General features: G+C 38.7%; 6 protein-coding genes, 2 long non-coding RNA genes and 1 pseudogene across 34 annotated transcripts; 6 read left to right on the top strand and 3 right to left on the bottom strand.

The window, feature by feature from the left end:
* Positions 1-178,243: 178,243 nt before the first annotated feature.
* Positions 178,244-197,593, bottom strand: RMI1 (RecQ mediated genome instability 1). Of its 8 annotated transcripts, XM_070795046.1 has the most exons (6): positions 197,338-197,589; positions 196,565-196,741; positions 192,137-192,197; positions 188,448-188,548; positions 185,299-185,394; positions 178,244-184,646 (listed from the first exon to the last, which is right to left on the bottom strand). In XM_070795046.1, the coding sequence occupies exon 6, from the start codon at positions 184,608-184,610 to the stop codon at positions 182,736-182,738; it is 1,875 nt and encodes a 624-aa protein (XP_070651147.1). In that variant the 5' UTR covers positions 184,611-184,646; positions 185,299-185,394; positions 188,448-188,548; positions 192,137-192,197; positions 196,565-196,741; positions 197,338-197,589; the 3' UTR covers positions 178,244-182,735. The 8 variants fall into 8 exon arrangements, with proteins under 8 accessions (XP_070651147.1, XP_019822043.2, XP_019822041.2 ...); XM_019966484.2 differs by lacking the exon at positions 188,448-188,548 and having other exon boundaries at positions 197,446-197,593; XM_019966482.2 differs by lacking the exon at positions 188,448-188,548.
* A 94-nt stretch (positions 197,594-197,687) lies between these two features.
* Positions 197,688-208,945, top strand: HNRNPK (heterogeneous nuclear ribonucleoprotein K). Of its 7 annotated transcripts, none has more exons than XM_019966489.2 (17): positions 197,693-197,825; positions 199,721-199,799; positions 199,907-199,991; positions 200,393-200,490; positions 201,138-201,194; positions 202,631-202,674; positions 203,550-203,622; positions 204,155-204,226; positions 204,723-204,836; positions 205,174-205,302; positions 205,799-206,106; positions 206,232-206,286; positions 206,596-206,679; positions 206,956-206,971; positions 207,048-207,130; positions 207,528-207,697; positions 208,472-208,945. In XM_019966489.2, the coding sequence occupies exons 3-17, from the start codon at positions 199,934-199,936 to the stop codon at positions 208,500-208,502; spliced, it is 1,392 nt and encodes a 463-aa protein (XP_019822048.1). In that variant the 5' UTR covers positions 197,693-197,825; positions 199,721-199,799; positions 199,907-199,933; the 3' UTR covers positions 208,503-208,945. The 7 variants fall into 7 exon arrangements, with proteins under 7 accessions (XP_019822046.1, XP_019822048.1, XP_019822044.1 ...); XM_019966485.2 differs by having other exon boundaries at positions 208,412-208,945; XM_019966486.2 differs by lacking the exon at positions 197,693-197,825 and adding an exon at positions 198,078-198,185 and having other exon boundaries at positions 208,412-208,945.
* A 4,556-nt stretch (positions 208,946-213,501) lies between these two features.
* Positions 213,502-216,765, top strand: LOC109562561 (phosphoserine aminotransferase pseudogene; annotated as a pseudogene).
* A 9,775-nt stretch (positions 216,766-226,540) lies between these two features.
* QNG1 (Q-nucleotide N-glycosylase 1) lies at positions 226,541-238,317 on the top strand. Its single transcript, XM_019966480.2, has 4 exons — positions 226,541-227,129; positions 227,652-227,911; positions 235,185-235,380; positions 237,520-238,317. The coding sequence occupies exons 1-4, from the start codon at positions 226,793-226,795 to the stop codon at positions 237,750-237,752; spliced, it is 1,026 nt and encodes a 341-aa protein (XP_019822039.2). The 5' UTR covers positions 226,541-226,792; the 3' UTR covers positions 237,753-238,317.
* A 12,712-nt stretch (positions 238,318-251,029) lies between these two features.
* Positions 251,030-345,279, top strand: KIF27 (kinesin family member 27). Of its 9 annotated transcripts, none has more exons than XM_019966473.2 (19): positions 251,033-251,178; positions 251,511-251,665; positions 258,338-258,722; positions 267,763-267,963; positions 271,654-272,597; positions 275,796-275,939; positions 283,477-283,683; positions 291,159-291,328; positions 291,807-291,910; positions 293,160-293,315; positions 300,649-300,854; positions 306,441-306,638; positions 315,229-315,339; positions 318,084-318,260; positions 324,006-324,221; positions 327,525-327,731; positions 329,180-329,378; positions 332,598-332,762; positions 343,095-345,279. In XM_019966473.2, the coding sequence occupies exons 3-19, from the start codon at positions 258,425-258,427 to the stop codon at positions 343,577-343,579; spliced, it is 4,188 nt and encodes a 1,395-aa protein (XP_019822032.2). In that variant the 5' UTR covers positions 251,033-251,178; positions 251,511-251,665; positions 258,338-258,424; the 3' UTR covers positions 343,580-345,279. The 9 variants fall into 9 exon arrangements, with proteins under 9 accessions (XP_019822035.2, XP_019822038.2, XP_019822032.2 ...); XM_019966475.2 differs by having other exon boundaries at positions 251,033-251,182; XM_019966472.2 differs by lacking the exon at positions 251,511-251,665.
* Positions 332,737-361,605, bottom strand: LOC139184602 (uncharacterized). The gene is made up of 3 exons (XR_011568148.1): positions 359,474-361,605; positions 347,427-347,463; positions 332,737-332,855 (listed from the first exon to the last, which is right to left on the bottom strand). It is a non-coding gene; the product is annotated as an uncharacterized lncRNA (long non-coding RNA).
* A 180-nt stretch (positions 361,606-361,785) lies between these two features.
* Positions 361,786-453,819, top strand: GKAP1 (G kinase anchoring protein 1). 5 transcript variants are annotated; one of them, XM_019966469.2, is made up of 13 exons: positions 361,790-362,045; positions 362,481-362,615; positions 376,346-376,598; positions 379,556-379,699; positions 389,130-389,207; positions 394,301-394,424; positions 397,262-397,284; positions 431,669-431,818; positions 443,015-443,116; positions 446,834-446,897; positions 450,453-450,523; positions 451,028-451,105; positions 453,504-453,819. In XM_019966469.2, exons 3-13 carry the CDS (start codon positions 376,389-376,391, stop codon positions 453,549-453,551), a joined length of 1,092 nt encoding a protein of 363 aa, XP_019822028.1. In that variant the 5' UTR covers positions 361,790-362,045; positions 362,481-362,615; positions 376,346-376,388; the 3' UTR covers positions 453,552-453,819. The 5 variants fall into 5 exon arrangements, with proteins under 5 accessions (XP_070651137.1, XP_019822030.1, XP_019822029.1 ...); XM_070795036.1 differs by lacking the exon at positions 389,130-389,207 and having other exon boundaries at positions 361,786-362,045; XM_019966471.2 differs by lacking the exon at positions 431,669-431,818 and having other exon boundaries at positions 361,786-362,045.
* Positions 453,820-475,269: 21,450 nt separating this feature from the next.
* Positions 475,270-486,897, bottom strand: LOC139184601 (uncharacterized). The gene is made up of 2 exons (XR_011568147.1): positions 486,746-486,897; positions 475,270-476,612 (listed from the first exon to the last, which is right to left on the bottom strand). It is a non-coding gene; the product is annotated as an uncharacterized lncRNA (long non-coding RNA).
* Positions 486,898-510,259: 23,362 nt separating this feature from the next.
* On the top strand, positions 510,260-573,490 carry UBQLN1 (ubiquilin 1). 2 transcript variants are annotated; one of them, XM_019966467.2, is made up of 11 exons: positions 510,261-510,726; positions 543,986-544,137; positions 545,557-545,672; positions 551,533-551,795; positions 552,402-552,560; positions 552,730-552,964; positions 559,485-559,627; positions 562,529-562,612; positions 563,822-563,937; positions 564,187-564,355; positions 565,776-573,490. In XM_019966467.2, exons 1-11 carry the CDS (start codon positions 510,547-510,549, stop codon positions 565,926-565,928), a joined length of 1,770 nt encoding a protein of 589 aa, XP_019822026.1. In that variant the 5' UTR covers positions 510,261-510,546; the 3' UTR covers positions 565,929-573,490. The 2 variants fall into 2 exon arrangements, with proteins under 2 accessions (XP_019822027.1, XP_019822026.1); XM_019966468.2 differs by lacking the exon at positions 562,529-562,612 and having other exon boundaries at positions 510,260-510,726.
* The last annotated feature ends 3,226 nt before the right edge of the window (positions 573,491-576,716 follow it).

Raw genomic sequence — 576,716 nt, 5'->3', positions numbered from 1 at the left:
AAACAGAGGGTGGAGTCCCAAGCCACAGAGAATTGTTTCCAGGCTTTGAAACTCAGCAGAGTTTGCCCCACATAGCTTCAAAATGATTTCAGAATTGCCTGAGATTGGTGGCCCCCTTTTCCCTTCTGTTTTCCCCCTTTGAACAGGAATTTTTATAGTTATTATCCAACTCCTGTCCCACCATTGTATTTGGAGAAACGGTAATTCATTTTCTAGTTTTATGGGTCCACAAATAGGAATATTCCCCCAAGATGGGCCATATGGAGTCTCACTCATACCTGATTTAGGCTATTTAGATAATGAGATTTGGCTTCTTTGTTTAGTAGCCAAAGCCAAGATTTGGGACTTTTGAGCTGAAAAAATTTAGATGAGATTTTGGACTTTGAGTTGATGCTGTAATGGTTTTCAATTTGGGGGCAGGTTGAGATGGGCTAAATGCATGTAGGATGGTCCTGAATCATTGGGGGCCAGAGGGTAGGCTGGTAGGTAGAATAACATTCACCACTCCCTCCATCAAAAAAAAAAAAGTCCACACCCTAATACCCTGAACTTGTGAATATGTTACCACACATGTCAAAGGAATTTTGCAAATGTGACTAATCAAAGGATCTTGAGATAGGAAGAATATCCAGGGTTATCAAGGTGAGCCTAATGTAATCATATGTATTCTTACATGACAGAGGCAGAGGAGTCAGAGAAAGAGATGTGATGATGGAAGCAAAGGTCAGAGAAAGAGGGATAAATTTGAAAAAGCTATGATGCTGGCTTTGAGAGTGGAAGAAAAGGCTATAAGTCAAGGAATGCAAGTGGATTCTAGAATCTGTCAAAGCAAAGGAAACAGATTCTCCCCCTGGAGCTCCAGAGAGAAGGCCTTCTGTCAACACCTTGATGTTAGACCCACATGAACCATTTCAGACTTCTGACCTCCAGAACTGTAAGATAATACATCTGTATTGTTTAAGCCATTGCATTTATGGTAATTATACAGCAGCAAAAGGAAACTAATACAGAGGCCTTCCAGCTTCTGCTTTCATGCTCTTTGAAGGCAATCACCAAGAAAAACATCTAAGCACTTTGATGTGCAGAGTCATATCAAATCAGTCTCCAGCATTTGTAGCCACCCTTTTGAGGCACCAGACATGTGAGTAAAGCCATTCTGTATCCTTCAGTTCCTGTTCCATCACAATCATACCATGTGAAACAGAAATGAACTGAGCCCATGCCCAAACTGTGGAACCAATTAAATAAATGGTTGATATTGTCTTCACCCACCAAGTTTTGGGGGTGGTTTGGTGCTTCCCTGGTGGCTCAGAGGTAAAAGCATCTGCCTGCAATGTGGGAGACCTTGGTTCGATCCCTGGGTCGGGAAGATCCCCTGGAGAAGGAAATGGCAACCCACTCCAGTATTCTTGCCTGGAGAATGGCATGGATGGAGGAGCCTGGTGGGCTACAGTCCACGGGGTCGCAAAGAGCAACTTCACTTCAACTTCAATAAATAACAGAAACAATATGATGTTATTTAGTGCTCATCACTTTTCTATGAGGTGGTGGTGGTGATTTAGTTGCTAAGTCATGTCCAACTCTTGTGATCCCATGGACTGTAGCCTGCCAGACTCGTCTGTCCATGGGATTTCCCAGGCAAGAATAGTGCAGGGGGTTGCATTTTTTTCTCCAGGGGCTTTTCCCCACCCAGGATTGAACCTGGGTCTCTTGCATTGCAGGCAGATCCTTTGCCAACTGAGCTACCATGGAAGTCTGGTGGGAACCAATATTATTCCCATTCACAAATAAATAAACTAAGGCTTAGAAAGGTTAAACTAGTAATGTGTCCAAAGTCACAGCAAGGGGAGCCACAATTTGATCCTAAGCAACATAACTGTATAACCTCCTAATTTGAAGGATTTAATACTATATATTGTCACCTTTAGTTTTAAATATTAGAAGTTACCTTGAATTAACTTATTTGATATGTAGCAAAGACACAGTGTGACTGTGTGTGTGTGTGTGGCGGGGGGTAAGGGGGTTGAGGGGGCGGTTCTCTTGAAATGTTCGTTTCCTTTTGTTAGATGGGTTTTCTCCAAAGGTTTAAAAGTTTTAGGCAGATTGAAAGTGGCTGAATCATCACAAGAAAGATAGCTATAGCAGGTCTCAGCCTTACATCTTTCAGCTTTGCCTTCAAAGAAAACCTGAGGCTCTCTCTGGCCCCAGTAAAAAGTTCTGGGGACAAATTCTAATGTGTCCAGCTTGGGCCAGGTGCTCAGCCTTGGACCAATAATCAGCTCAAGAGATACAACACTGTTAATCAAATATACTCCAATATAAAATATTTTTTAATGTATTTAATAGTGCACGATCTTTAAAGAGAAGGAAACTCCAATTTGTTGTTTAAATTCTAGGATGAAGAACTTTCCAGAGGAAGGTGAGTAGTGATCTGCTGATCTAGTCAGGCAAATAGCAAAAACTACATCAGTGAGAGACATTTGGAAATTAGGGAGGGGGGAAAAGTAAAAATTCAAACTTCCCCCTTCAGTGTAGGCTACCTCGTCCAAAGAAAGCATATTTTATGAGTTCCATAGATTGAACTTGGATAAAATGCTTTGAGAATTCCTCCCTCTCACTGTATTTAAAGAAGTCTTCCTAGTAATGTGGAATTAGTTAGCCAGAACCAAGCTGATATAACAAGCTTGACCTCGACTGTGAATGTAATACAAAATCCCACTTGGCAGCAAAAAGGCTCCTGGGGAAAATACGGCCCAATGCAAGGGCAAATAGGGAAACTGGCTAATTAGCCACTTAATACTCAGAATTTCCAAGCCAGAAGGCACCCCGAGAGGTCATCTAATCTAACCCAGAGGTTTTGCCAACCGCTTTTTTGGTCATGTACAGCATCAGTGTGGATACACAGAAACCTTTCCAACAACTTCCCCCTACTAGAAAGTCTGGAAATAAACTTTTTCTACAGCCAGCATCCTTCCTCCTGACCCCAACAGAGAATCCCATCTCTCTATATTATATTATCTGCAAAACCCAAAGATAGGATTTTAATCACTGACATTGTGCATAATAAACACTAAATGGCTAGGTTTGCGTAGCACCGCCGGCTCTAAATACCTTTCTGCTATTAATAAAAATCCTCACATTTAACTTACCCACTTACATGTTATATTCATAGAGACTATCTGCTCAGGTAAATTAAAAATCTCATTCCTCTTACACACCACCTTTAAAAATCCAATGATCAAATTCTTGAACAAGCCTGTAGTTAAACACAGATTCCTGGAATTTTAAACAGACTCTGCTAAAAATGTATTCATGTGACCTGTTGCTGATGGGCACTGAGAAGACTAAACATGAAAGAAGCTGTCTTCTTTTAGGTAGAAAAGGTGTATTTTTATCAGAGGGTGTGAAGGATGAGAAAATTTTCCACGTTCTCTGCAGTGTCTGAGCTGTAGCACACATTTCCCAAGTGACACTCCCACGGTGATCAGAACATGGTGATTATTTGCATCTGGTACTTCTATTTGATGAATCCTTCCTCTCTGCTCATGTTCAATCACTCTTCTCTTTTATCAAAAAGATGTTCTCTCTCCATCTTCATCATTACAAGATAAAATTTTGCTCTTGAAATGTAAGTGCTCTCTCCTCTAATATTTCATTAGCATTTCTTCTATGGTGTCACAGAATCCTTGCACATTATTTAGCCATTTTTAACCTGCCTAAAACTCTTAAACTTTTGATGAGTTATATAAATGAAAGGCCCCAAATGCATAAAATTCCTTAAGGAATAAATCTTCAAAACCCATATAATTTCTATGAACACTTGAAAATATGCTTATGCTATATGCATAAGGGTTCCTAATCTTAATTTTAAAATACTAAGCAATGGGAGATTTGGATTGGCATATATGCACTGTTGATACTATGTATAAAATAGGTAGTTAATGAAAACCTACTATGTAACTCAGGGAACTCTACTCAGTGCTCTTTGGTGACCTAAATGGGAAGGAAATCCAAAAAAGAGGGGATATATGTATTTGAATGGCTGATTCACTTTGCTGTACAGTAGACACTAATAATATTGTAAAGCAACTGTACTCCAATAAAAATTAATTTTAAAATTACTATGCAAATGTTAAGCAGTGTGTTTATAGTTATTTTGAATAGTCACTATGTCTCATTTAATCTATAAATTAATCTATAAATTAATAGGGGTGTTTCCAAGTGATCATTGGATACATGTACACACATTGGTTGGAGTGATCACATGAAATGGAAATCACCCAACTAAACACTGAGCACTTTTTTGGTATATATGAGTTCACTGGGACTGAAGTGGGAAGTCATCCATGTGTAGGCTCTTTCATGAAGGTGAGAGAAGAGTAGAGGAAAAAAAGATATAATGGGTTGGTGGTCTTACATGGAAATTGGAGAGGCAAGTGGATATGAGAGAGTTGGTCCACAGACAAGAAAAGCAGAGTAGGCAGTGGAACTAGAGGATGCTAGGAAACGCATTACTTTAGGAGCTGCCAAGTCAAACACCTCCAGAGATCACACTTGTAAGAATCAAATAGAATAAATTTAAGCAGGGAAACTATAAAGTGAACTGGCATAGGTAGGCCTCACCCAAAGGCATTCAAGTCCAACTTTTTTTAAATTACTGAATGCCAAACAAAACAGATTTGTGAACCAGATTCAGCCTGTGGACTGCCTGTTTGTGACTTTGGCTTTAAAGAATTGTTGATAACATAGCTATAATGGCAAAGACTATAGACTCAAGAGCCAGACTATTTGGATTTAAATCCTGCTCCTACCCATGTGACTTCAGGTAAGTAACTTAACATTAGCCGGATTCCCAAGAGAGGGTATTCAAAGAATACTTGGAATGTGTGTACTCAATAGAAGCTGCAAGGACTTAAATAGTGTCACGTCCTCCATATTCTATTGGTCAAGAGCAAGTCACAGGCCAGCTTTGATTCAGTAAGGTAGAAAAAATAGGTTCTGCCTCTCAGTGGGGAATGGCTTGTACATGTAGGGCGGGAAAGAGCTAATGACTGCCCTCTTGGAGATAAGCCAACAAATAGTCCAACTATCTCTTTCAACAACAGTAAGATAGAATGGAGGACTAAGAAAGTTTGATCCAATAGCTAAGACTCCGAGCTGCCAATGCAGGGAGCCTGAGTTCAATCCCTGGCCAGAGAACTAGATCCCACATACTGCAACTAAGATCCAGCACAGCCAAACAAATAAATAAGTAAATGATTTTTAAAATAGGTTAGATTTTTTTTTTTAAAGTTTGGTCTGACAAGAATTTCCTAAATGGATGGTCATAAATTTTCAAAAATTGTTATTATGTAAATAATATGTTTTCATTGTTTTAATTGGCAAATAGAAATGAGTAAATAATAAATAAATGAACTACTACTCTCATCCAGAGAAAATCACTCAGTTTTGTTATGGGCAAAATTAATAGTTAATTCATTAAGAGGAATTCAGACATAATTTTTCAGCTCTCCCAACTTTGAATACCAACTTAGTCCAGGAAATTACTCAATGTTACTCAACTTTGTTGAATGGGCAAAGAGCCAGCCCCCAGATGTCAGGACAAATATAGGGGCTTAGCAACTGAATGGGTTAGAGGAGACAAATAAAATGAGCAGATGCCCGGGTGAAATTGTGAGAGGGAACATCTGCTGTCCTATTTGCAAAGGTATTTTGTAATCAAGAAGACGGAGTGAATGCACAAATGGAGCGACCTGTATTGAGATTCAGAGCATGAACACTGATGTCAGTGTTTTGTAGTTAATTAGATGGAGACTGTTACATTGTGTATCTAATTTTACAGAATGAAAGCAGAATGTTCCCCTCCATCAGGGTTTACTCCCAATTTTCAAGCAGAGTGAGGCCTTGTTCCCATTCCTTGGACAACACAGTAAGCAAGAATAAACCAAAGTAACCAAGCCTCAGTTCCTTACTGTACACCCCAAATGTTCAGGCTTCATTAGTTTTCAACGACGTCATAAAGTCACATTTCTTTATGATGTGAAAATGATGGTGCTTCAGGTTCCTATCGACTTGGCCCTGGAAGTCCAGCTCTTCCACCAACTTCCTCTGCACCAGCATTTCTACGACTCCCATAGATCACCTCAGTGCCATCATGCTGTTTTCATGGCTGACGGCGACCTCAGCCACTGGTGAGGCTCTGGAGGCTGCCGCCAGCTATCCTGTGGTCCCTGGACCTGCTTCTTTCCAGCTGCTACTGTTTTCTGCTGCTGTTCTACTCAGAATTTCTCCCAGCAAATGCAGAAACCAAGCCATAATGTTTATAAAGGGGTTTCACAGAGACTTGGAGTCAACAGAGAGGACCTGGACAATAAATTCTCTGTAGTTTCCTGATAATCTCCGTTGGGGTCTCCTGATCCTTCGCATGCATCTAATACCTAGTGATAGCTTTTCTTTCTCCATGAGAGGCATCCTCAAATACCTTTGCTATTTACAGTCAAGGGCGCGCTTCTTTGGTAGTTTAGTGGTAAAGAATCCAGATGCCAATGCAGGAGACATGGGTTTGATTGATACCGAAACGTGGCCTCTATTCACCTGTGCCAAATAAAAATATGGAGGCAGAGTCTTGGGTGAAGTAGGAAAGAGTATCTTTAATTGTTTTGCCCAGCAAAGGGGGCCACAGTGGGTTAATGCCCTGAAGACCACATGATCCACTCTGGACAGGGTTGTGAGGAGTTTTATAGTGTTTAAGGGGCAGGGCATGATCAGCTCCTGGACAGTTCTTGGATTGGTTGGCATCAAGGTGAAATTTCAAGCATCATCAACCTTCTGGTTTCTACCAATCTAGGGTCTATGTTCTATTGGTCAGCAGTTTTCATCTGGAGGAGGGATCTGCTTCCTGCAAAAACAACTTAGGAATGTGTGTCAGAGCTTTATATCTTTCAGGGAACTGGGAGCTGGCTGACTCTGTTATGTGGGAGTTATTGTCTAAATTGTTACCAGTTCTTTAGGCCAACAGCTTTTCTTTATTTCTATATCTTCACATTTCCCAATCATTAACTCTTGCTGCTGCTGCTGCTGTTAAGTCGCTTCAGTTGTGTCCAACTCTGTGCGACCCCACAGATGGCAGCCCACCAGGCTCCGGTCCCTGGGATTCTCCAGGCAAGAATACTAGAGTGGGTTGCCATTTCCTTCTCTAATGCATGAAAGTAAAAAGTGAAAGTGAAAGTGAAGTCGTATCCGACTCCCAGCGACCCCATGTACTGCAGCCTACCAGGCTCCTCTGTCCATGGGATTCTCCAGGGAAGAGTACTGGAGTGGGGTGCCACTGCCTTCTCCCATTAACTCTTGAGTCACCATTTTACTTCAGAAGACAAGGACTCAGGGGCTTGTACATGGTTTCATGATCCCTGATCTGAGAAGATTTCACATGCCGAGAAGCAACTAAACCCGTGCATCACAACTAGAGCCTGCATAAAGCCCACGGGTCCTAGAACCTGTGCTCCACAAAAGAAGTCACCGCAGTGAGAAGCCCGAGCACAGCAACTAAAGGGTAGCCCCTGCTTGCCGCAGCTAGAGAAAAGCCCTCACAGCAATGAAGACCCAGCACAGCCATAAATAAATAAAATTATTTTTAAAAAATTTAGAATCAAGGGCATCCACAACCACAAGAGCACAAAAGAAAACTCTCCCTCCTCACCTTCCTCCAGCCTGAGACTTGCCTCTTGAGCCCCTTCTGTGCCTCCAGGTCCTGCTTCCTAACAAGGGTAGTTGACAATGGCCACGCCCAGTCCCACCAGGGGAACCCTTCTGTACACACTACTCCCTCTTGCCTTCAACAAAACCATATACTTCCAGAGAATTCTGTTTAGTTTTCTATAAGACCGTTGTGAGATCCAGGTCTCATACGACCAAGCCCAGTATAGTTCTTCTCAGCCTTTCCTCCACATGGAACTGCCTTCTAGCCCTTGACTCTCATAAACGGGGACTTTAACATGCACATACACACCTCCCAAGAGCAAGTAAGAAGTATAGAGATGTTGACATTCTTACAAAGGACAGCAGTACTTTCTGATGCCACCACTCAAAAAAAGCAACCAAATCTGTACAATGACATATTAGAATACCTGTGCTATTGCCGTTACCACTCAGCTTCAGGGTCCCAACCTTCAAGTAAATCTCCAGCATTCACATCTTCCACAAAGACAAAGCAGGGTTTCTTGCTTCCTGACAAAGATCCACTGAGGTGGTGTTCCCATGCTATTGGGACAGACCACTTGAAAGGGACATTTAAACCCTCATCGCTTAGAAAAGGAATATTGCATTCTGGAAGCCTGAAGTGATGGAGTCATTGTGTTCATCTCATCCCCACCCCATGGAAGGAGACAAATGGCATTTCTCACTTACAATTTTAGAATATAAATAATTGTATTCTAAGCTGACACTATGTTGACTCTCAGGTTCTGATCCCAGAGCAAAGTTGTCAATTGAGAGGCACATTTTTGAAAGCTGTTTTTAGACCATCAAGCTAAGAAAGCTACCTTCATGACCAGCCGTCTCTCCAACATAGAACAACTCTGGATTTTTTATGTCTCATTCACTTGACTCAATTCCATAATTCCCTCATTGGGTTGCTCCTCTCTCTTCTCGCCTCTTTCCTCCTTGCCTTCATCCTTGCTCTCACTTCCTCTCCTTTCTTGTTTTCAGATGGTTCTCTTCACAACAGCTGTGTACTCAGTTGCTCAGTCGTGTGCGACTCTTTGCTGTGCCCTGGATTACAGCCCGCCAGGCTCCTCTGCTCATGGAACTTTCCAGGCAAGAATACTGGAGTGGGTTGCCATTTCCTACTCCAGGGGTCTTCCCAACCCAAGGATCAAATCCTCATCTCTTGAGTCTCCTGGATTGGCAGGTGAATTCCTTACCTGGGACTAACTGAACAAACATCAATTGGTAGCTACTGAGATAAAGGAGGTCCCCTGCCTCACCATTAACTTCTGGTGTGCTTTAGCCACTCAGTTGTGTCTGACTCTTTGCGACCCCATGGACTGTAGCCCGCCAGGCACCTCTGTCCATGGGGATTCTCCAGGCAAGCATACTGGAATGGGTTGCCATGCCCTCCTTCTGAGGATCTTCCCAACCCAGGGATCAAACCCAGGTCTCTCGCATTACAGGCGGATTCTTTACTGTCGAGTCACTGGGGAAGCCCAACTTCTGGGTATCACCACAAATTCCTAGGCCACAAGCAATCTGAAGGTAGCACTTGGGCTAGGACTTGTGGGCACCTTAGAGGTAATTGAATAATAAGGAGCTCACTCTTTGACATCTTTGCAATGTGTAAAATTTTAGCTTATTTTTGATCCCAGAGGAAAAGACCGGGAGCTTCAATAAAGACCAACATCAAATTTTCCACCATCCCAGAAGAAAATTTAAGGCAATTTTTTTTAATCTGAAAAGAAAACTTTTCTTACACACTAAATTCATCATCTGAGATGCATATGAGGCTACTTTTGCATCTCCTCTCTGCTCTGTAAGTTTTGAACCAAGGACTGACTCCCCAGTCGAATGTTCTCAACAATCCTGATGAGTACGTTGGACCTGCACTAACAAATGACACACTTTTGATGTTCTCAAAGCCTATTTTGTGCATTCTGCCTGACAGCTTACCCCTTCTTGCTATTTTTCCTCAATTGTTACAAATTAGGAGCAGTTACAGATAAAGAATTGCATTCGTTTTTTTTAATTTTTTAATAGATTTTATTTTTGGCAGCAGTTTCAGGTTCAAAGAAAAATTGAGGGGAAAGTACAGAGAGTTCTCATATCTCCCCCTTCCCATACACACACACACAACCTCCCCCACTATCAACATTCTGCACCAGAGTGTACATTTGTTACAGTCGATAAACTTGGACTGATACCATATCTTCACCAGAAGTCCAGAGTTTACATTAGGGCTCACTCTTGGTGTTGTATATTCTATAGCTTTGAACAAAGGTATAGAGACATTTCAGAGAAGGCGATGGCACCCCACTCCAGTACTCTTGCCTGGAAATCCCATGGATGGAGGAGCCTGGTAGGCTGCAGTCCACGTGGTCACAACGAGTCGGACATGACTGAGCGACTTCACTTTCACTTTTCACTTTCATGAATTGGAGAAGGAAATGACAACCCACTCCAGTGTTCTTGCCTGGAGAATCCCAGGGATGGGGGAGCCTGTTGGGCTGCCTTCTTTGGGGTCGCACAGAGTCAGACAACGACTGAAGCGATTTAGCAGCAGCGTAGAGACATTTATCCATTATTATGGTATCATACAGAATAGTTTCACTGTCCTAAAAATCTTCTGTATGGTGTGTTTTCATGCTCCCCTCCCCCCAGCTCCTGGCAAGCACTGATCTTTTTACTGTCCACAGTTTTGCCTTTTCCAGAGTATCATATAGTATATAGCCTTTCCAGATAGGCTTCTTTCACTTAGCAATATGCATTTAAGATTCCTCCAAGTCTGTCCATGGCTTGATAGCTCTTTTTTTTAGTGTTGAATAATATTCTATTGTCTACATGTAACACAATTTATTCATCTACCTACTGGAAGACACATTGCTTGCTTCCAAGTTTGGGCGATTATGAATAAACTTGCTATAAACATTCATGTGCATATTTTTCTATGGACATGTTTTTGTTTGGGCACATATCAAGGAGTGCAACTACCGGATCATATGTTAAGAGAATGTTTGGTTTTGTAAGATTCTGCCAAATTATCACAGGCAACAAAGAAAAGTTCTTGTTGCTCCATTGTCCCTCACCAGCATTTGGTGTTGTCAGTGTTTGGGATTTTCATAATTCTAATAGGTATATAGTAGTGTCTCTTTGTTGTTTAAAAATTTATAATTCCTTAATGACATTTGAAGTTGGGCATTTTTTCATATCCTTATTTGCTATCTGTATATCTTCTTTGGTGAGGCATCTGCTCAGACTGTCTGCTTTTAAATTGGGTTTTTCCTTTTCTTATTGTTAATTGCGAGAGTTCTTCATATATTTTTGGATAACAGTCTACTAAGTAAATCTTTTGCAAATATTTTCTCCCATTCTGTGCTTGTCTTCTCATTCTCTTCACAGTGTCATTTGCACAAGTTTTTAATTTTAATGAAATCCAGTTTTTCATTCTTTCTTTTATGAATCTTGTGCCTGGTTTTGGATGTAAAAAGTCATTCCTATGAATAAAGTCACCTAGATTTCCCCTGTCATTTTCTATGAGTTTTTAGTTTTGCATTTTACATTCAGATCTATAATGAATTTTGAGTTAATTTTTGTGTCTAAATTCATATTTTCACATGTGGATATCGAGTTGTTTCAGCACCATTTGTTGAAAAAATAATTAATATAGCTACATATATTTTCTTTTGAGTAAGATTAACATAGTATATCATTTTACTTTTAATCTGTGTCATTATACTTAAAGTGGGTTTCTTTTAGACAACATACAACATTTTTGATCCATTCTGATAATCTTTTGTTTATTTACACCATGTGTGCCTACTAAGTAGCTTCAGTCACGTCTGACTCTTTGCCACCCTTTGGACTGTAGCCCGCCAGGCCTCTCTGTCCATGGGGATTCTCCAGGCAAGAATACTGGAGTGGGTTGCCATGCCCTCCTCCAGAGGATCTTCCTGACCCAAGGATTGAACCTCATGTCTTACATTTCCTACATTGGCAGGTGGGTTCTTTATCACTAGCGCCCCTGAAAAGCCCCTACTTACACCATTGACATTTAAAATTATTATTGACATAGTTGGATTAATATGCATACTTGTTACTGTTTTCTACTTATTGCCCTTCTTTGTACCTATTTTTGTCTTCCAGTCTTTTTTTCTGCTTCTTGTGGTTCTAACTGAGCATTTTACATGATTCGTTTTCTCTCCTTTCTTAACATATTTATTATATTTATTTAGCATATTTATTATATTATATTTATTTCCTTTTTTTTAGTAGTTATCCTAGAGTTTGCATCCATATCTACTTTCAAATAACAATATACTACTTCACTGATAGTACAAGTATCTTATAATAGCAAGATATTCCTAACTTTTCCTCCTGTCTTTGTATCATTGCTGCCATTTATTTTACTTATACATAAATGAAAAGGACCAGATATTGTTGCTATAATTATTTTGAACAAACTTTACCTGCAAGATCAATTAAGAGTAATAAAAATAAGAGTTGTCACTTTACCTTCATTTATTCCTTCTCTAATGCTCTTTCTGTCTGTATTGTAGGCCCATGTTTCTGATCTATATCACTTTCCTTCCCTCTAAAAAATTTCCACATTTCTTGCAACTGTTGTCACAAGGTCTGTTGACAAGAAATTCCCTCAATTTTTTTTTCTGAGTACGTTTGTTTGCTGCCTTCGGAGCAAAGCTTCCACTATTGCCTCCCTTGGACTTTCCATCTGATCTGATCTTCCCATTGAGTTGATACATTTGAGCTAATGATTTATACCACCTCATCCGTCTTCTTTTTTAATCAAGGCTTGGTCTTTAGACTTCTCTTTTTTTCACCTATCTTCACTCTCTGAAGACCATCCAGTCTCATATATGTGTACATAGGCTAATGACTCCCACACTTGTAACTACAGGTGAACCCTTCCTGTGAATTTCTGAGTTATATCTCCAACTACCTATTCAACATTTTCATTTGGATACCTAATAAACATCCCAAATTTACCATGTCCAGGATTGAGCTCTCTTGATTTCTTTTTAAGTTTTTAGGGTTTTTTCATCTTGTTTTATTGAGACATAATTTACATAACATATAATTCACCCATGTAAAGTGTCCAATTCACTGTTTTGGTTCTTTTTTATTTAACTTTTCATTTGCATTCATAACTTGGTAAGTGTTTGGCACCAAAACCCTAGCTTACTAGCTTTCCGCCTATCTTGGCTGTAGACATGCCTTCCTCACTAAGCTAAATCATTTCTAGCTTTTGATTTAAAATGAAAGATGTACAACTTGAACACTTAGAAGCCATTGTAGGGTTGTTAATTGGCCTAATTTCAATATTATTGTAACTCAGGGAATAGGGAGGCCAGAGGAGAGTGAGAGAGAGGGCAAATGACATTTATTGATTAAGTTTGTCACCTTATAAGGCCATGGGTCACAGTACCCCAAAACAGTAACAGTAACATCAAAGATCATTGATCACAGATCACTGTAACAAATATAATGATAATGGAAAAGTTAGAGATACTCTGAGACCTACCAAGATGTGACACAGAGACATGAAGTGAGCAACTGCTGTTGGAAAAATAACACCAACAGACTGTACTGTAGTAATATATGATGTTGAGCATCTTTTCGTATGCTTTTTGCTATCTGCAAACCTCTTTGGGGAGATGTCTGTTCATATCTTATGCCCATTTTTTCTAATCAAGTGTTCCTTTTTTGATGGTTAAGTTAGAGTCTTTTCAAAAGGAAGTTAATAAATACAGGTTCAAATATTCTCATTTCAGTGGACTTATTTAGCCAGAATCATCTGATATACCAGTGCATCACAAATTGGGATTGTGACTCACATAAGAATGGGGGATGAATAGAGAAAGGGGATTTCAACTTTTTAAACTATTAATACTAACTCTCTTTTGACTGTTTTAAAATAACCAGGCATCTATTTGCAAAGCCAGAAGTAGCTACAGAGTCTGGCATGTTGTCAAAACTGAGACCAAAGGCTCTAAATTTAAAGTGGGCTCTTGCTGGCTAGGAAGTCTGCCCCCAGGAGGGAAACCCAGCTTCCCATCTCGGGTCCTTGCCTGCCTTTCTAGGATTCATAAGGAGGAAGGAAAGTCAGTGCATTTTCTTTGGATCCAGGGTTAAACTGATCACGACAAACATATTGCAAAATGCCCATGTCTGTTGGCTTATGGCTGTTTGTAAGGCATGTGGCAGCTTATATATGGAAAAAGAGAGGTCCTGGTATTTGTTGATTAAAACATTAGTCACCTACAAAGGAGCCCTGGTCTTTGTCCTATAAAACATAAGAGGTCTATCATTTTTCTGGGATTTTTCCAATTTCTCTGATTTTTCATGGAGGCTATTTGTTAGAATCGAGGGGCTGATATCTATTGAGTTCATGTTGCAGAAAGATGTCTTCATTTCAGGATGGAGCCCACAGATACAAACTTCTTTGAGATACCCCCCGATACCACCTGCACACCTAAGACAGCAATTTATCAGAACATAGAGCCTTCAGGGAAACAAGCACAAAGGATCATTTACTGGGGACATGTGTGTGAAAATTCTACAACATTTGTCTCAAAGCAAAAAAAAAAAAAAAAAATATATATATATATATATATATATATATATATATATATCCAAGCAACTTCCATTATTTCTGATACCTGGAATCTGCTTGTTGACAAAACCAGGTTCTCCCCCAAATTTAAGTAAATCAAAGAACAGGGTAGAGTACCCTTTAGCTTGGTTTATAGTCTCATAGTCTGATTCACCAAAGACCAAATTCAGTTTTCGATGTACTGATGTTTTGTTTTGTTTTTTTCCCCATCAAAAGAGGAAAAGGCACAACCACTCCGGAGAATTCTATAGCAATGTCATCCAAATTAAGACTCATACCTACCACACAATGCAGCAATGGCACATTTAAATATTCACTCCAGAGAAATGAGAGCAAATGTCCACATAAAATCTTATGCATAAATGTTCATTGTGGCTTTATTCAAAATAGCCCCAAACTAGAAATAATCTACATGTCACAAACAAAAGAATAGATAAATTGTAGTACATCCCTATGGGAGAGTACATCTCAGCAATAAAAAAGGAACAAACTACCAAATTTCAAAAAACAGGCTGAATGAAAAGGAGTCATACCCAATAGAATGCATACTGCATGATTCCACTTATATAAAGTATAAAATAAGGCAAAAGTAATCTACAATGATAATAATCCAAACAGTAGTTGTTTTCTGGAGAGGGGGTAGATTGGGACAAGGAATAAAGAAACTTTCTAGGGTAATGGATATGTTCTCTGTCTCAGTTGAGATGATAATTACATGGGAATATACGTTTGTCAAAATTCAACAAACCATACAAATTGAAATCTGCACATTCTATTGTATGTAAATTATACCTCAATTTTTTTTTTTTTTAAAGAATATCAGGGGAGAAGAGAAGAATCCCCACTGAGGCAAAAGGCAGAGGAAGAAGGGCAGTGGTCCCTTCTGTTTCTGTGGTAATTGAAGCTCCATATTTGGTCTCTGTGTTCAGATGAGTTTTTATTACCCTGGGATTATTGAAAGTTATTATCAGCCAAGATGACAGCAGAAAGAAAGAGGAGACAGACCTTCCAGAAATCATTTTCCCTATGATTTTTTTAAAGCACATTTTTCAGTCATTATCTTGAGAGAAAACAAGCAGCTGGGTCTCTTAACAAAGAGGTTTAATAGGCTACTGGGGAAAAAAAAAGAGGGGAAATTGAGGCGAACAATGCCCATTTCAGTGCCAGCCACATAAAACCAAGCCTAGTGAGTGAAGCCAGTGGCTCCTCTCTGCCACTAGCATCGTTAGAGGCCTAACACTCAATAATGAAGGGTCCTCCAATTATTGGCGTGATTTGAGGCATATTGTTCAAAACATTCTAAAACCTGAAATTGCAGCCGCAAATGCACTGATGGCCCTCACCCTCATCTGTCAAAATAGATGTAAATGCAAAAGGAAAGATAGGAGGCCCTTTAGGACCCCACGCATTGTCAGCCCACTTCTCTTGTTTCTTTTTACCTTCCTTGTCCTTTTAAATCCATCTGGGTCTGAGCTGCTGGCTTCAAAGTTTCCAACTGACCTCCAACCCAGTTTGTTCATCTCTTACCTCCTTTTTAGTTTTGCACAAAATTAGCAAAACACATGTAATGGGTGATTGGTAAGGACATCACGCAACATTCTGAAAAGCAAATATAAGGGAGGCTTGGCTTCTGTTTAAGCAGGCTTCTCTCCTGCCTCAGACCATACACACACACGTTTCTGTTTAATTGCAAAATTCAGATGTTGGATGGTTGGGGGAGAGCCCCGTAACAAAGGAACACTGAGATGCCTCCTAAATTCTACTTAGGCTAAATTAACTATGTGGGCAACAATACCGGTACTGCTTTTTCCCTTAAACATATATATTAGCAGAGATGCAGGCTAAATAAATACTGTTTAATGAAAAATGAATTATGTAAATGTAATTTATAGCATTAATTTGGGCTTGTAAATTTAATCCACTCAAATGTAGAAAGGTTTCCGTGCAATGAATATTTCTGAGGTTGTTTAATATGTTAAAATAAATACTGAGTCGCTGACAGAAAAACATGTCCTCTGCATCACAAAAGCTATTTTGAAACAATAAATTAAGTGCCTGCTGAATATTTACAATCATGAGTTTTTAACTCTTAGGTAAATTTTCTTCCTAAAATATTCAGTGTGCCATCCATCCAGGCAACAGACAGATTCTGGTGGCAGCAGTGCAAACATGTGCATGCCGAGAACATTTTAGGTGAATAAGTGCCACAGTATGAGATGGTGGGGGGAGCGCTTTTTGTAAAATAGGTCTATTTAATGCCACCTGGAAAGCAGCAAGAAATGTAAATATTTGGGGAGCTTTATGGTGCCCCAAATGTACTGCCACTCACCATTCACCTGCTAAAGCATTTACAATGAAGACCCAAATATTACAAGGAAAAATAAGTGAGCTATTTAGAAGTGTTTTATTTAAGAGTATAAAGTTGAGACTTAAAACAAGGTATTTTTAAAAATACTAAGATTATGGGGAAGGGGGGGGAAGTTATTCATTCCATGTTTTCGGAATAAAAAGGAAACCTGAAGATCTTATATAAAAGATGACTAGCTGGGAGACTTGAAGCAAGTCCATGGTGTCTGCTGGGCACAAGGTTGTCCTGCCTGCCCTGCCTTCTCAGTAAGGTTTTGTCATGACCATCAAGTGGGATTGTGTGGTGGGAGCAAGTTACAAACTGTCCATCTTCATTATTAAGGTACGTTGCTTTTTATTTGGGGTTGAGCATCATTTCTCAGAATGAGAGTATTAGGCCATAATGTTCACTGAAGGAAAAGTATGAAGACCTGTAAATGGTGTCTACTTTTAGTTTTCTTCTTCCTCCAGGTTTCTGCAGTAGTTTGTGCAGCCTTCCCTGGAGCACTCATTGTAGACTCCTCAAAAAAAACAAAAAAAAAACAGAAACTGGGTTTTGCTCCACAGTCTTACAGCCAGCCAGCCAGCCCAGCTCCTGACCAGCATTGCTGAGTTAACTTTAACCCATCCTCCCTATCCCCAAGCTTAGGATTGGATTATCCCCATGGCATAATCATGGCATTGATCCTCAAATGTTTTTGACCCCTAGGTTGTGACAAGAAGAGAAGGGAAGGGAAGACCCACTGCCTATGTTTTGGGCAGGTGTTCACTGGGAGTACAAAACTATTTTTTCCTTTTTTTTAATGGTTGAAATACTTTATTTTACATTTTATATTAAATATATTCTTTATGGTGGAAGTAGTTACTACAGGTATTTTTGTGGACTGATAGGTAGGTAAGGCTGTTCTGGGGATGCAAGAATAGAAAAGGTAGTGGAGTCTTACATACTCACATGCCAGGTATTTGTAGGACCTCAACAACATAAGTTCCTGTTTCCTGATAACAATCCCTCGTTTTTCTATTTACTCTCTATTATTTTAGTTTATTTTATATATTAAGACTTGTAGTTTTTCAAATATTATTGAATTTTTTCTGGCACCACTTGTGTGTTTCCACAGTTCTGTAATGAGAGAATTTCCCAGTCCAATACATTTGGAATAATATTGTATAAGAGACCTTGAAAATTCATAGAATATGTGAATAAATTGAAGCCTCTGACGATTTCTGTATTTAAAAACCTGTTGACTTTCTTTAACTTAATTTTTCACAATGGTTTTTGTATTATAGACCTCTTTATTGTTAAGCATCTCAACTTTCTAAGAGGAACTGAATTCAGGGAATACTGCTGTAGGCTTTATGCTATTTTGTTGTTTTACTGCATTATTTATTTTTCTCATAACTTTGGCCCAAAGAATTAATCTTTTTATTAATTAATTCTTATTGGAGTATAATTGCTCTACATGGTTGTGTTAGCTTTCCCGCACAGAAAAATTAAAACATCAAGCCTTCACCTCTGGCCTTGCTTGCAAAAACACAGCCAATGCAACTGATACAAGAACAAACACAAAGGCATGGCGTGGGCTCCCAGACACAGAGCACTGACATGTTTTCCCAGAGAGATGCTTCTAACCGTACTCATCACAACTGGATAATTCATTTGATTAACCTTCTTGGATGAATGTAAACCGGGAAAAGCAGACATAGAAAAGCAAGATGTTGATAAAGATCAGAAGTGTCTTAAGGCAATTATTAATATTCTCAAGTATCAATCTATGCTGAAATTAAAGATTTTTCAGAGGCAATGCCATCTTGAAATTATAATAAGACTAAGTGGGAAAACATGATTTGATATAAAAAATTCTCTCCATATATAGAGCTTTTTAGGAATACATTATGCATAAAAATGAAGCAGCTTTACTGCTCTTAAGTAGGGTCCTCTTGGGCTGTGACCAGTATAACTTTAATAGAATTAGAAACCATGGGTAGCACTGTCGTATATAGTAGTCAATAGTTATATATGGCTATTTAAATGTAAATTAAATAAAAATAAAAAAAATAAAATAAATAAATTTAAATTAATTAATAGTAAATAGAATTTAAAACTCAGTTCCTCAGTTGCATTAGCCACATTTCAAATGATCAATAGTTGTGTGTGGCTTGTGGCTGCCTTATGAACCAGCATAGATAGAGGACATTTCCATCAGCACAGAATGTTCTATTGGTCCTTGCTGGTCTATAGCAAACACAAAATGACAACTTTCTACATTAAAGAGAAAATAATTAGTACTTAGTATTCAGAGCTTAGAGAAAAGCTCATTAGGCATCAAAGAGATTTTAGAGACAACATTGAATAAATTAAATATGAGGGATAAAGATTAGACTTGCTTTAAGCTAGATAGGAGTTTTTAAACGGGTTACATGTATGGGTAACCATGTGTGTGTATATGTGTGTGTGTGTGTTTGTCTGTGTGTTAGTCGCTCAGTCATGTCTTACTCTTTGCAACCCCATGGACTGTAGCCCGCCAGGCTCCTCTGTTCATGGGATTTTTCCAGGCAAAAATACTGGATAAGCTTTTAAAAAACAGCTGACATAAAAATAACAATTTTTGAAAGATAAAAAGAATAGCTAAGAGTTGATGTCCTCTAGTTTTAATTGGTTAACATCACAGCATTATAGCCAAGTGCTCAGTTTCATAAGTGTCTTTCACTGGCCCCTCTGGGTCTCCGTGTGTGGTTGCTCAGGTTGTGTACTGAATTCTAGGGGCATCATTCATATCGTATGCAATGTGAATTGCAGGGTATAAGCTGCACAGAAACACACAGAAGCCTGGGTAACCCTCGCTGCAGTTCTATTTAGAACATTGCTCAATATGACACTTTTCTAAACCAAAAATTCCTTTCAACCCCATTATCCTAGTTTCTGAAATCGGTCATTTTGTTTTCAGAGTCGAGCTTTAACACAAGTCCATTTGCTTTGCTAAGATACTGATAGCCTCAGAGAGGACTTCCATATGTGAACTCCTTCTCAGACACACAGACACACGTGTCCAAGAGGACGAACGGAGCTTTCAGTTAAACATTTTCCCTCAACCCAAAGTCGGGGTGGGACACATTGTCAGTCTGCCTGGCTCTGCCTTGTATACACTCCTGTGTATCCAAGGAGAGAAAATGTTCAGATGAAAATGCTTCCAGCCTTTTGTACATGCATGTTTGTGTGCATTTAGAAAACAAAAACTGCAAACAATCACATAAATAATAGAGCAGTACAATGTATGTCTCCCAGCGAACTCAGGAAGCATGGAAGGCATTATCTTATTCAGGCTGACAGCTGCTTGCTGATGCAAGGGAGTAGTAACCTCCACTGAACTTACTCGTCTTTAGCTACTGGGAGGGGAAGGAATTTAAATCATCCACAGAGGCCATCAGCCCTGTGGCTGAAATATGACACTGAGAGTTGAGATGGCAAAGCTCTTGTAAGCAGGACTCCCGCCCAGCCTTCTGAGGACAGCAGATACAAGAGGGCAAGACCCGTTTCCAAGAAGATCAGCCCTGAGTGCTCAGAGACTGGTAGAAACCACTGGAGGGGCCTCTTGGAGTCTGGCAGACCTGGCCAGGAAAGGACAGACAGAGCAGGGAGGGGTGTGTTGTACAAGCAGGGGAAAGAATGCCCCAGGCAGCTGGCAGAGCCACGTGGCCACAGACTTCTTCTCTGGTCCCAGAGTCACTTAAGCCAGACTCTTGGCTTCCCAGTCCATCGTCACTGCTGTCCCGTGACTCAAGTCACCACCTTTGAGATGCCGCGGAGCACCTGGCCCCACACCTGTGTCACCGTCCACACGGAGGCCTGGCTTCCAACCCCTGCACCTGCATTCATTTGCATTAGGGCTTTCGCAGGCTCTTGGAACATGCATTGCCACCTAATAGCAGGCCGGGAAGTACCATGGAATTAACACCCCCGGAGCAGCCCTCCACAATTATAAACAGCCCAGCTCCCTGAGCATGGATGTGGCATTTCCCCATGGCACCAGTTGCCCACAGGGGCAACTTACGTGAAAACATACCATCTACTGGCTGCCTTCCCTTCCCTGTCCTCTCTGTTCCCCTCCTGTATTTCCTTTATCAGGATCTGCTTCTGGAGGACCCAAATTAAGATAATGACCCAGGAAAGAAATTTTCAAAGCGGCAGCTGCCCCTGCCACCCTTTCAGTCACAGGGGCAGAGACCTACAGGTTGGCCCCTCTGGGCCCAAAGCTGTGCATAGCCTCCCAGGAAGAGTAGGGGTGTAAGGACAGTAAGAGTGGGGGTGGGATAGGGATCCAGGTGACCTCCTGCTCTGTCTTCTATCTGGTCTCTGATTCTTCACACAGTGGAAGATCTCCAGCCTACCCCACTGCCAGGTCACTGTGAAAGGTACCTGGAATCAAGAGAGAAACCTACAAATACCTTGACCTTGGGCCTTAGTTCCATGTCTCTCAAAGTAAAAGCTATCATTGTGTGCGCTAAGTCGCTTCAGTCATGTCTGATTCTTTGTGACCCAATGGACTGTGGTCCACCAGGTTCCTCTGTCCATGGGATTCTCCAAGCAAGAATACTGCAGGGGGTTGCATGTCCCCCTCCAGGGGATCTTGACCCAGGGATTGAACCCACGTCTCTTACATCTCCAGCATTGATCTCCAGCATTGGCAGGTGGGTTTCTTTACCACTAGTGTTACCTGGGAATCCCAAAGGTAGCATAAGCAGACACCAAATCCTCTGTGAAACCTTCCCTGATGGAGATAGTGGAGAGAATGGCTTAGATGGACATTGCTGTGCCCTGATCGTCCTACCACTGCCAGCTGGGCCACCTTGAACAGGTCCTTAACCCCTCTGTGCCTGGGAGGTCCTCATCTGGGAGATGGAAAAGTAATTGTAGTTAACCCATAAGGCAATGGCAACCCACTCCAGTACTCTTGCCTGGAAAATCCCATGGATGGAGGAGCCTGGTAAGCTGCAGTCCATGGGATCGAGAAGAGTCGGACACAACTGAGCAACTTCACTTTCACTTTTCACTTTCATGCGTTGGAGAAGGAAATGGCAACCCACTCCAGTGTTCTTGCCTGGAGAATCCCAGGAATGGCGGAGCCTGCTGGGCTGCCGTCTATGGGGTCACACAGAGTTGGACACGACTGAAGCGACTTAGCAGCAGCAGCATAGTTTATGGAGGAGAAATAAATTAAGGTCCTTAGCACAGCGCCTATAATATAAGCTTGCTATATATTTTAGCTAATATTAATATTGCTATTTTTCTACTCCCTCAGATATGGTTAGTTGTGTCCTATGAGTTTCCATGGCTCTCTGAACACACCACTACTCTAAAGCTAATCCCCATCCGTAATTATTCATTTCCTTCCTTCCAGGTGGATAAGAGTATCGTTCATCCGACCAGCATCCAATCCAATGCTTAATTCAGCTCAGTACAATGTAACAGGATGTTTTAAAAACTATTAGGGTACTTTTCTTTTCTGCTTCTCTGAGCATACAGCCTCTGGCCTGGCTGGCCTGAGCTGTCCATCTGCCAGGGGGAGAATTAGGATTTGTTACAGAAGTAAAAACAGAATAATACGCAGCTTCTGGTAGGCAAATTAGGATTAAGTATCAAAATAATAGCTGCATAAGCTGGGCTATCTCCTCTAGAGAGGGTTTTCCAAATCCCTTTATGTCACAGCTTTCATAAATCAAAAGCAGAGTATGGAGCACCCAGCTCAGAGAGATTTCCTACATGTAGAGAAGACAATCCTTGCCACCTATGACAGCAAAGCCACAACATTTGTGACATGAACATGGGGATGTGCCATAGGGTCAGGGATTGTATCAAAATATTTCATACAGGCACAAACCAATCAGAAGAGAATTTAGTGATGAGTGTCCACAGCGGCAGTGCTGGTCATAGCAGATGAGGGGAAGCCATGCACAGGGGCTGCAACAGAGAAGTCTGCCCTCCGGGCCAGGCATTAGCAAGAGAACAGATTGGTAGACACACCAAGTGCTCTCACGGGTTCTGCTTTTCCTCCCTCTGGGAAGTTACATCAGTAAGTGATGCTAACTCCATGGAAGAAGGAGGTGGGGCGAGAGGGGGAAGAAGTATCTCTTGTTCACACTCTGCAAAACGTGACCACCTCTTGGGCAGTACCTGTAGCAGCCAGGTGTTGGCCATACCAAGTGGGTAGGGCAGCATAGCCAGGCAGAGAAAGACCACAAGAGCTGTGTTGAGTGGATACACAATTTCTAAGGCCATGCACAGATCTCATGTTCTAAGTCTTATTGCATCTGTTCCATTTTCTGACAAGTCTTTAGCTCTTTGGACCTTGTGGCTACCATTCACACTCTCAGTGTCTGGCAGTAAACCCTGTCCCCAATCTATCCCTAGTCCCCAACTGGATGGCATCCTTAACTACAGCCAGCTATCAAAATAAGCCTATAAAGATGGTCAGGGGCCCTAAAGACCACCCTCTTATGTGATGATTCACCAGAAGGATACACAGGTTTCAGCAAATAGTCACACTTGTGGCCATGATTTATTATAGTGGTAGTGGTGGTGGTGGTGGTGGTTAGTTGCTCAGTTGTGTCCGACTCATTGCAACCCCATGGACAATAGCCTGCCAGGTTCCTCTGTCCATGGGATTTGCCAGGCAGGAATACAAGAATGGGTTGCCATTTCCTTCTCCATTATTATAGTAGAGGGATACAAACCAAAAAGTCTGTAGATTTTGCACCCCAAAGAAGCATGGGGCAAAGTCTAGCAGAAACAGGCACAAGGTCTAAAAATCCTCTCCCAGTTAAGTCACATGGGGCACTCTTATTTCTTCCAGCAAGGAGTTGTGACAACACTTCTGAAATGTGGCCTAGGTCATCACAAGAGACTCAGCGCCAGGGTCCTACTCGGGCTGGTGATAGAGGAACATTCTGCTTAGCAGACCCCCAAATCCCAGAGTGCCAGAAGGAAAGAGGTGTTCAGCCTAAAACACGTTGTTTGCACAAACAATTCAAGCTGAGTGAGCCATTCTTATCAGTTTGGGGAATGGCTAGAAACCCTCTCAAAATCCAAGTTCTCAGATGCCAGCCAAAGGCCCACCTTGCAAGCAGCACTTTGTAAGGAGAGTAGTCTCAGGCCTGCCGTTTAAGTCTTCCTGGACAAAAGATTGGCTGGTTTCAGAGTGCATATGGTTTGGGACTTGCCAGTTGGTCCAGTGGTTAAGACTTCGCCTTCCAGTGCACAGGGTATGGGTTTGATTCTTGGTCAGGAAACTAAGATCCTATATGCCTCTTGGCCAAAAAACCAAAAAATATAAAACAGTAACAACATTGTAACAAATTCATTAAAGACCCTAAAAATGATCCACAACAACAACAACAACAAAAAAAAAAACTTAAAAGTACACATGTTTCAACAATGTCCTGCTGCTGCTGCTGCTAAGTCACTTCAGTCGTGTCCGACTCTGTGCGACCCCATAGATGGCAGCCCACCAGGCTCCGGTCCCTGGGATTCTCCAGGCAAGAACACTGGAGTGGGTTGCCATTTCCTTCTCCAATGCATGAAAGTGAAAAGTGAAAGTGAAGTCGCTCAGTCGTGTCCGACTCCTAGTGACCCCATGGACTGCAGCCCACCAGGCTCCTCCATCCATGGGATTTTCCAGGCAAGAGTACTGGAGTGGGGTGCCATTGCCTTCTCTCAACGTCCTCCTTATCACTTTATTCTCCATTAATCAAGCAAGAGGAAATCTGAGCTTTGATTACCCACAACACATCATTATTGATAATGCGATCATCTCATAATAAAAATAAGTTGTGTGAAAACAGTGGCTGACTTTATTTTTGGGGGTTCCAAAATCACTGCAGATGGTGACTGCAGCCATGAAATTAAAAGACGCTTACTCTTTGGAAGAAAAGTTATGACCAACCTAGACAGCATATTCAAAAGCAGAGACATTACTTTGCCAACAAAGGTCTGTCTGGTCAAGGCTATGGTTTTTCCAGTAGTCATATATGGATGTGAGAGTTGGACTTTAAAGAAAGCTGAGTGCCTAAGAATTGATGCTTTTGAACTGTGGTGCTGGAAAAGACTCTTGAGAGTCCCTTGGACTGCAAGGAGATCCACCCAGTCCATCCTAAAGGAGATCAGTCCTGAGTGTTCATTGGAGGGACTGATGTTGAAGCTGAAACTCCAATACTTTGGCCACCTGATGGGAAGAGCTGACTCATTTGCAAAGACCCTAATGCTGGGAAAGATTGAGGGCAGGAGGAGAAGGGGATGACAGAGGATGAGATGGCTGGATGACATCACCGACTCAATGGACATGAGTTTGGGTAAACTCTGGGAGTTGGTGATGGACAGGGAGGCCTGGCATGCTGCGATTCATGGGGTCACAAAGAGTCAGACTTGACTGAGCGACTGAACGGAACTGTGTTTCACCGGACTTCTCCAGTATTATATTCACGTACCGCATTTAAACTGGGACAAGCGGAGGCAGATGCAGTCAGCAGCCCCCACCATGACTGCCCTGGCCTGCTCCAGAGGCCACCTGAAACAATTTCTAAATGTGCCATCAGTTTTCTGAGTCTCTACACAGCAGAACTGTGTATACCTGTTCATAGATCAGAGGGGAGTCAAGGTTCCAGAAGTGGCCCTCAGTTAATGAGGGACAGGAGTTGGTGATTTAATCTTCCGGGTTGCCGTTTTCTCAGCGGGACATTTCTGAGGTGGGCTGTACAGTCTGCCCTGGGTCTACTCAGAACCAAGCCCCAGTTGCCCACAGTGGTCACGTGCTAACGGACGCACCCTGTTGATGTTCCTCTGTCTCCGGGTCACCTCTCCACCCCCTCACCTCTTTCCTGAGGTCATTCCCCTATTAACTGCTTTGTTGTTGTTATTCAGTCACTAAGTCGTGTCTTGACTCTTTGCAACCCAGTGGACTACAGCACGCCAGGCTTCCCTGTCCTTCACTATCTCCCAGAGTTTGCTCAGACTCACTCCACTCCCATAGTTTGCTCAGACTCACTCCACTTGCTCAGTCCACTGAGTCGATGGTGCCATCCAGCCATCTCATCCTCTCATCTTCTGTTGCTCTTAACTGCTTACACCCTTCATGTTCAGGACATAATTGAGAAAAAAACTCTCAGAGTCTCTCGAGTCTAAGAACCTGTTCCATGTAATCAATCAGAAAGCATTTCACTTAAAAGATTTCCCCTAAACATGTTCAAATATATTCTACCAATCCTTTCTTTCTAGATTTTATTCTCAGATGTCTACATTTCAGCCTCTGGTGTGTGCTTATGAAGAGGTACATTGCCCTGGTAGGAAAGTATGTGAGTTTTGGAATCAGAAATTCTAGGTTCAACTCCCATATCCTCTCCTGTAGAATGCCACTCAGAATTTAGAGGCAGTGTCCTGGAGGCAATGAGCACAGCGGCTGCCACAGAGCAAACCCTGCATGCTTGTGAAGCTCTATCCTATTCTGGATAAGAGGTTCCATCTCAAGCTGGGGGAAGGGAGGTCCCACTCAAACTTCTACACAACTCAGTGACTTTCTCCTTTCAAGCACCATAGGATGAGAAGCCAAGGCAATGCTGTTCTGAAGCCATCCTTGCGCTTTTAAAGTGTTCTGGAGAGAGAGCACTCTGACTCATCCTCCAAATGCCACCTGGAGCTGAAAGTCCTGGATGCCATTCTGTAAATATCAAGTGCCTCCAAAGTGCTGGCTAATAACAACATTCAAAACTAGGGCGGGCAGAGAGCCCACGAGGAGCTGGCTGCCTAGCACTCTCTGAAGCTCTTCACTTTTGTTTATATCTTCAAGGTCTACTTTAGTCCCTGCCAATGTTAAAGTTAAAAAGTGCCTCTCCAAGGATGCTTTTAAAAAATAAAATCCTGGGGAGATGGAATCTATGGATGCAGCAGTCAAAAGAGCCTGGTTTGGGGGTCAGAGAGACCTTGACTAAAATCTTGGCTCTGCCCCTTAATAACTGGTTCTCTTGGCAAATTTCTTCTGTTCTCCAAAGTGGGGAGGTGACGTCACCTTCTTCATAAAGCTGTAGCTACCGTTACAAAAGGCAATGAAAAGTACCTTGCCCAGGGCCTACATAAAAGGGACTGTTTTTATGACAGATAATCCCACAATCCGGTATTGCTTATTTTCTACCTTTTCTACTTTAGGCCTTCTAGAAATGCAGCTAAGAAGGAGCAAAACCATGTGATCTAGACTTTATTTCTTTTTTACCCTTCTTTCCCTGTTTGAGACTATGACTAATAGGATAATGGTCAAAGATGTAGAACAGAAAAGAAGAGGGAATGAAGAAGAGTCTCATGAATTTACAAATTAGATAGGCTATTCTAGGGGCTGAATTTTGTCTAGCATCAAGCAGACGGCACTTGATGAAAAAAAAAGTTTTATTTTTTAATGTCAACATATTTAATCAAAGGTAGCTTCAAAATTGGGTGATTAGGGTCAAGCAATTTGATTAGTACATTAAGTAAGACTTGCACTTGAATATTATACCAAAGTTAACCATTTGGAACTACCCATATGTAAAAAAATCTCAGTGGCTAAGACTGCTGCTATGACCTAGTACCCATCCTTTGTTTCTTCCAAAGTAATGGCTGAGTAGATGACCTGCCAGAATAAAGATTACATTTTTTATTCTCCCTTGCAGATAGGTATGGTCAAGTTATTAAGTCCTGAGTAAACAAAAGTAGGAGGGAGTAGTACATGTAACATCCCAGAATATTCTAAAAGGGATGCTCCTTTTAATCCTTTCTGCTGGCTGGAATGCAGCCTTGATGGTTTGAACAGAAGCAGTCATTTTGGACAATAAGGTAAACTTGAGACTAGAGATCAACACAGAGAAGGGATACAATATTCCCCGTTGTTATGAACAATCACACCCAACCCTGGACCCAGACTTTCATATAAGAAAAATAAATTTCTTTTTTCAGCCACTTATTACTTTGGGTTTTCAGTCTCTCACAGCTGATTCTAATCCTAACTAATTCAGTCTGGATGGCACAGATACCTAATTTGCTATAAAATGCTCAGTTTCTTGGGTTTTTTTATAATGCATCAAAATCAAACATTAAGATGCATTAGCTTGGTTCCCTATATTTTTTGGTTCTGCTGTTAACCGAAGTCCTACTTTAGGAAGCAACAGGAATTGTGTTGGTTATCACTTGAATAAAATTTGCTTTGCATGTACAAAAATCTCATTTACTCCTGCTATTTGATACTTGAGAGATTTGGATGTTTGATAGGCCTTTACCACTGAATATTTTTCCCCCCTAGTTGTACATAGATGCTGTTCTTGAGCTATATCAATCCTTCCCAACAAACAAAAATCCTCAATATATTTCAAGTTCTTTTTCGAGGGGTTGGGTGGGGGTGGATACTTCATCACTCTGAAGTCACCAGGTAATGCAGTCTAATAAACACATTTTATCTCCATTTGAATCAGGGCTCCACCTCCTCATTCCACTCCTTTTTGGCTTTGTTTTGGTTGTGTGTGTGCGTGTGTATTGCAACAGGAACAGAGATTTGCGTTACATATCTAAAAATACATACATAAAAAAGAAAGAAACAAAAATGCTTGCTTTCTTGCTTTTCTTCCTTCTTTTTTCTTTTCTCTCTTTTTTTTCCCAAAGATTTTGAGACTATATATCCTTTAGAGAGAATAAGGAAAGAATAAACTTCAGGGCAGAAAAGGAACCAAACACATAAAACATTGCATAATCTTCAAGGGCTCAGGGACCCCTGGATGCCTTTCTAGGAACTTTCCTAGAAACCTCACAACATTACGATCAGTGTATTATGGGACTTCCCCGGTGGTCCAGTGGTTAAGCCTTGGTGCTCTCAGTGCAGGGGGCACAGGTTAGATCCCTGACTGGGGAACAAAGATCCCTCATGCCACAGGGCACCAACAGAAGAAAAAAATAAAATTGGTGAGAAGAGTCAGTGTATTTTGTAGAAGAGGACATTTTGGCCAGGTGGGGTTGGCATCTAGCTACAGACTGTAATTTAAAGTTGTCAAAAAAGCTCCCCTCCATAAATAGATTTCCTTTTGAAATTTCTCCCTCTCTACTCCTACTTTCTTCTTGAGGTAAGTGCTAAAGTCTTTTGAGCTGCAAATGTTATCTGGGAAGAATAAAATGTTAAGTCATTAGAGCCAATAGTTTAGATGTCATTAGCTTAACAGATGAAACAAAGGTGTTAGTCTCTAGCTACTATTTGTAATTATTTAAATCTGCCTTCCCGTGAGAGCATAAATTCCCCTGAGGCAGGAGCCAAGCCTGCTCTGTTCACTGCTGCCATCCCAGGGCTTACCTCAGTAAGCCTGGCACCGAGCAGCACAGGCAACATTTATCAAATGGATGAGTGGAAATAGAATGAGAGGCAGAAGGTTCCGATGGAAGAAAAGAAAAAAGCTGATGCTTTCTTCAAACTGATAGGGATTATAGGTGGAAGGCAGGTGGGCCCGCGTAGGGAGGCCAAAGAGCTAATAGAAAGAATAGTAAGCCCTGCAGAAGTCTCCAAAAGAAAGGCTGCCTATATCAGGGCAAGCTCTTTTAAAAAATTATTTGGAAAATAAAATTTTATATTTCATGAGGTCTGTCTTCATGATACAGACCATTCCTAAATATCAGAAAGTCCTGTTGAATCAACTGAAAGACATTATTTGCATTGAAATGTGATCATGGCTTTGCTATCACCATCTTGATGTTTTACATCTTTGTGAACTCAGGAAAATTTTGAGATGACTAAAGAATGTGGTAAGTTACATTCCCCTACTCATTCAGTAGATGTATATTGAATCCTTAACACAAATCATAACAAGGAAGGGTTCTTAAGTCATGCTTTGCACTGGAAACACTTCAGTGATAGTTAAAATACAGATTCCTGGGTTGCTCCTGGATCTCCAAATCAGACTCACCCAGAATTTGACCCAAGAATCTGGACTGTTGAGTTCTGACTGTAACTTGAATGCAAGCAATCTGTGGTAGGTTAGTCAACCAACATTTGGGAATCCTTGTTTCTGAGGATACTGTCAACTAAAAAAGATGCACAATGTGAGAGCAGCAAGTTAAGTTTTATTTGGGGCAAAATGAGGGCTGCAGCCTGGGAGGCAGCACCTCAGACAGCTCTGAAAGACTGCTCCAAAGAGGCAGTGGGGGAAGGTCAATATATACGATTTTGGTGAAGAGGGGTTTCAGTGCAATCAAGCACTTACTTTAAGAGAGGTTTTCTGCTAGTCTCAAGGAAGGTTTTCTGCTAGTCTCATGATGCCATCATGAAGGGATTTCGTGCTTTTCTAGATATGAAGAGATGCAAAGATTGGGATCATGAAATAAGTCAGTTCCTGGAAATATCTAATTGTCTAAAGACCTGTTCCACCAGATTCCCTGGAATACAGAGTGCCTCCCTCTACCCTGCACTCCCTCAGCGGGTTTTGAAGGTTAACAGCTGCAGCAGCACAGAGTTCATTCTCCACAGAGGCAGATGGCAAATGCCCTTGTTCTTATTCGCTGACAAATGGCCAATTTGTAGTTGATAGGCAAGTTCCAGCTTGTAGTTGACAGTACCAAGGTGATGCTATCATCTTCACTGAGGAGCTTGCAGTCTCAAGTGGAATTACAAGATGTGGATATAAATAATAGAATATAAGTTAGATGACAGGTATAACTGTTGACATTCTCTTGTAAAGACTTCATATGGGAAGTCTCATTTAATCTGGACCCCTGTAATAAGGGGGCCAGGAGCAGGAGGTAAGTGGTAGAAAAGGAACTTGGTAAACCTCTAAATCTTAACAAGAAACTAACTTTAATTATCATAAGATCATAGATGCTAGAAAGGACCATAGAGATAGCTCTGAGTCCCGCTTCTCTATTCGAAAGGAATCCAGGGGTCAGAGGGATTAGGGACCCGTACAGAGTCACCCAGCTAGTTACCATGAGGACATGTGCTGACATGCATGTCTCTGAGCTCCCAAGCCAAGGCCCTTTGCCCCACCTCCCTGACTCCTGTTGATTGGCCTGGGACTAGGAATGTGTTTCTGTCACTCCTATGGACTGCTTGGCTTGTGCCTCTGAGAATGCACTGCCAAATGGGACCAGGTGTCAGGAGGGGCCTCCTGAGGACCAAACAGACCACAGGGCCAGCCGGCAGGCTCTCTGCCTCTCCACTCAACAAGCCCATTTCATTTCACCCTGTTGCTAGCAGAATCTACAGATAAGTGTTGGGGAGGGCTGAGAAGCACACACACGCGCACACACACACAAACACACACACAGAATGAATGAGTAATTCAGAGACACTGAGATGCCACCATTGCCCAGGCTGGAGTCACGTTCTGTCAGAAGCATTGCATCCATACATAGAACTGAGAGATGGCATGTGTTCATCCACCCTCACCAGTTAGAACCTAACAGGCCATCCAGAAAGATCAGCAGGGGTCCACCAACGAATTTCCTGGGTCCCTGCCAACAAGGGCTATTCCTGGAGATGAACTAGCTGCTCACCCGATGCAGTGCTCCTGGTTTAAGGGACAGCTGCTGTGGTGGCTGCACTTCTGTGGATTATAAAGATTCAGTAAAATTCTTTTTATAAATTTGTACTGAAACATACCATTCAAAAAAGTGCACAAATTATAAGTGAATCATGTAACTGGCCCCCCAAACAAGAAACAACCTCACTAGCACCTCCAAAACAACCTCTCATGTCCTTTTCCAGTTCCTACTCCCATCAAGCGTAACCCAACTTTCAGTACTCTTTGTTAGTTTTGTCTGTTTTTGAAATGCATGTAAATGGAACAAGTATCTTATATCTTCAGTATTTAAGATACTTGATGGTTAACAAGAAATTGTCTGTATATATCTAGAAAGAACTCTAATTCAAAAAGATACATGCACCTCAGTATTCATAGCAGCACTTTACAAGTGCCAAGACATGAAAGCATCTGTTGACAGACGAATGGATAAAGACGATGCCATTTATATACAGATATATATTTATATCAGTTCAGTCACTCAGTTGTGTCCGACTCTTTGTGACCCCATGGATGCCAGCACATCGGGCTTCCCTGTCCATCATTAACTCCTGGAGTGTGCTCAAACTCAAGTCATAAAGTCGGTGATACATATGTAAACATACAATAGAATACAATTCAGCCATTAAAAAAATGAAATGCCATTTGTAGCAACTGGATGGACTTAGAGATTACCATAGTAAGTGAAATAAGTCAGTAACAGAAAGATAAATATATGATATCAATCATATGTGGAATATAAAATACGATGCAAATGAACTTATTTACAAAACAGAAACTTATTTAAAAAACAGAAACTTATTTAAAAAACAGATGCACAGACATAGAAAACAAACTTACAGTTACCCACAGGGAAAGGGGGTTGAGGGAGGGATAAATTAGGAGTTTTGGATTAGCAGATCAAACTACTATATACAAAATAGATAAACAACAAGGTCCTGCTACATAGCGCAGGGAACTATATATACCAATATCCTGTGATAAACCGTAATGGAACAGAATATGAAAAAAATGCATACATATATATTCAGTATATATATACTGAATCACTTTGCTGTACACCGGAATCTAACAAAACATTGTAAACCAATTATACTTCAATAAAAAAAGGAATTTCCAGCAAAGTATAATAATTTGCAAGTTTAAAGAACTAAAAGAGTAGATAGCATGCTTTAAAATGGGGTCTATTCTAGAACCAGCTAGGATAGCTATTTGACCTGTATTTCACTTTCAGAATGGCCCTCAAATTTAGACCATCTCCAAATGATATTAACATACATTCACAGAGATCCATGCACAAGACTGGAAAAACAGACTCATCATACAATTTTAAAGCTGTGTTTCATTTCTGGAACTACACTGTCTATCATGAATTAATATTGTAAAGAAATAATTCCCTGGTGAACTCAAGGTATATTGCCTTGAATTTTTTGTATTAAAAGCATTGAATTGTTAAATGTAAACATTTTCTGTATGCTGCTATTTTGGTAACCCTATGTTGGCTTTCTAATTTTTCACATATTAAAGTCTCAAAAAATTAGAAGTGGCCCAGACCCGGGCATGGTATGCGCTGCTAACACAGCCTTAAAGGCTGGAGAAGTCAGGAGGAGTCTATGAAGGAAGTGAAGCCATCACCTTCCGAACAACTTCCTGCCAGGAGGAAGTTTCTTTTTAGTACTTCATTCTCATAATTATTATAAAGTTCCTATGGTATTTAGGAAAAGGAATTTCTGTACTTTTAATTCAACGTGTCAACACACCTTCACATTTGCCAAGTTCCCTTTATGTCTTCAATTTTTATCCATGTTTCTTTGGTGTCAAAATATTCTATCCAGCCAGTACAGGCTAACACAGTAACATTCAGGGCAGTATATTTCAGTTCGGGGTCCTTAGATCACCTGCATCACAGTGATCCCAGATCCCTGCTACTCATGCACATTTCTGGACCCCACCCTACCACACCTGAAGCAGAATTTCTAGAAGTGGGCCCCTAGGATATGCTTCTTAGGCTCAAGTCTTGCAGTTTCTATGTCACCTTATGTCCTTCCTTTTAAGAAACTGCCTTTCTAAAAATATTGATAACCATACTTCAGGAACATGCATACTCAGTCAACAGGCAGGTCCACCATTGTTAGGAAGTCCCACGCTAGAGCCAGTAATGCTCAGAAAAACAATCAAGTGTGAATGTTAAAAAGCTCAAACCCTGGTTTAAGATCCAATTACCATTTCTCGGCAGTGTTTTTAAGCAAATTCAGTTCAGTTCAGTTCAGTTCAGTCGCTCAGTCAAGTCCGACTCTTTGCGATCCCATAAATTGCAGCATGCCAGGCCTCCCTGTCCATCACCAACTCCCAGAGTTCACTCAAACTCATGTCCATTGAGTCGGTGATGCCATCCAGCCATCTCATCCTCTGTCATTCCCTTCTCCTCCTGCCCCCAGCTCCCCCAGCATCAGGGTCTTTTCCAGTGAGTCAACTCTTCACATGAGGTGGCCAAAGTATTGGAGTTTCAGCTTTAGCATCAGTCCTTCCAAAAAACACCCAGGACTGATCTCCTTCAGAATGGACTGGTTGGATCTCCTTGCAGTCCAAGGGACTCTCAAGAGTCTTCTCCAACACCACAATTCAAAAGCACCAATTCTTCGGCGCTCAGATTTCTTCACAGTCCAACTCTCACATCTATACAAAAATTACTCAACCTTTTTAAGCCTCAGCTTCCCACTTGAAAAATGGGAAAACTAACAGTGCCTAACTCATAGAGTCATAGTAAGAATTAAATTAGGTAATGGTCTTAAAGCATTTGAAATGCCCAGCACATAAAAAACATTCAATAAAAGGAATCTACTCCTATCATTATGACTACTTGCAATTTTGATTTTTAGATTTTTTAAACTTAAAATTGGCAAGAAAATCCTGGATGTTCAAGCAATATAATCAGATATAAGGATAACAATCTAAGCTAACACTTGTCTATACTGCTCTTGGGAATGTACCATGATACCACATTCCAAGAAAACAATCTGGCAGTAGAAAACAAGAGCCTTTGCAAGTTGTTTTAAGGTACAAGTCTTATAAAACATACTGTGAAATTGATCCATATGAATGTTATATTTTTATGCTATTGACAGTTTAATTTCTGATTGTCCATTGCTAGTAACACAATACAATTTATTTTTATACGTTGATCTTGTATCCTGCAATCTCACTAAATTCACATGTTAGGTCTAGTAGAATGTTGAGAGCCAGCAGACATCCTTGCCCTGTTCCCAGACTTATGGGGAAAGCATTCAGTCTGTCACTCTTGAGTATGATGTTAGCTTAGTAAACTTTTTGTATATGCACTTTATCAGGGTGAGGAAATTCCTTTATATTTCTAATTTCCTGAAGTTTTTTCCATAAGTAGGTATTGAATTTTGTCCAAATCTTTGCCTGCATCAGTTGTAAAATATGGCTTTAATTTTCTAGTCTGTTAATATGGTGAATTACTATGTTTGGTTTACCCAAGTTAAATCAACTTTGGGTTCCTGGGATAAGCCCACTTCATCATGAGGCAGTATGGATTAGCATTTTGTTACAGATTTTTACATCTATGTTCATGCAGCAGAAAAACATGTTTTTATTTCTAGTGTTTAGTAACTGGCATTTTCCTAGCTCTAAGGTACCACAGGATAGAGAGTAATTTCCCAAGACACAAATTGCATTTCCTAGCACGGCCTAGGTCTCTGTCAATATTGTCACTTAATGGCAGTCAGCAATACATAGCATCTTATTTATGAATGCTTGATTCATATAATAGTATGATAAATAGACATCTATTTGGTGGCTTTGCCATTGAATATTATTTATTTACAATTCATAAGTTTTCTCTCATTAAATTCCAAAGGCTAAATGGTAGCTTATGTCATGTTTTATGTATTGACCAAAAGTGTTTTTATATTTAAAAAATCAGTGTCCATGGTGCTTTATTCTCTAAGTGGTAACAGTTGAATATACTAAAGTAAATGCAAATAATCAATGTTTATGCTAGGGAAAACTTTATATAATAATGGTCATGATAACACTATGCAGCTTAGAAGGCAGTTTTACATGCCTCATCTCATTTGACCTATGTTCAGCATTATTAGCCCATTTCACAGGTGAAAAAACTGAGATTCAGAGAGCTTTCAGGTCTTTCTCATGCTCCCTCAATGAATAAGAATCAGTGTTTGAAAACATAAAATAGTTTTATACAGAGACAGAAATAATTAACTAGCAAATTCATAAATTCTCTGTATTTTAATTCCAATGGCTAAATGTTAGCTTAAAGCCATGTTTTATGGCTTGAAATGCTCTCACGCTTTAAAAAATAAACATTCACTGCACTTTGCTCCCTGCTGTAAGATGATAACATAGTCAGATGCCATGAAGGAAATAAAAATACAGCATTATTTACTGCTGCTGCCGCTGCTGCTAGCTGCTGCTAAGTTGTTTCAGTCATGTCCGACTCTGTGCGACCCCATAGACGGCAGCCCACCAGGCTCCCCCGTCCCTGGGATTCTCCAGGCAAGAACACTGGAGTGGGTTGCCATTTCCTTCTCCAATGCATGAGAGTGAAAAGTGAAAGCGAAGTTGCTTAGTCGTGTCCGACCCTCAGCGACACCATGGACTGCAGCCCACCAGGCTCCTCCGTCCATGGGATTTTCCAGGCAAGAGTGCTGGAGTGGGGTGCCATTGCCTTCTCTGTCATTATTTACTAGCAGGTATTAATTGTTCTAATAAAGAACTTCATTCAAACAAATGACAGGAGAGTCAGCAGTACTCCAATAATTGTGAATAGTGTAATTATTCTTCCTCAGTATATTCATTAGCCCTAATGTGGTCTTTAGGGCATATCTCCCCACAACCTGTTCTTTTCCGTCTTAAATCACATGCTCCTATTCTATCAGCCACTTGACCTCCAGTGTAAACAGCTGTTTCTTCTTTCTTTAAACTCTTCTTGGAAACTCCACTCAGACCAACAGAACGGTCCTCCTTGTGCGTGTGGAGCCAAACCCCAGGCTGCAGAGCTCCTGAGCCGTCTGCCAGTCACCACTTTCAGACCCCACTGAGCAGAAGAGTCTTAAGCCCGCATCAGAATCACCTGGAAGACCTATTAAAACACAGCTTACTGGGCCCCTCCCGGAGAGTTTCCAGGTCAGGAAGTCAGGGGTGGGGCCCGAAGATCAGCATTTCTTACAAGTCCCCAAGAACCTGACCCTGCTGGTCCAGACCACATGCTGAGCACTTCTCTAGTGGATGAATGACTGAGCATCTGATTTTCCGTCTTCCTTCTTTTTTCTCCAGAAGAATAGAAAAGAAGTTTATACATTAGATAGTAGATTAAAACTGGCCCTAATAACTTGACTCCTTCCCCCACCTCCTTGGAGCAGTTTCTCAGCTGCTCGCAATGTTGTCTCCCAGACTTGAAGAGCTAAGAATTCCCACCAAATAAAATAGCTCTCTACTTTCAGATTCTGAGTATATTTTTTAAGTTCACAGTGGGATGAATTGGAAGAGTGGGATTGACATGTATAGACCACTATGTATAAAATAGATAACTAATGACAGCCTACTTCATAGCACAGGGAACTCTACTCAGTGCTCTGTGGTGACATAAATGGGAAAGAAATCCAATAAAGAGTGGCTACATGTATAACTGATTCACTTTGCTGCACAGCAGAAACTAAAACAACATTGTAAAGAATTTATACTCAATAAAATTAATTGAAAATAACAATTAAAAAAAAACTGACCCTTGAAGAGCTTGTTTCTTTGCTCAATAGACCAAATAGTTTAAGAATGGCAGGTTTACAGTAAAGCCCAGGCCTTTATGAATTTTATAACTTTTTAATGTGGGAGCTCTTTGAGAGAGACCATCAGGAACATCTTTTTTTTTTTTTTTTCAGTTTGACAACTAAAAGAATGTATACAAAAATGTCAACATTTATCTTTTGGAGACAGAATTGCAAATTGCCGGGAACCAGCCCCAGCTGATCCAGGGTATTCGAAGGAGAGACGGCCTAGGCGACTATTTATATGCTAATTAAAGATATAAAGAATAATAGAATGAGGATAGCTCAGTAGGAAAATTCAGTGGAGAAAAGAGGCTGAGTAGCTTGGTTTATGCGGGAGACCAATAAAACTTCAAGACAAGAAGTTTGCACCACTTACGTAGGCCGCAGGCGCCCTCTCGAATAGCGGAAGGTGTCACACCCTAGACACCTTCTCGAGTGGGTCTTAGAAGCCCAGGCATAATTAGTAAGCGTGGTGGGTTCCACGCTCCAGATGGAGACTCAGCTGGAAGTTAAAGGGAAGAATGACATGGGGAGACCAAGCGTTGGTGAGCAAGGCCTGTAGCTTTATTTTCAACAGGGGCTTATATACCCTAAGTTACACATAGAGGATAATAGGGGATGCAAAGTCAGCAGTCTTTGATTCTTATCAAAAACCAGGGTTTCTTTCCTGCAAATTTATCGTATACAAATGGTTTAGGTGATTTACATCATCTTCTGGCCAGAAGGCCTACTAACATTTTATGACTCTTGACAATGACTTATCAACAAAGACTTATTTTCTCTAAGAGTAATTATTTTAAGGTTTGGCGCCATCTTCTGAAGATAAAATTGCATTCCTATAGGGCGGATGTGTAATGGGTTTACAACAAAGGAAAGAATTTATTACCTTAAGGGTCTAAAGTTACTAACACCGAGGACACTAATTTTTTCTACATACCAACTATTAATTAATACATGTTCAAGGATACAATTCAGGGAATGTGAAAACTTGGCAACAAGCATTGGTTCATCAATGAAATCCTTTACTAGTTTATTCTGACAGTTTCTAACTCTCTGAGAGGCTCTAAGCTATTTGAATATCTTAAGCTTCCCGTGCCTCTTGAGGCTGGGAGACTGTAAACAATCGTATGCATAGCTGTAGGAGTCCGGGTAAACTTGTCAGGTAAGTTAGAGAACCATCTGAGGGGTTTGGATTTAAACACTCCTAATTGCCCAGGAACTTTATTAATTGGAGCTGTAAGTTAACTCTTTGACAGAGAGCGAGAGATGGTGGTAGGGGACAGCCCCAAGTAAAGTCAGAGGTGAGAGCACAAAGCAATACAGTAGGCAGACTCTGGTTTTTGGGGGGAAAATGCTCGAGAATATCCGGGCGGACTCCTGAGGATCGATCCCGCCTTTGCGTATGCTGAGCCTCCTTCCTCATGACCTTTTTCACGAGTGGAATGCCTCACCGGCTCCCGGCAGCAAATAACAGTTTTGTGGGCTATCAGTATTTCTGCTCTTTACTTACTACAACAAATATAGTTAACTATGTAATACAAACAATCTTCCCTGGTGGCTCAAACAGTAAGGAATCTGCCTGCAATGTGGGAGACCTGGGTCCATCCCTGGGTCAGGAAGATCCCCTGGGGAAGGGAATGGCAACCCATTCCAGTACTCTTGCCTGGAGAATCCCCAAGGACAGAGATGCCTGGTGGGCTACGGTCCATGGGGTCGCAAAGAGTCAGACATGATTGAGCGGCTAACACTTATGTAATACAAAAATTCAGCCAGTTAAAATCATATATGTAAATTTGTCAGGCATGTTAATAAAGGCATAAGGAATAACTGAAATTTCTTCTTACAACTCTACAAGCTAAAACATTTAAGAATTTATTTATCTTTCATCACAGACCTAGGACCCACCTACTTCTGCCTCCAACCCTGTACATTACAGATCAAGCGTGAAGCCTGTTCGTAAGTCAAGAGGAAAATGGCAAGTTCTGAGATTTGTGGTCTCCTCTTTGGTCCATACACTCACTACCAATAATGCTGGTCTCTTCCAGCTACCTTCACTCATTCCTCTCAGACCTTCTCCTGGACCTAAAAATAAGGAACTACAACTTGTGCGTGCAATGTTCTCTGAACCTCCTTATGGACCAAGGAAGAGCATAACCCTGCACTGACTTCATTTTCATTCACAGTCTCAAAGAACAGTTTATACAACCAACTCATGCCTTTCCCAAATTTACTATAAGACTAGATTAAGTCACTGAAAAAAATTACCAAAGTAACCTCAGCTGAAAATCAAAATTTTGCCCACTTAAATTTTCATATGTATTCAAGTAACATTTCATAATATGAAAAACAACAAAAGCCAACTTCTGCCACTTTCAACTCCTGGTCTATACAAAATAATATTGATTTTTCTTTACTACACTTGCTAATTTGAAGACACTTCTTTTAACTTTCATCATGGATTTTTTTCATTGCAAATGAAATATTGAGTTGAAAATTAAGGTAAGGTTTTCAGATTTCACATACCAATATTTTTCCTTCCTGACTGATTCACTTTAAAAACCCAAATAGCAAGAATTTTTTCCTGTGGTTTAAATAAACATACACACATCTACTTAACTGTGTAACAATGGAAAAGCCACATTTTCTTGATTATTGTTAATTCATTGCCAAATTAAAATATACACTGTCTCTTCCTACCACAAAAATTGTGCCTGAAACAAAATAATAATTCTGGTTTGTTGAACAAAACATCATCAAGACAAGGTTTTTCTTAATGACCTAAAATATGTGTTTTCTCTAAAGGAGGAAGAAATTTAAAAGACAGTGACAGCACAGTGTTTTTCCAGGAGATAGTAATTAGAAATAAATGACAGCTTCTGACAGAGTGGAAGCAAGAAGGCCCTGTTTACATCGTATGCTAACTACAGCCCAGGTTTATGAACCTTCATTATCCTAGAGTTATCTTTCAATCATATCCTACAAATGAATGTGATTTGTAGCTTTAGCTCAACTGGGATTTGAGACATGTGAGTGAGTTTTTGTTTTGCTTTTTTTTAATTTTAATCTGAAGAAGGAGGGTTTTCTTATAGCCAAACAAATTACAACATCAAAAAAGCAGCAGCAAAAAAAAACGCAACAGCTATAGTGCTTCCTCTTCTGTTACCTCTTTTAAAAAGAGGTCAGCATTATTCTGGGAACTCTTAAGCAAACTGAGACTCCGATGTAAACCTCTGTAATTCTGAACAGAACTCATCTCTAGGAGCTTTTCACTCTGGGCATGACAGTTCATCATTCATCCAAATGGGAAAAGCAATTTGCACAAATAAGCATGTGTGTTAAAAGGCCGAGAGAATGAGAGCACAACGCTCTGGGAGGTCTTCGCTTGTTCATGCGTGCATGTGTGCCAAGTCACTTCAGTCATGTCCAGTCATGTCCGACTCTGTGTGACCCTATGGACTGTAGCCCACCAGGCTCCTCTGTTTATGAGATTTTCCAGGCAAGAATACTGGAGTGGGTTGCCACGCACTCCTCTAGGGAATCTTCCTGACTCAGGAATCAAAACCGCATCTCTAGGTCTCCTGCACTGGCAGGCGGATTCTTTACCGCTAAGGCCACCTGGGAAGCCCTCCCTCACTCATACCCAGAAGGTTTTGGTTCCCACACTTTCCATTACTTCCACGTATTCATTTGTAGCTAGCTGTCCAGCCATCCAGGCTTCCTAGGTGGAACTGGTGGTAAAGAACCTGGCTGCCAAAGCTAGAGACCTAAGAGACCCTTAGATTTGATCCCTGAGTTGGGAAGATCTCTGGAGAAGAGCAGGGCAACCCATTCCAGTATACTTGCCTGGAGACTTCCATGGACAGAGGAGCCTGGAGGGCTATAGTCCACGGGGTGGCAAAGAGTCAGACACAACTGAAGTGACTTAGCACGAAGGCATGCACATCCAGCCAGCCTCCTCCAGCCACCCTCAGCCACACAACCCTAAGGGAACAGCATGAAAAAAAGAGGAGAGTCAGGGATTAGGAAATGTCAAAATCCAATTTGGCTGACCCAGTGGAGGAAAATGAAAAACAGCCATGCCTTATTGGCTCCAACAATGAAAGTCCCAGCAGTGGCAGGAAAAATGAAAGAAGAAAAAAATAAGTCAGCCACAGGAAAGAAGCAGGGCACAGAAATGGCACAGAACTGCAGAGAATGACAATCAGAGAAGACTCTTGGGGAAGGGCCAGAGTGTATAGGAAGGTAGGAGAACCCGTGAGCGAGGAGGGGACACAGCTAGACAAGAAGGCTACTGGAAGATGTCCACAGGAAGGGCATGGTGCCCACCAAACATGCCCAGTGGCTCGCATGATTATCACACCAGATTACTGCTTACCAGGTGTCAGCTCACTAGCTTAGTGGGCGATATGCTTACTTTATTGTTTTTTCTAAGAGATAATACATTGCAGAACACTTTCCTTCAACAGTTAGTAGTTTGGAATAATTCTAAGTATCCCATTATCTAGAAAATTCACTTTCCCATGATCCGTTATTCTCCAATCCAACTTTATAACTAATTTTATAATTTCTCTGCTACAAACTACATGCCTGTGTCCCCCACAAAAAATTCATATGCTGGCACCTAATCCCTAACGGAATGAATGGTATTTGGCGGTGAGGCCTTTGGGAGGTGATTAGGTCATGTAAGTGGAGCCTTCATGAATAGGATCAGGGATTTATATAAGAGACCCCAGACAACTCTCACATCTCTTACACCCTGTGGAGGACATAATGAGAAGATGGCTGTGTACAAACCAGAAAGCTCTCACCAAACACCAAATCTACCTTGATCTTGGATGTCCCAGCCTCTGTTAACTAGGTTCATAATGTTCTGTAATAGCAGTCAGAACGGACTAAAGACATTCATCTTTTTTAGTAGAAGTTCTTTTAGTGTAGCTCCAAGACTGAACAAAGGGGGTTCTCTGCTCACGAAGTGAAATATTCTGGCTGGTATCCACAGCACGATGAATCCACATGGTTCCAACCAGTTGAATTTTACACTTAACAAGGATTGGTTCTTTGTACCTATTTAATTCCCATACTACTGTAATGATGTAATTAAATTTTTAAAAATATGTACACTGGTGGAAAGTGAGTGCAAAGGAAAGAGTTCTCATGTAAACAGAATGGAATCCTTTGAAAAAAATTAAGTGAACTGGGTTTCTTGTAATTGCTGATTTTAAAGATGAGAAAAAGAACACATAAAAATCTAGAAATACACTGCATTGTCTTCTAAATGTCTTCAAACTCTTTCTTCATTTTAAAGAAATAAAAACAAGCAATTACAGAAAATGCAGGGGAAATGCAATTCACACAGATCCAAATTCAGAACAAAGATCTTACATCAAAAGCCTGGTAAAGGGACTTCCCTGGTGGCACAGTGGATAAGAAAGCCCAGTACTGGGGACACAGGTTCAATCCCTGGCCCAGGAAGATCCCACAGGCTGTGGAACAACTAAGCTTGTGTGCCACAACTACGGAGCCCAAGTGCTGCACCTACTGAAGCCTATGGACCTAGAGCCTGTGCTCCACAATGAGAAGCCCAAGCTCCACAACAGTGAGGAGCCCAAGCTCCACAACAAGGAGGAGCCCAAGCTCCACAACAAGGAGGAGCCCAAGCTCCACAACAAGGAGGAGCCCAACCTCCACAACAGTGAGAAGCCCAAGCTCCACAACAAGGAGAAGCCCAAGCTCCAAAATAAGGAGGAGCCCAAGCTCCACAACAGTGAGAAGCCCAAGCTCCACAACAAGGAGAAGCCCAAGCTCCAAAACAAGGAGGAGCCCAAGCTCCACAACAGTGAGAAGCCCAAGCTCCAAAACAAGGAGGAGCCCAAGCTCCACAACAGTGAGAAGCCCAAGCTCCACAACAAGGAGAAGCCCAAGCTCCAAAACAAGGAGGAGCCCAAGCTCCACAACAGTGAGAAGCCCAAGCTCCACAACAAGGAGGAGCCCTAGCTCCACAACAAGGAGGAGCCCAAGCTCCACAACAGTGAGAAGCCCAAGCTCCACAAGAAGAAGCCCAAGCTCCACAACAGTGAGGGGCCCAAGCACCACAACAGTGAGAAGCCCAAGCTCCACAACAAGGAGGAGCCCTAGCTCCACAACAAGGAGGAGCCCAAGCTCCACAACAGTGAGAAGCCCAAGCTCCACAACAATGAGAAGCCCAAGCTCCACAACAAGGAGGAGCCCAAACTCCACAACATGGAGGAGCCCCCACTCGCCACAACTAGAGAAAGCCCACACTAAGCAACGAAGGCCCAGCACAGCCAAAAATAAATAAACAAAATTTTTTAAAAATCATGGTAAATTACCATACCTGCATGTATAATATTTTATGTGTTTAAAACACACATATATATATATCATTCTATGGCTGCATCCTTCAATCAGATTTTTTTTCCAATCAGCTTTTTTTTTTCTATCAACTATCAGCCCAATGACTCAGAGAAGATAACTTCCACCACATTTGTTTTAAAACTCTGAGAATAGATGTCCCCCTCCCACCAATTTTTAACCTTCAAAGTACACAATGATGCTGGTAAACTTCAGCATCTTTCATGTGTAGAATGGAGCTTTAACTCATCTAGCCATGTACTCAAGGATCTTTTTGTCCTTACAGTAAAATTTGATTGGTTCACAGTCCTGTAAGCATGGCTGCTCTTCTGTTTTTTGCAGAGGCAAAGTGTTAGTTGAACAATGGTTTTGAGACAGCTTATCTTAAGGGTGAAGATGGTGGGTTTCTTTGAGCTCTTAGACTTTCTCCTGAGATGTGTGAAGTAGAATAAGGAGGTGTGTGAGTCAAGTGCTAAGCCGCAGGGCTCCTCTATTCCCAGATAAATCTCTCCCTGAAGCAGGGTCTTACCATCACTTTGCATTTGGAAAGAACATCCTTCATTTGGTTTTGTTTCTAAATTGAACTTAAAAGTTCAGTGCAAACATTTCAAGCTCAATCCAAACCTGGCATGGAAAAATTTCAAACTGTCCTTTTCCTGCCATGACATTCTTTTTGCCATGGCCCATAAATGAATGAGTTAATGAACTTGAGAAAGCATATAAATTGCCATGGTGGGTGTTCTGCAGTAATCTTCATTCACTAAGAAGTGGGATTAAATAAAAGGCCTCCAAACTATGATTCATTTCTGTTTATCTGGTGACACAGTGCAAAAATGTCTCAGGAAGGACAGAAAATAGAGAGAAAACTATAGCCAATTATATGAGTCTTATTCTCCATTAGTTAGAAGGTGGACCACCAAGGTATTGAATAAAACCACAGAGGCATACCTTGTGAACATAATACCCACCTGGATCATTTCTAACAGCACCTTGCTCTGTATAAAATTACTTTCTGCAATAATCATTACTTTCTTTATTTGGTTGTTTAGTTTTAATTTTTAAAATACATTCTAATTTAAAGATACGATTCAAATTCCATTCAGTATTTCAAGTATGAAATAAAATTTGCATTTACCAAACAAAACATCGTACCTCACAGTTCATCACTCTATTTCACTGTTTAAATTATAAATACAAAAACTCTGTGGTGTGTGAAATGAATTTCTGTAAAGAATGCCTTAGCCTACATTTTAATAGGAGTGAATATGAATCTGTTTGCTGTACTTGAAAATGAAAAACAAGCTTTCCCACCAAAAATGGGTCTTTTTCTATATATATGGTTTTTTCTTAGAAGTTGTTAAAGTTGTAAATATGTCTGCCCCACAACAGAAATGATATGGCTACCTCACTTGACCTCAACTGCAGCAACTGTTCAGAACTTACTACAACAAATGTACATGGGGGGAGGGAGTATTTTATCTTTGCCACTGTTTAGAATTGCAAGCACATGGTGATAATAAAAAAAAAGCAGACCAAAAACTAGTCAAATGTGTATTGCTTTTCAACTCTCTACAAACCAGGTGCCCTCTCACCATCTACACCTAAGGCAGACTGCTCCCTAGACTCTGCTCTTGGCATGTTATTACCATCAGGCAAGGGCACAGCTATAATCTGAGGTCTAACAAGGAAGCTGCCTGAACTAGTGTTCCCATTCTGGTTGAATTCAAATATGGAAATCAGAGGGCAGCTCAACTTCAGGATATCAGTGGGAACCGATAAAATGCTGGGTGAATTTAAAAAGTGGTGTACAAACAAGTCCAGGTACCACTGGGTTATAGGAATGTTTTTAAAATAAATTTCCAATTCTCACCTCTTGGTTAACTGACAAATGCCTTCTCGGGTTTTCACTTTTCGTTCTTGATTGTAAATATCTGTTGACTGAATGAAAGGATAGATGATCAAGGTGAGTCCATGAGAGAGGAGCTACTATTTATACATTGACTCAAACCCACATCTCTCAATTTTCTCAGAGAAATGCTGATGAAATGTTTTTTACAAGAAGCAAATAAGCAAGTCAATTGAACAGATGACCAACACTCAGCATCAACAGCATCTAGACTCCTGGTCTGAGTCTAGACCAGGAATTGTGCATGTGAGCTCTAGAGCACAGAAGGAAGCCCAAAGCCAAGGATGGCCACCTTCATGATAAATGCCAGACAGTGTCAAACAACTCTCTCTCTCTCTCTTTTATTTTGTAATGTTCTTCCTCAAGCCTTTAGTAAGCATAGTAGAAAAGTTTTTGTATACATATATATTTAGATATATGTATTATATATATATATATATTTTAGGAAACTTACAAATTCTTCCCTAGCTAAAAATTTTATGGCATTTTTATTAAATGCTAGATTTCCAATTAAAAAAAATTAGATATGCAACAAACAACAAAGGTTTACTATATAGCACTGGGAACTCTAGCCAATATCTTGTAATAACCTACAATGGAAAATAATCTCAATGTGTATATGTATAACTGAACCACCTTGCTGTGTGTGCACCTGAAACATTGTAAGTCAACTATACTTCAATTATATATATAATTGGAGTATATATTATATATATATATCAAGGAAAACTTTTTTTAATTTTTTTTAAAAAATTAAAAAGCAGCTCTCTACCTTGTCCTGTAACCCTCACTGCTGACATGAGGAAGGTCAAGAAAATAAGCAAGTAGAATATAATTGAATCTTCCACTTTGGAAGGCTCAGCATATCCAACCTTGTCAGTCATGAAGACAGCGCTTCAGATCACGTTCAGTGTTCTTTCACTTAAACTCTGACCCTGGAGCATTTATCATCTGTAAGGGTTAGCACCTGGACTTAGGATCAGACGAAAGCACCCATTCCAAGAGGAGTTCCTATGCTGCTGTCAGAATAAAGAGGTTTTCTCATTTTTAGACTAATCCTCCCACTAGTAAAGAATAAAAGTTTCTCATTTCTACCTTTCTTTCTGTTGATTTTATTACAAAACCCTTTGCAAGTGAAGGGAATAGAGAAGAAACTTATTTCAGATGAAAAATTGCTCCCTAACAGAAAGAAATACACTCACACACACAAAAATAGTAAACCCCAAGGTTTTTTGGTAACGGAGTTTTTTCCTCTTTATATTGGATAATGAATACACTGCTGAAGCCAAAATAAAAGCAATAAAAGAAATATACTTGGAGTATTTTTTTTAAGAGTTTGTAAAATCTCCAGCTCCAAAAAAGTAGAAGTGCTGCTAAGTCGCTTCAGTTGTGTCCGACTCTGTGCGATCCCATAGACGGCAGCCCACCAGGCTCCCCCATCCCTGGGATTCTCCAGGCAGGAACACTGGAGTGGGTTGCCATTTCCTTCTCCAATGCATGAAAGTGAAAAGTGAAAGTGAAGTCGTTCAGTCGTGTCCAACCCTCAGCGACTCCATGGACTGCAGCCTTCCAGGCTCCTTCATCCATGGGATTTTCCAGGCAAGAGTGCTGGAGTGGGGGTGCCATTGCCTTCTCCGAAGAAGTAGAAGTGAGTTCCAGCTAAATTTGATGCTTTACACAAACTGCATTCAACATGTGGCATAAAAACTAAACCTACACATGAAATGTCCATGTAGTCAGATATGCAACCATATGGGTCAATATCACCTCAATGATTTCTTCATAAGTTTATTATAATTCTATTATTTACGTAGGTAAGATGTTATACCCAAGAAGAAAAGGAAAAAAAGAGCTAGAAAGTTCTTTTTTCCTTTACTCTAGAAGAGTTATACTTTATTTCAACATTTCTTATGTAAATGACTCAAAATATTTACATGCCATTTTCTCATCCACATAATCATCAGAGATGTATATAAGAAACAAATTTCACTGTATCCTATCCTCAAAATGATTGCGATATTTCTACTCATGAAGCTGATATGGTACGGGAAGAGATTCACAAATCTGCCAAGGGAGATAAAGGAGACAGAGCAAATATTTCACTCACAATAGCTAAATACTAGAGATCAAGGATTTCCCTGGTGGCCCAGTAGCTAAGGCTCCATGCTCCCAAATGCAGAGGACCCAATTTTGATCTCTGGTCAGGGAACTAGATCCCACATGCCGCAACTAAAACATCCTGCATGTCGCAAATAAAAAATCGAAGATCCAGTGTGTCACAATTAAGACCTGGGGCTGCCAAATAAATAAATTAATATTATTAAAATAAATGAAATTAGAGCTCAAACACATACAAGTGCAGCAAATCAAGTGTACCAATGTCTGCATGTGTGTACATAAATGAAAACACATGTTCACACGCTTCACAATTTTCTCAAAATGTAAAAATGGATTCTATTCCCAGAGTGACATACTGTTAACCTGGAAAAAAAAAACAAAACCTGAGTGAATCTTCATTAAGGTAAGGAATTAGTAAGAAATTCGATATAGTCCCTTATCCATATCTCCCACATCTCTGTAACTTCTTAAACTATTTCACAAAAAGTTCTCCAAAATCTTCTATTTGCTTTCATATGGGCCAGTTGTCATTGGATCTGCTATATATATAACTCCAAAGGTAAAAAGTTGAAGAACTGATTCTTACCAGAGAAAGGAAACATTGTCCGGCTTCAATTTCCCCTTCCTCCTCCTGCAAGTTGAAATTCTTGCTCTAATCAGGCTAGTTCCAAACACATATGAAATGAACCCCAAGGAAGAGGAAATTAAGCATCACAGGTTGTGCTTCAGGATCATAATGAGACCTGCAAAGGTTTCTGGAACCCAGACAGTGGTCACCTTGCTAGGATACATTTGCTCTTATCAAAATACATTTTCTTCTAACCAGTTGCAATAAAAGTAATAAGAACTAAAACAGTCATCTTTCTGTTTTCCTTTGCCCTCCTTTTTTCCCATTCTCTCTCTCTTTCTCTTTTTAACTTGAAGAGATACAGAAGATGAGGTTGCTTTGGTTACCATTTAATCAATCTCATCACATACCATTTCACAAGTATGAAATTAATTCTGAGTGATTCTGATTAGAGCAACTGTACCCTATCTCTGATCAAGCTTAATTGCAACTCGATGCAGGGTCTCTGTCATTGTTGTATGTAAGTAATGGAGCCTGAATTTCAGCCAGCAGTGCCTTGTTAATGAATAAGACCGATGAGAGTCCTGTGCATTGTCTCCAGTGACCTCTTCTGCATCATAAAGAGTGAACTGCACTGATAAACACACTGAGATGGTTATTATCCATTATTCAGTTTCACAATCGACGAACACCTGGCACAGAGGCAGCCAGTCACTCTTTACTTCCCATCCGTATCTATGTGGGCTCTGAACTCTGACACGATACAGCACGCCAATTTCCCTTTATTAAAGGAAAGAAGTTATGAGGAAATCGCTGGGGGACCTCTGAGAGAGGTGCTGTTGCTGTTTTTACATTTCCTTGCTCTTTGCAAGGAATCGATTCTGACGGCTATTCTGCAAATGTTAGACATGGCTTTAAGAGAGGTTTTCAATGTTTTTCTTTTATGTTGAAGACTTAAAGACCAAGGAGCTCTGCCCCAGCTCCTGAAGCTGGCATGTGCTTAGTCACTCAGTCATATCCGACTCTCTGGAATCCCATGGACTGTAACCAGCCAGCCTCCTCTGTCCATGGAATTCTCCAGGCAAAAATATTGGAGTGGGTTGCCATGCCCTTCTCCAGGGGACCTTCCCAAACCAGGGATCAAACCCAGCTCTCCCACACTGCAGGCAGACTGTTACTGTCTGAGTAACACACACACACACACACACACACACACACACACACACACAAAGGCAAATCCGTTGCATTTTGCTTAGTCCTGGCTACTCATGGACTTAGAATTAAACTAATTTTCTTCTGGTCCCCTGGAGTAGGAAATGGCAACCCACTCTTCTATTCTTGCCTGGAACATTCTACGGACAGAGGATCCTGATGGACTATAGTCATCTGGGATCTGTCAGACACAACTGAGCATGCAAGCATGTTTCTGATTTTATAAATTTTATAAATCCTTATATCCTGCCTTCAACTTACTTTAAGAAAGAAGACTGCCTGCCTTAGAAATATTTCGTATTTCTCTTATCCTTGCATGATCATAGTTAATTTATGATCATTTTATTGTATGAAAAAGTTCCAGTGAAGATCTTTTTCAGCAATAGTTCATAGGCAAGTTCTGAATCTAGAGGACAGGAAATCTCTATTTTCTGGACAGCACTAGATACATTTTCCTTATTCCAACAACTTCAAAGGTTGAGAAGGACGCTGGGGGAATGAGAGAGAGGAATCACAGGATATTGGAGTGTATGGCCTCAGAGCCTTAATGTATAGTTTTGCCAGTTTGAAGACTGTGTGTGTGTGTGTGTGTGTGTGTGCACTCAGTCACTCAGTCCCACCCAACTCTTTGCGACTCCATGGACTGTAGCTCGCCAGGCTCCTCTGTCCATGGAATTCTCCAGGCAAGCATACTGGAGTGGGTTGCTATTCTCTTCTCCAGGGGACCTTCCCAAATCAGGGATCAAACCCAGCTCTCCCACACTGCAGGCAGACTGTTACTGTCTGAGCCACTAGGAAAGCCCTTGAAGACTCTAAAGTCAGCTTAAGCTGGGGAATCTCAGCATGTCTAAAAAAACTGGCTTGTGCCACCCAAACTCAAAAAGAACAAACGAGTATCAGAAAGGCAATTTAGGTACACACCTGAAGATGATCTGCTGGATTCATAGGTGCTCAACTAGAAACAGGCCCACAAGCTTAAAGGCAGTGGTGACCAGCCTCTGCATCCAGCAGCTGGTTCAAAAGTGTTAACACACATATACATAGCTCCCTCTCCAGCACACACTCAAATCTTGCACACGTTTTTCTCAACATCTCTTTCCAGCACCAAAAAAAAAAAAAAACCAAACGACACAAAACAGAAAGGGATACATTCTTTTCCAAAATGTTACTTCAGTTTTACAAGTATGAGGATAAAAGAAAACACACTTTTATCAAAGCTCAAATTGGCACCTGAACATTTCCTTAAGTTTATACAAATGTGAGTGACTTAGTCAGGCAAGGTCAACAACTGTAGATTTCACTCCATTAAATTGTTGTCCTGTTATAATTTTTCAAAAGCCCCAGAAGGTAAGAGGAAACACATAATGGCAATGTACTGGATGTACCTCCAAGGGTCAGATCGTGTTGACATTGTGGAACCAAGCCCTTCTCAATTCCGCCCTTTTGTCCCACCATTAGAAAAGCACCCATGAGAAGCACAAAAATGAAAGTCAAGAAGAATGGAACATTCCTAAGATAAAATGACTACATTTTGTTCAGGCAGGCAAATGATAATGTGCCATTTTCAAATACACTCAGATAGAATGAATACTTTGTCATTCTATGGTTGGTTTTGTTTTATTTTTTCTGTTTGCAATCCTGTCCCAGTTCTCCCAGAAATGCTTGGCCAAGGGGGGAAAAAAAAAAAAAAAAAGATGCCTTATAAACTGAAATCCGATTGCCCAAAATCAAAACCTGTGAGAATTCAATCTCACAATCTTTATTCTCAAGGTAGACTCAGGTCAGGGTCATTCACCATTTTTCATCCATCAAACGAACAAAACTGTTTTTCAAGAGATTGGTGAGTTGATCATCCTCATATGGTGTTGGTGGTATAAACCGTCTAAGGCTTTTAGAAAGTCATTTGACACCTTGTGTTAAGAACCTAACATTTTAATATGCATGGCCTTGCATTCAGCTCTACTCTTACAGCTATGAGTCTCCATCTTCAGTGTACCTTAAAGTCTCTAGAACTTTTATTTAAAAGGCAGATTCCTGGACCCTGATCTCAAAGATTCAGATTCTGCAGGTCCGGGAAGAGACTCCTGATATGTATTTACATTGGATTCAGATGGAGTCAGTTAAGTTCAGTTCAGTTGCTCAGTCATGTCCAACTCTTTGCAACCCCATGGACTGGAACACGCCAGGCTTTCCTGTCTGTCACCAACTTCCAAAGCCTACTCAAACTCACGTCCTTCAAGTCAGTGATGCCATCCCACCATCCCATCCTCTGTTGTCCCCTTCTCCTCCCACCTTCAATCTTTCCCAGCATCAGGGTCTTTTCCAATGAGCCGGTTCTTCACATCATGTGGCCAAAGTATTGGAGTTTCAGCTTCAGCAACGAACACTGAGGACTTCCAATGAACATTCAGGACTGATTTCCTTTAGGATGGACTGGTTGGATCTCCTTGCAGTCCAAGGGACTCTCAAGACTCTTCTCCAACACCACAGTTCAAAAGCATTAATTCTTTGGTGCTCAGTTTTCTTTATAGTCCAACTTTCGCATCCATACATGACTACTGGAAAAACCATAGCTTTGACTAGATGGACCTTTGTTGGCAAAGCAATGTCTCTGCTTTTTAATATGCTGTCTAGGTCGGTCACAGCTTCTCTTCCAAGGAACAAGCATCTTTTAATTTTATGGCTGCAATCACCATCTGCAGTGATTTTGGAGCCCAAAAAAATAAAGTCTGACACTGTTTCCACTGTTGCCCCATCTATTTGCCATGACGTGATGGGACCAGATGCCATGATCTTAGTTTTCTGAATGTCGAGCTTTAAGCCAACTTTTTCACTCTCTTCTTTCACTTTCATCAAGAGGTTCTTTAGTTCTTCAGTTAGGGTGTCACAATATAAGAAGAGCTCCTCCAGAAGGGTCTATTCCCAGGAAGCAGTCAAAAATGTAGAGAAATATTTTTTTGGTAAAGCTTTTGATCTCAACTCTTATTTCTAATGTTGAGAAATTGTAAACAACCTAAATTACACAAATAAGGAAATGGTAATAGTAATTATGGCACATTCTTATGAAAAATTATAGCCATTAAAAATGGACTTTGGGGATATTTAATAATTTGGGAAGATGCCAAGTGAGAGAAATCAAGAGGCAAAATTATGTATACTATATATATATATATGAAAAAATATATTTTATATATATATATATGAAAACAACTTCAAGGAAATACATCAAACTGTTAATAGTGGCTATGACTGGGTAGTAGGATTATGAGAAATATTTATCTTCTATGTGTTGCTCTGTATTTTCTGAATTGAAACAATGAGAAATAATTACCTTCATAATCCAAAAATAAGTAAACTTAAAAAAAAGAAAGCATACATGTATACGTATGTCTGAGTTGCTCTGCTGTGCACCTGAAATTATCACAACATTGTTTATCAGCTATACTCCAATATAAAACAAAAAGTTAAAAAAAATAAAGCAGTCATACATCTCTTCTTCGCTTCTAGGCAGAAGTACACCCAATCATTCCACACATAGCTGCCTAGTCCAGTGCTACTTTTAGGCCCAATTAAGGAACTCTTCATGTCCAGCTTTTGTTTTCCCTGTTGAAATTTATATTTCTTTCTCTTACTCTTCCTTCGTGGAGTCAGAGACCAGCTGTTTGCTTACTTCCTTAAATGGCTGCTCATAATGCCTCCCAAGCTGGCTGGTGTCTATTTGTGTACCGAAGGTCTGCTGGAAAGGAAATGTGTGAACTCCCATTGATCAGGATGTGCTCAGGGAGAGGGCTAGTGATTATGAGTGTGATAAGTTCTGCTTTCTGGGAGAAAGTGACTGTGAGGGCAGGAAGGCATTTTTCAGATAAAGTTCTATTCAATAGACTCTTTTTGGAAACAATCAATCAATGAGTAACCTTTTAAAATATCTGCCTAAAATTCTTCCACAAGCACAAATTGCATGGCAATTCCATAAATCTTACAAAACAATTACAAATGGATCTTTCTTAAAATATATTTAACTGCCAAGGCCTGACTTTCTTTGTAGGGAATGTGCAATAAAAGCTACTATCATGGGGACAGTATCTCTTTCATCCATCATTTTTCCTTCCTTCCCATTGTGCAGGCCCCTCACCCTATGATGAGTAGTTTCTGGGGCTCTGATTTTGGCTGTCTCATTCTTTGTCAGGCAGTTATTACTCTTGAAAGAAAAGCTCATTTTACTCACCTGTAAAATGTTCCTAAAGACAGAGTATCCAAAGCATGTGGGGATTCAAGGAGCCTGACCCTCTTCTAATAATCCCAGTTAAACACCTGCCATAATCCCAGTAATAATCTGGCTGTATTTCAGTCCAGTGCTTGGCGTATAGGAGGTGTCTAACAATTTATTATCATTAGAATGGAAAATTTGGATGACTAGTTCCTTTGATGATGGTAAGCTCTCTGTATACTACTCATCCCATGTTCTACAGAGAGAAGGAACTGATTCTATTTGATCAGTTTAATTTTTCTGCCCTTGTATCCATTATGCATTCAGTAACAATACACTTTTACTGAGCAAATCTGACATGTCAGGCATTGGGAGGAAAAGCAGTGAATGAAATAGACATAGTTCCTGTTTTCATGGAGCTTACACTGTAGTGGGAGGAGGCAATGAAACAACTCATCAATTAATTATTGGGCTGGTCAAAGATTTTCAGATTTTTCTATATAGAAAATCAAACAAACTTTTTGGCCAACCCAATAACTTATCAATTCACTTTTAAAATGTACTTTGGGATATAGACAAGCACTGTGGAGAAAATAAAATTTTTGTGATAGAGACTGAGAACTAGAGCAGCCACGGCTGGTCAGGGCAGGTCTCTCTGAGGAGGTGACATCTGAACTAAGACCTAAATGAGAAGGCCTAGGAAACACTAATCCATATAGCTTTTCCACATCTGCATTTTTTAAATTAAGGCAAAATGTATACAGAGTAAAATGCATATCTTAAGCTTATAATTTAATGAGTTCTACTAAAGGTATATACCTATGTGATCGTTGCCATTAAGATACTTCCTGTTCATGTCTCATCCCACTTTCAGAGGTATCCTCTTCTCTCAATTTTCTTATCATGGATTAGTTTTGCCTACGATGGACTTCCTCAGGTAAAGCTCCTTAGTTCCTCTGGATCAGAGATCTATTATCTGCTGTGATAAGTTATCTGCTTTCCAAACTCCCAACATACAATGTTAGTGTAAGGATAAGATAAGCACAGTAGACAGAAGAGAGATGAGAGGGCCATAGCACAATCACTGGTCCATAGATATTTGACAAGACTACAAAACCAGGGCTGACTCTAAGGGCCCTCCTGCCATTGCCTATCACATACTGGCCACAAATGCTCATGTCCAACCTAGAGCACGGCTGTACAATGGGTGTGCCAGAGTGAACCATGAGTGCAGGATAGTGAGCTGCTGGACTTCTCTGATGGCGGCTCAGCGGTTAAAGCGTCTGCCTGGAAGGAGGGAAACCCGGGTTCGATCCCCGGGTCGGGAAGATTCCCCTGGAGAAGGAAATGGCAACCCACTCCAGTATTCTTGCCTGGAGAATCCCATGGACGGAAGAGCCTGGTAGGCTACAGTCCATGGGGTCGCAAAGAGTCGGACACGATTGAGCGACTTCACTTTCACTTTCATCAAGGACAGCCCCAGGGAAGCGGGCTCTGATGGGGTGGGAACAATGAGAAATACCGAGACATTCAGAGTCCTTGTTCCGACATAATAGGATGACAGAGAGGGAGGAGATGCCCTACCACTTGACTGTGTGCTTCAGTGGCCCACTGAGGCACATCTCTGCTGTGATCAAGGGCTATTACAGCTGCTAGGGAAGGGGCAGGGCAAGCGTGCATTAGGTAAAGGAAGGCTAACTGAGACTGCTGGCACACAACCTCAGATGTGGTCCTGGTCTTTGTCTTCACATCTATCCTGTACTTCTTCTCATTTGTGGCTACTATGCCTTCTTAGTTGTGTCCAAGCACTTACAGAGCTTCATCAGTTTCATCCTTATCTTGAAACACTTGCTGTGATAAACTTCTATTGGACTTGAAATCTACTCTCATAATCATACTAATCTCCAGCATCACACTTGTCAATAAGAATCAAGCATGAGCTGTTACATTCTTCAAACAGAATATCAACCATTATAAATTTTAGAGTGGCTGTAAAAATAGATTAAACATTTTTTAATCACTGGCTTATACAGTTTTAATGGCAACTACCAATATTTTGAAAAGATTGCCATTTTTTTAAACAAAGTGTGGACAGGATTTTCTCATACACATTTTAAGTTTAAAAATTGATATCAAAAAGTTATGTTCTTATTCAGCAGTAAAGGAATGAAGTACTGATACATGACACAATATGGATGAATCTTGAAAACATTAAGCCAAGTGAAAGAAGTCAGACACAAAAGACCATATGTTGTGTGATCCCATTTATATGAAATGTCTACAACAGGCAAATCTATAGAGACAGAAGGTAGATTCATGGTTATCTAAGGCTGAGGGGTGGAGAAGATAAAGGTGATTGCTAATGGGAACAAGATTTCTTTCTGGGGGTGATGAAATGTTCTAGAATTGATTGTGGCTATGATTGCACAAGGCTGTGAATATGCAAGAAACTATTGAATTATATACTTTAAATGGGTGGTTTGTAGATATGTATACTTGTTTTCCTGTGCTGTTGTAACAAACCTGCAAACTTGGTAGCTTAAAACAGCAGAAATGTATTCTCTCACAGTTCTGGAGGCCAGAAATCCAATCAGTATCATGGGGCGAAATCAAGGTATTGATAGTGCCATGCACCCCCTGGAGGATCCAAGAATTCATCCATCCCTTATGTCTTAAAGCTTCTTCTTCCAACTGGCTTTCCTTGGCTTGTTGTCTGCATCAGTCCAGTCAGCCAGCATCTTTACTCTCTCCATCTTCACAGAACCTGTGTGTGTGTTCCTGCATATTTTAGTTGCTCAGTCTTGTCTGACTCTTTGCAACCCTATGAAGTGTAGCCCACCAGGCTCCTCTGTCCATGGAATTCTCCAGGCAAGAGAGGGTAGCCATGTCCTTCTCCAAGGGATCTTCCTAACCTAGGGACTGAACAGAGGTCTCTTGCATTGCAGGGAGATTCTTTTTTTTTTTTATTTTATTTTTAAACTTTACAATATTGTATTAGTTTTGCCAAATATCAAAATGAATCCGCCACAGGTATACATGTGTTCCCCATCCTGAACCCTCCTCCCTCCTCCCTCCCCATACCATCCCTCTGGGTCGTCCCAGTGCACTAGCCCCAAGCATCCAGTATCGTGCATCGAACCTGGACTGGCAGCTCGTTTCATACATGATATTATACATGTTTCAATGCCATTCTCCCAAATCTTCCCACCCTCTCCCTCTGCAACAGAGTCCATAAGACTGTTCTATACATCAGTGTCTCTTTTGCTGTCTCGTACACAGGGTTATTGTTAGCATCTTTTAAATTCCATATATATGTGTTAGTATACTGTATTGGTGTTTTTCTTTCTGGCTTACTTCACTCTGTATAATAGGCTCCAGTTTCATCCACCTCATTAGAATGTATTCTAATACATTCAAATGTATTCTTTTTAATGGCTGAGTAATACTCCATTGTGTATATGTACCACAGCTTTCTTATCTATTCATCTGCTGATGGACATCTAGGTTGCTTCCATGTCCTGGCTATTATAAACAGTGTTGCGATGAACATTGGGGTACACGTGTCTCTTTCCCTTCTGGTTTCCTCAGTGTGTATGCCCAGCAGTGGGATTGCTGGATCATAAGGCAGTTCTATTTCCAGTTTTTTAAGGAATCTCCACACTGTTCTCCATAGTGGCTGTACTAGTTTGCATTCCCACCAACAGTGTAAGAGGGTTCCCTTTTCTCCACACCCTCTCCAACATTTATTATTTGTAGACTTTTGGATCGCAGCCATTCTGACTGGTGTGAAATGGTACCTCATAGTGGTTTTGATTTGCATTTCTCTGATAATGAGTGATGTTGAGCATCTTTTCATGTGTTTGTTAGCACTCTGTATGTCTTCTTTGGAGAAGTGTCTATTTAGTTCTTTGGCCCATTTTTTGATTGGGTCATTTATTTTTCTGGAGTTGAGCTGTAGGAGTTGCTTGTATATTTTTGAGATTAGTTGTTTGTCAGTTGCTTCATTTGCTATTATTTTCTCCCATTCTGAAGGCTGTCTTTTCACCTTGCTAATAGTTTCCTTTGATGTGCAGAAGCTTTTAAGTTTAATTAGGTTGCAGGGAGATTCTTTATCATCTGAGTTCCCCTTCATGGAGCTTACAGTGTCACATCTCCCTCATAAAGATGCATGTGACCTGCATTTAGAGCCTACTCTGATAAACCAGGATAATCTCCACATTTCAAGATCCTTAACTTCATTACATCTATAAAAATTCTGTTTCTGTACAAGGTAACAATCATAGGTTCCAGGGATTAGAACCTAATGTCTTGGCAGGAGGTAGAAAGGGTCATTTTTCAGTCTATCATGGTATGTGAATTACATCTCAATAAAGCTATTTTTAAAATACATAGACTCAAATTTGGGAGTAAATAAATTCTAGTATAACAGAAGAAAATCTATGTCCATGTATAGATGCATGGAGGCTTAAAAGGGATATTAATCAATTGCAAACTTTGTTTTGATTTTAATTCACACAGAGCAACAGTTAGAAAAGAAAAATTTTTTAGACAAATGAAGAAAATCAAACATGGACTGGGTATTGGATAATATTGGGAAAAATTTTTTTATTTAAATTTATATATTTTAATTGGAGGCTAATTACTTTACAATATTGTATTGGTTCTGCCATACATCACCATGAATCCGCCATTTGTCGGAGGTCATATTGGTATCATGGTTACCCTTTTAAGTCCTATCTGTTAGCAATTTATACTGAAGTATTTTCAGATGAAATAAAATGATGCCTGGGGTATACTTTTAAAGATTCTGGCAAAAAAAGGAAGGGTGGAATAGATGAAATATGAAAGGCAAAATGTTGATAACTATTTCATCTAGGTCCTAGATATGTGATGGAGAAAAGTTGGTCATTTTACTCTGTTCTTTATTTGCACATGCTTGACATTTTTCCACAATAAAAGTTATATTCATAGAAATAAGCTCAATTTTCTCATTTAAATATTTGAACAGGCTTTATTTTTAAGTTTTAAACAAGTAACAATACATTCTCTAATACAATGTACACATTTTTATCATAATTATGTAACATAAAAAATTAATTTTTTAATAAGCCTCCTAGAAATGCTCTCAAATTCCCTCTGGTTTTACCCCCAAATGTTCTCCAAATAATGTAATTTTTTGTGTGCCATGACGTAAAAAGATTGGGAAGCTCTGCCCAGAGGAACTGATTTTGTGCAAAGGGCAGATAAATACAGGCTTTCAACGTCCTCCATTTCCAAAAGCGCTCAGGGCTCCCTCTTCAGCATCTCTTTAAAGCACTTTCAGAAAATGAAATGCTTGAGATTTAAACAGTCCCTGCAGCTGCAGCACCAGTTTCAAATGCCCACTATTTTGAAAGAAGATCCCTTTGTGCTGTTTTTTGTTTCCCAAAGGAAAAGCTAAATCCACCCCAGTGTTTTCATAAACTGAAAATGAATGGCTTGAGCGCCGCTGTTGAGCGCGACGGAAGAGGACATTTGGCAGAGCTGGCCTCTGCGGGGCTTTGGTTCCCCCCAGACATCAGTCAGTCAGCAACCTGCTGGGATGTGGCCCTGAAAGGTGACTTCAAAGGTGAACCTCTGATACTCGTGGGGCTGCCCAGCCTGGGGAGCAAGGTGCAAGGTGTTCAGGGTGGGGGCTTGGTGGCTGCAGCTCCTTTGCTGCTATAGAGTCTGGCCAGACAGGCTGCACATCCTCTTGGAAGCCCAGGTTGCACCCCACAACTAAGCTGCACTTGCTTTTCCTCTGCATGGTTGAGTATATCCTTGTCTCTGAATCTGGCTGTTTGGTTGTTTATTTAAATCTGTAATACATAAAGTGAAAACATTCCAAAGAGAGCAAAAAGATATCCAATAGAAATAGTCAGTCTCTCAAGCTTATTTCCAGAGAAGGCAATGGCAACTCGCTCCAGTGGTCTTGCCTGGAAAATCCCATGGGCAGAGGAGCCTGGTAGGCTGCAGTTCATGGGGTCTCTAAGAGTCAGACACGACTGAACAACTTCACTTTCACTTTTCACTTTCATGCACTAGAGAAGGAAATGGCAACCCACTCCAGTGTTCTTTCCTGGAGAATCCCAGGGATGGGGGAGCTTGGTGGGCTGCCATCTGTGGGGTCGCACAGAGTCAGACACGACTGAAGTGACTTAGCAGCAGCAGCAGCAAGCTTATTTCTCCCATCAGTCAGTTCAGTCTCTCAGTCATGTCCAACTCTTAGAGACCCCATGGACTGCAGCACACCAGGCCTCCCTGTCCATCACCAACTCCTGGAGCTTACTCAAACTTACGTCTGTCAAGTAGGTAATGCCATCCAACCATCTCACCCTCTGTCATCCTCTTCTCTTCCTGCCTTCAATCTTTCCCAGCATCACGGTCTTTTCCAATAAATTGGCTCTTCGCATCAGGTGGCCAAAGTATTGGAGCTTCAGCTTCAGCGTCAGCTGACTGGTTGGATCTCCTTGCAGTCCAAAGGACTCTCAAGAGTCTTCTCCAACACTACAGTTCAAAAGCATAAATTCTTTGGCACTCAGCTTTCTTTATGGTCCAACTCTCATATCCATACATGACTACTGGAAAAACCATAGCTTTGACTAGACGGACTTTTGTTGACAAAGTAATGTCTCTGCTTTTTAATATGCTGTTTAGGTTGGTCATAGCTTCTCTTCCAGGAAGCAAGTGTCTTTTAATTTCATGGCTGCAGTCACCATCTGCAGTGATTTTTGAGCCCAAGAAAATAAAATCTGTCACTGTTTCCATTGTTTCCCCATCTATTTGCCCTGAAGTGATGGCAACAGATGCCATGATCTTAGTTTTTTGAATGTTGAATTTTAAGCCAGCTTTTTCACTCTCCTCTTTCATTTTTATCAAGAGGCTCTATAGTTCTTCACTTTCTGCCATAAGGGTGGTGTCTAGTTCTTCTTCACTTTCTGCCATAAGGGTGGTGTCATCTGTATATCTGAGGTTATTGATATTTCTCCTGGCAATCTTGATTCCAGCTTGCATTTCATCTATTTCTCCCATAGACTCAACTATTTCTACCAGCTTATTTAGCATCTTTGCAGAGATCTCTCGGAGAAGGCAATGGCACCCCACTCCAGTACTCTTGCCTGGAAAATCCCATGGACAGAGGAGCTTGGTAGGCTGCAGTCCATGGGGTCATGAAGAGTCGGACACGACTGAGCGACTTCACTTTCACTTTTCATTTTCATGCATTGGAGAAGGAAATGGCAACCCACTCCAGTGTTCTTGCCTGGAGAATCCCAGGGATGGGGGAGCCTGGTGGGCTGCCGTCTATGGGGTCACACAGAGTCGGACATGACTGAAGCGACTTAGCAGCAGCAGCGGTAGAGATCTCTATACCTGCACATGTATGTATATCCATATATTCAAGTAATCATACACATGTTCCATCCCCACAAATACTTACCACACACTCTGTTCTTACCATCTCATGGTTCTTACTTTTTTTCCCCTTAACTGTGTATTTTGGAGATTGTCATATCAGGATACAGAGACATGCTTTGTTTTGTCTTTTGTTTATTCAGTACTTTTTTAAGGCTGCATATATTTCCTGGTAATCCATGTTGGTGGGTATTCAGATTGTTTCCAGGGTCCTGCTATTACAAACAAAGCTGTAATAAGTTTTGCACTCCTGCCAAGCTTTTATAGGGCTTCCCAGGTGGCTCAGTGGTAAAAAAAAATCAGTCGCCCAATGTAGGAGGTGCAGGAGACTCCAGTTCAACCCCTGGGTTTACAAGATCCCCTGGAGGAGGAAATGGCAGCCTACTCCAGTATTCTTGCCTGGAGAAACCCCTAGATAGAGGAACCTGGCGAGCTACAGTCCAAACAGTTAGAAAGAGTCAGACCAGACTAATCTACTGAGCATGCAAGAGCACAAAGCTTTTATGCAACGCTATCCTAGCTGCCTTTAAAAGTAACACATATACACGATGCTGAATTAAAGAGAGAAAGCAACAACAAAAATCTCCCTCCCAACACACAAAATGACTTGTTAGAATCTGACACTGTTTTAACAGATGTCCCATTCACCCCACTCTCCCCTTCCCCCACTGCGCCCACAGGTCAGTTCTCTACCTGCATCTCTATTCCTGCCCCGAAACTAGGTTCATCTGTTCCATTGGGTAAAGTGAATACCTAGTGGGAAGCTTCTATACAGCACAGGGAGCTCAGCTCACTGCTCTGTGATGACCTACAAGGGTGGGGTGCCGGGGGGAGACCAAGAGGAAGGGGATATATGTATATATATATAGCTGATTCACTTCATTGCACAGAAGAAACTAATATAATATTGTAAAGCAGTTATATTCCAATAAAAACAACAACGTGGTAAGGGTTCTGGCTGCAGATCTGACTCTCCTTTCATAATTCATTCCTGCTCCCAACTCAACAGATAGCTTTGTGGACAAACCACTGAGGCTCCAAGGTATCAGGATTTCCACCATGGATATGTTTTCCCTTCACCTCTGATACTGAGTCAGTCCCTAGAAAACCCAATTCCATTGTATGCAGCATTTCCTTCCCCAAAACACCAGGGTTCTGCCTCCATTCCAAGCCAGCATTTCTCCCACCAAACTGCTTTGACATGCTTTCTACCTGCCTGTCAAAGGATGCAAACCAGGAAACTGCAAGCAAAGTTCCCTGGACTGTAGAAACCAACTGGCAGAGGACAAAAGAAAAGGAAAGAGCCTGCTCAAGGAGGGAAGTAAGAGTTTACAGCCAATCAGTTCAGTTCAGTTGCTCAGTCAAGTCCGGCTCTTTGCGACCCCATGAACCATAGCACGCCAGGCCTCCCTGTCCATCACCAACTCCCGGAGTTTACCCAAACTCATGTCCATTGAGTCAGTGATGACATCCAGCCATCTCATCCTCTGTCATCCCCTTCTCCTCCTTCCCTCAATCTTTCCCAGCATCAGGGTCTTTTCTAATGAGTCAGCTCTTCGCATCAGGTGGCCAAAGTATTGGAGTTTCAGCTTCAACATCAGTCCTTCCAATGAACACCCAGGACTGATCTCCTTTAGGATGGACTGGGTGGATCTCCTTGCAGTCCAAGGGACTCTCAAGAGTCTTCTCCAACACCACAGTTCAAAAGCATCAATTCTTCTGCGCCATACATGACTACTGGAAAACCATAGCTTTGACTAGATGGACCTTTGTTGACAAAGTAATGTCTCTGCTTTTTAATATGCTGTCTAGGTTGGTCATAACTTTCCTTCCAAGGAACAAGCATCTTTTAATTTTATGGCTGCAATCACCATCTGCAGTGATTTTGGAGCCCCAAAAAATAAAGTCAGCCACTGTTGCCACTGTTTCCCCATCTATTTGCCATGAAGTGATGGGACCAGATGCCATGATCTTAGTTTTCTGAATGTTGAGCTTTAAGCCAACTTTTTCACTCTCCTCTTTCACTTTCATCAAGAGGTTCTTTAGTTCTTCACTTTCTGCTAATACAGATAAAAAAAGGATCTAAAGTTCCTCTTAACAAAACAACCAAAGAAAACCTCGTGTAACAATCAGATGCTGCTGCTGCTGCTGCTAAGTCGCTGCTGCTGCTAAGTCGCTTCAGTCGTGTCCGACTCTGTGCAACCCCATGGACGGCAGCCCACCAGGCTCCCCCGTCCCTGGGATTCTCCAGGCAATAACACTGGAGTGGGTTGCCATTTCCTTCTCCAATGCATGAAAGTGAAAAGTGAAAGTGAAGTCAGTCACTCAGTCGTGTCTGACTCTTTGCGACCCCATGGACTGCAGCCCACCAGGTCCTCCATCCATGGGATTTTCCAGGCAAGAGTACTGGAGTGGGGTGGCTAAGTCGCTAAACCCCTCCAAAAGCAACTATGAACAAAAAATGCTTGATTCATTGACTTGAGAGAAAGTGGGCTTAAATTAATAAAATGTCAGGATAATGGACTATGAAAGAACTACAAAATACAATCCTGGTGAACATTGAACTAGGGTAAGTTGTACCAGCAAAGAGCTGGTCTTAAGAAAATATGCTTTATATGAAAACTAGCATGTTTGAAGTCTTTTTGAACAGTTTATCCTATCAAGCAGATTAAACATTCCCAAATGAAATCCTGCTCATTAATTTGGACCACCAGATATCTTTCCTGCCCATTTTATATTAATTAACTTATGTTTCAAATGTGAAAATGCATGTGGTTTTATTTTAACTCTTTGATACAGTAGGAAATTTCCAATTCCCTAAAGACAGCATTTTGTTTGTTTGGAGGTATATTATCTATGTGAAAGGTAAGTACATAATATTGTGACTTACTGAGAGTCAAAGCCCAGAGGCTGACCCAGCTGTTTTCCTAAAGGCTACTCAAGACAAGGGTTTTCTTATTAGATATGGCCATCAGACTGCATGCTCTTTCCCTGGACTGCTATGGTTTAATTCATAAGAGATTATACATTGGGCTTCACAGGAATTCAGGTACATGGAATGATGTCATGTCCTCAGTACATGGCTGTTCTGTCCTCCCAAAGGGGTTCACACCAGCTTACAGGGGAGGCAGGAATGAGAAGGAGCCTCAGAATTTCAGAGGCCCGAGGGCTTACAAGTTTTTTGGTTTTTTTTTTTTTTGAGCAAAGCTACTTTACAGTGTTGTGTTAGTTTCTACTATACACCAAAGTGAATCAGCTCTACTTAGAAGCCTCCTGGAATGGCAGAGCAAGTTCAGACCTGTCAGGCTGTGACTCACAAATACAGTACCCCAGAGCTGGCAGGAGACTTGCAGGTCACTAATTCACCCCCTGCCCACACTCAAAAGCCCAGAAAGGATCACAGGGTTGGGCAGAGGCAGAACTTGGGCTAAAATTCAGGTATCTAGACATCTTATTTAAAAGCAGAGACATCACTTTGCCGACAAAGGTCCATATAGTCAAAGCACACTAAAAGACAGACGTGGTATGGACATAGCAGAAGTAGAAGATATTAAGAAGAGGTGGCAAGAATACCCAGAAGAACTGTACAAAAAAGACCTTAATGACCCAGATGGTATGATCACTCACCTAGAGCCAGATATCCTGGAGTGAGAAGTCAAGTGGACCTTAGGAAGCATCACTACAAACAAAGCTAGTGGAGGTGATGGAATTCCAACTGAGCTATTTCAAATCCTAAAAGATGATGCTATTGAAATGCTGCACTCAATATGCCAGCAAATTTGGAAAACTCAATAGTGGCCACAGGACTGGAAAATGTTAGTTTTCATTGCAACCCCAAAGAAAGGCAATGCCAAAGAATGTTCAAACTACCACACAATTGTACTTATTTCACATGCTAGCGAGGTAATGCTTAAAATCCTTCAAGCTAGGTTTCAACAGTATGTGAACCGAGAACTTCCAGATGTTCAAATTGGATTTAGAAAAGGCAGAGGAATCAGAGATAGAACTGCCAACATCCATTGGATCATAGAAAAAGCAAGAGAATTCCAGAAAAAAAAAAATCTACTTCTGCTTCATTGACTACACTAAAGCCTTTGACTGTGTGGATCACAATAAACTGTGGAAAATTCTTAAAATAGATGGGAATACCAGATCATCTTACCTGCTTCCTGAGAAATCTGTATGCACATCAAGAAGCAACAGTTAGAACCAGACATGGAACAATAGACTGGTTCAAAATTGGGAAAGGAATATGTCAAGGCTGTATATTGTCACCCTGCATATGTAACTTACATGCAGAGTACATCATGCAAAATGTCAAACTAGATTAAGCACAAGCTGGAGTCAAGATTGCCAGGAGAAATATCAAAAACCTCATGTATACAGATGAAACCACCCTTATGGCAGAAAATGAAGAACTAAAGAACCTCTTGATTAAAGTGAAAGAGGAGAGTGAAAAAGCTGGCTTAAAACTCAACATTCAAAAAATGAAGATCATGGCATCTGGTCCCATCACTTCATGGCAAACAGATGGGAATACAATGGAAATAGTGACAGATTTCATTTTCTTGGGCTCCAAAATCACTGCAGATGGTGACTGCAGCCATGAAATTAAGACGCTTGCTCCTTGGAAGAGACGCTATGACCAACCTAGACAGCATATTAAAAAGCAGAGACATTACTTTGCTGACAAAGGTCCATCTAGTCCAAGCTAGGTTTTTATAGTAACCTATAAAATCCAAACAATCACATGTTTGGATGTGAGAGTTGGACCATTAAGAAAGCTGAGTGCTGAAGAATTAATGCTTTTGAACTGTGGTGTTGGAGAAGACTCTTGAGAGTCCTTTGAACTGCAAGGAGATCCACCCGGTCAATCCAAAAGGAAATCAGTCCTGAATATTCATTGGAAGGACTCATGCTGAAGCTGAAGCTCCAATACTTTGGCCACCTGATGCAAAGAGCCAATTTATTGGAAAAAACCATGGTATTGGGAAAGATTGACAGTAGGAAGAGAAGGAGATGACAGAGGATGATATGGTTGGATGTCACCACTGACTCAATGGACATGAGTTTGAGCCAACTCTGGGAAATGGTGAAGACTGGGAAGCCTGATGTGCTGCAGTTCATGGGATCGCAAAGAGCGGGACAAGACTTTGTGACTGAACAACAAACCTTAGTCCCTAGAGTTGTGCTGCTCAGACTTTACTGTGCTTATCAATCACCTGGAAGTTTGTTAAATGTGAACTCTGATTCAGCAGCCCTGGAGTAGAGTCTAAAAGTTTGCATTTCTAATAAGCTTCCCCATGATGCTAATCTTGCTGGTGGAGAACTATGCTGAGTAGCATTTTCTCACACCTCTAGTCTCAACATTCCTCGATTACAGAAAATCCAGAAAATAGTCCCTCTTGCAGTGCCTAGGAACTAATTAAAGAAAGTTCTTTTTTTAACTCTTCTTTACCAAACGTACCTCAGACAGAGAAGTCTCACCTTCAACCTTCTTCTCCACTGGAGACCTCCCAACTCACCACCCAGCCATTAGTAGGAAGGGGAAAGGAAATCATAAGACCTCTGATCTCCTACTCTCTAATAGGTGAGTTTTGGGTAAAACTGTTGTTCTCAAAGTGTGGTTCCCACACCAATAGCATTAGTGTCACTTGGGATCTTGTTAGAAATGCAAATTCAAAATTTCTAGGAGTGAACTCAGCAATCGGAAGGGGTTTTTTTTATTATAGTTGATATACAATATTATATATATTACATGTGTACAATATAGTGATTCACAATTTTTAAAGGTTATACTCCATTTATGTGTGTTAGTCACTCAGTCATTATCTGACTCTTTGTGACCCAATGGACTGTAGCCCACCAGGCTTCTCTGTCCATGGGGATTCTCCAGGCAAGAATGCTGGAGTGGGTGGCCATTCCCTTCTCCAGGTTTCTTCCCAACCCAGGGATTGAAGCTGGGTCTCCTGCATTGCAGGCAGATTCTTTACCATCTGAGCCACCAGGGAAACCCATACTCCATTTATAGCATTTATATTATACAAAATATAGCAAATACCTATTTTCTGTGTTATAGGGAATATAGCAAATGACTATAAATGGAGTATAGTTATTAGAAACATTTGCTATATTCCCTGTGTTGTACAATATATCCTTGAAGCTTATTTTATACATGATAGTTTGTACTTCTTAATCCCCTACCTCCATCTTGCCCGTCCCCCACTTCCCTCTTCCCATTGGTAGCCATCACTTTGTTTTTTATATCTGTGAATCTATTTCTTTTTTATTATACTCACTAGTTTGTTGTATTTTTAAGATTCTATATATAGTGATATCATACAGCATTTGTCTTTCTCAGTTTGACTTATTTCATTAAGCATAAGACCCTCCTGGTTCAGCTATGCTATTGCAAATGGCAAATTTTCATTCTTTTTTACAGCTGAGTAATCTTCTATTGTATGTATACACATACATTATATGTGTGAACCAATGTATGTATACACATACATTGTATGTATGAACCACATCTTGTTTATCCATTTATCTGTTGATGGACATTTAGGTTTCTTCCACATCTCGGCAATTGTAAATAGTACTAACATGAACATTGGCAAGCATGCACCTTTCAAATTAGTGATTTTGGTTTTTTGGATATATACCCAGAAGTGAAAAATAATCTAAGTTTTAACAAACCTCCAGTCAATTCTGATGCAGGCTTAAGTTTGAGAATCACTAACACAAGACTCATGGGCAAGAGCCTGTCAGTACTCATAGCTTTGTATCCAAAATAAAATGCCTGCAATATAATCATTCCCCTGTCATAAGTCATGGCCTGCTTGAAGCAACAGATGACATATCATCATATCCTACATCAATCAATTCAGAGTATGTTAGTACATGATTGTAGGACCTGCATCTGGCATCTCAAAGAATCACACAGACACTCAAATTTACTCCCTCAAGCAGGATCCCTCTCAAGCTTCCTGCCCTGCCAGAAGGCTCACCATAGTGCCTGGAACCACCTGCACAGTCACTCTGCCTCTCAACCTGAAGAGATGATTTATCCACCCAACTCCTTCAACCAGGTAAGAAGACATCTTCTTGTCATGTTCCTCTCGTGGGGTGGGGGGGCGGTGGGGGGGTGGGGGTTGGGGAGGGCGATGGAGGGGTGGGGTTGGGGGGGCAGTGGGGTGTGTGTGTGTGTGTGAACTTCTTGACTATACGTTTGAAAGAGACCATCTCAACCTGAGTCTTATCAGAAAGGTTGGGACACCAACATATTAGGCTAAAGTTACAGATCTGTGCCCTAATGCAATAACATTATGGAAATAAATATAATTCACAGCTCCTACCCTCTTCTGCACTTTCTTTGTTTTCTTTGAGAAAAACAATAAGAAAGTCTCATTAAAATGTTTGCTGTAATTTTTACACTTTATAAAGCCAGCCCTAAAAGGATAACATTTGTTTCTTTTTCTTGCATGGAAAGTCGTGATTCATCTACTGTGCAATTCCACCTTGTTTGTAAAAACGTTGCCATGGCAACATTTTTCAAATGCCAAGTAAATTGTGGAAGAGCATATACAAACACCTATAGGTAAATACTTCATTATTATCTACACAAACATTTCATTCATTGTACCCACTCTCTCCTCTTTCCATAAACCCAGCTCCATTAAGATCCAGTTTTGAATTCTTTCCTCCCAAGGACATGTGAAGATCTTGCCTCACCAGAAGAGATCCAAATCAAAGCAATCTGGGTTTGAATATTTTAAAATAGTTTTCCTTTTCCCATGGTTCTATTGGGCTATGATATAATAGGAATTTTAAAAATCAAACAAGAAATTAATAACCAGACTTCCCTTGTGGTATAGTGCATAAGAACCTGCCTGCCAGTGCAGGGGACACAGGTTTGATTTTGGATTTGGGAAGATTCCACATGCCACAGAGCAACTAAGCCCTCGAGCCACAGCTACTAGCCCGCATGCTGCAACTACTGAAGCCCATGTGCCTAAAGCTCTTGCTCAGCAAAAAAAGAGGCCACCGCAATGAGAAGCCTCTGCACCACAACTAGAGAAAGCCCGGATGCTGCAACAAAGACCCAGGGCAACCACAAAATAAATTAATTAATAGAAAGAAGCTAATAACCAAAGTCTTCTGCATCCCAAAAAAGCAAAAATTCTTGCTTTCCATTTCCATGCAAATAGCACAACTCTTAGACTGCACAGCAGTATTTTGAGTTGATTTCATAGCAGTTTATACCTGATAAAGTTAATTCATCTATAGGGACCTACAAAATGGAGTCCACCTCCATGGCCCTGCGCATGTCACAAACTTATACTTAAGATAGCCTTACCTACAGGAAACACCTGTCAAGGATACTTAACACACACCAGTTACAATTCTCCCAGTCAGCTAGCTCACCTTATCCTAAAATCTGGGACCTGTTTGCCTTAGAAAGAAATTCCCAACCTCCTGGCCAATCAAGCCCCGGTTCCTGCTGCCTCTTCTCACATTCAAAAACTCGGTTTTTGCCCAAAACCTTCAGGAAGAGTGCTCCACTGCTTGTGAGGTGCTGTACTCCTCCCGCCCATGAATTGTTTTCCCTTAAATAAAGAATATAAAACTTGTTACAAAATTGTTTTAGTTTCATCACTTGACACACTTTTATTGGGCATTTATGTACTTGTCTAACAACCTCATTAGCCCCAAGCCCCTAACGGGTAAGACATCTGTGTTACCCATCATCACTTCTCCTGTATCAACAGGCAAAATGGTCCCTGGATGCCCAACCAGGCAGAGATGCATTAGAATTGCCCCAGAACTATCAAAAGTAGAGTCCTGGGTGTCGTGCGAAGAATAGTTCCTGCTTGACAGTGAAGAACTGCTTGGAATGCATACCTTAAGAACGGCACTTCTAAGAGTGAAAGGGTGCTATTAATAATTTTACGAGGACGATAGGCATAAACCAGAAGTTTCCTAGTAAAAAGGTTGTACAATGTTCTTACCAGTAATTCTTCTTTGTATTTAATAAAATACACCTGATTAGGTTTTCACGAATGGAGTTGGTTGCTTGTTTAGGTGAACATCTGATTGTACCATCCCTTTGGATAGATATGTTGATGCAAATCTGATTTCCTACTGTGGGCTTTTATACTCTGGAAAGTGTATAGACTGTCACCAGCATAAATTGTAAAGACAAAATCGAGTTAATTGCCTGCTGAGCTGAGGGAGAATTTGAGCTCTGCACTACTTTTTGTCTAGGGTACCAGACGCTAGGTTGGAATTTACCAAATATTAGAAGTTTAAAGAGGGTTTGATTAGGATTAAGTGAGGATCATGATACAACAGTCTAGCATCAGTGGAAACAGCAAGGTGAGTTGAAGAAAAGATTCAAAAAATCTTAAGAGTACTTTTCACTGAAGCATTTATGGGTTTCTCTGCTGCTGCCAAGTCACTTCAGTCATGTCCGACTCTGTGCGATCCCATAGACATCAGCCCACCAGACTCCCCCGCCCCTGAGATTCTCCAGGCAAGAACACTGGAGTGGGTTGCCATTTCCTTCTCCAATGCGTGAAAATGAAAACTGAAAGTGAAGTCACTCTCTTAGCGACCCCATGGACCGCAGCCTACCAAGCTCCTCCATCCATGGAATTTTCCAGGCAAGAGTACTGGAGTGCGGTGCCATTGCCTTCTCCGATGGGTCTTTCAGGAAGTCCCTAAAATGAACAATCAACTCATTTGCCTGGGCTAGAGTCTCTCTGAATAGTAAAATGTTAATGAGGACAGTCAGATAGCAAAGTCATGTTAATGCAGACAGTGAACTGTATGAGGGATAGTCGTTCCAGACCTCAGTGTCCTGTTTTCTAGAAACCAATTTGCAACATGTATAAATAAGTCTTAAAAACGTTCCCACCTTTTATATTGCAATTCTGTTCCCAAGGAGCTAAGGAAATAATCTGAAACCAATACAAAGATTTATGGAGTAAAGATGTTCATTATGAACTAAAATAGTTTAATAGCCCTGAATTGGAAATAATCCAAATGTCCAATAGTAGGTAATAAATGTGGTATATATAATTTCACGAAAACATCAAAAGTTTATTTCAAAAAATGTAGTAACAATGGAATATACATACTCTATGTTTCCTAAGAGAAAATAAGCCAAATTATAGACTGAAATAACAAAGAGAAAAGTTACTGAAAGAAAATATACTAAACACAGCAAATACACCAAAATGATACTTCTGGTAGTTAATTTATAGACAGTTTCAATGTTCTTTTCAGTGTTTTACATATATGTGTGTGTGTGTGTGTGTGTGTATATATATATATATATGCATCGGAGAAGGCAATGGCACCCCACTCCAGTACTATTGCCTGGAAAATCCCATGGATGGAGGACCCTGGTAGGCTGCAGTCCATGGGGTCGCTAAGAGTCAGAAATGACTGAGCGACTCACTTTCACTTTTCACTTACATGCATTGGAGAAGGAAATGGCAACCCACTCCGGTGTTCTTGCCTGGAGAATCCCAGGGACGGGGGAGCCTGGTGGGCTGCCATCTATGGGGTGACACAGAGTCGGACACGACTGAAGCGACTTAGCACATATACATATATATTCTCTGTTAAAATGTTTTTAACAGAGAATATATATTTTAACAGAATATGTCTTTATTTATAATAATTAACAAAGCATGTATTGCTTTTATAGTCAGAATGTTTTTGCATAAGCAGTAATATCATGATGGAAAAATAGAAAATACAGGCAAACACAAAAGAGAAAAATATGAATTAAAATTATCTGTAATCCTCCCTCTCAGAGGTAATTATATTTAACCTTATGTGAAAAGCCCTTTCTTGTTCTCCAAATTTTCCTTTCTTATAGCATCTTGTCTTTATTTCACTAATGCAAATTTATCTCTGAGGATATTAATTACAGCCTTTGTGAAGTTTTATTCTACCTCCTGCCTGTCTTTGTTTCCTGTTCCTTTTCCTCTTTTAATATCAGTCTCTCATATTAAATATTTTCACTTTAAGATATTTCCTTAATTACATGATGATTCTTAGCTACTTATTAATCTTTTATTCTCAAAAAAGCTTTGTGTTTGTGTTTCTGTTTGTGGATAAAGTTTATAGAATGGCGGCTTTCAGCACAGAGTCATTGGCATGGACCTAGCTGTGACACTGGGGAACACAAATGTTTATTTCTATAGGTCTTTTCTACTTGCCTGGTCATTTCTCCCTCATACACCATTCAGTATAAATGTCATACCTTTCTGGTCTCTTTATGTACCAAGAAAGAAACAGTCCAAGCATGATCTCTAATAGCCTCTAGGGCTTTAAAACAAAACCAAGGTCCCTTCCCACCGGAAAGGAATTTTCATCAGGTGCCAAGAGGAAAATCCCTAAGGGAAGCTTCCAGCTACTGTTGCACGTGCGTGTGTGTATGTGGGTGTATGTAAGCAGGAACATTCAAAGAAGCCCAGCAGCGGCCTGAAAGAGAAGTATGAGTGACAAAGGTGACAAACCATGATCACACATTCAAGCAACGACTGATCTCCCGCCCCAACTCTTCTAGGCTGTTGGGGCCATGATCACACATTCAAGCAACGACTGATGTCCTGCCCCAACTCTTCTGGGCTGCTGGGGTCACCCGTTCCCTGAATGTGAATTCTTCCCAGCAACACATTCAAGCAACGACTGATTTCCCGCCCCAACTCTTCTGGGCTGTTGGGGTCATGATCACACATTCAAGCAACGACTGATGTCCCGCCCCAACTCTTCTGGGCTGTTGGGGTCACCCGTTCCCTGAATGCGAATTCTTCCCAGCAACACATTCAAGCAACGACTGATCTCCTGCCCCAACTCTTCTGGGCTGTTGGGGTCACCCGTTCCCTGAATGTGAATTCTTCCCAGCAACACATTCAAGCAACGACTGATGTCCCACCCCAACTCTTCTGGGCTGTTGGGGTCACCCGTTCCCTGAATGTGAATTCTTCCCAGCACACTCTCCCCTGTCCACTCATCTTTAACACCACACCCCAGAAAGGGAGGGCCTCTTTGTGGAAACAAAGTAGTCATTCAGAATTGGTTTACAGAAGGGTTACAAATAAACTCAACATATGGTATCATGAATTTAATAAATGATATAGTTAAGAATTTACTTTGGTTAACCTCTAGTCTAGCACTGACCAGTAAAATATACAAGGTAAGCCACATGTACAATTTAAAATTTGCTAGTAGCCACATTAAAAAATATATATATAAAGAAATAGGTGAAATTAACTTTCAAGGTGGCACAGTGGTAAAGAATCTGCCTGCCAACGTAGGAGACTTGGGTTTGATCCCTGGATTGGGAAGATTCCCTGGAGGAGAAAAATGGCTATCCACTCTGGTATTCTTACCTAGAAAATTCCATGGACAGAGGAGCCTGGCGGTCTACAGTCCATGCAGTTGCAAAGAGTCAGACATGAATGAGTGACTAAGCACATACCCACATAACTTTAAGAATATCTTGATTAAACCCAGTATCTCAAAATATTATCATTTTAAAGTTTTAATATAAAAGATATTAATGAGATATTATCTTACATTATTTTGTATTAAGTTTGAAACCCCATGTGTATTTTGCACCCACAGCACATCTAAATTCAGACTGGCCACATTTCAAGTGCTCCATGTCCACCTGTGCTCGAAGCTTCCATACTGGATAGCTCAGACCTAGCCCCCAAATTAAGAATAACTCAGCTGTGGTATACAACTTATTTCTCAAGCTTTAGAAGAAACTGAGGAGATAAAAGTCCATTTCCTGCTGACTAGAGTAAAATTTGTATTGGTGGTGTTCCAAATTCCTCAAATATTTAGAATGCATGAAATGAGATGAAAGTATTCTCTGATCCACATATAGTAAACAACAAAAGCTTTAAAAAAAATACTTTTTCCTGTGATGAGGCAAAGTCTCTGACTGTGGCCAGGGAACAGTTCAACAAGGGCTGCAAACTAAATGCATTTAGGAGCCAGACAAGTCACATAAATTCGTGGGAACCAGCATGCTATGTGTGAGACATCAGGGAGTGTCAGCAACTGTGCCAGATTGGAAAGTGCATACTTTGTCTAAACATGCTCAAGTTGAAAATCTGCATAAATACCCTGTGTGTCCAACAAACCCATCTGTGAACTAGATTTGGCCTGTTTGCAACACCTAACTCAATGGCACCAAAAAAGGGAACATCATAAAGGAAAGGCTTGTTTTATCCCCTGAGTGGAAGATTCTGTCTCTGTGCTTACACTGCCAAAAACAATATTTTCTCCTCCCAGTGATCGAGGCTTTTGTGATGTAAACGTGTCTCCACTTAGAGTTGCCTGTTAGAAGTTCAGACTTCGGAATTTTCAACAAACAGGAAACCTATTAGACATAAGTAAGTATATAAGATTCATAAGTAAGGTTCATTAGCATGAAATGGCATGATGTGTACAAATATCCTTGCTTGCTCACCAGACATGGATCGGAGTGTTATGAGGCCACTCTAACAACCTAGTCTGGGGACTTCCATGGTGTTCCAGTAGCTAAAGATTCCATGCTCCCCATGCAGGGGCTCAGTTTCGATCCCTGGTCAGGGAACCAGATCTCACATACCGCAACTAAGAGTTTGCATGCCTCAGTTAAAGATTCTGTGTGCTGCAACTAAGACCTGACACAGCCAAATAAATAAATATTTTTAAAAAATGAACCCGAGTTGATCACAGCTATGATACTGGTCTTCTGCCCCCACTGACCAGCCAAGCAGCATTCACTGTGTAGCTGTGCTATTCAACACCATGTACCCTTTGACTACCTTCAACGCTGCTCTAACTAGAAGCACTCTTTGAAAGACGAGGAACATTTTAAAAGAAAAATTAAAAAGAAAAACCTAATCAACTGCCTTAGAACAATGTTTTTAGTTCTGAAAAAAAAATCAGAATATGTGACAAGGTGTGCATTCCAACACTTATTATTTGCCTTTTGGAAGGATTTACTAGCAGGTGCATGCATGCGTGCTCAGTCACTTCAGTTGTGTCCTACTCTTTGTGACCTTATGGACTGTAGCCCACCAGGCTCCCCTGTCCATGGACTTCTCTAGGCAAGAATACTGGAGTAGGTTGCCATGCCCTCCTCCAGGGGATCTTCCTGATCCCGGCTTGAATCCCTGTCTCCTGCATCTCCTGCATTGCCGGCAGATTGTTTACCACTGAACCACCAGGGAAGCCCCTATCTAGCAGGTAATCGAAGATATTTCACCTAAGAGCACAAAGGTGTTACAGAAGTAACCTCAATAAGAGAAAGTGAACACAATATTGTAAAGCAACTGAACTCCAGTTTAAAGAAAAAAGACTTCCAAAACAAAACTTCTCATTACCAGCTCCAGGTTGGGACATCCAGTTTTGAGGGCATTAACCCACCGTGGTCCTCTTTGCCTGGCAAAGCAATAAAGCTATTCTTTTTTACTTCAAAAAGAGAGAGAAAGAAAGTGACTGCCTTTTAAAAAATCATAGTACCCTTTTCTGAGTGTTCATGAGATCATTCCTTCTGATGGATTGTCTCTAATCTGGATGTTGTCATCATAGCAAAAAGAGCACCCTCTTTAAAAAAAAAAAAAAGACTTGCGCCCTCCGAATTCCCTTATTAGGAGGAAATAGTTTGGACATTATCAGATCACTCTTTTTAGGGAGTGCATTAGTTTACTTGGGCTTCCATAACAAAATACCACAGACTGAGAGGCTTAGACAAGAGAAATTAATTTTCTCATAGTCCTGGAGGCTAGAAGTCCAAGGTCAAGATGTTGGCAAGGTTGGATTATTCTAAGGCCTCAGTCTGTGACTTGCAGGTGGACAACTTCTTGATGACTCTTCTTATAATTTGTCCTCCTGTGCCTAGGCATCCCTGGTGTCTCTCTCTTTTTAGAAGGACACCAATCATATTTGGTTAGGGTCCACCCTAACAGCCTCATTCTAACTTAGTCGCCCCTTTACAGGCCCTATCTCCAAACACCATTACTTCCTAAGGTACTGGGACTTAGGACTTTGACAAATGAACTTTGGTGGGACACAATTCAGTCTATAACCAGAAGTAACATTTCCTGATAACAAAAATAGCTAACACTCATTGAGCAAATCTTACATGTTATTAGCCATAATAAGCACTTTACATGTTTTAACTCATTTCATCCTCCCATCAATCCATGAGCTAGATACTTTTATAATCTCTGTTCTGCAGATACAAAGATTGGGCAGAGAAAGCATAAATAACTTGCCCAAGGTCTCACAGCTAGCAAGCGGCAGAGCAAGGCTATGAAGACAAATACCTTGGCTACAAAACCCAAGCATTTGGCCACTTAACAGATAGAAATGCTTTTTCAGCAGAAAACCTACTTCAATCTATTTCAAATTGGTTAACAATGGTTCAGTATTCTTTCAAGGACTAAATCATGTTCCCTAAAACTCTTATGTTGAAGTTTTTACCCCTAATGTGACTATAATTTGGAGAAAATACCTTTAAAGAGGTAATTAAAGTTAAAGGGGGTCATAAGAATGGGGTCCTAATCCAACAGGATTAACGTCCTTACAAGAAGAGGAAGGGACACCAGGGATTCATGTACACAGAGAAAGGCCATGTGAGGAAAGCAAGAAGGCAGCCATCTGCAAGTGAAACAAAGGCCTCGGGAGAAACCAACCCTGCCAACATCTTGATCTTGAACTTCCAGCCCCCAGAACTGTGAGAAAATTCAATTACTATTGTAATTAAGCCGTTCAGTCTGTAGTATCTAGTTAAGACAGCCCGAGCTGGCTAGAACATTGTTTTCATCCCTTTGTCAAGAGCTAGTGTGGAGAAAGACTGATTATCACAGATACCAATTTTGGTCGTAAGACATTGTCAAATCAGCAAAATTTTCAGTTAAGTGGGCTTCTCACAATGCTGGACCCTGGACATAGAAACATTTTACAGAAAGCCCTGGGTTCTGCTTTCCACACCCAGGTAAGATGTGGGTTTCTAGATTCTGTATTTGAATTAAGGAGCTATGAGAACATGATGCTTGTAAATATCATGAAAATTGAAGTACATTGATTGGGACTGAAGGGTAAAAGGAAGATAAAAAAGAGATTGAGAATGTTGACAAAAGGGCAATGGAAAAATAAGAAATTGAGTTTTTCAGGCTTGGTAAGATTCTACTTCAGAGGAACCAGATGCTTCAGCTACCCATTCTGTTAGGGATTCTGGGGTCCAAGGGAAGCCATGATGAAGGCAACTACATCTGTTTTCAACGAATATGAGGACCTTACTTCTAATAAGATCTATAATCCTTTGCTGGTTAAGTTGGACACTTATTCCAAAACTTCAAATGCTTGTGGACATCCACACCCTAAAGAACTGAACTGAGAGTGTTTGCGCATGTTTTAAACAATTATTAGAAATCAAGACAAGGGTTTGGAAAACAAAGTTGCACAAGCTGCTGTGAGATAAAAATGTGATAAACATTGTCATCTATAAACTTCTAATTAATGAAAAGTGAAAGTGTGAAAGTGTTTAGTCACTCAGTAGTGGCTGAGTGTCCCCATGGACTGTAGCCTGCCAGGCTCCTCTATCCATGGTATTCTCCAGGCAAGAATACTGAAGTGGATTGCCATGCCCTTCTCTAGGAGAATCTTCCCAACCCAGGGGTCGAAACCAGGTCTCCCGCATGGCTGAACTTGGATTTGGGGACAAATTTTTATCAAGATGATCTGGTATTTTTGTTTAAACAGTTTAGTATCCTGACACCCATTGAAATAATAAATAAATCAGTGAAAGACCTGGTGTAGACCAGGCCAAAAGATGCAGCCTTATGTAAGTGAGCATTCATTCAATGCATTCACTCAGTGACATTTGTTAGCAGACCGTTACGTGTCTCTGTGCCAGGTACTGGCTGGCGTGAGTTGAGTAAGCCATGGGAAATAGAGAAAAAAAAATAGAAAAGAAAGTGAACTCCTAAGATATGGGAGTGAGGGCAGCAAGTCCTAGGAGTAATAGAAATAGCTTGACATTGAGGTGCTTGGAAAGGAAGTCCTTGTGAACTGTTTAATAGCATAAATTAACAGAGAGGGCAGATAGCCGGGCTTGCCAAACAGAGAAGAACTTGAAATAGTTAGGAAGAAAATTAATCCAGACAAAAAGAAAAATGGGCTGGGTCACACCTAACCCTCCACGTTTGAAAACTTTACCAATCTGGGGACGAAAAAAGAATTTGCATGCTTACTTTGTTATTCACATGAGCTAATTACCAAGAGATCTCTGCAGTGAGTTCTATATGTTTCTTCCCATCACTCTGTAAATCTCTGTTGTGTTTTGAGCAAAGCAATAATTTGCTTTCGTTTAAGATCTTCTTGTGAACCCAAAGAACACTGTATTGCTTATTACAGAAATACATAAATCCAAGGATGTCTTACCAATTTGCACACCTCCAAGGTGAGTGTATAAAAGGGGTGGCAATTGACTGAGTGGTATTAGGGGTGTGTGCAAGGAAACCATGAACTGTAAGTGGGAGTGCATGTGTAGTATGGTGTGGTCAGATACAATAATGTTTTGAATGGTGCTGACAAGTCATGAGTCACTGAGTACACCCGGGAAGATAATAACTTTCTGGAGGGAAGAAATCACTTGGGGGAAAAACTGCTTCTGCCTTTCCCTTGCTGATTAATTTGCTAGAAGGGCAGGCACATGTTGAGCCCAGGGGTCGAGCAGCTGTGCGTGCCCCACTCTCTCTTTTGAGGAGATAGCAAATGACCACAAGACTGGCTGACATCAGGGACTGGTCAAGAAAACAAGTTCCAGGGCCTCTGGGACGAACAGCCTGTGGCTTCATTCCCCGAAGCTCATGTTTGACATGACAGCACAGCTCTGAGGTGAGTTATGGCTCTGGGAGGGCCCAGAGATTAAACAGTGGTAAAGGACTCAGACTGACCTGCAGGGAGAAAAATGCAACAAACTAGGGATATAATAGGATTCTGATATCTCTGTCTCTAGAAAACCAAGTTTATTATATTTGTATAAAGACAAAAAGAATAATTATTTTATCAACTCCCCCTATAACCAGTGTTTGATTTGGAGTTTTTTGGACTTAACAAAAGCTATATCATATTCACACCAATCACAGCAGTCATTAAGTGGGCAGGGAAGATAAGTGTGAAGGCGGCTTCCCCACCAGCAACCCCTCCTTTTCACCCACTCCCCACTGCTGAGACTTACGGCTCTAAATGAGGCAGAGTGAAACTTTTCATCAGGAACCTGTCCATCCAATGGAGTCTGACTCTTAACATGCATGCGTGCATGCTAAGTCGCTTCAGTTGTGTCTGACTTTGTCAACCCTATGGACTGCAGCCTGCCAGGCTTCTCACAGAATTCTCCAGGCAAGAATACTAGAATGGGTTGCCATGCCCTCCTCCAGGGGATCTTCCTGATCCAGGGATCAAACTCATGTCTCCCATGTCTACCTGCAGGGACAGGAGCGTTCTTTCCCACTAGTGCCACCTGGGAAGCCCCTGACTCTAACAGGCATGTGCACTTAATTCTACACATTTAACAGAGGCTTGGGAAGGGGTTATGTGAGCTGAGGAAAGACACTCTAGGGGGTGAGAGAAAATAGTCTGTGGACCCCTGAGAAAGGAAAGCTCAGAGTCTGCAAGAGGCTTAAGAAAGAGGAAGGCTTTGTGAAGCTTGGCAAGGAAGGAACAGACTCCTCAGTGCCCGCAGGACATTAGGAAGCCAACAGATGGAGTTGAACTGGACTAGCTAACACAAGACATGGCCAGAATTAGCTGAGACCTGAAATCATGTACCACTTCAAGCAGAGGATGCCCCACACAGTCACCAAGGGGGTCTTTCATCAAGAACTTGTTTATCACAATATGCCTCCTCATATGAGAATTTTTTAACAGTTAAAATTAATAGCTGGTTAAGATTTAAAACTCCGGTGCTGTGAAAGACAAAGATCCTAATCCAAGTTGCCATCCTGCTATTTCATAAGCAATCATATGAGATTATTGTTTTAACCCACTTAGTTTTGTTTTGCAGCTACAGCTTACTAATACAACTTTACACCTATTTGCATGGCTACTATTTAAGAAACAAAGAAAGGGAGAGAGAGAGAAAGAAAAGAACATAAAAAGTACACTATTGGTGGGAATGTAAAATGATGTGGCCACTGTACGGCAGTTCCTCCACATACTGAAAATAGAATTACCATATGATCTGGCAATTCCACTTCTGGGTGTATATGCAAAACAACTGAAAGTAGAGTTTAGAAGAGACGTCTGTACACCCATTCTCATTGTAGCATTATTCACAATAGCCAAAAAGTGGAAGTAACCCAAGTGTCCTACAAGAGATACATGGATAAACCAAACATGGTGTGCAACAATGAAACATTGTTTGTTGCTGTTTAGTCACTAAATCTTGTCCCACTCTTTTGTGATCCCATGGACTGTAGCCCACCAGGCTCCTCTGTCCATGGAGTTCTCCAGGCAAGAATGCTGGAATGGGTTGCCATTTCCTTCTCCAGAGGATCTACCCGACCCAGGGGTTGAACCCAGCTCTCCTGTATCGTAGGCAGATTCTATACTATCTGAGCCACACAGGGCCACCAGCTCCAGTGTATCTGTATAATGGAATATTATTTAGCCATACAAAGGAATTGAGTTCTGAAATACACTACAATATGATGAATCTTAAAAACACACTAAGTGAAAGAAGTCAGTCAAAAAGACCTCATATTATGATCCCATTCATCTGAGAGAATAAAAGAAATATTTCCAAGAGTGCCTAACACAGTCTGTAACATCTATTAGTTACTGATCAAATGAATGAATGAATGAATAAGAATTACAGTATTCCATTATCTTGCATTGAATTTAAAAGAACCAATTGGATATCCTAGAAAATATATGTTAATTTATAACATATTCCAATTGTTTTGGCTAATAAAAATAAACTACAATCTGATGGGGGGAAAATGTTAAGAAGGCATGCATATTTTACGTTATATATATTTTATTGTAACTTTTTTACAAAACTAATGATGTAAATCCCAAAGTCTCTGTTCAGTATTCTCATCCCTTCTCATCCAAACTTGACCTCACAACATGAAGATTTTGTCCTCAGTTCCTCAAAGAAATCTCTACTCTGATACCAACTTCCAGTTTAAAGTCAGAAAAAAATAAAACACATGACATTGTTACCCATTCTATGCAGCTCAGTCCCCAGGCACAGAAACTGGGTTGTTGTTGTTGTTTTAACCATACAGGTCAGTTGTGTTTTGCCAGCAGGATGCCAAACCACAACTTTACCACAAAGTTATGGTAAAATATACATAACATAAAATATACGTACCATCTTAACATTTTCCCCCATCTGACTGTAGTTTATTTTTATTAACCAACACAACTGGAATGTGTTATACATTAACATATATTTTTCTAGGATATCTATCTGGTTTTGCCTGTGACAGAACCAAACTGAACTGAATACATCCAAGATGGCAGACAAAGTAGCCTGAGGATCACCACCTTCCTTGCCTTGATTTATTTCTGTGTTTCCAAACTAACCCCTGAGAGCTGGAGAACACTTGCCTGATTTATCTCTGTGTTTGTTTCCAAAGTACCTGGTATTTGGCAGAGATGCTCTGCAGCTGTACTGGGGGAAATAAATGCTTGGAGAGATATACAGTGGTCAACCACCCAGAGCTGGCTCTGTTGTGACCACAGGAAGGTGCCTGCGCAGATGAAACCTGGAGGTCTTCAAGCGTTATCTTTGCTTCATCACCATGCTAAAGTCTCCACCCAAAGTGGGGATTTGTACTCTGCTAGGTGCAACTGGCGCCATGTGCAAAGAAGTGTGGAAGACTGCACATGCCCGGCTGCCCCTGGAAATCTCCACCCCTTTCCTAGAATCTGTCTCCTGACCCTGGAAATTCCCTGACTGCCCTCCCCCTGGGGAGAAGGTGCCTTTAGAGCATGAGCTCCCCCTCTCCATTCTCTGGAGGTTGAATAAAAGTCTGTCTTGCTTGCACCAAACTGAGTTTCGTTATTGGCATTATGAACTTGGATGAGAAAGAACTCCCTGACCAAGCTAGGGGAGCTTCAGTTCGGCTAGGACCCCAACAGAGGGGCCTCACATCTAGTTTGGTTAAAAAAAAAAAAAAAAAAAAAACCTTCTATCATTTTACAGACTAACTTAATGCAAGAAATTAAAGTTATTCTAGAAGCTTCCCCCATCATTTATTTCACCACCCTCAGGAAATTACGCCCCCATAGAACCTTTACTACAACCTCTTGAATTATATCCTTCCCCTCTTCTCTTTTGCCAGGCTATCTCTTTTAAATCTTACCAGTGACCTCACAGTGAAAACCAAAGGACACACTGAATTCTAAACAATGGAGGCTCAAGTCAAATTACGCTTCTACAGCACTATGACACTCCAGATCATTGAAACATATTCTCAGAAATACAGTCCTTTTTAAAAAAAGCAATTAAAAACATTTTTAGAATTTGTTCTGTCCTCCCCGAACAAAAACTTCTTAAAGTTTTTCTAATATAAATCTTATCACCTCTCCTGCTGCTTCTGCTCTCTGCGCTGAGATTTATAAAAGAAGGCCCAGCTGGGTACGGAGGCAGAGGAAATTGTTTGGTGGCCAAGGCCCCAGGTTTATTTTTTTGGGGGGGAGGGAGCGGGGCAGATGGAGTATCCCTATATAACCTGGATGGCAGGTCTGATTCTAAGAAAAAAAGACACATGTAGGGAAGTGAATACAAATATTTAACTCACATAGTTCCTGTGAAATAACTTTTAGATGAGATTTATATTTAAACTGTACAAATTCCAGTTCCCAGAAAGTGTGGCTCTCAACATGAAAACCCAAATGAGTTTGATCAAAGGTGTTTTCTATGGAGCAAGGTTTGACATTTCTCATCCCAGAGAAAATGAACAGTGAAGTCTTCATTCATGGAAATCAGTTTCCCACTCTAGCTCCTTCAGAGTCTTACCACCTCACTGCAACAGCACATGGCCTCCTCTCTGCATCCCAGAAGAAAAGAAAACCTCTTTATCTGACACACCCAAAGGGTGTGCTGCTGGAGGAGAGGCCAGCTGCCTCCCAATGCTTTACAAAAAATATTGGCTGAAAAGTGAATTTAAAAAAATAAAATCACTTTCCTTTAAAGTGGCTACTTGATCTCATTTCATACAGACATTGAAATAATTCCTGAGACAATGTCATCTGCCACCTCCCATTCTTAGCTCGCCAAATCTCCCTCTCAGCCTCTTCCTACACATTCCAGTTACTGTAAATGGCTTTTGCACCCTAAACCAGAGTACCAACTTGAGTGCCACAAATGTATTGCATTACCCAGTTCTTGCTGTTTAGTCACTCAGTTGTGTCCGATTTTTTGCAACCCCATGGACGACAGTATGCCAGTCTTCCCTGTCCTTCACCATGTCCCAGAGCTTGCCCAAATTCATGTCCACTGAGTCAATGATGCCATCCAACCATTTCTGTCTCTATTGCCTCCATCTTCTCCTGCTCTCAATCCTTCCCAGCATCAAGATCTTTTTCAATGAGTTAGCTTATTAGGTGGCCAAATTATTGGAGCTTCAGCTTCAGCATCAGTTCTTCCAATGAATATTCAGGACTGATTTCCTTTGGATGGACTGCTTTGATCTCCTTGCAGTCTAGGGGACTCTCAAGAGTCTTCTCCAACACCACAGTTCAAAAGCATTAATTCTTTGACACTCAGCCTTCTTTATGGTCCAACTCTCACATCCATACATGACTACTGGAAAAACCATAGCTTTGACTATTCAGACCTTTGTCAGCAAAGTGATGTCTCTGCTTTCTAATACACTGTCTAGGTTTGTCATAGCATTTCTTCCAAGGAGCAAGCATCTTTTGATTTTATGGCTGCAGTCACTGTCCACAGTGATTCTGGAGCCCAAGAAAATAAAGTCTGTCACTGTTTCCATTTTTCCACATCTATTTGCCATGAAGTGATGGGACCAGATGCCATGACCTTAGTTTTTTGAATGTTGAGTTTTAAGCCAGTTTTTTCCACTCTCCTCTTTCACTTTCATCAAGAGGCTCTTTGGTTCCTCTTCACTTTCTGCCATAGGGTGGTGTCATCTGCATGTCTGAGATTATTGATATTTTTCCCCTCAATCTTGAATCCAGATTGTGTTTCATCCAGCCCAGCATTTCACATGATGTACTCTGCATATAAGTTAAATAAGCAGGGTGACAATATACAGCCTTGATGTACTCCTTTCTCAATTTGGAACCAGTCGGTTGTTCCATGTCTGGTTTTAACTGTTGGTTCTTGACCTGCATACAGGTTTCTCAGGAAGCAGGTCAGGTGGTCTTGTATTTCCATCTTTTTAAGAATTTTCCACAGTCTGTTGTGATCCACACAGTCAAAGGCTTTAACATAGTTAATGAAGCAGAAGTTTATGTTTTTCTGGAACTCTCTTGCTTTTTCTATGATCCAGCGATATTGGCAATTTGATCTCTGGTTCATCTGCCTTTTCTAAAACCAGCTTGAACATCTGGAAGTTCATAGTTCACACACTGTTGAAAACTAGCTTGAAGAATTTTAAGCATTACCTTGCTAGCATATGAAACGAGTGCAATTGTGTGGTAGTGTGAGCATTCTTTGGCATTGCCTTTCTTTGGGATTGGAATGAATACTGACCTTTTCCAGTCCTGTGGCCACTGCTGAGTTTGCCAAACTCGCTGGCATATTTAGTGCAATACTTTCACAGCATCATCTTTTAGAATTTGGAATAGCTCAGCTTGAGCTCTATCACCCCCACTAGCTTTGTTCGTTATGATGCTTCCTAAGGCCCACTTGACTTCACACTCCAGGATGTCTGGCTCTAGGTGAGTGATTACACCATCATGGTTATTCGGGTCATTAAGATCTTTTTTGTATAGTTCTTCTGTGTATTCTTGCCACCTCTTCTTACTATATTCTGCTTCTTTTAGGTCCACACCATTTCTGCCCTTTATTGTGCCCATCTTTGCATGAAATTTCCCTTGGTATCTATAATTTTCTTGAAAAGAGCTCTAGTCTTTCCCATTTTATTGTTTTCCTCTATTTCTTTACATTGTTCACTTAGGAAGGCTTTCCTATCTCTCCTTGCTATTCTTTAGAACTCTGCATTCAGATGGATATATCTTTCCTTTTCTCCTTTGCCTTTCACTTCTTTTCTTTTCTTAACTATTTGTAAGATCTCCTCAAACAACCATTTTGCCTTGTTGCATTTATTTTCCTTGGGATAGTTTTGATCACTGCCTCCTATTCTTCAGGCACTCTATCAGATCTAATCCCTTGAATCTACTTGTCACTTCCACTGTAGAATCATAAGGGATTTGATTTAGGTCACACCTGAATGGACTAATGGTTTTCCCTACTTTCTTCAACTTAAGCCTGAATTTTGCAATAAGGAGTTCATGACCTGAGTCACAGTCAGTTCCAGGTTTTGTTTTTGCTGCCTGTATAGTGAAAGTGAAGTCAACTCTTTGAGACCCCAGGGACTGTAGCCTGCCACGCTCCTCTGTCCACGGGATTTTCCAGGCAAGAGTACTGGAGTGGGTTGCCATATCCTTCACTAGGGAATCTTCCTGACCCAGGGATAGAACCCAGGCCTTCCTCATGGTAGGCAGATGCTTTACCATCTGAGCCACCAGGGAAGTCATCAGGGAAGCTGACTGTATAGAGCCTCTCCATCTTCAGTTGCAAAGAATATAATCAATCTGATGCCCATGGTGCCTTGCAAATGCTACCTTTTCCTCAAGAGTCATCACTTGCTAAAAGTTGGGAAGAGTTGTCCTTTACATATTGTTTCTGGTCTCAGCTTCCCTAGAAGCCTGGAAAGCCTTTTATCTGTGTGATTTATACCCATTTTTTTCAGATCCAGCTCTGGATATCTGACTTCCTCCTCCAGGAAGTCTTCCTTAATCTGACCTAATCCACCATTTGGTATAGGTTATGTACTTGTCTACACCATGAAATACCCTCTGCAGTAAATTCCATCTCCACACTGTAGTGTTATATGTAGCTAGTAAGAAGTAGTTCCCCCACTATGTCTTGCTTTGAGACCAAAGTCCTCATAACTTGTTATTCTACCCTTCAATGGAGTTAAGTCTGAATTTTTCAGTAAATTCTGTTAACCATATCTAGGGCAAGTCTTTATCCTTCAAGGCCCCATACAGACGCATTCTCTGTTCCCGCAATGAATACCTGTTTGCCAAGAACAACCATAATTAGAATAAATTGCCAAAGAGTAAAGATAGGTCAACATTTTTCCTTCTTTTATAAAATCTTTTAAAAAAAAAAAACTTTTTGTTCTATGTTGTAAACCGTGGTTCCTGACCTTAGGACGCATCAGTGTCATCTGCAGAATTTGTCAAAACAGATTGCTGGGCCCCACACCCAGAGATTTTAGCTCACTAGTCTAGGGTGGGGCCCAAGAATTTGCCTTTCTAACAAGCCTCCAGGTGATGCTGATTTTGCAGGTCCCTGAATTAGATTTTGAGTTCAGTTCAGTTCAGTTGCTCAGTCATGTCCAACTCTTTGCGACCCCATGAATTGCAGGACACCAGGCCTCCCTGTCCATCACCAACTCCTGGAGTTCATCCAAACTCAAGTGCATGGAGTCGGTGATGCCATCCAGCTATCTCATCCTCTGTCGTCCCCTCCTCCTCCTGCCCCTGATCCCTCCCAGCATCAGGGTCTTTTCCAATGAGTCAGCTCTTCGCATGAGGTGGCCAAAGTACTGGAGTTTCAGTCTCAACATCAGTCCTTCCAATTAACACACAGAACTGGTCTCCTTTAGGATGGACTGGTTGGATCTCCTTGCAGTGCAAGGGACTCGCAAGAGTCTTCTCCAGCACCACAGTTCAAAAGCATCAATTCTTCAGCACTCAGCTTTCTTCACAGTCCAACTCTCACATCCATACATGACCACAGGAAAAACCATAGCCTTGACTAGACGGAACTTTGTTGGCAAAGTAATGTCTCTGCTTTTGAACATGCTATCTAGGTTGGTCATAACTTTCCTTCCAAGGAGTAAGCATCTTTTAATTTCATGGCTGTAGTCACCATCTGCAGTGATTTCGGAGCCCAGAAAAATAAAGTCAGCCACTGTTTCCCCGTCTATTTGACATGAAATGATGGGACCAGATGCCATGCTCTTAGTTTTCTGAATGTTGAGCTTTAAGCCAACTTTTTCACTCTCCTCTTTCACTTTCATCAAGAGGCTCTTTAGTTCTTCTTCACTTTCTGCCATAAGGGTGGTGTCATCTGCATATCTGAGGTTATTGATATTTCTCCCAGCAATCTTGATTCCAGCTTGTGCTTCTTCCAGCCCAGCGTTTCTCATGATGTACTCTGCATAGAAGTTAAATAAGCAGGATGACAATATACAACCTTGACGTACTCCTTTTCCTATTTGGAACCAGTCTGTTGTTCCATGTCCAGTTCTGACTGTTGCTTCCTGACCTGCATAGATTTTGAGTAACCCTGTGCAAAGTAAGCCACCAGATAACCCAAACAGATCTTTGCCAGGTCTTACCTAACATGCACCTCTGATCCAGGACAGAATGAATAATCTTAAAGAGAAATGTACCATATAGTGCTTATGTGTTCTGGACCAAAAGAATCATTATTTTGTATCTGTCATTTTTATCAGTTTTCATTACTGTCATTTTTATAAGATAGTCCAAAGGGAAGTAACAGTCAATAAATAGCGATGATGATAGATTTCCAGTACAGAGGTTAAGGGCACAGTCCTGGAGCCAGACTCCCTGCTACTAAATCCTGGCTCAGCTTAATGTCTGTGTTTCAGCCTCCTCTTCTGAAAATTAGGGATAATGACAGCCCTCCCTTACATTGTTGCTGTGAAGCTTCAATGAGTTGATAGATGTAGCGTGCTTAGTACAGTGCCTGGCACATAGCAAATGTTCCAAAAGTATTGGTTTTCATCACTGTTAGTACTCTTAAACATTAGTTTTTATACACAATATCAATTTAATCTTCACTACAGCACTATAACCACAAGCATAAAATGCTTTTGTGTGGATCTTCCCTGGTAGCTCAGCTGGTAAAGAATCCGCCTGCAATGCAGGAAACCCTGGTTTGATTCCTGGGTAGGGAAGATCTGCTGGAGAAGTGATAGGCTACCCACTCCAGTATTCTTGGGCTTCCCTTGTGGCTCAGCTGGTAAAGAATCCACCTGCAATGCAGCAGACCTGGGTTTGATCCCTGGGTTGGGAAGATCCCCTGGAGAAGGGAAAGGCTACCCACTCCAGTATTCTGCCTGGAGAATTTCATGAACTGTATAGTCCATGGGGGTTGCAAAGAGCCAGACACGACTGAGTGACTTTCACTTTCTTTCATAGCTCTATAAACAGCTTGCCTAAGGTCATACAATTTAAAAGAGCTAAAACTGGGATAGAAATCAAGGTTTGGCTTCAAAATTCACATTTCTTTTTCTACTCATTCGTATACTTAAAAGCTTATTATAAGCTCAGATTTCTGAGCCTAGACCAGTGAGCTAAAATCTCTGCTCAGATTTTTATCCCAGTCCATGAGGGACCCGGAAACCTGGGTTTAAACAAGCATCTCAGTTTCTAAACTCTAAGTCTAATGCTAGTAGCTTAGGGATCATCTTTTCCATACACTGCCTTGCAGAATGGACATTAGGATTAATGAGAACAAGTGTAGGGCAGGGCTTTAGAAACTAAGTACTAAGTAAAGACTTTTGATATTATGAAAATAAATTGTTTTTCTTCAAATGTTAGAGCTATATCAAAACAAGAAAACAAATTGTGTTAGAACACAGTTGAAAACTAAAAGCTGTTGCTCTAATTTGACCAGATAAATGAAAGCTAAAAATTCTCTCAAATAAAATGATTTAACAAAGATTGGAAATTCTGTATGAGTCAGAAACAGTTCAGTTGGATTCCCAGTTCTATTTCTTATTACTATGTGATCTCAAGCAACTTATTTCACGTCTCCAAACTTAAATTTGCTGAATGAAAATACCTACCTCATAGGATTATTACAAATACTAAAATAAAAGAATACATGTAAAATACTTAGCATTGTGTCTGGAATAAAACATATATTCAATAAGTTGTGCCATGATTATTCTTATTAATGTTAACAATTACAGGAGTTGCACAGAAAGAGTATTTGACAATACCACAGTTTTAACCATGGGCTAAAATTTAACCATTGAGCTACCCCGTTTTAAAAAAACGGGGTAGCTCAATGGTATTTTACAAAATTTAAATCATGTTTAGGAAATTTGAGCGTTCACCATAATCTCTAACATATGTGTGGAAATCTCAATATCATCATGTGTTTATAATACTTGGAGAAATGTGAGTGTGTCCACTAAAGTTTTTCTCTTCCCAAGAGTTTTTCATGGTCCCCAGAATCTGAGGAAGAAATGGATGCTTACACTTGCTCAGCAGCTGCAGAGAAATGAGAAATCTTCTCAGAAAGTTTTCCACTCACTGTAGAGTTCTCCTCATTAAACAACCCCATTCCCACAACCACCATCACCAACTCACAGATTTCACAGGCCTTTGGAAAGAGCCTACAGCCCACCCTCCTCCAGGGTCTGTCTTGGTTTACAGGGAAAGAACAGGAATAAACAAGAAAACACAGCACCGGTTTGGTTAACACTAACTGTAAGCAAATTCTGAACCCGGGAGTGTACATATACATGGGTGTGTTTCTTTGGAAAACAGAAATGTGGAGGTTAAAACTAATTCTAAAGGCTTCAAAAGCATGAGCTGAAGTTACCTAGACACTATATTGCTGCTGGCATGTCATCAACACGATTTGGTGTGAAATAATTCTTAGGAAACACTCCACCGCAGAAAGAACAGAAATTCACAAGACAAAGAACTGCTTTGTGAGATCAGCTCATTTGTCAAATGAGTGAGTTGTGTTGCTCACTGCGTATGAAGGCCACTGTCAGCCTTAATCTAGAATTCTAAGATTCTATATATTCATATAGATAGGTGCACACATATATATACATAGACAAATGTAAAATATAAATTTTAATTGATTCCAAGCATATGGTAAATGGTTTACTATTCTTATCAGAATTCTCCATTCTTAGCATTAAGCTTATGATAAAAAATTTCCTATCAAATGGAAAAAGGAATTTTTTCAAAAGTAAAATCACCCCCAACAAGCCTCACAGGATTTTGTCAGGTTAAATGTTAGATTGTTGTTGTTGTTATTCAGTTGGTAAATCGTGTTTAAAATCCTGCAAGTGCTGCCATGGTGAAACTTGGAAAATGTTACTCCATGTTTAATCAAACTTAATATGCCATGTGATTTATTTACTTACATTTTATATGCAGATTTTGTTTTTAAGGAAATGTCCCTCTTCTAAACCACACACAATCTAAAATTGGAAGCGTCAATGGAAAAAAAAGGAGAAGGAAAGCTCCAAATATGCTTTCTAAAAAGGCAAGAAAGACCGTTGATCCGTCAATCTCAGGTTGTCATAGCTCTGTAAACAAGCCTTCTCTTCTTCTTCCTGGGCCGACCAACTCAACCCTCTGTCTCCATTCGGTACAAGAAAGCGTTTTTCTTTTTTAACCAGTGAAAGAGGATGGGAAAGTGCCTGGGTGGCGGTCAGGCCTCTCCTGCACGGCTCACCCCCAGGCAGGATGCTTCTCTCTCCTTCCCTTCCTTACTGATCCGTAACATCAGAAGAAGGGGAGGGAAGGCACAAGGGTAGCCGCCTTCATGAGTTTGGTCTCTGGGCTGCGGTAGCTAAATATCAGAGTGGAAAGTGCCAGCCCTAAGAGTCTGCCCAGAGTTATCTGCAACCCAAGCGGAGCAGGCACGTTAAGGCTCAAGGCTCGGAAAGAGGAGGAAAATAAAAGCGCTGTAACAGGACGACGGACATGTTTTGCTCTCAAAATGGAGAAACTTCAAGATCTAATCCCAGTGATTTCCAGGCTTCGTGGCTTTCCGTGCTCACAGAACGCCGCCCTTTCTAGAGGTTTGCAGACAGTCCCTGCCTAGTGCGGGTTGGTTTTCCGGCTCACAGCGTTTCCTGTCTAGAAGAGGTTTGGGAACCGCCGCAGATTTCCAATTAGCCCTGTTAAGTTTCCCTACTTTGTGAGTGTCAACCGCTCCCCTGTCCAACCTAACTCCCTCTTAATGGGGTGTGAGAGGAGGAGCTAGACAATAAAGTAACTACTGTTTATATTTTTTAATTAACCCAGGAGAAATACAAAATAAAATAAGCCTTTTGGGGGCGGGAAGTGAAAATGAATTCCCAAGGCAGATGTTACCCTGCTCTTTTTTTAGTGATCTGCACCGAGGTTCTGACTTCTACAGATGCCTAAGCATTTGCTACCAGAGACGTTTTTCTGGGGGAAAAAAAGGGAAGGAAGGAAAAAAGGAAGAAAGGAACTTACAAGTTAGCCATAGTCACTCTTAGAAGATGAATAGCAGATATCTTTGTTTATACTTTTGCACATTTTCCCATGAAACCTCTCATAACCTTCTCTACTCTCCCTACCCCCTCCTTTTCAGCAAACAAAATATTTGAGCAAGGATATGAGAAAGAACAGTCATTTCTTAATGTGGGAACCCAGTTTTATTTATGAACATGAGCAGTGCTCCCCTGCCCTAGGGGACGCTTGCCCTAGGGAACCCTTTAAAAAGAGCTAACCAGGTCTTTGAGCAGGCCTAACTAGAAAGTGAATAAAACCTGAGTTCTGTGTGTACACAGAAGCACATGTTTAAGAAAACATGTACTATTGTGTTCCACATGCATTTGAGCCCCTCTTTTCAGTCCTGATTATCCACACCTTGTGTTTTCTGGAATGTTTGATACTGTCGGCTTAAAAAATAGTCACTTTACCTAAAACTTAAGAGTTGTGTTTTATTTGGTGGGAATTTTTAGGACTTCAAACCCAAGAGATAGCATCTCAAGTAACCCTAAGAGAACTGCTCTGAGATGGGGATGGGGAGTAGAGTCAGGTTATACAGAAGTTTGTAACAAAGGGCACATAATCTGAACATCAAAAGGTTATTGTTAATTAAGGAAAACCAGAAAATTAAGGAAAAGACCCTGATGCTGGGAAAGATTGAGGGCAGGAGGAGAAGGAGATGGTTGGATGGCATCACTGACTCAATGGACGTGAGTTTGAGCAAACTCTGGGAGACAGTGAAGGACAGGGAAGCCTGGCGTGCTGCAGTCATTGAGGTCACAAAGAGTCAGACACAACAGACATCTCAAGTTAAGGAACTTAGCGCTTTTCTATGTATGGGAAGATGCAAGAGTCTGGGCTCACTGAAATCATTCCTTTCATATGCATCTCAGCTATCTGGGGCCAGCGTCTTTTGGTTTTCAGTGCTCACCTTAGGGAGCAGCCACAGCCTGACAGCTGTCGGATCACAGGTGTTGTTCTCTTTCCTGGTTGCCCTGGAGAGCTGGAATCGCTGATGATTGTGAAATCCTTGTTTATTGATATGGCAGGAAATATTCCATTTTTCAATACATTGGTGGTCTGCACTTGCAGATTATTTCATTAAATGTTAGCACTGGAAGGGACCCGAGAAGGTCATCCATTGAGTTAACCTTCTTATCTTTGCAGGGAGCAGAGACCCTGCGAGTCTGTGACTTGGAACTAAATTCAAAACATATAAACCCCTGAAGATACGGGAAGCCTAGAAAGTAACCAGCAAGTAGTAGAACCGCCATGTAAAATCCTCAAGGCAGCGGCCCTTCCACAGGGACGATGAGGTTTCAGGACGAGGGAAGGGGGTGCGCCCTACATCAGCATAAAGCACTTCACTGAGCCCTCCCCTCATCCTTTCTTCTTTGCTTCCTGAATCCTAGCCTTTCAGTTTTCTAATGAGTCCTGTCTGGGTATGAGGGGAGGAATAAAGGAACAGGACAAAGTCTCATATGCACCAAATGCACAATGTCCACTTCAGCTAAACCCTCTTTGCTTGCAAGAGGTAGCAAGCTTCATTTGAGTGTTAATACCATATGTGGCCCTGGTCAGGAGACAGAAACATGAAAGAGGAATGGCACTCAAATCAAAGCAAAAGCCAGTTGCCCCTTCGTTTCTCTCTGTAGACATAAACCAGCACATAAGTAGGCTCTGTTTGGAGGCAGGAAGGGAAGTCAGGGAGAAAACACAAAAGAGGAGCCCTCTCCAATGGCATTCTTTTTATTTTATTTTTTTTTTTTTACAAAGGTGAAAGGGCTTCTTTTGAAAGGTGAGCCTAGAATTTAAACCACTTCCCCAAATAAGACATGACATTATCCGCAGGCATCATCTAATCTTCCATTGTGAAATTAACATTCATCTAAAAGAAGTTAGTTTCCTCTTTAAAGAACCAACCTTTTTTAAAGTGTTTAAAATTTAGGTGATTTTGGTTTTGCTAATGAGAAAAATTAGAACTTGTTGGGAAAAAAATCGGTTTCAACAGATTTTTTGGTCTTCTCTGCTAAGATTTTTGGTTTAGAAGTTTGGACTTCTGCTACATAAGACTTTTTGGCTTTTGAGATGCCAAACAATGTTTACCTGATTTGGAGTTGGGAATCAGGTTTTTTCTCATATGAGGTTAAGCTTTCTCAGCCTACAACATTCCAGTTTCCATCCAGCACAGGCTGCCTGAATCTTCATGTTTTCCCTATGAAGCTGGTGTGGAAGACACAGTTTAAAGGACACCACTCTTACAGTTTGCACTACCTCAAATTCACGACTATAGTTAATTTAGAAATGTAATTCAAATATTCACTTCTTACACTCATTGAGTGTACTGATGGGCAAAGTGAAAATGAATCAAATTTCCCTGTACCTCATATCAGTTCTGCTAATTTATGCCCTGAAAAAATTAAGAATAATAAACTTTCATCTGAGCACCCCCAAATGTTACATCCAAGGGCAGTTACAAAGCAGAGATTGATTAATCATGTGAGTCAAATGCAAAGATTACCAAAAATTCGAAATGAATGATGTTCTATTCCGAAGGAAAACCTCTTTTGAGCATCACAGCCAAGAACTGGTAAATTTCTGATTTAGTTAATGAGTCCAATTATATTTGAAATGTAGATTAATTCTCCTAAAAGCATTAATCAGTTTGGCAAGGACACCTCAGTAAAGATGCAGTCTCTTCACTGATTCCATAGTAAGACTGTGCCCCCACAATCATAATCAGCTTATTGATACAAATACCTCTTTCCTTCCGTTGATTCAAACAGAACATTTCATAGGTACTTTCAGTTGATGGGATGGTAAATAACTTTTAGACTAAAAGTTGAAGTGGATTGATTAGAGGCAATTTTTTCTGTTTTGCACAATAAAAAGAGGAACTACATGGTTCGACAAGCCAATTTGCAGAGCAACCTCTCCTCTCTAATTGCTGCCAGACTAATGTAGTAGAAGCCGAGTGCTAGGAAGTAGAGAAAGCCATTTACCTAGCCATGACATTTAAGTAGCAAACACAAGTACTGGATTTTTCCATTATCCTTCATTTCAGCCCTGCTACGTTCCACCTGTGACCCTTATGTGATGAAGGCAATGTACTTTCATACAATTTGGTAACTATAATAAAGGTCCACTTCAAAATGTTTGAGTGCAGACTAAAATCATTTTTTAGAAAAGCGTAATTATGTCCATAATCAATCTCACTAATTTCTGATAGTGTATTGGAAAACCAAGTTATTTGATAAACACTCTATAAATGCACATTATGCCGGGGGGAGGGTGGGAATTGCCTATTTTCTCTATCACAGAGAACACAGTCTTTGTCAACAAAAGTCCCAACCTTGAACAGCGCTTTTATTTTATATAAGACTTTATTTCAACACAAGAAACAGCAAAGTTCTCCCAAAACACCCTGTGTTTCTTTGTTGTGTGTCTACCACAAAGAAATGGGAATCTTCAAACAGAGTCCATGTTGAAATATATATCAAAGAAAAAAAACTATTTTTATTTTTCACAATTCTCCTAAGACATTTTCGTCTCAGCCAGTTTCCCCAGATAAATTATCATTGAATGGGAACAGAGAAGCTTCCAGGGATGTGTCATCCGGAGTATAGTCTCATACTTCCTGGTTCAGGAAATAGTATGTGGAAAGCAGTAGACGGCCCATAAATGTTGGCTGAATGAAGGATCAGTGTTTACAGGGCCCTTGGACTTTCAGGGTGAGAAAAAGACCAAAGCACTATTTTTAAATAAAGGAAAGTAAGTCAGTTGTATTTTTGACTTTTTTCCCCCTCCAAAGGAGATACTCTTGTCCTACAAAAAAGAAATTATTAAAGAGAATTTAGGAATTTTACCTCCAATTGAAATTTCTTCAGTAATTCATAAACACTGCATTTGAAGCCAAAACATTCGCTTCAGGGTTGAATTCGAAGCTGATTCCACATACACATAAAAAAAGAAATCAACCTCAAATATAGCATCCTCCACTTCAAACAACTCTGTGCAATGCCACAAAGAATAGAGGACAGTCCTTGGAGAATATGCTATCTGAAAGCTAAAAGCTTTACCCTTTATTTCTGTTGTTTACTTAAATTGCTTTGGTAAAAGATTTATCCGTCAGTTCTTCCCAGTGTAAATTTAATAGCCCAGATATTAAAACCATCAAGTTCGAGGTTAGAGAGGAAAATGCCAGCCTTGCTTCTTAACGACAGCAGCCCACCCAAAGAGGCTTAAATACCATCAACAATATCCTTGATGCTTTAACAAGTGTACTTAAAAAGCAATTAAGTATGCCAATCTCAGGCTGAAAACAATTTTAAAATAACACACACATTAAGTTCCTGCTTCTTGACAAAGTAGTGATTTGCACTGACATGATTGAGATATTGTGCATCGTTTCAGCAAAGTAATTTCCACAAGGCAGGAAAGTGCATGCTTAGGAAGATTCATGTTATGGTAGGTTTGGTTTTTCCTTCCCGTTAAAAAACAAAACTGCATACAGTTGACTAACAGTTTGGAATCACTACCAAAAACTTCACCACTATAGGAAGCATTGATACTATCTAACAACTAAAACTTAATATTTATTGGCCTTTGACCTGGATTAAGACACAGGAAAGTAGAGGATAGTAGGCAGTCCAAGTCCAAGTGTTAGCCACTCAGTCATGTCCAACTCTTTGCAACCCCATGGACTGTAGCCTGCCAGGCTCCTCTGTCCATGAGATTTCCCAGGCAATAGTACTGGAATGGGTTGCCATCTCCTTCTCCAGGGAATCTTCCAACCCAGGGATGGAAACCAGGATATCCCATTGTCAGGTGGATTCTTTACCACGGAGCCACCTGGGACACCACTTGGGGGGGATGAGTAGCAACTAATCCGGGATGTTGAAGTGAGAGAACAATGAGAAGATGGCTACCACCTGGACAGCTAAGTCTCCACAATAGGGTGATTATAAAGCCCACCAAGAGATACTTCCTGTCCTAGGACTGATTGAAGACCTGTATTTGAAGGAAATCATTTCACAGGGATAATAAAAGGCAAGGAATTCAATGGCAAACAGGAAGGAGCAACTCTCAATGAGGACTTCCACAGCCAGGTCCTCTGGTCAAAGCAAGACCTTCTGAATATAGAGATATCTGAAGATTTCACACTTTTCTGGAACTAGGGTGTCTGAGCAATCACCAAAGATCTGGGATTCCACTTGTTTTCTGAAAACTATTCTGTAATATGGTTACAACTCCTTTCTCAGATGGGATAATTTGACATCAACAAAGCTTGCTTCCTTCTTATTCAATGTCGACAATGCTTCAGACTCTGAGAGTCACTTGAAAAATACCCAGATGTTTTTAACAAAAAGCAGTCATTGTGCATACCTTGTTAACAAAATCAGAGGCAGTAGGGTGGAAGTGTTAGGGACATAGGCATGAAAGCCACACAGATCAGGTTCCACCACATATTAACTGTGTGACTTTGGGCAAGTTAATTAATCTTTCTGAGCCTCATCTGTGAAATTAGAACAAAAAGTAATTTGAGGATTAAATGAGGTAAACCACATTCAGAATTTGGCATAGTCCTTGACACTGTGGGCCATCTGGACAGAGCAAACTGGACAGAGCTAGAATCTTATATATGGGCCTCAAAGACATAATCCTCCCAGGGTGAGCCACAACTATTTTTCCATCTCAAAATCTTTTTCTTTCTTTTTTTTTTTTTTTGAATATAGAAAGGAATAAATAAATAATTGACTAGATATTGAATATTCTGATTCTGAGCATTTTGTCTTTCCCTGTGGTCTCTGCCCATGTTCCAACTATTTCTAAGCTGCTCTCCTTAGAAGCAGTTTGATGTATACTCCAGAGAAGTATTTCCTTAAACACAAGTTAAAACCAAATGTAATTAGTACAAACAACCTTCTGGGGGAAAAAAATTGTATTATGCATTTCAATGCGAATTTTCAAATTATTTGTTTGGTTGATGCCTCTTATGCAGATAATTAAGCAATAGCTGCATTCTAGGCATAGACATCAGAGTCTTTTCCAATGAGTTAACTCTTCGCATGAGGTGGCCAAAGTACTGGAGTTTCAGCTTTAGCATCCTTCCTTCCAAAGAAATCCCAGGGCTGATCTCCTTCAGAATGGACCGGTTGGATCTCCTTGCAGTCCAAGGAACTCTCAAGAGTCTTCTCCAACACCACAGTTGAAAAGCATCAATTCTTTGGCGCTCAGCCTTCTTCACAGTCCAACTCTCACATCCATACATGACCACAGGAAAAACCATAGCCTTGACTAGACGGACCTTTGTTGGCAAAGTAATGTCTCTGCTTTTGAATATGCTATCTAGGTTGGTCATAACTTTCCTTCCAAGGAGTAAGCATCTTTTAATTTCATGGCTGCAGTCACCATCTGCAGTGATTTTGGAGCCCAGAAAAATAAAGTCTGACACTGTTTCCACTGTTTCCCCATCTATTTCCCATGAAGTGATGGGACCGGATGCCATGATCTTTGTTTTCTGAATGTTGAGCTTGGGGCAGGAGAAGAAGGGGACGATAGAGGATGAGATGGCTGGATGGCATCACTGACTCAATGGACGTGGGTCTGGGTGAACTCCAGGAGTTGGTGATGGACAGGGAGGCCTGGTGTGCTGCGATTCATGGGGTCGCAAAGAGTCAGACATGACTGAGCGACTGAACTGAACTGAACTGAAGCATAGACATTCAGAAACTAAAATGTGTCTATTGTCCACTCAAATGAGACAATGCCTACTCCTTTGGGGAAATGTCATTCTTCTTGGAAAGTTCATAGCTACTCTAACCTAAGTCATTCCCATTGGTGAGTTATTAAATTTGTAAGTGCTAGTTCTATCAAAACCTGTTTTTTCTCAAAGTAAATGATATACAGCTAGGGCCTTGAAGGAAAGGTAAGTTTTGTACAGGAAAATAAATTCAGAGAGGGAAAGAAGATCAGAGGCAGAGAGAAAAGGAACAATAGAAGATGAAGAGGGAGATGGCTAGATGATGGTCAGGCCTGATGGTGGCTATAGTCCCAAGTCCCCAACCTGGAAAGGCAGCAAGCTCTCTCCATGCATCCTTTTATAAGTAGCTATACCTGGATCCAGAACAATGCTGAATAATATCCAGGGGCTGCACATCAAAATAAAATAAGTCCCAGATGTGCAGATACCAAAAAGGGATTATTTCTTGAAAGGCCCCTTAGATTCCAGGTATACAGACAATTCTCTAATAATTATCCAAGAAGCTGAATACAAGTTTCCCCACTCTTCGAAAGTAGAGAGTGCCTATCAAACCTTTCGTAAGCCAAAATGATGTAAATTGTATGTGTGCTCAGTCATGTCCAACTCTTTGCGACCCCATGGACTATAGCCTGCCAGGCTTCTCTGTCCATGGTATTCTCCAGGCCAAGAATACTGGAGTGGGTTGCCATACCCTTCTCCAGGGGATCTTCCCAACCCTGGGATCTAACCTGCGTCTCTTGCATCTCCTGTATTGGCAGGCGGCTTCTTTATCACTGAGACAACCAGGGAACCAAAATGGTGTAAAGCAAAGAATCAATTACCTTAGGACACATCTTACTGACAGGGACACACAAAATAAATGGAGATCAAGCACAGATGCTCACAGACATGATTCAGTCAAAGCCATGGCACCTTGAAGCTGAAATTCGGAGTGCAGCTCCTGGGGAAGGATCTCCGGGTGCTTCTCTCGCCACTCTATGTGGGGTACATGCAGCCACTATAACAGCTCATTGCAAAACAAACACTGGCACTATTTTTACTTTTCACCATTTTTATAAAAGCAAGAATACTCTTCAGATTTCTTTTGGTTAACAAAAACGGGTATTAATGTAGGTCTTTTGTGATGTGGCACAAAGTGAATCCTGAAAAGCAGGGGATACCTGTATGTCCATGTTACTATGGACCCTGAATACTTCATTCTCTTAGACTTTCTTTGATCTTGGATCTTGGCTTTGTGTCTAACTGCCAACAGGTGTAGTAAAAGTGAAAGGAAGCTGGGACTTCCCTGGTGGTCCAGTGGTTAAGAATCCACCCTGCAGTGCAGGGGATGCAGGTTCAACCACAGGATCAGGGAGTTAAGATTTCACATGCCACCTGAGCAACTAAGCCCATGCACTGAGCCCCAGTGCTGCAAGTAAGACCCAACCAAAGGAGCCAAATAACTTTGTTTTTTTTTTAAGTGAAAGGAAGTTTGCTACAGCTACTGAAGAGGAAGTTGGAGTAGGAGGTGGGCTAGCACAGTCAGGAAAATGAGAATTTGAAGGCTGTCTAAGTTTCAGAGCTCAGGGACAAGGCTCTTTCCATTGCACATTATTTTAATAAGTTTAGGGAAAGGAATGTGTTTCAGAAAGGCACTGTAGAAACAAACAGTACTCTTTCTCAGTCATGTTACATACAGGTAGAGAGGACACCTGTTTTCAAATGTCCAGTCATATACATGAGCTTGAGTTACAGACTAATTTTGAAGGAAAACTAGATCAGACCTAAATAATTGAAGGCAAGCACGCAGAAGAAACATTTTAATAAAACTTCATAATTTGACTCGCAGTTCCTTGAGCCATTAATGTTCACTCTCATTAAATGCATGATTACCAAGCAATTGGTAAGTATCAGTTAATAACCTGAACAATTGTAGGGCCCTTTTATCTAGCTGAAAGCTGATTATGTTTATCAGAACTACATTCATCCATCTTCCCCAACCTGAATTGCCCATTTATCCTCTGTTATTTTCTATCTTTTTAAAATATTATTTTTATATTACAATGCATGCCCAAAAATGCCATACACTTGTATGGTACTCTTCACAGAGAACTTCCACAGTTACTATTGAATCTTTATTATTTAATTTCAGTTTTAAATTAAATCTTTCACTGTAGATCCCTAAAAGATAGTGGTTGAGTTTGTATAAATTCTCTTGATAGAGTTCATAATCAATAATATTTTTGATAATGATGCTTTTCTTTAAGGTAATGGTATATCTGATTTTTAAAGTGTACCATAAGCAAAGCCATGTCAACTCTGTTCACAGCATAAATTTAAAAGACCATGACCCTTACAATCACACAGGACAGAGTGGTTAATATTAATGAAGAAGATGAATGAACCAGGCCAAGGCAGCTGAGACTGTTCAATATTTGCAATTCTATAGTTAATTTGTTAACAAGTTTAATTAATTTGGTGAATAAGTGAGCTGTGGGCAAGTCACTTGTTAGTCCTCTGAAACCAATTTGCCTTGAAAGTATTAAGAGATGTTTAACTGATTTAACTGAAACTAAGAGGACAAAGCTGAAACACTTTGCATCACAACAGAAGCTTCACTAAAATGATTTGATGTACCCTGAGCCCTATATCCTGAAAAGAAGATGAACAAAGCACACTAACCCTTGTTGCCTGGTCCAGAAAGCCTCCTGGATGAGATGGGACCAACCAAGGAACTTTGTCTGATTCGGCTGCTGCTGCTGTCACCTTCCATATTACTTCTGCAAAAATACAACAGCTATACCCGTGACTGACTCCCCTAAGTGGGTAGAAATCCAAAATAATTTTCATTTCTTTATTGTACCAACTAACAGACTGAGAGTATTTCTTACAGGAAATATAAATGTTATCATCATTTATATTTTGTATTTTATTCATTTTTCATGACAATACATTCATATAGTATAAGAAGTAAATCATATATAAAAATATACATGTGAAAAGTGTCACATTCACTCACCCCAGTTCCCATCACTACTCCAACAGGTAAGCATTTTTATTAATTTCTTTTAATTCTTTTGGAGTTTCTTTATGCATCTGGTAGCAAACATGAATATGTATTTTTATTTCCTTTTCTTTTTTCCACAAAACATTGCATATTATACAGTCTGCTCTGCACTCTTTTTTTAACAATGCAGTTTATCCTGGAGATCTTTTCATAGCAATTCTTTTTTGTTTTTTAACAGCTGTATGTTATTCCATTGTAAGAATTTGCCATAGTCAGGTTTATTTGTTTGTTTTTTAACCATGTCCCTATTGATTTACATTTGGGTTGTTTCGATCTTTTTTTCTCTTTTTTTAAGATTTCTTTGTTTATGTTTGGTTGTGCTGGGTCTCCCTTGCTGTACTTAGGCTTTTCTCTAGCTGCAGCGAGCAGGGGCTACTCTCTAGCTGTGGTGCATGGGCTTCTCACTGCAGTGGCTTCTCTTATGGAGCGTGGGCCCTAAATACATGGGCTTCAGTAGCTGCAGTGCGTGGGCTCTGTAGTGGCACACAGGCTGTTGCTCCGAAGTATGTGGGATATTCCCAGGCCAGGAATCCAACTGGTGTCCCTCGCATTGCGAGGTGGATTCTTAACCATTGGACTGCCCGGGAAACTGTTTCCAATATTTTGCTACCACAACAGTGCTTTAGTGAGTAACGTTGATCCATTGCAATATTTATTCTAAGGCCATGGTTGACCATCTAAATGTTTTAACCATTGCAACCATTTTATATACCATTTATCCATAACAATTCAGTGTGGCTCAATAGATGCAGCCATGGGAATATACCAAGAAGTAGAAGAAATAAGCACCTTTATGCTGTGACGTGAATCTTATGTATCAGTTGCTAAATGCAAACCACCAGCCTCAGTAAAGGCTAGAGTTCTCATATTCATTATTTCCTTCTTTTGACAAAAATTTTCAAGAGTCTGTGATGGGTCAAGGCTCTGTTCTAAGCACTGGAGATACTTCAGTGAATAAAGAAGGCAAAATCTTAATTTTGTGGTACTTATACCATATTGGAGAGATAAAGAAAATTTATAAATAAGTACATAGCAGAAGCCCTTTCTCCCTAATGAACACCAGAGGTGACCAGGTACAGGTTAAAATTTAGAAGGTCCTAGTAAGTAAATTGCCCTTCATGCCCATGATAGAGACAAGCAGTAGCCATTAAACCTCTGGCTCTCCTAAAGCTGTAACCTACATTTTCGAATTATTTGTGGACAAGTTTTATCTTACCTGTTTATAACCATATTCCCAACTGAGAAAGCCCCATATTATAGGGATGTTGATTCTCAAAATTAATCTATACAAATATAATGCAATTCCACTCAAAATATCAACAGGATTTTTCATAGAACTTGACCAACTGATTTTAAAGTTTATCTTGCCCTACTTGACATGAAATATACTGCAATGCTACAATAATTAAAACTATGTTACTGATAGGGACAGAGAAAGGAAAAAAGTAGGTGATTAAATAGCTAATCTCACTAGGGGATTATAAGTCGAAAAATCAGGGAGATCCCTAGAAGTTAATGATTTCTGAAAAAAAGCAGGTTTGCTTAGCCACAAAACCAAGCAGGCTTGTTTAACAACAAAACCATGAACAGAAGCCCCCAAACAATAAAACAATGGTGGCATGAGTCCCACATTCTGTCCAATGAGCTCAGTAAGTTAATGATCCTTAGGGCATGCTCTTTCTACACATTAAAAAAAAAACACAATAATTTGTGGACCGAGCTTGACCATGTAGGGACAAGAAGACTCCCCTGCTCAACCTGGAGGAGGACGTGATGATGGAAGCATGACAGCTACTCAAGAAAGACATAGAAATTCTTCTCTCTCTTCCCAACTTTTCTTTTGATTATAAAACTGTAGCTCAGTAAGTTCTCTGGGCATGGCATTTCTCACCTGCCCACTTGTAAACTTCACAAGAATCATATTTTAATAAGTTACTTCTTATCTATCTCTTTGCCTCCTGCTGAATTCTCTTCTGCACTGAAACATAAAGAATTATAGTCCTGGAATTCACTGGAGTCCCTGAAATGATACCAAATGGCTTCATTACTGGTAGATAGGAACATAGCTTGATAGGCAAGAATAGAAAGTTTATAAACATTCTAATATGTACAAGAAAATTTAATATTAAATTGATTGAAACTGCTTTAGAGACCAAAAATGGCTGAAATTTTCCAGTTGTATGTGGTACAGTCAAATATATGATAAGGGTAACATTTTAGATAGATAGATAAAAGACAAACTAGCCCCCGAAATCAACTGTCCATTCTGGGAAAGAGGAACTTTAGTTAGATCTTGATCTCATACCAAGCATAAAAATAAGTTATTTATCAATTGTACTAGAGATGTAAATATTAGAAACATATGCAAATATATATTAGTTAAGGTATTTAGTAGCTGTTCAGTTCAGTTCAGTCACTCAGTCACATCTGACTCTTTGCGACCCCATGAATTGCAGCACACCAGGCCTCCCTGTCTATCACCAACTCCCGGAGTTTACTTAAAGTCATGTCCATCGAGTTGGTGATGCCATCCAGCCATCTGATCCTCTGTCATCCCCTTCTCCTCCTGCCCCCAATCCCTCCCAGCATCAGACTCTTTTCCAATGAATCAACTCTTTGCATGAGGTGGCCAAAGTATTGGAGTTTCAGCTTTAGCATCATTCCTTCCAATGAACACCCACAACTGATCTCCTTTAGAATGGACTGGTTGGATCTCCTTGCAGTCCAAGGGACTCTCAAGAGTCTTCTCCAACACCACAGTTCAAAAGCATCAATGCTTCGGCGCTCAGCTTTCTTCACAGTCCAAGTCTCACATCCATACACGACCACTGGAAAAACTATAGCCTTGACTAGACGGACCTTTGCTGGCAAAGTAATGTCTCTGCTTTTTAATATGCTGTGTAGGTAGGTTGTAACTTTCCTTCCAAGGAATAAGTGTCTTTTAATTTCATGGCTGCAATCACCATCTGCTTGTGCCTCTTCCAGCCCAGCGTTTCTCATGATGTACTCTGCATAGAAGTTAAATAAGCAGGGTGACAATATACAGCCTTGACGTACTCCTTTTCCTATTTGGAACCCGTCTGTTGTTCCATGTCCAGTTCTAACTGTTGCTTCCTGACCTGCATATAGGTTTCTGAAGAGGCAGGTCGGGTGGTCTGGTATTCCCATCTCTTTCAGAATTTTCCACAGTTTATTGTGATCCACACAGTCAAAGGCTTTGGCATAGTCAATAAAGCAGAAATAGATGTTTTTCTGGAACTCTCTTGCTTTTTTGATGATCCAGAGGATGTTGGCAATTTGATCTCTGGTTCCTCTGCCTTTTCTAAAACCAGCTTGAACATCTGGAAGTTCACGGTTCATGTATTGCTGTAATAACAGATAAATCCCCACATCACAGTGGCCTAAAAGTCTCCTTAAATTCAAAACACATATTTCTGATCAAGCAGCTCTTCTCCAAGGGATGATTCAGATTCTAGCACTTTTCATATTATGGCTCCATCGTCTTCAATATGTAGCTCCCCATTTCTCCCTGGGGGTTATATTCCTTACAGACAACCAAATGGGAAAATAGTATAAAAGATCACCCAGGCAAATCGTGGAAAATGGCACACACTCCATTAGCCTCTGTCTGCATTCTGTTACTCAGAACTCAATAGCATGGCCATACCAGTTGCAAGGAAGGTTGGGATATAAAGTCTGGCTATGTGCTCAGAAGGAAAAGGGAAAGAGTTCGTTGAACAGCTAGCCTGTGTTCACCTCATCAACACATATTGTGCAGAAAAACTAGGAGCATATTATTTGTGAGCTTGTGGTAAGGAAGATTTTCTTAGGCCAAAAATGAAAAAAATGAAAGATTGGCAGACTTGACTTCATAAAGTAGAAAAACGTAACTGTGAAGATACCATAAGCAAAGTATAAAGAACAAATGAGAAACAGGAAGAAAATATTTATAACATATAAAGCAAAAGATAAATATTACAAAATACAAAAGCTATAAATCACCAATAAATATGTGAAAAACTGCTCAATCTCACGAGAACTCAGTGAAATTGTACTTGTAAAACAAGGAAAGGATATTTTTTACCCATCAGATTTGTAAAAAATCTTCAAATGTTTAAAATATCTAGTAATTCCTCTTCTAAAGAAGAGAAATGCTTCCCAAAATGTTCAAAGTGAAAAGAATTTTTCACAGTATCATTTATGTTAATAAAAAATTCAAAACTATATAAATGCTCATAGAGAAAAGAACAACTAAATAAACTTCAATATAATGGAATATTATACAGCAATTTTTTAGGTAGATATGGACACACAAAATGGAAAGTTCTCCAAATGTGTACTAAGTGAAAAAATAAGTTACAGAATAATATACATAGCGTGGTCCTAATTTTGTTGTATACACATGTGATTCCCATGTGAATATTTAAATGTAAATATGTGGAAAATTGGGCTTCCCTGGTGGCTCAGACAGTAAAGAATCCACCTGCAATGAGGGAGACCTGGATTCGATCCCTGGGTTGGGAAAATCCCCTGGAGGAAGGAAACCCACTCCAGTATTCTTAAAATCCCCATGGACAGAGGAGCCTGGCGGGCTACAGTCCATGGGGTTTCAAAGAGTCAGACACGACTGAGCAACCAAGCACATACACAGCATATATATGGAAAATTACATATCCTGAAGGATACACACAAACCTGATAGGTAAATGTTTTTTCCCAAAGGTGGGAAGTGAAATGACAGCACAGGAGGAAAGATTAAAAGGGAATAATTTTCTTATATAATTTGTATTCTTTGGATTCCTTTAGAAATATATAATGTACTATTTAGTTTTTTTACTTTAAAAAATATTTTCTTTTATAAACTATACAGAAATACTAAACAAAAAATTTGCTAAAACTAGAGCAATATGACTGAAAATGTTTGTTTATATTTTTATTGTGATATAACTGACATATAACATTAATTTCCAATGTATAACATAGTGATTGATATTTGTATGTTATAAAGTAATTAAAATAAGTCTAGTTAATATCTAACTTCATACTTACTTGAAATTTTTTCTTGTGATGAGAATTTTTTTTAACTTTATCAAAGTATAGTTGATATACAATGTTGTGTTAGTTTCAGCTGTACATCAGTGATTCAGTTAGACACACATATATATTGATATATGTGTATATACATACGTGTGCACACATGCTCAATGACTCACTTGTTTAGATTTAGTTGCTCAGATTCTCAACTACTGAGCCACCTGGAAATCTGTATATACATGAGTTCAGTTCAGTTCAGTCACTCAGTCGTGTCTGACTCTTTGAGACCCCATGGACTGAAGCACGCCAGGCTTCCCTGTGCATCACCAACTCCTGGAGCTTGCTCAAACTCATGTCCATCAAGTCGGTGATGCCATCCAGCCATCTCATTCTCTGTAGCCCCTGTCTCCTGCTTTCAATATTTCCCAGCATCAGGGTCTTTTCCATTGAGTCAGATCTTTGCATCAGGTGGCCAAAGTATTGGAACTTCAATTTCAGTATCAATCCTTCCAATGAATATTCAGGACTGACTTCCTTTAGGATGGACTGGTTAAATCTCCTTGCATTCCAAGGGACTTTCAAGTCTTCTCCAACACCACAATTCAAAAGCATCAATTCTTCAGCGCTCAGCTTTCTTTATAGTCCAACTCTCACATCCATACATGACTACTGGAAAAACCATAGCTTTGACTAGACAGACCTTTGTTTGCAAAGTAATGTCTCTGCTTTATAATATGCTGTCTAGGTTGGTCATAACTTTCTTCCAAGGAGCAAGTGTCTTTTAATTTCATGGCTGCAGTTACCATCTGCAGTGATTTTGGAACTCAAGAAAATAATGTCTGTCGTTGTTTCTATTGTTTCCCCATCTATTTGCCATGAAGTGATGGGATCTGATATTGACCATCTGGTAATGTTCATGAGTAGAGTCATCTATTGTGTTGTTGGAAGAAGGTGTTTGCTATGACCAGTGTGTTCTCTTGGCAAAACTCTGTTAGCTTTGCCCTGCTTCATTTTGTACTCCAAGGCTAAACTTACCTGTTACTCCAGGTATCTCTTGACTTCCTACTTTTGCATTTCAGTCCCCTATGATGAAAAAGACATCTTTTTTTTGGTGTTAGTTCTAGAAGGTCTTGAATGTCTTCATAGAATTGCTCAACTTCAGCTTCTTTGGCATTGGAGGTTGGGGCATAGACTTGGAAGAAATAATAAAAATTAGAGCAAAAAATCAGTGAAATTGAAAACAGGATACTGCAGATTCTCTGGCAGTCCAGTGGTTAAGATTCCATACTTCCACTGCAGGGGGCATGGACTCAATCCCTGGTCAGGAAACTAAGATTGTGCATGTGGTGAGGCTAAAAGAGAGAGAAAAGAAAAGAAAACATGGTATCAACAGAGAAAATCAATAAAACCAAAGGGTAGTTTTTCAAAAAGATCAGTAAAATTGATAAGCCTCTTGCCAGATTAACTAAGAAAAACAAAGAGAGAGAGGATACAAATTACCAATATTTGATATGCAAACAGGGGCTATTATTTCAGACCCCATGGAAAAGGATATTAAAAGAATCAATAACCTCAGATATGCAGATGACACCACCCTTATGGCAGAAAGTGAAGAGGAACTCAAAAGCCTCTTGATGAAAGTGAAAGTGGAGAGTGAAAAAGTTGGCTTAAAGCTCAACATTCAGAAAACGAAAATCATGGCATCCGGTCCCACCACTTCATGGCAAATAGATGGGGAAACAGGGGAAACAGTGTCAGACTTTATTTTTCTGGGCTCCAAAATCACTACAGATGGTGACTGCAGCCATGAAATTAAAAGATGCTTGCTCCTTGGAAGGAAAGGTATGACCAACCTAGATAGCATATTCAAAAGCAGAGACATTACTTTGCCAACAAAGGTTCGTCTAGTCAAGGCTATGGTTTTTCCAGTGGTCATGTATGGCTGTGAGAGTTGGACTGTGAAGAAGGCTGAGCACCAAAGAATTGATGCTTTTCAACTGTGGTGTTGGAGAAGACTCTTGAGAGTCCCTTGGACTGCAAGGAGATCCAACCAGTCCATTCTGAAGGAGATCAGCCCTGGAATTTCTTTGGAAGGAATGATGCTAAAGCTGAAACTCCAGTACTTTGGCCACCTCATGTGAAGAGTTGACTCATTGGAAAAGAGTCTGATGCTGGGAGGGATTGGGGGCAGGAGGAGAAGGGGACGACAGAGGATGAGATGGCTGGATGGCATCACTGACTCGATGGACGTGACTCTCAGTGAACTCCGGGAGTTGGTGATGGACAGGGAGGCCTGGCATGCTGCTATTCATGGGGTCGCAAAGAGTCGGACATGACTGAGCTACTGATCTGATCTGATCTGATATAAAACTTTATGCAGAAATTTGATAACTTAAATGAAATGGACCAATTGCTTGAAAGATACAATCTGCTAAAGTTCACACAAACAGAAATAGATGATCTGATATGCCTATATGTATTAAAGAAATTGAATCCATAATCAATAAATTTTCAATAAAAGAAAACACCAGGACCACATGGATTCACTAATAAATGCTACCAAACATTTAAGGAAGAAATTATACAACTCTCTGTACTCTCTTTCAGATGATAGAAGCAGAAGGAATACTTCTTAAATCAATCCCTAAGGCCAGCATTACCTTAAAACTAAAGCCAGACAAAGACATTATAAGAAAAAAAAACCACAAGCCAATATCACTCATGAAAACAGATTTTAAAAATCAACAAAATATTAGCAAATCAAATCCAAAAAAGAACAAAAATAATTCTATGCATGCATGCATGCTCAGTTGCTTCAGTCGTGTCCAACTCTTTGTGACACCATGGGCTATAATCCACTAGGCTCCTCTGTCCATGGGATTTTCCAGGCTAAGATACTGGAGTGGGTTGCCATTTCCTCCTCCAAGGGATCTTCCCTACCCAGGGATCAAATGTGTGAGAGCAGGCAGGGCTAACATTTGTTGAATGACCCAATGAGTCAATACGCAAGGGACCTAGAACCAGGCATGGTGTATCATTGATACTCAGTACAGGTTCTGAGTGGATCCCATAGGTTCTGCCTTCAAAAGGCATTCTTGGTCTGTTTGTGTTTCTCCATCTTCACCAACTTTGCCTCATCCAACCCATCACCTCTGGCCTGAGCAACTAACTAGTTTCTAACTGGCTTCCCAATTTCCACACTTGCCCTTATGGCTCATCCTGCCCACAACTGCCAGTCATCTTTGCAAAATGTGGACCGGACTTGTGTCCTTCCCTGCCTAAAACCTTCTGATAGCATCCCATTGCTTGTGGCTATGGCCCCCCAGGTCCTGAATGATTTGACCCCACCCACCCCACTAACCTCTCCTGGGGCTGTTCTGTCACATTGGCCTCCTAGCAGTTGGAAGAACCACTCTCTCCCACTTGACGACCTTGGCCTTAGCAGGTCCCTAGGTCTGGATTGCTTTTCTCCAGATCATCACATGTGGCTCCTTCCATCAATTTAGGGTTCAGCTCAAAGGTGTCACCTCTTTGGAGAGGCCTTCTCTGAACCCCCTGTCTGAAGCAGCCCATCTCCCAGTCTTCTGTTTCACTTACCCAGGCATTTATTGAGCAACTACTAGATGCCAGGAGCTGTTCTAAGTGCCAAGGAAATAGTAGTGAATACATTTGGGGATGTCGCACCTTTCCCACATGCCTCTGTAGCTCTCAAAAAAATCTCACACACACAAAAAAAAAACCTCACAGCCTTGTTTGGGAACCTGCTTGTCTTTCTCATCAAGTGCCAAGAGGCCTGGGTCTGAGTCTGTCTTGCTCACTGTGTTCATCCAAGCACACTAGGTGCTGGGTAAACATCTGTTCAAGAAAAGAACAAATCGATGGATGGATGGCAGGCAGGCTGGCCAACTGGGTAGGTATGCAGAGCAGCCAACACATGTTCCGTCTGGCACTTGGCTCTTGCTAAGGCCTCCCTGAGCTCAAATAAAGCTTTCTTCAAAGAAATCTCACTGTCAGCCCCCCAGGTTGACACTGCTGGTATGTCCTGCCCACCTTGCATCACCATCTGACTGTGGTTAAGATAGGCAAGAGGAAGGAGTAAATGCATACCACAATACCAATTCTGATTTGTGGGTTTTTACTCTACACCAAGCAGTTTCTGACACCAGCTGGGAGTCCTACAGGTCAACTCAATTCTAAAATAACTCAATTCTGACACTATCTACCAAACAATATTAATAGCATCAGATTCCACAAGCTGAGAGCTCAGTCCCACAAGACAGCCCCCATTTCAGATGACAGTTCCAAGTCCAGATTGTTACCTGGCCTTTCTAGGTGGCTCAGCGGTAAAGAATCCACTTGCGATGCAGGAGACACAGGTTCGATCCCTCGGTCAGAAATATCCCTTGGAAAAGGAAATAGCAACCTACTCTGGTATTCTTGCCTGGGAAATCCCATGGACAGAGGAGCCTGGCAGGCTACAGTCCACAGGGTAGGACATGACTTAGTGACTAAACAGCACTGTTACCTGTGCTTCTGACCAACTGTCTATAAATCAGTTTCCCATGCCTTCTCCCTTGGATTTTATTAATTTGCTAAAGTAGCTCACAGACTTTAAGAAGTTTACTAACTATATTACCAGTTTATTACAAAAGATAAAACTCAGAAACAGCCAGATGGATGACATACATAGGGCAAGGTATGGGAAAGGGACAAAGCACTTCCACTCTCTCTGAGCACACCACTCTTCCTGAGTCTCCACATGTTCAACAACTCAGAAGCCCTCCAGACACTGTCATTCTGGGTTTTATGGAGGCTTCATTACACATACATGGTTGATCAAATCATTGGCCATTGGTGATTGAACTCAATCTCCAGGCCCTGTCTCCTACCCAGAAATCTAGAGGGTGGGACTGAAAGTTTCAAGCCTCTGATCACATGGTTGCTTTCCTGGGCAATAAGCCCCATACTTAGGTGCTTTCCAAATGTCACTTCATCAACAAAACAAAAGACATATTTTCCATTCTCATCACCTAGGAAATTCTGAAGGTTTTAGGATTTCTGTGCCAGAGCAGGGACTAGGACCAAATATATATATTCCTTATAAATCATAACATCACAATGCTATGCTATGCTAAGTCACTTCAGTCGTGTCGGACTCTGTGCAACCCCATGAACGGTAGCCCACCAGGCTCCCCGTCCCTGGGATTCTCCAGGCAAGAACACTGGAGTGGGTTGCCATTTCCTTCTCCAGTGCATGAAAGTGAAAAGTGAAAGTGAAGTTGCTCAGTCATGTCCGACTCCTAGCGACCCCATGGACTGCAACCTACCAGGCTCCTCCATCGATGGGATTTTCCAGGCAAGAGTACTGGAGTGGGGTGCCATTGCCTTCTCCAAACATCACAAAAACCAAGTGGAATTTATCCCACTTATGCAAGTCTGATCCAACATTTGAAAACCAATTAATGTAATCCATCACATCAACAGACTAAAACAAAAAAAGAGAGAGAGAAATCATTTGACTATACCAATAGATACCTGCCTCCTGAGAAATCTGTATGTAGGTCAAGAAGCAATAGTTAGAACTACACATGGAACAACAGACTGATTCAAAATTGGGAAAGGAGAACATCAAGACTGTATATTGTCACCCTGCTTATTTAACGTATATGCAGAGTACATCATGTGAAATGATAGGCTGGATGAAGCACAAGCCGGAATCAAGATTGCCAGGAGAAATATCAATAACCTCAGATATGCAGATGACACCACTCTTACAGCAGAAAGCGAAGAAGAACTAGAGAGCCTCTTGATGAAAGTGAAAGAGGAGAGTGAAAAAGCTGGCTTAAAACTCAACATTCAGAAAACTAAGATCATGGCATCTGGTCCCATCACTTCATGGCAAATAGACGGGGAAACAATGGAAACAGTGACAGACCTGACTTTCTTGGGCTCCAAAATCACTGCAGATGGTGGCTGCAGCCATGAAATTAAGACTCGTTTCCTTGGAAGAAAAGCTATGACCAATCTAGACAGCATATTGAAAAGCAGAGACATTACTTTGCCAACTAAGGTCCGTCTAGTCAAAGCTATGGTTTTTCCAGTAGACATGTATGGATGTGAGAGTTGGACTATAAAGAAAGCTGAGTGCTGAAGAATTGATGCTTTTGAACTGTGGTGTTGGAGAAGACTCTTAAGAATCCCTTGGACTGCAAGGAGATCCATCCGGTCCATCCTAAAGGAGATCAGTCCTGAGTGTTCATTTGAAGGACTGATGCTGAAGCTGAAACTCCAATACTTTGGAGAACTGACTCATTTGAAAAGACCCTGATGCTAGGAAAGATCGAAGGCGGGAGGAGAAGGGGATGCCAGAGGATGAGATGGTTGGATGGCATCACCGACTTGATGGACATGAGTTTGAGCAAGCTCCGGGAGTTGGTGATGGACAGGGAAGCCTAGCGTGCTGCAGTCCATGGGGCTGCAAAGAGTCAGACATGACTGAGCAACTGAACTGAACTAAAGAAAAAGCATTTAACAAATTCCAACACCCACTCATGACAAAAAGCCTCAATAAACTAGGAACAGAGGAAAACTTCCTCAATTGGATGAAATTATCTGTTAAAAATAAACAAACAAAAAACACTACACTTAACATCATACTTCATGGCGAGAAACTCAAAGCTTTCCCACTAAGATCAGACAAGACAAAAGTGTCCCCTCACACCACTTCTTTTCAACATTGTGCTGAATGTCCTTGCTAATACAATAAGACAGGAAAAGGAAGTAAAGGGAATACAGATTGGAAAGAAAGACAAAAACTGTCTTTGTTACAGATGACAAGATTATCTAGAAGCTCTGAAGAGATCAATCAAGAACTCCTGGAATGAGTGATTACAGCAGGGCTACAGGACACAAAATTAATGAGTCACTTTGCTACATACTAAACAACCAGTAGGGCTTCCCTGGTGGCTCAGAGGGTAAAGTGTCTGCCTGCAATGCAGGAGCAGAGAAGGCAATGGCACCCCACTCCAGTACTCTTGCCTGGAAAATCCCATGGATGGAGGAGCCTGGTAGGCTGCAGTCCATGGGGTCGCCAAGAGTCGGACACAACTGAGCAACTTCACTTTCACTTTTTACTTTCATAGATTGGAGAAGGAAATGGCAACCACTCCAGTATTCTTGCCTGGAAAACCCCATGGATGGAAAAGCCTTGTAGACTACAGTCCATGGGGTCCCAAAGAGTTGGACACAGCTGAGCGACTTCACTTTCAAACAACCAGTAAGTATAATTTGAACTTAAAAACACAATACCATTAACATTAGCATGCCTAAAGTGAAATTTTTAGGTAAAACCTAACAAAATATACATAGGATCTATATGAGAAAAAATACAAAATTCTAATGAATAAAAGCAAAGAACTAAATAAATAAAAAGAGAGACAGTCCATGTTCATGGGTGAAAGTGATGTCGCTCAGTCGTGTCCGACTCTTTGCGACCCCATGGACTGTAGCCTATCAGGTTCCTCCATCCATGAGATTTTCCAGGCAAGAGTGCTGGAGTGGATTGCCATTTCCTTCTCTAGGGGATCTTCCCGACCCAGGAATCGAACCTGGGTCTCCTGCATTGCGGGCAGACGCTTTACCGTCTGAGCCACCAGGGAAGCCCTGGTGTTCATGGGTAGGAAGACAATATTGTCAGGATATCAGTTCTTCCCAATCTAAATTACAGACTCAATGCAAACCTAATCAAATCCCAGAAATTTATTTTATGGATGTCAAAAACTGATTCTAAAGTTTATATGGAGAGGCAAAAGACCAGAATAGCCAACACAATATTGAAGAAGAGCAAAATTGGAGGACTAATGCTACTCAACTTCAAGACTTATTATAAAACTATAGTAATCAAAACAGTGTGGAATCGGCAAAAAAAAAAAAACACAAATAGATCAATGGAACAAAGTAGGGAGTCCCAGAATAGGACCACATAAACATAGTCAACTAATCTTTGAGAATGGAGCAATACAATGAAGCAGAGAAAACCTTTTCAACAACTATGTATCTCAGAGGATTTGATGAAGGTTTTATAACAGAGGTTCAAAGGTGGGGTCTCTGATAAGATTAGGGTATGAGCAGGGCTTGTAGTCCTTTAATCTCAGGTGGTCTGGATCTCAATCTTCATGAGCTTCTCTGGTCCCTTTCATCTTATTCTTGCCTGGAGAACCCCAGGGACAGAGGAGCTTGGTGGGCTACAGTCCACAGGGTCGCAAAGAGTCCAACACGACTGAGCGACTTCATTTTCACTTTCACTTTCACTTTCACTTTCAGGTGGTTTCTTGGCTGCTTCTCCCTTGATTAGCAACTGTTGGAATCCACCCTTTTGAACTCAGGGAAGGTCATGGAAGCTGGAGTCTTACCTACAAGAAACGGGGGAGAGAAAGGGCTCTGTGCCTGGGAGCCCCACAGGGCCCTACTCAGTTTCACACTCTTCACAAAAAATTAACTCAAAGGATCATAGACCTAAAATTTAAATGCAAAACTCTAAAAGTCTTAGACAATAATATAGGAGAAAACCTAAATGACCTTTGGTACAGTGATGCAGTTTTGGATATAACATCATAGGCATGATCCACAAAAGAAATAATTGCAAAAGATTTCAAGAGAATGAGAAGACTAGCCAAAGGCTGGGAGAAAATATTTACAAAAGACATTTCTGATAAAGGATTTCTACCCAAAATATACGAAGAACTCTTAAAACTCAACAATAAGAAAACAACTCAATTCTAAAATGAGCCTAAGAGCTTAACAGACACCTCACCAAAGAAGATATACAGATGAAAAATAAACATATGAAGACATTCCACATCATATATTATTAGGGGAAATGCAGAAGTAAACAACAATGATATACTACTACGTACATGTTAGAATGGCTAAAATTTGGAACACAGAGAACACTAAATGCTGGTCAGTTTGTAGAGCAATGGGAACTGTCACAAATTGCTGGTGGGAATGCCAAATGGTAAGCCACTGTGAAAGACAGGTGGTTTCTTACAAAACTACACATACTTTTACCATATGATCCAGCAATCACACTCCTTGGTATTTACCCACATAAAAACTTGCACGTGAATGTTTATAGCAGCTTTATGCATAATTGCCAAAACTCGGAAGCAGCCAAAATGTTCTTTAGTAGGTAACTGGATGAACTGCGGTACATCCAGACAATGGAATTCTTTCCAGTGCTAAAAGAAGTAAGCAACTGAGTCACAGAAAGAAATGGAGCAAAATTAAATACATGTTACTAAGTGAAAGAACCCAATCTGAAAAGGCTATATACTGCATGATTCCAACTCTATATGATATTTTGGAAAAGGCAAAACTATGGAAATAGTAAAAAGATCAGGGGTTGGAGGAAGGGAGGGATGAATAGGCAGAGCACAGAGGATTTTAGGGCAGTAAACCTACTCTGTATGATATTATAATAGCGGATACATCAAACCCATAGAATATGCAACACCAAGAATGAACCCTAATGTAAACTAGGGATGTTGGGTGATAATGGTAACAAATGTACTACTTGGGTACTGGGGAAGGTTATGTGTATGTGGGGGCAGGGAGTTTATGGAAAATCTCTCTACATGCCCCTCAATTTTGCTGTCAACCTAAACTGCTCAAAAAATAAAGGTTTAAAGAAAAATGATCAAATTCAAATATGTATATATATATATATATATACACACACATAACTTGCATACATATTTTTCAAAAGATAAAAGGCAGATTGGGAAAAATATTTGTAACATGTTAAATGTGATTAATATCATTCATATCAAAGTACATCTATACATCAATAAAAAAGAAACACAATAGAAAAATCAGTAATAGATTAGAATGCAATCTCACAATATAAGAAGTATAAATGGAAAATAAATATGATACATGAAAAAATAGTTCCATGAATAATAAGAAAAATGACTTCCCAAGTTGTCTCCCCACACCTACTGTCCAACTGCCTGACTGAAATTTAAGAGGATAACAAGTCACCAAGGACTCCAGAGGAGGAGATGGAAGCTTGGGGCCATCAGAAGATGTTTAAAGAAATGGTCTCCAAAGATCTTAGGATTTATGAAGGTGAGAAGAAGCAGCTAGCAGCAGCTTCAGGAGTAAGCTATCAGAGAGGGCAGGGGCTAACAAGATGAGCTCTTTAAAAAAAAAAAAAGATGAGCCCTTGTATGTTAGCTAATATTTCTGGCTTCATTTTGTTGATTCTACCCTTGTTGTTCTTTCTTTTTCACTCCTGGTTTGGTTTTCATAGGCCACTTTATGGTATCTTATTAATCTTATAAACTGCCTTACATATTTGCAACATTTTTAGAATGGTCAATCTAATCAATTTAGAATGTAGAATAAAATGAATGAATAATTTACTCATCAAATGGTGAAATGAATGAGTGGTTGAATAAAAAATGCGACCGAAGAGAAATTTCCTCAAAGTGATTTGGTAGAACAGAAATGCCAGAGAGTCTGAGAAAGAACCACTTTAGCATTACTGGACAATAAGCAAGACCGCAGATCTCGAGAGAAAAGGATGCATGAGGATTAAGAGATATACCAGATTGCTGAAAGGAGCACTGGCCCTGTGTCAGCAGAACTCATAGCCCTGTTAAAATATATATTGTGTATATAAGTGTAGAAAAAGTATAAGTTATAGTTAGCATAGGGATTCCCAGGTGGTGCAAGTGGTAAAGAATCTGCCTGACAATGCAGGAGACTCAGGATACATGGGTTCGATCCCTGGGTTGAGAAGATCCCCGGAGTAGGAAAATGGCAACCCACTCTGATATTCTTGCCTGGGAAATCCCATGGACAGAGGAATGTGGCAGGTACAATCCATGGGGCTGCAGAGAGTCAGACAAGACTGAGTGACTAAGCACACATGCACACGTAGTTAGGATAAGTTAACTGCTATAGTGAATAAGCTCCCAAATATATAATGGCTCAAACTCAACAGAATTTTGTTTCTTACTCATGAAACAGCACTGAACAAGTGAGCAAGTTGGCCAAACAGTCATTCAGGGAGTCCAAGCTGATGGAGGTGCTGCAGCATTCAACAGAGGCTTCCAAGTTTGTTCTAGAATCAACTCAGTCTAACCAGCCAGAAAGGGAAGAAGCATGGAACTTGCAAGAGGTTTAGATGAAGCACTGTGGAAACCAATTTCAGATAAAACTCAGGCATGTGACCACACCTAACTACAAAGGAGGCAGGGAAACATAGTCTAGCTCTGTGCCCAGAATGAAGAGGAGAATGTGGATTTGGGTGAGTCCCTAGTATTTCCTGTCACAGATCATTAGCAAGCCTAAAAAGTCAGATTTGAATACGGAACCTCAATAAATCCTGAGCTCCACATTGTGGTTCCTCTTCTCAGGAGACTGGGAACATGTGTCAAACAGCTGTTCAAGAGTTACTTTAGTAATAAAGTCTGGATGAGAATTCTACCTCCTGAAATTCTACTACTGGGAGCTTTTTCAGGGAACTTCTCCCAGCCCAGTTGCTCTTGTTGTTTGCTAAATTGAGTCTGACTCTTTGCGATCCCCTGGACTGTAGCATGTCAGGCTTCCCTGTCCTTCACTATCTTTCAGAGTTTGCTCAAACTCATGTCTCACTGGGGCTTCCCAGGTGGCGCTAGTGGTAAAGAACCCACCTGTCAATGCAGGAGATGTAAGAGACACGGGTCTGATACCTGGGCCAGGAAGATCCCCTGGGGGAGAGCAGAGCAACCTACTCCAGTTTTCCTGCCTGAAGAATCCCATGGACAGAGGAGCCTGGGCAGGCTGCAGTCCATAGGGTCACACAGAGTAGGAAATGACGGAAGCGACTCATCAGGCAAGCATGCATGTCCATTGAGTTGGTGATGCCACCCAACCACCTCAATCTCTGTTATCCACTTCTCCTCCTGCCCTCAGCCCAGTATAGAAACACAAGGAAAGCCCATCCCTACCATGATGAAAGTGAAAGAGGAGAGTGAAAAAGTTGGCTTAAAACTCAACATTCAGAAAACTAAGATCATGGCATCTGGTCCATCACTTCATGGCAAATAAATGCGGAAACAATGGAACAGTGACAGACTTTATTTTCTTGGGCTCCAAAATCACTGCAGATGGTGGCTGCAGCTAGGAAATTAAAAGATGCCTGCTCATTGGAAGAGAAGCTATGACCAACCTAGACAGCACATTAAAAAGCAGAGACATTACTTTGCCAACAAAGGTCCATCTAGTCAAAGCTATGGTTTTTTCCAGTAGTCATGTATGGATGTGAGAGGTGGACTATAAAGAATGTTGAGCACCAACTGATGCTTTTGAACTGTGGTGTTGGAGAAGACTCTTGAGAGTCCCTTGGACTGCAAGGAGATCCAACCAGTCCATCCTAAAGGAAATCAGTCCTGAGTGTTCATTGGAAGGACTGATGCTAAAGCTGAAACTCCAATACTTTGGCCACATGATGCAAAGAACTGACTCATTTGAAAAGATCCTAATGCTAGGAAAGATTGAAGGTGGGAGGAGAAGGGGATGACAGAGGATGAGATGGTTGGATGGCATCACTGACTCAATGGACATGAGTTTGAGTAAACTCCAGGAGTTGGTGATGGACAGGGAAGCCTGGTATGCTGCAGTCCATGGGGGTTGCAAAGAGTCAGACACGACTGAATGACTGAACTGAACTGAACTGAACAGTGTATTTTAAGAGAGTCACCATGGTATGAAGGAGAAATAAGAGCTGGAAGATTGACTACAGTTGTCAATAGGGGAGGTTATTCTGTGCAGCCTTGAGGATTCATGGAGAGAATGCCATGCTGATGTCGATCTTTGTTAAACCACTGATCAATCTTTTGCAGAAGCACATTTTTTAAAAAATATTATGTCTATTGTTCACTTCTGCCTTGCTATGGTAAGGCTATTTCCACGCTGAGTGGGAGAAATAAAAGAACAGCTGTACCACATCTCTTAACCATGAACCTTAGTAGGCACCCATTTTGCTAAAAAGAAGAAATCAATTTTTTGTCTTACAAGAAAGATAAAGCTCATTTAAAATGAAATATTAGGAATACCTATTTAAATGCAAATTGAACTACAGCATTTATATGTGTCAATTAAAACCCCTCAAAGAATTTTCCTGAAATATTAACATTTACTTAGGTGAAATTTTTGTTTTAAAGAAAGCAATTCACAATTTAAAACTGTCCTGAATTTCATGGCACTGTTTAAAAAAATAAATCTTTGTTAGTTCTGGTAATATTAGACTTAAGGAACTGATTTAGTTTCAGCATGAAAAACGTAACTCTTTGGCCCATCCAAGAAATGCCATACTGAGGATTTTGCCCCAGGTGGGCACCCTGTCAGAAAAACCAAGGTGAGCAGCGACTGTTGACACCCACAACACAACCTAAGAATAATGAAAAGCTAATATTCACTGAGTATCTACTGATGGTGCCAGGCATTTTCTTCTTCAGATTATGTCAGTTGGTCTCCACAGTCCCCCAGAGAGAAAAGTGGATAAATGTTCCTATCCTATTTTAACAGATGAGGAAACCAAGTATCAGAGAAGTAGCAGCTGATCCTCAGTTTCACAACTAATAAGTGGTAAATCCAGAATTCAAAGTCGTGTGTGTTTTATTACAAAGCCCATAGTTCTAATCACTCTTCTAGGCTGGTTGAATATTCATTAGAATGACTGATGCTGAAGTTGAAGCTCCAATACTTTGACCACCTGATGCAAAGACTCAACTCATTGGAAAAGACCCAGATGCTGGGAAAGATTAAGGGTAGGAGGAGAAGGTGGTGACAAAGGATGAGATGGTTGGATGGTATCCTCGACTCAGTAAACACGAGTTTGAGCAAACTTGAGGAGAGAGTGAAGGACAGGGAAGCCTGGTATGCTTCACTCCATGGGATCGCAAAGAGTTGGACAACTTAACAACAGCAAAGCTGACTCACATATGTCTAGCTTAGTGTCTTCCCAGTCAGATGCTTTTCCCATTCTGTATGGAGGTCAAGACTCCTTGGACTGCTCCTGCAAGCTGTGAGTCTTTTTCAATGCTGTAATAACAGCCACTGACCCTGCTAAGAAATTCCACCTGCTGACTGGAACCATGTCATTTGAATGGTCTGCCATTTGAGCCTGTTAATTTCCTCTTCTAATCAAGGAAGGCTCTTATATTATTACACACACAGACATGATTGACCTTACTGGATATACAAGGAACCACAACTGGATTCTGCCCACCAGCACTCACTACTTTTCTCTCCCCAGAAGTTGCTTACAGCTGCTCACTGACCCTAGCAATTCCTTTAAAAGATGATCAGGCCTTTAGTCCACAATTGCAGCATAGAATGATGGTAGAACAGATATGAGATAAGGAAAGCAAATTACCTTAAATTTATTTTTTTAAAAAACCCACCCTGACTATAGCAGATCTTTTTGCAGATAATGTTTTTATGTGAGAAAAGGAAAATAGTTAGAAAATAATACAATAGAACATCAGCTGGCTCCACCTTTTCCCAGACCATAACAGACATCACTAATAGAATCCAGCACAATTTCCTTCTGAACTTGACAATCTTCTCAACATGGCATCCTAATAATAGTTGATATGTATGATTGGACCCAGTTTATCCACTCCAGGTATAAAAGAACACAGGAATCCTTCTGCATGAAAAAGTGAGTGTTCTGGGGCTACTGAAGTTGGCAAAAGCTGTGGAAAGGAAAGGCTGGAATCCCCATGACATATTTGACTGACTTCCCAATTTTGTCTTCAATCTATTGAGGAGTCATAACACTGTTCATGAAAGGCATCATTGAATTGAATACTAAACTATGTTCAAATAAGCAAAAACAAAAAAGGAAGGGAAGGAAAACAGAAAGGAAAAAAACAGAACATAAATAATAAAATGATAGGTCCAAGTTCAAATATATCAATAATTACATTAAATGTTCAAAATATACCAGTTAAAACAGAGGTTACCAGATGGATGATGGATTTAGAAAGAATAAAAATATGAGATTATATGCTGTCTATAAGAAATTCACCTCAAATATAATGACATAGCTAGGTTAAAGTGAAAGAAAAGAAAACCATCTACCTTCTGAAAATGTTTGCAAAATACAAAATGAAATACTAGCAAATGGAATCCAGCAGTATATATATATTCATGTGTGTGTTTGTGTGTGTGTGTGTGTGTGTGTTCAGTTGCTTCAGTCATCTCAAACTCTTTGTGACTCTATGGACTGCCAGGCTCCTCTGTCCATGGGAATTCTGCAGGCAAGAATACTGGAGTGGGTTGCCATGCCCTTCTCCAGGGAATCTTCCTGATCCAGGGATCAAACTTGCATCTCAGCATCTTCTGCATTGCAGGCAAATTCTTTACCCACTGAGCCACCCGGGAAGCCCATATACATAAATATATATATGTATATATATATATATATATATACACACACACACACACACACACATACATACACACACACACACACACACATATATATAGTATTTCAAAAAAAATCACTTCAACAAATTCAATATTCATTCATGACAAAAGCTCTCAACAACTGAAACAGAATGGAACTTCATCAACTTAATAGAAGGTAGCGTTATTGGCTGAATTGTGTCCCTTGCAAAATTCGTAATTGGAAGCCCTAATCTCCAGTACCTCAGAATGTAACTACATTTGGAGACAAGCCTTTGAGGTGGCACACCATGATCTTATAGTGGTTAGTACTCTGCATTGTGGAGAAAAAGTTGGCTTAAAGCTCAACATTCAGAAAAATAATATCATGGCATCTGGTCCCATCACTTTATGGGAAATAGATGGGGAAACAATGGAAACAGTGACAGACTTTATTTTGGGGGGCTCCAAAATCACTGCAGATGGTGACTGCAGCCATGAAATTAAAAGATGCTTACTCCTTGGAAGGAAAGTTATGACCAACCTAGATAGCATATTAAAAAGTAGAGACATTACTTTGCCAACAAAGGTCTGTCTAGTCAAGGCTATGGTTTTTCCAGTAATCATGTATAGATGTGAGAGTTGGACTGTGAAGAAAGCTGAGCACCAAAGAATTGATGCTTTTGAACTGTGGTGTTGGAGAAGACTCCTGAGAGTTCCATGGACTGCAAGGAGATCCACGCAGTCCATTCTAAAGGAGATCAGCCCTGGGTGTTCTTTGGAAGGAATGATGCTAAAGCTGAAACTCCAGTACTTTGGCCACCTCATGAGAAGAGTTGACTCATTGGAAAAGACTCTGATGCTGGGAGGGATTGGGGGCAGGAGGAGAAGGGGACGACAGAGGATGAGATGGCTGGATGGCATCACTGACTCAATGGATATGAGTTTGAGTGAACTCCGGGAGTTGGTGATGGACAGGGAGGCCTGGCGTGCTGCAATTCATGGGGTTGCAAAGAGTCGGACATGACTGAGCAACTGAAATGAACTGAACTGAACTGAACTCTGCATTGTGTAGATAGGTGATTTAAAGAGGTGATTATGTTAAAATGAAGAAAGGATAGGCCCTAATCCAATCTGGATGGTGTCTTTATAAAAAGAAATTTGGACACACAAGGAAACACCAGGGACGTGCACACAGAGGAAAGACCATGTGAGGACATAGAGAAAAGGCAGGCAGGTGCAAGACAAGGAGAGAGGCCACACAAGAAATCAGACCTGCTGACACCTTCTGAGACTTCCAGCTTCTAGAAGAGTGAGAAATAAAATTTCTGTTGTTTAAGCCACCCAGTCTGTGGTACTCTGTTATGGCACCCTTAACACAAGATACCTACAAAATAATACAGGAACCTATAACTAACACTGTATCTAAGGATGAAAGATTGAGTGGTCCCCCCAGCCTCCAGCCCAAAATCAGGAACAAGAATGTCTGCTGTCCTAATCTAGTGTGAATAGGCATATGAAGAGGAGAGTCTGTGATTTATCAAGATAATTCCATAGATCTTATTCATCCCCTCACCTCAACCCCCTCCACTAGACCAACTCCAACGCCAACACACAAATACACACACACAGACACAAATCATGCCTATTATTTGAATGTCCTTTTTAAAACTAATTTTCATCCAAATTATCAAAATAGTTGCTTCAATTCGCTTTGAATGGACATATGCCATCTTGGGCATAATGAGAAGAAGGAAAAGGGAATCAAATTAACAGCAAGATTGTGAGGTCTGCAAAAGGAAATTTTTTTAAAGAAAAAATAATTTTAATGTGCTAATAGATGAAAATTGCAACCCACACATCCTTGCCATGTTGGGAGGGTCAGGGTACATTTCTAACAGCACTATGTTCTCTGGTCATAATGTTATTATCTGTATCATAATTAAAGAAGAATAAAAATATAATGATTTAAAACATATAAATCTTCTTAGAAATCTCAGTTTGGGGCAATTTATTTGGAGGTTTCTTTTCTCCCCACATATAAGGTATCTGAGAAATATAAAACTGTGTCTACCAAGTGCCACTTCACACCTACTCTTACAAAATGTGAAAACTCTAACTGGAGACATTACATGTAGGCTACTTAACCTATGAGTGAGCCGGTTTACATGCTATATGTTGCACTAGATGAACATTGAAAAGGTAGTTTTAAAGAAAATAAGGACTGTGTCCTGAACTTCTGTTTTCCCTAGAGGTTTTTTTAAATAATGCCTTCATCTCTTCCCCATTTTCCAGTTGTCTTCTCCAGCGCCACAGCCATAATTTAGCAGTATTATGTGCTGTCACTTCTGTGTTAGTAAACACCAGGACTTGCTGTGTAATTATAAAATAACCTCATAATGAAATGCAGTGAAGAGTTCTAATTACATCTTAATGTTGCTTAACAACTATTCTACCTTAAAATGTGAATTTTCCAACCATGTATCCTAATGAGTTATCAGAATGTATTAGCTCTCCCCGAAAATGTACAAATGAGGAGGTAGACATAGACGATTACCGCCAGCATGCATGTGTGTGAGAACACTTATGTATTCAAAATTAATATACTACCTTAAAAATTCTTAAAATATAAAAGCACATCAAAATGCTGCAACAACTACAGGGCATGATTTTTTTTTTAACTCATATTTCACTTTGAAGGAGGAAAAAATGCGAAATTATTCTCCAAAGCAAAAGATTACAGTTAAAGCTGTCTTCTTAGAATAGAGGACAAATACAAGTTAAACTGAAAACATCCACACTTTTTCATAAGAACACAGAGCTAAAAGAAAACTCACTGTGTGATCTAGGAAATAAGACTTCCCATTTACTTTATTCTTTAAAAATTTCCAAGAAGGACTCCTCCCATATTTTATTGTTCTGTCTTTTCACGGCATCCTTCTAAGCATTTATATAAACCCCTTAGTTACTGACATAGGAAGACATGGTAAAAACCTGTTATTCATTTCTTCACAGGAAAAACGTCACAATCCTCTCTTCTTCCCTTGCATTGCCAGAATAAACAAGTCTAATCCATTTGTTTTTGGAAAACACCAATCCCCCAAATCCTCTACCACTACCTGCTGAAATCTGCTCTAGTTCCTCCTCACACTTCTTTTCATTTTATTTTAAAGTATTTTATTTATTTATTTTTGGCTGTGCTGAGTCTCCATTGCTGCTTTTCTCTAGTTGTGGAGAGCAGGGGCTACTCTCTGGTTGCCATGCACAGGCTTCTCATTGCAGTATCTTCTCTTGTTGCCACGCACAGACTCCAGGGTATGCAGGCTTCAGTAGTTGCGGCTCCCTGGCTCTAGAGCGCAGGCTCAGTAGTTGTAGTGCCTGGGCTTAGTCGCTCTTTGGTATGTGGGATCTTCCCTGATCAGGAATCAAACCTGGGTCACCTGCATTGGCAGGCTGATTCTTTACCACTGACCTACCAGGGAAGCCCCCCTCCTCACACTTCTGTCAAACCATTTAAATTGCTACTTCTACTTATAAGGCCTAATTAATGCCCTTTCAGGTATAAAAAAAATTTTAATGCAATTACATTAAGCCCAGTGAGGGTATTGCCCATAGAATTCTGCAAAATGTGCTCCAGCTTTGTACTTTCTATCAGCTTATGCAGAGCTAACATAAGTGTTGCCATTGATTCACTGGAAGTCTTTATTTCCATTATCCAAGTTTTGGGGTTATTAGGGATATGAAACTCTGAGTCTTAAATATCTCCCTCCCCACACTCACATAAGTTGTTAAAGCTGCTCTTAATGAAGGTATTTGTTTACAGGTGATTCTAACAAGATACACTGGAAATCTTGCTTCTCTGCCTACGCCAAGTAAATAGAAGAAATGACATCTCTTAGTTTTTTTGATTCTCTTTGGTCAAGTCTATCAAAGCAACAAGGCTAGAAGTTCTGAGAATGCATTCTAAACATGTTCAGTTGATGGGAGAGAGAAGGAAGAAGAGGAGAGAAGACACCTCGGGCATCACTCAGACGTCTCATGTTCATTCCCTTAACTTTGCAGTGCTACAGTGGCTGGACAGGGAGCTTTCTGTCTGTGTACAGAGAACTGTCTGCATCATGCAGAACCAACGTGATGTTGAACTCTGCTAGGCACCATCACTAGGCAGTTTTCAGCGTCATAGTGCTCCAGGACACAAGCTTTTGGAGTCTCGCTGGAGTTTCAGCTCAGCTCTGCTGCTTGCTAATTGCGTTACCTTGAGCAATATGCTTAGTCTCAGTCTCCATTTCATCATCTATAAACTGAGACTAATAACACTCACCTCACAAGATTATTGGAGATTAAATTTGAACAATGAATAAAAGGAGGGGGAGGAGACATTTCAGTCTAAGAAAGCAGCATAGGCAAGTGCAAACCTGCAGGAAATACATCATGTGTAGAAGATGCTGAGATCTAAGATGGAACTAGAGGATAGAGTAGGAAGGACAGAGCAGCAGACAAGATCGAACCACTCAGGGGACCATTCAAAAGCAAGAGTCAGGAAGCTCTTCTTCAAATTCTATCTCCACTCCTAAAGGTCATGAGAGCACGAACAAATTTCTTATCTTCCCTGAGACTCACTGTCCTCATTTGTAAAATATGGGCAGTTTGTGCTTCTATTCAAGCTGTCCTTCCAACAAGACTATCCATTCCCACTGCTCTCAGCCTAACTCTAATAAGATCCTTTAAGATCTAGGATGCCTGCCCTCCTTTGAATCCCTGTTGTTTGTACCCCTGGTATATCACAGTAATTAACCTCTTAAATTCTAATTAATTAAGCAATTAACTAAACAACTTTATACCATTATAAATCATAATTTATAACAGATCAGTTTATATCTCCTCTGTGCTGGGCTGGGCTCAGTCGCTCAGTTGTGTCTGACTCTTTGTGACCCCATGGACTGTAGCCTGCCAGGCTCCTTTGTCCATGGGGATTCTCTAGGCCAGAATACTGGAGTGGGTTGCCATGCCCTCCTCCAGGGGATCTTCCTGACCCAGGGATCGAACCCAGGTCTCCTGCATTGCAGGCAGATTCTTTACTGGCTGAGCCAACAGGGAAGCCCAAGAATACTGGAGTAGGTAGCCTATTCCTTCTTCAGAGGAACTTCTCGACCCAGGAATCGAACTGGGATCTCCTGCATAGCAGGTGGATTCTTTACCAGCTGAGCTACTAGCTATCTTCTCTACTAGACAGTGATTTCAGGTCAATTTTTGTGGCCATCACATTACATGACACATTACATGTCTCATAAGGCAAGAGACAGCTAAGTAAGCTAAGCTTGTATAAAGGAAGAAGAGAGAGAGAGACAGAGAAAGGGGATTGGGGGAGCAGATGTGTCCAAGAGGCAAAAGGAATCACCTGAAGTGAGTGTGCGTTGTGAGCTTGACTGCAGTCTCCTCTCACCACTAAATCCCTATCGAGTCTCCATCACTCATTACCCTCCCATGCAAGCGAATTCTCAGCAGTGCAGGGTAAGGCACTGGATTGGAAAGATGGTGGCAATAATTATAATCATAGCTATTATCTGTGGATGGTGTATCACATATCAGGCCCTGGGCTACAGTACATCTTTTCAGTATTATATACAATGTTCCTTTTTTAATCACAAAAATGCAAGTCTTTGGTTGGTATAATGCTGTTATTTGAGTATTTTTTAAAAGTCTGAACCCTCATTCTGAGACTTAACCAGAGAATTATATGCTGCATTAAAATAAGTACTCTAGTCAAGAAGCATTCATTTAGAAAATTTTCTAACTATATCCCTCCCGTTTAAAACCCATAATCAATTATCTATCTAATTAATTGTTTTAATTCCCCCCCCCCTTTTTTTTTTTGCTAATAATGAGGCCAAGCAACTTTTTTTTATATCATTAGTCATTTATACTTGTCTCACCAGTCTGTCAGAGTCACGGGATGACCGGCAGACAGTGTGTGAGGGGTACTCAGGGAGACTGGTGCAAGAAGGGAGATCCCGCCAACACGCCCAGCCCCTGGCTCAGAATCTGGCTCCTATTTCTCCTTCTCTCCTCCACGAAGGCCAGCCCCCACCTCTCAAGATTTTTTAACTGAAAACTTTCCAACAATTCAAGCTGGAGACACTTAAGCCAGAGGACAAAAGATCCATAGTAGCAATCCTGGTACACTTAGATGTGAAACACACCTGGGGACAAAGTTTATTTAACCAGAAATTCCTGGTTACATGAAATAAATACACAAATTACCAATATCATAAATAGACTTTGATATTTCCAGTCACTACCAAGGCCTCTTGCTGAAAACTTTCTCTGAATTATCTATTTTGGTCCTCATGTTGGGATGGGGAAGGTAACTGAATAATTACTATATCATTAAGCAACAGAAAAGAATAAGCAGACACTTGTCTCTAGATGACCCAGGACACCGAGAGTTCTGTTTTTAGTTTTGATAAAAGGAAAATAGATTTTGTTATTCACGCTCACCCAGTTTAAGAAAAAAAAGGAGAACTATCACTTCTTATTTGGGCTTCCCAGATGGTTCAGTGGTAAAGAATCTGCCTGCCAACACAGCTGAAGCAAGAGATACAGGTTCAGCCCCTGGGTTGGGAAGATTCCCTGGAGAAGGAAATGGCAACCCACTCCAGTATTCTTGCTTGGAAAATTCCATGGACAGAGGAGCCTGGCGGGCTGCAGTCCATGGGGTAACAAAGAGTTGGACAGGACTGAGCACAAACACATGCGTGTATGCATGCACTTCTTATTTTAATCAATATTAGACCGATTTAAAGGACCCCAAAGCCCTTTAGTACCAACGAAGCATAATTTCTGGGAACTTGGGAATGACAGTCAGGCTGGCACTGCAGGCCTGCTACAGGAGGCCACGTGCGTGTGCTAAGTCGCTTCAGTCGTGTCTGATTCTTTGTGACTCCATGGCCTGTAGCCAGCCAGGCTCTTTTGTCCATAGGATTCTCCAGGCAAGAATACTGGAGTGAGTTGCCATTTCTCCTCCAGGTTATCTTCCTGACCCGGGGTTGAACCTGCGTCTCTTATGTCTCTTGCATTGGCAGGCAGGAAGGCCACAGGGGCACTAAAAACAGATGAATCCTATCACATCTCACAACCTACCTAGCAGAGACAACTGTTCTTTCTAGTCCAAATTCCAGAGTCTATACCAAGCATTCATTTTGTTCTAATGTTAAAGGTAAATAAAACTGCTTCCAGTAATAAACGTTCCTGTTTGTTTTGGTTTTTTTTTTTAAGTCTTCATTGATTTTTATTACCAAAGCAAATAAAGCACTCATTTACTCTTGCCGTGCATGACCTATAGTTTCTTACTGGGAGCCCCTCTAGCCCTCTGGCCTCCAGCTTTCCTGACTGCAGGAGTGAGCTCACCGCTGCGCAGGCCAGCCTGGGAGGGAGGTCGTCAGCTAATCACTCCCTCAAAATGGGAGATGAAATGTGAACAACCTGCTCAAGCTCCCCACAGTGGGACCATCTGAGGTGTGTTCTTCATGGTCTTCAGAGGCCCACAGCAGAACTGGGTCCCAGTCGTCCCCAGAAGCTTTAGATTGGTCTCCTTCCTTTCCTTCTCACATTCCCTCTGCCTTTTGGAGTTTCCTGGGATCACCTCCCAGATAAACTGCTGCTGCTGCTGCTAAGTCACTCCAGTCGGGTCCGACTCTGTGTGACCCCATAGACAGCAGCCCACCAGGCTCCTCTGTCCCTGGGATTTTCCAGTCAAGAATATTGGAGTGGGTTGCCATTTCCTTCTCCAATGCATGCATGCATGCTAAGGCGCTTCAGTCGTGCCCAACTCTGTGCAACCCCATGGACAGCAGCCCACCAGGCTCCTCTGTCCACGGGATTCTCTAGGCAAGAATACTGGAGTGGGTTGCCATTTCCTTGTCCACACAGATAAACTATTGGTGCGTAAATCCCCATGTGCATCTGAGGAAGTCCTACCTAAGACAATGCCCATGTATTTCTCAGCTCAGGCTTCCATAACAAAGGATCACAGCCTGGGTGATTTAAAGAATAGAAATTTGTTTTCTCACAACTCCAGAGGCTAGAAGTCCAAGATCAAAGTGTCAGCAGGATTGGTTTCTTCTGAGGCCTCTTCTGTGGACGTCTTCTCCCTGTGTCTTCACATGATCTTTCCTCTGTGTGTCTGTGTCCTAGTCTCTTTCTTCTTAAAGGACATCAGTTATAGTGGACTAGGGCCATCATTAATTTAATCACCTCTTTAAAGGCCCTGTCTTCAAATACTGTCATGTTTTGAGGTATTAAATGTTAAGACTTCAAAAATATGAATTTGGGGAGTGAGAAGAACATAATTCAGCCCATTAAAACTAAAACAAAAATAAGTACATAAAGTTAAAACATGTGAGCCAAATTCAACTGCCAACCTCCTCCAAAGAAAAAAGACAAGAAAGAAAAGGAAAAATCTATTGTGTTTATCCTTCAGGCTCTTTCTCTGTGTGTAGTTGGAATGATGTTATAATGACAAACTCAGGCAAAGTAAAGATGACATCAATTTCCTTATTTTCCCTGATTCAATTTAAATCAGAACGCTTGTACTAGACAATTCAATCTGAACTGATCCTAGACACCTTTCCTTTCTTTAAGTTACCCAAGTATCACAGAGACATGTGAGGTCCCAGGAAAACATTAACAATCCTCACCTTCAGTCCACTGTGGTCATTCCTTCTCTCTCCAGGTTCAGATTCTCAAAGACAGGCAGCTTCCATACTGGGCTTGGGACACTAGCTTCTCAGAGCCTCAGTGTAGTAACAGTGTTAGTTCCTCAGTTGTGTTGCCATTTCCATTTCCATCTCCAGGGGATCTTCCTGACCCAGGGATCGAACCCTGGTTTCCTGCATTACAGGCAAATTCTTTACTATCTGAGCTACAGGGAAACCCCCAGGCCTCAGTATCCAAGATCTAGTCTTGCCAACGCATCCACTCCCCTTTAAGGTCCTGCTAAAACCATGAAATTCAGATGGGATCCACGGGCCAGGACTCAAAGCCAGTCGGAACCCAGACTGAGACTTGAACCCATGGTTTGTTTTGTTTTGTGGCTGTGCCATACAACATGTAGGATCTCAGTTCCCTGACCAGGGATTGAACCTGTGCCCCTTGCATTGGAAGCATGGAGTCTTAATCACTGGACCACCAGGGAAGTCCTGACCCCGTGGTTTTTTAATTGAGATCACACACCTGGTCTCAGGACTTAATGAATTTCAGGTTCTTCAGTGAGAGACAAAGTAATAGGTAAGAAGTGGACTATTTTAGAGAGAAGCACACTCCACGGATAGAGTGTGGGCCAACTTAGGAGCCAAGAGATCCTGAAATATGGGGTGGTTAGTTTTTATGGACTGGGTAATTTTGTAGGCTAGAGCTTCCCCAGAGGCTCTGTGGTAGAGTCCACCTGTCAATGCAGCAGAAGTGGGTTCAATCCCTGGGTCTGGAAGATCCCTTGAAGAAGGAAATGGCAACCCACTCCAGTATTCTTGCCTGGGAAATCCCATGGAAAGCAAAGCCTGGTGGGCTACAGTCCATGGGGTCGCAAAGAGTTGGACACAACTGAGCACACATACAATGCATTACAATGTATTACAATCAGCATATAATATGGCTCACGGTCCACTGGAAGTCAAATTTTCCACCACCTTGGATTTAGTTTGTTCTAACCAGTTTTTGTCATGTCCTATGGCTATGAAATTTTTAAAGGCTGTGCCCTGCCCTCTTCCCTCCTGTTTCATTACCATTCCAACAGGCCACAGGCCCCACAGCCAGGAGGCAGTAGAGAAAGAGTAGCAATTAGGAGCATGAATCAGGAGGTTGGGCCACTGGGGAATCAGTCCTGGCTCTACACTTTGCTAGTTATGTGACCTCGGGCAAGGTGCTTCCCTCTTGTGGTTCAGTTTCCTCATTTGAAAAGCTCTGAATAAAAATAATCTGTTTAGAAAGATAAATACTATATGATTTCACTTACATGTGGAATCTGAAAAAAAAAAAAAAGATGACCACACATAACAAAACAGAAACAGATAATGATACAGAGAACAAATAGGTGGGTTGCGGAGAAGGCAATGGCACCCTACTCCAGTACTTTTGCCTAGAAAATCCCATGGATGGAGGAGCCTGGTAGGCTGCAGTCCAGGGGGTCGCAAAGAGTTGGACACAACTGAGTGACTTCACTTTCGCTTTTCACTTTCATGCACTGGAGAAGGAAATGGCAACTCACTCCAGTGTTCTTGACTGGAGAATCCCAGGGATGGGGGAGCCTGGTGGGCTGCCGTCTATGGGGTCGCACAGAGTCGGACACGACTGAAGCGACCTAGCAGCAGCAGCAGCAGCCAGAGGGGAGAGGGGAGGCAAGAGGAAAGAAATAGGTAAGGGAGATTGACTTCCAGTTGCAAAATAAATGAGTCATGAGTATGAAACATGCAGTGTGGGAATGTAGTCAATACTGTAATATATTTGTATGGTAACTGATCATAACTAGACTTATTGCAGTTATCATTTTGAAGTGTATAGAAATATTGAATCACTGTGTTGTGTAACAGGAACTAACATAGTGTTATAGGTCAATTACACTTCAAAAATAAACAAACTCATAGAAAAAGAGATCAGATGTGTGGTTACCAGTGGGAGGAGGTAGGAGGGAGGGGGAATTTGATAAAGGCAGTCAAAGGGTAGTGCATGTGTGCTAAGTTGCTTCAGTCATATGACTGTTTGCAACCCTATGGACTGTAGCCTGCCAGACTCCTCTGTCCATGGAATTCTCTAGGCAAGAATACTGGAGCGGGTTACCATGCCCTCCTCCAGGGGATCTTCCTGACCCAGGGATCAAACTTGCATCTCTTCTATCTCCTGTATTGGCAGGAAGGTTCTTTACCACTAGTGCCACCTGGGAAGCCCAGTCAAAGGGTACAAACTTCCAGTTATAAGATAAAAATTAGGGATATAATGATAAATGATAAATATAATTAACACTGCTGTATGTAATACATGAAAGTTGTTAAGTGTGTAAATCTTAAGAGTTCTCATAAGAAGAAAAACAATTTTGTATCTATATGAGATGATGGATGTTCAATACACTTGTGAAATCATTTCATGATGAATGTAAGTCAAATCATTACACTGTACACAAACATACAGCACTGTATGCTAATTATATCTCAACAAAACTGGAAAAAATAGTCTCTGTTTCATGACTAATACTCATACTTACCCATTTAATCATTGCAATGAATCTTATCATTTGTCCAGATGAGAAAAATAAAACCCTTATTCAGGGTCATACAGCTAGTAAATGACAAAGCTAGGATCTGTACCTGACTCTCAGACAACTGGAACCAACCTCCTGGAGCAAATAAATATCTGAAAGTTGATGTAAAAGTTGTTAAATATATTCTATTTTTATGTAATGCAATTTTATTACTAGACCATAAGAATCTGTGATAATGGGAAATTCTAAGAAAGTTATGTCAAATATTTACTACTAACATATGCCCCATGCTGACTTGGCCCAGCCAGTGGACAAGACAAACCCAGTAGGCTATGCTGAAATGCTCATTCCGAATTTGCAAAGGTTGGGGGCTACCTTGGTTTCAGAGATACTCATGCCTGGCGGCATAAAGCAGCCACCAAGATTAAGAGATTTGCCCACAGTAAGGAATTTAACCTAGGTTGCATAATTCCAAATCCTTTTACATTATCCTTGAGTGATCAATTCATCCCAATTTGCCTGGGACTCTCCAGGTATTAACCGTAGGACATCCCTCATTCCCCAGATACCAGCACCAGGATAGTAGATCAACACCAGGATAGTTAATCACCCTTAGCCTCTCATATTCAGGGAATGAGGATGGGAAAACTGGGGAAGGTGGAACATGAGAGAGCAGATGACTATTATGTTTGTAAAGGTGGCTCACATTTGATGATTTCTGAGGTTGTTTCCAGTCTAATCAGTGCAAAGGGGCAAAGATGTTATCAGTTGCTTAGATGTTAATTTCCTAACTTCAGTTCAGTTCAGTCGCTCAGTCGTGTCCGACTCTTTGAGACCCTATGAATCGCAGCACGCCAGGCCTCCCTGTCCATCACCAACTCCCAGAGTTTACTCAAACTCATGTCCAATCGAGTCGGTGATGCTATCCAACCATCTCATCCTCTGTCGTCCCCTTCTCCTCCTGCCCCCAATCCCTCCCAGCATCAGAGTCTTTTCCAATGAGTCAACTCTTTGCATGAGGTGGCCAAAGTATTGGAGTTTCAGCTTTAGCATCAGTCCTTCCAATGAACACCCACGACTGATCTCCTTTAGAATGGACTGGTTGGATCTCCTTGCAGTCCAAGGGACTCTCAAGAGTCTTCTCCAAAACCACAGTTCAAAAGCATCAATTCTTTGGTGCTCAGCTTTCTTCACAGTCCAACTCTCACATCCATACATGACCACTGGAAAAACCATAGCCTTGACTAGACAGAACTTTGTTAACAAAGTAATGTCTCTGCTTTTTAATATGCTATCTAGTTGGTCATAACTTTCCTTCCAAGGAGTAAGCGTCTTTTAATTTCATGGCTGCAAGTCATCATCTGCAGTGATTTTGGAGCCCCCAAAAATAAAGTCTGACACTGCTTCCACTGTTCCCCCATCTATTACCCATGAAATGATGGGACCAGATGCCATGATCTTTGTTTTCTGAATGTTGAGCTTTAAGCCAACCTTTTCATTCTCCTCTTTCACTTTCATCAAGAGGCTCTTTAGCTCCTCACTTTCTGCCATAAGGGTGGTGTCATCTGCATATCTGAGGTTATTGATATTTCTCCCGGCAATCTTAATTCCAGCTTGTGCTCCCTCCAGCCCAGCGTTTCTCATTATGTACTCTGCATATAAGTTAAATAAACAGGGTGATAATACACAGCCTTGGCGTACTCCTTTTCCTATTTGGAACCAGTCTGTTGTTCCATGTCCAGTTCTAACTGTTGCTTCAATTTAGTAGCTGGTAATATCAATAACCTCAGATATGCAGATGACACCACCCTATGGCAGAAAACGAAGAGGTATTAAAGAGCCTCTTGATGAAAGTGAAAGAGAGTGAAAGATTGGCTTAAAACTCAGCATTCGAAAAACTAAGATCATGGCATCTGGTCCCATCACTTCATGGCCAATAAATACGGAAACAATGGAAACAGTGACAGACTTTATTTTCTTGGGCTCCAAAATCACTGCAGATGGTGACCGTAGCTATGAAATTAAAAGACGCTTACTCCTTGGAAGAGAAGCCATGACCAAACTAGACAGCACATTAAAAAGCAGAGACATTACTTTGCCAACAAATGTCCATCTAGTCAAAGCTATGGTTTTTCTAGTAGTCATGTATGGATTTGAGAGTTGGACCATAAAAAATGTTGAGCACCTATTGATGCTTTTGAACTGTGGTGTTGGAGAAGACTCTTGAGAGTCCCTTGGACTGCAAGGAGACAAAAGCAGTCAATCCTAAAGGAAATCAGTCCTGAATATTCATTGGAAGGACTGATGCTAAAGCTGAACTCCAAAACTTTGGCCACCTGATGTGAAGAACTGACTCATTAGAAAATACCTAGATGCTGGGAAAGGTTGAAGGCAGGAGGAGAAGGGGACAACAGAGGATGAGATGGTTGGATGGCATCACTGATGATGAACATGAGTTTGAGCAAGCTCTGGGAGTTGGTGATGGACAGAGAAGCCTGATGTCCGTGGGGTCACAAAGAGTCGAACGTGACTGAGGGACTGAACTTAACTGAACTAAAGAAAGTGAGACCACACCTAAGAAAAGTAGCAACTCTAGCAGTACTGTGGAAGGTCACTCTGGTGAACATAACTCTATTCTGTCCCCACACTTCCAAACAGAATAGACCCTGCTATCCTGTCCTGATTCCCATACTGTACTCTATGGTCACATATGAAATCATCTACTGAACTTGTTTGCATGCTTCTTTGTCTTACTGGACACCAAAGTTCTTGGACAGACTGAGTACTATCCATCATTAAATACCCTGGCACACATCAGGTATTTGTTAATTTTTGGTTGATTAATTGAACAAATGAATGATCACCTTTTTCTTCTACATTTAATTCACAATACACAATACAGGTAAGCTGAAAGCAGCTTACCTCCAGTGGGTATCATGAGTATCTTGAAAAGAACATTATGTAATGACAGTATCTTTCACATTAATCAAACTAATCGCATTAGTGGTAGAATTACTGATTAGTGATGCCCTTTCACACCTGAAAGTTTTGCATTTTTGCAAATCTATACTGTAGTTTTCCATTTGAATCATGCAAGATCTACTTGCACCATCATTACATTATATCCATTTCTCAGACAGGTGTGTCTCTGTTGCTTAAAACTATATATCTAATCTAACAAGTAGAGGATTTCTTTACCCAGTGTCTTGTGTCGCTGAGGTTTTCTAATGTTTTTGATGGATCTGGCCAACATTTATTAAGTACCCACTAAATATTTTGTATGAATGCCACTGATTCTTCAACATACATTTCATTGAATGTTCAGGACTAATAGAGTCTCAAAATGGTATAATATAATCTTCTGTCTATCAGATCTAGTCTCTTAAATCTATTTCTCATTTCCACTGTATAGTCATAAGGGATTTGATCTAATTCATACCTGAATGGTCTAGTGGTTTTCTCCACTTTCTTCCATTTCAGTCTGAATTTGGCAATAAGGAGTTCATGAACTGAGTCACAGTCAGCTCCCGGTCTTGTTTTTGTTGACTGTATAGAGCTTTTCCATCTTTGGCTACAAAGAATATAATCAATCTGATTTTAATGTCAACCACCTGACGATGTACATGTGTAGAGTCTTCTCTTGTGTTGTTGGAAGAGGGTGTTTGCAATGACCAGTGCGTTCTCTCAGCAGAACTCTATTAGCCTTTGCCCTGCTTCATTCTGTACTTGAAGGCCAAATTTGCCTGTCACTCCAGGTGTTTCTTGACTTCCTACTTTTGCATTCCAGTCCCCTATAATGAAAAGGACATCTTTTTTGGGTGTTAGCTCTAGAAGGTCTTGTAGGTCTTCATAGAACAGTTCAACTTCACCTTCTTCAGTGTTACTGGTTGGGGCATAGACTTGGATTACTGTGATATTGAATGGTTTGTCTTGGAAACGAACAGAGATCATTCTGTCGTTTTTCAGATTGCATCTAAGTACTGCATTTCGGACTCTTTTGTTGACTATAATGGCTACTCCATTTCTTCTAAGTGATTCCTGCCCACAGTAGTAGATATAATGGTCATCTGAGTTAAATTCACCCATTCCAGTCCATCTTAGTTCACTGATTCCTAGAATGTTGATGTTCACTCTTGTCATCTCCTATTTGACCACTTCCAATTTGCCTTGATTCATGGACCCAACATTCCAGGTTCCTATGCAATATTGCTCTTTTAGCATCAGACCTTGCTTCTATCACCAGTCCCATCCACAACTGGGTGTTGTTTTTGCTTTGGCTCCATCCCTTCATTCTTTCTGGAGTTATTTCTCCACTGATCTCCAGTAGCAGATTGGGCACATACCAACCTGGGGAGTTCATCTTTCAGTGTCCTATCTTTTTGCCTTTTCATACTGTTCATGGGGTTCTCGAGGCAAGAGTACCAAAGTGGTTTGCCATTCCCTTCTCCGGTGGACCACATTCTGCCAGACCTCTCCACTGTGACCCATCCATCTTGGGTGGCCCTACATGGCATGGCTTAGTTTCATTGAGCTAGACAAGACTGTGGTCCGTGTGATCAGATTGGCTAGTTGTCTGTGATTTTGGTTTCAGTCTGTCTGCCCTCTGATGCCCTCTCAGTGCCTACCATCTTTCTTGGGTTTCTCTTACCTTAGACGTGGGGTATCTCTTCACGGCTGTCCCACCAAAGCACAGCCGCTGCTCCTTACCTTGGACATGGGGTAGCTCCTCTCGGCTGCTGCCCTCGACACTGCTTCTCAGCTGCGACAGTGCGGATCTGATAAACAGAGTGCCTGATGAACTATAGACGGATGGTCGTGACATTGTACAGGAAACAGGAATCAAACCATCCCCAAGAAAAAGAAATGCAAAAAAGCAAAATGGCTGTCTGAGGAGGCCTTACAAATAGCTGTGAAAAGAAGAGAAGCGAAAAGCAAAGGAGAAAAGGAAAGATATACCCATTTGAATGCAGAGTTCTAAAGAATAGCAAGGAGAGATAAGAAAGCTTTCCTCAGCGATCATTGAAAAGAAATAGAGGAAAACAACAGAATGGGAAAGACAAGAGATCTCTTCAAGAAAATTAGATACCAAGGGAACATTTCATGCAAAGATGGGCTCAGTAAAGGACAGAAATGGTGGGGACCTAACAGAAGCAGAAGATATTAAGAAGAGGTGGCAAGAATACACAGAAGAACTGTACAAAAAAGATCTTCATGACCCAGATAATCACGATGGTGTGATCTCTCACCTAGAGGCAGACATCCTGGAATGTGAAGTCAAGTGGGCCTTAGGAAGCATCACTACAAACAAAGCTAGTGGTGGTGATGGAATTCCAGTTGAGCTATTTCAAATCCTAAAAGATGATGCTGTGAAAGCACCACACTCAATATGGCAGCAGATTTGGAAAACTCAGCAGTGGCCACAGGACTGGAAAAGGTCTGTTTTCATTCCAATCCCAAAGAAAGGCAATGCCAAAGAATGCTCAAACTACCACACAATTGCACTCATCTCACACGCTAGTAAAGTAATGCTCAAAATTCTCCAAGCCAGGCTTCAGCAATATTGGAACCATGAAATTCCAGATGTTCAAGGTGGTTTTATAAAAGGCAGAGGAACCAGAGATCAAGTTGCCAACACCTGCTGGATCATCAAAAAAGCAAGAGTTCCAGAAAAACATCTATTTCTGCTTTATTGACTATGCCAAAGCCTTTGACTGTGTGGATCACAAGAAACTGTGGAAAATTCTGAAGGAGATCCGAACACCAGACCACCTGACCTGCCTCTTGAGAAACCTGTATGCAGGTCAGGAAGCAACAGTTAGAACTGGACATGGAACAGACTGGTTCCAAATAGGAAAAGGAGTATGTCAAGGCTGTGTATTGTCACCCTGCTTATTTAACTTATATGCAGAGTACATCATGAGAAATGCTGGGCTGGAGGAAGCACAAGCTGGAATCAAGATTACAGGGAGAAATATCAATAACCTCAGATATGCAGATGACACCACCCTTATGGCAGAAAGTGAAGAAGAACTAAAGAGCTTCTTGATGAAAATGAAAGAGGAGAGTGAAAAAGTTGGCTTCAAACTCAACATTCAAAAAACAAAGATCATGGCATCCAGTCCCATCACTTCATGGCAAATAGATGGGGAAAGAGTGGAAACAGTGGCTGACTTTATTTTTGGGGGCTCCAAAGTCACTGCAGATAGTGATTGCCCCATGAAATTAAAAGATGTTTACTCCTTGGAAGGAAAGTTATGACCAACCTAAACAGCATATTGAACAGTAGAGACATGACCTTGTCAACAAAGGTCCGTCTAGTCAAGGCTGTGGGTTTTCCAGTGGTCATGTATGGATGTGAGAGTTGGACTGTGAAGAAAGCTGAGCACCAAAGAATTGATGCTTTTGAACTGTGGTGTTGGAGAAGACTCTTGAGAGTCCCTTGGACTGCAAGGAGATCCAACCAGTCCATTCTAAAGGAGATCAGTCCTAGGTGTTCATTTGTAGGACTGATGTTGAAGCTGGAACTCCAATACTTTGGGCCACCTGATGCGAAGAGCTGACTCATTTGAAAAGACCCTGATGCTGGGAAAGATTGAGGGCAGGATGAGAAGGGGATGACAGAGGATGAGATGGCTGGATGGCATCACAGATTCAATGAACATGGGTTTGGGTGAACTCCAGGAGATGGTGATGGACAGGGAGGCCTGGCATGCTGCAGTTCATGGGGTTGCATAGAATTGGACATGACTGAGCGACTGAACTGAACTGAATCTCTGCCTTCAAGGCATTTCTGGTCTACTGGAAGAGCTGAGACTTATATACACATGAAAAGATAAGCAATAATGAATATTAGGTAAAGTAGTTCATTTAATGTGTCAAATGAGCAGTATAGAAAATAAATGACAATACCCTTGGTTATCATTATTTTACCTGTCTTTCTCATTATACTGTGAATGCTTTGAGGGTATATAATTTGTAACCTCAGCATCTACTTTTTGAGAGATTTTTTTTTTGAGACATTTTATTTTTAACTAGCTTTCCAGGTGATCTAAAATACAATAAAGGTTAAGAATCAGTACTGTAGATAATAGGGAGGGACTGACGTATTTGAAGCAAGGTGAAGATTCATCTAGCAGAATGCAAGATGAAACAGAGTACAGAGAAAATGGAGATCAAAGATACAGAATGAAAGCTGCTGTATTTCTCCACTCATGAGATAATAAAGACTAGAAACACTAGGAAGAGCATAAAGGGAAAGAAAGCATTAGGCATGGAAAGCCCTGAGCAGAAGGAATCACCAAATTTAGTGACTGAACGTTTGCTAGAGAAGGAGAATGAAAAATAACTTCAGAGCTCATCAGTGAATTTGGTAAAGCTGCAGGATGCAAAATTAATATACAGAAATCTCCTGTATCCCAATGCACTAACAACAAAAGATCAGAAAGAGAAATTAAGGAAACAATCCCACTTACCATCACAACAAAAAGAATAAAATACCTAGGAATAAACCTACCTATGGAGGCAAAAGACCTGTACTCAGAAAAGTATAAGATACTGATGAAAGAAATCAAAGACAACAGAAACAGATGGAGAGATATACCATGTTCTTGGATTGGAAGAATCAATATTGTAAAAATGACTGTACTACCCAAAGCAATCTAGAAATTGAGTAAAATCCCTATCAAATTACCAATGGCAGTTTTCACATAATTAAAACAAAAAATTATACAGTTGTATGGAAACACTAGATCCTGAATAGTCAAAGCAATGTCAAGAAAAACAAAGCTGGAGGAATCAGGCTCCCTGAATTCAGACTATACTACAGTGATCAAGACAGTATGGTACTGGCAGAAAAACAGAAATATAGGTCAATGGTACAGGTACCTACAGGGTAGAAAGCTCAGAGATAAATCCATACATCTATGGGCATCTAATCTATGATAAAGGAGACAAGAATATACAATGGAGAAAAGATAGTCTTTTCCATAAGTAGCACTCAGAAAACTGGACAGCTACATGTAAAAGAATGAAATAAGAACACTCCCTAACACCGTAAACAAAAATAAATTCAAAATAGATTAAAGATCTAAATGTAAAGCCAGACACTATAAAATTCTTAGATGAAAACATATGCAGAACACTCTTTGACATAAGTCGCAGCAAGATCTTTTTTGGTCCATATCCTAGAATAATGAAAATAAAAACAAAAAAATTTTAAAGGAATCTAATTAAACTTAAAATCTCTTGCACAGCAAAGGAAACCATAAACAAAAGAACAACCCTCAGAATGGGAGAAATATTTGCAAATGAAGCAACTGACAAGAGAATAATCTCCAAAATATACAAACAGCTCAAGCAGCTTAGTATCTTTTTTTATATCTTTCCACCAATCAAAAAATTGGCAGAAGATCTAACAGATATTTCTCCAAAGAAAATATGCCAATGGCCAAAAAGCACATGAAAAGATGCTCAACATCACCAATTGTTGTTGTTGAGTTGCTGAGTCATGTCCTACTCTTTTGCAACCCCATGGACTGTAGCCTGCCAGGTTCCTCTGTCCATAGGATGTCCTGGGCAAGAAGACTAGAGTGGGTTGACATTTCCTTCTCCAGGGGATTTTCCCAAGCTAGGGATCAAAACTGAGTCTCCTGCATTGGCAGGTGGATTCTTTACTGCCGAGCCACCGTGGAAGCATTTATTAGAGAAATGTAAATCAAAACTACAATGAGGTATTACCTTACACCAGTCAGAACGGCCATCATCAAAATAATCTACAAACAGGGATTTCGTTGGTGATTCAGTGGCTAAGACTCTACACTCCCAATGCATGGAGCCTGGGTTCAATCCCTGGTTAAGAAACTAGATCTCCACATGTCTCAACTAAGACTTTGCTTGTAGCAACTAAAGATTCCACATGCTGCAACTAAAGATCCCGCATGCCAAAATGAAGACCTGGCACAGCCAAATAAATAAATAAATATTTTTTAAAATCTACAAATAATAAAGCTGGAGACGGTGTGGAGAAAAGGGAACCTTCTTATGCTGTTGGTGGGAATATAAATTGGTATAGCCACTATGGAGAAAGGAGTATGGAAATTCCTTTAAAAACTAAAAATAGAGCTACCATATAATCCAGCAATCCCACTCCTGGGCATATACCCAGAGAAAACTGTAATTCAAAAAGATGCATGTACCCCAATAGTGCACTGCAGCACAATTTACAATAGCCAGGACATGGAAGCAATCTAAATGTCCATCAAGAGAGGAATGGATAAAAAAGATGCGGTACACATATACAATGAAATACTACTCAGCCATTAAAAAGAATAATGCCATTCGCAGCAACAGGGATGGACCTAGAGATTGTCACACTGAATGCAGTCAGAGAAAGGCAGTATCATATGATATCACTTATATGTGGAATCTAAAAAAAAATGGGGAGGTGTACAAATAAACTTATTTACAAAACAGAAGTAGAGTCACGGATGTAGAAAACAAACATGATTACCAGGGAATAAGGAGAGGAATGGATAAATTGGAAGACTGGGATTGACATATATATACTACTATGTATAAAGTAGATAACTAATAAGAACCTGATGCATGGCACAGGGAACTCTACTCAATATTCTGGCCTCTATGGGAAAAGAATATTTTTTAAAAATGAGTGGACATATGTATATGTATAACTGATTCACTCTGCTGTACAGCTGAAACTAACACAACATTATAAATCAACTATACTCCAATAAAAATTTTTAAAAAGAAAAACTGAAAAATGAAAAGAAAAATAACTTCTATGTTTTTAACTTAAGGAACTGGAATGATAATAGCAATAACAACTAGCATGTAATAATCACTATAGGCAGTCACTGCGGCTGGGCTACCTCAACAACCATGCCCAACTCTCTTCTTTTGCACTCATCTCCCATTACAGAGGCCCAAAACTAAACAGTTTCTTTCACAGCCTCTCTTATAGACAAGAGTGGACATGTGACTTATCCTTGGCAATCAGATGTAGGGAGAAGTCCTTTGAGAGACTTCCAGGAAAGCTTTTGTTTTCTTGATGAAAGAGACAGTGGGTGCTGGGCCTGCCCTTCTGCTTTCTTGCCTTGAGTGCAGATATGACATCTGGACCTGCAACGCCTGATGACCACAATGTGACAACTGTGAAGACGATAAGTCAGCACACTAAAGATGGCAGAGGAGAAGGTAGAAAGAAATGGGGTCTTTGGTGGCATCAGTGAACTGATGCACCAAACCTGGAACTACCTACCTCTGAAATTCTAGTTATAAAAGATAATTAAACATGTTTTTTTACCTACAGTACTGTTAATTGGCATTCTGTTACTTGCAACGCAATACAACCAGACTGATATAAACACCGACTATGTGCCAGGTACTGATCTAAGAAATTTAACTCGATGTTTTACAACAATTTGATGAGGAATGTGTTATTATTACCCCAGTTATACAGATGAGGTAATTAAGGCGTCAAAAAAGTCAAATAATTTGGCCAAGGCCACCCATCTCATAAGTAGCAGGGCAGGGAATTAAAACTAGACAGTCAGCCTCCCAAGACTTCATCCTTTACCACTACATATCTAGTTTCTCAATATTGGTGAGAGTATAGATAGAAATAAGGATGTTGGGAAAAGTGTTAATAGTTGGAAATCCAAGTGGAAATGTCCATCAGGCAGTTAGAAATGCCAAGCCTTCAGCACAAGAACATTGAGGACATTATTTAGAACAAGGAGCAAACTCCATTGAAATAAGAGTTGATTTAGAAGCTACAAAAGTTCCAAATTGTCTATCTACAAGGTGAGCTGAGCTGAATAGAATATATGGCAAACCTATCTTGGTTGCCTGAATAATGATGCTTTGTTGACAAAATGCCTTTGACTATTCAAAAGTTGGCTCCCTTGTTAGTGCAGCATTTATGTTTCAGCTTAGGAGTGCATGGTTTAAAGGAATGCTATTAAGTGTTACTCTTCACTTCGTATTGCCAGAGAAGATTGTTGGCGGTGCAGGCCAAGGCAGAACATGACCTCAATCTTCCAGACAGCTGCCAGTTTGCAAGGCTGGGCTGACCTAGCCAAATTACCTGGAATCTGGAATAGGGCTTCCAGGGCCGCTGATTGTCCTACCATCTTCAACATCAGGGCAGCCTGTTCTCAGAAAATAGAATGAATGTTGTTTACCTTCATACCACTGAGGTTCAGAATAAAAGATGTTTGTGAGAACCAGAGTGGGAGAAGGAGGGGGAAATAGGCGACATTCCTTCCAAATAATGGTACTAAGAGCTTCACTTACTGAGCACTGGCTCTGTGATGAGGGAGTGACTTTTGTACCTTATCTCACCCAAAGCAAGGTAATTTCTCTTCTGCTTCTATTTTAATGGAATCACAAAATGTCCAGAGAAAATTGTTGTTAATCACTGATAGTACCTTGGCACTTGCCAGTTGTTTTTCGTTGTTGTTTTCCATCATTCCTCAAAGGCCTAATAAAAGTAAACCACGACTAATGCCCATGACACGGTGATAATTCTCATACAAGGCTGATAACTAGGAAAATAGATCAGTCCTGTGGAAAACAAATTGGCCTGCCTGAGAGATCTGAGAGGTCACCTATATGAAAAAGATACACCTAGGAACTCCCCGCTGCCAACTTTGAAAGGTTGGTATTTACACGGTCCTAGAAATGGAGCCAACCTATTCCTTACTGATACAACATAAGGTTATAAATACTCTGCTGCGTTGGAAAAGAACTAAAGAAGGGAAAGATGTAAATTACACAGTCCAGGTATTGGCCAGAATGTTTTGTCCTTTCCTTGGTGATGAGCTTCATTTCTGATCTAGATGTTCTGATCATCACAAACCACAGATGACACTGGAACAATTTTATTATTATTAAATGCTTAAATGATGTGACAATCACTTAAGTAACTAGAGTACACATATTAAACCTTTAATTCATAATCCTTTTGCCAAAGCACTTCTGTTAGAACTTAATTTACTATTTCTCTAGATTCACACTCCAAGTCTAATCATTACAATTAATTCCAATCTCCTTAATCAAGGATGCATGTCTTTACTTATTCTCCTTAAAAGTAATAGAGATTATAAATGGATGGATTTCATTACTGTTCATGATTGTGGTCAGTTGTTCTCAGGTCCTTGGTCTGGCACCATTTCCCTCCGGGATGCTCTTTGGAATCTAAACAATCATAGAGTTAGCTGCTAATAACAACAACAACAAAAGGGAGATGGGAAAAAAAAATACACATCACATTTACTTCAGAGATAAGAATGAAACATGCTGAATCACCACTGAAGAGGTCAGTAGCCCAAGGCCACTCATGCCTCATGATTGGCAGCTGCAAAGGGTTCCCTCTGCCAAGCCTGCTGTCCAGAGGGCAAGAGGTCAGAATAGCACAGATGCTGACTTGGAGAAGTGGCTCACCCAGCATTAGTGGATAAAACCAGGCAGACTGGAAAAGCACCTATAGGCGGGACCTAATCTAGTATTTACATAAAAACATACAGGGCAGTAATTAGCAAGTCCTTCCACAATTCTGCAAAAGTTGATTATTTGGGGGACTTCCCTGTGGTCCATTGGTTAAGAATCTGCCTGCCAGTTCAGGGGACACCAGTTTGATCACTGGTCTGGAAAGATTCCACATGCTGCAGGGCAACTGTGCCCATGTGCCACAACCACCGAGTCCACACTCTAGAGCCGGTGTTCCACAAGAGGAAGTTCACTTACAGCAACAAACACCCAGTGCAGCCAAAAAGAAATACAAATAACTTTTTTAAAGTCAATTATTTTATGTCCCCAAAAAGAATGAAGAAGTAAATTCCCTCTTAGATTTCAAAATCCTCCGAGATACACATCTAGTGAAGTACTACATGTGGAGTAGGAGATTAATAAATGTTTGTTGGAAGTTAACTGACATGTCCTATTGTTGATTCTATATGTCATAACTCTATGACAAAATAGGTACTGTTGTCCCCATTTTACTGTGAAGAAACTGAGAAAGACAAGTTTGGTAACTTGTTTAAAAGGAATAGGAGAAGGAAATGGTAACCCACTCCAGTACTATTGCCTGGAAAATCCCTTGGACAGAGGATCCTGGTAGGCTACAGTCTATGGGGTCGCAAAGAGTCGGACACAACTGAGCGACTTCTTTTTCACTTTAAAAGGAATAAAGTCAGGACTCAAACTCAAGTCTTTGTGGTCCCAAAGCTAAAGTTCTTTCTCTTGTGTCATGATGCTGCAAACCATCTGCTTTGCTATGTTAAGAAAAGAACTTGGCATCTTTTCTAACTTTTATAAGACTATCCTATATATGTAAAATCCCCTTCTATCCAGGTCTCCTTATTCCCTGCAGATGACCTCTTTTATTACTTCATTCAAAATGTGGACAGGCTTCCACATTAACACCACTTCTTTGTCTTTTCTCCCATCCTCCTTTCCTTCACTACTGTCTCAGAGAAAGTGGTGACCCTCCAGTTCTGGGTGAGATTTTTCTACTCTAGAACCATGGCCCACTTTGTCCATAACCTCACAGAGAAGGCTTAAGCCCTAGCCAATGCTGCTGTGACTTCCCTGCTGTGAAGCCTCGACTAGCCATAGTTTGCACTAGGTTAAAGTTGAGTTAGTTCCTCCAACCCTGCTGACATTCCTATTGCTATTCAGAGGTTTAAAAAAATAGTCATTAGTGCTCAGACTAGTGGCTTCACAGTTAAATTAAGGAAGCTCCACTGAATGGTCTCATGGCCACTAAATTGTTAGTGTGGTTTTATGTTGGTGAGATCATAGGCAAGTGCAGCATAATTGGTTATGTTTGAAAACCAGTCTTTAACATCTGATTATATTTGGTTTATTATTTGAGTGTCATTGAACCATGTGTGACCAGACTGCCATCTGAATAAAGTGATGTGTCAAAAATCAGTGTTTTCTCTATCAAACACTACACTATGGTCACGATATTTCTTGGTACTAAGTTGGGTTGTCTTTTACTTTGATACATTAATACAGCTCCAAATGTATGCCTTTGCATAGTCTGAAATTGGAAAAGATATGTGCAAATTTAACAATGTAGTACACACATATAAGAGAATAACATTTTAATTTGATGGTCTGAAATATAATGTATATATTAAATCATGTCAGTAGTCATAAAGAATAAAATTTGGACTATTTATTCTTGCAACATCACAGAAATACCCTTTTGATTATAGCTATGTCTATAAATGTCGGTGTACTTCTTATCAATTTGAATATAGTCTCCTCAAGAGAGAATAGCAGGCTGGTCTTCTAAATGTGTATCTTTGCAACATCTTTAGCAGTAGGACAGAGTCAATGAGAATCCTGATCTACATTTTAAATCTAAGTTTGATACATATTATATCATTAATCTATTCAGCCTTATGATTTTTAGAACTTATCTTGGCAAAATAAAATATCTAAACAGGATTATACTTTAGTACCATGCATGGGTCTAAATAGCATATTATATCCTGAAATAAACAGATGTGATTGCTATGAAGAAAAAGGAAAGAAAAAATAAATGATCTTCCTTTATCTCAAAGTGAAAGCTCATTCTGTGTCCCTCATTCTCATCCATTCTCTGGGGCCTTACTTCATCAGGAATCCCCACAACTTGACCACATTTAACTACATCTCATTCCTTCTTCTGTGACTTCTTCCTGCCAATGTATAAATGTTTTGAAGTGCTCCCCATCTTAATACACACACACACCCCCATACACATCACCTCCACTCACCAGGCTACTCCTTGAATTACATTCCTGTTCCCACTTCCTTTCCTTTACCACCAAGTTTCTTTGTCAGGGTTTCCATTCCTCACCATCTAACAATGTGTAACCTCACCAAATACAAACAATTCTCTCTTGATAACCACTGAAGGATCAAATCCAATAGCTTTTTGTTTTCATCCTCCTCAGATTCTCTGCAGCCAGTCACTATCAACTCCTAATTCTTCATAGCATCTTCTCCCGTGATTGTTCATAATGTGTTCACCCTCAGATCTAGTTCTCATTCTCCGATTCTTCTTTCTCCTTCTGACCCCAAAAGTAAGTACTCCCTTTGGTTATGCCCATGGTTCATTTCTCTTCTCTTTATGTTTCTCCTTTGGGAATTTTACTCAATCTTTTCTACCAATCTTACGTTTTGACTAATGCTCAAGTCCACATTTTAAACTGCATGTTGGACATCTGCCTATCCTCCTGATAACCCAAACTCAGTATGCTCAAAACATAGTGATCTTTCTTCTTGTACATATTTATTAATTATACTTTAAATACTATCCTCTCAATCACTGTAGAAAAAATATTCACAAGCTAAGGCTATAGATGTCTAATGCTACAGAAGCCAAATATTAACCATAGGAAGTCTAATCTTCAAATAGGATTTTTCTTTTGTTTAAAAATTATTTTTCAAAATTAATGCATATTTTTCTTAAAAAAAAAAATGTTGATTTTATTGCATGCATCTCATGGACAGAGGAGCTTGGCAGACTACAGTCCTTGGGATCACAAAAGGGTGGGACACAGTTGCGCCTAAACAACAACAACATAAAACCTTACCCAGAGGTCATTCATGCTGACAACATTTTTCTTATGGATGTTTGTAAAAAAAAAAAAATCAGAGACAAAACAAACAAGGGAAACAGAAACAGAGCCAGAGTAAAAGGTACTGGTTACCACAGGGGACAGGAGGAGGGGAAGGGACAAAATAGGTAAAGGGGATTAAGAGTACAAACTAGCAGTCATAAAATAAGTCACAGCAAAGGGAATTTAGTCAATATTTTATAGTTACTTTGTATGGTGTGTAATCTATGAAAATATCAAATAACAATGTGGCATCCAGTCCCATCACTTCATGGCAAATAGATGGGGAAACAGTAGAAACAGTGGCTAACTTTATTTCTGGGGGCTCCAAAATCACTGCAGATGGTGACTGCAGCTATGAAATTAAAAGACGCTTACTCCTTGGAAGAAAAGCTATGACCAACCTAGACAGCATATTAAAAAGCAGAGACATTACTTTGTCAACAAAGGTCTGTCTAGTCAAGGCTATGGTTTTTCCAGTGGTCATGTATGGATGTGAGAGCTGAACTGTAAAGAAAGCTGAGCACCAAAGAATTGATGCTTTTGAACTGTGGTGTTGGAGAAGACTCTTGAGAGTCCCTTGGACTGCAAGGAGATCCAACCAGTCCATTCTAAAGGAGATCAGTCCTGAACATTCATTGGAAGGACTGATGCTGAAGCTGAAACTCCAGTACTTTGGCCACCTGATGCGAAGAGCTGACTCATTTGAAAAGACCCTGATGCTGGGTAAGATTGAGGGCAGGAGGAGAAGGGGACAATAGAGGATGAGATGGTTGGATGGCATCACCGACTCAATGGACGTGGGTTTGGGTAAACTCTGAGAGTTGGTGATGGACAGGGAGGCCTGGTGTGCTGTAGTCCACGGGGCTGCAAAGAGTCGGACATGACTGAGCAACTGAACTGAACTGACCTGATACCTGAAAATAATATAATATTGTAAGTCAAATATATTTCAATAAATACTTTTTTAAAAAAACCAAAGGCAATTTTTTAACATTGTAGCTGCCTGAGGCCATAGATAAGTTACATTAAAGTGAAAGAAACCAGACATAAAAGGTGACATATTTTTCCATTTATATGAAATGTCCATAATAGGTAAATTCAAAGAGATAGAAAGTAGATTACTAATTCTTAAGGGTTGGGAAGAAGAGGGAATTAGAATTGACAGCTTAATGGTTAAAGAATTTATTTTGGGAATAATGAAAATTGTCTGGAATTAACATGATAGTTATATAACTTTTGAATACATAAAAACCACTGAATTGTTCACTTTAAGTCAGGAAATTTTATGATATGTGATGTCCATTTCAATTTAAAGATAGAAATTTTGAAAATTATATGTACCCACAATTTCAATTGTTTAATTTAAACAAAAGGAAATTCATAAAAACAGTACTCATAATCCCATTATCCAAATATAATCACTATTAATATTTTGGTCTAATTATTTCTAATCTTTCTCTAGTGTATCAGTATTAGTACGCATTGGTTAAGAGTCCTCAGTTTGGACCCTCAGTTTGAGTTAGAATCCTGCACTTACTAATTGTGCAATCATGGGCAAGCTGATTAACCTCTTGCTTTGTTCCTCATCTATAAAATGGAGATAATAATATTGAATTCAAATGGTTGTTAGAATTAAGGGGGTTTGAAAATGTAGAGCCCTTAAATGTGACTGGCACATAATAAGTTTCAATATATGCTGGCTATTTTTATTACTGAAGATAAAGCTTTGTGAATATCCTTGAATATATTAATATATCTTCTCATTTTTAAAAATTAATTCCACAAGGTGAAGTTGCTGTTTCAAAATATAAGCACATGATATAAAAGTGTTATTTTAAGGTTGTTTGAGAGTTTTCTATTACTGGAAATGGATATACTACTGAGTGTTCAGAAGTTTGGAAACATGAAAAAAATCAAAATAAAGAAGAAAAAATAGCCCTGGAAGAAACAAAGACAATCAAAGAAGAATAAAAGAGATTTTTAAAGTTATATTTGTAATTCTCAGAGAGATTTAAGAAAGTATGAGTCCATAAAAATAAGGATGCTGTGAGAGGAAAACAACTTGTGAAAAGGAAACAGTTTTTGGAAATTAAAAAATACAATTGTCTAAACTAAAATTTATTAAGGAGATAGAAGATACGGTTGAAGAAATCTCCCAGACTGAAAAACAAAAGGCAAAATAGAAAAAAATATGACAGCAGTAAGACTCAGAGTCAATCTGAGACCCCTCACATTTGACTGATAAGGTGCTAGCAAAGAGAAGAGGGAAAATGTGGGATTATCAAAGACCCTGTACCATAGGTTTTGCCAAAAGAAGGACATTATTTTGAAAAAAATTGCACCAAGTATCTTACACAATGAGTGAAAACAAACTTAGACACATCTCTATGAAATTTCAAAACTCCAAAATGAAGGAAAGCTCTTAAAACCGCCCAGAAGGGGGAAACATATGCACCAACCTGCTTATCAGCAGCCCAGGTTTCTAGAAATCAATGGTACAAACCCTTTAAATTTCAAATTAATTTTCAACTTAAAGTACTATACCCAAACTTTCAGTCAGTATAAGAAAATAAGGATATCATCAAGCATACAAGAACTCAAATTTTGTTATTCTTTTTACTTCACATATGAAAGGTACGTTCTTTGCAAATTATTTGAGGAGGTACTCCAGCAAGATGAGGGAGTATAATAAGCAAAGAGAAATAAAAGAAGAAAATTAAAAAAAAAAAAACTTAAAATAATAACCCTACAGTAACTGTAGACATCGATCAATCTAGACTGGAGCAAGAATATAGAGGCCTCTGGGAATCAGTGGTTTATTAGGGCCCTCTCCTACCAGCTCACAAAAGCCCACTGTTAATTTTCAGGAATACTACAAGTCAGCTATTTAAAACATTTTAACATCTGTTATTAAAAAGTAACTTCTGTAAATTTATAATTAAATTACTTATATAAAAAATGAATAAAATAAACATGCAAAACTCTTCAATTCCTAATTATTTTTGCTATTATCTATGTTTTTGAAAGCATTATATCTACTACTGTGGGCAGGAATCCCTTAGAAGAAATGGAGTAGCCATCATGGTCAACAAAAGAGTCTGAAATGCAAATACTTGGATACAATCTCAAAAACAACAGAATTATCTCTGTTCGTTTCCAAGGCAAACCATTCCATATCACGGTAATCCAAGGCTATGCCCCAACCAGTAACACTGAAGAAGCTGAAGTTGAATGGTTCTACGAAGACCTACAAGACCTTAAAGACCTAACACTCAAAAAAGATGTCCTTTTTATTATAGGGGACTGGTATGCAAAAGTACGAAGTCAAGAAACACTTGGGGTAACAGGCAAATTTGGCCTTGGGCCAAATTGAAGCAGGGCAAAGGCCAATAGAGTTTTACCAAGAGTACACACTGGTCATAGCAAACACCCTGTTCCAACAACATAAGAGAAAACTCTACACATGGACATCACCAGATGGCCAACATCGAAATCAGATTGATTATATTCTTTGCAGCCAAAGATCGAGAAGCTCTATACAGTCAGCAAAAACAAGACCGGGAGCTGACTGTGGCTCAGATAATAATGAACTCCTTATCGCCAAATTCAGCCTTAAATTAAAGAAAGTAGGGAAAACCATTAGACCATCTAGGTTTAACCTTAATCAAATCCCTTATGATTATACAGTGGAAGTGAGAAACAGATTTAAGGGACTAGATCTGATAGAGTGTCTGATGAACTATAGACGGAGGTTTGTGACATTGTTCAGGAGACAGGGATCAAGACCATCCCCATGGAAAAGAAATGCAAAAAAGCAATATGGCTGTCTGAGGAGGCCTTAAAAATAGCTGTGAAAGGAAGAGAAGCGAAAGGCAAAGGAGAAAAGGAACAATATAAACATCTGAATGCAGAGTTCCAAAGAATAGCAAGGAGAGATAAGAAAGCCCTCCTTAGCCATCAGTTCAAAGAAATAGAGGAAAACAACAGAATGGGAAAGACTAGAGATCTCTTCAAGAAAATTAGAGATACCAAGGGAACATTTCATGCAAAGATGGGTACAATAAAGGACAGAAATGGTATGGACCTAACAGAAGCAGAAGATATTAAGAAGAGGTGGCAAGAATACACAGAAGAACTGTACAAAAAAGATCTTCATGACCCAAATAATCACGATGGTGTGATCACTCACCTAGAGCCAGACATCCTAGAATGTGAAGTCAAGTGGGCCTTAGGAAGGATCACTATGAACAAAGCTAGTGGAAGTGATGGAATTCCAGTTGAGCTGTTTCAAATCCTGAAAGATGATGCTGTGAAAGTGCTGCACTCAATATGGCAGCAAATTTGGAAAACTCAGCAGTGGCCACAGGACTGGAAAAGGTCTGTTTTCATTCCAATCCCAAAGAAAGGCAATGCCAAAGAATGCTCAAACTACCACACAATTGCACTCATCTCACACACTAGTAAAGTAACGCTCAAAATTCTCCAAGCCAGGCTTCAGCAATATGTGAACCGTGAACTTCCAGATGTTCAAGGTGGTTTTAGAAAAGGCAGAGGAACCAGAGATCAAATTGCCAACACCTGGTGGATCATTGAAAAAGCAAGAGAGTCCCAGAAAAACATCTATTTCTGCTTTATTGACTATGCCAAAGCCTTTGACTGTGTGGATCACAATAAACTGGGAAATTCTGAAAGAGATGGGAATACCAGACCACCTGACTTGCCTCCTTAGAAATCTGTATGCAGGCCAGGAGCAACAGTTAAAACTGGACATGGAACAACAGACTGGTTCCAAATAGGAAAAGGAGTATGTCAAGGCTGTATACTGTCACCCTGCTTATTTAACTTCTATTCAGAGTACATCATGAGAAACGCTGGGCTGGAGGAAGCACAAGCTGGAATCAAGATTGCCAGGAGAAATATCAATAACCTCAGATATGCAGATGACACCAACCTTATGGCAGAAAGTGAAGAGGAACTAAAAAGTCTCTTGAAAGCGAAAGGGGAGAGTGAAAAGTTTGGCTTAAAGCTCAACATTCAGAAAACTAAGATCACGGCATCTGGTCCCATCACTTAATGGGAAGTAGATTGGGAAACAGTGGAAACAGTGCCAGACTTTATTTTGGGGGGCTCCAAAATCACTGCTGATGGTGATTGCTGCTGCTGCTGCTGTTAAGTCTCTTCAGTAGTGTCTGACTCTCTGCAACCCCATAGACAGCAGCCCACCAGGCTCCGCCGTCCCTGGGATTCTCCAGGCAAGAACACTGGAGTGCATCACCATTGCCTTCTCCCGATGGTGACTTCAGCCATGAAATTAAAAAACGCTTACTCCTTGGAAGGAAAGTTATGACCAACCTAGATAGTATATTCAAAAGCAGAGACATTACTTTGCCAACAAAGTTTCATCTAGTCAAGGCTATGGTTTTTCCAGTGGTCATGTATGGATGTGAGAGTTGGACTGTGAAGAAAGCTGAGTGCCGAAGAATTGATGCTTTTGAACTGTGGTTTTGGAGAAGACTCTTGAGAGTCCCTTGGACTGCAAGGAGATCCAACCAGTCCATTCTAAAGGAGATCAGTCGTGGCTGTTCATTGGAAGGACTGATGCTGAAGCTGAAACTCCAATACTTTGGCTACCTCATGTGAAGAGTTGACTCATTGGAAAGACCCTGATGCAGAGAGGGATGGGGGCAGGAGGAGAAGGGGCCAACAGAGAATGAGATGGCTGGATGGCATCACCTACTCGATGGACATGAGTTTGGGTAAACTCCGGGAGTTGGTGATGGACAGGGAGGCCTGGCATGCTGCAATTCATAGGGTCTCAAAGAGTCGGACACGACTGAGCGACTGAACTGAACTGAACTGATCCTTTTGAAATTATTTATATCTATTTTATCAGCTTGGTGAAAATAATAGGTAATAAATAAAACAATATGGGCTACCATATATCCCTTCCCATTTAGTTCCATCGTGTTGGTCAATTAAAATTGGCCATAGTGAGTATATTTACAACATGAAAATCATCAAATGTTACAAATCAGGCCTTTATTTATTGTTTTCTTGTCTATCTAGACTTTGGAAAGTGTTAGATAAAATGTTAATAATAGACTTAACTTTAAAGTGTGCATATCTATAACTATTACATTATAAATAGCACAAAAATTGTCAACTCATGATTGACTTGCAATCATGGGTTGGCTACAGATACAAGAATTTGTCAAAAGTCAGCATTCTTCGAGAGTTAATTGGCTATATGGAATTTACAATGAAATCATTTTATACCTTTATTATAATTTGTAAATTGTGTGCTACACATCCTTCAGTAAAATTCTAACAAACATATAAAACCCAGTCGTTAAACATTTTTTAGGACATCCCTAGACAGCGGGGAGTCTAATGACAAAGTTTGAGGCTTTGATTAGAGAAATTACAGATTCAATTTGAACCTGGTCTCATGAATATTCTGTTTTGAGTGGCTCAAGTTTGGGGACATAGAACTCATAGAAAAAGAAATATAACTTAATAACATACATACTTTAAAATTAATCTTCTACCCTCTAAGAAGATTGTAACCAAGGAGGACCCTATGGGGCCTTCCCAGGGTCAGGTCCTCTCCCATATCCTCTCCTTTAGCTCCTCTCTGAAGTACCTAAATAACAGTAGCAGGGGCTCTGGGTGCAGAACACCTGGATATGGCATAAGCCCTCTTGGAGGACGTCACCATTAACCCCACCATAGAGCAGCCAGAACTTACACAGGAATGGGAAACAAACTCTTGGCTGGCACAAACAGAACCTTGTGCATACCAGGACCCAGGAGAAAGGAGCAGTGATCCCACAAGAGACTGACCCTGACTTCCTGTAAGTGTCCAGGCGTCTCGGGTGGAGCCGTGGGTCGGCAGTGGCCTGCTGCAGGGCTTGGATCACTGAGCGCAGCAGTGCTGTGCATGGGACCTTTTGAAGGAGGTTGCCATTATCTTCATTACTTCCACCATAGTTTCACCCCAGGTAAATAACAGGGAGGGAACACAGCCCCACCCATCAACAGAAAATTGGATTAAAGATTTACTGAGCATAGCCCCACCCATCAGAACAAGACCAATTTCCCCCTCAGTCAGTCCCTCCCATCAGGAAGCTTCCCTAAACCTCTTACCCTTCTCCATCAGAGGGCAGACAGAATGAAAACACAGTCACAGGAAACTAACCAATCTGATCACATGGACCACAGCCTTGTCTAAAAATGAAACTATGAGCCATGCCATGTAGGGCCACCCAAGATGGACAGGTCATGGTGGAGAGTTCTGACAGAACGTGGTCCACTGGAGAAGGGAATGGCAAACCACTTCAGTATTCTTGCCTTGAGAACCCCATGAACAGTATTGTCATGCGAGTGTATGTTCCTCGGTTCTTTGTCTCATCACAGCAAAGAGTTGGAGCGACGGACATTAAAGCCCTCGGCGCATCACAGCTCTCTGGTCTTGGACAAACCGTGTTATAGCTCTTAAGCAAATCAATGTTACAGCTCTATTTTATTTAGAAGATAGCAGGAGAATCCATCCTTAAAGTGTGAGGGCATGCCAACCCAAAGACTTGAAGAGAAGAGAGTGGAGGAGTGCGCAGGGAGGGAGAGAGAGAGAGAGAGTGAGAGAGAGAGAGAGAGAGAGAGAGAGAGAGCACATGCAGGCGGGAGAGAGAGAGTCTGTGAGAAAGCACTTTGGCTCCTCCTTTTATATTTTTTTTTCCTCCACCTAGGCCTGCCCTATGCAAATTGGGCTTAGCCAGGAGTGCTGTTTGTTCTGCCTGAAGTCTTCACTCTCGTCCTCGGACCTTCCTTTGACCTTCCTTGTCTTTTAGCCACCGCCATTTTGGACTCCTTTTCCGTATTCTACCTACCTAACAGGTCCATGAATCAAGGCAAATTGAAAGTAGTCAAACAGGAGATGGCAAGAGTGAACATCGACATTTTAGAAATCAGAGAACTAAAATGGACTGGAATGGGTGAATTTAACTCAGATGACCATAATAACTACTACTTTGGGCAGGAATCCCTTAGAAGAAATGGAGTAGCCATTATAGTCCAACAAAAGAGTCCAAAATGCAGTACTTGGATGCAATCTGAAAACCGACAGAATTATCTCTGTTCATTTCCAAGGCAAACCATTCAATATCACGGTAATCCAAGTCTATGCCCCGACCAGTAATGCTGAAGAAGCTGAAGTTAAATGGTTCTTTGAAGACCTACACAACCTTCTAGAACTAACACCCAAAAAAAGATATTCTTTTTATTATAGGGGACTGGAATGCAAAAGTAGGAAGTCAAGAAATACCTGGAGTAACAGGTAAATTTGGCCTTGGAGTACAAAATGAAGCAGGGCAAAGGCTAATAGAGTTTTGCCAAGAGAATGCACTGGTCTTAGCAAACACCCTCTTCCAAAAACACAAAAGAAGACTCTACACAAGGACATCACCAGATGGTCAATACCAAAATCAGATTGATTATATTCTTTGTAGCCAAAGATGGAGAAGGTTTATACAGTCAGCAAAAAGAAGATTGGGAGCTGACTGTGGCACAGACCATGAATTCCTTATTGCCAAATTCAGACTTAAATTGAAGAAAGTAGGGAAAACCACTAGAGCACTCAGGTACGACCTAAATGAAATCCCTTACAATTATACAGTGGAACTGACAAATCAATTCAAAGGATTAGATCTAATAGACAGAGTACCTGAAGAACTATGGACAGAGGTTCATGACATTGTACAGGAGGCAGGGATCAAGACCATCCCCAAAGAAAAGAAATGCCAAAAGGCAAAATGGTTGTCTGAGGAGGCCTTACAAATAGCTGTGAAAACAAGAGAAACGAAAGGCAAAGGAGAAAAGGAAAGTTATACCCATTAGAATGCAGAGTTCCAAAGAATAGCAAGGAACGATAAGAAAGCCTTCATCAGTGATCAGTGCAAAGAAATAGAGGAAAACAATAGAATGGGAAAGTCTAGGGATCTCTTCAAGAAAATTAGAGGTACCAAGGAAATATTTCATGCAAAGATGGGTACAATAAAGGACAGAAATGGTATGGACCTAACAGAAGCAGAAGATATTAAGAAGAGGTGGCAAGAATACACAGAAGAACTGTACAAAAAAGATCTTCATGACCCAGATAATCACGATGGTGTGATCACTCACCTAGAGCCAGACATCCTGGAATGTGAAGTCAAGTGAGCCTTAGGAAGCATCACGACGAACAAAGCTAGCAAAGGTGATGGAATTCCAATTGAGCTATTTCAAATCCTAAAAGATGATACTGTGAAAGTGCTGCACTCAATATGCCAACAAATTTGGAAAACTCAGCAGTGCCCACAGGACTGCAAAATGTCAGTATTCATTCCAATCCCAAAGAAAGGCAATGTCAAAGAATGCTCAAATTACCACACAATTGCACTCATCTCACATGCTAGCAAAGTGGTGCTCAAAATTCTCCAAGCCAGGCTTCAACAGTATGTGAACCATGAACTTCCAGATGTTCAAGCTGGATTGAGAAAAGGCAGAGGAACCAGAGATCAAATGGCCAACATCCACTGGATCATCAAAACAGCAAGAGAGTTCCAGAAAAACGTCTACTTCTGTTTTATTGACTATGCCAAAGCCTTGACTGTGTGGACCACAGCAAAAACTGGAAAATTCCTAAAGAGATGGGAATATCATACCACCTGACCTGCCTCCTGAGAAATCTGTATGCAGGTCAGGAAGCAACAGTTAGAATTGGACATGGAACAAGAGACTGTTTCTAAGTAGGGAAAGGAGTACGTCAAGGCTGTATATTGTCACCCTGCTTATTTAACTTATATGCAGAGTACATCATGAGAAAAACTGGGCTGGATGAAGTGCAAGCTGGAATCAAGATTGCAGGAGAAAGATCAATAACCTCAGATATGCAACAGACACCACACTTATGGCAGAAAGTGAAGAACTAAAGAGCCTCTTGATCAAAGTGAAAGAGAAGAGTGAAAAAGTTGGCTTAAAACTCAACATTCAGAAAACTAAGATCATGGTATCCGGTCCCATCAGTTTGTGGCAAATATGGGGAAACAGTGGAAACAGTGGCAGACTTTATTTTTGGGGGCTCCAAAATCACTGCAGATGGTGACTGCAGCTATGAAATTAAAAGACACTTACTCCTTGGAAGAAAGTTATGATCAACCTAGACAGCATATTAAAAAGCAGAGACATTACTTTGCCAATAACGGTCTGTCTAGGCAAAGCTATGTTTTTTCCAGTAGTCATGTATTGATGTGAGAGTTGGACTATAAAAGAAAGCTGAGCACCGAAGAATTGATGCTTTTGAAGTGTGGTGTTGGAGAAGATTCTTGGAGTCCCTTGGACTGCAAGGAGATCCAGCCAGTCAATCCTAAAGGAAATCAGTCCTGAATATTCAATGGAAGGACTGATGTTGAAGCTGAAACTCAAATACTTAGGTCACTTGATATGAAGAACTGACTCATTTGAAAAGACACTGATGCTGGAAATATCGAAGGCAGGAGGACAAGGGAATGACAGAGGATGAGATGGCTGGATGGCATAACCAACTCTATGGACATGCTGCTGCTGCTGCTGCTGCTGCTGCTGCTGCTAAGTCGCTTCAGTTGTGTCCGACTCTTCGCAACCCCATGGACTGCAGCCTACCAGGCTCCTCTGTCCATGGGATTTTCCAGGCAAGAGTACTGAAGTGGGTTGCCATTGCCTTTTCCGCACAATGGACATGAGTTTGAGTAAACTCCAGGTGTTGGCGATGGACAGGGAGGCCTGGCATGCTGCATGCAGTCCATGGGGTCGCAAAGAGTCAGACACTACTGAGCAACTGAACTGAACTGAACTAATGCACATTTCCTAAGTTGTTTCATAGATGTGAAAAACCCCTACCAAATAGAAGATGTTAACTATCTGATGACCATGAGCACATAACCCCAGGCTTCCCAGAGCCTAAGGACTGATAATGTTAACCCCCGTGACACCATCCTATTACCTCACCATCCACTAATCAGAGAAATGGGCAGTAGCTGACCACAAACCCTGCAAAACCCCTCTCTCACCTGGCCTTCAAAAATGCTTGCTGAAAACTTTCAGAGAGTACAGGGTTGGGGGTTAGGTAGATAAGCAAACCATCTCCTTGCATGGCTCTTCAATAAACCTTTCCCTGCTCCAAACTTCAATGTTTCAGTTAGTTTGGCCTCACTGTATGTCAGGCACACAAACTTGTGCTTACTAGCAAGATGAGATAGCCAAACATACATATAGAAAAATTGTAAGAGACATGCAAGTGGCCTGCAATCCTAATTCAGATTTATTATTTCTATTACTTCTATGGGTGAACACACAAAATTGGTGCGACCCCCTTTTGGAATTCTCAAGAATTCCTCCAGAATACTGGAGTGGGTAGCCTTTCCTTCTCCAGGGTATCTTCCCAACCCAGGGATCAAACCCAGGTTTCCTGCATTGCAGGCAGATTCTTTACCAGCTGAGCCACAAGGGAAGCCCCAGATAGTCTAGATACGTATCAAAAGAATGATTTCAGTAAGCCCAGATTCCTGCATCTTCCCATACATAGAAAAGCACTAAATTTCTTGAGATATCTGGTTTTCTTTTAGTAACAATAATCTTTTGATAGTCCACTACCTGGTCTTTTCTTGCAAAAACTTATATCCTGGCTACCCCTCTGCCCCCTGGCCCCTGCCCCTTCTGTGCAGTCTCTTAGAGTTATTTGAGATGCTGCTACCTGGGCTTGAACTCCTAAGAATGCCCACCAAACAAAATACAACTATCAACCTTTAGGTTGTGCTTTGTTTTTCAGTCAAGAGTTTCATTATTATTAGTGAGTTATCAGTCAGTGAACAACCATAAAAGAGTTGAAAATTGAATGTCTAACCATTGTAATTGACATTAAGTAAAAGCATTTTAATGGATTAATTCCTTAAATCTCTAGAAGGTTGGAGGAAAGGGAAAGATTTTGTCTTGTTTTGTTTGGGACATATATATGATAATTTGGGAGGGAGAAGCTGGTCAGGAGGTACCTTCTCATTGCCCATTAGCTACATTTCCACTCCATCATAGAAGACTCCTGTCTTCAGGAGTCTTGTTCTTGTTCTTCAGGAACTTGTTCTCCCTTCTAAACATTTGTGAACTCCAAGGACAAAGCCAAAACAGAAACACTTGATGTGCTTCTCTTCCATTCTCCTTCCGCCGTCTACTCTTACTTCCCCTACCACCACTCAGAGTTAAACATGAAAAATTTTAAAAGCTCTTAAGTAAATAGCTTGATTACATATAGTGATATTCATAATATAAAATTACCAAGTACAATCTGTCACTATGGATTCTCCAGAAATGTAACCTAACAAAAACATCTCAGCTCTCTGGTTCTGTTTCAGAAAACAAAAAAGAAGAAAAAAATCAGATTAAATAAATTTGAGCTTATGCAGCTCTGTTTCATTTCATTAGCACTGAGGTAACATAAAAATTGGCATAAAAACCAGGCCAACATGTAAAAGTAATAATGTCAAATACATATTTAAAGTTGATTTGTATAGAATCTTTAAAATGCACTCTGAGTTTGGTGCCCTGAATCTCAAAGCCACTTTGAATACCAATAGCATAAATTCAAAAATACAATAAAAATACCAAATTTACTGAATTTACTAATGGGATAAATCACCTTTCACTCCTAATTGTTAGAGACCTTTCTATTAATAAAACCTCGGTGTTCTATTGTGACTCTACCATAGCTTATACAGTAAAGAATCTGCCTGCCTATTGCTCATCTTAGTGCTTGAGAATTATTGCTTCCCTGGTAGCTTAGAGGTTAAAGCGTCTGCCTACAATGCGGGAAACCTGGGTTCAATCCCTGGGTCAGGAAGATCCCCTGGAGAAGGAAATGGCAACCCACTCCAGTATTCTTGCCTGGAGAATCCCATGGACAGAGGATCCTGGTGGGCTACTGTCCACGGGGTCACAAAGAGTCAGACACGACTGAGCGGCTTCACTCATAATCAAGGAAGACAGTTCACAAAAGAAGAAATACAATGATCAGATCGGCAGTGAATTTTTTTCATAATAATTAACTTCTAAGTATCTGAGACGCTGAGAAACCACAAACTCTTAAACACTCCAGGTAGGAACATGAAGCAGAAAAACTGAAAAGAAAAGAATAGCTATCACTGAGTATTTACCATGCGGTAGGTACTGTGCTAACTGCTTTAAAATAACATTTTTACATTATCTCTGTTTTATGAATGAGGAGATAATGATCTTCAGAAAAGGTTAAGTAACATACCCAAGAAAACAAAGATAGTGAAAAACACAACAGAGCTAGAAGGCAATTTGGCAATGAATATTAAATATCTTTTAAATTTCTATATTTTAGAGAGAGCAGTTCTCCTTGGAGTTTATCATAAAGAAATAAGCAGTGAAATAAACACTATATTAATATAATGATGTCCATTATACCATTATTTATAAGAAGGGGAAGAGGCAACAACCTAAAGGTCCAATAATAGCCAAATGGCTAGTTTCAGTGTATTATGCATTGATGCAATGGAATATTGTATGCCTATTATAAATGATGGTACAACTCTATACTTATTGAAATAGAAATCTAGTCCATGTTTAGTGGGAAAAGTGAAATACAAAGTAGTATATATAGTACAACTTTTATTAAAAATAGTGTAAGTGTGGATGGTGAAAAGACTTACTGTAGTGACCATTTTGTAGTGTATCAAATATCAAACCATTGTGTTATATATCTGAAACTAATGTCATGTATCAATTATATCTCACTTTTTTAAAAAAGCCTATTAAACCATAAAAAAATTAGCACAAGTTTTTAAAAAACTAGAAGAACATATTCCAAAATGTTAACTTATGATGTCTTGTAGTAGGATTTTGAGTGATTTATTTTGTTTACTCACATATTTTTAAATATTTCTACAATAAAAATGGACCATCTATGGCCCATTTTTTGATTGGGTCATTTATTTTTCTGGAGTTGAGCTGTAGGACATTTCTCCAAAGAAGACATACAGATGGCTAACAAACACATGAAAAGATGCTCAACATCATTCATTATCAGAGAAATGCAAATCAAGACCACTATGAGGTACCATTTCACACCAGTCAGAATGGCTGCGATCCAAAAGTCTACAAATAATAAATGCTGGAGAGGGTGTGGAGGAAAGGGAACCCTCTTACACTGTTGGTGGGAATGCAAACTAGTACAGCCACTATGGAGAACAGTGTGGAGATTCCTTAAAAAACTGGAAATAGAACTGCCTTATGATCCAGCAATCCCACTGCTGGGCATACACACTGAGGAAACCAGAAGGGAAAGAGACACGTGTACCCCAATGTTCATCGCAGCACTGTTTATAATAGCCAGGACATGGAAGCAACCTAGATGTCCATCAGCAGATGAATGGATAAGAAAGCTGTGGTACATATACACAATGGAGTATTACTCAGCCATTAAAAAGAATACATTTGAATCAGTTCTAATGAGGTGGATGAAACTGGAGCCTATTATACAGAGTGAAGTAAGCCAGAAGGAAAAACACCAATACAGTATACTAACGCATATATATGGAATTTAGAAAGATGATAACAATAACCCTGTGTATGAGACAGCAAAAGTGACGCTGATGTATGGAACAGTCTTATGGACTCTGTGGGAGAGGGAGAGGGTGGGAAGATTTGGGAGAATGGCATTGAAACATGTAAAATATCATGTATGAAAAGAGATGCCAGTCCAGGTTCAATGTACGATACTGGATGCTTGGGGCTAGTGCACTGGGACGACCCAGAGGGATGGTATGGGGAGGGAGGAGGGAGGAGGGTTCAGGATGGGGAGCACATGTATACCTGTGGTGGATTCATTTTGATATTTGGCAAAACTAATACAATTATGTAAAGTTTAAAAATAAAATAAAATTAAAAGAAAATAAATTCAGCATAAAAAAAAAAAAAATGGACCATCTATATAAACATTTGTTTAAAAGCCATAAGAGAAGTCTAATACACTGCTCATGGGAATGTACAATAATACTACCACTGTGGAAAACTGCTCAAGAGTTTCTTACAAAATTAATCATACATCTGCAATATGATCCTGAATTCTACCCCTAGGTGTGTATCCAAGAGAAATGAAAGTGCATGTTTACACAAAGACTTGCAACAAATGTTCAAAATAGCTTTATTAACAATAGCCCAAAACTGAAAGCAATTCACATATGCATCAACAGGTGAATGAATAAACAAAACATAGTATATTCACAAAATGGAATACTGAGTGAGTGAAAGTCGCTCAGTTGTGTCCAACTCTTTGCGACCCCATGGACTATACAGTCCATGGAATTCTCTAGGCCAGAATACTGGAGTGGGTAGCCTTTCCCTTCTCCAGGGGATCTTCTCAACCCAGGGATCAAACCCACGTCTCCAGCATTGCAGGCAGATTCTTTACCAGATGAGCCACTGAGCAACAAAAAAGGAATGAAATACTGATATGCCTATATACCCACCATGGATAAACCTCAAATTCATTATGCTGAGTAAAAGAAGCCAGACACAAAAGAGCACACATTATATGATGATATTTACATAAAAAGCACAGGAATGCAAACTAGTTTACAGTAACAAAACAAAACAAAACAAAAAAAAAACGAAAAAAACAGATCAGTGATTGCCTGAGGCCAGGAGCAGGAGGGATAGACCTCACAGACACAAGAGGAAGGGAGGATGATGATGAAAATGTTCTATATTTTGATTATGGTAGTTTTTTTAAAGGTATATATAAAATTCATCAAACTGTGTACCCTTTAAAAGCATGCAGCTTATTGTACATACATTATACTTCAATAAAGTTAAGTTTTTAAAAAGCTTATAGAAGCTTAATTCTTCAAAATATATATATACAATTTTTTTTCCTATACTCTGTATACAGGAATTTCAGGTCACCAAATTGATTTTAAACTTAATAATAACAACAATAGTTATAGCTAACATTCATAGTATTTCAGAAACTATCCTACCAAAATCCTAATTGCATTTTCACAAAAAGAAAGAAATCTATCCTAAAACCCACATGGAATTTCAAGGGACCCCCAAATAGCCAAAACAACCTTGAAAAAGAATAGCAAAGTCAGAGGTTTCACATTTCCTGATTTCAAAACTTATTGCCAAGTTCAGTAACCTAAATAGAGAAGTACCGGCATAAATATACACATGTAGAACAATGAAATAAAATAGAGACGCCCCCCCAACCCCCACCAAAAAATCCTGTATATATGGGGTTTTGACAGGAATGCCAAATGTTTTTTGAGAGGAGTGCAAGATCATTCAATATCATTCCAACAAATGGTGTTGGGAAAACTGAATATCCACATGAGGAAGAATGAAGTTGAACCCTTATACACTATACATATCATACGTAAAAATTAATTCAAAATAGGTCAAAAACTAAATATAACATGAAACTCTTAGAAGAAAACATAGGTGAAAAGCTTAATGATATTGATTTGGAGTTCAAGAATGATTTCTTGGATATGACACCAAAAGCACATGCAATAAAAGAAAAAATAAATTAGACTACATCAAAGTGTAAAACTTCTGTGCATCAAGGGACACAATAAACAAAGCGAAAAGTCAACCCACATAATGAAAGAATGTATATGTATTTTATGAGATTAATGTCCAGAATATGTAAAGAACTCCAGGGACTTTCCTGGTGGACCAGTGGCTAAGACTTCATGCTCCCAATTCAGGGGGCTGGGTTCGATACCTGGTCAGGGAACCAGATCTCATCTGCCACATCTAAACAGACTGGATGACACAAGGAAGAGCTTTCGTGCTGCAACTGAGATGAAATAAATATTAAAATATTTGTTTAAAAAAGAACTCTGACAATTCAACAACAACAAAGCCAAACTAAAAAATGGACAAAGGACCCGAATAGACATTTCTCCAAATAAGCTATGCAAATGGCTAATACGCACATGAAAACATGTTCAACATCACGAAGCACCATAGGTCAAAAGAAATAGTCAACCATTTCCACTTATTATTAGCTACATTCAGAACCTAGTAGCAATAATCTGCATGGTATCCAACACATGACACCGGGTCTCTTAAAAATGTAGGTTTCTGTAAGTTCACTGGAATGCCTAGAGCACCTCAGCAAATAGTTTGGGAACCACGGATATAAATAATCACTAAGAGTAGGAAAGAAATGTAAAAGTGAGGTTAAATACAACAACTCCAACTAAATTACATTCAAGGTTTTAGACTTGTCTGAAAACTGTGAAGTTTTTTAAAAACGTGTAGTTACAGTTTTAATAGTACTACCATAATATGGGAAATCTTCTCACTATAATATTAAACTGTGTTGCTCAGTCTTTGGCTTTGCCCTCTAAGTCATAAATTACTCTACTTTCTTCTTCAAAATGTGCTTGATTTCAGATTTCTATTCTGTAAGATGTAACCTCAGAAAGGAGCCACTGATTGAGATGGTATTAAAAGCACTCAGATTTTAGTTTACAATTTAAATTTAGTTTATAATTTAGATTTAAACCCCCCTGGGGTACAGTTGCAGTTATGAGCAAAAATGGTATCTGTCACTTCTAGACAAAGTTAACTAAGAAACAGGCATGTCTTCACCACCCTTTCTTACTCTGCTGGCTACAAGCAGAGAACTGTGAACTCTTGAAGGATATAGAAGAAGCCTGGGTCTCTGAATGAGCTCTAGAATAGTCATCTGCTGATGAGGAACATCCACATTGTACTGTTATATTAGCAAGAAATGTACTTCTATCTTGTTAAGCTACTGAAATTTTGGAGTTGGTTTCTTACAGCAATTAATACACTCCAAACTAAGGTCCATTCCTGATATAACTGAGAGTGCTTTTCAAGTATTACTATTAAGTATGACACATGCTAAATTTCCTTTGATACATCTTTATTACCACCTTGAGTAAATTCCCCATTTTCCTAAGTTGGCTAAGAGATTTTATAAATAAGTATATATGTTTATTGAATGTCATTTTGTCAAAAACCGTGATAGGTCTGAGGTTTTACATTATTTGGAATACTACTCAGTGATAATAAGGAATGAATTACTGATACACACAATAACATGGGGAAAATCTCAAAATCATTACATTGACTAAAAGAAGCCCCACACTAACGAGTATATCAGTACTTCTTTCCTTTTTATTAACAAATAGTATCCATTTTACAGATATACTGTATATTGCCAATCCATTCATCGGTTAATGGAGATTTGAGTGGCTTTTACTATTGGCTATTATGAATAACACTGCTATGAACATTCATGTACTTTGATTATAAATCAAACATAATGTCTGATTCCATTTATATGATGTTCAAGAACAGGTAAAACTAATTTATGGTGTTTTTAAGTTAGAAAAGTGGTAACCTAGGGGCAAGGAACTGATGTTGACTGAGAAAAGGCACAAAAAAAAACTTTCAGGACAATGAAAATGTTACATATCTTTATCTGGTGAGGATCATGAAAGTGTAGATGTATAAAAAGTCAGTGAAAAATGAGATACCACTTCCCTCATAATAGAAATGGCTATAATAAAAAGAACAATAATAAATGTTAGTAAAGCTATAATAAAGTGGTACTCCTCATACATTTCTGGTAAAAATGTAAAATATTACAAACACTTTGGAAAATAGTTTGGCAGTGCCTCAAAATGCTGAACATAGTGTTACCATATGACTCAGCAATTCTTCCAGGTCTCTACCCAAGAGAAATATAAATACATGCTTAGATAAATGTTCACAGTAGCATAATTCACTGTAAGCAAAAAGTGGAAAAAGCCTAAATGGCCACCGTCTAATGAATGGATAAACAAAATATGGTACATACATAAAATGGAACTTTTTAGCAACAAAAAGGAATGAAATACTGATACTTGCTACAATACAAATAAACCTCAAAAACATTATGCTAAATGAGAGAAGCCAATCACAAAGACCACATATTTTAAGATTCCACTTAAAGGTCCAAAACAGACAAATATATTAAGATAGAAAGTAGATTAGCAAGTGCCAAGGGCTGAGGGGAAGAGAGAAAAGGGGAATTGGCAGTGACTGCTAATGTGTATGAGGTTTTTCAGGGGGATATTGAAATTTTTCTAAAATTTAATAACGGTAATGGTTGAAAAATCTGTTAATAGACTAGAAACCATTGAGTTGTACATATTAAACAGTTGAATTTCGTAGTATGTTAATTATATCTCAATAAAGCTGGGTTTTTATTATCAAGCAATCTTTTAAATTTGTGTGTTAAACCACATGTAAACTATAATAAAGTGTTGATCAAAAGGTATATTGCTTGTGCTCAGTCACTTCAGTCATGTCCAACTCTTTGCAACCCCATGGACTACAGCCAGGCTCCTCTGTCCATGGGATTTTCCAGGTGAGAATACTAGAGTGGGTTGCCATGCCCTCCTCCAGGAGATCTTTCCAACCCAGGGATCGAACTGGCGTCTCCCGCTGCTTCTGAATTGTAGGCAGATTTTTTGCCGCTAAGCCACTGGGGAAGCCCAAAAGGTATTAATATATTAAAAACCACCAAAAATAAAATAAGAAGAGCTGAATAACAGAATTCTGTGAGAGGTAAAGATCTTTGAGATCATCTGGTCCAGCCTCTTCACTGTATATGTAAGGAAACTGGGATTCTGAGAAACATGATTTGCTCATTCTCAATGGCAAAACAGGATGGAAAATCAAGGAGTCAACTCAATGGTCAGTGCAAGGATATACACTGAATATTCAAAACTAAGTTCCTGGCATTCAGTATAAAGGTTGCTGCTGCTGCTAAGTCGCTTCAGTCGTGTCCAACTCTGCACGACCCCAGAGAGGGCAGCCCACCAGGCTCCCCTGTCCCTGGGATTCTCCAGGCAAGAACACTGGAGTGGGTTGCCATTTCCTTCTCCAATGCATGAAAGTGAAAAGTGAAAGTGAAGTCGCTCAGTAGTGTCCTACTCCTAGCGACTCCATGGACTGAAGCCTACCAGGCTCCTCTGTCCATGGGATTTTCCAGGCAAGAGTGCTGGAGTGGGTTGCCATTGCCTTCTCCAGTATACAGGTTACTATGTTCAAATATACAGATCTCATCTAGCGTTTATAAGGCAGTATTTGCTGGTGTTAACCAGGTCTCAGCATGGCTAGCTGGTATTGGGTTGGCCGAAAAGTTCATTTGTAAGATGTTACAGAAAACTTCGAAAAATTTTTTGGCCAACCCAATTGGTTTCTGTTTTACAGAAGTCCCTTAAGAATAAGGCTTTAGGGAAAAGGATGTACAAACAAACTTATGCTTAATGTATGCCACTTTAAGCCACCCCACTTCCACCTTTGTTATTGTTCATGTCTCCAAATGATACCTACTTTTTTCCATTGCCCTTCTCTGATTAAAAAAATTTTTTCAACAGGTTAAATAGCTCCAAATAAATCAAATAATATGAAACAACTAACAACTAATAAGGGGATGCAAGGTAGAATAATCCAGAGCAAACATACTTTGATACATTTTAGAATCAACTGCCAAACATAGTCAATTTTAAGTCATATACTTAACCTGGTGTCTTCTGGGTTTTTGAAAATTATATAGTCCAAGATATAATATTTCTGCTATCTCCTAGGATATTTCTAAATGCCTTAGGATTTCATAGTAGTGAATCTAGTAAGAAAATAAGAATATGAAGCTCTGGAGTGGAACTTCTGGGATTTTATTCCCACTCCATCACCAAATAACTTATTTGTCTTAGAGAAATCTACTTAACCTCCTTGTGCCAATATTTCCAAATCTGTAAAATAGAATGGTATAGGGTTGTTCTAAGAATTAAATAATGTGTTCCTCTTCAAGATGATGAAGATCCAAATGCTTTTTGTTAATCTCTCTGAAAACCTTGTTTAAATAACATTGAAAATGAATCTCTAACCCAAGGGAAAAAATAAAACTCAAAAAAGCTTTTTGTGAAAAAATAAATAAATAAGTAACATTGAAAGTTATTTTCAGGGTATAAGTCTACAACATTTAAGAGGAAGTAAGGAAAGTCATTAGAACACATGCTATTTTACTTATTAAAAAAAATATTTATTTATTTGGCTATGCCAGGTCTTAGTTGTGGTACGCAGAATTTTTAGTTGCAGCACGCGGGAACTAGTTCCCTGACCAGGGATCAAACCAAGGCCCCCTGTGTTAGGAATGTGGAGTCTTAGCCACTAGACCACCAAGAAAGTCTCAGAAAATGCTATTTTAACAAAGTTTTAGAAACAGAAAGAAGATGAAAGACTGATGACTAATTAAGTAAGACCAGAGGAAACACTACTTAGAATATGAGTGGAAAAGAATGTAGTGCACCAATCTTACTAAAGAAACCCAAAATGCTTAGAACCAGGACATTCTAATTAGGATGGACAACAGGAACTGGGCCTGAAAGCAGGGAAATTATTTAAAGCCTGTATATGGAAAGCATGGAATCTCCTCCTAAAAACCAGGGAGCAAAATAGCCGTCAGACTGGTGATTATCTTTTGGACAAAAAATAATAATAATGAGGGAAGTGGTAGACAGTAGAAAGCATGCTCTTAACCATGAATACTGAATGTGTTTTTATTTTGTTTTGGTTAACTTTCACAAAAAAAGGAGGTGAAAGACCTGCAGAATGCACACTATAAGACACCGATTAAAAAAAAATCGAAGACACAAATTAATGGAAAGATATTCCACACACATGGTTTGGAAGAATTAATATTTTTAAAATGCCTATTTTACCCAAAGCAATTTATAGATTCAATGCAATTTTTAGCAAAATTAAATGGCATTTTTCACAGAAACAGAATGATCCTAAAATTTATATGGAATCACAGAAGTTCCCATATAGCCAAAGCATTCTTAAGTAAGAACAAAGATGGAGGCATCATGTTCCCTGATTTCAAACTATATTACAAAGTTACGATAATCAAAACAGTATTGGCATTAAAAACAGACACATTGATAAATGGAATAGAACAGAGAGCTCAGAAATAAACCCACATATATAGTCAATTAATTTACAACATAGGAGCCAAGAATACATGATAAAGAACAGCCTCTTCAATAAATAAGTCTTAGGAAACCTGGAAAGTAACAGGCAAAGGAACTAGACCACTATTTTACATCATACAAAAAAATTAACGCAAAATGGATTAAAAACTTGAATGTTAAGACCAGAAACCTTAAAACTCCTAGAAGAAAATATTGATAGTAATCTCCATGACATCACTCTTGGAATTTTCTTTTTTTTTTGGATCTCACTCCAAAGGCAATGGCAACCAAAGCAAAAATAAACAAATGGGCTGACATCAAACTAAAAAGTTTTTGTATTGCAAAGGAAATTATCAACAAAACAAAAAGACAACTTAATGAATGGGAGAAGTTATTTGCAAATCATATATCCAATAAGCATATCCAAATAAATATAGAACTCATATAGCTCAATAAAAACAAAAAAATTCAATTTTAAAATGAGCAAAGAAAATACAAAAAAATTAAAATGGGCAGAGGATCTGAATAGACATTTTTCCAAAGAAGACATACAGATGGCCAGTGGACCATATCTATATGAGATACACATAATACACATATATTATATACCTATTATTTATACATGTTATATATATATATAAAAAACTACTTCAATTTTTTTTAAGTGCCTGGAATTAGGCACTCAGGGAATTAGGTTAGAGGAAGGTAAAGAAGAGAAAAATGAAAAATTTGGAAAGGGAGAATTCCTCAAAATTGGAAAGTACCTGGTGGAGTGTGGCACCTTCAATAATAAAATCCATTCTCCCCCAAATCCCCCCATTTGTCTCTGCCCTAATAGGTGACAGGCCTCAAAGGGGAATGGCTATTGATGCACCTAGGAAAGTTGGACTTAGCACCAAGGCTCAACAACCTAAAGAAAGTTAAACAGCATTATGGTCAATATATGGGGAAGCTGAAAAGAAGCTAATCTTTGCAAATTCTAATGAGACCAAAAAACCTTACATTATCCTTACCTTCCTGCACCTATATTTACATTCCCTAGGCTATCTGGAGGTTCTGTTTTTGGTAAACTTGAATATACCCCACATGGCACAAAAGGAATCATTTGGGCTTACACCATAAATACCAGCAGTAAACAGCATGGACTAGGGAGCAGAGGGGCCTCATCTAGTATTGTTTTTTCTAAAGTCCTCAGGAAACTTTACATTGAGTAATGGGAACGCAACTATTTTCTGTGGTTGAGTTTTCCACTAACCCAAGGAAGACTGAATTAAAATATTGTATTGCAAAAGAAACCATCAACAAAAGAAAAAAAAAACCACAGCCTAATGAATGGGAGAAGATATTTTCTGTAGGGGGAAATGTCTGCTACAAGAGAAAACTATGTCTTGTGTAGAGAACTCTCCTCCAAGGCAAATAATTCTGATCCTAAGGGAGTTATTTTACAGCTCAGTAAGTTGTAGAGCGACAGTCCATGGGGTTGCAAAGTCAGACACAACTGAGGGACTAACACTTTCACTTTTCAAATTGTAGATACCAGATTGCAATGCAGAATAATTGACCAGCTGAGTTCCTGTCCTCTCTGTGAAAAGAACAATTTTGCCTCTAATTGTACATTAATTTCAACATCCTTTCAGATCAGATCAGATCAGATCAGTCACTCAGTCATGTCCGACTCTTTGAGACCCCATGAATCGCAGCACGCCAGGCCTCCCTGTCCATCACCAACTCCCAGAGTTCACTCAGACTCATGTCCATGGAGTCAGTGATGCCATCCAGCCATCTCATCCTCTGTCGTCCCCTTCTCCTCTTGCCCCCAATCCCTCCCAGCATCAGAGTCTTTTCCAATGAGTCAACTGTTCGCATCAGGTGGCCAAAGTACTGGAGTTTCAGCTTTAGCATCATTCCTTCCAAAGAAATCCCAGGGCTGATCTCCTTTAGAATGGACTGGTTGGATCTCCTTGCAGTCCAAGGGACTCTCAAGAGTCTTTTCCAACACCACAGTTCAAAAGCATCAATTCTTCGGCGCTCAGTCTTCTTCACAGTCCAACTCTCAGAGCCATACATGACCACAGGAAAAACCATAGCCTTGACTAAACGAACCTGTGTTGGCAAAGTAATGTCTCTGCTTTTGAATATGCTATCTAGGTTGGTCATAACTTTCCTTCCAAGGAGTAAGCATCTTTTAATTTCATGGCTGCAGTCACCATCTGCAGTGATTTTGGAGCCCAGAAAAATAAAATCTGACACTGTTTCCCCATCTATTTCCCATGAAGTGATGGGACCGGATGCCATGATCTTTGTTTTCTGAATGTTGAGCTTTAAGCCAACTTTTTCACTCTCCACTTTCACCTTCATCAAGAGGCTTTTTAGTTCCTCTTCACTTTCTGCCATAAGGGTGGTGTCATCTGCATATCTGAGGTTATTGATATTTCTCCCGGCAATCTTGATTCCAGCTTGTGCTTCTTCCAGCCCAGCGTTTCTCAACATCCTTTACTCCACATAAATTTTTTTTCCTATTCTAATTACATATATTGTAACTGTTTATAGGAAATACTTGCTGAAGTATTTGGGGTGACACAGCTTAAGTTTTTGAAGTTCCATATAAATTTTAGAATCAGCTCGATTTACACTTACATGTTCTTCTGAAAATTGGATATTGCATTGAATCCATAAATCAATTTGGGAAGCACTGACATCTTTAAAATACTGAATATTCTAATCTATGAACTTAATGTACTTATATCTTCAATATTTTGTCAATTTTAGTGTAGAAGTCTTATACATCTTTCATTACTTTCATTCCAAAGTAGCTAATGTTTATGCAAGTAAATAGCAGTTTCTCTTACTTGTTGTTGATATATAAGAACATAATCAAGTATTTTAATTGTCCTATATACAGTAACCTTGACAAGTACCATGTCCTACTAGTAGTTTATAGATTTTGGACTTTCTACATACACGTCACTGGCAAATAAATAAAGAGGCTTATTTCTTTCTCTCCAACACCTGTTTCATTCTGTTTTTTCTAGCCTTATTATTCTGGCTATGACCTCCAGCACAGAGTTGAAGTAGTAAACAGGAGATATTCTGGTCTTAATCCCAAGTATGATGTCCACTATAGGTTTTATGTATACCTTTTATTAGGATAAGAAACCTACTTCTTATTAGTTTAAGTTTTTATTATGAATACATAAACTTTATGAAATGTTTCTTCCACATCCAAGAATGTCTTTAGTTTTTTTTTTTTTTTTATGGCTTTAGTTTTTATCTCTTAATGTGAATTACATTGACTGGTTAAACCATCTTTGCATTCCTGAAATAACCTCACTTTGTCATGATGTATTCTTTTTATATTTTCAGGTTTAATTGCTAGTATTTAGGAAGAAGTTATATTTTGAAATTATATTCATGAGATTAGTCTGCAATTTTTTTTTTCAATCTCCTATGCAGATTCCAAGTTACGTCAGCCTAGTAAAAAGAATTGGGGAATATTCTCTTGTTATCCAGCTTGTGAAAGAATTTATGTAGGGTGGTATTACTTTAATATTTGAAAGAATCTGTGGGGATGCCATCTAAGCTTGGATTTGTGAGCTCTTTAACAGTAGATCTCCTTTACAAAGTGTACGATTGACTGTATTAGTATACTAATAAAGTTGTGCAACCATCACCAATTTCAGAGCATGTAAATCATTGCCCAAAGAAACTCTGTATCCATCAGCAGTCATTCACTGATCATCTTCCCTCCTGCTCTGAGCCACCATGAATTACTTTGTCTCTATGGATTTAACTATTATGGATACTTCATGTAAGTGGGATCAGTCTTTTGTGTCGCTTTTCCCACTTTGAATAATGCTTTTCAAGACTCATCTATGTTGTTCCATTTATGAATATTTCATTCCTTTTTATGGATGAACAGTTTTCCATTGTATGTACTACATTTTGTTTACCCATTCATCAGTTGATGAACATTTGGGTTGCTTCTACTTTTTCATTATTATGAATAATGCGGCTATGGATATTCATATACAAGTTTTTGTGTGAGCACTTTCAATTTTCTCAGGCAAGAATGTAATTGTTAAGTCATATCATAAATGTTTAGGGAATGACAGGCTGTTTTACAAAAAGGCTGTACCATGTTATAGTCCCATCAACATGTGAAGGTTCCAATTTCTCCACATTCTTGCCAAAATTATCTTGTTGTTGTCTTGTTATAGCTATCCTAGTGAGTATATTGGAGAAGGCAATGGCAACCCACTCCAGTACTCTTGCCTGGAAAATCCCATGGACAAAGGAGCCTGGTAGGCTGCAGTCCATGAGGTCGCTAAGAGTCGGACATGACTGAGTGACTTCACTTTCACTTTTCACTTTCATGCATTGGAGAAGGAAATGGCAGCCCACTCCAGTGTTCTTGCCTGGAGAATCCCAGGGACAGGGGAGCCTGGTGGGCTGCCGTCTATGGGGTCGCACAGAGTTGGACACGACTGAAGCAACTTAGCAGCAGCAGTGAAATATAGTATCTTAACTGTGTTTTTCACTTGCATTTCCCTAATGACTAATGATGTTGAGCATTTTATGTACTTACTGGACATTCACAGATATTCTTTGATGAAATATTTATTCAAACACTTTGCCCATTTTTAAATTGGGTTGTCTTTTCATTGTTGAGGAATTTTAGATAGTAGTCTTTTATCAGATATATAATTTACAAATATATTTCCTCACTCTTGAGAGTTTTTATTTTCTTGATAGCCTTTTGAAGCACAATTTTTAAAAAAATTTTATGAAGTCCAATTTATCTGCTTCTACTTTGGTTACCATGTGTTAAAAAGCCATTGTCCCATTCAAGGTCACAAAAACTTACAACTATGTTTTCTTCCAGAGTTTTAAGTTACAGTTCTTACATATGAGTACTCAGTAAACTTGGAGTTAATTTTGGTATATAATGTGAGGTATAGGTTCAACTTCATTGTTTTGCATGTGGCTATGGAGTTGTCCCATATCATTAATTGAAGACTATTATTTCCTTGTCAGAAATAACTACTTTAGCAAATATGGAATGGTTCAGATTTGTCTTTCTTCTATCTGTAGTTTTTCAGGTATTTGATCATTTCATCTAAACTGTTCAATGCCTCAGCATTGTTATTCATATCCTCTTAGATTTTTAATGTATGTAGATTAAGCAGTGATTATCTCCACTTCATTTCCGATATTTGTGTCTTCATACTTTTTCCTTCATTTTAATCTTCTCAAAGAAGCAACTCTTAACTTTGTTAATTTTATGACATCTGATTCCTATTTCAGTAAATTAAGCTCTTATTTCTTCCCTCTTTGTGCTTCATTTGCAGTTTATAACATACTGGGATAAATGTTCAACTCACTTAGGACTTCCCTGCTGGCTTAGACAGTAAGTCTGCCTACAACATGGGAAACCCGGGTTCGATCCCTGGGTTGGGAAGATCCCCTGGAAAAGGAAATGGCAATCCACTCCAGTACTCTTGCCTGGAAAACCCCATGGAGAATCCTGGTAGACTACAGTCCATGGGGTCACTAAGAGTCAGACACAACTGAGCGACTTCACTTTCTTTTTCACTGACTTTTAGCCTTTATTCTAATAAAAATATAAAGTGCTTCTCTAAGCAGTTTTGTCCACACCTCATACATTGATACTTTATTTTTTAAATATTTTCTTTCATTGTGGATTCTTCCTTAAACCAAGGTTACTTTGGAGTATGTTTTGTATTTTCTAAACATGACATTTTCTACCCTTCCCCCTTTGTTGTTGTTTTTGTTTTTTAATTACAATCAAAGAATTATGCTCTGGTTACAAATTTTTTAATCTTGTTTAGATTTGCTTTCCAGTATAGAGAATTGTCATTTTTGTAAATGCTCCATGTGTCCATGAAAAACTGTATTATTTGTTGAGTACAGTAGCCTATACACGGTTATTAGGTCAATAGTATTTTCTGTAACTCTACCAATTTTGGTTACTATGTGATCTTCCTCTATGATTGCAGGTTTCTCATTTCTCCTTGTAGTTCTCTGATAAACTGAGACACAATATATTGAATTCTATATATTTAGAATTGCCAAATCTCCCTGTTGAATTAGTCTTATCAACTCTCTTTACTACTAGTAAGTCTTTGGCCCAAACTTGTTTGATATTAATATAGCCATAGCAGCTTTTTTCCAGTGTTTATATATATTTTTATATCCTTTCATTCTTTTGCATCCTTACATTTTATGTGTGTCTCTTGTATATACAAGCATACCTCGGAGATATTGTGGGTTCAGTCCTACACCTCCACAATAAAGCAATTATCACAACAGTCAATCACACAAATTTGTTTTCCCAGTGCACATAAAGGTTTTGTTTACACTGTTGTTTAGCTGCTAAGTCATGTTTGACTCTTTTGCAACCCCCATGGACTGTAGCCCACCAGGCTCCTCTGTCCATGCAGCTTCCCAGCCAGTAACACTGGAGTGGGTTTGCCACTTCCTTCTCCAAGGGATCTTCCTGACCCAGGGATTGAACTCACATTTCCTCCACTGGCAGGAAGATTCCTTACCACTGAGCCATCTAGGAAGCCCGTGTTTACACTGTACTGTAGACTGTGTGTAGCATTATGTCTAAAAAGATGTATATACTTTAAAATAAGTCAGAAAAATGGTACCAAAGACTTGCTTGACACAGGGTTGCCACAAACCTTCAATTTATAAAAGCTGCAATAAAGCAAAGCACAATAAAACAAAGTTTGACTGTAATTGGATTATGTTACTGACAATTTTTGTCTTTTATAGGAAGACTTAGCTTATTTACATTTAATGTAATTTCTGATCCATTTGGATTTAAATTTACCACCTCACCAAATGTTTTTCCTATACACCATTTTGTTCTTTTCTCTTTCTTGCTTTTTGTATTGAGTATACTTTTTGTTATTGTTATTTTTATTCCATTAATATATAGTGATAAACTCTTATAAATCTTTCAGTGTAGATACTCATTATTATAACATAAAACTCTGAATATTCAAGTCTAATATAAAACTACAACTTTAACCTTTTCTCAGACATAGGACCTTAAAATACTTTTCTTTATTCCTCACCCAATTTAAATGCTGTTGTTTTCATGTAGTTTAGTCCTTTGGGTTTTTGTTTTTTTTTTTAAAACCCTCAAAACATTATTTCCATTTCAAAATCACTATTCATTTAACCCGTATATTTACTCTTTCAGCTGTTCATTCCTTCTTGCATCTCTAAGCTTCCATTTGGTTATCATTTTCCTTCTGCTTAAAGACATTTTTGTGTAGTTAGGGAAAAAATTATTTTTGTGTATGAAATTTTCTTAATTTTACCAGTTGCACCCTTACTATTGAGGGCATTTTTGCTTTGTATAGAACTCTTTAAGTTGGTACTTATTTTTTGTCACTTTGAAAATGACATCCCATCTTTTGATTCCCAAATTTTTTAACTGAAGTAAAATTGGCATTATGTTACAGGTGCACAACATCATGATTCACACTGGGTATATTCTGGTGCTTTGAAATATGCCTTCTTTCACTGCTCTGGATTCTGGATTTTTTTTTTTTTTTTAGCTTTCAATGGTATTGATATTTGCACAGGTATGATTACTCTGAATATATTTTGCTCAGGTTTTGTGTGACTTCCAGAATTTGCAGCTTAATTTCCCTAAATTGTAAAATTTCTTAAGCATTAACTCTAAGTATCCTCTATTTCCTCTCTTTTGGGGGGACTACAGTTACAGTAGTGTTAGCCCTTCTTGGTGTTTTATCACTTTTTGGTTCTTTTCCATCCTCTTGTCTCTATATACTCTGAATTTTTTCTTCTGACCAAATTTCACTGTCTTCAGCTGTGTTTCATCTGGTGTTAAGCTCATTCATTGACTTTTCAAAATTTCAGCTGTTACAGTCTTTTAGTTTTTTAAAATACCCAATCCCCTGTTGATATTTTCATCTTTTCTCTTTTGTTTCCCTCTTGCACATATTAAGTCCATGGCTCTCTGAGCATTTCTTTTATTGCCTGCTAACTCCAGAATTGAGCAGATATACCCACCAGTCGCAAGCAGTGGTGGCTTAGAGTAGCGATCAATACATATAAGATATACAGAATGCAGGAGCAAAGAACATATAATCTCTGAAAGCAGATTCACTCCTAAGAAGTTAAAGATGATCTGCTTATACCCATTTTTCCACTTTACATTTGCTTCTGCCAGGTTCCCACAGGGTCATTCTTTTTTATGTTAAATTCCCAATTGGAGATTATCACACAGGTAATTTAAGTGCCAGGAGAAGGCGATGGCACCCCCACTCCAGTACTCTTGCCTGGAAAATCCCATGGACGGAGGAGCCTGGTAGGCTGCAGTCCATGGGTCACTAAGAGTCGGACACGACTGAGCGACTTCACTTTCACTTCCATGCATTGCAGAAGGAAATGGCACCCCACTCCAGTGTTCTTGCCTGGACAATCCCAGGGACCGGGGAGCCTGGTGGGATTAATATTTTACATAAGATAAGGGATGTTTCAATGCTACTCTCTCAATTCATCCCACCCTCTCTTTCCCCCACTGTGTCTACAAGTCTGTTCTCTGTCTGTGTTTCTATTCCTGCCCTGCAAATAGGTTCATCAATACCATTTTTCTAAATTCCATGTGTATGTTTTCAGTTCAGCTCAGTCACTCACTCGTGTCTGACTTTGCGACCCCATGGACTGCAGCACACCAGGCTTCTCTGTCCATCACCAACGCCTGGAGCCTACTCAAACTTATGTCCATCACATCGGTGATGCCATCCAACCACCTCATCCTGCTGCCACCCCCCCTTCTCCTCTCGCCTTCAATCTTTCCCAGCTAAAGGGTCTTTTCCAATGAGTCAGTTCTTTGTATCAGGTGGCCAAAGTATTGGAGTTTCAGCTTCAGCATCAGTCCTTCCAATAAATATTCAGGACTGATTTCCTTTAGGCCTGCCTGGTTGGATCTCCTTGCTGTCCAAGGGACTCTCAAGAGTCTTCTCCAACACCACAGTTCAAAAGCATCAATTCTTTGGTGCTCAGCTTCCTTTATAGTCCAACCCTCACATCTATACATGACTACTGGAAAAAACAGTTCTGCCTAGATGGATCTTTGTTGGTAAAGTAATATCTCTGCCTTTTAATATGCTGTCTAGGTTGGTCATAGATTTTCTTCCAAGGGGCAAGCATCTTTTAACTTCATGGCTGCAGTCACCATTTGCAGTGACTTTGGAACCCAAAAAAATAGTCTCTGTTTCCATTGTTTCCCCATCTAATTGCCATGAAGTGATAGGACCAGATGCTATGATCTTAGTTTTCTGAATGTTGAGTTTTAAGCCAACTTTTTCACTCTCCACTTTCAAGAGGGTCTTTAGTTCCTCGCTTTCTGCCATAAAGGTAGTGTCATCTGCATATCTGAGGTTATTGATATTTCTCCCGGCAATCTTGATTCCAGCTTGTACTTCATCCAGCCCAGCATTCTGCATGATGTACTCTGCATGTAAGTTAAACAAACAGGGTGACAATATAAAGCCTTGACGTACTCCTTTCCCAATTTTGGAACCAGTCTGTTGTTCCATGTGCAGTTCCAATTGTTGCTTCTTGTCCTACATACAGATTTCTCAAGAGGCAGGTCAGGTGGTCTGGTATTCCCATCTCTTTAAGAATTTTCCACAGTTTGTTGCAATCCACATAGTCAAAGGCTTTGGCATAGTCAATAAAGGAAAAGTAGATGTTTTCCTGAATTCTCTTGCTTTTTCAGTGATCTAGCAGATGTTGGCAATTTGGTCTCTGGTCTCTCTGTCTTTTCTATGTATGTTTTAATTTATGATATTTTTCTTTCTGACTTACTTTACTCTGTATAACAGGCTCTAGGTTGATCCATCTCAGTTCAGCTGACTCAAATTCATTCCTTTTTATGGCTAAGTAATATTTCATTGTATTTATGTACCACAACTTCTTTATCCATTCATCTATAACTGGAAGGATTCTACATCACATGTAGAGGCCAGGATGTTGCTAAAGAGTCCCCATGACAGCTCTCTACAAAAGAATTATTCTGCCCAAAATGTAGCAGTAGAATACAGGAAGCAAAAAAGTATAATAAAACATAAATAATAGTCTATACAATATACAAAGGGCATGAAAGTGGATAGGGAAATTTATGAAACACTTCAATGGGCATCTAAAGCTTAAGTTGAGTGGAAATCTGGGAGGTAGGGTTATTACTGTGAGCTAGAATATAAGTATGAAGTATATTCCCCACATTTGTGGAACAAGTTCGACTAAAATTTACCGGCAGACGAAGTAGGTGAAGAATAAGGAGGCAAGGCAAGGCTGAAAAGGAAGGCAAGGACCAGACTGCAAAAGGTCATACATACTAGATGAAGAGTTTGGAAAAGGTTGGTATCAGAGGGCAACAAAGAGTAGTAAATAAGAAGTTTATTAATAAACAAGAATGGTCAGAAAGATCATTCAGGCAGAATTATGGTTAAAGGCTTAAGGACAAAACAAAGCACAGGCCAATTAGTAATCCTACTGGAATACTCCAGGCCAGTGAAGACTAGAGTCAGAAACAAAGGTCCAATACAGAAGAAAGGATTGATGTGGTAAAGTACTGTGTGTGTGCCTGTTAAGAAGCTTCAGTAGTGTCTTTGCAACTTTGACTCTTAGCAACCATATGGACTGTAGCCCACCAGGCTCCTCTGTTCATGGGATTCTCCAGCAAGAATACTGGAGTGGGTTGCCATACCCTCCTCCAGGAGATCTTCCTGACCCACAGATCAAACCCACACCTTTTATGTCTCCTGCATTGGCAGGTGGGCTCTTTAACCACTAGCATCACCTGGGAAGACTGTTAAGTATTATACCCAGTCTTCAGTAACTGAATATGAAGAGAAAATAAAATTTAATAACAGCTTTCAAGCACTACTCACAGAGACAGAGTACAGGAGAACACTTAGAATAAAGATAATGAAAGATAATACCATCCATTTAGGCCTCTTGTAGTAAATAAGCTATGCAAGGACATAGAAGTGGTTATTATCAAAGGATACAGCAGCAAAATCTGGATTGTGCCTTGAACTCTGATAATTATCCTTCAACCAATAATAACAAAAGATTTTTAGAATATTTTTCTGCTATATCCATATCATATTTTTATATATGTATTTATCTTACTTCCAGATATTTCCTATTACATTTCTTTAAAAATGCCATGTGTTTATTATTTAATGTTTTAAAGATACTTTAATTTACATTTTAAAAAAAGAATAATAAAAATAACTTAACCTTTCAAATGTGATTTTTTAACAGCAAAATGGGAAGTGGGAAACAGCCTCCCTTGAAAAAGAAATCAGCACTTCCAACAAAACTAAAGGAAGACTTACATGTAAAACTAATTCAGAAAGGAGATAACAACTAAAGACATAGATATACATCTTATTTTAATCCCCCCAAAAGTTAACTGGATCTTCTTAATAGATTATCCTTGAAAATCAAGTTTTTAACTATTCAATATAATCTTTGAAATGGTATCTAGTTAAGATAATAATTGCCTTAAATATACCAGACAAAATATTTACAATCAGCAAAATAAAAACCAGCAAAACAATTAACATCTGAAAGTCTAACATTCTATTCCACTGGATTTACATTTTTTCCTAAGAAAAACATTATAAACAAATCTTTTGGGGTACAAATTAGAAGTACTCAACTACCTACTTATAATTGTTAACCTTCTTTCAACAGTATGACTCATTGGTAAACACCAATACTTTACCAGTCACCTTATGTGAAATAACAAGTGGAAAACAAAATTTCTCAACAACAATGGGTCATTAAATTCATTCAGCAAACTTACTACAAAAAACTTTATTAAAAAAACTTAAACACACAATCATGATCAAGCATTTTAAAATTAAACTGAAATCAGTTATGAAACTTCCTTTTCAAAAAGTTGTGAAAGTAAAAGGACAAATTTAATTCTAAATATTTCCTTGCTTATTTGAATTGTTTTCTAATACTATTTCAATAAATTATTTCTTTAATCTCCTCTTTAGGTTCTCAAGGTGGTCCGTATTAACATCTTGTAATGCCAGTACCATTGCCTTAGACAAGGAGGGATTAAATGAAATAGTCATCAGACAGCACAAATCTATTAGCTCTCTCTGACATTTCTGCAAACCTTCCAGGAACTTTTGGTATTTACAAGGATCCTTTTTCAACCGTTTCATTTCTGATACTGAAAACCCTATCAGACTAGTAAGTATTTCATCTACAAAGTCTACATCTAGATATGCAGTACCATCAGAAATTTTTGCTCTTACACTCCAAATGCCACCAGAACTTGAGAGATTTCCGGTTAAAGTTACAATAAATGCTTTGACTTTCACTGTTGTAACCTCCTTTGGTTTGCTGGCCATTAGAACAGACAAATAGATAAAGGGTGGAGAATACAAATCCATGGTGATAGGAAGTCCAGTGCTATTCTCTGACAATTGTAAAGAACAAGTCTGTAAATGGTGCTCATTTTCATTAGGAACATCTGAACTCCTTTTTGGTACATTACTGACTAGCTCTCCATTGAACATTTTATTATTTAAGGAATGTCCATCTGAACTGCTAATTTGTTTTATTTTATATGTCTCTGAGCTCTTACCTTTATTTGTAAAATCATGGGGTAGAGGTACATTATGATTAACTGAAAGACTACTACTGTTTTGGTCTCTAGTAGATGGACAACTAAGAGATTTGTCTTCACTAGTCATTTGCTCAGATAAATTTTTTTCACTCCAATTATTGTTTCCATTTTTGCAAATAAAAGAAAAATTATTTAGAGTATTAGATCTATGTGAAAACTTCTCTATACTTTCATCTGTAGTTCTGTTCAAAGTCAATAGCTGTAATTCTTTGGTCTCCATCTGTTCTTTCTGGACAGCTTCTTCTAAAAGTAAGGCCTCCTCCAATGAAAAGTCATCTAATTCCTCATCAGTAAAAAGCATAGATTGGTTTCGTGGTTTCTCCTTTGGCCTTGGAGAAATAACAAATTCTGTTTCAAAATCTGACTGTCTGATGGGAACAGTATTTGAGGAATTACCTATGAAACAACTTCTTTCCAAAGAGGTATTATTATTTGCTGCAAGCTCATCATTTTCATCAAGACTTGCCAAGAGTTCTTCATCAGAAGGTCCCAACGCAGGATCTAGAACATCCGTAATTCTGGGGATGATTTGGTTAGAATTATTTGGTATGACTGAAACTATAGGATCAGGTTCCCCAATTAATCTTGCAAGAACTTTTTCTTGGGCATATTCCTCTAAAAGAGCATCGACTTCTCCTCCCAACATTTTCACATTTTCTGGTTTCAATAAGAGAACACCAAGACGGAAAGAAATATTTCCATAAATCAAAATTTTTGTACCTGGAGGAAGATCACTATGCAGAGCTGGAATAGACTGATATTCCATTCCTTGTATTTGTACAATTCCATCAGTTAGCTGTAGCATCAACATTCGTGAAGGCTTTGCTTCCCAAGGTTTGGGGGTTACTTGTGTTTCAGCTGTAATTAGGTCATTGGTTGTATTCTTTCCTCTCAACTTTTGTATCTGGGCATATGCAGGCTGACTTACATCAACCAATGAATTAATCTGCAGAGCAAAAAATCCATTCAGTTCTCCTTTCGGAGTTTCTAAAATGCCGCTAGGTAAAAGACGATGCTCCAAATCTCTCAGGTCGGTAAGGAGCCACTGCTCAAACACTTGTTTATTCATTTGTGCCTGACTCAAATTAACATGATCATTTTCTTCTTGGATCCAGTTAATACAAGCTTCTAGCCACGTTACAGGCACTTTAACATGCCATGTAGCTGAAAGCCAGGTTTCAACTCTTAATGCAATACTAGTTACACTCATTTCTTTCACATAAAGGAAATATTAGGCATCTATTACCTGAAAACAAACAAAAAAATTATTGTAATTCAGTATATCTAAATAGAGTTTCTATAATTCTCTACAATGCACAAACAGGAGTAGCCAAACCTTTAGACTTTCTCTCTAGCATGTAATTCTTTGACTTTCTACATAGCAAAAATTCAAATGCCACAAGTAATCAGATGGTACAATGAGAAAAGCAAAAAATGTGAGACAGATATATAAAGGTTTGAAGGCTAGCTCTGTCAAATTATAAGCTCTACAGCCTAGCATAAATTTCTTAACTTCTTCTAACCTAGTTTTTTCATCTATAAAATGTCAATACCACCTCCTACCTAATGGGGCTGTTGTGAGGATTACATGATTAACATTTGTAAAGCACAATGTCAGACCTACGCAATACATACAATGTTAGTAGTTATTATATTAATATAATAATCAGGTAAAATTATAACAAGTAACAGATTCTTAGCTGATGTAAAGCATCTTATTTATCTAAATGATTCTCAACAGTCGTATCACGTAAATATACTTCTGATTTTCTCAGTATGATTAAAAAAAGTAGCAAAACACTAAAAAGACTAAGCTTTTCTCACAAATTAAATTTTTTCCTTCAACAGAGGAAGACTCTAAATTTATAAAGTTTTAATATGCCCATAAGAAAACTTACCATTTGGAACAGGAGCACAGGATTTGATGACAGGATTTAGAACTGGTTGTTCAGTGGAGTACTTGTAACCTCTATTGCTCAGAAATGGCCTGAGAGCTAAGACAAAAAACAGTAAGGGTTATAAGAGGAAGCTGCAGAAACAATCACTGGCCTATTTTTGTAAGTGCAAGAGTTTGATGGTATGGTTTTGAAGGTTCCTATTATCAATCAGGGTAGAGTGGAGGTAGTACACACTAAAAACATGAGGTTTGGAATGAAATAAACAAAAGCAAGGGACCACAAGAAACTTAGACACTCTATCTTAGGTTGCTTCCTTGCCTTCCTTACTGCAGAGGGCTACCGTGAAAATTAAAGGATAGGAGAAGATGTCGGAGGTTCACAAGCAACCTAAGGTGAAAGGAGGCCAAAGCAGCTGAAATTGAAACTGACCGCCTACAGAGGGAGAAGGGCTCAAAGTTAAAGAAGCCAGAGCTCTGGATGCCATGGCAGCTGCAGCAGTGATGTGGAAAAGGAGACCCAGGGATGACTATCCTTCAGGTTTACTTCTGGCAAAACAGGGATGAAGTCCTAGATAACCTCTCAGCCTTTGTCTGCACCATCTGGCAGATCCATAAAAACTACTGCATAAATGGACCAGGGAAGAAGTCCTGTCCCATGGACTAGTTCAAGACATATTCTTGTGAAAAGGCATTAAATTATTTCTGTATATTATATAGTAGGTCCTCTCATTTTTAGAAAATAGTAAATCTAGCATCCTTGTAAAAACTTAGAGTTTATACAAATATTTCTTTTTTTAACCTTGCATTTCTTAGAAATTTAATAGGCATATATTGTCTGGTTTCCTACATCTTTTAGCTCAAGCGACAAATATGTGTCTATACATATACATATACACACACACTGACTTTTTTTGTAGGTATAGTTTTTTTTTTAATTTTTAACTTAAAAAGGGGGATTAATTTTTTTTCCCCTAAAGCTTTCTGAAGGTCAGGGGCTTTATCTATGAAAAAAATAGTAAGTAGTTATTTGTAACCTGTACTAAGCAGCATCTAGCCTTAAAACAGTCCTTTCTGGCTAAAAAAACAATGAATGCTAGTAAAATTGTTTGGGCTACTTTTAGCATTTTTTAATCAAAATTACTAGATAACAGAATTCAAGAATTTGTTAACATGTTATTATTTGATATACTGATAGTCATTTAAAAGTAAAAACCCTTTATTGTGTTAAAAAAATGAAATAAAAAAGGAGACTAACATATAATCCAGAGGTTCAGTGTACAAGTCTGGTGCCAAATTTCTTTTACTTACAAGCTCTGTGACCCTAAATAAGTAGTCACATTACTAATTCAACAAATGGTTAAAATTTAAAGGAAGAGTTACAGTTATTATGAGAAATACAAGAATAACATTTTAGGAGGAAGAATTAAGAAGGTCATAACTACCAAACTGATGAATCTTTACTTTGAAGAAAATAATTAAGAGTACAGATACATTTTAAATCATGTATGAAAAACAATGTGAAAACAGATAGGAGAGGTAGGAGAGGTCCATGCCCATTCTGATAAAAATAAACCATGTAGAGTCAAATCAGCATGTCTCTTTAACAAAGAAACCAACAATCTCTACACGAGCCCTCTGGTTTATCAAATGGAAATATTCTCTAACTTGTTGCTAAGAAAAACAAAACACAGCATGCTAACTTTTGTGTACAAAAGAAAGGACAATAAGCATATTCTTCTTGATTTTGTACATACAGGACCTCTATCTAGGATATACAAGAAACAAGATAAAACTTTAAATACATAGCTACACTCAATAACAAAGAGTAAAAACTTCTGGGCCAGGAACTCAGGAAGATGCCCTGAAGAAGGGATAGGCTACCCACTCCAGTATTCTTGGGCTTCTCTGGTGGCTCAGCTGGTAAAGAATCCACCTGCAATGCGGGAAACCTGGGTTCGATCCCTGGGTTAAGAAGATCCCCTGGAGAAGGGAAGAGCTACCCACTCCAGCATTCTAGCCTGGAGAATTCAATGGACGGTACAGTCCATGGGGTTACAAAGAGTTGGACACGACTGAGAAACTTTTACTTTAGAGTTTTAAGTGGGCACTAAAGACACCAGGAAAAGGGGACTTGCAGGCGAAAGCTACAAGGCTCTAAGGGCCCAGTATGCCAACTATAGGGCACAACAGACTACTTGCTAGAATTGTGCCCAAAAATGTTCTATTCAGCACCTACCTATGGCCTATGGAGAGAACAGAGATAATCTAAGAATAGATACATAGAGTATACCACTTGTATAGAATACAACATGGTCCAGAACCAGGCTATTCACTAAATACCCAAATCTCTAAGGACACAGCTGATCTAGACCTATGCCAGTCAGAGGGCAGGTTGAAGCAACTCCAAAAACACACCAAAGGGAAAAACCTCTATCCAACATGAGCTCTCAAGCCAAAACTATATTTGAGGAAAATTACCATGATGAGCCACATCAGGACACACAACCAAGAGAAGAATTTATACCTGGAGAAGTTTGTTTTTAAATGCAGAATCTTAAATGTTTAAAAAATAAGAATAAAGTGACTATGAAAGAATACAAAAAACTTCAAAAAAAACTATTATTAATATTCTCAAAGAGGTAGGGATATCTCCACACACAAAAACTTAAACCGCAACCAGTACCTCATACCACATACAAAAATTAACTCTAAATGAAGCACAGATATAAATGTGAAAACTAAAAAAGCTAGGAGAAAAAAAAAAGCTCACATATAACAGAAAACAGATTGACAGCTGCCAGAGGTCAGGGGTGGGCGAAACAGACGAAAGGGGTCACAAGGTACAAACTTCCAGTTATAAAATCAGTTAAGTCATAGAAATGTAATGTACAGTATGGTCACTGTAGTTAAAATACTATATTGCATATTTAAAAGTTAAGAGAGTAGATCTTAAAAGTTCTCATCACAAGAAATATAAAATTCTGTAACTAAGTGTGGTGATGGATGTCATCTGGGCTTAACTGTGGTGAGTTCTGCAATAATAGGGATCCCCTGGTGGCTCAGTTGGTAAAGAGTCTGCCCGCAATGCAGCAGACACAGGTTTGATTCCTGGGTCGGGAAGATTCCCTGGAGAAGGAAATGGCAACTCACTCCAGTACTCTTGCCTGGAAAAATCCCATGGATGGAGGAGCCTGGTGGGCTACAGTCCATGGGGTTGCAAAGAGTCAGACATGACTGAGCGACTTCACTTTCTGCAATAATACAAATTATGATGTTGTACAACTGAACCTAAAATGTTATATGTCAATTATATTTTTTTAAGGGGAAGGAAAGTTAGGAGAATAATCTTTGTGATCTTAGTTTCTTAAAAGTTTCCTCAGATACAACACTAGAAGCATACATAATTCATAAAAGAAAGAAACTAATGAATTGAGCTTCACCAAAATTTTAAAATTCTGCTCTATGAAAGACACTGCTTAAAGTATAAAAACAAGCCAAACAAACAAAAAAGACAAGCCACAGACTGGGAGAAATAGGTAACTGACAAAAGACATATTTAGATTACAAAAATAATTTTAAAATTCAATAGGAGGACTTCCCTGGCAGTCCAGTGGTTAATACATCACCTTCCAATGCAGAGGGTGTGGCTTCAACCCCTGGTGGGGGAGCTAAAATCTCACATGACTCACAGCCGAAAAAACAAAACATAAAACAAAAAGCAATATGCAACATATTCAATAAAAATGAACTAAAAATTGTCCACACCAAAAAAAAGAAAAAAATCTTTTAAAAAATTCAATAGGAAAACAAACTAATTTTAAAAGGAGCAAAAGAGCTGAATAGACATTTCACCAAAAGATATGCAAAATGACAAGACATTACGGAAATCTAAAATTAAAATATAGCTAAAATAAAAAAGACAACTGATAATTCCAAGTACTGGAATTCTCATACACTGCTGGTTGGAAAGCAAAATAGCACAATCACTTTAAAAAACAGTTTAGCAGATTTTTAGGAAGAAAAACAGTTTAGCAGTTTATTAGGAAGAAAAACAGTTCAGTATTTTCTTACAAAGTTAAATATACACTCATCATGCAACCCAGCATTACTAGGTATTTACTCAAGAGAAATGAAAACTTACATTCATTAAAAATCTGTATGTGAACAATTACAGCAGCTTGTTTCACCAAAAATCAGAAACAACCCACATGTCCTTCATGGACAAATAATAGTACATCATTACAATGAAATATCATTCAGTGTTAAAAAAGAATACACTTCTAATAAATGCAATAACAAAGATGAATACTGCTACAGATATTCTCCTTCAGAAAATTCGTATGTTGAAATCCTAATACCCAATGTGATGGTATCGGGAGGTGGGGCCTCTGTGAAGTGCTTAGATTATGAGAATGAAGCCCTCATAGAAATTCCCTGGTGGCCCAGTGGCTCAGACTCCCCACTTCCACTGCTGCTGCTAAGTCACTTCAGTCGTGTTCGACTCTGTGCGACCCCATAGACGGCAGCCCACCAGGCTCCCCGGTCTCTGGGATTCTCCAGGCAAGAACATTGGAGTGGGTTGCCATTTCCTTCTCCAATGCATTAAAGTGAAAATGAAGTCCCTCAGTCGTGTCCGACTCTTCACAACCCCATGGACTGTAGCCTACCAGGCTCCTCCATCCATGGGATTTTCTAGGCAAGAGTACTGGAGTGGGGTGCCATCGCCTTCTCCGTCTGCCACAAGAGGTTGCTATAAAAAGGCTGTCATCCAAGAACCAGGAAGCATGTCCTTATCAGACACCCACAAAATCTGCCATCACCTTGACCATGGACTTTTCAGTTTTCAAATAAATTTCTGTCATTTATGAACCACTCAGTTTATGCTATTTTGTCATAGTAGCCCGAATAGACTGAAACAAATAGCAAATGCAGCATGCTAGGTAAAAGTTAGACAAAGACTGTATAATTCCAGTTACAGGGCATTATGGAAAGGTATCACCAACTTCACGGACATGAACTTGAGCAAACTCCAGGAGAGAGTGGAGGACAGGAAGGCCTTGCATGCTGCAGTCCATGGGGTTGCAAAGAATCAGACACAACTTAGCAACTGAATAACAACAATGGAAAAGGCAGCACCATAGTAACAGGTGACAGCAATGGTCATGCGACTAATGTTTGTCAAAGCTCACAGAACTATACATCAAAAAGAACATAAATTTTACTGAATGTAAATTATATACTTAATAAAAATACTGAAGACAAACACCAAAATGATAGAAATATAACAACTGATTTTCAAATTTGCTGAGAAAAACACAGAATAAAGAAAACAATCCAAAAGAAGGCACAAAGGGAACGGGGCCGTGAAAGTGCTGCACTCAATATGCCAGCAAATTTGGAAAACTCAGTAGTGGCCACAGGACTGGAAAAGATCAGTTTTCATTCCAATCCCAAAGAAAGGCAATGCCAAAGAATACTCAAACTACCACACAATTGCACTCATCTCAATGCTAGCAAAGAAATGCTCAAAATTCTCCAAGCCAGGCTTCAACAGTACGTGAACCGTGAACTTCCGGATGTTCAAGCTGGATTTAGAAAAGGCAGAGGAACCAGAGATCAAATTGCCAACATCCGTTGGATCATCAAAACAGCAAGAGAGTTCCAGAAAAACATCTATTTCTGCTTTATTGACTATGCCAAAGCCTTTGACTGTGTGAACCACAATAAACTGTGGAAAATTCTGAAGGAGATCCGAACACCAGACCACCTGACCTGCCTCTTGAGAAACCTGTATGCAGGTCAGGAAGCAACAGTTAGAACTGGACATGGAAAAACAGACTGGTTACAAATTGGGAAAGGAGTATGCCAAGGCTATATATTGTCACCCTGTTTGTTTAACTTATATACAGAGTACATCACGAGAAATGCTGGACTGGATGAAGCACAAGCTGGAATCAAGATTGCCGGGAGAAATATCAATAACCTCAGATATGCAGATGATACCACCCTTATGGCAAAAAGCGAAGAGGAATTAAAGAACCTCTTGATGAAAGTGAAAGAGGACAGTGGAAGAGCAGGCTTAAAACTCAACATTAAGAAAACTAAGATCATGGACTCTCATCCCATCACATCATGGCAAATAGATGGGGAAACAGTGAAAACAGTGACAGACTTTATTTTGGGGCCTCCAAAACCGCTGCAGATGGTGACTGCAGCCATGAAGTTAAAAGACGCTTGCTCCTTGGAAGAAAAGCTATCACCAACCTAGACAGCATATTAAAAAGCAGAGACTTTACTTTGTCAACAAAGGTCTGTCTAGTCAAAGCTATGATTTTTCCAGTAGTCATGTATGGATGTGAGAGCTGAACGATAAAGAAAGCTGAGCACCAAAGAATTGATGCTTTTGAACTGTGGTGTTGGAGAAGACTCTTGAGAGTCCCTTGGACTGTAAGGAGATTCAACCAGTCCATCCTAAAGGAAATCAGTCTTGAATATTCATTGGAAGGACTGATGCTGAAGCTGAAACTCCAATACTTTGGACACCTGATACAAAGAACTGACTCATCTGAAAATACTCTGATGCTGGAAAGACTGATGGCAGGAGAAGGGAATGACAGAGGATGAGATGGTTGGATGGCATAATCAACTCAATGGACACGAGTTTGAGTAAGCTCTGGGAGCTGGTGATGAGCACGGAGGCCTGACGCGCTGCAGTCCATGGAGTCGGAAAGAGCTGGATACAACTGAGCGACTGAACTGAACTGATAAACAGAAATTAACAAGATGGTAAAAATTAGTCTAAATATATCAGCAATCATAATGAATATAGATTAACTCACCTCTTAAAAGATACTCTCAAATTGAATAAACCAAATTCAGCTGTATGCTTAAAAGATGGACCTAGAACAAAATACCATCAACACATGAAATTAATTAAAATAAGGCATGTTAAAATCTCCAAGCATGATTTTATGATGCCATAGTTGAGAGATATCTTATCTTCAAGACACAGATCTGTACTTAATAGATCTATTTTTATCTGTTGACATTATTAACATCAAAAATTAAGCTATATCCAAGGCTCTCAGGTGTACTCATTCAGTAAGTTACTTTATTTTCTTCACTAAAATTTAACCACCACAACACTGGCAAATGGGCCTGGTATAATTGGCAGGGGTGTTGTAATGAGATGATAGTCATTAAGTAAACTGAAATCAAGAAAGTATACTTTTGGTAGTTAGAATTATTTAAATGAATTAGCAAGTATAAATGCCGCATCAATTAAATTGTTTGCAGAATGTTTTGTACTATGAATCATTCAGGATGTACAGTATAGTATATAACCATATACACCCCTAAGTTATTACATGCAGACACTTAACACAAATGCCATTTTCTACATGAACCTGTTAAATAGTAGGAGTTAATACTGTTAATACTTCTAGGAGGAGGAAGAAACCAAAAAAAAAGGAAGACTGATTGTGAATTGAAAAGGTCAAGGCTGGATAGAAAATGAAATTAAAGAAATGAATTTCAGTGGTGTCAATTCTATATAGCAGCAGTATAGCTGTATAAACAGAGAAGTGAAGAAAAGGGTGAGTAAAAATTAAAACCTCTTAAGATTTTAAACTTTTTCAAAATATATTATTTTACATCTGTAATATTACCTAAACCTCAAAATAGTCATTTATGATAGAAAGGGTAGGTACTGTCTTCTATTTGGGTGAGAATGAAACAGGCATGAAGATTAAAGACATAAAGATCATACATAGTATCAGGCTCTGAACTAGATTCTGCTAATCTCCATTCGTATACCATTTTCTAGATGCTGTTTGACTTAAGTGAAAAGAGAAAGTAAAGTCAGTCTCTCATTTACATATACCCACTTGCATACAAAACATATTCATAAATGGCTAGTTTGTAATAGCACTACAGTATTAACAATCAACAGACTTTGCTCTGATCTCATATAAATGACAAGCTCACCTAGTACATTCTAAATTATTTCATTTACAAAGTCAAATGAAAGAAACACATCACCTACTGCATCTATCTTTGTAATAGCTTCAAAGCAGTGTTATCACTATTACTTTTCCTTTTGCTATAACTCTACTAAAGTACCATATAAAGCAGTTTTAAATTTTTTTAAATATCACAAACTGATATTTTAAGACTTATGTATTCATTTTTAAATTTTGTACTTATTTCAAACATGCATTTCCTTGTTTGTGTTGTTGAACACAGAAAGTGACAAAAATCCTTTCAGACAGTAGTCTGGACAAATTCCTAATAAATAATTTTCTTAAAATACTACCCTCAGGATTTGGATCTCCACTTCCAGAGATGTACTATAATTTTATAACAACGTTACCATAACTAAATGCACATTTGCATAGAATATGCATAGAATTCTTCATTTAACAGCAAAGACAGGTAGAGGGCATATTGATATAAAACATAATTTAGTGCCTACAAATGCATGTTAAAACAATTTTATAAAAAGATGTTTCTAACATATAAATTTTTTTCCTACAGGTAAAAAAAAAAAGCTTATTAATTATTAAAAGAAAAGCTTATTAAATTGCTAAATGGAAAAAGTATTATCATGTGAAATTATAAAGTTTAGACTGGGTTTCAATAACTGAGCTCCTTAATAATTTAATTGTGTTAATTAAATTATTAAGGAGTTTATTTACTAATTGTATTTAATTAGTAAATTGTATTACTTGCATCTATTCCTTCAAGAGAACTTCTAAGGTTTTTGTTCCTCCTTTTCTTGAGAAATTGAGTAACCATGGTCACTGCAGGTAAGCAACTCACAAGGGAAGTGTCAGCTGCTGCTGCTAAGTCACTTCAGTCGTGTCTGACTGTGCGACTCCATAGGCAGCAGCCCACCAGGCTCCTCCGTCCCTGGGATTCTCCAGGCAAGAACACTGGAGTAGATTGCCATTTCCTTCTCCAATGTATGAAAGTGAAAAGTGAAAGTGAAGTCGCTCAGTCATGTCGGACTCTTCGCCACCCCATGGACTACAGCCCACCAGGCTCCTCCATCCATGGGATTTTCCAGGCAAGAGTACTGGAGTGGGTTGCCATTGCCTTCTCCAGGTGTCAGCTAGAGCACCACAATTTCCCAGCCCTTGATCCTCAAAAACATCACTGTCCATGAAAAGAATATAAAAAAAGTATATGTTGTTGAAATTGTACAGTAAGAAATGTTCACACCATATGATCTACTTCTTTTATTTTCAAAACTTAATCTTACGAAAACACTCAGAAATAAGGACAAAGATTTATGTGCCAGAGTGCTTATCACGAAGCTTTTACAGTGTGGAAAAAAAAAACTAAATGTTCAACAACAGTAAAATAAATACATACATAATCACACTGGATCCAGGAAATAGTTTTTTAAAGAAATATTTTAAGGACTATTTAATGACATGAAAATATGTTATTTTATTTTGTTAGGAAAAAAGACCATATGTAAAATTACATTAATCTCCATTAATTTTATAATCATGAAAACATTATTTTTTTAAAAACTGAGTTACATCTTGCTCCTGCTTAACTTGGCTGACACAGCAATCTACATTCTAGATATTGACTGCAGGAACTGAGCAGAAGAGAACAGAGTAGGAAAATTCTATAATATCAGTCATCAATACTAAGATTTATACAAATTTCATCTATAAGTTAATTTTCAGTCAGCCTCACATATTCCAATTTTTTAACAAATAGAAGAAGAGGCACAAGTACCATCCTTTTAGACATGGTATGTGGCATTCAATCAATAGTTAAGACTTAAAAGCACTAACAAATATTTAAGTTATAACCGTTTCATGTTTCCACTGCCTTTACTTTAAAAAATACACGTAAGTCTGTTTTTAACTCTTGGGGATAACATTAAGGTAACCCAAGAATTTTGAGAAGACACTTTCTGAAAATTATGGGGAAAATTTTATATTTAATGGCTGAAATCAGAAAGAAGTAATTAGTGGAGCTGCTTGTGGATCCTCCATAACCTAATACAAGAGAAAGACGGAAAACACGTATAGGAGTCTGATTCCCATCTACGCTTTGTGACCTTAGACTTGTTCCTTAACTTCTCTTTGTCTTATCCACAATTTACTCACAGGACTGTAATAAGCATTAAACGGCCAGCACAAAGTCTGGCACAAACTCAAAAAATAATAGTTACAAAATTCTAAATAATCATCCAGCTGACTAGAGTACAATCTCAATTATATTAGTTTACCTTATGTAAATTCCACAGCTAAGTAATACCAGACTTAAATTCATCAGGAGTCCAAATAATCACACAATTAATTACACAAGAGCACAATATGTCAATCAAGTTGCTAAGTCCTTGAATAAGCAGATATAACACAGCTTGGCTGAAAATAACAGAGGATGAAAGAAAGGTTGGCGAAAAGACAGACCTTCCTCAAACTGGCAAGTCTCTGAATGAAGCAGGTATAAAATTGTTTGTAAAAAACAGACTTTCTTGTTATTTAAAAAGTAAACCTAAACAGCAAATTTTAAAAGGTAAAGGAAGAAAACAATTAGATTAAAAAAAAAATCTAGAAAAGGGGAATAAGAGTTTTCAGGTTTGAGGGTCCAATCAGAAGACAGTGAAACTGGGAAGTTCTTAAGAGCTTTTTACTTTGCGTTCCTGCTCACCAGTCATCACTGTTTACCAAGGCAGAAAATGATGGTTTCAACAGAAATACTAGTTTGAAAGAAACCACCCTTAGTACATTATCCTATATGTGCCTATTTGTGTTAGTGAAGTGTCCCTGGTTTTGAAAGACAGATTCAATTAAATGTTGCAAATCCTGACTGGCAGATTAAATCTCTATAATCCAAATATCCCCAGCCCCTTCATACATTCAATCAACTTTTCTTGAACATTAAATAAGAATTTGAACTATGTATCATAAAACCAAACGCACATTGAGTTTTACTTCCCAACAAGACTATAATATTCTTTACGATGGGGGCCATTAAAAAACAACTCAGAGAGCCTTTTATAAACCCCACAATCCCAGACATTATGCTCCAACAGTACTTAACTACCATTCCCGCCAGTAAATATTTGGTGCTTCATGAAGTCCTCAGTTTCCCCTAAAAAGAGTTTCCTTCCATATTAAGCAAGTAAAATAGATGGTCAAAATCACACACTTTTTAAGATGCTGGTACATCTAATTTGCAAAGTATTCAAGAGGGAAATCAAATTACAATGGAATGAATCAGCACAAATTCATCATTACCCAAAAAAATGTGTATTCTAACGGTAGATTTAGCTTCATGTGTAACGTATAACATTTTCACTTTTCAACACAAGTTTGGGGTTGTGGTTGAGAGCTGGAGGGTTGAGTCGGGATGCGGAGACTGGGTACTACTACTGGTAATTTCCGAGGTTTGTCACCGATTCTGGACCTAAGGGCCTTAACAAAAAAAAACCCATCAAAGCCTGACACAAAGGCCTTAGAAGTAGCCGAACACTAAGTATAACCCGAACACTCTAGGACGATAACATATCTATATGAGGGCGAGAGGTTTAGTCTAAGTCACTGCCGACACACCGTGGGTGATTTAAGGCGAGTGAACGGAAAGCGGATGTCTACAGCTCATTTTGCGATTTGCATTCATTGTAGGATATGAAAGCAGTACTTTCAGAAATTTTTCACACGTAACTACAGCAACGACACTATAAAATACTCGTATCACAGGCCCCATTAATAAAGAAAAGAAAAGGGCAAAAAAAGTTTCATCAGAACGCAGAGCCCGGTAAAGACCCTGGGAGCGCAGGCTCCCGGCCGGAAGCAAAGGGGGCGAACAGTACAGGACTCCAAGGCTCGACCGCCACAGCCCGGCGAGACTGCCACCGTTTCTCGGAATCCCGCCCGATCCTCCAGCCGACCGCGGACCGCAACCTGCCGGCTGCGCCCCCTGCCCGGGCCACGCCTGAAGGGCGCTGCGGCCCGTTACAGACAGCGGGTTAGCGCGGCGAGGGCCGGGCCGGCAAGCTGGCTGCACTTACCAACGCGCAGCTCGCCCTGCAGCATGGGCCGGAGGGGAGTACCGGGGAGGGAAGAAGACGCGAATGTGGGCTGTGGAAACGGGGGCATTCATCTGGCCCTACACCGACCTGGGCGTCCCGCCTTCCCCTCGCGCAACAGCAGTTCCCGGGCACGCGACCGTGAGACTAGGAACCGCCACAGCGCGCGCCCTAACCCTTTTTCGCTGCTTCCCGCCCGATTTGCCGCGCGCTCACGCCCCTCCTCCCACCCCTGAAAGCCTCCTTCAGGTCCAGAAGCACCCCCTACACCCGCCCCTCCCTGAGCGCGAGAACGGGACAGCCTTTAGTTCTCGCGAGAGCCTCCCCCCTCCCCCCCCAGCCAGTGAGTGCGCGAACGAGAAAGGAGGAGGGCGCTTCAGGCGAAAGCACTGCAGACGCCATTATCCTCTGTTTCTCTGCTGCACCAACCTCGACGTCTTGTCTACTTCCCGCCTATTTGCGGCCTATAGGTAATTTAGAGTTATTGGGGCTTGGGCACTGCGGGTTCGGGCAGGGGTTTGGCCTCCCTAAAGGCTGCGTTGACTTTTTCGAAGTCTGATTTTTCTCAGGCCCTTAGCGGCCTTACAGTCTGAAGGGAGGCGCCGGCGGGGGGCGGGGTTGTCGCCTCCTCCGGCGCCTTGATTGACGCGGCCTTGGGCCAATCGCTTCGCTCTCGCGCCACCGCTGTAGCCGGTGCAGCCAATCGGGCCCGGCGGCGGGGTAGGAGAGTGCGTGGAGGCGGGGGAGGGCAGTGGGGGCCTACGCTTGTTCTCTGTCTAGCTGTGACCGGCTGAGGAGGCGCGGCGGCATAGGGACGGTACCCTTGCCGGGTGAGGAATGGGGCTGGGCGAACGGCGCGTGGGGGTGAGGGCAGGAGAGTACTTTCTCCATTTGAGGGAAGGCGTTTGGGGGCTTGGTGGTGGTTGGCGGGTTCTGGGAGGGAACGTTGCCGGGTTTCCCCTCCCCCCACCTCCGCCATTTCCCTGAGCGTATATCTGCAGTCTGCGTTGTGGTACTAGAGGCTTCGGAGAGTCGCGAGGCTTGTGCCGGTGGGATGAGTTTTGTTCTGTTGGGAACTAGGCCTTGTGTGGGAAGGAGAGGGAGCCGGAGGGCGGTAGAGAATGCCGCCGCTCTCTTTGTGCGGGGCCCGCCGCACTTGGGCGCTGCGGGCCTAGGTCTGGAACGGGCGAGCTGGAAGGGTCGGGGCTGCCTTGGTTGCTTTGTCTCCCGCGGTGGGGGGAGGGCGCGGGGGACGAGGTCTCGGGACCGCGTGGTGGGTGGGGGAGGGGGTCCGCGCTCGGCTCCGCCTAGTAGCACGTAGTCGCCATTACGCGGGCCGCCATTTCCTGTCGGATCGGGCCGAGGAGAGGTGCGGCGCTGGTGCTCTCGCCTCGGGAGCTTTCTCAACTCCTGTTGCTTGGCGGTTGCCGATCCCGGTTTCGGGCGTTGCGGGGAGGAGGGCATGTTTGCCCTTGGCTGGTCGCGCATATACTTAGCGATTTTTTGGGTCTGGCGACTAAAGCACTTGGAGGATATTGGGTTTATCGTTACAAACAGCCTGCTATTTGTCGTCAAACCCCTTTATCTAAATCTTCCGTAGCACCTCAGTATTTGAGTTTGGGGCCAGGTTGGCGTTTCAGTTCCTGGGAAGAGTGGAAGGCGTAAATACTGCCATGACTGTGAGCTGTTTAGCTATTTCTCTCATAACGGGAGCCGCTTGTCGCCTCCTGCCAGTCAGGAGAGGGGAGCTAAAAGGCTGTTCACAGTCCTATTGCCAGTCTGGTAGTGCTGAAATTGTCAGGTTATACCGCTTTTAACGTAATTTGAAATATCCCGCTAGTGATGTTATTGGTGTTCAAGGGTTGTTAGTCGAGTACTACAGGCAGTTTGGGTGTACTCCTGTTTCAGGTTTGCCTGTTTATCGCTCCAGTAGATTGGCCAGGCGGTTGGGTATGGCTTGAATTTGCCTTTATATTTCAAGTAGACTTTTCAAGTCACCGGTGGAAAGAAACCCAGAAGTTTAGAATCCAGATGTAAAAATAATTTCTGCGTCTATTTATAAATGTGTACTTTCGGGAGCATTACTCGAGACTCATTACTCGGGGGCTTAAATGCCTTATGCGTCTGGTTTCTATGTATTTATGTAAAACGTTGTTGTGGTGGAACTTGATCCAAAATTACGGTACTTTTGCTTTTACAGAAAGATTAGATAGGTCTTTTGGATTGTGTTACAGGGCGGTCCTTTGGAAATTTAAGATCCTAAAACAAGTTTTAGAAATGGCTCTTTTTGTTGTGTTCAAATCTGTAGTCATTAGTATTCGGTAATAACCAAAAAAGCAAAACTGATTTGTGTTGGTTTTCGTAGGCTACTACAGCACTAGGGTGTCAGTTGGTCCCGCCCAGAACACTTCAGTTCTGCCCTGGAAGGATATATTTAATAACTGGTACGTTCTGGAAATAGTCATTTCTTTCCCTTGTCTTTAATATTTAGTACGCTGCACAGCCTACTTTGCAAGAAACCAAGTGTACTAGCCTCTTTATTTTTTAACAGATTCGTGTGTCCCTTGAATACAAGAAAATGGAAACTGAACAGCCAGAGGAAACCTTTCCCAACACTGAAACCAATGGCGAATTTGGTGAGAAAACATTTTAACAATTTTTTTGCTTTGTTAATTTCATTATTTTCTCTGAGATCCTTGTTAGTTACTTTTTTGAACTAGAAGTAACTGTCATTTGCGTAGGTGAGGAAACCGATTAAAAGAAAGCCAGTAAATACAAGTTTTTTTCTTGCATTTAGAAATTTCTAATCCTTTGATGTGCTGTCACAATAAATCTCGTGTTTAGAAAATTAAGGGAGTGTATTTTGACTTAAAAGTTGAAGATTGAATGCCTTTTTTTTTTTTTAACAAGCTTTAACAATTCCTTCAAAGGGAGTGGAGTTAAATGTTAAATCTGTAGGTTAAAACTAAAATGTGATTAAAGGTACCCTTTCTTGAAGATCCTGGTGCTCTCTGAAACCTAAACTGTTAATTTTTAGGTAAACGCCCTGCTGAAGATATGGAAGAGGAACAAGCTTTTAAAAGATCTAGAAACACTGATGAGATGGTTGAATTACGCATTCTGCTTCAGAGCAAGGTATAGATTTTATTCTTGAAATTGTTTCTTACTCAAAGTAGAAATTAAGAAAATGTTTGAGCCTTCTGGGAAGCCTTCAGAAGGCTGCAGAATGTAAAATAATTGTGTGGCTCTTTCTAAACAGACTTAGACTTTTTAGGCCATGGTAATTATTTTGCTAATGATTAAAATGAAAGCCCTTAACATGGTGAACTACTACAAGCCTAATTAGGAGATGGGTATGGATGGTCCTTACAGCATTAATGCCTTAAAGATAGTATTTTTTATTTCATTGTGGGTTCATTAGATAACATCCTGATTGGCAGCTTACTTAACTGATAATATAGCTAAAAAATGTGAAAGTATCTACTAGAATTCAAGTTAATTGACTTGCAAAAGGGTATTGTAAATTTGGTGCCAGTGCTTAAGATTTATACTCAGTATATTTCTGGCATTCTGAATATTTCAAAGCTCTGTCTAGGTATTTAGTCCCCGGAACATGTCACATAGACTCTTGGTTTTTGTTTAAACCTTGTGGTTTTAATATCCCCAAATAGATTTCCATCGCTATAACCAAACAAGAGGTTAGATATGGTAGACTTGTGTGGTGTTTGTCTTTTAACTAAAAGGTTAAGAAGACACACTAAGTTTCTTTTTATCTTCTCCAGAATGCTGGGGCAGTGATTGGAAAAGGAGGCAAGAATATTAAGGCTCTCCGTACAGACGTAAGTATTAAAGAGTTTAAACCTACTACACAGGCAGCTTCAGTTTTATGTGTTTTTAGAAATTTAAAGATTTGCATCATAGAAATCATTTAATAGCCTAGATACAAGCCTTTTATAATAATTGAATACATAGATAATTCTAAAGATTTGCCATTCCTAACAAAGCCCAGATTGAGTTGGGGGGTCTATATTAAACCTCCTCACTTTCTGATAACTTTACACCAAATTATTCACTTCAAGCAAGATAACATCTTAATTAGAAATAACAGTATAAAACCCCTTAATTGCACCATTTCCCATGTGTGAATCAAGTACAGTAGTACTGAAAACCGTTGCAGGTGGCTGATTAAACTCCATATTTTTATCCCCCCCCCCCCCCCCCCCCCCCCAGTTTGCCCATCTGTTCTTGAATAGTTTGCACATGGAGCACAAAGAAGTTGAGGTTGCATGATTTAGATATGGGTAAAGAATAGAGTAGGCACTTAATTTTATAACTGGGTGACCGTCTGTCAATGCTGATAATTTGTGTCTTCATATTTTATAGTGGGTTGACTCTTGTGATTAGACACATTAAATGTTGGTATCACCAGAAGTGAGCATATTTATAGGACTTGGCTACACCAAATTTCTTAATTTTTTTTCTCATGTTACACACTCTTTTGATGTTTCCTTGCTGAAGTTGAGGCAAATAAGAACTTTGTGTTGAAAACTTATTTGATAGTATTTCATTTCTCTCTTGGTCGCAGATCTTTGTATGTTCCTCTTGATTACTGTAAACTGAACTTAAAAATTTAAATTTTACAAACTTGCCTGTTAGGATCTAGGAATGCATTTTAAACCTCCAGGAAACCAAATCAGTCATTGAAGTTAGGATTTTTGGTGGTGTGGGAATTTTTGTCTTTTATAAACCTCTTTCCTCTTAATCCAGATGTTATATATAATTATCTGGGTTAATAATTTCCCCATTTCCTCGAGAATTCAAGTCATGACAGGTTTTGTGTCTACCCTCATGAGCCAGCCTGCTACTGAAACATCGTTTGTTTTTTAAAAGTACCATCATTAAAGGTCCTTAAATGTTAAGCCACAGTCAGATATAGAGAAGTCCATTATTGTGTTAGTCTTCAGAACAACTTAAGCTTGTTTCATTAATTGAGAGTATGAGTATAGTTTGTATTAAATTAAAATTTATTGCTTTTCCCCCTTTTCCCTCTCCTTGTTTTTTTGGCCATATATCTCCGTTGCCCATGTACTGGATCGACTTACCCCTGCGTTGCCCACCATGACGTTGGCCCATCCGCCCCTGAACGCCCATGTGAAAACCCTGGTTGGCTATGCCCAAAAATGTGCTCGTTGCCAAACGGGTACCATACTTGACAACTTCTGATTGAATGCCCATGCCCAATGCCAACATCCACGAACGCCAATGACCAATGCAGTACAATGCCAGTGTTTCAGTCCCAGACAGCAGTGGCCCCGAGCGGTATGTCCCAACAGTTTATGCCTCACTGCCTGATTAGAAAGAGAGAAATGTATTTTATTACCTGCCTTTTATATAATTAAATAGTATCCCCTTTAGACGGTGTATTGTTTTTCAAGTTTCTGTCTTATTTTCCCCATTAAGTCTTTTTGTCACTGAACTTTTACCGTGAGTTGCCCACCCAAACGATCCACTAATTTTATTTCAATGGAAGGAGCACAGCTTCAAGTGTTGCATATTTGCTGCATTGTAAATCAAATTGTTACCGAAACAGTCTCTCGCTCTGTCTTTGTGGCCCACCTTGCTTCCCAACATTGCCTGTTCATAATTTTTTCTGATGAAATGCTAACTCTGGTTCACTTTCCTTCACTTCTCATTTGTGTTGTCTTTGTTTTTGTCTCGCATTTGTATTTGTTTTCTTGCAGAGCCCATTAGTGATCTAATTTCTAACTGGTATCCATAACCTTACTCCAAATACAGTGTTTACCACTTGCATATTCCCCTACTTTGCCTGAGAGAAGGTGTGCCAGTTTTTCCAATGTAACAGCGAGGGTATCCTTAATTAACTTAGTGGTGGCGGGGAACATAAATATTCAACTCTGCTTCAGTTCTGGTCAATTTATTGCCCACTTAATCTGAGCCCTTCCAAGAGCCCATTCTCTCTGTCTCTCTGCAAGTCTCCTAATATTGTTACCATGTTTGTATTGGGCATAAAACAAAATGCATGTGAAAAATGTATAAATAGGCTACTTTAAATGGGGACTATTAAATAATTGTATGTTCATCTCTGTAAAAATTTGACTACTGGTGATGACCACAAAACTCATTTTTCTTTTCCACCTTTTTTTGTACTATCTGGTATTTGTGGTGTTTGACAGCATATTGAGTATCAGTGCTGATATTGAAACGATTGGAGAAATTCTGAAGAAAATCATCCCTACCTTGGAAGAGGTAGGCTCATTTTTTAAATGTATTTCGCAATGGAGGGGGTGCTTAATATATTTAATGGGGCAAAATGGGGGAGGTGGAAAGACACTGGACATAATAGTTTTTTAGCAGCAATGTGTTACACTCTGCTGCTTTAAGTGCAGGATTCTTTTACATCCCACATTACTTGTTTAAAAATGTAGTCTAGCCATTCTGGAGTAGATAGGAAGTACCTGTGGTTGTGCACATTCATGGAGTTTAGCATGTATATTATGGGCTTTAATTTTTAGAAGAGGTTTTGAGTTAGACTACTGACTGTGAGACTATGTTGGAAAGGACTATGTTTGATCTAGTTTGAGTATTTTTAAATTCTGTGTAATCTTGTTTGCTAGATATACAGAGAAAAGCATTGTATGTTGATTGTTAGTGTAGATAAGCAATTTCTTGTTATTTAATGATAGTTGTGAAATATGTTGTAGTAGCTTTACCAATATATGCGACAATAGCCTGATCACACTAGACACTTAACCTATTACTCTTATTTTTCTACTTTCAGGGCCTGCAGTTGCCATCACCCACTGCAACCAGCCAGCTCCCGCTCGAATCTGATGCTGTGGAATGCTTAAATGTATGTCATAGTGCCATTGAACCCCACTGAAGTATGGAGCCTGGCCCATAGGATCGATTTTATTTTCAACATAGTGTACTTTTCCCGTCTCTATAGAAAAAGGCTTAAAAAGATGATAAATGAATGGTCTTACAACTCACTGTTGACCCTGCTCCATGCTGCAGTGGGAATTAACTACATTTGCAAAGTGCTTTGCAGTCATTTTTATTATGGTGTTATTTGAATGTTAATAATAATTTTGTGGTAACAGCGACATGCTAAATGGCTGCAGTGTGGGTATGGTGTTGCAGGACCTGAAAATAAAATAGTTTTTTAAGGTGGTGCAGAATGTCCTTTTTGGGCCTGGCTATTGAGGATAATAGCACATAACTGGTAAAGTTATTGAAATATAAATTCAGGTTGCTCACTGCAACAGTATATTGGTATGCTTATAGCAGATAAGTGTGTATTCGGGAATCTATGATTTGGAACTGAAATTCTGTAACTCCCTCCACAGTACCAACACTATAAAGGAAGCGACTTTGACTGCGAGTTGAGACTGTTGATTCATCAGAGTCTGGCAGGAGGAATTATTGGAGTCAAAGGTGCTAAAATCAAAGAACTTCGAGAGGTAAAGCCAGTGTTTTTTTTTCTTCTGCTGAATTATTGGAAAATAGTTGTTTATAAGGATTTGGTAGGCTTTTCTCATTCCCTCTTTTGAGTTTCCTCCCCCTAAGATTACGTAGTTTGCTAATTAAGATATAGTAGAATGGCTTGGCCATACTAGACAAGTTATTTGCCAAAAGTGTATTGCAAAGCCCAACCCTTACTAACAAGGTTTTACATTGGGGGGAAATTTTACTAAAATATACATTAAATCTGTCTAAGCCTAGAACTTTTTTTTTCTTTAGTGCATTTCCTTTTTTTTCTGATTGATTAATGCTGCTTATTTTGTAAACCTATTGCAGAACACTCAGACAACAATCAAGCTTTTCCAGGAATGTTGTCCTCAATCTACTGACAGAGTCGTTCTTATCGGAGGAAAACCTGATAGGGTTGTAGAGTGCATAAAGATCATCCTTGATCTTATATCAGAGGTACCTTCAGAACACTTCTATTTACATTTAATTTCACAAAACAGATTTCTTATTCAAAAGTAATTTCAGAAGGCAAAGACAAAGTACCTTTCCCTAACAATTTCTGTCACTCTGCTTTCCCATCAATTTAATTTAGAAATACTTTGGGAGAATCTGTACTGTTGTCTTTGATTGTTGGTGAGGTTTTTTTAAATAACTTTTGATCATTCAAATGAAGTTTTTATGGTTCCTCTATAGTACTAGATGGTGATCCCCAATCCCCATTGTGAAATTGAAAGGAATTTGTGGTCTGTTAACGCCAAGGGTAAAATTAAACTGTTGCCTCACGAGCAGTAAAACTCCCAATTTTTTTAATTTCAAACTCCTGTCCCTATCCTTAACCACAAGTATCTCCCAAGAGAAATACAAAGTGCCTGAAGTTTTCTGTTAAAAGAATTACTACTGTGAACTAAGGTTTTTTTCCTCAATCTATAAAGTTGCTGTGTTTTTCTTTCAGTCTCCCATCAAAGGACGTGCTCAGCCTTATGATCCCAATTTTTATGATGAAACCTATGATTATGGTGGTTTTACAATGATGTTTGATGACCGCCGTGGACGTCCTGTGGGATTTCCCATGCGGGGAAGAGGTGGTTTTGACAGAATGCCGCCTGGTCGGGGTGGGCGTCCCATGCCTCCCTCCAGAAGAGATTATGATGATATGAGCCCTCGTCGAGGACCTCCTCCACCCCCTCCCGGACGAGGTGGCCGGGGAGGTAGTAGAGCTCGGAATCTTCCTCTTCCACCACCACCACCACCTAGAGGAGGGTAAGTTTCTTTCATCCACACATTAACATACAAGAAGCAGCACTTCACAGATAGAAGGGGGTAGGTTTTCATTTCAAATACTTCAAACACGTGACCAGCTGAGATTACAATTACTATGCTTGCAGAGATCTAATGGCCTATGACAGAAGAGGAAGACCTGGAGACCGTTATGATGGCATGGTAAGAACTTTGATACTACTTCATTAATGTATTTATGAGAGCTAAAGGGTTTAAAAGTTAGCTAACATTTTATTGAACGTGTTAACTGAAGAACTTGTCTTACAAATATACTCTGTTAGTCACTTAAATCATTGTTTCTGTTTGTCTGCTGGGATATTATGACTTGTTCCACTCTTTGTTTGCCCCTAAAATACATGATTACTGCAGACTTTTATGTAGAGTCATGAAGTAGAAATTGATGTATAAAAATGGTGGCTCTGACAAATACCATGCAAGTTTATGTTAATAGTTTTCTCTCTCTCAACACAGGTTGGTTTCAGTGCTGATGAAACCTGGGACTCTGCAATAGATACATGGAGCCCATCAGAGTGGCAGATGGCTTATGAACCACAGGTTGAGTATCACGGGTGTTTATGTTAATAATCTTAAAGTGCTTATTTACTCACCAATTAAATATTTTATTTCCCCCATCAACATTTTTGTTTCTTGGAACGCTGTGTACCTGAATGGTTTCTTCCCCTGAAGATTGTTTTCTGAAATTGGCTTACTAGGGAATATATGGGAGGGCTTTGGTTACTTATAATAACTGGGGGTTTTTTAGAAATGTGTTTAATTACCTAAAGTTTGGAAGGCAAAGTAATTTTCTGTTTTTGTCTGTTCTGTTTTTAGGGTGGCTCTGGATATGGTAAGTTTTCTTCTTTCTGAAATCAAACATTATTTCATGCTTTGTATATGAACTTAATACTCATTATTTAAATCAGATTATTCCTATGCAGGGGGTCGTGGCTCATATGGTGATCTTGGTGGACCTATTATTACTACACAAGTAACTATTCCCAAAGATGTAAGTATTTTTAATATTATAAAAGACATTTTCTGAGTCATTTTTATGAGTTTTCTGACTTAACAAAGGTTTTAACAAAAGTATTCCCTTTAAGGATTAAAATTGTGTTTCAAGGACTTCAGTGAAGTGTTCTCCAGTTTAAGCCTTGTCAAACAGTGTTCAGTGCTATTAAAAGCAATTATCAGGGGTTTGAGCCCCTGGTTCATTTATTAAAGCAAATGTCAGTTGGTAGTATAAATAGGTTGTAATTCAAACTGACTGGTTGGAGGGCATTAAATTAACAGTATAGTCAATAAGTTGTACAAGAGTGTTCTTGATGGTCACTGAACATACAGGGTAGGGTTTTTGTTTTTGTTTTAAGTATATCATAAACACTTGCTTTTAAAAATCTTTGCAGTTGGCTGGATCTATTATTGGCAAAGGTGGTCAGCGGATTAAACAAATCCGTCATGAGTCAGGAGCTTCGATCAAAATTGATGAGCCTTTAGAAGGATCCGAAGATCGGATCATTACCATTACGGGAACACAGGACCAGATACAGAATGCACAGTATTTGCTGCAGAACAGGTCAGTTTGTTTAGCTTTATGTTATTAGCCTACACATACTAAAACCTTAAAAAGCTTCTCTTTCTCAGCTGATTTTTCTTTTAGAAGCCATGGTGTCTCAAGCTTTTGGGGACCTAACTTCTAAACATTCTAATAGCTTTGCTTTAATTTTCTTCTGCCTTCTTGCTAAAACACGAAGACATTCGATACTAATCTTACTGGAAGAAGCCTTAACCAAGCAAACTTCTCATTTTTCTGGTGAAAACTGCTGCCAAAACCACTTGTTACAAATTATACAGAGCCTGTAGAAAATGTAGAAGATTCAGTGGATGTTGGTCTAGTTCTGTGTGGAAGACTAGTGATTTTGTTGTTTTTAGATAACTGAATCGACAACAAATCACAGTCTGCCATATGGCACAGGCCATGCCTCTACAGGACAAATGATTGGTGCTGTAAAATGCAGCAATTCACACCTTAACTGGCATTTCTTTGTCTTTTCTACCATATATTAACAATTCTGCTCTACTAATGTCTGATTTACTATTAATCTTTTTTCTTGGACTTTACATTGCTCTAATTTGTAATTACTAATGTTTTAGTTCTTATCTCTAATTGTGTAATGGACATGTTTATCATTTTAATTTAGCATTGAAATTGTCTTAATGTTGATTAAGATTGATTAAGATGTTACGAACAAAAATTCTAATTCGTACTTTTTTTTCTTTTCTTTTATAGTGTGAAGCAGTATGCAGATGTTGAAGGATTCTAATGCAAGATATTTTTTCTTTTTTATAGTGTGAAGCAGTATTCTGGAAAGTTTTTCTAAGACTAGTGAAGAACTGAAGGAGTCCTGCATCTTTTTTTTTTTATCTGCTTCTGTTTAAAAAGCCAACATTCCTCTGCTTCATAGGTGTTCTGCATTTGAGGTGTAGTGAAATCTTTGCTGTTCACCAGATGTAATGTTTTAGTTCCTTACAAACAGGGTGGGGGTGGGGGAGGGTGTGCAAAAACTAACATTGAAATTTTGAAACAGCAGCAGAGTGAGTGAATTTTAATTTTTGTTCATTGTTGGTGGTTTAAAGAAGTCCCCCCATGTAATTATTGTGAACACTTTGCTTTGTGGTCACTGTAACATTTGGGGTGGTGGGACAGGGAGGAAAAGTAACAGTAGTCCATATGTCCCTGGCATCTATTCAGAGCAGTGTGCAGAATGTAATGCTCTTTTGTAAGAAACGTTTTATGATTTTTAAAATAAATTTAGTGAACCTATTTTTGGTGGTCATTTTTTTTAAGATGGTCATTTTTCAAATGGCTGAATTCCCTCCAACCTACCCCCAAACGGAACACTAAGTTTAATTTTCAGTCCTCTGTTGGATATAAATAAATGGCATCTCTTCTTGGACTTAGGCAAAATATCTTGACAATACTCAGTTCTGGTGATTCTTAATGATTTGAAGTCCATTGCTTGGGAGGAAATTCCACCACACATTCATGCTTATAATAAGCTGGGGATTTTTGTTTGTTTTTGCAAATGCTTGCCCCTACTTTGCAACGATTTTCTGTTCGTAATTCTGAAGAACCAAGGTGGGGAGCAACACAACTGATGGAATAGTGGTATAAGTTTATACCAGAAGCTTAATGACAAGTTTTATCAATCAGAATAATACTTGGTTATGGAAGTGACTGATGCTAAATAAATTCTGAGTATTTTTTATTAGATAATTTCTCACATATAGACTTAAACTGTCAGCTTGGTAGTGTCTATTAGTTAAACTTTGTAAAATATATATATATTCTTGTTTTTCCATTGTATGCAAATTGAAAGAAAAAGATGTACCATTTCTCTGTTGTATGTTGGATTATGTAGGAAATGTTTGTGAACAATTCAAAAAAAAAGATGAAAAAAATTCCTGTGGATGTTTTGTGTAGTATCTCTTGGCATTTGTATTAATAGTTAAAGTTCACTTCCAAATAAAACTCCCATAATGCTAGATTTGATGTGTGCCCAATTTTGAACAAGGGTTGATTGACACCTGTAAAATTTGTTAAAACGTTCCTCTTCTAAGGAAATACAATAATCTTAAATTATGTATTTTTTGTGTGAAGTGTTTTTCTAGCATTTATAAATCAGATTTCATGGGGGTGGTAAATTGAAAACTTCCAAAGAGGAGTTGAACATAGAGCTGAGTCATACCAATTTTACAAGTCTTCCTGTTCTCATATTACCTGTGATATGCTTGCAGATTCTTAGGTTTCTATCTTTAAAATAGCTCTGGTTTGTTGGGAGAATTTTTTTCCCCCCCTGGTTCTTGGCTCATAAGTCACGTGCTACCGGTTAACTTTGAATTTGTCTAGAAAGCCTGAGAACGTGGAAAATAATTCATGGATGCAATTCTAAGTTTCAAGAAAACATGTATGATAGGCTGAAGTGAGCAGAATTTTCTGAAATGTGTGAGCAGTACACGTGAAGGTGTTTAATGTTTTAGTGATAGCCCTCTTAGTTCAAGGAGGCGGGGGTGGGGGTGTGGTGCAGTGAGTGTTCTTTTGATAAGTGACAGTGGTATCACAACATAATGCTACCTGTGACGAGGTTTCCTCAAAGATGATATTAGTCTGAATTGCCACCTGGGTGTTGGTTAGCTTTCTGCTTCTGTATTTTAAGCATGAGTAAGCTTGGGTTGCTGAGGGTAGTGTAACCTATTCATGTTGAAATGAGACCTTCCTCTGGAGAAAGATTATCAGTAATGATATTTTAGTCAAATTGTAATTCTATTGGAGGAAAGTATCCCTGGAGAGAATACAGGCTTTCAAAGTTTTCACTTGTCATTCAGAAATTAATTATATAAATAGACCGATGAAAGTGTTCCTGTTTTTGCCTTTGAAAAATCAGACTTTGAACACAACCTACTAAAAAATAGGTTGAAAGATATCTTGAGGGTAAATCTGGGATACAACTTCAGGGGGAGAGACCTTTGTCATTTCCATTCTTAACCACTAAATAGTGTTTGAACATAAGCTGGCAGTTCTGAGAAAATTTTCAAGCTTGAAAGGCACTGAATGAAATGGAACATGAAACCAGTTGTATAGGCTGATTGAACTTTTAAAACTGAAGTAGTTTCAAAAGTGGTTTTGGCTTAATTTTGTAAATTATCAATATGCTAACAACAATGTTGTAAACCAGATTGCACCAAAATTTTTTCAGAAGTGAGAAAAGGAATTTAAAAATTTTACCTGCTATTCAAATGTTAATAGTTTGCAGAGTCTATCTTTGCACAGTACTTTAAATATTTTTGAATGAACCAGCAGTTACTCTTGTCTAACCACTGGAATACACAGAATCTCTTAGGAAAATCAAGTTTTTCTCTTAACCCTATCAATGATTGTCTTAAAATGTAAAACACCTTATATTGTTGGTACTCTGAAGGGAATTGCTGTTCCACATAAAAGGAAATTCAGTCTTGATGTGTTGAGTGTAAATTAAAGTAGCCTTAAATGCTGTATTTTATTTATCAAAGTTTGCCCATTGTTAGCAAATTTGAAGTGAAACTTATGACTTTTTTTTTTGGGGGGGGGGGCGCTCTGCCACACACTGCAGGATCGTAGTTCCCAACAAGGTATCTGAACTCCACACCCCCTGCAGTGAAAGCCCAGAGTGGTGTTAACCACTGGACTGCCAAGAAAGTTCCAGCCTAACTTGTTACGGAGGCAATGAACCCTTAGGAAGCAATACTGCAATGTCAAACTATTCTAGGACCACCATCAAAATCAACAGTGCTTGTTAAACGTGAGAATTTTGGGTCACAATAGAGCTCTACTGAACCACCTGTTCTATAGAGAGGTGCCAGGAATCTGCATAACAAGTTCAAGTGAACCATAAATTTCTATCATTTTACTAATATATCAAGTATTTAATTCCTGAGGTGTACATTGTAGCTCCTGAAGAGGCAGTGGTTAGCAAAGCTATTTTGGAGAGACCAATAATTAAACCAGTAAACATGGAGCAAGAAGGTTCATTGTATAGTATGTGTTTAAGAGGCAGAAACCAACATCTGTTCATGCACATGAATGTATATACATTAACAAGCATGTTACTTAAAATGTCAAACTAGGAATTACAGTGTGTTGAATAAAATTACGCCCTCGAATCCTCTTAGATTAAAAAAATGGGGCATTGTATACACAGGTTAACATCATTTACCCAAGCCAGACCTTGGTATTTCAGTTATTTGACTTGTGAGAAATGGATACCTGAAAAATTAAAGCCCAGGCATGTATACGTTTGTCTATATTTAGAATGGGGAGCTAATCTGAATCAAGGTGGTAGGATGTGCAAGTACACGTTGGAAAATGTAAAATGCAAACATTTTGTGGGGTTGGGCTTCCCTGTTTGCTAACTGAACAACATGCACTAGCAACAGTGTTGGGGTAAAAAGATACACTAGCTACCCTATGACCTCAAAGCTTTCTATTCTCAACCTCACTTTGTCCAAAACCAGTAAGAATTTCCTAACCTCCCTCTCTATAGCTCTCCCCACTATTTCTCCCTGCTTCCCCAAACTCAGGCCTATAACCCAGGAACCTGTAATTAGGAATAAAGGTTTGGTCACCAAAACCTCACGCTTTTCAAAATTGTCCCCATCCACCTCCCCCCTGCCTTTTTTTTTGCAGGCATTCAGGCGGGCTCTTAGTTCCTGACAAGGGACTAAACCTGTGTGCTTATGCAGTGGAAGCTCAGAGTCCTAACTACTGGGCTACCAGGAAATTCCCCATTTTCCCCTTTGCTCCTTTTTACCCTGAAGTCTTGCTACCATTAAAGACAGGCTTCATTGGAAAGGAAGGGCCACCTTGTTTACCTAGAAAGAAGAAAGGGTATATATAGTAGGGAAGGAAAGCATATAATACCCGCTTCTCAGACCAAAGGAGGATAACTGATTTTGATAGTAATGAGGCAGATTTGGCAGAAACAGTAGAAAGTGCCAGCTAGGTCCCTCCAAGACCTTCCTAGGGTTCAGCATGGGGCAGGGCAAGTGAGAGCAGAAATTTCAGATAGGTTAAGTAAGAAGCCAAACACAAGACTGATTGCTGTCTGGAACCCTGCTAAGTGTTCCTATGACCACATAAACTAGTAAAGCACAGCAGAATGAAGGCATATCACGTTTGGCAGAGAGAACCTGAGATTTCTCTTGTTATCTCAGAATTCCCTTTGCTTCCTATGTGGCATAAGAGGAACACCAGTTAAGTGCTACGGGGCTTTCCATAGGGCCACCATGATGAAAGGGGACAGTTACTGCATAGTGGGAGCAATATGGTAGACAGTTCAGCTGGGGACTGGTTGGAGACAGAGCAGAATCTCAAAGGATTGTCAATACCAGTGAAAGCCAAATGAGATCAAGTTGGTCAAGGAAAACCACTGAGCTGAGTGCTAGAGAAACCAGACCACCAGTTACGCTAGGTTTGGTTATTCAGTGGTAACCATAGGGAGAAGAGATGCCAAAATTAAGACATGAGACAAGGCCCTTCACTTTCATTATCAGAAAACCTAAACCTTCTGCAGTCAGACCTCAAAAAGTCTTAGAAAGGTGGAGATCAAGAGCTTTTAGTGCAAACAGCCTTAAAGGTCAGATCTTGAACTGAATACTTATCTACCTTGAATTAGATCATTTTAAACTGGAAGAGATCAACCTACTTTTGCTTGGCAAGTTTATGTGTTTCTTCTAAAGTCAATGGGAGTTCAAAATTACCAAGGAAGAGGGTATAAGGGAATTTGAGACCTCTAGAAATCTCTTAAAAGCAGAAGAGATCAAGCTAAACTACCTTACCTACATATGTTCCAGGTGGAGGTGGCCCCAGTTGGGTTAGAGCCTTTATTCGGTAAGATCATGTGACCTTTTTAATTGAGATCATTTATTCATACCTGTGTTTCAAACTGGCACCAAATCTGTGTACAGTTTGGACTTCAGAACTCTGGAATCAGACTGAGACCACATCATGGCTTGACTGATTCCCTGCCTTATCCTGCTGCCCTCACTCCGTTTATCTGAGAGCAATTCCCCAGCACATCCCTGGTGCAAGAATCCCTGGGTTGGGCTCTGCTTCTAGGGGTTTGATCTAAGACAGCTGAGCTGGAGCTAGAGCAAAAATTTATTTCACTTAGACATCCTTGACATAGATTTTGATGCAGTAAGTCATGAGACATTGAATTATCTCCTGAAGAAGGAGTGAGAATTTTTTTTACTTAATGAGGAATAGCTGCATTCTATTAGGCAGGAGTATTGTTGAAGGTATATATATATATATGGGAATAAAATTGGTTTTGATGCTGAACAGCCATAAGGGTGAATTTTATTAAATAATACAGCATCAGTTTTTCTTTTCTAATAGAACCCAGGTTTCTTTTTAGACTTTTTCTCTCCCAGTTGTATAGACTTCATGAGATAGAAATCTTGGTCATTTGAGATGCCTTATCACCCAAAAGTGTAGGCATTTGACCCAGGCTTGCCCAACAATGCACTTTGTCCTGGGAATTTGTACCTTGAACAAAATAATGGAAACAAGGTAAAATTATCATATTTTTTCAGCAGCATCAGTAAAACCTTGGGTGGTTCCTGCTCTCAGTATTCTAGAACTGCCTGATTTCTGTTTACATATCTCATTCCCCAGCCTTCCCTTCCATCCCAAGAGATTTTTCACAACTTTCTCATTTTATTTTTTTATATTTATTTGTTTATTCGGCTGCACCAGATCTTAGTTGCTGCACATAGGATCTTTAGTTGAGTCATGTGAACTCTTAGTTGGGGAATTTAGTTCCCTGACCAGGTATTGAACCCAGGCCCCCTGCCTTGGGAGTGCAGAGTCTTAGCCACTTGATCACCAGGGAAGTCCCATTTGTGACTTTTTAAAAAATTAATTTTCCTTAAATTAATTAGCTGATCACTTGCTATTATATGCAGCCCATCAAATGAAGAGTCTTTTAAATTTTTTATTGAGACATAGTTGAGGTACAATATTATATAAGTTGCAGGTGTACAATATAGTGAGTTACAATTTTTAGTTATACTATATAATTATAAAATATTTGCTATATTCTCTGTGTGTATAGTATATATCCCAGTAGCCTATTTATTTTACACATAGTAGTTTGTACCTCTTAATCCACTACCCCAGTCTTGCCCTGTTTCCCTCTTCCCACTCCTAACCACTGATTTGCGCTGTATAAGTCTACTTCTGTTTTATTATATTCGCTAGTTTGTTGTATTTTTTAGATTCCATGTGTTAGTGATATCACACAGTATTTGTCTTTCTCTGTCTGGCTTATTCCACTAAGCGTAATTTCTCCAAGTCCATCCATGTTGTTGCATTAAGGGGCTTTTCTTGTACAGGCAGCATTGCTAATTTCAAGGGAGGAGAGCCACAAAGTATGGGTGACAGCTTCCTGCTCCACCTCAGCTGCCACTACTGCAACCAGTGTCACTTGGGCCTTCACAGCGATGCCATTTTGGGCATAAATCAGTCATTTTCTAGGAGAGTGCCAGGCCTTATCTCAAGGCTGCCACTGAACATACAGAGCAACTATCAATGTGCCCTAAGTTTCTGGCTTTCTCTTTCACTTTCAGACTTTGATAAAATACCACACCTCACAGGCAGTGGATCTGCCTTCCCTAACAGTCACCGAAGCGCTGGATGATGCAATCTGAAATGCTAGTGGAGTTAACTCCCAGCAGGGAAGTTCAGTGCAGTTCAGTTCAGTTGCTCAGTCATGTACTCTTTGCAGCCCCATGAACTGCAGCATGCCAGGCTTCCTTGTCCATCATCAACTCCCGAAGCCTACACAAACTCATGTCCATCACGTCGGGGATGCCATCTAAGCATCTCATCCTCTATTGTCCCCTTCTCCTGCCTTCAATCTTTCCCAGCATCAGGGTCTTTTCAAATGAGTTGGATCTTCGCATCAGGTGGCCAAAGTATTGGAGTTTTCAGCTTCAGCATCAGTCCTTCCAATGAATGTTCAGGACTGATTTCCTTTAAGATTGACTGGTTGGATCTCCTTGCAGTCCAAGGGACTCTCAAGAGTCTTCTCCAACACCACAGTTCAAAAGCATCAATTTTTTGGTGCTCAGCTTTCTTTATAGTCCAACTCTTAACATGCCCAGCAGGGAAACCTCTGGCCAAAAGGAAATAGAAGAGAGATACTGACTGCCCACTGATAAATCCTCTCTGGCCAACTCTACCTATGCCACTATCTGAAGACACCTGGAGGTAGGTGGTCAATTTCAGCTCAGGGCAACAAGCTACTGAGCTCTGTGTTGTTAGAGATATAGAAAGAATTATTAGGCCACAAAGAGCTGGCATTCATGTTCTTGAAATGAGCTACAGCCTATCAGCTTTAGCTAAGATTATTAATAACATATAGAATCTTGTGCAGAAATTGTTAGCCATTCCAGACAATGATTTTTGTGCAAAGAGGAGGGTTGGATGAGCCAGTTCCATGCTATCCCCTTAAGCTTGATTGACCTGAAAGTAGGGAGGTGTGCCAGCCATTCGATGGCAAAAGCTTGGTCACCTAAGGCCCCAGAAGCCTTGAAGTTTGGGAACTGTGAATGTTATCCATTCTAAACTTAGAAGTTACAGGAAAATTCTGAATCCAAGACCCTGGAACCTCAATCAGGTCACCACTGCATGTATTACTGCACAAATGAGACCAGGCCCAGAGCAGAATTTTGCTTTGTTCCTGATGTCAAAGGAGCAGTGGCTGCTTTTTGACATGTCCTCAAATTTCCCATATAAACCAGTTTGATGTTTAAAAGTTTGGTGTGATTTTTGATGGTGCCCAGAAGAATGCTGGCTCTGTAGGGGTCACGATGGTGATATTTCAAGATATCCTGCTAGGGTTTGCCCTCAGAGAGTGCCCTTCCCTTGTGGAATACAAAGTGCAGGCCGGAAACAACACTTTATTCAACACAACTCCCTTCCTTGTTTCTACAGCATCAGCTTGGTCTTGGAGTAGATCAAGAATAACAGTGGCAAAGGACTTCCCTGGTGACCCAGTGGTTAAGACACCATGTTTCCACTGCTGCTGCTACTGCTGCTAAGTCACTTCAGTCGTGTCTGACTCTGTGTGACCCCATAGACGGCAGCCCACCAGGCTCCCCCGTCCCTGGGATTCTCCAGGCAAGAACACTGGAGTGGGTTGCCATTTCCTTCTCCAATCCATGAAAGTGAAAAGTGAAAGTGAAGTCGCTCAGTCGTGTCCAACTCTTAGCGACCCCATGGACTGCAGCCCACCAGGTTCCTCCATCCATGGGATTTTCCAGGCAAGAGTACTGGAGTGGGGTGCCATTGCCTTCTCCGATGTTTCCACTACAGGGGTGCAGGTTTGATCTCTGGTCAAGTAAGTCACCCCCTCAAAAAAAAAAAAGAATAATAGTGGTGAAGCAGCCATGAAGCTTAGTTCCATCAAATCTCAAATGATTTATCATATTATTGATAATTCTGAAGGATTCTATGTATATCTAGTGAAACCCAGAATAGAAGCAAGATGAATATTTCACTCTGCATTGGCAATGCCAATGGAGATGCCGCTTTAGAATAAAAGATTTCTTGATAAAGCTCTTGAATTCACTATAATTTCCTTGAAAGGGCATGGGTCTGTGGGAGGTATCATGGCTTCTTTGAATAATGATGGCAGGATAGAAGATGTTCAGAAGTTGGTAGCCTCCATGAAATATTCTTTGGAGATGTATCAGTGACGAACACATCCCAACCAATATGCACTCTGTCCTTGAATAACGTACAAAGTTTAAAGTAACTTGGGAATTGCTCCAAAAAACCTTAACAAACATGGCATTTTTCTTGAATGGACATGTTTATTATGGCTTCCCATGTGGCTCAGTAGTAAAGAATCCGCTTGACAATGGAGAAGAGAAACGTTCTGTCTCTGGGTCAGGAAGATAGAGATTCTTCTTTTTCAAGGAACAACAGCAAAACATCCACAGCTGGTGGGACTTGCATGCATGTCATCAGTTGCTTCAATCGTGTCCAGCTCTTTGCAACCTCATGGACCATAGTGCACCAGGCTCCTCTATCTGAGGGATTTCCCAGGCCAAGAATACTGGAGTGGGTTGGGTTGCCATTTCCTCCTCCAGGGGATCTTGCCGACCCAGGGATCAAACCCACATCTCCTGCATTGCGGGCAGATTCTTTATCACTGAGTCACCAGGTATTCCCCACTTGAACTGAAGTGTTTGAGAAATCTTCCTCTTGCTTTTCTAACAAACTAGCTTAGGTTGCCTTTGCTGCTACTTTTTCTAGCTAGATCTCAGTATTCAGACTTGATTGTGGACTTAATTATGCAAATTACAGTTATTTGTATCTAGAGGCACACAAACACAAAGCGTGGGGGTGGGGTGAATGGTGTCTTCTAGGAGCGTGATTCGTGATCCTTTACAAAATGACAGCAGTGGGGTCTTCTGGGTTCCAAAGCTGTTAGTTCAGGGCAACACCAACGGCATGCTAAGTGTTCAGGAATTCCAGACTAAAGGGCAAACTGGAGATTGTTCTCTGTACTGTAATTCTCATCAAGAGATTAAAGTGACATCCTACATGTTTATATAGCAAAGTCTTTTTACTACCAAATAGTTTATATCCCTATGCATTTATATTTCCAATAATGTGGTTCTCGGTAATACATTTAGAGATTTTTAGAATTTGATAGAATCCTTGACTTCTTGGGTTATAGTAATCTTAGCAACAGTGGTGGCCCTCTCCCCTTCCACCTTCCCTTCCTTTTAAAGAAATATTTGGATACCAAACCCCCCCCCAAAAAAGATTTAGAAGTTCTCAGGTTCACTTTTGTTTTCCTTTGAAAGAGTAGAAAAGAAGGTTGGTTGGTTGGCTCTTTTTTAGTTAAGCCATTGAACTAAAACTCTCTGTTAAACTCTTGTATCCTTTGTTCACTTGAACGTTCTCTTTATAGTATTTGAAGAGAGGGATACGGTGAATTTTGGAAGATCTTTCCTGAAGAGTCTTTTCCCCTATTGTTTAGACACAATCGACACAATCAGAAGTTTATGTTGAAAGGTAAAGAACATTAAAATCATAAAACATCAAAAAAAGAGAGAAAGAGGAGAATTTCCTCCCTTTCTCCCTCCACAAACCTCTCTGAGAGACAGTATCTTTGAGTAGTTTGTCCAGTGTGGTGTAGACTGTTTCAAAGTTGCGTCTGTTCCAGGCTCCCCACAAAGCAGTAGCCAGCACACATCACTTGCCAACCAAACTTCCTCTTTCCCTCTCCTTCACTGTCAGTGCCCTCAGACTACACCTCATAGATAAAACATTAGCACTTAATCCCTGCCTCAGGTTCTGTCACCATAGTTTTCTTTCGTATCTATTTATTTTTGCACTTTTTAAAAGCAGATTTTTCACATATGTTAGCGTTGTGAATCTCCTCTCTGCCCACACCGTTTTTTCCCCCACTACTATCTAAGTGATCTACTGCCAACTGGCACCAATTCTCCAAATCAAAGTATGCATTGCAAACACAATTGTGTGATCCTTTGCCGGGGTCCAGCCCCGGTGGATCCAGGGAATTTGAATCGGGGACGGTGTCAGCGAGGATCTGCAGGAAGAAAGCCTGGCTTACTGCAATACTTTACTAAAAAATACACCAATCTGTCTACTTCTGTTCCTCAGAGTCTCTCCCGAATATTTCGGTGTCTTTTTTTTGGTTGTTTAGTTTCTTCCAGTTTTATTGAGATATAATTGACATGCAGCACTGTATAAGTTTAAGGTGTACAGCATAATGATTTGATTTACATACATTAATTTTATTGTGAAGTGATGATCATAAGTTCAGTTGAACATCCATTACTTCATATAGGTACAAAATTAAAGAAAGGAAATGTGTTTTTCTTATAATGAGAACTCTTAGGATTTACTCTGTTAACAACTTTCATATATAACATCCAGCAATGTTAATTATATTTGGCATGTTGTACATTAAAATAGTACTTATAACTGGAAGTTCATAACTTCTGGCTGCCTTCATTCAATTTCTCCCCCCTACTTCCACATATTTGAATATCAGTTCTGGAAACTTCTTTAGCTTGTCTTTGAGCAGTGCAACAACCCCTTTCTTGATGATTTCCAGACTCCATTCCACTGACAGCTCAGCTCCAGCTTGTAGCAACCTTGAGCTAACGGTGATTACCAGACCAATATTTTGTGTTATATCCTGAAATGAAGTGTGGTGAGTTCAATATTGTTCAAAGAGACCGCATGTGCAAAGCAGTGCATACACCAAGTCTGGATGGTGGTGAAGAGAATTTGGCAGACAGGCAGGAACTGATGATCTCTAATATCATTCAAATCACTTCTTCAATGACATTTAAGTCTTGCTTGGAATCTGCTAAAGGAACATCACTGGAACTCAGCAAACTTCTCAAGGACTGTCTAGCTTATTCCAGAACTTTGTTGTGTAATCTGTACACAGCAAGGAAAGTAATTATAGACTATCAGTTTACTGTAAAAGGATACAACACGGGAACAGCCAGACACAAGAGATGGATAGGGCAAGGTATGTAGGAAGGGATGTAGAAGGCTTGTGCTTTCCCATCCTGTTACTTTCCCTGAATCTCACCAATCTGGAAGCTCTGAACTGAGTTGTTGTTTTGTTTTGTTTTGTTTATAATACTTACTTCTTCCTCCAAAGTAGGAAATATTAATATTTCACTAGCTAAAAGTAAACTATGGTTCAAAAAAATTCTAATTGGTTTTGAACAATAGTAAGAATGTTAATGCTCTATAATGGAAATGATAGTTATCCTCAAGAGTTTTCATCAGAAGGAGTCCATTCTGTCCCTAATCCAAGCCTGGAGGTGGGATATTTTACATACAATAAGAATAGAGTAGGAAGAGAAGAGTCTTTTCTTTTCTTTTCTAAGAAAACTAGGATAATTCCCTGTAATGCAGGAGACCTAGGTCTGATCCCTGGTTGGGAAGACCCCTGGAGAAGGGAACGGCTACCCTCTCCAGTATACTGGCCTGGAGAATTCCATCAGTCCATGGGGGTCACAAAGAGTCAGACATGACTGAGAGAATTTCACTTACACTTTCACAATGCCCTAGAAGTTGAGAGTGAATTTTAAGAAAGTAGTCAATTTTAAGGGGCTTCCCAGATGGTGCCAGTGGTAAAAAAATAAAAAATAAAAAACCCACCTGCCAATGCAGGAGATGTAAGAGATGGGGGTTCTATTCCTGGGTCAGGAAGATCCCCTGGAGGAGAGAATGGCAAGCCATTTCAGTGTTCTTACCTGGAGAATCCTGTAGACAGGGGAACTTGGCAGGCTACAGTGTATAGTGTCGAAGAATTGGACACGACTGAAGCAACTTAGCACTCACGCATGCAGTCAATTTTAAATGCGATATATGGATAAATCAAGGAAAAACTGAACTGGAAAATTACACAGTAGTGAACTATATCTCTTTTCTGTTGTCTTCCTGGGGCTTTAGTCTATTGATCACTTTGGGAGAGTCATGAGAAATGAAAACAACAGATATCCTACCTTCACAAAATCCATTTTACTTCTTTGTTTTCCTCCTTCTGCATATATCAGAAACTACTCCTATCTAGCCATTGTCCACTACTCCCATCTAGTCTATTGTCCATCCATTGCTCCAGCCAACTTTTGCAACTTATGCTCAAGAATGCATTTTAACTCATTTTCTTTAAGTATCTGTCATAATCAATCATGATAGAAAATAGAAGATGTAGCAATGATTGTTGCCAATGCCTGAAATTTAATTCAGCTATTCAGACTGACGGTTCACTGATAATTGGAATAATCAAACTTGATTACTGGTCAGGAAGGGGAAAATTGATAGGGACACAACATCACTGATCATGCCTCCCTCTCTGATCTTCTCTTCAAAAGCCTATGCCTAAGGGATAGAGCTTCTGGTAAAGGTTTTCAAAAGAAACATACTCACTTGGTATGTTTCCTTGGCCCTTTAGAGCCATCTTACAACTATAAAGCCACATACTAATGATAGAAAAAGAGGAGCCTAGTTCCTTGCTGACATTCTCAAATAGCTGCACCAGCCTTGGAGTGTCTACTTCTGTGGTTCTTACTGTATGATAATAACAATCTCTTTTTCATTTAGTCACTGGAGTCTGGTTTCTGTTGCTCACGTATAACTCTACCCAGACATTTGATTGTCTACTTTTCCCACTAAATCATAAGATATCAGATAGGATCTGCTACCTGTGTAAGCTAGGATGCTTTCATAGAAAATAATAGAAAACCTAACTCAAAATGTCTTTAACTATAAAGAAGAACTGTACAAAAAGATCTTCATGACCCAGATAATTACGATGATGTGATCACTGACCTAGAGCCAGACATCCTGGAATGTGAAGTCAAGTGGGCCTTAGAAAGCATCTCTACGAACAAAGCTAGTGGAGGTGATGGAATTCCAGTTGAGCTATTTCAAATCCTGAAAGATGACGTCGTGAAAGTGCTGCACTCAATATGCCAGCAAATTTGGAAAACTCAGCAGTGGCCACAGGACTGGAAAAGGTCAGTTTTCATTCCAATCCCAAAGAAAAGCAATGCCAAAGAATGCTCAAACTACCGCACAATTGCACTCATCTCACATGCTAGCAAAGTGGTCCTCAAAATTCTCCAAGCCAGGCTTCAGCAATATGTGAACTGTGAACTTCCTGATGTTCAAGCTGGTTTTAGAAAAGGCAGAGGAACCAGAGATCAAATTGCCAACATCCGCTGGATCATGGAAAAAGCAAGAGTTCCAGAAAAACATCTATTTCTGCTTTATTGACTATGCCAAAGTCTTTGACTGTATGAACCACAATAAACTGTGGAAAATTCTGAAAGAGATGGGAATACCAGACCACTTGACCTGCCTCTTGAGAAATCTGTATGCAGGTCAGGAAGCAACAGTTAGAACTGGACATGGAACAACAGACTGGTTCCAAACAGGAAAAGGCTGTATATTGTCACCCTGCTTATTCAACTTATATGCAGAGTACATCATGAGAAACGCTGGACTGGAAGAAGCACAAGCTGGAATCAAGATTGCCGGGAGAAATATCAATAACCTCAGATATGCAGATGACACCACCCTTATGACAGAAAGTGAAGAGGAACTAAAAAGCCTCTTGATCAAAGTGAAAGTGGAGAGTGAAAAAGTTGGCTTAAAGCTCAACATTCAGAAAACAAAGGTCATGGCATCCGGTCCCACCACTTCATGGGAAATAGATGGGGAAACGGTGGAAACAGTGTCAGACTTTATTTTTTGGGCTCCAAAATCACTGCAGATGGTGATTGCAGCCATGAAATTAAAAGATGCTTACTCCTTGAAAGGAAAGTTATGACCAACCTAGATAGCATATTCAAAAGCAGAGACGTTACTTTGCCAACAAAGGTCCATTTAGTCAAGGCTATGGTTTTTCCTGTGGTCATGTATGGATGTGAGAGTTGGACTGTGAAGAAGGCTGAGCGCTGAAGAATTGATGCTTTTGAACTGTGGTGTTGGAGAAGACTCTTGAGAGTCCCTTGGACTGCAAGGAGATCCAACCAGTCCATTCTAGAGGAGATCATCCCTGGGTGTTCTTTGGAAGGAATGATGTGAAAGCTGAAACTCCAGCTTGGCCACCTCATGCAAAGAGTCGACTCATTGGAAAAGACTCTGATGCTGGGAGGGATTGGGGGCAGGAGGAGAAGGGGATGACAGAGGATGAGATGGCTGGATGGCATCACTGACTCGATGGACGTGAGTCTGAGTGAACTCCAGGAGTTGGTGATGGACAGGGAGGCCTGGCGTGCTGTGATTCATGGGGTCGCAAAGAGTCGGACACGACTGAGCGGCTGAACTGAATTGAACTGAACTGATAAAGAAGTTTATTAACTCAGATAATTGGAGATCTAGAAGTAAGACAAACTTAAGAGTAGACATAATCCCATGATTCCAGTTTCATTTCTCTCTCTGCCGTTCTTTTGACTTCCCCTATATGTAGACTTCTGTTCCAGTTACCATCAAAAGGACTGTAGTGGGGGCTTCCCTGATGGCTCAGTGGTAAAGAATCCACCTGCCAATGCAGGAGACATGGGTTTGATCCCTAATGCAGGAAGATTCCATGTGCTGCGGAGAAACTAAGCCTGCTCACCACAACTATTGACCCTGTGCTCTAGAGCTTGAGATCTGGCAACAAAAGAAGCCACTGCAATGAGAAGCCCGTGCATCTCAATTAGAGAGTAGTCCCCTGCTTGCCACAACCAGAGAAAGCTTCACAAAGCAACAAAGACCCAGCACAGCCAAAGATTAATTATTTTTAAAAGAACTGTAGCAATTTCAAGCCTCACATCCAATAATAACTATGTCCAGAAGAATTGTCAATCACTTCTCAAAGTTCTCCTGGAAAAGTTTTTCTGGAAGCAGCCTTCAAACCTATTCTTGCAACTCACCGAGGTGAACTGGGGAACATGCATGATCCTAATCCAATCTCTGGCAAGAGGGTAATATTACCCTTAGACCAGTCCAGACCTCTGGAGCTGAGAATGCTGTGCTACATCAACTGTGAATGAGAGAGGGATTTCTGAACATCAAAATCCTGTTGGGAAGAAATTCTGACAAAGGAAGGCAAGGATGTTGAGTAGGTAAAGAACTCACTTTTTGTACTCCCAGCATCTTGCAAACATACTTAAAAAAAAAAAAAAACTCCACCCTACACATGCAAAGTTTATACTTTATCTCAACAAGTTCCTTGAGAGAAGAAATAATGTTTTACTTCTGTTTATACTACTCCTGTGTCTAACTCAATAGCCTGAACATAGTAGAATTCACGTTGTTGATTTTTCTGTCAACAAGCCTCAGAAAATAGCCTAAATTATTTAACCTCTTGGATTCTTTTGTAGATTGCTAGAACTTCTTGCTAATCAATCAACTTTTTTTTTCTTTTGGCCACATGGCTTGCAGGATGTTTAGTTCCCCACAAGGGATTGCAGCTGGGACAACGGCAGTGAAAGTGCCAACTCCTAACTACTAGACCACCAGGGAACTCTGTACTAATCAACTTCTTTGACTCCCAAGACTTAGAACTGCTGGGATAGTCAACAGGTCGACATTTATTCAATAACTGTGTTACTGTATTAGTTACTTTTTCAAGGAGAGCAAATCATCAGAGAAGGCAATGGCAGCCCACTCCCGTACTCTTGCCTGGAAAATCCCATGGACGGAGGAGTCTGGTGGGCTGCCGTCCATTGGGTCACTAAGAGTTGGGCACGACTGAGCGACTTCACTTTCCTTTTTCACTTTCATGCATTGAAGAAGGAAATGGCAACCCACTCCAGTGTTCTTGCCTGGAGAATCCCAGGGACGGGGGAGCCTGGTGGGCTGCCGTCTATGGGATCGCACAGAGTCGGACACGACTGAAGCGACTTAGCAGCAGCAGCAAATCGTAGTGAAGTTCTTTTTTTTTTTTTTCGTAGTGAAGTTCTTAAAAGCTCCTTTTTCTCATCCAAATGGAGAAGAGGGATGAAGATGTTCTGCTTTTCTAGGGGCACAGTTGTCAGATGTAAAGTTCCAAATCCTCCCCAAATTCATAACTAGAGATGACTACTGATGATTGTTTTTAATAGTTGATTTTCAAAGATGTGAACATGTAATATCATCCATGGAAATAAAAGTCTCTAAAGGAGAAAAAAAATATTTGCTTTGTTTCTAAAATTTCATCACTAGGCAAATTTGGGTCATTGACTTCTAAAATTCATTCCTCATCCTACTAGAAAGTTTGTGTTTTTTTTGTTTTTGTTTTTGTTTTGTTTTTAAAGTTTGGGGTTGTGAGGGGATACGTATATCTTCTAATAATGTCTCCTCAGTTGATTAGAGCCACTGACATAGTCCCTACCTGACCAGGATAGTTGGCATTGCTAAGCTTGGTTCACAGAAAGTGCCTTTGACTTGGAGATCTCATCTCAGCCTAGACCACTGCTGTGAACAGGGACTAAGCACTGAACCACTCAGTTTCTCTTGCAAAAACGGGGATTACAGTTGCTGCTTTTGACATGGCCCAAGACTAACTGGGATTCAGTATTTCAGTATTTAAGCACAAATCCAGACACACAATATTAATTTAACAATTTAAATGGATGTTTCCTCATTCACTTCTCCAAACATTCCAACCAGTCCTAAATCTCCCAATGGGCCTGGTGTGCTTATTTGCTCAGTCCTGCCCGACTCTGCAACCCCATGGACTGTAGCCTACCAGGCTTCTCCGTCCATGGGGATTCTCCAGGCAAGACTATTGGAGTGGGTTGCCATTTCCTTCTCCAGGGAATCTCAACCCGGAGATCGAACCCAGGTCTCCCGCACTGCTGACGGATCCTTTACCGTCTGAGCCACCAAAGGGGCCAGGAATACAGCAAAATGAAGAGGACTGCCTGGGGGATAGGGGTTGGGGGGACCGCCAACCCGTGTCGCAGTCTTGGGGTGGCTCGGTCCCCGACACGATGACCCACGGCCATAAAGTTCCTCGAGTCCCAGGAACTTGGCTGCAGCGTGTCGCCAACGGTGTCCTGCCCAGACTTCGCCCTCAGTAGGCAGGAGAGGCGCGAGAGCCGAGTGAGAGCAACACAATACACCGGTTGGAGTAGCTGAAACTCGGGCCACAGCGTTCTCGCAGGCCCACCTGCCCGGGGGAGGGTGGGCGCACGGGCAAATCAGCTAAGTCCTCAGGTCTTAGGTTGGGCAACTCACAGTAGGCGCGCGACCGACTCTCGGAAGCGGTTTCCGGACCTTCAGAACCGGAAACGGGTCTGGGCGCGCGCCCGGGCCCGAGTGGGCGGAGCCCCCCTCCCGGAAGTGCCTGCAGCCTCGGGCTGGTTTTCGCTGTGCCCCAGTGGTGCTCGCGGGGCCGTAGGGGTTTGGGGACCGTTGGTTCTCTTATCCTCTCTGAGAGGGCGGGAGCCTGTTAGGGCAACGATCCCGCGGCGGCAAGGGAGGGAAAGTCGTAGGGGACCCTGGCCTTTGTCCCTGCTAGAGAGGAAAGGGCGTTTGGCCAGCCCGCGGGCAAAAGTGTCGGTTCCTGTTCCACAGAAGTGCGGGATGGATGGGCTTCTGACTCCCAGGGAGTCTGCAAAATTCATTGCCGAGAACAGTCGAGATGTGTTCATTGATGACGGAGGCGTGCGGAGGGTGGCCGAGCTGCTGCTGGCCAAGGCCACGGGGCCCGAGCTGCGCATTGGGGGCTGGAAGGCGATTCACGAGCTGAACCCTAGGGGCACTGACGAGGCCGCCGTTAACTGGGTGTTCGTGACAGACACGCTCAACTTCTCCTTCTGGTCGGAGAGTGACGAGTATAAATGTCAGGTGGGGTTCGGGGGGAAGACGTACAGTGGGTACTGGTCCCTGTGCGCCGCGGTCAACAGAGCTCTGGACGAAGGTTGGTACCTCTACTCCCGGTCAGACCCAGTGGCGTTGAGATTTCATTTTACTGGGAGGGTCCCACAGAGTGGGCTGGGACATGGAATAATGTATTGATAAGATGAATTTATTGCCGGTACCTCTGCTTAAAAGTACGAGAAGAAGCTGGCATAAAATCTTTCTTCAGTGTGAAGTGATTCTGATTTTAATACTTAGCACTGTCGCAGCTAAGACTGAAAGTCGGTTTTCTTAGGAACGCCACTCTGATGATATCTGAGGAGCAAAGGGACAAATATTATCCCACACTCTACACAGTCAAAATACATTTGGTGTAATATTACAATTGTTAGAAGTGATTGAGGAAGTACAGACGAGCAAATACAGAATGAGGGATCTGTTCCTGATTTTTAATTATTCATCTACTTTTAATTCATTCCTGTAATACTTAAGTGGTTTCATTTTAATTGTATGTTGTAAAAGCAAGGGCCTAATGAATATAAAAGTATGACATTGTTCCTCTGCATGTGCTTTTCTTCCTAAGGGATCCCAATAACTAGTGCTTCCTACTATGCAACAGTGACCCTTGATGAGGTTCGGCATATACTCCGGTCTGACACAGATGTCCCCATGCCTTTGATAGAAGAGAGGCATCGGATTCTCAATGAAACCGGGAAAATTCTGCTTGAGAAGTTTGGAGGCTCTTTTCTTAATTGTGTCCAAAAAAGTGATAAAAGTGCTCAGAAGTTATTGCACCTGGTAGTTGAAAACTTTCCTTCTTACAGAGATGTGACTCAGTTTGAGGTGAGTTGCTCCCCTTCTAGAGATTTTAGAGTTCTTAATTATCTTCCCATAGATATCTCTTTTACTTTCAGAACTCCTTTCGAGAATAAAAATTTAAATTCTGGAATTTTTTCCTAATGGAACCAAGGAACAGTAACAAAATTGTTAAGCAGTTTTTCAAAGACATTACTTCTCTTAATGTTTTCTAATCAGTGTATTTCCTTTATTCTTTTGTCCTTTACAATGTTTCAAACCTAAGAAAACGCTAGACTTAACATGATGTCACTTAGGGATAGTGAGGTCCTTTTAGTACTTCAAAAACTTTACTTCATTGGATAAGAATCAGAATGTATACTAAATTTTCTCTTAAAAAAATTTGATGTTGAGTTCTAATGTATATATACTATGTATTTCCTTTTTCATGCACAGGGTAGTTTAACAGTATCATTTGCTCCGTGGTACAAAGACTTCCCTGGTGGCTCAGACAGTAAAGCGTCTGCCTACAATGCAGGAGACCCAGGTTCAGTCCCTGGGTTGCGAAGATCTCTTGGAGAAGGAAATGGCAACCCACTCCAGTATTCTTGCCTGGAGAATCCCATGGACGGAGAAGCCTGGTAGGCTACAGTCCATGGGGTCGCAAAGAGTCAGACATGACTGAGTGACTTCACTTCACTTCTTCACAAAAAAATTTAAGTAGGCATACTTTTTAAATGGTGAACATTTTGTATACTCTCCTAGTATACACCTGGATTTTATTTTTGTATAATTCTTTTAGAATTCATTATCACTGTGTATTTTAACTGTTGAATAGAATTAAAAGTAACAAGAGGGACCATATATATAAATCTCTTGACTAAGTTAATAAGTACTTATGTCAACTTGGAATTTTAAAGCTACCCTTTTGTAATCACAACAACTAAAATGGTAGTATTGTTCAAATCTCTCTTTATGATTTACAAGGTATTTGCATGCACACTCATTTGATCCACAGAACAATTCTGTAGGGCTAAGGACAAGGAGCATTATAGTCCTATTTGTAGACTTGGAACCAAAGTCTCAAAAATAGAAAGGTTAGCTAATGTACAATATCTTAGGTAATTTAGTCAAGAAATAGCTAGCTTTTCAGTTCTACTGTAAAGTGAAAGATGCCTGATTATGTTAAGATTCTTTTAATTGCAAGTGACAGACACAAAACAAGATTTGGAGATAAATATCCAGGATCAGGGACTCAAAGCCATGGGGATTCAGTCCTCTCTTCTTTGTTTCTGTTGACTCCATTTTTCTCTTACTGCAGACCAACTTTCTCCATGAAGTAGAAAAGTAGATAACTGATAGGACCTACTGTATAGCACAGAGAACTCTACTCAGTGCTCTGTGATAGCCTAGTCTGTAACTCTACTCAATACTCTATAGTAGGAAAAGAGTTCCCCATTTTATCACTTTAGCCACCAGGGAGAGAGGGAGGAACTCTCTTGCTTCCAGTTCTAAAACTCCTGGACAAGGACTGATTGACCTGGCATGGATTATGACCAGTTAAGTGTGCCTGTGGAGAGTAGTACGGATGGGACACAGGCAGTTCCTAGGGAAGAGACCCTAGGCCACTGTTGAACTTCATTCTCTTCTGAGGAACCATTTTATTAATGCAGAGGTTCCTATGAGCTTTATCTTAGTCTTCAAAGTATGTCATTTCAACCTTGTTTTTCAGGAAATTTAGATCAAGTTCCTTATTTCATACTGGCCATTTAAATATATTAAACAGTGTATAAAAGAAATCAAACTGTCATTCATGTTGCTTGGAATCTGTGTATTCCAGAATCAACGTGGTTGTTGTAGAAGAAGGGCTAAGATTAAATTTAACATGACTTTAGGATGGTGGCTAAGTTGGTGAAGAATCTGCCTGCAATGCGGGAGACTTGGGTTCGATTCCTGGGTTGGGAAGATCCCCTGGAGAAGGGAAAGGCTATCCATTCCAGTATTCTGGCCTGGAGAATTCCATGGAGTGTGTAGTTCATGGGGTCTCAAAGAGGCGGACACAACTGAGCGATTTCACTTGCTTACTCCCTTACTAGGATGGAATGAATTCAGGACATCAGGTAGTTGTTTACTTTCAAGTTGTCCTGAATTTTTGTTTCTGTGAGAGAAAGGAGTGAATTTTTTTGGTAGATAAGATTGAGTTAGTAAGCGTTTGCTGAAATTCTCTTTTATTTATAGCAGAGTGCTTTCTTTTCATTTGTTATATATGCTGAGAAGTTCAGTTAGAAACTGTACCAGGATATAGATTAATTTTTAAGGCTGATAACACATTTTTTTTTTTTTTCCTTTTTGGCCACACCATGCGGCATGTAGGCTTTTAGTCCCCTACCAGATATTGAACCTGTGCCCCCTGTATTTGAAACTCATAGTCTTAACCACTGGACTGCCAGGGAAGTCTGCGACTGATACATTTTAAAATGAAAATTAGTACCTGAGCCATTTCCCATCAGTACTCATTTCTAAAATACATTCTTACAGAAAATTCCCCAAAATGTAACAAAAATCAAATTTAAACATTTTAGTACTTTCTTAAAGAAGCTTCCCTGGTGGCTCAGACTGTAAAGCATCTGCCTGCAATGCAGGAGACCTGGCTTTGATTCCTGGGTTGGGAAGATCCCCTGGAGAAGGAAATGGCAATCCATTCCAGCACTCTTGCCTGGAAAATCCCATGGATGGAGGAGCCTGATAGGCTACAGTCCATGGGGTCGCAGAGTCAGACACGACTGAGCGGACACGACTGAGCGACTTCACTTTCACTTTCACTTAAAGAAGTATTACTACATTTTTTCATTTTTCATTTATATTTTCATAAGATTATGATTATTGTTACCCCAAGGCACTATATTTCTTGAATCCCTGTGACTCCTCACATAACACTGAGTGTATAGTGAGGACTCAATCCTTTGATTAGTTAATTTTAAGTTACCTTTGCATATTTATTTATTTTTAAAATTTTTTATGGAGTATAGTTGATTTACAATGTTGTGTTAGTTTCTGGTGACATAAATAATTCACCAAAGCGAATCAGTTATACATATGTCTACTCTTTATTATTTATTTATTTTTTTGTCCACTCTTTTTTAGATTCTTTTCCCATTGCAGAATATTGAGTAGAGTTCTCTGTGCTGTACAGTAGGTCTTATTAGTTATCTACTTTATATATAGTAGTGTGTATATGTCAATCCCAATCTTCCAAATGATCTCCCCCCCCGCCCAATTTTCCACCCCTGGTAACCATAAGTTTGTTTTCTACATCTGTGATTCTGCATATTCATTTAAAAGATAAACAAATAATTAAAGCACTTTGCTCAATTCCAAGTCTAAAGGAATTCTGATGAACTTTTGGCACTGCTGCTGAATTCAGAAAGTGATAAAATCAAATGTATTTTTAAAAATTTAGTTGATTATTTATTGGCTGCACTGGGTCTTTGTTGCTGTGCTCGGGCTTTTCTCTAGTTGTGGCAAGCAGGGGCTATCTCCAGTTGTACTGCAGGGCTTCTCGTTGTGGTGGCATCTCTTGTTGCAGAGCACAGGTTCTAGGTGTGTGGGCTTCAGTAGTTGCCGCACTTTGGGCTCCGTAGTTGTGGCTCATGGGCCGTAGAGCTCGGGCTCCGTAGTTGTGGCACATGCGCTCAGTTGCTCTGAGGCATGTGAAATCTTCCAGGCCAGGGATCGAACCCATGTCCCTTGAATTGGCAGGTATATTCTTATCCACTGTACCACCAGGGAAGTCCTTTCTATACATATTTAAATTTTTTTTTCTAATTGCAAAAGTAAAACAAATTAATTATAGAATTTGGATAGTACAGAGAAGTGGTCTTTATTCTGCCAAGAGGTAACCATTGTTCACAATTTGGTCTTTTTCTGTGTGTGACTATATGTATATATATGTATAGAGACTATAGATATATATATAAGCTGGGAAGAAATATGCTATATAAACTGTTTTAAAATTTAATATATTATGAGCATCTATGTCAGTAAAAATTCTTTCACAGCACAACTTTTTTCCATGCTACTCTTCTTAATGGCTTCATAGTACTCCACTGTATTGATGTACATTACCATAATTATTTGCCCAAACTATTTTACCACAATAATTGTGATATATAGTTTTATTTTTAAATTAAATTTTATATCTTATTGTTTCCAGTTTTATGTAAAAATAAGCAATATTGCACAGCAGTTTAACACCCGTAGTTATTTCCTTAGAATGAATTCCCCGTAATGGGATTACTGAGTTAGAGTGTGGCCAGGATTTTCAGACTTATAATACATAAAAATGGTTACACTTCTCCAGGAAAACAATAACAAAGAGGATCAGCAGTAGCATATTTGAGTGTCCTTTTCCCTACTCCTTCATAATATTGTAGTAGTATCAATTGCTGTATTTTTTAATCTTCAGCAAGTTACTAAAAATAGTTATAATTGTTTTTAATGTTACACTTATTTACTGAGATTATCATTCGTTTTTAGACATTGTGAACAAGTTAGTGAAGTTAGAGAATTTGTCTAAATGCAACAGTTTAGATGAGTGATTTCTCAACCTGGCTGTGCCCCAGAATCAGGAGACTTCAGAATTCAGATACATTTCCAAAGCACCACCATCAAAGATTCTGATCACTGGGTAAAAGAACTTTATTTTTTAAAGCTCTTAAAGTGACTCTGATTTAGAATATTCAGTAACTATTGTTGTTTAGTTGCTAAGTCATGTCCGAGTCTTTTTCAACCCCAGTGACTGTAGCCCGCCAGGCTCCTCTGTCCATGGGATTTTCCAGGCAGGAATACTGGAGTGGTTTGCCATTTCCTTCTCCAGGGCAACTTCCAATCCAGGGATTAATAAACCTGCATCTCCAGTGTTGGCAGGTGGATTCTTTATCACTGAGCCATCAGGGAAGCCCATTCAGTAACTATATAAAAGCCCTAATTAACAAATCAACTTCCTTTATGCTAACATACTGATAAATATACATGAAAAGCTTGAGCTTTTCTCCCCTGGTGGTTCAGAATCAGCCTGCAATTCGGGAAACCTGGCTTTGATCCCTGGGTTGGGAAGATCCCCTGGAGGAGAGCATGGCAACCCACTCCAGTATTCTTGCTTGGAGAATCCTCATGGACAGAGGAGCCTGGTTGGCAACAGCCCGTGGGGTTGCAAAGAGTCAGATAGGACTGGGTGACTAAGCATAACTGATAACATGTTACGTTATGATTAAGCATTTGTAATTCTTGACCTTTCATTTGTTCATGATAAGTTTGTTGCAGAAAATCAACTCATGGTTATAGTGTTTTACATTGATTATTATTTTATAAAGGTACTATTTTGAAAATATTTTATTTGCAAAGCAAAGCTTTAATGCAAAGCATTATGGTACATATGTGTTATGTACTTAGTTGCTCAGTCATGTCTGACTCTTTGTGACCCCATGGGCTGTGGCCCACCAGGCTCCTCTGTCCATGGGATTTCCCAGGCAAGAATACTGGGGTAGGTTGCCATGCCCTCCTCCCGGGGATCTTCCCAACCCAGGGATTGAACCCAGGTCTCCCGCCTTGCAGGAGGATTCTTTACCATCTGAGCCACCAGGGAAGCCCTATGGAACATATAGGGAATTGTTACTAGAGAATTTACTGGTATTTTCAGTGATAGCAGTTAATATTTTAGAGATGTAGATTTGGTTACTAAAATTATTTGACTACTAAAAACCATATCAGCTTCTTAAAAAATGCTTTATAGGTGATTTGAATTTATTTTTAGATTCTTCACTTGAATTTGTTTTTGTTTTCATTTTAGGGTTTTATAATCTAACCTTCATGATATCCTAGTTGGCTACCATGGAAACAGTGCTCATGATGTGACAATTTGTGTTTTGTTAGATGCTGGCACTGATTTTGTTATATAAGTCTGGCTCCTAGATTTTTCCTGTTTGCTCTATGCATGTATGCATGTTAAGGTGTTTCAGTCATGTCCAACTCTTTGCAACCCTATAGACTGAAGCCTGCCAGGCTTCTCTGTCCATGGGAATCTCCAGACATCGTGCTCTCCTCCAGGGGATCTTCCCAAGCCAGGGATTGAACCCATATCTCTTATGTCTCCTGAATTCGCAGGAGGGTTCTTTACCACTAGTGCCGCCTGGGACGCCCTTGCTCTATGAATCTTGTTAAAAATAGGAGACAATAGCTTCTATTATAATATATATTATGATGAATACTTCTTTTTGGAACAGTTTTATTTTGTGAATTAAGTTTTATGCTTGCTATTCAATAAAGTTTACTTGAATTAGAAATCTAGTTACCATCTAAAAGTCCAGCATCCATAAAGGAACAATTTCCAGGTTGTCATATTTTGGTAGGTTTGGGAATATAGATTATTCCCAGATGATATAGAAATATTTCTTAGTGGTAATTTCTTCCCCCATCACTCAATGTAATTTACAGACTTTACACCAAAAAATGAGTATAGGTATTTGCCCTAAAAAACAAAATACTCAGTTTCTTAGTGGTGGCTTTAGAAAATTTAGTTAAAGAAAAATGGAAAACTTAGTTTACTTAGAAAAAGTACATCTGGATTGATTGCAGGGGGTATTCTTTAAGGTTAAACAATATTAAGTTATTTCTCATTAGGATAGTATAGCAATATTTTTAAAAGAAGTAGTTTTAATAGAGTTTTTTTTTTTAATAAATAAAGGAATCTATATTATCATCTTAAAGAATTTTTATATGGAGTCTATCCTTGAAGAATTTAATTTCATTTTTTATTTACTTCTTTATGTCATTTACTTATTTAAACATTCTCCAAGGTGGTCAGAATGTGTTTTGGGAGCCAGTGATACTTTTTCACAGTTAGCAGACTCACAGTTGTAAAAGATGATTTGAGGTCATTAGCCTTGGTATTAAGACTAGGAGTAGATTGTAATTATATTTTTCTACAGTCCATGCTAATCTAGCCCTTAAACATAGTAAGCAGATAAATTATAGTGGCACAGAAATATGTATGTATATAAAGTAATGTCATTGAAAAAGAACTAAGTAGTACCATGATGACATGAATTGTATTTTATGTGTTTTGAAAAATAAAGGAAATAAACCTGGAGTGATAATTTAGTATCTATAGACTCCCTTTTTTTCTATAAAAGGTCTATAAATTCTTACCAAAGAGTAAGATTATTTACCCTTGAAAAAATGTTTTCGATGTGTACCTTTTTTTAATAGCATACATAAGGCTTTCAGATACCCAGGTAACATTCATATTCTCTTCATTCATCAGGGGAAAAGAATTTCTTTTTACAAAAGGGCCCAAATCCTGGTGGCAGATACGTGGAGTGTATTAGAGGGGAAAGGAGATGGCTGCTTTAAGGACATCTCCAGTATCACCATGTTTGCCGACTATAGATTACCTCAGGTTCTCGTTTACCTGGGAGCCCTGAAATACTCCAATGAACTACTGGAGAAGCTTCTCAAAGGTTTGCTAGCTTAATTAAGACATTTTTTGTTATACTGTGAATTGTTCAGTCTTTGTCATATCTTTCACAAAAGGTCTTCCCTTAAAAAAAAAACAAAACACTATTATTGTTAAAAGCACATGTAAAGAATGCAAGGGCAATTAAATTATAGAGAAAATTGGTTTTTGTTTTTTACACCGTGGAATATGGTTATTGCTGGAAATCACACTATCTGGACATCATCATTTCAGAGACTTACATTAAAATGACACCTACATTTATGTCACATGAAGGTGTGCAACACTAAGACAGTTCAGGTTTGTATTCAGAGTGTTATTAATTAAGCTTAAGAGCACACTACACTGTGAAATAAAAAGTGGGCTGACAGATAAATATGTACTGGATTTTGAGTGAGGAGGCTCCAAGGTCTGCTGCTGGTTTATCTTGCACAAGTCACTGACTTTTCTAGGCTGATTTATTTGCCATAAGTATAGATGATTGTGTTTGTATGAAAAGTAACTTTTCGCTTTTTAAATATCCCTTTGCATAAGGAAAATAATTATATTGTACAATTTTCGTGTTAATTTCTCTTTTAGGGGCAATATTTTCAGCTACTTTTTTCTTTATTTTTAAAAGAAGTTGTTTTTATGATGAGTAATTTTCTCCTGTGAAATAGATTTCAATCACCCAAAATAAGAATGACACAGCATATAAAGGTACCATTATTCCTATGGTTGCTTCTACCACATTTTTATGTAGCCTTGGGCAATCCATTTTGCTCATTTCCTCATTTGAAAAATAGCAAGCTGTTCTATGTCATAATACTCATGTCTGGGATCATTAATTGTTGAATACCTTTAAAGGGACAACCTTTAGCAGTCAGGGCTTCTTCTACATACAGCCATAATCAGTTGATTTTTTTGAGGGGAGGGTATATGCAATACACATTCCTATCTTTATAAACACTTTCTTGCCTGGTTTCCCTCACCCAAATTTTCTTCTATTCAGTTCAAATCCTACACATCCAAAAAGGCTTAACTCAAATGCTGAGTCAGTGTCTGTTCTTCCACTTGCCCCAAGGATCAGAGATAGAGATATGGAAGGGACACAAGTAACACTATTTAAGATCCCAAGGGACAGAATGGAACCAGTGTGGGTAGGGCATTTCCTCTAGGTCTCAGTGGATCACAGGGCTTCTCAGCTACTGCGAAGCTCTGTGCAAGAGTACCGATTGGTGGCCTGAGGCCAAATATAGCTTGCAGATGTGTTTTGTTTGGCTTGAACAGTGTTTTAAGCAATTTTTAATTAGTTATCAACACTTGACAATTAGATTTCACATGAAATTCAATTTTCTGATTTCCAAGAGAAGAAAAATGCTCAAACTTTGGGGTCTACCTTGACGGGGCAGCATTTTGCATCCAGCTGCTGCATCCACTTACTCTGTCTGCCTCATCTTTAACGACAGTTGAGTTGCTAAGCCCAATTCTAGTCTCCCTGGCAAAGCACTGCCAGTGTCCACCTTGTAGGATCAGATATACTCTGGAGATAAGCACTGAATACCTGTAGGATCTAGTGGCTCTGTATTCAGGCCGAGCTGACAGAAGGATCCTGACTCTGAAGAACAAGCATGGTTTTCCTTGCTCAAGCTAAGAACTTTGATCTCCTAGGTTTTTCTTGATGTATCTGGAGTGTCCACAAGACAACATTAAGTTCTCAAGGGTAAGGGAGGTGCTCTTTATTTGGCCCCCTGGGAGTCCTCCAAATTTTGCAGTAATTTTTTTTCTCCAACATCAAACCCAAATTTTAAATCCTCTCTTTTAAATAATTTAATAATCTTGCTGTCATATTTTCAAATGTATGGCTCACCCATATTCAATTAGCAGATATTTATTGGGGAGCTAGTATATACAAGGGATCATGCTAGGTCCTATGAATATTGAGACAATCAAATCAGACACAATCCCTGTCCATGTGGAACTTAACTTGCAATTTTGAATTAATGCGAGTTTAGACATGGTTTAAATTACCAAAAATAAATAAAGTCTGAGATTTACAATTTGAAAATGAGTACTGTTTACTGCATTTTGTCCTACAGTAAAGTTTTGAATACATTTTATTTCATTGACTATTAGTGCTTATTTTTCTTTTTCTTCCTTGCAGGAGAAATGCTCTTTTATGGGAATAGGCAAGAGGTAGAAATCAGAGGGTGCTCAGTTTGGTGTGTCGAGCTGATCCGGGATTGTCTTCTGGAGCTTATTGAAAAAAAGGGTGAAAAAACTACTGGAGAGATCAATTCCATTCTTTTGGATTATTACTTATGGGACTATGCCCGTGATCACAGGGAAGATATGAAAGGAATTCCATTTCATCATACACGTTGCATATATTATTGACCCATAGTGTAAACTGATCCTAAGAAATTCCTTGCATTTTTGTACCATAATTATTTATACAATTCTGCTTTGATATTAAGAGAAAGTGGTAGAGGTTACAGCAACAAGAAAATTGATTAGCCAGACTCTCTTAAAATCTTTTCCTGATATATCACCCTGTATTCCTAATTTTATCCTTTGTTTGCTTGTTTAATTTTGACTATATTTTCCCTTTCTATAGATACATGAGAGAAATAATGAAGAAAATTTAATGCTTTCTTTAAATCTCAGATTTCTTAAAATTAATCATGTCTTATAATGATCTTTAGTGATAATATTTCATCCATTCAATCGGTATCTTTTTTCATGGTATAGTAATTTTCTGTGTACCATAATCATTTGATATGAGAGAGAGTAGGGTCTTTGCTGTATTGAATGCTGCCACTCTTATAGAAATCAATCTTGACAGATATTTTAAAACTTTTTGTTGATTAACATAATGATTTTCAATTTAGGATATCTTTTTTTTTTCCAGAGTAACTATATTGAAATTCATTGAATAAAGATTTTTTAAACATTTCTTAAATATGGAATGAATTGTTTCATTAAATAGAATTTGCCACATATATTTTTTTAAAGTTTACTTGAATTTGATTATCTATATTGTAGGACTCTCATTTCTCAGCTTCACCACCACTTTTGTCTAATGTGGTTAGTCATTCAGTCATGTCCAACTCTTTGTGACCCCACATACTGTACCCTGCCAGGCTCCTCTTTCCATGGGATTCTCCAGGCAAGAATACTGGAGTGGGTTGCCATGCCCTCCTCCAGGGGGTCTTCCCAACTCAGGAATCAAACCCAGGTCTCCCACACTGCAGGGGAATTCTTTATAGTCTGAGCCACCAGGGAAGCCCATCGTCTAACATAATCTTGATTTTTGTTAATTATCTACCTTGTCACCTCACTGTGTGTAAATTAGGGAAAGCTCGGAGAAGGCGATGGCATCCCACTCCAGTACTCTTGCGGGAAAATCCCTTGGGTGGAGGAGCCTGGTAGGCTGCAGTCCATGGGGGTTGCTAAGAGTTGGACATGACTGAGCAACTTCACTTTCACTTTTCACTTTCATGCATTGGAGAAGGAAATGGCAACCCACTCCAGTGTTCTTGCCTGGAGAATCCCAGGGATGGGGGAGCCTGGTAGGTTGCCGTCTATGGGGTCACACAGAGTCTGGCATGACTGAAGTGACTTAGCAGTGGCAGCAGTCATTTCTCCAAGCACTTTACTGCCATCTGCTGGAAACTTGTCGGAGTAACTTTACAAATGACAAAGTGGGAATGTGAATGGGGCATCTGAGTCCTATACTGCCCTTTTTTTTTTTTTTTTAAATTGGAGTGTAGATGCTGTACAATGTTGTATTAGTTTATATTGTACAGCAAAGTGAATCATCCATATGTTTACGTATATCCCCTTTTTAAATTTCCTTCCCTTTTAGGTCACCACAGAGCACTGAGTAAGAGTTCCCTGTGCTATACAGTAAGTTCTCATTGGTTATCTATTTTATACATAGTAGCATATATACTGGAGAAGGCGATGGCACGCCACTCCAGTACTCTTGCCTGGAAAACCCATGGACGGAGGAGCCTGGTGGGCTGCAGTCCATGGGGTCTCGAAGAGTCGGACATGACTGAGTGACTTCACTTTCACTCTTCACCTTCATGCATCGGAGAAGGAAATGGCAACCCACTCCAGTGTTCTTGCCTGGAGAATCCCAGGGATGGGGGAGCCTGGTGGACTGCCGTCTATGGGGTCGCACAGAGTCGGACACGACTGAAGTGACTTAGCAGTAGCAGCAGCAGCAGCATATGTACATCAATCCGAATCACCCAATTTATCCCACTCCTTCCCTGCTTGGTGTTCATACATTTGTTCTTTACATCTGTGTCTCTGTTTCCATTTTTCTGATAGGTCCATCTGTACCACTTTTCTAGACTCCACATATATGTGTTAATATACAATATTTGTTATCTCTTTCTGACTCACTTCACTATGTATAACAGTCTCTAGGTCTGTCCACATCTCTGCAAATGGGACAATTTTGTTCCTTTTTGTGAGTGAGTTAAAAAACTCACACCCTAGAAGTAGTGGTCTTGTATCTGTCTCTCCCCTTTGTGACTAAGGGGAAGATGATCTTGTCCCTAGTTCTAGGAGTGGACCCAAGTTAATAAGAATGGTTTATTATTCATGGTAATCCTATTCTCTGTCTGTTATTGCTCTAGTAATGGATATATAATCTAGCTCTGGCTAGTACACTGAAGGGCAAGTCTGCAGGGAGGCATATGGCAAAAGGTTTCTTCACTTTTAAGAAAGGGCCATGGAAGGAGATCACTGTTCTTCCCCTGAGCAACGTTCTGTCTAAATGTGATACCTGAAGGTGTAGTAACCACTGTGTGAAGCCAGAGCCCTGCAGTACCTGCCCTGCCCGAGTCAAACTTAGCTCTGGCTTTCATCCCTGACATGATGAACACAGCACCTTATTATTGCCATCATTTTGAATTAGTGTTCTGTAGAAAGTATCATAGTTAATAATTTCCAATGAAACCCGCTCTTTTTAAGGCTCTAGGAACAACAAGCAAAAGAGTTGCTTAGACCTTGGGATTAACCCAACTCCTCATCCTGTCCCTTCCTACTCCTTTCCTTCTCCTGCCCACCCTGTACCCTTTTCTTCCTTTCCTGTCTTTCCCCTTTCCTTCCTCCCCACTCTTGTCCCCTTCTTCCTTCCTCCAGGTTCAGCCAGCTCTAGCCTTCCTGCTTTCCACGTTTACTTCATCATGTAAAAGACAGGGAAGGCAGTTTAGGACTGTATGGTGCTCTTTGATGTCCAAGACACAGCTGTCTTTTCTCTTGTTCCACTGAGTGTAGCCTGGACTCATGATCTAAGATGTCTGCATTCTATGCGACAGGATTGAAGAAGATATGAAGTTGAAGAGTGTAAGAGTTGCAGAAAGGCTCTAGCAGCTCTACCTTTGGCTATCTCAAATCTTACCTATAAGGAGGGCAGACTAAAGCAAGGAAAAGCTGAAATTGGTTAAGAAGCAGCAATCACTCATTTTAACCAAGATAGCAGGATGTTTGGTACTGTGTGTGTGGCACAGTGGCCTAGGCCAAACTAACATGTGGCCTTATTTGGCTCACTTTAAGGTCTCCTGAGATTGTGTGTGTGTATATATATATATATATATACACACATACAGGAGAATACCCTGTGAATGCCAGGCCAGCTGGTGTCAGGGGCTGCTTTTGTTCCTTTCTCAACCTTTAACTTTCCCCTGATTAGCACTAAAGAAATGAATAGATTTCATTGATTTCAATCCAGAAATCAGTTAATGAACTCCTTCACTGGTCCTCTGAAGCCGAATGGGTAGTGGTTTGATAATTCGGTTGAGGAGGTACAGGTTTAATGAGCCACAGTATATGACCTGAAGCAACTACACCTTCCCCTTCTTTGTAACTATGACCCAGCTGTCTCCCCATGTGTTTAGACCCCTTTTTTTCCCTTTTTCTTATTTATGTGGTTGCCCTGATCTCATATGGCATGTGGGATCTAGTTCCCTGACTAGGGATCAAACCTGGGTCCCCTGCATTGGGTGCACAGAGTCTTAACTGCTTGACTACCAGGGAAGTCCCTCTTTTTAAAAAAAAAAAAATTTTTTTTTTTAAATTTTCAGCCCTTTGATGGATGTTATTGCCAAAGACAAAACCTGAACAAGTGAGGAAATTGATCTCATCCAGTTAATTACAATATGGAGAACACCCCAGATACCAAGATTAGAGCTTCTTGGCAGGTGGTATTACCCTACTGTTTTACAGGTGAGGGATTCATAGGCGGTTGTTCTGCAGTCATGAGGCATCTCAGTAAGTTGGCTGAACAGAAAATGTTTACTTTTGTGTCTAGCTAATTTGAGGCAGACCAACAATTCTAATCTCAGCTAATCATTCATGAGACAAGGAGGAATTGGAGAGTGTGTCTGGCCTTGTTAGCAGGTTTAGGTGAAAGGGGAAAGATCTATGTTTGGTCTTGTCACAGTCACAAGTCAACAAGGGAGACATGAGACAGAGTTGTCAGTCCTATCTAAGTCACACAAAGAAGGGTGATCCTGTTGGGTACTGTTTCCCAGAACACAAAAGGATAGGGGGTTTCATAAAACAAAGTTGGGGGAGTTTCTTATTGTCATTATTTTTCAAAAGTACAGAGCGCAGCCAAAATTCAACGTTTTCATCATCAGCCCTTTCTTAATGCGCTTGTGTGTTCACTGGGAACAAAAAAGGCTGTTGTGGCGTAGGTAACATTTTTATTTGCTCTCAAACCATGGGAGGTAATCACCCTCAAAGTAAGGAAGTCCAGAGTTGTGAGTTCTCCACAGAATAAAATGCCTAGTGTTAAGATCCAAGAGTCTGGGTTGTCCTAAGGAGAATCATCATATGTTCATTGTCTTGGTTCTATTATCAGCTTTTGAACAAATCAGTTAAAATCTTTATGCCTATTTAATTTACATAGGCAGGAGGATAGTCTGAGTCTCTGGTTCTGGTTCTAATTTTCTTTTTGTATCATTTTATAAAATATATGCATGTCTCTAGTTATTTACCGGTTGAGGTAGGACAACACTGTGGTGGTTAATTTTATGTCAGCTTGATTAGGCAAGGGTGCCCAGCTGGTTGGTCAAACATTAGTCTAGATGTTGCTGTGAAGATATTTTTCAGATATAATTAATATTTATAATCAATAGACTTGAGTAAAGCAATTACACGCCATAATGCAGGGGCTTCAACCAATCAGTTGAAGGCCTTCAGGGCAAAGACTGAGCTTTCCAGAAGAAGGAACAAACAACTCTGCCTCAAGGCTAAAACATAGAAAACCTGTCTGAGTTTCCCACTTGCTGCTCTGCCCTGAAGATTTTAGACTCAAGACATCAACTCATCTGAAGTTACAATTTGCTAGTCTGCCCAATGGATTTCAGACTTGATAGCCCCCACAATCACATGAGCCTATTCCTTAAAATACATCTCTCTTTCTCTCTAGATAGATGAATGGATGGATGAATGATTGGATGGATGGATGGACAAACATATAGATTATAGGTCTAAATTTCGATCTACATCTATCTCTCTGTAAATATATTGGCTCTGTTTCTCTGGAGGACCCTAATACAAGCATGAATAAATAATATGGCAAAGTAATTTTTGTCTAACTTAGGGATATCAAATATAAAGTAAGAAATTAATAAAATATAATGGGGCTAAGTAATTTGTATGATTCCTTTCAGGTATAAGACTCATTGACTAAAGCAATTGGAAGTTTGGAGAATTTATTATAGTGGCATTCATCCAAGTTTCTCTTTTTTCCCATTCACTATATCCCTTCTTTTCCTTTTTCTTTTCTTTTCCTTTCTGTTTTGATTTCTCCCATTGGGTTAAGGGTGTTTTAGTTTTGAGTGGAAAAAACCAGACTCAAACTAGTTTAATGAAAAAGGAAATATAATGATTAAGAAAAATAAATAAATCCAGGGAAAGAGCTGGCCTTAGCAATGCCCAGTTATGGTCAATAGATTAAAATGCACAAAGATTACACATTTTTGCTCTGTTGGAAGAGATGACTCTAATAGCTAGTGATGTTCTTGCCTGGAGAATCCCAGGGACTGGGGGGAGCCTGGTGGGCTGCCGTCTATGGGGTCACACAGAGTTGGACATGACTGAAGCGACTTAGCAGCAGCAGCAGCAGCACAGGCAACAGAGTGCAAATCTTTGCCAATAGTCCATACAAAAAACTCTGTAGCTGGCTAATTAGCCTGGCTCGAGTCCCAGGTCCCCTGCCTGGGGCCTGGGGTAAGAGCCAAGTGATTGGCTGGCCTAGCAGGTGGAGTAGGGATACATTCAGTTCAGTTCTGTTCAGTCACTCAATCGTGTCCGACTGTTTGTGACCTCAAGGACTTCCTGTCAAGGCTTCCCTGTCTATCACCAACTCCTGGAGCCTACTTAAACTCATGTCCATCAAGTCAGTGATGCCATCCAGGCAACTCATCCTCTGTTGTCCCCTTCTCCTCCCACCTTAAATCTTTCCCAGCATCAGGGTCTTTTCTAATGAGTCAGTTTTTTGAATCAGGTGGCCAAAGTATTAGAGTTTCAGCTTCAGCATCAGTCCTTCCAATGAATTTGCAGGGGTACATCTGTGTGTGCTAAGTCGCTTCTGTCGTGTCTGACTCTGTGCGACCCTCTGGACTGTAGCTGCCAGGCTCCTCTGTCCATGGGATTCTCCAGGCAAGAATACTGGAGTGGGTTTCCATGACCTTCTGGAACCCTGGGTCTCCTGTATTGCAGGCGATCCTTTACCATCTGAGCCAAGGAATAGGGGTAGTTCTTGAATAAATAGGGGAGGTCTGCTTATAGAAAGGAAAAGAGATGGTAGGCAGTCCAAACAACTTTATCTTCTATACCTTTGTGTAATCAGAATTTGTCACCAGGTGGGGATCATTTCAATTTGGGAACCGTTGAACAGCTAGGAAACAAGTAAGTCTTATATTCTGAGTTGGTCTAAGGAAAGAACTGACTGAATTTCCTAATGGAGTTGGAAATAATATAATAACTCTCTCCCTTCCCTTGCCATTTCTATTTCAACATTCTCAGGAAGACTGAGGGTTGGTTGGGATATGAATTAATATTATTTGGTTGTAGGAATGGAATTCAATGATTAAAACTTGACAATATTCATGAAGCCTGGATTCAAATGAAAAGAAACAGTAAGTCACAGTGGTACTTAATAAGAAGTCTAGAAATATTTGAAGGGTGAAAATGGTATTTGGAAAGCAAATAAAAAGTATAAAATTCTATGAGTTGATAATCACTCCTACTGAATCCAAAAAAAGAAACCCTGTTGGTCTACTTTGGTAGGGATCAATTCATTATTCTCAAAATGGATAAATAGAAGAGAAAAAAAATCAAGCATGGGTCCTCTACTAACTGCATTTTAGGATAATTTGATAGAGGGAAACTTCTTTATAGAACAATTCTAGCTAATAAATGCAAAAAAGAATATTAGAACATTACCATTTTGGAATTCCTAATGAACTCCTAATAATGGATCTGTAAAATAATCATCAATGGTTGTTAAAACCGTTAGGTAAAATATTGATGGGGAAATTTTAAATGGATGGATTAGGCTGAAAGCACCTGAACTCACTAGTAATCTTAACATCACCGGAAGTGGGACACTCAGACATTATATGCCTCCTGATGTGTTGAATAGGGAAGTACACAGCTCTGTCTATGAATTATTCTTGCCAGAAAAATTGAGCCTGAATCTAATCAAGAATCTAGATCTACAGGAAATGTAGTTTACAGGAAATGTAGGAAAGAGAGGAACCTGTTAAATGGTAACACAAAGAGGCAATTGCCAAATCTAGAATGTGAGACATTCTAAAGGACAAATGGCACAGTTTCTTCAACAGGCAAGTGATTTTAAAAAGTGGGGTGGCAGGGTTGGTGAGGATGTGGAGAAATTGGGTCCCTTGTGCACTGTTGATGGGATTGTAAAATGGTAGAGCTGCTATGAAAACAATTTGGCAGTTCCTCAAAAAATTAAAGATAGGACTACCACACAATCTAGCAATTCCATTTGGAGTATATACCCCAAAGAACTGAAACCAGGATCTTGAAGAAATAGTTGTACAGTTTTGTTCTTAGCAGCATTATTTACAATAGCCAAAAACTGGAAGCAACCTGTGTCCAACAAGAGATGAATGGATTAACAAAATATGCTGCTGCTGCTGCTAAGTAGCTTCAGTCTCGTCCGACTCTATGCAACACCATGGACTGCAGCCCACCAGGCTCCTCCGTCCATGGGATTTTCCAGGCAAGAGTACTGGAATGGGGTGCCATTGCCTTCTCTGAACAAAATATGCTACATCCATACAATGGAATATTAGCCTTAAAAAGGAAGGAAATTCTGACATATGCTACAACATGGGTAAAGCTTGAGGATATGATGCTAAATTAATAAGACAGTCACAAAAGAACAAATACTATAAGATTCCACATATATGAAGTACCTAGGGTAGTCAAATTCATACAGACAAGTAGAACTGTGGTTTCCAGAGGCAAAAGGGATGAATGGGGAATTGTTTACTGGGTATAGAGTTTCAATTTTGCAAGATATAAAGTTCTGGAGATTGTTGAACAACAATGTGAATGGACTTAAGACTACTCAACTGCATACTTAAAAATGGTCAAGATGATAAATTTTATGTTACTGTGTGAAGAACTGAAGTTGCTTAGTCACATGTGACTCTTTGCAATCCCATGGACTGTAGCCTACCAGGTTCCTCTGTCCGTGGAATTTTCCAGGCAAGAGTACGAGAGTGAGTTGCTATTTCCTTCTCCAGGGGATCTTCCCGACCTGGGGATTGGACCCAGGTCTCCTGCACTGCAGGCAGACACTTCACCCTCTGAGCCACCAGGGAAGCCCAATGTTATTGTGTATTTAATCATAATTTTTAAAAAGGTGGCGAATGACTAAAAGAGAATTAAGGAACATGTCAACGAAATGCTACATGTGGATCATGTTTGGATCCTGATTTGAGTAAATAGGGGAGAGAGAAAGACACAGAGAGAAAGAGAGAGGCGTGCCGTGCATTATGTAGAAAGCTATAGCTGACCTCAGTCTCTGAGGAGGCAGTGTTGACTTTGTCAACTGCCACGTATAGGCTTCAGTCTCGCTTCTGCCACTTACTGACCATGTAGCCTTGAGCAAATTACTTGTTCTCTCTCTCTCTTTTTTTTTTAATTCCCATAAATATTTACTGTGTCTCTGAGATGAGCTTAGTATTTATTGTGTATTAAATGCTGACTATGCTCAACAATGATAAAATATAAATAAATAAATGATAATAAAAAATAAATGACATAAAAATGAATGATATATAGTTTCTGCTGATGCTGGAGAATTAAAATGTGAGGCAAGAAATAGCCGGGGGACTTCCCTGGTGATCCAGTGGTTAAGAATCTACTTTCCAACGAAAGGGATGCAGGTATGATACTTGGTTGGGGAACTAAGATCTCACATGCTGAGAGGGAAGTAAGTTCCTGTGCTGCAACTAGAGAAGCCTGAGTGCTGCAACAGAAGACCCAGTGCCGCCAAAATTTTAAAAATAAATATAAATAAGTTACTATATCTTCTTGAAAGAAATTTAGAAATAGCAGGGCATCTAGAAAGGTAAGAAAAAAGTAGATTATGAAAGGCCTTGTATATCATGTCAAGAAGAGTGGACTTTATCATGAGAAGCATTTTATCTTTTTCATAAAGAGCCATTTATAAAGGTAAAGTTATAGGTTTTTAAAATTTAATTGAAATTCCAATTAAAAAATCTCAATGGAACTTTCTTCTGGAAATTGTCAAACTGATTCAAAAGTTCTTCTGGAGGAGAAATGCCAAGAATAGTAAAAAAAAAAGTTAGAATAATGAGGAACAGCTTCCCCTATCAGCAAAATATAGGGCAAAGTTATAGTAATTAAAGCAGTACGGTATTGGTGCAGAAATAATAAATTAATGCCACAGAATAGAGGTCCTCATGAATATGTAGGAATATGTTCTATTTTACCAATTCTAAGACTGATTTTTCATATTTCATTTCAAGTTATATGAACTGAAATATAAAGTCAAGATATGACTTGGCATTGCCACTACTTGTAACATAAAGCATTTTAGTGATACACTTTTCAATGAAGTCTTTGTTTTTCTTAAGTATTCCAGAATTGGGTTTTGTTCATTGAATCAAGACCCTAGTTGATTAAATTATAAAATGACCTTTAACTCAGTTTTAATGATGGTTATTTTGATGAACTTTGTTGAACATTTTAACTATTTCTTGTTTTTATATATGTATATATATGTGTGTGTTTCTCCCCTGAACAAGTTTGAGAAAAATGCCACCATTATTCTAGGTACCTAATAATTTTTGAGTCCTTGCTTTACAATTAGTTCCACCTTTCAAACTTTACAACAATTCTATGAAGTAGGGATGACTTCTATTCCAATTCTTCAGATGAGAACACTAGATAGTATTTTATATGCTTAATTTGTAGGCATTTTCCTATATCAAATTCTTGTAAAATTGAATTTCAATATGTACATAACATTCTCTTTTATAAATGTACTATTGTTAATTTAGGGATACCTTTCCTTGAACATACATGTAACTGATTCAAAGTTTTTGCTGTTACACATAATACCATAATGAATACCCTTCTGCATGATTATTTATATTTTTATTTTCTTTGGAGAAATGACAAGAGGTGGGATTATGTATAAAAATCCATCTTGGGGACTTCCCTGGTGGTTCAGTGGTTAAGACTGCTCACTGCCAATGCAGGGGACATGGGTTTGATCCCTGGTGGGGACTAAGATCACATAAGTCGAGTAGGGCAGTCATGTGGCGTAGTCAAAAGGTTTAAAAAAAAGTCTGTCTCATTGAATGCTTGCCTGTTACTTATAAAAAGTTGTTACCAATTTTATAGGTAAAATGGTTTATTATTTTAATTTACATTGCTTTGGTTTATTAGTGAAGTAAAACATCATTGACATGTAAGCCAGATTTCAGCTTTCTTCTCTGCCTTCTAGGTTCATGTGGTTTTTGTCCAACACCAGACTTGACTTAGAGGCTGGCAGATCCTCAAGTTGTTACAAACAATTTGTGTCACAAATACTTTGGTTAGTAATGTAGACTTCACTGAATATTTTGCAGGGGAGAGTGAGGAAGGGGTTATACAACCTAAAGATCCCCTTTAGCCATGTCTGTTCTCCCTGGAATTCCTTTATCAGCTAGACTTTCCTTCCTGTCTGATTCATCCTCTCAGCCTCTTCCTGACATCTCAGGCTTCCTCCAAGTCTTTCTCATTCCTTCTCAAGAACAGTCAAATAATTCCTCTCTAGGTTCATATGAGCATCACCATCCTCTTCTCTGAAGCCTGAATACCTACCAAGTCACTCTCAGGAGGCTTAACTTCCTCCTGCTAACTGCTGCTAAGTCACTTCAGTCTCGTCCGACTCTGTGCAATCCCATAGACGGCAGCCCACCAGGCTCCCCATCCCTGGGATTCTCCAGGCAAGACCACTGGAGTGGGTTGCCATTTCCTTCTCCAATGCAGTAAAGTGAAAAGTGAAAGTGAAGTCGCTCAGTTGTGTCTGACTCTTAGCGACCCCATGGACTACAGCCTATCAGACTCCTCCATCCATGGGATTTTCCAGGCAAGAGTACTGGAGTGGGGTGCCATTGCCTTCTCCATAACTTCCTCCTGGGTGTAGGCTAACAAAGCATCTTCTCAGCAAAATTGTGCCTCTTCATACATGGATTTCTCATTCCAGCTGCTAAGTAGTAATATTCTCCATAACATTGCAAAAACAGTATAGGCAAAAGGCAGATTTGTGGTCAGGTTTGTGTCCTGCATAGCAGGTGTACAGGATGGATTTGTGAGGGCAAGATGGAAAACAGGAAAATCACAGGTTCTTACCCTAACAAATGGTGGTAGTGTAGGCTGTTCCACTCCAGGGCCCTCCCTGTGCTGCCATTCAATTACTTTGCTTCAGGCTAGAGATACAGACAGCTTCCTCCCCAAGTCGTGTCCAACCAGAAGGCCATTTTCCACTTGGTGCCATTTCCCTAGACTCTCTGGGTCACTCTTACAGCCTCTTGAGAGAGAAGGTCTTAAGAGGCCTCTTAAGACCTCACCTCTTATTGTGAGGTCTATACCTTAAAGAACTGAAAGACATTAAACAGATACCTGTATATCATGTTCATAGCAGAATCATTTATAGTATTCCTGAAGTGGAAATAAACCACGTGTCCATTAATTGATAAATGGATACATAAAATGTAGTATGTCCTCATGACGGAATATTATTCAGCCACAATAAGGAACAAAAGTCCTGATACTTGCTACTACAGGAGTAAACCTGGGAATTGTTTTTAGCAAAAAAAAAAAAAAAAAGAGCCAGCACAAGGCCACAAATTGTATGATTCTATGACTATGAAATGCCCAAATCAGGTAAATCCTTAGAAAGGTGATTAGTGGTCTCCAGTGACTGGGGGAGAGAGGAATAGGAGGAGTATTGCTAACCAGTATGGGGTTTTCCTTTTGGAATAATGAAAATGTTTTGGAAATAGAGGTGATGGTTGTACAACACTGTGAATGTCTAAAATGCCATTGAATTGTACACCTTAAAATGGTTCATTTTGTATAATAGGCTCCAGTTTCATCCACCTCATTAGAACTGATTCAAATGTATTCTTTTTAATGGCTGAGTAATACTCCATTGTGTATATGTACCACAGCTTTCTTATCCATTCATCTGCTGATGGACATCTAGGTTGCTTCCATGTCCTGGCTATTATAAACAGTGCTGCGATGAACATTGGGGTACACGTGTCTCTTTCCCTTCTGGTTTCCTCAGTGTGTATGCCCAGCAGTGGGATTGCTGGATCATAAGGCAGTTCTATTTCCAGTTTTTTAAGGAATCTCCACACTGTTCTCCATAGTGGCTGTACTAGTTTGCATTCCCACCAACAGTGGGAGTGAAGTAAGCCAGAAGGAAAAACACCAATACAGTATACTAACGCATATATATGGAATTTAGAAAGATGGTAACGATAACCCTGTATACGAGACAGCAAAAGAGACACTGATGTATAGAACAGTCTTATGGACTCTGTGGGAGAGGGAGAGGGTGGGAAGATTTGGGAGAATGGCATTGAAACATGAAAAAAAAAAACAAAACTTTCTCCTCAGTTTGTTGAAATACGTGAAATGATATCAAAGAATTTCATAAGATGAATTTCATAAGCCATACAAATGTTATTTTATGAATAAATGTATTCTGGTAAATTTTTAAAAATGTATTTAATTTAGTTCAGATAGAATTGTATGCTTTTAATTCTTCCATTTTAAAAGTGTTTATATACAAAAATAAATAAATAAATAAAATGGTTCATTTTATGAACTTAATTAACTTCAATAAAAATAAACAGAATTGGTAGCTAAAATACTGAAAGCAATGTGAATCTTTCTCGTAATCACCTTATAAACTCGTGGAGGGTTACTTTGCCTGATCACTATGAGAGGGTTCAGTGGGTTTTACTTTGGAGTGAATCTGGGAGGCGGCCGGTTCTTGGCTCCTCCCTCACGGGGCGGGTCCAGGAGCGGAGCTTGGGAGACAGGGGTGGGGCCCGGGAGCCGCCGACGCCCTGACGGGCGGGGGCACGTCAGCACGAGCTTCGCCGGTTGCCGGGAGAACCCATAACAACAAAAGGCGCGGGCAGCGGCGGTAGCGGCGGCGCGGCCGAGTGAAGTGAAGCCGAGAAGTCCTGCGCTGCGCTGGCCGCCTGAGACGGGCTTTCTCGAACCGGTCTGTGAGTGGCAGGCGGTCCGGGCCGGGCTGGAGGTCCGGGTCTGGTGCGGCGACAGCGCGTCCTCTGCGCCGGCGTCCTCGGCAGGCCGTTGGGAGGAGAGGGACTGGGACCCGCCGAGGCTTGGCTGGCGGGGTGGGCGGCTGGGGCGTCAGCAGGACGGAGGAGGGCGCCCGAGGGGCCTGAGGTCGTTGTTGGGGTCCCCCGGCGAGTGGCCGGGGAACTTGGGTGCCCCGTGAGATAGAGGGGCTTGAGGAATAGGGACGCGCGGGAACCCCGGACCGAGCCGCACGGGGGGATCTTGTGTATTATCTTGTGTTCATACTTCCAGCTGTGGGATCTGAAGAGGGACGGGAAAGGCCCACTCTTCTTGGGAGTTTCGTTTTGTCACAGGCCTCCTTTTTTCCATTGTTGGAATTTTGCTGCATTCTAAGCTCTGCAGAAGTCTGAAAGCCCTCTCCCTTACAGCAGGAGATACTTGAGAGAGTAAGGGTGCCCAAATTCTTTCTTTGAAAACATTTTTTAAAAGAAAACTTCGCCCCCTCCCAGTTTGAAAAGCTTCGTAGTTTCCCTATCTTTGCTTCCTGTCTTCTTCGTCTAGTTCTTTACGCATTTGCGGCCTTTTCTGAGATCCTTATGAGACTCACTACTCATTTGCCAGAAAGTTTTTTACGAAAAAATTTATTACTTACAAACTACAATTTCTAGATAATCACTACTGTTGAAAAGCCAGAGGCACAAGATGACTACGGTATTTGGAGACACTTTTCTAATCAGTAACGGCATCAGTAATCAAACATTTCTCCTTCCTTTGCTCATATTTCAGAACTCCATTGAGTGTGCGTAAATATCACCAGCCAATCATATTTTACCTTTCTTCAGATTTATTGGTGAGATAATGTATATGCTTCTGATGGCTGTATTTGATCAGTATCTAAAGAAGTATGAGTACTATGGATTTTTAAAAAAAGAAAAATAAATTCTTTTATACTGATTTTTTTTTTTTTGGCTAGCTATATTTTATGGGCCTTTATTGGTTTTTAGTGATTATAGTAGGTGGATTTCTGTGGCCTTTAGATTCAGATTGTTTATAGATACTCCTATTTAAAAAATCAATAAAGTGAAAACATCTCAATTACACTTGTACCTTTTATTAGCAATTTTATTGGAAGTAGTTAGGTTTAGCTTAACATAGACTGTTTTGTTTTAATGTGATGGTATTAAAAAAAACTAATCTGTGTGATAAAAACTCCTAATATAGGTGTTCAGAGACATTTGGAAGAACTAAATCATACTACATCCCTGTAGTTTCTTTGGAAAATTTTCCAATACCAAATGTTCTATAGTCCTTTATTATCCAAGAAAAGATTCACCATATTTATGAGTATTTGTTTTTTCAGTGCAGAATTTGACTAGAATGATTAAAACTGCCAAGGTTAAGTGCATCTCTTTGGCCATTAAGGATAGTTTGTTGACTCTGTTTTGGGATTTTATAGCCCAAGGGAGCTGGGCTATTTTAACTCTCATTGGGCTCTTAGTACAGTGATGTAAATGTTTTTTTGTTACTGTGATCCTTTTCAGACTGTCCACTCCCCGAATTATAAATGCACAGTACTACTGCAGAGTTCTTTTTAAAGGCTAGTGAATACTAAATGTGTCTTAATTAGCATTTTCATTGCATGTAGTGCTGAAAATATTATTTTAGTCCATTAGTCTGCTCAGTTACTAGAAAGCCCTTCTCCATAGGGCTCAGCCCCACCCCAAATTGATTACTTTTCATCTGCATTTAAACATAGATAACTTGTTTGTTACTTCCTTTTTCTCTTTTATACGAACAAGACTGTGAACATTCTTTTACAACTTTTTATGTCAACATATGTTTTTGTTTCTTTGGGAAATACACTTGAGAGTAGCATTGCTGGGTGAAGTGATAACTGTGTGTTTAACATTTTGAGTGCCAGCCTGTTCCCACTGGAGAGGGCATGGCAACCGACTCCAGTATTCTTGCCTGGAGAATCTCATGGACAGAGGAGCCTGGCAGGCTACAGTCCATGGAGTCAAAAAGAGCCAAACACAATTGAAGCAACTTTGCACACTCACACAGACTATTCCAAAGCGGCTATATCATTGGTATTCCCATGCTATGCTAAGTCACTTCAGTCGTGTCTGACTCTGTGTGACCCTGTAGACGGCAGCCCACCAGTCTCCCCTGTCCCTGGGATTCTCCAGGCAAGAACACTGGAGTGGAGTGCCATTTCCTTCTCCAATGCATGAAAGTGAAAAGTGAAAGTGAAGTCGCTCAGTCGTGTCCTACTCTTCGAGACCCCGTGGACTGCAGCCCACCAGGCTCCTCCGTCCATGGGGTTTTTCCAGGCAAGAGTTCTGGAGTGGGGTGCCATTGCCTTCTCCGGTGTATTCCCATAAGGGTTCCATATTCTCTACCTTCTTGCCAACACTTACGTGATCTTTTTTATAGCTATGTCAGTGGGTATAAAGTGATATCTGATTGTGTTTATATATATATAATTTTATATAAATAAAATTTATTTATTATGGTCTTCCCTGGTCACTGAGATGGTAAAGAATCTGCCCGCAAAACTGGAGATCCAGGTTTGATCCCTGGGTAGGGAAGATCCCCTGGAGAAGAGAACAGCAACCTGCTCCGATATTCTTGCCGGGAAAATTCCATGGACGGAGGAGCCTGGTGGGCTACAGTCCTTGGGATCTCAAAGAGTCGGACATGACTGAGCAACTAACCACTACACTACATAATTTTATTTATTTATTATTTATTTTCTGCTTGGTCTTTGTTGATTTGCCCTGGATTTCTCTAGTTGCGGTGAGCTGGGGCTACTTACTCTTTGTTGCAGTGCAAGGGCTTCTCATTGCGGTGGCTTCTCTTGTGGGCTCTAGGCCAAGGGCTCAGTAATTGTGGCACATGGGCCTAGTTGCCCCGCAGCATGTGGAATCTTCCTGGACCAGGGATTGAACCCGAGTACCTTGCATTCCAAGGCAGATTCTTAACCACTGGACCACCAGGGAAGCCCCCTGGGCATTTTTATATCATCGTTGAAAAACTCTCTTTTCAGATCTTTTGCCCACTTTTAAATTTGTTTTTTTTTTTTTTTCCTTCTGAATTGTAATAGTTCCTTATATATTCTAGACACAAATGGTTATTAGATATATGACTTGCAAGTATTTTCTCCTGTGGCTCAGCAGTATAGGATCTCCTGCCAATGCAGGAGATGCAGGTTCGACCCCTGGGTCAAGAAGATCTCTTGGAGAAAGAAATGGCAACTCAATCCAGTATTCTTTTCCTGGAGAATCCCAATTCATGGGGTCACAGAAGAGTCAGACATGACTGGGCGACTAAACAACAGTAACATTAAATTCTTTTCACTTTTTTTTTTTTCTGTTATCAATATTGTATTTTTTTTATATTCCTTTTTAAAATTTTTATTGGAGTATAGTTGATTTACAGTATTATGTTAATTTCTGCTATATAGCAAAGTGATTCAGATATATATATATATACACACACACACACACTTTCTTTTCCATTATGATTTATCACAGGATATTGAATACAGTTACAGTGCTATACAGTAGGACCTTGTTGTTCATCCATTCTATATATAATAGTTTGCATCTACTAACCCTAAACTGGAGAAGGCAATGGCACCCCACTCCAGTACTCTTGCCTGGAAAATCCCATGGACGGAGGAGCCTGGTAGGCTGTAGTCCATGGGGTTGCGAAGAGTCGGGCATGAATGAGTGACTTCACTTTGACTTTTCACTTTCATGCATTGGACAAGGAAATGGCAACCCACTCCAGTGTTCTTGCCTGGAGAATCCCAGGGACGGGGGAGCCTGGTGGGCTGCCGTCTATGGGGTCGCACAGAGTCGGACACGACTGAAGCGACTCAGCAGCAGCAGCAGCAACCCTTAAACTCCCACTCTGTTCTTCCCTCATCCTCTCTCCACCTTGACAACTGCAGATCTGTTCTCTATGTCTATGAGTCTTTGTTTTGTAGATGAGTTAATCTGTGTCATATTTTAGATTCCACATACAAGTGATACCATATGTACTTGTATTTTTCTAACTTACTTCATTTTGTATGATAATCTCTAAGTCTATCTATGTTGCTGCAAATGGTATTATTTTCCTTTTTTATGGCTGAGTAGTATTCCATTGTCTATACATACCACATCTTCTTTATCCATTTATCTGTTGATGAACATTTGGGTTATTTCCATGTCTTGATTGTTGTGAATAGGGCGGCTATCTTTTCATTTTCTTGGTAGTATCCTTTGGGGTACAAACTTTTAATTTGATTGAGTTCATTTTATCTACTTTTCCTTTTACCACTTCTTGCTATTGCTTTTGCTTTTGGTGACATAAATGAGAAACCATTGCTAAATTCAATTCAACAATGAATTACCCTTGTGTTTTCTTTTAAGGCTTTTGTAGTATATACTTGCTTTACAATGTTGTATTAGTTTCTCCTGTACAGCAAAATGAATCAGCTGTTTTGTTGTTTAGTCACTACATTGTGTCCAACCCTTTTGTGACCCAGTGGACTGTAGCCTGCCAAACTCCTCTGCCCATGGGATTTCCTAGGTGAGAATACTGGAGTGGGTTGCCAGTTCCTTCTCCAGGAGATCTTCTCAACTCAGGGATTGAACTCATATCTCTTGCATTACAGGCAGATTTTTTACCACTGAGCCATCAAGGAAGCCATATATCCCCTCATTTTTAGTTTCCTTTTCCATTTTGGTCACCACAGATCATTGAGTAGAGTTCCTTGTGCTGTACAGTAGGGTCTCATTAACTATCTATTTTATACATAGTTTCAATAGTGTATATATGTCAATCACAATCTCAGTCTCCCAATTCATCCCACACACCCCTCTTCCCACTGGTATCTATATGTTTGTTCTGTCTGTGTCTCTATTTCTGCTTTGTAAATAAGATTGTCTATACCAATTTTTTCAGATTCCACATATATGTATTAATATATGATATTTATTTTTCTGACTTGCTTCACTCTATAGGTCTCTAGGTCCATACACATCTATGGAAATGTCCCAATTTTGTTCCTTTTTATGTCTGAGTAATATTCCATTGTATTTTGTATGTACCATATCTTCTTATCCATTCCTCTGTTGATGAACATTTAGATTGCTTCCATATCCTGGCTGTTGTAAATAGTGCTGCAGTGAACATTGGGGTGCATATATCGTTTTGAATTATGGTTTTGTCCAAGTGTATGCCCAGGGTGGGATTGCTGGATCAAGTATGGTACTTATGTTTTTAGTTTTTTAAGAAACCTCTATACTGTTCTCCATAGTGACCATATCAATTTACATTCCCACCAACAGTGTAAGAGCATTCTCTTTTTCTTCACACCCTCTCCAGCATTTATTGTTTGTAGATTTTTTGATGATGGCCATTCTGACAGTGTGAGGTGATACCTTGTTGTAGTTTTTATTTGATTTGCACTTCCCTAATTAGTGATATTTAGCATCTTTTCTGTGTTTTTTAGCCATCTGTATATCTTCCTTGGAGAAATGTTTATTTAAATCTTCTGCCCATTTTTTTGGTTGGGTTGTGTTTTTTTTTTTTTTTTTTTAATTGAGTTGCAGGAGCCGTTTGTATACAGTTTTCGAGATTAATCCTTTGTCAGTTGCTTCACTTGCAAATACTTTCCTCCCTTTCTATGGGTTGTTTTTTTGTCTTGTTTATGGTTTCTTTTGCTATGCAAAAAGCTTTTAAGTTTAATTAGGTCTCATTTCTTTATTTTTATTACTCTGGGAGGTGAGTCAGAAAAGATCTTACTGTGATTTATGTCAGAGTGATCTGCCTATGTTTTTCTCTAAGAGTTAGGTCTTTAATCCATTTTGAGTTTATTTTTGTGTATGGTGTTAGGGAGTGTTCTAATTTCATTCTTTTACATTAGATGTCCAGTTTTCCCCTCACCACTTATTGAAGAGTCTGTCTTTCTCCATTGTATGTCTTTGCCCTCTTTGTCATAGAAATTAGGTGACCATAGGTGGGTGAGTTTATCTCTGAGCAGTTTATCCAATTATTGATCTATATTTCTGTTTTTGTTCCTGTACCATACTGTCTTGATTACTGTTGCCTGGTTATGAAATTGGGGAAGTATATCCTCCAACTTTGTCCTTTTTCAGTATTGTATTTGCTATTCTGTGTTCCTTGAATTTAGAATCAGCTTTTCAATTTCTACAAAGAAGTCAGCTGGGATTTTGATAGGCATTCTGTTTAATCTTGAGAGCAGTTTGAGGACTATTGCCATTTTAAGCTTTCCAGTTCATGAACAGGAGATGTTTTTCCATTTATTTAGATCTTCTTTAGTTTCAACAATATTTTGTAGTTTTCAGAGTGTAAGTTTTACATGTCTTTTGTTAAATATATTCCTGAGCATTTGATTCTTTCTAATGTTATTGTAAATGGAATTGTTTTCTTAATTTATTTTTCAGGTTCATTGTAAATATAGCTACCAATTTAATTTTTAGTGTGTTAATCCTACCAGAGAATTTTAGAAAAAGTACCACATAATTTATGAATGAAACAACAGTTTTTCTGTTAGTTTTGGTTATCTTTGAATAAAAAGTTTCATTTAAAATTTACATTGATTTATAGAAATCCTTTAAACTGTTTTCATGGATTAATTTCTAACATTTGTGACAAAGGGGAGATGTTATTTTTCAGTACATAGCTGTGAAGTCTAATATAAGGGTTTGCTTTGTACTACTTGCGTTCATATGTACAATTACCAGTTATTTCCTTGCCGTATGTTTCTAACTCCCCAGTTATTCAATATTTAAATAAATGAGCTGGGAAACATATTAACCGTTATAGAAAGAATGGCATGATTGAATCCCATTCACTTATCACTTTGCTTTATCATTTACTAACTCATGGCTCCCACCCCCTAAATTATTTTGCTGCAAAGCTGGACATTGTATTGTTTCATTTATAAATTATATAGGTATACTTTTTCTAGACAGATTTACTCTTTGTAGCTATCTTATATTGGAATAAAGCCTGCTCTAATTGACTTTGCTTTAGAAGATGGTTAGTGTATTAGGAAAGAAGAGTCAATAACTAAATTTTGTTTTTATTTTGATACACAGGGGTCCAGATCTTACGTAAAATGGATGTGTCTCACACTAGATGATGGATATTAAGTAGAAAATCTATTTAGTAAAATCTAAGCTGCCATGGAAGAAATACCAGTTAAAGTTGCTATAAGAATTAGACCTCTGCTGTGCAAAGAAGTTCTTCATAATCATCAAGCTTGTGTGAGAGTTATTCCAAACACCCAACAAATTATCATTGGGAGAGATAGAATCTTTACTTTTGATTTTGTTTTTGGCAAAAATTCCACTCAAGATGAAGTTTATAATACCTGTATAAAGCCATTAGTGTTGTCACTCATTGAGGGCTATAATGCAACTGTTTTTGCCTATGGACAGACTGGATCTGGGAAGACATACACCATCGGAGGAGGCCATGTTGGTAAGATTCTCGTACTCTGACTTTTATTTTAGATAGTAGAAAGAAGTTGAAATACTACAGTGCCCGACACATAGTGGGTGCTTAGCATATTGATTGAATGAAATAATGAATAGGATAATTAGATGTATTCATAAGATCATTTTTGAAAGATTTGTTTTTCAATATTGAAGTTTCATTAAACAGTTTAATTCATCATTATATTTGCTTGAGAAAAGACCTTTAAGACAATATTCAGTGTTCAGCTCTTTGTCATTTTTTCACAGTTTTGAGATATAATTGACTTGTAACATGGTGTTAGTCCAAAGTATATAGCATAATGATTTGGTATACCTATATATTGCAGAATGATATAGCTTAACATTAGTCACCTCACGTAATTACATGTTTTTCTTGTGATATGAACTTTTAAGTTCTACTGTGTTAACAGTTTTCAAATATACAATACATATTGTTAAGTACAGTCACCATGCTGTACATTACATCCCCAGAACTTAATTATCTCATAGTTTTTACCTTTTGAGCACCTTCACCCATTTCGCCACCTCCCAACCCTGGCCTCTGGCAACACGTTCTCGTTTTGAACAGAATTTAAAATAAGAGAGAAATGAGTTAACATGATCAGATTTTGCATCTTTTAGTATTATAAATGTTGAGGGTCCTGCAGCTAAGACATAGAGGCAGTAGAAGAAACGTATTATGTAAAGTGTTTTTAAACATTTTCTAGCCAGATTTCGATTTTATTTTTCTAGCTTTAATGAGGTGTAATTGACAAATACAGTTGTGAAATATTTAAAGTGTACAAGACTTAGGGGCAGTAGGAGAAATGTATTATGTAAAGTGTTTTTTAAACATTTTCTAGCCAGATTTCTATTTTATTTTTCTAGCTTTATTGAGGTATAATTGACAAATACAGTTGTAAAATATTTAAAGTGTACAGCGTCATTATTAGATAAATGTATACATTATGAAAGGATTCCTCCCATCCAGTTAACATATCCATCACCTCATGTATAAGCAAATTTTTACTTTTAGAACTGAATATTTTTGGATAGAAATTCTCTTGTTTGTAATTCTAGTTGAGAAAGGTGGGATCATAGGATTTTCTTTAGAGCTGGAAGGAACCTTGAAAATAGTTTCTCTTTCTTTCTTTGGCTCCAGCCAAAGAGCAATGAAGGGCTTGTTCAGTTAGGTGGCTGGTAATGGAGCTGAGATTGAAAGCTAGGTTCTCTGCTAAGATCGTTTACTCTATTGGTTTTTTCTTTCCCCCACTAAAAACAAACTTTGAATGTTGTGCATATGTATCATAGTCTAAAATTATTGTTAATATTCTATGTGTAATGATTATCAGTGTGTTTGCTTTGATGCTTCTCAAACACTTAAATACGTGACTTTCAGGAACATCTCTTTTTATAAGCAGGAACTGGTAGGGAGAGTTAGAGGGCAGCTGTGTTGTCCAATGAAGCTCTTATTCCAAGATTAAATGGAGGAGTCATAAGTGCCCAATATCTCCTACCCCTTCCCATTTTTTAGAATCACAGTGATATACAATTAAGAGATTAAAGATACTAGATTATTTTAGGGTCTCATGATAAATAATTCAATTTTTTTTCTACTACAAGTTGTGGGTTTTCTTGAGGACTTAGCTTTGTTTTTTTTTGATTGGCAAATGTTTTATGTTCTTTAAGACTCAGTATATTAAAAAAAAAAAGACTCAGTATATGCCTTATACTAATAAGAGTTATAAAATTTTCACAGCTTGGTGACATACAGCTAAATTGTTTTTTAAAAGGCCATGAATCCAATTTTAATTCCTTAAGGGAAAAAGTTATTAAAGTTATTTATTGTCCTAAAACATTTAAATTGGTCTAAAATACTTCATTCCAGAAGAAATATCACCATTAGGAACAGTTTTTGATTCCCCCCCCCAGTTAAAAAAATTAATGTTCATTGTAAAAAGAATTGCATATGATGCTTAAGAAATCAAATTGAACAAATGAAAGCTTCTTTCATTCCTAGGAAATAACAGCTTGCTGTGTACATTGCTGTCTAGAGTCCTCTAGACATTTTCTAGGCTTATTACAAGTATTCACACATGTAGTTTTTGTTTTTTGTTGTTATTTGTCTGTTTAATGAGGTATTTTATACCTATAATTCTATAACTTTCTTTTTTCATTTAACAGTATAAAGTATCATTTCATTTTTTTCCCGTTTAGGTCATAGAATTTCAACTTTTTTTTTGACTGCACATATAATATTCCATCGTTTAAATGGATCATAGTTCATCCATTCCAGCATTAAGGGACAGTATTAATAATTAGGTTTGATTTTTACTGTTATAAAAAGTTGCAAGGGGTTTCCTGGTGGTCTAGTGCTTATGATTTGGTGTTTTCACCACCATGGCCCAGGTTCAGTCCCTGGTCAGGGAACTTAGATCCCACAAGCTTCTAGGTGCCCCCCAAAAACATTGCAGTGTGTATCTTGTTACATTTAACTTTGGATCCATGTGCTAGTATTTCTGTAGAATAGATTCCTAAAAGTAAATTTGTTGAGTAATGGGTGTGTGCTAATTTGCTTCAGTCGTGTCCAATTCTGTGCGACCCTATGGACTGCATACTGCCAGGCTCCTCTGTCCATGGGATTTTCCAGGCAGTAATACTAGAGTGGTTTGCCATGCCCTCTTCCAGGGAATCTTCCCAACCCAGGGATCAAACCTACCTCTCTCATGTCTCCTGCATTGTCAGGCCGGTTCTTTACCACTAGTGCTATGTGTGTGTACATTTAAAATGTGAATAGTGACAAATTATCCTCCAAAAAGACTGTACCTGTGTATATTTCCACTACCAATATATGAAAGCCATTTATTTTCTCTATTCTTGCCAATCACAGGAACTCATAAATTCAAAATATTTCTCTCACCATCTGGTAGGTGAAAAATTACACTTTGTTTGAAGTTGCATTTCTTGATGTATTTGTGAAAATAGCATTTTCAGTTTCCCAGGCTACCTATAGAACACCAATTCTAGGTCAGCCATCTACTGTTTGATTATTGACCATGCAAATAATGTTGTTTTTTTCTCCAATAAATGATTGCATTTGCAGTGGCTAGGGCTTGCCACGGAGAAGGCGATGGCACCCCACTCCAGTACTCTTGCCTGGAAAACCCCGTGGACGAAGGAGCCTGGTGGGCTGCAGTCCATGGGGTCGCTGAGGGTCGGACACAACTGAGCGACTTCACTTTCACTTTTCAGTTTCATGCATTGGAGAAGGAAATGGCAACCCACTCCAGTGATCTTGCCTAGAGAATTCCAGGGATGGCGGAGCCTGGTGGGCTGCCGTCTATGGGGTCGCATAGAGTCGGACACGACTGAAGCGACTTAGCAGCAGCAGCAGCAGCAGCAGGGCTTCCCTGGTGGCTCAGATGGTAAAGAATCCGCCTGCAATGTGGGACACCTGGATTCAATTCCTGGGTTGTGAAGATCCCCTGGAGGAGGGGATGGCAACCTACTCCAGTATTCTTGTCTGGAGAATCCCCATGGACAGAGGAGCCTGGAGGGTTATATAGTCCATGGGGTCGCAAAGAATCGGACAGGACTAAGCAACTAAGCACAGCACAGGGTACCATGTTAGGCACTGGGGTAAAATGAAAATCTGTTATTTTTCAGTGTAATACTTATTGAAAGTCACACTCATTTTCCTGCTTTTCAGAACCTTGAATTTACCAACTTTTACCAAGCATAATGTCTAAAAACTTTCATTTGCATACTCTTTAAATAGTGTATAAAAGCTAAATGATGGCTGTTGAAGTATAAAACTTTATAGTTCCTTTCTGAAATAGTCTGTTTCAGGAATATAAGTGTGACATTGAACATGTAATCTTTCAGTTACCAGAATACATTTTGAAGCTTTAATTATAAATATTATTTGTAATTCAGCTTTTTGATACATCTTTTGAATTGCTGTGCTTTGTTATCTGTTGAAATGGGAAGTGAATGAGCTATTTCTGATCAGCCTCATATTCTGGCTAAGCTAGAATGCATATATAATGCTGGAGTTTATAAATAGTGCTATTGGCTAGTTCCTGGAAGCTCTCGAAGGAATTTTCACTTTCTTGTATTGGAAAAACCTGCAGTTTCCTTCACTTGCCACACGATGGTGATCTTGCATCTTTTTCGGGTTTTCTGGTGGTGCCCTGGGCAGTGAAAGCGCAGTCCTAACCACTGAACCACCAGGGAGTTCCCCTGTCTTGCATCTTGAATTAAGTGAATGACTGTCCAGGTTAATTTGGCTCAGGTTTTCAGGATGTCTGTTGCCTAAAATCTGAACATTGATAATCTTCAACTTGGAAGCACGTTGTTTTTAAGGTTCATTTGTAAGCCATTTTTTTGTAGCTTGGAATGTATTTTCCATGAAAGTGAAGGTGTTAGTTCCTCAGTCGTGTCCAACTCTTTGCGACCCCATGGACTATAGCCCACCAGGCTCCTCTGTCCATGGAATTCTCCAGGCAAGAATACCGGAGTGGGTTGCCATTTTCCTGCTCCAGGGGATCTTCCCTACCCAGGGATCGAAGCCAGGTCTCCCGCACTGCAGGTGGATTCTGAACCACCAGGGGAAAAAAGCTCAAGCTTTTTTCAAAATGTGCTTTTTGGCTAAGTGTCAAGAAATATGACACCAATATATTTTTTTGTTTGTTTTTTTTTAAATTTTATTTTATTTTCAATATATTTTTTTAAAGGGTTCTTGCTAACATAAATGAGTTGCATTCCATTCATTTGGAATACAATAATAAATAGTCTACCTGGATTATAATAAATAGTCTAAATAGAGATATTTTAGTGCATCAGACTGTGAGATAAGTTGACCTAACCTGGGCTTAGTTTCTACTACCTCTGTCTGTTTTGAACTTCATAGGCACCAGTTATGCCTGTTGCATTCCTGGGGCTTTCAGTGTTTCTTTATTAAATCTTTTATTTTTGCCTTAAACTGTTACATAAGTATCATTTAGGTTTTTGTTGTCTTGTCATTTGGTTGTCAGATTTTTGTTTTGTGCTTTTTCCAATTCTGTACAGAATCTTTATTTTTATAATCTATATTTAAAACTTTTAGACTATATGTGTATTTCTGAAGGTAAAAGTTCAAGTATTACAACTATGAAAGTTTTCCTTTCTTTTTTCTCCCTGTCCTAACTCCCCAGAGGTAACCATTTTTTGTGAATTTTTCAGAAGTACCCTTCACATAGATATGTATATATGTTTTCTTTTACCCAAGTGAAATTTGCTCTGCAGTTTCTTTTTCTACTTTGTGGATCTTAGATATCTGTTTAAAAATAGATGCATGATATACCATTGTTAACCATTCTCCTACTAATGGATTTGTTAGTGTTCGGAATTTTTTCTCAATTACAAGACATCTTTCAGTTCAGTTCTGTTGCTCAGTTGTGTCCGACTCTTTGCGACCCCATGAACTGCAGGATGCCAGGCCTCCCTGTCCATCACCAACTCCCAGAGTTTACCCACACTCAGGTCCATTGAGTCGGTGATGCCATCCAACCACCTTATCCACTGTTGTCCCCTTCTCCTCCTGCATCAGGGAGTCAAATGAGTCAGCTCTTTTCAAATGAGTCAGCTCTTCGCATCAGGTGGCCAAAGTATTGGAGTTTCAGCTTCAACATCAGTCCTTCCAATAAACAGCCAGGACTGATCTCCTTTAGAATGGATTGGGTGGATCTTCTTGCAGTCCAACGGACTCTCAAGAGTCTTCTCCAACACCACAGTTCAAAAGCATCAATTCTTCGGTGCTCAGCCTTCTTCACAGTCCAACTCTCACATCCATACATGACCACAGGAAGAACCATAGCCTTGACTAGATGGACCTTTGTTGGCAAAGTAATGTCTCTGCTTTTTAATATGCTGTCTGCTGCTGCTGCTGCTAAGTCACTTCAATCATGTCTGACTCTATGCAACCCCATAGACGGCAGCCCACCAGGCGCCCCCGTCCCTGGGATTCTCCAGGCAAGAACACTGGAGTGGGTTGCCATTTCCTTCTCCAGTGCATGAAAGTGAAAAGTGAAAGTGAAGTCGCTTAGTCGAGTCCGACTTGTAGCGACCCCATGGACTGCCCGCCCATGGGATCCGCCCATGGGATTTTCCAGGCAAGAGTACTGGAGTGGGTTGCTATTGCCTTCTCCGAATATGCTGTCTAGGTTGGTCATAACTTTCCTTCCAAGGAGTAAGTGTCTTTTAATTTCATGGCTGCAGTCACCATCTGCAGTGATTTTGGAGCCCAGAAAAATAAAGTCAGCCACTGTTTCCACTGTTTCCCCATCTATTGGCCATGAAGTGATGGGACCGGATGCCATGGTCTTAGTTTTCTGAATGTTGAGCATTAAGCCAACTTGCTCGCTCTCTTCTTTTACTTTCATCAAGAGGTTCTTTAGTTCTTCTTCACTTTCTGCCATAAGGGTGGTGTCATCTGCATATCTGAGGTTACTGATATTTCTCCCAGCAATCTTGATTCCAGCTTGTGCTTCCTCCAGCCCAGCATTTCTCATGATGTACTCTGCATATAAGTTAAATAAGCAGGGTGACAATATACAGCCTTGACATACTCCTTTCCCAATTTGGAAACAGTCTGTTGTTCCATGTGCAGTTCTAACTGTTGCTTCCTGACCTGCATATAGGTTTCTCAGGAGGCAGGTCAGGTGGTCTGGTATTCCCATCTCTTTCAGAATTTTCCACAGTTTATTGTGATCCACACAGTCAAAGGCTTTGGCATAGTCAATAAAGCAGAAACAAGACATCTTTGCTAGTCCTTATGTAACACATTTGGTTGTATGTACATGTATTTCCATAGAACTGTCTCTGAATCAGAGAGTGATTATGGTTTCAACTTTTGATACTATTGAAACTAATGGTTCTCCAAAAAAGCTGTCCTGAGTTTACATTCTCATTGTGTTTTAGAGGACCAATTTGCTCACCTTGAGGAAATGGGGCATAATCAATTTAAAAAAATCTTTGCTTACATGGTCTTTTAAACAGTGAATAATCATAATGATCAGATCATTGTGAATACAGTTTCATCAGTTACAACAGTGTGATTTTAATAGTATTCTAGTGTTAATAATTGAGAGAATGCTGGGTAATTCAGTCTTTACTGTATCTTAAAATAATTAACAGCATTGCCCACTTCCCCTCTTCTCTGCCCACTCCACCTGCCATCCACCACCCCACTTCTGCTCCTCTGTGTAGTAGAACTTTGAAAGTGTCATTCATCTGTGACTCACGGTGTCAGTTCTCTCCATCTGACACGGCAGTTGTCAAGATATCACAGATGACCTTCACTTTATTAAATTCGTTGGTCATTCCAGTCAAACTGGCCTTTCAGCAAACTTGGTACATACTCTTCACTTGGATTTCAGGTTACCACATTCATAGTTTTCCTCCTACTCTCTTGCTAGTAGTTCCTCTTAAGTGAACCCACAAATGGTTAAATGCCCAGAGCTCAGTCTTTGGTGCTCTTCTCTTCTGACTCTCAGCTTTTCCTCTTGATCTCATCCAGCCCCATGATATTAAATACCATCTATATGTAGCTACCTGACTTCCAATTTTTAACCTCCAGTCCAGATTACTGTCTTGAACTCTTATCTTGTATATCCAACTGCACCCTTCTTAGTTGTATCCTTAATAGATATCTCACACTTAATAAATCAAAAAATGAACTTCTGCCATTTTTCCCTTAAACTAACTCAACACACACTCTTCCCCTTCTCAGTTGATGACAGCTCCACTTGCTCAAGACAAAACCTTGGAGTTGTCCTTGACTCCAAGTACATCACTTTCTCTCACATTCTCATTGTCCATCACTTTCTCTCACATTCTGCGTCCAGTCTGTCAGGGAATCGTAATGGCTCTCCCTTCAACATAAATCTGGAATCTGGTCACTTGTCATCTTTCTCTGCTGCCAACTTTGTGTCACCATCATGTCCTCCTCTCCCTTGAACTCTCTAGATTCTTGGGTTAGTGCACTGGTCTCCTAAGTGGTCTTCCATTTCTACCCCTGCCCTTCTATGATCGAGTGGTCTCTTTTGAATTCCAACTTACTGCTCTGCTCCAGTGAGACTCATGTCACTCAGAATACGACCTAAAACCTATCGTGGTCTACAGGCACCTACATGCTCTGATTTCTGTCACCTCTCTGTCCTTGTACCCTGCCTGTCTCCCCTTGCTCCCTCTGCTCCAGCTTACACTGGCTTCCTTTGTTTCTGGATCACACTATTTTAGCACATTTGCCCTTGCTGTTCTGTCTGGGACACTCAGATATATACATGGCTCCTCTGCCACCTCATTCAAGTTTCTCCTCAAATATCAGCTTTTCTGTGATGCCCACAATATGACTTTCCAGTTTAAAGTTGCAATCGCCTTCCACCCAAATACCCTTACACTTCCAGTCCCCCTTACCTTGCCGTATTTTTTTCTCCAGGCATACCTAATGCTTTTTAATATACAATATAATTCACTTATTCTTCTTTTGCTGTTGTCTGTCTCTCCTAGTACAGTTCCATAAGGGCAGGGATCTTTTCCCTGATTTGTTCACTGATGGTTCCTGGGGTCCTAGAATACTGCCTGGCACATAGTAGGTACTATATAAATATCTAATGAATGCATGAATGAAGTTTGAGTAAGCGCACGCATGTGAAAACTTTTGCTTCTGAATTTTATAGTTACGGTTTTTAAAAATTTATAATAGAAATTTGAGAAAGTAAATTTATTGATGGTAATTTTTTTTAATTTTTAAAAATTTATTTTGAATGGGAAGATAATTGCTTTACAGTGTTGTGTTGGTTTCTGCCATACAGCAGTGTGAATCAGCCATAAGTATTCATATGTCCCTTCCCTCTTGAATTTCCCTCCCACTCTCCCCACTCTATTCCCACCCCCTAGGTTGTCACAGAGTTCTAGATTGAGCTCCCTGATTGTAAATTTATTGCTTGTAGCTTTTCTTATATCTTAAGTTTCAGATGGGCTTTCTTTTTCTAAATTTTCAGCTTCAGTTGTGGAGGGTCAAAAAGGTATTATTCCTCGTGCTATCCAAGAAATATTTCAAAACATCTCTGGAAAGCCTAGCATTGACTTTAATATAAAAGTATCTTATATAGAAGTATACAAGGAAGACCTAAGAGATCTTCTAGAATTGGAGACATCAGTAAAAGATCTTCACATCCGAGAAGATGAAAAAGGAAACACAGGTGAAGTAGCCTACTTAATTAATAGCCTTCATTAGCAAATGAATATGATCTAGTTCAGTTTCTGGACATTTTCCAAGGATTCTTTAAAAATAGACATAGAAACAAAATTAATTTGTTTTTACTTTTAAATGGATTAACTTACTGATTATCAGTAGCAGCTAATTCATCTAGGTGAAAAGTAGAAGTTCAGACCACTTGGTATGATAAAGTTATTAAGTTGTAATTCAAAATATAGCTGACCCTTGAACAATGTGGAGGGGGTATGCAGTTAGGGGTGTTGGGCCCCAGTGCAGTCAGAAATCTAAGTATAACTTACACTCGGCTTCTGTATCCATGGTACTGCATCAGTGGATTCAACCAACCTCAGATCGTGTAGTACTGTAATATGCTACTATTGAAAAAAAAAGCCACGTGTAAGTGGACCTGCACAGTTCAAACCCATGTTGCTCAAGGATCAACTGTATTTATTTCCAATAATCTGCCCCCTTCCTGGTCTGACCTTAAGAAAGACTATGACATAGGCTAAATTAGTTTTGTACTTTTTTTTTTCTCACAGAGTTACCCTGAGATTGGGGATGGCTTCTCCCTTTTGTGTTCATCCAAGTTGATCTAGAACTGTCCTTTTTGCCTTTCTAATTTTTGTCCCAGCACACCTGTTGCTTCCTCTTTTTTTAAAAAAATTTTAATTTAGAGTTTTTGTGTTTGCTCCTTCATACTGACATTTATCTGTCCTTTGTTGTGCTTCTCAAGGTCTGACTTTCTGTGCTGTCAACTTGTTAATACCATTAAATGTCTATTTGTTTGGAAGTAGGAGAAGGTGAGAATGGGAAGGTCAAAACACAAGTATTTTAAAGAATAATACTTTCCACTTTTTTGTTTTAAAAGGTAATATGTTCAACATAAAACATTTAGAAAACATAGTAAAGTATAAGGAAGAAAGTTAAAGGTCAGAACTCAATTTTGGTGTGTTTTCTTCCAGATTTCTTTCTCTGTTTCTTTCTCTTATTTTAAAAAATTAGACTTGCAACTCCACATATCATATTATATCTTATATTTTTACTTAATATTTATATTGTAAGAATTTTCACATCATTAAATATTTTTCAAATTTATGACTTTATGTGGTAATTTTATCCTCTGAATATATAATCTATTTGACTAACAGTCCGTTGTTGGACATTTAAGTTTTGGATTTTCCCGATTATTAGTACAGTAAGTGTTATTGCATGTCTTCTGCTAGAAAACACATTTAGTAGAATCTTGCTGGAGATAAAGGATTCTGCCAGAGGAATGATCATGCCTGAGGGATTTCCTAGCAGTTAGGAAAATAAGATGGTTAGCTCCTTCAGTAGCCTGCAGGGGGCAGTAAAGCTTGGCTCCTTGTAAGCCCTGTCTTTGCAGCCCTGGCATTCCTGAGTGTTTGAAGGAATTGGTTTTTGGTTTTTTTTTTTAGAAAGAAAACATACATGGTACTCTGTGGCCTTATTAGATAATTTTGTGTAGTTTATCTTTTCTAGGCAAAATTCAGACTGATGTTTTGAGCTTCTGTATCTTATAAAATGTAATTATTGAATGTTTTTAACTTTTATTAAAAGTTAAAAAAATAATACATGTTTGTTGTAAAATAGAAAGTACAGAAGTGTACACTGTAACTCCTGATAAGCTTAATGATCAAAATACTTCATAACTTATAGCAATCCTGCAAAAATGTTAGTAGAATGTAAGTCTTAAGACAAATTGCTGCTTACCTTATAAAATGTCCCACTCACAACCCCAATGCATTTGTTTGACATATGTATTGAGTTTCTCTGTGTCAAGTGGTAGTTGGTATCCAGCCTGGATGCTACACAATTAACATCACCTTGGAAGTTTTCTTTTTTTTTTTCAAGCATTTTAATTTTGGGGGACTGTGCTGGGTCTTCATTGCAGCATGTAATCTTCTCTAGTCATGGTGCAAGGGTGACATGTGGGATCTAGTTCCCTGCCCAGGGATTGAACATGGACCCCTTGCATTGGGAATGCAGGGTCTTAGCCACTGGACCACCAGGGAAGTCCCACCTTGGAAGTTTTTTTTAAGAAATATTGATTTCTGGGCCCCACTTTTCACAAATTCTGATGAAGTAGTATAGGATAGGGCATGGGTGTTGGTACTTTCCCTTTTATAAAGGTCCCAGGTGATTTTCAGCTGGGTTTGAGGACCATAGTTAGTGCCAAGCTATAGCCTAGCATTAGAAAACTTTTTAAAAGTCATGCTGTGATTTATGTTTACATTGTCATATTTTATAATCACCATAGTTTAGCACTCCCTGTTATAGTACAGGTACTTTAGAAATTTAAATGAACTGGGCTGTTAAGAAGAGTTGTCATGTTGAAAACAAGGCAAAAAGGTGAATATTGTTTCAGGAAAGAGTGACATGTTAGGATCTGATTAAAGAGGAAGCATGATGCTGTAACTTGAGCACAGATTTATTGCTGTGATTCAAATCCCAAATCTACCTAGTCCTTTTTGAAATATTTTTGGATATAAACAGATAATGCATGTAGTAAGCTTCAGTTATTTTGGGTTCTATTCTGCCATTGAAATAGAAGCTGTTTTGCTTTTTTTGAGTTGCCTTGCACACTGATGTTACATAGGGGAAACCTGTTTTTGGAATGAATAACCAGCTTTATTTATACTGAAATATCGGAGAAGACAATGGCACCCCACTCCAGTACTCTTGCTTGGAAAATCCCATGGACGGAGGAGCCTGTTAGGCTGCAGTCCATGGGGTCGCTAAGAGTCAGACATGACTGAGTGACTTCACTTTCACTTTTCACTTTCATGCATTGGAGAAGGAAATGGCAACCCACTCCAGTGTTCTTGCCTGGAGAATCCCGGGGATAGGGGAGCCTGGTGGGCTGCCGTCTATGGGGTCACACAGAGTTGGACACAACTGAAGTGACTTAGCATAGCATTCATTTATCACGGGGTATGTGCTAAAAACCTTAAACCTTAGGATGGCTTGAATATTAAAGAAACTCAAAAGAGACTAATTTCTTTCAATTAATTTACTACTGATTAATTCTTTTGAGTTATATAGCTAATTAATCTATAATCTTTTAATCAGTATATTAGGCTCTACAGATCAAAATACTGGAATCAAGAATTTTTCTTTTGTCAGCCATCTTAAAGAATTGAATGTGATTCCAAAAAAAAAAAAAAAAACCCAAATTGTTTAAAACATACATGCATATTATTACATCTTTTAGAATTTAAACATCAAAATGAATGCCATCTATTAAAATAATCCTGTTAGAAGGTTATCTAAAATTATTTAATGATGTTGCTAATGTTACTTTTTTCTTTTAATGCTATTGATTTTTTTTTTTTTAGAAAAGCTTTGTATTGGAGTATAACTGATTGATAAACAATGTTGTGATAGTTTTAGGTGAACAAGGAAGGAACTCAGCCATACATATACATGTATGTATTCTCTCCCCTGGATCCCATCCAGGCTGCCATATAAATTGATCAGAGGTCCATCTGCTACACTAGGTCCTTGTTGGTTATCCATTTTAAATACAGATACTGATTTTTTTTTTCAAAGGGCCTCTCAGCTGGGCAGCTTAGCAAATGAAAATTGTTATGTGGTTAACTTTACTGTATTTTGATTAAAACTTGTTTTACAAACTTGCTGTTGCTCTTTTAAGTGATTGTTGGGGCCAAGGAATGCCAGGTGGAGAGTGCAGATGAAGTGATGAGTCTCCTGGAGATGGGAAATGCAGCCAGGCATACGGGTACGACCCAAATGAATGAGCACTCCAGTAGATCACACGCGATTTTCACCATCAGCCTTTGTCAAGTGGACAAAAATAGAAAGACAGCTGAAGATGGATCATGGCATTCCCATCGGCATATTGTCTCAAAGTTCCACTTTGTGGATTTGGCTGGATCAGAAAGAGTCACCAAAACGGGGAATACCGGCGAACGTTTCAAAGAATCCATTCAGATCAACAGTGGGTTGCTGGCTTTAGGAAATGTAATAAGCGCTCTTGGGGACCCACGAAAGAAGAGTTCACATATTCCATACAGGGATGCTAAAATTACCCGGCTTCTGAAAGACTCCCTGGGAGGCAGTGCCAAGACTGTCATGATCACTTGTGTCAGCCCATCCTCCTCAGATTTTGACGAGTCCTTAAATTCCCTCAAATATGCCAACAGAGCACGCAACATTAGAAACAAACCCACCTTAAACTTTAGCCCCGAGTCAGACCGTATGGACGAAATGGAATTTGAGATTAAGTTGCTTCGAGAAGCTTTGCAAAGCCAGCAGGCTAGTAGCAGCCAAACTAGCCAGATCCATCAGGAGGGGACTCCTGATAAAAATAAGATCCATTCTCTTGAGGAGCAAGTCACTCAGCTACAAGGAGAATGTCTGGGTTACCAAAACTGTTTAGAGGAAGCCTTTACCTTCCTGGTGGATTTAAAAGATTCTGTGAGACTAAATGAAAAGCAGCAACACAAACTGCAGGAATGGTTTAACATGACCCAGGAGGTCACCTTGTTCAGAGGACACAGGGGCATTGGAAACCTGGAAGAAGGACCACAGCATATTACAGTTCTCCAGCTGAAGCGAGAGCTTAAGAAATGCCAGGTACGTAGACACCACCTTAGTAGGTAACTTGTTCATAGACTAAATTTATTTGGGCAAGTAAGAGTCATTTTGGGGTTTCAGAAGTTTTGGTCTTTTTTTTTTTTTTTAAAGAGTTATATGTAAAATCTCATTTGCCTTTTCTCTGTTTTTTTCTCCCTTTTCTTTGCCTGTTGCTTTTCCTGTTACCCTGTTTTTTCTGTTTTCTTTTCTTCATTTTCTTAGCTCCTCTTCTTTTCTCCTGATATTTTTTTTTCTCTTGATATTTTAATTTGTTGTATTTATTAAGTAGACTCTTGTGAACCTGGTTATTAATTTAGAGAATGAAAAAAAACACAGTTTCAGAAACAAAATTAAGTTAAATTTTTTTGTTTTTAATCCCTCTTTAGGTCAGTGCTTTTTGAAAGAAAAATACTTCATCTCTTGAGTTTGGAGTTTTGATTCTTTAGAGAAATCATCATGTTTGATAATATTTAAGGAATATAGCTATGTACATGTATACATATTATATATATGTCTAAACTAAGAATTACATTTCTCTTTTCATTCATAAAGACATTTATTATTTAAAGATTATGTGTCATTGGGGAAATAATGGAGAACAGACATATCTATTCATGCTTATGTGGCATTTGCATTCTGGTAGGCAAATGGATATTCCACCATTTTTTTTTAAATAGGAAAACATATAGGTAATAAGATAGCTTTCTAGTTAGAAATCTTTCTTCAGTATCTTTGTTAATGTGTATTAGAAAGAAACCTCTATTACAGCAATTCTCAAACTTTTTTCTCACAAGGCTACTTTCTTCAAATTGAGGTCCCCTAAAGATCTTTTGTTGATGTAGTTTGTATCTACTCATATTTACCATATTAGAATTAAAACAAAAAATGTAAACTACTAGTTCACTCAGTACTAAAAATGATAACCCAGTTAATGTTAACATAAGGAACATTTTTTCATGAAAAATAATTATTTTCCAAAACAAAAAATTTAGTAAGAGTGGAATTGTTTTATATTTTTGCAAATCTTTTCATGTCTGACTTAATAGAAGACAGGTGGATTCTCATATCTCTCAGCATTCAATTTATTGCAATATATTTAGTTGAAGTGTGTGAAGAAAATCCAGCCTCATCTAGATTTGTAATTGGAGGGGAAGAATATATTAGTGATTTTTTCAGGTAATTGTGAATATCCTTTGATATTACATCAAAACTCAACAAGTAGAAATTTCCTAAAGGTTACTTGTGATGTGGGATTTGAAACCATTTTGTTATATTAAAGTTCACTGATTTTTATCTTACATTTTGAATGGATCTTTTATCCAAACGTGATTTTTGAATCAGCATGCATTGGACACTTGATAAATATTTGTTTACTAAGTTATGAAGATTTTTCAGTGTTAACATATTCAAAATATAATATTAAAAAATCACATTAATATCACCTCTGATCTCACCTCCTGCAAAATCTTTAAGTATTGGGAGCTGGCAAGTTTATAGTAGCAGAAATGTTTTCCAAAATTCTGATTTTTGTATGAAACTTGAATTTTATCATTTGCAGTAAATACTGTTAGTTGTTTTCCTTGAAATGATGTCACACACCCAAGTGTGAATAGCTTATCTGTTGTTCTTTAGAGTAAAAATAGCACCCTATGAAAAATGTGGCTAGTTTAGCTTGTAACTCAACAATTGTACAAGATTTTTTTTTTGTACTCACCCTTCAGTATACAGAAGAACTACTTTATGCCTGCCCATTTTGACACATAGAATACTGAAAAAAATGCTCATGTGCTGAGATTTAATAAAATCATTTTTATTGCTTCATCAGGATATTCTAAAGTGGTTCTCCATCCTCTCATAAATACCTCTTAAGGGACTTTGTTGCTTTTTTCCTCCGTGATTTGAACACAGGAGCAGTATGTGAACATGAATATACTCTACAGATAAACACTTTTTAAAAACACTTTTAAATAAAAAATAAACAATAAAGCTGTAGTTTATAAAGTATATATAACAGCACCATATGAAGTGCTGGGAAAGCAATTACATTGTAAGCTCTCAGACTGACAGTTAATTGCCCAGAGCAGAGGATATGGGCCAATGAATGTTTTATTTTAAAAAGAGAAAAGTCATAAAGGTCACATAAACAGGGTTATAAGGACCATCAGGGTCAGGCATCCTGTCCTATTTGGTCATTCGAACACCCCAAGCAGAAAAAAGAAGGAACTCTCCCAAAGCCCCAAGGGAAGGCTGTGGCAAAGTCAAGCCTGGCCTCAGTCCATGGGTTCCCAGTGGAGAGGCCTGTCCATCTCCATGCCACCACCTGAGGAGTCATGTGCGTGCTGTGTTTTTGAGAATGCAATTTTGTTCGTAAATCAGCTACTCATTCTTCTCTCTTCCTGTGTCTTAGTGGAAAGAGCACAGGCTTTGGATCCAGACAGGCCCTGAGGTTGACTGTCAGAAGTTTGATTTATCCACTGTGTTGTCCTGGAATGGTGTTCACTCACTAAACTTTAGTTTCTTCATGAAAATGTTTAATTTCTTCAATGAGATATTTTTAAAATCCCGAGTTACAATCTAGTATAAAGTAGGCCCTTGACCAATGTTGATTTTCTATTTAGTTCAAAATTTTAAAGTATTATTTGCATATTCCAAGTTTATTTGGTGACAGGAATAATTCACTAGGAACTAAGAAAACTATATGTTTAACCATATTTCCAAACATCTTCAAAATATATCTGTTTGTACTGAAAGGGTGCAAAGTTAGCAAAAGTTCCTCTTTTAAATATCCATAATAAATATAGAACATTCTTATACTATATAGGTCAGTTTGGGAAATGTGACCTTTTTGATTTCTGAAGACCCACATTAAAAATCTCATGGCAGTTCTAGAAAACTTGTAAATGCCTTATTGAATGTACTATAGACTTTGAATAACTGGCTTCAGTCTTAAAATACAAGAAATAAAAATAAGGACTGCCTTTCTATCTCTTTGGTGACTAATTCTTACGTTATACCAGTGATAGGTCCTTTCAGCTATTTCTGCCTTCCTTATAATAGAGAAACAAGAAAAAAAGGTTAAGAAGATTTTAAGAGTCATTGTCAGGCTGTCATTAAACCACAGTTTTTGTGGTATTATGTGGTTTCTTTTGAATATTTTCCATGGTGACTCTCTCTTGTGCTTTCTTTCCCTTCTCCCAGTGTGCTCTTGCTGCTGATGAAGTAGTATTTAATCAGAAGGACTTGGAGGTGAAGGAGCTAAAGAATCAAGTGCAAATGATGGTGCAGGAAAACAAAGGACATGTTGTTTCTTTGAAAGAAGCACAAAAAGTGAATAGATTGCAGGTAGAGTTAATGTACCTTGCTCTGTGTATTTCACTGGAACAGTACCTGACTAAAATAGCATTGTAAATGATAAGTAGGAATGTTTGCAAAAATAGGTTTCAGTTGAAGAGTTCTGAACACAAGCACCTGAAAGAGTTATTAGAGTTTTCCCCTAAATTGGTGTGAAGGGAAAACATTTTTATTGTTAGCTTGATTTATATTTCACAAATATAGAGCCTAATACCCAGGAATTTAATTTGCAAGTCGTGTTGTAGTTATCCTTTCTTTATACTTTCCCTTCTGTTACTTGCCAGAGTAATAGGCAATGGGATATTGTTAAGTGTTGGAAGGTAAACACATCATTTAAAATTTTGATTTGTTAGATTACTATTTTATACGCCATCAATGATTTGCTCATTCGGTTTGGCCAAATCTTTTAAATTCTCTATCTTAGGTTTTCTGTACTAACATGCAGTGTAACATGGTATGTCGCTAAGTATTGGGTTGGCTAGAAATTTAGTTTGGGTTTTTCCATAAGATATTTTGGGCCAACCGAATATTATACACCCTGGCTGTGAACCCTCCCATCCCCCATACAGTTCATTTCATTTAAAGCCTTTAGCTTCCTATCAGGGAGGAACTACTGTCCTGAATAATGATCGATCCAGGAAAAATTAGACTTTGATTTTGACATTACTTTTTTCTTCTTCTTTTTTTAACCATTCTATCTCTGAATTAATTTAAAAACATAGCGAAAGTAGTGTTAGTCATTCAGTTGTGTTGTGTCTGACTCTGCAACCCATGTACTGGAGTCTGCCAGGCTCCTCTGTCTGTTGGATTCTCCAGGTAAGGATACTAAAGTGGGTTGCCATTCACTTCTCCAGGGGATCTTCCCAACCCAGGGATCAAACCCAAGTATCCTGCCTTGAAGGCGGATTCTTTACTGTCTGAAAACGTATATAAACTAAAATATGTTGTTCAGTGAAGTGAAGTGAAGTGAAGTCGGTCAGTCGTGTCCGACTCTTTGCGACCCCATAGACTATAGCCTACTAGGCTCCTCCGTCCATGGGATTTTCCAGGCAAGAGTACTGGAGTGGGTTGCCATTTCCTTCTCCAGAGGATCTTCCTGACCAAGGGATCGAACCCAGGTCTCCCGCCCTGTAGGCAGGCCTCTGAGCCACCAGGGAAGTTGTTCAGTGAATTATCACAGAGAGAACAGCTATGTAACCACCACCAGTTCAAGAAACAGCAAACTGCTAGCCCCAGAAGCCCTTAGTCTCTCCTCAGAGAGAGCTGCTCTCCTAACTTTGATAGTGATAATTTCCTTGCTTTACTTTGTGGTTTTACTATGTATCCTTGAACTCTGCAATTTAAGTTTTGAAAATTTAATAAATTTAATCATTCAATATACATTCTTTAGTATCTGATTGCTTTTATTGAATATTTTGTCTATTCTGCTTCATCCACGTTTTTGTGTGAAGCTGTAGCTTGGTTAGTTTATAGCTGTATAGGATATCATTGTATGACTATTTCACAATTTATTTTTCTTTTTCCTGTTGATAGATTTTTTCTCCTATGAATTTTCTCATACATGTCCCCTGGTGCACACACACATGCATTTCTTTTGGATTTGTGCCTAGACGTTGAATTGCTAGGTCATACATAGGGTAGGCAAATCTTCAACTTTAGTAAATAATACCAAACTTGTTTTCCAGTTTAAACTTGCACCAGCACTGTATGAGCATTCCTGCTATTCCACTTGCTTGCCAGCATTTGTTATTGTGAATTTTTTAGATCTTAGGCAATCTGGTAGGTATGTAATGTTATTTTATTGTGTTTTTAAAAATGTATTTCTTAATTTAAGATATTTATTTATTTACTTATTTTGGGCTGGGCTGGGTCTTTTGTGCTGTGCACAGGCTTCTCTAGTTGTGGAGAGTGGGGGCTACTCTATAGTTGCAGTGTGTGGGCTTCTCATTTGCAGTAGCTTCTCTTTTTGCAGAGCCTGGGCTCTCGGGTGCGTAGTTGTGTATGGCAGGTATGTAATGTTATTTTATTGTGGTTTTAATTTTCATTTCCCTGATGGCTAGTGAAGTTGATCACTTTTTCATGTTTTTTCTTTTTTTTTTGGTCTTTGGGTACCTTCTTTTTTTAAAATTATTTTTGGCCACACTGGTCTTCGTTGCTGCCCCTGGGCTTTGTCTAGTTGCGGCAGGGTGTACTGTTCATTGCAGTGAGGGCTGTTCTTTGTTGCAGTGGGTAGGCTTCTCATTGCAGTGGCTTCTCTTGTTGCGGAGCGTGGGTTCTAGGCACTTGGGCTTAGTAGTTGTGGCACACGTTCTTAGTCGCTCCATGGCATGTGGGATCTTCCCAGACCAGGGATCGAACCTGTATCCCCTGCATTGCAAGGTGGATTCTTAACCACTAGACCACCAGGGAAGTCCTTGGGTACCTTCTTTTGTGAAATACTCATTCAAGTCTCTTGCTTGTTTTCCTACTGGACTAAGTCTTCCATTATTAAGTTTGCCTTTCACATTTAAGCTTTATAGTCCTAAAATTGATTTTTGTATGTGGGATAAAGTAAAGGTCAAATTTCAGTTTTTTTCCAGGTAGATATCCATTTATTCCAGCATTACGTGTTGAAAAGGCCATCTTTTCACCACTATTCTGAGTGCTGTTTGTCATAAGTCAGGGTTCATTCATGCATGAATGTATTGTGTATTTCTGGGACTTCTGTTGTACCCCATTGGCTTGCCTGTCCTTGGACCAGTGTCACATTTCTTATTTATTGTAGATTCCTGATAAGTCTAGGTATATCACTAACCCATGAACTTGGTATATTCCTCCATTTACTCACGTTTTCTTTGGTTTGTCTCAGTAATGACTTTTTTGGGTTTATGTTTATGTATTGAACATCTTTTGTTAGATTCATTCCCAGGTGCTTTATTTTTTTATGTGACTATGAATGGAATCTCTTCAGATTTCCATTTTCTTAATTGTTTGTTGGTATATGTAACTGTATTGGTTTGTGAATATTGATAGCTTATACCAAGCAACTTGATAAAATTCATTTTTAAATTCTGATATTTTATGTAAATTCTTTTGGATTTTCATTTATGATTGTGTCATCTGCAAATGATGATATTTTTATTCCTTCATGATCTTTATGCCTTCTTTTTTTTTTAACCTTTCTTCATTGACTTTGATCTTCAATACAGTATTGAATACAAGTGGTGATAGAAAATGTTCTTGTCTTGTTTCCAACTATAAAAGAAAAGCTTTCACTGTTTCACTATTAAGTATCATGTTTGCTGTAGGTATTTTTTAATTTATTCTTTATCAAACCAAGGAAAAATTCTTTGCTGAGAATTTTTATTATGAATGGATATTACATTTTATCAAATTTTTGTTTATCATGATTTTCCCACTTTATTCTGTTAATGTGAATGAATTGTAGTGATTTTTCCAATTTTTACACCAATCTTACATTCCTGAAATAAACCTTTTTTTTTTTTTGGTCATGATGTATTGTTATGCTGGGGGTCCCCAAGACCACCTTCAGGTTGGAGGCTGTACTTGGAGGACTCAGCATAGAGTTGTGCTCATCAGTTCAGTCACTCAGTCATGTCCAACTCTTTGTGACCCCATGAACTGCAGCACGCCAGGCCTCCCTGTCTATCACCAACTCCCGGAGTCCACCCAAACCCATGTCCATCAAGTCAGTGATGCCATCCAACCATCTCATCCTTTATTGTCCCCTTCTCCTCCTGCCTTCAGTCTTTCCCAGCATCGGGGTCTTTTCAAATCAGTCAGCTCTTCATATCAGGTGGCCAAAGTTTTGGAGTTTCAGCTTCAACATCAGTCCTTCCAGTGAACACCCAGGACGGATCTTCTTTAGGATGGACTGGTTGGATCTCCTTGCAGTCCAAGGGACTCCCAATAGTCTTCTCCAACACCACAGTTCAAAAGCATCAATTCTTCGGTGCTCAGCTTTCTTTATAGCCCAACTCTCACATCCATACATGACCACTGGAAAAACCATAGCCTTGACTAGACTTATTAGGCATGGGCCTGATAAAAGAAAGCAAAGGGAACAGGGACATAGAGTGAAGTCTAGAAGAAATCAGGCACAGGCTTCCAAGAACTGTCTCCCAGTGGAGTCACCCACATGTACTTGACTCCCCCAGCAAAGACTGTGACAACTCACGTGAAGTGTTGTCTACTGAGGAGACTCAGGTTTTATTGAGAACTGGCCATGAAGGCATTCTCTGACCACCATCTACAGAATTCCAGACTAGTGGAAGGAAAGGAAAGCAGGTGTTCAACATAAACCACCTTGTCTGCACGAACACTTTGAGCACAGTGAGCCACTCTCACTCAATAGGGTATTGGGAACCCTGTTAGGATCCGAGTTCCCAGACACCAGCCAATGAACAACCTCGTATGCAGGTCCTTCAAAGGATAGCAGTCAAGTCTTCTGTGTTAATTTACTCTTTTCTACAAATGTCCTTGATTTGGTTTGTAATTATTTTGTTTAGGATTTTAGCATGTCTATTCATGGGTATATTTTCTTTTCTCAAAATATTCTTGTCAGATACTTCTCTATACTTGGGAAGAGTGTGTGAAGAATTGGTGTTATTTCTTCCTTAAATATTTGGTTGAATTCACTTGAAAAATATTTGGGCCTGGAAAATTTCTCTGTGGAATGTTTAATTATGAATTCAGTCACACTTTCCTTTTGCCCCCTTTTTGGTAAGGTCTGTTTTTCTAAGAATGTAACAGCTGTTTCATATTTCAATAAATATGTTGAAATGTTTATAATAATCTCACCTCTTTAATGCTTTTAGACATGTAATGACATCCCGTTTTTCATTCCTGGTTATTTGTGCCTTCTCTCTCTCTTTTTTTTTTTCCTTGATCAACTTCACAAGAGGTTTCAAATTTTTTTAGTCTCTTCAGAGACTAAATTCTTTTTTAAGAATTATAATTTTATTTATTTACTTATTTATGGCTGTGCTGGGTCTTCGTTGCTTTGCTCCAGCGTTTCAATCTGGTTGTGGCAAGTGGGGGTTACTCTCTAGTGCACAGACCTCTCGTTGCAGTGGCTTCTTTTGTTTTCGAGCACAGGCTCTAGACCTCATGGGCTTCAGTGGTTGCAGCCCCTGGGCTTTGTAGTTGCAGTTCCCGGGTTCTAGAGCACAGGCTCAGTAGTTAATGTTTCGTGCGCTTAGTTGCTCCCCAGCATGTGGGATCTTCCCAGATCAGGGATCCAACCTGTATCTCCTACATGGGCTGGCAGATTCGTTACCATGGAGCCACTGGGGGAAGCCCACAGAGAGCCATTCTTGACTTTGATGATCTTCTCTGGTATATGTTTGTTTATTATTTAATTAATTTCTACCCATATCTTTATTATTTAGTTTTTTTCTGCTGTTTTTAGGGGCATAGACTCCTATGCTATCTTTCTAAATTGTTTAGATGGGTGCTCAGTTCATTGATTTTTTAGCCTGTCTATATATTTTTAACCATCTATAATATATGCATTTGAAATTATATGTTTCCTCCTAAGCTTATCTTTGTCTGCATTCCTCATTTGGCTCAGATTTTTCCTAATTTTTATTGTGAGTTTTTTATTTGACCTGTGGGTTATATAATTAGTTATTTTATTTCCAACACATGAAGGATTTCTTTTTATTAATTTTTAGCTTAATTGCATTGTTGTCCATACGACTTCAGTTCTTTGTGTTGAGACTTGCCTTATGGCTCAGCATAAGGCCAGTTTTTGTAGATATTACAGATATGCTTGACAAGAATTTGTATTCTGTAATCATTGAGTTCTCCTAATTCTGTTAATCCTCTTACTCAAATCTATATTTTTACTCCTCTTTTGATCTTTTTTTTTTTGTCCTATCAGTATTTTAGAGGAATATTAAGATCTCTTACTATAATTTTTGGATTTGTATTGCAAATACAATTTTTGCATTTTATATATGTTGAATCTGGGTTATTAAGTACATAGAAATGTAGAATTGTTACAGCATCCTGGTGAATTGACTTTTTTTTTTTTAGTCTTTTTTTAACTTCATTTTATCTCCCAACAGTTTTTGCATTTAAGTCTATTTTAATTAACATAGCTATACCAGCTTTCTTTTGATTAATATTTACATGGTATCTCTTTTTCCATCTTCCCTTTAATCTTTCTTTATTGATTTTAGTTATGTTTCTTGCAATTAGCAGGTTAGACAATTTGATAGTTCTTGTAGTTTTTAATCCTTTAACTGGATTGCGAGTTCATTTTTGAATTTAATATAATTACTCTTATAGTCTGGTTATAATCCCACCATTGTGGTTTTTACTTATCCTATCTGCTCTATATTCATTTTTCTTTCCTTCTTACCTTTCTTTGAATTTAATTGCTTTAAAAGTTGTACTTTCACTGTTTTTAGTGATTATCCTGGAGAGTATATACCATGCACCCTTGACTTAAAACAGTCTGATATTAATTGGTATTTTTACCCTTTCCCTGGAGAATAAAAGGACTCCATTTAGTATCCCCCTTCAACTTATATGCTATTGTTTTATATTTGAATTATCTGAATATGTGGTTTTTAAAATAAAGTTACATTTTGTAGTTCAGCATTAACACAGTGAAACTTTAGGGTTTGCTTTTTTTCCCTATCTAAACATTATAGTACATGTGAAGTATTTAAGATGAATGACCTTTCTTTTTATATAATTTTGTGCTTATAAAACAAAGCTTATGTACTTGAAAATTTTTCTTTAGAGGATACACAGAAAGCTAAACCACACATAGTGTCTCTCTTTCTGTCCCCCAAGCACCCATAAACAACTTATTCTGCCTTTGATTTCCAAGTTCTTTCTCCCACGACTCTAAATTGCCTATCTTCTATCTCTGTGTTTGTGGCTTTCTTTTTCACTGAATAAAGGCTTTCACTTCACTGCACCTGTTACCACTTTCTGTCTCCTTTGCTGTCATCTTAGCTGTTTGCCGTTTTCTATACTTTTCAACTTTCTAGTCTTTTGTTACTTCTTGGATTTCACTCTGAAAGTTCAGACTTTTATAAAGATCAGCTAATCATAGTGCTTCAGGTGGGCAAGCTAACCAATCACAGTGTATGGGGCAGTGTCTTGTACTAACTCATTAGCTGTATTTGTTCCTGCTTACTATTCAAAAGTTTTTAACACTCAGGACAATCCTAAATTCTTGTGAACAGCAAAAGGCTAGTCTTTGGGGCTTTTTTTGGTTGGTTGGTTGGTTGGTTTTAGAATTTTTTTTTTTTTTTTTTGGCTGCACCTTACAGCATGTGGGATCTTAGTTTACTGACCAGGGATTGAACCCATGCCCTCTGCAGTGGAATTGTGGAATCTTAGCCACTGGACCACCAGGGAAGTCCCAGAAGGCTAGTCTCTGGATAAGTTAGGTTTTATTGTTTTGTTAAGGTAGTTGTGATTTTGTGATCAATGTACAGTTTATTTTTAATCATTAACCCATACTGAGTCTCTCCATTTTTTAAATTCTTCTCTTTCTTCTATAAAGAATGAAAAAATAATAGAACAACAACTTCTTGTGGATCAACTGAGTGAAGAACTAACAAAACTTAACCTGTCAATGACTTCTTCAGTAAAGGAAACTTGTGGAGATGGGCCAGATACCAGGATACTTGAAAAGAGACCATACACTGTACCATTTGATACTCGTTTGGGGCATTATATTTATGGTCCAGCAAGGTTGGATTCCAGGAAGGTAAAGTCTAAGCATTAGTTTCTTTCTTTTGAGATTGTATACAATATAATATCACAGTGTATTTATATAGTCTTAGCAGGTTTTTTTTTTTTTTTCTGTTTGGTTTCATAGACTTTTGTGTATACTCTTTTTCTGTTATGTATAGTCTCTTTATAATCATGCTTCTTTTCAATAAAATTAATGATTAAGAGAAGGTATAGTTGTATTTGAAAGGAAGAGTTGAAGATAATGCTTAGATTTATCAAGGAGAAGAAAAAGCTACTCTTTGCCATCATATTAATATTTTCAGGTATGACTAAGTCCGATATCTTCATAAATTTTTTTCTTTCTTTAATCACACCAAGTTGATGAGGTTGGAGGTATTTATTTTGACTTATTTGGTCTGTCTATTTTCAAAATGATATCCATGTATTAAGTCAGTCTTGTCTGATATAATTGCTGCTGCTGTCGCTAAGTTGCTTCAGTTGTGTCCGACTCTGTGTGACCCCATAGACGGCAGCCCACCAGGCTGCTCTGTCCCTGGGATTCTCCAGGCAAGAACACTGAAGTGAGTTGCCATTTCCTTCTCCCTCTGACAATTAATTAAGACTGTATAAAAATCAGTATGAAGTTTCATTTAATTTTTAAATTTTACTTTATAAATTTTATTTATAAAATGTGTATACATATGTGGATGCACAGATTTCTCTTGAAAAATCAAAATCAAGGAATCTCTACCGTGGAAAAGACTAATTAACAGACTCATGAATTTTGGTTTCTGTTTATTAATTTTAGGAAAGGAAATGATTTATTTGAGATATGTTGGATACAGTCCAAGGGAAAAGAAATGTGAGAGGTGTCATAGACTTTGCAGTCAGGCAAGCTTGGGCATGAACACCAGCTCTATGATGTAGGCCTGGAGGGATGACTAAACCTGTGTGAACCCCAGGCTCCTTATCTGTCAGAATGGGGGACCTGTGAGAGGGGTATAGGGAGGACTTACACGAGATGGTGACTCCAAACGTGCCTGGCACGCTGCGTCCTATAACATACATGTTTATGGGGTACCTCTCCTGTGTCCCAGGCTCTGTGCCTCAGAGTGAGTAAGACAGATGCTACTATTACTGTATAGTTTTCAGTTTTGACTGGTTGGATTTAAAATTTAAACTTTTGCTGCTATTAATTTCAGTTGAACTTTCTAGAGTTATTGATGTTTTCTTTTGGTTGAATGTATGGTGAATTTTCATAGAACATTTAAGAAAGATAAGTTCTTTATAGAATTGAAATTAGATATCTATTAATTCTACTTAATAATTTTTTTACTCTTGGCTAGTAATGTGAATTTCCTCTTTCTGTGCATTCTTTTATTTTATAAAAATAACATTTTTTTCTGATTATAGAAGTTAGACATTTATTAATCTCTCTCAGTGTCTGTTTCTTTCTCTTTTTTACTAGACTTTCACACACACACACTTGGACACACATTCTTTGAGGAGACAGCTCCATAGGGTATTGAGAAGGAGCTAGGCCCCTCTGTTCTTATCTCTAGTTGTTTAATTAGACCTGAAGCAGCCATGATTGGAATAAAGATTTCCACAGTTATTATTTCAAATTAACAAATTTTTTTAAATTTTTAATTAATTTTATTACCCCCTTTCACTTTCGAGGGTTCTAGTTTGGAAAACATATTGTGTGTGATTACCACAGCTTAGAAGAGGGCAGATACACTAAGACTTGTAGCTCCTCTGTGGTTACAGGTGATCTCCAAGTTTGCTTGTGACCAAGTGGGATTAAAATGTAACAGGAAGAAAGAACCAGTGAATTTGCCAAAAGATTGCTATGACACGGAAGGAAAAGATCCTGACCAGAGACAGCCCCTGATGTTGACAAAGGGAAACACTTATTCCCGGTGCTGTTTCCTTCACTATGGATGGACATATGTATTCAAATTAGCAACTTTTTTGTTTTGTTTTTAAAATTTAGTGGCTTCCAGCCATTAAAAGAAGGGGGAAAGGGAGAAAATGCAAAGGTAATATAACCAGCAGTTTTGAGAGTTCTCTTTCTCCTGTTGTGTGTCCCGGACTCTTGGCCCCTCTGTTGCTTAGAGTGCTGCAGCAGACACAAAGGCTTGTATGGGAAAATACAAAGCACACCAAGCCTTGTTCAAGTCTTGTTTCCTGTTACATTGTTCTAGAGTGAGAGGAGGATTTCATATTGAATACCAAAACTAGCTAAATTAAGCTAAAGAAGACATCTGAAACACTATTTCATTTTTTCCCTGGGTTTCTGTCTCCTTGGCAGAAGTTGGGCTAATATTCTCCAGCTCTAATATTTTCTTTTGAAATTTAGCTCTACTATTTTCTTGAAGTAAAAACAATCTGACAAGGGAAATATTTCCTCAACTTAAAATTCTCTCAAAGAAAAAGGGGGACAATGACTTAATCAGTTTTTTAAAAATATTTATTTTTGGTTGTATTGGGTCTTCATTGTTATACTTGGGCTTTCTCTAATTGCAGTGAGCAGGGCTTCTCTTATTGCAGAGCACAGGTTTTGGCACATAGTCTTCAGTAGTTGCAGCATGCAGGCTTAGTAGCTGTGGCTTGTGGGCTCCAGAGTGTGGGCTCAGTGGTTATGGTGCACAGGCTTAGTTGCTCCATGGCATGTGGAATCTTCCCAGACCGGGGATTGAACCCATGTCCCCTGCATTAGCAGGAGGATTCTTATCCACTGTACCACCAGGGAACTCCTTGAGTAAGTTTTTAAATTGATTACGAAGAGAGTCTGATTTTATTTCCTATGGTTTAGTCGCTAAGTTGTGTCCAACTCTTGGACCCCATGGACTGTAGCCCTCCAGGCTCTCCTGTGCATGGGATTCTCCAGGCTAGAATACTGGAGTGGGTTGCCATTTCCTTCTCCAGGGGATCTTTTCGACCCAGGAATCGAACCTGGGTCTACTGTGTTGCAGGGAGATTCTTTACCAACTGAGCTGTGCTGTGCTGTGCTTAGTTGCTCAGTTGTGTCTGACTCTTTGCGACCCCATGGGATGTAGCTCGTCAGGCTCCTCTGTCCATGGGGATTCTCCAGGCAAGAATACTGGAGTGGATTACCATGCCTTCCTCCAGGGGATCTTGCCAACCTAGGGATCGAACCCAGGTCTCCCTCATTGGAGACGGATTCTTTACTGTCTGAGCCACCAGGGAAGCCCACCGACTGAGCTACAAGGGATATATTGGAGGGAAACAGTGAAAGGATCTTATTTATTTTAAAAGCATATTACTGAGACTTCCCTGGTGGTCCAGTAGCTAAGATTTTGAGCTCCCAATGCAGGGGGCCTGGGTTCGATCCCTGGTCAGGGAACTAGATCCCACATGCCACATCTAAGACCCAGTGCAACCAAATAAATAAATATTTCTTTAAAAAACATATTACTTAGGTGTGTATGTATACATATATATGTACTTTTTACATTTTATTTTTAATTGGAGGAAAATTGCTTTACAGTGTTGTGTTGGTTTCTGCCGTTCAACAATGCAAATAAGCCGTAACTATACATATATCACCTCCCTCTTGAACCTCTCTCCACTCCCCTGATCCCGCCCCTCTAGGTCATCACAGAGCACCAAGCTGGGCTCTCTGTATTATGTAGTAATTTCTCACCAGCTATCTATTTTACACATGGCAGTGTATATATGTCAGTGCTATTATATACACACACACACACACACACACACACATATTTTTGTTTGCTAATACTAAATTGCTATTTAGATGCACCTACTTGAGACACTTTTTAAAATTTATTTATTTTTTAATTGAAGGATAATTGTATATATACTTTTATAGCTAGCTTTTCTCACCTAATGTATCACGAACACTTGACAATCATTAAATATTCTGGAATATATCATGATTTTGATGGGTAATAACATTCTGAGTGCATGTCATTTTGTACTTTTTTCTGTTGTCACTCATTTGTTTTCAACCATCTCTTAATCTAAAAGGTTTAATACCAAAATGGAATTTTGGGATTTATCTATTTAAGTAGAAATCCTAAAGAAACTACCCCTTACAATTAAATATAATAATATAACATCAAATTAATAGAAAAAAAAAGAGTAAGGGGCTCATTTAACAGATACTGGAAACTCATCTAATGAAATGTAAAACTGACCTAGATTTAAACTTAAGGAAAAAATGTAACAGAGGTTTCTGTTTTCTTAATATGATATATTAAGATTAATATGATTAATATGATATAATTAAAGCCAAATGCCACTGTTATACACACCAAAATGGTACTTTGGAAGGAAAAAATTACGAAGCTGGTACCAGTCATTACATAAGTTTAAAATAACACCACATGTGCTGATGATGCTACCATTTTTCATTGATTATAAGCCTCACATTTTTTTTTTCACATTTTATCAACTATGATGGTAGGATATGTTTTACAGTTGATGGTATTTCATAGATGATAGCTTTTCTTCTTGATGGTTTAAAAATAGTGATGTGTCTTAGTTGATGACATTTTAGATGAAATATGGCATTATGAAAAGGAAATAAAAGCAGTAGGTAAATAATATCACTTTCAGTACTTGACATTATTGTATAGTAAGAAAACCAACTGGAATGTTCTTAAGGGATATATTTTTAAAACCTGTGGAATCTCCAAATTCACAACAGTGGTAATACCTGTATAATCTTTTCTTTTTCCTGAATGAATTACATTTTTATTGAGTCACAGAATTCTTGTGCATTAAATCCCTTACACTGAAGTCAGCTGCCTTTTTAGTTTTCACTAAGATTTTATCTTTCACACAATGGCCATTTCCTCCCCCCCAAATAATTAATTTTGCTTTTTAATCACTTTTTTGCATACATGGTTGCTCATGATGAAGCAGAGCTGTGTGAGATGTGTCTGCAGAGGTTCTCTTGGAAGGTTCCCTTGCCAACTAAACACTCATTCCAGCAAAACACACCAACTTCATAGTAGCAAAATGACAAATTGCATCTCATGAACCTTTGTGGAACTTTCAAATTCAACTACAAAATTAAATATGTGAAAGCCACAATCTATGGTAAATGAGTTGCAGCACATCTAATGAAACACAATCAAATGCATCACTAGTGAGAAGAGATTATCTTAATGTATGATGATCAAGAATATTACATTCAAGTCTGGGTACAACACCTTAAGTCAAATTAGATTATTTTTGGAAAACAACCAAGTTATAGAACCTTGGGGAAAATCTTGGAGTAGCTCTAGATTTAGTCCAAATTATAGGGGACATAATGACTGTGTTTAGGTATTTGAAGGCTTATCATTATTGTTAGACTTTTGTCTCTAGAACTAGGACCAGTGAGAAGCAGTGCTAAGGGAATATAAAGAGGGATTTATTAGTGAAAACTCTCAAAATAATATTAGAGGTCTCAGGGCTTAATAGGGTTCCCACAGTGAATTTGTTCAAGCAGAGGCTAAATGATAATTTCCAGTATTACAGAGAAGAGTTAAACCTGGGATGAGTTGAACTCTACTCTTTAAAGTTCTGTCCAGTCCTGTTGCTGTGTAATTCTCAGAAAACACAATTAGAATAAAAAGTTGTTTTCTAGTTGGATACACCTCAATTATCTGAATTATTACCCAGCTTATTGAGTACTTACATTATAACCAGTATTATTTAGGATATGGTTGAAAATGCAAGCATATTCTTTGGGGAGCAGGGAGTGCAGAAGCAACTAAAGAAAACAGAACCCAGCACTTAAGGTAGCAAGGGGACAGATTATGGAAGGCTTTATAAGCCTTTATAAGCCAGAAGGGGTTAAAAACCATTCTTTTGTGTGGAATGACTGCTAAGGAATTAATTTTCTGAATGTTACTCATTATGGCAAAACCTGTTTCATTATATTTTAAGCTGGGTCATTTGATGTTCTTTGTAAAAAGAACATTTGAAAGCAAGTTGAAATCCTGGAGAACAAAACATGATTCTAAACAAAAAGTTTTATTTGCTCCTGAAACCCCTCCTCAGCCCCCGACCCACACCCCCAGCAAAGAGAAACCTTGAATTCTGTGGGTTATAATGCAAATGGCCATGCTTGGTACAATGTGCTTGTTAGATAAATACTTCTTGAGTTGGTTCTTCTGTAAATAAACTCCCTTGCCCTCCCCCATATCCCAGAATTGGGAGGCCACCTAGAAAACTTTACCCCTATTCATCATGGTGCTGATGTGACACATGGCCTTATTAGGTGACCAACAGTGGAGGCACAAAAATCAGGTATTAAGAGATATCCAGTATCAGATAGGCTTTTCTGGGAGGGGATGTGTAAGAAACCTACATCAGTTGACTCTTGAACACCATATGGTATATACATTTTTACTCTATGTTGTAATGTTAATAGCTTATAATAATTTACATTAATAAATTGAATGCCTCCTTTGAGATCTTATTGTTTACCTTTTTGGATAAATTGCCTTGAGGTTTGGTTATAGTGACAGATAGGTGGCTCAGATGGTAAAGAATCTGCCTGCAATGCAGGAGACCTGGATTTGATCCCTGGGTCAGGAAGATCCCTGGAGAAGGGAATAGCAAACCCACTCCAGTATTCTTGCCTGGAGAATTCCATGGACAGGAGAACCTGGTGGGCTGCAGTCCATGGGGTCACAAAGAGTCAGACATGACTGAATAACTAACACTTTCATTTATAGAGACATGGTTAGAAAGGAAACATTTGGTAACAGAAATGAAAATACAGGCAATTTCTAATTCATTGTTGTTTTCCAAGGTGAATTTTTGAGAACTTAAGGTCAATAGAAGCATGTTATAATATAGAAAGTTACAGGCAGTCCATGAAAATCTCCTTATCCCATGATAGATATTAGGTATGTCACTAGGGCCATTAATCAACTATCCCTGACTACCACATGTGAAGTCTGAGTCTATACTTTTGAATCCAAATCAGGAATATCTTACCCTGGCAGAGCAAGTTGCAGTGGTTCTGGATTTATTCATGTGGTGGGATTTGGATTAGTGGGGGAATTGCAGATCCTTAACAACACTGCAATTCTCCAAGTGTTCAGAACTGGGAAGGCTGGGGGCAGGGCAACAGTTGTGCCCTATTACACTGTGTATGGGCTTCACATTGGTTGGGAAGTGCCTGAGCTATGTTCAAGAGCTGTGATGTTTTCACTCATGCCTCTTTTTGAGTGCTGTTTTTCTCTGAAGCTATAACTGAAACCAGAAGAGCTTTCTAGAAGAAGAAGAACTGTGTAGATTCTGAAAGAAGTGTATACCCATGAGACACAATAGTATTGTGAAATGAGTGTTGACTTTTTTGTAGGCAGTACGGGGAGGGAAATGTATGTTTTCAGTGATTGGCTATTTTAAGAGTACCTGTCTAATAACCTCTTAGAAAACACATTTTCAGCAATATGATAAAAATAGACACTTAAAAAAAATCACTTTTTTTTGTTGTTGGGTGGGGGAATCACTTGTAAGGTCCACACAAGTCCTTCTGTATACTCTCTGGATCGACTAGTTGCGGGATTTCGAACACGAAGTCAGATGCTTCTGGGTCGCTTAGAAGAACAGGATGAAGTTCTCCAGTGCCAGTTTTCTGATAACAGTGATGATGAAGAGTCAGAAGGCCAAGAGAAATCGGAAATTAGGTATGTTAATATATATATTAATATTGACTGATTTAATAAGCATAATTACATGGTACAGTAAATATATACAGAAATAGGGGTTTTTTTACATTAAAAAAATTTTAGTAGAAGAGTTAAGTGGTTTTTGCTACATATACTGTCAACTAATGTGTTTCAAAACCAGTATTTGAACACGTCAGTCTAACAACTATAAAATACCTGTGTTTTTAGAATGTTTATGGTGATTGGAGTTTAATTTTCAGAGAAAAAGATTTTGGATTTCCTAATTCTGCTGCCACAGTGGCAAAAAACATGATGAATTTTCCATTGGGTCCAACATTGTGGGGGGTATCTCTTTACTTGGTGAAATATTAGTAAATTCCATTTATTTTATGTAAGCCATAATTTAAAGAGTAATTTGGGCGAAAACTAATTTGAGGGCAGATTAAAAATGACTAACAGACAAGTTACCTTTGGTCCTGGCCTTTTCCTTTTTTAGACATAGAAGTTGCTCATGGATTCAGAAGCCAGGCTCTGTTTGTTCACTTGTTGAATTGAATGATATTCAGGATCAAACACAAAAGTCAGGATTGGAGAATGAAGGTACACAGACTCTCTCAAGTACTTTAGATCTAATATTTATAAGACACTTCTCTTTTTCTTCAAGCAATAATTTAAGAAGCATCTAGGGATTCTCAGAGACAGAAACTTGGTTTGGAGTGCTTTCCTGGCTTTTCCTTTATGTTCTCTGCTCTGTGCTCTGATTTCTTGTTCTTTTTACTCCTTAGTAAAGCTTTTTCACCAGTCAATTCTAGATAGAGTTATAGGCTAAATCTCTCAGAATGGGGATTTGATATTCAAACTTGAGTTTAACTTCCCACTCTTGCCTTCTTTAAAATCCATCTTAAGTAATTTACTGGGTGTTTCTTCACTGCTTCACTGGCACCCATGCCTACCATTAGTGGTGTATTTGATATTAGAGCCAACTTAGTCTAGCAGATGCTTGTAATGTTCACAACTGATGAGAATTTTATGCATTAAAAAATGGCATAAAAGATGTTTATGTTGCAAAAACTGTATGAGGAGATTTTAGCTCATTTTTCTTGGCTTATGAGTGGTGAAACACAAAGAATACAGAGAATATAAATAACATGATAAATAAGTCCTACACTGTGAAAATAGCATCTTTTTTAAGAGCCTAGGCATGTAATATTAAAACATGAAACGAAAATAGATTTTAAAAGTGTATAGTAGTATAGATAAGTGCTACAGTCACCATCCTTGAACCATTTGTCACTGGTCTACAACCAGGTAAGAAACTTATATCAGAATGTAAATCAGTGCATCAACTCCTTCATTGAGGAAGTCTATGAAAAAAGTCTCAGCTGAACTAAAACAGTGAGGTAATTGATCTATATTCTGGTACAAGACAGTAACAAACAGTATGGGCCCTGTTCTGATTAGTCTGGAATAGAATGCATTCTCTGATTACAGTAAAACTACAAGTTAGTAGGAAAAAAATGAAAACCTCTACCCATCTGGAGATTTAATAGCTTTTTTAAGTAGCTCAGATTAAAGAAAAAGTCAAATTGCAGAATATCTAAGAGCAATGAGAAACTGTGTCGGAACCTGCAGGATATGACTAGAGCATATACATGTTTTAAGGAAAGGAAAACTCACTGTAAGCTGGAAAACTAAAATCACAATTGCCATGTTTTTTCCTTCTCTGTCCCTTCCTCTGGTACTTCTAGACTGCTTCTGTGTCTGCTTTTTTTATTTTTAAACTCTACTTTTGTTAAATGTTTCTGAGCAGATAGTTTTATTTCTCAGCTTTGTTTCTTTTATTTTGAAGATTTAAAGATTGAATGTCTCCAGGAGAGTCAAGAGTTAAATTTGCAAAAATTAAGAAATTCAGAACTCATACTTACTGAAGCTAAACAAAAAATGAGAGAACTTACTATTAACATCAAGATGAAGGAAGATCTGATTAAAGAATTAATTAAAACAGGTAATAGTATCTAGTGAACTTATGAGAAAGAAAAGGTTCTAAAGGTGCTTCTCATGTTGTAACATTTATTTTAATTTCTGATGCTCAGGACTATCCACGTCAGTCTGGAATTTGGTATAGCAAGGTGGGCTCTAAAGCCAATACATGGAGGTTAATTATCAAAAGAATTTTATTATGTTCAATTTTATCTATGAATTGTCCTAACCAGTGTAAACTCTGTGTTGTCCTGAATCTCTGTGGCCCTTAATGTTTTTTGTCACTTTTTAAAGAAACGTTATTCTTGGCATCTGGAAATAAGATGTCCAAGATGTTTTCCTAACTCATTTTAGTAAATACCTATTTTAAATTATTGATCTTTACTTTCTTGAATAATTTGTTTTTAACATTAATTACAAGCTTTGTATTTTAACTGTAGATAACTTTTGTTTTTCTGAAGATGTAAGGATTTGTCCTTGAGAGCTGTCTTCTTGAGTGAGCCAGGCTTTCAGCTCCTCCCCTTAGTCTCAGATTCTACCAGGTTGGGTGTATATACCACCACCTTTCCTCACCATCCAGCTCCATTAGGCTTGCTCTAAAATGCACACCTCAAGTTTTTTTGGTTCCCCCAACTAATATACTCAAAGTATAAGCCTTGACTACTATGAAATTCAGTAAAGAATTGAAGGAATTAAACCACTAACATTTCTTTTCCCAGTTCCAATGCAGAACAACTCTCTGGTCTCCTGGGGGAACTGAAGGAGATACTACTAATACCTTCCTCTTCTTCAAGCCCAGGGCTATAATCACACTCAGACTACACAAATTATGGGTACCAGATCCTCTGCCAGCAAGGAGAAACTTGGCTTCGCTCTCCCTCCTCTTTCTTGAAGTCTAGCTTTTTAGCTGTCAGTCTTCCTTTCTCAACTTCCTTTCCCCTACAGTTGGATACAACTGAGCGCGTGCACGCGCGCGCACACACACGCAAACACACACACACACACACACACACACACATAGATGCTGTCCAAAGCATTTTTGTTTCTCATTCCTGGCAGTGCATCCTTCCAGCTCCAGTTATTTCACGTGTTTGATTTTGATTGTGCTCCTTCCTCGTAGGCAGGATCGATGCCAATAAACCTCCCTTAGGTGAATCTAGGAAACAGTTTAGAAGTTTAAATGGCTTCTGCATTCCCATGATTTCAGGGTAGTGTGCAGGGAACTTGAGGATATTTACTGCTCTAAAATAAATGATTTTCTTTCAGATAGGTTATCCCACCATGAGATGTCTAGCAAGCACACTTTTGTAGCCTGGTATACCCATCCGGCACCCCACTCTAATACTCTTGCCTGGAAAATCCCATGGATGGAGGAGCTTGGTGGGCTGCAGTCCATGGGGTCGCTAAGAATCGGACACTACTGAGTGACTTCACTTTCACTTTTCACTTTCATGCATTGGAGAAGGAAACGGCAACCCACTCCAGTGTTCTTGCCTGGAGAATCCCAGGGATGGGGGAGCCTGGTGGGCTACCGTCTATGGGGTCGCACAGAGTTGGACACGACTGAAGCGACTTAGCAGCAGCAGCAGCAGCATACCCATCCTGGTTGCCTTAAAATAGAGGATATCTGCACTTAAACTGAGCAGGTTCTCTTCTTGCTCATTAGAATGGAGGGCAATTTGGAGCTTCCTGAAGACCCTTAGAGATGGTGTTTAGCAGAAGGGTCAATGTGTACTTCCTTTTCAAAGCCCTTTCCCTGAAGACTTCCCCAAATAGTAGCTACTTCAGCCAAAATGAATAACAATGACAATTATTCATCAGTTTTAATATATACTTTTTTCACATTATAATATCTCTGAAATCAGAATGCATCTTAAAAATCAGTGGCATTTCAGCATTTAACATGGTGTAATTGGTACTGTAGTTTTTCTTAGTGGTTCATAAAATATTGGTGTGTTAAACAATTTTTGGGACTTAGAGTCACTAAAACATTGTCATATATATTTTAAAGTTAGTCAGAATCAGAAATGTAGAGCCAGAAGACAACTTACATGTACTTATTTATAATTAATTAATTTTTTTAAATTAAAAGGTTTTTATTGAAATTTTGTTTTGTTTTTATTTTTATTTTTATTTTTTTTTAAATTTTATTAATAATTCAATGCCATTCTCCCAAATCTTCCCACCCTCTCCCTCTCCCACAGAGTCCATAAGACTGTTCTATACATCGGTGTCTCTTTTGCTGTCTCGTATACAGGGTTATCGTTACCATCTTTCTAAATTCCATATATATGCGTTAGTATACTGTATTGGTGTTTTTCCTTCTGGCTTACTTCACTCTGTATAATAGGCTCCAGTTTCATCCACCTCATTAGAACTGATTCAAATGTATTCTTTTTAATGGCTGAGTAATACTCCATTGTGTATATGTACCATAGCTTTCTTATCCATTCATCTGCTGATGGACATCTAGGTTGCTACTTGAAAAAAATTACTAAAAATTAAAAGATTTTATTAAAAAGTTAAAGAATTTTAAAATTCAGAGATTTATTTTAAAATTCAGAGATTTTAATTTATTAAAATTAATAAACTTTTATTAAAAATTAAGAGACTTTCAGGATACCAATATAACAACTGGACCCTATGATTATTCCTTCTATGAGCTCTAGACTCTTACTTCCCACTGCCATGGGTTTGCTAGTCCAGGAATAGCTGACTATTCAGAATAAATCAGAATCAAATTTTCAGGGTCAGTAGCTGGGCTTAGTGATGCTTTCTAAGGCCCACTAGACTTCACATTCCAGGATGTCTGGCTCTAGGTGAGTGATCACACCATCGTGATTATCTGGGTCATGAAGATCTTTTTTGTACAGTTCTTCTGTGTATTCTTGCCACCTCTTAATATCTTCTGCTTCTGTTAGGTCCATACCATTTCTGTCCTTTATCAAGCCCATCTTTGCATGAAATGTTCCCTTGGTATCTCTGATTTTCTTGAAGAGATCTCTAGTCTTTCCCATTCTGTTGTTTTCCTCTATTTCTTTGCATTGATGGCTGAGGAAGGCTTTCTTATCTCTTCTTGCTATTCTTTGGAACTCTCCATTCAGATGCTTATATCTTTCCTTTTCTCCTTTGCTTTTCGCTTCTCTTCTTTTCAAGGCTATTTGTAAGGCCTCCTCAGACAGCCATTTTACATTTTTGCATTTCTTTTTCATGGGGATGGTCTTGATCCCTGTCTCCTGTACAATGTCACGAACCTCCATCCATAGTTCATAAGGCACTCTATCTATCAGATCTAGTCCCTTAAATCTATTTCTCACTTCCACTGTATAATCATAAGGGATTTGATTTAGGTCATACCTGAATGGTCTAGTGGTTTTCCCTACTTTCTTCAATTTAAGTCTGAATTTGGCAATAAGGAGTTCACGATCTGAGCCACAGTCAGCCCCCGGTCTTGTTTTTGCTGACTGTATAGAGCTTGTCCATCTTTAGCTGCAAAGAATATAATCAATCTGATTTTGGTGTTGATCATCTGGTGATGTCCACGAATAGAGTTTTCTCTTGCGTTGTTGGAAGAGGGTGTTTGCTATGACCAGTGTGTTTTCTTGGCAAAACTATATTAGTCTTTGCCCTGCTTCATTCTGTATCCCAAGGCCAAATTTGCCTGTTACTCCAGGTGTTTCTTGACTTCCTACTTTTGCATTCCAGTCATCACTGCAGATGGTGACTGCAGCCATGAAATTAAAAGACGCTTACTCTTTGGAAGGAAAGTTATGACCAACCTAGATAGCATATTCAAAAGCAGAGACATTACTTTGCCAACAAAGGTCCGTCTAGTCGAGGCTATGGTTTTTCCAGTGGTCATGTATGGATGTGAGAGTTGGACTGTGAAGAAGGCTGAGCGCCGAAGAATTGATGCTTTTGAACTGTGGTGTTGGAGAAGACTCTTGAGAGTCCCTTGGACTGCAAGGAGATCCAACTAGTCCATTCTGAAGGAGATCAGCCCTGGGATTTCTTTGGAAGAAATGATGTTGAAGCTGAAACTCCAGTACTTTGGCCACCTGATGCGAAGAGTTGACTCATTGGAAAAGACTCTGATGCTGGGAAGGGTTGGGGGCAGGAGGAGAAGGGGACGACAGAGGGTGAAATGGCTGGATGGCATCACTGACTCGATGGACGTGAGTCTGAGTGAACTCCGGGAGTTGGTGATGGACAGGGTGGCCTGGAGTGCTGCGATTCATAGGGTCGCAAAGAGTCGGACACGACTGAGCGACTGATCTGATCGATCTGATCTGATAATGAAAAGGACATATTTTTTGGGTGTTAGTTCTAAAAGGTATTGTAGGTCTTCCTTCTTGTAGGTCTTCCATTTCCTTCTCCAAGGGATCTTCCCAACCCAGGGATCTAACCCAGGTCTCCTGCAATGCGGGCAGATGCTTTAACTGCTGAGCTACCAGGGAAGCCCGTAGGTCTTCATAGAACCATTTAACTTCAGCTTCTTCAGCGTTACTAGTTGGGGTATAGACTTGGATTACTGTGATATTGAATGGTTTGCCTTGGAAACGAACAGAGATCATTCTGTCGTTTTTGAGATTCATCCAAGTACTGCATTTCGGACTCTTTTGTTGACCATGATGGCTACTCCATTTCTTCTAAGGGATTCCTGCCTGCAGTAGTAGATATAATGGTCATCTGAGTTAAATTCACCCATTCCAGTCCTTTTTAGTTCACTGATTCCTAAAATGCCGATGTTCACTCTTGCCATCTCCTGTTTGACCACTTCCAATTTTCCTTGATTCATGGACCTGACATTCCAGGTTCCTAGGCAATATTGCTCTTTACAGCATTGGACCTTGTTTCTATCACCAGTCACATCCACAACTGGGTATTGTTTTTGCTTTGGCTCCATCTCTTTATTCTTTCTGAAGTTATTTCTCCGCTGATCTCCAGTAGCATATTGGGCACCTGCTAGTGGAGGTGATGGAATTCCAGTTGAGCTATTTCAAATCCTGAAAGATGATGCTGTGAAAGTGCTGCACTCAATATGCCAGCAAATTTGGAAAACTCAGCAGTGGCCACAGGATTGGAAAAGGTCAGTTTTCATTCCAATCCCAAAGAAAAGCAGTGCCAAAGAATGCTCAAACTACCACACAATTACACTCATCTAACACGCTAGTAAAGTAATGCTCAAAATTCTCCAAGCCAGGCTTCAGCAATACATGAACTGTGAACTTCCAGATGTTCAAGCTGGTTTTAGAAAAGGCAGAGGAACCAGAGATCAAATTGCCAACATCCACTGGATCATGGAAAAAGCAAGAGAGTTCCAGAAAAACATGTATTTCTGCTTTATTGACTATGCCAAAGACTTTGACTGTGTGGATCACAATAAACTGTGGAAAATTTTGAAAGAGATGGGAATACCAGAGCACCTGACCTGCCTCTTGAGAAACCTATATGCAGGCCAGGAAGCAACAGTTAGAACTGGGTGTGGAACAACAGACTGGTTCCAAATAGGAAAAGGAGTACGTCAAGGCTGTATATTGTCACCCTGCTTATTTAACTTATATGCAGGGTACATCATGAGAAACGCTGGACTGGAAGAAACACAAGCTGGAATCAAGATTGCCGGGAGAAATATCAATAACCTCAGATATGCAGATGACACCACCCTTATGGCAGAAAGTGAAGAGGAACTAAAAAGCCTCTTGATGAAAGTGAAAGAGGAAAGTGAAAAAGTTGGCTTAAAGCTCAACATTCAGAAAACGAAGATCATGGCATCTGGTCCCATCACTTCATGGGAAATAGATGGGGAAACAGTGGAAACAGTGTCAGACTTTATTTTTTGGGGCTCCAAAATCACTGCAGATGGTGATTGCAGCCATGAAATTAAAAGACGCTTACTCTTTGGAAGGAAAGTTATGACCAACCTAGATAACATATTCAAAAGCAGAGACGTTACTTTGCCAACAAAGGTCTGTCTAGTCAAGGCTACGGTTTTTCCAGTGGCCATGTATGGATGTGAGAGTTGGACTGTGAAGAAAGCTGAGCACTGAAGAATTGATGCTTTTGAATTGTGCTGTTGGAGAAGACTCTTGAGAGTCCCTTGGACAGCAAGGAGATCCAACCAGTCCATTCTGAAGGAGATCAGCCCTGGGATTTCTTTGGAGGGAATGATGCTGAAGCTGTAACTCCAGTACTTTGGCCACTTCATGTGAAGAGTTGACTCACTGGAAAAGACTCTGATGCTGGGAGGGATTGGGGGCAGGAGACAAGGGGACGACAGAGGATGAGATGGCTGGATGGCTTCACTGACTTGATGGACGTGAGTCTGAGTGAACTCCGGGAGTTGGTGATGGACAGGGAGGCCTGGCGTGCTGTGATTCATGGCGTCACAAAGAGTCGGACACAACTGAGGGACTAAACTGAACTGAACTGAGCTGGACTTAGAATGAAAAGAGATACAGAAATAATATTTATATTCTGTTTTTCTCTATGTTCTAAATATTCAAAAGAAAAGCATTTCAAAAAAATTTATCTTTAATAAGTTCAAATGAGATGAAAAGGAGAGGGAGCCAGCTCTAGATTAAAGGATTCTTAAGAAATATAACAATAAGATGTATTGTGACCTTATTTGGATTGTGATTAAAATAGACTAATTAAAAAAAAAATAGGCTAATTGTAAGACATTTTGAAACCATTGGGAAAGTCTGAATAGGGACTGGTAGGTATTAACATTGTTGGTATGATAATGACTTTTTGGTTATTTCCATATTCTGTATAAGTGCTTGTTAAAGTATTAATATATATAGGTAATGTTATGACATCTGGAATTGTTTTAAAGTTTTAAGTAAATTAAAGAAGAAAAAAGGCATAGATGAAAAAGCAGTGGCAAAATCTTGGTAACTCTTGAATCTGGGTGATGGAGATTCATTATCAGGATTATTCTCCTACTTTTGGTATGTTGAAAAATTTTCATAATAGTGAAAAAAAGAGAATTCAGAGATAGATTATCAGTAGTAGGAAGACAAATTATAGTAAGCCAGGGGCCGAAGAGTCACCCCAAATACCTTTCTAACTGGAGTTTGATGCCTGCATAGGTAAACTGCAAATTCAGAACAAAAGATGAACCAGAAAGAAGATTGAATGGCACCAGATGGGGACAGTCATTAAGGGTCTAATTCTCAAGAGGCCAGATGACAAGTTGTGTTTGGGATGTGAAGGGACAGCTAGATTTTTAATGCTATGCCTTAAATAGTTACATGGCCAGCATTTTAAGAGTAGGGAAATTTTATGTTTTTGGTGTTTTACTTAGTTTTTAAACATAATTTACAATTGTTATTACTATTATTATTATCATGAAGGTAATGATGCCAAGTCCGTAAGCAAGCAGTATTCTCTGAAAGTAACAAAACTTGAACATGAAGCAGAACAGGCAAAAGTGGAATTAACTGAAACAGAAAAGCAACTACAGGAACTGGAAAACAAAGATCTTTCTGATGTTGCTTTGAAGGTAAAATTACAGAAGGAATTTCGTAGAAAGATGGATGCCGCTAAGCTAAGAGTCCAGGTAATTTAAAAAATGTAATTGAGAAAACTTATTTAAGGCTTCCTGCTTTTGAGGATTCTTATACCCAGTTAGGAAAGAAGTAGGATTCAGTTTTTACTGGAAGAACTGGAAGGCAAGCTTTCTTTTCCAGTATGCTGGTGGGTTTGCATAGTTTGTCTGTGTAGTATATTTCTTCATTCAAGAAGTGTATTTTAACCTTTTTATCAAAACTACATGATTATAAATGAAGATAACCACAGAAATAGTGTTATTTTCTGAAGGATAAAAATTAACTAATGATTAAATAATCATATATAAAATATCTGGTATGTATATAGCACTTTCTTGACATTCAACAATGATACCTTTTAGATAGTTTACTGAAATTATAAGTGATTGGTTTAAGAAAGGTTAATAATTGAATACTAGTTGTGCTTGTTGAAGTCGCTCAGTCGTGTCTGACTCTTTGCGACCCCATGGACTATAGCCTACCAGGCTTCTCCATCCATGGGATTCTCCAGGCAAGAATACTGGAGTGGATTACCATTTCCTTCTCCAGGGGATCTTTCCGACCCAGGGATCAAACCCGGGTCTCCCACATTGGAGGCAGATGCTTTAACCTCTGAGCCACCAGGGAAGCCTACTGAGTATTACTGCATCTTATTCTTAATTTCCTAATGCTGGACTTTGCTACAACCTCAAACATAGCTAAAGACTTATATTCTATGAGAAATACTCCATTACAGAGAGTTACTGTGTATGAAGTTATTCCCAAATGCTTTTGGTATGGTCAGAGTGCTTTGTTAGTCTGCTTATAGTGAATTTGCTAAAATGCCTTTTCCATTTCTTTTGATTCATAATCTGTTGCTTTCATATTGTTTCCACTGTAGGTAGAATGAAATTGTAGTCAACCTAGTCAGCGCATTAGTTGTCTGTTTTTTAACTGTGCCACAGTTATTTTCTTTCTTTTTTTTTTTTTTACTTTTATTTGCATTTATTTTTTGCGGCATTTATTCCTGGGCCATAAGTTTTTGTTTCTTCAGTTTCTTCTGGGATATCTTTTTCTTCTGTGCAACCTCCTCTTCTGGTTTAGGAACAATCTGTTCTTTTTCAGAAAGGATCCTCTCAGTGTGGCAGGGAGAGCTCCTGTAGGGGCTCATCCGACCGTGAGCTCTGTAAGTCCTGCGCCGCATCTTGGGGGCTTTGTTCACTTGGATGTGCTCCATGACCAGAGAATCTACATCTAAGCCCTTAAGTTCAGCGTTACTCTCTGCATTTCTGCGCATGCGTAGTAAAAATTCAGCACTCTTTTTGGGCCACCGACCCTGCGTCCAGCCCCACTCTTTGGCCTGTGCACACCTACCAACTCCACTGTTGTAACGACGGAATGGCACACATTGCTTCTTTAAAGTGACATCCTTCAGGTACTTGGTGGCTTTTCGGATATGCATACCCTTATGGCCTGGGCAGTTTCACGAGTGTTCTTAAAGCGAACACGAAGATTTGAACCTCTTGATTTGCATGATTTTGTGGGGTTTTCTGGGTCAAGTGAACAGCGCACCATTTTTAGGGGTCACCTCAGGCCGCTTACCGAAAAAGCCACAGTTATATTCTTTAAACAAGATAAGTGTTCATTGCACACCTCCTGTGTACCAGGTTCTATTCTAGATGGGGATGCAAAAGTGAATAGAGCAAGAGTCCCTCCTTCTAGAGTTTTTAATGCTACCTCAAATATATGGATGTTGCCATTAAAGGTTCTTTTTACTTAAGTAGCCCTCAAGTCAACACCAAGTTAAAATAACATGACTTGACACTTTGCACTTTCCTTTTGAATACATATTTTCCCTTAGCAGTTCACCTCAGAGAGTCTTGGGATCAATTCTTTTTTATTTCTCAGCCACTTAAATTAAGGCTATGATATCTAACAAAGTACTCATTTTAACAAAACATTAATAGAACAAAACAATTAAGAATTTTCCTTTGTGATTATTATGAAATTAATAATTTCATAGGTTTATATCCTACTTTTAGTACTGATAGTAATTTTTATACTCAAAATCAACAAGAACCAGTCTCGTGGTAATCAATCTACTGAGCTTCTCTATTTCTTCATAATTCAGTCCTGAAAGATTGTAGGTATCTAGGAATTTATCCATTTCTTCTAGGTTATCCAATTTTTTGGTTTATAATTATTGATCATAGTCCGTTATGATCCTTTGTATTTCTGTGGTTCAGATCAGTTCAGTTGCTCAGTCATATCCGACTCTTTGCTACCCCATGGTCTGCAGCACGCTGTGCCTCCCTGTCCATCACCAACTCCCAGCATTTACTCAAACTCATGTTCATTGAGTTGGCGATGCCATCCAACCATCTCATCTATCGTCCCCTTCTCCTCCCACCTTCAATCTTTCCCAGCATCAGAGTCTTTTCCAGTGAGTCAGTTCTTCGCATCAGGTAGGCACAGTATTGGAGTTTCAGCTTCAGCATCAGGCCTTCCAATGAATATTCAGGACTGATTACCTTTAGGATGAACTGCTTGGCTCTCCTTGCTGTCCAAGGGACTCTGAAGACTCTTCATACCACAGCATTTCTGTGGCATCACAATACAAATTCAGAAACAAATTCTCTTTCCTTTCTGATTTTATCTCTTTTTTTCTTGCTGAGCCTGGCTAACTTGTCAATTTTATTTATCTTTTCAAAGAACCAGCTCTTAGTATTGATCTTTTCTGTTGTTTTCTTTTAGTCTCTATTTCATTTATTTCTACTCTGATCTTTATTATTTTCTTTTTTCTACTAACTCTTGGCTTTGCTTGTTCTTTTCCTAGTTTTTTTAGGTGTAATGTTAGAAGATTGTTTATTTGAGATTTTCATGTTTCTTGATGTAAGCCTGTATCACTGTCCACTTGCCTCTTAAAACTGCTTTTGCTGTGTCCCATAGATTTTGGACAGTTGTGTTTCCATTTTCATTTGTCTCAAGGTACTTTTGATTCTTTTCTTTGTTGGCCTCTTGGTTGCTTAGTAGCACATTGTTTAGTCTTCATGTGTTTGTGTTTTTTCCCAATTTTCTTGAGATAGCCAAAATTATTATTTTTCTAAGTAGGTTATAGCCAAAATTATTATTTTCCTATGGAGGTTATTATATTTGCCATATAAATCTATAGCTTAAGCCTTATTTGTGGATTTAGCAAAGATTATTTTTATGATTGAGATTAAAAGATTACATGAAGGATTATTTACAGTGTTTGTGAATTATCATGTCCTTTTTTGTTTTCCATGTTTCTTGTTGTGTAACTTTTTCTGCTGAAAGTACTGATAAGGAAAGGAAAGAACTTACTTAAGTTCAAAAGAAATTCTGATAGGCCAAGGACTGAAATAAGTTTCCCTTGTAGTTGTAGAAATTTCTGTACCTTTGCCATATACATGCACAGCTGCGGATGCTCAAGATGACAAGGATGGTGGTAGGGAGAAGAAGGAGGGTGATAGTTAAGTGTCTACAAAGTGCTCTATACACACAAGATGTTTTATATGTATTATTTAATCATTATTTAATCCTTTGAAGTGTGTATTTTTACACACTTACAAATGAGGAAACAGGTTTATGAAGGTAAAATAACTTACTCATCGTCATATAATTGTGATGATAAAAGTGGTTTTTGGTACACTAACAGTTCATACCATTTAAAAATATTGAAATACTAGTTGTTTTATTGGTATAATGAAGTTATTTTAGTTTTTAAAACTTAAATTTGTATTAATTAAAAAATCTGAAATCTGTGTTCTTTGCCTTTGGATATATATATAGCATTATATGTTGTATTAATATTTTAATGCTAATAGAGTACACATTCCACATTTGAGCATCTGTGGAATAAGCACAAAAGACAATGACAACCTATCTCACTTGTAAATAAGATTATCAGTACTTATACTGATGTTTTCAATATCATGTGGAAAAGGCACTACAGTACTAATATTAACATTTTTGCTCCAATATTGCAATTACTGTCAAAAATAAGTGACAAAACCAGGGACCAAATTCAGGCTTGGGAAACTGCAGAGTCCTGTGGCATCCAAGCTAGTAGTACTCAAAGCAGTCCACTGCAGATTATTCATTATTGGTCTGCAGCGGGATAAAGGTAAATAGGAGCACAGCTTCCCTCATCAAAAAAAGTCTTGCATGGAAACACCATCAGCTGAATCTAATAATGACCTTCATGGTGCAGGCTGACCGCAGTCTGTGACTGGTACTGGTCCACAGACCACCCTTTGAATAACCCTGCTCCTAAGCTACAATGCGTCTGTGAATACTTAATTTAATTAAAACAAAATGTGTTTTTTTTCCCCCCAGCAGTTTATTGCCAAGATAAAAGATATAATTAATTGTAATCTACATAACTTACAAATAACCTCACCTTAACTTTATTTCATGTAAGATGTACTTAGTGCAATGCTAAAGTATTTAATACAAATCTGTTTGTTTGATCAAGATTAAATTGAAACACTGGTATTTTATATTAATATAGTAAGCTCTTCACAGATGTTCACAGATTTTTAGTGCTGTCTATGGATAACTTTTGCTAGAGAGCAAAAGCTTTACTTATGATAATTAAAATAATAATTATAACGGTTACTGTCTGGGAAAATGGTATAATTTCTGGTCATTTTAACTCAGGGATTAATGATTTAGGCTATAGCTGGATTTTAAATATGAGTACAATAGAATACTATGCAGTCATATAGAACAAATCTATGTGGAAAGACCTCTAAGATAAATTATATAGAAAAAAAAGGAGGTGGAGAATAGTCTACCTAGAATATATATACATAAAGTTATTTATATGCATATAAATTATTTCTTCAAGAATACTTAAGAAATTGGTAATTTTGTTTCAGGAAGCAGGACAGGTAGATTAGAGTCTTTTTAAATATAAGTTCAGTTTTGTATTGTTTTAATTTTTATTATGTACATAAAGTATTTTTAAATTAAAACACTCAAAAAAAGAAGCAGCAATGTTGGTTTTGTTCTATTTGGCTGCCAGCACCAGGAAGGTTCATCATTCTTTACATCTTGTGAAAATTATGATAGTTGACTGATTGTAAAAGTAGAAATATAGAAAACAATTGTGAAACTGTCAAGAATAAATTAAAATCTAGGAAGAAATGCCAACATGTGTAATTTTTTTTTTGTAGAAATATCAAGTATATTAATAAGAAATGCATACAAGTTTGACTATCACGTTTCACATATTGCAAATATATATACACAAATCGATGATAGAAATCCCTTAAAATTGTTGAAATAAATTTCAAAGTAAAAATAATGTAACTGATATGAAATATTCAAAGATTATAAAAAACTGTTTAAAGGCATTTTTCACATTTTAATTGAATATTTTTTAAATTAAAAAAATAATTTTAATTCATTTTATTTTATTTTTTTTCTTTGTTTCTTTTTTTTTTAATTTTATTTTATTTTTAAACTTTACAGTATTGTATTGGTTTTGCCAAATATCGAAATGACATGTGTAATTAAATGAAAAGTTTTAAGTTCACTGGAAGGATATGAGAAATGCAATTTTTTATTTTTAAATATTCCATGTGATCCAGGTCTTACAGAAGAAGCATCAAAATAGTAAGAAATTGGCATCACTGTCAATCCAAAATGAGAAACGTGCTAATGAACTAGAGCAGAATGTAGATCACATGAAATATCAAAAGGTACAGCTGCAAAAAAGACTTCGAGAAGAAAACGAAAAAAGGAAACAACTGGATGCAGAAATTAAGCGGGATCAACAAAAAATCAAAGTAATATTGTCATACTTTCCTGCTAAGCATAATATGAAATGTTCAATGGCTCAGAGCTAATGAAACCAAGGTCTTGATTCAGTTGGCTTGTGAGGTATCTAACCTTGGCCTGTCCTTGGCTGCTGTTCCCATTCACCTTAAAACTTTGTTGATCTACATAGTAAAAGCTATTTATTGAATTCTGAGTACTGTCTTGAAGGCTTTGACTTCACAAAAGAAAATGCAATGATAATTTCTCTAACTAGGACCTTAACTTCAGTTGAGGCTGTCAAAAACATCAATTTATGAAGCTGACTTTCTAAAAAATATCTAACATTTGACTAGGATTTCCCATTTTCAAAGTGCTTTGACATGCCTTGTCCAGGTGTCAGCATAGGAAAAAGTACAAGGTAAAAATGATGGTACCATTTCATTCCTAGTGTGCAGAAAAGTGGTCAGACCTGTGTGCCTAGCAGTTGTAGGCTGGGAGGAACTAGTGGTATCAGCCCAGACTCTGGAGCTTGGCTAGTGTGTGTTCAAATCCCAACTCTCTCATTCTTGGCTAGACCATTTATTGGGAAAATCACTTACCCTCTCTGTGTCTGTTAATTCTTAAATATCCTTATCATACTTGCCTCAGTAGGGCTCTTCTGAAGAAAAGGAGGCTGATAATAATCATAATAACAACAATAACGAACACTTATCTAGCACTGTGTATCAGGCTCTGTTCTATTGAAATGTTAAGCCGAACCAAAGGTTTGGGACGTAATTGGAGGTTTCCTAGATTTTAAACTTAGGAAAGTAACATATTCTCAGACCTTAGAAAAAAGAATGACAGAATTTAGACACGGAAGGGAACTTAAAGAGCATTTAAGCCAAGTTACTGATTCTTTATTTTTTTTTTAAACACTTTTATTGAGATATACTTCACATATCATGCAGTTTACCAATGTAAAGTGTATAGTTCAGTGAGTTTTGGTATATTACATTATTGATTTTTATAAACTGTGGTAAAATATAATACGAAATTGAACATTTTTACCTTGTTTAAGCATATAATTCAATGGCATTAATTACATTCACAGTGTTGTGCAACCATCGTCCCTTATCTTTTTTTAAACCTTTTCATCACCTTCAGTAACCATTAAGCAGTGAGTCCTTTTCCCCCTCTTTCCCCCAGCACCTGGTAATCTTAATCTACTTCTGTATTTATGAATTTGCCTATTCTCAACATCTTATAAAAGTGAAATCATACAATATCTGTCCTGTGTCTGGCTTATTTCATTTAGCATAAAGTTTTCAAGGTTCAGCCATGTTGTAGTATATATCAGAACTTCATTCCTTTTTATGACTGGGTAATATTCCATTACATGCATATACAACATTTTTTTTCTACGTTTATCTGATAGACACGTGGGTTGTTTCTACCTTTTGGCTGTTGAATAGTGCTGTGATAAACATTGGCATAGAAGTAACTGTTAAAGTCCCTGCTTTCAATTTGGACTTGAAATACCTTGATGTGGAATTGCTGGGTCATATGCTAATTCTGTGCTTAGCTTTTTCAGAAACTACCAACTGTTTCTGATAGTGACAGCACCATTTTACATTCTTACCAACAATGTTTGAGGGGTCTGACTTCTCATCTTCATCAACACTTGTTATTTTCTGTTTCTTTTTTGTTATAGTCATCCAAGTACATGTGAAGTGGAATGTCATTATGATTTTGATTTGCATTTCCATATTGACTAATGATATTGAGCATCTTTTCATGTGTTTATCGGCCATTTGTATATCTTTTTTGGAGAAAAGTCTTTTGAAGTTGTCTTTTTTCATTGGATTGTCTTTTGTTACTGAGTTGTGGGAATTCACTCTATTCTGGACGTTAAACTTTGATACATGACTTCCAAATATGTTTTTTCCATTCTGTAGATTATCTTTGCATTTTCTTGATAATATTCTTTGATGTGCCAAAGTTTTACATTTTTATGATGTTCCAGTTCATCTGTTTCCTTTTTTTCACTTGCGCTTTTCTGTTCCTTTTTTTCACTTGCGCTTTTAGTGTCATATCTAAGAATTCATTTCCAGATCTAAGGTCATAAGGACTTACCCACCCCGTGTTGTCTTCTGGAGTTTTATGGTTTTAGCTCTTGTGTTTAGGTCCTTGGGCCATTTTGAGTTAATTTTTGTATGTGGTGTGAGGTAGGGGACCACCTTCATTCTTTTGCATGTGGAAATCCAGCACCATCTACTGAAAGACAATTATTTTTCTGTTGAATGGACTTGGTACCCTTGTCAAAAATCAGTTGACGATAGATCTATGAATTTGTTTCTAAACATTCAGTTCTATTCCATTTGTTTCTGTGTCTGTCCTTGTGCCAGTACACACTGTTTTGTTTACAGTAGCTTTGCAGTAGATTTTGAAATTGGGAATTAAGTCCTCCAACTTTGTACTTTTCCAGCATTGTTTTGGCTATTCGGACCTTTGCAATTCCATATGAATTTAAGGGTCAGCTTTTCCATTTTGGGAAAAAAGTCATTGGAATTTTGATACGGATTGTGTTGACTGTGTAGGTCTCAAGAGTAGTATTGGCATCATGGCAATATTAAGTTTTCTTATCCAGGAGCATGGGGTGTATTTTTTTATTTTTAATATTTTCTCCATTTTATTTATTTATTTATTTCATTTTCTGGCTATGCTGAGTCTTAATTGCTCTGGAGTTTTTTCTGTAGTTGTGGTAAGTGAAGGGCTACTCTTCATTGCAATGAGCGGGCATCTCATTGCGGTGGCTTCTCTTATTGGGGAGCAGGGCTCTTGGCACAAGGGCTTCATTAGTCGCAGTGCTTGGGCTCAGTTGTTGTAGTTTCTGGGATCTAGAACACAGGCTCAGTAGTTGTTCTGCAGGGGCTTCGTTGCTCCACAGCATGTCAGATCTTCCTGAATTGGGAATTGAACCTGTGTCTACTGCACTGGCAGGTGGACTCTACCACCCAGCCATGGGAGAAGCCTGGGGTGGTCTTTTCATTTCTTCTTTAATTTCTTTCATAGTATTTTAAAAATTTTAGTGTGCTAGTCTTTTACCTTCTTGGTTAAATTTATTCCCAGATATTTTATTCTTTTAGATGTTACTGTAAATGGAATTGCTTTCTTAATACTCTTGAGTTACTCATTCTTAATATTGTGATAATTATTATTTATAGAAAATAAATAAAATTTATTATTTATCTTCATTCAATACTGTGCTAAGCACTTACATGCTTTATCTCATTTATGTCTTTGTCTGTTCCTATATTTCCAGCTTTTCTTTTTCTGCTAGATTCTTTCTTTAAACAGCTTAGATTTTTCTCATCTGAAAATTATTCTTCATCAACTTTATACTTCTGTCTCTCTCTCTTCTTCTCTTTATAACCAAACTGCTTGGAAAAGTTTACTATATTTGATTCTGTTTCTTTTCTTTTCATTTGTTCTCTTGTCTTCTCCAGCCTGGTTTCTGGGTCTTGGCTGTACCATTCACTTCAAAGCTCTTGAGAAGAACATCAGTGCTCTCTCTGTGACTGAAGTCCTTAACATTGCATTCAACATAGTTAAGTACTTCCTCCATCTTGAGATATTTTCCCCTTTGCATTTGTGAAGTTATATTTACCTTGTTTTTCTTCTCTGATTGCTTGTTCTTTGTCTTTGCTAGCTTATCCTACACTATCGTTTCTTTACTTACGGGAATTACTCCAGACTCTAGCCTATGTCCTCTTTATTTTCCATACTTTGGCCTGGGTGTCTCTTTTCCCATGACTACAGTTTAACTCTGACAACTCCCAGGTTTAATCCTTAATACCAGATTTACCATTAGAGCTATGGATTCACACATCCAACCATTGGCATCTTTATTGGGTTGTCTTATAGGTGATCCACACAGTCAAAGGCTTTGGCTTAGTCAACAAAGCAGAAGTAGATGTTTTTCTGGAACTCTCTTGCTTTTTCGATGATCCAGTGGACGTTGGCAATTTGATCTCTGGTTCCTCTGCCTTTTCTAAATCCAGCTTGAACACCTGGAAGTTCACGGTTCACGTACTGTTGAAACCTGGCCTGGAGAATTTTGAGCATTACTTTGCTAGTGTGTGAGATGAGTGCAATTGTGCAGTAGTTTGAGCATTCTTCGGCATTGCTATTCTTTAGGATTGGAATGAAAACTGACCTTTTCCAGTCCTGTGGTCACTGCTGAGCTTTCCAAATTTGCTGGCATATTGAGTACAGCACTTTCACAGCCTCATCTTTTAGGATTTGAAATAGTTCAGCTGGAATTCCATCACCTCCACTAGCTTTGTTCATAGTGATGCTTCGTAAGGCCCACTTGACTTTGCATTCCAGGATGTCTGGCTCTAGGTGAGTGATCATACCATTGTGATTATCTGGGTCATGAAGATCTTTTATGTATAGTTCTTGTGTGTATTCATCCACCTCTTCTTAATACTTAATACCAAAGCCTTTGATTGTGTGGATCACAACAAACTGTGGAAAATTCTTTAAGAGATGGGAATACCAGACCACCTGACCTGCCTCCTGAGAAATCTGTATGCAGGTCAAGAAGCAAGTTAGAACTGCACATGGAACAACAGACTGTTTCTAAATTGGGAAAGGAGTATGTCAAGGGTGTATATTGTCACCCTGCTTATTTAACTTATATGCAGAGTACATCATGAGAAATGCTGGACTGGATGAAGCACAAACTGGAATCAAGATTGCCAGGAGAAATATCAATAACCTCACATATGTAGACGACACCACCCTTATGGCAGAAAGCAAAGAAGAACTAAAGAGCCCCTTGATGAAAGTGAAAGAGGAGAGTGAAAAAGTTGGCTTAAAGCTCAACATTCAGAAAACTAAGATCATGGCATCTGGTCCCATCACTTCATGGCAAATAGATGGGGAAACAGTGGAAACAGTGGCAGACTTTATTTTGGGGGGCTCCAAAATCACTGCAGATGGTGATTGCAGCCATGAAATTAAAAGACACTTCTTGGAAGGAAAGTTATGACCAACTTGGACAGCATATTAAAAAGGAGAGACATTACTTTGCCAACAAAGGTCTGTCTAGTCAAAGCTGTGGTTTTTCCAGTGGTCATGTATGGATATGAGAGTTGGACTACAAAGAAAGCTGAGCACTGAAGAACTGATACTTTTGAACTGTGGTGTTGGAAAGGACTCTTGAGAGTCACTTGGACAGCAAGGAGATCCATCAAGTCCATCCTAAAGGAAGTCAGTCCTGAATATTCATTGGAAGGACTGATGATGACGCTGAAACTCCAATACTCTGGCCACCTGATGTGAAGAACTGACTCTGGGAAAGACCCTGATGCTGGGAAAGATTGAAGGTGGGAGGAGAAGGGGACGACAGAGGATGAGATGGTTGGATGGCATCACCAACTCAATGGATGTGAGTTTGAGTAAACTCGGGGAGTTGGTGATGGACAGGGAGGCCTTGTGTGCTGCAGTCTATGTGGTCACAAAGAGTCGGACACGACTGAGCAACTGACCTGACTGACTTATAGGTGAATTCAGGATCTTTCTTATCTCCTCACTACTCTTCCTCCCTGCTCCCTTAATGGGGGGGAAGTAAAGTTTTCCAGTGTACTTTACATGACATTTCAGTGCATTCAGTTGAGTAGACTAGAAATTTATCAATCGTTCTTGACTGTGTCGTCTTCCTCCTTACCCATATCCAGTGAACCAAAAAGCTGTACAGGCTGAATCTTCTGATGTCAGTTCTTGTTTCATTGCCAACAGCCTGGTCTGTGTGTTGCGGTCCTTCCTCCAGTCTGAGGAGCAGGCCCACCTCTTAGTCCTGTGGTCTTTGGGTCTCAGCTTCTCATCTCTCATGAACCCTGGCTTAAACCAACAAGACATAGCACTCTCTAAATCTTTGTTTAGGGAAAAGAAAGAAGCTTTTGAGTAGAACACATAGTCTGCTGAAATGCAACTCTTCTGGTAACTAAAACTTAGCACTTTCTTATCTGGGGTAATTTTGTTCCTTCTAGCCATCTCTCTCACTATTCCAGGAAAAGAAACAGTCTTCCCTGAAGATATATTGAAATTTCTATTACTTCATGCAAAAACAGCATCTGCTCAGAGTCCTAAGGGACATCTTGTTTGCTGTTGTGGAACTAGCTTTCTAACATTTCATTTTTCACTTGACTAAACCATTTCCAGTGAATACTAGGACTTCTGCATAGGTTCTTCTTAGAGCAGCAGTTCTTAACTGAAATAGTAAAGAAAAGATATGGGAACCCCTGAAATTGTGGATCAGTGTGTGATATGGGACTTTTACTTCTCTAAGCACCAATTTCCTCATCTGTAAAATGGGATTTATAATGGTATCTGTTTCATAGGATTATTGTGAGGGTTAAATGGGATAATTAAATAGATGTGAAAAGCATAGCACAGTACCTGGTAGACAGCTATTTTAATATTATGTTAGGGATTACAATATATGGTAAAGGTAATAATTTCTAGAGCAACATACAGAAGAGGGAATTAGATCACCTGTTACATACTTTGAAAGCATGTGTAGAAAAACGAATAGTAGAGAGGCAGCCTTGGTATAAGGTGCCTTTATTTCAGCATCCTAAAGTCACTGTGACTGTGACAGGAGCTGAATTACAGCTGTGAACAAACAATAGGGAAGCATGAAAAATTAATGGTTAGTAAATATAAGAGGGTCTAAATTCACTCATAATTCAACTCAAGTGGGCATAGAAAATTTCTTTATTGAATCTATAGTAGCCTCGTGTTCTTTATGACACTCCTCCCACCCTGCCCAGCCCAATCCATGTCATAATAATTGCTGGAAATATCATAGGAACTAACCAAATATTCAATCTGTTCAAACCTTATTCTGATAGTTTAGACATTTCCTTCAAATAATTCTCAGTTCTCTTGAATAAGAATATTCCATTTTTTCCTCCCCATGCTTCTCGAATATAGGCTCCAGTGTATGTGGTGTTCCATTGTGCAGCTTTATTGCATCACATGGAGTTGAGGAGGAGGGACTCCCTGAGTTTCACTTGGTTCTTTCCTGTGACTGGCTGGAATCTGCTCTCCCTTGTCCACCTTTCCCGCCTGGCCCCTGGTGTGAAGCCAGTATAGTCTACACACTGGTCTCACTTTCAGTGTAGAGTGTAGAGGAGCTCTGGCTTCATCTCTTTTCCCTAGTTGTCCTCAACTCATCATCCTCATTCTCCAAGTGCAAGGAGTCCAATTAGTTGCTGTTCCCTGATCATAGTTCTGTTCTTTCAGCAAGACTGCGTGGACCTATGGTGGGTATGAAGCCTCTGCACTGCAGTCCCCATTCTCTCTGCCCTCAGTGACACGTTTACTTATCATCCCCTTCCTAGGTCAAAACTCAAGAGTAAAACTGGGATACACATATTTCTTACTCTCTTTTTCCTCTTTTCGGCCATTTCCAGACCTGGAAAATGGTAGACTTCCCTTTTACTTCCTTTTTTTCAGTACTTCCAAAATTCCCTATGGAAAAGGTACAATTTGGGGGTCTTCCCTGGTAACTCAGATGGTAAAGAATCTGCCTGCAATGCAGGAAACTCAGATTTGATCGCTGGGTGGGGAAGATCCCCTGGAGAAAGGAATGGCAACCCACTCCAGTATTCTTGCCTGGGAAGTTCCATGGACAGAGAAGCCTGGTGAGCTATAGTCCATGGGGTTGCAAAGAGTTGGACAGAACTGAGCAACTAACACACACACACACACACACACACAAGGTACAATTTTCATTTTATTATGAATTTGTCAGAGCCCAAGACCTTTGTAAAACAAGAACTAGTAGAAAAATGAAATAAAAATTAAAATATACAGTAAGTCTATCTTTTAATTATTAGATTCAATAGACATAAAATTATTCTGTTAAATTGTTGTAAAAGGTTCTAAACACTTACTTTTAATTTCTGTACTTATCCATCATGGACCAGTAAGAAATAGCAGTGCAGACCAGCCCACTTTGAGTTCATGGCTTCCTTCCAGATTCTTGCTAAGCTTTGGTGGTGGACAGTAACATCGTCTCTAAACCCCAGTAGAACACATGGGCCCTCTTGACTTGACTCTTAAGATGTGAATGGAAACTGAAGGAATTTGGAAAATACTCTGCAGAGGACCATGATCAGTCTTGAAAGACTATTCTCATGCTGAAAAATCTGAGTTTTGAATGCTGGAACCTGAGTATTACTTTTCTTTTTACATTTCTCCTGTGATAAATTCTAATATCCCTGTTGCAGATGGGTACCTTGGGTGGACTCACTGAAGGTAATGAACTCAGAAAGGCAAGAGAAAAGTGGATTTATAATTTTTATACTCTTACCCTTGTTACTCTCATTTGTAACACAGGCGAAAAATGAAAAAAAATACCTAGCTTTTCTGATTTTTGCTGTGAGATTTTATTGCTTGAATGGCTAACATTATTTTCTTCCTTAATAGCCCCAAGCTTCATCTACTTGTTTTCTTTCTCTTTGCAACTAGGAAAGTAAATATTAAAATGATTATCTGCATAAATACTTATTGATGGCCATGTAGTAAAAGCAATAAGGTGATTTAAATTCCTGTTTTCTATAGGAACTACAGTTAAAAACAGAACAGAAAGATCTAAAACTGAAAGCTGAGGACCTTGATGCATTTAAGATGAAAAGGAGAAAAGGTTCGTTTGGAAGTATAGACCAACTCCAGGTTTGTCGATTCTATTTAGTGTTTCCTGGTTTCTTTTCCATGTGATGGTTGTCTAAGTAGAGGTAAAAAGAGGTGGACTCTAAATAAAATCTTCAAACACTAAACTTTACTGCTGGAGTACAAAATTTCTAATATTTCTCCTGAAACTTTTCTGTTATTAAAAAGTAATTTCTCATCTAGAAATGCGCTGTACTTTTGTTTTGAATTTATTTTTAATTGAAGGATAATTGGTTTACAGTATTGTGTTGGTTTCTACCCAACATCAACATGAATGCTGTATTCTTACTTCAGTAGAAATGAGTTTATTTGAATGTTGTGAAATGTAAACATGAAAACTAGATTATGTTTATCCTTATGTCAAGACTGGTTTATTCCCTTGGAAACAGATATATTTCTAAAGATAAGAGCTCTCTTCTACTCAAACACAACCAAATTGTATATGCACAATATGTAATATATTAAAAAGCTGTTGTCTTAATGCCACATTTAAAAAATGAAATTCATAAATTAATATTAAAGTTCAAAGAAACAATTTTATGTAAATTAGGAATGGCAGTACTAAAAGTCTTAAAAATTACTGTACTTAAAACTAGAATTACCCTCAAATGCAAACGCATCAACCTAATTCTGAAAAAATTATTTGCTCTTCTTAAATCTTATATATTAATATTTTAACAGTAGGATTTAGGACATGCATGTATTCTCAGTTATTTTACTAGTGCTTTTTAGAAATTAGTTAAAGAGCTTTCTCTCTGACATGCCTGGTAATAATATTTTTGGGTGGAAGGGTATGTGAAGGAGTAGAAGAGGTAGGAAAGCATAGAATAGTTAGCGCAGCTTTACAAAACGTTAAGAATCTAAATTTAAATGAATACAATAATAGGTTCTCACAGCCTGCATTGACTTTGTTGGGTTAAAAATAATAATAAACAAACAAAGCTTCCTGCTTTTTTTTTTTTTAACCTTCCTGCTTTTTAGTGTTCTAAAACAACATTTTCCAGAATTTGACTCTAAATAAGATTATAAATTAATCAATATGACTATCCAAAAAGCTTATAATAGGACCTTGTTTTGATATGAAACTCTTTTATAAGAAGAAAGTATTTAAAATTGGCACTGTGTGGTAGGACTATTTACTGTAAGAGAGAAGAGACAAAGTAAGACATTTTCAGAAAACTTACTAAGATACTGTGAATTGCACGGATCATAACTTTATTATCTCCGGGGCAGGAAAATTCACTCATTTATTATTGTTTCTCTAAAACACCTATTACGTTAGCAGACTGCTACCCAATCCTCAAGGGCTTCCCTGGACCTGGCGGGCTACAGTCCATGGGGACGCAGAGTGTCCAACGCGACTGAGTGACTAAGCACAGCACAGCACCCAGTCCTCAAAGCACAGCTGAAGTATTGCCTACTCTGAGGCAGGCATTGATGTTACTTCCATTTCTCAGACAGAACCAATCCCTTTCTCCATTTTTGCATACATATACCTAGGAGTTAGCTGTATATAATAACATTTATTATCAACAGTCATCATTTTTTGGTTTCTCTTTGATTGGAATGGAGCTTACAGAAGATCTCTTACTTAACTTTCAAACCCCACTCAGTCAAGAAATGTTTGTAGAATATGTTTTAGTTGCTAGTCTTCATAGGGTCTCATGTGTGGAGTTTCTAAGATATAACTGGATATAACAAAACTAAAGTATTTCTATCGTTGTTCTGGGATATCCTTACTGTTCTAGTGATTGTAGAGCTGCTATTTTAGGGTTTAGTATTATTCACATGCGCTGTTGCTTATAGGACCATACTATCTAAGTCTGGATGAAAAACTACGGAGCTCTGGACTCTGGATCTCACTTTGCCTTGGCCACTTTGCTCATTTTTTCTCGTGCATATTCACTGTCTTACTGTCTTAATATAGGTTTCTGGGAACAGGTTTTTTTTTTTTAATCAAGTTTGAGAAGAACTGGAAAATAGTACTATATTGATTTGTTTTTTTTGTTATTTAGGAAGCATTGCTTCATTACTCTGTCGCAGTGCAGATGGGCACTTGGTAGAGTCCATCTTGGACAGTTATTCCATTCACATTTTTGTTTGTACTTATTTCTAGGTACCCTTAGCTTAAGATAATACTGAGATGCTTGTTTTGGAAATCTTTACAGCTCAATTTATTTTGTAATTATTTGATGTTGACAGGTTATAATGCAGAGTAGATTTTCATGCCTTATCACCTATGTCTTTCCACTATGGCTATTCATTTATTCACCTCATTGGTTAATTGAATCAGAAATTCATTCAGTCATTCATATAACGTTTTATTGAAAGTCAATCATGGGCAAGGCAGTATAGCAGGCACTGGGGCTAGAGAAGCAAAAAGCTTTGTCCCTGCAGTCAGGCAAGGAGCTCATTCATTAGTGCTGAGATGGAGGTAAGCACCTCTGGAACAGACAAGATTTCCAGCATGTTCTCAGAATTGACTGTCAGTATATATAAAGAAAATTGTCAGCCTTAAAAATCCCAGACTCAAGCATTTTCAAGGAATAAATTTTAACTCCTTATAAAACAACACAGGAAGATGTTAACTTAGAACCACTTACTTCTTGACAATTTTGGACAGACACTATTTTGTCATTCTCGCTGTTCATTTAAGGTGTTTAGTCAGTCTGAAGTTATATTATTACCATATAAATTTTATGGTGAAGAAAAACAAATTGTAACATTTCTTTGGATTTTTAATTTAGAAATTGGATAAGCAAAAGAAATGGTTAGATGAAGAAGTAGAGAAAGTTCTGAACCAACGCCAAGAATTAGAGGAGCTGGAAGAAGACTTAAAGAAACGGGAGGCCATAGTTTCAAAGAAGGAGGCCCTGTTACAGGAGAAGAGCCACCTGGAAAGTAAGAAGTTGCGATCTAGTCAGGTATTCTATTTAATACGCTCTTTGACTCTGGTTGTAAGCCATAAATTGATATTTATTTTTCTATAAGGTAAATCAAACCACTGTGAAGTTAGAAACCAAAAGAAAACTTTTCTGGTTTTCAGTGTATTTGGCTTATTAGTGCTTACTTAATGACCATCAGTAAAATCTATTGCAGTTTTGAAGTAAAATGTTCAGTGTTCTACCAAGTATGAGTTATCTATTATTAACTTTTGGTGGTATTTAAAAAATTGTAGTGTGTTATACATAACATAAAATTTACCATTTTGACCATTTTAAAGTGTACAACTCAGCAGCATTAATTACATTCAGTGTTTACAACCATCACTGTTATCTATTTCCAAACTTTTTATTATCCCAAACAGAAACTATGTAACCATTTAGAATAGTTTGCTTGCCATTTCCTATGGAAGCCTCTATTATTAGCCTTAATGGACATTTTAAAAATAATCTGTACCATTAGAGAGTGAACATTGGGTGAAGGTTGAGTGATCATTGGTAATGTGGAAGAATAGACTTGAAAATGATCTAACTATACTATTAATCACAATTCCTATAAAAGAAAGAAGACTTTGTATAATACAGATTTGTTTATTTTTATACTTATAAAGAGTTGAGTATCTTTACAAAAATTTTTGTTGTAGGACTTGGGTTTTATGAGCCATTCAGATAAGTGGTTTTATGAAGGACTTTGCCTCAGTTTCAGGTTTTGAAAAATGACTGTAGAAGTATTATAAGGACCAGGAGAAGTTTTTTTGATAATAGCAGTAGCAATAATAGCGTCTGAAAATAAAGCTGACTTGCCCTAGACTTTAAGAAAACTTTCTCTACAAAGAGAAGGACAAATCCCATATGATATCACTTGTATGTGGGATCTAAAATGTGGCACAAATGAACCTGTTTTCAAAACAGAAACAGACTCATAGACTTGTGTTTGCCAAGGGAGAGTGGGGGAGGGAGAGGGATGGACTGGGAGCCTGGGGTTGGTACATCCCAGCTGTTACATTAGAATGGATAAACAACAAGATCCTAATGTGTAGCCCAGGGAACTATATTCAATATCCTGTGATAAACCATTATGGAATATATAAAAAACAATGTATATATGTGTATAACTGAGTCACTTTGCTATACAGCAGAGATTGGCACAACATTGTAAATCAATTATACTTCAATTTTTAAAAATTGTAAAAAAAGACTTTCTGCGCAAACCTTTGCCTCCAGCTGACCTTGAGTCTGGGTCAGTCATGGAATCATGGAATAAGCTCTGCCTCTTTATTAAAAAAACCTGCCTTTCATCCAGCATAGATGTACCACTAGGTCTGGGGTGATGGTGACATGTTCTTAACTTCTCCACCTTACTGTAACATGTGGACAAGATCTGCACTTAGCTCTCCTCTGTCTTCTGTTTCCCAAACACGTCAAGATAGCTTTTAGCAGCAGGCTATTGGACACTGGGGTAGGGGCAGCCCTTCTAACCAGCCTAGTTGCTGTTGCTCCATCCAGGTAGCTTGTCCACACTGGCTGTCAGGGTCAGGTTTTAGATGCTGCCCCTCTCCCCACAAAAAAGAAAGATGTAATGACAGCAAAGAGGATTTACAAATCAATGTATCAAGTGAATAAATAGAAGAAAATACCTGGGACCTTTATGATATGTTCTGTATCAAAAAAGAAAAAAGGACAAAAAGAAAGGAGTGAGAAGGAAACACTTATTCCTGAAATACATTTACTTTATGATGCAGGAAAAACAAAGAAAAGAAAATAGGTGTTTTCCAGTTTCAACGAGATGTAATATTTAGGAAGTAAGAACATACTGAGGTAAGCATAGAATACAAATAAATGAAACCCACAGTAGATCATAGCAAAATTGATTCTTTGAAGATAGTTTTAATTAAACAGAAGAGAAACTTGAGACATATTTCAGGGTTCTTTTTGGACAAAGGATATTATAAAGGATAAAACAAAGCATATTACATATTTTTTCAGTATTTAAGAAATACTATAAGATGTGATCGTATGCATTTCAGACAAGAAACATAGTATAAAAAAGCCTATATTCAAGGCTTCCCTGGTGGCTCATTGGTAAAGAATCCACCTGCCAATGCAGTAGACACAGGTTCGATCCCTGGTCCAGGAAGATCCTACATGCTGTGGAGCACCTAAGCCTGTTTGCCACAACTATTGAACCTGTACCCCGTAGCCCACGAACTTCAACTTCTGCAGCCCACATGCTAAAGCCCGTGCTCCACAACAAGAGAAGCCACCGCAGTGAGAAACCCGCACTCCACAACTAGAGTGGCCCGCTCTCACTACAACTAGAGGAAAGTCCATCAGCCCAGCCAAAAGTAAATTAAAAAAAAAGATTTATCTTAAAAAGTCTATATTCACACCATATACAAATAAAATGAATCAAAGACCTAAATATAAGTGCTAAAACTATAAACATCTTAGAAAGAAACATAAGTATAACTTTTTGTGACCTTAGGTTAAGCAGTGGTTTATTGAATATTACACCTAAAACACAAACAGAAAAAATTAGATAAATTGGACTTCATCAATTTTAAAAGCATTTGTAATATAAAGAACACCATTCAAAAAATGAAAAGATAACCCATAGAATGGGAGAAGGTGTTTGTACATCATTAAGTCTGTATTTAGAACAGATATAGAACTCTTTAAAAGCTCAGTAATAAAAAGGCAACCCAGTTTAAAAACGAGCAAAGGATTCAGATAGAAATTTCTCCAAAGATTTGCGAATGGCCGTTAAGCACGTTGAAAGATGCTCAACATCATAGTCATCCTGAAAATGCAAATCAAAATTTAAATGAGATGCTGCTTCATACCCACTAGGATGACTATAATCAGAAAAATAATTTTAGTGAGAATGTGAAGGAATTGGAACTCTTACACATTGCTGGTGGGATTGTAAAATGGTGCAGTTACTTTGGATAACATGTTGAACATAAAATGAACTAGCATCCACTCCTAGGTGTACATTCAAATCAAGTGAAGACATAAGTGCACACAAAAACTTGTACATGAATATTCATAACAGTATTATTCGTAATAGTCAAAAAATGAAAGCAACCCAGTATCCTTCAACTGATAATGTATAAGCGAAATGTGGTACACATTCATATAATGGAATATTATTCAACAGTAGAAAGGAATGAAGCACTGATACGTGCTACAACATGGATAAACCCTGAGAACATGTTAAATGAATGTTAAATGAAAGAAGTCAGTCATAGTAGACAATTCCATAGAGACAGAAAGTAGAATACTGGTTACTTAGAACTGGATCAGGGCTTGGCGAGGAAATAGAATGAGTGCTAGTGGGCATAGGGTTTCTTCTGAGAGACTGATGAAAATGTTCTAAGATTGATTATGGTGATGGTTGTACAAGTTTGCAAATATGCTTAAAACCATTGAATTATACACTTTAAATTGATGTGTATGAACTATATTTTAGTAAAGCTATTACTGAAAAAAAACCTATAAACACATAAAGGGAAAAAACAGTAGGGGAGATAACAGAAGACAAAAGGTTACCAAAAAAATGTAAGCTGGAAAGCAGATAGATAAGTGGTTACTGGCTTAGCAGAGCAGAAAAAGCTGAAATCCAAGTGCCTAGATGAGGGACACCAGTGAGAGTCAAGCCTTTATCTTTAGCTTTCTTAGTAACAGCTTCACAAGCTATAATTCACATAAACATGAAAAAAAAACTCAGAAATGAAGGGACCATGAATTTTAGAAGGGAGGAGTGAGGCCTGAGAATGAAAACAGGGCATGGTTCGGAAACCATCCTTTTCTAATTCTGGACTAGATGATTTATTTTCTGAAGATTGAACCAGGTACAGCAGAGGGCTGGGGTATGTCAAAATAAACAGGGAATGAATGGAAGTCTGAATCCTGAGATACCCATTTCCTAACCCCTTCATATATCCCAAAATGCAGGCAGCCAGACTTATACTTCCCAGCAGAAGATTGGTAGATTTTTCTGAAACAGTCCCAGGAAAAAATAGCCTAAAAATTTACATTTGGGAGCTCCCAACTAAGTGTCCAGGTTCCAGGTATCTCGTACTGTCATAAATCTTAACCCACCACAATTTCAGCATTTGAATACCTGACTCTTAAGTATGATGGAGATCTCAGGAATGCTACTAACATTAAAGATGGAGGCCAAAACAAAAGAAAAAAAAAAAAAAAAAAGATGATCAGAAAAATTAAAGATAGAACAAGGAGCTGAAAAGACTTTAAAAATCCTAATGTCCTCAAGGTGGTAAAAGCTGATACTCCATCCATAAAGCAAGAACTGCAGGCTATGAAAAACATGAAAGAACTTTTAGAAATTAAAAAGCTCTGAAGGATAATGTTAAGAAACATCTCAAAAAGTAAATAAAAAATAAATAGAAAATAAGAGGAATAAAATTTAATTGACAGATAAACACACAAAGTCTATCATCCAAGTAACAGGAATTCCAGAAAGATAAAACAGAGGAAACAGGAGAAGAGGAGATTATCAAAGACATATTACAAGCAATTGCCAACACTGAAGATATGAAATTCTGGGTTGAAATAGTTTATCAAGGGTATAGCAAAGACTACCAAAAGCATATCATTGTATAAATCTTGAGAGTCAGAATGGCACTGGAGTTCTCAACCTTCTTCATTAGAAGACCTGAAGCAGTCTTAAAACTCATAAGGAAAATGGTATCCAAACAAAGATTCTCTTTTTAGACTACTATAAATGAAATGGTAAGGTAGAATACAGACATTTTCAGGTGAAAAAAATTATCTATAGCCTAGCCTGTCTCAGGAAACTACTAGAGGATGTGCTCCTTAAATATGAGGACACAAGCTATGGAAAAGAAAGACTTGGGACCCAGAAAATGTGCTCTAACTGGAGATTTTCAGTAGTACCAAAGGAAGTCCAGGAACAACTATAGTCTAGTTTGGAGCAGGAGGATGGAGACTCTAGGCAAAATGTTTCCAGAAGAGAAGAGAATGAAAATATTCCCTGATTAAGTTTTGATCAACTGAAAAAATAATGTTGAGAGGAATTTTATAGTTCTATTGGAAAAGAATTAGTTACAAGGTAACAAAAAAAAATTGTTCCAGATGGAAATATGATCATTTTGTCCTAGATAGTTATGAATAATATTCACAAAGTCATGTAAACTATTGATTTAAATAAAAACCGTAATACAACTTAAGTTGGGAGAATACAAGGAGGGGAAATACAGACAAGGAGGCATAAGAGTGCCAAATCCTTATCTTTCATAATAGACAACCAGTAGACAGTATCTAAAATTGGTAATGTTATTTAGAAACATGGACATAAACCAGAAGACATAGCTTTAAAGGTTAAAGATGGTCATTTCTAGGGAGCAGGAATCAGAGAAAGGGTGGTGTAGGAGACTTCTTTTTAAAAAAATTATAAACCTTAAGGTAGTATATACATGTAATTATTTTGATGAAATACCAAGACCAGGCACAGCCAAATAAATAATAAAAACTTTATTTTTAAATCTCCACTTAAAAAAAGACATTCAACTTAAGGCTTAGAAAATGAAGCCCCCCCAAAAAAATCCATGGGAGAAAATAATAATGTAAGAGCTAAAAATATGTTCACATAGTAGTTTTCTCTCTGTTTTTTTTCTGATTTATTTATAGTCTGTATTTCTAATAATTGACCTTAGGGTGTCTGGTTGATTATCTTTTTAGGCTTTGAACACAGACAGTTTAAAAATATCAACTCGCCTGAGCTTGTTGGACCAAGAGTTGTCTGAAAAGAATGTGCAGCTCCAGAGCAGCACAGCTGAGGAGAAAATAAAGATTTCAGAACAAGTACAAGCCCTCCAGAGAGAAAAGGATCAGCTGCAGAGACAAAGAAACAGCGTGGATGAGAAACTTAAAAATGGTAGCGTGTTGTCACCTGAAGTAAGTCAGTATGCTTTGGAACTGGAAGTACTGTATGATGGATCACTTGGATGATTTCCTTCACCTTTGTTACCGAAACATAAAAATGATAAACCTGATCAACTTTGTTTCCTTGAGACTTTGTCAGATGTACTGAATTTCCTTGGTACCTGTTTGGTGCCATGAGCCAGGCTTGACTAGAGACTGTGATGTCCTCTCATGGAGGTCCATGAATGTGTCCCCTTCCTAGCATTGCCAGGGATAGGGAGACTCACACGTGCCTTGAGTATGGCCTTTCTCAGCTGAGGTTTTCACAGAACACAGAAAATGATTTGAGGGACTCTTTTTCTCATTTCTTCTAAAGAGGGCACCTTTTCTTTATGCATCTTTCTTGTGTGATACTTGGTAATTCATCATCTATAACAAAGGCCTAGAGCATTAAGGGTTGTTTTAGAAAGTACGGGAGCATTGTTCCACACTAAGTTCTAGCCAAGTAGATATGCAAAATTCAACCCCCAATAGAAATACCTTTTAGGAGTTTTCATTTAAGGGAACATGTGGCTTCTCTTTTAGAGAAGGCAATGGCACCCCACTCCAGTACTCTTGCCTGGAAAATCCCCATGGACGGAGGAGCCTGGTGGGCTGCAGTCCATGGGGTCGCTAAGAGTCGACACAACTGAGCGACTTCACTTTCACTTTTCACTTTCATGTATTGGAGAAGCAAATGGCAACCCACTCCAGTGTTCTTGCCTGGAGAATCCCAGGGACGGCGGAGCCTAGTGAGCTGCCATCTATGGGGTCGCACAGAGTCGGACACAACTGAAGTGACTTAGCAACAGCAGCAGTGGCTTCTCTTCATCATTATTTTTTTAACTATGTAAAAGGTGTTGCATTTATTGGCTCCCAAATTGTCCCAGACTTTTTTTCAAAATTTTATTTCAGTTGGCAGTGGTAACCATAACTTATTATTTTATCAGACAAAGATGAACTTTTGAGCCTGGATTTTCTCTGCAAATATTTATGGTCAATGTCCAAAGTAAGGGAAAATTACTAACAAAAAGTAAGTGGCTGGGAATCACCTTGCTGTATCTTGTAGTGTTTTAGATTTGAGCAAGTATGAGAAGTTGAAGGGGCTAGTTAAGAAGGAACAGGGGAGAGGATTTAATGACATTGTTCATTGAGTTGATGAAAGAAATTGAAGACAAACTTGACTGGAGGTTATGTGACATCATGAGCTTCTACTGCCCTATTTTATAATTTAATTTGGGTAGCTTTGCCAAGAACCACAGAATGAGGTTTTCCCCTCAAGGCTGTCAAAGTCAACTCCCAGCCCTGCAGATCTAAAGGTCTGAGAGGCTAAAATTCAGCAAAACATTTGAGCATTTAAGGAATTCTTGAGTGCCCAGGACAGTTCCTGGGCCCTATGGAAGAAACAAAAAAGTAGAAAACATTATGCTTCTGAGGAATTCTACTCCATCTGAGAAGAGACAGAAAGATGAGAAAACTCTAAATCTTGATGAATATAAAAATCAAGTTATAGATAATGTAATAAAGCTATTTTGTTGTTGTTTAGTTACTAAGTCATGCCCAAATCTTTTGCGACCCCACAGCCTGTGGCCCACCAGACTCTGTCCCTGGAATTTCCCAGGCAAGAATACTGGAGTGGGTTGCCACTTCCTTCTCCAGGGGGTCTTCCTCACCCAGGGATTAAACCCACGCCTCCTCAGTGGCAGGCAGATTCTCTATCACTGAGCCACCAGGGAAACCTAATAAAGCTATACTTAATACATTATTTATCCAAAGCAATGCAGTGATCATTTGGTGGAAGATTGAATTAAGGCAGCATTGGTGAATCAGAATCTTGAGCTGGATTATGAAAAACATGGTATGTATTGATAGATATAAGAAAGAAGGTCATTTTAGATAGAACATTGTTAAATAAGGCATAGAGATAGGAATGAGCAAATTGTGTTTGCAGAGTGGTAGAGTGTCCATTTTTAATTTTTATTTATTTTTTAATACAATTTTTAAAGGTTATACTCCATTTACAGTTACTACAAAATATTGGCTATATTCCCTGTGTAGTATAATATGTCCTTATAGCCTGTCTTAGTCCCAGTTGATTGTACCTCCCACTCCCCAGCCCCTATTATGTGCCCTGCCACTGGTAACCACTATCTTGTTCTCGGTATCTGTGAGTCTGCTGCTTTTTTTGTTGTTGTATTCACTAGTTTGTTGTAAGTTTTAGATTCTACGTATAAGTGATACAGCATTTGTCTTTCTCTGTCTGACTCACTTACTATAATGCCCTCCAGGTCTATCCTTGTTGCTGCTGCAAATGGCAAAATTTTGTTCTTTTTTATGACCAAGTAGTATTCCGGCACCCCATTCCAGTACTCTTGCCTGGAAAATCCCATGGATGGAGGAGCCTGGTAGGCTGCAGTCCATGGGGTCGAGAAGAGTCGGACATGACTGAGCGACTTCACTTTCACTTTTCACTTTCCTGCATTGGAGAGGGAAATGACAACCCACTCCAGTGTTCTTGCCTGGAGAATCCCAGGGATGGGGGAGCCTAGCGGGCTGCCATCTGTGGGGTCGCACAGAGTCGGACACGACTGAAGTGACTTAGCAGCAGCAGCAGTATTTCTTTGTGTATATATACCACATCTTTATCCATTCATCTGTTGATGGACACTTAGGTTGCTTCCATACCTTGGCAATTGTAAATAAAGCTGCTATGAACATTGAGGTGCATGTATCTTTTCAAATTAGTTTTTCTTCCCAGATATGTACCCAGGAGTAGAATTGCTGGGTCATATAGTAGTTCTTTTTTAGTGTTTTGAGAAACCTCCATACTGTTTTCCACAGTGGCTGCAACCAATTTATATTCCCACCAACCGTGTATGAGAATTCACTTTTCTCCATATTCTCACCAACATTTGTTATTTGATGATGGCCCTTCTGACAGGTGTGTATCACACTGTGGTTTTTTATTTGCATTTCCCTGATGATTAGCAATGTTGAGCATCTATCTTCTCATATACCTGTTGGCCATATGGATTCTAGAGGGTCAGTTCTTCAAGAAACATTTGAGTTTCTATTTATGAGGAATTCTGTAACTAAAAATGCTGTAATGTTTTGTGGTGAAAATACAGCACAATTCATGATACTTACTTGGCAGCCACCATGGATTGGTTTAAGGGAAGAGTAGAAGAATGATAATGTCCATTAGACCCAAATAGCATAGTAAGATCTTAGATTATGACAAAGTCTAAGTTATACTATTTCATTTAAAATGAGTGATTTCTATTGTATTATATCTAGGAAGAACATGTTCTTTTCCAACTTGAAGAAGGGATTGAAGCTTTGGAAGCCGCAATTGAATACAAGAACGAAAGTATCCAGAGTCGCCAAAACTTGCTCAGAGCTTCATTTCAAAACCTCTCTCATAGTGAAGCAAATGTCTTAGAAAAACTAATTTGCCTGAGTCCTGTTGAGATTAGAGCTGTTCTTTTCAGATATTTCAATAAGGTTTGTTTTTCAGGGACAGAGGGTTTTCTTATAAGTAGGGATCAAGATGGGTATACAGTTCACATATATGAAGACTTTACAGTACTGAATGTTGTCATCTGAAATCTTTGTGCTTATCCAAGTATTGTAGGCCTAAATTCTAGTGAGGTTCTTAAAATTGAAGGGTTTCTTGAAAGGAGGACGCTTTTTGAAATAGTTTTAAAATCCAAAGAATTTAATCCAAGTATTCTTCAGGCACTATTAGTTGGATGTTTTCTAAATTTGGTTGTTCCTACTTAGCATTCATGAAAAAGCAAGGGACCCTCCAGGTTTGAGTTCCCTTTCCTTCATTGCTGGGTAGGGGTACCTGTACTTTCTCATCATACTCTATGAACTGAAATAGAGATGAAATGGTACATCAGTGACAAAGATAGTGATCGATTTTGGCATTAACCTGGGTGTGCTTAATATAAATTAAGATATTTTATACAGATTTGACAGTTTACTGATAGAGATGTTTCATAACATTGAAAATTATATCCATCTTTTCTCCAATGTCTTCTCTTAAGATATATATTATGAAATGTTAAGCAAGTAGATTACTTTTGCTCTCTGAAAAATATATTCAGTTTAAGATAATAGACAATTAATGAAAAATAAAACACTGAAGTTTTAAAATAAAGTTCTAATTCTGTGAGACAAGTGAAATAAAGATGAACAAATTAAGAGAAGTGTTATACACAGCCCTCCTCTTGGATAATGACTATCAGAAGTACATTTCTGTCATTGATGTGAGTGCATCCCATCACTGGGTGTTTGGAGGGCAGAAGTGATGGTGCATATTGTCTGAGGCTTTGATACACATAACTCTTTTGTGGTGGTCTTAGTGCAAGGGCCAAGGTCAGTGGATTTTTCTGATCTTAAGAACCCTTTATAGAGATTAGTATTTTTCTGGAGAGAAGGTCTTTATGTTATTAACAATTACTGTGACACAGATATTGTCTGAAGTGTTTTTATATCAGTGCAAAGAGGAACCCACTGAACTAAAAGTAAAGTCTCAGGCCAAACTCTGTTTATAGCTGAAAAAATTCTGTCACTTATTTATAACATTCACTTTGGAGTTAAAAATGAGAATTATCTAGATGTTACAAGAGTCTTTAGAATTCTTGATATTTTAGACCGGGAAAATAGTTATAGGATTACAAATGTAAACTACAAAGATTATGTCTAAGAAATGATGGTGGGGTGATGGTTAGACCAACATTATATTTAAAATGAAGTTGTTACCAATTCAGAATCCCAACAAATTAAAAAAGGCTAGTTATTTTGTGGGTTTGTTACAAAGCATTTGCCTAGTTATACCATGGTGATTAAGGGCGTTCATCTTTATGAAGTCTAAGGAGAAGTAAATTAATCTATTATATTAGGCTGTCTAAGACAGTTAAAAGGTCAAAAAATGTCTTTGCTAGGTGGTTAATTTGCGAGAAGTTGAACGGAAACTAAAGTTACAGAATGAAGAAATTAAAATGAAAGTTCTGGAACGGGATAACATGGTTCGTGAGTTAGAATCTGCACTGGAACATCTGAAATTTCAGTGTGACCGGAGACTGATCCTCCAGCAAAAGGAACATGAGCAAAAAATGCAACTGCTGTTACATCATTTCAAAGGTAACTGCCCCTTCTCATCAGCTGTGTAAAGATGATGTAGAGGATGGGGATCAGGAGAGGAATTGGGTCAGTTAAAGCCTAACATGCATAAATAATTACTACTAACACGTGTTTTGTGCTTTGTGTGTTTGGGTCCACATGCTGGGATAGCTCTATGGACGTAAGGCACTTCATGCCTGAAATGCCATCTCGTCTGCCTGTCCCCAGCAACACACAGAGAACTGCTGCAATCCTGTTAGTTGTCTAGTTACTGTGTAGGAATGTGGGATGACATCTGGCTTGGTGATATATAGCTGAAAAGGTCCCCATTTCTAGGATATAGAACCTTGATATTTAAGTCACTTTACCTTTATAAAATTAAAGTGATAGGTTCTGTAAGATGTCTGGTTATAGTTCTCCTTTTAGTTATATCATTAAAGATTATAGCTTAGGTCAAAATTAGTCTACCATCGATGGGCACATACTGTTCCTTAGCACACAGTAGTTTAGTTCAACTGTCAACTGTGGTGTGGAAAGACTTGTCATAGCAGTTGGTCTTCACAATACCTGGGCTTATGACTGGTACACAAACAGTTCCTATGGCAACAGAACCACTGCCTGGCGATACTTCAATGCCTGGAATACTTCAGTTCAGGCAGCTTAGCTGTTGAGTCTTCATTCTCATGAATCTAGAGCTGGAAATGTGGTAAAAGGGATCTGGAAGAAGCAACCCAAGTAAGCAGAAAATTGGAAAATCTATGCATTGGAGTGTTGAGGCAGTCTGCCTGTAAGTTAAATTTTATAACCAGTTAATTAGCAACTAGTTGCCTGATGACAGGACTTCCTTGACTGGATTCCACAAGTTATTTCATTCAAACACGTGCTCTTTACATCATGTTATTCTGTCTTACATCTCTAAAAGTGATATTTTAATAGAATTTTTAATATGTTTTTTCAAGTGATTGGCATTTTACAAAAAAGCTCATGCTTTAGCCAAATGAGAACATTTTAAAAATCATTCATTACTATAGCTGGGACACGTTTTTCATAACTAAGTTGTAACTGAAAATATTTATGTAGGAAACATTCTGTGCAAAATTCTTAAAGAGATGGGAATACTAGGCCACCTTACCTGTCTCCTGAGAAACCAATATGCAGGTCAAGAAGCAACAGTTAGAAGTGGACATGGAACAACAGACTGGTTCAAACTGAGAACGGAGTAAGTCAGGGGTGTATATTGTCACCCTGCTTATTTAACTTATATGCAGAGTACATCATGCAAAATGCTGGGTTGGATGAAGCACAAGCTGGAATCAAGATTGCTGGGAGGAATATCAACAGCTTCAGGTATGCAGATGATACCACTCTAATGGCAGAAAGTGAAGAGGAACTAAAGAGCCTCTTGGTGAGGATGAAAAAGGAGAGTGAAAAAGCTGGCTTAAAATGCAACATTCTAAAAACTAAGATCATGGCATCTGGTCCATCACTTCATGGCAAATAGGTGGGAAAACAATGGAAACAGTGACAGACTTTATTTTCTTGGGCTGCAAAATCACTGTGGATGGTGACTGCAGCCATGAAATTAAAAGACGCTTGCTCCTTGGAAGATAAGCTATGACAAACCTAAGCAGCTTATTGAAAAGCGGAGATAATCGCTTTGCTGACGAAGGGGTGGGTCCATATAGTCAAAGCTATGATTCTTCCAGTAGTCACAAATGGATGTGTGAGTTGGACCATAAAGAAGGCTGAGTGCTAAAGAACTGATGCTTTTGAATTGTGGTGCTGGCAAAGACTCTCAAGAGTCCCTTGGACAGCAAGGAGATCAATCCTAAAGGAAATCAACCCTGAATATTAATTGTAAGAAATGATACTGAAGCTGAAGCTCCAATACTTTGGCCACCTGATGCAGAGCTGACTCATTGGAAAAGACCCTGACACTGGAAAGATTGAAGGCAAAAAAAGAAGGGGGTGACAGAGAATGAGATGGTTTGATGGCATCACTGATTTAACAGACATGACTTTGAGCAAACTCTAGGAGACAGTAAAGGACAGGAAGCCCGCATGCTACAGTTTATAGTGTCGCAAAGAGTTGGACACAACTGAGCAACTGAGCTCAGGACCATTTTCTAGATTTACCAGTAGGAGAGGGTAGGTCTGAAGATCAATAAACTGAATTTTACTTGTTGTAGAACATAACTCAAAGGGAACTGTTGTAAACATTACTAAATATTAATTAGAAGTTTTAAGTTATATTGTGGCATAAACTAGAGGTTTACTTATGGCTTTTTCCCCACTTCTCTTTTTCTGGTGGTTTTTCCTTTGTAATTTAATCTTTCAGCCTCTTCTGACAGGTTTCTGGTTTTTCTGGTTGTATATTTCTTTTTTATTTTCAATTTCCTTGGCCATGCCACAAGGCATGTAGGATCTTAGTTCCCTGACAAGGAATGGAACCCACGCCCAGTCTTTTTTTCCTTAAAGCATTGCATTTATTTAAAAAATTAATCTATTTATTTATTTTTGGTTGCACTGAGTTTTTGTTGCTGCACGGGCTTTCTCTAGTTGCGAAGATTAGGGGCTACTCTTCATTGTGACGTGGCAGGCTTCTCATCACGAGGGCTCCTGCTGTTGTGGAGCAGAGGCTGTAGGTGCAGGAGCTGCAGTAGTCGCAGCACACCAGCTCAGCAGTGGCAGCTGATAGGCTCCAGAGCACGTGCTCAGAAGTTGTGGTGCATGGTGTTAGTTGCTCCTCAGCATGTGGAATCTTCCTGGACCAAAGATTGAACCCACGTCCCCTGCATTGGCAGGTGGATTCCTGTCTACTGTGCTACCAGGGAAGTTCCCTGGTCGTATATTTCTTGGGCCTATAAACCTTAGGCTTATGACTTTTATATATCCACAGTTCCTGATACAAACGTTTAAGACACTGATGCAGCTGGACAGGGTTCCAAATGTAGACCTTACTTCTGATGTTCTGAGGATAAATTTAGTTAGTAACCACTCAAAAAGTGCTTATGAAACATGAAAAATACATAGTTTTAGGGGTTAGGATGGGGAAGGGCTCATCCTACTTTGAAAACATTTTACAGGCAGAAGAATCCATATTGTAGCTGAAAACAAATCCATTCAAGGAACAGACACCTGTAACATACTTCTCATCCTTTAAATAGAGTCTGGGAGCGCTGTTAGGATTTTCAGTCATTTATTTTAAACTGATTTTAAATGTAAATTTCTGTTTTATAGAGCGAGATGGGGAAGGCATTGTGGAAACTTTAAAAAATTATGAAGATAAAATCCATCAGCTGGAAAGAGATCTATATTTCTATAAGAAAACCAGCAGAGATCTGAAGAAGAAACTCAAGGAACTGGTAGGGGAAGCAATTCGGCGGCAACTACTACCATCAGAAAGTAAGAGATTTAGCATTACCTGTTGCGCCAACACCATAGCACGGTTTGCCGTGGAGCCTCTCCCAACTGATTGGATTATTTAGAATTCTGTCTCTGTAACAAAAATAGTTGTCTAGTCTATGTGTAAGACAGAACCACTGGATAAAAGAATAAAAAAACAAATGTATATGTGTGTAGGAAATGATCATTTACTGGATTGTCTACCATGTACCAGGGGTTCCTATATTTTCTGCTGCTGCTGCTGCTAAGTCGCTTCAGTCGTGCCGACTCTGTGCGACCCCATAGACAGCAGTCCACCAGGCTCCCCCGTCCCTGGGATTCTCCAGGCAAGAACACTGAAGTGGGTTGCCATTTCCTTTTCCAGTGCATGAAAGTGAAAAGTGAAAGTGAAGTCGCTCAGTCGTGTCCGACTCTTAGCGACCCCATGGACTGCCACCTACCAGGCTCCTCCATCCATGGGATTTTCCAGGCAAGAATACTGGAGTGGGGTGCCATTGCCTTCTCTGACTCACTAAAATTCTTAAAATAACCCTAAATATAGGATAGCTGTTTTTTTCCTGTTTTATAGGAAATGAAGCCTTCTGATTATCATAAAAAAGTAAAATAAATAGAGAATAACAAAAGTAAAGGTAAAATAATATCCTATGTATTTCTAAGATCACTCACGTTTTTCATATTGTGACCTCTGGAAATTCAAAAATATAATAAAACCATTGTTGAGACCAGGATGTTTTCTTGCATAATTATATGTAGATATGTAGAAATACCACCTTCCTCAATGAAATGATAAAACATGACAAAGAACTTTGCAAAAGCAAAAACTGCCATGAAGGTGATATATCTGTGATTAAAACATATTGTCTTTAAGCCCACCAGTAGAGAGCAACCCATATCTCTAAAATAATATATTCTCTTTTTATGAAAGAATTAGCCTTCCTTTAGAGAAAGTATTCTTCTAATAAGTTAAGTACGGTTTTGAAAGTTGACTTTACAGTCTTTTTTAGGAACACAGCTATTTTGTACCTGTAAACTTGGGTTGTTAAAAAAATTCGTTCAGGTTTTTCTGTACCAGCTTATGAAAAAACCCGAACAAACTTTTTGCCCAACCCAGTACTTAAAGATGATTACAAGAGGTAAAGAGTACACCAGAAACTAATATAATGTTACATATCAATTATATTTCAACTTAAAAAGATAATTATAAAAACTGAAACCATAAAAAATAGAGTCCAGTAGAGAATGATACATGTGTACAATGAAAAGATGTGTGCTGAATATATAATGTAAGCAGAATTAACAGTTTTAAATCTTAAAACTCAGTAATATTTTATTTTTCTGTTGCTGTTATTTTATTTTTTAAATTAATTAATTTATTTTAATTGGAGGCTAGTTACTTTATAATATTGTGGTGGTTTTTGCCATACATTGACATGAATCAGCCATGGGTGTACATGTATTCCCCATCCTGAACCCACCTCCCACCTCCCTCCCCATCCCATCCGTCAGGGTCAATCCAGTGCACCAGCCCAGAGCACGCTGTCTCATGCATTGAATCTGGACTGGAGATGTATTTCACATATGATAATATACATGGTTTCAGTGCTGTTCTCTCAGATCATCTCACCCTTGCCTTCTCCCACAGAGTCTAAAAGTCTGTTCTTTACATCTGTGTCTCTTATGCTGTCTCACATATAGGGTCATCATTACCATCTTTCTAAATTCCATATACATGCATTAATATAATGTATTAGTGTTTTTCTTTCTGACTTACTTCACTCTGTATAATAGGCTCCAGTTTGATCCACCTCATTAGGACTGATTCAAATGCATTCTTTTTAATAGCTGAGTAATACTCCATTGTGTATATGTACCACAGCTTTCTTATTCATTCATCTACTGATAGACATCTAGGTTGCTTCCATGTCCTGGCTATTGTAAACAGTGCTGCGATGAACATTGGGGTACATGTGTCTCGAATTTCAATTCTGGTTTCCTCAGTGTGTATGCCCAGCTGTGGGATTGCTGGGTCATAAGGCAGTTCTATTTCCAGTTTTTTAAGGAATCTCCACCCCGTTCTCCATAGTGGCTGCACTAGTTTGCATTCCCACCAACAGTGTAAGAGGGTTCCCTTTTCTCCACACCCTCTCCAGCATTTATTGTTTGTAGACTTTTTGATAGTGGCCATTCTGACCAGCGTGAGATGGTACCTGATTGTGGTTAAAACTCAGTAATATTTTAGAAAAGTAGTTCTAATGCTACATTATATTTATTGTAGGTATCATTTATAGGCATTTATATCATTTATAGGCATTTTCCCAAACAGTTCTATTTAGTCCTAAACTCGGTAAGCCGGTATATGCTAACCCCATTTTTAGATGTGGAAATTAAAGCTTAGCGTGGCCCAGTGACTCCAAAATAGACCAGTAAATGGAACATGGTCGGAGGTCCCTGGTCTTCTAACTCCTGGTTCTGTGTTCTAGTAAAAAGCCATTTTAGGATAGAGATGTAATACAAACATAACCAATTCTGCCAAAGAGACCAACCTTTCTGATTTCAGGGTAGTAATACAGAGGTATTTACTCATATAACTAAAACATTTACTTGAAATTCTGCCTGTGACATATAGCTGAACCTTTTACTTGAAATGCTATCTGCAAAAAGTAAAGTGTAAACAGATATTAAGTAGGAACAAAGCAATTAGCGTAACCCCATATGGCACCCCACTCCAGTACTCTTGCCTGGAAAATCCCATGGACGGAGGAGCCTGGTAGGCTGCAGTCCATGGGGTCACTAAGAGTCGGACACAACTGAGCGACTTCACTTTCACTTTTCTCTTTTCATGCACTGGAGAAGGAGATGGCAACCCACTCCAGTATTTCTGCATGGAGAATCCCAGGGACGACGGAGCCTGGTGGGCTGCCGTCTGTGGGGTTGCACAGAGTCGGACACAATTATACTTTCAAATTTTGGATATCTGAAATTAGCTGTTTACTGTTTAAATGGCCCATTTTTATACTCCTGAGTCCACTAAACATCTCTTAAAATGACAGTGTGGTATATGGTGGTAAACAGGCTTAAAAAACCTAGATCTTCATCATGCTCTTTAATGAAACAAACACAAAAAGATGAAAAAAAAAGTTAAATAATCTTGGAGATGTATAAAGTGAGGATAACTCATATCTTACCAACTTACCTGGGAAGTCTAGTCTTTTTTTTTTGACCTTGTAACTTGCAGGATCCTAGTTCCCTGACCAGGAATCAAACCCAGGCCCCTGGCATTGGAAACTCAAAGTCCTAACCACTGGACTACCAGGGAATTCCTGGAGGTAGACGTCTTAATGATGTTGAAGACGTTATCTCAGCTAATTTGCTATTTCCCCTAGAACTATCTTAAATATCTTTATTTTTTAGCTATAAAAAATAATATATAGTCATTATAGAAAACTTTGAAAATATAGAAAAAAAATCAGAAAAAATAACCCACAATCCTACCCAAAACTATTAATATTTCAGCATAATTCTTTTCAGTTATCTCCTTATGCTTTAAGAAAATTCATTTGAATTCATATTGGTGAAATAGCTTGTACTATATCCTATTTCAAAATGCTGCTCTAATATAATGGAACCCTTCTCCACATTCCAACATGCCAGAGGCTGTTCACCTTGGAGACCTGCTGCAGATACGGGTATGGCCTGGCATGAGATGTTTTAAATGAGACCGTTTGAATTATAAAATATAGCTGTTTAAATATTATCAAATTTTGAATTCCCTAACATCACTTCATGGGAAATAGATGGGGAAACAGTGGAAACAGTGTCAGACTTTATCTTTGGGGGCTCCAAAATCACTGCAGATGGTGAGTGCAGCCATGAAATTAAAAGACGCTTACTCCTTGGAAGAAAAGTTATGACCAACCTAGATAGCATATTCAAAAGCAGAGACATTACTTTGCCCACAAAGGTCCGTCTAGTCAAGGCTATGGTTTTTCCAGTGGTCATGTATGGATGTGAGAGTTGGACTGTGAAGAAAGCTGAGCGCCAAAGAATTGATGCTTTTGGTGTTGGAGAAGACTCTCTAGAGTCCCTTGGACTGCAAGATCCAACCAGTCCATTCTAAAGGAGATCAGTCCTGGGTGTTCTTTGGAAGGAATGATGCTAAAGCTGAAACTCCAGTACTTTGGCCACTTCATGTGAAGAGTTGACTCACTGGAAAAAACTCTGATGCTGGGAGGGATTGGGGGCAGGAGTAAAAGGGGATGACAGAGGATGAGATGGCTGGATGGCATCACTGACTCGATGGAGGTGAGTTTGAGTGAACTCTGGGAGATGGTGATGGACAGGGAGGCCTGGCATGCTGCGATTCATGGGGTCGCAAAGAGTTGGACATGACTGAGCGACTGAACTGAACTGAACTGAAGCTATAGAGAGTTTTTTTTTTAAGCTCTTTTTTAAAATAAAAATTTATTTTAATTGGAGGCTAATTACTTTACAGTATTGTATTGGTTTTGCCATACATTGACATGAATCCGCCATGGGTGTACATGTGTTCACCATCCTGAACCACCCCCCCCACTTCCCTCCCATCCCATCCCTCTGGGTCATCCCAGTGCTCCAGCCCCGAGTATCCTGTATTATGCGTCAAACCTGGACTGGCGATTCATTTCACATATGATAATATACATGTTTCAATGCCATTCTCCCAAATCATCCCACCCTTGCCCTCTCCCACAGAGTCCAAAAGACTGTTCTATACATCTGTGTCTCTTTTGCTGTCTCACATACAGGGTTATCATTACCATCTTTCTAAATTCCATATATATGCTTTATTATACTATTTTGGTGTTTTTCTTTCTGACTTACTTCACTCTGTATAATAGGCTCCAGTTTTATCCACCTCATTAGAACTGATCTAAATGTATTCTTTTTAATGGCTGAGTAATACTCCATTGTGTATTTGTACCACAGCTTTTTTATCCATTCATCTGCTGATGGACATCTAGGTTGCTTCCATGTCCTGGCTATTATAAACAGTGCTGCGATGAACACTGGGGGACACGTGTCTCTTTCCCTTCTGGTTTCCTTGGTGTGTATGCCCAGCTGTGGGATTGCTGGGTCATAGGGCAGTTCTATTTCCAGTTTTTTAAGGAATCTCCACACTGTTCTCCATAGTGGCTGTACTAGTTTGCATTCCCACCAACAGTGTAAGAGGGTTACCTTTTCTCCACACCTTCTCCAGCATCTATTGCTTGTAGACTTTTGGATAGCAGCCATTCTGACTGGAGTGAAATATGGTACCTTATTGTGGTTTTTATTTGCATTTCTCTGATAATGAGTGATGTTGAGCATCTTTTCATATGTTTGTTATCCATCTGTATATCTTCTTTGGAGAAATGTCTGTTTAGTTCTTTGGCCCATTTTTTGATTGGGTCTTTTTTTTTTTTTCTGGAATTGAGCTGCAGGAGTTGCTTGTATATTTTTGAGATTAGTTGTCAGTTGCTTCATTTGCTATTATTTTCTCCCATTCTGAAGGCTGTCTTTTCACCTTGCTTATAGTTTCCTTTGTTGTGCAGAAGCTTTTAAGGTTAATTAGGTCCCATTTGTTTATTTTTGCTTTTATTTCCAATATTCTGGGAGGTGGGTCATAGAGGATCCTACTGTGATTTATGTCAGAGAGTGTTTTGCCTATGTTCTCCTCTAGGAGTTTTATAGTTTCTGGTCTTAAATTTAGATCTTTAATCCATTTTGAGTTTATTTTTGTGTATGGTGTTAGAAAGTGTTCTAGTTTCATTCTTTTACAACTGGTTGACCAGTTTTTCCAGCACCACTTGTATATTCTTGCCTCCTTTGTCAAAGATAGGTGTCCATAGGTGCGTGGGTTTATCTCTGGGCTTTCTATTTTGTTCCATTGATCTATATTTCTGTCTTTGTGCCAGTACCATACTGTCTTGATGACTGTGGCTTTGTAGTAGAGCCTGAAGTCAGGCAGGTTGATTCCTCCAGTTCCATTCTTCTGTCTCAAGATGTTTTGGCTATTCGAGGTTTTTTGTATTTCCATACAAATTGTGAAATTATTTGTTCTAGCTCTGTGAAAAATACCGTTGGTAGCTTGATAGGGATTGCATTGAATCTATAGGTTGCTTTGGGTAGTATACTCATTTTCACTATATTGATTCTTCCAATCCATAAACATGGTATATTTCTCCATCTATTAGTGTCCTCTTTGATTTCTTTCACCAGTGTTTTATAATTTTCTACATATAGGTCTTTTGTTTCTTTAGGTAGATATATTCCTAAGTATTTTATTCTTTTCATTGCAATGGTGAATGGAATTGTTTCCTTAATTTCTCTTTCTATTTTCTCATTATTAGTGTATAGGAATGCAAGGAATTTCTGTGTGTTGATTTTATATCCTGCAACTTTACTATATTCATTGATTAGCTCTAGTAATTTTCTGATGGAGTCTTTAGCGTTTTCTATGTAGAGGATCATGTCATCTGCAAACAGTGAGTTTTCTTCTTTTCCAATTTGGATTCCTTTTATTTCTTTTTCTGCTCTTTTTGCTGTGGCCAAAACTTCCAAAACTATGTTGACTAGTAGTGGTGAGAGTGGGCACCCTTGTCTTGTTCCTGAGTTTAGGGGAAATGCTTTCAACTTTTCACCATTGAGGATAATGTTTGCTGTGGGTTTGTCATGTATAGCTTTTATTATGTTGAGGTATGTTCCTTCTATGTCTGCTTTCTGGAGGGTTTTTTATCATAAATGGATGTTGAATTTTGTCAAAGGCTTTCTCTGCATCTATTGAGATAATCATATGGCTTTTATTTTTCAATTTGTTAATGTGGTGTATTACATTGATTGATTTGTGGATATTGAAGAATCCTTGCATCCCTGGGATAAAGCCCACTTGGTCATGATATATGATCTTTTTAATGTGTTGTTGGATTCTGATTGCTAGAATTTTGTTAAGGATTTTTGCATCTGTGTTCATCAGTGATATTGGCCATCAGTGATACTTAGTTTTTTTGTGTGTGGCATCTTTGTCAGGTTTTGGTATCACAGAAGAAATCAAAATATGCATAGAAATGAATGAAAATGAAAACACAACCCAAAACCTGTGGGACACTGTAAAAGCAGTGCTAAGGGGAAGGTTCATAGCAATACAGACATACCTCAAGAAACAAGAAAAAAGTCAAATAACCTAACTCTACACCTAAAGCAAGTAGAAAATGAAGAAATGAAGAACCCCAGGGTTAGTAGAAGGAAAGAAATCTTAAAAATTAGGGCAGAAATAAATGCAAAAGAAACAAAAGAGATCATAGCAAAAATCAACAAAGCCAAAAGCTGGTTCTTTGAGAGGATAAATGAAATTGACAAACCGTTAAGCAGACTCATCAAGAAACAAAGGGAGAAAAATCAAATCAATAAAATTAGAAATGAAAATGGAGAGATCACAACAGACAACACAGAAATACAAAGGATCATAAGAGACTACTGTCAGCAATTATATGCCAATAAAATGGACAACTTGGAAAAAATGGACAAATTCTTAGAAAAGTACAACTTTCCAAAACTGAACCAGGAAGAAATAGAAAATCTTAACAGACCCATCACAAGCACGGAAATTGGAACTGTAATCAGAAATCTTCCAGCAAACAAAAGCCCAGGACCAGATGGCTTCACAGCTGAATTCTACCAAAAATTTAGAGAAGAGCTAACACCTATCCTACTCAAACTCTTCCAGAAAATTGCAGAGGAAGGTAAAATTCCAAACATTCTATGAGGCCACCATCACCCTAATACTAAAACCTGACAGAGATGCCACAAAAAAAGAGAGTTATATATATATAACTCTCTCTCTATATATATAAACTATATGAATGAAGTATTACATGTTTAATAATCAGTATCTTAGTTAACACATAACTGTTTTACTATTCAGTTGATTGGGTTTCAGTAGTCATCTTTTCATTGCCTGCCTGCCAGACTTTATATGCTTTGAATATTTTTAGTATTTCCAAGTAGCAAAGAATTACTCTTTTGACTAAAATATCTTGGTTACTTCTTGATCATGCTTCTGGCTCAGTGCATCTGTTTTCTAACATTTTGTGAGGATAAAATCAGTTAATATGGACATGCAATCTATGTACTTGTTTAACTATTTAAAATTATCCTTGTATCAGTTAATTAATTTAAATGTCACCCATTAATTAAAAATCTAATAGGCTTAGCTATGAGTGATGGAGAACCTAAAGCTGAATGGAACTCAGGTCCTTGTCAGAGAGCTGATAGTCTTATGGTGTGTTCAGTTGTAAACTAGAGCAGAGCCAGTAAATGATTGACCAGAGGTTAAAGTCTAAGGACCATAGTCTTCCTCAGTGGGCCTAAGGTGGGCTTCATGGAAGAGATGGCCACCCTGGTGCAATTGATATTGACAGAGTATCGTCATATCAATTTAAGTCACTTATAAAACTGTATGTGTTAGGATATTAGAGTCAGAAGATCTGGTTGGTATTCTAATTTCTTTTACTGCCTGTGTAATTATGGATGAGTTAAATCTTTTGTTTAGTCTGTTCCATTAGTGGTGAAATTCTGGAAGAGGGAAACTGTATTGTGAGGAATCTAAGTGGGCTTGGGAGTGAACATTTCCAATGAACCCATCTCTGCCCTTTCTCTTACAATCTTTAAAAACTAAGATGCCAGGCTTCCTCTGCCAAATACTATGACCTGAGCATCAGGATTTCTTTTTTCATTGAAATATAGTTGATTTACAATATTGTGTTAGTTTCAGGTGTACAGTAAAGTGATCCAGATACACACACACACACACACACTTCCCTGATAGCTCAGTTGGTAAAGAATCCATCTGCAATGCAGGAGACCCCAGTTCGATTCCTGGGTCGAGACAATCTGCTGGAGAAAGGGATAGGCTACCCACTCCAGTATTCTGGCCTGGAGAATTCCATGGACTGTATAGTCCATGGGGTCGCAAAGAGTCAGACACAATTGAGTGACTTTCACCTATCACTTATATACACACACACACTCTTTTTCAGATTCCTTCCCGTTATAGGTTATTAGGCATCAGGACTTTTAAAAGTTTCCAGGTGACACTAATGTGCAGCAAATTTTGGAAGCCACTGTGATCAACTTTGTACCTACTAATTCCATTTGAGGATCTATGTCATTAGACAGTTCGGGTTTTTTGTTTTTGAGAACTTTAAAAACTAGAAAATCAATCCTTTTTTTTTCAATTGAGGTAGAGTTGATGTATGATGTTAGTTTCAGGTGTACAACAGAGTTATTCACAATTTTTAAAGGTTATATAGAAAATCAATTATATTTTAAACCTAAAATCAATTATATTTAAAACCTATATACAAACTAAAATGGCTGCAGGAGCCAGGAAGCCAGAGTGAGCAGTGGGGCTACAACAGCCATCCACACTGGCAGGGGCAGCTCTGCTCCGGCTGCTGTTGCTAGGCAGAAATTGTCAGTTTCTCTCCTTTTTCTATAAAATCCGGAAATCTGTATTTTTATGTGAAACTTTCCACTTTTTAAATTTTCCATCACATATTATTTTATAGGCTAAGTAAAACAATTCTGTGGGCCAGATTTGGCTTTGGAGCTGCCAGTGTGCACCTTCTGTTTTTAAACTTGATATACACAGGACCAGAAGTGTACTAATTGCACCATCAACATATGTTACACTTGGCATTTTTCTTTGCGTTAGGTCTAGTAACTATATGGACTTCCTTTAAGTTTTGTCTTTGATATTAGATGATTCTGTGATTTGACGGCCTCAAGCTTTGCTATCTTCACTCACTCCTATCACTCATTCCAGCACGATGGTCCCCTCTGAGGGGTATGCTGTCATTTCCATTTTGATGCTGGGAGCTGTGGTATGTACCCCAGAGTACACTCAGATGGAAGAACCCTGCTCTCTTGATTGGAGTCCCAACCCAGACTAGATTTTCACACATATATGCCAAGTCCGAAGATTCCCTGGAAATATGACCAGGATTTGGGACGTAATCCACCAGTGGCAAGCCCAGCAGAGGCAGGTGTGCAAGGGCTCCACAGAGGCCGAAAGCACTCCTATGTTTCTATGGGTGCCAAAATCTCTAGAAAACTCTTTCAGTTTTGTTCCATTAATAAAGAATTCTGAGTTATTCACATGCAAATGCCTCTAAGTGAAATAATCTATTTTTACACTTAAGTCACTTAACAACACAAGCTGGAAGACATAATTTATATTGCACGATATACTATGGTTAAAATACCTGTTTTTAAGGAAACCTCTAATTATTTTTCTGCTTTTTTGATTACTTTTAGATCATGATGCTGGAGATGGAGTTCAGAACCCAGAAAAAGCCGGCATGGTTTCAGAAGAATTAAAATGGGCATCCAGAACTGAAAGTATGAAATTAAGTGGAAGGGAAAGACCATTAGACAGTTCCACAAGCAGTTTAAGAACACAACCAAATCCTCAGAAGCTCTGGGAAGATGGCCCAGAATTAGCTCCAATGTATAGCTCTGTAGCACCCACTAGTGGGCATTTGTTAAGCAATGAGGACAAAACCGAAATAGATGAAAATCAGTTTACAAAATCTAACAGTCGACCATCATCCCACATTCAGCCAGTCGGAAATGTGGGACAGCTGCATGGTGTCACACCTGTAAAGTTGTGTCGCAAAGAGTTACGCCAGATTTCTGCCTTGGAACTATCATTACGACGTTCCAATCTTGGAGTTGCGGTCGGATCTATGACTGCTGATTCCCTTGAAGTAGCTAGGAAAGTGAGTGACTTAAAAACTTAGGCATTTAATAAGAAAAACTTTAATTTAAAAGATGTGTAAAATTCCTTTTTCTAACCTGTTAAAAAAGTTTAAGTTCACTAGCTCTTCTCTCAGGATAAAGAAGGGGAGGAAGGAATCCTTTTGTATACTGTGAATGTGTGTTTTCTTCCAAGATTTGTTTGCTCTAAATATTATTATATAATATAAACTTCAGTTTGGAATTAAGAACTAAATACTGATTTGCCCAACAAATACAGTTTGTACATTTTCATATTTTTCAATCACAGAAAATATCCCATTTTACTATTTTGTTACTTATGTTATTTTTGTTACTTTTCCACACTTTCACTTGTAAAATAAAGCTTTTTCTTAAACTAATTAATGTTTGAGTGGAACAGCAGCAAAACCACCCTGATTTACGGAAATCTGCTCTGTTAGAGTAACGCACTTTCTTACTGACTCCAATTTTTCTTATCTGATGCTGCTAATTTTTTCTTTTGTTCTTTCCTCGGTTGCTATCAACGCTGACCATCTTACCTGGCACCCAAACTGTTGCCCTGTGCTCAAAGACTTCTAATTTCTAGCCCCTAGGGAGTAGGATTCCTTGGTCCCACTGGTAAAAACCAGTTCTTATAGGAAAAGAAAATCAAACGAAAACTAACTTCTAAATTGGTGAATAGTTTTTATATCTCTAAAGTATGGTATTAAAAATAATTTAAATTATGGATTAAATAGATTTCTGTGGACTTACCTGGGAATGGAACCATAATATATAATATCAGCCAATTAGAAACTGCTTTATCCAGCAAATTTACAAACAAAGTTAGAAATTTTATTTGTAACAGGGACTATTTGAAGCCAGACTGGTTTTAAGCCAGGTTTTGTTTTGGTTTTTTTTGTCTTTGTTCGTATGATATATACTTAATATATACCATATATAATGTGTGATATATGTGTATTGTTTTGCTAAGTTATGTCCAACTCTTTTGTGACCCAATGGACTGTAGCCCACCAGGTTCCATTGTCCATGAGATTTCTAGGCAAGAATACTGGAGGGGTTGCCATTTCCTTCTCCAGGGGATCTTCCTGACCCAGGGATTGAACCCACATCTCCTGCACTGGCAGGCAGAATCTTTACCACTGAGCCACAGAGAAGCCTGATATGTGTATAAAATGGCACAAGGCCAGGTCTTAAAAAAGCATATCAATCATATATTTAATAATAAGTACAGGTTTATTAATGAAGGTCTTAATTTTAAATTCCTTATAAGATTAATATTTAGAAATAATTCATATAAGAATGTATTTTGACTTTGGAATTCTACTGCCTGCCCAAGAAATTGACACATACTTGTTTTACCTGTGGAAATATAAATGCATTTTCTAAAAGCCAGCTCACTAACAAAACAATAAAATTTATATTAAACCAGCAATGAGTAGATTTAATAATACAAGTGTGAACTGACTTCTAAATAACAAATATATAATTTTTCCCCTTTTTGTTTAAACATATATCCTTTATATGCTATGATGGATTTCATGTAAATACTCAAACACACATATGTTAAGAATGTCCTGAATAATATATTCTAGGAATGAAACTTCTGTCTTTCTATTTAGTCAGTGCACTTACAAAAGAAAAAAAAAAATTTAAGGCACCTCCCCAAAAGCAAGTACAAGTTTTCTTACATATACCGCTAATAAATTTTACTCTTATTTCACATGCTGTCCTTAAGTCTGAACATTTTGTCATTGTGTTTGCCTTTTTGGATGTGTATGAAATATGTGGGGGGTTTTTTGTTCATTATATTTTTTCCACCTATAACAGCGTTTGGAAAGAAACATATTTGCCTCCATAAAGTACAAGTTCCTTCCCTAACTCCAGAGTGTTGTAGATAACGGAGTTGGAGAACTCTGTGAATATGGGAACCGTGAGTAGCAAGAACATCAATCAGTGAAGGTGCTTTTGTGCTTTAATGTTTGTTTTCTTTTACTAATGTTTTTTCCCCCTTAGTTCTTCATATCTTCATGAAGTCAGGGACCAAGAAGTCAGCAAAAAAAAAAAAAAATATATATATATATATATGATCTTCTGTAATGTGGACTTGATTGCCATTGGCTTGTTTGTAACAGCCCAGGTCAATAAAGTAATAAATGCTAATTTAAGCATGGGCGTCTTATATTTTAAAACAAAGGGTCTTATACAGAGTCTTAGAATGAATTGCTAAGGGGTCAAGTCCTTAATGGGATTTTGGTTCTGTAGGCACAAATTCTTACACATTAAATGACATGACATATGTCATTAAAGTATGACATGTTTTGCTCTTTCATTTATTTCCTTAGGCATATACTTAAGATTTTTATAAAACACTGGAGTATTAATAATGAAAGTTCATTGTCCACTCATGTACATAATTCCTCTCTCAACTTCACTGGAATCTTTTAAAGTACTCATGTGTATTTCACATTTATAGATATACCAGGCTCCCTTGACTAGTACTGATAAAACATTTATATTTTCAAAAATTGAGAGTGAAGCTGAGTGAGATCCTTCCATGATAAATACTTCAAATGCATTGGGTATGCAGTATTTTGAGCTCATCTGGGCAGTAGTGTTCAAAGAGTGTGTATGGGAGCATCAGTCTAATGGGAGAAGTATTTTATTGCTGTCATTGTTTCCCTGATGCTGATAATAAAAAAGTAGACTGACTTTTAATAAGTTTTATTGGTTTTAAATTCTCTCCAAATAATGCACCCCTCAGTGCTTGCAACAGGGGTGCCTACTTCCATTCCTTGCTTTGGAATGCAGAGCATGCATGACACCACATACTGGAGTAGTGTTTGACTTTTATAATGCTATTTCCATTTTGACCCCAACAGTACCCCAATGTGGCAGTAATTAGAACGAGAAATTATAAAAAGAAAGCTCGGCAAAACTTGATATTTAGTATTGGCTTTTGATATTTTACATAGTTCTTACTTGTCCCTTTTTAATATGTCTTTTCCTAGGAATTTCCACGGTGCATCAACAGAATAGCCAATAACAGAATCCCAAAGAATAGCCACTATTTGAAATGCTAGCAGTGTAATTTAATTGAACCCAAATATATTGACTTAGATTTAGGTATTGGTTTCTGTTAGTAAATTATTATACAACACACTACTACTGAGTTACCTCTGTACTACCTGAAGAGAAAAATACAACAATCTCACACTTTGTTATAATGAGCAAGATCCTTATATGCCCAAGGAACAAAACCATTCACAACAGAAGACTAGAAAACTAAACATTTAAAAATACTTGTGATTAAAGCAGAACAAAAGTAATATATCAATGAAGTGAAATAATACTTGCACACTGTATTATTGTGTTTTCAAGCTTATTACAGTATATGTTGTTTAGTCACTAAGTCATGTCCCACTCTTGTGATCCTATGGACTACAGCCCTCCAGGCTCCTCTGTCCATGGGATTTCCCAGGCAAAAATACTGGAGTGGATTGCCATTTCTTTCTCCAGCAGATCTTCCCAACCCAAGGATAGAACTTGCATCTCCTGCATTGCAGGCAGATTCTTTTACCACTGAGCCACCAGGGAAAGCAAAATATGATTTCTCAAGTCCAAAGTGGTAAATATTGTGCAAAATTATTTGATTTGAGAGATATCTTAAAAGAAATACTTCTTGGGAATTCCCTGGCAGTCCAGTGGTTAGGACTCCATGCTCTCACTGCCAAGGACCTGGATTTGATCCCTAGTCAAGGAACTAAGATCTCTCAAGCCTTTCAGCGTAGCCCCCCCAAAAAAAAAGAACCACTTTTTGAACCTTACCCCAAGTAACAACAAAATATAGGTAAATTATAGCTTACTTACCCCTCACTCCCCACAGAGTTCCAGGATTCAAAAAGCTCTGATAAAAACAGGAGAAAAAAGAGCTTTATTTTAAAGCATTCCATAGGCCAGCAAGGAATTTTCAGAAATATTTTGAGAGAATATATTTTATCTCTCTTGCAACAACACAAATTTTTAACTTCAATCATGGGCTATCTCTAAATAAACCCTGAAGAATACTCAAGTTGGTACTGAATTTTCCATTTGAAAATAGACACATCCCGGTTTTTACACCAATTCCTCTTCTTATGAATACTGTTTATTCAGGATTATGTGAAAAGACACTCTAGCCAGAATCTGAATGGAAATTGTGGAGCCATTCAATAGAGAATTATAAGAAACATTATTTTGGATAAATTTTGTCAGCCATAACAAACTGAAGACTAGGACTTAGATGATTACCACCAAAGAACCACAAATAGTATCCCAAAGCAAGCACTGGAGGCAGAATTTACAGAATTCATCTTCATAAAACAATACTTAACCATTTTGCTTAATTTTTCTCTGCTAAAATATCCCTAAATTTTCTACTGAAAAAAAGGCTTCCATTCGTGATTACAAACCATCAGCTATTAGCCTTCCTTGAGAGACTGAACTTATTTTTGTTTGTGGCCTGCAGTGGTGTATCACTGCAGTATCCACCCAGAAAAGGAGTGAGGAATTAATCTGAACTCAGCTGACTGATAATTTTGGTAATTTATAAGTATTAAAATTGTAAGATTAGGCAGCATTTGAATTGTTCCATTAGAACCCTGGGACTAGACTAAGCCTGTTTTACAGAACATTTTCCCAGCCAGCACTGGGAGTCCCTTGGCTGTAAGATGACCAGAACACGATCAGAGTGATACAGGTTATAATCTTATTAATGGAGTACATTAAATAATTTTCTAAAGCACCAAATAGACTTTTTTTTTTTTTTAGAAAAAGCAATTTATGAGTCGCTCCTTACATTTAAAATCAAAATCTTTTTTTTTTCAAATGCAACTCTATTTAATAAATGGGGAGCAAAACTACTATTTTTACTATATGTAAATAGCCTGTTGCTTTATCAATTAAATATATAAAAGCCCTTTGAAGACTAAAGCATATATGTTTATGGTATAATTATTAGGTTTTCCATAGAGCTGACTATCAAAATGGAATAACTTTAGGACAAATGTGGTTGTTTATATTAAATATTTTAAACTCTCAGAGGTTTAATTATATATGTTAGCAATAGCAGAAGTAACTATTCTGTGGAAAATTTCGTGTGAATTCTATTCTCACAAGAAAATATTTTAAAGATTTGGCTGTCTATTTTTATAGGCCTAAGAAGTAGTTCTTATGGGCTCCCCTGGTAGCTCAGACAGTAAAGAATCCACCTGCAATGTGGGAGACCTGGGTTCAATCCCTGAATTGAGAAGATCCCCTGGAGGAGGGCGTGGCAACCCACTCCAGTATTCTTGACTAGAGAATCCCCATGGACAGAGGATCCTGACAGGCTACAGTTCATGGGGTCGCAAAGAATCGGACACAACTGAGCGACTAAGCACAGCACAAGAAGTAGTTCATGACTATTTCTTTGATTTATGACCAAAAAATATGTTTTTTTTTCTGGGTTTTTAGCCACCAGTTTTGGGCTATTTGTTACTTATTTCTTTAGTAACAATTACATTTTTGAGTTATTGATGATCTCTCTGGCTAGAAAATAACTTCCTTAAGCTGAAAAGTCTGCCTTCCATTTGGTAAATATTTTAAGCTCAATTTTTCACTCTGGGAAACTGAAGAAGTTAATTTTTTGGTACGTGAATAAGTATGTGATCAAATTAACAGCAAAGTCAGGCTTTTGAGGGACTGATACTCTTAACTACTATATACGAGAAGTATATTAAAATTAAATCTGACATTACCAATGGTGAACTTCTCTGTTAATATCCTGAGGAAAGTTCATTTCCCTTCGTTTGCAAGTATCTGTGCCAATGTTAAGGAATATTTTGTCTCTAATTTGATCAAAGCACCCATAACCTGTGCAGCCAAGTAGTCAAAGAGAAGGCCAAGACTTTAAGAGTAATGGAACCTACAATCAGAAGTATTCCAGTGGATTGTGAACAAATAAATCAGAGGGGAAGAATACTAACATATGCTTTTCCTGAAAGAGTTACCTTCAGTGGGTACTGAGGTCCTCTTAGTAAGGTTTATTACAAAAAAATCTATTACAAAGATTATTACTACATCTCACTAGTCACTGAGAAGGGAAACAAGATGTAAGGACCTGAATATGTGACTTTAATTGGCCAGGCTTGTGCTTAGTCGCTCAGCTGTGTCCTACTCTCTTGCACCAGGCTATAGCAAACCAAAACACCCTTCAGAACCAGGCCAGTACCCCAGGGTTTAGTTCTCATGTTAGGGAAGAATCTATGCCTTTCTCAAAGGGTGGGTGAGCTGATAAAGTGACTCATATTCTGAAAACATCACAAAAGCATCTACAGACAACAGAGGGAAATTTTCTGTAGATATTTAATTTATAAGCATTTTCCCTGCTGTATGTTTTCTATTAACCTTTTATTATTGAGGATAGAACTGGGAACTAAAAGTTCTATCACTCAAGGTAGTTACATTCTGGTGACAACATTCTGTGGAGGAAACAAAGCAGAGTAAGGGAACAGAATCAAGGACGATTTTTTTTTTTTTAATATGGAAATTGTTTCTGAGTTAGGCAAACACACAAAGTTGTGAAAACTAGATGTAAGCTCACTGATTTAAAGGTTGCTTTTCAATTGACCTAATTCATGCATGCTCAAAAGGGGCAAGTATCATAAACTGCATCTGAACAAAAATCACATCTAGCCAGTTTTTGTGGGAGGGGCAGCACACTGACTGATTTTGCTGAGCCATTTTGTCCTTTCATAAACAGGAACTGTTCTAGATCTAGTCTTTGATCTCTACAGTTGCTTAGGACTTATTTCAAATTCAGGATCACATTTCACTTAAAAATTTTAAAATAGATATGTAATTTGTGTAACATAAAATTTACTATTTTAAAGTACATAATTAAGTAATTTTTAGCATATTCACTATGTTGTGCATCCTTACTAATTCCAGAACATTTTCATCATGCCCAGAAGAAAGTGTATCTATTAGCAATCAGCTCTAATTTCTGTTTTTCCCCACCCTGATTCTGGGAAAGATTGAGGGCAGGAGAAGGGGGTGACAGAGGATGAGATGGTTGGATGGCATCACTGACTCAATGCACATGAGTTTGAGCAAACTCAGGGAGACAGTGAAGAATACGGAAGCCTGATGTGCTGCAGTTCATGGGTCACGAAGAGTCAGAGACGAATGAGCGACTGAATAACCACCATCCCCTGGCAACCACTAACCTCTTTCTCTCTGTGGAATTGCCTATTTTTGACATTTCATGTATCCTTTAGCATATGACTTCTTTCCTTAGGGTGTTTTCAAGATTCATTCATGTAGCCTAAAACAGTGTTTCATTCTTTTTTGTGACTGAATAGTAATCCATTGTGTGGATATACCACAACTATGTTTAGCCATTCACGCGTCGATGGACATTTGTATTGTTTCTTTTTGCTATTATGAATAACATGCTATGGAATGCTATAAACATCTGTATACAAGTTTTTATGTGAGTATGTTTTCAGTTCTCTTGGTTATATGCTTAAGAGTGGAATTTCTGATTCATGTGGTAATTCTATGTTTACCTTTTGAAGAGACTGAAAAACTGTTTTCCACAGCAACTGCACCATTTTACATTCCCACCAGCAGTTACAGTGGGTTCCAGTTTTTCCATTTTCAGCAACACTTGTTATTGTCTGTCTTCTTATTTTAGCCATCCTAGTGAATGTGAAGTGGTATCTCACTGTGGTTTTGAGTTACATTTTTCTAATGAATAATGATTTTTTTTTCATGTGTTGATTGGACATTTGTTTATGTTCTTTGGAGAAATGTCTATTCAAACCCTTTGCCCATTTAAAATTGAGCTGTGTTTTCAGTGTTGTAAGAGCTCTTTATATATTCTAGATGTAAGTCCCTTATCACATATATGACTTGAAAATATTTTCTCCAATTCTATGTTGCCTTTTTACTTCCTTGATGGTCTCCTTTGCATTGCTGAAGTTTTTTCTTTTGATGAAATTCTATTTATTTTCTTCTTTTGGTGGTTTGTGCTTTAGTTATCATATCTAAGAAACCACTGCCTAATTCAATATCACACAGATTTATACTCATCTTTCCTTCTAAGAGTTTTATTGTTTTAGTTATTACCTTTATGCCTTGGGTCCATTTTGAATTAATTTTTATATACGGTGTGAGGTCCAGGTCCAACTTCATTCTTTTGCATGTGGATATCAAGTTGTCTCAGCACCATTTATTGAAAAAAACTGTCTTTAATTTATTGAGTTATCTTAGCACCCTTGTTAAAAACCAGTTGACCATACATGTTTGAGTTTGTTGATGGAGTCTTGATTCTATTCCATTGGTTTGTGTCCTTATGCCAAGGCCACACTTGTTTACTGTAGCTTTGCAGTAAATTTTGAACTTGGGAAGTGTCAGTCTACCAGCTTTGTTCTTTTTCAATACTGTTTTGGCTATTGGGGGGTCCCTTGAGTTTGAACATAAATTTAGGGACAGCTTATCCATTTCTGCAAAAAAGTCCTATTGTAATTTTGATAGGAAGTACATTGAATCAGTTGCCATATGTGGAGAGATCTTAACAATATTAAGTTTTCCAATCCCTAAACATGGTCTATCTTTCATTTATTTAGATCTTCTTCAGTGTCTTTCAACCATGTTTTGTAGTTTTCAGTGTGCAAGTCTTACCCTTCTTTGGCTAAATTTATTCCTAAATATTTTATTCTTTTTGATGCTATTTTAAGTGGGCTTGTTTTCTTTATTTCAATTTCAGATTTTTCATTGATAGTGTGTAGAAATATGACTAATTTTTCTATATTGATCACAATTTGTGGCAAATAGTAAATTTGGGTTAGAAACACATGAATCAAGGAACTTAGGTAATGTTCACCCATAAACTGACTTAATGAGCAGAAATCCAACTTATTGTTGTTGATGATAACTTTTTAACTGATTATTTTAAGATTATTCCTTCAAGTACTACTTCTGTTTTTCTTATTGCTAGGTGAGGAGTGAGTGGTAAGAGCATAGAGCACAGGCAGGTAATTTGGCTTTTGCTGTCTATAGTCTCAGGTCGTTCACATGTATTTTTCCTATTTAAGTAAAACACCAAAGGAACAATCCTCAGCACCTTGTCTCTCTGTATCATGAGGATACGTTCTATTTATTCCTCAGTGCTATATATTGTAAAGATTAATGGTGATACAGAGAAAGCTAATTTATTCAACTGATTTCTATGTTCTAGGTCTTATGCTAAGTGCTAAGTGCTAAAGAAAACTCAAGGATCAAACCTGAGTCTCCTGTGTCTCCTGCATTGCAAGCAGATTCTTTAACCACTGAGCCATTGGGGAAGCCCAAAGAAAACATAGTTTGATAAATCACAAATCCATCCACCAAGGGGCACATAGTCTGCTGAGTAAAGACAGTAACATTTTGACCATTTGAATGCATAAAGGAGCATGACACTGTGTAGTGACATACAAGAGAGTTAAAGGCCAGGTTTCTATTTTAATGGGGTTCACAATCTAAAGGAGAATATAATGGCTCTGGTAAAAAAAATATAGAGAGAGGGCACAATGGGAATATGGACAAAGGGCTTTTAACTTTCAAGGGTAAGGGAAGGCGTCCCTAAGAAGCTGCCTGTTGTATGTGGACAAGTTGGCTTTTAGAAGGTATAAGAACAGGAGGAATAGCATTTTAGACCAAGAAACCTCACTGCAAAGGCTAAGACATGATCATATACTCAGGGAACTGTAAGCAGAGAAGTAATTGTCCTAGTATATTGGAGACTCCAAATAAGGGTCTGCTGAGTGACTGAATTTAGCACTGGATGTAAGAGATGGCTGGAGCTGAGGATAGGAAGGTGGCTGAAATCACTGAAGGACCATACCAAAGAACTGAAAGGCTATGGAAAGCCTGTTGCATTTATTCTGTGCAATTTACACAGCAATTGGACTGGTTTAATTTGCTGCCCAAAATCTTTTTTCTTTAGACAATACAGATGATGTACAAAATACCAGAAGAGAGTTTAAAACCCATTTAGTTCAGTTCAGTTGCTCAGTCATGTCCGACTCTTTGCAACCCCATGAACCACAGCACGCCAGGCCTCACTGTCCCATCACTAACTCCCGGAGTCCACCCAAACCCATGTCCATTGTGTCGGTGATGCCATCCAACCATCTCATCCTCTGTCGTCCCTTTCTCCTCCTGCCCTCAATCTTTCTCAGCATTAGAGTCTTTTCCAATTAGTCAGCTCTCCGCATGAGGTGGCCAAAGTATTGGAGATTCAGCTTCAACGTCAGTCTCTCCAATGAACACCCAGGACTGATCTCCTTTAGGATGGACTGGTTGGATCTCCTTGCAGTCCAAGGGACTCTCAAGAGTCTTATCCAACACCAAAGTTCAAAAGCATCAATTCCTTGGCACTCAGCTTTCTTTATAGTCCAACTTTCACATCCATCCATGACTACTGGAAAAACCATAGCCTTGACTAGATGGACCTTTGTTGGCAAACTAATATCTCTGCTTTTTAATATCCTGTCTAGGTTGGTCATAACTTTCCCTCCAAGGAGCAAGCATCTTTTAATTTCATGACTGCAATCACCATCTGCAGTGAGTGTAGAACTAATTATTTGCAAATAACTAATAGGTGATATCTATGTCTATATTTATATATTACATTGATTCCAAGCAAAGCTCCTGAGGAAAATACATTTTTGGGGGGTCTAGTGTGAGAGAGGGTATTTTAAAAATTATATTTGAAGTATAAAATAGCCTTTCATGACACAATTCCATATTCATGTAGGTCATTTTTCAAGTTAGTGACATTTGACTTCATATAAATAGTACACTATAAATAACACCACAGTAAGGGCAAGGGAAAAAGGTAGCTGAGTCAAAATACTATCAAAGCCGTATTAACATTTCAGTTTTGTAGCGGGCAGTGTGAAGGTGGAATGAGAAAGTTTAGCCTTTAGTGCTTTGATTTATTTAATTCTCCTGGAAAAGGTATTTTTTAAAAGTATTAATCAGGAGTAGTTCTACTCACAATCTTAATATTACTGTGGGATGATTCATGATCAGACAATTAAACTAACTGAATTAAAAACAATAAAACTACAACCTTTCCCTCTTCTTGCTTGGCATTAATTTTTTCTTAAAGAAATGTAATTTTAATTTTTTCAATGTGACAGTGATACGGTTTGAGTCATATAATTACAAGGTTCATACAAGAAACAGAAGGCCCTGTTTCATTGGCCATCACTCTGATGCCCGCTTCCCAAAGGAGACTGCTGTCCTGCTATTTAACTCCATGTTTCTAAAGAGCATCCTTCCACTGCCATGTCTTAGTTGTTCCATTTTAGCCATTTTATGCCATTTTCCTAATTTCCCAGTATACATATATCATATTGTTCAGTGTTTACTGTATAGGTTTAACCCCTATTTTATACATTGTCCACCGCATCCCATGTTCTGTCAGTCAAGACAGGTTAGTAATGCTGCATTAACAAACTACCACAAAAACCTCGGTGGCCTACAACAATAAAGGGTAACTTCTCATGTACACTGCACGTCAGCAGCAGGCCAGTTGCAGTTCACGCTAGAGTGTCAGCACCTGGGACTCTGACGGCCAGAGACAGCCTCTAACACGTGTCTACCTTGTGGCAGGCTAAGAGACAGGGCTCTAATGCTTCTGCCCCAAAGTGACATATTCACCTGTGATCCTATTTCCTTAGTTACCATAATTCACACTGCCAGGTCTGACATCAGTGGGTAGGGAAGTATAATTCTCCTCCAGGGAAGTAACATCAGGTATTCTCAAACAGTCATACGGTCCACCACACTTGTTTTTTTTTCCTCTGGAATTTATAGTCCCTTCTTTCCTGGGTTGCTTAGTTTTCTCTAGATGTATCACCATTTCATCTATGTTCCACCAGAGCTGTGAAACATAAGGTTCAAACACGTTAGGAAACTGATCATGGTGTGTGGGGGGCTTCGGTTGCCACTGCTTTTTCTCTTGGAGACATCCCTCCTGGAGCCCTCCATTCTCTGTGTCAGAGCAGATGGTTTGGCTCCAGGTTGGCTCCACAGTTGTCATCCTCGAACTTCCCTTCACCTTTATCTCAGGAATTCTCCCTGCTTTCTCCTTTGCTGGTGCTCCTGGTTAAGAGGAAAACCAGGTAGGTTTTCTTGGTTTATGCCCTTATTTTGATGAGGTACCTCTCCGTGGGGCTTCCCAGGTGGTGCTAGTGGTAAAGAACCCTACCGCCAATGCAGGGGACATAAGAGATGCGGGTTTGATCCTTGTGCTGGGAAGGTCCCCTAGAGGAGGGCAAGGCAACCCATTCCAATATTCTTGGCTGGAGAATTCCACGGACAGAGGAGTACAGTCCATAGGGTCACAAAGAGTGGGACATGACTGAAGCAACTTGGCACACACCTCTCTCTAGTAGATTCCTGAGCACACGCAAGGAAAATTTTTGCTTTGACATCTTTTTCTGCTCCCTGCATTGGTTCTATTTCCTTTCTTTTCTTTTTTCTTCTTTCCTTTGTTCTCTGCCTCTCTCTCTGCCTTTTTCTATTTTTCTTTCTTTCTCCTGTTTGTTCATTTCAGGCTCTTTCATGTAAAGAGGTGTCTTCAAATAGCTGGAGACCCTTGACTCCACCCATGTTTAAGAATGAGATGATTAAAAGTTGATGAAAGTCTCTGCGGGTGGGACTAAGACTTGTCTACTGTCGGGCTTCACTGTAAAGAGGTGAAGAGCCACATTCTCCATTCTCAATTATCAGTATTTGTGTGCCTTTTCTTGTGACCTGTTGGTTCTCCACCCAGAGGAAGCTTCTAATTCCCTGACAGTATCACAGCATGAATCTGAATTTGGAAAAGAAACTGGTGGGGGTGGGGTGATGGGAATATGTCTCCTAATTCAATATGCACAACTTCATTTAATTCTGCTTTTCTAAGGCGTGAGTCACTCCTGCCCTCAGCTCTGCCTGGTATCCAGAGGAGTTCTGAGTCAAACCCTCCAGAAAGCAAACTTCCTGAATGCAGAGTTAAGGCAGCAGGGAGTGGATATAGGGACTGGGGGTAAGAAGGATCCCACTGTTCTTCACAATAATACATAATACAAAACTCATAATATATTCTCATTTTCAGGTCCAGTCTACTGCTTTCAGAGGTGGGGGCAGCTCTAGTTTCAGAGCCTTTCCAGGGTCTGGGATGTGAAAAGGTTCACCTTGGCTGGCTCAAACCCCTCCCAAAAGCTTAGGTACTAAATTTCTCAGTTTGGGTAAACTAGTTATCACTCATCCATCTGTTTCCATGTTCCTAAGTTTGTTGACATCCTTCTTCAGCAGGGATCTCTTTTCCTGTTTGCTTTGTCTTTATGGGTTTATACCTTTTTAAAAATCCCTTCTCTTAAAAAAAATAAAATCCCTTCTCTTTCATTATAATGAGGTATCTGTAGTGAGAAAAGAAAAATGTGTGATAATGAACCACGTTTAACCAGAAGTCTCCTTACCATTAACATCATAGATGTAATGAACATCTTTTCTAAGTAAGAAAAGTCCAAGTATGACTATAGGCAGTTCTATAAGACTTAGATATAAGTATAATAAAACACCTAAATTTTATTGAATGCTTAATATGTGCTAAATGGTCCTTTAAAAAAATTTTTTTTGGCTGTGTGTACAGCATGCAGGATCCTAGTTCCCTAATCAGGGGTCACATCTGTGCCCCCTGCATTGGAAGCATGAAGTCTTAACCACTAGACCACCAGGGAAATCCCTAAACCGTCTTTTAAATGCTTATTTGTATTATATATATATATATATATATATATTAATATTTTATCTTCACAATAACCCTGAGATGGATTCTGTGATTCAACGCCTAGCAGTCTGACTCCAGAGCACCTATGCTATATAATGTGGTACATCATTTCTAAACTACAGGAAATCTTATTTTCAACTTGTCAGGTCTCTGGTCAATCCATACTTATTAGTAACTTAAGCTATAGCTGAGGTTTTTCTCATAGACAGCACATTATTTGTTGTGGCAAGGCTAGCATCACTTTTGAAGTGTCTATTTGAAGATACATGTTGGAGGTAGAAGAGAGTAATTTATGACAAATTCTAAAGCAGAGTCATTTAAACTGGGAATCCTGGCATGTGTTTATTTTATAATACAGACAGATGGGCCTTTCCTCTTAAAGAAAGCAGTTACCGTCTGTAATCTGAGGGGTCAAAGAGAAGCAATTACAAATCCCACATTAGTAACACAACACTAAAACGCTTGGGTAAACGAAACATAACTGCCAGAGTTTAATATCTTAAAGCACTGATGGCCTTGAACACCCTAACTCAGAGAATTCAGCTCTTCATTCCTTGTAGATTTTTGAACAAGGTTCACTAGCACTCTCTCCAAGGCTACTCATACTCCAACTCCATTGTCACTTCTGCAGATAATTGTTTGCAATATATAGATATATCTTTGAAATCCTTACTGCCTCTCAATTCCTTGACCTCTCTTGGAATGATCTTTGCCCTCTGCTATCTCAGGTACCCACTTTTACGGTCATTCCCTATACCTTGTCATTACTTCTAATTTTAATTTCAAGCTAACTACTCTCCAACCCATCTCTTCTTTTTTCAGGTCATTCTCTATGGTACCTAAACTCCAGCAATTCTTCAACCTGATGAGAAATACATTCCACTCACTCTCCCACCTTTTCACAGTTCCCCATCGCTCTCAGTTCTCCACCTTTCCCTCCCAAATCCTTCCTTCTTACCATGTCTGAAATTGGAATGCCTCTTTTGCATCTACCTTCAACTACCCTTTGCCCATTTCTCCCCATCATACTTGTCTGACCAAATCTCAGGCCTGGGCAATCGGACTGCCTAGTCAGTGCCTACACATGAGCAACCAAATCTGGCTGGAGAAAAATGTGCAATCATACTGCTTATTTCATGACTGTAGCCTACCAGGCTCCTTTGTCCATGGAATTCTCCAAGCAAGAATACTGGATTGGTAGCCATTCCCTTCTCCAGGGTATCTTCCTGACCCAGGGATCAACCCTGGGTCTCCTGCACTATAGGCAGATTCTTTACTGTCTAAGTCACCAGGGAAGCCCTCACTATACTGACTGATCTCATTACAGATTCATGTGGGCCCTTAGTAGTGCCTGGAAACCTTACCGTGCTTCTCTCAATTCCCTCTCCCACACTTACAGACTAGTATTTCACCTCTCTTCCTCTCCCTCTCCCCACTAACCCCTCTCCCTACTTTCAGTTAATAACTATACGAACCAGAATATGCTAAACTGCTGTAACAAACAAAAATGTTATAGCTCCCACTCAATAGAAATTTGTATCTTGCTCAAATAATAATCCAGAGTGGGTATTCCAGGTCAATGGGCAACTCTTCTTCATCTCTACACCTTCTTTCTTACTGCCAATCCCAGGGTCTTGTAGTCATCTGCATAATCTAGCTGGCAGGAAGGAAAAAACGAATGAAGGAGGCATAGTGGCCTGGAAGTAGCCCACATCATCTTTGCTCACATTCCAGTAGCAATAACTTCACATTTGACCATACCCAACTGAAAGAAAGCCTGAGAAAAAAAGTCTCTGTGCCCAGGAAGAATGAGAGCATACACTGTGATGGACAAATAGCAGTCTCCTAAAATGATGTTGTTTCTTATTTCACTGAGAAAATAGAAGCAACTAGAAAAGAATGTCTGCTTTGTCTCGCTATCAAATCCACAAGCCTACTTCAGGATGTCCCATACATATGGAGACTGGAGGGATTATATTTCCAGGCTGTTCCCAAAGGGGCGGTGTCCAAGCTTTCAGAACAACATGGTCATAATGACTACATCACCTAATCACAAATTCAAACATACCTTCTTTCCTGGTGCTTCTTTTCACCTCTGTGGTTTTGGATGTTGTGATCAACACTTCTTCCTGCCCCTGTCTTTGTGAAACTCCAATGTATCTTGCTTTGGTGATTCTGTTACTCTGGTTCTCCTCCCACTTCCTCCTCTCTTTCTTTGTTGACTTCTCTATCTAGATGAAATCCCTTCTTTATTTGTTGGCTTTTCTCGTCCAGGTTTGAGCTTCTTAAACTTCAAGGTGATATAATCACTCGGGGTTCTTGTTAAATCAAAGACCCGATTCAGCAGGTCTGAGATTCCACCTTTCCAACAAACCTCCTGGTGATGCCAGTGCTGCTGGGCCATTGACCACAAGGTTCTAAAGATGATGTTCTCCAAGATTCTGTCCTTTGTTCTCTTCTCTCACAGTGTTATCACTGCTAGGCTGAACTTCCCAAACTATCTTCTAGTTCAACCCTCTTTCCCTTACTTCAAAAAATTACATCTAACTTCTTAGTTGTCTACCTCTATTTGACTGACTCAACTTTTCAGACCTTTAAATGTCCAAGTCTAAACTGATCTCTCAAAAAGTAGTTCCTGTTCCTACTGATAATTGTCTTTTTTCTTTTTTTCTATCTTCTATAATTATCTCCAAACTCAAACCCTCCAATACCTTTTATTTTTCTCTTTCTCGTTCATGCATGTTATGCTATCCCCTCTTACTGGAAAACCAATGAATCAATTACCAAATTCTGTAGATTCTGCTTCCACATTACCTTTTAGCCAAGCTCTTTTAAAAATTTCTCCTGCCTTTACCTTTTAGTCCAGATTTATCAATACCTTTTACCTGGCCTATTCCAAGTTTATCTGACCATTGTCCCACCTCTAATTTCTGTATCCAGTTACAGAGAGGTGAAAGCAAAGCAAATCAAAGCTTTTAAACCTCCAATCTTTTATTTATTTTTAACTTCTTTTGTATTGGGGTATAGCCGATTAACAATGTTGTGATACTTTCAGGTGAACGAGGAAGGGATTCAGCCATATATATACGTGTATCCACTTTTTCCCAAACCCCGCTCCCCTCCAGGCTGTCACATAACATTAAGTAGAGTTTCATGTGCTACACACTAGGTCCCTGTTGTAAACCTCCAATCTTTTAAACCACGAAAACTAAGTTATGTTTAAATACAAATTCTTCCACTTAGCATTCCAGGCCCCATTCTCCTCGCTGTCTGCCACTTCTCAACATGCCCTAGAATGTTACCATTTGCTTTTCCCTAACACGACTTTCACTGATTCACCTTCACATATGTTCTCATGTTATCTCTTCTTGTTGTAAAACCATCCCTATCTCCTTCAAGGTCAATCCCAAATGCCTTTTCCTCCTTACTGCCTTTCTTTCCTCGTTCCCAGACAGGTCTGAGCAGTTCCCTGATATTCTGCAGTACTCTGTATTTTTCTCGTGGCACCTATCATGATTTATCTTTTATTATAACGATTTTATCCCTTATTCTAAAGGCAAGGATAACATCTTCAACTTCCCTCTGTAACCCCGCAGCGTCTTACCTAAGGGGGCGTCTGCTATTAGTTGAAATCAAAGTGATTTAGGAAGATAACGTGTGCAACGGTAAGCAGCAGAGAATACGAAGTCAGGACAGTTGGGTTCCTGCTCTGCCATTTATTAGACGTGAGGCTTTGGCTAAGTCGCTTAACTTGGCTTGGACAACGGGAATCCTACTACTTGATGGAACACAAAGGGAGATAACTCTACAGAGAACGAACTAATCCATGTTCGTTATTTTCCTTGCAGAGAGCTGATGCAGCCTTTCATTCAAATCCTGTTTGCAGGACCATTCCTACTTAACCGACCGGAGGTCGGGCCCCAGAACGGCTGGGAATTCGGGCCCCCATGTTCCCCAGGCCTCCTTCCACGGCAGGGCTCTCTGTTCTCCGCGATGCAGGTGAAGCCGCCGACCTGCGGGGGTATGGCCTGGAGTCCTATTCTCTCGGGAGACCTCCCCCCTCCCACTCACTCCGGGAAAGCTCTCCCCTTCCCGGTAACCCAGAAGACCGCTGCGCCGCCGCCTACGTGAGACGTTTGGACCCTGCCCGGCCCCCGTAGCTCCCCTTCTCCAGCAGGTGGTTCTGGTCCTTTCCCCCAACTCTGGGCGCTCACGTCACCGGCGAACCTCTACCCACGCGCTAGCGCCGCAACCAACCGAGAAAATAAACAAACCCCAGCGCGCGGCGGCGGGCGCGCCAGGCCCCTCCCCCGCTCCGCCCCGCGGCTCTCACGCCGCCCCCTCAGCCGGGACTTCCCTCCCGCCCTCGGCTCACGGCCGCGCTCTCTCCGCCCCTCTCCGCGGCCCGCAGCCGCGCTCCCCGCTGCCGTCCGCCCGGCGCGACTCCCCGGGGCCCGTTAGTGCTCGGCGCCCGCTCGCGGGGCCGCCGCGCGACCCCTGCCCCGTGCGAGCCCGCCCCTGCCCCCGACACTTGACCCAGCGCAGTCCCAACGCCCAGTGCGGCCGCCCCGGGAGCCGCGGAGCGGCGGCGGCGGGGGGAGGAGGGAGAGGAGGACCGAGCCGGCGGCCGGAGAGGCCCGGTGAGTACGCGGAGGGCGGGCCGCCTCGTGGGGGGTCAGCTTCGGCGCCCCTGAGGCAGTGGTGGCGGCCCGGCCGCGCCGCTCCGGGCGCCCCGGCTCGGCCGTTGGGGACTCGGCCTGAGGCGACGGGCCCCGCTGGCCGGAGCCACTGGGCAGAGTGCGCGGGAGGGCCGCTCCTCAGGAAGGCCCTCGGCGCCCAGCTCGGGGGCGGCGGAGAGAGACCCGCGCCGACCCCAGGCCCGGGCGCACCGGCGGTGCCTGCGCCTCCCGAGACCCCGCGGGGGCCCGGCCAGGGGGCGACCGCGGTCGCGGGGCCGCCGAGTGACAGGTGCCGCCGCCCCCTCCCCGCCGCGGGCATCGCTCTCCCTCCCGGGAAGCCAGGCGCTCGGAAATTTCTGGAGCAACGACCCGACTCGCTGTTTTTCTCCGTTGCAGGTTTTGAAACCCCTTCTTTGCCAGAGTTCGGTCTCTCCCAGCCCTGTTTCTTTCTCGTTTGTACTTTGCGCGAGTAACTTTGGGAGCATCGGTTAACAGCCTATGGGTGAAATTTGGCTTTCGTTCATGCATGAGGTATAGTAAATTACTTATTGAATAAAGTGCTCCTCCTTCTCCCGCTAGCTATTGAAAAAAGAGAAGGGTTTTGAATTTTTTTTTTTTTGCAGTTATTGTTTGTAATAAGCAGTCTTCCAGAAATTTTGTCATTTCTAACACTTAGGGATCTTGGTCGATATTGAACAGTAAATGGCTTATTAAATTGTGTTTTCTCTCCAACTTCTTTTAGATTTTTCATTTTTAACTTTACCTGGAGTCTCCAATTGAGTAAGTGCTATGGCTTTCATTAGAAGCACTAATGAGAAAAATAGTCTTTCCTCTACTGGACAGCCACTGAAATGTTCTCTACACTTTTCATTATTGTCTGCTTCTTTACATAGTAAACGTGCTTGTAAGTGTAACCTGAATCGTCGGTTTAATAAATTTGACTTGCCAGCTATAAGAATATTAAACTTCGTGGCAATTAAAAATAATACAGATTTTTTTTTTCTCAACAAGTTTATAACACATAAGCTCACATTAGTCAGATCCTGATTAACGGAAGATGATGTCATAATTGGTAACAACAAACTTAGCTATAAGACATCAATCAGGTGGCTTCACTCTATAAAGAGTGAAGAATTCAGAAGTTGAGCAGGAAGAGATCATTGGGACTAATGAAAATACGTGTGCTTTATTCATGGGAGAATTCTTTAGTTCCTCAGTCGGTACCTGCTTGTACTTTTTGCTTAGCTTTTTCAATCCACAGAAATTAGATGCTGCAGGTTAGAGACGGGAGACAGTATTGAACTATGAAGGAAAAAAAATGTTTGTATTAAGTTCGTTGAGAACTAAGTTTGGGTATGTTCCTGGCACTTACTGGTTGTGAACCTTAGTTTATAAGACGCCAAAGTGAAAGATATTGTGTAGTTGGCGTTATTTGAGGAACAGAACATGGAAAAAATACAATACAAAATTTTCACCAGATATTAAGTCACTCATACTCAGTGCCATTTCATTTTATGGCTTTTGTTTTTTAAAATCTAAGCTACTTTTCAGTGAGACCACACTGTATGCATTTCGTTTTTCACCAGGCTTACTGGTTGGTTATGTTAGTGGAAGATCACTATCGTTTTTGTAAAAAGGGATATCTTTCTTGATAGAGGAGCTTAAACATATATGTTTTGAAGTGCCCTAATTATGGTTCCCTGGACTGAAGGATGGCTACTGCTACCATCTTTCTTGACCCTAGAATGATCATAGTCGAGAATGATACCATAGTGGCACTTTTTCTCAGAACTTTGGTAGGGGAACCCAAGAGGCTCAGCCATTTATAAAACCATTTATAAAACCTGCTTCTTGCAGTTTAGGCTATTCATTTAAAAAACGTATTTACTTAAGCTCCTGGTGTATTCTAGTTCTTTTAAATTAACGCTTTAAAACCAGTTCTGTTTCCTAAATAAATATACCTTTTAAACGAAATTAGTTGTGGTGATGATGAGTTAGTAGAATGCCACTTAACAATGAAGCAACTTTGAACTGCTAATAACCACTATTAACTCACATTTGCATTTTGGGAATTGAGGATTATCTCTAGTGCACTTTGCATTTTGCTGCATTCTATTTTAGAGCAGGTCTTTGAATGTGTAGATAGCTGTGTACATGGGGAATGTAAATATTTTTAAAAAAAACAAATTCAATAAACGTATCTTTTGTGTGCCAGGTCCTGTGATTTTTGTTGGGGATGGAAAAAAGAGGCCCTTGCCTTTCAGGATATTGAAATCAGGATTATAAAGAGCTGGGCACAATAAACATAATTTTAATTAAATCTGTCCAGTAATAAAAGTAAATATAGAGTACAGAAATATTGCAGAGGAGGAAACGATTAAACAGGCAGGTTAGAAGAAGCATTTTAGAGATGCTAGCACCTGAGCAAGATTTTGGGGAACAAATACTGGGTGGACCAAATCCTTTAGGTTTTTCTGTAAGATCTTATGGAAAAACCACACACAAAAAAAAACTTTGTGGCCAACCCAATACAGGTTGTAAGTGAAAGAGATATAGGGCATTTTAGGCAAAAGGCATAGCAAAAGCTATAAACAAGTAAAATTAAATGTGTGGTCAGGAAGTTTTAAGTAGTTTTTTTGTTGTTGTTTGTTTATTTTTGGCTCTGCTGGGTCTTCACTGTTGTGCATAGGCTTTCTCTGGTTGTGGTGAGCCAGGGCTACTCCCTAGTTGCAATGCACAGGCTTCTCATTGTGGTGGCTTCTTGTGTCAGGGAGCACGGGCTCCAGGTGCTCCAGCTCAGCAGCTGTGGTGCGCAGGCTTAGCTGCTGTGTGGCACGCGGAATCTTCCCAGACCAGGGATTGAACCCGTGTGTCCTGCGTTGGCAGACAGATTCTTATCTACTCTGACACCAAAGAAGTCCTAAATAATTGTTTTGGTGGGGTACAATGTCTGAGGAAGGACAGTTGCTTTTGAAAATCTAACATATGTTCTAATATTAATAATAAGTAATTTTTTTTTTAGTACTGAGTATAAAGTGGAGACTTTCCTGTAATTTGATATTACTGCAATTTCAAGTATAGAGGAATAAATAGTTTTTACTAATGGTGTTCATTAAGAAAGTATAAAATATTGCACTTCATGTGATGAGTTGCCTGCATATTTATATTTGTAAATTTATTGTGCATTTGTTTTTAAGTTATCTTGTGAACTTTTGTCTTCCTTCAACTACTTAAATTAGCCTTTACATTATTTTTAAAAGAAAACTCAACAGGAAGAGGGATAAACAGAAAATGATATTACATTTCTGGACCAAAAAAACTGATTTGTGTAGTATTTTAGTAATGTGTAACTGTTTAACATAGAACACTAGCCATTACATTCATAGACTGACCAATGTAGGTAACTTAGTGGATGTCTACTATATTTTTGTTTTGTGTATCTTAATTATCTCCATGTTATTTAAGTGTATGTATATAAATGAGCATTTGAATACCTGGATTTTAAAGACTGTGTAATAGAGAAAGAACGGGAAAATGGGGGAGGGCGAAGAGCTCCGTTTGCATCTGTTTACCTAAGTATCTCTTTGATATGACTATAGATGGAGATGCAGACGTGTGGGACACAAGACCTCTAACCCTATGCTCACAAGAAGCCCTTTCCCTGAAATAGTATCTTTAAAAGTCTGATGTTTTTGTGGTCTGCTTATTTGTCTCTTTTTCTCTTTAAGATTTTTAAAAAGTAGTTTCAAATGAATTCCTGAATTATATGACATGATTTTTTTTTTTTTGTAAATTCGGAAAAATTTGTTAATGAAGGCAGTGTTCTCTTAAAGACATGCAACACAGTCTTTAACAATTGCTTTCTGTCATTTGTCTTCTCAGTCACTAACATAAGGGACCTGAGGCATGTCATTGTTAATTCTGACCTGTAGTTGCCCTTTCTAAGTTTTGACACAGGGCAGAAAAATCAATATTGCATTGATTATATTATGTTTTCCTTTTTGAATTTGGGTATAGATAGCCATTTTTCCTTTTCAAGATGAGATTTTTTTTTTTCTTATAGAAAATTATTATAGACTATTTGGGAAAATAATGAAAACTATAGAAAGGAAGATAGGCATCATGGGTAGCCCCATGCATCTCATTCTTTTTGGTATGTAAACAACTAACATGTTTACAAACTGGGGATTATTTTTATTCCCTTCGTTCATTTAAAGTTTACATTTCACCCCTCTTCCCACTTGTGAAGTATTGGTTAGCGTATGGTATATGCATTTTTGATACATAGATTCCTCTCATGACTAATGAGGGAGTTGATGTGTTGTCTGTTTATCACTTTTTTTTAAAGTAGAACTTATGATACAGTTGATCAGCCTTCCAGTTGTCCCATCTCTTTACTCCCTCAGCTGCTAAGTAGAGCTATTTTTTGCCTTTAGTTTTACTAAAGTGATACAGGTGGCCACCACTCTTCTCTTCTCCCATCTGTAGCCCCTGACCAAACAAGGGATCATTGCAGGTGAACATTTCCCCCTTTCCATCTACCTTTCATTAGTTAAGCACTTGGGTTGCTAAGGTGTAGCATAGGTAGCTGCCGCATCAGAAAAAGTTATTTTGAGTGTTTATCACTGATTCTTTTTTCAGTTAACACAATGTATTCTAATGCTTTCTTTTCACTTTTATTATTTCTTCTCATTCATTCAGGAAACATTTGTTGCTTGTCACATATGTCCACTATTTAAGACATGGTCACTACTGTGATTCTTGGGTTTCAGGTAGATTGGTGTTCTCCTCATGTAGTATGTTAGATAAAATCTTTAGGTCTTTGACTCTTTTCAGTGGCTCAACTGCAAATTCTGAAGGCCAAAAATTGTTTTCTTTTCATTTCAAAGAAAAACAATTTCTGTGAGCTTGTAAGAGATGTTTAGAATGTCTGTGAACATTTCACTCATGCAGGACAGTCCAGATAATGAAATTCAGTTTTGGTATCAGTCTTAAATTGGAGAGGAAGTGTATTTGTGTAAGCTATTAGTGATGATAAAGTTAGATAATATTGCAGTGACAACCTGAAAACCTCACCAGCTTAAAGAAGCAAAGTTGCTTTCCTACTCAAGCTACATATCCATTACAGGTTAGTAAGGAGATTTTTTTCATTGTAGTTTCAGACTCCATCAGACTTGACTGATGGAGACTTCATCTAAGCATATGCTTCTGCAGTAACAGAAGCAGAGAAAAAATATGGCTCACCACGCTCGGCTTTTAAAGCTTACATTTCACTGGTAAGTCACATTGGCCATGTCTGCATTCAACATGAGAGTGATACATAATTCTTTTTCAGGGAGGGGCAGTGAATATTTTTGAACAGCTATCATATGCAGTTTATAGTTGCAAGAGTTAAAATTAAATACAGTAGTTATAGAACAACTGTGTAGGATTAGTGTACCTAAAGTGGTCAGAACTACTAAAACTTAGCAGGATTTTAACATGGCATGTTGAAGTGGAAGCAGAATTAATGTTTTCTATAATATTTTTGAGTCTGAAAATTTCTTTGCATTTTTTAGTATTTTCTCCCTTTTAATAACTTACAAAGCCTTAATTCTCAAGTTTGTGGGAAAGAGTTAAGCCTAAAAATATGTCTTAATTTTATTGGTGTAATGTCATCTCTGTATGCTGTGGTATTTTATCTTAATTCATTTATTTCTGGGCATAGGAACAATAGGTATTAACATGATCTTATAATACAAATACTTTGATTTCGTAACTATTAGATGGCATCTTCAAATATCAGCTCTTCTTTTGATTTTCCCTCATTGTTTAACAAAAAACTGAAAAATTTCTAAATAATTTTCTGGATTGTTAGGTTAAGATAGAACATTGAATACATGCTTCTCATTTTTGTTTCCTCCTGGGGGGTGAAAACATGATAACCATAGTGTGTGGTTAGCTTTCAAAATGTACCTTAATGATCCTTACCTCCTGGTATTCACACTTTTAAACAGTCTCCTTCTGCAATGAATAAGTAGGGTGTCCCGGGTAAGCAGTAGGATATTGTGGAAATAACAGTAGCTCGTTTAGGTGTGAGCACTGTGGCTCAAGGCAGACGTGATAAAACTATAAAGAAAAAGGAATAAGTAACACACAAATCAGGATAATAACTTATCTTTGAACAGGTTGGGTGTTAGGGGGATGCTATTGGGGAGACCCATAGGGTGGGTTAACATTTCATTAATCTCTGTGCTGGTTACTTAGAGTGTTCCTTTAGTTTTTTAAACTTAATATTTTATTCAGTTATATATTCAATACATTTCAAAGTAAAACATTTATGAATTTCACAATTAAGAAAATCTGTTTCTGTTGAACTGAGAGTACTTAAGTCTTCTAGTAGTTACAAGGCTTCTTAGAAACTTCAGAGTGTAAGCAAATCTAATTTCTGGTCCTGACTTCGACAGTAACTTGCAGGGTGGCTTAACCAGTCTAAGTACCAGTTGTCTCATCTGTAAAGCCAAAGGATTTGGGTTAGATATTACTAGAGGACCTTTTTAAAAAAATTTTTATTGTATAGTTGATTTACAGTGTTGTGTTAGTTTCTAGTGTAAATAAAATGATTCAATTTTATATATATATTCTTTTATTAGAGGACCTTTGATATCATAAGTTTAAAAATTTCTTTAAAAGCTGAAAGATACCAATAAGGGATTAATTTCTAAAATATATAAAGAGCTCATACAGCTTGATATCAAAAAGGCAACCCAATCAGAAAATAGGCAGAAGACCTAAATGGACATTTCTTCAAAGACAACATACAGATGGCCTACAGGCACATGAAAAGATGTTCAATATGCCTAGTTATTAGGGCGGAGAAGGCAATGGCACCCCACTCCAGTACTCTTGCCTGGAAAATCCCATGGGCAGAGGAGCCTGGTAGGCTGCAGTCCATGGGGTCGTTCAGGGTCGGACACGACTGAGCGACTTCACTTTCACTTTTCACTTTCATGCATTGGAGAAGGAAATGGCAACCCACTCCAGTGAAGAACATAGGCTGCCGTCTATGGGGTCACACAGAGGCGGACACGACTGAAGTGACTTAGCAGCAGCAGCAGCAGTTATTAGGGAAATGCAGATCAAAACTGCAATGAGGTATCATCTCACACCAGTCAGAATGACTGTCATCTAAAAAAAATCTACAAATAATAAATACTGGAGAAGGTGTGGAGAAAAGAACACTTTTATGCTGTTGGTGGGAATATGAATTGGTGCAGCCACTGTGGAGAATAGTACGGAGGCTCCTTAAAAAACTAAAAACAGAGTTACTACTATATGATCCAGCAATCCCACTCCTGGGCATTTATCCAGAGAAAACTTTAATTCAAAAAGCTATGTGTACCCCAGTGTTAATTTGTTGTTGTGTTCAGTTGCTGAGTCATGTCTGATTGTTTGCAACCCCATGGACTGCAGCAAGCCAGGCTCCTTTGTCTTCCACTGTCTCGCAGAGTTTGCTCAAACTCGTGTCCATTGGGTCAGTCCATTGATGCTAACTCATGTCCATTGGTGCTATCTAACCATATCATCCTCTGCTACCCCCTTCCCCTTTTGCCTTCAGTCTTTCCCAGCATCAGGGTCTATCCAGTGAGTCAGCTCTTCACATCAGGTGGCCAAAGTATTGGAGTTTCAGCTTCAGCAGGAGTCCTTCAAAGGAATATTCAGGGTTGGCATCCTTTAGGATTGACTGGTTTGATCTCCTTGCTGTCCAAGTGACTCTCAAGAGTCTTCTCCAGCACCACAATTCAAACGTATCAGTTCTTTGGTGCTCAACCTTCTTTATGGTCCAACTCTCACATCCATACGTGACTACTGGAAAAACCATATCTTTGACTAGATAGTCCTTTGTTAGCAAAGTGTTGTCTGTTTTTTTAATACATTGTGTAGATTTGTCATAGCTTTCCTTCCAAGGAGCAAGCATCTTTTAATTTCATGGCCTCAGTCACTGTCCACAGTGATTGGGAGCCCAAGAAAATAAAATCTGTCACTACTTCCAGTTTTTCTGCTTCTGTTTGCTATGAAGTGATGGAACTGGATTCCATGATCTTAGTTTTTTGAATGTAGAGCTTCAAGTCACCTTTTTCACTCTCCTCTTTCACCCTCATAAGGAGGCTCTTTAATTCCTCTTCGTTTTCTTCCATTAGAGTGGTATCATCTGCCATTAGAGTGGTATCATCTGCGTATCTGAGTTTGTTGATATTTCTCCCCGCAGTCTTGATTCCAGCTTCTGATTCATCCAGTCTGTCATGTTGGATGATGTACTTCACATATAAATTAAATAAGCAGAATGACAACATACAGCCTTGTCGTACTCCTTTCCCAATTTGGACCAGTCACTTTTTCCATGACTGGTTCTAACTATTTCTTCTTGATGTGTATATAGGTTTCTCAGGAGTCAGGTAAGGTAGTCTTGTATTCTCATCTCTTAAAGAATTTTCCACAGTTTGTTGTGATCCACACAGTTAAAGGTTTTAGTGTAGTCAGTGAAGCAAAAGCAGATGTTTTCCTGGAATTCTCTTGTATTTTCTATGATCTGTAGGATGTTGGCAATTTGATATCTGGTTCCTCTGCCTTCTCTAAAACCAGCTTGAACATCTGGAAGTTCTCAGTTCATGTACCGTTGAAGTCTGGCTTGGAGAATTTTGAGCATTACTTTGCTAGCATGTGAAATGAGTGCAATTGTGTGGTAGTTTGAACATTCTTTGGCATTGCCTTTCTTTGGGATTGGAATGAAAACTGACCTTTTCCAGTCCTGTGGCCACTGCTGAATTTTCCAAATTTGCTGGCATATTGAGTACAGCACTTTGACAGCATCATCTTTTAGGATTTGAAAAAGCTCAGGTGAAATTCCATCACCTCCGCTAGCTTTGTTCGTAGTGATGCTTTCTAGGGCCCACTTGACTTCACACTCCAAAATGTCTGGCTCTGGGTGAGTGGGTCACACCGTTGTGGTTATCTGGCTCGTGACGATCTTTTTTGTATAGTTCTTCTGTGTATTCTTGCCACTTCTTCGTAATATCTTCTGCTTCTGTTAAGTCCATACCATTTCTGTCCTTTATTGTGGCCATCTTGGCATGAAATATTCCCTTGATATATTCAGCTTTCTTGAAGAGAAAGAAGGAATTTTCTTGATATCTCTAGTCTTTCCCTTGTATTGTTTTCCTCTGTTTCTTTGCATTGTTCACTTAGGAAGGCCTTCTTACCTTTCCTTGCTGTTCTCTGTAACTCTGCCTTCATTTGGATATCTTCCCCTTCCTCCCTTGCTTTTTGCTTCTCTTCTTTCCTCAGTGATTTGTAAGGCCTCCTGAGACAACCACCCTGCCTTCTTGCATTTCTTTTTGTTTGGGATTATTTTGATCACTGCCTACTGAACCTCTGTCCATTGTTCTTCAGTCACTGTCTCTACCAGATCTAATCCCTTAAATCTATTCATCACCTCCATTATATTGTTATAAGGGATTTGATTTAGGTCATACCTGAATGGCCTGGCGGTTTTCCCTCCTTGCTTCATTTTAAGCCTGAAATTTGATCTGAGCCACAGCCAGCTCCAAGTCTTGTTTTCACCGACTGTATAGAGCTTCTCCATCTTTGGCTGCAAAGAAAACGTAATCAGTCTGTTTTCATTATTAACTATCTGATGGTGTCCATGTGAAGAGACATCCTTTGGGTTGGAAAAGGGGGGTTGCTGTGACCAGCGTCTTCTCTTAACAAAACCCTGTTAGCCTTTGCCCTGCTTCATTTTGTACTCCAAGACTAAAGTTGACTGTTATTCCTGGTATCTGTTGACTTCCTACTTTTGCCTTCTGATCCCAATGATGAAAAGGACATATTTTATCTTTCTTGGTGTTAATTCTAGAAGATCTTATAGGTGTTCATAGAACTGGTCAGCTTCAACTTCTTTGGCATCAGTGGTTGGGGCATAGACTTGGATTACTGTGATGTTGATAGAACGGGTGAGGGGAAGATTAAATTAGTTTGGGATGAACATATTCACACTATGATATATACAACAGGTAAACAACAAGCACCTGCTGTATAGCAGAGGGAACTATAGTCAATCTGTAAACAATGCTGCTGTGAAGACTGGGTGCCTTCATGGATTACAGCTTTGTCATGGCGTAGTGGCTTGCATAACTCAATGAAGCTATCCTGCTAAATCACTTCAGTCGTGTCTGACTCTCTGTGACCCCAGAGATGGCAGCCCACCAGGCTCCCCCGTCCCTGGGATTCTCCAGGCAAGAACACTGGAGTGGGTTGCCATTTGCTGTTTTCATAGCAGCATTGTTTACAGGTTGAATATAGTTCCCTCTGCTATACAGTAGGTGCTTGTTGTTTACCTGTTTTATATATCAGAGTGTGAATATGTGTGGTTTGCCTTGGAAATGATTTGAGATCACTCTGTCGTTTATAAGGTTACACCCAAGTACTGCATTTCAGATTCTTTTGTTGACGATCCCTTCTTCCAAGGGATTCTTGCCCACAGTAGTAGATGTAGTGGTTATCTGAATTAAATTTGCCCATTCCCATCCATTTTAGTTCACTGATTTCCTAAGATGTCGATGTTCACTCTTGCCATCTCCTGCTTGACCATGTCCAATTTACCTTGATTCATGGACCTAACATTCCAGGTTCCTATGCAGTGTTGTTCTTTACCATGTCAGACTTTACTTTCATCACCAGATACATCCACAACTGAGCATTGTTTCCTTTTTGACCCAGCCGCTTCATTCTTTCTGGAGCTGTTAGTAGTTGCCCTCCACTCTTCCCCAGTAATGTATTGGACACCTTCTGGCCTGGGGGGCTCATCTTCTGGTGTCATGTATTTTTGCCTTTTCATACTGTTCATGGGCTTCTTGAATCAGTAATGATTTGCCATATCCTCCTCTAGTGGACCACATGTTGTCAGAACTTTTCACTATGACCCTTCCATCTTGGGTACCCTGCACAGCATGGCTCATAGCTTCATTGAGTTATGCAAGCCACTACGCTGTGACAAAGCTGTAATCCATGAAGGCACCCAGTCTTCATAGCAGCATTGTTTACAGATTGAATATAGTTCCCTCTGCTATACAGTAGGTGCTTGGTATTTACCTGTTTTATATATCATAGTGTGAATATGTTAATCCCAAACTAATTTAATCTTCCTCTCACCCCTTCTATCACCTGTGTTAAGTATGGGTTCATTTTCTATGTCTATGAGTCTATTTCTGTTTTGTAAATAAATTCATTTGTATTTTATATTTTTAGTTTCACATATAAGTGATATTATATGATACTTGTCTTTGTCATATTTATTTCACTTAATGTGTTCATATGTAGGTCCATGTTGTTACAAATGGCATTATTTCATTCTCTTTTATGGACGAGTATTATTCCATTGTGTTTGTATATCACAAACAGATGACTTGGATTACATAAGTCTATACATACACATACATCTTCTTTATCCATTCATCTGTTGATGGACATTTAGGTTGTTTCCATGTCTTGGCTATTGTTAATAGTGCTTCTGTGAACATTGAGCACTGTTTACAATATTTCTCAGGCAAGAAAACTGGAGTGGGTTGCCATTTCCTTCTCCAGGGGATCTTCCTGACATGGGGATTGGACCAGCATCTCCTGCGTTGGCAGGTGGATTCTTTAGCACTGAGCCACCAGGAAGCCCCATAAATAATATATATATATATCAGTTCAGTTCAGTCTCTCAGTCGTGTCCAACTCTTTGCGACCCCATGAATCACAGCATGCCAGGCCTCCCTGTCCATCACCAGATCCCGGAGTTCACTCAGATTCACGTCCATTGAGTCAGTGATGCCACCCAGCCATCTCATCCTCTGTCATCCCCTTCTCCTCCTACCCCCCAATCCCTCCCAGCATCAGAGTCTTTTCCAATGAGTCAACCCTTCGCATGAGGTGGCCAAAGTACTGGAGTTTCAGCTTTAGCATCATTCCTTCCAAAGAAATCCCAGGGCTGATCGCCTTCAGAATGGACTGGTTGGATCTCCTTGCAGTCCAAGGGACTCTCAAGAGTCTTCTCCAACACCACAGTTCAGAAGCATAAATAATTGAGTAAAAATATATACATGTATATAAATAACTGAATCATTTCCCTGTACACTTGAAACTAGCACAGCATTGTGAATTAGCTGCTGCTGCTGCTAAGTCACTTTAATCATGTCCAACTCTGTGTGACCCCATAGACGGCAGCCCACCAGGCTCCCTGTCCCTGGGATTCTCCAGGCAATAACACTGGAGTGGGTTGCCATTTCCTTCTCCAGTGCATGAAAGTGAGAAGTGAAAGTGAAGTCACTCATTCGTATCCGACTCCTAGCGACCCCATGGACTGCATCCCACCAGGCCCCTCCATCCATGGGATTTTCCAGGCAAGAGTACTGGAGTAGATTGCCATTGCCTTCTCCGTGAATTAGCTACAATCAAAGGAAAAAAAAACTGAAAGAGGGTGCACTGAGATTAGTTAACTAAAAAGATGGTAGAAGGTGATTTTGAACAGTTTCCTTTGGTTGAGAGAATTTAAGTTCTCTTTTTTATACTATTGAGATAACACATTTTATTTTTACATGTATAATTATAAAAACACAATATATGGTATTTTTGTTATAATATGTTTTTATATTATATATAATTTATATATTACATAGTATAAATTTTACATATATAATTTATATATATATAATAATTTTTGTTATAATAGTCATACTTTGCTGCTGCTGCTGCTGCTGCTGCTAAGTTGCTTCAGTCGTGTCCAACTCTGTGCAACCCCATAGACGGCAGCCCATCAGGCTCCGACGTCCCTGGGATTCTCCAGGCAAGAACACTGGAGTGGGTTGCCATTTCCTTCTCCAATGCATGAAAGTGAAAAGTGAAAGTGAAGTTGCTCAGTCGTGTCCAACTCTTCTCGACCCCATGGACTGCAGCCTACCAGGTTCCTCCATCTATGGGATTTTCCAGGCAAGAGTACTGGAGTGGGGTGCCATCGCCTTCTCTGTAGTCATGCTTTAGGGACATTTATATAGAAGAAAATTTTATGAACTTAACCAATGTAGTTACTATTTCCAGTATTATTCTGTCTATTGCGAAGAGCCACATTTCTGTCTGGGATGATTTTCCCTGTAACTTAAAGAACCTCCTTCAGTAATTCTTGATGTGTGGTTCTGTTGGTTATGAATATTTTCAGGTTTTGCGTGTGTGGTGGTGGTGTTGGTTTAATTGCTTAGTTGTGTCTGACCGACTCTTGTGACCCCGTGGACTATAGCCTGCCAGGCTCCTCTGTCCATGGGATTTCCCATGCAAGATACTGGAGTGGGTTGCCATTTCCTTCTCGAAGGTAAGTTCTCTATTTTGCTGTCACTCTAGAATCAAACTTAAGGCAGAATTTGTATATGATAAGAATGTTCTTCCTTTCCTACTCCTTTTTCCCTGTCTTCAAAGTTGAGGGTAAGCATGTAGTAGGACCAGTGGTGGGAGAAGGCAGTGGCAGCCCACTCCAGTACTCTTGCCTGGAGAATCCCATGGACGGAGGAGCCTGGTGGGCTGCAGTCCATGGGGTCGCTCAGGGTTGGACACGACTGAGCAACTTCACTTTCACTTCTCACCTTCATGTATTGGAGAAGGAAATGGCAACCCACTCCAGTGTTCTTGCCTGGAGAATCCCAGGGATGGAGGAGCCTGGTGGGCTGCCGTCTATGGGGTTGCACAGAGTCGGACACGACTGAAGCGACTTAGCAGCAGCAGCAGCAGCAGCAGGACCAGTGGTCTCTAGCGCAGTGAAAAATGATATATGTACTTTTTCATTGTATTAATAAACTGTATTGATTTAGGATGTTCTCCATAAATATATGTACGAATTATGGCAGACTTAGGATGTACTTCATAGATATATGGTGGTGTATTTAAAAGAAGGAGGAAAGTCACTAATTTTGGAAACTCTATGGATAGTCGGACACGACTGAAGTGACTTAGCAGCAGCAACAGCAGCCTTGTAATAATTGTGAAATCTCAGTATATGATTTTTTGTTTTATATTATACATTTTATGTTGTTTACTTAAGTTTAAAAAGTATGTTATTGCCCGTAGGACTGTGGGTATGAATGCAAATGTTACTAAATCCAGTGTCAGGAGAAGTGTGTGTGTATTTCTGTTTGTTCTGATATCTAAAACAGATTTTACTGTGTTTACTCATCTGCCTCCTTTCTCCCTTCCCACAGGAATTATTCTTGACAGAAATATTTTGAAAGAAAAATCTTTACAATGGCCTCAGCTGTACTTAGTTCCGTCCCCACTACTGCCTCTCGTTTTGCCTTGTTGCAAGTGGATAGTGGCAGTGGTTCTGATTCTGAGCCTGGAAAAGGCAAAGGTCGAAATACTGGAAAGTCTCAAACAAATAAATCAACTACAAATGAGAAAAAAAGAGAGAAAAGAAGAAAAAAGAAGGAACAGCAGCAGAGTGAAGCAAATGAGGTAGCAATTATAATTATTTCACATCTGCTTTCCCAGTAGATTGTAAGCATGAGGACAGTTACTATCTTGTTGATCCATGTATCCACAGTTCCTGGTCCATATGTACTTGGTAATGATGACTATAATATATATATAAATATATGAATTTGTGTGTATTTGAAGTCTAATGTAATGAACATATTGAATGCCTTTCTTTTCCTGGTCTATGGAAGCTTATGTGCTCATTCCAAAAAGTTCCTGAAAAACACAGGAAGTCTTAAAACGAAACAAAGATCATTTCTGAATATAAAATAAAAAATATTTTTAAAAAACATCAACTGTGAATATAAAATAAAAATATTTATTCTCTAGTGACTTTAACTAGAGATATAACAAATTAATATTTTGGTATGTGTTTTCTGTACACATACATATGTTTTTTGAATATATAGACATGCACACATATATATCTACATTCATATTTAACTTAAATGAAATTAGATTATATAATAGACTTTTATAACTGGCTATTTAAAAATTAGCATGAGCAGTTTTCCATGTGAGTAAATCTCACATGGAAAATAAAAATCAACATTATTTTAAATGTGTCCACATTATTTAAAAGTATGTGGCTTTGTCATAGTTTACTTAATCAGACTATTGTGATAAACATTTAGGTTTCCCATTTTTTTTTATTATTATAGATAATAATCCTATGACTAGCCTTGAAATGCATACATTTTTATGCATTTGTCATCTGTTTCTTCAGGGTAGTAAGTACAAGACAGATCCTTCTCCCCTAAATACTCCTAGCATGAGTTATATGACCAACATGTAATATGCCCATTTATTTTTAAAAGAAATACTGGGAGGGAGGAGGGTTCAGGATGGGGAATACATGTGTACCTGTGGCAGATTCATGTTGATGTATGGCAAAACCAGTACAATATTGTAAAGTAATTAACCTCCAATTAAAATAAATATATATTAAAAAGAAAAAGAAAAAAAAAAAATACTGAAAAACAACTCTAGCCTGTGTTTGTCTTTTAATAGAGCCGAAGGTATATAAGGACCTTTCTCTATCACTGAATAAGAGAAGTAGTAAAAGTGTTTTTTTCCTCTCTATATTCATTTTATAATATCCCAAGACTGTGAAAAAGCCTTTTCAATTTGTTAATTTCCATCACCATTGCTTTCTGAGTACCTCTTTAAAATTTTGCCACACAGGGTCACTTTTTTAAAAGACATTTTTCTCACTATAAAACCTTTCAGAAGTCCAGTTAGAGAACTTTTGATTGCCTACCATTTTCTTTTTGGAATTAAAGATGATTTGGGCCAACAGAAAATAAGATAATAGTGGGGTTTACATTGCATTACTGAGAATGAGCCTGAGGATCCTCCCTTCCCACTTGCGTAGCAATAGTTCTATCAGTCGATTTTCTGTAATCAGCACTGAACCTGCCATGGCTTCATCTCTTAACAGCATCTCCTCTACTCTGCTTTCCCACAGCAGAAACCACCTACTTAAAGCAGTATTTGCATCTCATCATTCCCTCCTGCAGAATAGTCTGTGTTAAATTGTTGATCCTTGATTTAAAGCCTCTTTATTGGTTTCTTAGGACTTCTGTAACAAAATACCACAAGCTGGGTGACTTAAACCAACAGAAATGTATTCACTTAACAGTTGTAGAGGCTGAAAGTTCTAACCCTGGTGTTAACAGGACCAGGCTCTTTCTGAGTAGAATCCTTCCTTTGCTCTCTCCTCTTCCTAGCTTCTTATGGTAGCTGTCAGTCCTCAGTGTTCTTGGCTTCGTATATCTTTGTCTATACCTTTCATTCACTAGGGCCCAGCCTAATTCAGTTTAACCTTAACTTGATTATATTTGCAAAGATCCTTTTTCTAAATGAGGTCATATTCACAGACAGCAAGAGTTAGGCCTACAACATATTTTTTGAGGCAATACAATTTAATCCATAATAGCCTCTCAGTACTTTTCTCCCTGTTTCAACCTCTGTGTCTCAGATTATTCTTACTGTTGGGAGTGGCTTGACCAGTACAGTTTTAATTCATTATGTTACTTTGTGGGCTAGGCCCTGTATTTTTTGAAAAACTTATCCATTGCTTTTATTGAAGAAATCTTTAAAGCTATTAGATCACTTTTTTTTCCCCCCTTTTAGAGATACAGGGGAAACTGCTACAGTCTTTACAATATAAGAGGAACAAAATTAGCATCTGTTCTCACTCGAACTTTTTACCTTGCAAACATTGTTAGGGTAGACACTAATGTCTGCTGCATTAGAAGCTCATTATTCTACATTAAATGTAAACGGCAGACATCTATAATGAGATAATCATGGGGCATGAATGTTTGAACTGCTCTGTCTCTTGTCATCATATTTTAAAGTTCCTCAAACTTACTAATGTAGAGCAATCTGTATCACCTAAGACAGACCTCTAAGATTTGTCCTCTTTCCCCACTGTACTGTTGTAACCAATTAAAGTATTTTCCTAACCATATATTGCTAGTTGTAGGCTCTGTATTTTTCATGACTAGCAAAGTAGTTGCTAGAGTTCCTCAAGCTATCTTCTCTCACTATTTAAACTTTTAAATTTATAAGCCATTAAAGTTTAATCTTATTGAACCTTATTGTTTTGTATTTTAAAAGCATACTTGTTATCCTGTTCTCTATTCCTATAAACCCTTTAGTAAACCAGGATCATTAAATTGGTTCAAATGGTGGTATAATAGAGTATAATCCATTTTTACTTACTAATCATTTCATCTAGAAATCCACCAAAATTTTCTCAAGCTGGTGAAATTCTACAAAGATTACAAAAGTTCACATAGTGACTTTGTGAGTTAGCATAATGAGTATTTAGAAGTATAAAAATACTGATTTCTTAACTTCCAAAAAAATCATTAGTATCCCAGTATTGGTAAACTGAATTTAATATTTTTTTTTGTTTTTTTCCATAGCTCAGGAATCTTGCTTTTAAGAAAATTCCACAGAAATCCTCCCATGCTATTTGTAATGCTCAACATGAGCTTTCATTACCAAACCCAGTACAGAAGGATTCACGAGAAGAAAATTGGCAAGAGTGGAGACAAAGAGATGAGCAGGTCAGCTAAGTAAATTAAGTTGTTTTGCTTTAGATTTCAGTGAATTTTTGCATTTTTTATATAGCACTGCATCCAACCATGACACTACTGTTTTGAGGAGCATTTTATATTGGATTAACTCACACGTGTATGCTACTTTTAATAAGAGGTTCTGGTTTTTTCTAACTAGGAAAGCAGATAGACACATTTATTATTTTTGTTAGTTTGTTAGTTTCAAACAGTTATTTTCTGAGTTTTTACTTCATCTGCCTTTTTACAAATGAGGTAGAGATAGGGAAGGTAGAAAAACAGGATTAAATTATTTAAAGTAAAGAAAATCATATTTGTAAGACCAATACTAACTAGAAATAGTCAGTGACAGTTTGTTTAAAGAAGAAAGACTTTGAGGGGAAACTTTTCCTTTTCAGTCTTGTTGTAAAAGTTTGTGACATTTCTTTTTTTAAACCTATTTATGCAATGTTTTCTTCTTTTATGCCTCTATTAAAGAAATGTCATTATAACTAAATCAAAGAGATAATTTAGTAAAACCAATCAGCTTCTTTTTGTGTTTGTGGTATTCAGGAAAATGACATACTAAATTTGGAATGTACTCTAGGAGATGCTGTATGTATGAAAAATGAATAGTTATTTTCTTATCTGTTAAACTGTCATTTGATCTGTTGGAAATAAATATTATTTTAGCAGATGTTTGGCTTAATGGAGTGGCTATACCTGTTGTGCTTGAGTTTCAGTTTTAAAAGAATTATACTAAACCATGCTCTTAACATAAGCTATGTTAATTATAACATTTTCTATAGAAATTTGTAGTGCCTCAGGCTCATCATTACAAGCATTTGTTATTACACTGGAGCTGTGCAAAAATGATATTTCAGGGTACTGGTTAACTGGATAAATCATCTTATTTTAGGGGGATTATTTGATTCTTGTTTTCCTTTTGCAGCATTCATTATGACATTTTATTCTGGTTTAGAAGTATTATTAATGATACACTTGTTTAGACAGTAATAGAATTTCCCAGTGTCTTCACCGGAGAGAATTTCTCTCAGTGGCCCAAGGGGCACTGGAAAATTAATAAAGGAAAACTGCTCAGTTCTGCATCAAAATAAATTCCATGTAATATGGGAACTTAAGAACAGATATTTATTGCCTTTCTTCCTGACCCTATTGATTACTGCCAAAATGACCAGGTAATTAGGAGAAAGAAATAGTTAACTTGGCCCTAACCCTATCTAAAAATGTCATCCAAGGCTGAGGAACTTTGAGGAATTTCTACTAGATATACTATTGATGGGTCACTTAGGAAAACCTGGTACCTTATTTGGAAGTCTGACTTGTAGGAAAATAATCAAAGTCCTGGGAAGTAGTGTAGTTCCTGGGATAATTATACTGATAAGTAAAGAAGAGATAAGGCAAGCTCTGAAACTGATAGATAGTATACCACTTGCAATCTATTTTACTGTGTGGAATAATAGATTTTAAAAATAGGGACCAGACTGACTGTAGTAGGCAGAAGGCGTGCAGTTGTGGTGGGTATTCTTCCTCACACAGGGCAACAGCACTGTGAGAAACTCCATGTATGTCTTTACAACAAATGGTTTTGGAGAAACTGGATATCCACTGCCAAAAGAATGACATTCAAACTGAGCCGATTGAAAAGCTGGATATAGAAATCTTGTCTGTTATATGACCATTTATTTTAAATATAGAAGAGTAATACCAAGACAGTTTCCTACTCCTAAATCGTCAAAGTAATAACATAAATTTACATCAACTAAGCCTCAGCATAAAATCTGAGAGCTGCATTAAACAGCAACAAGATAGACAGTAAAGAAGCATCCATTACATCTACTTAGGAGCAAGCACTGAATCTTAGTTAATCTCATGTCAACAGAAGAAAAGTTTCTGCCACATAAAAGGAGAACATTGTACTTAATGTCCAAAGTGAAAGTGCACTTTGAAAAAGATTTGTTACAGGGAACAGAAATTTATTTTAGACAGCACCTATTTTTTGTTTTAATAAAAATCAAGGAGCTAGAACATTTTATGAAAGTCGAGGTGGCAGTTAACGTTATGGACTATAGTCCATAGAGCCCCGCAGTCTGACACGACTGAAGTGACTTAGCGTACACAGTACTGATTCCAGTGTTACCCTTTTAAAATTTTACATCATGGCTCAAAAATAATAGAAAAATCTCTTCTAATGGATGTTGAATGAAAAATAGATCAGATTCTGTGTATTTCTTTCTCCTGTTGTATTGACTCAGACCCCACATATCACTGGTTTTGTCCAACTCTGAAGTGAAATGTCTGCTGGCATGTGCATAGTTAATTGTTTTCTCACATTCTATCCTCTAGTCCACCTGATAAAGGTGTTTTGCCAATAGCTTGTTCTGTTTTTTGTTTGTGAGAGTGATATTTCTCATTAACCTTGTGGCTGGTATAATAAGTCTCTTGGTGATAGTTTGACTTGCACTTGATTTCACTATAAAGAGTGCTCTTTGTGTTTGTTTGTTTGTTTTTTTTTTTTTTTTTTTACTTTAGCAACAAAATTCATCACTTTTGTTCTCCAAAGCATTACTTGGTACTTGTTTTGGAAAAACTCACACAGGTTATTGCACTTTGAAAGTGAAACAAAAACTATGTCTTCAGGTCACTGGTCTGACCATATTTCATAGCAGAAAACTAGGAACAAATAGACTGATGGTTCAGTAAATTGAAATGTCAAGTATTTGGTGTCTTGTTGTTCAGTCGCTAAGTTGTGTCTGACTCTTTGCAACCCTGTGGACTTCAACATGCCAGGCTTCCTTGTCCTTCACTATCTCCCAGAGTTTGCACAAACTCATGTTCATCCAACCATCTCACCCTCTGTTGCCCTCTTCTCCTTCTGCCATCAGCCTTTCTCAGCATCAGGGTCTTTTCCAGTGAGTTGGCCTTTCACATCAGTGGCCAAAGTATTGGAGCTTCAGCTTCAGCATCTGTCCTTCCAGTGAATATTCAGGGTTGATTTCCTTTAGGATTGACTGGTTTGATCTCTGTGCTGTCCAAGGGACTCTCAAGAGTCTTCTCCAGCACCACAGTTCAAAAGCATCAATTCTTTGGTGCTCAGCCTTCTTTATGATTCAACTCTCACATCCATACGTGACTACTAGAAAAACCATAGCTTTGACTTTATGGACCTTTGTCGGCAAAGTGATGTCTCTCCTTTTTAATATGCTGTCTAGGTTTGTCATAGCATTTCTTCCAAGGAGCAAATGTCTTTTCATTTCGTGGCTGCAGTCACCATCCGCAGTGATTTTGGAGCTCAAGAAAATAAAATCTGTCACTGTTTCTGTGTTTTCCCTATCTGTTTGCCTTGAAGTGATGGGACTGGATGCCACGGTCTTAGTTTTTTGAACGTTAAGTTTAAAGCCAGCTTTTTCATTCTCCTCTTTCACCTTCATCAAGAGGCTCTTAATTTTGGTATTTTAATTTTCTGTTATTCTCCTTTTTAGCTGCTTATATGATACCACTTTTGTCCTGACACACAGATTTATATTCTGTATTCACTGTATTAGAGTCCTGTCCATTTTTAAAATTAATGCTATTTTTTTATAAGTTGTATTATTTACTACTTTCATTGCTACTTTTAATCCTTCCATGAATCAGTGAACTATTTTTACTACTTTGATATATAATTAAAGCATTCAACTTAGTAAATGTAAACAGCACTCAGAAGATATGAAAGTGTGTTAGCTGACTTGAATGGAACATGATCGTTAATATGAACACATAGTTTTTGCAGAATATTGACAACTTTTTTTTAATATAAATTTATTTTAATTGGAGGTTAATTACAATATTGTATTGGTTTTGCCAACTTTAAAAATCATAATGTTCAATAAGATTATTTGAAGTTTTCTGGGAAATAATTCTGCTTTCTACACTTTGAAAATCATTGAGTTAGAGGAGCAGAGGGCACTACTGCTACTGTAGCTAAACACTTGGTTGCAAGTGTTAAATGTTCTCAGAATTATGTCCCGTGTTCTGCAATAACCCTGTTCCCATGATGCCTATGAGAATTGGAAATTAACTATTAACTCTTCATTTGGGATTTGTTTTGCTTGGATTTAAAGTGGGTAAAATATTTATGGTACTTTGATTTGCAAATTTTTTAAAATGTCCTAAAATATTTACTGTCCTCATTTTTCATCAGTTTTTCATACTCCTTAACTGATCATAAACCCTTGAGCCTATAGGTTTATTTAAATACAAAAAAAATGTTTTACTACTGGATAGGGATAGGAGGCCGGAGAAGGCAATGGCATCCCACTCCAGTACTCTTGCCTGGAAAATCCCATGCATGGAGGAGCCTGGTAGGCTGCAGTCCATGAGGTCGCTAAGAGTTGGACACGACTGAGTGACTTCACTTTCACTTTTCACTTTCCTGCATTGGAGAAGGAAATGGCAGCCCACTCCAGTGTTCTTGCCTGGAGAATCCCAGGGATGGGGGAGCCTGGTGGCTGCCGTCTATGGGGTCACACAGAGTTGGACACGACTGAAGTGACTTAGCAGCAGCAGGGATAGGAGGCATGAAGGAAGCCTAGAGGAAGGGAGTCTGAAGTACTCCATCTTGGACACATGTAAGTATCTTCTCCAATCCTGTAGGCATTTTAGGGTCATTTCCTCTTTTTCTTCCTTTCATCCTCTTCCCATGGGTACAAAGAAAATGATGAGCAGCTCTCAACTTGCAAACTTACATATAAGGTACTTTTTAAGAAACATGGTTTTATTTGCATTTTCTTATCCAGTATCTATCTTTCAGGCCCAAACTTTTTTCCCCTCTCAGTTCTACCTTTACATGTACTGATAATTAATTATATTGAAAACTACATTTATAGCAGTCTTATGATTAATTCTCTAATTTAGACAACTTTAGGGAATTTGGAATCATGTTTTGTTTTTCTTGATATTGTAGCTTTGTGCTGCCTTTCTCCCTGTTATATGGAATCAAAAATCTTATTTTTGATTCATCCTTCTTTCATTCTTCATATTTAATCAGTGTTCTAAAACTTGGTCATTCTTTGCTGAGAAATGGTGTTCTTTGTTTCCTGCATTGCTATGGTCAGGTCCAGGTTTCTGTATGCTGGGACTGCAGTAGTTTAGCCAGACCCATTGATTCTAAGTTCTCATTCTCCTAATATGCCAGTTTATTTCTTTAAAATCACTTTTATCAGTGTTCCTCTTTGATCTGTCCTGAATCCCTAGTTTTTAGGGAGTGTCTGGAACCCAATTTTACCTACCTAAACAGTCTTATTTTCTCCTGTTCTCCAGCATAGAGAAGAGGAATTCTTATTTACTGTGTGCAACTCTTGTGCAAGGTAGGCACTGTACTAGGTACTTTACATATATTATAGCTTTAAATTTTTAAAAGTACCCTGCAAGGTAGGTATTTAAGTTCTCTTTTTATGTATAAATATACTTGAGATTCTGGAGAAGACAATGGCAGCCCACTCCAGTACTCTTGCCTGGAAAATCCCATGGACGGAGGAGCCTGGTAGGCTGCAGTCCATGGGGTCGCTAGGAGTCGGACTTGACTAAATGACTTCACTTTCACTTTTCACTTTCATGCGTTGGAGAAGGAAATGGCAACCCACTCCAGTGTTCTTGCCTGGAGAATCCCAGGGACGGGGGAGCCTGGTGGGCTGCCGTCTATGGGGTTGTACAGAGTTGGACACTACTGAAGCGACTTAGCAGCAGCAGCAAACTTGAAATTCACAGAAGAACGTAACTTGCCCCATTTCACAGCTAGCATGGGTAGAAGAGAAATTTAAATCATCCACCTGTGTGATCTCTCAAAGCCTGTGTTTTTTCACATTCCTCTTGTATTTCATAGAACTCATCTTTTATCATGTATCCCATGATGTGTCTGTTCTTAATATCATACTTTTGTTCATATGACTCTTTCTCCTAAAATACTTTCATTCCTTTTCTACCTATCCAAATGATATCTATCCTTTAAGGACCAACTTAATAGTTTCTTTTGTGTATGCTTCTTTGTTCTTGTTTACCTTTTTCCCCTCAACTTTTGTAGCACTTTTAATATCTCATTCTGTTCTCTGTGTGTCATGTGCATAAGTTTTCTTTTCCCAACTGGGGTAGAAATGCTTTGAGGGCAAAAGCCAAATTTATGCTTCTTCTTTAAGGCCTACAGGCAAAGCACATAGAAGGTTCTCTATGAATCCTTATAAACTGATTGATCATATAGTGACATTTTATAAGTTGTTTGTAGTTTTAATAAAGCTAAACTGAAATTTAAATCATTTTATCCTAATTGTATTTCCTTGTATACTAGTTTTTGTTAATAATTAAAAGGTAAATGTAAGCTCTAAACTGCTATGTTTAGAATCAAATGTTGGGGAGAGCCATATTTTTTACTTTTAAAAGGTCCACTTCATTCATTTTTATCATGCTCTTAGAATCAGCTACCTATATACTTAAGTTATATGAGATAATATGAAAAAGAATAATGACATCTTGCAAGACTCCCACCTTCATCACCTCTTCTCTTGCCCAGGGATTTGTTTTTGGAATATTAGTCAGAATATGTGACATATTGGAAATAATCTTAAATGCCTTTTCTGTAAATTTTAAATGTCATTAATATGGGTTAATAGCATGGTGGTAAATTGAAACAACTTTGCTCAGAATAAATTTAAGTAGTTTTGTTACTTTTTCTATGGTGTTACTTTTGCTATGCTCTAATTATATTGAAATATTTTGTACTCTGTTTGCTTTGTGTTTTGGTGGAAAGATTGATATAAATTTCCTTTTTTTGTGTGATACTAACATGAATCCATGTCATTAACATGGAAGTAAGATTGCTGGGAGAAAAATAAGCAACTTCAGATAATGCAGATGATACCGCTCTAATGGCAGAAAGTGAAGAGGAACTAAAGAGCCTCTTGATGAAGGTGAAAGAGGAGAGTGAAAAATCTGGCTTGAAACTCAACATTCAAAAAACTAAGATCATAGCATACAGTCCCATCACTTCATGACAAATAGAAGGGGGAAAAATGGAAACAGTGACAGGTTTTATTTTCTTGAGGTCCAAAATCACTGCCGATGGTGACTGCAGCCATGAAATGAAACTATACTTGCTCCTTGGAAGAAAAGCTATGACAAACCTAGACAGCGTATTAAAAAGCAGAGACATCACTTTGCCAACAAAGGTCTGCATAATCAAAGCTATGGTTTTCTAGTAGTCACGTAAGGGTGTGAGAGTTGGATCATAAAGAAGGCCGAGTGCCTAAGATTTGATGCTTTCGAACTGTAGTTCTGTAGAAGACGCTTTTAAGAATCCCTAGGACAGCACAGAGATCAAACCAGTCAATCTTAAAGGTAATCAACCCTGAATAGTCACTGAAGGACTGATACTGAAGCTGATGAAACTCCAATAATTTGGCCGCTGATGTGAAGAGCCAGCTGCATTGGAAAAGACTCTGATGCTGGGAAAGACTGAAGGCAGAAGAGGGCAACAGAATTAGATAGTTGGATGGCATCACCAACTCAATGAATATGAGTTTGAACAAACTCTGGGAGATGGTGAAGAACAAGGAAGCCTGGCATCCTGCAATTCATGGGGTCACAATGAGTTGGACATGGCTTAGTGACTGGACAACTACAACAACAACATGAATCCAATTTGTTTTTACCTTTTAACTTTAAATACACATTTATATAATAAAGTATAAAAAGTTAGCCTTTAAGAAAGATTACTTTTTCCTGATCATTATTCATTTGGATTGAAGTAATTCTTCAGTTCTTTCAATTATTCCTTAGAAAAAGTATGTACAATTCACTTGGGAATTAACGAGAATTTCTGTATGCCCTTATTTACAATTTCAGTTCTAATTGTATTTTTCTCTGAGTTAGATTAATTTTTTTGTGATAAGCCTAGTTTTTCCCCTCTTTTTGTTATCTCAGTATAGGGTTGGATGAGATACTTTCAAAGGGATAACATTGATTAGAAATAAATGATTTACCAGGTCCTGATGTCCAGTGTTAACATTTTTCTAATTTTCAAGGTATCCCTTTGAAACAGATTACTGCTTTTAGGAACTTATTTCTGTTTTAGTTCAGTTTTTTAAAATTGTTAAGCAGCAGAAACAATTCTGAGTAACTTGGGCAAAAAATAATTTGGTAAATGATACTAATTAACAGATTTGAATTAAAAACTAAACAATGAGACCTTGGGAATGAGGAAAACTAAGAAATTCTGGGGTGCTCTTAGGCATGAACTAGTAGAGCTAGTATACTCACTTTTAGAGGCTATAATCAGCTGATTGAACCCTACTTACTTTGTGTTTGTTCTCAAAATTTAATTCCCAAGAGAACAAAAAATAGCTGGGTCCTTTGCTCCCTTCCTGTTGGTGGTTGCAATGGCAGCTGGGGTGTTTGTGGATATGCTAGCGAGTGGTGTAAAGAATCAGGTGGTGACTGTCTTGCCAGAATCCTAGGACACTGGATTGAAGTGTTGTTATTCAGAGGAATAAAGGAAGGTATTGTGGACAGATTAAAAGCAATGCCCATTGAAGGTATGTTTTTATATGGTATGAATAAGTTGACACATACATGTAAACAAATCCAGGATAGTTTACTGTTGTCCTATTGCAACTATCCTATATTTAGCTGCAGACATACCTTACCTCCAAAGGTAGACAACCCAAAGTCTCATTCAGATACGGTACCAATTCTGTTGGGCAGTTAGGAAATAGGAAAAGTAAGTCTTAAAGACTAATTTGATTGGAGGTGGCAGGAGCTGAATTGTCAGAGGTTAAGGTGAGACTGAGTGGTGAGGGAGAGGAACCAAAAGATACAGATCACAAAGAATCATTTTACTACAGTAGTATTAGATGACTTTAAAGGTAGACCAGTCATACAAAAGGAATAAAAAGAAAACAATAAAAAGATGCACTGTAATTTTACTGTAACATAAGGCATATGCCAAAACAATTGGTCACCTTATTTAAAGGTTCTGTACCTGCAAATTAGGCTATATTAAGGACATGGTATGTTTTATAATGCTTATTGAGTTTTTAGTATTCTTATTTGTTTTTAGTAACATTATATTTTGTGCCTCCAAAACTAGATACCATCTTTGACATCTGTTATAGTGTCAATTTCTTTGTAAGATTTTTTTTATTAGAGTAAAAAGATTGTGTTACACAACAGATAATTGACAATGAGGAAGTAAAAATATCAAAATTGTAAGTTTTTGCTTTGGTATCATCTATAAAACATGGAGTTCTCTACTTTGGTATGGATAGATAACTTTGGAGAACCCAACTGTTTTTTAAAGTATTTTTTTTCTTATTCTGTATATATTATCATGGTTATTTCACTGGTGTCATATAATGCTATATCTGTTTATTGTGAAACTTTTTACTTTTAGCTGACATCTGAAATGTTTGAAGCAGATCTTGAGAAGGCATTGTTGCTGAGTAAATTAGAATATGAAGAACACAAAAAGGTATTTACACATTTATTGATGTAGATATTTTAAGTCATCGAAAGTTTGAACCAGCCTTCCTAAATTTTGTATAAAAGTTCTCCTTTAAACTCTGTCGTAAAAATCCATCCTTGTATCAAAGTATTAACATAAAGTTTTTATGAGATTCTCCTCAAGTTTTGAGAGATACCACAAACATGTGGACTAAGCTTTGTCTGGTGATTTGGAATGTTTAGTTAAGAAATTTCTCCACCCACGATGAAAGGGAGAGAGGAAATGAATAGCAGATGATTTATTTTATCTTATTTTAAATGAACATAGAAAATAGTTAAGATTTAAAAATTTGAGTAACTCTGTGTACAGGGGCATCCATTAAAACACCCTCTACTGAAGATACACTGTAGTTAAAGTAAATGAGAGGACGTTTCTGATAATTTGACCTTGTGAATTTAGCATTTATCACTAAGCTTTGATATAGGGCTATGTGTTGAAATGCATTATATAGCTTATAACTATAAAAAAGTAGCATTTGTTTCTATTTTATATATTTAAATTGAGCATTTATATTATCTCCATATTGTTTAACATTTTAGTCTTTTGCATACATTGGTAATTTTTTTTTGGTCTGTAAAATTTACTCAACTTGTGGTTACTTAGTGGTTGATCACAAATGGCCTTTGGGCTTACGGGCCTTTAGACTATATCACTGTACACTAACTCCTTCACTCAACATGAAGGGTGTAGAGAAGTGAACATTTACAGTAGATGATTTTGCCATTTATTTGTAGCTCAAGGGAAGAGGATGAAAGTTGCTATTAGACTGGACTTGGTACACTGTATGTGTTAGTTTCATTTTTCATGTCCCTATTTGTATTATCTGGAATAATCAAGGATAACTGTAATCCTTACTGTTATTTGTTCATTTAGACACAAAGCTGGCAATTACAAAAGTGGATTCAGCTAGCTTTACTATGATTTAATCATTTAAATGACCTTTCAGATTACACTGGAAAAATCCTCCTGACTTGCTCGGTTCGAAGATAAAATTTATCAAATAGAGTATTACCATACAGTGACGATTTGTTGTTAAATATATATCTACATTCTAAAGCTAAAAGCAATAGCCATACCTATAGAGGAGGAGTAGAGTCGATGATATTGGTAAAATATGCTCCCAGCCAGGTTTTTGATGCAGTCATAGGCCTGGTCGGAGAAGCAATGGCACCTCACTCCAGTACTCTTGCCTGGAAAATCCCATTGACGGAGGAGCCTGGAAGTCTGCAGTCCATGGGGTCGCTGAGGTTCAGACATGACTGAGCGACTTCACTTTCACCTTTCACTTTCATGCATTGGAGAAGCAAATGGCAACCCACTCCAGTGTTCTTGCCTGGAGAATCCCAGGGACAGGGGAACCTGGTGGGCTGCCGTCTATGGGGTCACACAGAGTTGGACACGACTGAAGCGACTTAGCAATAGGCCTGGTACCTAAAAGCGCAGGTTTTATCAGACTATAATGATTCTCAGAGATGGTCAAACTCCTTTTCTAGGTGATGACTGCTGCTGCTGCTGCTTAGTTACTTCAGTTGTGTCCAACTCTGTGCTGCCCTATGGACTACAGCCTGTGGACAGGCTTCTCTGTCCATGAGATTCTCTAGGAAAGAATACTGGAGTGGGTTGCCATACCTTCCTCCAGGGGATCTTCCTGACCCAGGGATCAAACCCGGGTCTCCTGCATTGCTGGCACATTCTTTACTGCTGAGCCACGAGGGAAGCCCCATGCAATAGCTAGTTTGATGTAATTACACTGATGTAGATATTCAGTCAATATTCCGAAAAAATAAATATGATTGTTTTAGCCTAAAGGTTTTCATAATAGCTAAAGTGTGGGATGGCATTTTCTATCCTGTCACTCACTCACCAAATATTTTTTTGAATAGTCAAAAATTGCTAGGCATGCAGTACAAAGATAGAGACATGGTCCAAGCTATTGAATTTAGTAGAAGGAGTGAAGTGAGAGACACACATATAATTGTAGTGTATAGTATTGAGAGATTTTATGTTTTCATTGCAGTGGGCATTCAGTAAGATAGAAGTTTCTGTGCTTTTGATGGGGGTGGATTTCAGGAAGGGATTCTTTTTTTGTTTGATAAATCTGAAGTGTTAACAGTATGTAAATATAAGATGTATAGTGTGTTAGTTTGATATATTTGTATATTGTAGTATGATTGCCAGTGAAGTGATATTTATCATATGATAGTGTTATAGTATTTAGTATTATTGATTTTTATTCATTATACTGTGCATTGGATCTCTGTGGTTTATTTATTACTCATTATAAGTTTGTATACTTAAACAGCGTTGGTCTCATCTTACCATCCCCTGGTAACTACTTTTACTCTTTTTTAATAGGTTTGACTTTTTTCTTTTAAAAAAGATTCCTTATATAAGTGATATCATTCAGTACTTCTCTTTCTCTAACTTATTTCACTGAGCATAATGTTATCAAGGTATATCCATGTTGTGACAGGATATCTTAGGATGGCAGGATATCTTAGGAAAAGGTTCTTAAAGAGGAGTCTTACTTGATGTATTAAAAGTTCATCCGTAGGCAAGAGAAAGGCATTCTCAAGAAAGGAGAGGTGAGTTTATGTCTTGTATGTATACATGTGAAAGAGTAGCATTTTGAAAAACTGTAATTTAGTACCTAGAGTTGCTGGAGATACTGCCTCCAGAATAGACTGTAAATATTGTGTGCAGACTTAGGAGATTGACTTTCATACACTTGTTGGGAGAGAGCTGTTGAATATTTGTAACTTTTAGATTTCAGATTTTCATTTTAGAAACTCATGCTATAACAGTGTAGAAGATGAGTGGTGGGGCTAAAACTAGAGAGTATTGTAATGTCAAGTTAAAGAAGGCAAGGGAAATGACAAAGTATGAAGTCCATGGAGTTGTATGAGTCAGACATGACTGAGCAACTGAACTGAACTGAACTTCCCTGCTGGGGATGAATAAATGAGAATAGATTTAAGAGCTCTTTAGGAGATAAACTCAACAAGACCTAGTAACTAATTTGCATATAAAATATAAAGGAAGAATAGGCAAAGATCACTGAGGTTTCTAGCCTAGACAGTGTAATGATGGTGATACTAAATAAGGTACTCACTAGGAGTTCAACACGCTTAGTTTGCAGATGTTTATTGAACATTCCATGTGAGTTGTCTGTACGTACACAAGTCATCAGGTAGAACTTTAAATTTTGAGGAACAACAGGTATAAAGGATATGAAGATAGGTTAAGGATGGAATAGTGGTGAACAGCACCTGCATTTTATTTTATTTTTCAAAATTTTATTTTATTTTTAAACTTTACAATATTGTATTGGTTTTGCCAAATATCAAAATGAATCCACCACAGGTATACATGTGTTCCCCATCCTGAACCCTCCTCCCTCCTCCCTCCTCATACCATCCCTCTGGGTCGTCCCAGTGCACCAGCCCCAAGCATCCAGTATTGTGCATCGAACCTGGACTGGCGACTCGTTTCATACATGATATTTTACATGTTTCAATGCCATTCTCCCAAATGTTCCCACCCTCTCCGTCTCCCACAAAGTCCATAAGACTGTTCTATACATCAGTGTCTCTTTTGCTGTCTCACATACAGGGTTATCATTACCATCTTTCTAAATTCCATATATATGCGTTAGTATAGTGTATTGGTGTTTTTCTTTCTGGCTTACTTCACTCTGTATAATAGGCTCCAGTTTCATCCACCTCATTAGAACTGATTCAAATGTTTTCTTTTTAATGGCTGAGTAATACTCCATTGTGTATATGTACCACAGCTTTCTTATCCATTCATCTGCTGATGGACATCTAGGTTGCTTCCATGTCCTGGCTATTATAAACAGTGCTGCGATGAACACTGGGGGACACGTGTCTCTTTCCCTTCTGGTTTCCTCAGTGTGTATGCCCAGCAGTGGGATTGCTGGATCATAAGGCAGTTCCATTTCCAGTTTTTTAAGGAATCTCCACACTGTTCTCCATAGTGGCTGTACTAGTTTGCATTCCCACCAACAGTGTAAGAGGGTTCCCTTTTCTCCACACCCTCTCCAGCATTTATTGCTTATAGACTTTTGGATCGCAGCCATTCTGACTGGCGTGAAATGGTACCTCATAGTGGTTTTGATTTGCATTTCTCTGATAATGAGTGATGTTGAGCATCTTTTCATGTATTTGTTAGCCATCTGTATGTCTTCTTTGGAGAAATGTCTCTTTAGTTCTTTGGCCCATTTTTTGATTGGGTCATTTATTTTTCTGGAATTGAGCTGTAGGAGTTGCTTGTATATTTTTGAGATTAGTTGTCAGTTGCTTCATTTGCTATTATTTTCTCCCATTCTGAAGGCTGTCTTTTCACCTTGCTAATAGTTTCCTTTGTTGCAGCACCTGCATTTTAAAGAACATAGTTGGGAAAAGAGAAACCAGTGAAGGAGAAATAAGCATAGTCAGAAGTGTATTGAAAAAACCAAGAGATGCTTAAAAAAAAAAAGTTTTTGGCTTTGAAAAAGAAAACTGAAAGTGTGAGTTGGTCAGTTGTGTCTGACTCTGCCACCCGGTGGACTGTAGCCTCTGTCCATAGAATTCTCCAGGCAAGAATACTGGAGTGGATTGCCATTCCCTTCTCCAGGGAATCTTCCCAATCCAGAGATCAAACCTGAGTCTCCCGCATTGCAGGCAGATTCTTTACCATCTGAGCCACCAGGAGGCTGACTTTAATTTTAGTGTCAGAGACTAGCAGAAGCCAGATTTCAGTTTGCTTGCAAAAGGAAATTGACCCTAGATTATTGTGTTAACTTTGGTCCTGAAATGAAGAGGATGAGCAACTCAATAGATCAAGGTATAGCTTTTAATTTTTATTTTAGTGTTTAATAGTCAAAAGATTAAGTATATCTGTAAACAGGTAACTTTTTATACAGTTTGGCTAGCCTCTGTTTTGATTTTTTTATTTGCCTCTTATCTTTAAAAATATAACTTTAAGAAACATATTCCACATTGGTGAATTGATTTTACTAGTGTAAACCAAGCTTAATTATTGTTGGTAATTTTTTTTAGGAATATGAAAATGCTGAAAATGCATCGACTCAGTCAAAGGTTATGAATAAAAAAGACAAAAGAAAGACTCATCAGGGAAAAGACAAACCTCTCACAATATCACTAAAAGAGTTTCAATCTGAAGGTAATATATGTACAAAATCTATTAAGCCAGAGAAACTATTCTGAGTCTTTGTATACTTAAGTTTAAGTACCTTTCTAATTTTTAAAATAAGATTGTTTCATTAATATGTTACTTAGAATGTAAAACATGTAAACCTGCTTGGAAATAAACTATTTGGGGGTTAAAGTGATTTAAACACAGTCATTAAAATCTCATAAAATTTCAGTAAGAATTTATCTTTCTGTATTTCTGAATTTGCCCCTTTTCTAAAATTCACTGAAAATAAAAATTGATATTTGTAGTTTTGAGTCATCTTGAAACATGTTATTGTCCTTACACATAAAGTAATTTGACTTACACTAGACCAGAAATAGGGGGCTTCCCAGGTGGCGCAGTGGAAGAGAATCTGCCTGCCAGTGCAGGAGACATAGGAAACATGGGTTTGATCCCTGGGTTGGAAAGATCCCCTGGAGAAGGAAATGGTAACCCACTCCTGTAATCTTGCCTAGAGAATCCCATGGACAGAAGAGCCTGGTAAGCTACAGTCCATGGGGTTGCAAAAGAGTTAGACACGACTTAACAACTAAATAACAACAAGCCATGCTTATACCAGTCAAAACAGTTGCTGAACAGATAAACAGCAAGGTCCAACTGTACTGCAGGGAATTATATTCAAAGGAAAATAAGAGTAGTTGCTGACCAAATGAACAGCTGTTTGTTCATTGATCTTGAAGTCAGTTTGACTCTTATGAATTTAAACTTAATGCATTGGTCACCCCGTGGACTGTAGCCCACCAGGCTCCTCTGTCCATGGAATTCTGCAGGCAGAGAATACTGGAGTGGGTTGCTATTCCCTTCTCCAAGGGATCTTCCCAACCTGGGGATCGAACCCAGATCTCCTGCATTAGAGGCAGATTCTTTACCATCTAAGCCACCAGGGAAACCGTCAATGAGGATTAGTAAGACCATAACAGTAATATATTTAAAAAAAAACTTCACTGTTTTTAGAAACAAGCCTGTCTGTGAGTTCAGTTCAGTCACTCAGTCGTGTCCAACTCTTTGCAACCCCATGAACCGCAGCACACCAGGCCTCCCTGTGCATCACCAACTCCCGGAATACACCCAAACCCATGTCCATCGAGTCAATGATGCCATCCAACCATCTGATCCTCTTGTCATCCCCTTCTCCTTCTGCCCTCAATCTTTCCCAGCATCAGGGTCTTTCCAAATGAGTCAGCTCTTTGCATCAGGTGGCCAAAGTATTGGAGTTTCAGCTTCAACATCAGTCCCTCCAGTGAATACCCAGGACTGATCTCCTTTAGGTTGGATATCCTTCTAGTCTGTGAAGTTAGGAATAAATTTAGAGGATTGCATTGTATACATTTAAGGATGAGGAAAGTTTTTCCTATAGCTGACTTTTCTGATTAAGTCACTTTGTTTTGGGGTTAAAACAACAGATACATGTTAAATTTCCAGTTTTAGTAAGAATGATTTTATATAAGAGTTATATCATTATAAACTAGGCAAAGATATGAAAAGAATGTTTTTTAAAACTTTAGTTTATTTATCATATGTTGAAATATTATGTAAATTTATTAGACGAGTTGAGAATGACATTAGTATGCTATTGTTAAAGGCAGGCTGCACAGCTGTTTCAAAACATGATAAACACAATCATGGTTCTTGCCTGGGTTTCTGGCTTCACGTTGAATACCAAGTAGAACATGCAAGAAGAATGACTGAGTAGCCTATCAGGATTTGGTAGTTTGACCTCAAACACGATTTTGACATTTACTGGGTTTATGGACTCTATTCTGATCAGTGGATACTTTAGAGAATTGGACCCAGCTTTTAGGTTTGCAAATAGATTTCTCATAAGAAACTATGCTGTTAAATTATTTTTAGTCCTTGAGAATGGAAAGTTTCTACTGTGCCTGGGAAGCATTGTTAAATATTAGATACCTTGATCATCTCCAGTTTAAATAAAAACACTTGCTACCTATTAGTTTCAACCTTTTGTCTATGTGGATTCCCAGTGTCTTCCTTGTAATCATTTCCCAGAAATACTGTGTTGTTACTAAGTCAGTGGTTTAATTGTTTAATTTCGATATAGCTATGTCAACATAAATGTACATTAATTTTTAGAATTTTTTTCACAATATTATCATACCACTATAATATGTAGTTTTAAATTTTAAGAAACCCAGCTAATAGTTTTACAGGACACAAATTACTATTCTACCTTTTATCCCACAAAGGCAGTGGTCCGTACAATCTTTACACTAACAGAACCCTGTGATTTGATTTTAGACATGTTTACCTCCCTTCAAGTGCTCCTCCCTCCAAAAAAATTATGTGAAACAACAAATCTAAAATATATGACATTCAAATGTTTAGAATTTAATAATACCCCTTGGTATGGGTGGCATTTAGTGGGATATGAGTCCTTAAGCTGAGCAAATTAGTAATTATATGGTAAATTTTAACATCTTATCCCTAGAAAAATAAATCTGATGTGAGTCCCAGACAACCCCCAAATGACTTCTGTAACTCTTATTGTTGTTGTTCAGTCGCTAAGTTATAGCCAACTCTTTTGTAGCCCACCAGGCTTCTCTGTCCATGGATTTTCCTAGGCAAGAATATTGGAGTGAGTTGCCATCTCCTTCTCAAGGGGATCTTCTTGATTCAGGGATGTAGGCAGATTCTTTACTGCTGAGCCACCAGAGAAGCCTGGTGTAACTCTTAGAATTTTGAAATTCTTTTCAATAACTTAGTTTAAATATTTTGTACATATTGAAATATTTTACATGTTAATGTCCTTCAACGAAGTCTCACCATTTTTTTTTGTTTGTTTACAGATCACATTAGTAAAAAGACTGAGGTAAGTGTTGTTGTAACCATCTTTATTCTAGAAGACATTTGTTGGTTTTAAGAGTAGTACTTTAGTGTTTTGAGATATAGCCATTTAAAGGATAGCTCACGTTTGTCATGAATAACTAAACTCAATCCTTTGCTTGCAATTTAAATGATATAAAGTACAGTACAGTAGAATAAAAATACTATTTGCATGAAATACAGTATCATTTGACTTTAGCAACCTAATTACTGTGTGTTTGAATGTTACCACATGTAAGCTTAAAATTTTAGGGAAAAGTAGTATAATACTTCAACCTTTATTAAAAAAAAATGGTGAAACCATGACTCAGGATATTTTGGAATTATAGAGATTGTGAGGTAAGCTGTGATTTTACTGTTTATACCTGTGGATAAGATTAACCTGGTCATATATTTCTCTTATCATTTGCCATTAGAGGGTAGTGCAACCTACACATACTTTTCTAGTGTTATTGGTTACTTTTTTCTGTTAAGACTAATACAGTCTCTATAAACCTTTTAGCATTGGCAGATACTTTTATAAAATACTTGTAATATTGAGGAAGGTACTAATAAAATGTTAAGAGTTCTTTGGCTTCTTTAGGTAATAATCTAAGGTTTCATTATTTTGTGTCATGTATATTTTCTTGTTAGTAATTCCATTAATTGATTTTTTTAATAGTCAGGTGTTCCTTGATTTCACTGTAGAATACATGCATAGTTTTGACTATTTTTGTTGTTGCAGATGTTTTCTTGACAGGTCAGGGAAATGAAATCCTTTCTAAGAAAACGACATCTATATAACTCTGTAACTATATTAGTAATATAGTCCTCAGCTGTGCACACAAACACAAAACTCATTTATTGTTAAAACAGATGATTGAAATTCTTTTAAAGTTATTTACAAGCCACTATCGGACAAAGCAATGGCACCCCACTCCAGTACTCTTCCTGGAGAATCCCATGGACAGAGGAGCCTGGTAGGCTGCAGTCCATGGGGTCTCGAAGAGTTGGACATGACTGCGCGACTTCACTTTCACTTTTCACTTTCATGCATTGGAGAAGGAAATGGCAACCCACTCCAGTGTTCTTGCCTGGAGAATCCCAGGGACGGGGGAGCCTGGTAGGCTGCCATCTATGGGGTCACACAGAGTCGGACACGACTGAAGCGACTTAGCAGCAGCAGTAGCAGCACAAGCCACTATCACAGTTTTTAGATTAAAATTTAAATGCCTGCAAATATAGACTGAATATTATATATTAGAAGATCCCCTGAAGAACGGAATGGCTACCTGCTCCAGAATTCCTGCTTGGAGAATTCCATGAACAGTGGGCTACAGTCCATGGGATCAGAAAGGGTCAACATGACTGAGTGACTAACACACACATTAATTATGTGTTTGAAAGTGGAAGATGTGTACTTTTGGACTGATTTCATTTTTTTTTTTAATCCATTGATTTATTGGGAGGGTAGTTTTATGCAAATGATAAAGCAGATACACATATTCTTCAGATAGTACTGGCAACTGTTAGTGGAGGGAAAGATAATTTTTAAGAGCTATTTATGCTTACTTTTTTTTTCTTCACTGACATGAAAGGAAAAAAAAAAAGACTGACATGATTTATTTAATATATTTAACCCAAGTTGTATTTAAACAAACATGTGACATAACATATGTTTTGTGTTTCATTATAGTTTTAGGGCTGTATTTATCTATTTTAAAATAATTTGATATGTAATAAAATTCACTGTGAGTAATCTTGATTAAAATGTTGTAAACATTTGTAAATGCAGTCTAATTATAATTCATTTCCTACATAAATATTTTAAGAAATTGGTCACAAAAATATGTATCACATTATTCTATGATATGTATTAAAAATATACCAAAGTTACATTCTGCTACTATTGAATGTATTACTAATTTTATGGGGACTTGGATACTTAAACGGAAAAAATTGAAGAAAATAGGGAAATTGAAGAAATTAGGGAAATTCTTAAATTGAAGAAAAAGTAGAGAAAACCACTAGACCATTCAGGTATGACCCAAATCAAATCCATTATGAATATAAAGTGAAAGTGACAAATAGATTAAAGGGATTATATTTCATAGAGTGCCTGAAGAACTATGGATGGAAGTTCGTGACATTGAACAGAAGGCAGTGATCAAGACCATCCCTGAGAAAAAGAAATGCAAAAAGGCAAAATCGTTGTCTGAGGAGGCCTTTCAAATAGCTGAGGAAAGAAGAGAAGCTAAACGCAAGGAGAAAAGGAAAGATATTCCCATTTGAATGTACAGTTCCAAAGAAGAGCAAGGAGAGATAAGAAAGCCTTCCTCAGTGATCAGTGCAAAGAAATAAGAGGACAGCAGTAGAATGGGAAAGACTAAGAGATCTATTCAAAAAAATTGGAGATACCAAGGGAACATTTCGTGCAACGATGGGCACAATAAAGGACAGAAATGGCATGGATCTAACAGAAACAGAAGATATTAAGAAGAGGTAGCAAGAATACACAGAAGAACGATACAAAAAAGATCTTCATGACCCAGATAACCACGATGGTGTGATCACTCAGCTAGAGCCAGACATTCTGGAATGTAAAGTCAAGTGGGCCTTAGGAAGCATCACAACGAACAAAGCTAATGGAGGTGATGGAATTCCAGCTGAACTATCTCAAATCCTAAAAGATGATGCTGTCAAAGTGCTGCATTCAATATGCCAGCAAATTCGGAAAACCCAGCAGTGGCCACAGGACCACAGGAAAAGGTCAGTGTTCATTCCAGTCCCAAAGAAAGGCAATGTCAAAGAATGTTCAAACTACTGCACAATTGCACTCATCTCACACACTAGCAAAGTAATGCTCAAAATTCTCCAAGCCAGGCTTCAACAGTACGTGAACCGAGAACTTCCAGATCTTCAAGTTGGTTTTAGAAAATGCAGAGGAACCAGAGACCAAATTGCCAACATCCATTGGATCATAGAAAATGCAAGAGTATTGCAGGAAAACATCTGCTTTTGCTTAACTCTCTCCACTTCCCTTGAGTGTGGGATGTATTTAATAACTTGCTTCCAAAGGTAGACTATAGAAAGGGAGGGAAAGTAACTACACTGGAGAAACCTGGCAAACACAGCCTTGCCAGGTGATAAATGTTAATATTAGTGTTAAATCATGTTGGTAGTATGTATCCTTGATGTGATGAGAATGGCCTAATCCTCTGTGGTTTTTTCCCCTAAAACACATGTCTAGTTTTGAGAAAAATCAAACAAATGAATATCCAGGACCATGCAACATAATAACTGACCATTGTACCTATATGACTTGAAAACATAAAGGTCATCAAAAACAAAGTGTGAGAAAATGTCATGCTCAGAGAAGGCTAAGGAGACAGGATAACTAAATGTAATATATCCTGGATGGGATCTTGAAACAGAAAAAGAACATTAGAGAAAACTAGTTCTAGGGAAATCCAGATAAAGTGTGAAGTCTAATTATAGTAATATGCCAATAATGGTTCCGTAGTTGTAACAAGTGTACCACAATAATGTAAGAAGTTATCAACAAGGGACACTGGGTGAGAGATATGTATGGAAATTCTCTATTATCTGAAACTTTACTGTAAATCTAAGACTTCTCCACATTTAAAAGATAATTTTAAAAATTGATGAGTGAGTTCAAGTGTTGTGAGCCAATATAAAGTTAGGGTTAAGGCTGCAGCTGCTGCTGCTGCCGCTGCTAAGTCGCTTCAGTCGTGTCCGACTCTGTGTGACCCCATAGACGGCAGCCCACCAGGCTCCCCCATCCCTGGGATTCTCCAGGCAAGAACACTGGAGCGGGTTGCCATTTCCTTCTCCAATGCATGAGAGTGGAAAGTGAAAGTGAAGTCGCTCAGTCGTGTCTGACTCTTAGCGACCCCGTGGACTGCAGCCTACCAGGCTCCTCTGTCCATGGGATTTTCCAGGCAAGAGTACTGGAGTGGGGTGCCATTGCCTTCTCTGAGGGTTAAGGCTAGTAGCTATTAATAATTATTTCCTTGATTCATTATTTATTTAGAGCTGTTATTTAACTTTTTACTAAAGGAATACATGCATATAATAATAATTAAATGGTAGAATTTATAAAATCAGTGGTATCTCAACTATTGTCACTCCCTTACTACATATTAAAATCCTCCTCATGTTTCAAGATTGACTGTGTCAAGCTGTGCAAGTGTATTTAGAGTTTTTTGGAACGTGCTATACTTTCTCATACTACCTTGCCTCCCATGTATTCTTTTCTTCCATCTTTCTCAGTGGTGTCTTGTCTATGAATAGTTGTTAGTTCTTATAAGAGTGTGAAATCAGGAACAACATATGTCACCATCTTGGTGATGTCACACGCCTCCATCTTTATTTGGCTAACTATGCTTTAGAAACTTGGCCAAAGAGTCACTTTTTTCCCTGGAAAAGTTACCTCATCGTGGTCTTATTTAGATGCCCAAACATCCTGTGTATACTTGATAGCACTCAACATCCTGTTTTATCACTGTTTTGCTTCTTGACTAAAATTTGATTTTTTGGAAATCTGGGACCATATCTTACTGCTTTAATTTCTCTGGTAGTCCTAACTCCTTTCATAGTGTGTGTGTGTGTGTGTGTGTGCACATGTGCGTGCACTAACTCCTTTCATACTGTGTGTATGTGTGTGTGCTTGCCTGCACATGCATATGCTCAGTCTTGTCTTGACTCTCTGTGACCCCATGGACACATGAATGTTGATTGATGAATGAATGTTCTGCCTTCTTACTAAAACTTTCTCTAGCCTTTTTGGACTGCTTCTTCTGTGTATTTTTATCACACTGTAGCAGAGAAACCTGTTGTAATTGCTCTGCCAGTTCAAGCACATTGTTAGGGTCTTCATGGAGCTCAATATTAAGAAGAATTCTGAGACTGCATCCTTGCTCAGCAAGAAAAGTACCACTATCAGTTAATTATGTTCGCCATTAATAAAAGAGGAAAAAGTGGCGTCATGCTTTACAGGTATTTTTCATCTCTGACATGTTCAGAACAGTGCTTAATTATTTCATTTATTATTATATCGTGTGATAGTTTTTATCTTTCTCAGTAAATTGTGAGTTCCAAAAGAGTAGCTAATATGTAGCATAGTGCTAATTGCATAGTAAAGGTTTAACAAATAATTATTTCAAGTCAGATTCAAAACTTGAGTCTGTCAGGGTCTATTCTAGGAGAGAAAAGATAGGCTTATCCCATATATAATGTAATTTTTAATATTATGCTTACAGAAAGAACACCATTATTTAGATTTCTTCTTGGAATAAATTCAGAGCACTCAAATGTGGAAAAGAGAAATAACATACAGATGGAGCATTTTGAGGTTTCCATATTACTGTATAGTAAGGTATCTTAAAACTTGACAGCCAGGAGGCTGTTCTTCTAAAATGTGGCTTGGAGCCCTTAGAAATATGAAACGAATTGTCAACAAGTGCATTTGTATTTGTCAGTTTATAAATGATACGTTCTTCAGATAGAAAACAGGTACTCAGTGGGAAACTAGATTTGTTTTTAATTGAAGTATAATTTTCACACAGTAGAATGCACCAGTCTTAAGTATGCAGCTTTGACACATATGTAAAGTTATATGACCTACATTTCTATCAAGATAAAGAACATTTTCATTACATCAAAAAATTCCTTTCTGTACCATCCCTGTCATTCCTCGTGCCCTACCCTGCTTCCTACAGGCAACCAATTTTGTGGTTTCTACTGTCATAGATGAGTCTTGCCTCTTTATTTACAATAAAGCATGCAGTATGTTTTTCTGTGGTCTCAACATGTTTGAGGATTCATCCATGTTGTTGTGTATCACTGGTTCTTTTCCTTTCCATTGTTGAATTATGTTCTGTGGTGTAAACATGTCACAATGAGTTTATTCATTCCCCTGTTGGTGAACATTTGGTTTGTTTCCATTTTTTGACAGTTATGAATGAGGCTGCTATGATATTTTAAAGAATAGCTTTATCAAGGTATTATTTACAGGCACTATAAACATTCAGTTCAGTTCAGTCACTCAGTCGTGTCCGACTCTTTGCGACCCCATGAATAGCAGCACGCCAGGCTTCCCTGTCCATCACCAACTCCCGGAGTTCACTCAGACTCAGGTCCATCGAGTCAGTGATACTATCCAGCCATCTCATCCTCTGTCATCCCCTTCTCCTCCTGCCCCGAATCCCTCCCAGCATCAGAATCTTTCCCAGTGAGTCAACTCTTTGCATGAGGTGGCCAAAGTACTGGAGTTTCAGCTTTAGCATCATTCCCTCCAAAGAAATCCCAGGGCTGATCTCCTTCTGAATGGACTGGTTGGATCTCCTTGCAGTCCAAGGGACTCTCAAGAGTCTTCTCCAACACCACAGTTCAAAAGCATCAATTCTTCGGCGCTCAGCCTTCTTCACAGTCCAACTCTCACATCCATACATGACCACAGGAAAAACCATAGCCTTAACTAGACGGGCCTTGTTGGCAAAGTAATGTCTCTGCTTTTTAATATACTGTCTAGGTTGGTCATAGCCTTTCTTCCAAGGAGCAGGCATCTTTTAATTTCCTGGCTGCATCACCATTTGCAGTGATTTTGGAGTCCAAAAAAATAAAGTCTGTCACTGTTTCCATTGTTTCCCCATCTGTTTGCTGTGAAGTGATGGGACTGGATGCCATGATCTTAATTTTCTGAATGTGGAGTTTTAAGCCAACTTTTTCACTCTCCTCTTTGACTTTCATCAAGAGGCTCTTTAGTTCTTCTTTGCTTTCTGCCATAAGGGTGGTGTCATCTGCATATCTGAGGTTATTGATATTCCTCCCGGCAGTCTTGATTCCAGCTTGTGCTTCATCCAGCCTGGCATTTCACATGATGTACTCTGCATATAAGTTAAATAAAGAGGGTGACAATATACAGCCTTGACATACTCCTTTCCTATTTGGAACCAGTCTGTTGTTCCATGTGCAGTTCTAACTGTTGCTTCTTGACCTGCATACAGATTTCTCAGGTGGAAGGTCAGGTGGTCTCGTGTTCCCATCTCTTTCAGAATTTTCCACAGTTTATTATGATCCACACAGTCAAAGGCTTTGGTGTAATCAATAAAGCAGAAGTAGATGTTTTTATGGAACTGTCTTGCTTTTTTGATGATCCATCAGATGTTGGCAATTTGATCTCTGGTTCCTCTGCCTTTTCTAAATCCAGCTTGAACATCTGGAAGTTCTTGGTTCACATACTGTTGAAGCCTGGCTTGGAGAATTTTGAGCATTACTTTGCTAGTGTGTGAGATGAGTGCAATTGTGCAGTAGTTTGAACATTGTTTGGCATTGCCTTTCTTTGGGATTGGAATGAACACTGACCTTTTCCTGTGGTCCTGTGGCCACTGCTGAGTTTTCCAAATTTGCTGGCATATTGAATGCAGCACTTTGACAGCATCATCTTCTAGGATTTGAAAAAACTCAGGTGAAATGCCATCACCTCCACTAGCTTTGTTCGTTGTAATGCTTCTTCCTAAGGCTCACTTGACTTTGCATTCCAGAATGTCTGGCTCTAGGTGAGTGATTACACCATCGTGGTTATCTGGGTCATGAAGATCTTTTTTATATAGTTCTTCTGTGTATTCTTGCTACCTCTTCTTAATATCTTCTGTTTCTGTTAGATCCATGCCATTTCTGTCCTTTATTGTACACATTGTTGCATGAAATGTTCCCTTGGTATCTCTAATTTTCTTGAAGAGATCTGTAGTCTTTCCCATTCTATTGTTGTCCTCTATTTCTTTGCATTGATCACTGAGGAAGGCTTTCTTATCTCTCCTTGCTCTTCTTTGAACTGTACTTTCAAATGGGAATATCTTTCCTTTTCTCCTTGCGTTTAGCTTCTCTTCTTTTCTCAGCTATTTGAAAGGCCGCCTCAGACAACATTTTGCCTTTTGCATTTCATTTTCTTAGGGATGGTCTTGCTCAGTGCCTCTTGTATTACTGCCTCTTGATCACTGCCTTTAGTACAATGCACTTTTGAACTAAACTTTAAATGAAGAAGCATTTTCAATTTTTATTTGTATTCCTCTATGCCAACAACATCAGGAAGTGTAATTAAAAGCAAAATGTTTTTTTAAAATAATAAGTTGTAATAGTTCTTATAAATCTAATAAATTATGTATAAAACCTATATTGGGAAAATTATATAACTTTATTGAAAGATAGTAAAGACTTAAATGGAGACACCCGTGTTCATGGATTGGCTGACTTACTATAAAGGGGTCACTTTTCCTCAAATTTGTAAAATCAATGTAATCTTAATCAAAATCACAGGTTAGTTGTTAAACTAAAAATGAAATCACTTTAAAATTAATGTGCAAGTGCAAAGAACCAAAAACAGCCAAAATGCTCTTGAGGAAGACAAAGATAGGCAGATTTTAAAAATCAGATATCCAAGATTTTTTTTTTAACTAATACAGTAAGGATTTGGCATAGTAAAGTAAGTAAGTAAAGTCGCTCAGTCATGTCCAACTCTTTGCGACCCCATGGACTGTGGCCTACCAGACTCTGAGGAGCTTCTCAGTCCATGGAATTTTCCAGGCAAGAGTACTGGAGTGGGTTGCCATTTCCTTCTCTAGGGGATCTTCGAACCCAGGGATCGAACCTAGGTCTCCCGCACTGCAGGCAGATGCTTTACCATCTGATCACCAGGGAAGCCTGGATTTGGCATGCTGCTGTTGCTAAGTCGCTTCAGTCATGTCCGACTCTGTGCGACCCCACAGACGGTAGCCCACCAGGCTCCCCCATCCCTGGGATTTTCCAGGCAAGAACACTGGAATGGGTTGCCATTTCCTAGTGATAGACACGGAGAAGGCAATGGCAGTCCACTCAAGTACTCTTGCCTGGAAAATCCCATGGACGGAGGAGCCTGGAAGGCTGCAGTCCATGGGGTCACTGAGTGTCGGACACTACTGAGCGACTTCACTTTCACTTTTCACTTTCATGCATTGGAGAAGGAAATGGTAACCCACTCCAGTGTTCTTGCCTGGAGAATCCCAGGGATGGGGGAGCCTGGTGGCTGCAGTCTATGGGATCGCACAGAGTCAGACACGACTGAAGCGACTTAGTGGTAGTGATGGACAAATAGACCTTTAGAACAAAATGGCCCATAAACAGAACAGCCATGTATGTCCCTTGATTGTAGCAAAGTGATGTGAATATTACTGGAAAAAGGATTTACTTTTTAGAATAAGTGGGGATTTGGAGACCAACTAAATATATGGGTAAAAAAGATGGAATTATTACTTCACATCAGTTCAGTTAAGTCGCTCAGTCCTGTTGGACTTTTTGCAACCCCGTGGCCTGCAGAATGCCAGGCTTCCCTGTCCATCACCAATGCCCAGAGTATACTCAAACTCATGTCCACTGAGTTGGTGATGCCATCCAACTATCTCATCCTCTGTCGTCCCCTTCTCCTCCTGCCTTCAGTCTTTCCCAGCATCAGGCTCTTTTCAAATCAGTCAGTTCTTTGCATCAGGTGGCCAAGGTATTGGAGTTTCAGCTTCAGAGTCAGTCCTTCCAATGAATATTCAGGACTGATTTCCTTTAGGATGGACTGGTTGGATCTCCTTACAGTCCAAGGGACTCTCAAGAGTCTTCTCCAACACCACAATTCAAAAGCAACTATTCTTTGGCACCCACCTTTCTTTACAGTCCAATCCTCACATACATACATGACTAATGGAAAAACCATAGTTCTTTTGGCTTGAAACGCAACATTACTTCACATCATACACAAAAATTCATCCACAGTGGATCAGAGGCCTAAAAGTCAAAGGCAATGTTCCAAATAATTCAGGTGCAAATGCAGGAATAATATGTTCATTATTTTAGGGTAAGAAAAACACACAATGCACTAACTTTATTTTATTTTATTTTTAAACTATACAATATTGTATTGGTTCTGCCATATATCGAAATGAATCCGCCACAGGCATACACGTGTTCCCCATCCTGAACCCTCCTCCCTCCCCCCTCCCCCCTCCCCCCTCCCCCCCATACCATCCCTCTGGGTTGTCCCAGTGCACCAGCCCCAAGCATCCAGTATCGTGCATCGAACCTGGACTGGCGATTCATTTCATATATGATATTATACATATTTCAGTGCCATTCTCCCAAATCATCTCACCCTCTCCCTCTCCCACAGAGTCCAAAAGACTGTTCTATACATCAGTGTCTCTTTTGCTGTCTCATATACAGGGTTATTGTTACCATCTTTCTAAATTCCATATATATGCATTAGCATACTGTATTGGTGTTTTTCTTTCTGGCTTACTTCACTCTGTATAATAGGCTCCAGTTTCATCCACCTCATTAGAACTGATTCAAATGTATTCTTTTTAATGGCTGAGTAATACTCCATTGTGTATATGTACCACAGCTTTCTTATCCATTCATCTGCTAATGGACATCTAGGTTGCTTCCGTGTCCTGGCTGTTATAAACAGTGCTGCGATGAACATTGGGGTACATGTGTCTCTTTCAATTCTGGTTTCTTCGGTGTGTATGCCCAGCAGTGGGATTGCTGGATCATAAGGCAGTTCCATTTCCAGTTTTTTAAGGAATCTCCACACTGTTCTCCATAGTGGCTGTACTAGTTTGCATTCCCACCAACAGTGTAAGAGGGTTCCCTTTTCTCCACACCCTCTCCAGCATCTATTGCTTGTAGACTTTTGGATCGCAGCCATTCTGACTGGCGTGAAATGGTACCTCATAGTGGTTTTGATTTGCATTTCTCTGATAATGAGTGATGTTGAGCATCTTTTCATGTGTTTGTTAGCCATCTGTATGTCTTCTTTGGAGAAATGTCTCTTTAGTTCTTTGGCCCATTTTTTGATTGGGTCATTTATTTTTCTGGAATTGAGCTGTAGGAGTTGCTTGTATATTTTTGAGATTAGTTGTTTGTCAGTTGCTGCATTTGCTATTATTTTCTCCCATTCTGAAGGCTGTCTTTTCACCTTGCTTATAGTTTCCTTTGTTGTGCAGAAGCTTTTAAGTTTAATTAGGTCCCATTTGTTTATTTTTGCTTTTATTTCCAATATTCTGGGAGGTGGGTCGTAGAGGATCCTGCTGTGATGTATGTCGGAGAGTGTTTTGCCTATGTTCTCCTCTAGGAGTTTTATAGTTTCTGGTCTTACGTTTAGATCTTTAATCCATTTTGAGTTTATTTTTGTGTATGGTGTTAGAAAGTGGTCTAGTTTCATTCTTTTACAATTGGTTGACCGGTTTTCCCAGCACCACTTGTTAAAGAGATTGTCTTTAATCCATTGTATATTCTTGCCTCCTTTGTCAAAGATAAGGTGTCCATATGTGCGTGGATTTATCTCTGGGCTTTCTATTTTGTTCCATTGATCTATATTTCTTTCTTTGACACAATGCACTAACTTTAAACGTATACATTGAATCAAGGACTTTTTCCCATTGAAGTATATTAGAAGAATGAAATAATGGGTCTTCACAGTAGGAGAAGATTTTTTCCAAAGAACTCAATTGAAGAATGGATGGAAAAGCAAGTACTCATGAAAGAGCATATTTACATGTGCTTAAAACATACAAAAAGATGTCCAGCTTCTTTCCTAATCAGGGACATGCAAATGAAAACCACAGTGAGAATAGTATTTACCTTCTGTGTTGGCAGAAATCAGAATCTGATGATTTGAAGTGTTCCTGAGGATGTAGAATATGAATGTGTGTGCTAATTCACTTCAATCATGTCTGACTCTGCGACCATATGGACTGTAACCCCCTAGGCTCTTCTCTCCATGGGATTCTCTAAGCAAGAATACTGGAGTGGGTTGCCATGCCCTCCTCCAGGGGATCTTCCTGACCTAGGAATCGAACCTGTGTCTCTTGGCAGGCAGGTTCTTTACCACTGGTGCCACCTAGGAAGCCCCCAAGAATAAGGAATAGTACACTCCTTATGAAGAGGTAATCTGTTACAAACAGTTTGTCAACATAGTATTGGAAATCCTGATCAGGGCATTTAATTAGTCAAGAAGAAATACAAGGCATCCAAATCGGAAAGGAATTAGTAAAACTGTCACTGTTTACAGATGACTCTATTTGCAGTTGACTCTTGACTAGTGCAGGGGTCAGGGGTGCCAACCTTCCATGTAGTCAAAAATCCATGTGTAATTTATAGTTGGCTATCTGTATAGCCACTTCCTCTGTATTAGAGGTTCCTCTGTGTTTGAAGTTTTGCATTCACGGATTCAGCCAACCATAGCTAGTGCAGTACTATAGTATCTACTATTGAAAAAATCTGTATATACGTGGACCCATGTGGTTCAGATTCTTTATTGTTCAAAGGTCAGTTCTAACATAGAAAACTATAAAGACTTACCAAAAAACTATTATTATAACTAATAAGTGAACTTTGCAGGGTACAAAACCAGTATACAGAAATCTCTCTCATTTCTGTGTACTAACAGTGAACTATCAGAACAATTAGGAAAACAATCCCATTTGCAATTGTATCAGAAAAATAAAATACCTAGAAATAAATTTAACCAAGGAGGTGAACACTGAAAACTGGTGCACAGTGAAAACTACAGGAATATCCTAGGAGATATTTCAGATACCCTAAATTCAGTTCTAGACCACCGCAATAAAGCAAATACAGCAGTAGAGTGCGTCACACAAATTTTTAGTTTCCCAGTGCATATGTTATGTTTACAATATACTGTAGTCTGTTAATTGTACAATAGCTTTATGTCCTTTAAAATGTTCATATAGTAGTTAAAATACTTTATTGATAGAAAATGCTAATCATATGACAACATAGGATTGCTGTAAACCCTCAGTTTGTAAAAAACTCAGTAACTGTGAAGCACAGTAAAGCAGAGCATAATAAAACAGGGTATACCTGTATTCTCATCCACTGGTCCATTTATTCCTGTGCTAATACTGCAATGTGGTCATCACATCATAATATCTTGTATATGAAAGAGTGAGGGGCAGTTAGTCATATTAAGAAAATCAAATTGGATCTCTACCTTCCATCATACATTAAAATCTGTTCCACATAGATTAAATAGTTATATATGAAAGAAATTATACCACCCTTAGGACTATAAAATACAGGAGAATATATTTCTCACCGGGGGATAGGGAAAAACTTATCAAAAACACTATAAAATGAAAGGTTGATAAATTGGATGCTGTTCAAAACAAGTAACCTGTTTTCCACAGAAATACTAAACAGAATTTTAAAAGACAAGGTACAAATTGAGAGAAGCTATTTTCAATACATAGAACTGATAGTCAATTAGTGTCCACATATGTAAAGAACTATCACATGGTTGAAAAGAGATTGTTGTCTTATTTTTTTACTGGCTCATAGGATAAAAAATTTTTAAAATAGATGAAACATCAAACATTTTACAAAACGGGAATATTAATAGCAAAAAACATGAAAAAATGTCCAACTTTGCTACTATTGGGAGAAATGCAAATGATGACCACACTGAGAACTTTTTTTCCCCACTCAATACATAGGCAAAAATTATGAAGTTTGGAAATTCAGAGGTTATAAGTCAAAGGAGTTATGGATTGGTTTACATTGGTGGAAATGTAAATTAGTACAAATATTTTGCGTAAGTTTGGTGTTCTTGGAAATACATTATAACCCAGGAGTCAGTAAGCTTCTGTAAAGGAATAGGCAGCAAATATTTTAGGCTTTGGGACATATCAAAATCTCTTTCACAAGTACTGAACTGTGCCACGGTAATATAAAAGCAGCCATAGGCAATACATTAAATGAGCATGGATGTGTTCCAATAAAATTTTATTTACAGAAAACTGTAATAGGCCCCTTTTGGGGCCTATCTATATGAGACCTGTCAGTTCTCATGTAGATGTATGTGCCTAGAGAAACTTCCCCATGTATCCTGTAAACTGTGTGCTTGAATGTTTATAAATGTGTAACAGCCGAGCTAAAAAAGAAAAATCTAAATGTAAATCTTCAGTGGAATGGATAAATTTTAATTATAATCACACAATGGTTTATGCAGTAGTGAAAATTAGTGTATAAATCCAGGCAACAGAATAGATGAATCCAAAAGGGAATGTTAGGCAACAAAATGGATGACTACAAAAGAGAATGTTAAGTGAAAAAATCTTAGAAGCATATCAAAGTGATACCAATTTTTTAAAACAAAATCAAGCAAAACTGAATACTCTTGCCAAAAATGTTTAAGCTACATGTAGATCAAGTCTTAAGGTCTTTTGGGCTTCCCTGATAGCTCAGTTGGTAAAGAATCCGCCTGCAATGCTGGAGACCCTGATTCTATTCCTGCGTTGGGAAGATCCGCTGGAGAAGGACTTTCATGGAAGGACAATCCATGGACTGTATAGTTTATGGGGTCGCAAAGAGTCGGACACAACTGAGCAACTTTCACTAAGGTCTGACTTCCATTTTACAGGATAAATAGGGATTAGAAGCACAAGTTAAATCATACCTAATGGAATCAATGAGGCAAATCTAGAAGATGGACACTTTGTAGGACAGTTGGCCTGGTCTCTTCAGCAAAGTGTTATGGAGAAGGAAAGGTGGAGTGTGGGGAGGGGATGTTCTGGATTAAAGGAGATGTGAGAAATGATCAGTAAAAGACAGTTTTGTACAATTGAGGAAATTTAAATATGAGTAGGTATTATAGTGTTTTTGTTAGGTGTGATGATGTTATAGTTAAATTATAAAATTTATTTTTTTGTAGCTAACTCCATGTGAAGTTTGAGATGAAATGTCATGTTAATACTATAAAATAGCTAAGTGAAAAAGGGGATGGGATAAATTGTTACGAAATTATAATGATTGTTAAAGTAGTTGTAGAGTATACAGGTGAAATTTTTCATAATAAAAAGTAAAACAAGCAAAATGAAAATATATTGTTTTCTGATGCATCTATAAAATAATAGTAAAAGATGAAAATGATCAACACTAAATTTGTTTCTCTTGTAGAGGGCACCATAGTATAGGTAGTAGTCTAGTTTTTAAGTAAAATAGTGGAATCATGGATGTCCTTTTTTAAAAAAAGCTTTTTTATTCAGTTATAATTTACATAGTGTAACATTCACCTATTGTAAGGATATAATCCAATAATTTATAATAAATTTAAAGAACTGTGCAAGCACAACCATAGTTTAAGACATTTCTGTCATCCCCCAAAGTTCCCTTATATCCATTTGTAGTCAGTCTCAAGTCCATCTTCAGCCCCTGGCAAGTTCTGATCTGCTTTGTGTTCCTATAGATTTGCATTTTCTGGTAATCTAATGTAAATGGCTTCCTAGGTGGCACTAGTGGTAAATAATCTGCCAGCTAGTGCAGGAGACACAAGAGATGTGGGTTCGATGCCTGAGTTGGAAAGATCCCCTGGAGAAGGAAATGGCAGCCTGCTTCAGTATTCTTGCCTGGGAAATCCCATGGACAGAGGAGCCTGCTACAGTCCATGGGGTTGCAAAAAGAGTCAGACACACCTGAGTGTGTGCATGCGTTTGCATGCTACACACACACACACACACACATTGTGAATGGACTCATGTATTCTTTTATATCTGACTTTTTTCACTTAGCATGTTTATTTTGTTTGTTTGCTTGGCTGTGCCACATGGCATGTGGGATCTTAATTCCCCAATTAGGGATTCATCTCACATCCTCTGTATTGGAAACCTAAAGTCTTAAAACATTGAACTGCCAGGGAAGTCCCTAGCATAATGTTTTTGAGGTTTTTCTATGTTACAGCATGTGTCAATAATTCATCTTACTTTATTGTTGAGTAGCATTCCATTGCATCAATTCAGTTCAGTCGCTCAGTCGTGTCCGACTCTTTGCGACCCCATGAATCGCAGCACGCCAGGCCTCCCTGTCCATCACCAACTCCCAGAGTTCACTCAGACTCACGTCCATCGAGTCAGTGATGCCATCCAGCTATCTCAATTTCTGTCATCCCCTTCTCCTCCTGCCCCCAATCCCTCCCAGCATCAGAGTCTTTTCCAGTGAGTCAACTCTTCGCATGAGGTGGCCAAAGTACTGGAGTTTCAGCTTTAGCATCATTCCCTCCAAAGAAATCCCAAGGCTGATCTCCTTCAGAATGGACTGGTTGGATCTCCTTGCAGTCCAAGGGACTCTCAAGACTCTTCTCCAACACCACAGTTCAAAAACACCAATTCTTCAGTGCTCAGCTTTCTTCACAGTCCAACTCTCACATCCATACATGACCACAGGAAAAACCATAGCCCTGACTAGACAAACCTTTGTTGGCAAAGTAATGTCTCTGCTTTTGAATGTGCTATCTATGTTGGACATAACTTTGCTTCCAAGGAGTAAGTGTCTTAATTTCATGGCTGCAGTCACCATCTGCAGTGATTTTGGAGCCCCCAAAAATAAAGTCTGACACTGTTTCCACTGTTTCCCCATCTATTTCCCATGAAGTGATGGGACCGGATGCCATGATCTTCATTTTCTGAATGTTGAGCTTTAAGCCAACTTTTTCACTCTCCACTTGCACTTTCATCACTTTCCATTGCATACATGTTGTTTATTCCCTAGTTGATGGACATTTGCTGTGAACATCTGATGCATGTCTTTGTGTGGAGGTGTTTTCATTTCTCTTAGGTGTATACTTAGGAGTGAAATTTCTGGGTTGTATGGAAATTTATGTTTGACTTTTATATAAGTGTCTTGTCAAGCTGTTTTCCAAAGTAACTGTACTGTTTATCATTCCCACCAGCAATGTATGAGGGTCCCAGTTTCTCCACATCCCTGCCAACACTTGATATTGTCTCTTGTTTTGATTATAGCCAGTGGCTATATGAGTGGCTGTCTCATTTTAACTTGCATTTCCCTAATGACTAGTGATTTTGAACATCTTTTTATTTACTTATCGGCTATTCTTGCATCTTATTTGAGGAAATATTTATTCATATCTTCTGCCCATTTTAAAGTGTGTTGTCTTATTATTGTTTTCTAAAGTTCCTTTAGATATTCTTGTTACAGAACCTTTATTAAATATATGACTTGCAAATGTTCTCTCCTAGACCATGACTTGCCTTCTTAGGTTCTTAACACTCTTTTGAAAAACAAAGAATATTGCAGTCTAGTTTATTGATTTTTCTTTTATAAGTCATGCTTTTGGTGTTCATTTAATAACTCTTTACCTAACCCAAGGCCACAATGAATTATTTTATGGTTTTAATTCTCATTGAAAGTCTATGATCCATTTTTTCCATTATAGTAAAATACACATAAAATTTACTGTTTTAGCCATTTTAAAGTATACAGTTTAGTGGTATTATGTTCATGTTGTTGTGTGCCCGTCACCACCATTCGTCCCCATAGCTCTATTCATCTTATAAAACTTAAAATCTGTACCTATTAAACAATAACTCCTCATTTTCCCTCGCTAGCACTGGCAGCTACCATTCTACTTTCTGACTTTGACTACTGTATGTAGCCAATAGAAGTGGAATCATACATAAATATTTGTCTTATTGTGACTGACTTATTTTACTTATTGTAATATCCTCAAGTTTTCATCTGCGTTATAGCATATTGCAGAATTTCCTTTGTTTTTAAGGTTAATAGTCCAGTTGATGAATATACCACATTTTGTTTATTCATTTGGTGCTGGTCACTTGGGTTGCTTCCATGTTTTAGCTGTTGGGAATAATGCTGCTGTGAACATGGGTGTACAAATAACTCTTTGATACTCTGCCTTCGGTTCCTTTGGGAATATGCCCTGAAGTAGAATTTCTGGATCATATGGTAATTATCTTTTTAATTTTTTGAGATACTTACTGCTTTTATACAGCAGCGATACCACCAACAGTGTGCAAGGGTTCCAGTTTCTCCACTTCATTGCAAACCCTTGTTTTATTTTTTCTGGCAGTACCCATCCTAATGGGTCTGAGGTAGTATCTCATTGTAATTTTGATTTGCACTTCCCTAATGAAGTGATGTTGAGGATCTTTTCATGTGCTTATTGGCCATTCATTTATCTTCTTTGGGGAACTGTCTGTTGTAGTTGTTTATCCATTTTTATTTTATTTTTTAATTAAATTTATTTATTTTAATTAGAGGCTAATTACTTTAAAATATTGTATTGGTTTTGCCATACATCAACATGAATCCACCATGGGTGTACATGTGTTCCCAATCCTGAACCCCCCACCCATCTCCCTCCCCATACCTTCCCTCTGGGTCATCCCAGTGCACCAGCCCCAAGCTTCCTGTATCCTGCATCGAACCTGGACTGGCGATTTGTTTCTTATATAATATTATATGTGTTTCAATGCCATTCTCCCAAATCATCCCTGCTCCCTTTCCCACAGAGTCTAAAAGACTTCTATACATCTGTGTCTCTTTTGCTGTCTCGCACACAGGGTTATCATTACAATCTTTCTAAATTCCATATATATGCGTTAGTATACTGTATTGGTATTTTTCTTTCTGGCTTCACTCTGTATAATCGGCTCCAGTTTCATCCACCTCATTAGGACTGATTCAAATGTATTCTTTTTAATGGCTGAGTAATATTCCATTGTGTATATGTACCACAGCTTTCTTATCCATTCATCTGCTGATGGACATCTAGGTTGTTTCCATGTCCTGGCTATTATAAACAGTGCTGTGATGAACATTGGGGTACACGTGTCTCTTTCAGTTCTGGTTTCCTTGGTGTGTATACCCAGCAGTGGGATTGCTGGGTCGTATGGCAGTTCTATTTCCAGTTTTTTAAGGAATCGCCACACTGTTCTCCATAGTGGCTGTACTTGTTTGTATTCCCACCAACAGTGTCCATTTTTAAAATTTAGTTGTTTGGTTGTTGTTACTGAGTTTAGGAAGTTCTCTGTATATTCTGGATATTAATCACTTATCAGATACATGATTTGAAGACATTTTCCTGCATTCTGTGGGTTGACTTGTATTCTTGTATTCAAGCAGTATACAGGATAGTGCTGAATCCTGTTTCTTGGTATTTTGTTGAGGATTTTTGTTTGATGTTTCATAAGGGATATTAGTCTGTAATTTTCTTTTCATGTAGTGTCTTTATCTAATTTCAATATCAAGGTTATGCTGGCCTCATGAAATGATTTAGGAAGTGTTGTCTTCTCTTCAGAGTTTTGGAAAAGTTTTGAGAAGGATTGATTTAGTTCTTGTTTTTATTTTTCTTTTTTAATTGGTAGAAAATTGCCTTACAATGTTGTGTTGGTTTCTGCTATACAACAGTGTGAATCAGTCATCATTTTATATATGTATATATATCCCCTTTCTCTTGATCCTCCCTCCTCTCCCCCCATCCCACCCGTGATTTAGTTCTTTAAATGGTGGAATTCACCAGTGACACCATCTTGTCCAGGGCTTTTCTTTGCTGGAAGATTTTTGATTACTGATTCAGGCTCTTTACTGTAATAGTTATAGGTCTGTTACAGTTTTCTATTATTGGTGATTTAGTCTTTAAAGGTTTTGTGTGTCTAGGAATTTTTCCACTTCATCTAGGTTATCCAGTCTATTTCACATATATGTGTTCATAATGCTCTCTCATAATCATTTCTGTGTAATGAGTAGTAATGTCCCCATTTTTATTTCTGATTTTAATAATTTGAGTCTTCTCTCTCTTCTTTCTAAACCCATCTAACTGAAGATATGTCAATTTAAAAAATTTTTTGAAGAACCAACTCTTGCTTTCATTTATTTTTTTCCCTCTATTTTTCTTTTCTCTACTTTGTGCTAATCTTCGTTTCCTTCTGTTGACGAAAAAAGATGCACAATATGAGAGTTGTGAGTTAAGTTTTCTTCCAGGGAAAATGAGGACTGTAGTCTGGGAGACAGCACCTCAGATAGCTCTGAGAAATTGCTTCAAAGAGGAAGTGGAGGAAGGTCAACATATAAGATTGTGGTGAAGAGGGAGTTCAGTGCAATCAGGTACTTATTTTACAAAAGATTTTCTGCTAGTCACAAGGAGCAGATGTCATCTTGAAGGAATTTAGTGCTTTTCTAGATATGAGGAGATGCAAGGATTAGGATCATGAAATCAGTTCCTGAAAATATCTGTCTAAAACCCTGCTCCACCAGTTTCCCTGGAGCACAGAGTTCCACCCTGAATTCTTCTCAGGGCATGTCAGAGGTCAACAGCTACAGCAGCACAGGGTTCAAACTCTGCAGAGGCAGATGGCAAATGCCTTTGACAAGTGCCAATTTGTAGTTGACAGGGCCCCATCATAGTTATAAATTTGACCATATTGGGAGCTGTGAGGGAAGCCTCAAGAAACTTAGTGTCCTTAAAATTCAGTTAAATTTTACATTAACATAACATAACAGCGGAGAAGGCAATGGCACCCCACTCCAGTACTCTTGCCTGGAAAATCCCATGGATGGATGAGCCTGGAAGGCTGCAGTCCATGGGGTCACTGAGGGTCGGACACGACTGAGCGACTTCACTTTCACTTTTCACTTTCACGCATTGGAGAAGGAAATGGCAACCCACTCCAGTGTTCTTGCCTGGAGAATCCCAGGGACGGGGGAGCGTGGTGGGCTGCCGTCTATGGGGTCGCACAGAGTCGGACACGACTGAAGTGACTTAGCAGTAGCAACATAACAGCAAAGAACTATTCAGGAAATGAGTTTTGTAGATATAGACCTCCATTAACAAGGTCTTCCCTGATAGCTCATTTGGTAAAGAATCATCTGCCTGCAATGCAGGAGACTCCGGTTCGATTCCTGGGTCAGGAAGATGCGCTGAAGAAGGGATAGGCTACACACTCCAGTACTCTTGGGCTTCCCTTATGGCTCAGCTGGTAAAGAATCTGTCTGCAGTGTGGGAGACCTGGGATCAATCCCTGGGTTGGGAAGATCCCCTGGAGGAGGGAAAGGCTACCCACTCCAGTGTTTTGGCCTGGAGAATTCCATGGGCTGTATAGTCCATGGGCTGCAAAGAGTTGGACACGACTGAGCGACTTTCACTTTTCTATTAACAAACCAGCATTTAATATTCATTGAAACATCTTTTCTTCCCAAAATTACCCTCATTTTTACCAAATATAACCAAATTAAGACTAGTTTCTTTGCAGAATAACTCTGGTTACAATAAACTTGGCCTGACAATCTATATAACCATTATTGATCTTAGACTTTTTAGCTTTGCTGAAACTTTTATGAAGAGTTTTGGACTGAACTTTTAAAAAAACCTCTCAGGGCTAGGAGAGTCATGCCAAAAGCTTATCACAGATTTCACCTAACAGATCTACATGAATTCCTCCCTTGTTAAGGTCTCCAAAATTTCTTGAGATTTCTGTTATCTGTTAGTGAGATAGCCTTCCTAAATTGTCTGATAAAGCTACTGGAAACCTGAGAGTTTCCAGTCTTTGGAGGGATCAGATAGAAAAAGTAAATGTTTCAGCTTTGCTTACAAAAGTATAATTTATCAAATTACTGTAAATAATTAGTCATTAGTCTGAGGGGAAAGGTTTTCCTTACACCTGGAAATCACAGGCTCAAACCAGTAGTTTTTCAGATAGAAACCATGTAAGTTATAAGCATATTCACCAGTTCTTTCAGTCCTTTTGTTAATCTTGGTAAAGCCATCAGGCTTCTCATTAGAATCCTTTCATTTCTTACCTAGTTCAGCATTATGGTCTGAAAATAAGAAACTTGTATTTATCCAAAAGTCCTTTCTATAAATCTTCTTGAAGAGGAAGCATTTTTGCAAAAGCATCAGAATAAAACCATAACTGTCTATAATGGTAAAAGACTTAAAAAGGCACTTTTAAAATCTGATTACAGTGCAGTTAACAGAGGAACTTGGTTATGGCTGTGACAACACTTTAAGAGAACTGATAACATTTATCAGAATTTTAGGCACTCCATTTAATTTCTGGGATATCTATATTAGTAACATTTATCATACTGTATAACCTAAGGAGGTTTATTACTTATTCAACAATACCTCCCACGCAATTCAGCATACCAAATGAACCTTATTAGTTCAGTATCTCTCTCTAGGATGTTTGAGAAGCCTCCTAAAGCATCCCAAAGTTAGCTAGTGGTCAAAAGTGCTTCATTAGAATTTGATTTAAGAAGTTTTGTCAATAAATATCAAAGGGATTTAGGATACTCAGATAGGACCATAAGTCACTGTGAAACAGTAGTTACTTAGCCAAAGTAACAATTAAATACTTCAAGGACAAATGTAGAACAGATCATTTAAGAGGTAAAGAAACTTGAAAATCAGTTATCAAAGGCAATTTAACATCTTCAGAAAACTTGTCTCTTTTTTATTTTTTTTGAATACTTAAGACATTTATTCATTCATTCATTCAACAAATATTTAAGATGTAATTGCTATGCACTAGGCACTGTTCCAGGAGCTGTGTAAACAACCTTGACTATAATAAAAAAAAATCTGCTTTTATGAAACTTGCAGACTAGTTTCTGCAAATACAGAAATAGGCAATAATAATAATAATGGGGTATGTTAGCTGGAAATGAATTAGATGTAAGAAAGCAGGTGGATACACAAGTTTGGAGCTCAAAGGAGAAAACTTGTCTCTTTTTTAACAGAAAAGCCAAATTTAAGTTTTATACCAGCTTACTTTTAAAGTTCATTTACTCAACTAAATTTACCACCTAATTTATTTTAGCACAGTTTTAACTTTCAAGTTGTTGAATATCTGGAGAGATCCTAAAATATAATCATTTCTGAAAGTTCACCTAAAGCTCTTTATCTCATTTGTATTTTGTTTCCTTAAAACTTTTTCCACATTGAGTTAGTTTTCTTATCAGCAAATTTGTAACAGAACAAGATCTTATTTGACCTCTAGTAAACCTAGGTACAGGGCTTTCCTGGTGGCTCAGATGGTAAAGAACCTGCCTGCAATGCAGGAGACCCGGGTTTGACCCCTGGGTTGGGAAGATCCCCTGGAGAAGGGAACAGCAAGCCACTCCATTATTCTTGCCTGGAGAATTCCATGCACAGAGGAGCCTGGTGGGCTACAGTCCATGGAGTCACAGAGAGTCTGACGTGACTGAACAGCTATCACACACACAAACCTAGGTACAACAGGAATATTAACATTGATAAGCCTAGACATATCTATATTAATCAAACCAACAAGCTTAAGCCACCTTCAGTAACAGATATCAATTCAGTACTGAATATTTCCCAGATCATGGATCCTAAAATTTATCTTGGCCGGTTTTTTGTATATTTAGATTTAATTTGTAAGCTCTTACTTTCAAGTCAACTAAAATAATTTATTTACAAGTTAACTTTTACACAAAGATGGCACCAAAAATCTAAGTTTTTTTCCACTTGAGTTCAAAAGGCTTTTTCCCCACTCCCCACTTTCTTTTTTTTTTTCCTGAGGGCCTGGGCACAGGAGACTGTGTCCCCACTCAGTTATTTGGCATGAAGCTTCGCAGCACTGTAGCCTACAGGCCAGGTCTTGGAGCTAGTGAGCACAGATGTCAGCTACCACATCAGCAATATTCACATCACTGAATTTTTCCCAGTATGTCTGTCACCAGTGTGTGTTCCCAGGGTGAACCGCAACCACCCCTCACCTTTGCAGGAAACTCTGAGATGAGCAGATAGATACAGTTCAGGTTTCTATCAAATTACTGCTTTTTCCCTTGGCCTTGGTGTGTGTAGGGTTTTGTGTTCATTCTTTAAGAGTGAGATCTCTATTTCCCCCAGTCCTGTGGGGCTCCTTCAATTAGGTAAGCGCCACTAACCTTCAAAGCCAAATGCTCTGGGGGCTCATCTGCACCTGTGGGTTAAGGGGTCTGACTTGGGGCTCAGAACTTTCATTCCTTTGGGAGAACCTCTGAAATATAATTACTCTCCAATTTGTGGGTCACGCACCTGGGGAGTTTGGGATTTGACTATATCATAAGTCCACCCCTTCCACTCATCTCATTGTTTTTTTCTTTTTTGTCTTTAGTTGTAGAAAATCTTTTCTGATAGGTTCTAGTTTTCTTCATAGTTTTTTTTGTTTGTTTGGTTGGTTTTGTTTTTTTAAACATGTTAGTCTCTTAAATCATGTAGAAAACAAAAAGTATAGTCACATACCATTGTTACAGTAATACTGGCTTTTATAATTACCCATTTATTGTAATGTTTGTTTCCCCATGTGGCTTTGAGTTACTGTCTAATGTTCTTTATACCTTCCCAGCACTATCTTGAGCACTAATGGCAGTTCTGGTGGTCACTAACTCCTTTGGATTTTGTTTTTCTGGGAATGTCTTGATTTTTCACTCACTTTTAAAGGAGAGTTTTGCCACTTAAAAGATTCTTGGTTGAAAGTTTTTTTTATTCTTTAGTATTTTTAATATTTCAGCCCACCATCTTCTGGCCTTCAAGTTTCTGCTCATGATTTTATTGAGGATCCTTGTATATGATGACTTGCTTCCTCTTGCTGCTTTTATGATTTTCTCTTTGTCATTGTCTTTTGAAAATTTGTTATAATGTGGCTTGCTGTAAGTCTTTCTTGAATCCATCTTACCTGGAATTCTTTAAGCCTCTTGGACGTTTATAGTCATATCTTTCATCAGATTTGGGAAGTTTTTAGTTACTATTTCCTCATATAGTCTGTCACTTCCTCTTTCTTTTCTCCTCCTAAGACTCCTGCAATGTGTCTGTTGTCCTGCTTGATGGTGTCCCACAGGTTCCTTAGGCTCTGTTTGCATTTCTTTAATGTTTTTCCTTCTGTTTCTCAGCCTAGATAATTTCTGTTTTCCTATCTTTAAGTTTATTGATTCTTTCTTCTGCATGCACATCTCTGCCTTTCAGTCTTAAAGAATTTGTTGTTTCAGTTATTGTACTTTCTTAGCTCCAGAATTTCTTTTTGGTATCTTTTAGGTTTTTTAATCTCTATTTATATTTCCATTTTGTTCACACATTGTTTTAAAGTCTTTGTCAAACATAACTGCCATAAATAAGTCTTTTCCAGGAACAGTTTCTATTGATTTTTTTTCCCTTTCAGTGGTTTATACATTCCTGTTTCTTTTATGCCTTGTGATTTTTTTGTGGAATATGAATCTAGTACTGAGTCTAACATTTGAGTGTAGTAATGTGGTAACTCTGGAAATCAGATTTTCCCCCTTCCGGGGATTGGTGTTTTCTTATTACTATTTTGGTGTTTTTTTGATTGTTATCAGCTGTCTGTTTCACAGAACAACATAACATGTAAACTTAGTGTCTTAGGTATTTAGTGAGCCTTTCCTTAGGCATTTGTAGTCACTTTCTAATTTTCCCCTTATAGGCAGTTGTTTTTTAGTGGCCTGTTTTTTAATGTCTGGTTCTCAAAAATGGAAAAGCAAAAAATGAAGTGGGTGTGGGGAGAGGACTAGCCTTTTAAATCCACTGGAAGTCACTTCAGCTGGAGGGGGAGGGTCTTACAACAATGAGGGGGAAGTACAGCAGCAGTGGCTGCCTGTCTGTCTGTCTCTTGGTCTGCATCTCTGTGATGAGAAACAATAACCAGTGACCAGAGCATAGATCCCCATTATTTGGAGAAGTTCCTTTCTGCCCACGCTGGCTCCCATAAGTTGTGTCCAAGCTACTCCAGGAATATGCACACAGCTCTCCCACATCACTTAAGGGTGGTGGATGGGTAGTTGCTACTGTCCTGAGATATAAAATTGACTAAACTTTACTGCAGTATACCACCCAAGTGTTCCCCTGAAATTTGCAAGCCTTCAGCAGACTTCAGAGTTCCAAAATAGTTGTTTCAAAATCAGACAGATTCTGCCAGTGCAATTATTGTCTATGTGAGGACTCAGGTTTCTGGTGCTTCCTACTCTGCCATCTTCACAGAATCTTCTCCATTATCTAATTTTGAGTTAATTTTTATGTGTAATGTGAACAGTTCACATTCAGTTTTTGCAAGTCTGTATCCAGTTTTCCCAGAACCATTTGTTTAAGAAAATTTTATTTCTTTAATGAAGTGCCTTAACGTTTTCATAAAAAATTAATTAACCATAAATGTGAAGGTTTCTGTCCTGTCTCTCAATTTTGTTCCAATGATCTATATAGCTATACTTGCACAAATAACATACTGTCTTTTTAATTATATTCTTGACACATAATAGGTGCTCAAAATTTTAGTTAAATTGATATTGACTCTGCCAAGAAAATGTTGCGGGGAAGAGAACACTTACTCTGCTGCAGTGGGTGAATCACTGGAGTTATCTGGTAGCACTGAGGGCAGCTGCCTGAGGTTCCTTGTGGGCTGTACGGCAATCGTAAGTGTGGATGACAGAAGACATATGTATATATACATAGGCATATAGATACAGGGATGTGTTATATGTGTATATATATATTAAAGGTTCTGATGTCCCCTTGTATTTTTGATTCCATCTAAAACTTTTAACCAAAAGAATTAAGTTTTAGCTGATTCCTCAAGAGAAAGAGAAGGACCCCAAAGGGAGGAAATTACTTTACCTTATATATATCACAAACAAACCAAAATATAACACTCTCATTTTCTTCTAAATCCTTGTATTATATCACTCTGAAACTATTCTAAACATTTAGTGGAAATTACCAGTGTTTATGCTTTTAACCTTCATTTCTGGATTCCAGCCTGTATATAAGTCTTTGTTGGGGAGGAGTAACTTTGACAATACGACTTTTAAATTTGCATATTCTGAGGTAAATCATGCAGTTTCTAATCAAAAATAACTTTTCCAGAGGTTTTGAACTTAAAGCCGGTTATTCTCTTATTTTTTATGTTTCTCATACAAACATAACTCAGTTATCTTTAGTGGCTTGAATAGATGTTTTCATATTTTGTGTTTGCCAGTCTTTTTCTCTTCTGACTTACTGTTAGTGTTTAATAATTGGGGGCTTATAAAATTAAATGAAAACTTCTAATTTTGATTATTTGGACAGAAAATTGACATTGAATTGGCTAGACTTATTAAAGAATGTGTGTTCTTACACTTGCTGCATTTTTGTCTTTTTTCTTTTGAGGTGTGCATGTTGTGGGAGGTGGGGTGGTATGTGGTTTATTTATTTTTGTTTCATTTCTATAGTTTCCTATCAAGGTGTCTTTTGAGAACTTCTGTCCTTAGGCTGAAAAGAAAGTTTATGCCTCACTAAAGAAAAAACATCGAGGACAAAATTTGGGATAGGCATGCTGGTAATGGTTCAGTTCAGTTCAGTCACTCAGTCGTGTCCGACTCCTTGCGACCCCATGAATCGCAGCACACCAGGCCTCACTGTCCATCCCCAGCTCCCGGAGTTCACCCACGTGAATCAAGTGTAATCATGTGCATCGAGTCGGTGATGCCATCCAGCCATCTCATCCTCTGTCGTCCCCTTCTCCTCCTGCCCCCAAACCCTTCCAGCATCAGGGTCTTTTCAAATGAGTCAACTGTTTACATGAGGTGGCCAAAGTATTGGAGTTTCAGCTTTAGCATCAGTCCTTCCAAAGAACACCCAGGACTGATCTCCTTTACAATGGACTGGTTGGATCTCCTTGCAGTCCAAGGGACTCTCAAGAGTCTTCTCCAACACCACAGTTCAAAAGCATCAATTCTTCGGCACTCAGCCTTCTTCACAGTCCAACTTTCACATCCATACATGACCACTGGAAAAACCATAGCCTTGACTAGATGGACCTTTGTTGGCAAAGTAATATCTCTGCTTTTTAATATGCTATCTAGGTTGGTCATAACTTTCCTTCCAAGGAGTAAGCGTCTTTTAATTTCACGGCTGCAGTCACCATCTGCAGTGATTTTGGAGCCCAGAAAAATAAAGTCTGACACTGTTTCCACTGTTTCTCCATCTATTTGCCATGAAGTGATGGGACTAGATGCCATGATCTTCGTTTTCTCAATGTTGAGCTTTAAGCCAACTCTTTCACTCTCCTCTTTCACTTTCATCAAGAGGCTTTTTAGTTCCTCTTCACTTTCTGCCATAAGGGTGGTGTCATCTGCATATCTGAGCTTATTGATATTTCTCCCAGCAATCTTGATTCCAGCTTGTGCTTCATCCAGCCCAGTGTTTCTCATATGTACTCTGCATCTAAGTTAAATAAGCAGGGTGACAGTATACAGCCTTGACATACTCCTTTTCCTATTTGGAACCAGTCTGTTGTTCCATGTCCAGTTCTAACTGTTGCTTCCTGACCTGCATATAGGTTTCTCAAGAGGCAGGTCAGGTGGTCTGGTATTCCTATCTCTTTCAGAATTTTCCACAGTTTATTGTGATCCACACAGTCAAAGTCTTTGGAATAGTCAATAAATACGTTTTTCTGGAACTCTCTTGCTTTTTTGATGATCCAGCGGATGTTGGCGATTTGATCTCTGGTTCCTCTGCCTTTTCTAAAACCAGCTTGAACATCTGGAAGTTCACGGTTCGCGTATTGCTGAAGCCTGGCTTGGAGAATTTTGAGCATTACTTTACTAGTGTGTGAGATGAGTGCAATTGTGTGGTAGTTTGAGCATTCTTTGGCATTGCCTTTCTTTGGGATTGGAATGAAAACTGACCTTTTCCAGTCCTGTGGCCACTGCTGAGTTTTCCAAATTTGCTGGCATATTGAGTGCAGCACTTTCACAGCATCATCTTTTAGGATTTGAAATAGCTCAACTGGAATTGCATCACCTCTGCTAGCTTTGTTCGTAGTGATCCTTTCTAAGGCCCACTTGACTTCACATTCCAGGATGTCTGGCTCTAGGTGAGTGATCACACCATTGTGATTATCTGGGTCGTGAAGATCTTTTTTGTACAGTTCTTCTGTGTATTCTTGCCACCTCTTCTTAATCAGTAGCCATCAAAAAATAGAAGACAAAAAGACTGGAGCTGCAGTCTTTAAAGTAGTGAAATCCAGAAGCTGATTAGTTACCATCATTATGCTATACCTGACTTTCCCAGTGGCTCAGCAGTAAAGAAACTGCTTGCAGTGTGGGAGAGGCAGTTCGATCCCTGGGTCAGGAAGATCCTCTGGAGTAGGAAATGGCAACTCACTCCAGTATTCTTGCCTAAAAATCCCATGGTCAGAGGAGCCTGGCATGCTAAAGTCCTTGGGGTCACAAAAAAGTTAGACACCACTTAGCAACAACAACAAAGGCCAGAATACTGGAGTGGGCTGCCATTTCCTTCTCCAGGGGATCTTCCCAACCCAGGGATCAAACCCGGGTCTCCTGCATTGCAGACAGATGCTTTACCATCTGAGCCACTAGGGAAGCCTGCATAGAAGCTCAACGTGTTTTAAGCATTGTTGTATTCATTGCTTTAAAGTGAAATGTTATCAGAATATACTGGAAGTATTTTATGAAGCAGATTTAGAGTTCTATCTATACCACTTAGCAGGAGAATCACTAATGGGTAAGTTAAACTTCTTGTGACTGTGATTATTTTCTGGGGAAATGATTCTTCCTATATCAGTTTCTTAATGATGTTAATGAGATTCAAATAAAGGGATGTTTCTGTAAGTGTTTTGAAATATAAAGTGCTCTACAAGCATTTTAAATATCATTTGTATATATTAAGCACTGATACATAAGTTTTTTTTCTTTCAGACTCTTTCTAAGATATTGTGAAAGGAAGAGGATGGACAGTCATAGAACTGTTGGGTTATTTGCTCACAAATATAATTGAAATGGGTAAAATAGAGAGTATTAAAGCTCAAGAATGTGGGACATAGGGAAAACCTGTAAAAGAGAAAGGAGCATTTTCTGTAGTCTGTCTTATGACAGGAAAGGAAATGATACTTTTCTTGGAGAATATACAAAATCTGTAATTTTACATAGTTGAGTAGATTGTGATAAAATCATCTCTATCATTCGTGTGTAAAATATATGTAAAAATTGTTTTCAAATATACTGTAAAACTTTGAGTAATACAAGGCTAGAGTAGTTAAGGCAGTGTGGTATGGCATAAGGGTAGACATGTAGGTTGACAGAATAAAGTTGAGTCTAGAAAGAAGCTTTAATATTTATGTTGAATTAATTTTGAACAAGAATGTCAGGACAAGTTCAATGGGAAAATAATCTTCTTAACAAATAATGCTAGGTAGCCACATGCAAAAGAATGAATTTGGACCCCTTCTTCATATCATACACAAAAAATAACTCAGAAACTTAAATGTAAGAGCTAAAATTATAAAGCTCTTAGAACAAAGTGTAGAAGTAAATCTTGGTGAGTTAGGCAGTGATTTCTTGGATAAATTAGACTTTGTCAAAAGTAAAACTTTTGTGATACCAAGGATACTTTTCGCATCAAGAATGTGAAAAGACAAGCCACAGAATGGGAGAAAATATGCTCAAGTCATGTTGTTTTTAGAATATATAAAGAACTCCTGCAACTCAGAAATAAAAAGTAACCCAATTAAAACTTGGGCAAAATATCTGAATAAACATTTTTCCAAAAAGATATACAAATGTCCAGTAAGCACATGAAAAGATACTTAGCATGATTAGCCATCAGAGAAATATAATTCAGAACCACAATGAATCTCATTCACACATACTTCACACTCACTGGAGTATTTATAATTTAAAGAGATGCATAATAACAAGTGTTGGTGAGAATGTGGTGAAATTAGAACCCTCATACACTAGTACACTGATAAGCTGTAAAATAGTACAGTCACTTTGGAAAACTATTTGGCAGTTTTTCAAATGGTTACACAGAGTTACCATATGTCCCAGAAAATCTACTTCGAGATACATACCTGGATATGTAAGAGATCTGAAAACATGTCCACACAAAAACTTGTTGCATGAATGTTTATAGCAGCAATATTCACAGTAGCCAAAAGAAGGAACAATTCAAACGTCCATCAACTGATGAATAGAGAAATAAAATATGGTGTATCCATTAATGGGATATTATTTGGCAGTAAGGAATGAAGTGCTGATAGATGCTATAATATGGATGAACCTTGAAAACATTTTGCTAAGTGAAAGAAGTCAGTCACAAAAGACCTTATACTGTATGATTCCATTTATATCAGATATCCAGAATAGCCAAATCTATACAGACAGAAAGTAGACCAGTGTTGCCTAGAGAACAATTGAGGGAGGCAGGGATTAGGAGAGAATGGGAGATGATGCTAGTAAATTGTGGGTTTCTTTTTGGGCTGATGAAACTTTTTTGAATGGGTTATGGCTGTACAACTCTATGAATATATTAAAAAATAATTGTGCAAGTACAACTTTCCAAAACTCGACCAGGAAGAAATAGAAAATCTTAACAGACCCATCACAAGCATGGAAATTGAAACTGTAATCAAAAATCTTCCAGCAAACAAAAGCCCAGGTCCAGACAGCTTCACAGCTGAATTCTACCAAAAATTTAGAGAAGTGCTAACACCTATCCTGCTCAAACTCTTCCAGAAAATTGCAGAGGAAGGTAAACTTCCAAACTCATTCTATGAAGCCACCATCACCCTAATACCAAAACCTGACAAAGATCCCACAAAAAAAGAAAACTATAGGCCAATATCACTGATGAACATAGATGCAAAAATCCTTAACAAAATTCTAGCAATCAGAATCCAACAACACATTAAAAAGATCATACACCATGACCAAGTGGGCTTTATCCCAGGGATGCAAGGATTCTTCAATATCCGCAAATCAATCAATGTAATACACCACATTAACAAACTGAAAAATAAAAACCATATGATTATCTCAATAGATGCAGAGAAAGCCTTTGACAAAATTCAACATCCATTTATGATAAAAACTCTCCAGAAAGCAGGAATAGAAGGAACATACCTCAACATAATAAATGCTATATATGACAAACCCACGGCAAACATTATCCTCAATGGTGAAAAATTGAAAGCATTTCCTCTAAAGTCAGGAACAAGACAAGGGTGCCCACTTTCACCATTACTATTCAACATAGTTTTGGAAGTTTTGGCCACAGCAATCAGAGCAGAAAAAGAAATAAAAGGAATCAAAATTGAAAAAGAAGAAGTAAAACTCTCACTATTTGCAGATGACATGATCCTCTACATAGAAAACCCTAAAGACTCCACCAGAAAATTACTAGAACTAATCAATGACTATAGTAAAGTTGCAGGATATAAAATCAACACACAGAAATCCCTTGCATTCCTATACACTAATAATGAGAAAACAGAGAAATTAAGGAAACAATTCCATTCACCATTGCAACAGAAAGAATAAAATACTTAGGACTATATCTACCTAAAGAAACTAAAGACCTATATATAGAAAACTATAAAACACTGGTGAAAGAAATCAAAGAGGACACTAATAGATGGAGAAATATACCATGTTCATGGATTGGAAGAATCAATACAGTGAAAATGAGTATACTACCCAAAGCAATTTATAGATTCAATGCAATCCCTATCAAGCTACCAACAGTATCCTTCACGGAACTAGAACAAATAATTTCACAATTTGTATGGAAATACAAAAAAACCTCAAATAGCCAAAGCGATCTTGAGAAAGAAGAATGGAACTGAAGGAATCAACCTACCTGACTTCAGGCTCTACTACAAAGCCACAGTCATCAAGACAGTATGGTACTGGCACAAAGACAGAAATATAGATCAATGGAACAAAATAGAAAGCCCAGAGATAAATCCACGCACATATGGACACCTTATCTTTGACAAAGGAGGCAAGAATATACAATGGTTTAAAGACAATCTCTTTAACAAGTGGTGCTGGGAAATCTGGTCAACCACTTGTAAAAGAATGAAACTAGACCACTTTCTAACACCATACACAAAAATAAACTCAAAATGGATTAAAGATCTAAACGTAAGACCAGAAACTATAAAACTCCTAGAGGAGAACATAGGCAAAACACTCTCTGACATAAATCACAGCAGGATCCTCTTATGACCCACCTCCCAGAATATTGGAAATAAAAGCAAAAATAAACAAATGGGACCTAACTAACCTTAAAAGCTTCTGCACATCAAAGGAAACTATTAGCAAGGTGAAAAGACAGCCTTCAGAATGGGAGAAAATAATAGCAAATGAAGCAACCGACAAACAACTAATCTCAAAAATATACAAGCAACTTCTACAGCTCAACTCCAGAAAAATAAATGACCCAATCAAAAAATGGGCCAAAGAACTAAATAGACATTTCTCCAAAGAAGACATACAGATGGCTAACAAACACACGAAAAGATGCTCAACATCACTCGTTATCAGAGAAATGCAAATCAAAACCACAATGAGGTACCATTTCACGCCAGTCAGAATGGCTGCGATCCAAAAGTTTACAAGCAATAAATGCTGGAGAGGGTGTGGCGAAAAGGGAACCCTCTTACACTGTTGGTGGGAATGCAAACTAGTACAGCCACTATGGAGAACAGTGTGGAGATTCCTTAAAAAACTGGAAATAGAACTGCCTTATGATCCAGCAATCCCACTGCTGGGCATACACACTGAGGAAACCAGAAGGGAAAGAGACACATGTACCCCAATGTTCATCGCAGCACTGTTTATAACAGTCAGGACATGGAAGCAACCTAGATGTCCATCAGCAGATGAATGGATAAGAAAGCTGTGGTACATATACACAATGGAGTATTACTCAGCCATTAAAAAGAAAACATTTGAATCAGTTCTAATGAGGTGGATGAAACTGGAGCCTATTATACAGAGTGAAGTAAGCCAGAAAGAAAAACAACAATACACTATACTAACGCATATATATGGAATTTAGAAAGATGGTAACAATAACCCTGTGTACGAGACAGCAAAAGAGACACTGATATATAGAACAGTCTTATGGACTCTGTGGGAGAGGGAGAGGGTGGGAAGATTTGGGAGAATGGCATTGAAACATGTAAAATATCATGTATGAAACGAGTCGCCAGTCCAGGTTCGATGCACGATACTGGATGCTTGGGGCTAGTGCACTGGGACGACCCAGAGGGATGGTATGGGGAGGGAGGAGGGAGGAGGGTTCAGGATGGGGAACACGTGTATGCCTGTGGCGGATTCATTTTGATATTTGGCAAAACTAATACAATTATGTAAAGTGTAAAAATAAAATAAAATTAAAAAAAAAATAAAATGTGAAAAACAAAACAAAACAAAAAAAATAATTGTGCAAATTAATTAAATGGATAAATTGTATGGTACATGTATAAAAATAATTTAAAAATAAAGAAATACCCAACTCAAAAAATAAAAAGAAAAGGACATTTGCATATGTGTTTCTGCTGATTATCACCTGAAGATAGAGAAGAATCAGATGGTTGATTGTCTCTTTATTATAATTTTTCTTTCATCTTCCATGCTTCTAGTGGCCAACTAGGTTTATTAAATGTGTGCACTTTTGTATTAATTGATAATGAATCTTAATTCATTTTTGACAGGAATTGAGTTCTCAGATTTTGTCACACGATGGAGGATTCTTCAATAGACTGGAGGATGATGTTCATAAAATTCTTACTAGAGAAAAAAGAAGAGAACAGCTTACAGAATATAATGGAACAGATAATTACACAGTTCATGAACACAACCAGGCATGTAAAATAGAAAATTCTGTTATAATCAAAGTGAAATTATTTTTCATTTTTTAAAAATGTAAACAGTGGAATTCAATTATGATTGTATAAAACTATAGTTTTAGTGTATTAGTCATTATTACACATAGATATTTATATTAAAAAGTGTGAGGTACTTCATTAATGGTTAATATTTATTGAGCATGTGCTATAGTGCTCAGTATTGTTAGGCATCTGTATCGGGGTGTGGGAATATCAAGATGTTTAAGACCATCCTTGACTTGGACACTCAGGGGAGTTGGGGATATTAAGTAGACTGTAAAGAGAATATCACTCAGCATGATGAAGAATTTAAGAGAGAGAGGAACAATTTAAAAAAAAAAAGTTTTTAAATAGAAAAGGTAATAGACCACTCCTTGGGTAATTGGGAAAGGTATATAAAGAAGTGACATTTGCAATGGATTTTGAATGCAAATAACTGTATAAACTGAGAAACAGAGAAAAACCTAAGGGAACTGCAAGAGCAATGGCCCAGAGCAATGAAAAGCATTTAGACTGAATATTCAGGAAACTGAAAAACTATGCATCTAAGAAGTAAAGACTTAAGTGAGTGTGGGATAACATGATTAGAGAAATAGATTGGAATTAGGTTATAAATGTCTTTTAATGTGAAAATAAGAAGTTAGAATTTTGTCCTGCAGACCAGGGGCTACAAACTATAGTTGGTCTGCAGTCTATTTTTGTAAGGCTCACAAGCTAAGAATGGTACTCAAATTTTAAAATACTGTTTGGAAAAATACAGAAAAAAACCCAAAAGATACTATCATATAGAGACCTCTGAGTTTGCATTTATTTTTCCCACCATAAACCACCAGTCTTCTGTTTTACTTCCTCTTAAACTATGAATCTGTTTTTTACCTTCTGTTGACCTCTAGTCTATCAATAACTGTCTTCTCAGCCTGGAGCTTGTAATAAATAATTTGAGTCATGTCCCCATGAAGGCTTTCCCTTACTTCCTTGATTTTCTGGCATTCCCTTCATGTCAGTATGCAGCATTTGCTTTCACAGTACTGTCTGCCTTCTCTATTACAATTTAATTTCTGTCTAACCAGGTATTGCTGGACAATACTCTTTCCCGTTTATATTCTCTTCTGAAAATCAGTGTTGTGTAACTTGCCATATCCTCATTTCTACTTAATGGTGGTTTGATTCATTTTTTTCTGACTTTAATAAATTCCTTCCAGTGGCTATTTCAAATTGAAAAGCCCATTTTCCATCCTTTTACTGTCTTCAGTGGATGTTAGTTTTTTGTTTCTTCTGATAGATTCAGTCATTGAACAAATTAAACACCTACACTGTGTTGTTATATAGGACACACAAATGGAACCAGACTGTTAAGAATTTTTTATTCCAATGCAACAATAATATGACTTCATAAAAATAATATCACTTTATAAAAACACTGTATCACATGAAAATTTATTTTCAGCTTAGTATGGGACATCCTTGCCTGCCCTCAGGTACTTGTGAGCTTCTTCCTTTCTAGCACTGAATTAAATTTGGTGTTTTCCTGAGTTGTCTTGACTGTCAAATTTTGTGTACAATGCAAGCAACCATGTTAACATTTACAGGTAGTGCGTTTGTTTCCTCTTTTTATGTTGATTTTGATTTTCCCCTTTGTGGTTTATATCTTATTCTTTAAGCCATCTCAGATCATTGTAAGAATGATATTAATATACTCGAGCAAGTAATTAGGTGTTTCAGATCTTTATAGAGCAAAATTGGGTACACATAAGTTAAATTATTAATGTTAATGATATTTTAAAGTCAAAGTGACAGTGTAGTAGAAAGAGAATAGTCTCTGAAATCAAACAAGTCTAATAACACAAAATGTAGCACTGCAGCTTGTCAGCTCTGTTACGTTGGAATGAAATTACCTGCCTTTCGTGCACTGTTATTATGAAAGTTGGCAATCATGGTGTAAAATATTAGAGCATTTGTACACAACATGTGTTTAATAGATCATTGTTTTTGTACAAGGTAGGAAAAGTGGAAAGTCCAAAAAAAGGTAATTCATAGGAACAGAGATGAGAGATGGCTTTCTTAGGAGAAAATAATTTTTGAATTGGAATTTAAAGGACAGTAGAATTTGAACATGTGGAGGTGAGGGAGGAGAAGCTGGAATGCCATGAGTAAAAGGATGGAGGCAGTCAAGTATAAACCAGTTTAAGACAAGATTCATTGAGGAGTGTAGTATAAGTTTGACACAGTGGGTTTGGAAGGATTGTGGAGGACTTAAAAGCCTGATTTAAGATTAAGTCAGGAGATAGAAAAGAATTTTTTAAAGTTTTTGATCAGAAGACAAAGTTCTACATGGTAATATTAATTTCACTGCAGTGCCTAGGAATAACTGAAGGAAGGTGAAGACTAGTGATGGAAATCAGACAATAGGCAGTGTGGTGAGGATGTAGAAGAACAAGAAGAGATTACTAGTAGTAATGTCACTTGGTGTAGCCATTTTGGAGAACAATGTGGCATTAACTTTTACAGTTGAAGATGATGGGTGGACTGTGTGTTCTAGAAATTCTGCCTTAGATTAAACCCTGGAGACATCTTCAAGAAGAATGATTCAAGCTCAGTTGTTTGTGACAACAAAGTCAGTAGAAGAAATGAATGAATTGTAGCAATACATAACAACATGGATGAATACTAAAAACATAATCTTTAATGAAATAAGTCACCAAATAGTAATAGTTTGATGCAGTTTATATAAATTTCAAAAAATAGAAAGTTTAACTGATTGCTCAGGGATACATCTGTATGTTGTAAAAGACTATTAATAATGAAGAGAGTGACAAACACAAATTCATAATAGTGGATATTCTCAGCAGTGGGGGAAAAGGATACGACTGGGGAGAGAAATGTGGGGGATGCCAAAATATTGGTAATGTTCACATAATCTGCATATTGGTTTATTTTTCTTTTTACTTGCCATGTCAATTTATATATTCTTTTGCACATGTAAATTTTTTCATAAGTAAAAAAGTTGAGTATTTTGTCATCTCATTCAGTGTAGTGGGGGGAAAAGGAATATTGAGGCCATTAAAAAATACTCTCTTTTTATCTACCTCCATCCTCTCCTCCTCACACTCCTTTTTCAGGGAAAACCTTTTTGCAAATGTTAAAATCATTTTAAACTGTGTATTAGTGTACCAGAAATTTTTAAAGGTGAAAAATACATCCATGATAATTCAATCAGTCTTTAACATTTGGTTTCATTTTTGTATAGTACTTTTCCAGGGAAACACTACATGCTTAGGTATTTTAAAAATCACTAACAATAAGGAATATAGTTTTTGTAGCCCCTTTTCTAAACTGTAGTTATATTCTGTCAAGTCAACATTCTGTAATTGTTCATTACTCAGTATTTTTTTAAACTATTTTCTGTAAGTTTTTTTTAAGGTTTATTGTTTTATTTATTTTGGCTCTGCTGGGTCTTTGTTACTGCGCACATGGGCTTTCTCTAGTTGGAATGAGCAGGGGTTACTCTTTGTAACCCCTATGGTGTGCAGGCTTCTCATTGTGGTGGCTTTTCTTCTGCAGGGCACAGGCTCTAGGTACTTGGGCTTGGTAGTTGTACCAAGGACCTAGGGCACAGGCTCAATAGTTATGGTACACTGGTTTAGTTGTTCCAAGGCATATGAGATCTTCCCAGACCAGGGATCAAACGCATGTGCCCTGCATTGGCAGGCAGATTCTTAATCACTGGACCACCAGGGAAGCCCTGTTACTGTATTATTGAACATCTAGGTTGTTTAGAACTGGTCACCTGGTATTCATCTATTTACTTTTTTGATGAATTTGTCCTCGGAGTAAATACATTCTTAAAAATAGTTGCATCAAAGCGTGTAAACACCTGTATTGCTCTTGATATGTATCAACATTGTCTTCTGGCAGCAGAATGTGAAGTTACTAACTTCTCCACAGCTTCACTGTGTGTGTTTGTGTGCGCGCGTGTATGTGTGCACACATGGCATGCGTGCTGAGTGACTTCAGTCATGTCCAACTTTGCGACGCCATGGACTGTAGCCCATCAGGCTCCTCTGTCCATGGGATTCTCCAGGCAAGAATACTCAAGTGGGTAGCCAATCCCTTCTCCAGGGGATCTCCCCGACCCAGGGATCGAACCCAGGTCTCCTGCATTGCAGGTGGGCTCTTTACCATCTGAGCCACCGGGGAAGCCCACAGCTTCACTGGCCTTCCCTGTCAATGGTCTTTAGGGCTCTGTTTTATTAACTGCCTTTGTAGCGTATTTCACTCTGTTGTTCTATGAATACCTTAGCCTCACTATGCTGAAACTTGAGGTCATCATTTACTTTCCAAACCAAGCATTCAACTTGACCTCATCATTTCTGTTTGGGGTTTTGTCATTTTATCCAGATATTCTGACTGTGAATCTCCCTTTTCACTTTTCTGTTTCTCAAAGTTTGGGAATTTTTAATCTCTGAAATAGTTCTCAGATATATCTTCTCTTCCACTTTAACATTTCTCTAATTTAGAATCTCATTATCTCTTACTGGTATTATTTCAGTAACCTAATAAGACTTCCTGCCTCCTGCCTTCTAATTCTAGGTAATTTATCTTATACACTGTTAATAGATGACTTTTTAAAGAGTAAGACTTCCATCCTGCCACACCATGTCCTTAAGCTTCAGTGTCTGTTGAATCATTTACTAAAGCCCTCAAGCTTTTCAAATGAAGAGTCCCAATCCATTTAACCAGTCCTAAAATAAATTTAGTAGGTTGCTACCAGCACTCTCAAAAAAAAGTCATCAGCATATATGACATCTTTTCATATTTTATGAAATTTGTTCCAGTGTACATATGTTTATATACATAAATACAAATATGTATACATACACTGACATGTTTATGTATTGAGTCATGATGTAAAACATTCCTTAACGTGGATCACTGTCAAACAAGTTTGAAAGCATTGTTCTACAGTGTAGCTTCAGCCTAAATAACTTTAGTCATACTCTTTCCAGTTTTTTCTTCTAGCCAGACCAGAGCACTCCTGTCACAATGTTAAATCTTTCCCAGCTTTGCTCAAAGTTCATTTCACATGTCATCTACCCTGATGCTTTCTCACATTTCCCTGTTCCAGCCCCAAACACAGAAAACCTGGATATGATCTTTCCTTTTTTCTCTATACCCTATAGCATTTTGGTTTTCTTATGGCACATTTCACACAGCACATTTTTATTTGTTGTTTGTAGACTACAGATCCCTTGTGGACATAGATTTATACACCTTTTTATTTTCATTTTAGTATAATCTACTTAGAAGATAATTTTAAATTTTAATGAAATATAACATTTCATAAAAAATGAGTGTACCTTATAACAGTAAGATTTTCTGTTTTAAAAACTGCCAATTATTGTAAAAATTCTAGAAATAACTGCTAAGAACTTATAATGCAAAAATAAATATTTGAGGGCTTAATATATGTTTGCTAGATATTATATTAAGTACTTAAATTTATTATTTCATCTAATTCTCACAATTAACTGTGAAGATAACAGGTATCTTTATGATCGCCAGTTTGCAGATACAGTAGGAGAAAAACTGACCCTAATCTCATTCAATTTAAGTCTGAATTTGGCAATAAGGAGTTCATGATCTGAGCCACAGTTAGCTCCCGGTCTTGTTTTTGCTGACTGTATAGAGCTTCTCCATCTTTGGCTGCAAAGAATATAATCAATCTGATTTTGGTGTTGACCATCTGGTGATGTCCATGTGTAGAGTCTTCTCTTGTGTTATTGAAAGAGGGTGTTTGCTATGACCAGTGCATTCTTTCGGCAAAACTCTATTAGACTTTGCCCTGCTTCATTCTGTATTCCAAGGCCAAATTTGCCTGTTACCCCAGGTATTTCTTGACTTCCTACTTTTGCATTCCAGTCCCCTATAATGAAAAGGACATCTTTTTTGGGTGTTAGTTCTAAAAGGTCTTGTAGGTCTTCATAGAACCATTCAACTTCAGCTTCTTCAGCATTACTGGTTGGGGAATAGACTTGGATTACTGTGATATTGAATGGTTTGCCTTGGAAACAGAGATTATTCTGTCGTTTTTGAGATTGCATCCAAGTACTGCATTTCGGACTCTTTTGTTGACCATGATGGCTACTCCGTTTCTTCTAAGGGATTCCTGCCCACAGTAGTAGATATAATGGTCATCTGAGTTAAATTCACCCATTCCAGTCCATTTTAGTATGCTGATTCCTAGAATGTCAACATTCACTCTCCATCTCCTGTTTGACCACTTCCAATTTGCCTTGATTCATGGACCTAACATTCAAGGTTCCTATGCAATATTGTTCTTTACAGCATCAGACCTTGCTTCTATCACCAGTCACATCCACAACTGGGTATTGTTTTTGCTTTGGCTCCATCCCTTCATTCTTTCTGGAGTTATTTCTCCACTGATCTCCAGTAGCATATTGGGCACCTGCTAACCTGGGAATTCCTCTTTCAGTATCTTGTCATTTTGCCTTTTCATACTGTTCATGGGGTTCTCAAGGCAAGAACACTGAAGTGGTTTGCCATTCCCTTCTTCAGTGGACCACATTCTGTTAGACCTCTCCACCATGACCTGTCTGCCGGAGCCAGCCGGCAAAGTCGATCAGGTCCCGAGAACGTGCACGGCGGGGCTAAGAAAGAAACTAAAGCAAGAGACTACAAAGATGGGGTCGAGAGGTTCAGACACGTCACCACGAAGGGACGCAGTCTGACACCAACTTTATTCAACATCTCATATTTATACAGAAAAGCGTAAGAAAGACAAGACAGTTGACATTTTTTCTTCGTTGGCCTATACATCTTACAAACAGTCACAAGAAATCTTGAGAGCATGGGAATGGCTCCCTGTTATTACTTCTTACACCAGATAACATTTCTCTGTGCGTGAGAAGTTTGCACAGAACTCCAGGTGCCTGCAGTAAATAAGCGCCTAATCTCTGGGGTGGCGGGACAGAGAGCTATGTTTGCAAGCAAACCCTCAAGGACTGAGGCAGCTCCCAGAGCTGTGTCCTTCGGACAAAGGACCCCGTTCTCACGGGCAGCTCCCCGCACCTGTCCATCTTGGGTGGCCCCACAGGGCATGGCTTAGTTTTACTGAGTTAGACCAGGCATGGTCCGTGTGATTAGATTGACTAGTTTTCTGTGATTATGGTTTCAGTGTGTCTGCCTTGCATCAGATGTCCTCTTGCATTCAGGTATGACCTAAATCAAATCCCTTATGATTATACAGTGGAAGTGAGAAATAGATTTAAGGGACTAGATCTGATAGATAGAGTGCCTGATAAACTATGGACCGAGGCTTGTGACATTGTACAGGAGACAGGGATCAAGACCATCCCCATGGAAAAGAAATGCAAAAAAGCAAAATGGCTGTCTGGGGAGAAAGAGAAGCAAAAAGCAAAGGAAAAAAGGAAAGATATAAGCATCTGAATGCAGAGTTCCAAAGAATAACAAGAAAAGAAAGCCTTCCTCAGCGATCAGTGCAAAGAAATAGAGGAAAACAACAGAATGGGAAAGATTAGAGATCTCTTCAAGAAAATTAGAGATACCAAGGGAACATTTCATGCAAAGATGGGCTCAATAAAGGACAGAAATGGTATGGACCTAACAGAAGCAGAAGATATTAAGAAGAGGTAGCAAGAATACACAGAAGAACTGTACAAAAAAGATCTTCACGACCCAGATAATCACGATGGTGTGATCACTGACCTAGAGCCAGACATCCTGGAATGTGAAGTCAAGTGGGCCTTAGAAAACATCACTACGAACAAAGCTAGTGGAGGTGACGGAATTCCAGTTGAGCTATTTCCAATCCTAAAAGATGATGCTGTGAAAGTGCTGCACTCGATATGCCAGCAAATTTGGAAAACTCAGCAGAGGCCACAGGACTGGAAAAGGTCAGTTTTCATTCCAATCCCAAAGAAAGGCAATGCCAAAGAATGCTCAAACTACTGCACAATTGCACTCACCTCACACACTAGCAAAGTAATGCTCAAAATTCTCCAAGCCAGGCTTCAGCAGTATGTGAACTGTTGAACTTCCAGATGTTCAAGCTGGTTTTAGAAAAGGCAGAGGAACCAGAGATCAAATTGGCAACATCCGCTGGTGGATCATCGAAAAAGCAAGAGAGTTCCAGAAAAACATGTATTTCTGCTTTGTTGACTATGCCAAAGCCTTTGATTGTGTGGATCACAATAAACTTTGGAAAATTCTGAAAGAGATGGGAATACCAGACCACCTGACCTGCCTCTTGAGAAATCTGTATGCAGGTCAGGAAGCAACAGTTAGAACTGGACATGGAACAACAGACTGATTCTAAATAACAAAAGGAGTACGTCAAGGCACCATACTCTGCTTATTTAACTTAGATGCGGAGTACATATGAGAAACACTGGGCTGGATGAAGCACAAGCTGGAATCAAGATTGCTGGGAGAAATATCAATAACCTCAGATATGCAGATGGTACCACCCTTATGGCAGAAAGTGAAGAACTAAAAAGCCTCTTGATGAAAGTGAAAGAGGAGAATGAAAGAGTTGGCTTAAAGCTCAACATTCAGAAAACGAAGATCATGGCATCCGGTCCCATCGCTTCATGTCAAACAGATAGGGAAACAGCGGCTGACTTTATTTTTTGGGGGCTCCAAAATCACTGCAGATGGTGATTGCAGCCATGAAATTAAAAGACACTTACTTCTTGGAAGGAAAGTTATGACCAACCTAGGCAGCATATTGAAAAGCAGAGACATTACTTTGTCAACGAAGGTCTATCTAGTCAAGGCTATGGTTTTTCCAGTGGTCATGTATGGATGTGAGAGTTGGACTATAAAGAAAGCTGAGCGCCGAAGAATTGATGCTTCTGAACTGTGGTGTTGGAGAAGACTCTTGAGAGTCCCTTGGACTGCAAGGAGATCCATCCTGTCCATCCTAAAGGAGATCAGTCCATCCTAAAGGAGATCAGTCCTGGATGTTCATTGGAAGGACTGATGTTGAAGCTGAAACTCCCATACTTTGGCCACCTGATGTGAAGAGCTGACTCGTTTAAGAAGACCCTGATGCTGGGAAAGATTGAGGGCAGAAGGAGAAGGGGACAACAAAGAAGAAGGTGGTTGGATGGCATCACCGACTCAATGGACATGGGTTTGGGTGAACTCTGGGAGTTGGTGATGGACAGGGAGGCCTAGCGTGCTGTGGTTCATGGGATCTCTAAGAGTCAGACACGACTGAGTGACTGGACTAAACTGGTGGCTCAGTGGTAAAGAATCCACCTGCAATGCAGAAAACATGGGTTTGATCCCTGAGTCAGGAAGATTCCTTGGAGAGGAAAGTGACAAGGCACACCAGTATTCTTACCTGGGAAATCCCATGGACAGAGGTGCCTGGTGTGTACAGTTCATGGGTGCACAGAAGAGTAGGACACTACTTCACAACTAAATAACAAAACATAATTTTTGGTGATTTCCACCCTTATTGTTGGGCATTTAAATTTATTTCCATTTTTTTGTTGTAATCTTCCGTGAACACTTTCATAGATACTCCCCCCTCACTTACCTATTTAGATGAATTCCTAGAAGTAAGATTCCTGGGCCTCGCTTATCTATTTAGATAAATTCCTAGAAATGAGTTTCCTGGGCCATTATAATAGTATGTATATTGCTAATTTTGATCCAAATTTTTTTTCTAAAATCATATACTGTCATCTTTATCTCTAGGCTTCAGCTATGCTTGCCTCTCTACTAGCCTTCAAACGCTCTAGCTCTTTTCTGCCTCAGGGCCTTTGTATTAATACATGCTCTTCTTTCTACCCGGAAGGCTCTTACCTCCCTCCACTTTTTACTTAGGCAGTTCCAACCCAGTCACTCTAGGTTCATCTTACAAGTGTCAGGACCTCAGAGAAAGCTTCTCTGATCCACTAGGGAATAACCCACATTATTTCCTACTGTTTCTTTTCTTCATTGCTTAAACCCCATTTCTAATTGCAGCGTTTCAAAATGTAATATCTGCCTTCTCCACCAGACAAATCCCATGAGGGCAAGAATCTTTTCAGTTCTGTTCACTGTTGTATACCCAGCACCTAGCAGCTAGGTGCTCAATGAGCATTTTGTTTTAATTTATTTATTTTTTACAGAATCAGTGAGTATTTTTGGAATAAAATTATGTTGCCATGTTACTCATTAGATAAAGAGAACCAATATATATTCTTATGAAGTATGACTTTTGGTTTGTTTTTTTTTTTTTGCATTTAAGATGGCAGGGATTTAATTTGATTTTTCCTAGTTAGCCATTTGTCCCATATCCTACCATTATTCTGTAATTCAGTCTTTTCTCACTTTAAAATATAGTTAGTTATAATAAATTCTTAAACCTCTTTCTGGACTTGCTTTTCGGGTACATTGCTTTGTCAACCTAGGTACCATGACATGCTATTTTAATCATTTTTGCTATATAATATATAATTACTTGATAGGCAGATTCTACTGCATTAACTTTTGTTTCTATCCTGTGTTCTCTCAGATAAAATTTTGACTATCTTGCTAAGTTCCAAAGAAGAAAACTCTATTGAAATTGTGTTGAATGTACAAACTAATATTTAGTATTGCCATCTACAAACATGCTTTGTTCTATCCTTTTCAATATTTTATCATTCATTGATCCTGAAAATTACTAAATTTTATTCTTTGGGATTTTTTTTTATTGCTGTCAGGATAAAATGTTTTTTTCTTATATGTGTTAATTGATGATATAGTAAAAAAACTAATTTGGGGTTTTGTATTGTTATTTGTTTTTTACTTTTCTCATAAGTTTTCAGTTCTTTTAGGTTTTTAAGATAAACTAATAACAACTTGTCACAAACCACTTTTAGTATGTTTATTCCAGGATGGAAATATCTCAAAGCTCTCATATTGTTCTAGGTTACATTTGTAGTTTGAGATTAGGCATAAATATCTTATTTGCTTGTACTGTCCACAGTTACAGTTGTAAAATTGAGTACAAGTTGAAATGTAGTTAACAGTTTAGGTTGCTTTAGAAAATGAATTAAAATTGGGATTTTTTCCTCTTAAACCTTTAGTAAAGGATATTGTAAATCAGACATGACAAAACTGTCTTATTTCTAAAATGGTGTTTTCCCTGTTTAGGAAGTAGTTCTAAAAGATGGAAGAATTGAAAGATTAAAGTTGGAACTTGAACGAAAAGATGCTGAAATCCAGAAGCTGAAAAATGTGATTGCTCAGTGGGAGGTTTGTATATATTTAGCATTGTAAACTAAAAAATTCTATAAATTTGTACATTTTCTGTTTTTATTATATGCAAATATATTTAATGTTTGATAGAAACAATATCTGCTATTTAGGTTTCTAGCTCATTGATTATATATAATCTGAATGATAATGTATTTTTATCATAGTAAAATAGGTATAACATTAAGTTTGCCATTTTGACCATTTTTAAGCATATAATTCAGTGGCATTAAGTGTTGTATAACCATCACCACTATCTGTTTCCAGAACGTTTTCATCATCCCAAACAGAAACTCTGTACCCATTGAACTCCCTATTTTTCCTTGTACTGCAGTCCTTGACCTCTAACCTCTGTGACTTTGCCTGTTCTAGGTACTTCATATAAGTGGAGTCATATGATATTTGTCCTTTTGTGGTCTGACTTACTTCACTTGCCATGTTTTCAACATGTATATCCATGTTATAGCATATATCAGAACTTCATTCCTTTTTATGGCTGAGTAATACTTCACTGTGTGTTTATACCACTCTTTTTCATTCATCTGTTGATGGACACTCATATTGTTTCTACCTTTTGGCTATTGTGAATAATGTAGCCATGAACATTGATGTCAAGTATCTGAGTCCTTGCTTTCCTTTCTTTTGGTATATACATAAGAGTGGAATTGTTGGATCATATGGTAATTCTGTGTTTAACTTTTAAAAAAAATTTTAATGTTTTTAATTGGATTATAATTGCTTTACAATGTTGCGTTAGTTTCTACTGTACAACAACGTGAATCAGCTATATGTGTACATACATACCCTCCCTCTTGAGCATGCCCCCATTCCACCCTTCTTGGTCATCACAGAGCACCAAGCTGTGCTCCCTATGCTAAGTAACAGCTTCCCACTAGCTATCTGTTTTACACAAGATAGTGTATATAATGTCAGTGCTACTGTCTCAACTCATGTGGTAATTCTGTTTAACTTTTTAAGGAACCATCAGACTTTGCATAGCAGTTGCACCATGTTGCTTTTCCCCCAGCAATGCATAAGGTTACCAGTTTCTTCATATCCTCACCAACACATGTTATTTATACAGTTTATTTTAACCACAGAACTATTACTCTTCTCCTTTCTCAGGCTTTAAAAAAAATTTATTCATCTCAAGTAGCATTCTTTTTTTGAACTAATATTGATTCACTCAACGATTATTTGTTGAATGCCTGTAATATGCCAACTGCTTTTCTGGGTCCTGTATGAAGAAAAATATGTCAGGTTCCAGCTCTGAAGGTTCTTACATTTCCCTTCCTCTTGTACTTGTGCCTTTAAGAATCATCCCTGTTAAAAACCCTCCTGAACTTCAACCACTTCTCCCTTTTCTTGTCATTTATATTTTATTTTGCTTTTGTTGAACACTTACCATGAGTTAGACACAGTGAATGCAAAGGTGAATTAGTAAGAAGGTCATACTCTAATGGAGAAGATAAATCATGTAAATAATTGCGGTACAATGTAGAATTTGTGACAGATTTGACAGAGGGTTCTAGAAACAGGAATAAATCTGTTGCTATTGAAAATTGCTAAGGATTTTCATCCAAAAAAAAGAGATAGTTTTCCCACATTGAACAGTGCATACAAAGGGAAGAGAATGGGAGGAAATGCATTGTTGCTGACATTTAGAGAAATGGGAAGCTGTAGGAGAGATTAGAGATGTTAGTTGAGGTGAGAATATGAAGGTATTTGCATTTTAGACAAGGAGAGGGCAGTAAAGGTTTTAGAAAGAAAGTGACCTGAGAGTTGTTTAGTGGAAGGTAATGCACATAGCTGAGGCCTAGAATGAAGACAAATCTGGTAACATAATTAACAGGTATTGAATGTTAAGAGGAAGAACACGTTTTTAACTGGTTTGGGAAATGGGAACTAACAGATGGTATTTAGACATGTTGAATTTGAAATGGCTGTGGATGTGGGTGTAGATGTTCAGGATGTTGAACATCTGTGTTGGACACTGTGGAGTCACAACATATATGTATTTGTGTTCTCTTTTTCATGAAGTTAAAAGTACTAATGAGGACACTATATTCCATGTGTTCTTTGTTATAAATTGCATAGTACCAGGATTTTATACTTTAAGGTTTTCATGGACATTAATACATTTCCTGTTCAGGATTATATATGCAAAACTATGTTATTTTTATGAGCAGTATAAAGAATTTTCACGGGTAATTTTGATCATTTACAATCTTTCCTTTATGAACTGGCTTTAGACCTTGACGAGTAACTAAAGATATGCCTCCCTATATACACTGATCTGAACCTTGGACAAAGGCTTGAGCTCAAGAAACAGTTTGATAAGATATTAATGTTGATTGAAGCCCTGAGAGTGAGAATTTCATAATGGATACAGTTCTATATTCCCAGTAGATATATTTCTATATTCATAATGAGTATAGTTGTAATTGATTGTATATGTTTTCCCCTTCATATTTTGGTGTTTCCAGTGGACTTACCTCCCTCCTTCATTTCCTAGCTTCTCAAAAGTCCAAAAGTCCTACTACCTTTTATGTTCACTATGCTTGCTTCTTCCATTCAGTGTATTGTCTGCAGTATCACTGAATAACATTATTGCTTTATCCTCACCAATTTACTGGACATAGTATTTAGTAAAAGTCATCTGCTGGACTTAATTTAAAATACATCAAGTTTGTTTTATAAGGAAGATTTTTGAATCTGGTAACTTCTGTATATATCTGTGTACCTGTTGAGAGAAGAAATGACAAGTTTCTTATATTAATCTATTTTCTTTTACCTCCTCTATTTCTATAATTATTAAATATATTATTTTCTCTAATGTATTAATTTGTTAAATATAAATAGTTCAGTGTGTGCTTTATGTTGAATAAAGGTACTATAGGGTTAAAATTCTCTGGAATCTGATGTTAATGTGGGAATACAATTCCTAAATTGTTTATAATGTATAATTGTGTCATTTGTGTAGTTTGAAAAGAAATTAAGCCATTTTTTAAAAGTTGAAAATAACTGAAAAATATTTCAGTAGATTACTCATTTCAGCCAAAAATTATTTTAACAGTATTTAATGAAATAACAAAAGATTAGTAAAGCCTTAACTGATCAAATACAGAACTGTACTGTACAGTAACCACTGCACATGGTATAAAATTAATATGCTACATGAATTTTAAACAAAATAAAAATTTTAATTTGTATAAGTAAAGGTTAAATAAATTGAAATTTTAATTTAATAAAACTAAAAACAAGTAAAAGTCATTTTCTCAGTAACACTGGCTACGTTTCTAGTAGTTAGTAGTCACATATTGAACAGTAGCAGTTATAGAAAAGATACAGAGAGTTCTAGTATAGTACTGTATAGAACTGTGCATCGTTTTTATTTTTGTTTTCATGTAATTATTTGAATTGTATAAGGATTTTATTCAAGGAGGAAAAGTGACTCTTCAGAAAAATTTAGTTTTATTCTCTTTTCTCCACTTTTATCCTACTCTATTTATTCAGTCACCTATAATGTTGATATATATATTATTATACCAGGGATTTAAATAATATTTCTGAGTACATTTTCCTTCATCTTGTTTCTTTCAGAAGTAATTTATGTCTTTGAGCAAGTCTAGGATTCATAGCTCCATGAATTGGTAGTAAGGCATTTATCACATCATATACTTTTTAAAAAATTAAATCTTTTTATTTGATTATTAGGCAAAGTATAAAGAAGTAAAGGCAAGAAATGCACAGTTATTGAAAATGCTTCAGGAAGGTGAAAGTAAGTGATTTCTGTTTTTAGAATTAATCTTAAAAATATTTGAAGATAACTTTCCAAGATGTATGATTTATTAACTCAACAAAATAAAAAGGTTTCCCAAAATGGTATAAACTGGATTGTTTTTGATAATTTTATGATTACAAGTCTCTCTTACAGCACCTTAGTATTACACAAGTTTACAACTATTGAGGTAAGAAACTCTTGAAATTTCAATTCTTATAAATTATTGGACTACATTTAGAGGGAAAACAGGAATAACATTTTCTTAAGATTCTATTTATTAATAGAGAAGGCCTATCATCATTTCAGCTTTTCCTTCTCCCCTGTCTCTCTGCCCCCACTCTTCATCCTTTTGTGGCCACTCTAAACTTTTGGCTATAGATCACCAGTAGGAAGCCAAGGAACTCAATCAAAAATGACTAGAGATAATAACATTAGTAAAGTTGATGTTATATGAAACTCCCCACATCAGCTGCATTTCTGAATATGTATACCAGATGGCATTGATCTTGAAAGCTCTGTGAAAAATTTACATTAAGAACAAGTGTGTATTAAATTTGTAAAAGAAAATGATGAACCATATAAGACATAAAGACATGAATAGATGAGAAAATCTTTTATATAGATGAAATTAAGTATAACAGTTTCCCTTGTTTACAAATGTTAATGAAATCCCAAATGTAGCTCCTGTGAGTACTGTATAGCACTTAAGAAATTAAGAATTTATGAAGCACACCTTAAAAGATAGGTAAACAAGGTACCTAAAATTGTTTCAGATATGAAGATACTGGGAGTGGAATTGTCCAACCAAAATTTAAACTATATTAAATAGCAGTTATTAAAACAATATGAGTAAAAACCAGAAATCCTGTCCAATTGAATAGAATCAGTGCAGTTCAGTTCAGTCACTCAGTCATGTCCAACTCTTTGCGACCCCATGAATCGCAGCACACCAGGCCTCCCTGTCCATCACCAACTCCTGGAGTTCACTCAAACTCACGTCCATCGCGTCGGTGATGCCATCCAGCCATCTCATCCTCTGTCGTCCCCTTCTCCTCCTGCCCCCAATCCCTCCCAGTATCAGAGTCTTTTCCATTGAGTCAGCCCTTCACATGAGGTGGCCAAAGTATTGGAGTTTCAGCTTTAGCATCATTCCTTCCAAAGAACACCCAGGACTGATCTCCTTTAGGATGGACTGGTTGGATCTCCTTGCAGTCCAAGGGACTCTCAAGAGTCTTCTCCAACACCACAGTTCAAAAGCATCAATTCTTCGGCGCTCAGCCTTCTTCACAGTCCAACTCTCACATCCATACATGACCACTGGAAAAACCATAGCCTTTACTAGACAGACCTTTGTTGGCAAAGTAATATCTCTGCTTTTCAATATGCTATCTAGGTTGGTCATAACTTTTCTTCCAAGGAGTAAGCGTCTTTTAATTTCATTGCTGCGGTCACCATCTGCAGTGATTTTGGAGCCCCAAAAAATAAAGTCTGACACTGTTTCCCCATCTATTTCCCATGAATTGAATAGAATAGTCTTAAAGTAGAGTCAAACATTTTTTATAATTTTACTATTTTTATAATGTAACTTAACTGTTACACAGCTTAACTGTGATAAAATAGAAGTTAAATAATAATGGGAAATGACATTATTTGAACAGTTATCAACATCCTGAGATGAATTTAAATTTATGCATGTCACTGAGCTCCATGTGGATCATTTAATGAATAACGTTATGAATATAAAATAATGTTTACAAGATACATTTCTAATTGAAGAAATTAAGGATATCATTGAATACTGGATGTATGATTTTTAAATATGTAAAAATAAAGTAATATTCCTTAGGGAAAAAGTTGTGAAAAATGAGGTTAACTGATAAAAACTTATTCTCAAAAATAGACTAAAATGGCTACCATAGTAATACTGGTGTCCATACTCCATACTGTAAGTCATCCAAGTAGAATAATTTTATATAGAACTACTACACGAAAAATACAGTATATTAGAGTATACAGACATTAGCATTTATAATATAAATATAAATGTAAATATAGTCAGTTCTATTATAATACAATATGTGTTCCTAAAAATCAGTAACCTTTACGAAATCATAGTTAAAGACCACAAAATTTATAGAGAAAATGGAATTAGCATACAACATTTAAAGGTTTCGTTGGTGACACATGAAAAAAATTGCGAACTTAATTAAAAAGGTAACAGTTTTATTCATGTTAAAATGGTTAAACACATAAATACTATAATAAATATGGCACTTTACTTTGAAGACACCCTAAAGTTTGCTGTAGAAGTTGGTTTCAGAAGGGTTGCAGCTTGTGTTTGTTACTATTAAGTGATGGAATGATGGAAAGTAGGTGTGGTTCTTGACATAGTGAACTGAAATAGCTGGTAGTTAATTTCAGGTGTGTGCATGGCTGCAGTTTTCTGTGTTCATGGAATTGTGCTTAAAACAAGTATACAGTTCATGTTGTTCTCTGATGTATCAGTCTCTTTGAAACACAAAACAGCATTACAGAAAAACGGTAGTTAATATATGACATGATTGTTAAAAATCACTTATTTCTCAATGAGTATGCTTAATTCTGAGGATGAAGGAGTAGAAAGTGTAATTTGTAAAAGTTCCCAGTTTGAGTTTTGAGAGACTGTGATTTGTTTCTTAACACAGCATCTCACCTTAGTGCATATCAAACTGGGAAAAATTTGAATGACAGTGTTACATTGGAAGAGCTGTGGTGATAGAGATTTCTTGCTTTCCTAAAGAGGGAAAAACCTTTAGACAAGTGAATAGTTCTGAAACTATAGATATTACATGATTGACTGTGCTCATATGAGCTACATTTATTTGATAGTGCTTTAATGGTATGAATTGGGTGGTGGCTCAGAGGTTAAAGTGCCTGCAATGCGGGAGGCCCGGGTTCAGTCTTTGGGTTAGGAAGATCCCCCTGGAGAAGGAAATGGCAATCCACTCCAGTATTCTTGCCTGGAGAATCCCATGGACGGAGGAGCCTGGTAGCCTACAGTCCACGGGGTCACAAAGAGTTGGACACGACTGAGCAACTTTACTCACTTCACTTTAATGGTATGAAAAGTCAGATGGAAATAATTTTTGTGGGCCTTAGAGTATGCACAATTGACAATTTTAACAACAACAACAAAAAACACAGTATGTTGTTTTTAAGTTTGACTAGTCTAGGTATTTAAAAGTTTTTTTCTCTACGTGAAATGTTTTATTTACTCCGTCCTTATCCTTTTAGTATAGATGGAAAAAATCAATCTTTTATCATATCTGCACAATTAATATTTTACCACCACAGAAAATGTAAATTTTCCAATGAAAACTGCTGTGGTGATAATAATGATCAGAATTTACCAGTGGAAATAAAGAGGTATATATAGGTTCAGGAATACAGTCATTAAGTATGAGGACAATTTAATCTTTGCCTGACTGCGCTGCTATCTTGGTTCACCGAAAGTATTATTAAAGTATCTGAGTGATTGGAAAGATTATACTGCTGTTTTTCCTTTTTTGTCAGTGAAAGATAAAGCAGAAATACTTCTGCAAGTTGATGAATCACAAAGTATCAAGAATGAGCTAACAATACAGGTAAGGAAAACTATTTATTCTTTTGTCCTGAATTAGGAAACTTGACTAAACAAAAATACAGCCCTTCAGCACTGCAAAAAAATGTTTTAAACCATACTTCATTATCACTGTGCCATGCTGTAACAAATGAATGAAGATTCTGTTTACTGTGCTAAGAGAGGTGTATGTGTCCTAAAGAATAGGGGAAGATAAGGTTGTATTTTAGTTGATGTGGACTATGAATATAGACATAGAAAGGGCAGGTAGAATTTACCGTGTTCATATACTTGATTTTCTCCCCTTCCCATCCTTATCCTGTGGTCTTGTCTTAGAACAGTGAACTGGTCCTGCCTGTCTTTATAATATACAGCTGAGCAAAATGCCTAATTGAAGTTGTATGTGGGGAGAGAGGTTCTCTTCTGATACTCATTAATCTAGTAATCAAAAATCATCATTGCGAGTAAGTGTTAAGAAATAAAGAGTATTGATCAAAAAAGTCTCTTTTAATTGAATATTTGGTTATAGGTAACTTCACTTCATGCTGCATTAGAACAAGAAAGATCTAAAGTGAAAGTGTTACAAGCAGAATTAGCCAAATATCAGGTATGCTTTTATAAGTGTTTTCATCACAAATAATACATTTAGAATAGGTATATACATATGAGGATAAATGTACTATTTTATTCTTAGGCCATAATTTATTCACCAAATTTGTTATTACTGGTTATCTAGTTTACATATTAGAAAATGTTAATTCTAGATATTGGTATATACAGTAATATCTAAAGTAGTTCAACATGGTCTTTGGTGCTACATAGATGATGTGGTGTATGTGCCAGTGCATCCTATTGAGGGAAGGTACATAATGATGTTTATCCCGTTACATTGTAAGTTTGACCACTTGGGTACAGCAATATCTTTTAGATATCTTATGATAAAGATATCTTCCCCCTTTGTAATCAATAAAATGTGATATTATAGTTTGAGATTGTGTGAATATTCTTTTCTTTTTACTCAATGGTTTTAGCATCCATTGATGATATTTATAACAGTTATTATTTTGGTAGTTGCAAAAGAGTGATTTTTCTAATTCTATCGTTTCTTCTGCATTTACAAGCTGGCATTGAGTATTTTTTTCTGGATGAAGCCATAAATAATGTCATGGCTTTCTTTCAGTATATGTGTACATGTGTGAATATATACAAACATATATATATTTGTGTATACATATGTATGTGTGTCTATGTCATGATATAAAATGAGTTAATTAGTGTGGAGTCATAGTCAAAAAAGTTTGAAAGCCACTACTGGTGGACTAGAGAACATAAAAGTTGTTTAGCTCCAGCTTTTGACATCTCATCAGTCCAGGAAGGAAGATTCCCTTTGTCTGGGAAGCTCTGAAAAGGATTGTTGAATTATTATTATTTTTAAAAAACTCTTGTTTAGAAGTGAAGTTAGAGTTTTAAGCTGTATAACATTGGTAAATATATATAGTGAATATCTACCTTGTAGAAAGTTTTTTAGTAACTTTATTTTTTATTTCCCTGCTGTCAGGAAATAAATCTTGTTCTTAATACCTGTCATTATACATCTCAAGTTTTACATAATCTCTTCAGATTTTTTCCTGTGGATAAATCTTTTCAAAACTTTTATTTGTTTAGGAGTGAATAATAGAATTGTTTATTTGATTTTTTTTTTTAAAAGAAGGTTGGTATAGATATGTTTTTGAACTCTGGGAGGGAAGTTATAGGCAGAAAAAGGATGGAACAAGAGAAGCTGCCAACATTATTAAATGGGTCTGGGTTCCTTGTGCCCCTCATATAACCACCACTCTGAGAAATGTACTTTCACAGGCAAATCATTCCCAAATTTGGCTGATCATCAGAATCTCTTGGGAACTTTTTGAATTACAGATTGTTCAGCCCACTCCTAATTATCATAAATAGGTTGGGACAAAGTCTGGGCATCAGAATTTTTAAAATATTACTACTTAGGTGATTCTAGTGATTAAGTTTAGGTATCTTTGCCATAGTTTATAAAAATGAAAAATTATTAAATTATTATAAATACCTTTACTATTAGTGTTAGTCACTCAGTCATGTCTGATTCTTTGTGAGACCATGGACTGTAGCCTGCCAGGCTCCTCTGTCCATGGAATTCTCCAGGCAAGAATACTAGAGTGGGTAGCCATTCCCTTCTCCAGGGGTTCTTCCCAACACAGGGATCAAACCCAGATCTCCCACTTCAGGCAGATTCTTTACCAACTGAGCCACCAGGGAAGCCCCCATCAAAGCATTATTTATGGTTAAAATGGAGGGTAGAATAGTTATGGATGATTAAATTCTCTTTTTTGTACCTTTGTGCTTTTCATATTTTTAAAATAAATATTTGCTTTTTGAATCAGAGTAAGGCAGAAAATGTTACATTAAAAGTAATTAATGAAAAATTACTTTCTGTCTTTTAAGCTACCTTTCTCTTTCTTTGGCTCAAGTTAAGTACCATTGATAGAGTTTCATTTGGGGCAAATTAAATAGATTTTTATATGTCACTGAACAATATGAAAAGTGTAATATCTTTTCAAGCCATTGATGAACAAAATCAGATTTCTAATGCTGTCTTACATGAACAGAACTATACAACACTTGGATTGGAAATTGGATTACCAGAAGCAATTCCCCAAATTTGCTGACCATGTGGAGCAAGTTGTTTATTTTAGCATTGATCAAAATTTTTATTTTTTAAAAAGATCTTGGACAGTGCAGATGAACTCTAAAAGACAAGATACTGGTAATCATAGTAAATCCAGACTAATTCAAATAGATAGCTGTTTTCTACCACCTACTTTAACCATTGATATCTGATAATTCAAATTTGCAACAAACTCAAAAAGAAGTTCCTTTCTTTTCATAGTCAAAAATGCCTTTGATCTCATTTATTCTTAAAAGGAAAATTCCCTCCAAAATGTTACTTTCTAAATAATTTACCCTATTTCTCTTTGCAGGGTGGCAGAAAAGGGAAAAGAAACTCTGAATCCGACCAGTGTAGGTGATTCCATTAGCCTTTGAGGTCAACACAAAAGGAAAACTTTCAGGGTTTTGCAAAAATGTATATATTTAATGCTGTGCAACTGCTGAACTATGCAGTTTTTGTTGAAATTTAAAATGATTAGCTCACTAACAGTCTATAATTTTATGTCCTTTTGGCTTAAAGTGAAAATAATAAAAATAGAATTCCAGCAAAAACTGATTATTGTATACTATTCATACTTCTTATCACTTTAGTTTTTCATCAGTCAATAAAATTTACTCTTCCATTAATATGTTTGGTTTTTTAAATTTCAGAAACAATGTGAAAGTGTGGTTTTTGTTCATAGCACAATCAGTTACTTGGATTTCACTGAATATTTGCTTGGCACTTTGTCCATCCTGAACCTTATAAGCTAAGCTAAGCTAAGTCACTTCAGTCGTGTCCGACTCTGTGCGACCCCATAGACAGCAGCCCACCAGGCTCTCCCGTCCCTGGGATTCTCCAGGCAAGAACACTGGAGTGGGTTGCCATTTCCTTCTCCAATGCATGAAAGTGAAAAGTGAAAGTGAAGTCGCTCAGTTATGTCCAACTCGTAGCGACCCCATGGACTGCAGCCTACCAGGCTCCTCTGTCCATGGGATTTTCCAGGCAAGAGTACTGGAGTGGGGTGCCATTGCCTTCTCCAATAGGACATACAATATATTGCCAAATGGCCTATGTTCAGGCAAAACAGAAGATGGGGGTAGGAATGATTACCAAAAATAATTACCATACATATTAGAGTGTGATTTCACATTGTTTGGAAATTGAGAAAACTTGCATGAGATGGTTTTTGGAGGGTGGATACCTTTTCTGTAAATTTTTTGAGAAGCATCCCAGGCAGAAGAAGCAAAATCTGGGCAGAAATATTTATGTAAAGAATAGTCTGACTTGAGGACCAAAATGTGACACACTGAGAATAGGAAGGGTGTTGATTGGGGGGGAGTGAAGATAGACTTTTCATTAGTATAATCAATTAGTAGTTTATGGGATTGAACTTTTTTTTAGTGTAGTCAGTGAAATACAAATATGATTCATTAAAATATAGAGAGTTTTTTTGTTTTATAACAAAGATAAACATGTAAATATTGGTACTGGCCTCCAAAACCAGCATTATAAGAAAGACTCCACTTCATGACAGTCTTCAGGAAAAATACTTTATGTCATCATTACTTACATGTCTGGCTTCTTCCATCAGGTTACATGAACCTTGCAAAGAACTGTGACTTACTGTTCTCAATGTGGCACAGAGTAGATGTTAAATAATTATTTATTTAATTAATTGGTAAAGTAGTAAAGATTTCGAAGATAATTTCCCTCTAATTTACCTTTGATTAAGAATAGGTACCATCACAACCTAATTAATTAATTATATTTGGTAATCCATGATACCATATTTTTCTACCCAGTGATGAATAAAATCAAATTTCTCATGTTGACTTATATAAACAAGCTATTCAATAGAACTTGAATAGTTTCCATTATAATTGAATTACCAGTGCCCATCATATTCTCATCTGCTTTTGATTATCTACCTGTACACTATCCATTTGGCACATTATCTAACATCTAGCACAGTGCCTGGCACATATTTCAATAAATATGCCGTTTTCTACTAGTGTGAATATCAGACTTCACTGGTGGCTCAACAGTAAAGAATCTGCCTGCAACGCGAGATGTGGGTTCAGTCTCTGGGTTGGGAAGATGCCCTGGAGAAAGAAATGGCAACCCACTCCAGTATTCTTACCTGGATTCCATGGTCAGAGGAGCCTGGCTACCATCCATGGATTTGCAAAGAGTCGGACATGACTTGGCGACTAAAAGACGACAACTAGTGTGTATATAGTTTAAAATCACCTGGGCACGTAGAAAATTTCATTTATTCTCAGGAGAACTGCATTCATGACTTTGTTTTCCCCCCTGAATTTTTTTTCCTTGATTTATGTATCCACTCCTATGGATAATCTATTACTTCCAGGCCAGTGTATCAACAGAAAAAGCTTTATCTAGTAAGAGATAGAAAAGACAGTCAGTGATCGGTTAATGAATTATTCTGTTTGATTTATCAGGCATTCTGTGTAATTAAATACCATTCCTCAGATTCTTTTCTATTTTCTGAATGTTCAGTGAAATTATTGATAGCTTATTATGTGCTAGGCACTGTGCTAAGTACTAGAGATATAAATATGTCCACAATGAATTGGAAGAAAATAGAAATATGAAGAAATATTCATAAAATATTCCAGTAAATAATGATATATTCAAATTGTTATTGGGGTACAGAAGAAAATACATGTTATTATTTTAAATATTTTAGATACCTTCTATGGGATCTTTTACATTTTCTATAGTGTGTTAGTAATAGCCAACACTCATGAACTACAGCTGTGTTCAAGTCCCTGTATAGCTGTATGGCCTTGGCTCATACTAAATATGCATGAAATTGCAGCATGAAATTTGGTATCAATTGAGAACAGCTAGTGAAAGTATTGGGTAAAAACTGTGTAAGATGTCATTTTTACCTTCAAATTATTTTCTGTCTAATATGAATAAAAGCATAGCACATAAATAACTAAAATTCAAGATAGAATACAGTAGATTGCATAACAATTATATGGAAGTAAGAGAGTATCTTTGTTCAGTGTATTTTATATTCTTATTAAAACAATAATGTTTTAACTGGTTAATAGGTAGCTTTCCCAAAGAGTTTTAAAGGGCAGAGGTTGTTTGATGAGAAAGGAAAAATTTAAAAGTGGGGTAAAGGAAAAGCAATGTATGTGTTCAGGGAATAGAAAGATAGCAAGGCATGGGTTGAGAAAATTGAGTGTCTTCATTTTCCCTGGAGCATAGGAAAGTAATGAGATAGCCAGAAAGGTTGTTTGGGGATAGCTACCCTTCATCTGAAATTTTAGATTAAGAAATCTATGCATAATTTGGTAGGCATGTGGAAACCATTAAAAGTTTATATACAGCGAAGTGATGTAATCAAAGTTGTCCTTTAAGAAGATTGAAAAGGCAATGATGTAATAGGAATTATTGAAGAATAAATTTGGAAATATCAAGGAAGCTTTTATAATAGTAGAAACAGGAGGTAAAGAGGATCTGATCTAGGGAGGTGGCGGTGGGATTCAGAAAATGAGATAAAAAACATTCTCAGGGTGGAATCTAACAAACTGGGGTAGAGGAAAAGAACAAGGGCATCAGAGGTGAAAACAAGACCTCAAGCCTAAATGAGAGTAAGAGTGCGAGTGCCATTAGTAGGGTACACTGATAGCTGGCTTTGCCTACAGAGTATCTGAAAGTAGAGAGTCCAAGAAGTTGGAAATACAGATCTGGTCCTTTGAAGGAAGGCTGGAGTTACAGATTTGGGATCCATCTACAATTAAGTTGTATAAATAGTTGATACGCCCAAAGGAAGAAGGTTTTGAAGAGAAATACTGCTGAGAGCAGACTGGAAGGAAACAGGTGAGAAGGGTGGGACATGTGGTAATGAATGTTGCATAGAGGTCTCAAGTTATGACTGAGGATAACTATTCAATTTAACAACTAAAGAATATGACCTTCAGAATAGCTTTTTCAGTGGCACAGAGCAAGGCATTGAGGGAAAAAACTGTAACACTTTTTGGCAGTTACAAGACAGGGGCTCCAAGGTGCTTTGAAGGGACTACAGAATTGAGTGAGGGTTGGTCAGTTTAAATTTAAGACTGAGTAGACTTTTATGACAATATGTTCATGAAACAAAAGGAGCCAGTTAAGAAAAGAATGAGACTAGGGGAATGGTCAGAGAAGGCAATGGCAACCCAGTCCAGTACTCTTGCCTGGAAAATCCCATGGGCGGAGGAGCCTGGTGAGCTGCAGTCCATGGGGTCGCTACAAGTTGGACACGACTAAGCGACTTCACTTTCACTTTTCACTTTCATGCATTGGAGAAGGAAATGGCAACCCACTCCAGTGTTCTTGCCTGGAGAATCCCAGGGACGGGGGAGCCTGGTGGGCTGCCGTCTGTGGGGTCGCACAGAGTCAGACACGACTTAGCAGCAGCAGCAGCAGGGGAATAGTGGGCTTGCTTCAGAGCTCATCAATTAAGTATTTACTTTGTTGTTGTTGTTGTTTAGTCGCTAAGTTGTGTCTGACTCTTTTGCATCCCCATACCCTGTAGCCTGCCAGGCTCCTCCGTCCATGAGCTTTCCCAGGAAAGAATTCTGGAGTGGGTTGCCATCTCCTTCTCCAGGGGATCTTCCCAACCCAAGGATACAACCCACATCTCCTGCATTGCAGGTGGATTCTTTACCACTGAGCCACCAGAGAAGCCCTAAAATCACCTGGGAGATTTATAAAAGAAAAAGTACCAACACCTGTGCCTCATCCAATACTAATTCATCAGAATCGGTGAAAAGTGGGGTCCAGAAATAAATATTTCTTAAACTCCCAAGGTGATGCTAATTGTGTAGCATCCAACTTGGATACCAACTACCACTTGAGCAGAGAAACTCAATACATACGTCAAACAAATGCATTTTGGTTGTTTTGAGTGGGACATTTTATAAAGTACACGGCAATTTGTCTTTAAGACAACATTCTGGCAAAATTTTTGCAGGATTGCTATCAGTTATGGAGTGTTTCCATCATTAAATTTATCACAAGTGATAGTGTATACTTCTGTACTATTTTACAATAAACATTATTTTTGTAACTTTTAATAAAAGATAAAAACATTCAATAATTACATTTTATAAGATAAATTTGCATTGCAGGCAGATTCTTTACCACTAAGCCACTTGGGAAGCTCTAGGTATTTATTTGCCATTGTGTAATTTGGTTTCCTTATCAACACTGTTTGATTCATAGTTTAATTCTAAATTAAGCTGGTTTCTATTAATGGAGTTATTGCCTTTTCCATATAACAGTTTAAGAATGGTTAAGCAGAACTCAAGGGCTTAAAAAAGAAATATAAAATGATTTTGTGATCAGACATTAGTAAACTTCAATGAAGAAATAATTCCTGAAGCAACAGACAGAAAGTGAACGATCCTCCAAAGTCTGTAAATTACTGAGGGATTGTCCTGGGGTAAATTTTTAATTGAATTTAAAATGTTATTTACTTAAAGTTAACACTTCGAGTATGGTTTTTATGAAGTAGATGCCCATATGTACTACTAGCAACCTTGTACTTAGATTTCTGCCTTTTGGAAAAGCACTATAGTAATATGTTTCAGGAGCCAGAAAAATGTTTATACCCACTGCTTCCCAATATTGGATAATTGATCCTAAGAAAACAGTTTGAGAGAAGAATAAACTTTAAAAGATCTATACAGGTAGAACAGTAAGTATAACAGGGAACCATGGAGTAACCCAGATGCATAGTTTCAGTGCCTAATATAAATTAATGATAACACATCAATGGGATTACTATGTAGCCTTTTAAAAAGGTATAATTTGAATAACTGTAAAAACATTGAATATCTTGAACAAAGTTTAAGTACAAAGACAAAATAAAAATTTGTACACTCATTATAGCTAATGTGAAAATATATATATGTATATGGATAAATTAGAAAGTAGTAATTCCCAAATAAAACTGCTTGTGTTGGGATGGGGGAATATGGAGAAGTATGGATGGGTTTTCCCCCTAAATTTTATCTAACATACCATTTTTTTATAATTAAAAAAAGGAAAAAATACTACTGCTTGGATTTGTGTTAAATAATTTCCTGTTATGGAAGTAGGTTATAATAACATTTATTTTTTTGACATGTTCAACTGAATTGTGTTAATATACAACATCTCCTGGACATGGAGGTTTTGTTTTTTAATCTAGGACTCTTCACTATAATAGAACTGAACCAGGGAAGGCGGCTTTGTGAATCAAAATGACTGTGAGGCTGCAACAAAACTTGTAAAATTGTAATCAATTTTGATGATTTTTCCTTGCTTGATGATTTCCTTTCCTTTTGATGATTTTCCTAGCTTGATGTTTCCCTTGTTATACTTCTCATTCAAAAAATTTCAGAACTTTAGAAGTTTATTAGTGACATCTATTCAAAAATTAGTTTTTTGATATGCGTATTAAAAACTAAAATGTGAATTATTTTATTGTATAAATTATGGTATGCTCCCTACTCTGAACTGGTTAAGGAAGACATAATTTTCTCCTTGATACCTCACTGTACGTAATACGTAGTGATTATACAATTTTATATAAAATTAATTTTTATAACTTTATTGAGATACAATTAGCATACAACTGCACATGATATATGGAATAAGTAAACATAATCTGATTTTAGTACTTTGAAATTTGTTAAGATATGCTTCACGCACCAATATATCATCTAACTAGTATATGTTATTTGTGGGCTCAAAAAGGATATGTATTATGCAGTTGTTGGGTGCAGTATTCTACAATGTACAATTAGATTGACTTTCTTCAAATCTTCTATATCCTTAATTATTCTCTGTGCTTTTTTCTATCAGTTATTGAGACACATATGCTGAAATCTAACAGTGATTGTGGATTTGTCTACTTTTTAAAAATGTTTGTCAGTTCTACTTTTGAGGTACATACAAATTTAAAATTGCTTTCTATTCTTGGTGATTTTATTTTTACAAAGTGACTGTCACTAATATGTTTTTTTGCCTTAAAAGTATTTCATCCAGTATTATATCCACATTAGTTTTTAAATAGATGTTTTCTAAACAGCATAGTACGCTGTTTTTAAAAATCCCAGTCTGACAAACTTTATTTCGGATGATTTTTCTCATTTTCTTTCAGTGACTGACTTCCTGACCTCTTCCTTTGTTTGGCCTTCAGTGCTTTTAAGAAGTCCGTCAACCTTTTAGCTTTTCAAACAGAAAAGTTTGTCTAAATAAGCTGGTTTATCATATCCCTGGAAAAGGAAAAATAAAAATTCTATTTTTTCTATTTCCTTAATGGACTTATAATTACTGTTTATAGTACAAAAAGTTGATTTCAGATACAGAGTTGCTATTTTTTAAAATTTCTTTTTCCAATTTGTTAGTAAAATTTGTTCTTTAAAAAAATTTGTTTTTAATTGGTGAAAAATTTCTTTCCAATTTTGTGTTGGTTTCTGCTGTACAGTGGGGCTTCCCCAATTGCTCAGTATCTGCCTGCTAATGCAGGAGTGTGAAGTGTGAAAGTTGCTCAGTTGTGTCTGACTCTTTGCCCACCCCATGGACTCCATGGAATACTCCAGGCCAGAATACTGGAGTCGATAGCCTTTCCCTTCTCCAGGGGATCTTCCCAACCCAGGGATTGAACCCAGGTCTCCCCCAGTGCTTTTGAACTGTGGTGTTAGAGAAGACTCTTGAGAGTCCCTTGGACTGCAAGGAGATCCAGCCAGTCCATCCTAAAGCAGATCAGTCCTGGGTGTTCATTGGAAGGACTGATGTTGAAGCTGAAACTCCAGTACTTTGGCTACCTGATGTGAAGAGCTGACTCATTGGAAAAGACCCTGATGCTAGGAAAGATTGAGGGCAGGAGGAGAAGGAGATGACAGAGGATGAGATGGTTGGATGGCATCACCGACTCAATGGACTTGGGTTTGGGTAGACTCTGGCAGTTGGTGATGGACAGGGAGGCCTGGCGTGCTGCGATTCTTGGGGTTGCAAAGAGCTGGACACAACTGAGCGACTGAACTGAACTGAACTCCCCCATTGCAGGCGGATTCTTTACCAGCTGAGCCACAAGGGAAGTACAAGAATACTGGAGTGCGTAGCCTATCCCTCCTCCAGGGGATCTTTCCTACCCAGGAATCAAACCGGGGTCTCTTGCATTGCGGGTGGATTCCTTACCAGGTGAGATATTAGGGAAGTGTGGGTTCAATCCCTGGGTCAGGAAGATCCCCTGGAGAAGGAAATGGCAACCCACTCCAGTCTTCTTTCCTGGAATATCCCATGGACAGATGAGCCTGGTGGCCTATAGTCCATGTGGCTGCAAGGAATCGGACAGGGCTGAGCATGCACGCTGCTCTACAACACTAATCACTCATGATTATATGTATCCCTTCCCTCCTGAGCCGCCTCCACTCCCCCCATCCCATCCCTCTAGGTCATCACAGAGCACCAGGCTGGGCTCCCTGTGTTATTTAGCAACTTCTCAGTAGCTATTTTACGCATGATAGTGTATATATGTCATTGCTACTTTCTCAATCTGTCCCATCCTCAGCTTCCCTACTGTGTTCACAAGTCCCTTCTCTACTAGTTCATCAGTAACATTTTTCTTGACTGCATATATATGGCTTAATACACGATACTTGTTTTCTCTTTCTGACTTACTTCACTGTTGAAGAGGCTCTAGGTTCATCTACCTCACTACCACTGACTCAAATTCGTTCCTTTTTATGGCTGAGTAATATTCCATTGTATAAATGTACCACAACTTCTTTATCCATTCATCTGTTGATGGCATCTAGGTTGCTTCCATGTCCTGGCTATTGTAAATACTGCTGCAGTGAACTTTGGGGTACATGTGTCTTTCAGAATTGTGGTTTTTCTCAGTGTATGTGCTGAGTAGTGGGATTGCTGGGTCATATGGTAGATTTATTCCTAGTTTTTAAAGGAATCTCCATACTGTTTTCCATAATGGCTATATCAGTTTACATTCCCACTAACAGTGCAGGAGGTTTCCCTTCTCTCTGCATCCTCTCCAGCATTTATTATTTGTATATTTTTTGATGATGGCCATTCTGATTGGTGTGAGGTCATGCCTCACTGTAGGTTTGATTTGCATTTCTCTAAGGACTGATACTAAAGCTTAAACTCCAACACTTTGGCCACCTCATGCAAAGAGTTGACTCATTGGAAGAGACTCTGATGCTGGAAGGGATTGGGGGCAGGAGGAGAAGGGGACGACAGAGGATGAGATGGCTGGATGGCATCACCAGCTCGATAGACATGAGTTTGAGTAAACTCCGAGAGTTGGTGATGGACAGGGAGGCCTAGCGTGCTGTGATGCAAGGGGTCGTAAAGAGTCGACTGAGTGACTGAACTGAACTGAATAATGAGCAATGTTAAGCTGCGATTCATCAGGTTGCAAAGAGTCGGACACGACTGAGCAACTGAACTGAAGCATCTCCTCATGTGTTTATTGACCACCTGTATGTAAGTTGACATTTTTAAATAACTCATGTAAGGGCCTGTCATTAAAGCAGGTATTGCTGGAGAAAAAAATAGCCAACAAATATAGTTGAGGTTAGTCTTCTTTAACAGTGTGGTTCGTTTTGAGCCGGTGATTATAATGTTACCAAACATAATGTTGTCTAGTTGCCTGATATTGAGACATCTTTGGTTTCTATGAAGAATTGTGCTACTTATACTATTTAACATCTAGACTTATGTAAGAGAAAAGGGATTTTTGTTAATATTGTTTGGTCAGAATAGGTTTTTTTCCTGCTTATTTCTAAATGTTATAGTATCAGCCTTTTATGCCTATATGATAACAAACAATATTACCATGGGATATTATGGTGAGTCAGTTCTCCAATGACTTGAGAACTGCAGCCAGTCATGTTCACTATTCGGCTAAAAAGCAGAACAAAAACAGACTTAGGGGAAGAGTGTGTGTGTGTGTGTGTGTGTGTGTGTAATCATCACACACAAATATTCTTAGCAGCCCCTTCCTCTAATTTGCCCATGAAGTCTGTGCTCTATCTTTTATCAAGAAGTTGTATCTACAGTCTCCCAAGTCAAAAGAAATAGAAGTAAAAATTAAAAATGAGACCTAATCAAACATAAGCTTTTGTACAGCAAAAAAAATAAAGTAGGGAAATGAAAAGATAACCTATGAACTGGGAGAAAATATTTGTGAATGATGCAGCCAACAAAGGATTAATTTCAAAAACATATGGACAGCTCATATCAGTTCAGTTGCTCAGTCGTATCCGACTTTTTGTGACCCCATGGACTGCAGCACTCCAGGCTTACCTGTCCATCACCAACTCCTGAAGCTTACTCAAACTCATGTCCACTGAGTCAGTGATGCCATCCAACCAACTCATCCTTTATCGTCCCTTTCTCCCGCTTTCAATCTTTCCCAGCATCAGGGTCTTTTCCAATGAGTCAGTTCTTTGCATCAGGTGGCCAAAGTATTGGAGTTTCAGCTTTAGCATCAGTCCTTCCAATGAATATTCAGGACTGATTTCCTTTAGAATGGACTGGTTGGATCTCCTTGCAGTCCAAGGGACTCTCAAGAGTCTTCTCCAACACACAGTTCAAAAGCATCAATTCCTCTGTGCTCAAGCTTTCTTTATAGTCCAACTCTCACATCTATACATGACTACTGGAAAAACCATAGCTTTGACTAGATGGACTTTTGTTGGCAAAGTAATGTCTCTGCTTTTTAATATGCTGTCTAGGTTGGTCGTAACTTTTCTTCCAAGGAGCAAGCGTCTTTTAATTTCATGACTTCAATCACCATCTGCAGTGATTTTGGAGCCCCCCAAAATAAAGTTTGTCACTGTTTCCATTGTTTCCCCATCTATTTGCCATGAAGTGATGGGACCAGATGCCATGATCTTAGTTTTCTGAATGTTGAGCTTTAAGCCAACTTTTTCACTCTCCTCTTTATTTTCATTAAGAGTCTCTTTAGTTCTTCGCTTTCTGCCCTAAGGGTGGTGTAATCTGCATATCTGACGTTACTGATATTTCTCCCAGCAATCTTGATTCCAGCTTGTGCTTCATCCATTCCAGCGTTTCTCATAATGTACTCTGCATATGTTAAATAAGGAGGGTGACAATATACAGCCTTGACATCCTCCTTTCCCGATTTGGAACCAGTCTGTTGTTCCATGTCCAGTTCTAACTGTTGCTTTTTGACCTGTGTACAGATTTCTCAGGAGGCAGGTCAGATGGTCTGGTATTCCCTTCTCTTTAAGAATTTTCCACAGTTTATTGTGATCCACACAGTCAAAGGCTTTGGCATAGTCACTAAAGTGAAGTAGATGTTTTTCTGAAACTCTCTTGCTCTTTTGATGATCCAACGGATGTTGGCAGTTTGATTACTGGCTCCTCTGCTTTTTCTAAATCCAGCTTGAACATCTGGAAGCTCACGGTTCATGTACTTCTGAAGCCTGGCTTGGAGAATTTGAGCATTACTTTACTAGCGTGTGAGATGAGTGCAATTGTGTGGTAGTTTGAACATTCTTTGGCATTGCCTTTCTTTGAGATTGGAATGAACACTGACCTTTTCCAGTCGCGTGGCCACTGCTGAGTTTTCCAAATTTGCTGGCATATTGAGTGCAGCACTTTCACAACATCATCTCTTAGGATTTGAAATAGCTCAACTGGAATCTATCACCTCCACTAGCTTTGTTGGTAGTGATGCTTCGTAAGGCCCACTTGACTTCACATTCCAGGATGTCTGGCTCTAGGTGAGTGATCACACCATCGTGATCATCTGGGTCATGAAGATCTTTTTTGTATAGTTCTTCTGTGTATTCTTGCCATGTCGTCTTAATATCTCCTGCGTCTGTTAGGTCCATACCATTTCTGTTTTTTATTGTGCCCATCTTTGCATGAAATGTTCCCTTGGTATCTCTGATTTTCTCAAAGAGATCTCTAGTCTTTCCCATTCTGTTGTTTTCCTCTATTTCTTTGCACTGATCACTGAGAAAGGCTTTCTTATCTCCCTTTGCTGTTCTTTGGAAGTGTCCGTTCAAATGGGTATATCTTTCCTTTTCTCCTTTGCCTTTTGCATTTTCTTTTCTCAGGTATTTGTAAGGCCTCCTCAAACAGCCATTTTGCCTTTTTGCATTTTTCTTGGGGATGGTCTTGATGGATGGTCTCCTGTACAGTGTCACACACTTGCATCCATAGTTCTTCAGGCACACTATCAGATCTAATCCTTTGAATCTATTTGTCACTTCTGCTGTATAATCGTAAGGGATTTGATTTAGGTCACATCTGAATGGTCTAGTGGTTTTCCCTACTTTCTTCAATTTAAGTCTGAATTTGGCAATAAGGAGTTCATGATCTGAGCCACAGTCAGCTCCCAGTCTTGTTTTTGCTGACTGTATAGAGCTTCTCCATCTTTGGCTGCAAAGAATATAATCACTCTGATTTTGGTATTGACCATCTGGTGATGTCCATATGTAGAGTCTTCTCTTGTGTTGATGGAAGAGGGTGTTTGCTATGACCAGTGCATTTCTTGGGCAAAACTCTTAGCCTTTGACCTACTTTGTTTTGTATTACAAGGTGAAATTTGCCTGTAACTCCAGGTATCTCTTGACTTCTTTTTTTTTTTTTTGCATTCCAGTCCCCTATAATGAAAAGGACATCTACCTCAAACAAAAATGGTCAGAAGACCTAAATACATTTTCCCAAAGAAGACATACAGATGGCCACCAGGCACATGAACAGATGTTCAACATCACTAATTATTAGAGAATTGAAAATCAAAACTGCAATGAGGTATCACCTCACACCAGTGACAAAGGGCCACCATAAAAAAGTCAACAAATAATAAATACTGGAGAAGGTATGGAGAAAAGGGAACCCTCTTATACTGTTGGTGGGAATGTAAATTGGTGTGGCCATTATGGAGAACAATATGGAGATTTCTCAAGAAAACTAAAAATAGAGCTATTATATAGACCAACAATCTCAATCTTAGAGACATACTCCGAAAAGGTGAAAACTCTAATGTGAAAAGGAACATGCACCCTGATATTCATAATAGTCAAGACATGGAAGCAACTTTTAAGTGTCATTCACATGAATGGATAAAGATGTGTACACACACACACACACATATATACAGTATGAACTATTATTCTTCCATAAAAAATGAAGTAATGCTATTTATAGCAACATGGATGGACCTGTTATTGTTCAGTCTCTCAGTCAAGTCTTACTCTTTGTGGCCCTGTAGACTACAGTACATCAGGCTTCCCTGTCCTTCACTATCTCCTGGAGTTTACTCAAATTCTTAAGAGTCAATGATGCTATCCAACCATCTCATCCTGTCTTGCCCTCTTCTCCTCCTGCCCTCAATCTTTCCCAGCATCAGGGTCTTTTCCAGTGGATCAGCCCTTTGCATCAGGTGGCCAAAATATTGGAGTTTCAGCTTCAGCATCAGTCCTTCCAATGAACATTGATTTCCTTTAGGATTGACTGGTTTGATCTTGCTATCCAAGGGACTCTCCTGAGTCTTCTCCAGTATCACAGTTCAAAAAGAAACAATATTCCAATACTTAAAACTGCTTTAGCCTTAATTTCCATTTTGTCATCAACTGCTGACTTATAAATAATCAATGAATGTCTTGAAATTGCAGTAACACTATGGCTATAGTACTTTTTAAACCACTTTCTTGACCTGTGCTATATGGAAAAAACATTTCCCTAATTTAGGATGATGTTAAATTGCAAGGTTCTTAAATTCAGATAGTTAATATCTGGGTTTTTGTTGTTTAGAATTTTTTGAATTGTTGATTCTTTGGACTAGCTGACCTTTCACTTTATTTCTACATGAATGACATTCATGACAGTTTTATAAATGAAACATTGAAAAAGAGGGCTACTTCTACATAGGGCAAGAAGATTTATGGCATAATATGATTTTTATCTTTCAAATGCTGGTACAAGCCCGTTTTTCTGCTGTAGTACTTACTGTGATATAAGTTTAGTATACATAAGCCGCACTCTACCACAAATCTCATCTTACTTGAAGCTTGGATATCCCAAGAACACAGGTAACCCTTGACATCTTGTTGAATAGCAGATATTTCGTCTTACACATCCCATGGATCTCAGAATTTGGAGGTGACTTTCTTATTCTTTGCTGCCCAAGCAATTTTTTCCTAACCTTTGTAAGCCAAAGCTCTTTTGAAGCTTATACCATAAGTATAATTTTTCCAAAAATTAAAAAAATTAAAACTCACTTATCTAAGAGCTCAACAAAGCTCAAGCCTAAGAAAATGAAGGAAATTACACCAAAGCACATCATACTCAAGTTAGTCTAATCTAGTGCCAGAAAATTTTATAAGCAGCCAGAAAAAAAAACTGACTCATTGCTTACAGAGAAAATAAGATGAGGTTGAAAGCAGATGTCTCATTATAAACAAAAGACGTAAGAAGACAGTAGAGCTACATCTTAACTGAAAGAACAAAATGAATTGTCAATCTAGAATTCTATACTTAGCAAAAATTACTTTTAAAACTGAAGAAAAAACGACATTTCAGAGAGAAAAAGGGTGAAACAATTCATCACTAGAAGACATACTACAAGAAATGCTGAAGGAAGTTCTTTTATGCAGAAAGAAAATGATAGCCAATAGAAATATGGATATATATAAAGGAATTAAAAGCATAGAGTAATAAACTCCATGGGTAAATATATCTGATTTTTTTCTTTTTTATATAAATCTCTATAAATCACATTAGTAAGTAATTTGTGGAACTTATTAAAAAGTATGACAACAAAAGTTAGCAATGGATAAATGGAAATACACTTTTATAAGTTTCTTATACTTTATATTAACATATGAAACCATTTGAAGATAAACTGTGATAAATACTATATCCCCAAAGCAACTAATAAAATAACAAAAAAAGATGTGGCTAATACAATCAACACAAGAGATAAAATCCTAAAAATATTCAGTTTATCCAAAATAAAGCCAAAAAAGGAAACAAAGGACAGATGGGACAAAGTTTTTTTAAAAAATAGAAAAAGATGGCAGACTTAAACCTAACAATATAGGCAATCACATGCAAATGACCTAAATACCACAATGAAAAGACGGATCATATTTAATTCTTTCAAAAGGCAAAATCCAGCTATATGCTTCCTATAAGAAACGTACTTAAAAAGATACAAAGAGAAATGGTACTACTTTGTAGTACAAAGTATTTTGTACTAGTGCTAGTACTTTGTACTAGCAGTGAACAAATGGAAATTGAAATTAAAGAATACAAACTCCATGGGCATTTTAACTACCTTTTATTACCCGCTTAGTGGGTTTTTAGTACCGATAACCTTTCTTATTGAAACACTTTCTACTTATCAGAGATCAACAGAGAAAACAGAAACCATTCTAGGATTTCAAATGGAAAGAAATACAGGAATTGGGTACTTAGAAAATCATTGAAATGATTAAAGAGTGGACTTCAGGGAGCTAGTGGTATACCTTCAGTTCTGAAAGCTACTACCCCAGGTCTCACAAAGCTACAGGAAATCCCTACCAAAGTTACATCTGTTTCATAGCCCAAATGTGAATCATACACTAACAAACACAATTGTAGGAAACATAGTCTGTGCTTTTCAAGCCTCCATGCAAGCCTGAGTCTCACAATGGAGGAACCTAAATTATACCCAGAACCCTTGTAGAAAGGGCCTCTTGAATACATGATCTCTAGTTTCCATCTTCTGAGTAACATATTTGAGCATAGAGGGGCTTGAGAATAGATGCTGATCACAAACTGACAATATGCTGTAGCAGGTTGACTTGTGTCCTTCCTAAAGATATTTTCAAGTCGTAACCCCCAATACTTGTGAATGTGGCCTTATTTGGAGTAAGGATCTTTGCAGATGTGATCAAATTAAGATGACTCATACTAGATTAGAGTGGGCCCTAAATCCAATGACTGATACGTTTATGAGAGAAAACAGAGGGAAATGAACATATAGGGAAGAAGGCCACATGGCAATAGAGACAAGAGATTGGGATGATGCCAGGTATAAGCCAGGGAACACCAAGGATTGCCAGGAAAACACCAGAAGCTGGAAGAGGCAAAGAAAGATTCTTCCCAAGAGCCTCCATGGAAGCATGACTCCACCAACACTTTGATTTCAGACTTCTAGCATCCAGAACTGTGAGAGAATACATGTATGTTACTTTAAGCCACCAATTTGTAGCAACTTGTTATGACAGCCTTAGGAAATTAATACATCAGCTTCTACATCATCAAACTCCTAATTTTCTTCCTACTTTATTTGCTACTCCTATGGTCTCCTTTGTAGGATCTTCCTTTCTGACCTGTAAATATTGTAGTGCTCCATGACTTAGTTCTGGCTGTCTGCCTCTCTCACTCTACATTATCACCCTAGGTGAGTTCATCCACTGTTGTTTAGTCATTAAATTGTGTCCAACTCTTTTGTGAGCCCATGGATTGTAGCCCCCCAAGCTCCTCTGTCCATGGGATATTCCAGGCAAGAATGCTGGAGTGGGTTGCCATTTCCTTCTCCAGGGGATCTTCCTGACCCAGGGATTGAACCTGTGTATCCTGCATTGGCAGGTGGATTCTTTACCACTGAGTCACCTGGGAAGCCCCAAGTTAATCCATTCACTTCAGTTCAGTCGCTCAGTCGTGTCTGACTCTTTGCAACCCCATGAGTTGCAGCACGCCAGGCCTCCCATTACCATGCTTAAAATACTAGCAATATGTTGATAATCTCTCAAATTTATATTTCCAAACCTGATTTCCCCCAGGTTGATATAGATTACATATCCAACTGCTTTATCCTCACTTGGATATTTAAGAGACATCTCAAAACTCATCTTATTCCCTCCCCTCCCAACTTTTCCTCTCTTAATAAATGATACTAATATCCCCATGCAGCTGCTTAAGTCAAAAATCTATCATCACTGGATCTTTCCCTCTCTGTCATTCCATCCCTTAGGAAGTCCTCTCAAGTTTCCCTCCAAATGTATCTCGGGTTTGCTCGTATCTCTCCAGCTCCATTGCCAACATCCTGTTCCAAGTCATTGTTATCTCTATGTTGGGCTAGGGTTATCCTTCTAATTGGTCTTCTTGCTTTTGCTCATTACCCACACTATTCATTTACATACAACCAGGGCAAATTTTTAAAAAAATATAAATCAGGCCATGTCACTCTGCATAAAGTCATTCATTGACTGTGCATTGCCTGGAAAATAAAATTCAAACCTACCTCTGTGGCATGTAAGATCCTGTATGCATGGGCTGCCCTCCATCTACTCCCATCTTCTTGGACTATAATGCTCCAGCTACACTGGCTTCTTTTTCTTTTTTTTTTTTTTTGATGCCTGAACACACTAAGCTCTTCGGTACTTCAGGCAGGCCTTTGCACTTTACCGTGGACCGAAAGCTTGTGTCTCTCCCATCCTGCCAGATTTATATTTTGAAACCTAATCCCCAGTGTGATGGTATTTGGGGGTGGGACCTTTGGGTAGTGATTAGGTCATAAGGTTGGAGCCCTCATGAATAGGATTAGTGCCCTTTAAAGAGTCACAAGAGAGTTTGCTTCCCCTCTGTGCTGCCATGTAGGACACAGTGAGAAGGCTGTCTTTGACCCAGAAAGTCTTCACCAGATGCTGAATCTACCAGCACATTAATCTTGGACTTCTTAGTCTCTAGTACTATAAGAAATAAATTTCTATTGTTAAGTCACCCAATCTATGATATTTTTCTCGTAACAGCCCAAATAGACTAAGACACACTTGACGCTCTCTCTCCTTACAATACTCTTTCCTCAATTCTTAATAGATAACTCCTTCTCATACTTCAGGTCTCAGTTCAAATGTCATCTCCTTCGAGGGGGCTTTTCTTCACTATTCTGTTCTAAGTTACTTATTAGTTACTCTCTACTACATCTTCACTAAAGAAATTTTGGCACTTATTTAAAATTATTTATAGGTTCTTAATTGTGTTACTAGAATGTAAGTTCTATGAGAGCTAAGATCATGTCTTTTGGTAATACTGTATGCACAGTACTTTGCATGTGGCATGTTGTGGATTCTTGATGGAAATACCTTAATAAATGATGAATGAATCCAGCAAATCTTTAGGCCATGAAACGTTCTAGATTTTCACAGTGAGAAATGAGTGAACTTTGAGGCTAATTTAAAATCTTTGTCATTTAAAAAAGAAACCATCATAGCCAAGTGTTCATAGTCTAGCATCCAGTGGAACCAGAGAATATTAAAGGGTGAATAAATCTTAAGAATATATGCAATCTACTCAATTTACAGCTGAGGAAATTGAGACCCAAAGTTATATCATGTGTATTGATATAAATATCTGGAATATTCCCCCTTTGGAGGACCTCTTTCTATGCAAACAAATGCCACTTTTAACAAAGACTGTCTTTCCCTCTGGGCTTACCTGGTAACTCAGTGACAAAGAACCTGCCTGCCAATGCAGGAGATGTGGGTTCCATCCCTGGGTCAGGAAGATCCCTTGGAGAAGGAAATGGCAACCCACTCCAGTATGCTTGCCTGGAAGAATCCCATGGACAGAGGAACATGGTAGGCTACAGTCTATGGGGTTGCAGAAGAGTTGGACATGACTTAGCGACCAAAAAACAACAATTTGTTGCTTTGCTCACTATGTTAGCCCCCAAAATGCTGTATGCTTTAATAATTTAATAAGCAAGAAAATGCTTAAATTAAAAGTGGTTTGAATTCAGGAAACATGCTGTCTTAGGTGCATAAAAGTTTGAGTGGCCAACTACACAGACACGGTCAAGCCCATAAATACAGTGGCTCTCACTATGAGTTCTTAATACAGTACATCCAGTTAGCCTGAAATAGAGGAGTCTATGGCCCTCTTCTGGGCGACTTGAATAAAGTCACATAGTTTGGTACATATTAAATATGCTCTAACTCAGTGATTAAACTGTCCCTCCTTGACTTCCTCAGATACTCCTTCCTTACCCCTAAGTTGATGGAATATTACCTTTCCTCCAGCATATCCCACCATCAGAGTGTACTATATCTGCCTAGAGTGGTGAGAGCTTTCCTTCCCTTTACCCTGGGCTAGGGACCTTCATCTTGACTCCCCACTGAGAAGACAGAATACAAGTTTGTTGCTTATGGATAAGTTTATATTCTCTATGAAATGACTCACCAGAAGAATGAAAAGGATCTGCTATCATCTGTGGAACAACAATATTATTAGTTTTTAATTAGAATAAACTGTGACTTACAGAAGATCTTTCAGTGACCAAATAATGGAGCTAGGTACTAGAATTCTGAATGCAGTTCCATTCCATTATATCTTTCTCAAACTGGTTTGCAGATCAGCTGCATTAGACTTAATCGGTGGTACTTGTAAAATGTGTCATTTTGATCTTTACTCCAACCATGATGAACCAACACTTTCGGGTCTGGATATCTAAACATTTTAAAAACTTCCTTGAGAAATGTTTATGCATGTTAAAATGTGATAATCACTACACTACTACTGTTTTTTATGATATCTACATTAAAATAATCACTTCCATTGGCAGTTTTCAAAGTACTTCTCAAGTATCATTAAGTTCACAAAACTTCAATTTCCCCTGTAAAATTCACCTTGATTTCTTTATCTTTAAATTAAAAGTTTTATTAGATCATGTTTTAAGTTCTAAGGTTAAATGTTGTTCTTCCCAGAACTCTGGAAACTACAGAATGCACATTTAGTATTCAAACAATGACTATCGAGATTTACTTATATTAAATGATTGGAATTACCATCATCACATGATTGAAAGTCATGTCAAAGTTTAAAGAATAAACTATTTACAAAACTGTCAGCTGTCTGCAGATGTATCAGCTTCACATAACACTTCCTTGGATGAAGTAAACTACTGTCACAAATAGCACCATTTGTTGTAACACCTCTGGAGTAATGAACTTCATGTAGAACCTATTTCAAAGGACTCTCATTTGAGCTAGAATTGCTGTCAATGGGATGGGGCACTGTGAATAAGATGAACTCCAACTGAAGAACGACATTCCTAATATACAAAGGAGAAGAAAGATTTAAAATTATATAAAGGAAATATTTCAAAAATAAGTTATCACAAATACTGTCTTGTAATAACTGCCTTTTTTTTTTTTTTTTGCTTTCAGAAATTGACCTATTGTACCTTGTGGGAAAAACTGTCAAGTAGCTCTAGTCTGACTTTTTAAAAGTGATATTTATCACATAAAAATAAAGCACTTTACTAATGTCACCAAGATTATCTGAGAGAACATCGGGTACTGAATTTCCAGCAGTCACAGCAACTCAAAACAGAAAAGTGTGGTTGATCTAGATCAAAAGAGCAAAATGAAATTCAAGTGCAGGAGTATTTGTACTAATTTTCAAGCAAATTTAACCTCCTACAGCAAGGAGAACAAAGCTGGATATAATCTGTCAGTTCTTTTAAATGTCCTACAAACCTGTCAGTTTATTTAATGATAAATATATATTAGATCATGAAAATTTTTTCTTCTCACTTCTAAGTAACAGTTGTAATTCAAAACTCATGTGAACTAATCAGCATTAACAACATCCAACATCCAATAAAAAATCACTAGTCATGCTTAGGAAGCAGCAAAATGTTACCCATAATTAAGTGGAAAATCAGTCAACAGAAGCAGATTCAGAATTGCAGAGTTAATGGCAACAAGGATGTTAAAAAAAGCTATGATAAATAAGATAAAAGAGAAACATCTTAATAGTAGTTGCAGGGTAAAAGAAATTACTTAACAGCTGAGTAAAGTTAAGAATTTACACAGACTTCTTGTCAGAAATATACAAGCCAGAAGACAATAGCATGATATCTTTGAAATGTGAAAGGAGAAAAGAAACTGTCAATCCAGAATTCTACAACCAATGAAATATCATTCAAAGATAGTTGAGATACAGGAACAAAAGCTCAGGTAATTCATCACCAACAGGTGTGCACTACAAAGTAATGTGAACAAAATCCCCTCTGCAGAAAGAAAATACCACCAGATAGAAACCTGGTACACAAAGGAATGATGAGCAGCACCAAAATGGAAATATTGGGTAAATAAAAAAATATTTTTCTTCATGTTCTGGTTTTTTAAAAAAGATAATTCACTAAGTATAAATCTGATAAAGCATTGTAGGGCTTATTATACATATAACATAGAACAGCATTGCCTGGCACAAAGGACAAGAGAGGAGAATGCAGTAAACACTCCCAAGGTTCCTACATCCTGTATGAAGTGGCATATATTTGAAGTTAGACCATGATAAATTAAAATTCAGGGTTTCTTAATCTTGACACTACTTACTTTGGAGACTGGATAATCATTTCTTCTTGGGGGAGAGGGGCACTATCCCATGCATGGTAGGAGTTTCAGCAGCATCCTTGGTCTCTAATTATTAGCTGCTAATAGCAGCCCTACCCCCATCCACACCCCAATTGTAATAACCAAAAACATCTTTGGACATTGCCCAAATGTCCCCTGAGGGGCAAAAATCACCCCTGAGGTTGAAAAAACAATGCCTTATAGCAACCACAAAAAGAGGGGAAAATTATACATATATGAAGCCAAGGTGGAGATCAAATAGATACTAAAAAATACTCCAAAAGAAGGCAGGAAAAGAGGATAAAAGCAACAAAGAACAGATGAAACAAACAGAAAACAATATAAAATGGAAGATTTAAAACCTAAACCAACCAACCAAAAAAAAAACTAAACTCTAAACATTGATAAGTGCATTAAATGCAAATATTAAATACTCCAAATGACAGGCAGAGATTGTCAGACTAGATTGAAAAAAGCAATAGCAATAGCATGTTTAAAAAAACACTCTAGCTACAAGAACTCTCACTTTAAAGACACAGATAAACTAAAAGAACAGAGTAAGATATAATATGTAAACAATCATCCTAATAAAGCTTAAACACCTAATAGTAACATATATGATGCAGTCATATCCATTCTATCTACTCCTAGGTAGAAAAACTTGCCAACACAAAGATATGTACATAAGTTCATAGCAGCTTTATTCAGAATAGCCACAGGCCGGAAGCTACAATACATAAAAGTCTATCAAGAGTTGAATGGAAACACAAATTGGAGTATATCCATACGATGGAATACTGAAAGAAACCACTAATATGTACAATACAGAAGAACTATAAAATAATTTTCTTGAATAAAACAAACCAGACACAAAAGAATATATACTGATTCAATTTATATGAAACTCTAGAAAAGATTAATCTTATAATGACAATCAAGACATCAGTATTTTCCTGGGGCCATGGTTGGAGGTATGGATTGACTGGAAAATGATAAAAGGGAATTTTCAGACCGCTAGAATGCTTTGTATCTTGATTGTGATAGTGGTAACATAGATGAATACATTATTACGGTTCATGGAATTGTGCACTTAAAATAGAGTGTGCTTTATAAATGTGTAATTATATCTCCAAAAAATGGATTTAAAAAATTCTTGCCACACATTTTGTTTAGTCACTAAGTCATGTCCAACTCTTTGCGATGCCGTAGACTGCAGCATGCCAGGCTCTCCGTCCTCCGTTACTGGAGTTTGCTTAAATTCATGTCCATTGAGTCAATGACGCCATCTAACTATCTCATCCTCTGCTGCCCCCTTCTTTTGCCTTCAATCTTTCCCAGCATCAGGGTCTTTTCCATTGAGTTGGCTCTTCGCATCAGGTGGCCAAATTACTGGAGCTTCAGCTTCAGCATCAATCCTTCCAATGAATACTCATTGTTGATTTCCTTTAGGATTGACTGGTTTGACCTCGTTGATTCCAAGTGACTCTCAAGAGTCTTCTCCAGCATCACAATTTGAAAGTATCAGTTCTTTAGCACCCAGCCTTCTTTATGGTCCAACTCTCACATCTGTACATGACTACTGGGAAAACCATAGATAGCTTTGACTACATGGACCTTTGTGAGCAAACTGATGTCTCTGCTTTTTTGACATGCTGTCTAGGTTTGTCATAGCTTTCCTTCCAAGGAACAAGCATCTTTCAATTTCATGGCGACAATCACCATCCACAGTGATTTTGGAGCCCAAGAAAATACAATCTGTTACTGCTTCCACTTTTTCTCCTTTTATTTGCCATGAAGTGATGGGCTGGATGCCATGATCTTAGGGTTTTTTTTCATGTTGAATTTCAAGACATCTTTTTTACTCTCCTTTTTGACCCTCATCAGGAGATTCTTTAGTTCCCTTCATTTTCTGCCATTAGAGTGGTATCAGCTGCATATCTGAGGTTGTTGATATTTCTCTTGGAAATCTTGATTCCAGCTTGTGATTCATCCAGCCCAGCATTTTGCATGATGTACTTATTCTGCAAAGAAAAATAAGCAGGGTGACAATCACAGCCTTGCCATACTCCTTTCCCAATTTAGAACCAATCAGTTGTTCCATGACCAGTTCTAATTGTTGCTTCTTGACCCACATACAAGTTTCTCAGGAGACAGGTAGGGTGGTCTGGTATTCTTTCTCTTTAAGAATTTTCCAGTTTGTCGCGATCCACACAGTCAAAGGCTTTAGTGTAGTCGATGAAGTAGAAGTAGATGTTTTTCTGGAACTCTCTTTCTTTCTCCATCATCTAATCAATGTTGGCAATTTGATCTCTGGTTTCTCTGCCTTTTCTAAACACAGATTGTGCATCTGGTTCATGTACTGCTGAAGCCTAGGATTTTGAGTATAATCCTGCTAGCATGTGAAATAAGTGCAATTGTATGGTAGTTTGAACATTCTTTGGCATTGCCCTTCCATACATATTCCATGTTATAAAAAGATCGAGTCAAGCAAAGAAACTAAAAGTCATCTTTAGTCAAACATAAAACAATTTGTATTTTATTCTTATACATCCCATTAAATAATTAAAATTTAAAAGATAGTGCATAAGATAACATAAAAACTTTAAAAATATAATTTAAGATAATATAGCACTAATCCCAAAACAGGTGTGCAATACTATTGTTAACGAGAAAAGTATAAAAGTTTACTGAGAGACAGTAATGATCTAAATAGATAAGCAATGTTCCTGGAGTAGGAGGTCTAATGTTTTAAATATTTTAATTCTCTCCAAATGGACTTATAGATTTAAAGCAACCTCAGTTATCCTCAACAGAATATTTACTTTGTTCTGTGGTACTTGACCAGCTGAAGGAAAGGGCCAAGAAAAGCCAAGACACTCTTGAAGATGAAAAGTTATTTTGGAAGATTTGTTCTTGCAGCTACCAAGAACTCTTACAACATTACATAACTATAACAATGACACTGCCTCAGAAGTAGACAGACAGGTAAACTGATAGAATGAAAAGTTTATTTAGAGGACACTTGTATCAATACTTGGTTTAGGGGAAGAGTGGCACTATGGCTCAGTTGGGAAAGGACTATCTTTTCAGTATGTTGTCCTGGTACAATTGTACAAAAAATGTTTACCTCATACCATGCAAAAAATTAATTACAGACAGACTGAAGAGCTACTTGTGAACAGCAAACCCTAAAGCTTTTAGGAAATAACAGTCATGAGTTGCATAGTGGCCCTCCAAAAGATATATTCATCTGAAACCCCACAATGTAAATTTACTTTGAAAAAGTCTTTGTAGATGTTTTTAAAATAAAGCTCTTGAGATGAGATTATCCTGGATTAGGTGGGTCTGAAATCCAATGATGAGTATCTTCATAACAGAAAACAAACAAACAAGACATACAGGAGAAACAAAGAGAGAAGGCCATGTGACTAGAGACGGAGACTGGGGTCATGCAACTACAGCCCAGGAAGGCCCAGAGTTGCTGGCAGCCAGCAGAACCCTTAGCAGGAGAGGCAGAGCCTCCAGAAGGAAGTGACACTCCTGATACCTCAATTTCAGACTGCTGGCCCCAAGAATGGTAGCGGAATACATTTCTGTTGTTTTAAGCCATGAGGTCTGTGGTAACTTGTTGTGGCAGCTCTAGGAACTAATAACATAAGAGAATATCTTCCTGAAAAAGCACTAACTATAAAGGAAAAGATTAACTATCTTAAAACTAAAAGAACCTCTTTTTTTTTTTTTTTTTTTTTTTTAATTTATTTATTTATTTTTTATTTTTTATTTTTTTTTTTAAACTTTACATAATTGTATTAGTTTTGCCAAATATCAAAATGAATCCGCCACAGGTATACATGTGTTCCCCATCCCGAACCCTCCTCCCTCCTCCCTCCCCATACCATCCCTCTGGGCCGTCCCAGTGCACCAGCCCCAAGCATCCAGCATCATGCATCGAATCTGGACTGGCAACTCGTTTCCTACATGATATTTTACATGTTTCATTGCCATTCTCCCAAATCTTCCCACCCTCTCCCTCTCCCACAGAGTCCATAAGACTGTTCTATACATCAGTGTCTCTTTTGCTGTCTCGTACACCGGGTTATTGTTACCATCTTTCTAAATTCCATATATATGCGTTAGTATACTGTATTTATGTTTTTCCTTCTGGCTTACTTCACTCTGTATAATAGGCTCCAGTTTCATCCACCTCATTAGAACTGATTCAAATGTATTCTTTTTAATGGCTGAGTAATACTCCATTGTGTATATGTACCACAGCTTTCTTATCCATTCATCTGCTGATGGACATCTAGGTTGCTTCCATGTCTTGGCTATTATAAACAGTGCTGCGATGAACATTGGGGTACACGTGTCTCTTTCCCTTCTGGTTTTCTCAGTGTGTATGCCCAGCAGTGGGATTGCTGGATCATAAGGCAGTTCTATTTCCAGTTTTTTAAGGAATCTCCACACTGTTCTCCATAGTGGCTGTACTAGTTTGCATTCCCACCAACAGTGTAAGAGGGTTCCCTTTTCTCCACACCCTCTCCAGCATTTATTATTTGTAGACTTTTGGATCGCAGCCATTTTGACTGGTGTGAAATGGTACCTCATAGTGGTTTTGATTTGCATTTCTCTGATAATGAGTGATGTTGAGCATCTTTTCATGTGTTTGTTAGCCATCTGTATGTCTTTTTTGGAGAAATGTCTATTTAGTTCTTTGGCCCATTTTTTGATTGGGTCGTTTATTTTTCTGGAGTTGAGCTGTAGGAGTTGCTTGTATATTTTTGAGATTAGTTGTTTGTCGGTTGCTTCATTTGCTATTATTTTCTCCCATTCTGAAGGCTGTCTTTTCACCTTGCTAATAGTTTCCTTTGATGTGCAGAAGCTTTTAAGGTTAATTAGGTCCCATTTGTTTATTTTTGCTTTTATTTCCATTATTCTGGGAGGTGGGTCATAGAGGATCCTGCTGTGATATATGTCGGAGAGTGTTTTGCCTATGTTCTCCTCTAGGAGTTTTATAGTATCTGGTCTTACGTTTAGATCTTTAATCCATTTTGAGTTTATTTTTGTGTATGGTGTTAGAAAGTGGTCCAGTTTCATTCTTTTACAAGTGGTTGACCAGATTTCCCAGCACCACTTGTTGAAGAGATTGTCTTTAATCCATTGTATATTCTTGCCTCCTTTGTCGAAGATAAGGTGTCCATATGTGCGTGGATTTATCTCTGGGCTTTCTATTTTATTCCATTGATCCATATTTCTGTCTTTGTGCCAGTACCATACTGTCTTGATAACTGTGGCTTTGTAGTAGAGCCTGAAGTCAGGTAGGTTGATTCCTCCAGCTCCATTCTTCTTTCTCAAGATCGCTTTGGCTATTCGAGGTTTTTTGTATTTCCATATAAATTGTGAAATTATTTGTTCTAGCTCTGTGAAGAATACTGTTGGTAGCTTGATAGGGATTGCGTTGAATCTATAAATTGCTTTGGGTAGTATACTCATTTTCACTATATTGATTCTTCCAATCCATGAACATGGTATATTTCTCCATCTATTAGTGTCCTCTTTGATTTCTTTCACCAGTGTTTTATAGTTTTCTAGATATAGGTCTTTAGTTTCTTTAGGTAGATATATTCCTAAGTATTTTATTCTTTCCGTTGCAATGGTGAATGGAATTGTTTCCTTAATTTCTCTTTCTGTTTTCTCATTATTAGTGTATAGGAATGCAAGGGATTTCTGTGTGTTGATTTTATATCCTGCAACTTTACTGTAGTCATTGATTATTTCTAGTAATTTTCTGGTGGACTCTTTAGGGTTTTCTATGTAGAGGATCATGTCATCTGCAAATAGTGAGAGTTTTACTTCTTCTTTTCCAATTTGGATTCCTTTTATTTCTTTTTCTGCTCTGATTGCTGTGGCCAAAACTTCCAATACTATGTTGAATAGTAATGGTGAAAGTGGGCACCCTTGTCTTGTTCCTGACTTTAGAGGAAATGCTTTCAATTTTTCACCATTGAGGATAATGTTCGCTGTGGGTTTGTCATATATAGCTTTTATTATGTTGAGGTATGTTCCTTCTATTCCTGCTTTCTGGAGAGTTTTTATCATAAATGGATGTTGAATTTTGTCAAAGGCTTTCTCTGCATCTATTGAGATAATCATATGGTTTTTATTTTTCAATTTGTTAATGTGGTGTATTACATTGATTGATTTGCGGATATTGAAGAATCCTTGCATCCCTGGGATAAAGCCCACTTGATCATGGTGTATGATCTTTTTAATGTGTTGTTGGATTCTGATTGCTAGAATTTTGTTAAGGATTTTTGCATCTATGTTCATCAGTGATATTGGCCTGTAGTTTTCTTTTTTTGTGGGATCTTTGTCAGGTTTTGGTATTAGGGTGATGGTGGCCTCATAGAATGAGTTTGGAAGTTTACCTTCCTCTGCAATTTTCTGGAAGAGTTTGAGCAGGATAGGTGTTAGCTCTTCTCTAAATTTTTGGTAGAATTCAGCTGTGAAGCCGTCTGGACCGGGGCTTTTGTTTGCTGAAAGATTTTTGATTACAGTTTCAATTTCCATGCTTGTGATGGGTCTGTTAAGATTTTCTATTTCTTCCTGGTCCAGTTTTGGAAAGTTGTACTTTTCTAAGAATTTGTCCATTTCTTCCACGTTGTCCATTTTATTGGCATATAATTGTTGATAGTAGTCTCTTATGATCCTTTGTATTTCTGTGTTGTCTGTTGTGATCTCTCCATTTTCGTTTCTAATTTTGTTGATTTGATTTTTCTCCCTTTGTTTCTTGATGAGTCTGGCTAATGGTTTGTCAATTTTATTTATCCTTTCAAAGAACCAGCTTTTGGTTTTGTTGATTTTTGCTATGGTCTCTTTTGTTTCTTTTGCATTTATTTCTGCTCTAATTTTTAAGATTTCTTTCCTTCTACTAACCCTGGGGTTCTTCATTTCTTCCTTTTCTAGTTGCTTTAGGTGTAGAGTTAGGTTATTTATTTGACTTTTTTCTTGTTTCTTGAGGTGTGCCTGTATTGCTATGAACTTTCCCCTTAGGACTGCTTTTACCGTGTCCCACAGGTTTTGGGTTGTTGTGTTTTCATTTTCATTCGTTTCTATGCAAATTTTGATTTCTTTTTTGATTTCTTCTGTGATTTGTTGGTTATTCAGCAGCGTGTTGTTCAGCCTCCATATGTTGGAATTTTTAATAGTTTTTCTCCTGTAATTGAGATCTAATCTTACTGCATTGTGGTCAGAAAAAATGCTTGGAATGATTTCTATTTTTTTGAATTTACCAAGGCTAGCTTTATGGCCCAGGATGTGATCTATCCTGGAGAAGGTTCCATGTGCGCTTGAGAAAAAGGTGAAATTCATTGTTTTGGGATGAAATGACCTATAGATATCAATTAGGTCTAACTGGTCTATTGTATCGTTTAAAGTTTGTGTTTCCTTGTTAATTTTCTGTTTAGTTGATCTATCCATAGGTGTAAGTGGGGTATTAAAGTCTCCCACTATTATTGTGTTATTGTTAATTTCTCCTTTCATACTTGTTAGCATTTGTCTTACGTACTGTGGTGCTCCCGTGTTGGGTGCATATATATTTATAATTGTTATCTCTTCTTCTTGGATTGATCCTTTGATCATTATGTAGTGACCTTCTTTGTCTCTTTTCACAGCCTTTGTTTTAAAGTCTATTTTATCTGATATGAGTATTGCTACTCCTGCTTTCTTTTGGTCCCTATTTGCATGGAAAATCTTTTTCCAGCCCTTCACTTTCAGTCTGTATGTGTCCCCTGTTTTGAGGTGGGTCTCTTGTAGACAACATATGTAGGGGTCTTGTTTTTGTATCCATTCAGCCAGTCTTTGTCTTTTGGTTGGGGCATTCAACCCATTTACATTTAAGGTAATTACTGATAAGTATGTTCCCGTTGCCATTTACTTTATTGTTTTGGGTTCGAGTTTATACACCGTTTTTGTGTTTCCTGTCTAGAGAATATCCTTTAGTATTTGTTGGAGAGCTGGTTTGGTGGTGCAGAATTCTCTCAGCTTTTGCTTGTCTGAAAAGCTTTTGATTTCTCCTTCATACTTGAATGAGATCCTTGCTGGGTACAATAATCTGGGCTGTAGGTTGTTTTCTTTCATCACTTTAAGTATGTCTTGCCATTCCCTCCTGGCTTGAAGAGTTTCTATTGAAAGATCAGCTGTTATCCTTATGGGAATTCCCTTGTGTGTTATTTGTTGTTTTTCCCTTGCTGCTTTTAATATTTGTTCTTTGTGTTTGATCTTTGTTAATTTGATTAATATGTGTCTTGGGGTGTTTCGCCTTGGGTTTATCCTGTTTGGTACTCTCTGGGTTTCTTGGACTTGGGTGATTATTTCCTTCCCCATTTTAGGGAAGTTTTCCACTATTATCTCCTCAAGTATTTTCTCATGGTCTTTCTTTTTGTCTTCTTCTTCTGGAACCCCTATGATTCGAATGTTGTAGCGTTTAATATTGTCCTGGAGGTCTCTGAGATTGTCCTCATTTCTTTTAATTCGTTTTTCTTTTATCCTCTCGGATTCATTTATTTCTACCATTCTATCTTCTAATTCACTAATCCTGTCTTCTGCCTCTGTTATTCTACTATTTGTTGCCTCCAGAGTGTTTTTAATTTCACTTATTGCATTATTCATTATATATTGACTCTTTTTTATTTCTTCTAGGTCCTTGTTAAACCTTTCTTGCATCTTCTCAATCCTTGTCTCCAGGCTATTTATCTGTGATTCCATTTTAGTTTCAAGATTTTGGATCAATTTCACTATCATTATTCGGAATTCTTTATCAGGTAGATTCCCTATCTCTTCCTCTTTTGTTTGGTTTGGTGGGCATTTATCCTGTTCCTTTATCTGCTGAGTATTCCTCTGTCTCTTCATCTTGTTTAAATTGCTGAGTTTGGGGTGTCCTTTCTGTATTCTGGCAGTTTGTGGAGTTCTCTTTATTGTGGCGTTTCCTCACTGTGTGTGGGTTTGTACAGGTGGCTTGTCAAGGTTTCCTGGTTAGGGAAGCTTGTGTCGGTGTTCTGGTGGGTGGAGCTGTATTTCTTCTCTCTGGAGTGCAATGAAATGTCCAGTAATGAGTTATGAGATGTCTATAGTTTTGGGGTGACTTTGGGCAGCCTGTATCTTGAAGCTCAGGGCTGTGTTCCTTTGTTGCTGGAGAATTTGCTTGGTATGTCTTGCCCTGGAACTTATTGGCCCTTGTATGGTGCTTGGATTCAGTGTCGGTATGGAGGCATTTGATGAGCTCCTGTCAATGAATGTTCCTTGGAGTCAGGAGTTCCCTGGAGTCAGGGTTTGGACTTAAGTCTCCTGCTTCCGATTATCGGTCTTATTTTTACAGTAGTTTCAAAACTTTCTCCTTCTATACAGCACCATTGATAAAACATCTACATTAAAGATGATAAGTTTCTCTACAGTGAGGGTCACTCAGAGAGGTTCACAGGGTTACATGGAGAAGAGAAGAGGGAGGAGGGAGTTAGAGGTGACCCAAATGAGATGAGGTAAATCAATAGTGGAGAGAGTGGGCTAGCCAGTAGTCACTTCCTTATGTGCACTCCACAACTGGACCACTCAGAGATGTTCACGGGGTTATACAGAGAAGAGAAGAAGGAGGAAGGTAACAGAGGTGGCCAGAAGGATAAAAGGGGGGAATGAAAAGGAGGGAGACAGTTCCAGCCAGTAATCAGTTCCCTAAGTGTTCTCCACCGTCTGGAACACACAGAAATTCACAGAGTTGGGTAGAGTAGAGAGGGGTTAGGGAGGAGACACAGGCGACCTGGTGGAGAAAAAGGAGGGTCCAAAGGGAGAGAGAGCAGTCAAGCCAGTAATCTCACTCCCTAGTGAAAAATGGGTCCTGAAGATTGGGTCCTTATAGGTACAAAATTGGTAACAAATACATAAAAGCAAAAATTAAAAATCTAGAGTAGAGTTTGGAATTTCAAAAATACGATGTTAAAGAAAAGAAGAAGGAAAAGAAAGAGAGAAAGAATGAACAAACAAAAACAAACAAGGTCGCGAAAATTATAGAGAAAGTACAGGTACAAGATTGATAACTAATACCAGAAAGCGAAAATTAAAAATTTAGAGTAGAGTTTGGAATTTCAAAAATACGATGTTAAAGAAAAGAAGAAGGAAAAGAAAGAGAGAAAAAACGAACAAACAAAAACAAACAAGGTCGCGAAAATTATAAAGAAAGTACGAGTACAAAATTGATAACTAATACCAGAAAGCAAAAATTAAAAATCTAGAGTAGAGTTTGGAATTTCAAAAATACAATGTTAAAAAAAAAAAAAAAAAAGAAAGAAAAAGAAAAATAAAGAGAGAAAACAAACAAACAAATACGAACAATGTCACAGAAATTGTAAGGAAAATACAGGTACAAAATTGATATCAAATACCAAAAAGCATAAATTAAAAATCTAGAGTAAAGTTTGGAATTTCAGATATACAATGTTATATAAAAGAAGAAGAGAAAGAAACAGAGAAGAAGAAAAAAAAAAAAAGTCACAGAAATTATATAAAAAAAAAAACTATAGGTACAAAATTGATAACATATACCAAAAAGCGAAAATTAAAAATCTAGAGTAGAGTTTAGAATTTCAAAAATACAATGTTAAAGAAAATAAGAAAAAAACAAAAACAAACAAAAAAAAACAAGGTCAAAAAATTATAAAATATATATATATGAAGTTTGCTGAAGAAGAAAAAAATAGGGTCTTTTTTTTTTTTTTTTTTTTGCAAAGTACTAGGATATAAAGGTGAAAATTAAAGGAACAATAGAGGACTTAAAATTTTTTTTTTTTTTTAATTAAAAAAAAAAAAAGAAAGAATGATCGTAAAAATAATAAAAATATATCTAGGACTTTTTTTTTTTTTTTTTTTTTGTGGGTGTTGTGGTTTCAGTTCATTTTTGGCTAGTTCCTTGGTCAGATTTATATTTCTCAAGATCTATAGGCCCCTTCCTATGTAGTCTGTAGTAACCACAGGGTTTTGATCTATTGCCTGTAGCTTCCAAGGCGTTTCCCTCTGTTATATCTTCTTCTGTTTGCTAGTCTCTTCAGTATCTGGTTTCCGCCCTGACTCAAAGGGCACGGTGGAGGACACTTTTTTTTTTTTTTTTTTAGGCTTACTTGTTCAGTCGCGCTGTGAGGAGAGAGGGAGGGATGCTGCAAACAAATAACACTGGCGTGGGCTCGCAATGCCTCAGCCACCCTGGGTCTGCCCCTGCTCACGGCGCGTGTAGCCTCCCTGTCCACACTGCTCGGACTCTAGGTTGTTCCGCCGGGAACAATCCGAGGCTGGCCCTGGGCTGCATGCACCTCCCAGGTCCAAGCCGCTCAGGTTCAGGCACTCGGGTAGTCCTCAGAGGCGCAGACTCAGTTGGGCCTGCGTTTTGTGCTCTTCCCAGGTCCGAGCGCCAATTTGCTCTTCCCAGGCGAGCGCCAATGCTGCGACTTATCGCCTCCCCGCCGCTCGGTTATCTGGATGTAAAACCGGCGCACCTTCTCAGGCAGATGTTGACCGTCCAGACCCCCAAGAAGTTTTAGTTAGCAAAGAAGCCTGCTTACAATTTTATAGATAATGTCTCTCTGGGGCTGCGATTGCCCCCTTCCGGCTCTGGCTGCCTGTCACCGGAGGGGGAAGGTCTGCAGCCGGCTATCTCTGTTCAGTCCTTTGTTCCGTGCGCGGGCCTGGCGGTCTTAGGTTAGGGCTGGCTTTTCACGTGGTAGGTATCCCACAGTCTGGTTTGCTAGCCCAAATTATTTCGCTCAGATAGCGCTCAGGGTATTCAGGCCAGATTCTTACTCTCAGCGATGCAGCCCGCGCCGCGCCTCCCTGCCCAGCCCCGGTTTGCTAATGGCGGATGCAGGCGTCTGCGCTGCTTCTCTGCTGGGGGAGTTATCGTAGGGCTCGCAATCTGCGAGTTTTAAATTGTTTATTTATTTTTTCTCCCTGTTATGTTGCCCTCTGTGCTTCCAAAGCTCGGCACAGATTCGGCAGTGAGAAGGTTTCCTGATGTTTGGAAACTTCTCTCTTTTTAAGATTCCCTTCCCGGGACGGAACTCCGTCCCTCCCTCTTTTGTCTCTTTTTTTTGTTGTTTTTAATATTTTTTCCTACCTCCTTTCGAAGAGTTGGGTTGCTTTTCTGGGTGCCTGATGTCCTCTGCCGGCATTCAGAAGCTGTTTTGTGGAATTTACTCGACGTTTAAATGCTCTTTTGATGAATTTGTGGGGGAGAAAGTGTTCTCCCCGTCCTACTCCTCCGCCATCTTGGCTCCTCCTCCAGAACCTCTTTTCATGAACATATTCTATGAAAGAATAAAAAGGCAAGCAACAGAGGGGGGAAATCTTTTTGAATATATAGCTGACAAAAGAACAAAGCTGAAAAAAGGGCAAAAAACTTGAACAGACATTTTACAAAGGAGGAAATCCAAATGGCTGGTAAACATAAATAAAGGTGATCAGCTTTATTAATAAAGGAAATAAACATTGAGACCAAAACAAAATACCATTACACACCCAGCAGACTGTTAAAATCATACAGAAACTCCCATATCAGGCTCTTTACAAAAAGAGAAATCCAAAATGGCCAATAAAAATATGAAAATGGGTTGTCTCATTTAAATTCAAACCACAATGAGAAAATATCCCTGTAACCAAAATAGCAAAAATTTAGCGACTTAGCAGCAGCAGCAGCAGCAATGAGACCAAAAGTTGGTAAAATTTTGAGTTAATCAAAATTCTCTTATAGAATTGATGGAGTATAAAGTGTTACAACCATTTTGGACAACATTTTAGCATTATCTTGCAAAGCTTTGACATTTGGACATTTCGCTTTGTCTTGGTACCCTCAAACTGTTTAATAAAGCCCCCTAAAAGTTTATTGCTCTTATATTAAGCAGAGAGTGAGAAGCATCATTTATTCAGCCTTTCTACTAGATGGAAAACAGTAACTTTTCTAAGGTGAGATGTAGATACTGGTGAGATGCAGCACCCTTCAGTAAGCAAGTGTTTAATAAGAAGGCACCTGTGATGAGAACCAAGAAAACCAGACTGTGCACTTTGTCTGCGTTGACCGTTTACCTGATGATAATTGTTTAGTTGTTCATTGCCTTAGTCTCTCCTTTCTAAGTCTTAGATTTTAAATATTGGTCATATAATTCATAAGGGTTGGAATTTATCCTTTGGAGTATTCTGGAATAAAGACAATGTTGAAAAATAAAGTGGTAAAACAGATGTAATAGTCCAACTGTAAACAAAAAGAATACCTTTTAGTTTTCAGCAAAGCCTATATTCTCTTCCTTTTTACTGCAATTATAACCCATTTCTTTTCTTGTGCAGTTAGTACACTAGATCCAATAGATTCAGTTTCTACTTTGAAGAGAAGCTACTCCTTTTGAAATACTAGTTTTTTCCCCCATAGCCAGCAGCCTACAAGGGCTCCCCTGGTGGCTCAGATGGTAAGGAATCCACCTGCAATGCAGGAGACCTGGGTTCGACCCCTGGGTTGGGAAGATTCCCTGGAGGAGGGCATGGCAACCCACTACAGTATTCCTGCCTGGAGAATCCCCATGGACAGAAGAGCCTGGCAGGTGGGCTACAGTTCATGGATCGCAAAGAGTGGGACACGACTGAGCAACTAAGCACACAGCACAGCACAGCAGCCTACAAAGCACGCTTCCCCTCCTCCATCTCTCTCTCTCCTTCCATACCCTCTCTCCCTCCAGTCCCTCCTTCCCTCCCTTTCTCCCTCTCTCCCTTTACCTCTCCTTCCCTTTCCCCTCCCTCTCTCTAATGCTTCCTCCCTCCTTGTACTAGTTTGTATAGGTGATTTTAAAGTTATAGCATTCTAGGCCATCATTTAAAAAAATCTTCAGATAACAAATGCTGGACAGTGTGTGGAGAAAAGGGAACCCTCCTACATTGTTGGTGGGAAAGTTAATTGGTGCAGCCACTATGGAAAACAGTATGGAGGCTCCTCAAAAAAATAAAAATAAGAGTTGCCATATGATCCAGCAATCCCATTCCTGGGCATATACCTGGACAAAATTATAATTTGAAAAGATACATGTACAATTATATTCACAGTAGCACTATTCACAACAGCCAAGACATGGAAAAAAACTAAATGTCCATCAATAAATGAATGGATAAAAAAGATGTGGTATATATATACAATGGAATACATATACACTGTACATTGTATACAACTGTATATGAATTGTCTAATTGTATACAGTTGTATATGAATACATTGTATATAATGTGATATATATACACACACAATAGGATGAAATAATGCCATTTGCAGCAACATAGATGAACCTAGAAATTATCATATCAAGTGAAGTAAGTCCAAAAGAGAAAGACAAATATCACATGAATCACATATATGTGGAATCTAAAATATAACACAAATGAGCTTAGGTACAAAACAGAAATAGAACAGACTTGTGGTTACCAGTGGAAGGGTGGGAGAGAAGGACTGGGAGTTTGGGATGAACAGAGGCAAACTGTTATTTATATGATGGACAAACAGCAAGATCCTCCTGCATAGCACAGGGAACTGGATTCAGTGTCCTGCGATAAGCCACAATGGAAAAGAATGTGAAAAAGAATGTATTATGTATGTATAACTGAACCACTTTGGTGTATAGCAGAAATTAACACAACATTGTAAATCAGCTATACTTCAATAAAATAAAATTTTAAAATAAACATAGCATCCTCAAAAGCAGCCAGGTATTACATATTTTATAGACTCTAAACTCCTACAAAAATAGGTCTAGATTCAATCTACCTATCCTGTAAAATTTAATTATCAAATTCAGCTTGTATGTACAATAAAAATCTAATTACGTTGTTTCTTTAGATATATTTTTACACTGTCTTTCTTTTTTTTAATTCACAAAAACTTCCAGATACTAGGAATAGATACTACGCAGACACTAGGGCACAACTCAGCCTCTTTGGAAGTTGAAAATCAGTATTTGTACTGAAAATTCTTAGCTGTTTTTTCCTCCACTGAATTTTAAAGTGAAAAGTATATTACTTTGGCTGGTTACCTAGCCCAGCCAAAGCAGGACTCCTTCTGTAACATCTGTGATACCAGGTTTTCTCTTGCCCTCTACACGAACATTCACAAGTCAATTTTGGTCAACTCTGCTGCTGCTGCTGCTGCTGCGTCGCTTCAGTCGTGTCCGACTCTGTGCGACCCCATAGTCGGAAGCCCACCAGGCTCCCCTGTCCTTGGGATTCTCCAGGCAAGAAGACTGGAGTGGGTTGCCATTTCCTTCTCCAATGCATGAAAGTGAAAAGTGAAAGGGAAGTCGCTCAGTCGTGTCCGACTCTTAGAGACCCATGGACTACAGCCTACCAGGCTCCTCCATCCATGGGATTTGCCAGGCAAGAGTACTGGAGTGGGGTGCCATTGCCTTCTCCAGTGGTGAACTCTAAGCACCTCTACTTATTAAAGACTCTTCCTTTAGGATGTACTGAATCTGCCTCCTTTTCATTTCTCCTTACTGGTCTTAATTTTATGCACAGACCACATGACTGCTTAACATTTATTTGAAACAGCTATCATGCTCACACTGAAACTTTTTTCTCCTCTAATTATTAAAGACTCTTCCTTTAGGATGTACTGAATCCACCTCCTTTTCATTTCTCCTTACTGGTCTTAATTTTGTGCATGGACCACATGACTGCTTAACATCTATTTGAAAACAGCTATCATGCTCACACTGAAACTTTTTTCTCACCCAGGTAGAACTTTTCCAGGGTTTTCAAGGTTTTTATACATGTACCTATTATATATTTTTAAACTCTCCTCACCTGTCATTGCAGATATTTTTAATGATTCTGTCATTCATTGTTTTGCTAGTCTCCTAAGTACTATCTTCTGTACATTCGCTAAAGATGACTCTTGTCTCCCATGATGACAAAAATGTTGAACAGAATAGGACCAAGTACAGAGTCCTGTGGACTCCCAGGTGGCTCAGTGGTAAAGAATCCACCTCCAATGCAGTAGACAAAAGAGACACAGGTTCAATCCCTGGGTCGGGAAGATCCCCCGGAGTAGAAAATGGCAACTCACTCCAATATTCTTGCCTGCAAAATTCCACGGACAGAGGAGCCTGTGGACTACAGTCCATGGAAGTGCAAAGAGTCAGACATGACTGAGAATATGAGCCACAGTCCTGTGGCAAGCTGCTGGAAACTTTCTTTCAGATGGACATTTTTTTAAGGCATTTTTGGGGTATAAATATTAGACAAGCTTTGAACCCACTTAACTTTTCTATTTTCCAGCACACATTTCCCCATTTTATTTACAGAGATGTTGTTTAAGGTTTTTGTCAAAATATCTTGCTGAAGTTAGGGTTATTATGCCTGATTATCATCCCAGTAATGCTATCAAAACCTATCAATAAAGTTACTGTGGCACAATCTTCTCACAAAACTCATTTTGCCTTCTAGTGCACGCATGCTCCGTTGTTTTAGTCATGTCCAACTCTTTGTGACCCTATGTAGCCCGCCAGGCTCTCTGTCCATGGGATTCTCCAGGCAAGAATACTGGAGTGGGTTGCCGTCCCCTACTCCAGGGGATCTTCCCAACCCAGGGATCAAACCTATGTCTCCTGTGTCTCCTGCATTGCAGGTGGATTCTTTACCACTGAGCCACCTGCACACTATTTAATTTTGTCTAATTTTAATGGTTAAAAAAATTTGGAGGGAAAAGTTACAACCTAATACATAATCTATACATACAAAAAAATTTCTTTGCCCATGATCATTTGAGATAGTCCAGAATACTTTGTCTGTTTTGTAAAAACAAGAACAGTCTCTTATATAACCACAATACAACCATCAAAATAACGAAATCAACACTGCTATATTACTACCATTCAATTCTTAGCCCCCGTTTAAGTTTCTGAAACTGACCAAACAATATCCTCTAGAGCAAAAGCACTCAGCTCAGAACCATAGGTTGCATTTCGTTGGCCTGTCTTCTTCCTCGTCTCCAGTGTGGAACAGTTCCATAGCTCTGCTTGATTTTGATAACTTTGACCCTCTTTGAGTATTACAGACCAGTTATTTAATAAAATATCTCTCAATTTGGGTTTACATATTTCCTCATGATTGGATTTAAATGATGCATTTAGACTGGAAAATCACAGAAGTGGGGCCGTGTTCCTCTCAGTGTATCCTATCAAGTGATGCATGATACAGGTTTGTCCCATTTCTGAAGACATTTCTTTTGATTGCTGAATTGAGATGGTCTTCTAGATTTACCCAGAATAAAGTTACTCTTGTCCCCTCTGTAATTAATAATTTATGTTTATTGGGGGGAGGTACTTTATGTAAATGTACTAATCTTTATCAAAATTTCAATTTATTCATTCACTTACGTCTTATGGACTTGTGGTTTCCTAAGTGGCACTAGTGGTGAGGAGCCCCCCTGCCAATGCAAGAGACATAAGAGACACAGTTTTGATCCCTGGGTCGGGCAAATTCCCTGGAGCAGGAAATGGCAACCAACTCCATTATTCTTGCCCGGAGAATCCCATGGACAGAGAGCCTGGTGGGCTACAGTCCACGGGGTCGCAGAGAGTCAGGCACAACTGAAGCGACTTAGCATGCATGCATTCTATTCAGTGAGTTGTAATCATTATTTTCTTCTCCAATTATCTCCAACTTAGTTATAGGGAGCCTCTTCAAGCTGACTTTTGTGTACTTTGAGTGTGCATCTGTTTGTGTACTTTTGACACATCCCAACATTCTTAGCAGTATTTTTTGTTTGCTCTCTGGGACAAAAAAATGTACTTTTCCTATTACAGCCCTCTGAGTCAGGTATTTTCCAGGGAACTGGAAGGTGATTCAGTACCTTTTGTAAGGAGGGGAAAAGCCAAGACCTGTGTGCTTGGTGTTCTGTCTTCCTGAAAGACTCCTAACGTTATTAGGTGAGTAGAGAGTAGGGAGAAGAGGCTAGGTGGGAGGTTAGGACTCTTTCAGGAAGACAGAGAGAAAGGAGACTACTTTGTTTTAAAGGGTTTAAAAACATCTCTCTAAGTTAATAAGATATTTCAGAGGTACAAAAGATCAGAGAAAGATGCAACAAACATTTGTGTATCGATGTGCTTAAAGAATAAAACAATGCAGATAAAAGGAAGCACCTCCCCCATATCCTTCCCCAATGTCATTCCTTTCCCTACAGCCCTAAGGTAGTTACTACCCTGATGCTTCTGTTGTTGTTTCTATGCACACTTTTACACTTTAACATTGTTTTGTGTGTTTAAAACTTGATATAAATGATAAACTATAGATCATGATGTGCAACTTGCAGTTTTTGGTCAATGTTTTTATTACACAGCAGGTAAAATGAGAAAGCCAGATATATATATATATATATATATATATATCAATTCAATGTTTTTAAGATTCAATTTGTATTTTCCATATAAACTAATGAGGTAGCATTTCCATTTGAGTCAGATGTCCATTCTTTTTAGGTATCTGTTTCTTGTCCATATACAGGCATTTTTTATATTTTCTGGATACTACTTCTTTATTGGTTATAATTTTCCCATATTTATTTTTTAGCAGACAACTCGTCTTTTCATTTTGTTTTGAAGTTTTTGATGCACATAAATTTTTTTTTAATATAATTAACCTATGTCAGTGTTTTATGATTTGTGCTTTTGTGTGTTTTTGTTTTTTTTTAAGAAATCCTTTCTTAGGTGTTAAAAGCTATGAAGTTTTGCTTTCCACATTTGAGTCACCAATTCCATACAACTCCCTCCCTACCCAACCCAAGCTATGATACCATCTGCTGACATGCATATTAATACTCTTCAGGGGTTACACCTTGGTTATCCACAATTGAAACTGAGTCTTTAATCTTCTAAAAAAGCTAAAACTTTATCTTGTAAAGTATTTCCCCTTAACTTTGTTGAAGAATATTAGGACGGTCTTATATAACTAGTCAATATAACTCATACAACCTATATATGTTATGTACTATATATTATAAGGTCTTATATACTAATCAGTTAATATAACTAATTAAAAGTCATACAATACATGGTTCATCAGATACACAGAAGCAATCAGTGTGTGTGTATGTGTGTGTATGTATATATAATATATCTAGAGAATCAGCTCATGCAATTAAAGAGGCTAAGAAGTTCCACAGTCCATCATCTACAGGTGGGAATCCAGGAAAGTCATCAGTGGAGTTCTGAGAACTGTAGGGCCAGTGGTGTAAGTCCTGGTTGAGAGCAGTCTATCTGACTGTTTGAGCTGATGTCTCAGTTTGAACAGTCAGGCAGGGAGAGAGAATTCAACCCTCCTCTACCCTTTCATTCTAGTCAAACCCTCAAAGGATTGGATGATGCCCACTCACATTGGGGAAAACTGTCTACTTTATTGAGCCTACTAATTCCAACGCTAATCTCATCCAGGCACATCCTCATAGATACACCCAGAAATGATGTTTGATCCGGGCACCATGTATCCTAGTCAAGTTGACACAGAAATTTAACCATCACATCCTACAATTAGCAGTTTTATAAGCCTTGGTACTTAAGTGGTTTTATTTTTCTGTAACTGTAAATTCTCCTGACTTGGAGAACAGAGAGTCAGAATGAAAGAAATGAAAAATGTTGCCATCTCCTAACTGAATTCATGCCGATTTATGAGAATCTTATTCTTTAAAGAATCCTGACCAGTTCTGTCCTGCGGCTCATTTTTCTACCTATTTTTCTATAGCCCAAGAATTAATAACTGTTTTTACATTTTTAAAGGTTAAAAATCAAAAGGGGATATATTTCATGACCTATAAAATCACATAAAATTTAAATTTCAACATCTATAAATGAAGTTGTATTGTAACACTTGATTTATTATTGTCTATGGCTGCTAAGTGCTTTAACAGCAGTGTAGTTGCAATAGAGATTGCATGGCATGCAAACTTTATAATCTTTACCACCTGGTCTTTTATAGAAAAAGTTTTTTGACCTCTGTGTGACAGTCTCTTCTCAGATATGTCTTTAAGGGTGGATAGGACTAGAATAAAAATAGTCTCGAAAACTTTCTAATGCTACAGAGTTTCAGGCAAATATAAATTGTTATAAGACTATGTTGGAAGACAATTCTCCATTGGTCTCCCGAATTTCTGCATGTTAGGTGAGAAGAGGCACTGACCACTTTTACTGAAGACCATCTCTCCAGTGAGATGAGTGCAATTCAAGGCTGTATATTGTCACCCTGTTTATTTAACTTATATGCAGAGTACATCATGAGAAACGCTGGGCTGGAAGAAGCACAAGCTGGAATCAAGATTGCTGGGAGAAATCTCAATAACCTCAGATATGTATGCAGATGACACCACCCTTATGGCAGAAAGTGAAGAGGAACTAAAAAGCCTCTTGATGAAAGTGAAAGAGGAGAGTGAAAAAGTTGGCTTAAAGCTCAACATTCAGAAAACGAAGATCATGGCATCTGGTCCCATCACTTCATGGGAAATAGATGGGGAAACAGTGGAAACAGTGTCAGACTTTATTTTTCTGGGCTCCAAAATCACTGCAGATGGTGACTGCAGCCATGAAATTAAAAGACGCTTACTCCTTGGAAGGAAAGTTATGACCAACCTAGATAACATATTCAAAAGCAGAGACATTACTTTGCCAACAAAGGTTCGTCTAATCAAGGCTATGGTTTTTCCTGTGGTCATGTATGGATGTGAGAGTTGGACTGTGAAGAAGGCTGAGTGCCGAAGAATTGATGCTTTTGAACTGTGGTGTTGGAGAAGACTCTTGAGAGTCCCTTGGACTGCAAGGAGATCCAACCAGTCCATTCTGCAGGAGATCAGCCCTGGGATTTCTTTGGAAGGAATTATGCTGAAGCTGAAACTCCAGTACTTTGGCCACTTCATGCAAAGAGTTGACTCATTGGAAAAGACTCTGATGCTGGGAGGGATTGGGGGCAGGAGGAGAAGGGGACGACAGAGGATGAGATGGCTGGATGGCATCACTGACTCGATGGACTTGAGTCTGAGTGAACTCCGGGAATTGGTGATGGACAGGGAGGCCTGGCGTGCTGCGATTCATGGGGTCGCAAAGAGTCAGACACGACTGAGCGACTGATCTGATCTGATTCTGATCTCTCCAGTGATGCTTATATAGTGAACAACAGCCTTGGAAGATACAGTGTCTGGCTCCTTCTGGAGCAAAGGACTTGTGTGCTTACAGCTCTGGAACATAGTGTTCCCCTCCAGAGAAAGGTGGTTTACTGCCTATTACAAGAGATTTGGGTTCTCTAAGCTCAGAGAATCCTCTTGTGTAACACAACCCATAGCAAGTATAGAAGATACTGGTCCTCCTTGCCTTGCCCTGTGGGAACTGCTCTGGGGAAATGGTACATGACAATGCTGATACTCTGCCTACTGCTATTGATGCAAGTAAGAAAGTCCTTTGTCTATGACCTTGGAGCCTTGTGTCTTCTGTCCACATCCACAAAACTGTGGCAGCCTAACTCGTTAGCTTGCAAGTAGGGCAAGTAAAAGTTGATACTAGATCAGCCTCAGGCTTATCCCGTTGTAACAACTAGTACTCAGTTTTACCCTCTTTCAGACAACAGTGACAGAGACCAGCACTACTTTGAACAGGAGAGGGAAATTTGCAACTGCTATGGCAGAATCCAGGCTAAGTTTTAGAACTCTGACTGGTTGCTGGGGAGTGGGCATACAATGCTTGTTAAGAACAGCAACAGTTACACTATTCTTCACCTCCGCCCTTCCTTCAAGACTATCATGCTAATCTTAGATCCAACCAGAGATGACAGTAAAAGGTCTCACAGGTTTTTCTTTTTAAAACACATCCACACTGCTATAAGAAGACTTGGTCCCCTCAGATTTTCCTGAGGCAGACTCATTCCTGTGGGAAGCTACAAACAAACCCTTTAGATTAAGGCTCTTACTGCCGCAGATTGGGTTTACAATGCTGGTGAAGTAACCCACTGAAGATTGAGCAACAGAGCCAAAGAAATACAGATAACTTCTTGCAATAATCCCTGACATAATGGAAATTCCCACTAGCATTTATATTTAAGAGATCTTATTTCGATAATGGGGCAACAGATGGCTCAGTTTAAGGTGGACTCCTCCAGAAAGGTTGTCAACTGAAGGACACAAACTCCGGGCAAGGCTGAGAAACATGACTGTGGCTGCCAGAGAGCCTAAGACCGCAACAGTGTGGGCAAATGTTGACACTGCTGCCCAGTGCAGGGCTTTGAGGGACTGAAACATTGACATTTCGTTTGGTTACCAAACCAAAGCTGAGGTCAGCCTCTGTACTGCTTGAAACAAAGTCAGTGCCCCTTGTTTTCCACGCAGTCACTCTCTGCTTCCTTGCCTCGTGCTCCCTCCCTCCTCTTCACAACAGTCGCAGCCACTCTAAGGGAATGATGGTTGGGGGAGGGGCCAAGGTTTCCATGTCAACAAGGGGCACCAGAGCTCTATGCTGGTATGCCGGGGAACTTTGGGGAGGGGAGGAAGTCAAACTTGTGTGGCTCTGCTGGATACAGGGGTCCTAGTCTCCATTCTACCAGCCCCATAGGGGAACTGGCTCCTGGATTCAGCTAATGATGTTCAAGCAGGGCTCACCTGGGGAAGAGCTGACATGACCTTGTGGGTTGGGCTCTCCAAGCCAATTCAACATATAGTTGCTGCTACTTTTATTATCTAAATGTACAGTAGGAATCAATGTGTTACATACTTGTGTTTTGTCATCCTCTATGTACCAGAAGAGATTTTTCTGATTGGGAACAGCTGCATGTAGAGAAGCATTAGCACTCTTGAGGCTCCATAATTTCAGCTACAAGTCTATGGGAGTGATGATTTTGCCCACTGGAGACCCTGACAAGGTGAGGCAATTTCCATCTATAGGTGCCCCTTGGGGTTTTGACTCATAGCTTCCTAATAGGGCTGCCACATACTCTCCTTTGAAAGGGCAGCTATTATCTTGCTACTGAGCTCTTGTTGAAGCCAGAAGCCTGACTGATAAAGGCCTTTCCACTCAGACTAATACTCCCATCTTGGGTGGATTGACTTGGGCTGAAGGACACCAAGAAGGGCTCAGTAAGTCTTGCTCATCAATGGAAACGGTATGTTCAAGCATACCACTGTTTGCGCCCCAATGGCATTTTGGCTTTATATGAGAAAGCAGTCGCTATCTCCCAGAAGCAAAGTTATTCTTTGTCTTCTCCTCCCTCAGGCTTTTCTGCTCTAAACAAAACCACTGGTTCAAAGGGACCCTCAGTTCAGTTTCCTCTAAATGCCTGGGTCTGATTCACTCGCTGATGGTGTGACTACAGTGACACCTGACAGGAGATCTTGTAGCTGTTCAACCCCAGTGTTAATATGTACAACCAAAAGTGCACAAGGTCACCTCACTCAGTGGGCAGAATTCAAGGCCACTCTCCTATCTCTTATCAACAGTCCTCCTGATGAACCTTGTTATTTTATTTGTACTGACTCTTGGGCTGTTGCCAACAGCCCAGCTCTTTGGTCTGTACTTTGAAAACTACAGATTGGCAGATTAAATACACTCTTCTTTGGGGATGTGAACTGTGGAAACAAACCACAGCTGCTGACCCAACCACTTGGGTCTCTCATGCAGGTATCTCTGGTAGGGGCCATCCTGATGAGCCTAACGGGAGGCAAGTGCTGACAGAGCGTTGCACTGCCTTTACTGCCACTATTGCTGCCTGTGTTCGTCATGGTCTGGACATGATCCACACGCATCATCATAAACTGGGCAAAGTAGAAGAGTCTATGTTTCTGATGCAAAGGCTACCACTGCATGTCAGACTTGGACTGCTGACAAAAAGTGACACATTCATTTCACAGGGAGTAAGGATACATTGTGTGAGTGTGGTCCCCACCCACTCCTGGCATTTTGATTACATTGGACTTCTGACCCCGTCTCAGGGCTATTGGTAATGGCTCGCTGCTCCTGACCCTTTTTCAGCTTTGGTGTTATTGGTCTAGTCCAATCAACTGACTCTAACCACACCACTGTGGCCCCTGAACACTAATCTGTGTCATGCTTTTGGCTTTCTGGTCCATTTACAGTCTGACAAAGGTACACTTGTTATTGCAAAGGTCACTCAATAATGGGCTACTGGCTAAGGTATTTAGAGCACTTTCCATGCTGCTATCCTTAGACCTCTGGTGTTGTTGAGCGTGGGAACGGTCACTTCAAAAATCAACTCAAAAAGACCTCTTCTTCTATATCGCTCACCTCCTCCTAGTTCACATGCTTTAATACTAAGTATTGTGGTCACTGAATGGTCTCCAGAAAGGAAGCATCTCCTTTTGCCCACTTCCTAGGTAATGATAAGGACAAAGGGGATAGGAGTTTATAAACCTACTATGAAAATTCAGAAGCCTACTGTGGGCATGACATGTCTTTCTTTCCCCTACTGAAAACTACTGGCTGGCTGGGTTGGTTCCGGGTTGGTACACTCTCTTGGTGGCAACCCAGCCAAACGGAGCCTATGGGATTTGAATTCAAATCTGGTTCAGCTCCTTGAATTCCCTTATTGGATGGATATAGTCCTAGATTATAAGGATGATGATTACATAGTGGAATATTTGCTCCCTGAGTCCCCTAACAGTTCCATAAGGGCCAAAATGGGAGACATAAGGAGTGCCTGTGTGTTTTAGAAAAATGTTCCTGTGTCTTTTGCACCTATCCTTCTGAAACAGGAGGGAAGGGGGCAGGGCACAACCTTTGAAAGAATGACATAGCCCAAGGACACAACATAAATCAATTGGAATCCAATGGCTCCAAGATGGCAGACAGGTCAACTTTGACTAGACCTTGATCTTCAATCAGCAAGCTAAATGACACACCCAGAGGCCCTATGACAGTTCCAAGGCACCATCAAAAGACCAAAAAGTGAGTGGTGGGTCAATTTTTGTAAATCTCCACCTCTTCTCCAAAACAATTGGAATAATCCTCCCACTCATTAGCCTATGAGATTACCCAGCCCATAAAAACTAACCATGCCACATTTTGAAGCTGCACTTGCCCTCTGCAATGGCTCACACTGTCTGTGGAGTATGTTTCTCTCTGAATAAAACCACTTCTTACCTGTTATTTTGTCTCTCACTGAATTCTTCCTGCAATATCATCAAGAACCTTCATTAGGTCCTGAAACCAGGTCTGTTATTTCAGTTGAAAGACCAGGGATTTTGGCTGGGTTCGAGTCCTAGCCACATGAGTTCAAGTCCCAAGCAGGGTTTTGGCTGGGTTCATGTCCCAGCCATGTGGGTTAGAGTCCCAAGCAGGGTTTTGGCTGGGTTCAGGTCCTGGCCATGTGGGTTTGAGTCCCAAGCAGGGATTTGAATGGGTTTGAGTCCAAGCATGTAGGTTCCAGTCCCAATCTGAGATAAATTGTTTCTCTTCCAGATAGGAAGTCTTGGTGTGAGTAGGTGGTGACTGGGGAAAAGGTGAAGTTACCATTTCTGGAATGGGGTACACTGATTTTTTTGGTGGGGGAGGAAAACAATCCTAGCACTAGGAGAAGGAACATCTTGGACCTTGAGAAGCACAGGAAAAGGTGGGGCATTCATGATCTTCTTTTAGAGAGATCCCTGGGTCTTTCAGATCAGATCAGATCAGTCGCTCAGTCGTGTCCAACTCTTTGCGACTCCATGAATCGCAGCACGCCAGGCCTCCCTGTCCATCACCAACTCCCGGAGTTCACTGAGACTCACGTCCATCGAGTCAGTGATGCCATCCAGCCATCTCATCCTCTGCCGTCCCCTTCTCCTCCTGCCCCCAATCCCTCCCAGCATCAGAGTCTTTTCCAATGAGTCAACTCTTCGCATGAAGTGGCCAAAGTACTGGAGTTTCAGCTTCAGCATCATTCCTTCCAAAGAAATCCCAGGGCTGATCTCCTTCAGAATGGACTGGTTGGATCTCCTTGCAGTCCAAGGGACTCTCAAGAGTCTTCTCCAACACCACAGTTCAAAAGCATCAATTCTTCGGCGCTCAGCTTTCTTCACAGTCCAACTCTCACATCCATACATGACCACAGGAAAAACCATAGTCTTGACTAGAAGAATCTTTGTTGGCAAAGTAATGTCTCTGCTTTTGAATATGCTATCTAGGTTGGTCATAACTTTCCTTAGACTAGCAAACACTAAATTTAACTCACTCCTGGGTCCGCCATACCTCACAGGATAACTCTGATCACAACTGCCATTCTCCTTAACTTTAATAAGAAGCCAACTGAAAATGACAGGGAATGGCCGGGTCTGTGCACCTCCCATGTAAAACATGTGTCAATACCTCTGGATATCTTTCCCACTCCCATTCTTGTAGCCCTTACTAATCACTGGCAGGTGGCATAGATAAACAGGACAGTTTGGGCTGCTGACCTATAGGCAGTCCCTCCATTAACAAGGACTAGACTCAATTATTCGAACTGAACCAGGAACCCTGAGGCCTACCAACCAGCTGCCAATCATATTTAAGGGGTTTCAATAATTATCAACAACCTTTTCTTTCCAGGTACACCATGTACACTCCTAGGACTGTACTTCTTTTGTGGAAGTTAGGCATTAGCTTGCCTTCTCTTGAAATCACAGCAGCTTGCACCTTAAAGGAGGTCATAAGAGACCTTTAAGAAAATCTGTCTGTAGATCACACAGCCCTCAGATTACTGGGAGAACTATCTAGACTGCAGCTGCCCTTGATTATTTGCAGGGGTTTCTCAGTGGGCTTACTTACTTGTTTGTTATCTGTATGCAACCTGTGGGCAGTTAATTCTTACAATGAGAACCACTGAATTAGAAGAGGTAGGACAAAATTCTGTCCAGACTTTAGCTGAAGATCGATGACAATCACATCAGCCTGGAAGGCATTCAAGCCAGCCTCAGCTCACTGCTTAGGGTTGTTATGATCAGTAATGATTGCCCTGGATTTCTTCCTTGAAGTCCATGGCAAAATATGTGCAACTGCTAAGACATCCTGCTGTAACTAACTAGATTAATACCTTGGGCTAAGGGGAAAAGTCAATACAGAAACAATATCTAGGAAGCAGCCAAAGTAGATTCTGATGGTTTGTGGGATTTGTTCAGCTGATTGGGTCTGAACCCCTGGGGAGCATGGTTAGTAATACTGCAGGTTGGCCTCATTCTGCTTCTTTGAGTCTATTGATAGTAGTTTATTAAATGTTATATGAAACAAATTTTATGGATTTGGTCCCAGCCTCTGGTGGTCAGATTAATCAGAATGACAAACAACTGTAGAAACAAGGAGTGGATATTATTGGGAGAAAATTCTTTTATGGCCTCTCATAATTCTGCACATCTTATAAATAATGGGCACTGACCACCTCTGATGTGCAGAATCATGGCTCCCCAAAGGTGTCCATATCTTAATTCCCAGAACCTATCTGTCACCTTACATGCCACAGGGACTCTGTAGATGTGATTAAGGATCCTACTGTCTGGGAGGGACCAACATCATAAAATCTTTATAAGGGAAAGAGGGAGGCAGGAAAGTCCCAGAAATTGATAATGGAAGCAGATGGTTGAGTGATTTGGCCACAAGCCAACGAATGTGGGCAGTCTGTTGTTGTTGTTCAGTTGCTAAGTTGTATCCAAATCTCTGGGATCCCATGCACTATAGCATGCCAGGCTCCGCCTCCACTCTCTCAGGGGCAGTCTTTAAAAGCTGGGAAAAGAAAGAAATGAATTCTCCCCTAGAGTCTCCAGAGGAACATAGCCTTTCTGCTTAGCCCTTTAAGATCCATTTTGGACTTCTGACCTCCAGAGTTCCAAGAAAAATCTGTGTTGCTTTAAGCGAAAACTGTGCTGCTTTAAGCAAAATCTGTGTTGCTTTAAGTGACTAAAGTATGGTTGTTACCGCTGCAAAAGGAAATTTATACAATGTCTTTGTTCTAAGCTATTTTTTTCAAGGATATTTGTATAGCGGTTTTTGAAAACATAGTATCTCCCTCCAGAGCAGAGGGCTACAAGTTTAGTGCACATTTCAAAGATCTGGGCTCCCCACACTTGAGATTACTCTTATAATGCAACCTACTGCATGTACAGGTGCAAGAAAATGCTAATACACTGGCCACTGCTACTGCTGTAACAAAGTCTTAAGAGTCATGTGTCTTCTGCCAGTATTCCAGGAAGCTCTTAGCTTGTAAGTAGGGGAAAATCTCAAACCTTTCACAATTCTCATTAGATTATATAACTCAGATAAGCTATCATATTATCATCTACCTTTCAAGTCATTTGAGAACCAAAGTTTTAAGAATTATTTGGATGAAATGAAAGGACTAGATGACTAATTTTTCTTTAACACTTCTCAGCTTCCTTTGTAAAACACATCAATAAATTGCCCCCCCCCTCCTTTTTTTTTGTACTGTGCTGTGCTTCTTGTGGGATCTTAGTTCCCTAACCAGGGATTGAAACGTGGCCCTTGGCAGTGAAAGCATAGAGTCCTCATCACGGACTGCCAGGGAAATCCCTTTAAATTGCCTTTTTTTGTGTTACAAAATTCCCCAGCAGCCGGAAACAATTTTTCCTTCCAGAAGCATTATTGTTCTCTAAAATTCTTAGATGACTTGCTTTATAGATTTTGTACCCTTTAACTTCCTTCTCTCTGCCTTCAGAGAACACCTAAAGTTTCCCATGGCTCATTTGGTTAGTTTATACAAGATGGCAGACTCTTCATATAAGCTAGCCTCTTCTAAGGTCAGGAAACACATTCCAAATATATGTGTTCTGAATAAATTTCTCCTCTGAAAAGAAATCATAAGACTTGGAGTTTTACACAGCATAAAACCAAGCTTGAGTCTAATTATAAAAATATTTATCCTTGCCAGGAGAACCAGTCTTACAACTTCTGTAAGATATTCAGTGCTTGCCCTAGGGACTGTATCTCACATTATCTGTAGTAACCTGTTCATGAGAGAGGTCAAAAGAGTATAGCCTATGAATATTTTTAGGCATTCTCTTAAGGCCTGAATAAATTCAGACTCCTGATAAGAGATGAGCAGATGAAATGTAATAACAGATTAAATGCAAGTTTATAATGGAATCCTGGCAATACTTACCTATACTGGAGAAAACCCACAGTAAGGTTCATCATGAGTAATATAATCAATTCAGAATTAACTAAACTTGGTAGTAAAATATGATTCTTCGATAACTGATAACACTTGCGATTCCAATTTGTGATAGAGAAAGAGGAAAAATGTAGGTGGTAGGGATGACCCCATCAGCTCTCTGTATAGCTTGTTTCCCAAGGGACATTTGGCAATTTTGAGAAACAGTTGTGATGGTCCTAACAGTGGTGGGGTGGTAGTACTACCTGCATCTACTGAGTAGAGGTCAGCTTCTCTGGTGGTTCAGATGGTAAAGAATCCACCTACAATGCAGGAGACTCAGGTTCAAGCCCTGAGTTGGGAAGTTCCCCTGGAGAAGAACCCACTCCAGTGTTCTTGCCTAGGAAATCCCAAGGACAGAGGAAACTGGCGGGCTACAGTCTATGGGGTCACAAGAGTTGGACACGACTTAGCTACTAAACCACCACCAGTATTTCTCCTGGTTGTTCTTTGTACTGCCTGCATCTACTAAGCAGAGGTCAGGGATGTTGCTAAAAATCCTATAATGCACAGCACCTCCTCATTGCTTTAAACAAAGAATGCTGTGGTTTCAAATGTCAGTAGCGTCAAGATTGAGAACCCCTGCTGTATAGGAATGACAAAAAATGGTGAGACTGATGATGGAATAGTTCTGTACCTTGGCATCTAGCTATGGTTACATGAATTTATACACAGGATAAAATTGGACAGATATACACACATGCACAAATCAATGAAGATTTAAAAATATGGTAAAAACTGAATAAGGCTTATAGCCCAGTTAACATGTCAATTTCCTAGCTAAATATTGTGCAGCAAAAATTTAAGATGTCACCATAGAGAGAAATTAGGTGAAGGGTACACAGGACTCTTTGGAGTACTATTTTTGCTGCTTCCATGTGAGTCTATAATTATTTCAAAATAAAAAGTAAAAAAAAAAAAAGATGAGACTGGAACAAAATAAGAACCACAGGTGTTTTCTTCAGAGAGGCTTGCTATATCTCCTTCTCTAGTGCCACTGCTGGTTGGCACAGCTGTGGGAACCAACTGAGCAGCTTGTATTCAAAGTGTGTAGTGGCCGTAGGTCTATTTGTAAATCCTACCCAGTGGTCTAGAGTTTTAGTTGACAAATTAGTAAACAACCCTCCTCACCATTAACACTTCTCCAGGGTTAAGGCTCAGAAACTTATTGAACATTTCACCCTTTTCCCTTTGATTTGGAAGTAGCCCTAGAGATACTAATGGACTGTTCCTAGGCTGTGGACCACAGTTTTAGATCAGTGCCCTAGCAGAGTTTCTATTTCTCACCACTGCCTCTTTCTCATGAAGTTGCCCCTTTCAACACACTTAACCAAATCACATCCATTCCTTTACATGCAACTCAAATTCCTTTCACTTCACTTTAAAATCCTTCTCTGACTTTCCTTCCTTCCCCTGCACCAAGCAGGAGGTGAAATAATATTTCCTTCCTCTGAAACTATTGCAAAGCAAATCAGGTTCAAGTTAAGTATTGTATGTATGTATCGATATCTATCACTACGACATAAACCTTGCAGGAGACAAAGGAGTATAAAATATGATTTACTGATTTATTTATTTATTTTACAGTTCTGCTCAGGTATTTTATTTGTTTGTCTTTTTCTTCTTCTTTTTTTTTTTGGTGGGGGAAAGGGGACAGGTTGGAAGGGAGACAGAAAAACAAAATCAAAGAGAGAAAAAAAAAACAAAACAAAACATGACTCTTTCCACCCATTGCCACCCCTGGCCCCAGGCCTGAGCCATGAGGGTGAGGATGAGCACACACACAGCAGGAGAACAGCAATAACTTAGGGTGGGGAGGAGCATCAGGAGAACACAAAGTATCCTTCCCAGACTCCATGGCAGAGGAGGCTGCCTGTCTCGAGGCTGAAGGGCTGGGGGGTGAGGTGTGGGGTGTGGGGTGAATGGGAGGAGAGGGCAGGGAATGAAGAAACTTCACTGAGTAGTGGGAGATAAAGTGCTCAATGCTCTGGATTCGGGCTTGGGAGGAGCTGGAATTGGTCACCTCCAGGGAGGCAGGGCCGGGGACTGGCAGGCTCGGGATCTCCGCCCAGCGAGCATCCCTGGCGGTGGCTGGTGGGAGGCAGGAGGGCCCAGCTGGCGCTGGCTGCGTGGAAGCAGCCGGGGAATACGGCTGGGCCGCTCACCCCAAAGCAGGCCCCAACTGGCCAGTGTGTGGACAGCCCAGGGGGGCAGGCAGGTGGCTAAACTTTGGCTGGCCCGGGGCCAGGCGCCAGTTCCAGCCTTTGCACAGGGCCAAAAACCTGGCCAAAAGGGCTAGTGGGTGTCGGGCAGTGCGAGGATTACCCCGTCGGGACCCAGGGACAGGAATACAGCTACGGAAACCATCCTTGTTGGTCTTGGGGTACAGTGCAAATAGGCCCCGGTCCCCCACGGCTCCCCAGCCCTGCAGGGCCCGGAAGACCATGGGTGATAGGCGCAGCAGAGCCCGCAACCAGAGTCGAGAGATGCCCCGGCGCATGCGGGGGCCCTGCTGTCGCACCCATTTGCCCCCTGCTGCCAGAGCTGCCAGAGGTAGAGCCAGGCCTGGCCAGGCGAGGAGCCAGGCAGCCCCAAGGCCCAGAGGGACGCCCAGGAGGCCTCGGCGCCAGCTCAGACTGAGGACAGCCCCCAGTGCAGTGCCCTGAGCCAGGAGTAGGAACAGACTGGGGGGCAGGTGCAGAGCTGTACAAAGAAGTAGGTAGGAGGCCCCCAGGCCCACCAGCCCCACCTCAAGGGCCAGCAGGGCTGCCTGCAGGCCGCCCCCACCCTGGGCCGCCAGCAATGGAAGCAGCAGCAGAAGTAGTAGGGGCAAGAGACCCAAGGAGGACCCCACTGCAAAGGAGAGTCCAGCCAGGAGGCCATGGGACAGGAGTCCAGGGAGCTGGCTAGTAGTGCCTGGCCTCAAATGTGTTGGAGGGGGTTCCGGGATGTCTGGTGAGGGACAGCCATCTCCAGGATCCCTTGGGGTCCTAAATGGAGCCCCCTCTGATTTACTGATTTAAATGAATTTCTTCTCTAGTGGTAAAAGGGACAGTTCAATAATTCATTAACTTTAGCAGAAAATGCTATCATGCCAAGAAATTAGCTTAGGCATTGCATGGTACATATGACAATTGAGACTTGACCCTGTTTTCAAGGACCTTGTCTAATAAATGTGCACACAACTAAGTATAACACAAGACCAAATGGGTAAGTGACACCAGAAAGGTAATAAAGTCATATGGGAATATAGAGTATTTAGAGAATATGTCTAATCAAAAAAACATTATCAGGGAAAAACTGTTAGGCAAAGTTTCAATTCAGGGAAGTCTTGAAAGATGGGTAAAACAATGAAGTCAAAATGAGAGATAAGAATTTCAATTTGCAGTGAAAATGTTGTGTTGAAGCCTAGAGGCAGGAAAGCACAAAACAAGCTTGGAATGCTTAATGGACTCACTTGATTTAGGGTTAAGATAGGAATGAGATATTACTTTGAAACTCTGTGGAGAGCTAATGACAATTATCTGGGTGTCATAATCAAAATTTAGTTCTACAGGGATAACATATGGCACCAATAATAAATAGTTTTGAGGATGGTGACTTCAACCTGGAAACAAGGGCATCTGGAGGAGGTTATTGTTGCAACCTAGGCCAGAATTAATGAGGGTGTGATCTGGACTGGTAACAGGAGAAATAGCTTTAGATAATAGAAGGTATGTTACAAGTGATGAATTGTCAGGTGACGTGTACAAATAATTATGGTGGAGGTCAGAGAAAAAAATGATTCTGCTTGGGTGTTTTCTGTTAGGGAAGCAGCAGTAATAATGGGCACGTGGGGGAGTGTATTGACTTGAAGGAGTGATCCTAGGTGAGAAAAATACAATGTACAAGTATTTCTAGAGATGAGAATAAACTTGTTTGCAGCAGATCCTTTCTATAGAGTAATGGGAGTGAAGCTTGAGAGAGGAGGAGTTAAGTTGTGGAAGGCCTTGTACCTAGTTAAGGAGCTTGGGCTTCATTTTTGAGACAATGGAAGCATGATCAATGGCTGTTATTTATACCACTTTTGGACATATGTACCATCTTGTGTTACTATGTAAGTTCCTGGACACAGGATTAAAGTTTGCTCAATAAATTCTTGTTGACTGATTGAATCCATTGACTCATTTTGTCAAGGAAGAATTCTTCTACCATGTGAACAATCACCTCTTATTATTATAGTTGAATTTTGAATATTGAGACTTAAAAAATGGGATCTATCCACTTACACCTGGCTCATATTTCACTTATGAAAACTTAATGATGAAATGTCAGGAATTTTGTGAGCAAGGACCTCAAGTTGGTAGCTTGAGATTGGCCATTTTGCAAGTATTTACATCAAGGGGGATTGGGAAATGCTAAAAAAAAAGTATCAAAGCTTATTTTCTGAAGAGTTGGTTTTTAACACATGGCATGGCACTGCTTATCTCCTCCTCCTTCCATTTTTTACCCCTCATCCAACTTGCTTCTAAGTTTTTTGAGGGCAGAGACTGAATCTTATTCCTCTGGATCTTCAACATTAATGTACTCAATCAATGTTTATAGAATGAATGAAGTACGCTCTTGTTATTTTTTTCTAGACTATTAATAAACAAAAGATATTAAAAAGAAAATGCCTCAAATAGACATTTAGACCTCCTGGGCCAAATTGGGTTTTTTTTTTAAGTAGTTTTACCAGGACACAATCAGGCTTATTCTTTTATGTATTGTCTATAGTTGCTTCGTGATATGAGGGCAGAGCTGAGTATTTGAGACAGAGAATGCATGGCCCACAAAGCCCAACATACCTAGGATCTAGTCTCTGAAAGTTTGCTAATCCCTGATCTAAACCCATGCCTCAAAGGTTTCTTTCAGGGTAGGGCTGTTTCTAAAAATGTCCATAATGAATTATTATACTGTATATGTTTACAGATAAATTATATTACCACATAAATCGTGCAAAGACATCAAAACTTTTTAGGAATTAATGTAAGACAGAGATAATCACAGAGCAATTTCATAAGTGCAGAGTTAGATATAAACGTTTTCCAACGGTGGAACTTTCTACCTTGAGGAGTGATGATTACTTCACATCTAAACGTATGTAAACAGCCATTCTTTAGCAGAAAGCTCTGTGTAATTTCTTCATGTTGTTGAAAAATGCTGCCAGAAACTTCTTTGATAAGAAATGACGTCGCTATAGCAATTTACACGTTCAGAACTTTAGACCCAGATTTCAGAGTGGCTCTGCTAAGTGGACTTCATGCAAGAGTACTTAAAAGAGCTAGAACAGAGTGGGACGGTTTAAGAACAGAAATACAAAGTGTACCTTTGCACATCTGGGTCACGGTGTGGTGTCAAAGTTTACATTTGCGCAATACTGGTTTATGAAGTTTATGTCCAGTGTTGTACATTCCTTGCAAGTCATCTTTAAAGGCAAGTGATGAGGTCATTTCAAATTTAATATTCTCTAGGGGAAAATTAACTTCCTGTTTCTTATTTACACATGTATTACACTGAAAATAATTTTTGAACCTTTTTTGTCATCTAAAGTCTGAAACAGAGCAGTAAGTTAATTTGATAGAATATAAATGAACACTTCAGCTACACTGTGTTGTCCCAGCTGGGAGGGCACGCCTTGGATACTATGTTTCTGCCCCAAACATCTTACGGGACAGTATTCACAGAGAATTCACAGGTGGGCTAGCGCACCACTGCCAACATAGGAGGCCTGATCACCTGACCAAACCTGGCTGACCAGGGTGGGAGGCTCTGGCCCCGGAGCACTGACTGCTCGGAGTACAGCAGGCTGGCTACAGGGGCGTATTCCATCTTCCTTTCTTTATGATGATTTTTTTTCGTCCATTAACTTGTCTGTCAATTCTAGCGCACCGTGTAGTAAAAGCAAGCGTTTAAAATTTTTAAAGTACGCAAAATTTAAGCACATTTAACTATCAACTACAAAAAACCCTCGCGGGCATTTGTTCTGGACCCTCCTCCCAGTGGGGTACACCGTGAAGCAAGCTCAGGCTCCTAGGGCATGCGGACCGTAACCGCCAGTGAGGTGAGAGAGTGGGGGAGAACTACCTGGCCTACCATCGCGCAGGCGCATTTCCGGCCGCAGTGCCCGGTGGTCTAGCTCCCTTTCCAGTAATTTCGCTAGCCGTGACGTCATCCTCGTGCGCCCAGAACCCCCAAATTTATTTTTTGCTGAAAGGGGTAAGAAGGAATGAACTGACCTCTTCCACCCCACTTTGTTTTCAGTCCTTCATTCTAGACGCGCCTACGCTTTGAGCAGTGGAGCGGGAGACGGAAAGAAAAGCACTCAGAGAACCAAATCGCGCCGGCTAGGCATGACTCGGCGACGTCGCCAGCCGCCTTACCCGGCGTGCCCCGCGCGGCGCGGGCAGAGCGGCGTAGGGGGAGGGGCGGGGAGGAGGAAGCGGCGGTGGCGGTGGCTGCTGCGGATGTCGCTGCGACTCATCGCCGTCTGAACACACAGCGGCTGCTGAGCGCCCGACCAGGGCCTGCGCCGGAGCCCACGCCAAGCTCCGCGGCTCCTCGCCCACCAGGGCGGCCCTGAGCCAGTTGTCACTGAGGTAGCGCGCCCCACATTCTCCGCTGCCCGGCCAGGCCAGGCCGGCTCTGGCGTTGCCTGGCTCCCGCTCGCTCACCCGCTCCCTCCTTTGCGCCTGAGTCACCGCCGCCGCCATGGCCGAGAATAGTGAAAGCGGCGGCCCTCCGAGTTCCCAGGACAACGCCGCCGCGGCCGAAGGTGCCGGCGCCCCTGCCGCCACCGCCTCCACGGAACCCAAGATCATGAAAGTCACCGTGAAGACCCCGAAGGAGAAGGAGGAGTTCGCAGTGCCCGAGAACAGCTCCGTCCAGCAGGTGAGGGCCGCGCTAGGCGCGGGGCGGGGCGGGGATGGCGGCAGGACCTCCGCCAGCGGCAGGAGGAGACGGTTTTGCAAGGGCTTGGGAGGAAGGGGTCGTCTCCGGAGGTGCCCTCGGCCTTTCTCCTGGGTCTGATCCCAAATTAGATCACACCCAGGTTTGTGGGTTTGCTGCTGGGGACACCGCAGAGGTTTGTGGCGGGGTCTCTTGGCCTGTTTATGGGACGCGCCGATGCCGCTCTCCTCTGCGCCTTCCTCTTGCTCCGGCGTCCGCCGACCCCAGCCTCCTCCCCTAGTTCCCCGCCTCCAGCCGCCTCCCTCTGACTCCGCACAAAGGAAAGAGACCCGCCGCCTGGCTTGGGCGGGGTGGAGGCTGGGCGAGGGTTTGGCTCAGCCCGGTCTGCGGTTTTGTCTCTTGGAGGAAAAAAAAAAAAGAGGGGGTGCTCATTGTTTTACCTGCCTGGGGGTTAAAGTAGATTTTTGGGGTGAAGAGCACGTGTGCATTTAGTTCTGCGTTTTGACCGATGAAATCTTTCCCACCTTCCAGTCTTTAAAGGAAAAAATGAGCTATGACGTAGAAATTGCTTTCAGCCGAATCTTCATAGAACTAGGCTTAAGGAGAAAGGTGGATGACTTTCATTGACGACTTGCTGGTTCTGTGTTTTTTGTTTTTTTTTAAGTGTATTTGTCATTCTTTAGATGCCAGTCGTTGGGGAGGTTTTTGTTTGATTTTAGAGGAATAGCAACGTTATTCACATGTTAGCAATTGCAGTCAGATGAAAGAGCACGAACCTGGAGTTAATGGAGGAAATTTAAAAGTAATTTACCGCTTAAAATCTGTTCAGGAATACATTTATTGCAGTTAATTAATGATCTTGAGGAACTTAAATGGTTTTAGTTTTTGTTAAACATACGTCTCAGAATATTTCCGTAATTACTGAATTGATCTCAGACAGTTGGTCAGCAGATATCAAGACAGTGTGAACAGTTTATGAGGAAGCAAAAATGAAACGTACCTGTAAGTTTCCCTTAAGGAACAATAAATAATTGCGGTATTTGTTTAAATGATTATGAAAGGTGGTGTATTCTGTCAAGTAGTAAGAATGTGTAGCATCGTGAGAAACTTTGACCACCTTTTGAATCCCTATTTTTTTGGTCTCTCAATTTTCCTATAAAATTTTCCCTTAATTTTTAAAGTATTTTCCAGCGTACAGGAAAGTTGGAATAATTGTGCAGTGAACTCTCACGTGTCCATCACCTACAGTTAGCATCTTGCTTTATGCTTTATCACACAATCATTTATTGGTCAATTTTATTTTTTGGATGCAATTCAAAGCAAGTTACAAGTATTAGTACATGTTAAGCTTTTGAACTGTAGTGTTGGAGAAGACTCTTGAGAGTCCCTTGGACAGCAAGGAGATCCAACCAGTCTATCCTAAAGGAAATCAGTCCTCAATATTCATTGGAAGGACTGAGGCTGAAGCTGAAACTCCAATACTTTGGCCACCTGATGCGAAGAACTGACTCATTTGAAAAGACCCTCATGCTGGGAAAGATTGAGGACGGGAGGAGAAGGGGACGACAGAGGATGAGATGATTGGATGGCATCACCGACTCAATGGACGTGTTTGAATAAGGTCTGGGAGTTGGTGATGGACAGGGAAGCCTGGCGTGCTGCAGTCCATGGGATCGCAAAGAGTCGGATACAACTCAGCCACTGAACTGAACCCTTGAGTTCAGGTTTTCAACTTAAAATTTTTGAAGGTAAATTTGACTTGCAGTGAAATGCAGCCAGTTGCCATTCCACGGGTTTACACAAATACACCTGTGTAATCTGAAGTCTTCTGGAGTTGTAGAGCTTTATAATTAACTGGAAAGTTCCCTCTTGCCCTTTCCTAGTGAGTTCAGTCACTCTCCCCGATTGAACCACTGTTTTTCTCTATGGACTCGTTTTGCTTATTGTAGTTCAGTTCAGTTCAGTCCTTCCAAGGAGTAAGCGTCTTTTAATTCCATGGCTGCAGTCACCATCTGCAGTGATTTTGGAGCCCCCCAAAAATAAAATCTGACACTGTTTCCACTGTTTCTCCATCTATTTCCCATGAAGTGATGGGACTAGATGCCATGATCTTCGTTTTCTGAATGTTGAACTTTAAGCCAACCTTTTCACTCTCCTCTTTCACTTTCATCAAGAGGCTTTTTAGTTCCTGTTCACTTTCTGCCATAAGGGTGGTGTCATCTGCATATCTGAGCTTATTGATACTTCTCCTGGCAGTCTTGATTCCAGCTTGTGCTTCTTCCAGCCCAGGGTTTCTCATGATGTACTCTGCATATAAGTTAAATATAGAGTTTCACATAAATGGTATACAGGATACACTCTGTTGGGTAAGGCTTTTTCATTCAGCTTAGGGTTTTGAGACTAATATGTTACTCCTTGGAAGAAAAGTTATGATCAACCTAGATAGCATATTGAAAAGCAGAGACATTACTTTGCCAACAAAGGTCCATCTAGTCAAGGCTGTGGTTTTTCCAGTGGTCATGTATGGATGTGAGAGTTGGACTGTGAAGAAAGCTGAGCGCCGAAGAATTGACGCTTTTGAACTGTGGTGTTGGAGAAGACTTGAGAGTCCCTTGGACTGCAAGGAGATCCAACCTGTCCATTCTGAAGGAGATTAGCCCTGGGATTTCTTTGGAAGGAATGATGCTGAAGCTGAAACTCCAGTACTTTGGCCACTTCATGCGAAGAGTTGACTCATTGGAAAAGACTCTGATACTGGGAAGGATTGGGGGCAGGAGGAGAAGGGGATGACAGAGGATGAGATGGCTGGATGGCATCACCGACTTGATGGATGTGAGTTTGAGTGAACTCCGGGAGATGGTGATGGACAGGGAGGCCTGGCGTGCTGCAGTTCATGGGGTCACAAAGAGTCGGACACGACTGAGCAACTGAACTGAACTGATTATATATCACAGTAGTTCTTTCTTTTTATTGCTTTTTGTCTTCCATTGTGTGAATATACCACCATAATTTATCCATTTTCATATTGAAAGTCACCTGGACTCTTTCCAGTGAGTTGCTCTGAACACTTCTGTACAACTCTCTTTGTTGGATGAATGCTTTTATCTGTCTTGTTAATGCTTAGAAGTGGAATGAGTGTGTGTAACAGGGAAGCTGAATGTTTAGTTTTCATAAGGAACTGTTGTATTTTTTTAAAGTGCTTGTACTTTACAGTCCCACTGACAGTGCATGGGAATTCCTGTTGCTCCACATTCCTACAAACATTTGATAATATCATTCTTTTTTATTTTGTTACTCTAATGAGTGTGTAGCCATGTTAACTTTTGAAGACCATAGTTCTTTCTAGGATTTCAGGTTCAGGTCTCCATTATTCTGGCTGCTTAAAGCAGCCATGCTTAAGCATTTTACTGTAAAAGATTAGAAAGAAAGTCAATATTTTGTAAATAGAAAAATTCATTTAGATCAGTTTATTATACTATTATCTGTGAGGATTTTTTAACTTTTTTGATGGTGAAATTAGAATTTCAAATTCTGTGGAAGTTTTAGTTTTACTCCTCTGTAACCAAAGTAAAACTTAAACAGATAAAGTCTTTCTGCAGCAGTGTTTTCTCATGGTAGTTGAATTTTTATTTTGAAAAATACTTTCTTTTAAAGTAGAAAATGTGATAAAAATTTAAGCTTATCATTCATTGCGTCAAGAACCTGAAGACAAATAGAACTACCTGTGGGCTCTGTTAGGGGGAAGTACATTTGCAAAAATGTACAAGAATAAGAAAAGTAGTTTTCACATGGTTTGAAAAATTCTACTTAAAGCACAAGAGAAGTTCTGTCATCTATAATTTTAAGTTTTTCTCTGAGGGTTTCACAGATTTAAACTGTTTACTACAGATTAAAATTCGTCAATAAAACAAGCTTAATGACGTTGGGATTTCACTGAAAATGTTTTGTAAAAAATTGGGAAGTATTTGGTCCTGAAAGTTCTTATGTAATCTTAGAGATAAAAAGGATAAGCAGAAGACCTACAGAAAATAATATTGAAGGCTTAGGCTTTCTATTAGACACATCCCATTTTCTACAATTTAAAAATCTGTTTTCTGTGTAATGTAAATTCTTTTACTACACTGTGCCGAAATAGTATCAGGGCTTCTGTGATAGTTCAGTTGGTAAAGAACCCGCCTGCATTGCAGGAGACCCTGGTTCAATTCCTGGGTCTGGAAGATCCGCTGGAGAAGGGAAAGGCTACCCACTCTAGTATTCTGGAGTATGTATATGAGGGTGTTCTAATTGATTGGATGAAATTATATTTAATTTCTTGGATAAGGTATAAACAAGTTGTAAGGTGGTTATTAAGTTTCTTATTTTTCCCTCTGTTTCTGTTTGTAACAGGGAGAAACAGGATACTTTAATACAGCTTGTATTCAATTTTAACTCATTCAAGGTTGATGATAAAGCTTATACTTTTTGAAATTAATGTGAAATTTATTTTTTCGTTGAGTGCTCAATGGGGTAATGTTTAAATTTCTACATAAAGGTGGTTGGAATATAAACTTTTACTGTGTCTTTCCAAGGTGGTTTCATTAGTAAGGGTTTTCATGATATAAGTAAATAGATTTTTTTAAATGTGTAATGGCAAAATCCCTGTGTATGAGATTATGTTTTCTCTTATTCATTATTTGCTATTGGAAACAGTTTGAGGATTTCTAAGTGTCAGTAAGCAAGATGAAGTCCAGGAGAATGTTGTAGTTAAAATTAGTGCAGAGAAAAGACGGAACTTCTATATACTAGCTACTGACTAGGTTGCTTTGGGATTTTTATAGTTCTCTAGACTATAGTCTTAAGATTTTGAAATACAGTCATCTGAAGTAATCAGGCAGTGTATTCTAGTTTTGGGAAATATCTTCATCACTTGAATCTTTTAGAAAAATATTAATATAATGTACGTGTTGTTAACATACTTAGATATAATGTACATACTGTACTGAATAGAATTGAACTTTTCCTTGATAGGGGAAATTACACTGACTCAGGGTCATTATCACAAACTTCATTTAAAACAAAGACTTTATAGTGTAGATCTAGAACTTCGGTCCATAGGTGTGCCTCAAGCTGTGTCTGACTGTTGAGCCCTTAAAATGTGGTTGGACTGATTTGAAATGTGCTGAAGGGGTAAAATAGACACCAGATTTTGAAAACTTGTGCCTGGTTTCTTAAGAAGCACAATGTTTCCAAGGTTCATCTGTGTTGTAGCATGTATTTTACTGCTGAATAATATTCCAGCGTACCCCACATTTTATTTCTCCAGTTGATTCATTCCTCAATTGATGGACATTTAGAGTGTCTCTACTTTTTGACTATTGTAAGGCCAAGGTGAATACTTAACACAAGTTTTTTGTGGACATATTCTTGAGCATATGCCTTTTGAGTTGAATTATTGGGTCACATGATAGCTGTCTATTGACCTGCTCTTGGGACTGCCAAACTATTTTCCGAAGTGGTTGTACCAGTTTTTTTTCCTGCCAACAATACAAGAGGATTCCAGTTACTTTCCATTGTGTGTAATACTTGTTACTGTCTCTTTTAGCTTTCCTGCTATGAAGCGTTTTGTTGTGATTACTTGACTTTCTATTACGCAAGCAGCAGTTCTTAATATGGTCTGGGGGTCCCCATAGCCCTTCTAGGAGGATCATAAGCTCAACACTGCTTTCATAATTTTCCAAGATGGTTTTTTCACTCTAATTTTCTCAGAAACAAACAACGTATTTTTTCAGAATCTGTAAGATGTGGGATACCAAGACAGATGTAAAAATTCAGTTGTCTTCCAATATGAGATTGAAGTTATTTACAAAAATTTAAAACAGTTATTCTTCACACTAGGAAAATAGTTACTTTTGGTTAAAAAAAAAAGAAAATTCTTCTATTAATGTAATGAGTTTATTATTGTAAATTTATATTTTTAAAGATTTCTTAGTTTTAATTTATAGTATATCAGTAGCTTTAACCTACTTAAAAGCTCCATGGAGTTTCAAAAGCTCTGTGGGGTTTCAAATTTGTAATAGTGGTGTCCTGAGGCCAAAAATTGCTGCAATGGAGTATTTAATAGATTACATAGATAGTTTCAAGACTGAGGATTGACTTCACTAAGTTGCCATTATTTCTCACGTAGAAACTATGGTAGCCTACTGGTCGGTTCCCTCCCTGCACCCCCATTAACTCCTAGAGCAGTCTCTGAAAAATATTAATCAGATCATGTTACTCTCTACATAAACTAACAGCTCCCCATTGATCTTGGACTTGACTTAATGGGGCCATGAGGCCTTGTGTGATAAGGTTCCTTCCTGCCTCTCCAGTCCGATGCCATCTTTCCTCCTTGGTCACTTGGCTTTTGCCTTATTGACTTTTTAGTTCCTTGGTCTGTTAATCACTTTTTTTCCCCCCCTGCCAGAGGAGTTTTGTGCAGTTTGTTCTTGCTACCCAGAATGCCTCTCACTCTTTGGCTATTCCCACTCAGTGCAAAGGTTACTTTCTCATACCCAGAATGCCTCTCACTCTGGCTATTCCCACTCAGTGCAAAGGTTACTTTCTCAAAGAAGTATCCTTAATTTTCCAGAGTAGGTTGAGATTCCCCATTGTACTTTCTCACAGTATCCTGGTTTGGGTCATAGTTTATTACAACTTAAAGCCTGTATTCATGTGATTATTTGATTAATTTGTGTGTGTGTGTGTGTGTGTGTGTGCTAGAGAAGATCTGTGGTTGTTCCCAGTAGTGTTACCAAAGCCTAGCACATTGTATGGGCTAAGTAAATATTTGTTTATAACTGAATCTAGGCCATATGCATGATAATGGGTAATTAATAATCAGTACCAATTACTTAGGACTTCCCTGGTATCTCAACTGGTAAGGAATCTGCCTGTGAGGCTGGAAACCCTGGTTCGATTCCGGGGTTGGGAAGATCCCTTGGAGAAGGGACATGCTGCCCACTCCAGTGTTCTTGGGCTTCCCTGGTGGCTCAGTCTGGTAAAGAATCCACCTGCAATGAGGGAGACCTGGGTTCAGTCCCTGGTTTGGGAAGATGTGCTTCCCTGGTGGCTCAGCTGTAAAGAATCGGCCAGAAAGTGGGAGACATGAGTTTGATCCCTGAGTCGGGAAGATATGCTGGAAGGGAAATGGCAACCCACTCCAGTATCTTGCCTGGAAAATCCCATGAACAGAGGACCTTGGCGGGCTACAGTCCACGGGGTTGCAAGAGTCAGACATGACTTAGTGACTGAACTGCCACCACCACCACCAGTTACTTAGTGTTTACTGAGTGCAGTACAGTTGTCCATCGGTGTCACCAGGGATTGGTTCCAGGACCCACTGTGGATACCAAAATCTGCAAATGCTCAAGGCCCAAAGTCTCCCTCTGCGTTCGTGAATTTGGACAGCTGGCTATACATAGTCTCATTGTTTTCTGCCCTCTTCTCATGGCTTCATTTGAAACTGCTCTCCCTTCAGCTCAACACTCTTGACTGCCACAGGATGTTCATTCTTGCTTCTAGTTACTGAAACAATTTTTCTAGAAGAGCTTTTCTTTTTTTTTTTAGAACAACCTTTCTTAACTGAGAAGCTTCATCTCAACCACAGAACCCAGAAAGACTTGAATCAGTTCAGTTCAGTCACTCAGTTGTGTCGGACTGTTTGCCGACAAAAAGAAGAAAATTTTGAATGACTGTTTTTCCAGCCAGTATGCTTTTAAATGCATAGACGAGAAGTTAATTCTTTACCTAAGCTAAGTGGTGTGCTAGTAGATGTTTATCAGCTAGTTCTTTGGGGGAAAACAGCACTAATTTGTAGTGTTTGCTGATTCCATGGTAGTAAATACCTCTCCCTATGGAAGGCTCTGACTATAGAGCTGGTTTATACGATTCCTGAAAATTAAGACTGAGCTGGGAGGAGCTGTTGCTTACAGTGAATGTCTTAAGGCAGGTGTCAGCCAACTAGAGTGAGCCAAATTCACCATGCCCATTCACCTCTATATTATCTGTACTTTCAGAACAGCCCATAGAGCTGAAAATATTTACTGTCTATCCCTTTACCGGAAATTTGCTGACTCCTGCTATAGGCCATTAGGTCTCACTAGATCCAGATTTTGTCACATGGTTCCTCAAAACCTTTCTTATTTGAAAATTTTGCCATGACATAAGTTTAGCAGTGTGACTGGTAGAGATATAATGCAAGCTGCATATATAATTTTTCTCATAGCCACTTAAAAAATTAATTTTTATTAGAATACTTAGAACATAAAATTTACCATCCTAACCATTTTTGAGTGTACAATTAGTTCAATGACCTTAAATACATTCATATTGCTGTGCAACCATCACCACCATCCATCTCTAGAATTCTTTTCATTTTAAACCAAAACCCTGTACCTATAAACAATAGTTCCCCATTATCCCATCCTGCCAGCCTCTGGCAAGTACCATTCTGCCTTTTGTCTCTATGAATTTGACTACTTAGGTTTCTCATAAGAGTGGAATCATAATATTGGTCCTTTTGTGACTACCTTATTTCACTTAGCATAGTGTCCTTATGTTTCATCCATGTTTCAGCATGTGACAGAATTTCCTTCTTTAAGGCTGAAAGATACTCCATTGTATGTGTGTACTATGATATGTATATATCCCATTTTGTCTATCCATTCAGCTGTCAGTGTCACTTGGGTTGTTTCTGTCTTTGGGTTTGTAATTGTAATATATATTTTTTAACCTAGTGTATCTTAAGTATCATTTCAACATGTAACTGATATTTTAAAAATTAAGATACTTTTCTTTTTCATACTAGGTGTTCAAGATCTGGTGTGTATTTTACACGCACAGCATATCTTAAAACTAGCCACCTGTCAAGTGTTCAGTAGCCACTTTTAGTTAGAGACTTCAGAATTAGATAGCATAGCTAATAAGGTCTTCATGCTTTGTTTCCTGCTCACCTGTCCCCGGGCATTCACTGCGTTTCAGCTGTTTTTAAGTCTTTTCCTCCAACTATCACTAGCTCTTTGTCCTTTTGAGCTTTTGCCAATGCTGCTAATGACAGTAACATAATACTTACTACAGGCTTATTATACTAAGGCATATTGCATTAATACTTTTTAAAGTTTCACAACTTTATGATGAAAGTACTATTGTTACCTGTTATTTAAAAATGAAGAAACGAAGACTCAGGTTAGAGAAGTGGTTAAATGTATACACTTGGTATTTAGTGAGCCTAGATTGAAATCCAGTGACTGACTCTGGAGTCCACACCTTCAAGGCGCCTTGACTTTTCTCTGGTTGGCTTTTCAGCCTTTAGGTTTATTTAAATATTAGTTCATTGAAGTTTGCTTGGACTTGCCACTCTAAATTAGATCAGTGACTATAATCTCTGATACCATTTTGTGATTAAATGGACTTTATCCTTCCCTCCCCATACTGTAAGAATTTACAAAGATAGGGGCTGTTTTGCTTACCTCTTAATCCCATGGTACCTGCCTAGTATTGTACTTGGCACACATTGAGTAATGCAAATATTTATAGAGTGAATGAGCAAATAGTGTGTTAAAGTGTTTTTTTTGCAGTGTTTTGTGCTTAGTTGGGAATATTTTAACAGTGTGATTTGCTTAGAAAAAGGTGACGTTTAGTCTTACTTTAATCAAGTGTCCAATAGCATTTATTTTAAAAAATATTTATCTTATTTTTCGGCTCTGCTTGGTCTTCAGTGGTGCACTTGGGCTTTCTCTAGTTGCAGAGAGCGGGGGCTTCTCTCCAGCTGTGGTGTGCAGGGCTTCTCATTGTGGCGGCTTTTCTTGTGGAGCACGGGTTTGAGGCTTACGGGCTTCAGTAGTTGCAGCATTTGGGCTCTAGTTGTGACGCACGGGCTTAGATGCTTCACAGCATGTGGAATCTTCCCGGATCAGGACTCGAACACATTCCCTGCATTGGCAAGTGGATTCTTTGCCATTGTATCACCAAGGAAGTCCCAATGGCATTATTTTAGTTGTTTCTCTATCTGAGCAACTTCCACTGTCAAAAAAAGAAAATCCCATTAAAATTAGAATTGGGAGGTTTTTTAAAAGACTAATGTTGCTATCTCCAAATCTACTTGATGCAAAACTCAGTAGAGTTAGCATAATCAGATTCCATTTATTATAGGTATAAACAATATATATATGTGCATCTATTTTGCAAATACTTTTCATCACCAGAAGATATGAACTCTGGTTTGTTCTAGGTAAATTTATGCTGTTCTGAGTGAGTTTGATCTCCAGTAGATATAACTACATAGACTGCTTGATTTATTGATTAAGCAGCTAATGTGTAGATTTCTAGACTGGTATGAGGTCTTTTGTTAGATTTTTTTTTTTATAGCCTTTAAGACACTCTCTAGTTTTTATAAAGAGTATGGCTTTATTAGTTTTAAAAATACAGACTACAAGGAAAATGAAATACATCATGCATTCTGTTGAGGAAATTTCAAATGAGAAAAGTATGAAATAAAACATGTTATGTGTATGGCTGAGTCCCTTCGATGTTCATCTGAAACAGTCACAAAATTGTTAATTGGCTATACCCTAATGCAAAACTCAAAAACTTTTTTTAAAAAGGGAAATCCACTCTTAAGTGTGTATCTATCTAATTCTGTTCAGAAAAATATTCATATATTTACCCATATGTAATTTGCTACTTACTCCTGTTAAGCAGATGGATCATTCCCCACACTCTTACCTTACTCTTTATTTGTATCCTCACAGTCTTTCTATGTTGGCATATGAAGAGCCAACTCATTCCACTGTTATTTATTGATTATTTGTATTTATTAGATTGGGGCAAATGTAATTGTGGTTTTGGACCATTAATTTTAAATCATTATAACTAGGTTCAAACACATCTTTATTAATCAAAATTGGAAACATTACAGTCAACACATTTTTGCCAACGAGAAGTAAGTTTGTTTTTACCTGTAGTGTAAAAAATCTGTGCTTTAGGATTTGATGAACTTTTTAAAAGCATTTTCTGCCTCCTGTTGGTTGTGGAAGCATTTTGCCCGCAAAAAATTGTTGATACTTGAAGTGGTAGTCAGTTAGCAAGAGGTCAGAGAAACATGGCTAGTGAAGCAAAACTTCATAGCCCAATTTGTTCAACTTTTGAAGCATTGATTGTGCAGTGGGCTGTCAGGCGTTGTCGTGGAGAAGAATTGGGTCCTTTCTGTTGATCAGTGCTGGTTGCAGGCATTGCAGTTTTCAGTGCATCTCATTAATTTGCTGAGCATACATACTTCTCAGATGTAATGGTTTCGCTGGGATTCAGAAAACTAGTGGATCAGACCAGCAGCAGACCATCAAACAGTGAGCATGACCTTGTTTTGATGCAAGTTTGGCTTTGAAAGTGCTTTGGAGCTTCTTCTCAGTCCAAGCTCTGAGCTGGTCATTGCTGGTTATTGTATAAAATCCACTTTTTGTCACATGTCACAATCTGATTGAGAAATTCCTCTTCATTGCTGCATACAATAAAAGATGATGACTCTTCATAACGACGATTTTTTTGATTTACAGTCAGCTCATGAAGCACCCACTTACTGAGATTTTTCACCTTTCCAATTTGCTTCAAATGCCCAAGACCACAGAATGGTTGAAGTTGAGTTCTTTGACAGTTTCTCATGTAGTTGTTAAGAGGACCAGCTTTGATGATTGCTTTCAATTGGTTGTAGTCAACTGAGACCAGCTGATGGCTGGCCACTCCATTCCTCATCTTCAAGGCTCTCATCTTCTTGAACCACCACTGCACTGTACATTCGTTAGCAGTTCCTGGTCCAAATGCATTGTTCTTTCGAGTTGTCTCTGCTGCTTTGCAATTCATTTTGAACTCATAAAATTGCTCGGATTTGCTTTTTGTCTAAAACGGCATTTCCATAGTCTAAAATAAAGTACACAGCAGGTAATGTCACTAGCAAAAAACAAAGCAAGAAATGCACATTTAAGTGATGTATAACATAACCACATTTAAGAATGTATTCCAGAATCAAATGGCAAAGTTTGATGCAAAGCCACAATTATTTTTGCACCAGCCTAATGCATAATATTAATATTTTTGAAGAAGGGGAAAGGGTGTTGTCATTACGAATATTGTGGTCTGCATTTTGGAGAAAGCGTTAACCTTGGAATACGGCTTTACGCCTCTGAGCCTCACTGGCCACATTCTTAACATGTGATTAAATACCTGCTTTACTAGATTATGGAGAAGGAAATGGCAACCCACTCCAGTAATTCTTGCCTGGAGAATCCCATGGAGGGAAGAGCCTGGTAGGCTACAGTCCATCGGGTCACAAAGAGTCGGACACGACTGACTTTCCTTCCTTTACTAGATTATTTGAAGGATTTCATGAGACAATATGTAAAAGTACCTAACTCAGAGTTTATATACTTCACTTGAATTGGCTTCTTTCCTCTTGATCTTTTTGTTTGCCAGGAAATTGAGTCTTAATTTTTTGTAGTAGAAGAAAGCTTAGTTTGCTAGTATGTGAAAGTGAAACATTTAATTTGTAGTTATTTGTAAACTGTATGTATTTAAACATACAGTTTTTAAGAGTTTCCATTGATAATGCACTGTAACATTTTCAACTGTTCAGATTTATAAGAAGGTGCCCCTTTCTCATATAGCTGCTTATGTTTCTGTAGTTTATCTTATGCCTGACCAACATCTTAATGTAAGATTTATGCACTGTTTTTTAATGAGGGTACTTTAAGGTTAGTCAGACCTCAGGCATTTGGAGAATAATGCCTGAGGTTTGAGTAACCTTTAATGTATTTTTTACATTTTTTGTATTTTTTTTTTTTTTTTTGAGACATATAAGCAGTACTGAATAAAAAACTGATTAAAAAGTAGAGACTCTCAAAGGAACTGTGACTTAAAATATCTGTAAAGATAAGAATGTACTGGAAGATAAAAAGCAAATATAAGACAGTTTGAGAGTCTGGAACGGTATTTCTATATTGTAGGACAGCAGCTGATACTGTACCAGTAACTAACTCAGTATTGTCAGAAAGTTAAATTGTATTTGGTAGAATGGAAAGCAGTTTTGATTTTCACACAGGCGTGAACATCAGCTGGATAATCCACTGATGTGAAACACCTGACTTCGGATGATGTTGAGAAAATGAGAAGGCTACTGAATGTTTTGTAGATGGCTGAGTTGATTTCACATCATTAAATAACTTACTTTGAAGTATGTTGAAATTTTGATTCTTGAGATTCTTGAGAGTGTGTATAGTAGTTTTCACTTTTCAACCTTTCTAGCCTGTTGGAAATTTCTGTAGGTTGTCAAGAGCAAGACCAGAGTAGGAAACTTACATTTATAAGAAATATGTATCCTTAGAAACTTATTCCAGTATGTATTTTCGTTTTGAACTGGTGGTGGCCACATGAGCTGAAGGACAAAAATAAGCATATCTATCAAGGTAGTACAGAAATAACTAAAGGAAATTATGAAAATCCTTTTTGGTTAGGATTCTTCCCTAGGTATATGGAAGCATTTTATATAATTTGTTGTAATAAATTTTATGTTTCTACAGAAGAAGATTGTCTGGGCTGCCTCCTGTCTAAAGCTGCTTTGAGAATTTTTAAGAATGCTAATCAAAGGATTCGTGTCCAAAGATATTTAAGCAGCTCATACAGCTCAATATCAGAAAAACAGCCCAGTCAAAAAATGGGCAGGACACCTAAATGGACATTTCTTTAAAGAAGACATACAGATGGCCAATAAACACATGAAAAGATGCTCCACATTGATAATTACTAGAGAAGTGCAAATCAAAACTACTATGAGGCATCACCTTGCACCAATCAGAATGGCCATCATCATAAAATCTACAAACAGTAAATGCTGGAGAGGATGTACTGTTGATGGGAATGTAAACTGATACAGCCATTACGGAGAACAATGTGGAGATTCCTTTAAAAACCTGGAATAGATCTACCATATGACCCAGCAATCCTGCTACTGGGCATACACCCTGAGAAAACCACAGTTGTATAAGACACATGTACCCCAATGTTCATTGCAACAATATTTACAATAGCCAGGACATGGATACAACTTAGATGTCCATAGACAGATGAATGGATAAAAATTGTGGTACATACCTACAATGGAATATTACTCAGTCATAAAAAGAAACAAATTTGAGTCAGTGGTAATGAGGTGGATGAACACCTTACAGAGTGAAATTGTCAAAGAAAAATATCGTATATTAATGCATATATATGGAATTTAGGAAAATAGTACTGAGGAACCTATTTGCAGGGAAAGGAGGGAGACATAGATGTAGAGAATGGGGGGCTTGTGAGCATAGCAGAGGAAGGAGAAGGTGGGAAGAATGGAGAAAGTAGCATTGATATATATACACTATCATGTGTCAAATAGATAGCTAATGGAAGTGTGTGTGTGTGTTAGTCTTGTCCGACTTTTTGCGACTCCGTGGACTATAGCCGGCCAGGCTGCTCTGTCCGTGGGATTCTCCAGGCAGGAATACTGGAGTGGGTTGCCATTTCCTTCTTCAGGGGATCTTCCTGACCCAGGGATTGAAGCTAGCGCTCCTGCATTGCAGACAGATTCTTTACCGTCTGAGCTACAGGGAGGTCTGGTAGCTAATGGGAAGTTGCTGTTTAACACAAGGAGCCCAGCCTGGCACTCTGTGATGATGTAGAACGGTAGGATGGGGTGGGGGGGGAGGCTTATGAAGGAGGGGATACGCATGCACGCATGTGCTAAGTTGCTTCTGTTGTATTTGACTCTGTGCAACCCTGTGGACCATAGCCTGCCAGGCTCCTCTGTCCATGGGATTCTCCAAGGAAAAGACTACTGGAGTGGGTTGCTGTGCTCTCCTCCAGGGGATTTTCCTGACTTAGGATTCGAATCTGCATCTCTTATGTCTCCTACATTGGCAGGTGGGTTCTTTACCACTAGAGCCATCTGGGAAGCCAGTGTGTAATTATGACTGATTTTCGCCGTTGTACTGCAGAAAACACAACATAGTAAGGCAATTTTCTTCCAATTAAAAAATAAATTAAAAAATCCAACTTGATGCTCTTGATTTAAAGTTGAATTTTTCACTTAATGCAAAATTTTGAGCATTCCATGTCAATAAATACAGGATTGCATTATTCTAAAACAAAAAAAAGGCTAATTTTTTTCCTCTAAGTCACTACCACTTGGTTTCTGATTTTTTTCTTGTGTTCAATAAAAGTATAATAGATAAAACAGATAAGTTCAAATGTTAGAGATCGAATTGGAAAATTTGAAGCCACTGTAAACTATTTCCTCTACCTTTTATAGAGTACAGAATAGAAGTTTAAAGATGTATGAAGTAGACGCAGGATTTTTGGCTCTTCTGTAAAAATATAACATCATATTTGGATTAAATTTTTCTAAAATACAGCTTATTTGGGAAACTAGAGCATATCTGATTTGGTATAATTAAAATTAAGATTTACTCATTTGTGTTTTCAGTGGAGTGGCAGGCAGCTGAGAGTTACTGTTATCCTTTGTTTTTGTAAAGTTTGTTCCAAGCTTTGAATAATTTACTCAGAGTAAACCAGTGTTAGTCTGTTTGGGAGTAGTTCTAATTACCTAAATTGTTTGACATCAGTTATTTGAAATTTAAAATTTATCTTTATAAGAATTGGATTATAACAGGTAGTCACATTACACAGTTTCTCTTTGTACCCTATCTCTGTCATAATGCTTTCCGATCTTCAACATGAAGTGCTATAATTCTTATTTTGAATTGCCTTAGGTGCCCCTCAGAACCAAGAGTTTCATGAAGCTAGAGGATTCTAGTATCAGTGATGTTAATTTTCAACAATGCTGTAATTCTTTAGGAGAAAGTGATTTCTTTGAGTCTGTAAGGACTTGAGATTTTTGTGAATATTGAATGAGATGATGTGGGGATGTGGTTCGAGGCATGATGTAGCTGCTTAGTAAAATAATGATGAGTATAAGTGCATTTTGAACTGTGTGCCACTAAGATCTTACCCCTTTGCATCTAGGATATCAGAGAAGCCCCTAGTATGTTCAGAGAGCCAAACTATCCTTCCCAACATTGACAATTCATGGTTAGTAGGATTCTAGCCCTTAAATATTACTAAGAGCTCAACTAAAGCATTCACTACCACACTATGATAGAAGCTTTTGAGGTTGTGGCTGTTTTGGATACCAGGTCTTAACTGTCTGCTTAATTATGCTCATGGATGACCTTCTCTTATTCTTGGGTGATCATCGGTGTTGTGATTTCTGTGTCTCATAGCTGCCTAAAACTAGAATTTTTAGACAAACTTTATTTTTAAGGTTTTTATTGAAGTATAGTTGATTTACAATGTTGTGTTAGTTTCAGGTGTACAGCAAAGTGAATGAGCTATACATACATATATACATACATATATATACACACACATATATATCTCTACTCTTTTTTTAGTTTTTTCAGTCCATATAGGTCATTACAGAGTATTGAGTGGAGTTCCCTGTGCTGATCAGTAGATTTTTATTTAAGTAATTGTTTATTTTTGGTTGTGCTGAGTCTTTGTTGCTGTGCAGGCTTTTTTCTCTAGTTGCAGCCAGTGGGGGCTTGTCTCTAGTTATGATGTGTGGGCTTCTCATTGTGTTGGCTTCAATAGTGGAGCCATATAGGCTTAGTAGTTGTGACTCGTGGGCCTTAGGGTGTGCAGGCTTCAGTAGTTGGCAGTTCCTGGGCTCTAGAGCACAGGCTCAGTATTTGTGGCACACAGGCTGAGTTGCTCCACAGCATGTGAGATCTTTTTGGACCAGGGATTGAACCCATGTCTTCTGCATTGGTAGGTGGATTCTTTACCACTAAGTCAACAGGGAAGCCCTGTAACAGTTTTTATATTGGACTATTCAGTGGGTATGTCACTAGTTTTACTTTGTTTTTTACTTATTTTTTACAGCCATTTTGTATTGGGGTATAGTTGATTAATGGGGATGGAAGTTTGGGGGAGAATGGATACATGTGTGTGTGTGGCTGAATCCCTCTGCTGTGTGCCTGACTCTATTACAGTATTTTTACTTTTTTAGTTTTTACATTGTGCTGCACTGGGTCTTCATTGTGGTGTGTGGGACTTCTCTTGTTGTGAATCATGGACTTTACAGAGTGTGCGTGTTCACTGATTGCAGCGCACAGGCTTCTGTATTTGCATTGTGCAGGCTTGGTTGCCCTGTGGCATGTGGGATTTTAGTTCCCCAACCAGGGATTGAACCCGCATCCCCTGCATTGGAAAACAGATTCTTAACCGCTGGACCACCAGGGAAGTCCCATGTCAGAGGTTTTAAAGTTACCCGATTATTATTTTAGGATTAGTCCCCTTCCTTTGTTTATTGGCCATTTAGATTTCATTTTTGTGAAGTTCTTATTTCAGTCTATTGGCTAGTTTTCAGTTGGGTTGTATTTTACTGGTCGGCAGGCTTTCTGTATAAAAGCTGGGTTTCAAGGTCTCTGTTCGTTTTGGGTATTGTAGATATTTTCACTCTGTTGCTTAACATTTTACTCTGTTAATGATAGTTTAATTTATTGTGGCTTTTTTATGGCTAAATTTTTTTGTGTCCTGTCTGGGAAATCTTTTCCAGTTGAACTAGTATTTTACTGATTTACCTTTTTGATGCTGTTTAATTGCATGGTAGGGCTTACTATGTGGCTCAGTGGTATAGAATCTGCCTGCCGAACAGGAGGTATGGATTCAGCCTGTTTCTTCCCCTGGAGAAGGGTATGGCAACCCACTCCAGTATTCTTGCTTGGAAGATCCCATGGGCAGAGGACCCTGGTGGGTGGCAGTCCTTGGGGTCGCAAAAGAGTTGGAAGTGACTTAGTGACTAAATAACAACAATTAAATGGTTCTGTTTACTTTGTGTGTGGAGTGCATGCTTTAAAAGATTTAAACTTCTTGAAATATGTTGACATGCTTTATGGCCCAGTATTATTGTTGTTTAGTTGCTGAAAAGTGAAAGTGAAATTGCTCAGTCATGTCCGGCTCTTTGCGACCCCATGGACGGTAACCTACCAGTCTCCTCAGGCTATGGAATTTTCCAGGCAAGAGTCCTGGAGTGGGTTGCCATTTTGTGTCCTACTCTTTTTTTGTGACCCCAAGAATTGTAGCCTGCCAGGTTCCTCTGTCCATAGGATTTCCCAGGCAAGAATACTGGAGTGAGTGGCCATTTCCTTCTCCAGGGAATCTTTCTGACCCAGGGATTGAAGCTATGTCTCCTGTATTGGCAGAGGATTCTTTACCTCTGAGCCACCAGGGAGGCCAGTAGCCCAGTATGTAAGTTTGTATATGTACTAGAAAAGAACACTTATTCTGTGGTTGTTGGATACAGTGTTTTATACATGCCAGTTGAGTCATCAGTTAATTAAGTTCAAATCTTTTTTTTTTTTTTCTTTTTGCCTGTTTTATTCTATCAGTTACTGAGGTAAATGTGCTATAAAATATGTTACTGTACTTTTGGATTAGTCTGTTTTTCTCTGTAGTTCTATTTTATTTTTGATTTATGTATTTTGAAGCTGTATTATGATATACATGTACATGTAAAGTTTTCTTGTGAATTGAACACTTTGTAATGTTGGAATGTCCTAGTCGCTTTTGTATTGTATTAAAGTTTGCTTTGTTCTGGGAACTATTCAGTATCCTGTGATAGATTGTAATAGAAAAGCATTTGAAAAAGAATGTGTGTATATATTTATATATTTACACACAATATGTATAATTGAGTCTCTTTGCTGAACAGCAGTAATTAACACAACATTGTAAATCAGATACACTTCAATTGTCAAATTTAAATTTAAAACTTTATAAATTTTTTTAAAATTGTCGAGTAGCCTCACTTAACTTTGTTTGGTTAGTTTTTGTGTAGTATATCTTCACCCATTCTTTTTTTTTTTCCTTCCCTTAGTAATTTATGTGTATCTTTTTTTAAGCAACATGAAATTGGGTTTTTAGATACAGTCTGGCAATTTTGTCTTTGTAACAGGTAGTCTGTTATGTAATTATTGATACATTTGCTTCACATTTCCCATTTTACCATTGATTTCTGTTTTTCCTGTCTCTCCTATGTTGCTTTTTTCTCTTTTGTTTTGTATTATTCCAGCTATCCGGCCCCCCGGATATTTAAGTATTTAAGTGTATTGATAGCATGAATTTACTATATATTTTTGCCTTTTTAAAAAAAGACTTTAGAGCAGTTTTAGGTTTATAGCAACTTGAGCAGGAAATAGAAAGTTCCCATACTCCTCCCCGCCCCCCGCCCTCGCCCCCACTTAAATCTCCCCATCAACATCCCACCCTGGGATGGTACATTTGTTACAATTGATGGACCTACATTGACACATCCTTATCATTCAAAATTCATAGTTTAAGACTCACCCTTGGTGTTTTGACAAGTGTATATAGTGTATATGCTCTGCCTATACCCTAACTCCTGGCAACCACTGATCCATTTACTGTCTCCATAGTTTTGTCCTTCCCAGAATATAGTCTAGTTGGAATTATACGGTATGTAGCTGCATTTAAGGTTCATCCATGGTTCTTTGGATGGTTTTATAGCTTATTTCTTTCTATTGCTAAATAATATCCCTTTGTCTGGGTGTACTGTGGTTTATTTATTCACCTGTGGAACAATTTCTTGGTTGCTTCCAAGCTTTGACATTAATGAATAAAGCTGTCATATACACCTGTGAGCAGGTTTTGTTTGTCCAAAAGTTCTCAACTCCTTTGGGTAAATACCAGGGAGAGGGTCTTTGCTGGACCAAATGGTAAGACTTAAGTTTAGTTTTGTAAGAAATTGCTAAACTCTTCCAAAGTGGCTATACCATTTTGTATTCCCATCAGCAATGAATGAGAGTTCCTGTTTCATTTCCTTGCCAGTATTTGATGATGTTTCTGTTTTAGTTTGGCCATCCTAATAGTTATATAGCACTGTCTTTCTTGTTTTAATTGGCAATTTCCTAATGGCCTATGATACAAATATGCTTCTTTGCCATCTGTGTATCTTCTTTGGTGAGATATCTGTTAAAATTTTTGCCTGTTTTTTAAATTGTGTTGTTTTTTTTTTTCACCTTTACTGATGTATTTTTGTCTGCACTGGGCCCCTGTTGCTGCACATGGCTTTCTCTGGTTGAGTTGAGCTTGGGCCACTTGTTGGTTGTGGTGCGCAGGCTTCTGGCCGTGGCTTCTCTTGTTGTGGAGAACAGGCTGTAGGTGCACGGGCTTCAGTCGTTGTGGTGCCCGGCCTCGGTAGTTGCGGCCCACAGGCTCTAGAGCGTGGTCTCAGTAGTTGTGGCACACGAGCCCAGCTGCCCCTTGACATGTGGGATCCTCCCAGATCAGGGATCAAACCTGTGAACCCCGCATTGACAGGCAGACTCTCAACCACTGGATCACCAGAGAATTACTTTAAATAACAGTACTTTATAAGATGATCATTTCTAAGTGTTTTCTCCCAGTCTGGCTTTTCCCATTCTAGAGCAAAAGATTTGTGTTTCAAGTGAGATGCAAATAAAGCTCTTATGTTGCAAGGAACTGATAAGTTTCCTATTTTTTCCTCTTTTGTACTAATTATGCATTTGTTTTTCCTGCCTTGTTGCATTGGCAGGAGTTTTCAATATGATGTTGAATAGAATGAATAGAGAGCAGATATCCCCCCCTTTTTTCCTTTAAAGTTTGTTTTTATTGTGGTAAAAGTCTCATGATGTAAAACATAGCGTTTTAACCATGTTTAATGGTACAGTACAGTGGCAGTAAGTACATTCACATTGTTGGACAACTGTCACCATCATCCATCTCCCCAATTTTTCACCTTCCTAAACTGAAACTCTGTCTCCATTAAGCTCTAACTCCCCATTGCCCCTCCATGCTTCCCAGCCCCTGGCATCTAGCAGTTAATTTTCTGACTAGGTATCTTGTCTGTTCTAGGTAATTTGTCTGTTCTAGGTATCTTGTATAAGTGGAGTCAATTATTATTTGGAGAGCAGACATCCTTGCTTTGTTACTACTGGTCTTGGAAAATATTCAGTTGGTCACCATTATTACTCCAAACAGTAGATACTTTGTAGATGTACTTTATCAGGTCTTAAGTAGTTTCCTTTTATTCCTGATTTCCTGGAAATTTTCTTAGAAATGAATGCTTTCTAATGCTTTTTTGTTATTGATTGATGAGATGGTGTGGATTTTCTTTTCCTTTTGTCAATATGGTAAATTATTGGTTTTTCAAATGTTGAAATTTCTAGGGTAAACCTCACTTGGTCATTAAGAATTATTCTTGTTCTGTATTGCTGGATTTAACTTGGTGGTATTTTATGGAGCATTTCTGTCTGTGTTCATGAGGGATATTGGTCTGTGGTTTTTCTTTTCTAGTTTTGGTATCAGGGTAATATTGCCCTCATGAAATTAATTGAAAGCGTTTCCTTTTCTATTTTCACAAGAGAGGATGTGAGTTCTGGTAGCTTGAATCTTTCAAGATATTGGTCCATTTCATCCAAGTTATCAAACACCTTGCGTGCAGAGTTTTTTTTGAGCTTTTCTGGTGGCTCAGACATAAAGAATCTGCCTGCCTGTGCAGGAGACTTGGGTTTCATCCCTGGATCGGGAAGATCCGTTGGAGAAGGAAATGGTTCATGGGATCGCAAAAGAGTTGGACACGATTTAGTAGCTAAACAACAACAATAAGGAATAAGGAATTTTCCTTATTATCCTTTTAATTGTGAGGTCTGTAGTCATTTCCTTTTCTTGTTCCTGATATTGCTAATTTATATCTTCTGGCTTTTTTTTTGGCCGTTGTATCTAGATTCTAATCAATTTTATTGATATTTTGAGAGATGTTTTTCTTATTTTTCTGTTTTTGATTTCTGCTCTTTTTTGGGGGGGGGTTCATTTCTTGTTCGGAGAAGGCAATGGCACCCCACTCCAGTACTCTTGCCTGGAAAATCCCATGGACGGAGGAGCCTGATAGGCTGCAGTCCATGGGGTTGCTAAGAGTTGGACACAACTGAGCGACTTCACTTTCACTTTTCACTTTCATGCATTGGAGAAGGAAATGGCAACCCACTCCAGTGTTCTTGCCTGGAGAATCCCAGGGACGGGGAAGCCTGGTGGGCTGCCGTCTATGGGGTAACACAGAGTTGGACACGACTGAAGTGACTTAGCATAGCATAGCATAGCATTTGTTGTTTTTCTGTTTTCTAAAGGTTGAAACTTGAGGCTGCTGATGTGTGACCTTTCTTAAATTTATGTCTTTAACGCTATAAATTTTTCTAGGTATTGCTGTAGCTGCATTTTACAAATTTTGACATTGTAGCTTCATTTTTGTTCAGTTGAAAATATTTTTTTAATTGTTCTTCAAGACTTTCTTTTTGACCCATGACTTATTTGGAAGTGTTTTGTTTAATGTGGAAATGTTTCAGGTATCTCTCTGTTACCGAGAGAGGTATTTCTAACAGGTATTTCTACTGTTACTCCATTAGTGTCAGAGAATATACTTACATGGTTTCAAACTTAAAGTTATTAACATTTCCAAGGTTTGTTTTAAGACCCAGTTTATGATTTTATCTTGGTCGAGTGTCCCATGTTTACTTAAAAGTTTCGTTTTCATCTATAGGTTCCTCTGCTTTTTTCCTGTTAGTAAGTTATTTGTTAAGGACACCTTTTGTGTTGCTGATTTTAGTGACTGTTTCCTTTTAATGTCACTTACTATGTTCATTCAATTCAGTTCAGTTGCTCAGTCATGTCCGACTCTTTGCGACCCCATGAATCGCAGCACGCCAGGCCTCCCTGTCCATCACCAACTCCCGGAGTTCACTCAGACTCAGGTCCATCGAGTCAGTGATGCCATCCAACCATCTCATCCTCTGTCGTCCCCTTCTCCTCCTGCCCCCAATCCCTCCCAGCATCAGAGTCTTTTCCAAAAAGTCAACTCTTTGCATGAAGTGGCCAAAGTATTGGAGTTTCAGCTTCAGTATCAGTCCTTCCAATGAACACCGAGGACTGATCTCCTTTAGGATGGACTGGTTGGATCTCCTTGCAGTCCAAGGGACTCTCAAGAGTCTTCTCCAACACCACAGTTCAAAAGCATCAATTCTTCAGCACTCAGCTTTCTTCACAGTCCAACTCTCACATCCATACATGACCACTGGAAAAACCATAGCCTTGACTAGACAGACCTTTGTTGGCAAAGTAATGTCTCTGCTTTTGAATATGCTGTCTAGGTTGGTCATAACTTTCCTTCCAAGGAGTAAGCGTCTTTTAATTTCATGGCTGCAGTCACCATCTGCAGTGATTTTGGAGCCCCAAAAAATAAAGTCTGACACTGTTTCCACTGTTTCCCCATCTATTTCCCATGAAGTGGTGGGACTGGATGCCATGATCTTCGTTTTCTGAATGTTGAGCTTTAAGCCAACTTTTTCACTCTCCACTTTCACTTTCATCAAGAGGCTTTTTAGTTCCTCTTCACTTTCTGCCATAAGGGTGGTGTCATCTGCATATCTGAGGTTATTGATATTTCTCCCAGCAATCTTGATTACAGCTTGTGCTTCTTCCAGTCCAGCGTTTCTCATGATGTACTCTGCATATAAGTTAAATAAACAGAGTGACAATATATAGCCTTGATGTACTCCTTTTCCTATTTGGAACCAGTCTGTTGTTCCATGTCCATTTCTAACTGTTGCTTCCTGACCTGCATACAAATTTCTCAAGAGGCAGGTCAGGTGGTCTGGTATTCCCATCTCTTTCAGAATTTCCCACAGTTTATTGTGATCCACACAATCAAAGGCTTGGCATAGTCAGTAAAGCAGAAATAGATGTTTTTCTGGAACTCTCTTGCTTTTTCCATGATCCAGCGGATACTGGCAATTTGATCTCTGGTTCCTCTGCCTTTTCTAAAACCAGCTTGAACATCAGGAAGTTCACGGTTCACGTATTGCAGAAGCCTCCCTTGGAGAATTTTGAACATTACTTTACTAGCGTGTGAGATGAGTGCAATTGTGTGGTAGTTTGAGCATTCTTTGGCATTGCCTTTCTTTGGGATTGGAATGAAAACTGACCTTTTCCAGTCCTGTTTCCACTGCTGAGTTTTCCAAATTTGCTGTCATGTTGAGTGCAGCACTTTCACAGCGTCATCTTTCAGGATTCGAAAGAGCTCCACTGGAATTCCATCACCTCCACTAGCTTTGTTCGTAGTGATGCTTTCTAAGGCCCACTTGACTTCACATTCCTGGATGTCTGGCTCTAGGTCAGTGATCACACCATCGTGATTATCTGGGTCATGAAGATCTTTTTTGTACAGTTCTTCTGTGTATTTTTGCCACCTCTTCTTAATATCTTCTGCTTCTGTTAGGTCCATACCATTTCTGTCCTTTATCGAGCCCATCTTTGCATGAAGTGTTCCTGTGGTATCTCTGATTTTCTTGAAGAGATCTCTAGTCTTTCCCATTCTGTTGTTTTCCTCTGTTTCTTTGCATTGATCGCTGAAGAAGGCTTTCTTGTCTTTTCTTGCTATTCTTTGGAACTCTGCATTCAGATGTTTATATCTTTTCTTTTCTCCTTTGCTTTTCCCTTGTCTTCTTTTCACAGCTATTTGTAAGGCCTCCCCAGACAGCCATTTTGCTTTTTTGCATTTCTTTTCCATGGGGATGGTCTTGATCCCTGTCTCCTGTACAATGTCACGAACCTCATTCATTAATCACCTACAAATTTGGGGGAAATTTATTAGACCTAGAGCACTGTCCATCAGAACCATCTGATTACCTGGGAAGCTTGTTAAACCATAGATTAAAAAAAAAAAAACATAGCTTGCTGGGACCTCATCCCCAGAGTTTCAGATTTGACTGGGTCCTGAGAATTTGCATTTCTATCAAATTAACCTGGTAATGGTGAAAGTTGCTCATCTGGGGGACAGCACTTGGAGAAGTACAGCTCTAGAACAGTTTCTCAACCTCGTTATTGTTGACATTTGGGGTTTTAAAATCCTTTGTTGTTGAGGCTGAGCTGTGTGTTGTAGGTTATTTAGCATCTTCCATCTCTACCCACTAGTGGCCCTTAACCCATGTTGTGACAACCAAAAATGTCCTCAAATATTGCCAGATGCTCCCCAGGGCAGATAGAGGCCTCCACTCACTTCAGGAACCACTGCCTTGGATAGCTATCTAGTGAAAACCCTTAAGTCCTTATCTCTAAGTTCTTTTGTTTTAGCCTAGTAGAATTTTCCTTGGAGACATTGTATATTATTATTTTTATGCTTGGATGTTGAAAGTCCAGACGCCAGTATTCCGTTTGATAGCTGTGAGGGGAATGGGGAGAGGCTAAGCATCTAGTATGTCTCTGTTGACTTAATCTTCTTGTTTTAGTGTTGTACTCCTGTTCTCGGTGTGTAGTATGTTCTTTAGTCTAGAGACCCTGTTCTCTTTCCAGAGAAAAAAAAATCCTTCTTTTTGTTGGGTTTGGGGAGGGACGATTGCTTGCTTAGCATGCAGTGAAGATGTGTCTGCTTTGACTTTCAAATCCCCTACTTTAGTCCTTCAGCATCTGTCACCTTATACCCTGTTCTCAGCCCCTAGTGGTACCATATTGAGTCTTCTAGGAATTCTGTAGATTGTGGAGATAGATTATGGGGATTGTATTAGCTTGGTTTTCTGTATTGCCAGTTGAGGATTCAGTTCTCCTGGGTCCATTGGATGTTTAGGATCAAAACTTTGTTCTAGTTAAAACCAAAAAGTCTCAATTTCTTGTATTTTATGAGTGTGTGCCTTAAAAAGTTTCTTCTTCCAGATCATATTCTGATTAAGAGACATATCTAGAATATATGAATAATTTTTATAGCTCAGTAATAGGAAGGCAAATAACCCAATTAAAAAATGGGCAAAGGATGTGAATAAAGTTGTCCAAAAATACAAATATAAGCACATGAAAAGATGCTCAATGTCATTAGTTGTCAGGGGAATGCAAATAAAAACTACAGGACATCTACTAGGGTGGCTATTAAAAACAGGTAATAAATATTGGTGACAGTGTGGAGAGATTAGAACCTTATACACCGCTGGTAGGATTGTACAATAGTAATAGCCATTAAATATTTAGGATAACGCTCTGGTGCTTCCTCAAGTGATTAAGAATTAACAGTAATTTAATTCTGCATCTGAGTATATACCCAAGAGAAATGCAATCACATGTCCACAGAAAACCTTGTACATAAAACGCTTGTTGTTGTTTAGTCGCTGCGTCATGTCTGACTCTTGCAGGACCCCGTGGGCTATAGCCTGCCAGCCTCCTCTGTCCATGAGATTTCCCAGGCAAGAATGTTGGAGTGGATTGCTGTTTTCTTTCTCCAGGGGATGTTCCCCATTCAGTTTATAGCAACATTATTCATAATAGCCCAAAGGTGGAAACAGCCCAAGTGCCCATCAATTGATGGATAAACAAAATGTTGTATATTCATACATTAGAATGTTTGGCCATAAAAAGGGATAAAGTAGTGATACATACCACAACATGCATGCACCTTTCAAACGTGTTAAGTGAAATTGCCAAGTGCTAACCACTGGACCGCCAGGGAACTCCCCAATTAGTGGTTTGTTATGGTTTGGAGTGATGGGGGGATAGGAAGGTCATAACTAAAAGGTACTGGTTTCTTTTTGAGAACATGAAAATTTCACAATTGACCATGGTGATGGTTGGATGAAATCTGTGAATATACTAAAAAGCCATTGTACACCAGAAATGGGTGACTGAAGTGACTTAGCACAGAGTATAGTTAATCTGAGTTCAGTCGCCCAGTTGTGTCTGACTTTTTGCAACCCCATGAACCACAGTATACTAGGCCTCCCTGTCTATCACCAACTCCTGGAGTCCACCCAAACCCATGTCCATTGAGTCGGTGATGCCATCCAACCATCTCATCCTCTGTCGTCCCCTTTTCCTCCTGCCTTCAGTCTTTCCCAGCATCAGGGTCTTTTCAAATGAGTCAGCTCTTCACATGAGGTGGCCAAAGTATTGGAGTTTCAGCTTCAACATCAGTCCTTCCTTTAGGATGGACTGGTTGGATCTCCTTGTAGTTCAAGGGACTCTCAAGAGTCTTCTCCAACACCACAGTTCAAAAGCATCAATTCCTCTGCGCTCAGCTTTCTTTATAGTCCAACTCTCACATCCATATATGACTGCTGGAAAAACCATAGGCTTGACTAGATGGACCTTTGTTGGCAAAGTAATATCTCTGCTTTTTAATATGCTGTCTAGGTTGCTCATAACTTTACTTCCAAGGAGTAAATGCCTTTTAATTTTATGGCTGCAGTCACCATCTGCAGTGATTTTGGAGCCCAGAAAAATAAAGTCAGCCACTGTTTCCCCATCTATTTGCCATGAAGTGATGTGACTGGATGCCATGAAATTAGTTTTCTGAATGTTGAGCTTTACACCAACTTTTACACTCTCCTCTTTCACTTTCATCAAGAGGCTCTTTAGTTTTTCTTTACTTCCTGCCATAAGGGTGGTGTCATCTGCATATCTGAGGTTATTGATATTTCTCCCAGCAATATTGATTCCAGCTTGTGCTTCCTCCAGCCCAGCGTTTCTCATGATGTACTCTGCATATAAGTTAAATAAGCAGGGTGACAATATACAGCCTTGACGTACTCCTTTTCCTATTTGGAACCAGTCTGTTGTTTCATGTCCAGTTCTAACTGTTGCTTCCTGACCTGCATACAGATTTCTCAAGAGGCAGGTCAGGTGGTCTGGTATTCCCATCTCTTTCAGAATTTTCCAGTTTATTGTGATCCACACAGTCAAAGGCTTTGGCATAGTCAGTAAAGCAGAAATAGATGTTTTTCTGGAACTCTCTTGCTTTTTCCATGATCCAGTGGATGTTGGCAATTTGATCTCTGGTTCCTCTACTTTTTCTAAAACCAGCTTGAAGATCTGGAAGTTCACAGTTCTCGTATTGCTGAAGCCTGGCTTGGAGAATTTTAAGCATCACTTTACTAGTGTGTGAAATGAATGCAATTGTGCAGTAGTTTGAGCATTCTTTGACATTGCCTTTCTTTGGGATTTGAATGAAAACTGACCTTTTCCAGTCCTGTTTCCACTGCTGAGTTTTCCAAATTTGCTGGCATATTGAGTGCAGCACTTTCATAGCATCATCTTTCAGGGTTTGAAATAACTGGAATTCCATCACCTCCACTAGCTTTGTTCATAGTGATGATTCCTAAGGCCTACTTGACTTCACATTCCAGGGTGTCTGGCTCTAGGTGAGTGATCACACCATTGTGATCATCTGGGTCATGAAGATCTTTTTTGTACAGTTCTATGTATTCTTGCCACCTCTTTTTAATTTCTTCTGCATCTGTTAGGTCCCTACCATTTCTGTCCTTTATTGAGCCCATCTTTGCATGAAATGTTCCCTTGGTATCTCTAATTTTCTTGAAGAGATCTCTAGTCTTTCCCATTCTGTTGTTTTCCTCTATTACTTTGCATTGATTGCTGAGGAAGGCTTTCTTATCTCTCCTTGTTATTCTTTGGAACTCTGCATTCAAATGGGTATATCTTTCCTTTTCTCCTTTGCTTTTTTTTTTTTAATTTATTTTATTTTTTAAGTTTACAATATTGTATTGGTTTTGCCATATATCGAAATGAATCCGCCACAGATATACATGTGTTCCCCATCCTGAACCCTCCTCCCTCCTCCCTCCCCATACCATCCCTCTGGGTCGTCCCAGTGCACCAGCCCAAAGCATCCAGTATCGTGCATCGAACCTGGACTGGCGATGATTGGTTCTTAAAGTCAGACCTAGTTTTCAAGCTTGAAAAAGAAAAGTGAAAGTGAAGTTGCTCGGTCGTGTCTGACTCTTTCCGACCCCATGGACTGTAGCCTGCTAGGCTTCTCCATCCATGGGATTCTCCAGGCAAGAATACTGCAGTGGGTTGCCATTTCCTTCTCCAGGGGATCTTCCCAACACAGGGATCGAACCCGAGTCTCTGCACTGCAGGCAGACTCTTTACCATTTCTGCCACCAGGGGCTCCAATTTCAAGCTTAACCTGACAGTTGATTAGCTGTCACTGTGAGAGGAGCATATTGAACCCCCGTCTGTTTCTGTATCTGAAATAGGATTAAAAGTCATCTTCAGTTACTGAGGTTTAAAGAGCTGGCCTTGTAGTAGCTACTGTTTATTAAACTACCTTATGTACCTGATGCTTGAATTTTACATACATTCTCATTCGATTCTTGTAAAACTATGTGCTATGCATATTACCTTATTATTTCTAACAGCTGCCAAAGAGAGAAATGAAATGCTTAATAATATGAGAATGGTTAATTCATGATTGGACTTAATCTTTTTATATAAAATATTGTGCTACTGGTGCTTTAGCAAAGATTTTCCTATTTTAAAATTGCTTATCTTATATAAAAGGGTTCAGATCAGATCAGATCAGTCGCTCAGTTGTGTCCGACTCTTTGCCACCCCATGAATCGCAGCACGCCAGGCCTCCCTGTCCATCACCAACTCCCGGAGTTCACTCAGACTCACGTCCATCAAGTCAGTGATGCCATCCAGCCATCTCATCCTCTGTCGTCCCCTTCTTCTCTTGCCCCCAATCCCTCCCAGCATCAGAGTCTTTTCCAGTGAGTCAACTCTGCATGAGGTGGCCAAAGTACTGGAGTTTCAGCTTTAGCATCATTCCTTCCAAAGAAATCCCAGGGCTGATCTCCTTCAGAATGGACAGGTTGGATCTCCTTGCAGTCCAAGGGACTCTCAAGAGTCTTCTCCAACACCACAGTTCAAAAGCATCAATTCTTTGGCACTCAGCCTTCTTCACAGTCCAACTTTCACATCTATAACATGACCACTGGAAAAACCATAGCCTTGACTAGACGAACCTTTGTTGGCAAAGTTAATGTGTCTGCTCTTGAATATGCTGTCTAGGTTGGTCATAACTTTCCTTCCAAGGAGTAAGCATCTTTTAATTTCATGACTGCAGTCACCATCTGCAGTGATTTTGGAGCCCAGAAAAATAAAGTCTGACACTGTTTCCCCATCTATTTCCCATGAAGTGATGAGACCGGATGCCATGATCTTCGTTTTCTAAATTTTGAGCTTTAAGCCAACTTTTTCACTCTCCACTTTCACTTTCATCAAGAGGCTTTTTAGTTCCTCTTCACTTTCTGCGATAAAGGTGGTGTCATCTGCATATCTGAGGTTATTGATATTTTTCCCGGCAAGCTTGATTCCAGCTTGTGTTTCTTCCAGTCCAGCGTTTCTCATGATGTACTCTGCATGTAAGTTAAATAAACAGGGTGACAGTATACAGCCTTGACGTACTCCTTTTCCTATTTGGAACCAGTCTGTTGTTCCATGTCCATTTCTAACTGTTGCTTCCTGACCTGCATACAAATTTCTCAAGAGGCAGGTCAGGTGGTATGGTATTCCCATCTCTTTCAGAATTTTCCACAGTTTATTGTGATCCATACAGTCAAAGCCTTTGGCATAGTCAATAAAGTAGAAATAGATGTTTTTCTGGAACTCTCTTGCTTTTTCCATGATCCAGCGGATACTGGCAATTTGATCTCTGGTTCCTCTGCCTTTTCTAAAACCAGCTTGAACATCAAGAAGTTCATGGTTCACATATTGCTGAAGCCTGGCTTGGAGAATTTTGAGCATTACTTTATTAGCGTGTGAGATGAGTGCAATTGTGTGGTTGTTTGAGCATTCTTTGACATTGCCTTTCTTGGGGATTTGAATGAAAACTGACCTTTTCCAGTCCTGTTTCCGCTGCTGAGTTTTCCAAATTTGCTGTCATGTTGAGTGCAGCACTTTCACAGCATCATCTTTCAGGATTTGGAATAGCTCAACTGGAATTCTATCACCTCCACTAGCTTTGTTTGTAGTGATGCTTTCTAAGGCCCACTTGACTTCACATTCCTGGATGTCTGGCTCTAGGTCAGTGATCATACCATCGTGATTATCTGGGTCATGAAGATCTTTTTTGTACAGTTCTTCTTTGTATTTTTGCCACCTCTTCTTAATATCTTCTGCTTCTGTTAGGTCCATACCATTTCTGTCCTTTATCGAGCCCATCTTTGCATGAAGTGTTCCTGTGGTATCTCTGATTTTCTTGAAGAGATCTCTAGTCTTTCCCATTCTGTTGTTTTCCTCTGTTTCTTTGCATTGATCGCTGAAGAAGGCTTTCTTGTCTTTTCTTGCTATTCTTTGGAACTCTGCATTCAGATGTTTATATCTTTTCTTTTCTCCTTTGCTTTTCCCTTCTCTTCTTTTCACAGCTATTTGTAAGGCCTCCCCAGACAGCCATTTTGCTTTTTTGCATTTCTTTTCCATGGGGATGGTCTTGATCCCTGTTTGCTGTATAATGTCACGAACCTCATTCCATACTTCATCAGGCACTCTGTCTATCAGATGTAGTCCCTTAAATCTATTTCTCACTTCCACTGTATAATCATAAGGGATTTGATTTAGGTCATACCTGAATGATCTAGTGGTTTTCCCTACTTTCCTCAATTTAAGTCTGAATTTGGCAATAAGGAGTTCATGATCTGGGCCACAGTCAGCTCCTGGTCTTGTTTTTGCTGACTGTATAGAGCTTCTCCATCTTTGGCTGCAAAGAATACAATCCATCCTATTTCAGTGTTGACCATCTGGTGATGTCCATGTATAGAGTCTTCTCTTGTGTTGTTGGAAGAGGGCGTTTGTTATGACCAGTGCGTTTTCTTGGCAAAACTCTGTTAGTCTTTGCCCTGCTTCATTCCGTATTCCAAGGCCAAATTTGCCTGTAACTCCAGGTGTTTCTTGACTTCCTACTTTTGCATTCCAGTCCCCTATAATGAAAAAGACATCTTTTTTGAATGTTAGTTCTAAAAGGTCTTGTAGGTATTCATAGAACCGTTCAACTTCAGCTTCTTCAGCATTACTGGTTGGGGCATAGACTTGGATTACTGTGATATTGAATGGTTTGCCTTGGAAACGAAGAGTCCGAAATGCAGTACTTGGATGTAGTCTCAAAAACGACAGAATGATCTCTGTTCGTTTCCATGGCAAACCATTCAATATAAAAGGGTTATATATCATATATTTTCAAAGGAAGGAAAGTTCAGATGGTACAGGTCTGAAATATTTACTGCAGTATAATTTCACTTTATATTTATGATTTTTAAATAAAAGTTAGATTGAGTGTTGTAACTTGGTTATGGAAATTTTCATTTATACACAAAGATAGAATGTGATGAATTTTGGTTCACCTCTGACAATGATTGACGTATGATATATCTTGCTTTATGTTTATATTCCTCTACATCTCCCCTCCTACCCCTGGAAGAAAATGTTAGATATTATTTAATGTGTCTTTCCACTTATTGTGACAACCAGAAATACCCCTTATATTTCCAAAACATTGCCTTGATGATAATGTTATTGTCTATTGAGATCCATTTGTGTAGGGCATTGTGGTATGATGGGATTCTTTGAATTTCTTTACCCACCCTGAGATTTTCTGACTTCAACAGTGGAGTAAAACCTAAGTATATAGGTGATTTTGGTGAAAGTGTGAGAAACTTATCTAGCATAGAATAAGTAAACTTTTCTTATCTTGGTTTGGCCAGAAAGTTTGTTCTGGCTTTTCTGCAAGATATTATGGAAAAACTCAAATGAACTTTTTGGGTAGTCCAGTAGTATGACACACTCTTCTGTTGTATGTTTCTGCATTTTATTCTCCTCCCCGGGAAGCCTTTCTTGGCTTCTTTTTACGAAAACTTTGTCTAAGTCAATAATAAGAGGTTGGCTTTCTCTATATTGAAGTAGAAAGGAGCAGAATTTGACATCGAAATCTGAGGAAAGGAATATTGTAAACTTGATAAGAGCTATGTGTAGCTTGAACAACATTTAGTACCATTGATGTAAAATTGAATAAGGCTATGACAAAGAAGTGGATTATTATGCTTTGAATATAGGATATATGCATCTGTAATAAAACGTTTGCATTAGACATGAGTGAAATGGTAATACTCATTTCCCACTAAGATCAAGATACGGACACAGAAAGGATATGTCTTCATACTGTTTGAGTTATTGTAGTATCAGTAATTGGGGGCTTTTTGAAGTACTTCTTCTAGAAACTAGACTAGATAATGCTATGTAAACATCTGTAATACATATTTATTTTATTCTTACTTAGTTCAAGGAAGAAATCTCTAAACGTTTCAAATCACATACTGACCAACTTGTGTTGATATTTGCGGGAAAAATTTTAAAAGATCAAGATACTTTGAGTCAGCATGGAATTCACGATGGACTTACTGTTCACCTTGTCATCAAAACACAAAACAGGTAAGTTTTTAGAAACATTTTAGCTGTAAACCATGAATAAATGTTTATAATTCCCTTTTAAAAATAATCAGTCTTGGCTTTAAATGATTTGCTGTCATTAATGTGTAAATAGATTAAAATTCATTTATTTGCTGCTGTTGATAACCAGATGTTTTTTAAAAAGCCAGTATGATTCGGTAATGCTGATACTTACACATTTGATATTTTAGCATGTTCATCATCATTATTATTATATTACTTGAATTACAGAACAACCAAATTAATGTTCTGAGCTGTGTTTTTTGGTCTCAGAATTTTGGACAGAGATTAGAGGTGTGATTCATCTTCTTTGCAAACCACAAATTAGTAACCATATTTCATTAAATCTAAGGCACTATTCAGTTCTTAAGAGATACTTTTGTGTACCAATAAGAAAAAAATATCACCCATTAAATTGGTATATTTTCTTTTCATTTAGAATTATTTTCTACTTAGTGAAAGAGCTCCTTAGAGCTTCCTTAGACATATTCTTACTTGGATATGGCATTTTATCATCATTCAGATTAAGTGAGATTCAGAGCTCTTAACTGGTGTCAGACGGAAAGGTTTTCTAATAACCTCTCCTTATTTTTGCTTGATATTAAGTAATAATGAGTTATTATTTGTATTGATTTTGCAGTCTTCTTTGGTCAAGTCTCTTTTTTTACTTGCAGCATTTTTAGTTCTGAGTAAAACTGCTCCCCAGTCCTTAAGAACTTAGGAGATAGATTAAAAATTGCTTATACAGTCAGGCTTTGTGATTGTCATCAGTCATTAATTCTTTTTTGTGAGGTGATCTGTCTCCCTCTCTTACACAATCAATATGATTGAAATGTTTATGACATTTTTTACGTTTATGAATGCTTTTTATGAAATATTTACGACAAGTGTACTTGAGGTGAAGAAGGCAATGGCAACCCACTCCAGTACTCTTGCCTGGAGAATCCCATGGGCGGAGGAGCCTGGTAGGCTGCAGTCCATGGGGTCGCTAGGAGTTGGACACAACTGAGCGACTTCACTTTCATTTTTTACTTTCATGCATTGGAGAAGGAAATGGCAACCCACTCCAGTGTTCTTGCCTGGAGAATCCCAGGGACGGCGGAGCCTGGTGGGCTGCCGTCTATGGGGTCACACAGAGTCGGACACGACTGAAGTGACTTAGCAGCAGCAGCAGCAGCAGCAGCAGTACTTGAGGGGTAATTGAAGTATTGTTTGGATTTCATGGGATTTTACTATATTTGTTTATATGCATGTTCCTTGTGCTTAATTTTCTCAGCATATATACTTTACGATAATTTGAGTTGGTTTAAAATCTTTATTTGTACCTGTTGGAATTTTACAGCTCCTTTTGAAAATAATTTGCTCCAATGTTTATATTATGGTGTAAATTATTTTTCCTAGGCCTCAGGATCATTCAGCTCAACAAACAAATGCCAGTGGAACCAGTGCTACCACATCATCAGCTCCTAGTAGTAACTCCACATCTGGTTCTGCCACTAGCAGCCCTTTTGGTTTAGGTAAGTATCTTTAGTCATTTTTCATAAGGATAAAAATAAACAAATTTCCTTTTTCCCAGGATAGTTTTAAATAAGATGACAGTTAAACATTAAGTCATATTAGCAATGACAAAAACTTCTTTAGCTTATTTCTGTAATTGTAATTATTAAGGGGATATTTGGGGATACAGATGTGCTTGCTTAGGTTACATTTATATATAATAAGTGATCAGTAAGTGGCACATTTCTTTTTAATGAAAGAGATGTACTGTATGTGTACCTGATTTGACCACCACATAATTGACTCTGGAAAAGATTAGCTAGTTGTTGATCATAAGCTAACCCCTTGAACACGATTTTCTCCTTTGTAAAATGAAAGGATCAGATTGCATTAGTGATTTTCTAACTGTTCTAAACTCACACAGAAAGGCCTGATGCAAGCCCGGTAGTTAAGGATCTTCTGCATCAGCCAAAACTACTTTTCTTATATTAGTTTTTACAATGAGGTTCTTAGGAAGGTTTAGTTGGGGAATAGAGTGATCTGAAGCTAACAGAAGTTGAACTAGATAGATAAATGGCTTAGTGCTTCTTTCCATTCCTAAGTTGTATGACAAGTATAATACAATGAAATGACATTTTAATTCATTATTGACTGGGGAACTTTTGGCAGAAACTAACACCTGTGACCAGCAATTTTTATTTTGGGTAGCCAAAAATTAGTTCTGTTATTTTACTAATACTTTGCAGTTTATTGCATTGAGTAGTTAACACCTGACACACCTGTGAAGTCTTCCAGCACCGTGAGTTTTATTTTCACTTTCTGTATCAGAATCAGTCACTACAGTTTTCTTTTTGTTGGTCTAATACTCACATCATCTGAATCAGAACTGTATTCTAAAGAACTGTCATATTCTGAGACGGTAGCATATATATCACTTAGACATTCAGAGAAAGTATCTGCATAAAATTCACCTATTAATTCTTCACTCAGAATTTCACGATGCATTGTTAAAAATTTTACAGTAATACATGTGAGTTTATAATATACACAAGGTTGGAACAAAAACCTGACAGCAAAATGTGAATAATGACATGATAAGTTGTGTAATGAATCCTTATACAGTTTTCGTGTATCGAGGCTCATATTTTCTTTCACTTCCAGGAGAAGTTTTTTAGTAATTTATTGATAGCTCTACTGTGCCAGTTACGTTGGAAACAACATTTAGGGCATGGCATTGATTCACATTCTCTCTCTCTCTCTTTAATGTTTGATTTAAACACATCTTGGGCTAAATGTTTCTCTTTTGGTTGAGGCAGATGAGTTTTAGATGGAAAATTGATTAACATGAACAATCTAGAAAGATTAGGATGAAATTATTTAGTGTGTTATTGAGGTAAATCTCTTCCCTCAATTTTTTTTTTTTTTAATATTATTTATTTGGCTGTGCTGGGTCTTAGATGTGGCATGTTAACTGTTAGTTGGGTCATGTGGGATCTAGTTGCCTGACCAGGGAGTGAACCTGGGGCCCCTGCATTGGAAGCATGGAGTTTTAACCACTGGACCACTAGGGAAGTCCCTCTTCTCTCATTTTATAGGCAAAGAAATTAAAGCCCACAGAAACTTTTAATTAATTTGTCCCTTTGCTGCTTATTTCATTCCCATCCCCTCCTATCATAGTTACTTTTCTCCATTAGTTCTTCTGTTTACCCTGTATATTTGGCTTTTTTTTTTTTGCTGTGTGTTTTCATTAAGATCTGTCCCATGTTTAAACGAAGAAGGCAATGGCACCCCACTCCAGTATTCTTGCCTGGAAAATCCCATGGACGGAGAAGCCTGGTAGGCTGCAGTCCATGGGGTCGCAAAGAGTCAGACACGACTGAGCGACTTCACTTTTCACTTTTCACTTTCATGCACTGGAGAAGGAAATGGCAACCCATTCCAGTGTTCTTGCCTGGAGAATCTCAGGGATGGGGGAGCCTGGTGGGCTGCCGTCTCTGGGGTCACACAGAGTTGGACATAACTGAAGCGAATTAGCAGCAGCATCTGCAGCATGTTTAAAAGCAACAGAATCCCACTACCACCTTTCTTTTTCTTTCTCAGCTATTTTTCGAAAAGATATATTCTGTTTTCTGTCTGTATTTCTCTTTCACTTGTTTGTTGTGCTCTATTTCTTGCCCCCATCAGTTCCCTTGATAAAGTCACCATTGACTTCTTAGCTTGCCAAATTTAATGGACACTTTTTTAGATTTTTAGACACTTAGATTGAAAGAAAGTGTTTTAAACTCTAAATTGCTGTCTTCTAATGCTTACCAGTCTTTCCTTGAAATTTTTTTTCTTTAATTCCTGATATGCTTTTTCCCTGGTTAATTTTCTGACCAATTTTTTTCTCTCTCATTTGTGGGTCTCTTCTTCCTGTTCTTTTTATAAGTATTGTTCTGCCAAGTTCTGCCTTCTCTTTCTTCTGTTCTTTTATTCTGTTTTCCCCAGTGATGTTATCCTAACTGTAAATTGTTGACTCTCGAATCTTTACCTAAACCCACATCAATTCTGAACTCCATGCCTTGTATTCGGCTTTCTTTGATACTACCTGATGTTACTCTTAAGTACTTTAGCCTGTATGTTCCTTCTTAGAAAGCAAGATCAGATCAGTCGCTCAGTCGTGTCTGACTCTTTGCGACCCCATGAATCGCAGCACACCAGGCCTCCCTGTCCATTACCAACTCCCGGAGTTCACTCAGACTCACGTCCATCAAGTCAGTGATGCCATCCAGCCATCTCACCTTCTGTCGTCCCCTTCTCCTCTTGCCCCCAATCCCTCCCAGCATCAGAGTCTTTTCCGAGGAGTCAACTCTTTGCATGAGGTGGCCAAAGTACTGGAGTTTCAGCTTTAGCATCATTCCTTCCAAAGAAATCCCAGGGCTGATCTCCTTCAGAATGGACTGGTTGGATCTCCTTGCAGTCCAAGGGACTCTCAAGAGTCTTCTCCAACACCACAGTTCAAAAGCATCAATTCTTCGGCGCTCAGCCTTCTTCACAGTCCAACTCTCACATCCATACATGACCACTGGAAAAACCATAGCCTTGACTAGACGAACCTTTGTTGGCAGAGTAATGTCTCTGCTTTTGAATATGCTATCTAGGTTGGTCATAACTTTCCTTCCAAGGAGTAAGCGTCTTTTAATTTCATGACTGCAGTCACCATCTGTAGTGATTTTGGAGCCCAGAAAAACAAAGTCTGACACTGTTTCCCCATCTATTTCCCATGAAGTGATGGGACCAGATGCCATGATCTTCGTTTTCTGAATGCTGAGCTTTAAGCCAACTTTTTCATTCTCTACTTTCACTTTCATCAAGAGGCTTTTTAACAAATAAATAAATTCATCATCTTGTCTCAGACTACCTCTCTCCAGCCAAGTCTCTTGGTCCATAAAATCTTTTCTCTCCCACCCCGTGTAATGATTGTATTCTGTTGCTACTCCTTGATGTAGCTCCTCAACTTTTAAAATGTTTATTACTCTATGTGATTTCCACACTGTTATTAAAAATATCTTAAGTGACTGTCTTGCATTTGAAATATATCAAGATTTTGTGATGTAGCCTCTCCATTTTCGTTTAACATTCTGCACAAGTACACTGGTTAGGATAGGCTATCCTGTGGTAATGTGTCTGCTTAGTTGCTCAGTCATATCCGACTCTTTGTGACCCCATGGACTGTAGCCCTCCAGAATCCTTTGTCCATGGGGATTCTCCAGGCAAAAATATACTGGAGTGGGTTGCCTTTTTTTCATGACTTCTTTTTTTACTGAAGTATAGTTGATTTTACAGTGTCAATCTGCTGTACCGCAAAGTGACTCAGTTATACACATACATACATTTTCAGAAAATCCTTTGGCATTATGATTTTCCACAAGATATTTAATATAGTTTCCTCTGCTGTACATTAGGACCTTGTTTATCCATTCTAAATGTAGTAGTTTGCTCATGCTTTGTGTGTTTCACTGGTCAGTGAGGCCTCCATCTACATAGTCCTCAGGGACTCAAACTAATGGAATTATACTATCTTGTAGCTGCACCATTTGGAATAAGGCAGAAGATAGAGCTAAAGTGTTTTAAGCTGAACCTTATATTGTAAACTTGGGCCAGAAGTGACACATACCATTTCTTACAGTCTTTTGGCCTTAACTAGTCACATGGCAGTTTGTCCAACTGCCGAAAGAAAAGAAGACTGCACATGAGATGTTTGGTGAGCACTGTTGTCTGCTCTTTTGGTCATACTGAATTTTTTGTGGTTTGAGAATGCATCAGTTCTCAAATTTATATCTGTGCTTTTGTAGGTAATGTCTGTTGTGCCTAGTATTAAATCATCCTCCTAGCTCTCCCTACGTCTTGCAAACTTATTCATTTTCCAAATTCATTAAATGGCGTTTTGTGGAAAAGTAGCCATTTTGCTTTTAATATATTATCTATGAATATATTAAGGTACTGTTAATATATTATCATGATATTCTGTGATAGTCTCTGTTGCAATATTTATTGTGCATTTATTTTGTCTTTCCTACCAGATTGAGTTCTGAGGGTATGCTTGTCTTTCTTGTCACCTTATTCCCAACATATAGCACAGTACTCAGTAAGTGAGAAATGAATGCATTTGTTTGGTTATATACAAAGTTTTACAATAAACAGTCACCCTCCTGTGTCTGTTAGGTTTCTCCATGATTTAATTCCTTCAGAGAAACATCTGTTTCCATGATGGGCAGCAGCTCTGTTCCAGCCAGTCATCAGTGAATTCTACTTGTTAAACTAGTCACTAGTCTTCTGGAAAGAGATTATTAGAAGTATCTTCTACTGTATATTTTTCATTTTTTATTTTAGTGGGCATATTCTGGGATTTTTTTTCTTTCTGATACCAGCCAGGTCTCCAGCACTGCCTGGGTGGGTATCCAGTAGTTCGATTCTGACACTAATCCCTGGAGTTAGTGTTAGATCCTGCAGGTTAAAGGACTTGGTCCCCTGTGACTGCCCCTACTTCAGATACCAGTCCAGTCTCAGGCTACCTGTACTTCTGACTGACAGGCAGTAAATTGGGGGTTCCCACAGCCCCTTATCTGGTTTGATGATTTACTCAGATGACTCACTGAATTCAGGAAAACACTGCACTTAAATTTACCAGTTTTTTATAAAGGATAGACCTCAGAAATAGGTAAGTGGAAGAGGGAGAGAAGCGTAGGGCAAGGTATGGGTGTTGGGGGAGAGTACAGAGCTTCTGTAACATGTCACCTCATACAATGTAAATTTGTTCACCAACCCAGAAGTTTGTGAATCTCATTGCACAAGAGTTTCACAGAATTCCATCTCTAGATCCTCTTCTAGCCCTGGAAGTTGGTGAATGGGCTGAACGTTCCAACTCTCAAAAAAATCCCATGATCTTTCTAGCGACCACCACATTCTGAGGCTATCTGGGGGCCCCATCCTAAATAATATCATTAACATAAATGAGGTATGATCTAAAGGGACTTGTTACAGATAACAAAAGACATTCCCTTCTGTCAGGAAATTCTAAGGGTTTTAAGAGCTTTGTGTCTGGAACCAGGTGCAACAAACAACCAAATAATGTTTTTGTATTATACTGTGCATAGGAAATACATGTTTATTTGGTTTTATTATTTAAATATCATAGTGAACACAGTTATTACTAGTCTCAATTATAGAAATTAAACATGTACTTACAAAAGTAATAGGAAATCTATTTTTGCTTTAAGCTGAATGGTTTTCTGTTAATAGGCTATTGATTCAGTTAATATTTTTGCTTCATCTTCATATTTTAGCACAGTCATATTAATGATAAAATTTCATTTGTGTTTTTTCCCTTTATCTTCTTAGGTGGCCTTGGAGGACTTGCAGGTCTGAGTAGCTTGGGTTTGAATACTACCAACTTCTCTGAACTACAGAGCCAGATGCAGCGGCAACTTATGTCCAATCCTGAAATGATGGTCCAGATCATGGAGAATCCCTTTGTCCAGAGCATGCTTTCAAATCCTGACCTGATGAGGCAGTTAATTATGGCCAATCCACAAATGCAACAGTTGATACAGAGAAATCCAGAAATTAGTCATATGCTAAATAACCCAGATATTATGAGACAAGTATGTGAATAGTTTCATTTAGTTAAGAAATTATATACTTATTTTTTCCTATTTTCTGTATTTAAAGAGCTTGCCAAATACATAAGCTAAAAAAAATAAACCCTAATCCTTATTCAGGAAAATATAACAGCACTAATTCGAACTATCTGAACTTTGAATTTTGTGCTGTATTTTAAAGGTTTTTTTTTTTTTTTATAAATAGTTGTTTTGCAGATCTAAGGAACAACGAGTCCAGTTCAAGAGATGGACATTCCTGCAGAGCACAGTGTTTCTCTCTTGATGTTATTTGAATGTTAGCTTGCTTTTTGAGGTGATTTTCAGCAGGAACTATTCACAATATTATTTCTTTTTTTTTAATATTATTATTTTTTTTAACACCAAAAACATTTTGTTTTGGAGTATAGTCAATTTACAGTGTTGTGATGGTTTTAGGTGAACAGCAAAAGGACTCAGCCATACATATACATATATCCATTCTCCCCAATTCACAGTACTTCTCTGATTTAAGTATTGAAGATTGCTAATTTCTAATTAGAAAACTTAGAAAATTAGCTCTGACAGTTAATCTCAGCATCTTTTTCCTCCCTCTGGAAATCTTTTTCTTAGACATTGGAACTTGCTAGGAATCCAGCAATGATGCAGGAAATGATGAGAAACCAGGACCGAGCCTTGAGCAACCTGGAAAGCATCCCAGGGGGATACAATGCTTTACGGCGCATGTACACAGATATTCAGGAACCCATGTTGAGTGCTGCACAAGAACAGGTAATACCACTGCTCTGTGCTTCAGGGCAAGGCTCCTGTTTTAACACAAATACATTTATGATTGAGTGTTGTTTTTGTATACAAAAATGCAGTTTTCATTAACAAAGATTTCTGTATCTGTTATTTAAGACAAAACTTATTCTTTATGATTTTTTGTCTTTTATTACAGTTTGGTGGTAATCCGTTTGCTTCGTTAGTGAGCAATACATCGTCAGGTGAAGGTAGTCAGCCTTCCCGTACAGAAAATAGAGATCCATTACCCAATCCGTGGGCTCCACAGGCTTCTCAGAGTTCATCAGCTTCCAGTGGCACCACCAGCTCAGTGGGGGGCACTAGTGGTAGTGCTGCTGGTGGTACTGCTGGGCAGAGTTCTGCTGCGCCAAATTTGGGACCTGGAGTAGGAGGTATGCTCGTAACAACTGATGCCTCTTGTTATCCTGTGTGCTTTTGTGTGTATTCGAGGAACAGCTTTTATGAACTACCTTTTCATGTTGTAAGATGCTTTTTTTTTTTCCCTTAAGGATGCTTTAAATATGTAATGATTAGTATTGTGTGCATTGTAGTTCAAGAGGTTACCAAAGATTTCCAGAGGCAGTTTTGTGGTTTTGTCTTCTCATAAGATGGCTTGGGAGAAGTGGATTGTCTTCTCCTTTCAACAGCTTAGGGAAAGTGAACTGTAGGGGCAGCACAGTTAGCTGTAACTCAATCAGTGGGCACATTTTCCTTGGCTTTAGTCCAGTTTTGTGTTCTTTTATAGGACTCAGTGGGTATCCACTCCTGACACCAGGGCTCAACTTAGCTGCATCAGAGCACCTGCTGGCTTTGTTTTAAAAGTCAGCTTTCTAAGTCTTAACCTCAGACCTGTGGATCAGAATCTGCCACAGTGGAGTTTAAGATAATGTGTGTGTAAAAATGCTAGAGATTCTGATGTGTGAGCAGGTTAGGAATTTACTTTGAGTCATTTTTTTGTAGACTAGATTCAATAAGTGGCTATCCTTTTCAGTTATTCAGATATTTACATGCTGAGCATTAGGTCCAAAATCAGTAGCTAGAATGATTATTTTAGTCTTAATGCTTAGCATTTAAATGAGAAGAAATGAAAGCATGAGGCCACTTCCCTCAGGTGAGAGTGATTGGGTATATTTTAAAAGATAACTGTGTTTTGGCAGTGAAACTGGAAAGATGAGATTCTGTATAAGGAATTTTAAAAAATTCTTTACTGAGAGGCAGTAATCAGAATGGTCACAGAAGTATATATTCTTCTATAGAATACAGTGAGTATAATGAGGTTTTTTGATAAAATGTAAAGTGAAAGTGAAAGTCACACAGTCGTGTGTGACTGTTTGTGATCCCATCAACTGTAACTTGCTTGACTCTTCTGTTCATGGAATTCTCCAGGCGGGAATACTGGAGTGGGTTGCCATTTCTTCCTCCAGGGCATCTTCCTGATCCAGGGATCAAACCTGGGTCCCCTGCATTGTAGACAGATTCTTTACCAACTGACCCACTAGGTAGCCCTAGAATACAAAGTAGTTTTGTAAAAATTTAATTAATGCCATTTTTTAAAATTGAGGTATTATTGACATAAAACATTATATTAGCTTCAGGTATCAGGTGTAAAGTGAAATGATACAGTATTTGTATTGCAGAATAATTGCTGTGATAAGTCTCAGTTCAGTCACTCAGTTGTGTCTGACTCTTTGTGACCCCATGGACTGCAGCACACCAGGCTTCCCTGTCCATCACCAGTTCCTGAAGCCTGCTCAAAGTCATGTCCATCAAGTCGGTGATGCCATCCAGCCATCTCATCCTCTGTTGTCCCCTTCTCCTGCCTTCAATCTTTCCCAGCATCAGGGTCTTTTCCAGTGAGTCAGTTCTACGCATCAGGTGCCCAAAATATTGGAGTTTTAGCTTCGGCATCAGTTTTTCCAATGAATATTCAGGGCTGATTTCCTTTAGGATTGACTGGATGGATCTCCTTGCAGTCCAAGGCACTCAAGAGTCTTCTCCAACACCACAGTTCAAAAGCATCAGTTCTTTGACACTCAGCTTTTTTTTATAGGCCAGCTCTCATATCCGTACATGACTGCTGGAAAAACCATAGCTTTGACTAGATGGACCTTTGTTGGCAAAGTAATGTCTCTGCTTTTTAACATGCTGTCTAGGTTGGTCATAGCTTTTCTTCCAAGTATCAAGTGTCTTTTAATTTCATGGCTTCAGTCACCTTCTGCAGTGATTTTGGAGCCCCCCAAAATAGAGTCTGTCACTATTTCCATTGTTTCCCCATCTATTTGCCATGAAGTGTTGGGACCAGATGCCATGATCTTAGTTTTCTGAATGTTGAGTTGTAAGCCAACTTTTTCACTCTCCTCTTTCACTTTCATCAAGAGGCTTTTTAGTTCTTCTTTGTTTTCTGCCATAGGGTGGTGTCATCTGTGTGTCTGAGATTATTGATATTCCTCCCAGCAATCTTGATTCCAGCTTGTGCTTCATCCAGCCTGGCATTTTGCATAATATACTCTGCATATAAGTTGAATAAGCAGGGTGACAGTATACAGCCTTAATGTACTCCTTTGTCCAGTTCTAACTGTTGCTTCTTGACCTGCATACAGGTCATGTCTAAATATCCAAAGTTAAGTCTAAAAATCCAAATAAACCATGTTTAAAACAAGGAAAATACTATCCTATTCTGATTTTATCAAATGCTTATTTGATTTTTACTGATAAACTTTTTAGAGAGATGCTTCATTCACATTTTAGAGGTCTAAGAGCAGAGACAAAGGTTTAATAAGGTTTCCCAGCTGATAGACAAGTTATTTTTAATTGTAGCATGGTGTCTACAGTAACAAATTTGTCTTACAAACAAAATGGTCTTGTAACTTTTTACTCAGCTTTTTTATTTAATGGCTTGATACGCTATTTAAGATTTCATGTTAATATTTCCATCAAAGCAAAACAAGAAACAGAATAATGATTGTACTGTGATGGCCTAACATTGTTAGCATATTTTTATACTATTAGGACCTTTACTCAACTGTTTGAAGTTAAGCACACATATACCCGAAAGGTGAAATTCTTTACTCTTCTTTTGCCCTGTAAGCATTCACTCTGGAAACTGAGGAAATTGTTTGCAAGGGTCAGCAAATTTTTCTTGCAAAGGGATAATAATACTTTAGGCTTTGCAGGCCAAGAGCCAAAAGAACAAAATCAAGACTATTTTATAGAAGGGAAGGGAATTCCCTGGTGATCCCAGTGATGACAGCTCCTTGCTTTCACTGCATAGGGCATGAGTTTAATCCCTGGTCAGAAAACAAGCCATGTGGCATGGCCAAAAAAAAAAAAAAAAGAATATTATATTAGAAGACCAGTCTCCACAAGTTCTTTTATTGATGGAATCAAAAATATAATAATTGGGTATAATACTATTTTTGTTGTTTAGTCACCTAGTCACGTCTGACTCTTTGAAACCCCATGGACTGCAGCACACCAAGCTTCCCTGTCCTTCACCAACTTCTGGGGTTTGCTCAAACTCAGGTCCATTGAATCGGTGATGGATTATATTGTTTTACACATTCCCTAATGATAGGAAGGAAATTCTTTTTAGGGATAACATTTTGCTTAATTCACAGTGTTTCCTCTCATCAGTTGCAAATCATTTGTAAATGTTCATCTATTAATACTGATAAGTAATGAGATTTTACTTTTTTTCATTTCAATTATGTATTGATTCCAAAAATATGACTATAGCATATTCATTAGTTGGAAAGCATTTGTAGGATTCTGTTAGAGTCTTCTTGGTTTTTTAACATGTCATTGCAGATTAATCAATTCCAGTTGAAGATTAGGTCATAGTGCCTCAGTTAAACAGTGAAATGAATTTTAAAGTATGGATATTTCTTTGTATTTGCACTAAGGTCCAAAAAAATGCTGCTGGAACAACAGTATAAGCTCAAAACTATGTTTACTGCAAATCTATGAAAAGAGATCTTGTTGGTTGTTGTAACTTGACAGCACAAGAATGTATAAAGCAGCTTGACATTGTTTGTGATTCAAACAGTTTCACTTTTCAGAATGCACTTCACAGTATGGGTTTGACATGTAAATGTTGTTTTGTCTTCTAATTTAGGGAATTCATTGAGAAACATTACCAGGTTCTAGCAAAAGATAATTTCCAAAGTCATTTAGTGTTTGATAATGGTGATTATGTGGTTCAGAAGAATTTCAGTCTTAGCTCTGAGCTTAAAAAAAAATTGCAATAAAAATGGTATCTTTTTAAAAACAAAGAAAACTAGTACTCTTAAGCCATCAAACTGTCCTGTGCTTGGGCAAGTCAGGATATTTCTGACAAAAGTTCATGAAATTGACTATAGCTAAGTTCACAAGAGTGAAATGAAATTTATTATTGATAACTTTTATCAGTTGAGTAATGTTACAGTTCAAAATATTTTCCAGAGTACCTGCTGATGAATCAGTGGATCAGCTATCGTCTAAATACCTTATATTTTTATAAGCAGTATGTCTTTGTCCAACTAATCCTTTTAATTCTTTACATGTGTTTTTATTATCATGAGATGTAGCACATCTTAGCAGATTCTACTTCAGGTTGTACCAAATGAATGTTCTCTTAACTTTGAAAATAGTTTTGCTTGTTGTTATTTAATGCAGACTATTTATAGAAGCTAATTTTAGTTACTTCCATCTTGACATTGTTGCCTCACAAAAGAACTGAGCAGTATCAGTAACATTTATCTATTCGTTAGGAACCAAGGAATACTACTCAAAATAATTCGTGTTTTTAAATTATCAGTTAACAGCTCAGTGTCCCTCACTTTTGAGAAATTGTTCTCCTTGAAAGGCGAGTAGCCTCAAACAAGTTTATTTTCCCAGCACACATTTCCCTGGGTGCTACAGTCAAGATTTAAATAACCATACTAATTAATCATAACTAATATGCTCCTTTCTTTGCTTGGCTAACAAGTAAACCATTTAGGAACCTAACTTTGGTTGCAGCTTTATTTTCATTTTTTATTTTTGTGAAGAAATTTGGCTATGATGAGATAATTGTATTTTATTTTTTAACTTAGTTACTTTTGGCTGTGCTGGGTCTTTGTTGCTGCACTCAGGCTTCCTCTAGTTGCGACAAGTGGGGGCTATTCTCTAGTTGTGGTGCGGTGGCTTCTCGTTGCAGAGTGTGGGCTTTAGGGTATGTGATCTTCAGTAGTTGCGGCATGTGGGCTCAGCAGTTGTGGTGCAGGGGCTTAGTTGCTCTGCAGCATGTGGGGTCTTCCAAGATCAAGGATCAAACGAGTGTCCCCTGCATTGTAAGGGGACTCTTAACCATTGGATCACCAGGGAAACCCCAGTAATTGTATTTTTCTGACTTGCTTTGCTGTGGTAGTGCTTTGTCTAACAATGTTGAAGTGTATTTTATTATTTTAGTATTATTGCATAGTAATATCGTTTTGCCACCTCATTTGATAAAATAGTTCATCTTCTACTGTGCCTTAAAAGCAGGCACGCATAGTCCCAGTTCTCCCCCTTTTCTTCTTGTTCTGACATAAATAGTATGCACTGGTAATGAGAAGAGAAATAGCAGTATGCTACAGTGATTCATGGAGGCGTAAGGTATGACCGAGTTACTGATTTGTGGTTCACCCAACAGCTGTGTAGAGTATGATGAAACTTGAAGTTTGAATTTCATACAGTTTTCACGTTTCACAAAAAAAATTTTTGTGTATGAATTTTTTTTTTTTGCTGCAGTAATTCCTGGGGCATAAGGTATAACGGAGTCACTGATTTGTGGTTCATCCAACAGCTGTGTAGAGTATGACAGTGCCATATGGTGCCTCTGTCCAGACTTTTTGTCTGCTATAGATAATAAATAAGGGAGCGTGACTGTGTCCCAATAAAATGTTATTTATGGAACTTGAAGTTTGAACCTCATATAGTTTTCACATTTCACACACAAAAAAATTTTTTAACCATTTAAAAGTGTAAAAACCATTTTTAGCTCATGGGCTGTACAAAAACAGGTCACGTGCCGTATTTGCCCTGCAGACTAGGTTTGTCCGCTGTCTTAGAATATCCTTAGTCTCTGGAATGTGGCGGGGGTGGGGGAGTAATGTAAATTGAAATAATGTGAGAGAATAGGAAAAACAAAAATTACTACAGAAAAACTGCAGAATTAAAATAAACTAGAAGGTTAAGTGGGAAGAGTCAGATGCTTTGAGCCTGTTAAACTGCACTGAATGGAATAAGAACAAGGGGAGTGAAAAAGTTGGAGAATGTATTTGAGTTTGAGTATATTTAGTTGGCAAGTGTGAAAATGTGGATATATGTTGAACAGATTAATTTCCAGAGAATATTGAATTCACGTACATTTAGCTATAGCTCTCTACAAAAAAAAATAACAGTAGCAAGTATCTGCATTTTGCAGATGGGGAAACTGAAGTATGAAGAAGGCCCCTTAATTTGGGGTTGAATTCATTGAGTGCCAGGATTCAGTGACAATGTCATAGAGGCCTGGGTGAGAAGGCTTCCTTCTATTTTAGGTTGGGAATATACTGAGTGCTGAATATGATTCTAGTTAAGCGATTCTGGAGGAAAAGTTGGCTCAGACATTTTCACTTAATGAGATTTTTCAGTAGTAAATTTTGCCTTAAATTGATTTTTTAGAACCTAGCCTTTCCATAAGATGTGATTTTCATGTAAATGCAACTAGAATCTTTAAAGTCAGTAAACCCTCCTTAACTGGTATACTTTGAGTATGTAGTTTCAGCGATCTTAGTTTCAAAAATTCTTTAGTTCAGCTGATAACTAATAGGTATGTTTGTCTAAAATTGCAAAATTATTGTGTTTTAAAACTTGCTTTTGTTTATTTATCTTTCCCTTGATAAAATGTCTTCTTTTTAAAAAAACTTCCAGCCAGTATGTTCAATACACCAGGAATGCAGAGCTTGTTGCAGCAAATAACTGAAAACCCACAACTTATGCAAAACATGTTGTCTGCCCCCTACATGAGAAGCATGATGCAGTCACTAAGCCAGAACCCTGACCTTGCTGCACAGGTGAGTTTATAATTGTGAGCACTGTGTATCAAAATGGCCTAACCAAATCATTGTGATTTTGGCACATTTGTTTTGTGTGTGCTGCCTTAATACACTAGAGAAGCAAATTGCATCTCCCAATTTTTTGGACAGTTTGTTTCTTTACAGTCAATTAATACTTCCTGATATAATTAAAACAGCTTCATTTCCTCTGTCCACTGGCTAGAAAGAAGTTCAGGTTTACTTTATATCTACATATGTTATGTAGGAGATGAATAGAAAAGTTTCTGATTGCTCTCCCTTTTGAAGCCTATTCTTCAATAGCGCTTCAATAGCGCTTCAGAAATAGTACTCTTTAGTGTAATGTAAATCTTGAAAGTGATTAAGAAGTGTTAATACATTTGAAAGACTTATTTATTAGATCACACAGATTCTGAGTATTAGTCATGTTCAAAATGGCAGTTATAAAATAGCCTGAAATTGTTCAGTATGGGCAGAGAGATTTGTGGGAACAGTATTCTCATTCTTTCCACTATAGATCTCCATCCAAAGTTAGTACACTGGTCCTTCATCAAGTAATTATTTTCTAACTTGTTTCAGAAGAGATCATAACTAAAAAAATAAGTGAATCTCAACCCTAGCTGAATGTTTAGGATAACTTCGGAAATTTTAAGATTAAAAAAACTGTTTTTTAGCCTCATTCTCAGACAGTTTGATATAACTATTGGATTTTTTCCCCCCCAAGTTCCCTCAGTGATTCTGATGTACCCATAAGTTAAGAACCATTGGGCTTGAAAAACCTTAGAGAATATGAACTAAACCTTGATTGTCTATAATTTATATTTGCTGTTTATTAAACATGGTTTCTGTGGAATGTTGGGAATTTAAAATAGTTTCCTGTAATCTCTCTCCATTTCCAAAATTTTAAAAGCTCTTAAAGTTAAATCACTTTCTTCATTATATCATATGAGCTAGTTTTTACATTTCTAAAATCTGGAACCATGTTGATTCAAGTATATAGCAGATATGTTTGAGTTAACAACCCTCAGTAATAACTTCTTTTCTCTCAAAATTTGTAAAATTGGAAATAAAGATTTTTTAGGTAAATTTTTATATACTTTTATATATGTAGGTATACTTTATGAAATAGTTTTATTCATTATAAAATTGAGTTATTAGTATTAAATGCTTAAGCTTACTGTGATGATAGCACTTTAAAATAAATGTGGAAATAAGTATCAGTGATCCTGTTTGTATGGTTTTAAATACATATTTGCCTATTTAATAATCATTAAATGTGCATCTTGCTTTAAAATTTTGACTCTAACAAGCACATTCCCAGCCATTTAAACTAACAATTTTACATTTGTAAAGTGACTTGAGCACTTGTGTATGTTGCTTTTTTTACTTTAAAAGCAAAAGGTTGAAACAAAAGTAAGCTAGATGTGAATTGGCTTTTACAATATTGATAGAGAATTGTTAGAAACATTTACAATGTTGGTTACCAGTGTATTAAAGTTTGTAGTTTCTCTATTCTGATTTTCGTTTTTAGGTATTCAAAAAAGTCTGATTGTAAAAACTGTTTATACAGTCAGGTAAGTTAGGAGAAGAATCTTAATCAAATGTGATAACAATTTTCTGAAAAAGTATGAATCAGCTTAAGTTGACACGCTTTTTCAAATAACATGAATCCTAAAAGATAAATGTGGTAACTTTATTGACTGGAGCCATTAAAGAAGCAGGTTTGTTGGTCTCAAGTAGATTTTACTTTATTTACTGTGAACTTACTGGTCACTTCAAAATAAATGCCTTATATTCATAAAACTTGTCTGACTTCTTCCTATCTTATTTTGTTTAAATTAACTGAATCTACTTTGCAACAGTTGATAAACTGAGGGAACGAGGGAAGAATTCTCTCTACTTTTAGCAATTAATATATAATTACTCTCACATGTAGTTAATTATTAATACTTGAGGGCAGGGATCATCCTCCACACCGCTCCCCCACCAGACTTTGGATGTGGACTGGTAAATAGGCTATCAGTAAATCATTGTTAGTTGACTTTTCACTCTGTTTGGGGAAACTGATATAAAATTTGTCTTTTTTGAAGCTATGAGAATTTATTAGTTTCTGGTTATGCTATTGTGTATTGTAATCTTACTTTTAGGTATACAACACATTAGTATTGGCCCTGACTCTGACTTTTTAACTCACCCATTTGAAGGTTAGGCATGCCATTTTTTTCATCTCTGGTAGTAGTGAGGTGAAATCTAGAGGCTAATTTTGGTGTTCTCAAATGATTTACATTGTTTAGGTCTTATTAAAGCATTTTAATACTTTATCCCCAGAGATCTATCGGTTCTAGTCCTAGGCTGATTTTCACCTGGCAGCTCCATTTCTCTGGCAAGTTGGTTGCTGTTCTGCGGTGTTATTTTTCTGGACCTAATATTAGCTCTTTTGCAGTAGGCAGGTAGATACAGTTGTTTTAGATCTGGATTTTCTCTGTGCTTGCCACTTGGGTGTTGAGGTGTCTGTGCAAGCCATGTATAGTTCCATGTATTGATGCTTAGGTTTATTCTGTGAGTGTAGCAGAAAATGTATCTCATGAATTCCAGTTACTCCCATTTTTTGTTCCATTCACCTGTACTCAAGGAAAAGCCTAAGAAAAGATTGCTTTTATTTTTTAGGATATCGCATGATATTATCATAATCACCATTCTCATTGAGAGAGAAGATGCCTCATTTTTGTTTTTTCTGGAGATCCCTTTTGTGGACAATATCTTCCCTTTTTTATTCATGTTCTACCTTCCTCCCTGTTAAGTGCCAGGTTAGGCACTGAGGGGGAAGATAGACTATTAAACAAGGTACATTACTTGTTTCAGATATTTCCAGTTAAAATTGTTTGAACACTTGCCCCATAGATGATGCTGAATAATCCCCTATTTGCTGGAAATCCTCAGCTTCAAGAACAAATGAGACAACAGCTCCCAACTTTCCTTCAACAAGTGAGTAAGAAAAGATGCTAGCTGTCTTGGGTAATGATTTGCTTGAAAAAGTTTGATGGTAAACATTTTCCTTGCTTTTTCTCTGGCTGATAGCAAAATGTAGAATAGAGTCTGCTGTCAATTTGCAGAGAATTCAGCTTGATTTTTAACTGAGCCCCATTTCACTGCTGACCTTTTGCTTCTATTTTTAAGAATATAAATTCTGAGGAAAGGACCATTTGGTTTTTGCTTTTGAGGATTTTTAGGATTTTGAATGCTTTGTTAATATCATAAACCATTTCCTTTCACTTTACTAACTTTGAAGTGCTTCATTGTGTCATGTTTTACTTTATGGTTTAACTAATCTCGAGTAACAGGAAGAGAGCTACCCTTAACGTGTTTGGTTTCTTCGTAATGTTTTAATTCCTTCAAATTAATAGAATGCCTGTTTCCCAGGGGGTAGATCTCATTCCTCAAACTTGGAATTAGCAAGATTAAAATTGTCAGTCTTGTCATATAAGGAAGTTATTTTAATTAAAAAGTACTTGAGATTGCCATGGTATGTTACTATTTAAAAAGAAAAGAGGAGTCAGTCTTGGTGTTTTGAAACTGGTAGTTCTAGGGAGGGCTTTTAAATATTATCCAAATGATTCTCTGACCTATAAACCATTATCTAAGGTTAGTCAGTGTCTTTGGTTTCTTGTAATGATGTAGACCTGTCTTCTTTGGTTAGTCAGGTGGTGCATATTTGCAAGTAGGGCAGCTGAACCAACATGTGTTAACTTCAACTTTGGAACTATTGTCTTAGAGTATATCTGATTGGTAAAATTGTTCCATCAGCAACAGATTAACACTTAGTCAAGGAGAATATGTGGCTTTCACCATATTGCCATGTGATATAAATTGTGCATTTGGAGATCGTCTCTTAGAAACAACGCTTTTTATCTGTTGGAAAACAAGGAACAACTATGGCTTCCAGAGGAGCTCCTGATTGTGTTTCATTATGAAAAATGGTTTTCACAGTGGACTTGGGAGGAGGTCAAGTGGTGATTCGCACATGAGATTGCTGTCAAAGGGGAGGTGCTTGTGTTTATATTGGGGAAGAAATTACGGATTACCAGTGTCTAGGAGTAAGGTTTTAGATTTTCTCAAGAAGCATAGCAAAACATTTTCATTTTACCTTCACTAATTTTAATTGCCTCGTAACCACTGGTATTCTTTCTTCCTTAGATGCAGAATCCTGATACGTTATCGGCTATGTCAAACCCTAGAGCAATGCAGGCCTTATTACAGATTCAGCAGGGTTTACAGACCTTAGCAACTGAAGCCCCCGGCCTCATCCCAGGGTAGGCTTATTTGGGAAAGATTGTGCAAGTGCACAGTGGTTACTTTTCTCTGAGAATTTCAGATTTAATGGCCATTCTTTTCTTGGGTTGAGATTGTTTGTAAGAGAGTTTTCAAAGTAAAAATGCTTCTTTTAAGAAAATAACTTAGCTAACATTATATTGAAATATAACTGATTTGCCATTAGCCAGCCTGGTCTGGCCTCTTATTTTTAGGAGTTTAGATTTACTAACAGTTGGTGCTTTCTCTAGGTTTACTCCTGGCCTGGGGGCATTAGGAAGTACTGGAGGCTCTTCAGGAACCAATGGCTCTACTTCTACATCTAGCGAAAACCCAAGTCCCACAGTAGGAACCACCGAACCTGGACACCAGCAGTTTATCCAGCAAATGCTGCAGGCTCTTGCTGGAGTGAATCCTCAGGTAATGATTCTTTTCTGCTCTTCTTAATGGTAGAAATTTCAAAAAAGTAAAGAAAGTGGTCATCTTTGGGGGCTTAGCTTGTAATGAAAAGTTTGTTCTTAATTATATTGATTCTAAAAAATAGGCATTATAATTGTTAACTTTGCTACTATATTAGACATTAAAGGAAATGTTATAGTTTTAGGGAAGAACTGCTCTGCTGTAATTTTGGAAATTGCTTTTTAAAATGCATTCTTTTTTGGAGTCCGTGTTAGAAAACTGAAATAGATTATATTTTATAAAAGTTTGTCAGGGAGGAATAGAAACTGATTATTCCAAATACCTCCCAAACAACTGTATTCTATCTGCTCATTGTATTTTGGCTTAAAAGTTGTAAGTATTTCACCCCACCTGCTACTGCTTCCTATGGTAACTTGTGTTACATATATACACCTCACAAATACGGCTAAAAAATGTGAACTCCTAATGTTCTTGCATCTAGAATCATTTATTTACTAAGAATATGCCATTTTTACAGATGATTGCAAATTCAAACCTGTTAGAGTAGATTGTGCTCAAACTACTACATGGTGAAAATACAGCATAGTTTTTTATTTTAAGCCTTATTCAATACAATAAACAGGTCAGAGTTTTATCTTACACGAGGATTTGTATTCCTGATAACTAGCATGACTTGCTGGCTCAGTAAATGTTCTTTGAATTAATAGGAAAAAGCAATTTCAGGTATTGGGCAGAATTGTTATCTAAGTTGAACAATCTGTAGACTTCACCATTATCATGTTGCCCAGAATTGAGTGATCATTTATGTATTTCTGTAGTACATTATTTCTGAAAGGGAGATGCAGCTGAAAAAATGAGGAGTATAATATGTACATCTGAAACTGGAACTTTTTTCTGAAGACTTTACTGGCTGATACTGAAATTAAAGACATTCTAAGCCTCATTAGATTAGAACTTTAGAATTTTGTATATGAGGACACTGGCCTTTACAATTACCCAATTGGTCAATAGCTCCAAAACTTTTTTAAAAATTATTTTTTTAATAATAAAAGTATTTTATTTTTCCATTATTTATATATTTTTAGTTTCTTGAATTTTTTAATTGGATGATAATTGCTTTACAATGTTGTGTTGGTTTCTGTTGTACAACAATACGAATCAGTGATAATTATATGTATATCCCCTCCCTCTTGAGCCTGCCTCTCACCTAAGTTGTAACAGAGCACCAGGCTGGGCTCCCTCTGTAAATAAAGTACTAATTGGACTTTTAAATATGTTGAATATGTTTCAAGAGAGGCCAGTGCTTTTATATCGCTTAATAGATTAGCAAATATTAAAAAGCAATTAAAATTTTAAAAGATTAGGTGTGACATGGACTGATTTTCCTTAGAGCTTTGGTTTGTTTGTTTTTGTTTAACAGCTACAGAATCCAGAAGTTAGATTTCAGCAGCAACTGGAACAGCTCAGTGCAATGGGATTTTTGAACCGTGAAGCAAACTTGCAAGCGCTAATAGCCACAGGAGGGGATATCAATGCGGCTATTGAAAGGTTACTGGGCTCTCAGCCATCATAGCAGCATTTCTGTATCTTGAAAAAAATGTAATTTATTTTTGATAACGGCTCTTAAATCTTTAAAATACCCGCTTTATTTCATTTTGACTCTTGGAATTCTGTGCTGTTATAAACAAACCCAATATATGATACATTTTAAGGTGGAGTGCAGTAAGATGTGTGGGTTTCACTGTGTTTGTTTGTTTTTTGTTTTCCTGGAACAGTGGGAATCAATGCTTTTTCATTTAAGGCTACTGCATGCGTCAAACACTTCTGCATTTATTGTAATTTTTAAAAAACATATCACCTTTTATAGTTGGGTGAACAGATTTTTGTCCTGCATCTGTCCAGTTTATTTGCTTTTTAAACATTAGTCTCTGGTAGTAATTTATGTAGAATAAAAGCATTAAAAAGAAGCAAATCATTTGCGCTTTATAATTTGTGATACAACATTGCTTATCGTGACTTTGGCATGTATTTTTGCAAACAAAAATGCTGTAAGATTTATACTACTGACAGTTTTTGCTTTATTTGTATACAATGTATGTATGCACATTTGGGACAGCATCTCTAGAAACATACTACAGTAGATCATCTGAGCAAAATATCTGTAATGGAAAAAATAAAGATAAGGAAATACTTCAAAGCAGAGTATTTCTTAATTGTGTAGAATCTTACAGCATCTTTGATGAACATCTCAGCAAAAGTACTGGTTAGTGAGGCTTGTTGAAAATACAGTAGAAAAACTGATTCTGGATGTCTCTTTAAGGACGTATTAATTGTACAGACAAGATGATGTAACACTGTCTCAGCATTCACAGATTGACTGTAAATTACCTTAATCTTTGTGCAGACTGAAGGAGCACTGTAGTATAACCCCAAAGTGCATTTGCCTAGGACTTTCAGCTTCTCCCATAGGTAGTTTAACAGGCATTACAATTTGTAATTGAAATGTTGCTTTCACTGAAAGTGTCTTGATGTTTCAGTTATTTTTAATCGCCATGTAAAAATAGAACTATCTTCGGGATTTATCAGTTTTCTCATGCGCAGGCAATACACGAATTTAAAATGATTTGTGAGCCACTTGTTTCTGAAGTGTTTTGGTAGTTCTATTAAGAAATAGTTAAATATTGTGCTTTTCAGAGCCTGAGAGAAGGGGAATTTTGGGGGTGGGGTGGGGTTCTGTCCTGGATTGGGCCAGCCTAAATAATACTGGCAACCAAGATTCTGTTAGGATTTCTGTGCATATAGTGTAGTAAAGAAGTATCATTCAGGGGTGAAAACAAAGAGCCGTTTTAACAATGTTGAGTACATTTGGCTGTTCTACAGCTTTTTTCTTCCTTCCCCAAGGAAATTCTGTTTGCCTAACTCTCAAACTATTGGGGTGGTACATTCCTTTAGGACCAATTAAAACCTAACTTTGGGGTCAGTAATATATTTGGCTGACTCGGGTTCAGTATTCTCTTAGGTCATTATATTCTCTCATGTACAGTTAAGGGAAATTAAAATGTTAAAGTAACTAAAATTAATTCAGACCAGTAAAATCAAGGGAAATATAAGTTGAATTCCATTACTTCTGTAAGTTGCTTGCTATTAAAAAGGTGAAGAGGCAGGTTGCCCACCATTTCGTGCACTGTTTTGACACTGTCCCCTGGAATAAAACAGGTACAAAGGTTAATTAAGATGGAGGCATGACTAAGAGGAACTTGTTAAGGATGATATTTGTGTGTCTCTGCTCTCTCTGCCTTATGCCTCAGTATGGTTTTAAAACTTTTGTACTAGCAATTGGTGGTATACAGTGTGGGGTAGTGTCATAACCAGTTTGACAATTTATTAATCACAAAATAACAATAAATCTCTAGCTTTTACACTTGTTTGTCTTGCCTTTTTTGTAGAAAGAAAAAGATGTCTTCAATTTACTTTGAGTAATCATGTCTTTTAAAGACTACTGGAATTGATTGACCCCCAGATTTTCCTACACTTGAGATTATTTTTCATTAATTTTTTTGTTTCCTCAGTTAAATTCTGTGTGTATATACTATATTGTGTGTTAGAAAGAGAACCAACTGGGACATCAGGTAACTTGGGCTTTTGCTTGCTCTTTTTGGTTCTTGACTATTATTTGGAGTCAGGGCATCATGACTGAAAGTGGTGGTGAGGCCTGTGTGAGGCCTGATTCTTTAGAATCACCCACCTAGGTGATTCTAAAGAACCTTTTAGTTGTCGCCCTGGTGTGATTTTTTGTTGCTGTTTGTTTCTGATATGTTCATCTTAGATTTGAATATCTTTTAAGGAGTTTAAGATACTTAAAATTCTCCAAAGCCTTAAACAAAAAAACCCTCCTAAAATACTGTAGACTTAAATTGTTCTCATATTGGGTTGAGTGGTGAAAATAACATTTCAGGATTTTATTTCCCAAGTGGAATACTTATGATCCTACACAAATTTTAGCAAATGAGATAAATGACAACTGGCCTCTGTGTATTCAGAATTAGTGTTTCAGACTTGGCCTCAATGTAGTCATGAAAGGAGTTTTTTGTTTGAGAAACATTATTACCATGTTAATTTAGTAGACAAATTACAACAAAATAGGACCGATAAAAATGCTACTAACATTAGTGATAAAAGAACCTGGAGCACATGTCTGTGTCCTTGTGCAAAACAAGTTTATGTTGTTAAGGCAGAGAAATACGTGCATATCTGCTTCCTCTCTTAACATTAAACATGTTGATTAAGTCAATAAGTCCTGCATTAAGGAAACCTTTATAATACAGCTTTGTCCTATTCTCTACTGTCCTTTTCACTTAACTGTTCTCAGTAGATCCAGTGAAAACACACTTGGGGAAAATTATACTTGGCAAATGTCTGCTTCTGTAGTATTGCACATGATATTCTCTCCTTTGGAATTTCATCTGTCTTCTTTGGCTTATATAAAGGGTACTGTGCCTCTGGGGTCAGTTTTGTAGGTTTCCTAAACTTGGCTAACCAGTTGATATACTCTGCAATGTTAACTGCTGCATTCTGCTTCTCTCATTCACTTACACTTTGGAGGATTTTTTTTTGTTTGTTTTTCTGCTCTTGAAATCTTCTTGGCAGTTACTTAAGTAACATGAAGTGGTTCTCCTCAACTTTTTTGTATCTTTCCTCTAGTCAACCATATGCAGCCATTTTGCTTCAGAAGGTGAACATTTATTGAACATCTGTTGAGTAACAGGTTCTTTTCTAGTTGCTCAAAGCATAGGAGTAAATAAAGTTCTGTCCATATGGGGTTTACATAGTGGAATGTAGGGAAACAGTAAACAAAACACATATATGGCCTGTTAGGTAGTGATAAGTGCTTTGGTGAAAAACTAAGATTAAGGAGACTAGTTAAGGAAGAACGTATTTTATTTTATATAGGGTAGTCAGAAAAGGCCTCAATGAAAAGGTGACATGTAACTAGAGACTTGAAGAATATCTGGGAGGGTGAACAGCTTTTCAGGAAGAGAGGCAGCTAATGAAAATGTGATGTAATGTGAATGTTCTGAGTGTGTATCTAGAACCCAGGCAGTTCAGTGTGATGGTCAAGGTGAGCTAGGGAGAAAGTGGTATAGGGATTGATGGGAGAGATGGGGACAGGTAAGTGGTGCAGGTGTTTGATGTGCAGAGCTTAATGCCCTAAAATTTTTGTGTCCCACCCTTAGAGTTTCTGATTTGCTAGTCCTGGGCTTGGAGGAGAATTTTCATTTCTAACAAGTTCCCCGGTAAGTAAGAACCATTGAACCAGGGTGGAAGCAGAGAGACTGTTAGGATTTCAGAGTTAATACCAGCTTGGGTTGGAGTGGTAGCAGTGACGGTAGTAAGAAATTGTAGTCAAATTCTAGTAAGAAATTGGGGTATGTTTTGAAGGCAGAGCCAGTAGGTTTTACTGATGAATAAAAGTGTGAGAGTTGAGAACAAGAGAGATGCCAAGCAAAGTGAACAGGGTGCATATGGGTTGGGGTGTATGTCAGAAGTCTAGTTTTGATGTGTTAAGTGAGATGTACTTGATTAGATATATAATTAGAGATAATGAGAAGGCAGCATGAGGAGAGGTTCAGGCTACAGACAAGTTATACAGCCGCCAGTGTATATAGATAGTATTTAAAGCCAAGGATGAGGTCTCTGGTTCTCAACCAGAAACTACAAAGGGGGGCTTTTGACAATGTCTAGAGAGACCTTTTTGACATCATAGTTAAGGCTACTGTTGGCATGTAATGAGTAGAGGTTAAGGATGCCACTGAATGTTGTCTGATGCACAGAGCAGCCTCCCACAGCAAAGATATCTGGTTTCAAAATGTGAATAGTGCCAAGGTTGAGAAATCCTCACTAGATGAATTTTAGAGCATGTTGATAAACACACTTTGGGAAGATTTGAGTCCTGATTTGCTGTTAACTTCAGCTTAGAGAGATGAGAGTAAACCAGCAAAGGACATGGACAGGCAGGTAGGCTGAAAGCTTGTGGAAAATTTTTTCACAAGTAGAAAGATGGTAAAGAAGTGTGTTGAATGCTGTTGCCTTTAAGTACTCATCTTGGATTGACTATTAACCTATGGATTTAGTAAAGGGAAGGACCTCTATGTCTATAATAGGAGTTTTAAAATGTGATTAGGGTAAAATTCTGATTAGAATGAACCTGGAAAATATCAGGATACACAGAATTTTGAAGTAAAGAGAATCCAGAGAAATGGGGAACAGCAGCTGGGGTCGCTAAGAGTCGGACACGACTGAGCGACTTCACTTTGACTTTTTACTCTCATGCACTGGAGAAGGAAATGGCAACCCACTCCAGTATTCTTGCCTAGAGAATCCCAGGGACGGGGGAGCCTGGTGGGCTGCCGTCTATAGGATTGCACAGGGTTGGACACGACGGAAGCGACTTAGCAGCAGCAGCTGTGGTGAGGGAGGTGGTGGCAGTGTAGAGGAGGTTTGCCTTTTGTGTTCTGTTAAGATGGGAAGTTGTGTGTGTATGTGTAAGGGGACTCTATTTTGGGGGAGAATATGGAGTAATTGTTTTCTACCAAAAACTATAAAGAAAAAGTTAACCATCACCTTTGATCCCTGGAATAAATTTGACTATAGATCTAGATAAGCACACACACATTTGTTGTATGGGCTACAGTGCGAGGGAGAGGATTTCTCTGTCTTTCAAACCATCATTTTCCTCAGCTAGGTAGCTAGCAGCCTTTCCTTGTCAGTAGGAGTGGTCCCTTCCCAGCCCATCTGAACTGCTATTTATGGTCAACCCTTTTGGAAATAGAGGAAAAACATCTCTTTCCAACACCTTTATGCTGGTGAGACTGAATATAATAAGGTGGAGATTTTTTCCAGAGCTGAGGTAGTAATGAACACATTCTCATCTCAGTTTGTAATTCCAGTTTATAAGGTGTTAACATTTGTGCCTCAACTCCTTAACCTGTCCCAGAGCCACAATCCAATCTGTCTTGCTTACCACTCTATGAACTAGGCATTTATGGGAGTTCCTGGTATATTTTCCCTCAGAAGGCCAAAGCTGAATGTGGGGGCTAATTCTTTCATGAGATATATAGTAGCTGTATATTCAAACTAATTTTTTTTTTTTTTTTTTAAAGCTATTCAGACCCATTCTCCGCACCTAATTTCTAGAGCGGGAAGGAAATTTCCAGTGTGTTGTGGTTATTTAATGCTTCATAACAAACTATCCCACAGCACAGGGGCTTAGAACAAAAATCAGTCATTAATTTTATTCATGATTGAGCACTTTGGCAAGGATTGGTGAATACTGCTGGAGCAAATTGGGTCTGGAGAATTTACTTTCAAGAGAGCTTATTCCCTTAGCTATCTTAATTACTATGTACTTTCATCTGGGAGTGCAGTTGGGGGGGTCTCAGTTCGTCTCCACCTGGGCCTTTCTACAAGAGCTACTTGTGCTTCCTCACAAATGGTGGATAGGTTTCAAGGGCATGTATTTCAAGGAAAAATGAAAGCTGTCAGTTTTTAAAGGTGTGCACCCCCATCCCCCAAACTGGCCCAGTGTCATTTCTCTTGTATTCTACTGGTCGAGCTTAACTTGCCCAGATTTAAGGCTCATAGGCCCCAAACTGTTTGATGAGTAGAATGTCACAGAATTTGTGATCATCTTAATCCGCAGTACACCATCATGCCAGAAGGGGGAAAATGTTGGAGGAGCACATTTTTGTTCCTCAGTATTCACTCTTTTCCAAAGGAGAAGTGGTGACTTGACTGCTTACTGAATATTGTAGAAGGAACAGGATACACTTGACTGAGCCCCTGTTCTTTGGGAAACAGTCTTCCCAAAGGAAGCATGCATTGTAATTGGCTGTCTTAGCAAATGGTAATAAGGTTAGTGGGAAAGCTCTTGTGGGGAATGCCTGCGGTTTTCATTTTTGCTTTAAAAAAAAAAAAAAAATATATATATATATATATATAAAACAAATTTTACTGTTGTAACCATTTAAAAATCTATAGTTCAGTGGTATTTAAGTACATTCACAGTGTTGTGCAACCATCACAATCATCCAAAACTTCATCACCCCAAGAGGAAACCCCAAAGCCATTAAGAAATCACTCATTATTCCCCCCTTAGCCCAGCCCCTGGCAACCACTTGTCTGTTTTCTGTCTTCTATGCATTTACCTATTTTGGATGTTTCATAGAAATGTAATTATGTAATACAGGCAATACCTCAGAGATAGCATGGGTTCAGTTCCAGACCGCCTTCATAGAGCCAATAACACAATAAAGTGAGTCACACACAGTGTTTGTCTTTCCAGTGCATATAAAAGTCATGCTCACACTATAGTGTAGTCTGTTAAATGCACACTAGTGTTAATGTCTAAAAAACGATGTATATACCTTAATTAAAATATTGCTAAAAATGCTATCTGTGCCTTCAGTGAGTCATAATCGTTTTTCTGGTGGAGGGTCTTGTCTCGATGTTGGGGCTGCTGATTGGTTAGGGTGGTGGCTGCTGAAGGTTTTGGGGTGGCTGTGGAAGTTTCTTAAAACAAGACAGCAATGAGGTTTGCCGCATTGACTCTTCCTTTTCACAAGTGATGAACTTCCTTTCACAGTTGAACTTCTTTCAAAATTGGAATCAGTCCTCTCAAATCCTGCCACAGCTTTACCAACTAATATATGCTATACTGAACACTTTGTTGTCATTTCAACAGTCTTCTCGGTTTCTTCACCAGGACTACTACACAGATCACATTTCAAAAAATCATTTTCTTTGTTCCTCCATCGAAAGCAACTACTTATTCATTAAAGTTTTATTGGGAGATAGCAGACATTTGGCCACATCTTCAGGCTTCACTTCTAGTTCTCTTGCCATTTCCACCACATCTGCAGTTACAAAGACCACTGATCACAGATCACCATAACAAATACAGTAATAACTGAGAACAATTGAAACATTTCAAGAACTACCAAAATGTGACACAGAGACATGAACAAATGCTGTTGGAAAAATGGCACTGGAAGGCTTGCTGGACAGAGTTGCCACAAATTTTCATTTTGTTAAAAAAAAAAAGTATTTTCAAAGGACAATAAAGTTACAGTAAAACGAGGTGTGCCTTTATGTGGTCTTTTATGTCAGGTTTCTTATCACGTTTTCAAGGTTCGTTCATGTTGTAGCATGTGTCAGCGCTTCATTCCCTTTCATGGCTGAATAATACTCTATTTTATGGCCATACCACATTTATTCATTCATCTGTTGATGGACACATCACTTAGATATTATGAATAATGCTGTTATAACACAAGTAAGTATTTGTTTGAGTCTGTTTTTAATTCATTTGGATATCTACCTAGAGTGGAATTGTTGGGTCATATGATAGTTTTTAACTTTTTTGAGGAACTTCCTATTTTCCACAGCAGCTGTACTATTTTACATTCCCATCAGCAAGGTGTGTTTTCCAATTTTCTCTACCTCCTTGGCAACACTTAACCATTTTCTGTTTTTCTTGGTTTTGTTTCAGACTTCAGCCATTCTGCTGAGTGTTGGATGGTTATCTCATTGTGGTTTGGTTTGTATCTCCCTAATGAGTTAATGATGATGAGCATCTTTTCTTGTGCTTTATTGGCTGTTTGTACATCTTCTTCAGAGAAAGGTCTTTTCAAGTCCTTTGCCTTTTGAAAATATTTGTTGTTGAGTTGTGGGAGTTTTTAAAATATATTCTGGATATTAAACCCTTTCAGTTACAGATTGTCTTTTCACTTCTTGATAATGCCCTTTGTACAAAAGTTTTAAATTTTTAAAGTCAAGTTTTTCCTTTGTTGCTCCTGATTTTGGTGCCATATATAAGAATTCATTCCCAATCCAAGGTCATGGAGGTTTTCCTCTATATTTTCTTCCGTTTTATGGATTTAGCTATTATGTACAGGTCATTCATTGATCCATTTGAATTGGTCCCATTGTTCTGGATTTGCAAAGAGTAGACAGGAGTTGGGTTTTTTCTTTTTTCCCCCATTTCTGTCCCTCTCTTTTAAGAAAAAGAGAAGTATGCCTCAAAGAGAACATGATAGGTATTAAAATGTAGCTGGTTGTAGACCATGCTCTTGGCCCGTCTTGTTTTTCCCAAAAGAGTCTTCAAGTTCTTCATTTTCCTCTTCTCATTTCTGTTTCCAGTACTACCCAATATGACCTCCCATCTTCTAGTTTCTGGATCAAAGTGTGATATGTTTCATATTCAGGCACTAAACTTACAGTCTTGTGTACAAACTCTGAGCACTGATCCCAGCCATAATGTGGCACTATTGTAAGCCTAGCATAAAATATTAAGCAGGCAGTGGGTGCAAAGCAGCCTGGAGATGGCATGTGGGTGAAATCTGTAGTAGAAAGTATGTTTGTGATAGGGTTCCCTGCTAGCACGTGAAGAATCTGCCTGCAATGCAGGAGACACTGGTTCAATCCCTGGATGGGGAATATCCCCTTTTCCCACCCTCACTGCCCCCTGGTGGGCTACAGTCCAAAGAGTTGGATACAACTGAATGACAGAGCACATGTGTTTTTGTTAAGGATTCTTTTTCAAGTGACAAAGACTTGAAACATTGATTAGACTGTGAGGCATGTGGAGGGGATAGCTTTGTGGAAATCCTCAACAAATTTAGGAGATAATTAAGGGGCTGTAGAACATGTTAATCTTCGAAGAGGAGGTGGTAATTCTCAACCTTGGCTTCACATCAGTCAGCTAAGAAGACTGTTGAAATCATAGAGAGTCTGTTCTCATATTACTGTGAAATTATGTTAGAGATCAATATCAAAAGATAGTTGACAGGGGATATATGTATACCTATGGCTGATTCATGTTGAGGTTTGACAGAAAACAACAAAATTCTATAAAGCTGTTATCCTTCAATAGAATTAAAAAAAAAAAAAAGATTAAAATTACTGTCCTGCCCCCCCCCCCCAAAAAAAAGATACTTGAAAGTAACCCCATATTTTCAGTGCAGTGTCACATTTAACAAGAGAGATCTTAGGCTTAGCCATCAAAAGTTTCAGTAAATTTAGAAGACAAAAAACAGAGGGTGGTTGCAGAGAAGAAAGCATTTAAATGAGAAATTAATATCAAGGATACCTTAAAAAAGCTCATGTACTTGGAAATTAAATGTCCACTTTTAAATGAGTATATCTAAGAAGCCATTACAAGGAAAATTAGAAAATATTTGTAATAGAATAAAAATGAAGAGAATTTACCATACTTTGTTGCATGCAGCTGAAACTGCTCAATTAAATACAAATTGGAGTCTTGAATAATGTATGAAAACAAATGACAGTAGCATAAAACTTTGTGAGATTTGAAGAAAATCTGTACTTAATAGTGTCACATTAATTTCCTTTTTTTTAAACAACAATAATTTCTTTATATTCTCACAACTGGATTAGAAGTTTTAAGCCTCATTTAAATTTTTTTAAATTAAAATACTGAGATAATACTTTCTAGACTTTGGCAGTAATACTAGATGCCAAAATACATGAGAGTATATATCAGATTTCTGAGTGAATATGAATTAGGGATCTAGCATTCTATTCATACTAAGTCAAACAAGTGGAATCAAAATGTCAAATTTTTTAAATTTGACTAAATAGGCAAAAATTGATAAATTTTATAGAATATATGTATTATACATACTATATATACACACATGTATACAAAAGCTTTTCTACTGTGCTTGGTAAAGGCTTGAGAAAAAACATCAAAAGATGGAGAAATTGGAAAACAAACTAAATGAAACGGGAACACTGAATATGAAACAAACTAGATAAAAGATCATCACACAGTCCAGTTTTTAAACATGGCTGTTCATTAAAAATACATCTGGAGCTTTGGAGAACAACAGCAGTACCTGGTCATTTGTATTTTTCAAAAAATTCCAAGATAATTCTGATATGTATCTGGATTTTAAGAAATGATTATAGTTTTTCTATTAAATGGTAGTTTTAGTGATCATTGAGAGTCCCTTGGACTGCAAGGAGATCCAACCAGTCCATCCTAAAGGAGATCAGTCCTGAGTGTTCATTGGAAGGACTGATGTTGAAGCTGAAACTCCAATACTTTGGCCACCTGAAGCAAAGAGCTGACTCATTTGAAAGGACCCTGATGCTGGGAAAGATTGAAGGCAGGAGGAAAAGGGGTCGACAGAGGATGAGATGGTTGGATGGCATCACTGACTCAATGGAGATGATTTTGAGTAAGCTCCGGGAATTGGTGATGGACAGGGAGGCCTGGTGTGCTCTGGTCCATGGGGTCACGAAGAGTCGGACACGACTGAGCAACTGAACTGAACTGACC

The sequence above is a fragment of the Bos indicus genome, chromosome 8 (genome assembly GCF_029378745.1).
Source record: "Bos indicus isolate NIAB-ARS_2022 breed Sahiwal x Tharparkar chromosome 8, NIAB-ARS_B.indTharparkar_mat_pri_1.0, whole genome shotgun sequence".
Classification (NCBI taxonomy): Eukaryota; Metazoa; Chordata; class Mammalia; order Artiodactyla; family Bovidae; genus Bos; species Bos indicus.
This window is presented reverse-complemented; position numbering and strand designations above follow the sequence as displayed.

Coding starts and splice junctions, on each gene's coding strand:
- UBQLN1 (XM_019966467.2), top strand. CDS start 510,547: ATGGCCGAGAATAGTGAAAGCGGCGGCCCTCCGAGTTCCCAGGACAAC. Junction 545,673..551,532: donor TAGCAGCCCTTTTGGTTTAG/GTAAGTATCTTT, acceptor TTATCTTCTTAG/GTGGCCTTGGAGGACTTGCA. Junction 552,965..559,484: donor TTTGGGACCTGGAGTAGGAG/GTATGCTCGTAA, acceptor AAAAACTTCCAG/CCAGTATGTTCAATACACCA.
- GKAP1 (XM_019966469.2), top strand. CDS start 376,389: ATGGCCTCAGCTGTACTTAGTTCCGTCCCCACTACTGCCTCTCGTTTT. Junction 431,819..443,014: donor CAGTTCATGAACACAACCAG/GCATGTAAAATA, acceptor TTCCCTGTTTAG/GAAGTAGTTCTAAAAGATGG. Junction 450,524..451,027: donor AGAATGAGCTAACAATACAG/GTAAGGAAAACT, acceptor ATTTGGTTATAG/GTAACTTCACTTCATGCTGC.
- RMI1 (XM_019966484.2), bottom strand. CDS start 184,610: ATGAGTGTAACTAGTATTGCATTAAGAGTTGAAACCTGGCTTTCAGCT.
- QNG1 (XM_019966480.2), top strand. CDS start 226,793: ATGGATGGGCTTCTGACTCCCAGGGAGTCTGCAAAATTCATTGCCGAG. Junction 227,130..227,651: donor CAACAGAGCTCTGGACGAAG/GTTGGTACCTCT, acceptor TTTCTTCCTAAG/GGATCCCAATAACTAGTGCT. Junction 235,381..237,519: donor ACTGGAGAAGCTTCTCAAAG/GTTTGCTAGCTT, acceptor TCTTCCTTGCAG/GAGAAATGCTCTTTTATGGG.
- KIF27 (XM_019966472.2), top strand. CDS start 258,425: ATGGAAGAAATACCAGTTAAAGTTGCTATAAGAATTAGACCTCTGCTG. Junction 318,261..324,005: donor AGAAGTTGCGATCTAGTCAG/GTATTCTATTTA, acceptor TTATCTTTTTAG/GCTTTGAACACAGACAGTTT. Junction 327,732..329,179: donor TTTTCAGATATTTCAATAAG/GTTTGTTTTTCA, acceptor TGTCTTTGCTAG/GTGGTTAATTTGCGAGAAGT.
- HNRNPK (XM_019966487.2), top strand. CDS start 199,934: ATGGAAACTGAACAGCCAGAGGAAACCTTTCCCAACACTGAAACCAAT. Junction 203,623..204,154: donor TCATCCCTACCTTGGAAGAG/GTAGGCTCATTT, acceptor TTCTACTTTCAG/GGCCTGCAGTTGCCATCACC. Junction 206,287..206,595: donor GAGACCGTTATGATGGCATG/GTAAGAACTTTG, acceptor CTCTCAACACAG/GTTGGTTTCAGTGCTGATGA.